Source organism: Orcinus orca, chromosome 5 (genome assembly GCF_937001465.1).
Source record: "Orcinus orca chromosome 5, mOrcOrc1.1, whole genome shotgun sequence".
Lineage (NCBI taxonomy): Eukaryota > Metazoa > Chordata > Mammalia > Artiodactyla > Delphinidae > Orcinus > Orcinus orca.
In genome coordinates, this window is record NC_064563.1 from 111423880 (window position 1) to 112000595 (window position 576716).

General features: G+C 34.8%; 1 protein-coding gene and 1 pseudogene across 3 annotated transcripts in view; one reads left to right on the top strand and one right to left on the bottom strand.

Moving 5' to 3' along the window:
- Positions 1–38143, bottom strand: part of CADM2 (cell adhesion molecule 2) — a 1068825-nt gene extending 1030682 nt beyond the window's left edge. For all 3 annotated transcript variants that reach the window (XM_004272650.3, XM_033433369.2, XM_033433368.2), the window contains exon 1: positions 37448–38143. In XM_004272650.3, the coding sequence (XP_004272698.1) occupies positions 37448–37508 (61 nt within the window). In that variant the 5' untranslated portion in view covers positions 37509–38143. The remainder of the gene's footprint in view (positions 1–37447) is intronic.
- A 282575-nt stretch (positions 38144–320718) lies between these two features.
- LOC101279310 (elongation factor 2-like) lies at positions 320719–322041 on the top strand (annotated as a pseudogene).
- The last annotated feature ends 254675 nt before the right edge of the window (positions 322042–576716 follow it).

Sequence of the window (576716 nt, forward strand, 5' to 3'; positions counted from 1 at the left end):
GAAATCTACATATTGCCTTTTCCTATCAAGCACAAATTAAGAAGATACAGCCCACTTGCAAAGACACAGAGCACCCAAAAAATCAAGTGAAAGGACCCCTTGCAATTTTACATGAGGAAAAATTAACTTCACAGTCAAATAACATGAGTTTCATCAGGATGACAAGCAAGAAAATGAGTTTCAGAATATTCTTTCCTCAATAATCAGCAACAGCTTTCTCATATTGAGAGTGCCACTAACTTTAAACTTTTCTTGGATTATCAAACGAAAATGAACCCAGTATCACCCATTTCATTACAATCTAAGAGAACCATGTTGTTGGTTTGGGTTTGTTTTTTTTTTTTTTGAGGTACGCGGGCCTCTCACTGCTGTGGCCTCTCCCGTTGCGGAGCACAGGCTCCGGATGCGCAGGCTCAGCGGCTCCGCAGCATGTGGGATCTTCCCGGACCGGGACACGAACCCGTGTCCCCTGCATCGGCAGGCGGACTCTCAACCACTGCGCCACCAGGGAAGCCTGGGTTTTTTTTTTTTTTTTTTTTTTAATTTTCATTTCAATGTATGAACCTGGAGAGTTTTATATACATGTGTGTATATATATACACAAAACTTACAGTAAGTTTTGAGTATTGCAACTATATATATATATATATATATATATATATATCAAGTCCAAGTTGATATGTTGAAATGAAATATATATATATATATAAATTTGATAGCATTTAAAACCATAAAAGGAAATAAATACAAGAATAAATGTCATTAACCTCCAGATATTACCAAACAAATATATAAAATTAGTATAAAATCAAAGCAACATATGGAAGAGAAAAACACTTATTTAAAATCATTTTTACTTTATCTTCCCTTTTCTTAAGAAATAGTCAATATTTTTCTCTAAATTCACAAGCAATGAGAAAAATAAGTTTATGTTTTTTACATTGTAAAATTCTCTCTCTGGCTTTTAAATAAATTCTAAAAAGAAACAGACAATTCTTTGTATTTCAGATAATATAGAAACTAATGGGAAAATCAGTCCAAAATTTAAGATATTTATTAATTCAGCAAGATTTAGAGTCACACTCATCCAAAAATGCATCACATGAATCTTGGGATGACAATGAGTATGACATTGTTTAACACAGAAAATGATTCCAAACATGAGCACATATGTTTCAACTCAGAACAAGATGTGGAAGCCCTTTCCAGGAGGCAGTAAAATAATTTCAAGTTTTCTTGGACAAGAGAAGATAACTGACATAAAGTATTTTCTAAGTACTGTTGAGATAAAGAGAATTTTTAAATGCCATTTTTAAAATCCGATTCTGAGGCAGGGCAGAGTTCTGCTACATAGTTATGAAACAGAATCAGGCTGTGATCCAAATGATGCTTATGACAACCACTCACTGTCTGTAGGAGATGTAGAGGTTGAAAAACAGTTAATAATACTTTTTTCAATGTCTTTTAATAAGAGTATCATGTAAACATTTTCTTGAAGTTAATTGTTCCCCTCTATTTTCTTTCCATCTCAGTTCAATATATTTGTAAGAAATCCTTGAGCACCATAGGTTTATTCAAACTTTGGAGTGAAACTGATCCAAAGGACATCACTAGAGTATTTTCAATGATGCTGACTTTGTAAATTATGTTGTCAATTTAAAAGAGTGATTAAAGAGTGATAACAGACAAGTAGGTTATATTGTAAAATTCCTGGACAAAGGAAAAGAAAGCTATACAAAATGCAAAGCATACAAGACATGGATAAAATACACAAAGCATGGTTTTAATTAATAAGGGGAAATGCATAATAATTTTTACCATTAAAGCAATTGAATGAGTGATCTAGCTTTTTTAAAAATACAAAAAAGTAAAGCAATGTAAATAAATAAAGCTGTCAAAAATACTGTTTTTTTCAGTCAGTCTAATTAAGACCAGTCCAGAATAGTTGAAAAGATAGTATGTATGTACTATAATAAAGTCCTTTTTATACAGGTAAATTATCTGTAAGGTGAAGCGTGGATTATGGGAATTAAGCACAGTAATATTTGTGAGTTGCATCATTATTTCCTCATAACCATACTTTAAACATTAATGAGGTAATTTAACTTAATTTTAAAAACCTGTAATTTACTATTACTCTAATGAGTAGAAAACAAATTTTGTACCCAATTTATATTTTGAGTACAAAGATGCTTCACTTTTTTTTCAAACCTGTATTATTTTTTAATTTAAATAAATTTGGTGTTATCCACAACTCCTCTGAAACCTTGGACACATAAAGTGAACAATATCACCAGGGAGCAGGTCTGGGAAGGTAGACACATCAGATTTTGCTTGAGCTGAAAGATCCTGTACATGTATCTGCTCACATCTCTAATAGTTAACTGAGACAATAGGTTACAGACTCTTATGTCACTGGGGCTTTTATCAGTTTTCTCAATCTCCTCCAAGTGACGAAAAACCCATCACTTGATCAGTCCAAGGACAAATACCAAAAATCAGAACTCTCATCATGGAATAAACCAGGATTATTAATTAGGCATTTGTTCTCCACACCTCTGAACTTTCAGCAATCTTTGACCAACTTTAAATAATCTAGGTTCTTCTATGGAGAAATGAATTCCCACACATGCTTAAAAGTCAGTTGTGGAAACAAGAAGCCAGAGGAATGGTCAAAATTCTCAATCACGGAAGGAAATAGTATATTAATCTCTTTTATGGACCAAGTGTGTAGGTAAGTGTTAGGTATAATCCCCAACAATTGCTTGCAGAATGTATTATTATCCCCTTTTATAGATGAAGAAACTGAGGTTTGGAAAGATTAAGCAACTTCCCTAAATTTACCCATAGGTAGGATTCAAACTCAGGTGTCCTCTAAACCAAATTTAAGTTTCTTTCTACTACAGTGCAGTCACATCTGAATTAAGTAAATCTCAACTATTGCAAATTCTCTTAATTCACATATTTTGAAATTATATTAATTCCAGAAATTATAAAACTTGATAAGAATCACATAATCTCAAAGTTGGTAGACTAAATCAATTAATCATAAGCTGTGATTGCTATTTCCACATTAGCTGGTTAACAAATGTATTTGCTATCCTCCAAAGGGATCAGTTTGAAATTATATTAGTTTGAAATTATAGCAGGTCTTCAGCAACAAAGCACTCCTATAGAATGTCACCAACCCACGTATCATGCTGCCTCAACTATTTTAGATAAAATTAGCTTCTAATAGTTGTTTGCTCTCCTTACATAGAAAGATTCTTTTAAATGTCTCAAGGGAATGAATGTTTGGGGATGGACTAACCCTTATATATTCTAAATTAGTTAAAACTAGTTTTTGATATATCCAGCAATAATAAAATTTATTTTAAAATAGTTTATTAAATCATTCTCTACACATTTTGATGTTATGCTAATGTTAAGGGAAGAAAACAGGACAACATATTGTATGTAATATATGATCTCAACAAGACCAAAAAGCAGTTAAAAAAAGACTGAAAGGAAATGCTCTAAATTTTCTAAGGTATAGGGTTTAGGAGAATTTTAACTACCTTCCTACTTATATAAAGACAGAAATATTAACTGAAATCAAACTTTTATATGTGGATCTTAATGAGTGATCACATATGAATCAATGCTGTCTTTATCATTTGCAAATGTTGAGGTTTGTATAAATACAGCCTAAATGTATTTATTCAAAATATCAGCAAACCCATAACTAATTAAACTACTCTTGTTATAACATGTACAATATTGACACTTGAAATAAGGGAACTTCGAAAATTGGCGAAAATATATTTATTACGATGTATTTATACTGATCTTGGCAGGCATTCTTCAAACTTAGAGAGTTAAAGTGGAAATGTGATGTCTGTACCAAGTTCCTTCAAAAATATTAGATACTCTAATATAGTGTGCATGACAAGCCTGAGGTGTTGAAGGGAAGCCATCTGAATTATCTGAGCACAACAAAAGACATCTGGAAAATTACATAACAACTGAAACATCCTATTCACATTTTCTGGAATCTCATAATGCTGAAAGGATGTTCGGCAGGTCCCAAACTTACACTAATTTGCAAGGTTTTGAACAAATATAACAATTTCAAAGAATAGGTTCTATATGGTGGGAGTATAAAAAACGAAATATGATTTTAACAGAAGAAAAAGAACTTTAACCTAAATTTTGTTATTTTTGTGTAATTCCTATTACAACATTAATATTTAGTGTCATATTAAGGTTCATTTAGAGATAATAGCAGGAAACAAGGGTCATAGTTCATTCTTTGTTCTGGTTCCTAAGGCTTCCAAGCATGGAATGAGCAAATAAAACAACCTAACTTCTTTTAGAACATTGCTGAAAGGAGAATGAGAGTTCACATCAGCCAGTGTGCTTCTGCTAATGGCTTTCAGATTTTCACTTCAGGAAGTTGGAGTCAAGGTATTTTCTGTGGAAAACCCACACCTTTATGACTTTTTGCTCTTCCTTCACTAAATGGTGAACTACTGACCATCAGTGTGCAGTTCAAAACCTACCCTTTAAAGCTGACACTGTGACAGTCACAACTAGGACCTGCAGTAAGTTGATCTTAACTATTACCACCACTTTTTCTCCCACAGTCAGTATTATCTCTTTTCTCCCAGTGTTCCTTTTTCCTTGTCCAGAAAACTACTCCAAATGATTTGGGAGCCAGCAGTGCTTTTAATCATTAAGGTGGCTCCTGTTACCTGATCATACCACTGGGTGTCAAAATATTAGTTACTACTTGAGATCCTGAAGATTACTGTAGTGGACTATGGTAGACAGGCACATTCTTATCTCTTTTTCGGTAACAACTGTTCCCACCTTCTTTTGGGAATATCTTCTCCAACTCTGCATTCCTGCTGGGGCTAGAAGTAGTGGTAGAATATTGAACCAGCCTGGGCTAATGATAAGACTCCCTAGCTTTATGTGCCAGTTCCTGTCTTCTCTCTGAAGCTGGTTTGTTTTCGGTTTTGTAAGAGGTGAAATTACTAGTTACTTAGATTACTAAACCATACATCAAGGGTTACAACATTCAACATCTAATCTAAATATGGGAATCAACCTTAATGTTGGGGCATGACATTCACTACCTGAAAAGGCTGCTTCTCTCTACCTCCACCTCTTGCACAAATTCTCATATTCACTAACCCTGTGAGTGTAGGTTTTTAGTTTTAGTTTTTATTTTGTTTTGCCACTTTTGAAATATTAGTGACCACTGTATTGGGATTGTGGGTTTCTGACAGCAGAGTTAGTCTTACTGATTAGCAGCTGCCTTTATAATATGATCTGAAGTACAAAAAGTCCCTAATTATGTGGCTCAATCCAGAAACCAAAGAGACTAATAATTTTACTAAAGATCCATTTCTGTATGTTAAGCAGCATTTTCTAAAGACTTCATTTTTAATGTAAATTCTATAAATGAATCTTAAATATTAAGACTATTATTTTTCCTACAATTTGTGATTGATATTTTTTAATCACATTGCTTTGTATATTAAGAGAGATCATGAAACCTTTGAAGAAACAAAGAGCCATCCAGAAAGTTAAAAAATACCAGAAATACACTCTGCCATTTCACAATTTTGCCTCCAGCTCATTTGCAGGATAAGCCTATATGTAGGTTGCAACATAGGAAGTATTAGATCTAGAATATGGGTCAAGTTCCAGAATGGCCCTGTGGTCCAGTGAATATTTCACTACAATTCACAGCCCCACATAGAGTTATAATTTCTTAAGTAAAAAACAGACCCTGAAAGATCTCTGTAGAGATCTGAAATACTGGAGAGTATAGGCCACGAGGCTAACGTAGATGCAAAACTACAAAACAGTTTAGAAATAAAATGAACAAATCTGGTGGGCCAGGGATTATCTTGGAATAATTCATTTTGGCTCATCGAACAGGGTGAAAGTCAGTAAAAAATAGGTCTAATGTGTTCCTTTTGGCATTTACCAAAACGGGAAGTTAAAGAGTTGTAACCCATTACACATGTCTATATATTATTTTACCTTATTTCTCAAATAAAACAATAAAAAGAAATCAAACAGCATTTATAAAATACCTAATCAGGGAATTCTTTAGTGGTCCTGTAGTTAGGACTCAACTGGTTTCACTGCCGTGGGCCCAGGTTCAATCCCTGGTCAGGGAACTAAGATCCCACAAGCCGCACAGCCAAAAATAAATAAAATAAAATACCTAATCAGTACAGTGTCAGATGCTTTTCATCTTTGTGATTAGCTGTCTAATAAGACAGAGCTGAGAATCTGTAAGCTTATATAAGTTAATGGGTGATTTTTTTCGGCATTTGATTTTTCTCTTTGAACAGAGAATCAAGTTGGAAAAGTAACCGTATAAGGCATGTTAGACTAAGAGTAAATTACAAACCGCTTTGATACCTATGAAGAGATACCTCCGAAGAGATACCTCCTCCAATTCATTTTCATTAAACATATAATCAAAAATTATAAAATTTATCTTTAATATTGAAAAAATAATTTTAATAAATGAACCAAGCATGTAGCTTCTTTATCATTCAAGGGCAAAATGAAGGCACTTTTTTTTTTTAATACTACTACAGGAATAAGCCAATTAAAATCATAAATTGATTTTTTTTAATGCAGGAAAGAAATCAATTTTTTAATGATTTTAAAATCAATGTTTTATACTTTAATGTTGAAATATATTATAAATTTTGTTATATTCCAGTATTGTAGCTACTTTAGAATTAATCAAAACAGCACTTCCAAAGTAAAAAAATAATAATAATAATTCTATAAAATTGTATTGGATGAAGTGCTCAAATAAAAATAATATATAACTCATTTCAGTAAAATGTTTTATTTAATTACCTAAAATACCAAGAAAGTCAGACAAGACTTTTAGAGGTCACTTTAATATATTATAAATGTGCTTAGTCTTTAGGGACAATTATACAGATACTCACTTACTTGAAATCTTCCTGTTAGTGGATAGAACTATATTCTTGAAATCCATACCCTCTCATGTTTTATTAAATATAATGAGATTATTAAATATTGAATATTTCCTCCAATAGAATATTGTAAGAATATATAATATTCAGTGAATTAAGTATTGCACTTAAGTACTCATCAACTGTCTTTATAAGAATCTGTAACCCTATTAAATTTTGTTCTTAATTTATTTCTTCTATTTTTAAATAACTAAGCTTTCTTCTTTCTTTTATTGCCCTTTTATTGTGTTTCTTTAAAAACAGGTAGGTGTAGAAATGATGAATGGCTTAGGGAAGAAAATAGTCATAATACTTAAAATTTATAGAAATCTTACTATGCGACAGGCATGGTGCTAAGTTAAAAAAATTATTTCAGTTAGTTCTCACGTTAACGCTATGAGGTAGAGAGTCCTATTAAACCCAACCTCACAACATTAAAGATGAAGAAACTAAGATATATACCCAAAATCTCATGCAATTTAGTGGGAAGCAGCTAAGCTATTAGGAGATTTAATTTTGACTAAAATTTGGAAATTGACAATTAAGAAGATATGAGTTTTTATAATATACATTAGCTAAACAAGTATTTGTAAATACATGAAAATAAACACTACAGAAAAGCTTAAAAAGAAAACATACTTTCCTAGAACACAAGATGAAACTTTAAGTCATCTATCCATTACCAACAACAGAGATAGTTTGCCCATTACAAACGCATCAAACAGCTACCAATTGTTTGCAGACTATATTAATTTTAATTGTTATTAATTGTTTAATTGTTAGTGACTTATCTATTTAAACAAATACATATTTTAAAATGTGAACCTGCATTAGAAAACTAATGCAGGCTTAAAGTCAACTATAATGAAGCCTGTCCCAAAAGGCAAACCAACTGAAGGGATTTAAATTCTAGGTGAAAATTCTATGGAATATTTTGACCAATTACGTTTCAAATTATTAAGAATAAATTATTTAAAAAATCTACACAGAGATAACTATATTTAAAAATTTAACAGAGATAACTAAATTTTAAAGCCACAAGAGACTTCAGATATGGTACAATAGATCTACTTCTTTTTCACATGAAGAAACTACATTTGGCCTCCAAGCTTGTGTAAATAGGAATTCTACATTAGCCAGGAATGGCACCTTAACCAAGACACTGTACTGCCTCTACTTTGTCTTTTGTTCCTGTCTATATCCCCAAACCTAGAACTATATCTAGAACCTAGCAGGTGTTCAATACACATTTTCTAAATTAATTACTTTTTAAAAATCACAAATATTTGAGGTACAACAGTTTAAGCATAGTACAGCTCAGTGCAGTAGATGGAGAGATAAACTAACTGCAACCTTTATTTAAGTAAGGGAACAATTTATAGATAATATAGGATTTCAAGATTGAATTTAAAGATGGACAAAAGGGTTACTGAGTTAAAAATAGCATAACCAACATGTTCAAAGCTTATTAAAATGTTGAATCAAAGGAGTTATGTGTTCAAATTAATTCAGTTGAACATAAATTTGACTGAGAGTAATGGAGAGATAAATAAGACAAAAGCTAAAGAAAAGTAGGTGTTCAAAGATGGCAAATGAGGATTTTAAAACAAAAGAACCTAAGACAAACTGTAAAATAATACTGTGTGATCCTAAGAATGTAATCAAAGTGAAAAGAGTTAAATTTATATGATGAAAACAAAATTTTACTGAAAATGTACTAAATGTTGGGACTGTGCAAGGTGTTAAGGATGGAGCAATGAACAAAACAGCTAAAAACCCTGGTCCTTAATGGGATTATAAAAAGACAAGTGTTCTATAACTAAGAATTTGCAAAAATAACACAGGTGAGCACTGGCTAGAATTGGCATCCTTGGTACATTGGCCTAAGGCCAATGTACCAAGGATGCTATAAAGGAAAAAGAAATAGAGGTAATAGATAAAATATATACCATGGATGCTGGTACCAAATCAAAGGACTGAGATCGGGCATCTGACTAAAATGTCCTCTAGGAGAAGGAAATGCTTCTTTCTCTGTATTTCTCAGAAAGTGAAACAGGCAGGCAGAAGATCCAAAAGCAGCATCCATCCCAGCTCTAGCTGTGTGGCTGTCAGTAAGTGGGGGGGGAGTATGGGAGAATCACTAAAGCAACTCACATATTGTCTTCTTTTGTGGTCACAGCTCCAAATCAGGACCCTCCCTAGAGATAATTCTTATGTTTTTACCCCCAGATAAGGGCTATGTTCAGTGAGTTTATGGCAGCACACACACACACCCCCCCCATGGGGGGGAATTGGGCTCATTTATCCTTATCAGTTCCAGCAATTAGGAAAACAGATGCATCACAGAACAGTTGTGGTACATTAGTAGATGGCAAGGCACTACGTGGTCTAGGGAGTTGGGGAGACAGCTGGGTTAGGCATAAACAAATATGAGCTTCTGACTGCTTGGAAAGTTCTATAGACTCCATGACTTTTAATAAACACACATTAATAATCACAGTTAATTCTATTGTGGTTACATAATCAACACAGTCAGGCCAGATTAGCCAATTTTAATTCAAATCACACCACTTACAGAAGGCCTACGAAGTTCATGTAGATTATGTAATAGAAGAGGAGTGAAACTGGCAAGTTAGCCTTTAGAAGGTCTGTCAGCTGATGGGCAAGACATTCACTTGATAATACGAAGAAGACTATGGTTAAGTCTACTCAGAGTCCTCTAGGAGAGAATTCAGGGTGTCTGAGAAAACTTCTTGAAAGAGAATTCAAGCTGAACTTTAGTTCTCCTTCACAGCTAGTAGAGAAAATCCTTTATACTCCACAAATTACCTTGCATTGCACAAAAAAGCAGAGACTAGCAGTTTAAAGTGGCATCTGGCTGCCAGAGTTCCTCGTTCAGTTTCCCAGCTTCCCAGTACAAACATCAAGAGAAGACAACTTCAGTGAGGGCATCTGGTGGGTGAGCCAAGCTATGATACACATACCCATTGCTAGAATCAAGGAATATTGTTCTACTCCAAACAAAACCAATGAATCTGGAATCCAAATGCACCTAGTGACCCAACCACACACTTCTTAAGGTGAGTAGGAAGTCCATCGTCCTTCTTCAATATCTGCTCTCTGATTTAGAAATGCAAGGTCGATTCCAAACTGAAGATCAGAAGCACCTTTCTAACCCATAGGTGTACTTATTTGGCACACTATTAATACTTTCCTTTCTACATTCATTTGAGAATTGCACTCTAATACTAGTAATAGTAGTGGGAGATGGAGTGGGGCCACTGCCCTGCCCTACAAATTACATACACAAAAGTACCAATCACTAAAATAATTACAAGAGGGAAACTAAAACATTTGGATCACTCTGCAAGTCACATCACTAATGTCTGAGAAAATCTGAATTAACACTTTGCAGAAAAAAGTTAATATCAAATAAAAAGGTTGAGATCAAGCTTATTTCAAATGGAATAACTATTGTTACTTGATAAATTATTATCCCTCATTTCAATCTAGTGTCTCCTCAGTCTCCATGTTAAATATCTTGATTGTTTTTTATTCAGTGATCCCTTCTCTGAGGTTAAGCAATGGTAGTTGTCTGATGAAGTTCATTCAAAGGCTTTCAGAAGTGCTTACTCAGCAGCAATTGTCTGTGCCATAGGAAAGTCGTATCTCACTAATGGGGTCAGCAAAGCCATGGACAACTTTAAAAATATGAAATCATACTCTGAATTTAAAGTGGTCAATATGAAAAAGATCTTTCCTTAGGTTAGATTAGAGTCTTTTAATTGCATTGAAGGTACATCACTTACTGATGCATTAACTGAAGTACATCCAATTTAGACCACTAGCAATTATCAGGTCAGCACTGCTGCTAAAATAGCTGCTTTTATTAAAGAGCAAAAAAATGTTATAGAATAGTTTGCTTTTAGTGACATTATGGCTTACTTCCCATACATCTGGAAGGGTAAAAAATATATCAAAATATCTTAAATGAAATGTGTATAATCATTTTATATCACAGAAGCAAACATCAGTGAACATGTATTTTTCTTCTCCACTCATCATAATTATTATTAATGAGCCATGATTAAAAATTAATTTCTAGAGTTATTCAAATCTCTATGGCAAAGTACAAACTAAAACTCTTAGTATTCTATTAGCTTAATAAAAATTATATTTTTAAAACCTTGTGTTATTCCTAAATAGTTTTAATGAACCTTATTTTGACTCATACTTTGTAAGTTTAATTAAGAATTAAAATATCTGCTGACCAGAAGTGCCTTGCCTTTTTAAATATGTTTACTTCAAACACTGAATTATAATTATGATATATTTCATAAGGTTATAAAAGAATGCTATCAGCTAAATGTTAGGATATTAAAACTAAATGACTATACACAGACCTATAAAAATTCACAACTTTGGCTTTAAGTACTGGAGTTAGATAATTAAATAAAAAAATGATCACACTTAGAACAATAATTCCTGAAACTAAAGCATGAACCCACAAGGACAAAACCACCCCAAATCTGTTTCCTTTAATTTAATTTAATTAATTAATTAATTTATTTATTTATTTTTCCTTTTATTTTATTTTGTTTCCTTCTTTTGATAGCTATAGAGAACTGGATTCACAAATTTATTACCTACTAAATTTTACTATTAGAAATATTTTCTTATAAAGCTCTGGGCATCAAATATGGCTTATTTTCAAGATCACTTCAAGTTCCACATGAATTGATTAGTACATTCTCTTACCTGTTAATGTTTGGCATGCGAAAGGCATAAAGTCATGTTAACATGTGTGTGCTTTGGGAAATGCTGTAAGTTCAATGGGAATAGGACTCAGAGAGTGAGTGGGGTGGTTAGCAGTAAGTGGCATTTGGGGGTAGAATGAGAACGCCTTTTCTGTCATGCTTAACAGTCTGTTCTTAGTGTTGTAATTAGTGCTGAGAAAAGAGAGCCTATAGTGAGATTTACATAGAAGAGAAAAAGCAACCAGACCTTTTTTTTTCCCCCCAGGAATATAACCCTGGAGACAGTGCACAGAGTGGGAGGGTGTGAGGACAAATTGATGAGAGAATGCAGCAATAGTACAGATGAAAGATAGTAAGAATTCAAACAAGGTCCTGATGATGCAGGTGAAAAGGAGAGGCCACATGTTAGGGATTGTGGACTAAGTTAGTGGAAAGTCAGGGAGATGGAGAAGATAAGGACAACATCAAGTGTTTTGTTTTAGCATAGCTGTTAGGGCAGCTATGATGGCATTAACTGAGATAGGGCATTCCAGAGATGCAGAGGGCTGAGAGGGGGAAGCTGAATGGAAAAGATAATGAGTTCAGTCTTTGGACCTGCTATGTTTTTATGTGCCCACACATATTTTGGTAAAGATATCCAGGAAGCAGTTAAAAATAAGGGGTTGTTACATGGGAAACAGTTCCGGACTGGATAGCTAGATTTGTTGGATTAGTCAGCACTAGGCCTCAGGCACTTATTTGTGTCTTATTAAATCAGTCAATCAGTATATTATTTAAGTGGATTTTAACACGTTTTCTTTCTTTTTGATCTGCATTCTTAACATCAAGTTGTGAAGAGAAGTCAAGGACATGACTGTAAAATGTAAGCATAATGCATGATTAGCAGAGAGGCATGAGAAGCTCAAAAAAATTTGTAGAACTCTGTTGTGTAGTATAGAAGAGTACTAGATGATAAGTCACTGAGACATTGAGAAAAGGTTAAATTACTTTTCACATTTTCCACAAAAGAAGAAATAGTATAGTAAAGAAAGGTTTCCATCAAACTTGGTAAAAAAAATTTTCCAGGTGCTTATAAAGCTTTTATGTGTCATAAAACATTCTCCCAAGATGCTGGTTACATTATGGTACTCTAAGATCAAAAGTCGAAATATGGTGTTTATATTCCTATTATAAGTAGAAAACTTAGATGAAAACTGAAACATATCTGAGTGAACTGATTTCTCAGGTTGTACAGTTGGGAGCTCCCTATGTGTTAGAACACTGACCTAGGCACGGTACACACAAAGATTCCCGCATTGCAGGAACCCACTGTCTCCATCTCCCGGAATTCTTCATTCAGTCTAATTGCTGGAAAAAAATATTGCATTTCCTCCCTTTTAAAATATCCTTCCAAATAAATTGATAAACAAAATAAACTCTTAATGTTGCATTAATAGCATGTAATGATTAACCACAATGAAGAAAGCATCTGTAAAGACAGAAAATACAAAGGTGATTTAAAATCTTGGGCAATTTTTCTAAAAAAAATAATTTTTAGAAGTTGATAATTGCACCTATGCATATCACACTCTCTGGATGTTTTGATATTCAGAGAACACATTTTTTTCCAGTTTGCATTCATACAGCTAAAATATTTATATTATTTAAAGATCTAATTGCATTTTATATTGAAATTGAAAGAATGAAAAATAAAAATCGTAATGCAATGCAAAGGCTAATGTTTGACAGAAAACACCTCTGGCTGCCATGTCTGAGTTGACAAGTTAAAAGGCAAAATAATATGGATTAAATGCCTTTACATTCTAGCAGGTGTCCAGTCATCAATAATATTCACTGAAGGCCATTGTGTGCAGAGCACTTCTCTTCATTTCCTAATTCCCTGCTTGGCTCTCCGTAGAAAGAAAGGGAGGTAGACAGTGATTTCTGAAACCTCTAAAAAACTTTGCACAGAAAAAAGCTTTCTTTGCAATGCACAAGTATCATTTCATCAACATTCTCTTAAAAATTATTTCTTGTAAAATTTTTGTTTTATTAGAAATTGACATCTGTGTAATTCCAGACATAGAGTAAAATTCCAAATGACTACACAGGAATAAGAAAATCTGTATGTTCAATGAACAAAAAGTAGATGTAGTCAGGAACTGTCCAAGAGAAGAAACAAACCGATTTTATAAGGATTTGTTTTTAGCATCACACTTACAGAGAAGATAGGATCTCCAAAGTATCTGTACAAAATAAGAAACTGATGAAAGACATATTAATATCCATTTTAGTGGTCTCACAGTTATAGCACAAAAATAATACATCAAAAATAAAATATAAAAACTTTGATATTCAAATAGAATGTATGGAAGTGTAACTATTCCATTTCAAAAGGGGTACCGTAAGGAGCCACCTCAACTGAAGTAACATTTTGAAAAACTGTATGCTCGTAATTTTTATCTATATTTCAGGACAATATATTAACATTTCATATTTTACTGTTTGATATACTTTTTGTGCTGAATTATTATTTTATACGAGAAAAGTAATTTTGCATTGTCTATTAATTAGTCTCATAGCTTCACACTACTGTTATTTTTTAAAATCCCAGCTCAAGTTCTAAAGAATTCTCTGAAAGAACAAAGATGATATTCTTCTTATATGTATAGTACTCACACATATAACCAGAGAAACTCCAATCCTAATCTTTTCCTCAGTATAAACCCATGCCTCTTTGTCTTTTCCATGATATTCACTCAATTAAAAATGATGTGTGGGTTTGTATCACAATAAAAATTCAGTTCGCTTGTATGCTTGGTAAAAATACCAATCCTGGATTTTAGCGTTATATCCAGATATTTAGCTCATGGTAATACAGACTATCTACATAAATCATCATAAAAAATAGTTATATGTATTTAAAACACTATTTTAAAATTTATGTTCTATATTAATTTTGAAATTTTAAAAATGGATTCCATTTTACAGCTACATCTACATCAAGAAACACAAATGAATATTTATTTCATTTAGTAAAAGAAGACTGGCCAATGTGCATATTCTATGACCTTAAAAATGATGAATCCTTAAAAAGATATTTTCTCACTGAGAACGTGTCCCTTTAGCACAACATCAGAAGGACAAACAAATCCACACTACACTTAATTCAACTAAAAGTCAGTGAGTGAGGGGAGATATCAAATTTTGGTATCCCAAACGTGTGCACCGAAGGTCAACTACAAAGTTCCAGGATGGCTATTTAAAACTTGATTAGATTATTTAAATGAAACCATTTAAAAGTTGTGAATTTTCTGTAAATCTTACTTAAAAGAGAAGGTCAAAGACAACGTGAGCAGGAATTCTCATGTGGTTTAAAATAATGTCTTCTACTGAAATATAATTGTACTTGAAATCAGAAAAGCAAGAGAATGCAATCACCTCATAGAACTTGGCAACAGCGCCCACTTGGGTAGTACACTTTTTGCCTGTGTTGTTGATATTTGATTTCATTTAGGTTTGGAAATCCATCCATACAAAAGTAAGATGACTCTTTCCAGGAATGCATTTAATACTTTCAACAAAGAAAAGGACTCTCTCCAATACATTCTGATTTACCGGAAGGAAAGCAGGAAGGAAGGAAGGAAGAAAGGAAGGAAAGGAGGAATGGAGGAAGAGAGGAAGGAAGGGAAAAAAGTCAAGTAGAAGCTGTCTACAACTCAAATACAGAAGTGATCTTCAAGCTGTTTCTATAGCTGTAGAATATCTAAAATGTAAGTTACTTAGCTTTAAAGTATACTCCTTTTAAAACATTTTATGGCCACTTTTCTCCCAATACTTATATATAGATTTATAAACATTGCATCCTCCCTTTTTCTTCCTTCTATATTCCTCCTTTCTCTACTGCTCCTGAACAACTTTACATTATGAAATGAAAGAATATAATGTTATATCCTTTTAAAATTTTCTGTGATTATTTTCAGGGTTCTCCAATCTTTCTCATTCGATTACCTTTTAATTCCTATAATATTCTCTTTAAAATATTTTATGAAATGCCATCGAACAATGTGCATTCAAAATTCTGAGGACCTAATGCAAACTTCTGATTTAACAATTTTAAAAATCTGCTCTCACAATTTATTGCTCTCACAATCAGGTATTTTACTATGTTAATTAAATAACCCTCACAATTACCTGTGAGATAGCTATCACAGTGCTTATTTTTCAGGTGAAATACCTTAGGCTCAGAGAGGTAAAATCACTTGCTCAAAGTCACACAGCAAAGCAAGATCAGAGGTCAGTCTGGAGTAATTTCAAAAGCACAACATACTACCACCCTCTGCACCTGTGGTTATGTTTCTGTAACTGCAGATAACAGTACAACATAAAATGGTTACTGTTTATTATTATTACTAGGAATACCAAAAATGAGTAAAGAGGGACTGAGCCTGGAAGATACTCTCACCAGGTTACTTTCCAAACTGTGACTAAATGTGTTATTAAAGAACATGCACATGTGCATAAACTCTTATCTGTTTATATTTTGCTGTTCATAATAAATTACTTTGAAACCCATTAATAGGGTAAGTGAGGTGATCATCACCCTGAATTACATTTCCTAATTCTGTTCTTTCCGTGGCAATTGTAAAATCCACAGGCTTAGCAATGGGTGGGAAAAAAAGAATGTTCCCTGCAGCTGCAGCTGACTTTCTGGCAGACTCGGAAAGCAACTGTGTTGGCAGCTTAACCGGGCATCTGGGGCTGTCGGTGAATTAGTCTGAGTACTGACCTTCTAGATGGCCTATAAACACTCTGCGTTTGCCTTGCTCCATAATGAAGGGAATTTAACTCTTTGTACGATTATGATTAGAGGTTATTATGAAATCCTCTCTAAATTAATCAATGTAACCTTTAATGACATACTTACAAAGGAAATAAGCGTTTGGCTTTCTAAAGAACAGATTCTGTTTGATAAGAGTGAAATTTTGGATTTATTAGAACTTGTGCAAACTGGTTTCATGAAGAGCTATCTCATGATTTGAGGCCCTTCAGTTCTCTTTATCTCTAAGAGGGCACACTTTTAAATCATTCAATAAATGAAAAAAAAAAAAAAAAAAAAACCATCTACCCTTTCAGACACCAAGAAAGCATTTCACCACTTTCTAGTCTGGAAATTATTTCTTAACTAAAGTCTAAAGTACTCTTGGAGTAGTTTAAGGACATTATTTTGACCCTTATGAATATAAAAAAACAGTTGTTTATGGCACTTAGTGCAAAATAATCTTCGTTTATTGAAGTCTACTACTGGAATCATCAAGCTTTTTTATTTTATCCTTTTTAGGCTAATAATTTCTAATAGTTTAAGATTTTTCTTGCAAGTGTTTTACGAAATGAATATTTCTTCAATGATCCCTCTTCTAGTTATTCATGCCTTTCTTATCAGAGAATAGGGTGAAAAGTCAGAAATGCAATAAATTATTATGTACACATTAAAACAAATGACATCATAATAAGGTTATTGGTTTATATACTGATATATCTATAGTATGCCAATATAACAATACATATATGAATATATATACATAATGGACATGCATTTTTAAAACACATTAATTGTATATCAGTAGAATTTTATAAACACAGCTAATAATTGATTTCATCATTTTAAAACACTTATATTTAATTAAAACTTTTCATTTAATGATGAAGACATAATCATATCCTAACCTTTGCAAACTATACCTATTTATTTTATTTTAATTGTGGACTTCGGGTCAACCTTCAAGTTGAAAGAGAGCCTGGAGATGATCCAAGTCTAATACCCCCGAGTAACTGACCCCTAGAGAGATGAGCTGTTTCCCCATGTGACAGAGCCAATGGCACAGTCATCATCAAAACTTTAATTCTTGATGCCCTATCCCTTGTACTTTCCACTTACACTATGCTGCCTCTGAAATAAGATTTAAATAGAGTTGAAATGAGATCATGTTTAAATCTAAAGTACAGCAGAGCTTATTTTAAACTTCCATCCAATTTTACTATAACATGTTTCTTATGTAGAATTTCCCCTATGGCCTATTATGATCTTTGGTTTTATTTTTTTCACATAATGCAGTTATAATGCCATGATTTTAGAAAAATTTCTGATATAAAGAATGCACACACAGACACACACACACACACCCTGAACTATATACTAGCAATGATAAAGAGCTAATATGGAGAATATATTAATACTTTGAAAACTGTTCTTATGGCATTTCAACAAAGAAATTCCCCTGCTCTATGTTCATTTATTGTTTTAAATGAGCAACAGCAGCGTTGTGCTTTATTTCAAGTCTATGGCAATAAACACAATTACAAATGTCCTCAAATAACAAATGGTCTATAATCAAATGTGGGACATGATGTGTCTAAAAAAAAGGACTTAAAGAACTTTACTACATAATAAGTAATCTTAAGTAGGTATGTTTTAAATATAAGTGTTAATTTGGTTTCTGTTCACTATAGGAAGTCACTCAAAAAGTAAAGTCTTTTATTTAAAAAAATAAATCAAGAGCATCATATTCATTCATGTTAGAACTTTTACTGAATAGCTGTGTGCCAGATAATATTCCAAAAGTAGAAGATAAAAACCGTAAACAATATCCTTGCACTCACAGAGCTTAGGGTCTACAGAGAAAAGGCAGAAAATATGAACAAGTTAGTAAAACAACAAGATAATTTCTGACAATGATGCTAATGTCTTAGATAATATCAGGGGACTACTTTAGGTTACTAGTACATTTAGATTAATTTCTTGATGTTTACATTAGCCAATATAACTATTTTATTTCTAAATGTCACATTTCTCTAATTTACAATATATTTTTAAGTGAAATGAGAAGACAAACTTTTTGTAATGCCTTAATTCTCTTTTAAAAGTTTTTATTTATTTTTAGACTTTTGGATAAAGAAGATGGCTCCCTAAAATGTCAAGTTCTCAATAATTTTCAAAAATTTAGTTTCAAACAAGCAATGTTCCCTTTGAAGCACCTGCTGATTGACACATTAGGAATTAAATGCAGAGGCTGTCTTTGTAAGTTTTGTTTTGTTTTATTTTGTTTTGAAGTCACTCTCTCATGAAACAAACCAATGATTAAACCATTGGTCTGTTTTTAGGAGCTGTTCTGCTGTGGTGTTTTTCCCAGTTTTACAACTGAACATATGTAGCCAATAATAAGATGCTGTAAGCAGCTAGGGTAGGTGTTGCCAGAGAAAGAGAACCAGGCATGGCTTTCTGGACATAGGAGAAGCCATTTTTCCCCTAAACCATTTTGTGATCTAAGCCTGGACGCTAATGCTTGTCCTTGAACAGGTCTCAGTAATTAATGATCTTAAGGGTACAAAAGAATGCAGGAACAAACTACTGTTATCAGGAACAGAAGTAACAACAGCAAAGATAATGTATCAGTTGTAAAGACTCCCAGTTTCGTTTGGTAAGATTAGCCTGAAACACTCAACCATCAGATCAACTAGAACCTAAGGGATGATGATGTTGACATTTTCTGACACTCCTGACTTCAGTAAACTAAACTTGGACTCTACAGACCTTTGCCCCAATTCTATGCTTAATTCTCCTCTGCTCAAGCCCCTTCATGAATATGTATATACCCTTAGCCTAAAACTTCCCCAGTTTTGTTGTTGGGGAAACACTGCTTTGGGAAAGATCCCCAGTGTTTACCTTACTGCTGCAAGTAATAAAATCCTTTCTTCTCCTGATCTTTAGCTTGGTTGTGTCTTTTGGCTAGACACCCACCAAGAGGTGAACCCAGTTTTTCGGGTAACAATACTTTTTGAAAAGTTGACAATTTGTAAACTGCAAAGCCATAATATGAAGACCTTCTCCTGAGATTGACCTTCAATATACAATTACTTCCTAATTATTGTATTCCATCTCTTCCACTCACATTAATGCCAACATAGGAAGACTGGGTTCATCAAATTTTAAGACAAATTAGATCTTGACACAATCAAAGCCAACTAGGGGAGATATATTTAGAAATCTCTCTGTTTGTTAAGTTGTATATGAAAGTATATTAAGTTTATGATATAACATTTTCCCCAAGGGTTATCCATTGTGTTATTCTTGGTCATATGTGACTAATATTAATTACACTTATCTATAACAGCGTTAGAATTCTTCATTACTTGTGCTGTCTCACTACAATTAGGTTCTAGACATGCTGCACCAAAGATCATCCAAAATTCTTATTTAGTTATATGCTAACCTCCTTCACCATGAACAATGTCTCTAGCTATTGGGTCCACCAAAATTTGATTTGTTAACGTACACTGTAATTTTATATCAAGACTCATTTGGAGATTCTATTTTCTATCAGCCTAATAAGGAAAAATATACTTAAAGGTACAAAGATTTACATCCATCCTCTCCATGATACTGTTGCTTTTATTCTCTTAATTATCACCAGTCCCTTTACTGACTTTTTCACCTATTCTGCTATCTGACTCTGATTTCAAAGGAAATCCAGAAATCTCTTACTTATTGTTGTTTTCTTTCTTTAGTCTACTTTTTAAAGTGAAAAACACCTTTAGATCGATGAGATATAAATCTTTCATCATTGATAAAATATGGCAAGATGAAAAGGATCCTCATCAGAAGTTTCCAAAGGAGCATTTGGAAAAATGAAGCTCTTCCGAGAAAATGACATTCCATGTAATCTACTTGCTGCCACTGATTACTAACAGTCAATGCCTTATGCTATATTGCTTGATATTAATCTTCATCAAAAATAATTGTGAAGAAAGCCTCTTTTTATTCTAACACTAGGTCTCAAATAAATAACCAGAATAAATTATGAAAAAATCATGCATTATTTTTGGTGTTAATTCTGGAGCCTGAGTCCAAGAAGAAAGCATATTGCCAGAGATGCGTTTTAGTCTCTTCCCTTCCAATTTACTTCTAAAACAATAAGCAGTTACCTGAGTTACAATATAGGTTTTTGTATTTTTGACACTTAAGAAATGAAATAACCTGTACACTTTCTATATTCTGGGAGGAAAAATAATCTTAAAATATATTCACTTATAATTTAGATGTTTTTTCCACCAAATATCATGCTTTATTTAAAGTATGATGTATTTTAAAAAAACAGACTATCTATTATATAAAGGATTGGTCCTGATGACAGTGCCATTTAACTTTCCATAATATAAATCTGGCATTTACTATGTTAAAGTTGAGTATTTTTTTATTAGTACTGCTGTCAAAATGTCAACTTTCAAAAAGTAGAAATCATAAACACACTGCATATTTTTGAGCAAATCTATGAATACCTTTCATAATTTCTTTGTCTAATCCAAGCTTTACTTTCATAATGATAGTATCTAAAAGTTAGAAAGTATTTTTGCAATACAAAAAATTAACACCCAAAACACTGACTTTTGATCTAATCCCAAAGTGTTTATATTATTAGATTTCTTCACACTTTAAGGTTATGGCAATATAAAATGGGAGTTACCTAATCCTTCTTAGAAAATTTTTCATTTGATAGAAAATGAAGGCATTCTTGTTAATGAATAATCTCAATTCCCTTATGCAGTTTCCCCAATCTGAACTCTTATTTGACAAATGTTTAACCACTGGCATTCATCCTAATACTTGTGACTTCCATTTTATTCGAGACAAGACATGAGCACAGAAGTATAGCAGCACTTTCACTTAGGCTTATTAGCCTAGAAGATGTTCATCTCAGAGATTATCTCTCTGCATTGTAAAATGACATGCCACGGAAACATCCTGAAATTCCATATTGATTCTGTCTTCTAAAGATAAAAGATTTGGGAGATACCAGAAAACACAAAAAGTTTTCCGTATAACATTCACTTTTCTATTAAGGTAAAACTTAAATGTTTTATGACATAAATAGCTAGGAGGATTTATCCTATCAGAAAAAAGAAGGATATAGATTATTTTTGTCCCCATTCAAAATGATAGAACTACAATTCTACAAGAAAACACATGGGTAGAACTCTTGAAGTACTTCATCCTTATTTTATATCCAGATTTACATTAGAGAATAAATTGCATGATATACTCTTCTCCAAAGGTATTGAAAAATCATTAAGAAACAACTTACAAGATGATTTTTGATGGAAAAAACTGCAACCCTTTAAAATTTTCTCTTATCTGATTCTCTAAACCTAACGATATCTGAAAGAAGTCATAATTCTTACCAAGAAAATATACCCCAGAAATACCAGTGTACTAAATATACAGGGACAGTGGGGTAACTTTGTTTGTTGTTGTTTACTCTGAAATAGGTTTGCTATTTTATTTCGGACTATCAAGTACCACCAAGATCATTGGAACACACAATTAACGATATCTAGAAAAATGAAAAGATTACTGATGGCTTGATTGAGGTTACTTTTCTTATAAGGAAGTAAATTAAGCAAACAACTCCTTTTCAAGGGAAAGGTTTTCTTTTTTTCTTTGTTGAAAGGTTTAATTGAAATTTTTTTAGTATTTCAAATAATGTAAATAAGTTTTCCTTGAGCTTATGCATTTTGTGGCATTTTTATATTAAATCAACTCTGTACAAAAATTTTACCACTTTAAATTTTGATTAAATTAATAGTAAGTTGTTTGGCAAGTAAAAGAGCCAAAGCATTTAAAAACACATAATAACATAAATACCTGAAGATTTCAGAATTTTATACATTATCTTAAATGATGAAGAAATGAGACATTGTAAACTGTGACACTGCTTAGGAAGAAAATTTTTATCTGCTGTATGAAAATACTGCTGAAAATAAAGATGCAAGATCAACATAAATTTACTTGTTTAATAAAAATAATGCCACTATAAACAAAAACTGTATCTTACCGAATGCACCTATTATATGAAAGTGTTTTAATGAATTTAGAAAAGAACCAAAGAAGTCACTAAGACACAAAGATGACAGAACAGCACCACCTAGTTCCCTCTAGAAAAGTTTCCAATTACGTATGCATCTCTGACTTACTTTGGAAAACTGAGTATACTTTCAAAATAAATCATTTAGTATAAAACTACACTCTTGCAAATTATCACCTACAACAGAGCATTTACTGGAATTGCTTTAATTTTAAAGTTTCCTTTAAAATATAAAGAAAGCGAAATTAAAGATTACCGTTAGGCTGAGGTTTTCCTAGCTGTGCAATGTACTGTTGAGTGAAATCCAGATAAATAAGTCTCTAAATAGAGTAACTATGCATGCTAGACAACCACCATTATGATTTCTAGAGGATATATCAATTTTTTTATCTTATCTATTATAAGGTATATATCATCTACTCCAGGGATCACACTGGCCAATGAGGTATACTATTCAAAAATACCATATAATGTCTTAGAAATATGACATCATTTGCATATTGAGGTCATGAAAGTTAAATATTAAAGGAAGTAATATAAAGACGTCAAGAATATTTGCAGCCCGTTCATATGATATTGTATTTTTTCTCTAACATTTAAAATAATTGTATAAAAAATTCACTTTATTTAAAAAAAATTAATTGTATCCTCATCAATTTGCCAGTTTTGTTTACCAGTTGATTAATATTTCATATCATACTAATTAATATTTCAATCATATTCATAGAGATTCAGTAGGAGGAAATATTTCAGGAGCGACATTTAATCGGCACTATCAAAAGGCCATATTACAGAAGTACAGGTTTTAATCAGGCACGATGTACTGTAATATAAGCAAGGGATGGCATTTTAATATATATGACACAGTACAAGGAACACTGTTTCTAGATAGGACACTTTAAAAATGTTTTCCCTGAGGCATCAGCAGCTCTTTAAATGACTGTTGCTGGTAACATCAGAATTGCTCAAGCAGAACTTCAGCTCTAAAAAACTAAATATTGTTGCTTGTTACATAGATCCTTCTCACAGACCTCTTCTCCCCTACATTCCCTCTGCTGACCTGGTCATCTACAGTTCTGGCCCACTGAGCCTTTATGAAATTAAATGAATCATCCTCTTGAACAAATCAGTTAGAATAGAACAGGCTTGAATATTTCTGTTCACTTGTCAGCTTCTTTCAACTTGTATTAATAAAATAAAGAAAGAAACTGGCATCATACTGAGAATGTTTTCATGATAAACAACTGGAGGAAATGAGAGCCCTTTAGTCCAACCTTAAATAAAAATGTTAAAAGCCCAGTGAGGTTTATAATATTGTTGCTAAATCAGTGATTTCATATCCTCATTGATATATCCGCATTTTGTTGCTATGGAAAAGATATTAACATAAAAATAAAATATTTTTATTTCAGAGAAAAAAGAATTAAGGCATTGTAATATTTTGATTTGTTTATTCTGTATCTCAGTTACTAGAATGCGAGCTCCATAAGAGCAGAAACTATTTCCATCTTGTCTACTTGTATAACCAACATTTACAATGCTGCCTTCAAGTACATATTTCTTGAAAAAATGAATCAATAAATGAATAAGTTATGTTTAAGAAAATCAATGGCTATGAAAAATAAAATGATTGTAGAGATCTTTACATACACACATATTAAATGCATAGAAATACAAAGATGAAGTCAAAATTAAAACAATTCAATCCACTCCCTAATAAAAATGACTAACAGAGCAACAGTTTACTAATTTTCAAAATTGATCTATGGATGTAATTTCATTAGAAAAAACTGTACAACCCAAACTCAGGCTGATGGCTACAAAATTAATTTATAAAAGTCATTGACAGAGGGGAAAAAGTTCTGAAATTTATACAGACACATATCAGAATAACAATCACTTAACATGTGTAAAAATGTTAAATACTGAATAATGCATGAGTAGATATAAAAAATTAAATTTTAGTAAAAGGTATTTAAGGGCACACAGTTAATGTTATAGTGACTGTGTTATAAAAGATTTTTAGGTGGAAAGTTAAAAGAAAAACAGCATTTCTGCAGTTTGCTATCATCCATAAGATCCTTCTACAACATATTGCCAAAGAATGGATGTGGTTCCTATCTCTCAATTCACAGATGAAAAAACTAAGCTGCAAGAGAAGTAACTCACTCATATCTAAAATAGTGGCATAGCTTTGATGAGAACTTGGGTCCCTTGATTCCTACCATTACATCTTGATGCTGCAGGGCACTTCCAAAAATCAAAGTCTAAATTAGTTCAGTGGTATCTCCTCCCTCTATAGAATAGAGAACTCTCACTACAAAATAAAAGACATTCAGCAGGTCAGCCTCACTACCACTCCCACACTAACTGTATTTTGATATGGCAGCTCCTTGTATTCCACTCAAGGATCATGAGTATCTATTATTGCCTCTTCTTCTATCACCAAGTCACTCCCATTCTCCATCTGCGTACACCAAGATGATGTGAAGATCTCAGAAGGAAATATTTCTAATGCCTGAACATGTTTACTGCTACCTTATAGTAAGATCATTATTAAATGATAAAAAGATTATCAGTCTTCCCAACCTGTCCATACCCATCTGTCAAACATAGTTGTTGTATTATAAAATGTACTTTTATGCTGTCACATCCTTCAAAGATAATCTGTTCTGCTTTGTTGGTAGTCTGTATCTGTATAGTCAATAAAATTGGGTAAAGCAAAGCAAAAAGTTAAAGTAAACCTGACTTTAATGACCTCTATCAGACCTCTAAAAAACTATGAACTTATCTCTACCAATATCTTTAACTTAGCTATCCCACAGAAGTGAAAGGATATGGAGAATTGAAGTTCACAACACCATCAGTCTTACCTCACCCACAGCATTTCTATGTTATATATACATATATATATATATACACACATATATATGTATGAAGCAAGCCAGTGGACATGAAACTATCCTCTATAAATGTTTCTTGACCTTTAAAAATATATTCGTAAATATTATCAAACACACTTATTTTTTGTGCTAGTTACCATCAAATCTTTTTATAAAGACAATGCACTTAGTACAATATACTTTTGGTGAATATTATGGATGTTGTTCTTAATTTGGCCACTCTCAACAAGAATGTTGGTCTGAAATGCTTTAGCATTTAAAGTAATAGATAAAGGTACTTCCTTCTCATATCAAACTGAAAATTCAATTTCTGAGTGGGCCATTATGACAAAAATGTTGAGAAATATAAAGGTGTGATTCTTCCACACATTTCCAGTGTTTCACATACTATATGATTACACATAAAAAATTTTAAATATGTCACTTCTAACCATAGATTTATAGGATATCTCAATATAATGAATAAAATTCAGTAACATAATAAAATAACTTTTCATCAAAACAGTGATATAGTCAACAAAATTGATTCCCAAACTATCTTCCCTTTTTTTTCACTAGGCTCTGGAAAGTGGATCAGCTGGGGCTAAACAAAAGCCATGTTAAAGATGAGATTATTCTTACCTGGCTGTTGCATCATACTGACACTCACATCTTCACATAAAGCAAGATTTTCGGTACTAACAGAAGCTATGGGGGAATATAATTCTAATATTAACTTCATAAAGTGGCAATAACCCTCAGTAAATTGAGATAGTTTAATCTACTTTGAATATCTGTTAACTGAATGCGTATTTCTAACAGGCAGATGATACAGTGATTTGGCTTCAAGTAAATCTTAACTTAGCCTACTTAATAATATCCTTTCAAATGCCAAGAGTCATGAAACAGTCAAAAATCTGAAAGACAATGGGGAAATTATTTTTTTTAATTTGAAGAAAAACTATATAACTTTTAAGAAAAACTACATTTCTCTGGGACATTTTAGAAAAAGAATTCTTAAAACACTTTATGTGGAAATAGAGTCACTACAAATTGTAGAAAGTCTTTTCACTGTTGGAGTTCAGCTCCCAGTAACTATATTTAAATTCTCTTCAAAAAGCAGTTAATATTCCCATTCTACCTCCCACTGTCTTTCCAAATGCAAAAAGAAAACTAAATCAAATTCAACCATAGCAAACATGTGTCCTCAATTGTAGAAGTATGACTTAGCATTAAATATATATATATATATATTTTTTAGAATTTTCTGTAAAAGCCCTTTTAAATAAAACAAATGGAAACTCCCCGAGTTAAACTGAGAAGAATATACCCTGAATCTGTACTTCAAGGACTACTCAGAGCACCTCATCTCTACAGCTTGGCAATGACAAAAGCAGGTCAGTCCTCACTGATAATCTGGCAGATCAAGGTCAGTTTGTAATTCCTCTTTGTTTATACATTTATCCAGAAATACCAGCTACTCTAAATAGAACAGTAAGATGATTTGGCTTCATGTTTATCCAAAGTCATCATCAGGAATATTTTGGGGGCCAGGGATACATAAAGAAAGACAAAGGGTTACAATGCCCAGAGAAATCAGGGAGATTCAAAGCTATGAGACAAATGTTTTCAGGGCAAATTTGAACTGACTACCTTAACTGAAAGGAGTGATTCTACATTTTTTGTGAAGTATGTCATTATTTAGAATTATATTTCTTAGTATTCATTTTTGTCTTCTCCCTGTACTTTACATACAAATGAAAATTGATTGCAAACATTTATTCTATTCAGAATACTGTATTGGCATTTTGGCAATTATAAATACTTAAATATTATTTGGATCCAATTAAAGAGATGCGTCATGATTAAATGGATTGGAAGAGAACTAATCAATCAGTGGAATGAAAACATTAAAAAATAGACGTTCGATTAGGCAGTTGAAATAAAATGAAGACTAAGACCCTGCACTCTAGGGGCTTATAGTCCACTAGAGGAGACAGACAGATAAATACCTAACATTCAAAATGCTATAATAAAAATATATGTAGGGGTTATATAGATCATAACATAGGCAAAATAAAATGCTTAGTTCTCTCATAAACTAAGAAAACATAAATGCTTAAAATAATCAATAAAGGGCAGATGGCACTCTTTTGTCTACTAAAAAAACCACATCATATTCTGGTCAAAACTTCTCATAAAAAACTCTCACGGGTTCCTGGACATTAGCATTTTTTAGCTACCATTAATAATGATAAGGCTTGGAAAATCATTCAGTTGTGTAAAGTAATGAAACAAAAATTCGTTAAAAGTGTCAGTATATCAACTTATAAAATGCTTTTTACTGCAATAGTCATAAAAAAAGAAAGAACAGTTGTATTTACAAATTAAACTCAAATTTTTTGATGATATATAACCCAGGAATACAAGTAAGTCAAGGGGTACAATTAATATAAGTATACTCTCAAACTCATGTAATGTAGGAATATATCCTTTTTATAAATGGTGACATGTACTAAAATGAGCAAATTATTTGCAGCTATTCCTCCACAAATATAGTCTCTCTCTAAAAAAAAAAAAAAAGTGTTTCTTTCTCCCTCTCTTTCTCTCTCTCGTTCAATATTCCTATATATTTGCACAGTTGTCCACATTGCATCCAAATCAAAAACTCAAAATATGTCTTAAATTTGGCAATGTACTGACATTTAGCAGCCCATAAAGACTGCAGGCAATTAATACTCTCTAAAAATCTATAGCCTCAAATAATAACCAGCATAACTTCAAGATCCCACCATAGCAAAATGTGTTAATGGACTAGTTAAGGAATAGAGTATTGATTCAGGAACAATTTCTGATTCTTCTTTTTGTTTGGGAGAGTGAAAGGAACAATCCCTATTCAGGACAGGGGATACACATTTTCACTCATTATTTTATTTCATTCCCAGAGCAAAGAACTATTTAGAAATAACAGATACTGTATTCTGCATCACAATGGTGAATTTCATTCTGCCTTGGCAGGGTAACTAGTAAGTGTAGAATGTGAGTAACTGCTTGCTATACTGGAGTCATAGATATATAATTGCCTTCAGAAACATCCTTCTCTGAATACCACCTACACATTAATACATGACAGTGAACTTACAGCCAGACCCCTTGTTCTATCCACATGATCCCTGAAAAGGCTTTGAAATGAGGACACGTGCATAAATAAGGCACACTGAATATCACAGTACATGTAACAAACTAGAGTATTATGAATCCTTAGGGGAACCTCATAGAACTAATACATTTTCTAAAGAAAGCTGCACATGAGTAAAGAGAGCCTAAAATGCTAATTAGGTCCTCTCAGTGAAAGCTATAGAAAAGTTGATTCCTGAATCCTGAAGTTGGGCACAGAATGGAACATTTGTATACAGAAAGACTGAAGGGGGAAAAAAAAAAGAATTTGGCATAAAAGCCCTTCAATAGATGATTTACACAATTCTTGAGAAAATAAATGAAGCAAAATAAAAGGATAACAGTGGGAGAATTCCAAACCTCCTGAAAGGGTTAAGTAGGAGAAGTGATTTCCTATTAGAAAAGAGTTATGTAACAACAGAGGGAAATACACAGCCTAGCATATGCTAATTTAGTCAGCTTTGCCAGGCGTTTCTGTGTGTTTGGCTGGCTGACTCACATTCCTTCCCTCCTCTTTTTGCCATTTTTATTATGAGACTAAGAAGGTTGAACTCTCACGAAATGCAATGATAACAATAACAAAAACAACTAAATGCACACTGTACGTGTTTTATCCTTGCTAAAACACTGGGGTACAAGCCTTGGAAGTTCAAAGAAAAAACACCCAATCTGGACATATTCAGTACATAGGTTTAGCAAAACTCCCTTTAACTAAACTTCATCCCCCGTTAATTTCTTTTAATGGGTCCTTCAGGTGGGTAGAACGGTGTGGAGTTGGTGGATATTATATTGCTAGAGAATATAAAGGAAGCTGAGTTACTATTCAGATATCAGACCATAAAACAGATTGCAATAAAGGAATGACAAATCAGAAGCTTATTGTGCATTTGCTGTTCAATACAAATATTCTAATCATCTCTCATTTCAGCCTAAGTCTACTACTTAAAATTGAAAGCAGAGGACATATAAAGTATGAGAGGGAATGGAAGGTATAGATGTCAGGGACATTTTCTCCAGCAGGGATATAGGACAAGTTAATGTAAAATATGAATTTATTATGAAAGTAGAAACATATTTTATGCACCATAAATTTTAGGCTTTGATGTTTAAGTTAGCATTATGGGAGGCACTTGTATCTCTAAATGCAAACAATTTTAGCAAAGAAGCTAAAAAGATTTCTTTACAAGAACAAATTAATTGGTTTTATAAATTATACTGAATCAATATAACAGCTATACACTTAGCAGTTGGCAGCACGTCCTTGTCAGGAAAGGTGCTTTCTCACTGTGCTCCCAAAGATGACTTTAGATAGATAATGCACTGTCACTGTAAATAAGCCATCATCAAATCTATAAAATTATTAGGGGGGGTCAATTTAACCTATAAATGGACTTTTGTACGCTTATGTGAAATTATTTACACTATTTGATCACACTTAGCTTTAAGATTTTCTGTTCTTCAAAGCAAATGAATGCTTATTTTTGTGTTCTAAACATCCCTAATGACGTCAGTATCTAGCCCCCAGAATAACTGCTTAACTGTGACTAAACAGGGGCTTCCCCTTCAGCATTCAGATGGCTGAAAAATAATTTAAATATTCAAGTGAAAACTATTTGCTGACTCAGAAAGAGTTATCCCCAGTGTTGAATAATGACTGTCTTAATATTTACTTCAAAGACCTCTAAAATAGAATGTGAATAATTAATGGCTGGCTCTCTCCATGGCAGGTCTCCTTACAACCTCAGCCCTGTCTCTATTCAGGTAGCAGTAGGTTCTCATCACTCAGTTTTATAAGCACCAAAGAAGATCCAGAATAAATGCTGAGCTCTATTGCAAATTCAGAAACTGTAAACCTTGCGTGTATGTGTTTTTAAGTGGAAAAGTTAATCATTGCCGCAGCCTAAGAAAATGTATTCAAATAATACCTTTTTTAACCTTCATAAAAAGGGTAAAAGAAAATAATAAGTGCAAACAAAATAAACTTTTCCTTTTTCCTCACACTTCATCCCTGAGAGCCCCAAGCTCTAATTATGTACAAAATTATAAACACGTCCTTCAAACATCTTTACAGTTAAAAATAACTGTAAATTTTAGGCTTGTATGTGCATATATATAGATAAATGATTGAGGAATATTTCCTTTCTCAGTAATTACATCTTTGATTTGGGCATTAATATTTAACTCATACCTAATTAAGCAGAATATTTACTTTCCTAATTTTTATATATATTACATATTGCTAAGATAAAAATAATTTCATATCTGTTTAAAGAAACCTACTGAACACATAAACAGGACCAACTGGCCTCATTTCTAGAATAAAAATCAATATGCATAATATGTTCAATTACTTTGTTCTGTAGCAAATGGAATCAAAATAAAAAATGCTACATTAGTTACTGTTATCTGATAGGCTTCCATGATAGGTTGCCCATAAGGTCCACAACTCTTACATTTATTAAGGAACGTATTTGATGATTTTGCCTGTGGGATAAATAAAATTGTTCAGACAGAAAGGAAATATTCTCTACTAGTTTGATGTTAACACAAATTCCAATTTATGACACTAAATAAACTGTGTGAACAAACATTGAACAATTAATTCCTATTCCTTTTAAAACTACTGTATTCTCGCAAAACAGGAAGTGCTGTAATAAGGAAAAAATCAAGGGACTGAGTCCTTACTCACTAAAGGAAGAGAAGGATAACAGAGTATTTGCCAGCTCAACATTGATTAGGTCCAACACATGTAAATAACTGCATAAGAATCCTATTTTAACTTTGCTATTTATTTTCATTAAACTGACCCGTGGTCCTGATAGTTTGCAAGATAGTTGCAAGTTTGTACCATTCATTTGATGAAAATGTTGATACTTTTATTAGGATTTTTTTACTACATTAATCTCTAAGCAAAATATGTGTTCTCTTTTGCTTTGCCATGACCTCACATGATTAGAAATACTTTCTGAATTGTTTCTAGTTATGAAAAGCTGAAGGATGGTTCATGTCCACTACAAGCTATGAAATATGAAAAGACTTCCCATTTCACTCATGCCACATGACTGCTTTCCTGCGTGTTCGCCTGCGGCTGCAGAGCACATTAGGCCTGAGATGCCATTTGCAACATCACACAGCAGGGGGCTTCAGCTGCCACAGCTCTAGGTTAATCTTCACCCACCTCTTTACGCGAGGAATTTGCAGATGTCTTTTTTTGATACTACAGAACTGCACTCCAAAAATGCTTGACATTTTCAAATAAAATGTTGGCAATGAACTTGTCTTTTTAAATATTTTAGGTTAAATCAGTAAATTTAAGTCATGCCCCTCATTTTTTTTTTTTCATGAATTGAGTTTGTAATCTTATGCAAAATATTTGTGATTTTTAATTCTGGAAAAGAAAAAAAATGGGTAGGGAAACCTCATGTCAAAGAACAGCTGATCAAACTGTATTCATCTAAAGATGTATATCAACAGCTATTGCTATGATAATTTTTGATAGGAAAACAGTTTTCTAAACCAATACGACCTACAAAATGTTAAAGTTAACTCATATGTATTATTTAGCAAAGTAAGAGGGCTGATATATTATGAGGAGAAGGGACCATTTAACTCCATCATGACTAATTAGGACATACCTATTATTCAACTCAAAACTATTAGGCATTTACTAAACTGAGAATAAGAAGATTGCACAGATAAGTAAAGCTCAGGGCTTGCCCTCAGGAAGCTTAAGTTTAATAAAAACCAGGCAATAGAGCTGTTTTAAGAGGGTAAACAAACCTGTATCTGACAATTCCACAAGGGACTTCTGACTTCAGTTTGTGATTTCCACTTCCTTGATTTGTTATTTCCCTTCTCACTGCCTCCTCAACCTACTCAGCTAGCTGCCACACAATGGGGGATTTTGCCAAGGAAGTTTAATGAAGTCTATTAAAACAAGGAGTCTCTATCAATAAATCTCATAGAATGCATGTCAGCATGATCAAATAAAACAATAATATGAAACACCTATGTTATATTATTAATGTACCCCCAAATACTTCATAATAGATAAATTTTACTTGTCTTAACCATTTTTTACCCCATAGACCCTCTATTTTCAAAAGAAAATTGATTATCACTTGTTGTTGATTTCAGGCCACTTTAAAATGCATGCTTAGGATGTCTTCCAACATTTTTGCACATCCATTTGCTGTTTAAGTGATTTAAGTAAGTTTTTCTTTAAGAAAAATGACTATCTCACTATTTAAATGGGGGGCAAATATTTTTCACATATTTGATCTTCTGGTGGAAAAGGGAGGAAGAGGCCATCTCAGTTGATGCTTATCTTTGTCATATTATGTTCCCAGAATTCTACTAGCTGTAGAAATAGGGGAAAAGACAATGAAGTAAGCTTCCATATCTTGATACTAAATTAGTCTAGGAACTCCTCATATTTGCAGGGAGATTATCGTAATTACTGTCTGGTGTTTGCTGTTTAAGTCATAGTCATTGACTCTTGTGTACAAAGTCTACTTTTCAAAGTTTCAGCTGTTAATCAAAAAAAGGAAGGAGTGAGCTGTATCTTAGAAACTGCATTCAGCATAAGAAATGAGCTCAACATGGCTAAGGCTACTACATGTAGAGGGAAAAGAGTGGGAGAGACTTATTTTTAGGAAGTATTAAGTTGTCAATATTTTATTAAGTATATATAAATGTATTTTGCATTACAATGTGTTTTCTAAAAATGTAAGGGGAGGTGCATGACACACACTGAGGCAAGTAATATGTATGTTCAACAGACCTTTAACTTGAAGATCTTTCTAAGTATAACAAATTATTTACTAGAACGTCCGTCCCATAGCCACACACACACACAAAACCCCTAAAGCCCCAATATTAGTGTTGGGTATGTTTTTGTGTAAGGCTAACTCTAAAAAGGAAATAAAGTTCTCAACAAAATTAGAATCTATGCGTCTCTATTTTGTGGTTACATTTGCCCTTCCTTCCTTTTTGCCCTTTCTAGAATTGTTTGCTGTGCTAAACAAGACAGTCTCCATCTTTGCAGTGTCTCCTCAGGCATGGAAAAGGATACAGCTTCAGGGAGGGTCAGCAATTGAACTGGATCTACTCTGTAGCCAAGAAGAGGTCTTAGTTGCAGGTGGTAAGCTTTTATACTCCTCATTCTACAGAAATTCATTTCTTTAATGTGTCCCCTGCCCTTGCCCCAGGTTCTCCCTCTATGATGGAGGAAAATAAAAAAGGGTGCTGTATAGCTTAATACTGAATCAAATTTTATTACCTAAGTAGTCTACATTCCAAGTTATACTTTGGTCAGAAACGTTTATTTTCTATCTAACTATGCATTTCCTAAAGACCCAGTGAGGATGAAGTAGTAGATGTTGTAGAATAGAACTATTTAAGCCTTTTTTTAAAAACTCATTTTATCATTATCTTGAATCTCACCACTGGCTTATCACTCTACATATTAACAAGCCAAAAGATTGAGGTTGCTTCCCAGGAAAAGTAAAAAATTGTTGACAAGGTAAAACACAGTGAAACCACAGGGAAGATGTGTTCAAATGAGCCTTCTTGTCTAAAATAATGCGTACCACAAGAAATGGGATAATAATACAAAGGATAAATAAATTGATTAGTATGTCTTAAGTGAATATACCACTATAGTGTTGATAACGCTAATAATAAGAAGCTGCAGACTGCGTATAGTATTTGCCTAGTCATAACTACTAACAGGCAGAGCAGACTACCTCTGGCCAAAATCAGTTGCTCGCTAGTTCCCCCGCCACCCATCCTTCCCTGTGCATAGAAAGGAAAGACCTGCTAAGTATTTAATCTGTGTCCATGAAATAAAGCTTTCATTTTACAATCTAACCAAGCCCTAATAAAACAGTAGAGTAGTGGGAGAAACATAAACCTGGACCCTGAAGCAATGTTTTCAGCCAAGACCAAGACAGGAAGGCATGAGCAATTTGTTTGAGCAGGAACTGACAATATCAACAAAGTGTGATGTGTCTGTGGAGCAGTGTTTGATAAATGTGAGGCAGCCATAAACATGAGAAGACAGTCCAATGGGGCTTTGTGCCTCCTCCCGCTTCTAGTTTTTTTTTTTTTTTCTTTAAATCTTCTTCTCTCTTTTGGTGTATTAATATGCCCTGATCTAAGATGCTCAGAAGTACACATACATCCTTGAGCTGGTGCTCTTTCCCTGGTTGCTGTATAGGACACTTATTTATTTATTTATTTGGACCTGCTGCTGGTTGCAGTGGTACATTTTCTCTGGTATACTTTCCACCCCTCTTCCCCAGTCTGCTGTGAAAGGCAGCACTGTTTCAATACTTGGTTTACATACTTAATAAAAGAGGCCCATGCCCTTAATAAAAAAGAATGCAGCTGATGGAATCTCTCAGGGTAGAGAAAGAGTAAATCCTCCTTCAGGCTGAGAGAGAGAGAGAAAGAGGCACCAGCAGACAGTTATTTTGCAGTGCACTGAATAGACAATTCACAGGGAAATGTTGAAGGCAGAGAGGATGCGACCCCCAAGTGCAGTCCATTGCCCACATGCTCTATAATAAATAATCTTCTCGCACCAGCCCAGTAGTGTGTGCAGTGACGTGCCGGGGCCAGCATACACAGAATGGCAGGGAAAACACATCCAGTGGTGTCGAATTTTCATCGCAATCACCAAATTAACTGATTTCCCCACATCACACTCCCCTTACTCAGCGTGGCGTGTGCGGACACACACACAGACACATACACACACAGCAGAGCTGAGAAATGCAAGTTACTGAGAGGTGAAGTGGGGTCTCTAGGAGGATGTTTCAGGACGGATTAGAAACCTAAGTAATGTGTCAGCCACCGGATTACTTGTGTGAGGGTGGCGGTATAAGCGGTGGGAAATGGGACCAGGCGGCATAAGAAAGAAGAACAGGCTGTCTGCCTTCTCAGGGATTCTGGCACATGATATATCTAAAATTTACATCAAACATAAAATACACAAAGTTACCACAAAATATTCTAACACATATCTCTGCAAGTTCAGTTAGTTAATTCAGGAAAATTCTGTCCACTATCTCTTCTTTCACATTCATAAATATGCATTAAAAAATATATGGTCCCGGTCTACCGGAGGAGGCTAGGAGAGAGGATGCATTCCAAGAACTTGCTGAAAGATGGTTCATTGACCTCATTTAAATCCTCCAAAGGCCAATTGGGTTTTGCACGCCTGTGGTTCTATGTGTCTTACTTTCAGATTCCTTTTACCCAGGGACGAATAAATTTGATCAACTTATCTTTCCTACAAATACACAAATGATGACAGAGGGGATAGAGGTGGGCAAAGGTTTATCAAGAAATCAAGAGTCACGTAGCTTAAAAGATATCATATGGACCATAATTTCACATCCATCCTCCCTGTATCTCACACTCAAGCCACATCCCTACACCACTCTCTTCAAAGCAACAATCTTCCGCCTTACAGCCCCTGCCCACTCAGCCCTAGCATGCCGCCTCTGCCTCCACTACCACCCAAAGGGTGCTCTTCCTATGCACTCCTACTCCATTTATTTCATAATCACCATCGTCCTCCCATTCCACACAGCCCCCTCCTCTCTCCTTCAAAAGAGAGGGTCTGAGGAAAAGTGTACCCCAGTTCCCTAGCCAGTCTGCATCCAAAACCAGTAATTTGCATAATAACAGTGTTTTGTGCGGTTTCCCTCTGCTGCGGTCACAGGGGGTCCTACATTTCACGTGAAAGGATAATATTAATTACGGAAAAGAAGCGGCAGAGAGCGGATGGAGAGGTAGGGAATCTAAGCGAAAATCCCTTAGCAGTAAAGTAACTGCTAGGGTGCATATGTTTCTTGTCTTAAGAAAAAAAGAAAAAGAAAACCACACAGACTGAATAATAAAAAGTCAGTTTGTTGATAAAGTGGCTTTTGGTCTTTTAATTCTTCCCTTTCCCGGCCCTCTCTTTTTATTTCTTGGTTTATTTATGCATTCTTTCTTTTTCCGTTTACTCCTTTTTTTTTTTTCTTTTTCTTTTCGTTCTTCCTTCTCTCTCTCTCTTTTAACCTCAGACAGTCTCCTCTCTCTTCCTAGGTGAATGACATGTCTCACGACACATTCCCCCCGCCCCCTTCACCGGGGATGTTATTGCAATGCACACAGTGCTGCCGCTGCTGCTGTTCTCGCCGTCTCGGTAGCTCGCTCCCAGGCTCTCACACACTTTTTAAAGGCACACGGATATGATGATGGTGGGAGGAAAGGGAAAGAGAAAGACGACCCGAAAAGGGGGAGGTTAAAGAGGTGACAAGAGATGGAGAGGGTCGGTCAGGATTGTGATGTGGGAGGTGGCTGGTGGGGGTTGGTGGGAGCGTGTAATGTTCAGAGAAGGCACAAGTTGCCAGCCAAAAGGCGTGGGAGTGTGTGTGTGGGGGGTTGGTGCTGGCAATGATGGAGAGTGAGAGATGTAGGAAGCTCAGGTGAATGAAAAGGCGAAAGGTGCCCGTAAGGGGCTGACTGCCGAGAGAGCAGGGTTGAGACAGCGCTAGAGATTCGAGGGGCTGGAGCAAACTGCCACTGGCCCCTGCCGCACCGGGGTGTAGGGGGAGGGGGTGGAAATCGCCAGGGACTGGGGGACTGACTGTAAGGGGGAGAGTGGAAATATGGGGTGGAGTGAGGATGACGGGGAACGGGCATGAAGTTGATGCTCCCCGCGGCGGGGCGGGGATTACCTTGTAGCAGGAGCCCGCAGACACTGTAAAAGCGGAGAACGGCGCTGCGTTTCCAAATCATGGTCCCTTCTGTGGAGGGTTTGGAATGGAACGAGGGGGGCAAAGAGATGCTGGTGAGCGGAGCACCAGAGTGCGGGGCTCCGCCGGTGTCTTCCTCGCGGAGCCCTCTGGACCCAGGGTCCTCGCCGCTGCGGTGTTCGAACCCGCGGACGCTGATCAGCAGCAGCAGAAGCGGCAACGGCGAAGCACCCGCAGAATGGGGTTTCGGTGGGCAAAATAGTTTCTTCTCCTCCTCCTCCTGATGGTGGTGCAGCCGCGACAGTCCGTCTGCCAGGCACGGGTTCGGAGCTTGCCTTCCTCTCCGCGCGCGCAGCAAGTCCCAGCACCCGCCGGGGCTGTCCGAGCAGGTGGTGCAGGGATGCCGGGGTGTCGGAGAAGGGGCGGACGAGGGTTGCAAGGAGTGGGTAGGTCACGGACGGGAGAGGCGGGGAAGAGGGGGAGCAAGCAAGCAGCAGCCGCCGCTCGCGCTAGGGGTGTCTCGGGGTCCTGGGAGTGGAGGTGGAAGCTGTGCTAGAGGTGGAAGCGGCGCTAGAGGCGGTAGCGGCGGCAGCGGCGGCGGCTCCCGGATGCTTCGGCTGCAGCAGCAGCAGTGGCAGCGGTGGCGGCGGCGGCGGCGGCGGCGGCGGCGGCGGCGGCGGCGGCGGCGGCGGCAGCGGCGGCAGCTCTACAGAGCACCAGACACAAGGGCAAGCTCAGCGCGGTGGAGGCCCCGCCCCCACCCTGGCCAGGGACAGACACCGCCCCCCGGCCAATGGAAACACACCCGCCCACCAGGCCTGGCCAATGAGAGAAAGGGATGGGTGGAGACAGGCGCCGGGAAAAACAAACAGGCTTCTCAAGGACCCTTCGGGCAGGAAGAACTGAATCCCCCATTCACACACCCCCGGCTGTTCTCACCTCCTTAGAGAGTCTCGCCCTAACTTTCTGAGGAGACAGCACCTCCATTAATCAGTGCCTAGCCTTCGGGAAGGGTTTAGCCAATCGCCACCGCGAGGGGGCGGGGTTAGCCGTGTCCCCAGCAGGTTCTGGAACCCGTGGTGGCTGGGCCAGGTCTGGGTGCTAAGTTCTTGTGCGCAGTTGGACTCCTAGAGCAGATGGTGGCTGCACCTGCCCACTCACCAGCTGCAGTAGCATTCTCTGAAGCTCCCAGAAGCAAAAGGGAAAGATTGCAGAGGGCGTGGGAGAGGCTAAGTATAGGGAACACCTACCTGCCTACAAGAACTTGTGTGACGGAGGAAGAGTTAGGGGTGGAGGAAATTAATTTGTTGTTGCTGTTCTTGAGAATTTGACTTAATCTAGACGTAAATTTCAGTAGAGCTTAGCAGGTGACAGTATCACATCGGTCAGTACTGAGATCAGGTAGATCCAGGTTCAAATCCCATAGCTGTCACTTTTTGCTTCACAGTGTTTGATGATTTTACTTGAACGTTTAAATCTGAAGCCTCCTCAACTGCAAAATAGGGATAATAATAGTACTTAACTCTTGGAGTTGTAAGGATTAAGTGAGAATGCATACCTGTTAGTACAGGGCCAAGCAATGTGTAAATGCTTTATAAATGGCGGCTTTAAGCTGTTTAGTGGGATTCTTCTAATTCGGTATAGCAAGAAATCTTGGGCAATCCTCCATAAATGTCTTAACAGCAACCATAAGGAAGGGAGAAAAAGCATAACTGTGCTTTCTTCAAGGGCTTAACCAAAGGTGATCATGGAAAGAAATTCAGGAATCTGGAAAGAACCATCTCTATAAATCAGCACCCTGAATGTGCCCTTTAGAAGAGGAGATATAAATGAACAGGACATAAAATAATCAGAAGTTGTGTTTCCAAACGAGCTTAATTCCCAGGCTTTTCCCTATGACCAGTTTTTAATTGGACCAAATTAGCAGACGATGGACTAGTTCGGTAGTGTTAAATCAGTCACACCATAAATAAAGTCCATTTTGTTTGAGCGACTACACAATAGAAACCTGCAAGCAAGGAGACAGAGGGAAAGATGAGAGGCAGGATCAATACTGAGGCCCTTAGCTCTTTCTCATTTGTTGCTTACTTTGCCACAACCTTTTACAACTTCAACCCCTGCCTTTTAACTAATGACCCATTCATTTCTCTCTCCACCTTTCTCCCCAGGTTCTCAAAATTAAGAAGCCACATGTCCATAACAAAACTGCAAGAAAGAGGATATGTGAATACTCTTGTTATTGTAGCAGATAGTTGCCTACTGTGAGTTTTAGCTGTTAGGAATCTAAGTCCAAGGATACTGCTATCATTTAAACTATTGTGAGCATCAGAAGGTGAAATTCTAATCATTATTGACTCATGCTTAGGTTTTGTGTCAGGGAGTATAAATAAAAATGGAAATGCCAAAGAAGTTAGGGTTTCTTTATCGACACAGTAGTTAGGGTTCCTGGGTTCTAGTGCCAGCTGTATGACCTTGGGCATATACTTAACTTCCCTGACCCTCAATTTCCTCAACTATAGTATGAGGAAGCTGTATTTGATGACTTCTAAAGTCTCACTGAGCTAAAAAAAAAAAAAAAAAATTATTACTCTAAGATTGTTATGTTCAAGAAAATGCCCCAACTGAACATTTGAACATGAGTATCTCAACATTTGTGATCAATACTCAGAAGCAAGTTGTGTTTTTGTTCTTGTTGATAACTACCAGAGCAGTTAGGATTTCTATACTGAAATAGTCTATAGGTTTACAATGCTGTATGTGATCTCAGACCAGCATCACCACCATCACCTGGGAACTTGTTAGAACTGCAGAATTTCAGGCCCTGCCCCATACCTACAGAGTAAGATTAAAGATTCCAGGGTGATTTATATGTACACCAAGATTGAGAAGTTCTAGTTTTTAACAGTGCTTTACTGCACTCTCAACCTCAGGGAGAATTTTGTGGGTGTTCTATGAAATGGAGGAGACTAAAAAGCCCTGAGGATTTTTGTTAAATTATTTTCAGGAAACCCAGGAGTCTCCCTGCCATCATAACACAAAAGTAACTCTTCTTGTAAACCATAGAACAAATTGAGTAATTTAATTAGATAGTTTAAGAATGGCTGCAAGTTTGATTGTGATGAGAGTCATAAACTTTAATGTGATTAAGAGCTCTCTTTAGCCCACACACCCAGGGGACTGGAAGTAAGTTTGCATTTATTTCAGTCCTGGGGGGGAAAAACACTCAAAACATTAGCTCTGGCCATTTGGATAAATAATGTTATCTTCAAGTACAAAGAATAGATAATGCTCTACTTTGTAAATAGTCTATTCTTAGATGCTATTAATCAATTAACTTAAAAAATATCAAATGCCCAATGGTTGTAAGATCTCTCAACGTTTTAAAATGAGGCGAGTCAATATGTTCTAGAGTTGTCATTGTATGAATAAATTCATTTCTAAACTTGAAACATTTCTTAGAATGCAATTAAATATCTTTAAATATCTTCATTTCATAGTTTTAAGGCTATCATTGTCTACATATATTATCAGTGTCTCAGTAAATGTATAAAGTGACCTCTTATGAACCATCAGGCAATGAATTAATTTTATAAATTGCCAAAAGATGGCATCTATCCATGAATCCCTATATGCAAGAGTCTAAAATATTAAACCTGTTTGGAATATTTTCTTTACTTTTTTTATCATTAAGACTTGTATTCTCCTTCTCTTCATGGTAAAATATTGTTCAATATTTCATATTTTAAAGTAAATTTTTTTTTTTTTTTTTTGCAGTACACGGGCCTCTCACCGCTGCGTCCCCTCCCGTTGTGGTGCACAGACTCCGGATGCACAGGCCCAGCGGCCATGGCCCACGGGTCCAGCCGCTCCGAGGCATGTGGGATCTTCCCAGACGGGGGCACGAACCCGTGTCCCCTGCATCGGCAGGTGGACTCTCAACCACTGCACCACTAGGGAAGCCCTGAAGTAAATTTTTAAATGAAGGTAAATTAATGTTTTAAATGTAAGTCATTCACTTAATACTCATTTTACAAGTTATATAAAGATAGCACATACTTTTTTCCTGCCTTGGGAATGATGGTTCTCTTTGCTTGTACTGTCCACAAAATAGGATGACAGCCTCATTCTCCTGCAGTAGTACCCTAGATATTATAGTTCTTTTAAGATACATTTCACAGAGGAGACCACAGTTAGTTTGTACTTTATGATTTTTTTCAACAATTTGAAATAATTGGTACTTATCATGAATGTGATGTTTATGCCTTTTTTATTCGACTAGGAGCAAAGTACTTTGTCAACAGTTTTAAGGTGATGGATGTGATAATTAACTAGATAGGGAAAATCTTTTCACAATATATACATATATTAAATCATCACTTTAAATATATTACAAATTTGTCAATTATACCTCAAAGCTGAAAAAGAAAATAACAATTTTAAAACCAGTTTTTTTTTTTTTTTTTTTTTTGGTACGCGGGCCTCTCACTGTTGTGGCCTCTCCCGTTGCGGAGCACAGGCTCCGGAAGCGCAGGCTCAGTGGCCATGGCTCACGGGCCCAGCTGCTCTGCGGCATGTGGGATCTTCCCGAACCGGGGCACGAACCCACGTCCCCTGCCTCAGCAGGCGGACTCTCAACCACTACGCCACCAGGGAAGCCCTAAAACCAGTTTTAATTGTGACAAAATTTTTGAAATATGAATGGGAAAATTATTGTGTCAATTTTTTCCAACTATGGATAAATTTAGTAGGATTTCACATGATTAATGGAAATATTTATATTTCTCTTTTAAAATATTAAATTTAAGTGAAATATCTAAACACTTGAAATATACAGTCATTATAGATACCCAGGACTAAAAATCTAAAAATCCATGCTAAACTGACTCTCATAGTAAATTGAGTCTTGCAGTAAATTGACCTAGAAAAAGAAATTTCATGGCCTGGTGAAAATGTAGACCACTGTGAAAAAAAATTGGCTTTACTGAGTACTGGAAGCATTGATTGTCATTCACCATGCTCACCAGTATATTAAATATGAGGTCAGCTGCCTGTGTTGCAGAGATGTTAAGAATCCTTGGGTTTGGTATATATTATATTTAGTATAATACATAGTATATAGTATTATTTATATATATGTGTGTGTGTATATATCATACATATGATAGTATATAGCAATATTAACTGCCTTTATATACATTTTTAACTTAGCATTTTGCTACTGCTTACAAAACATTCAATGTCCTTCAGAGTTATGACCTATTATTTTACCCCACCCCATCTCAAATACTTTATAGCTAGAATTTTAACTTATATTGATGATGGTATATAAATGTTGAAAAGAAATTCACAGACATTCAGAAATTTACAATCTCAATATTAGCTGTTTCTTCATTTTTACATGAATAAACCAAGTGGCAATATGACAAACATCTATACGTTATCTCATTTTAATATATGCAGTTACAATATATAGAGTAAAAATGACCTTGTGATGTTAGGTATTATAAATTCTATCTCTACAATGATTGAATCTAAATGATCTAAGATATGTGGCCATCACGCCTTCTTAAACTCGTCAAAGGGGATAATTCCTTTTCCTCCATTTCCCCGCAAACAAGCAAACATTCATCCTACTTTATATAAGATTGTATGATCCTAGAGTTTAATATTAGCTAATATGTAAAATAGTAGTTTAGAAATGACCAAAGGTAAGTGGAAATATTCTGGAGATAACGCCCAACTCGTGGACACTGATATTGAAAATGGGCTCTATTAAAAAACAAAACAAAATAAACAAAAACTCTCTGAAGAAAATGACATTATATTCATTCAAGACAATTTCATACCTGCCGTACTGTTTTTGTATGTGGAGTGTTTAATACTTGGAACACTCCTTTTCAAGATCAACGTGTAAGTCATTTCCTTACTTTACCAAGGAGTCTGCTCAAATGTACCATTCCCAGAGAGTCATTTACTGACTCTCCTCTGCTTCTCCACCCCCAATCCATCTAGTCACTCTTTATACATCTACCTTTTTTTTTATGACCTTTATAAACTTGACCTTATATACTATTTAATTCAGTTGTTTACTTGTATATTTGTTTTCTCCCCAACTAGAATGTAAGCTGCAAAAATGCAGGGACTTTGACTTGTTGATTGAATTTTCAGCAACTGGAAAAGAGCTGAAATATATTAATCATTCAACATATATTTGCTGAGGGAATTAGTGCATCCATGCAAATCTGACTACCTTCTGGTTTAACTTGTATAAAGACAGATTCAGTTATCTTCCCTCTTTGTATCTTCTTTTTAGGCATTATTTTCTTTTATAAATAATTCTAAGTATTATTAAGTGCAACCATTCAAACTAAAAATTCAGCACTTATAAAAAATTAGATTTATATTTTATTTACAAAAGAAATACATATAAGTTGGGAAAATACAAACTATGTAGGAATAAATAAAATAAAATAAATAAAACAGACACCCAGTGAAAGTTACTTTAGTGAGTTTACTCCCTATACATAACCACTGTTGACCATTGTTAACTATCCTTGATTTTTTTCAACAGCAAAATGTTTGGAATAAATAGATAGAAATATTACAGTCTACCTATTAAAGTGTACACAACTGTTTTTTAGGCACATTTGTAGTCCCTTGTCTTAGAAGGTTCTTAGTATTTGTACTAGTATTTAATATAATTTATGTTAGGAATATTACATTGTTCTATGGAATGAGCCAGGTCAGACTAACAATACGGAAACCAACTGAGGACCCAGTTTTTGATCCAGATTGACCAAATAAAAGGAGCTATGTTGGATACTAAATAGCTGAGATAAAGAATTGTGAAGAACTCTATGATATTACTTGATTCCTGGTGAATCCAGGATAAATTAAGCTAGCTTATAATTCCAATGATTGAACAACCAAGTTGATCTACATCTCTAGGGAACATCTAATTTGTTCCTTAATAAAATAAAAATAATCAGAATAATAAGGCATCTTGAAGTAGCAAAACAAACAAATACTAAAAGGACAGGGTAGAATAGAAGGAAATAAGTTTGGAAAGTAAAATACAAAGAATAGCATGGTTTTAAAACTACGGCTTATTCCTAGAGCTGTTGACACTAACACTTTATGACTATTTAAGTTTAAATTAAGTAAAATAAAATAAAATTTTAAACTATGCATCTTAGTCATACTACTCACATTTTAAGTACTCAATAGCCACATGTGACTAGTGACTACTCTATTGGACAACACAGGTTGACAACATTTGCATCATCACAGAAAGTTCTACTGGATAGTTCTGTCCTTGCTACCAAAATTTGTATTAGTATAGGCTCTCTAGAGAAATAGAATCAATAGAATAGAATAGAATAGATAGATATAGATAGTGATTTATTGTAAGGAATTGGCTCATGCAGTTAAGGCAAATAAGTCCCAAGATCTGCAGTCAGAAGCTGGAGACCCAGAAGATCTGAGGGTAGAGTTCCAGTCTGAGACCAAAGGCCTAAAGCAGGAGAGCCAATGGTGTAAGTTCCAACCCAAGCCCAGGAGGCATTAAAAGGCTAATGTCCAGATTAAAAACAGTCAGACAGAGAGAGAAAATTCTTTCTTACTCTAACTTGTGTTCTATTCAGGCTTTCAACAGAATTGGTGATGTCCACTTACATGTAGGAGAGTGTATTAGGATTCTCCTGAGACAGACAGACAGACAGAGACTGACTTATTATGCAATTATGGAGGATGAAAAGTCCCACAATATGCTCTCTGCAAGCTGGAGACTAAGGAAAACCAGTGATATAATTCCAGTTCAAGTCTGAAGGCTTGGGAACTGAGGAGCTGATGGTATTAATCCCAGTCCAAAGACAGGAAAAGACAGTTGTCTCAGCTCAATCAGGCAGGCAGAAAGAGGAAGTAGTTTCCCCTTTTCTGCTTTTGGTTCTCTTTAGGCCCTCAAGGGATTGAACAATGCCTGCCCACACTGGGGAGGGCTGTCTACTTTACAGAATCCACTGATTCAAATGCTAATCTCATCTGGAAACACCATCATAGACACACCCAGACATAGTATTTAATCTGGGCACCCCATGGCTTGTCAAGTTGACATACAAAATTAACCATCACAGAGGGGAATCTACTTTACTCAATCTGCTGATTAAAATGTTAATCTCACCCCCAAACACCCTTCCAGTCATACCCAGAAATAATATTTACCCAAATATCTCAGCACCCTGTGTCCCAGGCAAGTTGACACATAAAATTAACCATCACACTTTTCATTTGATAAATATCATGTTGGCATTCATTGTCACCACTATGATATTTTCACAACTCTAGGTCTACAGCACAGACATTCAAATCCAAAGTAAATAAGATTAACCTCTCAGATATGCCAAGGTCCTTCCTAATATATTTTGTTTATTTTGCTATAGATCTGCCTCTTTCCCATAACATGGATAGTAAAACCATCCATTCTTTTGGTGGTGAAGAGATGGGGAGACGCTCACAACCAGAGTATTATCTTACATTATGTCTCTACTAAGATAATCAAGGATGAATAGGTATTAGTCTGAACTCTTTGGTTGCAAGTGACATAGATCCAAATCAATTTCACTTAAATGAAAAGCAAAACATCAAAAAACTACTAGTTAATTTAACTTAAAAGTCCATGGTTGGGGGTTATTTCAGTCTACTTTGATCCAAATGCTTAAGTGATATCGTTAGAATTGTGTTTCATTTTATCCAAGGTTGAACTCTTTTTTCCTTAATATTAAGTAAAGCTTAAGCTGATTTTCCACACAGTGAAGCCAAGAGGGTCAACACATTCCTAGGTTTATCCCGTAATTTTATTGAAGGGTTCCAGAGAAAAGAGAAGAGCTCTTTATTCATAACCCTGACAAGAGCTCTGTATGACTTGGTAACAGTCCATGTTTGATTACATGCCCATCCTTCAGTCACTCACTCTTCCTAATTGTGCAGTGACAATGAAGGTGTGAATGGGTGACTAATTAAGCAATCCCACCAAAATGGAGAGGACAATTCCTAAAATAAAGAGATGCAGGACAGACAAAATGTAACATATGTCCAATACAGAATACAATAAAATTATAGAATGTGACACAGGAGACATTTACCTTTACAAGGATGTTGTTTTCTTGCCTATGGTAATTAGAAGGAAGTATCAAATGATAGTCTGTAGCATTTCACACTCTAAACAGTATGGTCTCAGTCAATAGTTATGAGAACAAATAAACATGTTTCAGTAATAAAGTTCTCACTACTGGCAACATTTAGAAGAGGATTATCCTCAGATTTTACAGAGCCAAAAGATTACTTCTCTGCTTTGCTATGATAGCTCATAATACTGTGTATCTAAGTGTCATATCAGCTCTTGAAAATTAACAACAGTTTAATGCTGATTAATTTCCAGCTTTTCTCCCCTATAGTTTCTACAAATTTTTTTCAGACTTGTTTAGAGTTACTCCTGTACCTCTTGCATGCATCCTTAGTCGATTTCCCCTATGTACCACTCTGCACTTGTCGCTATTAAATTTCACACTGTTTTTGATGGATGACTTCTCTAATTTGTCAAGGTCATCCTAAATTCTAGTTTAGGCTTCTAAGATCAGATCAGCTTGACCCAACTCAATATCACATTGGATGTGCTCTTAAGTCCATTATCTAAGTCTTTACAACATATCCCCTCCTCCCCCCCCCCAACACACATCATGTGAATCCTATTCATGAACTATACTACTTATACTATTTGGTACTACAGAAACAGATGATTAATTTTAAGGATATGAACAGCAATTTAGAGTTAAGAGTTGGGTAAAATGGAGCTAACTCGAAAGCTCTCTACATCGTGTGGCATTTCTTGCAGGAAACAAAAATCAGTTCAGGAAGGCAGGCAGATATAAACTATGTCAATGGTATTATATAGGCAAAAGCGTAGGATGACCAGGATTCTAAAACCAGTATCAGAGAAAATGAAATGCAAACTTGAAGACCCAAAAAGAAGTTCTGAGCAACATAAAGATAGAAATTTGAGAATACAATGCTTAGAAAAATATCCCAAGTTCAAGACAAAAGCGTGAGAACTCAACAATGAACCAAATAAATTTCATCTATGGATTCCCAGTTTGCTTCTTGCTCAGAGTGAGGAAAAAAATTATTTTCAGAATTTGGGTGATCCTGAGCACTCAGGTGGAGGCATTAGGTACTACTGCCCAGAATGAGGAAAACAGGGTTTGAGATCTAGGAAATTCCAGATCTATGCTTAAATATTTATTGTGGCTATTTCATCTTGTTCTGTGTTTGAGCTAAATGAATGTACATAGGTTATTTTAACCAACCACTTTTATGGAATAAAAAGATACAATATATTACAAATTACACATAAAGAGATTAATGACTTGTCTAAGGTCATTGAGCTTTTTAAATAGAAAGAGAATAATAGTGCAAAATGGTTCTTGATGCACAGCCAAAAGTTAAAGATAGTGTATTTCCACAGCATCTTTCTCACAGTCTCATCAGGTGTTTTGATACTCACTGGATAGTTTTGGCAAAAATGGTAAATTACTTATCTCCAAAAATGTCTCTATTATGTGAAATCTACCTGGAAATTGAAAGATCACATTGGTATCTTACAGCAATACATTTAGACAGTTTTTAAAATTATTGTCTAAAAATGGCCCACTTACAATAATCAAGTTTATATGATTGACTGTCTTAGCAAATGGCATCATAAGAATGAAGTCATCTAGAACTCTACAAGTTGGTAATGAATTAGACACTTTTTTCAGTAAAGGATTATGGGGCAGGAGAAAGAGATCCAATATTTTTGACATACATTTTATGTGAGATGCCAGATATAATCCTTAACAACCCTTTAAAATATATCAGTATGACTATCATTTCATAAATGATAAATCTGAACTCAGAAAGTTTAAATAACTTAATCAAGTTACAAAGGAAGTAAATGCCAGACCAATTTAACTTTAAACCTTGGGAATCTCCATTAATTTTTTTTTTTTTTGTCCTTTATCAACCACAAGAAAAGAGAGATATAAGATTGTTACTACAAAATATGCTTTGTTCCATGTACACAGAGTCCATAATGTGGAAGTCCTACTGGGAAAGAATTTAGCACCATGGTCAGATTCATACCCCAAAAATAAAAAATAAAAACTTGAGTCCTGTTGGAGAATAAGAAAAAGATGGAAAAGTGTAGAAGTTACTTGAGCACAAAGTGGTATTTTGCCTCAGCATACATTAGAATATTTGGATATCCATACCATAAAGTGAAAATCAGCATTATTTTTTAAAGATTTCTTAGTTGTCTCTAAAGACTTCCCAAGAAAAACTTTCCACAGGTTTCTCATGCAAAAGGTTTCTGTACTTAAAACATATTTACAGAAATGGCATTATCAAATATCATTTGAAAATGTCAATGCCTTTCCTTAGGCACACAAGGCTTCTATATTTTTCATTTTCCCACTTGTGCTCCTATTATTTCCATGGTACATATTATCCTTCTAACTCATAAACTAAGCTCCATGCTTTCATTACTGGTCTGCATCCCAAAAACCCTAGAGGGATTTTATCCTTACCGCATATTCCACTTTGCATCATTTAAAAAGAAAAACTTAAAAAAATGTTTCACACTCCTTCTTCGGACTTTCCAAAACACCATTCAATAACAGTAAAAAAAAACTCTGTGTCTTACATAATTACATAAACAACTTGCAGATAACATATTCAACCAAAAATTCTGATTTGATATTTCTAACCAATACTTCCTCCATGAAAGTGGCTACCTTTCTTTGTTCAACATGAATAAAAACAGTACTAGTGTCAGTATAAGTTAGTATCTAAAATCAGAATTATTTGTATCTACTTAAATATGGACTAATATTTTTTCCATGTCTGCATAATTCTGATCACATCATTCTCTAGATTCTGAGGTACACTGATTTAAATGAGAGTGAATTTTGCTCACAGCTACCATGTGTTTTGGAAGAAACAGCCCACAGCTAAAGTTGCCTTTTCTGCTTCCTTTACATATAGAAAGAACTGTCAAATTAGAGGTGATTTTTAGCAACCTAAACTTAATAATGTCTTGTATTATAAAAGTTTATTTGCATTTTTAAAGGGAACTAACAAATAATACTTTTTATCGCAACTTAGGTTCTGAAAAGTTTGATAAAAAGACAAAGAATAAGGCATTAGAGGTCTGAATATTAGCTTTATAGTTGGTAAATGATAAATTGGGGCATTTCTGTTAGTCTCACAGTCAAGGGGGGCTAAACCCCAGATTTTCACAGACTTATCTATGCCATCAAATGCACTGTGGTATCAGGGGCTGGTCCTTCTAAAACAGGACTTGGGGGGGAAGTTTAGGTGAAGGGGAGAAATAGTGGTCAGCCTAAATTAGATTTATGACACTGAAATCAAAATCCTCAGCAAAATGGAATGTCTTTTCCTTGTGAGAATTTCACTTCTAAAATGAAAAAGGGACAAGCTCATTATGTCAAAATTATTATTTCAAAAGTTACTCATCAAATAGTCATGACATCTCCATTGAAATAGACAGAGGCCAAGAATTTCACAGTTATTGATGCCCCTACACAGGAAGAAAACCTTGGCTAAGAGAAGTTGTGTTCCCACTGATGTCATACCCTAATATGACACAGTGTTGTTTGCTTTTATTGCTATTGTTCTTTTAACTAGCTGAGCATCAGCATTAAATCTACAGCAAAGCAGGTTTCTGGCTATCTTCCTTTGGGGAGAAGATGGACAGTACCTTAGGACAATTCTGCTCCCACCTTTATGATGTTGGGCTCCCGATCGAAACCATTACACTTTTGTTATCTGCCTGGGATCACCGAAGGATGCAAGCAGATAAAAACACATTAATTGAATCAACTCCAAATCCTCACTATATTAAGACTAAATAGCCATTCCTTATTCTATTTCCCACTGCAAATATTGTACATTCACTTAGTCCAATAATAGCCCATCTAAGCCCTACCATGAAATTGATGGCAGCATATGCCAAAAACAAAATACATAGCTACTGCAATAAAATGGCAGCAACAAAGAGATGACTCAAATTTGAATATAATTTCTCTATTATGAATTTCCAAAGGAAAATTAAAATCTCGAAGATTAAATCCTCTCACAAATTAAAAACCTAAAATGCTAAAACTCAGAGAAACTGAAGTCCAAAATAAAATTCTCTTTGTCCTTGCAATACTATATTTCAAATAAATTAATGTAAAATGTCAATCTTCCCTTTATATTTTATTCAATCTCAGGTATTAGATGGATCTTAATACCTGAGTTTTATTCCTTCAGTACCTATAACCAGAACTATCTCTCTTGGAAATGAATGTGTGTCTTAGAGCCTTTGGAGTTGTACTATCTTAATGCCAAGTCTATGATGTGCCTTACTTTTATAGAGTCCAAAGAACACATAATATTTCAAAACACAGGACCCAAGCTCACCAAATGTAGAACAGAAGTTTCTCCTTCACATCTAGAACAGCTTAGCCCTAGCAAAATTTTTTTCACAGAACTCATTTTTTCATGCTGTAGAGATCAGAGTGGAGGTTTGGCGTTGACTGAGTAAAGGAGGGAGGATGTAATAAATCTTGCCAGAATGACCTGGAAATAACTCATTCCGTGTCATGTCTCCAAAATCTTCTGAACTAAAATTCATTCTTATCAAGTGATTAATCATGGAGCTGTAGTTACCACATTGATTGTCATTTCCCTCTTCAAGTCCTGTGTTTCTGGTACTTCAATACTGATTTGAGTATAGGTTCCATCAGGTGACATAGAGACCATGTCCTCATAGAACCAGGCATTTTCATTTCTGAGTCATTTCCACTATTTCTTTCAGTGGATTCTCCTAAGCCTAAGAAAGCTACCTTCTAGAAAATGTTTACTTTCCCACTTTGGTTTCAGCTAAAAAGGCATACTCTGCAGCTGAAGCTGCTGTTAGTGTTTTTGAAGCCAAGCCCCTAGGGGGCTAATAAAAATCAACATGTCTTTCCTTTGCTTTAATGTTACAAACTTTGAATAGCATTTTTGCTGCATTCTTTGCAGTAGTGGGCTAAGTGTCTGGTATTTTGGTTCTTGTTTGGCTTTTTTGTGTTTTTCCATGATCTCATTTTGTTCATCTATTCTAGAAGACTCAAATGAAATAGGGGAGCCCATCCAGCACTACCTTCTCAGGTCTGGAACTCACAGTTTAAAGCTAGAACCTCCCTAGTGCTACTAGCACATGTGGAACACAGCTGCTCCATAGTTTTAAAGTAGCAAATATTGTTCAGCCAACCAGTGACTGAACGGCATGTGAAGACACTCTTTTCCTATAATTGTATATTTGCCTCAGTGCTGCCTGCTTACTAAGGTCTCTGTGATTTGCCAACATCTGCCAAGGTATCTGGTAGAGCCCTGGCTGCCAGCATATATGCTCTAAGTGTAGTTTAAGATCAAGCTGTAGCAGCCTGCATCCTAAAGTCCCCTGTATTTCGCCAAGACCACCTATGCTTTTGCTGAGGCCCATGTGGCTCATGTCTTATCTTGCTAATCCTCCCTTGCAGCTGTCATCTGCCAAGAGAGCCTGTACTCTGAAGCCTCTTGCCCAGTCCATAAAAGTTAAAAGCCAAGAGTACCACAGTAAATGCCCTCTAGCCCCAAATTAGCCCCTACACACACTAAGGTCAAAATGCTCTAGCACACAAGACTCAAAGCCAAACGTTCTAGCTTTATCAAATCCACCCTCTGTGTATTTTCCCCCAAATTCTCATCTTTTGTCTTGTATCTTAGAGTCCCTTAACTCTGAACCTATTTCTGGGGTCATTGAGGGACTCAATATTTATCACTGTTTTTTTCTCAGCTTGATTCTAAACTATTTATTTATTCTACATATTTCTATTTATTATTATTTATTCATTCTATTTATTTTAAACTACTTATTGAGAAATAAGATAACTGGTAAAGTGGAAGCAAAAATAGTAACCTGAATACTAATAAGACATCAGTTGAAGAGGTAGCTTGATTAGGAGTGTGTGTGTGTGTGTGTGTGTGTGTGTGTGTGTGTAGAGAGGAGGATATGACCAGCTACTACTTAGTACATAAAGAAGCAGCATGCTGAAGCCATCTCTATGCAAAATTATTTTTTAATGATTTGAGACAGTTGAACATTTCCAACTGATTCTCCCAAAATTCCACTGAAGTGGAGGAAGAAAAGGGGTGGAAAATGCCATAAGCGACATAGTAATTGAGATCTGTCAACAGCAAGGAAACATCTGGAATGCAGTAGAAGCATACCATCCTAAAAACAAAGAATTTTAAAATATTTTTCTGTAATGTAGACATTGTTTTTGTACAAAAAGTGTTATACGTAATTAATGGTTAATCTCCCAGGTTGGTCCATTTAAACTATTTTAAGCAAAAAAATGTACCTGAAGCACAATAGGGTAATTGGAAGGCCTAGAGAAACTATCATATGCAATAATTGTCCTTAAAAGTAATGCATTCTGAAATGATTTGGATACCACAAAATCCATTTTTCCTTATTGTGGCTCTAATTCTGGTGGGGTTCCCCCAAGCTTTGAGCAACTGTTCATAAAACCTCTGCCTGAGGTCTGGTTCTCTTATAAATAGTATGTAAGGTGGGAGGGGGAAGCAGTGGCTCTGGGGATAGGAGTTGAGACTCATGTGGTGATTCTAGGGTAATGAGGGAATGATGAGTTGATAGGATAGGGAATAAATCAGGCAGAGAGGATACAAGGGTGTTCGTGGAGGGGAATAAATATGGTGGATTGTGGAGTGCTGGTGGATTGTGGAGTTACTAGAGAGTTATTGAATATCTGGATGCTGGTTTCAAAGAAAAGCAAGTATGAAAGGCACTCTTCCAGTATTTCCATCATCTTCTTTACCTGTCACTATCTCCTGAATTAGTCACCACATTGGAAAAATACAGTCAACAATGTTTTCAATATGGAGGGGATTTGAGGTGGAGGAATTTATAGCAGAAAATGAAAGAGGTTCTTATGTTATTTTGTTGGGCAATTCATTTACTTACCAGAAACGGATGTTATGACTGCAACAAAATATGTCTATTAAATTTCATTCTATAACATTAAATTTTGTCCAGGATGATCTAATAAAATATATATATATATATAAAGAATATTTTTTCAGACCATTTATAAAAGAAAATTTTATATCAGCCATTATAGCAATTATATCAGATGGCAACATTGCAACAGCTTTTAAATTTTGTGTGGTATTACCAGGTGTTTTGCAAATTAGGTTAGTACCTGATATGTCTAAAAAAAAATGGTAAATGAAACATTCTATCATTCAGATTCTGAGTTGTCTAAATTTCTACTTAACTACAACTTTGGTGTAGTAGTTAAAATGCATCTTTTAATGTACTCACCAAAGCATCTTTAATGACAAACAATTTCCATGAATGAAAGTCCAATTCTGCTTTCATGATTTTGTCATATAAACTTCTCTGAAAGGGAAAATTCCAGTCCCATATTAAGGAAAATTTTATTAGACATGATTTATCTTTAACAACTTAAATTTACAAAACACTAAACAAAACTTAAAAAAATATATGTTAACTTATTTTCACTTTTGTTACTGAACAGATAGCTTAACACTGAATACCTACTGCCAATCTCCATTGACTGCAGGACATAGAAAAATATATATCTGATGATAGACAAAGGTATTTATATAGAATAGAATAGATAGATAGATAGATAGATAGATGACACATTTGTCGGAAATTATGATAGAATGGTTTCTGTTTTGTTTTATTTGAGGTTCATTGCAATGAGCAGGAATACTCTCACTTGTATTTTGTGACTTATGTACAAATAAAATTAACCTTAATTATAATTATGCTTACTTGAAAGAATATATCAGAACTTGCAGTGCGCATATGCTCAAACACCTTCTCCCCTCCCACCCTGCACACACACTATACCCTGAATGGAAAAGCCAATTCATTAAAATGATAATAATTTTTAAATATAATATGAACTGTTTTGGTGAATCTTATATTTGAGTTTATCTTACAATGTTTTATTCTTAAAGTTCCTAAATTTGAGTTGACATTTATTTTTACATAGCTTCCATTAAGCTTTTACTTTCTGTTATAGCTCTGGATTAGGAAAAAAATGGGTTTCTTTAAATTGTTAAGCTTTAATGATCATTATGCTCATTTCAAAGTTGTAACATTTCACAGCAAATGGCTTTTTAGGGAGCCTTGCTGATTTGCAATTTGTTTTATCAGAAATTTCTTCAACTTTTATTTTCCCGATTATTCTCTTTGAAATTAAAGAACTATATAATTGTATCTTCATTTCTTTAAAATAGCAGTTAAGACATTTGTAACAATTTTCAACCATTTCCTACATTCTTACTCAGCATTTTATTAAAGTTACTTAAGCTTAAATCATTAATTTTCTTTCTGCTTCCTTTAGCTGTGATAAGAACCAACTCTGTTTGTAAAATTGATGCATGCTTTTTTCTCAAATTCTTCCTTTTGCTTAGGAGTTAACCATAATCTTAATATATATGTGTATATATATGTAATATATAATATATTATATAATATGTAATTTTATATCTGGACATATGTATATATATACATATCTACATTTATTTATTAACTTCCTATTGCTATATTGCCTGTACTCCCCTTACTGCGTGCATTTTTTTAAAGTTTTGAAGTCCTTTTTCTCTCCTTCCTCCCATGATATTGTGTAGTACATCTTTCCCTTGCTTCATCATTAAGTTCTGACTATGCTTTTTCTTTAGTTATTATTTTACTTCTCTTTCAAAATTGCTCCACTTTAGTATGCTTCTATGAGAAAGTATCTTTGTTAACACCACATGCTTAATTTCTTGTTAGGTCTCTTTATAGAAACTTGAGGATCTCTCTCTCTCTCTCTCTCTCTCTCTCTCTATATATATATATATATATATATGTATATACATATATATATATTCTATCTCAAACATTGTTTATTTACAGCTTTCTTCAGAGGCAATGTGCTTAGGAAATTCTGGGCTACAGAAGAAAAAACTAAGTAAAAATAGTCTCCGCTGAAATATATTGTGTTTCTGTTAACTGGATTAATTGTGATTAAATCAGTGAATGAGGGTTGAAAAATTGAAATACCTCAAAATCCAGAATTTAATATGTATTATCTGTAAGGAAAGCAAAAAAAAATTATATGTGTTAATTTTTCTTTTTTAAAAAATGTTATGTTGATTTTGGAAGACTACAGAACTTTTGAAATTCCTACTTGTAAATGCATACTAGAAATAACATGTTTTCCACATAATAATTTTAGTTCTAGTTATTAAAACACTTGATGAATCTACATTTAAAAATATTTCCATTGTTTCTTTCAGTGAAATTGCAAAGCTCAAACATGTCTTTTTATCTTTTTTCAGTCTCTCTTCCTAATTAAGCTTTCAACCATATCCAGCATTTGGATTTCTAAGAAAGTTTAGATAAAAGATACTTGGCATAAACCCTTGCACTGACATCAGATTGTGCTATAAGTTGCAAACTGGATGTGGTCTATTTAACTTCTCATGATAAAGTTCTACTCAAAACTTGTTTTACTTTTCTACTAGTTTTCTGATTATTACAAGCAGTTTGGTTTTTCCTCTAAGATTTTTTACATGTATTTTACATGTCATATATTTCAGAACATGTACTTCAATGTTGTTTTAAAACAAAAGAACTTACTCTTTCTGACAGCATCAGACACCAAAAAGTCCATGTTCTACCCTACATTGCCAAGACACTCCATCCAGCAGTTAGGGATCATACAACTTTTTCAACCTCTTTATCACTTTCAATAAGGAGTTAAAGATATGTATGAATTTTCTACACACTCCTTTTCCATACTTTTACAATTTGGGGGCTCACATGTTCCAGATAAGAAGGAAGAGGACTGCTGATCTCTACATAAGACTTTACCTGAGAAACTGTGTCAAGGGTTCCCAAGACTATCACCAGATTTGGTGATTTGCTGGAAGACACAGGGCTCAGAGGTCATTGGACTCATAATTATGGTTTATTACAGCAAATGGATAAAAAGCAAAATCATCAAAGGAAAAATTGCACATGGGGTAAAGTCTGGAGGAAACTAGATGTAAGCTTCTAAAATTTCTCTCCCAGTGGAGTATCACAGGACGTAGTTAACATCTCCAGCAACAAAATGAGGAAATATGAAGTATTATTTACCAAAGAAGTCACCTGAGCCTAAGATTCCAGGGCTTTTATTGGGGGTCCATCATGCAGGTGTATAGTGCCTGCCTGCCCAATTACTGAAGCTTCAGATAATCAGAAGAAAGGTGAGTGTTCACCATAAATCACATTGCTTGTACATACTCTAGACAGACTGGTTCAAGACACAGGCATGAAAAAACAATTTTATTGGTTAGAATCCATAGATTTTTAAACAACTTTATTGAAATATACCTCACATGCTATACAAATCACCCATTTAAATTGTACAATTCAATTGCTTTATTCTATTCACAGACATGTGCATCCATCACAAAACTTTTATAATATTTTCATCACTTCAAAGCAAAGTCCAAGATTTGTGGTTTCTAGTTCTACATGTAAGGAGCTTGGAACTCAATACTCTGCCCTAACAACAAGTAAAAACCAAACAGACTGAAAAATCAACAACTCTTCTCAAATCCATAGAGAGAGGAGGACACAGTGCAAACCACGACCCCCAAGACTAGAGAGACAGGCAAATGAATGTAGGGACCCATGACTTACCTGGAGCAGACACTCACAAGTGGAACAAGTGGAAACCCCTGTGGAAACCAGTGCTGGAGTAGGAAAACTTGAACTGTAATTGTTGAATTGTTGGAGGCTCAGTGTAAACAATTCTGAGAGTCATATGGTGGCCCCCTCGATATTGTTAATTTACCTCCAGGAGCTCCACCAGATTCCCACAGTAAGTATCAGGGAAAAAAAGTCTCCTGGGGCTTCCAGCAGGGAGAGGGAAAAAGAAACCATTTTGAGGCACGTCACAGCCGTCTGTTCTTCTTAACAAGGCTTGACCTCAGGAGAAACTAGCTAACCAAAGTCTAATCTGCTGGGATATTATCAGAGCCAAACTCAACTGAGGAAAGAAAATACTCTATTTCAGCTCACAGTAGCCATCCTGTCCCTCAGAGAAAGTCTTGTGACGTTCATAGTGCAGAGGCATAGGCCCACTAAAAGACTTAGACCTAAACACAGAACAATGGAGTACTTCTCCTCCCCCTCTACAACTCACTACTACATTACTAAAGACCTATTTCCAGCAGTCTTTTTTTTTAACCAGCATATAGTACTGGCTATCAAGAAAAAATTACAAGGCATACCAAAAGACAACAAATGTAATTTGAAGAGACAGAGCAAACATCAGAACCGAAGGCAAGGATGTTGACATTATAGGACCAGAAATTTAAAGCAAATATGATTAATATGCTAAGTGTTGTGATGGATAAAGTAGACACCACGCAATACGGACGTGCTGTGTAAGCAGAGAATGAAAATGTTAGGGAAAAAAAAAGAGATGCTAGAAATAAAAAAAAAAAACACTGTAACAGAAATGAAGAATGCCTTTGATGGGCTTATTAGTAGATTGGACACAGTTGAGGAAAGAATTTCTGAGCTTGAGTATCTCTCAATAAAAACCAGCAAAACTGGAAAGCAAAGAGAACAAAGACTGGAAAAACAAACAAACAAACCCAGATTATTCGAGGACTGTGGAACAACTACAAAAGATATAACATAAGCATAATGGGAATTCCAGAGGATAGGAAAGAGAGAAAGGAAAAAAAAAAATTGAAACAATTATGATGGAGAATTTCCCCAAACCAAACCACAGATCCAGGAAGCTCAAATAACACCAAGCCAGATAAATGCAAACAAACAAACAAACAAAACGCCCTCAAAAAAACAAAAAACCGGGCTTCCCTGGTGGAGCAGTGGTTGAGAGTCCGCCTGCCGATGCAGGGGACACGGGTTCGTGCCCCGGTCTGGGAAGATCCCACACGCCGCGGAGTGGCTGGGCCCGTGAGCCATGGCCACTGAGCCTGCGCGTACGGAGCCTGTGCTCCGCAACGGGAGAGGCCACAACAGTGAGAGGCCTGCATACCGCAAAAACAAAAAAAAAACAAAAACAAAAAACCTACACTTGGGCATTCAAATTATAGAAAATAAAAATAAACAAAAAATTCTGAAAGGAGCCAGAGGGAAAACATACCTTACCCATAATAGAACAGAGATAAGAACTACATTTGACTACTCAGAAACAATGTAAGCAAAAAGAGAATGGAGAGAAATATTTGAAGCATTGAGGAAAAAAAACAAAAAAAATACCAAATTAGAATTCTGCATCCTGTGAAATTATTCTTCAAAATGGAGAAAAAAAGATTTTCTCAGACAAACAAAAATTAAGGGAATTTATTGCCAATAGACTTGCTTTGTAAGAAATGTTTAAAAGAAATTATGTAGAGAGAAAATAAATAATATAGGTTAGAAAGTCAGATCTATACAGAGAAAGGAAGAGTACTGGAAAAGGAATAAGTGAAGATAAAAGAAAATATTTCATTTTTCTTATTCTTTTTTCTTTGAAGTATAGTTGATTTACAATATTATATTAGTTTTGGGTGTACAACATAGTGATTCAATGTGGGGAAAAGCAACAAATTTCTGTATATTAATCTTTTATTCTACAGCTCTATTGTATTCAATTAGTTCTAATAGTTATTCTGGTGGAGACTTTAGGGTTTTCTATGTATTGAAATATATATCATGTCATCTGCAAACAGCAACAATTTTACTTCTTCCTTTTCAATTTGGATGTCTTTTATCTCTTTTTCTTGTCTGATTGTTGTGGCTAGGACTGCCAAACCTATGTTAAATACAGTTAATGAGACTGGGCATCCTTCTCTTCTTCCTGATCTTTTAAGAGAAGCTTTCAGACTTTCATTATTCAGTATGTTGTTAGCTGTGGGTTTGTCATAAGTGGACTTTATTATGTTGAAATATGTTCCCTCTATTACCAACTTTGGTGGGAGTTTGTTTTATTTTTTAAATCATGAATGGATTTTGAATGTCAACAAAACGTCAGATGCTTTTTTCTGCATATATTGAGATGTTCGTGTGACTTCCATACTTCATTTTCTTAATGTGGTATATCACATTCCCTATAATTTTCTTTTACTTGTAGTGTCTTTGTATGGTTTTGGTATTAGGTAATGGTGGCCTCATAGAATAAATTTTGGAGTATCTACTACTCTTTAATTTTTTGTAATAGTTTGAGAAGGATCATATTACCTCTTTCTATGTTTCACAGAGTTCCACTGAGAGGCAGTCTAGTGTTGGAATTTTGGTTTGGGGGAGTTTTTTGATTACTTATTCAATTTTAATACTAGTCAGCAGTCTGTTCAGATAATCTATTCCTGATTCAGTTTTAGAAAATTATATATTTCTAGAAATTTGTTCATTTCTTGTAGGTTGTCCAATTTGTTGGCCTATAACTGTTTGTAGTATTCTCTTATGATTGTTTGTATCTCTGTGATATTGGTTGAAATTTCTCCTCTTTCATATTCTGGTTACTTGGGTCCTCCTATTTTCTTCTTGGTCAGCCTGGCTAAAGGTTTATCAATGTTGTTTATCTTTTCAAAAAAAAAAAAACCTGTTGTTTACATTGATATTTTCTTTTTTTTTTTTTTGGTCCCTATTTTATTAATTTCCTCTATGATCTTTATTATTTCCTTCATTCTGTTGACTTTGGGGTTTCTTTATCCTTTTTTCTTTTTTTTAAAACATCTTTATTGAAGTATAATTGCTTTAAAATGTGTTAGTTTCTGCTGTATAACAAAATGAATCAGCTATAAGTATACATATATACCCATTTCCTCTTCCTCTTGCATCTCCCTCCCACAATCCATATCACATCCCTCTAGGTGGTAACAAAGCAGTGAGCTGATCTCCCTGTGCTATGCGGCTGCTTCCCACTAGCTATTTATGTTATTTTGGTAATGTATATATGTCAATGCCACTCACACGCTTTGTCCAAGCTTACCCATGCCCCTCCCCATGTCCTCAAGTCCATTCTCTACTTCTGTGTCTTTATTCCTGTCCTGCCCCTAGGTTCTTCAGAACAATGTTTTTTTTTGTTTGTTTTTAGATTTCATAAATATGTGTTAGCATATGGTATTTGTTTTTTCTCTTTTTGACTTACTTCACCCTGTGACAGACTCTAGGTCCATCCACCTCTACAGGTAACTCAATTTTGTTTCCTTTTATGGCTGACTACTATTCCATTGTATACATGTGCCACATCTTCTTTAACCATTCATCTGTTGATGGACACTTAGGTTGCTTCCATGTCCTGGCTATTGTAAATAGTGCTACAATGAACATTATGGTACATGCCTCTTTGAATTATGGTTTTCTCAGGGTATATGCCCAGTAGTGGGATGGCTGGGTCATATGGTAGTTCTATTTTTAGTTTTTTAAGGAATCTCCATACTGTTCTCCATAGTGGCCGTATCAATTTACATTCCTACCAGCAGTGCAAGATTGTTCCCTTTTCTCCACGCCATCTCCAGCATTTATTGTTTGTAGATTTTTTGATGATGGCCATTCAGACCAGTGTGAGGTGATACCTCATTGTACTTTTGATTTACATTTCTCTAATGATTAGTGATGTTGAACATCCATTCATGTGTTTGTTGGCAATCTGTATATCTTCTTTGGAGAAATGTCTACGTAGGTCTTCTGCCCGTTTTTGGATTGGGGTTTTTGTTTTTTTGATATTGAGCTACATGAGCTACTTGTATATTTTGGAGATTAATCCTTTATCAGTTGCTTCATTTGCAAATATTTTCCGCCATTCTGAGGTTGTCGTTTCGTCTTGTTTATGGTTTCCTTTGCTGTGCAGAAGATTTTAAGTTTCATTAGGTCTCTTTCGTTTATATTTGTTTTTATTTCATTTCTCTAGGAGGTGGTTCTAAAAGGGTCTTGCTGTTATTAATGTCATAGAGTGTTCTGCCTCTGTTTTCCTATAAGAGTTGTATAGTGTTTGGACTTATATTTAGGTTTTTAATCCATTTTGAGTTTATTTTTGAGTATGGTGTTAGGGAGTGTTCTAATTTCATTCTTTTACATGTAGCTGTCCAGTTTTCACAGCACCACTTATTGAAGAGGCTGTCTTTTCTCCATTGTGTATTCTTGCTTCCTTTATCAAAGTTAAGGTGACCACATGTGTGTGGGTTTATCTCTGGGCTTTCTATCCTGGTCCATTGATCTATATTTCTGTTTTTGTGCCAGTACCATACTGTCTTGATTACTGTACCTTCGTAGTATAGTCAGAAGTCAGGTAGCCTGATTCCTCCAGCTCCATTTTTCTTTCTCAAGATTGCTTTGGCTATTCGGGATCTTTTTTTTTTTACTTTTTGGCAGCACCATGCAGCATGTGGGATCTTAGTTTCCTGACCAGGAATCGAAACTGTGCCCTGTGCAGTGGAAGGGCAGTGTCTTAACCGCTGGACCACCAGGAGAGTCCCTATTCGGTATCTTTCGTGTTTCCACACAAATTGTGAAACTTTTTGTTCTAGTTCTGTGAAAAATGCCATTGGTAGTTTGACAGGGATTGCATTGAATCTGTAGATTGCTTTGGGTAGTATAGTCATTTTCACAATATTGATTCTTCCAATCCAAGAGAATGATATATCTCTCCAACTGTTTGTATCATCTTTAATTTCTTTCATCAGTGTCTTATAGTTTTCTGAATATAGGTCTTTTGTCTCCTTAAGTAGGTTTATTCCTAAGTATTTCATTCTTTTTGTTTCAATGGTAAATGGGAGTGTTTCCTTAATTTCTCTTTCAGATTTTTCATCATTACTGTATAGGAATGCAGGAGATTTCTGTGCATTCATTTTGTATCCTGCTACTTTACCAAATTCATTGATTAGCTCTAGTAGTTTTCTGGTAGCATCTTTGGGATTCTCTATGTATAGTATCATGTCATTGGCAAACAGTGACAATTTTACTTCTTCTTTTCCAATTTGGGTTCCTTTTATTTCTTTTCCTTCTCTGATTGCTGTGGCTAAAACTTCCAAAACTATGCTGAATAACAGTGTTGAGAGTGGGCAACCTCATCTTGTTTCTGATCGTAGAGGAAATGGTTTCAGTTTTTCACCATTGAGAACAATGCTGGCTGTAGGTTTGTCATATATGGCTTTTATTATGTTGAGGTAAGTTCCCTCTACACCTACTTTCTGGAGGATTTTTATCATAAATGGGTGTTGAATTTTGTTGAAAGCTTTTTCGGCATTTATTGAGGCTACCATATGGTTTTTATCCTTCAATTTGTTATATGGTGTATCACATTTATTGATTTGCATATATTCAAGAATCCTTGCATTCCTGGGATAAACCCCACTTGTTCATGGTGTATAACACTTTTAATGTGCTGTTGGATTCTGTTTTCTAGTATTTTGTTGAGGATTTTTGTGTCTATGTTCATCAGTAATATTGGCCTGTAGTTTTCTTTCTCTGTAACATCTTTGTCTGATTTTGGTATCAGGGTGATGTTGGCCTTGTAGAATGAGTTTGGGTGTGTTCCTCCCTCTGCTATATTTTGGAAGAATTTGAGAAGGAAAGGTGTTAGCTCCTCTCTAAATGTTTGACAGAATTCGCCTGTGAAGCCATCTGGTCCTAGGCTTTTGTTTGTAGGAAGATTTTTCATCACCATCTCAATTTCAGTGCTTGTGATTGGTCTGTTTATATTTTCTATTTCTTCCCAGTTCAGTTTCAGGAGGTTGTGCTTTTCTAAGAATTTCTTCATTTTTCCAGGTTGTCCATTCTATTGGCATATTGTTGCTTGTAGTAATTTCTCATGATCCTTTGTATTTCTGCAGTGTCAGTTGTTACTTCTCCTTTTTCATTTCTAATTCTGTTGATCTGAGTTTTCTCCCTTTTTTTCTTGATGAGTCTAGCTAATGTTTTATCAATTTTGTTTATCTTCTCAAAGAACAAGCTTTTAGTTTTATTGATCTTTTCTATCATTTCCTTCATTTCTTTTCCATTTATTTCTGATCTGATCTTTATGATTTCTTTCCTTCTGCTATCTTTGGGTTTTTTTGGTTCTTCTTTCTCTAATTGCTTTAGGTTTAAGATTAGCTTGTTTATTTGAGATTGTTCTTGTTTCTTGAGACAGGATTGTATTGCTATAGACTTCCCTCTTAGAACTGCTTTTGCTGCATCCCATAGGTTTTGGGTCATGTTTTCATTGTCATTTGTTTCTAGGTATATTTCCTCTTTGAGTTCTTCAGTAACCTCTTGGTTATTTAGTAGCATATTGTTTAACCTCCATGTGTTTGTATTTTTTATAGTTTTTTTCCTATAATTGATTTCGAGTCTCATAGCATTGTGGTCAGAAAAGATACTTGGTACAATTTCAATTTTCTTAAATTTACCAAGGCTTGATTTGTGATCCAAGATAAGACCTATCCTGCAGAATGTTCCATGAGCCCTAGAGAAGAAAGTGTATTCTGTTGTTTTTGGATGGAATGGCCTATAAATATCAATTAAATCTATCTTGTTTAATGTGTTATTTAAAGCTTGTGTTTCCTTATTTATTTTCATTTTGATTGATCTGTCCATTGTTGATAGTGGGGTGTTAAATTCCCCTACTATTATTATGTTACTGTTGATTTCCCCTTTTATGGCTGGTAGCATTTGCCTCATGTATTGCGGTGCTCCTATGTTTGGTGCATAAATATTTACAACTGTTATATCTTTTCTTGGATGGATCCCTTGGTCATTATGTAGTGTCCTTCTTTGTCTTTGTAATAGTCTTTATTTTATTTTATTTATTTATTTTTTTGTGGTACGCGGGCCTCTCACTGTTGTGGCCTCTCCTGTTGCAGAGCACAGGCTCCAGACATGCAGGCTCAGCGGCCATGGCTCACGGGCCCAGCTGCTCTGCAGCATGTGGGATCTTCCTGGACCGGGGCATGAACCTGTGTCCCCTGCATTGGCAGGCGGACTCTCAACCACTGAGCCACCAGGGAAGCCCAGTCTTTATCTTAAAGTCTGTTTTGTCTGATATAAGAATTTCTACTCCAGCTCTTTTGATTTCCATTTGCATGAAATATCTTTTTCCATCCTCTCACTTTCAGTCTGTATTGTCCCTAGGTTTGAAGTGGGTCACTTGTAGATAGCATATATATGGGTCTTTTTTTTTTTTTTGTATCCTTTCACCAAGTCTATGTCTTTTGGTGGGAGCATTTAATCCATTTACATTTAAGGTAATTATCAATATGTATGTTCCTATTACCATTTTCTTAATTGTTTTGGGTTTGTTTTTGTAGGTCTTTTCCTTCTCTTGTGTTTCCTGTCTAGAAAAGTTCCTTAGCATTTGTTGTAAAGCTGGTTTGGTGGTGCTTAATTCTCTTAGCTTTTTCTTGTCTGTAAAGGTTTCATTATCTCCATCAAATTTGATATTACATGGGGCTGGGAGGTCTCTGGTCATCCATTGTCCTGAACTCAGCTCTCCCATCTCCAAGGCTCAGGCCTGACACCCTGCTGGACCACCCAGACCCTGTCAGCCACATGGCTCAGAAGAAAAGTGAGGGAAAAAAAGAAAGAAAGAAAGAAGGAAAGAAAGAAAGAAAGAAAGAAAGAAAGAAAGAAAGAAAGAAAGAAAGAAAGAAAGAAAGAAAGAAAGAAAGAAAGAAAGAAAGATAGAAAAAATAAAATAACTAAAGTTATTAAAATAAAAGTTATTAAAATAAAAATTTTAAAAGTAATAAAAAATATAAGACAGCAAACAAACCAATAGACAATTACACCAATGATAACAAGCACTATAAACTATACTAAGATAAACATAAAAATCTGAGACTAGTCAGTGGCATATAGCACACCCCAAGTCTAAAGTTGCTCCTAAAGCCACTGCTTCAATTTTGGGATGATACGTTGTCTATTCAGGTATTCCACAGATGCAGTGTACATCAATTTAATTGTGGAGATTTAATCTGCTGCTCCTGAGGCTACATGGAGAAATTTCCCTTTCTCTTCTTTGTTCACACAACTCCTGGGGTTTAGCTTTTGTTTTGGCTCCACCTCTGCGTGTAGGTCCCCCTCTGGCATCTGTTCTTCACCCAGGCAGGAGGGGTTAAAGGAGCAGCTGATTAAGGAGCTCTGGCTCACTCAGGCCAGGGGGAGGGAGGGTTACGGAGTGCAGGGTGAGCCTGCAGTGGCAGAGCCTGATGTGACATTTCAACAGCCTGAGGCATGCCGTGTGTTTACCTGGTGAGGTTGTCCCTGGATCATGAGATCCTGGCAGTGGTGGGCTACACAAGCTCCTGGGAGGGGAGGTGTGGGTAGTGACCTGTGCTTGCACACAGGATTCTTGGTGGCTTCAGCAGCTGCCTTAGAGTTTCATGCCTGTGTCTGGTGTCCTCACTGATAGCCATGGCTTGTGCCCATCTTTGAAGCTCATTTAGGTGGTGTTCTGAATCTCCTCTCCTCTCGCATCCTGAGATGACGGTCTCTTGCCTCTTAGGCAGTTCCAGACTTTTTCCCGGACTCCCTCCTGGTTAGCTGTGGCACACTAGCCCCCTTCAGGCTGTGCTCAGCCCCAGTCCTCTCACTGGGATCTGAACTCCAAAGCCTAAGCCTCAGCTCCCAGCCCCCACCTGCTGCAGCAGGTGAGCAGACAATCCTTTTAGGCTGGTGAGTGCTGGCTGGCACCAATCCTCTGTGTTGGGAATCTCTCCACTTTACCCTCTGCACCCCTGTTGCTGTGCTCTCCTCTGTGGATCCAAAGCTTTCCCCCCACTCATCTGCCATTTCCACCAGTGAAGGGTCTTACTAGTTTGTGGAAACTTCTCCTTCACAGCTCCCTCCCAGAGGTGCAGGTCCTGTCCCTAATCTTTTGTCTGTTTCTTCTTTTGCCCTACACAGATACATGGGGAGTTTCTTGCCTTTTGGGAAGTCTGAGGTCTTCTGCCAGAGTTCAGTAGGTGTTCTGTAGGACTTTTTCCACATGTAGATGTATTTTTTATGTATTTGTGGGAAGGAAGGTGATCTCCATGTCTTACTCCTCCACCATCGTGAAGGTCCTCTCCTATTCCTCTTTTTCTAATTCCTTTAGAGGGTAGGTTAGGTTGTTAATTTCAGATTTTTCTGGTTTCCTGAGGTAGTCATTTAACACTATAAAATTCTGTCTTAGAACTGCTTTTGCTGTGTCCTCTAGATTTTGGAAAGTTTTGTTTTTATTTTCATTCGTTTCAAGGTATCTTCTGATTTCCTCTTTGATTTCTTCATTGACCCCCTTTTTTAGCAGCATTATGTTCATTATCCACATATTTGTGTTTTTCCCATTTTTCTTCCTGTAATTGATTTCTAGTTTTATTCCATTGTTGGAATAGATGCTTGATATAATTTCTATCCTTCTAAATTTGTTGAGACTTGTTTTATGGCCTTGCATGTAATCCATCCTGGAGAACATTTCATGTGCACTTGAAAAAAATGTGTTTTCTGCTGCTTTTGGATGGAATGTCCTGTAGATATCTATTAAGTCTAACTGGCCTAATGCATTATTCAAAGCCACTGCTTCCTTACTGATTGTCTAACTGGATAACCTGTCCCTCTATGTAAGTGGTGTTAAAGTCTTTGACTATTATTGCCTTACTGTCAATTTCACCTTTTCTGTTTGTTAATATTTGCTTTATATATTTAGGTGCTTCTATATTAGGTACATATATGTGTATGAATGTTTTATCATCTTCTTGTATTTATTATTATAGAAAAAAAATCATCATATAATACCCTTCTTTGTCTTGTAGACTTTCTTTTAAAGTCTATTTTGTCTGATGTGAGTATTGCTACCCCAGCTTTCTTTTCATTTCCATTTGCATGAAATATATTTTTCCATCCCCTCACTTTCAGTCTGTGTATTTATTTAGCTCTGAAGTGAGTCTCTCACAGGCAGCATATAGATTGGTCTTGTTTTTGTTTTAATCCAAAAGCCATTCTATGTCTTTTGATTGGAGCACTTAGTCCACTGACATTTAAAGTGATCATTGATAGGTAGGTACTTATTGCCATTTCGTTACTTGTTTTCCAGTTGTTTCTGTAGTCCTTCTCTTCTTCTTTAAGTCTCTTCCCTTGTGGTTTGATGAATATTTTTACTGTTATGCTTGTGTTCCTTTATCTCTAGTTTTTGTGTATCTATTGTAGGGTTTTGATTTATAGTTTCCATGGAGTTCATATATGTTAACCTATAACTATATCTACTTGTTTTAAATAATAGTGATTTAAGTGCAAACATTATATTACTCCTCTCCCCCACATTTTGTGTTTTTGATGTCATATTTTACATCTTTATGTCTACCCTTTAACTGTTTATTGTAGTTTAGTTGATTTAAAAATTTTTGTTTTTAATCTTTGCATTAGCTTATTTAAAAGTGGCTGATCCATAGCCTTTACCATATATTTTCTTTACTAGTGGGATTTTCCCTTTCCTATAATTTATTATTATTATTTTGGTAGCCTTTTCTTTTCACTTGAAGAAACCCTTCAACACTTATTGTAAGGTGGTTTAGTATTAATGGACTTATTTAGTTTTTGCTTGTCTGAGAAGTTATTTATCTCTCCCTCAATTCTGAATGATAACATTGCTGGAAAGTATACTAGATTTTAGTTTTTTCCCTTTCAGCACTTTAAATATATCATGCCACTCCCTTATGGCCTGAAAAGTTTCTGCAGAAAAATCAACTGATAGCCTTATGTGGTTACCTTATATGTGACTCTTTTTTTTTCTCTTGCTACCTTTAAAATTCTCTCTTTAACTTTTACCATTTTAATTATGATATGTCTTATGTGGGTATTTCTGGATTCATCTTGTTTGGGACTCTCTTTGTTTCATGTACCTGGAAATCTGTTTTCTTCTTCAGTTTTGGGTAGTTTTCAGTCAAATTCCATCAGATACATTTTCTACCCTTTCTCTCTCTTCTCCTTAGACTCCTATATTGTGAATGTTAGGATGCTTGATGTTGTCCCAATGGTCTTTTAAACTATTTTCATTTCTTAAACTTTGTTTTTCTTTTTGCTGTTCTGATTGGTTAGTTTCCATTACTCTATCTTCCAGGTGGTTTATGTTGTTCTTCTGTGTTACCTAATCTGCTGTTTATTCCATCTTGTGTATTTTTCATTTCAGTTGTTGTATTCTTCAAGTCACACTGACTTTTTAAAATTTTATTTCTTTGTTAAAATTTTCACTGTGTTCATCTATTCTTTTCCCAAATTTGGTTAGCATTCTATTACTATTGCTTTGAAATCTTTGTCTGGTAAATTATTTACCTCTTTCATTAGGGTTTTTCTCTGTTTTTTTTTTCTTATTTTTTCATTTGAAACATATTCTTCTGTCTTATTTTGTTTAACTTTCTCTGTCCCTATTAAATTAGGTAAACCAGTTACCTATCCCAGTCTTGAAGGGGTGTTCTAGTGTGGGAGAGTTCCTATGTAGTCTGTGTATACCCAGTAGCTTTGGTGGAAGAGCTGTGTTTGAAGTGAGCATGGGTCATGTCTTCCCCTAGGGTGTGCTGTCAGCCACCATCTTGTTGGGAATTAGGGCTGGAGATGGAGGAGCTAGAGCTAGGTGTAAGACAAGGCTTCTTCTATGCTAAATGGCAGCTGCCACATTCTCAGGGCTGAGATCAGGGCCCAAGTATCTGGAAAAGAAGCCCTGAGGGATTTGGTTTTCTTCTGTGTTTGATGGTAGACCCTGCCTTGGTTGGGATAGTGGCAGGGGCCTGAGGGAGTGGGATTGCACTTTAGTGCCAATTTCACTTTTTCCCATTGTGTGAGCCTTGGTTAGAGGCTAGGTTGGGGCCAGAGGGGTTGATGCCACACTACTGAGCTGGTTTCGCTCTTGGTGATAATGTCAGTCTCTGCCCTAGAGCTAGTTTTGTTCCTCCAAATGTGGGCAGAAAACATGCACTCTGGCAATGGCTACTTCCATCATTGTCAGAGGCAGGTTTGGGTTCAAGCTGGTTCCATTCTCTCTAATTATGTGCACTCTTATTAGCAATGGCAGCCTCCAGTCTAGTGGAGAGCAGTGCCAGGGCAAGAGGTGCTGGAGCAGGCTTCCAGCAAGCCAGCCAGAGCCCCATGCAGTTTTCAGTCTGTTGCCTCTGCACTATGACTGTGAATAAGCGAGTGTGTGTGCCCACTGTTCAAGGGCAGTCTTGGTTTCTTACGGTCCTTTGATAAGCCTCACCAGTTTTTGAACCAGCTAAGAAGACTCCCAGCATCAGACGCCAAGACTAGAGTGCCTAATATGTGGTTTGAACCCCTCGCTTCTTGGGACAGATACCTGAGCCTATGATATCCTCCTCCTCTTCTGGGTCCCCCACCAGGGGTTTGGGTCCTGACCAGACTGCCTCTCTTCTTTTCCTACCAGACTCCATGTGAAGCTTTCTTTACAGTCTTCATTGAAGAAGAGCCTTTCTGCTAGCCTTCAGGTTGTTTTCAGTAAGAGTTTCTCCACGTGTAGTTGTACATGTGTTCACGGGGGAAGGTGAGTTCAGCATCCTTCTACTCCACCATCTTAATCCTCTAATTTGTTTATTCTTAATTGATCTAAGAGATAACAGTTTGTTCAAAATAATAATAGAAACCACACATTTGATTATGTATGCTTATGTGTATATTTTATATATATATTTGGTATGCTTATATATAAGTGAAATGAATGACAGCAATGACATAAGCAATGGGAGAAAAGAAATTAGAATTGTTTTCTCATTATAAGGTACCCACACTACATGTGAAGTGGTATATGTTATTTGAAAGGGGACTTGGATTAGTTGTAAATATATATTGCAATCTCTAGGGCAACCACTAAAAAAGTATAACTGATATGTTAAGAAAGGAGAGAAAATTATATCATATAAAGTGCTTTGTTTAAACAAAAGACAGAACAAAATGTACGTGTGACAAAAATAGAAACAAAGGAACAAGGGCAACAAATAGAAAACAGGAATATGGTAGATATTAATCTAACTATGTTGACAATCACTTTTAATATTAATAGTCTAAAACATACCAATTAAAAGACAGAGATTGTCAAAGTGGTCAAAACACAAAACTATATGTCATCTACAAGAAACCCAATTTAAATAAAAAGACACATAAAGATTAAAAGTAAATAAATGGAAAAAATATATACCATGCTAATGCTAATCAAAAGGAAATAGGAGTAGCTATATGAATTTCATATAGAAAAGACTGAAAAGTAAGGAAAGTTATCAGGTGTAAAAATAGGAATTACATAATAATAAATGTGTTAGTTCTTTAAGAAGACATAACAATTCTTAATGCATATACACCTAACACCAGAGCACTAAACTGCATGAGGCAAATACTGATAGAATTGCAAGAAGAAATAGGGGAATTCACTATCATAGTTGGAGACTTTAATGCCCCCTTCTCAGAAATGGACAGTTCCAGCTGACAGAATATCAGTAAATACATATTTGAACTCAACAGCACCATCAAACAACTAGATATAATTGACAACGTCTATAGACTACTTAACCTAACCACAGCAGAATACGCATTTTTCTCAAGCTGTTCACCAAAATAGACAACATTCTGGGCCATAAAACACACCATAACAAATTTAAAGGAAAGGAATCATAATTTCTGCTCTCAGACCTCAATGGAATAAAACAAGAAATCACCAACAGAAAGATGACTGGAAAGTACCAAAATACAGAGAGATTAAGCAATGTACTTCTAAATAACACATGTGTCAAAAAAATTTCAGTGGATATTAAGAATAATTTTAACTAAGTGACAATGAAAACACAACATATCAAACTATGTGGGATGAAGAGAAAACAGTGTTTACAGGGAAGTTTACAGCATTGCATATGAATACATGCATGCATGAATACATATACTAGAAAAGAAGAAAGATCTAAAATTAATAATCTGTTTCCACCTTAGGAAACTAGAAAAAGAAAGAATAAATTAAATCCAAAGTAAGCAGAAGAAAATAAATAAGAATTAGAGCAGAAATCAATGAAATCAAAAACAGGAAATCAACAGAGAAAATCAACAAAACCAAAAGCTGGTTCTTTGAAAAGATAATAAAAGCAATAATTCTAAATAGCTAGGCTAAGAAAAAAAGAAAGAGGACATAAATTACTACTATCAGAAATGAAAGAAGGGTACATCGTTATAGATCCTATGGAAACTTAAAGGATAAAATAATATTATAGAAAATTCTATATCCACACATTTGACAAAGTAGAGAAAATGAACCAAATTCTTGAAAGACACAGCCTGCCAAAACTCACACAAGAAGAAACAGACACAAAGAATAAGCCCATGTATATTAAAGAAATTGAATCAATAACTTAAAACCTTCCAAAACAAAGCATCAGGCCCAAATGGGTTCATTGGTGAATTCTCCCAAACATTTAATGAAGTAATTTTAAAAATTCTCTACAATCTCTTTTAGAGGATAGAAGCTGAGGGAATACTTCCTAACTCATTCTATGATGTCAACATTACCGTGATAGCAAAAATGGACAAAGACATTACAAGAAAACTATAGGCCAATGTCTCTCACAAACATAGACATAAAAATCCTTAACAAAATATTAGCAAATTGAATCCAACAATGTAGAAAAAATTATACACCATGACCAACTGGGATTTATGTCAAGTATGCAAGGATAATTCAACATTTGAAAATCAATTAATGTAATCCAACACAACAATAGACAAAAAAAATCACATGATCATAACAATAGATGTTGAAAAATCATTTGACAAAATCTAACACCCATTTATGATAAGAACTCTCAGTAAACTAGGAATAGAGAATAATTTTCTCAACTTGCAAAAGACTATCTATAAAAACATACATTTAACATCATACTTAGTGGTGAGAAACTTGAAGCTTTCCCTGTAAGATCAGGTACAAGTCAAGCAAGTCCTCTCCTACCACTCCTTTTCAAAATTATACAGGAAGTCTTTGCTAATGCAATATGGCAAGAAAAGGAAGTAAATGTACATTTATTAGGAAGGAAGATATAAAACTGTCTTGTTTGAAGATGATGTGATGATCGTCTATATAAAAAATCTGAAAGAATCAACAAAATGATACCTGGAACTAAGTGATTATAGTAAGGCTACAGGATACAAAGTTAATATACAAAAGTCAATTCCTTTCCTATATATCAGCAATGAACAAGTGGAATTTGAAATTAAAAACATAATATCATTTATAGTAGCACTCAAAAATTGAAATAAGTATAAAGCTAACAAATATGTACAATATCTATATGAGGAAATCTACAAACTGATTAACAACAATAAAAAAGAACTAACTAAATGGAGAGATATTCTATGTTCATGAATAGGAAGACTCAATATTGTCAAGATATCAATTCTTTCCAAATGCATATCTATATTCAATGCAATAACAATCAAAATGCCAGCTGGTTGTTTTATGAATATTGAAAAACTGATTCTAAAGTTTACATGGAGAGGCAAAAGCCCCAGAATATCCAACATAATATTGAAGGAGAATAAATTTGGAGGACTGATGCTAACTGACTTCAAGACTTATTACAAAGCTATAGTAATCAAGACAGTGTGGTATTGGCAAAAGAACAGACAAATTAATCAATAGACAGAATAGAGATCCTAGAAATAGACACTTATATATAGAATCAACTGATCTTTGACAAAGGAACAAGATAATTTCTACAACAAATGATGCAGAAAACTGGATATCCACTTGCAAAAACATAAACCTAGATGCAAACCTTACACCCTTCAGTGTCTCCAGTGTGGAGACACTGGAACCCTTGTACACTGTTGGTAGGAATGTCAATTGGTGCATCTGATATGAAGAACAATACGGAGGTTCCTCAAAAATTAAAAATAGAACTATCATATGATCCAGCAATCCCACTTCTGGATCTACATCCCAAAGAATTGAAAATAGGATCTTGAAGAGATACTTGTACTCCCATGTTCTTTGGAACATTATTCATAACAGGACAGATAGGAAAATAATCTAATTATCCACTGACAGATGAATGGATAAAGAAAATTTTGGTATATACATATACTGTAATATTATTCAGACTTTAAAAAGGAAAGCTTGCCACATTTGACAACATGGCTGATATTATGCTAAGTGAAATAAGCCAGTCACAGAAGGACAAATACTGCATGGTTCCACTTAGATATCTAATATAGTTAAACTCATAGAAACAGGGAGTAAAGTGATGGTTGCCAGCAACTGGGGGCAGAGAGTAAAGTGATGGTTGCCAGATGGGGAGCGGGGTAAAATGGGTAGTTGTTGTTTAATGGGTATAAATTTCAGTTATATAAGACAAATAAGTTCTAGAGATCTGGTGCACAACATTGTACCTATAGCTATCAATACTTCACTGTGTTCTTAAAAATTTGTTAAGAGGGCAGACCACATGTGAAGCATTCTTACAACAATAAAGAAAAACAATAAACATAAAATATAATAAACTCAATAAAGGTGAAACAAATTAGAAAATCATATTGCTAATGAAAGCTTTAATCTAAGCAGCATGTGACTGCTTCAGATGTAAAAACAACATTTAATTCTTAATATTTCAAAGGCCAGAAACAGGCAGAGAAATCTCTGCAGCCACCAAGGAGGGCATATTCCCCCATGTCCTCATCAGATGTGGCCAGAAAGGCTAATGGAACAGGAAAAACCTTCCACAGGGTGGAGCTAGGAACCTATGAAAATAGATTGAGAGGTAAGGTCTCTCAAGAAGCAAACACAAGGGCTTAATCAAGGGAAATCCTGGGTACAGCTACCTCATACAGTAACTTGTTATGCTAGATAACTTGTAGCCATATTGCTTAAACTACCAGACTCTTGCTCTTCTTACTGAACCTACATAGATATTTTTTCATAGGCCCTTAGGACTGTTTCCAGAGTGTTGTGTTGGTCCCAGCCTGTTGATAGTAATGCTATGGGCGAGAAATGCCTGCAGCATGTGCCTGGTCCCATACTACCTGTAGCAAGCTCCCATTGGGTCCAATGCTGTGGGTAGAGTAGCCCATGTAGTTCTTACTATGATCACAGGGCTCATTTTAGCCAGAAACCCTCAGGGAACTTTGAGGAACAAGATTTATTACTCACAGGTGCTGGAGGAACATGTCCTGCTCAAGGGTCACACAGCCAGGTTGTGGGGAGAAAGAGGAAAGAGAGTCAGAGTGAGAGGGAGAGAGCCTAAACTTGGGGTTCTGCCTTTATCAGGGGCCAAGGGTGGAATGTCAAAAGTTTTATGGGTTCACTTTTTCTTTTTTTTTTTTCAGTATGCGGGCCTCTCACTGTTGTGGCCTCTCCCGTTGCAGAGCACAGGCTCTGGACGTGCAGGCTCAGCGGCCATGGCTCACAGGCCCAGCCGCTCCGTGACATGTGGTATCTTCCCAGACCAGGGCACGAACCCGTGTCCCCTGCATTGGCAGGCAGACTCTCAACCACTGCACCACCAGGGAAGCCCCTTTGGGTTCACTTTTTATTGGCTAATTTAAAACCTAAGAGCAGTAATTATAGCACAAAGGGAGAAGCAAGGTCACTCAAGGCGTTGGTTATCTTGGTTAACAAGGGCTTTCTGAAAGAGGGAACTTCATGGGTTTGGGTGGCCTAATTCCGTATCTGGTTGTTTTGCTAGTAGCTGTGTCATGTAGCTGGCAAAATGCTTATTCAAGATGAATGTCTTTTAATATGAATGTTTGGCAATCAAAAGATTAATGTCAGCCACTTACACTACAATCAAAAAGCTTAATATCAGGAACTTACACTACACAGAGAACTGTAGTGTTTGTTGGGGTATTTGTTTGTTTCACATAATTTCCACCACTTTTGCTGGGGAGCTGATAGAGCTCCCCCAGGATACAGCAACTTCACTACATCTTCTTAGCAGGAATTTCAGAATTTCTGTGCACAGTGCCTGATGTATTTGTTCATATTTGCCTTTCTGAATGTGGTTATCCTTCTTTGTTCTACCACGGTATATCTTCTGTATATGTTTATGAAAAGATGGTGAACAGATGCTTTGTCATTTTAGTCCATTGATCTCTGGACTCAAAGGACATCTATGGATTTGATCAGTCTGGTTTTCTTGCCTTCTGCCTGCTAGTTGTGTTCAGCCAGTGGAAGTCACAGGTCAGAAATTAGAGGAAGTGAGGAAAGAGAGATAATCAGGTTTCTTATTCCTCTATGTTCCTCTCTGCTAGACTGAGAATTTTTTTAAACATGTATGTTTTGGGCTTCCCTGGTGGCACAGTGGTTGAGAGTCTGCCTGCCGATGCAGGGGACATGGGTTCGTGCCCCGGTCCGGGAAGATCCCACATGCCGCGGAGCGGCTGGGCCCATGAGCCATGGCCACTAGGCCTGCATGTCTGGAGCCTGTGCTCCACAATGGGAGAGGCCACAACAGTGAGAGGCCCACATACTGCAAAAAAACAAAAACAAAAATATGTATGTTTCTCGACTAGTGTCCACAGCTTCGGTCAAGCTTGATACAATAGTACTTTTAAAAGTGTTTTGATATCTACTCCCTCCCTTACCCCTTTAGACCCAGGGCTGTTAATTGTTTCCTACTGCTTCAAGTTCAGGGTGCTTCACCATTTGCTTAGGCTTCCCTTAATCCTGCCAACTCCTTTGTAAATACCACCTTGTATAACTCTCTTTAATTACATATTTTTCAATTACTTCTTTTTGAGTGTGCCACCAGTTTTTCCTAGTTCTCTGACCAGTATACTGGACTTTACTTGGGTCTAATGACAAGATGAAGATTTAATTTACTGCTCTTTGGCAGTGTTGAATGCATTGGACAAAATAAACAAAGGGTTATACTGTGCTAGTAGGTTTAACTAAGCTAGAGAAAGTAACCATCATCAAATTTTGCATATCCAAGTACTTTAATATATTTTTCAACCTACCTCTTTAATGTTGGGTTGTCAGGCATGTGCTTGATTCTAGCCAATGGACTCTGAGGGAAATGACATAGCTACCTGGTGGAGAAGGGTTACCCTACCAAAATCAGCTTTCAAAACTTTCTTAGGTAAAACCATGGAGACCTGTGGGTTACAAAACATAAGGAACATTTGACTAAACAATAAAAAAATTTACAGACCGGTACAACTTTGCATATTATATACTAAAGAAATATCTTCACGAGAAAGAAGTCCATTTGTGAAGTTTTTTCTCTGTTGTATCATCAATAGCAGAATACAAGAAACTATCGATACTAAAGCTTCCATAAATAGGAACAAGTTAAATAAACTCTGGCTTAAACACACAGATACAGAAAAATTGCAGACTATACTGATAAGTTACCTGAAAAACACTCTTTCTAGTATGCACCCGTTTCTGTAAGAAAGGGATAACTATAAGTGTACATTCTTATTTGCTTCTTTGTATGAAGAAACATTGAAATAATAAAAGTGTGATTGTCACAAGGTGAAAAAGGATAGAATGGAAGTAAGCATTCTAAATGTACACCTTTTAAATCACTTTAATTTTGAACCATTGCACGTAATAACCATTTATTTAACAAATAACAATTGAATATTTTTATTTTTAAATCAGAAAAAAACTATGAAATAAGAAGAATGAAGTTGATTGGATTATATACTCCCAACAAAATGGATCTTGGAACACTAAAGAAAGCTCCAAAAATATCCAAGTTAAAGGAAATATTCAGCCTCTGACATCTGTGTGTAAAGGAACACTTTGTTTCAATTATGATGCTGGAGGAATTAATTGACTATTAAAAACATATACAAACTATGTTTATCTCACGACATATATTAAAATAAGATAAAATTAAAGATTTAATTTTAATGAAGTATTGTAATAACTAGAAAATACATTTCAGTTTTTGAGGGGTGTGTGAGAAAGCCCACATATAAAGAAATAGACTAGCTTAAGAAAATGAAACAAGAGCTCTGTATGTCAAAAAAATCATAAAATTTATAAGCAAAAGACTAAGGCAAAAACTGTAAGAAAATATAATTTTTCAAATAATGGTGACAGAAAAATGTTGATATCCTTAAAATACAAAGAGATAAAATGTCTGTTGGAGAAAATATTAGTAGAGAAACAGAAAAAAAAAAGAATTATGCTTAGAAACTTCCAAAGGAGTAAATACAAATAATTAATACTTACATTTAAGAAGTCTAATATTAATTATAATCAATCGATTACCAAATACCATTTACATAACTGTATCTGCTGAAAATGATTTTTTTTTTTTTTGCGGTATGTGGGCCTGTCACTGTTGTGGCCTTTCCCGTTGTGGAGCACAGGCTCCAGATGCGCAGGCTCAGCGGCCATGGCTTACGGGCCTAGCCGCTCCGCGGCATATGGGATCTTCCTGGACCGGGGCACAAACCCGTGTCCCCTGCATCGGCAGGCAGACTCTCAACCACTGCGCCACCAGGGAAACCCTGAAAATGATTTTTTTAAATGCACAATTGACAGTTGCCCAGGGAATGCATGTGCTAAGGCAGGCCCTGTCACTTACTGCTATAGGCATATAAATAGATTAACAGGCAACTTAGAAACACATATCAAAAGCCTTAAGAATATGAGAAAATATAGATATTGCCCCCAGTTTTTGACTATGGTAAGCAACAATTTGTTGTACCCAAGGTCCAACAATTTTCTCCAATCTTTTTGGCAAATGTTACTCATTTAGTGTTAATTTTTAACATGTGTATAAACAATGATCATAATTTTTCCAAAAATTTATGGCTGTATATTTTATCCATTGTGAAGTGCTTGTTCATGCTTATTTCACAACAGCCTGTATTTTAATTTGATGGAAAAAATTATCAGTAACAAACAGTTTTTAACCTGATATTTTCTTTCCCTTTTGCTTGAGAACAAGAACTGGTACAGGCCTGTCCATGTCCTTCTTCAAAACAATCTTTCATTCAGCAACTATTAATAAGCACCTACCACACATCAGGTATGGTGTTAGGTGCTAGGAATAAAGCACTATAAAAACAAAACACACAAGCAATCAAAAACCCTGCCTTTATAGAGCAACTAATATTCTAGTGCATTTTAAGCCATTAACAAGATTATAGATTCTGTAGTCAGATATGTTAAAATAATTAAAATAAAATAGGCCTCTAAACATAACCACCACTCTTTTTAGTAATCTTAGACAATTAATTGCCTTCCCTACCCTTCTCAATCTGATAACTCTTCTTTATGATAATAATAAAGTACTTATTAAATACTTAAATTTAGAGGGAATATATTAAGGTAAAATATGTTCAATTCCTCAAACACATCATTGATACATATCCCTCACTGTTCACTTGCATTATATCTATAATTCTGTATCAAATACTGTACTTGCCTGGGGATACATTTAACAGTATTTACAACAAAGCAAACCTGCCCTGTAAAGTCCTGGAAAGTGAATGCAGTGTTGAACTGTTTCCTACTATTCATCAAAGCCCAAGTATAGTAAATTATATTTATGGAACTAATCTTTCCTCTTTCTCATCCTCCTGCCCCTCCACCTCCTTCTCTTTTTCTTGACTCTAATGTGATATGTATTCTATGTTAGATTTTGTACATATTTGTGCTTATGTTTGTGTATATATTTGTGTGTGTTTAAATATATATATATATGTTTAACTTTATGTGGTATTTTTCTTTGGTTTCATGGTGGATCTTCTGATATTTCAGAAAGTTTTTAAAGTATTTATCTTTGTAGTAAGACTTCTGTATAAAACACTCAGACCTCTCTTTTTTAGTTACTCATTATTAGCAAAAAAAGGAATCTTGCATCCTCTTCCTCATTCCCTCCCTCTTCTCCACAGCTCAGTTTTAATCAATAGTATTATTTTCGTTGCTTTTATATTTATATGAAATCTGTATACTGTTATCACTGAATTTGTCATAAAAGATGCCCTTTGACTACAAGCTATTGCACATAAGACAATAAAGAGGATTATTTCAATACCCAACTTAATTTCTCTTTTTATTTTTTCACTTACTCATTTTGACATTATCAGGATATATAATATTTATAGCCTATCCTCTTATTCTTATTCCTGCCTTGGCTTTTATCAATTTGATTTTTAATTGAATATATTAAATTCTCACTACTAATCCTTTGCCAGGGTTTTCCTAAACACTCCTTAGCTGACTGTAGCTTTTCTTCAAGAAGCATTCATATGAAAAATATATGTTGTTATTTTACAGTCAATACTGTTATGTCTATATTCTTTATAGTCAGGAGACAACTTTGCTGGATACAAGATCCTAGTACAACATTTTTCTCTTCAGTCTTCTGTAAGTGTTGATCTATTGTCTTCTAGCAATGAATATTATAGCCAAACTGATTATCTGAACCTTCATTTTTAATCTTCCTATCTGATTTCCTTTCCTTTATAAGTGACATGATATTTTTCACCTAGAAGCCAAACAGACTCTTTCATTATAAATCCAATAACTATACTATGATACTTTTCAGTGTATCTGTGTTCTATTACTTTGGTTTTCTCCTTCACAATTTCAACTTTGCATATATTGTATCTTTGGTTCCTGTCTTCTTTATTACTAGCTATTCTCTATTTTAACTTGGCTTCCTTTTGATAATTTCTATCTCACTCCTCTGTGAGCTCTGTTCTTTGGTTTCCTTTCTTCCTATTTATCCTCCTCTCTACTGACCATTTTTTCCCTGAGTTCTTAACTGATTTTCTTAAAAGTTATGATTAAATCCTTACTGTTTTTGTATTAATGTTGGAATGTTGGGTTAAAATTTTTATCTGCTTCTAGGTCTCAGTTTTCTTCCATGTGTTATTTTTCTGTAGGGAAGTTTTGCTTTCCCCCTACTCCCCAAACATAATTTCTTACAGTAATGTATGTGGATACTTTGCCTGTTCCTCTTTTTTTGCATATATTTTCTTTGAGTTAGGTTTTATGAGAAGAAAATAGTAGGAGACAACAATGGCCATATGTAATTCTTAAGTACTACTTCTTAATATCTTTTGCCATTTTCTCTTTAGATGTTTGTCTTTTTATTTGTTGATATTAAGAGACTATATATGTACATATATATTAGCAACTATTTTGTCATATGCATAATCATATTTAAATAAGCATAGAACCCCATGTAGTATCACTTTATATACCTTTACAAATCCTCATTCGCTGAAATTAAAACCATTTATCATTGATGGTTCCAGCAGAATAACATACACCTCTTTAAACCTTGCAAGCAGTATGGAGTTCAGCTCAGCAAATTAAGTGCTTACAAATCTGTTGAAAGGACTGAGGAGTAAAGGTCAGGGAAAGCCACTAATAGATCTCAGGTTTGCTGCTAGCTTTGGGAGAATTATGAAATTTCTATTTCCAACCCAGCACAAAAGCTACAGGAAATCACTGCTGATGGTTACTGCAGTGCTGGCTGCAGCATCAAAGAAAATGTTTCTTAAGGGCAATGGCCAGCAGACACTAAAAAATTTCACATCCTCCATATCCATGCTTTTGCTTGCTCTTACAAGAGGAAGAATAGGGCTATGCTTCACTTCTGCCTTCCAGATCTAACAAGAGACATTCGTGTTATAATCTAAACCAAAGCCCTGCCACAAAGCATTCTAGGAAATTTGTTTCCTGGACATCAGCTTCTAAGCTATGGGCGGGAGCACAGAAGGTGGTGAGAATGGTTTTGAGTACCAACAATCAGTCTGGCACAATCATCCTCTTTGGTTGCTCAGTACCAATATATAGGCCTCTACTCAAGTTTATCTCCCAAACAACAATGGCAACAAGATCAAATGACTGCCTAACATGATGTGACTAACAAAAATGTGTTTGCTCTTTCCTCAAATTCCCATCAAGCCCTATATGCAGCATTAGATGGTGTTTATTCCTTTTCTAATTCAATCATAGATCCCCTTCTATGTCCTATAAACTGAAGACTGAATAATAAAAGTCACATATATAAACACACTTTATATAAAGTTGCTCGGAGAAGAGAAAGGCTTTAAAAAAGGCAATTGATAAGATGCAAAACAATGAAGAAAATATGCATATTTCTTTAGTATTCACTTTACAACTGGTATTTAGTTGCTATTTAAAACTTCTTTCTTTCACTTTCCACTCTATGTTCCATTTGTCCTCAGCATCTCAAAAGTTTGCAAAATTTTCCTTTGTATGGTGACTCAAATCTTTATTCCAAAAGTGTCTGATCTTGCCTGTATTTCATTGCTGTAGTCTTTTCTTTTTGTTTACCATTAGATGTGGAAATATTAAGATGCCTTTAGAGAATCTACTGGTTGACAAAATCCTCTCTGTCCCCCTTGTGTAGCAGAAATTCTATAATTTCTGCTCCTTCAACAATTAGGATTATAACTGCAGACAGTTGGCCTTTACCTATTAGTTCTGTTACACTAAGAGTAAGATAGTTTTCTCAATTTCTAATTCATTGAAACCATCACTGTGTCCTTGTAAAAGTATTTCTCCATTGGGAACTAAGACTTCTAAACTATTGAAGCAGTAAATAATAAGCAGGGGAAACAAAAATTTTTGAGGGGATTCTCAAGGATTATAATGAAAGGAGTCACTCTCATTTTCCACCATTGATTCTCTAATCTGTTTTCTGACTAAATAGTAAAAGCATCATTTATGGTTATCAGAGCATAACCTAAAAATTTTAGAACATTTCTTCAATCTCACCAAGTATTGTTATGTAGAAAACACCATAATTAAGTCTTATATAAGCCACTCCACTATATTACTGGGCCAACTGCTTCTGGGTGATGAGGTACACAGTAAGGTGAGTGATTCCCTTGGGTATGAGTCTATTGCTTCACTCCTTTCCTATAAAGTGAATGCCTTGATCAGGAGGAACATAGTATGGGATATCATGGCAGTAAATAATGCATTCTGTAGATCCATGGATGATAATGAGGGAAGAAAATTAGAGGAAGAGAATGAAAATGCTTATCTAGAGTAAGTGCAATACCAATGGGGGGAAATTGCTGCCCCCTCTGTGATCCAAAGGGTAAAAACTCATTAAACTTCCACCAGAACTTACTGCCTCTCTTCCTTCCAGAAACATATGGTATATGTAGAGTTCCTAGTTGAACTTCACTGTAGGAATCTTGTTATTAAGCAGGGAAGGCAGCCAGATATACTATGGTGAGGAGACACCTATGTATTTGAGGCTAAGTCAATTCTAAACCAGCGTTTGTTTCCAGTTTGTTAATGAGCCTCCTGAATAAGCACTAGGTGACAGGTAAAGAGGCTGATTGACATCCCCAGAATGAGAAATCTTATCTTACCTGATTATTGCAAGTCTCTTTCACAAAATTATTCTTTTGAAAACATTGACATAGGTAACAAATATCTTTATATTCTTTGCCAATTCTTAGAAGTTCATCCTTAATCTTCTCAACTAAACCTTTCCCTAATTTTTAAATTTCACTACTTCTAAGGTTTTTGCCACTGGATAAATCATTAGTCAGTGCACCTTATTGCTAATCTCCAAGAACTGATTTATATTTGTAATTCCAGCCAATTCTTTTTCCAAGCAGAGTGAACAACCAGATAGATGCCATGCTCAACATTCTGCCCCCAAGAGGATTTTCCTTCACTTATCCTTTAGGCCTGGTGATTAATTTTATGGTGATTAATTTTATGTGTCAACTTTACTGGGCTGAGGGGTACCCAGATATTTGGTCAAACATTATTCTGAGTGTTTCTGTGAGGGTGCTTGTGGATGAGATTAACATTAGAATCAGTAGACTGAGTAAAGCAGATTGCCCTTCCTAGTGTGGGTGGGCCTCATTCAATCCATTAAAGGCCTGAATAGAACAAAAAGTCTGATCCTTTCATGAATAAGTGAAACTCCTCCTGCCTGACTGATTGAGCAGGAACATCAATATTTTCCTGCCTTCAGACTCAAACTGAAACCTCAGGTCTTCTTGGGTCTCAAGCTTACTGGCTCTCAGACTGGAACTACACCATCGGTGCTTCTGGATCTCCCGTTTGCTGACTGCAGATCTTGGGTCTTCTTGGCTTCCATAATCACATGAGACAATTCCTTATAAAAATCAATAAATATCTTTATACATGTGTGTATATATATATGTGTGTGTGTATTATATATATATATATATATATATATATATACATATGTATATATATGTGTGTGTGTGTATATATATATATATGTGTGTATATATATATATAATTTTTTTTTCTCCCAGTCAATTGTTTCTATGAAATTCCCTATCAGGCTATAGGTATGAATTGGAGGAGAGGTGGCAATTAAGCAGAACTAGGTCCCATGAGAGTCTGAGCTACCTGATCATGTAACTTATTCATGGTATCAGAATCTGTAAAAGCCTCACTCTGGGGATTTGTGGATCTGATAAAAGCTAATCATGTTGCATAGCTGAGACCATATGGTTATTAGGTCAGATGTCTCATTCAGTCTCTACTAAGTTTCCTTAGAAAAGTTGGAGGTCTTTTCAAATCTGAGAGTAATTATTTGCAGAAAAAGAGGCATGAGTTTGCTCTTAGAAGTTTGTTTTTCTCTCCTTGTATGAATTATTAGAGGGTTCATTGAGTATCCCTATTTGTACAGACATTTTATGTATTGTTAGACTGACTGAATCACAGGCCAAGTGGAGGAGCAGCTACCTGTTCAGCCTTATTTTGTTCTGCACTCAAGTCAAAACTAGCAACCTTACAGAACAGATCACAGCAGTGTACTTTTTAAAAACTACAGAGCAATATACTTTTTGCTAACAACTAGAAAGATAAGTTATAATATAGACTTGTAGCAGTGTTGCAGGGTCTTTTATCTAGGGATTCAGCCTACTCTGTATTTAAGGAATCTGTGTCTATGACCAAAAGAACTTCCCTTTCCAAAATGATAATTCAATAAGGTCTTCAGGTAGAGGTTTTTCTGTTTTATCTTCATTTTTAAAATATGACATAACATTTCAGTATGGTGCTCATTTATTTCAGTGCTAGAATCTCCATGATCAATATGCTTCTACCAGAAGTACCGAAAGTGAAAATTATTATTATTATTACTGTACAAGCTTCACTGCATATTATCATTAACGACACTGGCTGTTAAATCACTGACAATTAAGGATTATGGTTTGGCTTCTCCTAATCTGGAATACTGGCATGCTTGTTAATAACAAGGAGTCTATTTTTCCCTTGTTATCCCCTGCTTGAAGAAGACATCTAATGCAGAACTCTTCAGGAACCCTGGTGCTCCCTTCACAAATAAGTTTTCAATGCTGTGGTGACATAAATGTATGAATGTCCCCTGAGGACTTCCCAAGAGATATCACAAAAGATAAATCCATTATGATGTCCTTATATCTTTTAGATTTATTCATGGACATTATATCAAAAAAGTTACAGCACTTCAAATTCATTTAAAATAGGACACCATTTAGGTTAGGTTTTGATTACGTATTCAAGCACAGTTAGCCCACTAAACATTTAATCCAGAATTTCAAGTAAGTGGACAAATACTGTTAAATTCAGCCCACTTTAAATTAATTTTTCTCCTTGAATGTTTTTGGATCTTAGGAATTAATTTCCATACATATTGGACCATATTTTGGCTGATAGAAAGTATCAAAACCTTGCTCTTTGTGCACCTGATCTCTCCTCCAAGTTCATATTTTGGACTCATTCCCTTCAGAAATTCTTGAATCTAATTCTAATTACAGTTTTGGAAGTGATAATAATTGCTAAAATGGATATTGTGAAGGACAGGGATTGTTTCAGGTGAAGACAATACAGGATCTCCAAATAAAATGAGTACAGTCTCCTTAGAGGAAAATGAACTGGTAAGGAAGAATCAGTAAGATTTGGGTATTCAATGTACTCAGATTCATCCAAATCCTCCCAAATGCCCCCAGTATGATCTTCAGGATATTACTATTTCCCAATCAACAGAAAATCTTGACAGATCTGAATTCAACTTGTTTGTAATTCTATCTTGCAGAATCAAACTTTGGATATGGTTTGAGAAACACTGGCTCTTTTGTTATGACATAAAATATGCTTTCAGATAAACCATACAAGCATGTTCTTTGTGCCATGAACTGAGTATTTTAAGGCCTAAATTGTCATTTTAATGTTAATTTTCTAGTGCAGTTGGAAGAAAAATTTAGTGTATGTATAATCATCATTCCTACCACAGAAACATAGTACAGCAGTTATTTGGTGACTTAATCCATTTTCTTCCATAGGCACCTTATTCCAGGCTGCTACCAGCTAATGAAACATTTTCTGTGACATTCCAGGGACTACCAGTATCCTATATTCCACTAGAGATGAGAGATTATTATTACATTAAAATCTGACGTTCAAATAGCATAAGAACATTAAACACACACATATAAAATTATATGTATATATAAAATTACACATTTCTTTATCCTTTATTTCAAGAGATACCTGTGCTTATAACTACTTTTGATATTTCAACCTTAATCCAACAAATTTAATACATACAGCTGCTAAGAATCAAGGAAATAATAAACTAGAACTTTCTAATTTTACAGCTGAAGCTATTTTCTTCACTTGATTATTTTTACTATGATGAATTTGTTTTCAGGATAATGGTGCCAAACTAACTCAAAAAGGGGGAAATTTATTATAAATAAAAACACAAAAACAAGCCTCAGGAAAAGTGCGATACAGGGCAACTGTGAGAGTTTTGGCAAAAGAAATTATTAGATTTCATTGTGACGTTTCATTACTAATGAGAACTTAGCTTACAATTTTCTAACTTGGTGTGTTAGTACTATTTAGTTCAACTTCTCAAAAGAGGTAAATGTATTGGTTGTTGATCAACAATTAAAGAATTTCCCTTGGATCACATGGTCACATTTGAAACAATAGCTATGACTGTAGAGAAATGATCATGAGGTATGACAGTGCTCTCAGACCCACTCTTTCAACCAGGTGCACATAGTGTCAATTCCAAAAGAATAGCATACGGACTGAAGCAGCCAAAGTATGAATTTTCAATATTTTTTTCTTCATTTATTTTTTATTTATATTTCAATAGCTACTTTGTTTAGCATTACCTAGGTTGCTATGGTAGAAAACTAGTATGGTATAGATTGTTATGCTAGAAAACTACCATAAACCAGACAGATCCAGCAGTGTGGTTTTGGGTAGATGGCACCAGCTAAAATTACAGCAGCAAGTCAATTTGGAGTTGGAGTTACTTTTGGGGACTAGAGTCCTTTCTGAGTAACTAGAGTGATTCTGAAACTCCTACAAGATTTCTAGGAGACTGCATAGGAATCTCAGCATAAAATAAAAGAGAATGAACTGTAATTTACTAAAGTTTTCTAAAAGTTCCTAGAACTCATCCATTCAAACTTACCTAAAAATTTAATACTTAGTGTTCTTTATTGTCAGATATTATACAAGAATGACTTGAAATAAGTGTGAGTTACCTGATAATGCTATAAGTGCATGCTGCTGAAATGTATCTTCTGCAACACATTATGCATGATGCTCTGTACATAATAGGCCCACAGTATAAGTTTCATTTACACTAATTAATAGGAAAATACTCTATTTTGGAGAAGGGACTCATTTTATTTTCCTTTCCCTTAAGAAACATTATCATGCATACTTGGGAACAGCAATCATTAATTACAGTAAAAATTACATCACATCTATTTATTCTATTCATAAAAGGTCTATGTAGACCAATCTATTCATCAGTCCATCCTAAATATTCAGTTCCCATCAACTCTATTAGCATTGTAGGAGGTCCCTATAACTTATAAGAAACTCTCATTATGGAACATCAGACTTGCAAGCTCCTTGCTATTACTGTAGATGACACCATGGAAAGAAGCTCCTCGTGTTCTCTGAAAGCCATACCTATATCATTTTTCTGCCCAAACTTACTGGCCTTTCTCTACTGTCATGGGGAGTTTTGATTTATGTCGCTCACTGTGAGGATTCAGTGAATAAGTCGATGCTAGTTCCTGTGTACTCTCTGGTACACATATAATAGTTTGTCTGCTACTGTCATTTTCCTTTCACCTGACATTGCAAAATGACAAAAAGCAAACCATCGGTGATCACACACATACACACACACACACGTGCATGCAACAAACATGCACATACACACACACACACACACACACACACACACAGTGATAATCAAAACATATTGACCTTAGTTGGGAAGGAAAAATAAAAGTAAACACTTAATGCAGTATAAAGAAAAAGAGAATCATTGATCAGTATGTTTAATAAAGCTTACAATTCATTTAATTCCCTTTCCCTCCACACAAAATTTTCTTGAATTGATTTTGTGTCATGATTATTTTAGCACATGGAAATTTACAACATATTTATATTTTGAATATTGTCTAGCTTGAAACTTTCCAAAATTTGTCTAAAATCATAATGATGAGAAACATCTTGTGACTTTCAAAGATCTTTCTTAACAGTTCATACTTGAAAGACTCCATTATAAGGTGATTAGCTGCACACACACAAACACACACACACACATTCACACACACACACACACACTGCAAACATGTATATATCACTCACTATGAGCATTCAGTAAATAAGTCAATGCATGTTACCCTATACTCTCTGGTACACAGGAAAACAAGTGGTCTCAACACAAATGATTTTTATAAAAAAGTAGCATTTCTAAATATGCAAAAATGTATAATTACCTGGAGGATTAGATGGATTTTTAAAACCAAGTGACTGCTACTTCCAGTAGAGTTTCATTTTGGAACAGTGTTTTGCAGTGGTGAAGCATATGGGCTTTGCCAACAGATCATTGTTTCGGAATACTGGCTATACCACATTAAAAAATGTAGGACCTTGGGCTAATTAACAACTCTCAAATTCAGTTTTCTTATTTTTAAAATAGGAGTAATAAGAGTACCTACTTCATAAGATTGTTATAAGGATTAGACATCAGTGCCTGCTGCTGGTAAACTTTTAATAAATGTAAGCTATTGTTACTATCATAATAAGTTCACACAAATGGAAAACAGAAAATATAAAAACCTGGTAAAAACCTGTGGATATGTTAAATTATTTCCTTCAACAATACAAAACATAACTTTAATTATTTTCTTCTCAGGATACACAAAGATGAAAAAAATGAGACCAGAAGAAAATAGATTGGTAGATAGATAATGTGATAGTTTGAATTCCTTAAAAGAAAAAGAGTGTATAGTCCCACTCCACAGATATTGAGCTTTGTTTGCAATGTGATTTACTCTGGCCAATGGGGTGTGAATCAGAATCTAGTTAGAAAACATAAACCACACAAATTATCAATATTTTAACATATAATTTAATGTCAATTAATAAATAGCTATTAGAGGTAAACTGTTTAAAAAGCAAAAGGAAATATTACTTTATCATGGAGATAATAGCTGTGGGAAAGCAGTTACCACCCCCAAGGCTGAGAATGAAAGGGGAAGACATTGAGATTGCTAAAAAAAGAAAAAAGTTTAAAAGAAAGACTTTATGAATGTGGAGTCCATACTACCAAGAAGGTTGGTTCTGGTACCTTAGCACTTCTGATAATGGACTCTGGAGAGCTTGGATACAAACCTTAATGGGCAATACTTACCCGATAATGATGCCTTAGGATTTCAAAAGAAGGACTCACTGGAAATGGAACATAGACTTCTGAGGATGGGACTTGATTAGCTGTTGCTGGTGGCTCTGAAGGGGCACAGAGAGGTTAATTTTAAGAATTTAAGAAAACTCCAATATGCTATCAACTTTGTTACTACAAAGTTAATGAAGTATTGCTGGGGACATTCATAGGGAAGGAAGTCCCTTCTTCCTCCTCTACACTTCTAGTCACCTCTAATCTCCACTATAGCTAGATCTGTAGCTGTCTAGAAGAACCCTGCCTAGATTAGCTAACTTCTAGGTGACCCCCAGATATGTGAGCAATAATCTGATGGCAAGTAGTTGTTTTATGTCACTGAGTTTTAGAGTCATTTGTTACACAGTGACAGCTGACTGATGAAGCTGTATAGGTATTTAAGTAGGCAGGTAGATGAACAGGTGGATGATAGATAGACATTCATAAAGGCAGGGATTTCATTTGTTTTAGTGACCATTATATTTCCATCTTTTATTAGAATAGTACCTGATAAACAGTGATCATCAAAATAATTAACAACTGAATGAATATATTGATTGTAAATATTTGAATCCAGTATATTTAATTTTGCATAATTAGTTTTCAGTCATTAAAAATTCTTCCAAAATTTAATTCCCAAAGCTGCATATGGATATACCATATTCTGCTCTATAATCTATTGGTGAGGGACATTTAGTTGGTTACTGATTTACCTTTATTATGATTGCAGTGTGGTTAATAATTTAATACCTGCATATAATGCATAATCTCTAAATATTTTCATTTGTGTTTTATTTATAAAAGTGAAATTCTGGGTTAAATTATTTATACACACACCATATACATGAAGATATACACTAAGATATTACATATATGTTATTTCACTACAAATATTAAATGTTATGTATACAAAAGATGGCATTAAATCTATCCATATAAGTGCTATATAGAACAACAAATGTTTGCAATTACCATTTTACACTTTAGTCTATGCTCTTTTAAAGCTATAATGTATTGGCTCATAAAATCCTATCTTTGATACAGATTACCTTTATGATTTTGGAAACTTTAATTAATTTATTTCTTACAATTTTCACCATCTATAAAATGGATGTTACAAAGCCTACTTCATGGATTTGTTTTGATGATTAGTTAACTTCTCTAAGGTATTTTGCAGTAGACCATATTACTTTTATTGATTTAAGGTTGATTATTTTAAAGAATAGCTTCCATAGACATGGGACAATATTCTACATGATATTTTTCACTTAATATTATTTCCATTACAAAGACTATTGAAACTTATTTAAGGCACTAAAATATTTAGAAAAAATGTTATGAGTAACAAATAAATTACTTAGATGATATGCTAGATATTTTCCCTGTGACTTATTTAATAGTAAGTAAACTTATTTAATAATGCTTTTTTTTTTTTTTTTTTTTGCTGTACGCAGGCCTCTCACTGCTGTGGCCTCTCTTGTTGTGGAGCACAGGCTCTGGACGCGCAGGCTCAGCAGCCATGGCTCATGGACCTAGCCGCTCCGCAGCATGTGGCATCTTCCCGGACCAGGGCACGAACCCGTGTCCCCTGCATCGGCAGGCAGACTCTCAACCACTGCACCACCAGGGAAGCCCTAATAATGCATTTTACATCCTTATATCTTCTGTTTTTCTGAGAATAAAATTTTTTAATTCGAAATATGAAATTTTAGATGGAGAGGAGTCAAGATGCTGGAGGAGTAGGAGGACTTGGAGTTCACCTCTCTCCACAAATGCAACAAGAATACATCTACAAATGGAACAATTCTCATAGAGCACCAGCTGAACACCATCAGAGGACCTTGGACACCTAAAAATACAAGAAAGAGTCCCACGTAACTGGGTAGGATGAAAGAAAGAAGAAGGGAAAAGAAAGAGGAGAGGAAGCAGGATGGGACCTGCACCCCTGGAAGTGGTGCTGAAGGAGAGGAGAGGTTCCCACATCTGGAGAAGCCCCCTCAAAGGTGGGGAGATAAGTTGGGATAGAAGGGGAGCTTTAGGGGTTATTGGACGAGAGCTCAGCAACCTGTCTGTGGTAGGCAGGACAGAGTGAGACCTACACAGATGGCCTATGCCACAGCCCTGCATGCCCCAGCCTGAAACGTGTGTCCACTGGTGCAGATGGGGGCTGGGTGCTGGAATGTGGGGTTTGTAGAGCAAACCCAGGGAGAAGACTGCTGTTGGCTGTGATGAGACAGCGTGAGGGGAGGTGAGTGAGGAAATCCGCAAACAGGAATGCTTGTGGGAGAAACCAGGACTTCCATAGAAGTGAAGCGCCACTGTTGAGTGATGTGCAAGGGGCAGGGCCACCATTACAGCCTCTCTCCCCATGTGCCAGCCCCTGCCTCCCTGGGCACTAGGAAGTGCCCCCATTTAGGCCGCTCTCTTGTGCCCACAGACTCCGGCTCCCCCATGTGCCCCATCCCTGCTGCAGCAGGCACTCCTGTGACCTTGGCAGTTGCTGCCTTCTCCTCCGCGCCCTGTCCCCACTGTGGCAGGCACTCTCGTGACCCCAGCCACTGCTGCCTCCACACCTCCTCCTCACTGGGACAGATTCATGTGCTCTGGGGCAGCTGTGGGAGCAGACCCCTGTAGGTGGTCCACATGCAGAGGTGGAACTGAAACCACAGCTGAGCACCAGGGGCTGTGCAACTAAGGAAGAAAAGCTGAAATCTCTCCTAGCAGCTACACAATGAGTTGACATCCCCATGACCGGCTTTGTAAACTCAGTGCCTACAGAACATCTGAATGGGTGAGTGCTCCTGAAGCCAAGACAAGTCTAGCTTTAGCACCTGCAGACTTTGTGGGCACATACACATGGGGGTTGGGCCAGGTCAGAGTCTGAGCTGCCCCCATAGAGCCAATAGTAGGTCCAGATCCATGATTACTGCAATTCTGGGATCTGACTTCAGTGGATCTATGCTGGTGGCCTGGTGAAACATCTGAGACACACCAAGGCCAACTGTTGGCATACCCACAGTTAAGGTGGGACTGAGAGCAGTGCCAACAACAGTGTGATCTGAGAGCTCACACAACAGGTAAAAGGTGACACAACAGAGCACACCCACAGTTGAACAGTTCCAGAGAAGGAATACTCAGTGGCTTCCCTCCTAGTGGGAATGCTCCAATCCCACCTACCTTGCACTGCAGAACAGAAACACAGCTAAGAAACAGATCTTGGAACCTCTGCTCCAACAACTAGGGAGCAGACCCCAGCTCTGACAGGGAGTGACAACCACAGAGCAAATAGGAGGCTCTGCTCAATATCCAGTGCAGGCTCTGGTCACCACAATATCATTCATGTCTCCTATCAAGGGGATAGCAGCTAGCATACACTGAGGAAAGAGGTGGAAGACATCTATACAAGAAACAGCTTTCTCACCAAAAAATATTAAACCCTCGCAGGCTACAGAACTACTTTCCCACATAACAATAGCCCTCCAAGAGAGTCTGAAGGTCTGGCATCACGAGGAAGAATCCCCAGAGCATTTAGCTTTGAAGACCAGCAGTGCTGGAGAACCACAGGGCTGGAGGAAACAGAGACTCTACTCTTAGAGGGTGCACACAAGGTCTCATGTGCACTGGGACCCAGCACAAAGCAGTACCTCCATAGGAACCTGGGCTACACCTACTCAGGAGTATTAAGGGGTCTCCTGGGGAAGTGAAGGTCGACTATAGCTCATTGTGGGGGCAAGGACACTGGTGGCAGAAGCCCAGGGAATATTGATCAGAGTGAGCTCTCTTGGAGGTCCACATTTTGGCACTAAGACCCAGCCCCACCCAGCAAACTGCATGCTCCAGTGCTGGAAAGGCTCAGGCCAAAAACCCAACAAGATAGGAACATAGTCCCACCCATCAGCAGACAGGCAGCCTAAAGTCGTACTGAGCTCACAGCCACCTCAAAATGCACACCTTGACATGGTCCTGCCCATCAAAGAGACATGACCCAGCTCCACCCACCAGAGGGCAGGCACCAGTCCCTCCCAGCAGAAGGCCTGCACAAGTCCCTGGACCAACCACACCCACCAGGGCACAGACACCAGAAGCAAGAGAAACTATGATCTTGCAGCCTGTGGAAAGGAGACCACAAACACAGAAAGTTAGACAAAATGAGATGACAGAGAAATATGTTGCAAACGAAGGAATAAGAAAAAAAAAAACCCACAAGAACAAATAAATGAAGAGAAGATGGGCAATCTACCTGAAAAAGAATTCAGAGTAATGACAGTAAAGATGATCCAAAATCTTGGAAAAAGAATGGAGGCACAGATGGAGAAGATACAAGAAATGTTTAACAAGGATCTAGAAGATTTAAAGAATGAACAAACAGAGATGAAAAATACACTAGAAGGAATCAGTAGCAGAATAACTGAGTCAGGAGAACGAATAAGTGTGCTGGAAGCCAGAGTGGTAGAAATAACTGCCGCAGAACAGAAAAAAGAATGAAAAGAAATGAGGACAGTCTCAGAGACCTCTGGGACAACATTAAAGCAGAAACATTTGCATTATAGGGGTCCCAGAAGGAGAAGAGAGAGAGAAAGGACCTGAGAAAATATTTGAAGATATTATAGCCAAAAACTTCCCTAACATGAGAAAAGAAACACTCACTCAAGTCCAGGAAGCACAGAGAGTGCCATACAGGATGAACCCAAGGAGGAACATTCCAAGACACATATTAATCAAGCTCACAAAAATTAAAGACAAAGAAAAAACATTAAAAAACAACAAGGGAAAAGAAATACATAACATACAAGGGAATCCCCATAGGGTTATTGCTGATTTTTCAGAAGAAACTCTGCAGGCCAGAAGGGAGTGGCACAATATATTTCAAGTGATGAAATGGAAAAACCTACAACCAAGAACCTTCTAGCCAGCAAGGCTCTCATTCAGATTTGAGGGAGAAATAAAAAGATTTATAGACAAGAAAAGGCTAAGAGAATTCAGCACCACCAGACCAGGTTTGCAAGAAATGCTAAAGAAACTCCTCTAGGCGAGAAAGAGACTAGCAACTTAAAACAATATTGTACATATATAAACTGCTATATCAAAACCTCATGGGAACAGCAAACCCAAAAAATACAATAGATACACACATAAAAAAGAAAAAGCAACCCAAACACAACACTAAATATGGTCATCAAGCCACAAGAGAACAAAAGAGGAAGGAAAGAAAAAGACCTACAAAAACAATTAAGAAAATGGCAATAGGAACATACATATCGATAATTACCTTAAATGTAAATAGATTAAATGCTCCAATCAAAAGGCATAGACTGGCTGAATGGATACAAAAACAAGATCTGTTATATATGCTGTCTACAAGAGACCCACTTCAGACCTAGGGACACATATAGATGGAAAGTAAGGAGATGGAAAAAGATATTCCATGCAAATGGAAATCAGAAGAAAGCTGGAGTAGCAATACTCATATCAGACAAAATAGACTTTAAAATAGACTGTTACAAGAGACAAGGAAGGACACTACATAATGATCAAGGGATCAATCCAAGAAGAAGATATAACAATTGTAAATATATATACATGCAACATAGAAGCACCTCAATATATAAGGCAAATGCTAACAGCTATAAAAGGGGAAGTCAACAGTAACACAATAATAGTGGGAGACTTTAACACCTCACTTACACCAATGGATGGATCATCCAGACAAAAAATTAATAAGGAAACACAAACCTTAAATGACACATTAAACCAGATAGACTTAGTGATTTCTATAGGACATTCCATCCAAAAGAAGCAGAATACACTTTTGCTTAAGTGCACATGGAACTTTCTCCAGTATAGATCACATCTTGGTCTATGAATCAAGCCTCAATAAATTTAAGAAACTTGAAATCATATCAAGCATCTTTTCCAGCCACAAGACTATGAGATTAGAAATTAACTACAGGAAAAAAAAAACCTGTAAAAAACACAAACACATGGAGGCTAAAAAATATGTTACTAAACAACCAATGAATCAATGAAAAAATCAAAGAGGAAATAAAAAAAAAATACCTAGAGACAAATGACAATGAAAACACAATGACCCAAAACCTATGGGACAGAGTAAAAGCTGTTTTAAGAGGGAAGTTTACAGCAATACAATCTTACCTCAAGAAGCAAGAAAAATCTCAAGTAAACAACCTAACCCTATACCTATAGCAACTAGAGAAATACAAACAAACAAAAGTAGAAGGAAAAAAATCATAAAGATCAGAGCAGAAATAAATGAAATAAAGAAGAAAACAATAGCAAAGATCAATGAAACTATTGCTAAAGCTGGTTCTTTGAGAAAATAAACAAAATTGATAAACCTTTAGCCAGACTCATCAAGAAAAAAATGGAGAGGACTCAAAGCAATAAAATTAGAAATGAAAAAGGAGAAGTTACAATGGACACCACAGAAATACAAAGGATCATAAGTGACTACTACAAGCAACTCTATGCCAATAAAATGGACAACCTAGAAGAAATGGACAAATTCTTAGAATGGTACAACCTTCCAAGACTGAACCAAGAAGAAATACAATATATGAATAGACCAATCACAAGTACTGAAATTGAAACTGCGATTAAAAATCTTTTAACAAACAGAAGTCCAGGACCAGATGGCTTCACATGTGAATTCTATCAAACACTTAGAGAAGACTTAACACCTATCCTTCTCAAACTGTTCCAAAAAACTTCAGAGGAAGGAACACTCCCAAGCTCATTCTATGAGGCCACCATCACCCTGATACCAAAACCAGACAAAGATATCACACACAAAAAAGAAAATTACAGGTCAATATCACTGTTGAACATAGACACAAAAATCCTCAACAAAATACTAGCAAACAGAATCCAACAACACATTAAAAGGATCATACACCATGATCAAGTGGGATTTATCCCAGGAATGCAAGGATTCATCGATATACATAAATCAATCAATGTGATACACCACATTAACAAGCTGAAGAATAAAAACCATATGATCATCTCAATAGATGCAGAAAAAGTTTTTGACAAAATTCAACACCCATTTATGATAAAAGCTCTCCAGAAAGTCTACATAAAGGGAACATACCTCAACATAATAATGCCCATATATGACAAACCCACATCATTCTCAATGGTGAAAAGCTGAAAGCATTTCCACTAAGATCAGGAACAAGACAAGGATGTCCACTCTTGCCACTTTGATTCAACACAGTTTTGGAAGTCCTAGACATAGCAATCAGAGAAGAAAAAGAAATAAAAGGAATCCAAATTAGAAAGAAGAAGTAAAACAGTCACTATTTGCAGATGACATGATGCTATACATAGAAAATCCTAAAAACACCACCAAAAAACTACTAAAGCTTATCAATGAATTCAGTAAAATTCAGGATACAAAATTAATATATACAGAACTTTGTCACATTTCTATAAACAATGAACTATCAGAAAGTGAAATTAAGGAAACAATCCATTTACAATCACACCAAAAAGAATAAAATACCTAGGAATAATCCTACTTAAGGAGGAAAACTATATGACATTGATGAAAAAGAGTTGCAGATAACCCAAACCAATGGAATGATACACTCTATTCATGAATTGGAAAAGTAGATTTTTTTTTTTTTTTTTTTTTTTTTTGCGGTACGTGGGCCTCTTACTGTTGTGGCCTCTCCCGTTGCGGAGCACAGGCTCCAGACGCACAGGCTCAGCGGCCACGGCTCACAGGCCGAGCCGCTCTGCGGCATGTGGGATCTTCCTGGACCGGGGCATGAACCCGTGTCCCCTGCATCAGCAGGCGGACTCTCAACCACTGCACCACCAGGGAAGCCCAGAAAAGTAGATTTTTTTCAACCAAATCTATTTTTATGTTTTTGAACTTCTACTAATTCGAGCACAGATAATTTAATCTAGATATTTTCAAATAAATTTGTATCAATTCACGTCAATTTAATTACTTATGTTAGATTCAATATTCAATATTCACAAATAATTTCTAGTTCAATTTGCAAAATCTAAGCTTTTTTTGTTTTAACTGCTACCTCATATCTCTCATGGGTGCAAACATCTGAGCAAAATTGTTCCTGGCACAAGGCACTTAGAAACAAGAGGAGCCCTTGAGCTCACCAAGAATCCAATGGCCTAGTGAATTATGAAAAGTATCTACAAGTTTATGATGTTCAGAGAAACACTATTCATGGATAACTTGAATAATGAAAGTCAGGGAAGAATCAGGTGGCCACTTGGGAGGGTAAAAATGTTCAGCCATGGTAAAAAGAGTAAAGCTATATTTCCATGTTACCATCCATTCCATATAAGAACATAGGCAAATGTACTGCCATCAGAACTACCACTAGGAATGACCTGTGCCAAGAGAACGGATCAGGAGGACATCAGCAGATGAAGCCAACAAGGACACAAATTGGGCTCTATTTTCTGGTTCTTCATCTTCAACAGGGGCCCCATTATGTGAACTGACTTTTCCCCATCCCTAGTTACCTTCAAATATCTGCACTTATGAAGGACCTGAAGCTGTGCTTGAACCAAAAAAATATTAGATATGTTTACAGGCTAGACTGGAACTATGTTGTGAATCTTGAGTTTGCTCAGATATATAACTGAATTAAGCAAATTTGCTTGATGGTGTCTAGATTTAGTTACTTAGGAGGTACTAGGAATACCAAGAAACAAATTGTCTACTTGCAAGGTAAAATTCTATTTTTTACATTCTTGCTCTCAAGTTGACACCATCTATATCAAAAACTAAATCATTGTTTTGGGCAGTTTCCAAATACACAATATTGGATGGTTATATTTAGAAAGTCAATTCATTCTTGAAGATATATTTTGCATCTGACTCCCTTTTGTGGACTTATCACATGGCCATGTTTCATTAAATCTGACAAATCCAAAGGGGCATGTAATAGGGTGAACTTATTTTTTTAAATTTTTTCTCTTACTATTAGAAGCCTACTATTACTAGCAGCCCTTAGTGCTTCCTAGGCCCAAACCATCTCTTCCATGATTTATGACTCAGTAATGTGAGGTCTAGAACAGATATTTTTCCCACTTGTTAAATGTTTTATATTCTCTGCAGGACCCTGAAACTGAGTTTGTGTAGTACTGCCATGATCCCCATTTAGTCAAGAAACTAACTATACATATTTGTCTCTTTTATTTTCAAAACCATCTTACTTTCATTGATTATGAATGTGTATATTCCCTTCAGTGAATACTATACCATGTCTGCAGTGGAACACCAAGGACTCAATTAATTCCAGTTTCTGGAAAAGACCCCATTAAGACAACTGATATTTGAGATTATTTATTTATTAACTCACTTCTATGTTTTGTACACTATATCATGTATTAAGGTGTAGGTTTAAATAGTTACATTTTTTAACCTCATTAGTTTATCTCCCTCATATTTTGGCTTGAAACAATTGTGTTCATAATATGTCTCCCACTTCTATTGAGCTGACATTTAGAAATCCACATGAAATACCATTATTTATGTCAATATGTCATTGAAGGTATCATATATTATGTAATCTAAAGCCATTTCAAAAGGAATAATGCAATGAAGGGTTTTTAGAACTAGCAGAAGTTGCAGTTTCAAACCCCCAGTGAAACAATACATTTCCTCCTTCCAAATGATGAGTATTTCATAATCCATCATGTTTTCTTATTCAGTTTTTAAAAATCCCAAAGTAAATCTTAATTTTTAATCACATCATATAAGTGTAGCTGGATGAAAAAATTAACTTAGCAGTTGGAAGCAGAATTTCTCTTAAAAAAAGCTGTCTTTGTTCTAGGCAAATGTTCCCCAAAAGTTAATATTTCATGAACCTTTGCAATTTCTACCATGGACTTATTCATCCTATATTTTTATCTAACAGTTTGTAAACTGACTCTTTTTAGAGTAATTTTTTTTTGAGAAGAAAATTTTAATTGCCCTAAATGGGAAGAAATACAAACAAAAACAATAAAAAGTTTCACTTTTTACTAGATGCATTTGCCTTCAGGAGCCCTGGTCTGAGGCTCGTTTATTTCTTTTTTTTTTTTAATGTTATCAGCTAATGGTAGAAAATGTTAAAGACATAATAACCACAAACTGATCATTTCCTCTTGACTTCAGAGATATATTGAAAGAAATACATTTCTCATAATGGGATTTAATGCTCATTAATGCTTTAGCTTGTTACTATGTAACATTTTTTTCTTTACCATCTAAAATGATATCAGCTCTATTGGGAAAGGATCATTAGCAGGAGTTGGAAAACATTAAATACCTAAAATATTTTAAAATAAAATTGCACCATTTGGGGGGTTGGTAAAGTTGCTAGATGCAATGTATCAGGGTGAGCAATAAAAAGAGAGGGGTGGACTGAATTTTATGTTTAATTTTCCATTTAGGCATATATCAGTATGATATTAGACCCATTTGTCTCAAAAATTCAGTCGTTCACATACTTGAAGTTCATGTATGCAAGATCATGGGCACTGTATTAAGGTATGCAAATCAGGAGAAGTGACTAAGTGCCATATCTACTTAGATATGCCATGAAAAAGGAATCACACATAAATGAAGGTGAGCCAATTTATAAAGTGAACCAATTTAGAAGAGTGAACTCTAAGGCAATCATGACAATGAGAACCTAAGTTAGCTGTGAATTTATAAAATATTGTGAAAGCATTGGACTTTCCATAAAGAGTGGCATAGATATTTTAGACATTTTATAGACATTAATGGCAGGATTGCTTCAGCTGACATTTGGATTACATATATTAGAGTCAATTTTTAAAATGTTACTTCCTTTGTATCATTTAAAAAGTTTTTAACATTTGAATTTCCCTGAACCTATTACAGTGTATACATTCATTTTCATTTTGTTGGTTTGAACAAAATTTGATTTATCTCCCAAGTCTCAGAGAGGATATTCAAGAAAGAAAATTTTACCCAGCTTTGAGATATAATTGATGTATGACATTGTGTAAGTTTATGGTGCACATCGTGATTTTATATATGTATAAATTGCAAAATCATTTCTGTAATAAGTTTAGTTAACACATCCATCACCTCACATAGTTATAATTTGTGTGTGTTTGTGTGTTGGAAACTTAAAAAATCTACTCTTTTAGCAATTTTCAAATATACAATACAGTATTATTAACTATAGTCATCATGTTGTATATTACATCCCCGGAACTTATTCACTTTATAACTGGCAATGTATACCTGTTGACCACATTCAGCCATTTCCCCCATCCCTCACCCCTTACCCCTGGCAACTACCAATCTGTTCTTTGTTTCTATGTGTTTGGTTTTTTTTTAAGATTCCACATGTCAGTGAGATCATACAGTGTTTGTCTTTCTCTGTCTGATATATTTCACTTAGCATAATACCTTCAAGTTTCATCCATGTTGCTGCAAATGGCAGGATTTCCTTAGTTTTTATGGCTGAATAATATACCATTGTATATGTATACCACATTTTCTTTGTTCATCTATTGGTGGACACTTAGGTTGTTTCCATGTCTTGGCTATTGTAAATAATGCTAAAGTGAACATAAGGGTGCAGATATCTCTTCAAGATGGTGATTTCATTTCCTTTGGATATGTATCCAGAAGTGAAATTGTTATATCATATTTTAAATTTTTTGAGGAAACTTCATACTGCTTTCCCAAGAATAAAGTTTTTATATTTGTTTTAAAGGTATAAATAAATCCCATAATTATGTGGAACTCTAATGAATTTAATATATAATTATTAAATATTTACTTCTTAGGAAAATTTTTCTATCCAGTTTTTCATGAATTTTTAAAACTTTTTAAGTTTTAAAAAATATATGTTTTAAAACATTTTAGAAATATTAATAAGTTGTGAGTGCATATGTAATTAAGCAATTGTTATAAAATCTTCACTCTGGGGGAAGTGGATTTAGACAGTATTTTTAATTGTGTTTTAAGTTTACTTAGCCTAATATGTTTGCATATATTTTAGAATACCTTCAAACTGTATTGTTTTAAAATATCAGTTTATCCCATAGTGTTGCCACATTATATCTGGTCTTTGTGTTTTGTTAGCTTATCTTCTGTTTTGTTAATTATTTATGCACAGATTATATAAACGTGCCTGGATCTAAATCTCCTTCTCCCAGTTGATGTGACTTGGCAATATTTAAAATTTGAAAGCAAACAGAAGTTGTTTATTTGGAAAATAAAAAGAGTTTGAAAATTTTTTAAAGGTTTATTTTATAGAATAGTAAAACTCCTATTTTTCTTGACTAGTAACTCATTTTTTTTTTTTTACATTTTTTATTGTTAAAGTTTGGGCACAAATATATTTATTTTATCATATCTAACTCAGTAGCAATTTTAGACTCTGTAACACCTGAATATTGTATAATTGTGTATGTATATGTTTTGACCACAAATACATATATCACTAAATTAACATTTCACACAATGATATTTGGTGAATCTGTACAAGTGCAGTGACAAAAAAAAGGAGGAGGTGGAGGTTTGTCCTTCAACTCCACAGAAAACAATTTTACATATTCAGGGAAAAGAGTCATTCGCTGTAGACACAACCTATTTCATCATATTGCCATACCTAGACCTAAACTCAGGTTACTTCATACACCAAAATGCAGGACACCTGAATAACCTACTTTTGATATGAAGAAAACAAACAAACAAAAAAGGATCTTTATATTTCATTTAGGAATCTTTATATTCCCACTTTGTCCTTAGTTCTAGAACTAGTGTTTAAATGATAAAATGCAAGGATTTGAGATCTGCCAGATCAGGGTTCAGTTCTTGATTCTGTTGTTTATTAAGTAAACTTGAAAACTATAAAAATGTTTGTGAACCTGATTTTGTTAACTGTAAAATGAGTATAATAAAATCTCATAAAATTATTATTCATATTAAATACATAATCCATGAAAATCTCTTGGTACATCACAGGCACTCTATAAATGGTAACCCATTATTGTTATTTATGACATCTCATGTTAATAATTTCCTTTAAATTTCTTCTTTCTCTCTCTAGGAGTTAGAATTGTTTTATGAATTTTTTATTACTGTTGGAAATTTTATTCTGAGTTTCACTCAACTAAAGTTTCCAAGCCCATTAGCAAAGCAGTTTATTTGCTTTCCTTTTCCACTGAGTCTTATGTTGTACACCACTATTTGAACAATCCATAGAGAAACTGGAGGGATACACAAAATACAAAAGAAATTCTTTATTTTGGAATGTATATTCAAGGCTAGCTACAGTGCTTTGTAGGTAATAAATGTGCAATAAATACATATTGAGTAAATGAATGAAAACTTAAATATTTTATTTCCTTTTTTATTTAACTTTCACTTCTGTCTTCATTTAGAAAGAGAAGTCTCATAGATTTGACTTGGAATGGAATTTGAGTTAGCAAGCATTGGACTCTCAGTATTTTCAACAAGTTCACACTGGGTCAGGCAATATTGTGTAATAGAGAGCCTGAGTTTGAGTTCTAGTCATATTATTTACCAGTTGGTTTGAACTCAACTTTTTTTGCCTCAATGAAATTGAAAAATAATGGTCATACTTACCTCAGAAGATTATTATGAGGATTAAATGAGATAGTGTAAGTATGCAAACCTTGCCAGAAGACCAAAAATTATTAACTCGTATTATTGTTGAAATAGTAATAATAGGAGATAAAACTTTCAAATGAAGGACTCACGCTAGGATGGAGATTATTCAAAATTGGGCAGAATAGAAAGTTTATAAATAATTTATATTGTCCAGAAATGAAGGATACTTCAATATGTTGTGAAAATTTTATATATGAGATATAATTGGGGCATTAAAAAGAATGAGGCAGGAGCTTCCCTGGTGGCGCGGTGGTTGAGAGTCCGCCTGCTGATGCAGGGGACACGGGTTTGTGCACCGGTCTGGGAAGATCCCACATGCCGTGGAGCAGCTGGGCCCGTGAGCCATGGTCACTGAGCCTGCGTGTCCGGAGCCTGTGCTCCACAACGGGAGAGGCCACAACAGCGAGAGGCCCATGTACCCCAAAAAAAAAAAAAAAAAAAAGAATGAGGCAAATCTTTATGTACAGATATGGAAGGATCCTGAAGGCATATGAAGTGCAAAAAGTCAAGATATAGAGTAGTATATATAAAAGTGATCTTTTTTGAAATGTATTATGTCTGTCTGTAAATACATCGTTTCTTATATATGCATAGGAGAGCTTGAAGGCTATGTAAGCAATTGATAATAATGTTTACTTTCATTTCTTCATTTGTTTCCCCTAACATTTTACTATGAAAAAACTACTGTACAATTGAAAGAAGTTTACAGTGAACTCCTGTATATCCACCATAATGTTTACTTTCAAAGAGAACAGGTAGTAAGGAGAATTACTTTTCACTGAAGCTTTTGGTTTTTGTACGTTTTTGTCTCAGCTGCATATAAGCCACTCGAAACTTAACAGCTTTATACAGTTATCATTTATTCTGTTTTCAGGTACCTGTGGATTGGCTGAATTTCAGCTGATCTAGGCTTGGCTGAATTGAGCTTGAGTCTAAGCTGCAGGTTGGGTCCAGGTATATTCCATATATCTCTTATCCTTCTTGGGTGAGTGGGCTATCTAAAACATTTTCTGCCCATGATGATGCCAAAAGCACAAGAATAAATATCTCACCATGCAGGCATGTTTCAAGTCTTTGCTTCTGTCACACAGTTAATATTCCATTGGTTAAAGCATTTGACATGACCAAGCCTAAAATCTAGGGAAGAGACATACACTCCGCTCACTGTGAAACCAAATAAAGTTACATGGCCAAAACCAGCATCAATGGAGAGGAGAAGGATACCTCTACTCTTATGCAGGTAGGGAAAGGAATGATCAGTAGTCTAAAAATTATCTCCTCTACCATGTCTGTGAATGCATTATATATATAATCTTGTTGCAGACACAACAACAGCAAAGGGTATGAAAGAGTGTGTCTTTAGTCTAACCACAGGAGGGAGAAGTACCTGAGAGTAGAAGTGTCAGAATAAAGATTCCTCATTTAGTTTTTCTATAGAGATGAGAAAAGCACAATATTTGACAACATTTGACAAGCTTATCATATGTAGAGATTATCTAAGTAGCTAAGATGACTGGAGGAGGAAGTAAAAAAAGAGGGGATTTTAATTTTGAAGACCCACTGTTATCTTACTCTAATCTTATACAGGGAATTTATTCTTAATAATACACAGTGAAAGAATGATTTTTGTCATATTTTTAGCATATAATTTATTATGAAAATAGTTTCCAGCCTGTTTTTGTGGGGAGAGGTTATTTATTTATTTCATGTTTTTGTGGTTGGACATTGTTCTAATGCTCAAATTTGCATTTGTTTGCTCCTGTTCTACTTGCAATTAAAAACAAAGCAGAACAATGGAGACACCCTGCAGTTTTCAGGCAATTTTGCATTATTTTTCTTCCACTGTGTTATATTTAGTTTTCATTAAGGATTAAGTAAATGATAGATTCATTTCAAAGTTATCCTGATTTTCAGTATTTTAAAGTTTATACATTAGAATTAAAAAGTTAGTCATTTGCATCAATATCATTATAGTGTTTTCAATCAGTCTTAGAAATTTGTTTTTCCTGAAGAAATTTGAACAAGTTTTTTTTCTGAAACCATATTAAGCGGTAGTGAGCTCTCTCCTTAGTAATGACTATCAGAAAGAACAGAGAATTACTGTGGTTTAAAGGTATAGAACAATACACATGAAGTTAATCTTGGTTCTACTTTGACCAAGTCACTTTGATTATTTTTACTACATCCTCATCTGCTAAATGAATATATAAAACTTGACATCCCTATCTTAGTTTTGTATAAACATCTCATAGAAGAGTGTGGTACATCCAGAATGGAGTCCATATGGCCACCAGAAATTTCCACTGTACCACAGTAGATGACCCAGATTTAAGGTGTTAAGTAGACAAGTACAAGAGGAAAGGGACACCATTTTACCCATTGTGTAGCACACATTTGTTGGCAAAATCTGGTGGCCATATGGACTTCAGTCAAACTGTCAAAAGCATAAATGGAAGAGGGAAAGGAACCATTATACCCATGATATAGACACAAATTATTCAAAACCTGTTTGATCACATAAACTTGAAGAACTAAAGAAAGAATAGGATACTTTTAGGATTTTGAATACACTGGATCCAGTTTTGTCCCTCACTACTTCTGCCTATCCCAGAATCAGTAACTGAGAAAAAGGTAGTCGTTCGCAAGTGGACATTTAGAAGAGCAACATGCCAAAGAAAAATTACATCAGAGTTAAACAGGCAAGGAAGACATTATTCAAGACTATTGCAATAGGAGTGAGAGACTGAACTCAACTCCAATGAAACAAAAGGCAGGTGAGTTTCAAGCATTGGGATGATCTAGTGGAAGAGCACTGGAGGACTTTAGTGGGGAGATTGGTCAGTATGATCTGTGTTTGTGGAAGTTAGGCACCTACCCTCCCACAGAGACAGGGAAATAGGAGTGCTTTCTTTCTTGATGATTACATTTCAAAAGGACGGATTCTAGGCCCCTGCAAAGATGTTCCTGGGTTTTAAAACTGGGAGAAGATTTAGGTCTCAAAGGGGCAGAGGTAGAATTTACAACTGAAAGTTTTCTCAAGTAAATACTCTAAGAAATGGGAAGTCAGAAGCCTGTAGTCAGGGAGAAACCTATCTAAAGTTTAGTCAAGATGAGGGCTATATTAAGGCCAACTTTGTCATATGATAGGGTTAATTTGATTAATACAGACAGAATAGAAGAAATCTAGGAAAAGGATAGGGGCTAAAGAGAGGAACAGGCTCATTGTTTTTTTTTTTTTTCATGCATAGTAAAATACAATAGGATGAAGGAGAAGTGTTTTTTGTCTTCAGGGGATTTGTTTGTTAGTAGGGACTATCACACACACACACACACACCAATAACTATACAATAAGGTAAAATGGAATAAAAATTGTTCCAACAAAATGCTATAGAAGCCAAAGCGATAACGGTTTTCAAGATTATTTCATGAAGGTGGGTTGATGTCATGTAAAATCTGAAAGTTAATTAGAATTTGGTGAAAAGACAGAGTACAGAAGCCAAAAGAACTGCATTACCTTCCATTAAATATAAGAATACAATATTAAAAATACAATTGATGAGATCGGGCACATTCAGGGTGGTATTGAGGACATGGGGAGGGGGAACGGTAAGCTGGGATGAAGTGAGAGAGTGGCATGGACATATATACACTACCAAATGTAAAATAGATAGTGGGAAGAAGCCACATAGCACAGGGAGATCAGCTTGGTACTTTGTGACCACCTACAGGAGTGGGATAGGGAGGGTGGGAGGGAGATGAAAGAGGGAGGAGATATGGGGATATATGTATATGTATAGCTGATTCACTTTGTTATAAAGCAGAAACTAACACACAATTGTAAAGAAATTACACTCCAATAAAGATGTTAAAAAAATACAATTGAAAAAACTGAATGTTTTTATTTGGACTTCATCTATTTATTTATTTTAAAAACTTCCATAGAGCACCAAATGTGTTATGCATCTGCTAGCCATTGTGGATTCGATGATAAATACTATATTATCCTCTCAGATTACTCATGTATTAATAGAATAACTGGCATATAAACCCACAATTACAAGAGGAAAATGTAGGTGTCATAATAATTGTAAGTAATGTGAAGTGGAGACACGTGAAAGGAGAGATCAACTGTACCTTTATATCAGAAAAGGTTTCAAAGAGATTGATGCATTCATAGGACAGAGGACTAAAATGCTTTCGTAGCACTGTGCTGGTAAATCAACCTTGCTAGGAAAATACAGAAATAAGTAAATAATGGGATTGAAGGGAGCTTGGGAGAAGTAATATCAGAAGACAGTTTAAATTTTTGTTTTCTTCCATTTTATCTCCAAACAGCAGTCAAAGTGATTATTTTAAATAATCAGTGAGATCATGTCACTTCTCTGCTCTAACCATTCTGTGGCTTCCCACTGTGTTTTAAATAAAACAAAAATTTATTTTCTTGGCATACAAGTCCTCTTTCTATTTTTCCAACCTCCAACTTAAGTTCTTTTCTTCTTGTTACTAATTTTAAAATTCACTGGTCTGTTTTCAGTTTCTAGAATGCACCAAAGTTATCCTTCTCCCTGCTTCTCATGCAATTGGATTCTTCTCACCCTTCAGTTTACAGGATTAATGTCATGTCTCCATAGGCAACTTCCCTGAACATCTTATCGAAGTATCACGACCACCCATTATTCTCAGTTACAACATCAAGTAACTTCTGTTTTAAACTTACTAAATTTGTGATTCTATTAACCATGATTTATTTTTGTATCTTCTGTTTCTTCTGAAAGTGAATAATATTAAGTTTTAACAAAGATTTCTGGAATGAATAAATGTACAGCTTTTGTCTAGAGTCCACAGAGGAAAAAAACAAGCAGCATATTGCATTATAATATAGTAATACTTGTATTTACATTTATAAAAAATTCTACAAACAAGCAAATAAATTTACATTAAAATATAATTCTTAAAAACTGAGGACAATCTAAAACAAATGAACATATCATGTTGGTGACATAACCACACTGTCAAAAAAATTCATTTCAACAAGATTAATAATATCGTATTTTGTCTATACATCATTAAATGTAATGATTACAAACAAAGAAAACCTAAGATACTTTAATTTTATTTAGTTTTATTGCTCTAGTTAGGATATCACTATGATTATTTAAAATATGCTTACATATGTTACAGAATAAAGTAATAAAAAGTTAGTAATTTTATAATTTTCAATGTAAAAGAGGAGATATATAAAGTATAAAAATTTCAAAAAGGTAAAAATTATACAATAGTGATTTTGATGTTAAATATAAACTCATAGTATGCTTTGTTTAAAATAAATTTCCCCAGCTCTGTCCACTAAAAATGCCAAGAAGCTATATCAACCCAACGTCTGTAAGCTCCCACATGCATATGTCATGGTGTCTAAATATTATTCTCACTAAAAGTTATCAGGAATTCTTAGAAAAATAGCTTGTTCAGGTTTAGGTCAGGAAATGTACAAAAAGAACATAGAAGAGTTACTATGCTAGAAATAAAGGAATGTATCAAAGGCTAATGTGGTCATGTCAAAAAATAACAGTTGACAACCTTAAGGAGATCCCACTGTCCATGAAGGGATTATTTAAGAACATGAAAAATAACTGCAATTAACTTAAAATATTAAACATACATTTTACATTCATACTGTTAAAATTTGCTCTCAAACAGAGAGAAAGTCAAAACAAGGAAAACCTTCTTTATCATTATAAAAGATTTCAAGAACACCAATTATTTACTCAGAAAATCAGTCATAAAAGAAAAAAAAATTAAGCATTTTCTTTCCTTTTTCTAGGAAATGTAGATTACTAAATAAACCTGGTTAATAAGAAAAAGTTCTTTATATGTGAATTTCAGTTGATATATATGAAGGAAAGATAGAATTAGAAATTCACCATTTTGCAATCTACTGTAAAGATTATATCAAGCAAGAATTATTATTTGTTCTAGTTCTGTGAAAAGTGTCATTAATATTTTGACATGGATTGCAGCATGTGTAGACTGCCTTGGGTATTATGGTCATTTTAACAATATTAATTCTTCCAATCCATGAACATGTATATCTTTCCAACTGTTTGTGTCCTCTTCAATTCTTTTTATGAGTGTTTTACAGTTTTCTAAGTACAGGCCTTTTACCTCCTTAGGTAGATTTATTCCTAGGTTTTGTTTTTGTTTTTGTTTTGATGCAATTGTAAATGTTATTTTTCCTTAATTCTCTTTCTGATAGTTCATTGTTAGTATACAGAAACACAACTGATTATTGTATATTAACTTTGTATCCTGCAATTTTACCAAATTCATTGATGAGATCTAATAGTTTTTTGGTGGTGTCTTTAGGATTTTCTATGTATAGTAGTATGCCATCTGCAAACAGAGAGAGTTCACATCTTTCTTTCCAATTTGGATTCCATTTATTTATTTATTTATTCTTGTCTGATTGCTGTGGCTAAGATTTACAATAGTATGTTGAATAAAAGTGGCAGGAGTAGGCATTTTTGTCTTGTTGTTGATCTTAGAGGAAACAATTTCAGCTTTCCATCCTTGAGTATGATGTTAGCTGTGGGCTTGTCATTTATGGACTTTATGATATTGAGGTGTGTTCTCTCTGGAAATAAAGAGCCCAAATAGCCAAAACAATCTTGAGGAAGAAGAACAAAATTGGAGGTACCATACGCCCTGATTTCAAACTACACTATACAGCTACAGTAATCAAAACAGTATGGTACTGGAACAAAAAAAAAAACAGACATGTGAATCAATGGGACAGAATAAAGAGGCCAGAAATGAACCCACACTTACATGGGCAATTACTCTATGACAAAGGAGGCAAGAAGGTACAATAGGGGAAAGACAGTCTCTTCAATAAACAATGTTGGGAGACTGGACAACTACATGTGAAAGAATAAAACTGGACTACTCTCTCACACCATGCACAAAAATAAATTCAAAATTGACTGAAGACTTAAATGGAAGACCTGAAACAAAAAAATCTCTAGTAGAAAACATAGGCAGTACGCTGTTTGACATCAGTCAGAGTATTTTCTTGGATATGTCTCCTCAGGCAAGGAAAAAAAAGAAAAAAATAAACAAGTAGGACTACATCAAACTAAAAAGATTTTGCACAGCTAAGGAAACCACTGGATGAGAGAATATTTTCACAAACAATATAATCAATAAGGGGATACTATACAAAATGTATAAAGAACTCATAGAACTCAACACCAAAAAAACAGTTTGGTTAAAAAATGAGCAGAGTTTCTGAATAGATGTTTTTCCAAAGAAGGCATACAGATGGCCAACAGGCACATGAAAATGTGCTCAACATCACTAATTACCAGGGAAATGCTTATTAAAACCATAACATGTCAGAATGGTTATTATCAAAAAGACAACAAATAACAAGTGTTGATGAGGATGTGGAGAAAAGGGAACCCTCATGCACTGTTGGTAGGAATGTAATTTGGTGTAGCCACTGTGGAAAACAGTATGGAGAAAAATTAAAAATAGAACTCAAAAAATTAAATAGAACTACCATAAGATCCAGCAATTCCACTTCAGGATATTTATCTGAAAACACTAATTAGAAAATATGCATGAACCCCTGTGTTCACTGCAGCATTATTTACAATACCCAAGATATGGAAGAAACCTAAGTGTCCATCAATAGATAAATGAATGGAGAAGATACGGTATATATATACACAATGGAATACTACTCAGACATAAAAAAGAATGAAGTCTTGTTCTTTGCAACAACATGGATGGACATAGAGGGCATTATGCTAAGTGATATGTCACACAGAGAAAGACAAATATTGTATACTTTTACTTATATGTGGAATCTAAAAAATGAAACAAATGAACAAACATAATAAAATAAGAATAGAGTTATAGATACAGAGAATGAACAGGTGGTTTCCAGAGGGGAGGGGTGTGGGGGAAGGAAAAAAATAGGTGAGGGAGATTAAGGATATAAACTTTCAGTTGCAAAATAAAAGTCACAGGTATGAAATATATACTGTAGGGAATACAGTCAATAATTATGTAATATATTTGCATGGTAACATATCATAACTAAATACCATGGTAATCATTTTGAAATGTATAGAAATATCAGATGACTGTGTTGCATAACAGGAATTAACAGTGTTGTAGATCAGTTGTTATACTTCAGAAACAAACAGACTCGGGAGCTTCAAGGTGGCGGAAGAGTAAGACGTGGAGATCACCTTCCTCCCCACAAATACATTAGAAACACTTCTACATGTGGAACAACTCCTACAGAACACCTACTGAATGCTGGCAGAAGACCTTAGACCTCCCAAAAGGCAAGAAACTCCCCACACACTTGGGTAGGGCAAAAGAAAAAAGAAAAAAACAGAGACAAAAGAATAGGGGTGGGACCTGCACCAGTGGGAGGGAGCTGTGAAGGAGAAAAGGTTTCCACACACTAGGAAGCCCCCTCGTGGGCAGAGACTGCGGGTGGCAGAGAGGGGAAGCTTCGGAGCCACAGAGGAGAGGGCGGAGGGCAAAGCGGAGAGATGCCCGCACGGAGGATCGGTGCCGACCAGCACTCACCAGCCTGAGAGGCTTGTCGGCTCACCTGCTGGGGCGGGAGGGTGTTGGGAGGTGAGGCTCGGGCTTCAGAGGTCGGATCCCAGGGAGAGGACTGGGGTTGGCTGCATGAACACAGCCTGAAGGGGGATAGTGTGCCACAGATAGCCTGGAGGGAGGCCGGGAAAAAGTCTGGAGCTGCCGAAGAGACAAGAGACTTTTTCTTGCCTCTTTGTTTACTGGTGCACGAGGAGAGGAGATTAACAGCGCCACTTAAAGGAGCTCCAGAGACGGGCGCGAGCCACGGCTATCAGCACGGACCCCAGAGACAGGCATGAGTTGCTAAGGCTGCAGCTGTAGCCACCAAGAAACCTGTGTGCAAGCACAGGTCACTATCCACACCTCCCCTCCCAGGAGCCTGTGCAGCCCGCCACTGCCAGGGTCCCGTGATCCAGGGACAATTTCCCCGGGAGCCTGCGGTGCACCTCAGGCTGTTGCAACGTCACGCCAGCCTCTGCTGCTGCAGGCTCGCCCCGCACTTCTGTACCCCTCCTTCCCCCAGGCCTGAGTGAGCCAGAGCCACCAAATCAGCTGCTCCTTTAACCCCGTCCTGTCTGAGTGAAGAACAGACGCCCTCAGGCGACCTACACGCAGAGGCGGGTCCAAATCCAAAGCTGAATCCCAGGAACTGTGCGAACAAAGGAGAGAAAGGGAAATCTCTCCCAGCAGCCTCAGAAGCAGCAGATTAAATCTCTACAATCAACTTGATGTGCCCTGCATCTGTGGAATACCTGAATAGACAACGAATCATCCCAGGTTGAGGAGGGGGACTTTGGGAACAAATATATATATATATATTTTTTTTCCCTTTTTGTGAGTGCGTATGTGTATGCTTCTGTGTGTGATTTTGTCTGTATAGCTTTGCTTTTACCATTTGTCCTAGGGTTCTGTCTCTCCGGATTTTTTTTTTTTTTTTTTTTAGTATACTTGTTAGCACTTGTTGTCATTGGTGGATTTGTGTTTTAGTTTGGTTGCTCTCTTTCTTTCTTTCTTTTTTTTTTTTACTTAAAAATTTTTTTTTAATAATTATATTTTATTTTTTATTTTCATAACTTTATTTTATTTTACTTTATTTTATTTTACTTTACCTCTTTCTTTCTCTTTCTTTCTTTCTTTCTTTCTTTCTTTCTTTCTTTCTTTCTTTCTTTCTTTCTTTCTTTCTTTCTTTCTCTTTCTTTCTTTCTTTCTTTCCTCTCCCTTTTATTCTGAGCCGTGTGGATGACAAGCTCTTGGTGCTCCAGCCAGGCATAAGGGCTGTGCCTCTGAGGTGGTAGAGCCAACTTCAGAACACTGGTCCACAAGAGACCTCCAAGCTCCACGTAATATCAAATGGTGAAAATCTCCAAGAGATCTCCATCTCAATGCCAAGACCCATCTTCACTCAACAACCAGTAAGCTACAGTGCTGGACACTCTATGCCCAAAATTAGCAAGATAGGAACACAACCCCGTCCATTAGCAGAGAGGCTGCCTAAAATCATAATAAGGCCACAGACACCCCAAAACACACCACCAGACATGGACCTGCCCACCAGAAAGACAAGATCCAGCCTCATCCACCAGAACACAGTCAGTAGTCCCCACCACCAGGAAGCCTACACAACCCACTGAACCAAATTTAGCCACTGGGGAGAGACACCAAAAACAATGGGAACTACGAACCCACAGCCTGTGAAAAGGAGACCCCAAACACAGTAAGTTAAGCTAAATGAGAAGACAGAGAAACACACAGCAAATGAAGGAGCAATGCAAAAAACCACCAGACCTAACAAATGAAGAGGAAATAGGCAGGCTACCTGAAAAAGAATTCAGAATAATGATAGTAAAGATGATCCAAAATCATGGAAAAAGAATGGAGAAAATACGTTTAACAGGGATCTAGAATAACTAAAGAGCAAACAAACAGTGATGAACAACACAATAAATGAAATTAAAAATTCTCTAGAAGGGATCAGTAGCAGATTAATTGAGACAGAAGAACGGATAAGTGACCTGGAAGATAAAGTAGTCTAAATAACTACTGCAGAGTAGAATAAGGAAAAAAGAATTGAGGACAGTCTCAGAGACCTCTGGGACAACATTAAACACACCAACATTCGAATTATAGGGGTCCCAGAAGAAGAAGAGAAAAAGAAAGGGACTGAGAAAATATTTGAAGAGATTATAGTTGAAAAGGTCCCTAATATGGGAAAGGAAATAGTTAATCAAGTCCAGGAAGTACAGAGAGTCCCATACAGGATAAATCCAAGGAGAAACATGGCAAGACACATATTAATCAAATTATCAAAAATTATATACAAAGAAAAAATATGAAAAGCAGCAAGGGAAAAACAACAAATAACACACAAGGGTGTCCCCATAAGGTTAACAGCTGATCTTTCAGCAGAAGCTCTGCAAGCCAGAAGGGAGTGGAAGGACATATTTAAAGTGAGGAAGGAGAAAATCCTACAACCAAGATTACTGTACGCACCAAGGATCTCATTGAGAATTGATGGAGAAATTAAAACCTTTACAGACAAGCAAAAGCTAAGAGAATTCAGCACAACCAAACCAGCATTACAACCAATGCTAAAGGAACTTCTCTAGGCAGGAAACACAAGCGAAGGAAAAGATCTACAATAACAAACCCAAAACAATTAAGAAAATGGGAATAGGAACATACATACCGATAATTACCTTAAGTGTAAATAGATGAAATGCTCAAACCAAAAGACATAGACTGGCTGAATGGGTAGAAAAACAAGACCCATATATATGCTGTCTACAAGAAACACACTTCAGACCTAGGGACATATACAGACTGAAAGTGAGGGGAAGGAAAAAGATATACCATGCAAATGGAAATCAAAAGAAAGGTGGAGTAGCAATTGTTATATCAGACAAAATACACTTTAAAACAAAGACTATTAGAAGAGACAAAGAAGGACACTACATAATGATCAAGGGTTCATTCCAAGATGAAGATATAACAATTGTAAATATTTATGCACCCAACATAGGAGCACCTCAATACATAAGGCAAATACTAACAGCCATAAAAGGGGAAATCGACAGTAACAAAATCATAGTAGGGGACTTTAACACCCCACTTTCAACAATGGACAGATCATCCAAAATGAAAATATATAAGGAAACACAAGCTATAAATGATACATTAAACAAGATGGACTTAGTTGATATTTATAAGACATTCCATCCAAAACCAATAGAACACACATGCTTCTCAAGTGCTCATGGAACATCCTCCAGGGTAGATCGTATCTTGGGTCACAAATCAAGCCTTGGTAAATTTAAGAAAATTGAAATCGTATCAAGTATCTTTTCGGACCACAACGCTATGACACTAAATATCAATTACAGGAAAAACTCTGTAAAAAATATAAACACATGGAGACTAAAGAATACACTACTTAATAATCAAGAGATCACTAAAGAAATCAAAGAGGAAATCAAAAAATACCTAAAAACAAATGACAATGAAAACATGACAACCCAAAACCTATGGGATGCAGCAAAAGCAGTTCTAAGAGGGAAGTTTATAGCAATACACCCTACCTCAAGAAACAAGAAACACGTCAAACAAACAACCTAACCTTACACCTAAAGTAATTAGAGAAAGAAGAGCAAAAAAACCCCAAAGTTAGCAGAAGGAAAGAAATCATAAAGATCAGCTCAGAAACAAATGAAAAAGAAATAAAGGAATCAATAGCAAAGATCAATAAAACTAAAAGATGGTTCTTTGAGAAGATAAACAAAATTGATAAACTGTTAGCCAGACTCATCAAGAAAAAAGGGAGAAGACTGAGATCAATAGAATTAGAAATGAAAAAGGATAAGTAAAAACTGACACTGCAGAAATACAAAGGATCATGAGAGATTACTACAAGCAACTATATGTCAATAAAATGGACAAGCTGGAAGAAATGTACAAATTCTTAGAAATGCACAACTTCCCGAGATTGAACCAGGAAGAAATAGAAAGTATGAACAGAAAAAACACAAGCACTGAAATTGAAACTGAGATTAAAAATCTTACAACAAAAAAAGCACAGGACCAGATGGCTTCACAGGCAACTTCTATGAAACATTTAGAGAAAAACTAACACCTATCCTTCTCAAACTCTTCCAAAATATAGCAGAGGGAGGAACACTCCCAAACTCATTCTACAAGGCCACCATCACCCTGATACCAAAAGCAGACAAAGATGTCACAAAGAAAGAAAACTACAGGCCAATATCACTGATGAACATAGATGCAAAAATCCTCAACAAAATACTAGCAAACAGAATCCAACAGCACATTAAAAGAATCATACACAATGATCAAGTGGGGTTTATCGCAGGAATGCAATTCTCCAATATATGCAAATCATACAATGTGATACACCATATTAACAAATTGAAGGAGAAAAAACATACGATCATCTAAATAGATGCAGAGAAAGCTTTTGACAAAATTCAACACAATTTATGATAAAAACCCTCGAGAAAGTAGGCATAGAGTGAACTTTTCTCAAAATAATAAAGGCCATGTATGACAAACCCACAGCCAACCTCGTCCTCAATGGTGAAAAAGTGAAACCATTTCCACTAAGGTCAGGAACAAGACAAGGTTTCCCACACTCACCACTATTATTCAACATAGTTTTGGAAGTTTTAGCCACAGCAATCAGAGAAGAAAAGGAAATAAAAGGAATCCAAATCAGAAAAGAAGAAGTAAAGCTGTCACTGTTTGCAGATGACATGATACTATACATAGAGAATCCTAAAGATGCTATCAGAAAACTACTAAAGCTACTCAATGAATTTGGTAAAGTAGCAGGATACAAAATTAATTCACAGAAATCTCTGGCATTCCTATATACTAATGAGGAAAAATCTGAAAGTGAAATCAAGAAAACACTCCCATTTACCATTGCAACAAAAAGAATAAAATGTCTAGGAATAAACCTACCTAAGGAGACAGAAGACCTGTATGCAGAAAATTATGACACTGATGAAAGAAATTAAAGATGATACAAATAGATGGCGAGATATACTATGTTCTTGGATTGGAAGAATCAACATTGTGAAAATGACTATACTACCCAAAGCAATCTACAGATTCAATGCAATCCCTATCAAACCAGCACTGGCATTTTTCACAGAACTGGAACAAAAATTTCACAATATATATGGAAACACAAAAGACCCCGAATAGTCAAAGAAATCTTGAGAAACAAAAACGGAGCTGGAGGAATCAGGAAGCTACAGTAATCAAGACAGTATGGTACTGGCACAAAAACAGAAATATAGATCTATGGACCAGGATAGAAAGCCCAGAGATAAACACATGCACATATGGTCACCTTATCTTTAATAAAGGAGGCAAGAATATACAGTGGAGAAAGACAGCCTCTTCAATAAGTGGTGCTTGGAAAACTGGACAGCTACGTGTAAAAGAATGAAATTAGAACACTCCCTAACACCATACACAAAAATAAACTCAAAATGGATTAAAGACCTAAATGTAAGGCAAGACACTATCAAACTCTTAGAAGAAAACATTGGCAGAACACTCTATGACATAAATCACAGCAAGATCCTTTTTGAACCACCTCCTAGAAAAATGGAAATAAAAACAAAAATAAACAAATGGGACCTAATGAAACTTAAAAGCTTTTGCACAGCAAAGGAGACCATAAACAAGACCAAAAGACAACCCTCAGAATGGGAGAAAGTATTTGCAAATGAAGCAACTGACAAAGGATTAATCTCCAAAATTTACAAGCAGCTCATGCAGCTCAATATCAAAAATCAAACAACCCAATCCAAAATTGGGTAGAAGACCTAAACAGACATTTCTCCAAAGAAGATATACAGACTGCCAACAAACACATGAAAGAATGCTCAACATCATTAATCATTAGAGAAATGCAAATCAGAACTACAATGAGATATCATCTCACATTGGTCAGAATGGCCATCATCAAAAAATCTAGAAACAATAAATGCTGGAAAGGGTGTGGAGAAAAGGGAACACTCTTGCACTGTTGGTGGGAAAGTAAATTGATACAACCCCTATGGAGAACAGTATGGAGGTTCCTTAAAAACCTACAAATAGAACTACCATACGACACAGCAATCTCACTACTGGGCATATACCCTGAGAAAACCATAATTCAAAAAGAGTTATGTACCAAAATGTTCATTGCAGCTCTATTTACAGTAGCCCAGAGATGGAAACAACTTAAGTGGCCATCATCGGATGAATGGATAAAGAAGATATGGCACATATATACGATGGAATATTACTCAGCCATAAAAAGAAACGAAATTGAGTTATTTGTAGTGAGGTTGATGGACCTAGAGTCTGTCATACAGACTGAAGTAAGTCAGAAAGAGAAAAACAAATATCGTGTGTTAATACGTACATTGGGAATCTAAAAAAAAAAAAAAAAGAAAAAAGAAAGAGGTCATGAAGAACCTAGGGGCAAGATGGGAATAAAGACACATACCTACTAGATAATGGACTTGAGCATATGGGAAGGGGAAAGGGTAAGTTGGGAAAAAGCGAGAGAGTAGCATGGACATATATACACTACCAAACGTGAAATTGATAGCCAGTGGGAAGCAGCCGCATAGCACAGGGAGATCAGCTCAGTGCTTTGTGACCACCTAGAGGGGTGGGATAGGGAGGGTGGTAGGGAGTGAGACGAAAGAGGGAAGAGATATGGGGACATATGTATATGTATAACTGATTCACTTTGTTATAAAGCAGAAACTAACACACCATTGTAAAGCAATTATACTCCAATAAAGATGTTTAAAAAAAAAAAAAACAGACTCATAGAAAAAGAGATCAGATTTGTGGTTTCCAGAGGTGGAGTTTGGGGGAGGGGAAATTGGATGAGGGCAGTGAAAAGTTACAAACTTCCAATTATAAGATAAATAAGTACTAGGGATGTAATGTACAACATGGTGAATATAATTAACACTGCTTTATGTTATGTATAAAAGTTGTTAAGAGCATAAATCCTAAGAGTTCTCATCACAAGAAAAATAATCTTTTTCTATTTTATAATTTTTTGTCTATATTAGATGATGCACTTCACTAAACTTACTGTGATAATCATTTCATGATGGATGTAAGTCAAATCATTAGTCTGTGCACCCCAACCATACAGTGCTGTATGTCATTTATATCTCAACAAACTGGAAGGAAAAAAAAAAAGGAATCTTTAAAGTATTTTTAAAACACTTTGTGAGTTGATAGGTTTTGAGTATTCTTAAAAAGTGAAAGTATCACTCCAAGGGTTATTTACTGATTTCAAGATGAAAAACAAACAAACAAAAAAATAATAAATTTGCAATGGAGAGAACAAGTTATCACTTCCTGAAGTAACTGATCAACCACTAATAACTAGACATTATGTGTCTCCTGACAGGATGCAGTGTACTACACAGAGCACCACCAAGAAAATATTTTTGCCAAAATGCTGAATGTAAATCTCATCAGCCTTTAGATATTACTTCTAGTTTACTGGGAGTTGGAGCAATAAAATTAAATGGCACCACAAAGAAGTAATGTGGATCATTTTTTAAGATAATTGATCAGGTTTTATCAACAAGTGAATACCATAAAAAAGAGGCATTTTTCTCTTTATTTTTATTTTTTTAATTTTTTTTAAATTTATTTTTTTAACATTTTTATTGGGGTATAATTGCTTTACAATCGTGTGTTATTTTCTGCTTTATAACAAAGTGAATCAGTTATACATATACATATGTCCCCATATCTCTTCCCTCTTGCAACTCCCTCCCTCCCATCCTCCCTATCCCACCCCTCCAGGAGGTCACAAAGCACCGAGCCAATATCCCTGTGCCAAGCGGCTGCTTCCCACTAGCTATATACCTTACGTTTGGTAGTGTATATATGTCCATGCCTCTCTCTTGCCCTGTCACAGCTCACCCTTCCCCCTCCCCATATCCTCAAGTCCATTCTCCAGTAGGTCTGCGTCTTTATTCCTGTCTTACCCCTAGGTTCTTCATGACATTTTTTTTTCTTAAATTCCATATATATGTGTTAGCATACGGTATTTGTCTTTTTCTTTCTGACTTACTTCACTCTGTATGACAGACTCTAGGTCTATCCACCTCATTACAAATAGCTCAATTTCGTTTCTTTTTATGGCTGAGTAATATTCCATTGTATATATGTGCCACATCTTCTTTATCCATTCATCCAATGATGGGCAGTTAGGTTGTTTCCATCTCTGGGCTACTGTAAATAGAGCTGCAATGAACATTTTGGTACATGACTCTTTTTGAATTTTCGTTTTCTCAGGGTATATGCCCAGTAGTGGGATTGCTGGGTCATACAGTAGTTCTATTTTTAGTTTTTTAAGGAACCTCCATACTGTTCTCCATAGTGGCTGAACCAATTCACATTCCCACCAGCAGTGCAAGAGGGTTCCCTTTTCTCCACACCCTCTCCAGCATTTATTGTTTCTAGATTTTTTGATGATGGCCATTCTGACTGGTGTGAGATGATATCTCATTGTAGTTTTGATTTGCATTTCTCTAATGATTAATGATGTTGAGCATTCTTTCATGTGTTTGTTGGCAGTCTGTATATCTTCTTTGGAGAAATGTCTGTTTAGGTCTTCTACCCATTTTTGGATTGGGTTGTTTGATTTTTGATATTGAGCTGCATGAGCTGCTTGTAAATTTTGGAGATTAATCCTTTGTCAGTTGCTTCATTTGCAAATACTTTCTCCCATTCTGAGGGTTGTCTTTTGGTCTTGTTTATGGTCTCCTTTGCTGTGCAAAAGCTTTTAAGTTTCATTAGGTCCCATTTGTTTATTTTTGTTTTTATTTCCATTTTTCTAGGAGGTGGTTCAAAAAGGATCTTGCTGTGATTTATGTCATAGAGTGTTCTGCCTATATTTTCCTCTAAGAGTTTGATAGTGTCTGGCCTTATGTTTAGGTCTTTAACCCATGTTGAGCTTATTTTTGTGTATGGTGTTAGGGAGTGATCTAATCTCATACTTTTACATGTAGCTGTCCAGTTTTCCCAGCACCATTTATTGAAGAGGCTGTCCTTTCTCCACTGTACATTCCTGCCACCTTTATCAAAGATAAGGTGTCCATATGTGTGTGGGTTTATCTCTGGGCTTTCTATCCTGTTCCATTGATCTATCTTTCTGTTTTTGTGCCAGTACCATACTGTCTTGATTACTGTAGCTTCATAGTATAGTCTGAAGTCAGGGAGCCTGATTCCTCCATCTCTGTTTTTCATTCTCAAGATTGCTTTGGCTATTCGGGGTCTTTTTTGTTTCCATACAAATTGTGAAAATTTTTGTTCTAGTTCTGTGAAAAATACCAGTGGTAGTTTGATAGGTATTGCATTGAATCTGTAGATTGCTTTGGGTAGTATAGTCATTTTCACAATGTTGATTCTTCCAATCCATGAACATAGTATATCTTGCCATCTATTTGTATCATCTTTAATTTCTTTCATCAGTGTCTTATAATTTTCTGCATGCAGGTCTTTTGTCTCCTTAGGTAGGTTTATTCCTAGATATTTTATTATTTTTGTTGCAATGGTAAATGGGAGTGTTTTCTTGATTTCACTTTCAGAGTTTTCATCATTAGTATATAGGAATGGCAGAGATTTCTGTGAATTAATTTTGTATCCTGTTACTTTACTAAATTCATTGATTAGCTCTAGTAGTTTTCTCATTTTTCTCTTTACTAAAAAAAAAATGCAACGCATAGACCTGGTATGGAGCCTGATTTGAACACCAAACATAAAAAGACATTTCTGAGACAACTGAGAAAAATTGAAATATGGAATTGGTATTTTATATTATACTATATTATGTTATGTTATATTATATTATATTACATTATGCTATATTAAAGTCTTCTGTGGTTTCAAAACCTAACCTCAAATTTATTTGACACTCCTATCATTCAGAGTTAGGGTATATGATCTCTCTCTCTGAATCTGGACAGGTTTATTGCTGCTTTGACCAATAAAGTGCATCAAAAGTAACTCTGTGACTTCTGAAGTTAGGTAATAAAAAAGCTATGTGTTTTCTGCCTGGTAGTACTGGGTTAGTCACTCAGGAGAAACCAACCTCTATGTAGGAAGACCAACAACTTGATAACTGCCATACTGGAGGGTATATATATATATGCACTTCATTCCTCAATCCAGGTCATCCCTGCTAAAGCAAGAGACATCTGAGTCAAATAGTCTTGGATCCTCTAGACTGGCTCATCACCAGGTGAGTACTACTGAGTAACAACATGGAGCAAGAGAATCACCACGCCAAGCACTGCCCAATTTCCTGACACAGAGATCGATGAGCATAAAACTTGGCTGTGTTTAATACTACTGAGTTTGAGATGGATTTTTTAATGTAGAATAGATAACTGGAATGATTAATGGTTATTTTTAGTTGGGTAATAGTATTTGGGTTTTGAAAATTAATTTTTTGTTGGAAATACAAAATAGTATATTTGAGGGTAAACTATTTTAATATCTGGGATTTAGATGAATGAAGAATAAATGCATATATGACTAAATAATTATAATTATTGAATCTTTGTTATGTGTATATGAGAATTTATTGCATCATACTCTCTATGTTTTTTTATTTCAAAAGTTTTATAATAGTTTTTAAAGATGTCCCGCAGGGAAAAAAGTAAAGTTTTGTTATAACTTAAATCGGGGCAGAGGAGGGAAGGACTAAGGCACTTTTAATTTTAATCCAATCCTGGAAGAAAGCTAGAATTAACATAGGACTTGAAAAGGAGTTAAAAGATAGATTTGGGAAGAATTAAAGATACAGTGAAAACTAGGAGATCAAAGAGAACCTCAAAAGATACGATAAAATCACTTTGTATAGTAATTACGTGTTTCATGTGGGTGTACCTCTCACTAGTTTGTAAAATCATTTGAGAAAGGACATTATCTTCACCTTTGTATTCCCAGTGGCTAGCATATTGGCTGGCACTTTTTTACATTTACTCAGTAAATGTAACATAAAAGAAGAATAAAAGTTTGTGGAGATTGGAATTTAATAAACTGTATATATTCCTCCAAAAACTCAACATCGGATCCATAGAGGGGGTGTACTGAGGTTAAGGGTCTGTACTCAGGGCTCTGTGCACTGGTCTGTCATGTTAGAGTGGATATTATGGATGTGCAGAGCATGACATTCAAACGGTACAATGTGTGATTAGAGATGAGAGAAAAACAAACATTGTAAATTAAAGTAACTTTACTTCCCATTTAAAACAAATACAAATGTTTTAAAGAACATAATGTCTTTTCACCATATAAAAAAAAACAAAAAAACAAAAACAAAAACAAAACCCTGAAACTAGGAGACAATTTTAGCTTTCTCTCAGAGAAAGATGCTACAGTGAAAGTAGAAACTTTAAGAGGTAAGTTATGATGATAGCAATCATCGTCATCACCAATACTGCCTATTACTGAGTATCAGATACTTTACAATCATTATTGCTAATATATACAGCATCTTTGCAAGGGAAGTATTATTATTTTAATTTTAAAGATAAGGAAATTAAAGGTCAGGGATTTAAGTATCTTGCCAGAAGCCTCATATGTAATAAATACATTTGACATGTGACAAGAACAACACAATTAACAACAGTAAACAAAAACCTCCGTTAATAATATCTCTATTTCTCCAAAAGAAAATTGAGATATGGAATCATGTAATTCATAAGTGGCTAGAGTTTGAGGTCTTCCTAACTCCAAAATACTTGGCAATAAAATCAAAAGTGTAAGCCAATCTGTAATACCAAACTGAAGGATGCTAATTTAGATACGGCAATAAGACAGTAGTGGAGAGTAAAAATGTCACGGACAGGTTAAGCTGGCACTAAAGAAAAACAGTGGTGATGCTTGTGTTCTCTAAATTATGGGAGTGATCTTTACTTAAAAAACTTCAGAAACAAGAAAGAAAAGGAAATCTCAGCTGATGCAAGGTGCCAGCAAACAATAAGTGGTTTATTGGAAACTCACAGTTCAAGAAGTGAGTTCAAGGAAGAAAGTACTCTAATGAAATACTGTAGTTAAATTAAGCAAATTTTAGAAATTACTTACTAGAATATTTTAGAATGGTCATCATGATGGGAATCTTAAGTTAGAATTTTTTTTAAGAATCATTGAAAGATATGTATTAAAAGTCAGAGACTATGAAACTAGGATACTGAGTTTTAGATTTTTCGAAGCAATGGGCACCATGGTAGGAGAGGGAAAAGCTGTTGGATTGAGGACTCTGAAGAGATATCATGCTTTAAGAGGAAAGTGGGAAGAACATTAATTTTATTTCAATGAAGCAAATGTTTGATCAGGAAAACAACAACAACACAGTTTCTCTCTAAAACCATCTGTCTGAACATTGCTGAAATATGTGAAGACATTTCCCAGTAACACCATCAGCAGCCCATACGCAGCAGTGGGGAATGTTTGAGAAGGGTGCATAATTCATGGTGCTAGAGAAATGAGACAAGACTGCTTTTCTAGCTTCTCTCTGCGTGTATGGTCTGAAGACTCTTTTACAAAGAGATTCTTAGGCACTTCCAAGGAAGTAAAATACACACATGCAAGTGGGATGTTACTATATAGTCTGAAATGAATATTATTTCATGCAGATGACACTGCTCTTTGAGTTATAGGAGGAGCACGGGATGTAGACAAATATGAATAGTGTTCTCCAGAGAGCTGTAGGAAGTGCAATTAAACAGATCAAAGTAGCAAAACCACAAATGTGGTACTACATGCAAAAATGGTGCTATGAAATGTGACAATGCGGAGACTGGCTCAAGGAGACTTATTGGCCTGCACTTTATAAAGAGGAATAGGGTGTAAAATAAAATAAGACATAGAAGAGGAAAGTAAATGAAGAAATCAAGGGTAAATCCACTGTTAGAAAATAGGGCAAGGTTGAGTAAACAGCTTCCAGTGACAGTTTTTTTTGTGCCATAGTTCTTTGTGGTCCCCCCATAGGTATGTGGTTCTTCTGGCAGGGGCTTTTTCAGGTTCCATTGGAAACAGGTATAACTTAACAGAGGGTCAAATACCTGTTGAAAGGAGGAATCTACAATTTATTATCGTGTCTCCATGTTTCAAAGTGAACTATAACAACACTTTAGGGAACGAACTTCAAATTCCATCTGCTCGTGTGGAGGAATGAGGGAATGGGAGTGCTTTACTGAAGGTAAAATTTTTTGAAGGAAGAAAAGGGGAAATTATGAAAAGGTTATGGTGAAGTAGATGACAGTGTAGAGTATAAAGCCTGAGACTTAGAAAGGAAAACTAGGAAAGTATCACACTTAGAAATATCAAAGGAGATCTATATGTATATAACAAAAATTGATAATCTGGAGGATGAAGATATTAAAAAAGGTTTCTAAACACCTAAGGGAAGTAATAGAATTGGGCCAAAGTAAAGAGATCTTTTTGGAATGAGGCAAACTTCTGGCTAAAATACGTATAACGTTCCGCCCAAAAGAACCAGGAGAGGAGGAGACCAAGGAACACATACTAAATAACTGTAAAGTATTTGAGAATCAGCTGGCGCAGATTATAAAAATAATAGTCATAATAATGTCACACACACATATATACATACACATGCCTGTATATATATATATATGTTGGTGATTTACTTACATACTCTTTCACATGAGTTTTGTTGTTTATAATACTCTTTCAGTCTGAAAGAGCAGTTATCGTAATTCCCATCTTACAGGTGAAAATACTGAGTTTCAAAGAAATCTATCAACATTTCCACGAAGAAAAAAGCTATTAATCCTCACTGTCAACAGCTTTGCCTACTTGTGGACTAGCCTCCCTCTTCCCCTGGGTTAATCAACTCTGTGAGTCTATCAAGATCCCTATGTCTGTACTTTCTCAAACCACGAAGCTGTAGCCTATCCATCTAACTTTTCCCATATTGATCAATCTGTCGGTGTAGTCCTCAGGACTAATTGTGATTGCCTCTCCAGGTTTCTGAAAAAAACTAGATCCTGCCTGGCTGGGTTCCTGCTCCCTTATCAAGTCACCCATAGCTTCTTATATTTTGAGGACTGGGTCTGGTGTATATCCCTTAATTCCTGTTTAGGATCTCTTTAACCCAGATGGAGTGCTTAGGACAAAAACACTGTCACGTAAGTGACTATAGGTATGGCTAGTCACCCAGTAGACTGCATACTTTCATAGAACCCACATTTGCCATGCCCTTTTGGATACAGATGTGAATATCTGGCCATCATCTTTGGGAGAAAGACATACTAGCCCATTCCCTTAGCTTTAAACAGTCCAAGCATACTTTACACTTTATTTGGTGCCTTGTTATCAATGTTATTTTGACTACAAGTAAGAAATAGAGACATTAAAAGCTTCATATGTGGATCTGTAAGGTAGTTGTTCAAAGTGTGAAAAATATGCAGAATCCCTAATTCATAACTTTTGTTTTATAGTTGAAGTACAAAAAGTATAATAGTGATTCTTGCAATGAACAAAGTTTACAGAACTTATATTTTCTTTTTTCTTACATTTGATATTTTTTGTAATAAATTTCATGCCTTTTGAATGAAATAGTAAAAGTTTGGATTTGGTGTTTTTAAAAACGTTTTTCCCTAGTGATTAATTCTTATTGTATTTTATGGAATTATTGATCTGCATTTGAAAATAAATCAGAAAATATAACAAAATAGGTTCTTTACCACCACTAGGTTGAAAAGCACTGTTTTAGGAAACAGAATCAAGAGAAGGACTAGCCAGAAAAGTAAACTACATTATAAAAATAAAAAAATAATAATTAGAAAAGTATTATGGGAAAATAATGAAAACTAGAGAAAATGTAATATATGACAATGGATGTTATTTTTAACATATTTTTTGGTGGAAAAATAGAAATATAATATACATACAACTTTTTATTGTACAGGAAGGTCCAACCTACAAACAGGCATCTCATTTCCATGTCATACCTTCCCTGCACCATGGCAAACATCATGGGAGACATGGAGCAATTAGATCACCTCTGCATTCAGGAGTGAATACAGGGGAGAGAGTATTATGCACAGACCAGAAGATTTAACCATGACTGACTCTGCATATTTATTTTACATTGAATTATTCCATCACTTTTTTATTAATTCATGCATTTGTTCAACAAAGAATTTGTATCTTTAGTAATATTAGGTCCACTTATAAAAATTATCTGCAGTCACTATATGGAGGCTTCTCAAAAAATTAAAAATAGAACTACCATATGATCCAGCAATCCCACTTATGGGTACATATCTAAAGGAAATGAAAACAAGATATCAAAGAGATATCTGCGGGCTTCCCTGGTGGCGCAGTGGTTGAGAGTCCGCCTGCCAATGCAGGGAACACGGGTTCGTGACCCGGTTCAGGAAGATCCCACATGCTGCGGAGCAGCTGGGCCCGTGAGCCATGGTCGCTGAGCCTGCGCATCCGGAGCCTGTGCTCCGCAATGGGAGAGGCCACAACAGTGAGAGGCCCGCATACTGCAAAAAAAAAAAAAAAAAAAAAAAAGAGATATCTGCAATCCCATATTCATTGCCGCATTATTCACAATAGCCAAGATATGGTAATAACCTAACTGTCCCTTAATGGATAAATGGATAAAGAAGATTTTACACACACACACACAAACACACACAATGGGATATTATTCAGCTATGAAAATGAAGGAAATTCTGCCATTTGCAACAACATGTATGATCTTGAGGACACTACACTAAGTAAAATAAGCCAAAAAGAGAAAGGCAAATACTGTATAATTACACTTATATGTGGAATCTAAAAAAGAAGAGTCAAACCCATGGCAACAGAGAGCAGACTAGTGGCTGTCAGGGGCTACAGGGTGAGGCAAATGGGGAGGGGTTGGTAAAAGGGTAAAACCTTCAGCTGTAATATGAATAAGCTGAAGATCTAATATAAAACATGGTGACTATAGTTAATAACACTGTATTATGTAATTGATATTTGCTAAGAACTTAAATATTCTCACCAAAAAAAGAATAAAATCTGTATTACCTCAGAGAAAAATTGTGTTAACATTTTGGCATACCTCATTCCAGTTTTCATTTTATATATATATATATATATATGTATATATATATATATGCACACACATACACATATGTATATACTCATGTATATATACACACACAAATATATCTTGTATATATAATTTAAGTACCTTTTAACATTTTATAAATTATGAACAATTTTCTAATCATTCAATAGTCCTCTATAATGCCATTTTAATGCCTGCATATTTTTCCAGTGGATATGTGTGTGTGTGTTCCTGTGTATAATTAATTTAATCATTCTCTTTGTTGGGTATTTACATCACTGTCAGCATTTCACTACTATGAAAATGTTGTGTTAAGTGTACTTGAGGTAAACATGAATATATCTGTAAATGTTTCTTCTGATGAATTCCTAGAATTTTTTTTGTTTTGTTTTGTTTTTGTTTTTGTTTTTGTTTTGTTTGCGTTATGCGGGCCTCTCACCGTTGTGGCCTCTCCCATTGCGGAGCACAGGCTCCGGACGCGCAGGCTCAGCGGCCATGGCTCACGGGCCAGCCACTCCGTGGCATGTGGGATCTTCCCGGACCGCGGCACGAACCCGTGTCCCCTGCATCGGCAGGCGGACTCTCAACCACTGAGCCACCAGGGAAGCCCCTCTAGAATTTTAATTGTTAGATTTAATGTTTTGCAGTTTGGGGGCTTCTAATTTATACTGCTATTTATACTGCTAAATTGCACTACAGAAAAGTTTGAACAATTTTCTTCTGACCAGCTCTTAGAAATGAGTGCCCATTTTTTCACACCCTGGTGAATAATGGGCATTATTAAATTGTTCTAAACAAAACCAAAATAAAATATAAAAATTAAAAGGAGAATGCCTGTTTATACTTTTCAAATATATTTCTACTGGCACAATCATCGTTATTTCTCAATATAGTATATCTCTATTCTGTATGTCTATCTCTATCTCTATATATTTAATACTATATATGTGTGTGTATATATATTCTATTCTTCATCCATTCCTCATTGGTGAACCATCTAAGCCCTTAGCTCTTAACTTTGAAGTCATATCTATAGCTATATCTGTATCTATATCTGTATACATCTAGATTGAGATCTAGATCTAAGCTACTATGTGCCAGGTACTGAGCTCTGGGCTTTCTTTCAGTGACTCCAGGTCACCAGACTTTTCTACAGTTGTCTGGCAGATTGAGTGGAAGGTATTTATGGGAAGAATGGCTGGGGATGAAGACAGTGCATGATCCTGGCTAACCTGGGAAGGCTTTTGGAAAAATTTTAGGAGGTGGCAAATTTGGAAGCCACAGGGTTTGTGGCTGCTAGGAAACTTTCTGTAGGAAAAGGGGTTATTTGGAGAATAACCCAATGTAGTGAAGTGGCTGTGATGGAAGCAATATTGAAAATACGTTTCTGAGCACAACTCCCTGAACTTAAATATAACTAAGGGAAGGAAAAAACAGTCCTGCATCTGCTTGCATATCACTATTTATATCACAGAGCAGTGCTTGGAATTTCACCAAGAGAAAATTTATTATGGTTAGCATGTACCCTATTTTCCAATACAAATAAACAGAAAGAGTTCGAGGTGATTAATCAATCATGTGTTAATGCAAATAAGTTTGTGCCTTTTGCTTTTTTTCCTGACAAACATAAGGTAAGGTACTCCTCACAAAGCAAAATTGTGATTCAATCTGAGTTTGTAATTCTTTTGAATATGGATTATATAGATATATCAGAGTTCTTCCTTATTCCCAAAGTAGGGACCTAAAGAAATATAATGAATATAGGGAAGGAACGCACCAACATTTGCAAGAGAATTGGAGACTGGGACTGTCATTGCCAGGGTTAACATACAGTATTTCAAAATTGTGCCTAAGGTTGTTGCTAGGGAAGAAAATGAGGAGAAAACAGCATCCTCTCTGAAGTTCTGGACAGCTCCTTCTAACATTCAAAATACAGAGGCCTGTGTCTCTAACTACCATTTATAATAATCATTCTATGGAAAGATGTCTTCCAATATCACATCAACAGATAAATTTTTGTCTGTTCCTGCTATTTTCAAACAGCAGTTCTAGTTATTAATGATGTTACAGAGAAAACAATGTAAAGTCCCTTCATATAAACAAGAAATTTTCACCCTGGCTTTGGGGTAGACTGCTAATTAGCATATAATGCATACTAAAATAGAATGGGAATTCACAGTGCAAGGAAAGAACAAAAAATGAGGGCAAACCACTTATTTATACATCAGATCTCAGGATACCTCTTCACCAAAAACTTGAGTCTCCCAGTATTTATGTGTGGTTGGAAAAGGAGGCGCCATACTAATTCAGGGTATAACTATTTTTACTGGAATAAGACAGAGAGGTAATTTCTTTTTTCAGCACTAACAAAATAGTGAATCATTTAAATAAGATCACATTCACACAAATGTGCAGAGATTACCTATTTGCAAACAAGCCTAAAATTATTTAAACACAAAAAGTAAGTCAATTTCAATTTTTTAACTGCTTTCTTTGCCATTAGCTCCAGTTGTTTTGAGAAATGATTCCTTGGTGAGTACTTTTATAAAATGGGATAAAAACGAGTGAATGGTGCTGGAAAGCAAGGACAAAGTAAGTAGTTATTTGAGAAGGTGGCCTTTAGGGTGAGTTAAATAGTCATATACTATATAGGGTAAATAAAACTTTCAGTGTTGTTTTGGAAAAAAAAAAAATTCACTATGTGAGGTACGATTCTCTGTAATTCTTATCCCTATAAAATCTACATCTGTAAATGGGGTGTGTGTGCCAGCTTCAAGCTAGGTCAGAGTTCTTTGTTTTCAGAGCCACAGGTCACCATCCTGTGTGTGTGTGTGTGTGTGTGTGTGTGTGTGTGTGTGTGTGTGTGTATGGGTGGGTGTGTGTGGGAGAGACAGAAGGAGGGGGGAGGGGGTGGGAGGGGGAAGAATATTTTGTTGTACTCAAACAATGCAGTGCATCTCTGACCTTCATTTGATTGCTATTTTATTTTCTTTCTTTCCAGTATCACCTTACCCATTTGTTTTCTTTTTTCCCTATGATATCTATATGCCAGCATATCTATTAACACCTCTTCATTTTTAAAGATGACAAAATAACTAAATCTGCAAGTTCTCATAGCTCGCACAGCAGCTGGCTTGTAAGGCATCCAGCAAACGAACCTATACACCTGTGAGTGCTTAATAGTCTTTTTTTTTCCTCTAGATTTTAAAATCATTTCATTATAAAATATTTGGTATTTGGGAATGCATTTTAAGCTTGCCAGCAAAAATCACTGAATTTATATCCATTACCTTTCATATAATAAAATAAGCCAGACGTTTTATTGTTACAATTAGACTGGAAATCCCAAAGAAATAAAAATTTGAGATTTCCTTCTGTAAAATTCATTCATTGGATTTCTGAGCCTGAGTTTTCATGATTTAATTTCTTCATAGATAGACAAATAGAGACTTATAATGATCCTCTACTTTCAGCTTTGTTATCTAGGGGGCAGATGGTGCCAGACAAGCATGTAAGCATGTTGGTCAATCTAGCTTGATTGCTTTCCTCCAGCAATGGACAATTTTAATTTTCTATCACATTTATAGTCATCATATTTGAGAAAGGGCAAAATAGGTTAATGAAATCCTTATAATTTCATTCCAATGATATATATTTTAAAAGCTCAATTAAAGAAACAGATACCAGGGCACCACACTTCATTTTGCCTTATGGAGACCATTGCTCTGTAGCATCTGTGAAAGGCATTGATAAAAACACATTTACCAATGCTAAAATGAATGTAACATCATTATCATCACTAAACCTATCCATAAAGTAAATTTATTGTGAAAATAGATGAAACTTCATTTGTTCCCTCATCCATTCAATGCATGTTTTATCAAATTATGCTCTTTTTTTTTTTTTTTTTTTTTTTGCGGTATGCGGACCTCTCGCTGCTGTGGCCTCTCCCATTGCAGAGCACAGGCTCCGGACGCGCAGGCTCAGCGGCCATGGCTTACGGGCCCAGCCACTCCGCGGCATGTGGGATCTTCCCGGACCGGGGCACGAACCCGTGTGCCCTGTATCAGCAGGCAGACTCTCAACCACTGCGCCACCAGGGAAGCCCAAATTATGCTCTTTTTAAGGTAGCATAACAAAGTGGCTTTTAAGGAATACTCAGACTGAACTGGAATTTTAGCTTCATTACTTATTACATTTTAATAAACCTCTTTACTCATCAGTCTCTTCATCTGTAAGATGGACATACTAATATTATTATCCTCACTGTGGTGAGGGAAGAGATAATAACTATAAAATCACAGTGACTGACATATAGTAAGATGTTAATAAATTTTGTTTATTATCTTTATTGTTATTGTTACTATTATTATGTCACAGCCTTTAGGGCTATGGAACATTAAGAGATGGCAATACAGTTTCTTGCCTTCAATTTCTTGGTGTCTAAGTGAGAGAGCAGAGGTAATGTTAGTATGTTAATATTGCACCAATATCTGATCTAAACACTTTATTTATATTAACTCATATACTTTGTCAATGACTATATTAGGTAAGAGTTTTGAGTATTCGCATTGTCCAAATAAGGAAATAGGGGCATCATATGATATGCTATACGTTTTGCGGCTAATTAGAGTTGAGTTGGGAAATGAACCCAGGCAGTCTGGATCCAGAGTCATCATTTTGTTGTTGTTTATTTGTTTTCTCTATAGCATTATAATTGTATTATATACTTCCTATAAACCCTTGAATCTTTGGATAGGAACAATACCTAGGAAAATCTAACATACTTCAGAGACTTTCCAAAAGTACTCCCTTCTTGGCTATGAAATCTCAGGTAACAAACACAATTTCCTCTTGTAGAAGAAGGAGGAATTGTTGTCCTCAACCACATTCAATGCTTTTCCTCCAGTTTCACCTTAGCCACCAGGAAACCTCTCTCTGTTCACAAAATCTCCCAAATTTCTAGTGTGTTAAGGATTTTCTTCACATTGTACAATTATCCAGCATTATCCAGCATTCCTTGCTTAGGACAAGCAAAATTCTCAAGGGCATTCAGCTGTGACCTTTTCCCCAAACAGTACTGCTGCTTCTGGCATAAATGATCCATGTTCTCCACCTAAGTCATTTACTGCACATCTGCTCTGGGCCCAGCAACAGGCAAGATAATGAGAGAAATTCAATGCTACTGTCCCTGCTTCCTGAATGCTTACAACCTTTTAAAACAAATATGTAACCATAATGTATGACCTTATTATGGAATCTTAGAAGAAGAATAATGTCTGTCTCCAAAACACACATATATGTATGTATATATATATTTATACACACACACATATATGACATATATATACATGACATTTGATTATAAGTATAGTGAAGAACTATGTCTATTTTAGAATTATTTACTGCCCTCCAGTAAATGACAATAATCCAGTCATTTATTCATTTCCATGGGTGGGGTAGAATATAATTCCTATTTAATCCTTAGAGAGACTATGTATTTTCTGGGGAATCCCAGGTTTATGGGGGTATATTTTGACTCTATATTTTTTTCTCAACTAACAACACTTCTGCCACCAAATTTGTGGGTTTTTCACACACACTAAGCAATTTTCCAACTTTTTGCAGACACCAACTGGGTGTCTTACAATTTAATTGAATTCTGATACTAACTACCTGGAGTTAATGCAGACCCCTCAGGTTAAGAGCTCAGACTGCCCCACTTCAGATGCCAATTACAATTAGTGGGTCCAGGTTACCCACACTTCTGTCTGAATTGGCTACAAATCAGTAGCTCCCATGACTCCCTCCTCAGGTTTGATAATGTGTTTTAATGGCTAACAGAACTCAGGGAAACACATTTTACTTACTATTACCAGTTTATTATGAAGGATATGATAAAGGATATAAACAAACAGCCAGATGAAGAGTATGCAGGGTTAGGCTCAGAAGGGTCCCAAGAGCAGGAACTTCTATCCTCATATAATTGGGGTACACTACCCTTCAGGCATGTGGATGTGTTCTTTAAAAGGAAGTTCTCCAGACTCCATAGTTTCGGGATTTTTATGGAGACTTCATCATATAGGCATGATAATAACTCAATCTCCAGTCTCTCTCCCCTTCCCAGGGGATGCGGCAATGGGGCTGATAGTCCAAAGATTCTAACCATGGCTTAGTCTTTCTGATGACTACTGAAACAATCCTAGGAGTCCACCAAGGGTTGCCTCATTAGAACAAAAGATGTTCCTATTGCCCTGGAAATTCCAAGGGATTTAGGAGTTTTGTGTAAGATACTCCTATCACCCCATTACTCAGAAAATTATAAGGGTTTTAGGAGGTCTGTGTCAGGAACTAGGGATAGAGACTAAATATATATTTCTTAGTATGTCATAGCCACTACACCTTGGTTAGATGTGGTAACCATGAAGGTGTCCTGCTCAGATATCACTTAAGGAGAACTTGCTGCAATGACTGTATTTAGCTGATAACCTCCAGCTACCACACCTTCAGATCAGCCACGTATTCATGACAGACTGCTATTCATGGGCTCCTTTCAGCCAATGATGAAGCACAGGGAAATAGGAGAATCACCTTGGCTGATGCAGGACCATTCCAACAGGAAGGAGCTTGGAGCTCCTCCTAGGACTGGCAGAGACTTTCTCTGAGCTGAACCTCAACCTGAAGCTCATACTATCCAATTTTCATCTGTCTCTCTCCTTTCACATTCATTGGGCCTGCAGGGCTGTCTGAAGACTCTACCTGCCTATTCCTAATCTTTCCCCTATTTATCTCTCACAGTTGGTTGTGTTATAGTCATGTGTTTCTAGGAGGATCCTAACTGGCAGCAGGCCTTGCATTTATCTTCTGTCCTGTAAGAAACATGAAATATGGAAACCAAAGTGGAAGCTCTCTTATTTGGGCAAAAAAATAGCTACAGGGATCACCTACAGCACTGGCTTCTCATTTTCACTTAGTTTTTGACATAGCTATTGTATACTTATCTATGATATCATGAATGCATTTAATGAATAACTACATTTAAATATGTCACCCATTATTTTCAGTTTCTGTCTTTGTTAGTATTTTTTAAGCAGGAATGTTGGCGTGGGACTTAGTCTGCCTTCTTCCTCAATAGTTTATAACCACACCCTAGCTCTCACAATTGAATGAAATTCAAAAAAACACTATCTGCTGATTAAAAACAAACAAAAAATGCAACTATTTTAAAATGGTTCAGGACTTTTACTGCACCTAATTTCTTGATAAAAACAAAACAAAATACTGTTAGAAAGAATCCTTTTCCAAGGATAAAATAATTTCCAGGGACTTTCCTGGTGGTGTAGTGGTTAAGAATCTGCCTGCCAATGCAGGGGACACAGGTTCGAGCCCTGGTCCGGGAAGATCCCACATTCCACGGAGCAACTAAATCCGTGCACCACAACTACTAAGCCTGCGCTCTAGAGCCCACAAACCACAACTACTGAAGCCCATGTGCCACAACTACTGAAGCCCGTCCACCTAGAGCCCGTGTTCCACAACAAGAGAAGCCACCACAATGAGAAGCCCGTGCACCGCAACAAAGAGTAGCTCCTGCTTGCTGCAACTAGAGAAAGACTGCGCACAGCAACAAAGACCCAACACAGCCAAAAATAAATAAATTTATTAAAAAAATAATAATAATTTCCAAGAAGAAAAATGAGGAAATCCACAAGTCATAAAATCCACAAGGAAAAAAAGCACAGAAGGGTGACAGTCCAAGAATCAACAAATAGGATAAGACTCACCAAGACTCCAGACATGCACAATCCTAAAGTTAAACTTCAGGCAGAAGAAAAATAATCCCACATTATATGGTCTAATATGCCAGAAGAAATAAAGAGCTAAGAAATTAGTAAGTGTGCAAATCAAACACTATGTCTAGGAAAAAATGATAAAGAATTATGGTGTTAAAAGAAAGATTGAACTAAGTAGATGATAATAGCAAATAAATTGGGAGAGAGTGATTGGGATTTAAGCATTCTTAAATCCTGCTAATGGTCAGGAGTAGGGTACAGATAACATTAATAGAGATTGCATTAAGTGTGTATATAAAAATTTCTAGGGTAACCACTAAAAAAGTAAATTGGTGATATAACTTATACAATAACAGAGAAAAAATATCAAATGTAAAATAACCAAATTAATCTATAAAAGGCTTTGGAGGGTAAAAAGGAAACAGAAAAAAAAAAATAGCAACCACGTTTCAAAAGTTAGATTCTGAAGTAAAATACACCCATTAAATCTACTAGGCAGGAGGCTTCTGGAACTTTGACTTGTTCCTTAGAGGCAAGATTACACCAAAATAACCTAAACCATTATTAAATTATTTGGTCAATTTGGTATTCAAATGAGGAAAAAAAGCAAATGAAATTGGACCCTGCCCCCACCATTACTCTATAAACTAAAATCAACTCCAGGAGGAATAAAGACAAATGTAAAAGATTAAATTATAAAACTTTTAGAAGTTATTTCAGGAGAATATATTTATGAACTGAAGATAGCAAAAAAAAATTGACTCAAAAGCATAAAACAGTGTGGAGAAAAGGGAACACTCTTGCACTGCTGGTGGGAATGTGAATTGGTTCAGCCACTATGGAGAACAGTATGGAGGTTCCTTAAAAAACTACAAATAGAACTACCATATGACCCAGCAATCCCACTACTGGGCATATACCCTGAGAAAACCAAAATTCAAAAAGAGTCATGTACCACAATGTTCATTGCAGGTCTATTTACAATAGCCAGGACATGGAAACAACCTAAGTGCCCATCATCGGATGAATGGATAAAGAAGATGTGGCACATATATACAATGGAATATTACTCAGCCATAAAAAGAAACGAAATTGAGCTATTTGTAATGAGGTGGATAGACCTAGAGTCTGTCATACAGAGTGAAGTAAGTCAGAAAGAAAAAGACAAATACCGTATGCTAACACATATATATGGAATTTAAGAAAAAAAAATGTCATGAAGAACCTAGGGGTAAGGCAGGAATAAAGACGCAGACCTCCTAAAGAATGGACTTGAGGTTATGGGGAGGGGGAAGGGTGAGCTGTGACAGGGCGAGAGAGAGTCATGGACATATACACACTAGCAAACGTAGTAAGGTATATAGCTAGTGGGAAGCAGCCGCATGGCACAGGGATATTGGCTCGGTGCTTTGTGACAGCCTGGAGGGGTGGGATAGGGAGGGTGGGAGGGAGGGAGACACAAGAGGGAAGACATATGGGAACATATGTTTATGTATGACTGATTCACTTTGTTATAAAGCAGAAACTAACACACCATTGTAAAGCAATTATACCCCAATAAAGATGTTAAAAAAAAAAAGCATAAAACAAAAATAAACAAAACGTTGAATATTAATATGACTATATAAATGAATTGTTGTTTATCAAAAGTCCATAAAAAGTGAAAATAAGAATCTCATATTAAGAAAAATTATTTCAACACATAAAAATGATAAATGAAGAGAATTCAGAATGTGGAATTAAAAAAAACAAACAACAAATAAGAGAAAGATAAAAATTATAAAACAAACAAGACTCAAATTGCACTGACAGAAGGGGAAATCTGAACCATAATTAAAACAATTAAAAATATGCTCAAATATATTAGCAATATGAAAATACAAACTAAAATCAAAATGCAGTACCATTTTACATGTTATCACATTGCTATAAAAATTGATGGCCTTTAAATATCAAATATTGGTGATGATGTGAAATGACAAAACTTTCATATGTTGCTGGCAGGAGGGAATGTAAATTAGTACAAACACTTTGGAAAACGATTTGGCATTATCAAAATAAACTGATGACATATATGTCCAGTGACTAGAAATTCTAACCCTCAATATTTATCTGGAAGATCCTTTTGTATACCTACTCCAAGAGGCATATATATATATTTTCATAGGAGATGAAATGTCCATCAGCAGTAGGATTGATAAATAAATTGTGTTATATCTATACAGGTAACACTGTATAGTAATACAAATGAGTGAACTTCAGCTGCCTGCAATAACATAGAGGGGAAAACCTGAAGTTCAAGGACCCCAAATTGAGCTAAAAAAGCAGGTCTTTGATAAATATATACAATTTAATTATATTTTAATAAATTTTAGAAGCATGTGAAATAAACAGTGAAATGTTTAAAAACTCAAAATGAGTGATAACGTTTTTCTAAAGCATATGAAAGATAAATCGTAAGGTCATGATAGAGGTACCTCCTGAAAGAAAGGAGCTGGGATAGGGAAAAAGGGGTGCAAAGAAGGTGTTAAAGGCAATGAGACTACTTTGTCCCTTAAACAGGGTAATTTGTATATAAGAGTTTATTATGGTTCTTTGTTCTTTATACTTTTTTTCAATTTTAATTTTATTTATTTTTATATATTTTTTTTTATTTTTGGCTGTGCTGGGTCTTTGTTTCTGTGCGAGGGCTTTCTCTAGTTGTGGCAAGCGGGGGCCACTCTTCATCGCGGTGTGGGGACCTCTCACTATCGCGGCCTCTCTTGTTGTGGAGCACAGGCTCCAGATGCGCAGGCTCAGTAGTTGTGGCTCACGGGCCTAGTTGCTCCATGGCATGTGGGATCTTCCCAGACCAGGGCTCGAACCCGTGTCCCCTGCGTTGGCAGGCATATTCTCAACCACTAAGCCACCAGGGAAGCCCCTATACTTTTTTTTTAATACATATGCTTTAAATAGTAAAAATTATTTTTAAACTGTTTTCAATATTCAATAAATTATATGTAAAGTATTATATAATGCAACTAAAATATCTATACATTTAACTTATACAAAATATCAATTTAATTATACTGGATAATAAAATGTTACATAGCTATGAGAATTTATATATATACTTGAAAACTAATTTATGCAAGTTCTGAAAATACATTTTTATTACATCATAAAAAGGAAGTGCCAGTCTCTTTAGATTTAAGCGTAAGAAATAAAAATTTTGGCTCATGCTTAGCTGGAATACGATTAAAGTAGATTTCAAAGACATTCTGCTCCTTTCTATGTAAACTTTCCTAATACAGATATTCTCAGTAATTTATATACAAGTTAATGTACTGCCCATGCTTAGAATTTTCAAATAAGCAGTAACACAGTAATAACTTAAAATATAACTGTTATAAAAACTGATTCCTTTCCTGACTAAACACCAAAGTTGAATGAAATCCCACTTCATTTTCCCCCATACTGTATATCTCCTTCAGTGAATTAACCTCACTTGGAAATTGCTATTTTTACCTCTCTTTTTAGAAATTAGGTTATAAGCTCCATGAGAATAGGAATCCTGTCTGTCCTATTCACCTATCCCAGGGTTTATCATAGAGTCTGATAAGTGGTACATGCTTGATAAATATTTGTTAAATCAACAAATGGATATTATGACAGGTTAGTGAACAGAGGAGGGAGAAAGACAAGAGACAATGTTTTAAAAGTAATATAATTTCTCCTACTGAAGGCTTAAGTAGCCACATGGTTCCAAGAAGATTTTTAATTTTTATTAAATTAAATTTTATTTTTTTATTTGGTAATATATTCACATGGATCAAATTTAAGTAAAATATATACATTGAGAAAACTTGATTGCACCCATTTCTTTTTCTACCAAATTTCTCCCCTTCTACTTCCTAAAATAATTACTCTTCTAATATACTGTTTAGTCTCAGTGTCTCATTATGCAAATATAAGCAGGTATGAAAAATATTTTTATTTTCCTCCTCCTTTTAATTACATAAACGTTATACATGCTGTAAACACTCTTCTATCTTTTATTTTCTTCTCTTAAAAATATATCCTGGAGGGCTTCCCTGGTGGTGCAGTGGTTGAGAGTCCGCCTGCCGATGCAGGGGACACAGGTTCCTGCCCCGGTCTAGGAAGACCCCACATGCCGCGGAGCGGCTGGGCCCGTGAGCCATGGCCGCTGAGCCTGTGCGTCCGGAGCCTGTGCTCCACAATGGGGGAGGCCACAACAGTGAGAGGCCCGCGTACAGCAAAAAAAAAAAAAAAAAAAAAAAAAAAAAAATATATATATATATATATATATATATATATATCCTGGAGATCTTCCTATACTGGCACTGAAAACCACCTTGATCTTTTGTATAGGTACATAGCATTTCATTTTATGAATGCACAATATTTCATTGAAATCATCCCCTTGTGTTGTTTCCAATCTTGTGCTGTTAACAAGCTGTAATGATGTATAACCTTTGTACATATATCATTTTGGATTTGTGCAGGCACATCCAGAGGATAAACTTTCAGAGGTGGAATTGCCAGACCAAAGAGTAAGCACATTAGTAAATTTGAATGATGCCACTCCACAGTGATTATACTACTTGGTATGTTCACAGTGTCTTAAACTAGGTTTTCCAAGAAACAAATGCCAAGACAGTGATGAAATAAAATTCATATTTTATGGCTAGACAAGAAAAATTAAACCATAAAATTTTTCTCTGCCCATTTGTGCCTCCTCCCTCCCCTTTAGTGTGTACTGTACACCTTTATTAACCAGATCTACTTAGGAGATAACCTGCTTTCTTAATCTTGTAAGGTGTCATGATGACCCACTACTCATTTTGTATGCACAGATCTGGATTGTGTAAACTGTCAATACGTCGTTTGACATATAACCCTTTGTCTCAAAAATTTATATGGCTGTGCTTTAACCTCTAATGGATGGAACAGTTCTCAGAGCTTTGTGAAAGACTGTCTCCCAGGTTATGATCTTCAGGTTGGCTTGAAACTCTCCATTTCATTTTTTGATCAACTGTTGATTTATTTTTTAGTCAACATGACATTAAACATTAAAGGATTTTATTTAGGTAAATGTCTGAAAGTAGAGGGGGCTAGGTAAGGCTGAGCAAGTCTTCAGACAGTAATGCAAGTCTTCTCCCAGTGAAAGAGAGAGAGGGAAAGATTGGGTGGAGGTGTGCTAGTCGGCCATGCTGTTTAAGAAAGGTTAATCCAAAGTCAGCCAACAAAGCACTCCTCTTTCTTGAAGGAATGGACCTGAAGGAATGGACCTTTAGAATCCTTGTTTGGTCTCAGTCACTGTCAGGTGACAGCTATGGGAGGCCAAAAAACAGTAGCTAGGACCCTAGGTCAAACTTACTCCCTCTAGTTGGAAGTTTGCTAGCCATGTAACGACAAATACAAATTAAAAACAAGAGGCTTAATTCTCCCTCCTTGCTGAAAATTAGGGAAGAGATTTCTCCCCTTTCCTTTTTCTTTTAGAGCATTTACCTTAGAACACTTTTAATTGTAAATACTTTCTCAAGTCCTTGAAATGTATGTAAATCCTTCTGAAGACTAGATAGGCCTTTTGTCAGCTTTATGATCCAGAAATGCCCTTTTTAAGAACAGAGGAGTCATCTTTTTGAACTGTAAAGATCATAGGGGATAGCGTCCAGTTCTCCCAGTTTCTGTGGGAGGGTAGCAGCCTGACTTCAGGCTGCTTCAGCACCTTGCTTCAAGTTACAAAACTACTTCCTGTCATAAAGAGATGAGAAGTTTATTTTTCTTGGGATAAAACTAATGAGCTAACACAGATGGTCATGCCTATGACGAGGTAAAGTTGAATGAACTATGTGTGACAAATGGTGTTTTCCAGTCCTCTTACTTGAGGACTAGTTATTATTTATCTTGAAAACACATATATGATGGGTTGTATCTGCTTGGCTATACAAGGGAGTAAGATTTCTTTCTGCGTCTGCAAATTCTTATTGCATTTCCTGTAATGGCCATCACATTCTGATTTAATGATTATCGATAATAAAAGTGCTTTCTTTCTCTACTACCATTGTGGAGAGGATTCCTGGGTTGGGAGAAGATTCCATTTTTTATTATATTTTCCCAACACTTGCAACAGACAGGTATTTTGGTGTCAATTCACCAGTGTCAAACTTTTCACTTAACTTGTCAAGGTGCTCAAATTTCTTGTCTTTAAAAGGGCATAATTTTACTTGTCTGCTCACCTATATCATTGTGTGGTAAGAGGCTAAATGAAGTTTGAAAATAATACAACTTTGAACATCTAAAGTGCTGTATGGGTATAAGTTTATTAATCTTTACTTTCATCATTAGTTGAAGGTATCACTTCTGAGACAGTTATAAGATTTATTATTATCAAATGATTAGAAAAGCATAAAATATACTGGAAAGATTTATATACCATAATAAATTTGGCAAATTATGTTTACTACATAGTCCAGAAAAGCACTCTTATTAGCACTTCAATTTAACATGAATGGAATTTGCATGAATAGATGAGAAGAAGCATTGAGTCCCTAGTAGCAGAGAAATACAGGGAGAAACAATGATTTTGAGCAGCAAAAGGGCTTTGCATGAATTAATAAACTACTTGGTAATGGTAATTATAGCATTCATCTCTACCTTTGTGTGATACAAATATATCTGGGAAGCGCAAATAGACATAAGTTGGGGAAACATAACATTAATATAACATAGCACATAATAGATCTTAGTTGAAGGATTGCTCTCACTTTAAATAAGGCAAGTAGAAAATTATGAATTCCATAACTCTAAAAGGTTTCTCTTCTCCGATTCTTTTTGATATTCTTGCTGAATACCAGTTGTGACATAAAACATGATTTTTTTTTGTTGAATTCACTTTCTTCATTCTGTCACTCTTAAGCTAGCTTTAAAGAAAACTGTTTCCAGTGATGTAGGCATCAGAGCTCTGGCAGAACCTCATTCACTTGTAATATGAGCATTGTGCCAGGCAAACACCATTTAGATACTACCATTATTAGGCTCAACAATCAATGAAACAAAACACTTATCTAAAATAGAGGCACTTAAATACATATTCACAGTGGAAAATTCTCTATTCAAATTATTTAAAACAGCTTAAAGACTAAATCCGGCACTGAATTCTATACATCTAGACTGAGATGTGTGCCATTATCTTTATGCCTTTCCTGTTGTGTTTTTCCCGTGGGGTACATTTACTTTTCTGCATTCTACCTTGGTAACTTTCTGTGACCTTTTCTTGCTTTCATTTCACTCCTTCTGACTTACAAATCCCTTTCAATCTATAGCAAATGCAATGGATAAATAGCACAATTTTAACTTCTCACTTCTTTATTTTAAATACACCTTCTGCAAACTGCTGGTAGTATTTATAGCAACATACCAATATTCTACTTTTCCATAAGAGATAACAGTCAATACTTACTAAAATTTTAATCTTCTCCATTCTACACAAAGGAAGCTATTTTGGTTTAAACTGAGTAGGACAAATTCAAAAGACAAGACCGTATATACAAACTTCTAAGATGCTACAATCTCATTTACTATTTAAAAATGTGGGCATGGTGTTAATTATTTGTATGAGGGGAGACACTTGAAACAATCAAATTATTGTCTCAAAGCTCTCCCTGATTTTTAAAGAAAGTGTTTCTTAAGCCTTCATCCCTTAAAGATGCTACATGTGTTGTTTGACCTACCCAGCAGTAGATATTGACTAAAATGATCAAATAAGTCCTATTTAGCAAAATAGCTGTCTGTAAAGGCTTTTTGGAGAAATGTTTCAATTAAAAAAGAAAAGGAAAGCAACAACATAACAATAACAAAAAAGCTTTCTAGTATAGATATCCACACATCAAAAATAAAACTTTATGTATCAATTAATTTAGGAGGATTTTATCAAATAGACTATAGATACTACATTGTATTCCAAATCCTTCCTCATTAAAAGCCTGCTGAAAAGTTAATGTTACTGCAGATAAGTGATAGGTGTCTTCTCAGTGTCGGTTTGGATTCCATGCTTTTCATGCAAGCGCCAATTATTTTTTTTCTTAACTGGTGAAATAGGGTCCCTTTGATGCTGCTTTTTTGTATCAGGGACCACTTTTCTTTTTTGTAAAACGCTTCTTTCACATTTTATAAATGCTAAACATTTAGATTTTTAAAAAATATAATGGGACATTTACGCCCCACTCCTGATTTTTCTTTCAGTTGGAGAGACATCTATTCCCACAATTCTCCTTCTCTCCCTCCTTCTTTATAGTGAGCAAACTGCAGGCACAAGTCTGAGTTCTAATTGCTCCTTCTGGAAATGGGCCTATTTGGTTCCAGTGTTGCCATGTGGTAAGCCTAATTCTGCACCTCAGTTTTGGGGAGCAGATACACCCACATATATATTCTTTAGTAGCAACTCTATCAGGTCTCCATATGACAAATACTTTGTCTTATTTCTCAACTCGTTCAGTGTTTGGGCAGAGACAAAGGGCAATATTATTGGCATACTCTAAAAGCACCACCTCAATTTATTTGTTGTATTTTCATTTAATATATCCTGTTTGAAAAGCTCCTGTTGCCAAATACTTAATACGAGGAATATACACTCTTTTATTTTGTTACAGTCCTAAAAAATTCTGTTTAGGTTTTCTTAATTTCAATTTTTGGGGCACACTGTGTTTTAGAGTACTGTGGAGATAATTTGAAAATAAACTTTTTTTTAAAATATGTTATTTTATTATTTAGCATCTGAACACAGATGTTTTGGATTCCACAGCCCAAGTTCTCACATTCCACATTCTATTTTGCATTCAATTTGGCTCTATTCATTTCCTATTAAGCTGTGGATAGTTTATTCCAACTAACCCAAAAGAAATGGAACATCTTTAAAGAACATAAAACAAATTAAAATTTACCTATTTATGCAACTAAAATGATTTTTAAATCATACATTTAAAATAAAGATTAGTGTTTAAACATCATTTCATATCTCAATTTCTCTACTTGGAGAGTCTTCTAATATTAACTTGCCATTATTATTAGGCTTGACTGCCTGCTGTGAACCACAGTGAAGCACACAGAAGAATCTCACTACAGGCAAACGCAAATGCTGAGATTTTAATGGCTGTTAAGTAAATTTGAACTTAAAAATAAACAACAGGCCTAATAGAGGCTTAATTACAGTCAGATGCAGTGTTTAAAAAATAACAGAATTTATCTCCTATCATAAAAATATATTTTCTCTTAAAGGAAAATCTCATTTGTATTTTAAAATATGGGATCTGCTAAGCAGGCAAGTACTTCTTTATTTAATTATTGATTACTTTCCTTTAGATATAGGACCAGTCTTACAGATGGGATAAATTTAGACCATCAAACTACAGAAATATAGTATGCAGACATATACTGTTTTTTGTCATACACACTCATGTGTCCAGCTTCTTCTGACACTTAAAATATTGGTAGAGTTAGAACTTCATTTTGGTCTATGTTATATTTGCTTGCTTTTTTAGAACTTCAGCTGCAGGATTTTTATTGATCACAATTTCATATTGATGTGTCTTGAGTACATCTACAAAGACATACTTGTATGAAAAAGCATAAAGACCTTGTCTTTCTCATATTACTGATTTATCTATCTATCCATCTAATTGGTAAGAAAGTCACAGATTTGGCTGAAGAGAAATCTTAATAATCATTTCTTTCAGTCCATCAGTTTACAGTTGGAAAAAAGGAGGCATGAAGAGCTTAACAGACAGGTGGTTTGTGATGTAACTACAGCTAAATGCAAGATTTCCTGATTCTAAGGATATGAAGCTATTACATTTTATTTACCACATGATGACCTCTAACGCCCAGATCAGAAATTGCTCACCATATTGGGGAGATCCCTCTCCAAGAAGTGCAGTAAAAAGCTAGAGTTTGGGAAAATATCTTACCCCTTGGTGTACTAGATATCTTCATTTAACCTTTCAGACATACTTCCCTAATTTTTTTTTTTTTTTTTTTTTTTTTTTTGCGGTACGCGGGCCTCTCACTGCTGTGGTGTCTCCCGTTACGGAGCACAGGCTCCGGACGCGCAGGCTCAGCGGCCATGGCTCACAGGCCCAGCTGCTCCGCGGCATGTGGGATCTTCCCGGACCGGGGCACGAACCCGTGTCCCCTGCATCGGCAGGCAGACTCTCAACCACTGTGCCACCAGGGAAGCCCCCTAATTTTTTTTCTTTTAAGAAAATCATCTTTCAAAAATTCAATTATAAGAGACATATATGAAAGGGAACCAGTGATAAGTATTCAGTCTGATGAACACCTGCAAAGGTATTATATCTGCATAGCCACCACTCAAATCAAGATATGAAATATTATCACCACTCCAGAAGCCTTTCTTATAGCTCTTCCCAGTAACTATACCTGGTAACCGTGATTCTGATTTCTATCACTACAGATTAACTTACCTCTTTCTGAATATTATGTAAATGGAAACATACTACATGTTTTCTTTAGTGTTTGGCTTCTTTCACTAATCACTATTTGTGAGTTTTACTTATGTTGTTGAATGTTCTATTTCATTGCTATATTGTATTACATCATATGAATATATCATAATTTATCCATTTATTCCACTATTGGTGGATATTTGGGTTGTTTCTACTTTTGACTATTATAGTGTTATTAATATGCTTGGGCAGTGTTTTGGTACATAAAATAATGCACTTCTATATATTCAGAAATGGAATAGTCTGATCATAAGCTGTACTTAGTTTTGGCAAAATACGTCCAAATTATATCAATTTACACTCTGGAGAGTAATATATTACAGTTTAGATTGCTCTATATCCTTACCAATATCTGGTCATATTAGTTTTTTATTTTGTTGTTTTGCTTTTTAAACATTCTAATAGGTCTATAGAATGGTGTTTTGTTTTAAATTTTCATTTCCTTAAGGACAAACCATGTTGAACACTCTTTTGTTCATTAGATATATTTATTTTTTCACTTCATCCAGACCTACTCTTCATGCTTCCCCCTCTAGTTCCATGTCCCTGGAGGCTAACTTGTACTGACTACACTAACAGATTCCCTTCCCTCCTGGGTTCTATCACTGGGGACCATTGCTAATCGTTGGAAGGTAGGCAAGGAGGGAATGGAATTAGACATTTATTCTCTCTACTCTCTTCCTTTGGCTATGCTGCAAATTGTGACCTTCCAACAGAAAGGCCTCAGCTTCTGCAAGATGGCATACTTCATATCTCCATCTTCAATTTCCTGCTAACAAATCCTTTTTCCACCCCAAATACCTAAGGGTGGTATGGGAACCTTGCTAGCCCTGGCATATTTTACTTTCACCTGTGATTTTTGTATCCCTCTCCACAACTATGTATATAGTTCTTTTATTAAGCCCTCCTCTATTTATCCAAATTTGAATGTGCTATTTCCTGCTGAAAATAAAAATGATATGTATTGCTACTTCAAAATCATACTGAGCATGTGTGGAAAGATGGTGGATGCAAGATGGAAATTTGAAAATTAAGTGAAGGATATAAAATAGAAAATACAGTGTTTAAGAGTAGACCTCCACCAGGACCTTAAGTAATAAATGTTTTCCAGGGTAGAACTCACGTTTAAGTGAATAATAAGATATGTTATTATACTGGTATATACGGTTGAGTCCTTAGGCAGGTTGTAGTTGCTTTTAGAATGATTAAATCTATGTTTTATAGCAACAAAATTGGAATTAATATATGTAGTGTGATCTCAAAGGAGCGTATACCAGATTTGCCTAAGGATCTTACCAGCATGTCATAAATTCTATTCATTATCTATTCACTTGTCCTAAGGTAAGACATCTAACAATTAGAAACATTATCTTCTGAAATTATGGTATTCCTCACACCTTCTCATGTACTTTTTTTTTTTTTTTTTTTTTTTGCGGTACGCGGGCCTCTCACTGCCGTGGCCTCTCCCATTGCGGAGCACAGGCTCCGGACGCGCAGGCCCAGCGGCCGCAGCTCACGGGCCCAGCCGCTCCGCGGCATGTGGGATCCTCCCGGACCGGGGCACGAACCCGTGTCCCCTGCATCGGCAGGCGGACTCTCAACCACTGCGCCACCAGGGAAGCCCTCATGTACTTTTAAGTTTTGTCTCAGATATTACATTCAAACCTGACTCAAATAAATCTCTTTCTTTGAGGTATTAAATAGCCTTCATCATAGCTACATACAAACCAAATCATTCAGAGAGAGGAGAGGACTTACAGGGATTGGAAATTTACAAATTTCCAGAAAGAGTGAGGGTGATGATTGTAATTTCAGTTTTAAATATATTTAAGCCTGGGGACTAATCTGTTAAGCATTAGTTAAGGAGGGGACCCATAGTTATGAAAAACATAGGCCTTACAGCAGTACCAACTTAGAGCTAACTCACGTTGAAGTGTAATAAGGGAGTTTTATGATAGCATTAAATAGAACTATATACAAGATAACAACTGAGGACAGTTCCATGGGATTATCAGTTCTTCATCCTCCCAGTTTACTCCCCTACCCATTGCAATTTGGTATCATCCCCAAACACTCCTTTGATAACTGTTCTAAAAGTTGATAGTGTTCTTGTAATGATAAGTCTTCTCTAAGTTTATGTGGCAATTAATAGTGTAGACCACTCTTTCTATCTTTAAACTCAATGATACAATATCCAGTCCCTTAATTTGATTCTCTCCTTTCTGGCCACTCTTCTTTTGCCCTCTGCCCTGATTTCCCTTTCACTACCTAACTCTTAAACATTTTTCATGGGATTCGACTATTGGCCCATTTCTCTGCTCATTTGACATGATTTTAGTGGGTTAACTTAATAGATTCATAAGAGTAATACTTTATTTCAATGATTTCCAAATTTTTATTTATAATACCCCCTTATCATGTGATATTGACCTGTATTCTAAAATGGCTTTCTAGATATGTTTCATGTGGATGCCCCTCAAAAGACTTGAGTTTCAACACATTCCAGGTCAAAGTTCTCATATTCTTCTCCAAAACTGTTCTTTCCTCTTTATTTCCTTTCAGTTAATAAAATCACTATTCAGTGAGTCATCCAAGCTAGGAAAGCTCATTATGATCTTCAACTTATCCATTTATCTCATCTCTCACATTCAATCAGTCAGAATATTGTGTTAATTCCATCTCCTGAATTTCTTTGGGATCTATCTTCTACTTTTCATTCCCACAGTTACCTCTCTTGTTTGCAGGCTCATTGCCCCTTTTTTGGTCTGCAATGCTGGCCTACTAACTAATTTCCCTGACTCCTATGGTTGGCTCACAGATATCGTGACCTTCCATTATCTTTGGCATTGCTATAAATGTGTGTTTCTAAAACATAAATCAAATCATATACCACTCTTACTTTAAAAGCTCCAATTACAGAATTATATACACACTTATATGAGATCTGACTTGAATGAACAAGGATTCTAACAGCAATATTTTCTTTGAAAGGAAACGTAAGAGAAAAAAATGGCTCTTCCCAAAGAAAAACATAGAAAATGCATAAGAAGCATTCTTATTAATCTTTAATGCCATGTTGAATTTTATGGTTTTTAAAATCTCACATTGTTTATTTTTAAACTATTGAAGAATATAATACAAAATGTTTATATTTATTGTTTGCTTTTTATTTTCTCCTTAATAAAATTATTCCATGGTCACCTTACACACACGCAAACATACATGTATGTATATAATTTATGTGTTATGTATTTACATATATATATATATACTGCTTAAGCAACAATCTCTGAGAAACAATATTTATGAATTCATAAAAATTTATGATTTCAGTAAAAATGAGTCTAAACTATCTACTTAGATAGATTTCTTTACTTTTTTAGAAAGAAATAACTCTTGGGGTGCACTGAAAAAATAAAAATTGTTTCTAATCAGCACTTTTCCCCTTAATGAATAGGGCCAATGAGTTGGTATTAAAATGTGCATTTATAAATATACTTCTGCAGACATGTGACATTACACACCTGCCCAATAGCTTTAAACTGCAAATGCAGCCTTTCCTTTTCTTTTTCTATTTTGTATATATTTATAGAAGTTGATCAAATTGTTTTTCATATGTGACAAAACTCCTATTACTTTCTGTTATTTAACATTTCCAGTGCTCTGCTTAACAGTAATATGCTGGCAAACTTTAGGTATTAATAAATTGTATCAAATAAAGAGAATAGGTAAATTGCAACCCATGAATTATTATTCCACTATGTCTCTAGAAAATGCTTTGATTTTGAAAATGTGTTATTGCTAAGCAAGTTGCTTTTGCCCCTCCTTTCTTCTGAAATGCCTTTACCAATTTTAGGCTTCTGACTTATGCTTATAGAGAGATTGAAAACTCAAGAAACGTAGACTGAATGTGTGGGCAAGAGCATGATCATGGATTAAAACTATAGTTTTACTAATAGTTTTACTAATATCCCTAATAATAAGTAGGGATAGGGAGATACTTTTGTTTTGATATTGTTACAGATAATACTTAAGAGACTCACAGTCTGCTCCTTACTTTTTCAAGAATGCAAAATGAAATAACATACAGCCAAGATTACAGTCCAGGTCACCAGACTCCCATTTCTGCATTTTTTTTTTCTATCAGGGCCTGAATCTGATAAAACCTAGTCAAATTTATCATTTTAAGAGCTTCAGTAATGAAGGAGACAAAAAAACTTAATATCCTTACTTTGAATAATAAACCTTGGGACATAATTGTACCTGCAGCCAGAGGGAAAATGCACTGCTTCATTTGGCTTAGTCTATAGCTCCAGTAACTTAATTATTATCTATGTTTGAGCTTAAAGTCTTAGACAACACGAATGTTTGCCTAACATCCCCTAAATTTGGGAAGACATAACGCGGGCAATAAATTTTCCTGGAACAATGGGATGACTATCTCACAAAACACACAAAAAAACAATTTCACGTGGAATGTATGTTGATCAGAATACACTTATAAAATGTGAAAATCTGTCAACAATCCGGAGAAGGGCTTCATAACACATAAAACTAACATAGCATATATCCAGAATAAATACTAAATAATTCCTATGAATCAATAAAATAAAGACAGAGCAATAAAAATTGAGCAATGGAAATAACCAGAAATTTCACTGAAGAAGAAACACAAACGGCCCATAAAATTTATGAAAAGATGTTAATTAATAATCAGGGAAATGAAAATTAAAACCACAATTTCACACACAGCATGGATAAAGTCAGATAATACCATGTTTTGACAAGGATGTTGGTTTATGGGAATTTTAATTGTTACTACCATGCTGGGAATCAGTTTTCTGTAACCTAGTAAATAGGGACATGCACATACATATCCTATAACTAGCAATTCCACTTCTCATTATCTACCCTAGAAAAACTCTTACACATGTATCAAGACATCTATAAAAATGTTTTATATTGATGTTGTCTGTGACAACAAAAAAGTACAACCTCCCTAACATTATTCACAAATGGGATAATAATTTGCAGTATACTCATACAGTAATTACAATACAGCAGTGAAAATGAAATATTGAGAGGCATATATATCAAAATAGATTAATTTAAAGTTAAAATTTTGAGCTCAACAAGCATCTCATAAAAGAATATACAGTGGCATTACATTTTCTTCAAATAGTATTTGATAAGGTGGTCTGAATAACTACACAGGTATTTTTAATTTTTTGCCTTTAAATGACATGTTATGTGTCTATGCCCACTTTTTATGTATATTTCAGAATTTTTTAAAATTAGTGTATAAATAGGCACGGTTGATGAAGGAAGGGTGGACATAAGAAGGAAAAGCATTTAGGGGACTTTTCTCATTTAATTTACTTTTAACCCTCTTTCAGCACCCTAGATTTTTTATTTCTTTCCATAGTTTCTACCTCTTACCTAACTGCAAAGCCCTCTCTCACCTCAGATCTCTATTTTTTTTTTAAACATAAGCTGTAGAGGTTTTGAGAAAATAATTAGTAAAAGCAAAAGAGCAAGCTCTTTATAATCTCCTTGGAAGACTGAGTTTAAAGTGTCATGTTACTGACATTGGTAATGGTGTATGAACTGTTGGGAGGAAGACAGCATCAGCAAGGTCAACAGCATTGGCATTGGTGGAGGAGCCAATGGTGGTGACAGCATTGAGCTAAACCTTGACAATAAATAACACTAATTAAAGAAGCAATACTGTCGGTGGTCACTGTTGGTAGGACTGACACTTTAAAAATGGATAATAATAAGAGATTGAATTAAGGAGTACTGAGCTAAAAGAGAAAAGGAGGAAAATAGCAGATAGGCTAAAGCAAGATACTGTATACTACCTTATAGGATAATTTCTCAAAGCATATGTGACACAGTCATTAAAGACTCCCAGCACAATTTCAGAAAAACTTAAGGAATTTGAAGTTGTTTTGTTATAAAAACCCAAATGGAATGTAATGGCACCAGGTTTGGGAGGGGCTTCTGGTGATCATAACAGATATATTTTTAAAATATATTTATTTTGTCATACCTATCAATTTCTTACACCCAAATCACTATAGTCTTGGAAATATGGGTTCTGCCATTTTGGAAACATAAATATATTTCTCATAATAAACATTGCTGTAATTATTAGGCACCATATAGCCAAAAACTATTGTTCAAAAGCTTCTGGTATTAAGCTGATGCTGTAAATGCAATTTATGATCTTGTTTTCCAGTGATAATACATTTGAGGCATTAAATAACCAACTTAGAATAGACATTTGAAATTAACCATATTTATATATTGGGAGATGTCCACATATGAACATGGGAATTTATGGAAGGCATAATTTGTTGATGAACATTAAATAGAAAATCTGTAGGGCAGTAGTATATTTTAGGAGCCTGCAAAAGGAAAGCAGCATGCTGGATGAATGGGGCTCCTTGTGGAGAATAGATCACTGACCATTGAAAAGGGGGAATAGACATTTGCCTAAAAAGAGAGAGGAAAACATAAAGAATGATGTAAATTTTCCTTCCCTAGATGAGATGAAGGAATGTTCAGTGACAGGAGAGGCCTGGATTTTAGAATAAGGAAATCAAGCCCACAAAGCTAAGGCAGCATCAAACTATGAATACCAAAGCAACGACAGTAATAATAATAATAATAACACTAATATCAAGTAGTAATTCTGAGAGATAACAATATTGTGATGGGTTTTATTTATATTTTTCTTCTGTTTTGCTTTGAAGAAGTCCAAATGGAATAATTTCTTATATTATCAACTAGAGTTACCTTCATATTTTACAGACTGTCTTAAGATTAGGTACCTGACAGAATGACAAGTTAGTTTTGCCAGTTTCATAAATGCAAGTCACTGAAATGTTGCTTTCGTTAGTTAAGGTTATTAATATAATTCCATGGTAAGAATACCTGTTCTGAATTTCAGGTTTCTATCAGACTGGAGGGATAGAGGGTTTTGGGAACAAAGTAAAATGACATGAGAATTTGGCAATATAGTCGACCCTCAGTATCTGAAGGGGGCTTGTTCCAGGACCACCGTCTCCAACACCTCCCCCACACTCCTCCACACTTCCCTCGGATACTAAAATCTGTGGATGCTCAAGTCCCTTACATAAAATGGCTTAGTACCATCGGTCCTCTGTATTCATGGATGCAGAATCTGTGAATATGGAGGGTGGACTGTATTTCATCAAACTAAATATTTGTGTAAATGCAGGGAAAAAAATATACTACACAGGAAGGGCCTATGTTGATGCATTAAAATCCAAGAAACATATTAAAACAATTACATGAAATAATTTATAATCATCATATAAATACAGGAAATGAGTTAAAGTAGCATTTTCAATAGCTCTTATTTATAATATTATAGTATCAAAATAACTATTATTATAACTTAATATGGTTTTGTTATCTAGATTTTTTTGGTTTAAGAAAGATATTTCTTTTAATCTTCTGTTTAAATGGTTGCTTATGGAGCAGTTACATATTGTAATTAATTATTTACTTGGAAAAATGTGTGTGTGGTATGGTTTTTGATGTAGACAAAAATTCAGATTGATAATTTTGTGGTGAGTTTTTTGATATAACTATGAATGCACATGTGTTAACAAAATACCTTTTACACATAGTCATTAAACAAATATATACTGAATGGTGTCAGGCATGCTTGTATATGTTCAGAACATAGCAGTGAACAAAACAAAGAAATTCCTTCCCTCGTGGATTTTACATTCTATTTCATAAAGTTTTTCTGTTTTTCTTTTTTTAATTTTTCAGGAAAGAAGAAATTTAATATTTTATTTATTTTCTTTGAATTTTGAATTTTATTTTTTTTATACAGCAGGTTCTTATTAGTTATCTATTTTATACATATTAGTGTATATATGTCAGTCCCAATCTCCCAATTCATCCCACAGCCACCCCATCATAAAATTTTTCTAAAGCTGTATTTTCTTTCCTTAAATATGCAGTCTTCCATAGTATTTAATAATTATGAATTACCAATCACTAACTAAAACAGGAAAAAGCACAGAAATATTATTTTTTATTGTTAGCATTAACATTAAGAATGACAATCAAAATCTGCTCTTGTAGAGTCACTTTCATTCATGTTTCTCAAAGAACTATAACATTCTAATTAATTTTACAGTACCCAAGAGAGACAGATAAGTAGTATTACTCTGATTTTACAAATGAGGAAACTGTGACATAGAAGCTGAATTCACATTTTTTCCTCCATACCTCAAAAGCTATTGCAGGATTTCTGCTCATGTATTGCTATGTACCTCTGTGACACTTTTTCATTACTCAAGATAGACATTGTTTGGGAAGTGATACAGGAGAAATCTTTATGGGAATTGGTTTTCTGAACAATATTATATATAGTTGATGGAACCTACCCAAGAAACTGTATAGTTAAGGTGGACTGGCCCATGCTCACTTCTTATGCCATTTCTATACATAGATCTAAAGCCAGATATGCATTTGTTTCAGAGAAAATAAGATCATAGGTCTCTTGATTCTTTATCTTCTTTATCTTGGAAGACCCAAATAAAATATTAAATACAATTTCTTCAACACAACAAAAACTAGCCAAATAAAAGAACAAGCAGAGAAACTAAACTTTCCTCTCAACAATAAACTGACAAATTAATCATTGCTGTATCCTAAAGAATGCATTAGTGCTCAATTACTTCATAGAATAAAAAAGTAACCAATTCAGTGAGTAGTCAGGGATTGTAAAACAACCAAAATCACACACCAGGTGGTTCAATGGAGGGGGTAAAATAAAACAACTAAAATAATGATGTTAGAACTTAGGAGACCAAACAAATGTGGAGGCAAGGCAAGCAGAGATCAGCAAAATGCAAGAAACCACTAAACATAGCTCTAGAGAGATTTCAGAAGAAGGTGGTACAGGAGCCTGGGTTGCCAGGTTTTTTGAGGAACGAAGCAGACAGTCACCACTCTCTGGTAAACATTCAAATAAGATACAAATATCCTCATACTCTGTCATCTTTCTGAGAGGTCAAAAACTAATGCCTTTTCCCTAGACCTCCTTGACATAAATCTTCCAATCTGGTTTCTCCAAGTTACACACCAACTAAACAAATAATTAGTCAATGTCCATGAATCACTACCTTAGAATGTCTTTTTCCTTCCATGCAAAATGAAGAACTAGTTGTATGGTTCAAAGTTCAGCTTGTTGGGAGTGTTTCCTTTTAGAGACAAACTGATTGGATCACTGAAATCACTTCTTAACTTTTTTCTGTTTTTACCTCCCATGTCTACACACCACATGATAGCCAGAGTGAACCTTTTGGAACATAAGGTGTATCATGACTTAAAACTACAGAGAAGGTTCCACTCACTCAAAAGAGAGCCAAATTCCTGACATGGTCAAAAGACCATTTGTGACCTGGGCTTTGCCTAACTGTGAGGCCTCCTAGCACTATAAAAATTGAACAGACAAGAAAGATTTTATTCAAGACTATTGCCATAGGGGGAGAGAAACTGAACTTAACTCCACTGAAACAGAGGGCTGGAAAGCTTTTAAAACCTGGGGTAGTGGGGAATCATAGGTCACTGCTGTTTGCTAATTGGCCTTACCAAAAGAAAGATACAACTTCACCTATCCCTCTGTCTTCATGACAGTTGGTAGTTTTTTAAAACTTGGAGCAATGTGCCTTCCAAAACTAGGTTCCTACCTTCCCACAGAGACTGGGAGATAGGGGTGCTATCTATTTCAATGTTTACATTTCAAAGAGATGGTTCCAATGACCTTGAGAAAGACATTTCCTGGGTTGTAAAACTGGCAAGAGACTGGGAGAAGATTTGCATATATTTCAAAGAAGTAGAGAAAGAATTTACAATTTTAAGTTTTCTAAAGTAAATGTTTTTAGGGCTTCCCTGGTGGCGCAGTGGTTGAGTCCGCCTGCCGATGCAGGGGACACGGGTTCGTGCCCCGGTCCGGGAGGATCCCGCATGCCGCAGAGCGGCTGGGCCCGTGAGCCATGGCCGCTGAGCCTGCGCGTCTGGAGCCTGTGCTCCGCAATGGGAGAGGCCACAGCAGTGAGAGGCCCGCGTACGGCAAAAAAAAAAAAATAATAAAAATAAAAATAAAATAAATGTTTTTAGAAAAGGGAGGTCAGGGACTTAGAAAGAATTCTGTCCAAAGTTTAGTCAAGCTGGGGGAAATGATAAGGCCTTCTTGGTCAATACTTACTTTTCTCATATCCTCAGTCTCAAAACTTTAGCTTCCTTCCTGTTATTTAAACACAACAAGCACATTTCTGTTTTATAATATTTGCATCTGCTGCATGCTTTGGAATATTATTCTGTCAATTTACTACTACTAATGGATTGTTCTCTTATTTCCTTCTGATTTATTCTCACATGTCAATTTACCAGATAGACCTTTCATGACTACCCTATTTAAAACACCAACATTTCAAAAGGTTGGCATTCTCTATATCCATTACTGTGTTTCAGTTTTCTCTACAGAACTTAAGAACTACTGATACACCATCTATAGTTTAAGCACTAAGAACCTAGATACTTAACCTGAATTATTTTGTCACATATCCTCAGAACTTAGCATATCATAGGTGCTCATGGTAGGTGCTCAATAAATTCTTATTGAATAAATGAATTAATAAAGCAATTATTGGCTTTATTTCTGTTTTCAAAATAAGGAAAGTGGGGCATAAACATTGTAAACAAAGTACTTAGAGCCAAAGAGTCATTAAGCGCCAGAGTTATCTATTAATTTATACAATCCCTACCTGACTCCAAACCTGAATACTTAGCTATTAAAAAATGGATTAAGAGCTGTAGTTTTTGAACAAATTCATTGTAATGATTTCAATATATGTAACTTAATATGGTAAAGCAGAGTAGCCATTCAGCTTGAATGTCATTTTAGTGTTGCCTCAACAAATTATCCATAATATCTACCATAGTGCCTGACCCAAAATGAAAGCTATGTAAATAGTCATTAAATGAATGAATAAACCAATGACTGGAGTTATATCATCTGGATTCTTGTCAATGCTTATGTAAACTGAGATATTTGGCTAATGTTTCTATTAGATGGTCTCTGTAGCAGTGATGGCTTGCTAGACACCAAACTTCATACTCCCCCTTTCCATACATAGAGGGAGTTGTTGCTGAGAAGTAACTGCCCGACCACAGAATATATTTCCCATTTTCCTTGCATCTAGGACACATTCCATTGGTATATGATTGGAAGTAATATATATCACTCTGGACTGAGGTTTAAAGAAGCAGTTGTATCTTCTCCACCTTTCCTTTACCTTTCTACTGTATGAATTTAGAGGTCTCCAAGGCCCTAAGAAGGGATAGAGCCAAAAGATGAAAACCTAAATTATCATGTGGAAGAAAGTCACTTACTGACAAGTAAAACCTGAACAATTGTTTGAGTGTAAAATAACATTCCATTGTATACAGCCGCTAAAACATTTGATTTTATTTATCATAACAGCTAGCAATAGCTTAAATATTATATAAAATACCATTTTCTACAACTCATGTCAAATTCGTAATTTTTTTTAACTTTAAAAATAATTTCTCAGGTATAAAAAAAAAACAGATAAAGTAGTAATGTACCAATTATTTTCAGTTCTCAGTGCCACAGCCCTAATTCCAGGCCTAATTAGTTAACACCTTTAATGGCCATGTAGTTTCCAAGTGGTCTTCCTTATTCAACTTTTTTCCTCCTTCAAAAGATCCCCACCAATATTGTTTCATAGTTATTTTTCAGTCATGTTGATCCTTTTAAATGGGATGGATAGAAATGCCTGAGACTGGCTTTCAATCTTTTCCAAACGTAACTATCTAGAGTTTATCTTCTAGTACTCTACAATGTAAATCTTCTAATTTAACCAGGTCTTTCACCCACATCTCTTAAAATGAACTATGCTTATTCAACTCTCTGAAAATACTTTGGTTCCTAATATTTTATGTCAGGAATGGAAAATGCTTAATTTTTATTCTACCACCTTGAACTTAATTATGCTTCTATCATTATGACAGTCTTTCCCAATGATGTTATAAAAACAAATTGTGAATACAAAAGAGGGGTTCAAGCTGAAACCATCAGTCAGATTGGCATGAAAATTGAGATCCATTGGTCCATCTACACTTTAAACTCTAAGCTTATATCATTTATTTCCATTAAAATGTCTTTCTTATGTGTATATAATAGTTCAACTACACTATAACATTACTTTTAAAAAGATGTTCCTATAATAGTGCTAAACACAGAAGTTTAAAAAAATATTAATGGTGGTCACTGTTTTTTTAAAAGCCCTCAATATCTGAAAACAAGAAAAAAATAAAACCCAAGATTTCAAATATTCAAATGCATCTAGTATGTCTGAAACAGTGATCAAGAAACAAACCAGTTTCTTGGTTTGTAGTGGGATATGATATATTAAATACTCTACTCTGCTGATCAACAGTGAAAAAGGAAAACATTTAAAGTTTATATTTAGAGATAATATTTGTCAAAAAATTCTATTAAAGTGTCACAATGTAGAAAATATGTTCCTTTTATTTTGGTTCAATTGAGTACAAAATTATTAAAAGAGAAGTCAGAGCAGAGGAAAATTACAGTAACAGGGTAATATTTATCTGATTGACTGATTGGTTTATTTATCTATTTTAGAAAGCAAGGTAGGTGATCTCTAAATAAATTAAAGCAAATATCAAATGTTATCATGCTTAAAGAATGTTAATGGCAACAATAATGTTAAATAAAAATATTTTTCTGGTAAACATAAGAAATTAATAACAAAAGTACCTTCAAGTGTTAGGGAAATTTTTTCAGGTACATACAATATAAAAATTAATACAAAGTTATATATTTCCTATCAATGGCATCATAACAAAGCAGTTTTTCTTTCCACAAAATAGTCGTCAGTAACCAGAAAAAAATAATTAGCCTATGATTTCTTTCTTAAATTTCTTAAAATGTATTTGTTGAAGCAATTGTAGCAAACTTTGATAAAGAAGTCTAAAATTATGGATAAGCAATGCATACGACAACAACTGAGCAATACAAAATTTTTCATTATTATAGAAGTAAAATATAAATTTTAAGTCTTCTAAATTTTTCAAATATTTAATATATTGTTAAAAAACATTACAAATATTTCACATTCAAGTAGTAAGCAAAATAAGTAAAGTCAGTTTACTATGAAAGTTTGAATTTTGTTGGTGCAAAACTTTTCAAATTAATATTTGGAATTAACAAGTAACTAGCTTCCATGATTTAAATAAAAAGCTGTTCAGTGGTTGAGATTTTTCTCTTCTAAACATTTACAGAAATGCTAACAGCAGATAAACAAAGGTAAAAATCCAGTTTATTTAGCGTTTATCTTAGTCAAGTTCAAGTGTTCTGTCAATTAGAACTTTAATTCAAGACATCTGCATAATGTGCTCTTATCAGTGCTGAGAGAGGAATCAGGTTGATAAACAGATTCAGGAACATAGTGGTAGGCTAAAAATGAATTATGCTACCAGTTGGCATGCAGAATGCTGGGCTTAAAATGGGAAATTCCAGAAGTGCTTAAGTTATACAGGTGACTATGATAAAACTTTGGCATTAAAAGAGTAATTTGCAATAACCTGGTCTGAATCAGGCCTGTAAATTGCAATAAAGATGTCTACAGTGAAAATACTCATCTCTGTCACTGGTCTCTTTCAGACCCTCTTATTCACAGAGCTGTTGGTTAGGAAGAGTAGGGTAAACCCTTTAAAATATAACTAAATCTCTCCAAGAAACTTGGAGATTTCCATTGCTTGCAAGTTGTCCTAGTTCCCTGGAGCTGGCAGAAAGCCAGAGCAGCTGGTCTAGGAAGCTGTTGTATAGCCACTTCCCCAGATGCTGCAGCTGCTGAGAACAACCCTGAGCTATATACCTGGGCCTTGTGGGATTCTCTCTTTCTCACTCACCTGGCCAACCACAAACTAATCAGCCCTAGCCTCCATTTCAAGTACACAAGACTTTTCCAGGACTTTGAAGAATTAATACCTCTCTGAAAACACTTTGTATTCAGGAAATACCTCATTAAATCATGAGGGCAAGCATAATTATGAGATAATCCATTTGAAAAGATCAAACCATTATAGACATAGCCAGGAATGGGATTTATGGAAGGTAACACCTATCAGAGCATGCCTTAAGTGTAATTATGTGCATTCATCTGGAGGGATAAGATCAGCATATCCCATTGACCTTTGCTACCTGAATTTCATTAGTTCTAAGGTCAGCGCTAAACTATCTGGACACCCCTATTATGTTTTTGTGCTGTGGTTAAATCCCAGACAGTCAAGGAACAGCTACTCTGAGACCAGCATAGATATTAGATATTGCTCTTGCTTTTACCACCCGCCCTCCGCCACTGTACTGGTCCAGAAAGCTTTTCTCCTAAAAAAATCCCATAAGATATAAAACCTCAAGGTTGTCCCTGAAAGCAAGAATGGAGTAAGTGACTCATTCTGCAAGCTCTCATGATCCTTGCGTCTTCCACCTTCACAGAAGTTACATAAAATTTATCTTATTCAGGGTAATATTCTGTGACTTGCTTTTTTTTTTTTTTTTTCCATTCAACATTCTGCTTAAAAGTCTATGTATGTTGGTTTATATAGAGTCTACTTTACTCCTTTTAAGTCCTCTGTGGTATTCCATTGCATAAACAAACCACAATTTATATACTGATTTCACTAGTGATGGAGACATTGGGATTACTTCCAATTTTTCACTCCTGCAAAGAATATTTCAGGGCTCATTCCTGTGCATGTTTTCTTCTCAATAGGTGAGAGAATTTCAGTAGGGTATATAATGAAAGTGTAATGGCTATGTCATAGAATATGCATGTGTTCAATTATCCTAGGGTGACTGAAACTTCTAAGTGGTGTTACCAATATGCTCTTCAACAAAAAATGAGTTTTCTTTCTCCAACATCCCACAAATACTTGATATTGCCAGATTCATTTTTATTTTGCTAATCAGCTGAGTATGAAAAGAATCTCATTTTTCAAAATTTGCATTTCCCTAGAGAAATGCAAAATGGTTGAGAGTCTTTTCATATATTTATTGGCCATTGTATTTCCTTGTTTAGTAATTCCTCTTTATATCCTCTGCACATATTTCCTTATCAGCTATTTGTCTTTTATTATTGATTTGCAGCAGTTATTTATATTTTCTCAGTACTTTTCATTTGTTATAAATGTTGAAAATATCTTCTCACCATCTATGGATAGTACTCTAATTTTGTTTAAAGTATATTTGTCTTACAGATGATTTTATGTAAAACAATCATATTAATCAATCTTCTAAGTTTTGCTTTGTGTTTTTTTATTTCGTACAGTGCTAGAGAATGAACTGTGTCCCCACAAAATTCATATGCTGAAGCCCTAATCCTCAATGTGACTATATTTAGAGATAGGGCCTTTAGGAGGTAATTAAGTTTAAATGAGGTCATAAGAATAGTGTATTATTCTGCTCAGGCTGTCATAAGAAGCCACAACCAAAATTTATTTCTTAGAGTTAAAGAGGCTGGGAAGTCCAAAATCAAGGTGCTGGCAAGTTAAGTTTCATCCTGAGGGCTCTTCTACTGTCTTACCCTGCCCTCCATCTTGATGTGTGCTCACATGGCCCCATGTGTACACAAAGACTGGGCTCTCTAGTGTCTCTTATTAGGACACTAATCTTATCAGAGCAGGGTCCCACCCTTATGACCTCATTTAACCTTAATTACCTCCTTAAAGGTCCTATCTCTAAATACAGTCAAAATGGGAGTTGGAGCTTCAACATATGAATGGGGGGAGGGACACAAACATTTAGTTCATAACAGGTGGGGCCCTAATCTGATACAACTTATAAGAAGACAAGGGATCTCGCCTGTCTCCCTCAAAAAATATGCCCAGAGGAAAGGCCATGTGAGGACAAAGTGGCCATCTGCAATCCAGGAACAGACCTCTCAACAGAAACCAAATCTGCTAAAACTTTAATCTTGGATGTCTAGTATCCAGAACTGTGAGAAAATAAATATCTGTTGTTTAAACCACCAAGTCTATGGTATTTTGTTATGGCAGCACAAGCTGACTAACACATATAGTGAATCCTTCCTTTCACCAAACTTGAAAAGATATTTGCTTTAATTTAATTACTTTAAATATCTGTAAAATCCTGCTCTTCACATGTAAGGTATTTGATCAATAACTAACACACACACACACACAGAGTTGTCTCAAAGATATTTATTGACTAGATGATCCTATCACCACTAACTTGTAATGTTTTATCTATCTTATGTCATGATACCATGATATATAAAATAGGGTCTATTCCTATTATATATTTTGTTTCATTGATCATCTATCCATGTATCAATGCCACTTTGCCTTAAATGTTATCCTGGTAACATTAACTCTTGATATCTTGTAGGGCAGGAACCCCCAGTTCTTGTTATTTTTGTTCTTTGAGTTTTTCTTTTTTTTTCTTTTTTTTACGGTACACAGGCCTCTCACTGTTGTAGCCTCTCCCATTGTGGAGCACAGGCTCTGGATGCACAGGTTCAGCAGCCATGGCTCACGGGCCCAGCCGCTCCACGGCATGTGGGATCTTCCCGGATCAGGGCACGAACCCGCATCCCCTGCATTGGCAGGCGGACTCTCAACCACTGCGCCACCAGGGAAGCCCTCTTTGAGTATTTTGGTCATTTTTAGATTTCTGGAAGATGCCTGCTTTTCAAACTTTGATGTCCATGTAACTGTGGTCTGGATGATTCCATTATGTCTGGAATAGGGCCTGAGACTCTGCATTTTCTCTAAAGCTCCTAGTTTTTGATAGTAAGCAGCAGAGTATCAGAAATAGTCTGTCAAATATCATTTTTAAAATAATTGAAAATTGAAATACTGATGTAAATTTCATGAATTCATAAAATAATTTGGTGAAAATTGACTTTGTTTTAAAAGATTATTGAGTCCTCCCATAAAGGAATGTGGTACATTTTTTTTTTCAGACTTTTTTTTGTGTGTGTGTGTCCTTCAATAATGTGTTTTAATTTTCCTCATAAAGGGACACCCTTTATTAGAGTTTTACCCAGATACCAAATGCTTTATATTGCCTTTGAAAATTATGTTCTTTTTCCCTGTTCTAATACCTAAATAGAGAAATTGGTAGAATATATAAATGTTACTCATTTTTGTATTCTGATCTCATCTCCATAAATCCCAGTGAACTCTCTCATTAATTCTAGTAGTGAGATAGCTGAAAATTTCTTTCCTTGCAATAAGCTTACTTGCATTTTTTGTTAGAGTTATGCTGACCACATAGAGTGATTATTTTTTTAATCTATTTTCTACAAATTTGGGGTTACCTGTTCTTGACAGATTAGTAAAACTTGTCTAGACCTAGTATTTTCCCTGTCTCTGTCCCCTTTGGGTAGGGATGAAATTGTCAGAAATTTTTTTTTTTTAGTTGATTTTTTTTGAATTTTATTTATTTTTTTATACAGCAGGTTCTTATTAGTTATCCATTTTATACATATTAGTGTATATATGTCAACCCCAATCTCCCAATTCATCACACCACCACCCCCTCCCCCGCCACTTTCCCCAGTTGGTGTCCATACGTTTGTTCTCTACATCTGTGTCTCAATTTCTGCCCTGCAAACTGGTTCATCTGTACCATTTTTCTAGGAAATTTTTGATTGCTTATAATTTACTTCAAAGGTGACAGATTTAGTCATTTCTGTTTTTTCTTGATTGAAATTTTGTTTGTATATTTTTTTTTGTTGAAAAGCTTGTCTTAGATTGTGCTCCAAGAACCCCTGTGGCTTCTGGTGAAATTTTCAGGAGGTCTGTGAGGTAAAAACTATTTTCACAATTACACTGTACTAAAATATTATTTACCTTTTTTCATTCTTTTTATCTCACAAGTGTGCAGTGGAATTTTTCAAGGTTTCAGAGATAGGGCTGTGATATTTTAGCAGATTTAATGTGATATTAAACCAAATTTTAAAGATACATAGTATTCTCACTATATTTTTTTGTTTGTTTTAGAAAAGTATAGCTACTGTTTTATAAAATATGTTATTTACATTTATAAACATGTAATGTATTTATTATTGTTACATTGTAAAATAAATTAATACATGTATGTTTTAACATTTTTTTTCATTTTTAAACTATAAATGTTGATAGAAACAGCTTGCATAAATAGAAACCCTTTGGGACCCTCAGTAATTTTAAGAGTGCAGAATTCCTGAGATCAATATGTTGAAAACTGCTATTGTGGAAAATTATTTATATTATCTGTAGTTTAAAATTTTATTAACATAAAAGTGTTCATTATTACCTTTTTGAAACACTGATGTATTAATGTCCTTTTTTACTGAGTTTGATTTGAGAAGTTTATTTTCTTAGACTTTTCAAATAATCATCTTTTAGTTTTATTTTTCTCTCTTTTGGTTGTTGTCTGTTTTATTAATAACTGCTTTTTGATTCATTTTCTTTTTATGTTTCTTTGTGGTTTACTTTTGTATTGTTAATCTAGCTTCATGAGCACCAATTAAATCATCCATCTTTTCTCTTTTAAAAAAGAATTTCCGTATAATTCAGTGAGCCAAATTGGTTTTTGACTAGTTTTCATTTCTACAAAAGTCCAAAGGGCTGTATGTTTTGAGAGGAGGGTTTTGGTGCTGCAATAAGTTCCATAATATTTGTTCCAAAATTGACAATGGTCAATTTGATTTTATTGATGAAAGGCATTTCATTACAATGTTGACAGTAGAAGCATTAGAAATAAATTTTAAAGAAATCTTCAGAAAAATGAGACTAGTAAGTTATGTCTCACCACAAAAACCTTTTATTGTTAATGTCATAACACTTTAACTAATAAAATCAGCATTGTCATTAGCTTTTCTATTCAGCGAATTTATCAAAGGCAACAGAAATGTACTGGTGGCTTGCTACATATCTTCAGAGAAGAAAATCACTTTTAGTTTGAAATCTTCTGTGGTAGACAGACTTCTAAAATGGCCTAAAGTGATCTCCAACTCTTCATTTTCAAGCTGTTTTGTAAATTTCATCCCCTTGAATGTAACTTGGATGTGGTGACTCACTTCTAACCAATATAATATAGCAAAGTTGATGAAATGTCACTTCTATGATAGTTACAAAAGACAGATGACTTCTACCTTGCTAGCAGACTTTCTTGCTGGCTTTGATGGAGAAAGTTGCTGTGCTGGAAAAGACACTGTGGTAACGTACTAAAGGCAGTCTTTGACCAATAGCTAGCAAGGAACTGAGGGTCTCCATTTGGCAGCATCCCTTGAAGAACTAAGTCCTACTAACAATCATTTAAGTGAGGTTGGATGTGGATCTGTCCCCACTGGAGCCTTGAGATAACTCCCCAGCACTGGCCACCATTTTCATTGCAACCTTTTGAGAGATCCTGAATTAGAAGATCTTGCTGAGCTGTACCCAGATTTCTGATTCACAGAAACTATGAAATGATAAATTTTTGTTTTTTTAACCACTGAGTTTTGGGGTAATTTATTACACGTCAACGGATATGGAATAGGACTTCCATGACTTTTAACTGAAGCATTACACTGTTTCCTTATGAATGCTACAGGCTCTTTATTCATACTGCTAGTAAAGCCTTTGCTATATTATCTCTGCAGAACACTCAAGTTGAAATCCTGGAGGGCAAAGATCAATATTCCAAAAGCATGTCCCTAAATCTAGTGGAATTGTGATTTGAATTTGGTTCCATTCTCCTCTTTGTTTGGGAGAGGAGTTATACACAAATCTTTCTAGGTTCAATGTATAAATGTCATTGCTGTCAATTAGAATGGGACAAAAAATGAATGCCTATGATGCCATATTTCCTCTCAAAAATTCATAATATGGATAACATAATAAACAAGTTTTATGTAGTTACTCTACTTGACTGGTTGATTTCTGTTTTCTGTGGTATTTGGGAAATTTTTGCTTCAATTTTTCTATTCCAGTTATTTTTCTGTATCATTACTTCCTGGGAATGTTTCAAGCCACAGAAGGAAAAAAATCTTTTAAAATGTTTAAAAAATAGTTCTACCAAGATATTCACTTTATACATTATTTAAGCATTTCTCTTCTGGCTTCAATTAGCTGATTTTGCCCTTTTAAATCATAGTTTTAAAAATGATGTTCCTGTATATAACAATTTGTGATTAATTTTTCCCCATGACAGAAACTGCAGACTGAAACTACTCCCTGTGGTTCCTTTTATTAGTTACTCAATGCTTCTGTCAGTGAATGGTACACAAAATTGAAATTTTTCTAAGCTAACTTAACCTGACTCAGCAGGGCCTGGGGAATCTACCCATGAGGGATAAAAGAGATAAGGCAAGAGACGTCATATGTCTATAGGCAAATGCCTGTATGAATGTCTTTTCTTCACTGAGTTTTTGTCTGATCCAGTTAAAACACTGAAATTCATTTGCATGTGAAATCACAATCTAAGAAGAAAGAGCAGAAAGTCCTGAGAATTTCTTATTTGATTTAAAATCAATAATACAGGTAAGCCCTCTGGGCTAGAAAAAAATGTGAGACCCATTAATGAGAGGCCAGCTGTGAGTTATAATTTTTTTTTTTTTTTTGCATAAGGGGCACATTGCATTTGAAACGTAGAAGATCTTGGAGATGTTGTTTTACTTGCTTCCCTAATTTTATATGAATTTATAAATAAATCTACATATTTATTTTGTATTCAGTACAAAATTAGGAGATCACATGATTCCAGGTGATTTCCCCAAATAGCAACTGTGTATTTTCAGCCTTAAACCTTGTCTCTGTTTTTTGTTTGTTTGTTTTTCCTTTTAATACCTTCATCTTCAATTTATGTTTTCTGCCACAGGGGGCGGCAGAGTCTCATGGGTCCAGGATAGTGAGCATGCTGGTGTGAGATCAAAATTGATAACTCAGCTCAAATATTTTTAAAACAGATTTTTATTTTATTTAATTTTATTCTTAAACTAAGTTTTCTAAAAATGAAAATAATACATAATATGGTCCAAATATTCATATAGAGTAGCAAATAGTGATAAGTAGAAGTTTCTTCACTGTGGCACTAGCAGCTTCACAGGAAAATTTGCAAGATATAACATTTAAACTATTTTCTTAAGTATAGATAATTTCTATACACATATCTGAATATTTCAAAAATATAAGAAATTATATTGGGACACTGTTGTGAAACTTGATTTTTAAAATTAGTATCCTTCCAATTATGTTCTTAAATGGCTACTTATTCTACAGTAGCCTATTAATGTATTTAATCAATTCCCTATTCTTTTAATTTTCTTTTTTCCCATTCTTTATTATTTTGCTTGGGTTTTCAGTTTGTTTTTTGGAGTTTTTGAGGGTTTCTCATTTTTTACATTTTGTTTTTGATCACATCACATATCATGTTGTTTTTTACTATTTAAAGGAATATGCAATGAGCATCACTTCACATATGTCTTTGTGTCCATATTTGAATTTATAGGTAGAAAAAATTCCCCAAAGTGGAACTGCTATCTCTTATAGCATGTGCTTTTAAAGTTTTCATAGGAGAAAGAGGTTGAATGACTTTAAACTTTAACCAATAGTGTTTGAGAATGATTAATTTTCTCAAAGTACTGTCAACATTGTTTATAAATCTTAGCTAATATGATAAACTAAACAAAGTATATCTCATTGCTGTTTTAATTTGCATTTTTTAAACATGAGTGAAGTTGAACATATTTTCCTGTGTTTAACTGGCTACTTGTATCTATTTTTCTTTGAACTTTAAGTCTATGTTTGTATAAGTCAGCCTTTACAACTGTGATAAACAATCCGATTTCTCAGTGTTTTATGACAAAATACATTTATTTCTTGCTTATGCTATAAAAGTAAGTGGGTTTATACTGGCTTTTCTGGGATCGTCTCTGTGAGTGTACTCATTTTGAAACCCAGGTTGCAGCCATGGTCAGTATCTAAAATGTGTATGCCTGTGTATCCCTGTCAAGATACACAGTAATATCTAAAGCTGTTCAGATGTAGGAGCATCTGAGATGTGACAAAATATCCCCTTACATTCCATTGCCAAAGTGGGTCACAAGTCAAGACCAAATTCAGTGGGGTATGGGCACATGAAAAGAACATGGAGAAAAATAATATTGTGAACACATAATTCAATCTTTCATTATGTTCTTTACCTATTTTTCTATTGGTTTAATTTTATTACCTATTTATTCATAAAAATCTTTGCATATTGAAGAAAACATTATTTTATTATATTTGTTATAAATATTTTTGCTAGAAGTTTTCACATACCTGTGACTTTTATATATTATTTTTATGCTTTATATTTTATATAATTTAAAAATATATATCTTTATTAATATTTATCTGTATGGCCTCTTATATCATGGTAGAAAGAATATCCTTACTCCATGACTATGAAAACAACTAAATAATAAATTGTTAAGTAAAACAAGTACTCACAAAATATATATCTTGGTTAAAAGTTGTAGAGAATTATTTTTTTCTTAAAGCATGCATTTTAAAACAGGTATTGTCTATGTTTCTATTTTATCTAAACTGAGTATAATTAAGGGGAAAAGATTCTCTCTAATCCTCATTTTTTTAAGATGATTTGATCAGTCATTTAATAAATGCTCTTCTCTAGGCCTTTAGATATGTTTCTCTGTGTCTATGTTTGTGTACAGGAGTATAAAATTCCTGAATATGTCATAAAGTTCAGGTACCTTAATCACTCCATTTGAATCATTTTCAAGAAATCTCTGCCACCCAGGTGGTAGTACTTTGTTACAACAACCCTAGTAAATTAATACAAGTATTCAATGGGTAAGGAGTAGTCATTGCATCAAATGGTGGACAACTTGAGAGTTACATGCAAAAGAATGAAGCTGAACCCTTACTTCGCACTATAATTAACACAAAGTGCATCAAATATCTAGATGCAAGAGCTTAAATGATAAAACTCTTAGAAGAAAAGTGAGGGAAAATCTTCAGATTTGACAAAGGATTCTTAGATATGACACCAAAAGCCTAAATGTGTATATAAATCTAGTTTGATAAAAGGCAAAATAGAAAGAATACTGTCCATTTTGTTCTCATTTATTTAGAAACATAGGGTTCTATTCCATTTAATGCAAAGTTAGTAATTTTCTTTGTAGACATGATTGCCATCCTTCATGGAACACCACTACAATAAGCCCCTTGTATTTTCTGAAGGGATAGCACATGGATTCAAGATTCCTTCAAAGTCTGCATTTGGTCACTTTTTCAAACCACATATTTTCCCATTTCATAAGCTAATATAAACTGTCTTCAGTTGATAATAGGGTCAATTTACTATTTTATACAGAAACAAATTTACTTATGAATTGCTACATTCTACCAACACAAGATCTATCTATCTATATATATTGATATATATTTTTCTAAATTGACAAATTACCACTTCTTTGGAGTTTTGTTTACTCTTTTATAGTTATTATATTTGCATAACTTCTTGAAGTTATAACAACATATTTTATTTATTTTTAATATATTAGAGTTAGCCGTAGCACCTTTTTTTTTAATATAAATTTATTTATTTGGCAGCATTGGGTCTTCATTGCTGTGTGCAGGCTTTCTCTATTTGAGGTGAGTAGGGGCTACTCTTTGTCGTGGTGTGTGGGCTTCTCAGGCCTTCTCATTGCAGTGGCTTCTTTTGCTGTGGAGCACAGGCTGTAGGCGTGTGGCCTTCAGTAGTTGTGGTGCACAGGCTCTAGAATGCAGGTTCAGTAGTTGTGGTACATGGGCTTAGTTGCTCTGCAGCAAGTGTGATTTTCCTGGACCAGGGCTCGAACCCCTGTCTCCTGCACTGGCAGGCAGATTCTTAACCACTGTGCCACCAGGGAAGTCCAATGTATTTTAAATTAAGATAGTAAAATAAGCAGGAGATGGGATCAAGATGGCGGAGTAGGAAGACCCTGAGCTCCCTCCTCCCACAGATACACCAGAGCTAAAATTTCATATAGAACAACTATCTCTGAGAATGACCGGAAAACTAGCAGAACAGCTCTTCTACAATTAAATATATAAAGAAAAAACTACACCAAGATGGATAGAAGGGTAAAAGAAGCAATCTAGTGAGGTCTCACATCCCTGGTGGGTGACCAAAAAGAGGAAGAGGATGTCACAAGTTGGAAGATCCTCCCTAAGCAGCAAGGGGTTCAGTCTCCATATTGGGGACCTCAGCCTTGGGGAGCAGCACTGGGAAGATAAGCCCCTTTAACAGGTTTTGAAAACCAGCAGGCCTTAAGACCAGGAGAACTGGAGGGCTACAGGAAACTGAGACTCACTCTTAAAGGATGCACACACAAACTTACTCACTCTGAGTCCCAGAAGAGAGGCAGCAGATTGAAAAGCACCTGGCACTGTAGCTGACCTTATAAGGCCAATCCAACACATCCAACACACCACCTAGCCTGCACCCAGCACTGGCTCCAATCCCCCTGCCAGGCAGAAGCCTTCAGTATGCCTTGGGAGAAGTCCTAGGTTGAACCAGGCTCTAGACCTAGTCTTTCTGGAGCCAGCCTCATCCTGCCAAGATGTCAGCCACCAGCACACCACGATAGAAGCCTTGGTCTATGTCAACCTCCAGTTTTAGCTCCTCCATTTCTTGCACACACACCCCCACCAAGGCAGTGGCCTATAGTATACCCAAAAGAAGCCCATGCCAGGCTTGGGCTTCAGCCCCATTTCTACCTCCGCATCAAGGCAGCAGCTTCTAATACACCCTGGGAGAAGTCACAGCTCATGAGTGCTTCACCTCAGCTCTCTTGCCAATGGCAACAGGCACAAACAGTTTGCATAGGGATGCTCTTACATAAGTAAATGCCTTCAAGACTGGGAGAGAGAACTGTTTTGCCTAATTCATAGAGACAAACACAGAGTAAAAACAAATGAGAATAGGGGCTTCCCTGGTGGCTCAGTGGTTGAGAGTCCGCCTGCCGATGCAGGGGACACGGGTTTGTGCCCTGGTCCAGGAAGATCCCACATGCTGCAGAGCAGCTAGGCCCGTGAGCCATGGCCACTGAGCCTGCGTGTCTGGAGCCTGTGCTACACAATGGGAGAGGCCACAACAGTGAGAGGCCTGTGTACCACAAAAAAAAAAAAAAAAGAGAGAGAAAATAGAGGAATATATTCCAAATGAAAGAATAAGATAAAAGTCCAGAAAAAAACTCTAAGGAAACAGAGATAAGTAATTTACCTAATAAAGAGTTCAAAGATTATAAAAATGCTGGGTGAAATCAGGAGAATAGAGAAACACAGTGAACACTTTAACAAAGAATTAGAAAATATAAAAAAAGAACCCTCAGAGCTGAAGAATACAATAACTGAGATGAAAAATACACTAGAGAAAATCAACAGTAGATTAGGTGATACAGAAGAATGAATAAGCAACCTGGCAGACAGAATAGTGGAAATCAACCAATCAGAAGAGCATTAAAAATGAGGATACTTTAAGGAAACTCTGGGACAAAATCAAGCATATCAACATTTCCATTGTAGGGTTCCAAGAAAGAGAATAGAGAAAGAAAGGGGCAGAAAATATATTTGATTAATAAATTGATGAAAACTTCCCTAACCTGGGGAAGAAAACAGATATTTAGGTCCAGGAAGCCCAGAGGGCTTCAAACAAGATGAATGCAAAGAGATCCACACCAAGAGATATCATAATTAAAATGGCAAAGTTGAAGACATAGAGATAATTTTAAAGGCTGCAAGAGAAAGATGAAGGGTCACATACAAGAAAACCCCCATAAGGTTATCAACTGATTTTTCAGCAGAAACTTTGCAGGCCAGAGGAAGTGGCATTATATATATACAGTGCTAAAACGAAAGAAAACTACAACCAAGGAGACTCTACCCAGCAAGGTTATCATTCAAAATCAAAGGAGAGATAAAGAGTTCCCCAGACAAGCAAAATCTAAGAGGTCATCACCACTAAACCAGCCTTACAAGAAATGTTAAAGGGTCTTCTTTAAGTGAAAAAGAACAGGACATAACAAGAAATAAGAAAATATAAGAAGGAAAAAACTCAGTGTTAAAAGCAAATATATAATAACAACAGTGAATCAACCACTTAAGTAAGCTAGTATGAAGGTTAAAAAAACAATAGACATAAAATCAACTATAACTACAAGAAGTAGCTACAGGATACAAAAAAGATGTAAAATATGTCAAAAACATAAAAGTGGGAGGTAGTAAAAAAGGCAGAGCTTTTAGAACGTGGTTGAACATAAACAACTATCTGTTTAAAATAAATACATAGTATATAGAGGTTGATATATATGAAATTCATGGTAACCACAAACCGAAAGCCTACAATAGATATATAAAAAACAAAGAGAAAGAAACCCAAACCTAACTCTAAAAAAAATTATCAAACCACCTTGGAGGAAACTAACAGAAGAATAAAAGAACAGAGAAGAACTACATAAACCACCAGAAAACAAGTAAAAAAACCAAAAGGGCAATAAGTAATACATACCTATCAGTAATAACTATAAATTTAAATGACTAAGTGCCTCTATCAAAGGACATAGGGTAGCTGAATGAATAAAAGAGAACCATTTATGTGCTGCCTACAAGAAACTCACTTCAGAGATAAAGACACACATGTACTAAAAGTGAAGGGATGGAAAAAGATATTCCATACAAATGGAAACAAAAAGAAAGCTGGGATAGCAATACTCATATCAGACAAAGTAGATTTCTAAAACAAAGACTATAACAAAGACAAAGAATGGCATTACATATGATAAAGGGGTCAGTCAAAAAGAGGATATAAGATTTATGCCTCTAACTTGGAGCAACTAAATGTGTAAAGCAAATATTAACAGATATTAACAGAGAAAGTGACAGTATTACACTAATAGTAGGAGTTGTTAATATCATACTTAAATCAATGGATAGATCATCCAGACAAAAAAATCAATAAGGAAAAAGTGGCCTTAAACAACAAATTGGACCAGATGGACTTAGTAGATTATCTATAAAACAGCCTATCCTCAAACAGCAAAATACATATATTTTTCAAGTGTGCATGGAAAATTCTCCAGGATAAATCACATTGTAGGCCACAAAACACATCTCAGTAAATTTAAGAAGGTAGAAATCATCTCAAGCATCTTTTCTGACTATAAAGGTATGAAACTAGGAATCAACTGTAGGAAAAAAACAGGAAGAACAGAAACATGTGAAGACTAAACAACATACTACTAAAACATCATTGGGTCAATGAAGGAATCAAAGAAGAAATTAAAAAATACCTTGAAATGAGTGAAAATATAAACACATGTTTCCAAAATGTATGAGACTTAGCAAAATCACTTCTAAGAGGGAAGTTTATAGTGTACAGGCTTACCACAAGAAACAAGAAGAATCTCAAATAAACAACCTGACTTTACACCTAATGGAATTAGAAAATGAAGAATCCACAAGTCCCAAAGATAGTAGAAGAAAGGAAATAACATAGATCAGAGCAGAAATAAATGAAATAGAAATCAAAAAAAAAAAAGAAAGAAAAAGAACAGATCAATGAAACTATTAAAGAGCTATTTTTAAAGATAAACAAAATTGATAAAACTTTACCAGATTCATCAAGAAAAAAAGAGAGGGATTAAATAAATAAAATTAGAAATGAAAAAGCAGAAGTTACAACCTATAATATAGAAATACAAACAGTCATAAGATAATACTACAAACAATTAAATGACAAAAAATTGGACAACCTAGAAACATTTGATAAATTCCTAGAAACATACAATATTCTAAGACCAAACTAGGAAGAAAGAAAATCTGAACAGACCAATACTACTAATGAATTTATTTCAGTAATCAAAAAAATTCTCAAGAAACAAAAGTCCAGGACTGGATAGCTTCATAGGGGAATTCTACCAAACAGTAAAATAAGAATTAATGCGTGTTCTACTCAAACTATTCCAATAAATGGACGAAGAGGAAACAGTTTAAAACTCATTATAAAAGTCCTGCATTGGGCTCCCCTGGTGGCGCAGTGGTTGAGAGTCCGCCTGCCAATGTAGGGGACACGGGTTCGTGCCCCGGTCCGGGAAGATCCCACATGCCGTGGAGTGGCTAGGCCCATGAGCCATGGCTGCTGAGCCTGCACGTCCGGAGCTTGTGCTCCACAATGGGAGAGGCCACAACAGTGAGAGGCCTGCGTACCGCAAAAAAAAAAAAAAAAAGTCCTGCATTACCTTGATACCATAAACAGACAGAGACACTATTAAAAAAAAAAAAAAAAAAGAAAAATAGAAAAGTACAGGCCAATATCCCTGATGAATTTAGAGGCAAAAGTCTCAACAAAATATTAGCAAACCAAATTCAACAGTAAATTAAAAGGATTACATAGCTTGATCAAGAGGGATTTAGTCCAGGGATACAAGGATGGTTCAATATACACAAATAAATCAAAATGATATACCACATTAATAAAAGGAAGAGTAAAAATCACATGATCATTCCAATAGATACAAAAAAAGCATTTGACAAAATTCAACATCCATTAGTGATCAAAAATTCTCAATAAGATGTGTATGGGAGGACATACATCAACACAATAAAGGCTATTTATGACAAACCCCCAGCTAACATCATACTCAACAATGAAAGCTGAAAGCTTTTCCTCCAGTATCAGGAACAAGACAAGCATGCCCACTCTCACAACCTTTATTTAACACAGCATCAGCAATCAAACAAGAAAAGGAAACAAAATATATCCAAATTGGAAAGGAAGAAGTAAAACTGTCACTGTTTGCAGATGACATGTACTATACATAGAAAATCCTAAGACTTCACTAAAGAACTATTAGGACTAGTAAATGAATTTTGTAAAGTTGCAGGATACAAAATTATTACACAGAAATATGTTGCATTTCTACACATTAATAATGAACTATTAGAAAGAGAAATCATGAAAACAATCCCACTTATGATCACATCAAAAAGAATGAAATACCTGGGAATAAATTTACCAAGGATGTGAAAGACCTGTACACTGAAAACTATAAGACATTGATGAAAGAATTTGAAGACAACATAAATAAATGGAAAGATATACCATGCTCATGAATCAGAAGAATTAATATTGTGAAAATGACTATATGACCCAAAGTGATCTACAGATTCAATACAATCCCTATCAAAATATCCATGGCATTTTTCACATAACTAAACAAATAATCCTAAAATTTTGTAGAACTGCAAAATACCCCAAATTGCCAAAGCAATCTTGAGAAAGAAGACCAAGCTGAGGTTATCATGTTCCCTGATTTTAGACTATACTACAAAGCTATAGTAATCAAAACAGTATGACTGGCAAAAAAACAGATACATAGATCAATGGAACAAAATTGATAGCCCAGAAATAATCCCCCCCCACACACGGTCAATTAATTTACTACAAAGGAAGCATATATACAATGAAGAAAAGACAGTCTCTTCAATAAGTGGTATTGGCAAACTGGACAGCTACATGTAAAAGAATGAAACTAAGCCATTTTCTTATATTATATACAAAAATAAAGTCAAATGGATTAAAAACTTAAATATAAACCCTGCAACCGTAAAACTAAATGAAAACATAGGCAGTATGCTTTTTTAAATTGGTCTTAGCAATATTTTTTTGGATTATTTCTCCTCAGGCAAGGGCAACAGAAGCAAAAAATAAACAAATGTGACTATGTCAAAACAAAAAGCTTTTGTACAGCAAAGGAAACCTCAAAAATAGAAAAAAGCCATCTACTGAATGAGAGAAGATATTTGCAAATATCATACCTATATGTATGATAAGGGTTTAATATTCAAAATATGTCAATATAAAAAACATACATAAATATCAAACAAATAAACAATCTGATTAAAAAATGAGCAGAGGACCTGAATAGGCATTTTTACAAAGAAGCCATACAGATGGCCAATAGGCACAAGAACAGATGCTCAACAATATTAATCATCAGGAAAATGCAAATCAAAACCACAATGAGATATCACTTCATACCTGTCGGAATGGCTATGATCAAAAAGACAAGAAATAACAAGTGTTGGCAAGGATGTGGAGGAAAAGGAACCCTAGTGCACTGTTGGTGGGAATGTTAATTGATACAGCCACTACAGAAAACAGTAGATGTTTCCCTCAAAAAATTAAAGATCCAGCAAATCTTGGGTGTCTCCCTGAAGGAAATGAAAACACTAAGTCAAAAAGATATATGCACCCCTGTGTTCATTATAGCATTATTTACAAAGGACAAGATATGGAAACAACTTAAGTGTTCACTGACACATGAATAGATAAAAAAGTTGTGGGATATATATATATATATATATATATATATATATATATATACAATCTCATTATATATAATTAATATGTATTATATAGATATAATGAATTATTACTCGGCCATAAAAAATAATGAAACCTTGCCATTTGCAGCAACATGGATGGACCTGGAGGGTACTATGCTAAGTGAAATAAGTCACAGAGGAGAAAAATACTGTATTATTATTTTTCTTTTACGTATATGTGGAACCTAAAAAACAAACAAATGAACAAATATAACAAAGCAGAAACAGACTCACAGATTCAGAGAACAAACCAGTGATTTCCAGAGGGAAGGGGGTAGGGAATGGGTGAAATAGGTGAAGGAGATTCGTACAATATACTAATTATAAAATAAATGAGTCACAGGGGTATAATGTACAGCCCAGAATATTGTCAATAATATTATAATAACTTTGTATGGTGTGTCAACTATACTTCAATACAAAAATAAATACTTTTTAGTAAACAACATTATTTTCTCATTATTAGACTTGAACATTTCTATGACATATGCCTGGCCAGTTTTAGTTGCCAATGGCTGACTAAGCAGTTACTAAAAATTCTCAAAAGAAATTTAACTATGCTTGTAAGGAATGTTTTCTTTCATTTCTAGTTGTTGCTATCTATTTTCTTGGTAAAGGGATCCATTTATATTTGTCAATGAGATTCTAGTGATGTGTGTACCTTATAAATATTATAATATGCCTTATAAATATTATAATATGCCTTAGGGAGCTAAGACGTCTATCCTGTTTATTTGCCACTTAATACACTGTGACCGTATAGAGTAGGAGGCCTCTTCTCCGCTTTCCTCAACCTACTTAGGAATCCAAAACATGAATCAGGAAGCACATATACTGGCAGAAAACAAAAAAGTATATTGGAGAGTATGTTAAAGACTAGAGTGAGTAGTTTAATGTCTTGTTCCATCAGTGTGGGCCAAGTAGACAGCTGAAGGGTATCATCAATTATTTTAGCTAATCTTATTTCTTCAAACTGACAAAACAAAATGGTTTTAAAAGCAATCTGTATTTTTAGAAAATTTTCAACAGATAAATTATTTAGTCATTGGTTCATTTATCCAGGAAAACCTATACATGGCATTATATTTCATTTGACCTTGAAATATGTTTATCTGACAGACAAACGAGCTAAGTCAGTATCTTATGTTAAACTGGATTTTCTCCAGGAGCAAAAAATAAATAAGGTTGAAAATACTTGGTGAGGAATGGTTTCTTTTATAATACCTGTATATTTGGTTTCCTTTCCCAAAACAAAACAAAACAAAAAACAACCAACACTTCCTTGGGAGGTGACTGTACAGGTAGGTACATTTATGAGTGTTAAGCAACTCTAAAACAAATGTCCAAGTCAGCATTAAGAGGGAACTTGAAATGGGAATACTTTCTACATTTTGGTAAATGAACATTCATTATCTATGATGCAAAAAGTCCATCATAATTACTTTACTGGTCATGTAAAATGAGCATGATTCCTCTTATTAAGGGAAATGATAGTCAGTAAAATCTACTTTGTATGACAATTTTTATTAATTTATACTTAGCTTATATTTCCACATTAAAAAAGCAGTTTTTTCCATTTGTTTGTTTACCACATTTCTATAAATTATAAGATGAATTTATAGACATATAATAAATATAGAAAGCTCCAAAAAACAATGTTTGCTATGAAAGAGATGGTGACAAGGACTTTAAAATTCTCTGTGATCCCTTAAACTAGTTATAAAATAGCTTATCCCTGAGGTTATTTTTGAACCTTCCATGACTTATAAAATAACTAAATGTGCAACCAACTTTTTAGAGGTCACAGGGAATTGAAAAGGGGTAGATGGGTAAGATGGTTAAATGTCTTTTTTTTTTAGGTATGAGTTTTTCTATAAAGCCTTAGAGAAACCTTTGGCCCAGAAAGTAGCTGAGTAGGGATTAAGTTCTTGCAGGGAAAAAAAAGTTTGTTCCCTGAAGGTATTACAAGGATCCCAGCTGTTGGGGTACATACTCCCTGGTGATGATCGGCACTGAAATGTTAAAGCTCAAAATCCCAAACCACTAAATTGCCTGCCTTAATCAGGCAAGCTTTTCTGCTAACATTGTTCTGCATCAGCCAAGAGCTGCCTATCTGAGTTTCCTTTATTCTTTTGGCTAGATAGATACCTCCCCCTGCCCTTCACATTTACAGTTTTTGGTTTTTTTCCCCCAAAGAGAGTAATCTTTTTTTTTCTTCTATACTTATTTATAAAACTTTTACTTATAAAACATTTACTTATAAAACTCTTACACGTTAACTATATAGAGAATGAGGAAAAGAAATATGACCACTGAATTGATCAAACAAGAGTATAATTTCACTTTATGTATCTGGATTTGTCAGAGAAGATGCATTTAGATACATAATAATTTAATAGTTTTCATAATAATAGTTTATACAAAATAAAATATAGTAATTTCATATATACACATATATACATATATATGATATAGATGTCTATATCTGTATCTATAGGTATATAAATACATATATATAGAAAGAATTCATAGAATCATAGGCAGGGCTTGAAAGCTATTTGCAGGGGATATATATTTTTATTAGACTTGATTCTTCAGTAGGCAAATGTATTTTATACTCTTAAAATTTTTGGTCATTACAGGCAGTCTGACTCATTACTCAAGAAAAAAAAAAAAAAAAAGGCTTCTTTGCTGATTCACCCAATGATGGCTTAAGAATTTTTCTTCAGTTCTATAACAGCCAAGTAAATCATTATAAACACTTCACAACTGTTATTAATTATCTAAAACAGAAAATTTGCATGAAAAAATCAGCTCCACTCTTTCTCTTTACTGTCCTATAAACCAGTGCACTTTAATGTGCACAACCTGGAGAGCTTGTTAAAATGAATATTATAATTCAGGGGGTACTGGGTAGGCCCTAAGATTCTCTAGTCCTAAACAAACTCCTAGGTGCTGCTGCTGCTGTGTGGATCATACTTTGAGGAATAAGGTTGTAAGTTGTGTTTCAAATAATTCTTTCCTGTCCCTGTATATAACCCTGTGTGGATCTCACTGTTCTTCTGGTTAGTTGTAGGTTTTAAGAAGTCTACTAGGCAAGTTCAAAGCAATCTCTCATCTGATTAAGCTGCTCTTCTCCCACAGCACAGTTCTGATTCAGCTTAGATGACTGGAAGTGAGATTGTTGGGTGTCAGACCTTAGTGTCAGCTCCTTTATTCAGGTTCTCCAGACTCAGAGATAATGTGTGAGGTAGCAGCAGCAGAATGCCTTCAAGATTATAGGGGGAGGAAAATAAACAGGAAAAAAAGCTTACTGGCGATGACAGATTGAAATCATAATGGAGTAATCCTAGTTCAAGCAAACAAAATGGAGTTGGGCGGCTATTGAGGATCTGGTTCCAGACATGTTTCTGCACCACTGAGAATTTGAACTTTCTTAACTATACCAAATCACAACCTTCCAAGGACACCACCAGCCATTTTTGTTTATTTTTCTAGAACAACATCTAGGTCTCAAGGTTCCCCCCTTGCAACTATGTAACCATTTCTGGCCCCAACCAATACTTGCTTAACAAGCACCCTTACTTCTTGACAGCTCCAATCATAATTCTTGACAAACACCTTATGGAACTAACTGTGGCCTTGTGGTTTTTGTCATTATAAGCCTCCTCCATTTTGTAGTCCAAAGGAACACAACTCAAGTGCTTCTCATATCTGTACTTTTCAGGCTGCTGTCCTAACAAATCCCAAATAAATGCCTCTTTATCTCAATTGGGTCTTCATTTCTGAAAATTTTGGTTAATGCTTGATTAATACCAGTGTAATATGACACTGGTGCCCATTTGTGTGTCAGCTATCCAAATATTTATTCTATTGTGGGTTTTTCAAAAAATTCATTTTTGACTAGAGTAAGTCTATATTGTTAAACTCTTGTGTAGTTTTTATCCCTGGAATCATGGCAAATTTGTTTATGAAACCACAGAGGAAATTCAGTGTACCTCATATGAAAGGTGGACAGATACCCACAGCACAGTTCATCTAAACTGCACACTTCTGCAATGGACTTCTCTTGATGGACAATTATGGGAGATATGACTTTCTCAGGCTCTTTGCCCATTCTGAAATATCCAACCTCGACATATACTTCTACCACTTATTAACATTTGCCAAACTTGCTTCTTCCTTCCAGGATCTGCATCATCTGGCCAGACTATTAGCAACTACATAAACTGCTGTAGTTCATGAACTTTAAGAGTTTTGATTTCTCAATGTCATTTAGTATGGATCAGCAATGGGACCATCAAACTGTTTGGATCCTTATCCAAAATTAGCAAATTGACTCATAAGCTCTAGATGTCAATGAATTCCAGATGCGACAAAATTATGTCTCACTCATCGCTGTTGAGCATCTTCCCAATCCTATTTCTACAGATTTGCCACATATGTTTTAATGATGAAAACTGGCAAAAATCCTTAAATTCTTTATGTGTGTAACATTTTAATTTCTTGCTCTTATTATAAATTTTACCATAATCTCCCACTCCACCCAAGGCCCTGTTGAATATATTCCATATATTTGCCATTCTATTTTCAACCACTGAGGAAAAACTTCTTCACTTAGGAACGTCTTCAGCCAAGGATGACACTATTTCTAAAAGAGATGCATAGTGAGACATGTTTCATTGGAACTTTGGGGATTGGCCTATTTCCTGTCTTTCAATTAGTCTACGATATCCTCACGGCAATTAGCAAGAGTACAGTCTTTTCTGACCAATGCCCTAACTTTTACATAGGAGATACGGATACAATCAAGCTGTAATTCAGCCAGTACTGTAATTCTGCAAACTGCAAGGTCAATATCTGGGTTTGGTCTTCAGTGATTTCTGTTCTCAGCAATGCCTTAGTCTTCAAAAGGTCACAACAAATCCCTGAATGTTATCTTTCTCATTAGGAGATAATTTAGGAATTTGATTTGTCCTTTATTTAATTTCATTTATCAAATGCTGTATGAAGTAATTTTAGCTTCTCCATAGTAGAGGGAATCTCGGCCCCCCAGTTTCATCCTAACTCACAGATAGTTGTTTGCTTTTCCAGCACCCATTCCCCTGTACTTCCTTTCCTAGTGCACCAACAATTTAATTTCCCATTATGTCCTTGCTTTACACAGAAGCTGACTCCATTTCAGTTCTAGGGAATCTCCTGGTTTTCCTTATGCAATCAGTACATTTCATCCCCCTAGCAACAAGCATGGGTTGATATGTAAACTAGTTTGTCCATATAGGTTGAATACAAAGATCAGTTTTGGAATACTGGGAAAGTGATATACTCATACAAAGGTTAGAAATGGCTGGTCTTTTTTTTGTGCAATAGGAGAAGTCAGAGTAAGAAAAAGGCATATATAAGATAGGACCAAGAGGGAAAAGGCTCAGATAAGTGGTATCTGGAGCCCAATCAGAAAATGCACGAAGACTGTTCTGCCACTTTTGGTCTTTACAGCTACACCCCACACTTCCCAACCCCGAACCCTAAAAAAGACAACTTATTAAGCCAACTGGAATTGGTATTTCTATTGTGTAAGAGAATAAAGATTTCTACTGCTACATCCTCAGTGAGTACACGGTTCTAAGTGACCATAAGCAATAACTTCATATGCTAGTTTATCACTGAATATTATGGACAGCTAGAAACTTATCCTATAATATGAATAGAGATTTTATTTTCTTTCATTCCAACTTTGCCTAATGAACAATTCTAAATGCTACATGTTTCCCTAATTTTTTAAACTCATTTACTATATTTGTCAGGATGTTAGTGTCGCAAACATAAAAAGCATAGTTAAAACTGTTTTAAGCAAAAGAGGAAATTATAATCACATTTTATGAAAATCCATAATAATAGAACTGATTCTAGGCATAAATAGGTGTCAAGAGTTCAAATGATGTCATTAGGATTTTCTCTGTCTCTCTCCTTCACCTCTACCATCTCTCAGTTTTCCACCTTTCTTCATTTGATTTTCTCTTAACTAGGCTTTATGTTTGAGTCAATTAAATGGTGACTGGTCCCTCTGTGTTTATAATCAGTTACTCTAGCCAGGAAGTTGAACTATCTGGATTGAATGGGTTTTGGACACGTGCACAAATGGAGCAATAGACTGGGGAAAAGTCCCACCAAAACCACATATATAAAATTTGGGAAGAAATAGTTTACCAAAGGAAAATCTGTGTGGTGATATCTTAAATTTAAATTCTGATTGTGTTGCAAACTTTCTGTGTGTATATTGTTTTGATTATATTTTAGAAGAAAAAGAACGGATAGCTATTATAACTTTCTCCTACTCTTTGTGTCTGTTTCTCCAGAGAGAATTTTCCTGTAGAGTAATTCTGTAAGAAACAGTGTATACAGAGGTAGGCTTAGGAACTGACAGAATGCATTTTAAGATGAGTTCACTGGCAGCCAACTATGCACATTCCCACACCCTCCACTCCAGGGAGTTGGGATCACTATAACTCCTTGGGAAAGAGAAGTTAGAGTGGGAGCTTATGTCTAGGTGATGTCACTCAGAAACGTGGTAGGGAGTTTCTGGGTCTGAGAATTCCAAAGGGAAGCAGTGACTTGAGGGCTTTATGGCTCTGGAGTTAATCTTACTATAGCTAGCAAGTGTTGGACATAGTTTCATGGGTTATGCAAAGCAGACAGGCTCTAAATGGCTAAAAATATGCTTATTTGGGCTATGTTTAAAATAATTTTGTGCGTAAAACTTTGCATTTGTCACCACCAGGCTTTTGAGCTAACAAGCATTAGCATGCTGTGAAGAAGTAAACAACCTAGGAGCCAACACACAGAGGACATCTTTGGCTCATTTATATAACACCCACCAAATGAGGAGAGTGTTTTTATGGATTGTGAAAATCAAGGTGGAATTTTTGGATCCCACCAGATGTTTCATTAAATTCACTTGGAGACAATTCTTTTTTCAGCCCCTCTACCGTATTCTGGGTAGTTACTTCTTCTTACTGATTTCTTTCTTTTTAAAAATTCCCTCCAATCACTTCTCTGTTACAGGTGTATGCCTTTTTATATTTCTTTTTCTGTTTTTGTTGTTGTTTTAACCTGGGCATTGGGGAGAGGAAAAAGACAAACATAAAATCACAATCAGCTAATCTACTAACTTGAACAGAAACAAAATATTTTCACTAATTTTTTATTGCATGCCTACCATGTGCACAGCAGTAATCAAAATCCATAAAAGCTCTTGATCTCATGGACATGCCATTCTAGTGGATTCCAAATGTTTAGCCTGAATTTCAATACAGGAATCAGAATATCTCTACTTACTGAATAAACTGAGGGTTTTTTTTTACATACCTTCTAGTGTATCTCAAGTAAATAAAGAATTTATCAATTAGATTAAATATATATTTAATACAGTTTATTTAATTTTTTACAAGAATATTTGTGGTGTTGTCAGAATTTAATTCTTTAGATTAATAACTCATTCTTGAGCCACATTTCCATTAAGATCCTTTATTCTTGAAGTTATTTTTTATCTTATTTACTAAAGCCTAGAGTATATTTAAAAGTACTCCTTTAGTCAAATATTATATATCCTAGGATGACATACACACTTTTTCTCAAGGTTCCTATAACATCCACAGCATAGTGAAGCATTTCTTTATCGATGATTGTTAAATGAGGGATCAAATTTCATTTTACTGTTTTCTTGAGTTGTCAGCAAAGCAAGCATTTATCAGTTATGATTATTTTTGTATAAATAAAGTATATTTATGGATAATTTAATCCTTATTACTACTCTGTCTTTTCTATGTAAACTATAAACATTTTTAGAATTCAAATTTAGTAGTTACTCTCTGTAACTTCTTTCTGACTGGATCATCTGTATACTGGGATATTTTTATTTCTAACAAAACTATGGCTCAATTTCTCTTAATCAATAAAAACCAGTTCATTATTTCACGTAATCAGGAAGTGAAGAGACAAGATGGACCGTATACACAGTAGGATCAGGAATCTGGGGCCATTTTCTGCCATTCTCTAGGCTACGTCTTCCTCTTTGCTTGTAAGCTTTCTCTTCAGGGTTGCCTCCTTCATGGTCTGATATAGCAATATTTAGGGCAACAGATTTCCTCACTTATATACTGGGTATGTGTGTTTCTCCTTCAAACACAGGTTAAAAGCCATTCTCTTCAGTCTTATCAGGTCAACTCAGATCATATGCCCATCTTTGACCAATAACAAATGCCAGGGGAATTATTGGCCCTGGATGGGTTAGAGAATTATTTTCTGCCTAAATGAATGATATCACCATAATTGGTTTAGAAAAGTAGGACCACCGTCTCTGGAACTAGAGATAAGCTGTGTAATTGGGAGGGAAGAAGGGTAGAAAATCAATAATAGAGATGAGATTGTTTGGATAATATTGTGTTAGTTTATATTGCTGTGTAACAAATTAGCACAGATTTACTGGCTTAAAGCAATAGCCATTTATTATATCATAGTTTCTGAAGATCAGAAGTCTGGGCAGGCATGACTGGGTTCTCTGCTCAGTTCTCAAAGTGTTGACATCAAAGTATTGGCAGGCTGTGTTCTCCTCTGGAGCACAGAATCCTCTTACAAGCATTCAGGTTGGCAGAATTTACTTCCTTGTGGTTGTAGGACTATAGATTCTTATTTTCCTGTTATCAGCTGGGGACTGCTCTCAGCTTCTAGTGGTTACCCACATTTCTTGCCATGTGGTCTTCTCCAACTTAAAAGACTATAATGGAGAATCTCCCTCATGCTGAATTCCTCTCAGGTGTTGCTCTATTTCTTCTGGAACATCACAGTCACTTTTAAGGGCTCATCTGTTGAGGAGAGGCCCACTGAATAATTTCCTTCTCTTAAGGTCAACTGTATCCTATACCATAACATAATCACACGGGTTGTTTCCCATTATATTAATAAATACTGCTCATAGTCAAGAGAAAGAAATTACACAGGGCATGTACATCAGAGGGTGGGAATCTTGAGGGCCATCTTTCAATTCTGCTTACCTCAAATATCTATTAGAAAACAGATAGATGTTCATGACTAAAGGAGATAAAATAAGATAAGAAATAGAATTATTTGCTTATTTCAGAAATGTGTGACTGGTTTTACTATTGTTTCCCAAAAGGAAATTTGGTTAAAAACATGGAGAAAGGGAGGTTATAGGTAAAATTGTAGGTTTAATTTGAAATTTAATGCTTGAGAGATGTTTTCAAGGACTTCAGAAACATCACTGCTTGGAAAAAGAAAAAAAAAATAGGAACAATTGGCTGCCTGTACCTACTTTTAGAGTCTGGCTATCTGGCTAACTTGTACATTCCATGCTTTCTATCTCATTCCTAAACCAATGATGTGGGAAGGCTCTAGCAAATGCCTTAACAAACTTAAAATTATGTATTGGATAAGAATGTACAAGTCCTTGAGGAGACTCACTTCATGTAGAAATCCCAGTGGGCACTGTATTCCTCATTTCTTTCAGATACACCCATTGCCATCTGCCTTGATGTAAACTGGTTTAAGTTGAACTCTTATACTCATGGATTACAAGTTTCTAATAATAGAAGCTGCATGTATTTGTTTACTTTGTTTTCAACCCACTTACAAAAGTTGTTAATATCCCAGTTTTCAATCTATCTTTAGATTTAAAGCCATATATTATTCGTTTTGGAATAATAGACCTTTACTTTTAGTATATACAGATTCTGAGTCTTCATTTCAACTTTACCTACTGAGTCACTTTTGAATTTTGTTTTTTGTTTTGAGTCCCAGGTATGTCATACAATTTCAAGTACCTGATCTTCAAATGAAAGCAGAAATAAAGTTCCCTTGTGACCTTACGACAAATTGCTTGTTTTCTTTCACAGTATACTTTTGTTACCAAACCAGGCTCGTTTGTCCCCATGCACATCGAGCCAAACCCCAAGACAGTGAGGTTTGTTGACGAGAAAGAGTTTATTTATAAAGGAGCCAAGCGAGAAGACTGGAGAACGTCTCAGATCAACCTCCCTGAAGGCAAGGTGCTTGAGATATTTATGGGATAAAGAAGCCAAGTGGTCTTAGGTGTGGAGAAAGGGGATTGGAGGTAGGGAAAAGTGAGGGAATCAACTTCCTGCACAGGTGTATCTGGGTTACGTGCTTCTTCATGAGATACATGTTCAGAAATGGGGGTGCTGATCTGAAGATGGAGTTTTTGGCCCTCTGATGTCAAAAGGTAAACTACACAGGCCCAGTTTTGGGGTCATTGGTCCCAACCAGTCTTGGCTGGCTTGAACTGGGTAGGAACCCATCTCCAGGTTCCTGGAGAACAACTTAAGCTCCACCCCCCACCGTTATTATAATGACTCATACATCAGGTGTTATTTATAAGGGTGGTTAAGAAGCTTGGTGATATATTACCTAGAGTACATGAAGGTGGGAGGGTATGCAATTAAAGAAAGTAAAAAGCTACTAAAGTAGACTTAATTTGTAAAGGCAGGTTACAAGCAGAGGGGTTTTTAACAAGCTGTTCCCTTATCTACTGTTCTGTAAGACACACTCAAGAATTTCTATTAAGCCTCCAACTTCTGTTAACCCAAGGATTTCTGTTAAGGTGCCAACTTCTTTCAACTCTATGTGGAAAGGTTTCACTTTCATATCTAGCTCTTCAAGATAATGGACTTCTCTATAAGTATCTTTTGGCTGCATCATGAATTCCTGAACAGAAGTCATTAACAGTTGGAATATTTTATTTTGTCCAGAGAGTTTTAGTATTTATTAGATATTGTTTGTAGTGTAAACACAAAAAAGATTTTAATTCAATTTCACTCTAAAATATTGGCTCTCTTAACTCTTAGGAATTATAGGATTTGATGGTTAGAAAGTTGCCAGTGATTTTGAGAGTGGAGTTTGAGTAATAAATATATATTACTGATGGCAGAAATCAGAGAGCAAAGGTTAAGGATAGATGTTATTTTTGGAGTGACCTTTGACCAAGCAACTGGTTAATCTCTGATGATTTTAAACATTCATATTTATTGGAATAGGAAGAGATAAGGTCTTTATTATGTGTCAAAAGACATAAATAAATATAGGATTATTTCCTGTAATCCATTTATTTGAAGGCCTTTGACATTCTAGTGGTATTACTCATTCATCCAACTGAAAATCAGGCAGTGAAGCACACTTACTTTCACTTGCAATATTTTTTAAGTGGACTTTACAATTTTCTTCTTCTGCTGCAGCTTTACAAAACACTGATTAGAAAGTGTACCAATAAGATTCTATTTACATTTATCTCCTTGAATGATTAAAATGTTTGATAGGTGATGTAATAGTTTGAGAGCCCATCTCTTGTACGGTTTTGTGAACTGTGGAGTCAAAAAATATAGCTAGCTTGGTTAAGTTGGCATAGTCAACAATTTCCTTGTAAATAACTTTTCCACCTGATTTTCTTTTATATTTTATCTAATTTATGTTTATTTGCCAGCTAGGCAGTCCACATAGCAAACTTGATCAGGAAGTAAAAGATATTGGCCAAACTGTTTCGAACTTTTATAGTATAGATAAGTTTGTCATTTTTGACTGAAGAAAAATGCACAGTCTAAAAGTTGTGAGTTAAGTTTTATTCAGGGATCCTACTGAGGACAGCCTCTCAGATAGTTCTAAGGAACTGCTCTGAAGAGGTAAGGGAGGAGCCAGGATACATAGGAGATTTTTGCTGGAAAAAACATGTAGTAGGACATCAAAAAGATTATGGCTGATCACAAAGAACAGACATCTCAAGTTAATGATTTTATTGCTTTTCTATGTATGGGAAGATGCAAGAATCTGGGTTCATTGACACAAATGAACTTACTTATGAAACAGAAACAGACTCACAAACATAGAAGACAAACTTTTGGTTACCAAAAGGGAAAGGGGGTGGGGGAGAGATAAATTAGGAGTTTGGGATTAGCAGATACAAACTACTATATATAAAATAGATGAACAAGATCCTACTGTATAGCACAGGGGACTATATTCAATATCATGTAATAAACCATAATGGAAAAGGATATATATATGTCTGTGTGTGTATATATATATAACTGAATCACTTTGCTGTACACCAGAAATTAACACAACATTGTAAGTCAACCATACTTCAATGAAAATAAAATAAAATTAAATCTAAAAATAGAATCCAGGTTCTTTGAAATTTTCCTTAGCTATTCATCTTAACTATCTAGGGCCAGTGTCCAAAGCACAGAATATTGCCTGTTTTTCTCCATTCTGAACTCCCCTCAAGATGCACTGAAACATTTTCTTTAAACTTCAAAAAATGGAACTGATAACATTTTATTTTAGATGATTTATATTAGGTTATTTAAATACCCAAGTCTGGTTATAATCTTGATTTTTAAATCTTAATGTTATTATTGTCCTATTATGAAAGTTAGACAGTAAATTTCTTAAAGTAGGTAAGGGAAGAGATTTATAATCACTTAATAGATGCCTTCAAAATGTGGTTAAGAATCATAATGAGTTAGATTGGGTTCCCTGGACCAGAGAAGAGAATTTTTGCTTGTGTGGTTTTAAAAGGAGAATGTGTAAAGCTAGGGCAGGAGAAAAAAACAAAGGTGTGATTTCAGAAACTAGCTTCAGGGTGACCTCACAGGACAATCTGGGACATAAATTCCATCATAATCTATGTCCCATTTTAAGGCAAGGAGGCCTGTCTTTTGTACCCTATGTCAGTAACTGATAGATGAGGTATGGAGAACAAGAAGCACACAGCCATCTAGCAAGGTGAGGTCTATTTCCATTCCATGGGCTACTGCTTTCTCCATACAAAGAAGATGAACAGACACCCTGTTAGTCAATGCTCATTGTGAGGGTTTTCTCTCACCACTGTTTCTCCGGGCTGTGGCTGAGTGTGGCTGTAGGCCAATCAGGCAGTCCATTTTCATTTTGCATTCACATGCCACACAGACACATCTCTGAACTAAACATGTATTTCTTTTTCCTCCTCTGTCAGCTAATCTTAGGGAACTCCAGAGGCCATTAGTCTGAGCTTAGGGAGAGATATTTCATACAATAGGAGAAGGGATATAGCCTATTGTGCCTTCCAGATCTGTTTGGTTTCATCTCAGATTTTCCACTTTGGTTTTAGGACAGATTGCTGCTTGACTTTGGTGTATATAACAGTGTTCAGATCATTCAGGACAGCTCTGGCTCCATGGTTACTTGGTATCACATTGTAAAATGTTCCATACATATCAGAGCTCAGTATCATACTGTTTTTCTGGATAGTCTGTAGTTTTATGATAAAGACAGCATTACCATGCTTCAGAGCTTGAGTTCTGCACTGTGACTTTCCTACTGATGTTTGTCAGAGGCATCCTGTCCTTCCCTATTTACCAAGTCATATGGTGCAATCAGGTCTGTTTGTATAACAGTCTGAAACTGCTTAGTACTCTTTGTTTTTGGTGTCACTGAAAAGTGACATCAAAATGAATATTCTGGAGTGGTAGTTTCAAGCACAAGATACACTGCCTCCAAAACCCAAAGGACTTTCTTAGTGGTAGAAGTTAAAAGGTATAATACAGGGTCCTTTACTTTTCTGGCATACTTCAAACCACTAGACCCCCAAAACCTTACTAATGTGGAAGGCCCTAAAACCACGTCAGTTTATTTCCCTTTCAACAGAGATGATTTTTCTTACCAAGGAACCCAGAAAACTTGCCACTTTTTGTTCACCAGGACTGATTTGTATTATTTCATCAATAAAGTATACCAAAGTGATCTGTTCTTCAGAATATCACAATGGTCCAAGTCCCTTCCAACTCTAATATAGCAGATAAAAAAAAAATTAATATACCACTGGGACATATCCTATCTCCATTCCAAGTATTAATTTGGAAATATAAATTTTGAAGCAAATATAAATGACTACTAGGTGAGATCATGGGCCCAGTGTACTCAGAGTAAGATGAATCCAGGGCCAGGACTCCATTTCTTACTGGTATTAGTTTCCTGTTGCTGCTGTAACAAATTACTATGAGTTTAGTGGTTTAAAATACAAATTTATTGTATTACAGCTTTAGAGATCAGAAGTCCATGAGTTTCACTAGGCTAAATCAAAGTATCAGTGGGGCTGGTTCCTACTGAAGGCCTTAGGGGAGAATCTGCATCCTTGTCTTTTTAGCTTCTAGTGGTTACCTTGGCTTGTGACCCCTTCCTACATCTTCAGTGTGAATCACTCCAATCTCTTCTTCCATTTTCACATCCCCTCCTCCTCTGACTAACTACTCCTGAGTAACTCTTATAAGGACAATTGTGATTACATTGGGCCCACCTGGATAATCCTCATTTCAAGATCCTTAAAGACATCTGAAGTTACAGATATAACAGGTAACCTTAACGCGTTCTAAGCATTAGGATGTAGACATATTTTGGGTGCCATTATTCACCCTACCATATTACCTAACACCTACCTACTTCCTACTCAAACAGCGATGCCATGATAGCATGATTGCTGGGTTTGAAGATCAATTTGGATCTTGTTTTCAAAACCCTTTGAAATGTCTGGATATTTGTCTTTATCTTATGCATGGTTATCTGAATAAATGATCATAGGTTTTCTTGCACACCTAGATAATTGCTTCTCCCCTTGCTATGGTGTTGTAAAGTCCTTTCTCATGGATATTCAACTTTTCCTTTAGTCCATGAGTTCTGGGTTTGAGAACTAGCTTAGTACTGGAAACTGATTTTGGTAACTTTCCATTGTGGCTTACCTTAGTTTTCTGATGCTCCATCTTTTGATCTCTTTGACTACATATATTAAACAATATCTTCCTTGGCTGTCTGTCCATCTAACTTGACTCTAAAAACACGATGTTTTGTGTCTTCTCCATAGACCCCAATGGGTCAGGCCCCCTGCCCTGCCATTTCAAACCAGATTACTAATTACCAAATTAGTAATTACCAAATTAGTATTTTCTATAAATGACAAATGAGCATCTTGCATTAAATGCCTAGGGTATATCTTGTGTAACCCCACATCAAGATTCAGAGTCCTACTCCTTTCCTATTTGTGTCCTGATTTTGTATAGGAGATTTGCTCAAGGTGCAAATTCTGCATTCTCTGAAGTTTTGGCACACTTAGAATTAAGTTCTATGCCTGATCTTTAGTCATGTATGACCTTCAGAGGCAAGAGACTGTCTTCTTGAGCACTGTCAAAGAAGACCTCTAACTCACACATGTTGCCTTAAATTGTTGATTAACATATTTGAACTACATTTTCTCTTTTAAAAACATCAATAGTGCTCAACATAAGCCACACAATGCCACAGTACTTATAGTTGTTATTTCCCCCAAACCTCTCAAATGCCCCAGATATCTCACCAGCAACTATTGGTTTTCCTTTCACCTGTATCACATCCCAGTTTATTGTAGTAAAAATTTAAGCAACCTCACTGTTACAACATGCCAGAGAATACCGATGCCTGCCTACCACAAGTAATGGAATTCTCTTTACCATCCAGATGGTGAATAATCTGAGTGAAGAATCCAATTCTTAAAGGTAGTTGGCTTTCTAGCACTACCTGTTTTAAGTAAGGATTCTTAAAAGCAGAGTCCAGGATGGGAGATCATCCCCAAGTGAATAATTGGGGAAATGACCTCAGATAAATGGGAATGATGGAAGTGTAGAGTAGAAAAGCTAATTCAAATTCCTGTTTCAGCTAAAGAACCACCTGCAATCTGACCTCAGAAGGAAGTTCTGGAGCACGACTGCACCAAAGAATTAGTCTACCTTGAAATAAGAGAACAAGTTTTGCACTTTCTTGTCAGTCAGCCATTGTCCAAGTTGGATTGGGAAGGGGAAGGAGAGACATTTCCTCCAAGGGAAATGGTTCTAGTTTGGCTGAGGGCAATTCTCTGGAAAAGGTGGCAGTTGTGAGCCATTTTTGCTCAAGACTCATAACTGCTGGGGAATGGGTGCACTAGCTGGAAAAGAGGATCTGGGTGGGGCACCAACATCATTTTTTGCATAAAATGTCATATTCATGGATTAATCTTTATTTTGAATCTCCTAAATCTGCATAACTATAGCAACTGAGGTACTTTCCATGAACAAAAGATATCCTATGTAATCTTGTTTAGTTTCCCTTGTTCAGTTAGAATATCCACACTATAAATTACTCAGATGATTGTCAATCCTCACTTTCACGTTGGACTGTGAAATCCCATATGTGCTTTATTCATATTATATTGTGTGAAATGAAGATGTGGCTATTATCATTATTTGGATCATCCAGGCTAGATAACTTGGGCCCCAATTTGGCTTTTCTTTTTGTACTTGAATGAATCAATTTATCTGTTTAAATTGATAAAAGCCAGCTTTCAGCTCTAGTATATTGGTATGTACCTGATTGGGATTGGTTTTTCTGCACAACATCAAACAGTTTAGAGGAAAAGCTAAAAATCGGGTGGGTCAGATGAAGAGTGTGGCATCCCGGTGACCACATAAGACCAGCCAAATGATTTCAGCCACTTTTCCAAGTTGTGATGATTATTGAAATTGTGTCTTCATTTAATCTCTGTGGTTTCTGTTCCCTTAAAGGTAGTTGATCTGATTTAACAGTATTTCCCTTATCCAGGGACATGTGATTGCTTTTTGCTTCTGGGAAATAGGAAAAGATGTCAGTTAGATGCTGAAATCATATTAAAGCTGAATTTCCTTTTCTTTAATTTTAAAATTTAATTTAGGATTACCTACTCTGCTTCAAAAATTTAAATTATGGGGAGTTGGATTATGATCCAAAATATCATTTTCAAAAAATTTTAATATATCATTATGTTAGACTGTAAAGAAAATAACATAATTCATAGAGGTGTTCCCACAGGGTGCTGGGTCACAATGTCTCCATGTTCCTGTTTAATAGATTAATGAATCTGAATTTATGTTTAGTGTTTGGGAAAAGCTATTATATGATTATATGCCCCTTGTATTTCTACTTAGGAGACTAGAATTTTATTTAAGGAGAACTTCCCTTTAGCACTTTTGAAGCTTATTTTCTAGGTGATAATAGATTAATTTGTTCATTAAAAATTTGAAGCATTTATTTTATGAGACTTTTAATGAAAAAGTTTTTTGAACTCTAACCTCTTTCCTTCTGAATATTAGATGTAATATCACCTGATAAAGCCCTTTGTAATTTTCCAAAGACCTAAGAAAATGTTTTGCTTATTTTTTTCTAAATCAAACTCTGTCTGAAATTTCCAGAGAGAAAAATAAAAATATTTCTATATGGAAATATCTATATGACACCTTAGACTACTTTAGAAAAATAAAAGGTTTTGCCTCAGAGAAAAAAATGTTTTTTATATTTTGCCTAACTGTGCTTCAAAGACTTAGGTCTCATCAACTTTGCACAGCAACATCTATTATTATAGCAGTCTTTGAGAGAATAAATTTTTCTGTGGAAACTTACTATGCAAGTGTTATGGAATGAACTGTGTCCTCACCAAATTCATACATTGAAGCAGTAAACACCAATGTGACTGTATTTGGAGGTAAGTCTTTTAGGGAGGTAATTAAGTTTAAATGAGGTCATAAGGGTTGGGCTCTATTCAATAGAACTGGTAACCTTTTCAGGAGAGACACCAGTGGTCTCTCTCTTTCTGTGTACATAGGGGTAACATTATCTGAAGATACAGGAAGAAAACAATTTTCTATAAGCCAGGAAAAGAGTTCTTACCAGGAACCAAATTTGCCTACACCTTGATGTTGGACTTCAAGCCTCCAGAATTTTGAGAAAACAGATTTCTGTTGTTTAAGCCACCTTGCCTGTGGTATTTTGTTATGGCACCCTGAGTAGACTAATACAGCAAATAATTGATGACAGTACCCAAATATCTCAATGACTCACTCAGTATATATTAGATCATTTTCTTCTTCAGATGTGTTTTCTATTGGTAGAAAATATTCAATTCAGAGTAAAAATAGTGATTGACTTATGCTTGGGGGCATCATGCAGACACCAATAGTGACAGCTAATCTATTAATTTTGACATGTAAAATGTACTTCTATAACTATTGCCAAAATATTTTGTAGGTAGAACTAACTCCATATGCACTGATTTCTCTTTTTTTCTCTCTCTAAAGATTTTTATATTTAAAATATGCAAATAATATTTACTGAATATTTTCTATATATCACAAATAGTCCATAGATTATAGGAACATTTACACCAATGATATTGGCAAATGTTACAAATTAGTTCCTTTCCTCTGGCACAGTGGGAACCAGTTATTAAACATTTATCAGCACATCACTAAATATATATTCAAAATTAAACCAGAATCTATGAGGGGGTACAAGAAAGCAAATGGCTCTTACTATTGAGATTTTAATCTAGAAAAGGATATGAAACTCATACACTTGACAAGGATATTACACAATTATTATGTGTTTATACGTTCATTCAGTCATTCTGTCATTAATTTTTATGAAGATTTATTATGAAATATATCACAGTACATATGGATTTATAAAACTATGGACAAATTTTAAAAATTATATATAAAGAACTGTATGAACACCACAGAATGTAAGAAAGAAAACTGTCATTACCTCAGAAATCTTCCATGTGCCCCGGAATTTCTTTTGTAAGTTTAACATTGAAAAGACCCCGAAGGACTTTAGGAAGTATTTGGGGATGTTAAAGACCAGTCTCTTGTTAGAGGCCCTCCCATCATATCATACTTCCTCCTACCAAACCTCTGTCTTAAATAATCACTTTTGCAGTATATTCTTTCATGATTTTTTTTTCTTTTAATTAATGTAATGTCTGGCCATTTTTCCTTGTTGTTGCTTGTAGCCGTGTTTCATTCATTTACACCAGCATGTAATAAGGATTTACTTCAGTTCATTGTTTTATTCTTTAAAAAAAATTTAAATATGATTCACATACCATAAAATCTACCTTTTTAAAGTATGCAATTATGTGTTTTTTAGTATATTCACAAAGATGTGCTATTTTCACTACTATCTAATTCTGGAACTTTTTCATCATCCCTCAAAAGAATCCCCTTATCCATTAGTAATCACAGTCCATTGCCTTCCCAATATCACCCCTTGGCAATCACTAACCTACTCTCTGTCTCTATGGATTTGCTTATTTTGAACATTTACTATAAATGGAATCATGTGTTTATGTGCCTTTCTGAGTCTGGCTTCTTTCACTCAGCATAGTTTGTCAGAGTTTACTAATGTTGTAGCATGTATCAGTACTTCATTCCTTTTTACTGCCAAATAATATTTGATTGAATGAATATACCACTTTTACTTTCCAGTTATCATTTGATGGAAATTTGGATCATTTCATTTTTTTATCACTATGAATAATGTGGCTATGAAATTTGTGTATAATTTTTGTTGAGACATATATTTTCATTTTTCTCAGATATATATCTAGGTGTGGAATCGCTCAGTCATATGATGAAGCTACATTTAACTTTTGTAGGAACTGCTGAAGTTTTCTCTTTTTTCTTTTTCCATACTCACTTTTTTGTTTTGAAAATTTCCTTCTATTTCTGACATTAATTACATTTTTTTTCCAGTTGTACTGGGAAATGTCAAAGTTTTCCAAATCAACTGTATCATTTTCCATTCCCCCAATAATGTGTGATTGTTTCAATTTCTCCACATCCTTGCCAACATTGTTATACTGTGTCATTTTATAACAGCCATCTCTGGAGTGTAAAGTGGTAGCTCATTGTGGTTTTGATTTGCATTTACCTAATATTTAATGATGTTGAGCATCTTTTCATATGCTTATTGGCCATCTGTATACCTCTTTTGGAGGAATATCTATTCAAACACATTGTCCATTTTCAGTTGGCTTGTCTTTTCATTAAGTTGTAAGTGTTATTTGTATATTCTGGATACCAGTACTTTATCAAATATATGATTTGCAAATATATTCTCCCATTCTGTGGATGTTTTTCACTTTTTTGATAGCACTTTTTGAAGTACAAAAGCTTACAATTTTGATAAAGTGCAACTTTATTTTTTCTTTTTTTGTTTTTGCTTGTGGTGTCATCTAAGAAACTACTGCCTAATCCATGGTCATGAGGGTTTGCCTATGTTTTTTTCCAAGGGTTTTATAGTTTTAACCCTTATATTTAAAAATAAGATCAACTTTGTGTTAATGTTTGTATGGGGTAGGGGTTCATATTCATTTTTTTTAACTCTTCTGAAGTTTTTTTTGACATTTTTGAAGATGGATATCCAGTTGTCCCAGAACATTTATTGAAGAGACTATTGTTCCCACTAATTATCTGGGCACCTTTAATGAAAAATAATAGACCATAAGGGTAAGAGTTTATATCTGAACTCTCAGTTCTATTCATTGATCTGTATGTCTATTCTCAAGCCAGTACTACATTGTCTAGATTACTATATTTCTGTGTAAATTTTGAAATCCTCTTTGTTCTTTTTTAAAAAAAAATATATGTTTTGGCTTTTGGGCCCCTTGCATTTCTACCTGAATTTTAGGATCAGCTTGTCAATTTCTGCCCCCCAAAAATGCAGTTGGGGTTTTAATATTAATTGTGTTGAATATGTAGATCAACATTAAAAATTTAAATCCAGGAACATAGAATAGCTTTCCATTGATTTAATTTTCTTTAATTTCTTTCATCAATATTTTATAATTTTCAGTTTATAAGCCTTGCACTTCTTTTGTCAAATTTAATCTTAAGTATTTTACTTCTTTTTGATGCTATTGTAAGTGGTATTGTTTCATAATTTTATTTTCAGATTGATCATTGCTAGTGTGTAGAAATACAGTTGATTTTTTATAATAATTTTGAAGCTTACAACATTGATGAACTTGTTTGTTAGATATAATTTCTTGCAGTTTCTTTAAAGATTTTCTTTATGCCAAGATCATGTCATCTACAAATAGTTATAGTATTACTTTTTTCCTTTCCATCTGGAAAACTTTTAATTCATTTTCTTGCTTACTTGTTATGGCTAGAACCTCCAGTGTAGTGTTTAATAGATCTACTGTCAGTTGGCATTGCTGTATTGTTCCTGATTTTAGGAGAAAACTGTTCAGTCTTTTAGCACAAAGCATGTCAGTGCTAGATTTTTTTGTATCTTCCCTTTATCAGGTTGAAGAAGGTTCACTGTACTTTTTGTTTGTTGAGATTTTTATTTTTATTATGAAAGGGCATGGGATTTTGTCATTTTTTTCTGTGTCTATTGAGATGACAGTGGGTTTTGGGGGGCCATTTATTATATCTATATATTTTGCTACAATGGTTAGTTTTTGTTGAACTAACCTTGTACTCATGGAATAAATCTCACTTGATTATGGTTATGATACTTTTTATATATACCTGAATTCAGTTTGCTATCATTTTGTTTAGGATTTTCATGTCTATATTCAGTAGGGATACTGTTCTGTAGTTTTCTCTTGTGGAGTCTTTATCTGGATTTAGTAGCAGGATAATACTGGCCTCACTGAATGAATTGAGAAGCGTTTCTTCCCGTATTATTTTGCGGAAGAGTCTGTGAAGGTTTGATATCAATTCTCCTTTAAACATTTAGTAGAATTTGCCAGTATAGTCATCTGGGTTTGGGCTTCCTTTGTGAAATTTTTGTTTATATTTTTAATTACAAGTTCAATTTTTTTTTTTACTTTTTATAGATTTATTTAGATTTTCTATTTCTTTTTCAGTCACATTCTGTAATTTCTGTCTTTGTAGAAATTTGTCCATTTCATATATCTACTTTGTTGCCATACCATTGTTCATAGGATAATCTTATATTATGTTTTATTTCTTTAAGTTCAGTAGTAATGTACTATCTTTCACATCTGACATTAGTAATCTTAAAACCCCTCTTGGAATATAAAGAGGAAGGTTAAGTTGGTGGAGTAGGATGACATGGAACTCACCTCCCCCCAGGAACACATCAAATATACATCTATATGTGGAAAAGTTCTCACTGAAAACTAATTGGAAACTGGCAGAAAGACTCCTGTTCAACCAAGGCTATAAGAAAGATCCATACGGAATTGAGTAGCAAGGGAAGAGAAGTAATCTGGTCAGTACTTGTGGCCAAGGGAGGGGACTCAGAGAACAAGGGGAATTATACAGGCAGAGATCATCCCTGGGTAGTGAGCAGTTCAAGCCACATATGGGGCGCCACTGCCCTGGGGTCTGACACAGGGAAGATGAGCTCTTTTGGCTGGTTGGAGGGCTGTGGGAAGCCTGAACTCTGCTCCTGAGGACCACACACTCTCTTGCTTGCTACAAAGCAGGGTGGAGAGGGCAAACTGAAAACTGCATAAGTGACTGGCCAGTTTTCTGAGACCTCCCTGGCATACAATCCAGCTTGAGCAGAGAAAATGCTTCAACCACACTTGCTTCATGAGACAGTGCCACACTGGGATGGGACGAGGGTTCATCTGTTAGACAGAGGCAGCTCAGAACTATAGAGGCATCTCAGCAGGATGGGGGCAGCCATTACTAGCACTTAAACAGGCAGCATATCAGAAGCAGCCCCGATCCATCTCCGTCTGCATCCAGACTGTGATAGACCATGCCCTGAGCAATGCTGAGTGCCATATAGGCCCCACCTTACCTGTGGCAAAGTTTCATACAAGGACAAGGATGGCAAAAGCCAAGGGGAGAGTTCATACGTGAGAGACAAAGGAGAAACAGACCTAAAGTGGAACCTAAGCAGAGCAGGGGCAGTCATTACTCGCACTTACTCAGGTAGCTCATCAGAAGCAGTCAGGTTCTGTGACCCCAGCCAGATGACCACAGCCTGTGCCCCAACCCATACCAAGTGCTCACACCAGCTCCTCTAGCTTCAGCACTGTTTCCCTCTAGGGCAAGGGTGCAGATGTTGGGAAGGGGGAGAACATACATTTAAAGAAAACAGAGCCAACATGGACCAGACCTCCAGGGCTTCTGCTCCAGCACTTGGGACACAGTCCCACCCCTGATAGGGTGGTGATATCCACTGAACAGAGGGGAAGTCTCAGCTCACACTGTCACTGGCCCTAACTCCTCCATCTCCAGCCTCACCTCCTACCAAGGTGATAGTTACTGGCACACCTTGAGGAAATATGTGACTTGTGTTCATGTCAAATCCAGCTCTTCCACAAAAGCCACAGGACACACACAGACTGTATAGGGATGCTCTCACATAAAGAAACCCCTTCAAGACCACAAAAGGTAACTGTATCACCAAATTTCATAGATACAGAGAAATTTAAGCAAAATGAGAAGACAGAGGAGTTGGTCTCATTGAAAGAGCAAAATCCCTTGAAAAACAAATAATGAAACAGAAATAAACAATTTAACAGAAAAAAATTCAAGGCATTAATGATAAGAATGCTAATTGAATTAGAGAAAAGGAGAGATGAATGCAGTGAGAATTTTAACAAGGAACCAAAAAAAAAAAAAAATCAGAGCTGAGGAATTTTAAAAAAAATTCTGAAATGGAAAAACACACTAGAAGGGATTAATAGCAGAATAGGTGATACAGAATGCATACGTGATCTGGAAGGTATAATAATGGAAATAATCCAATCAGAACAGCAAAAAGAAACACAAATAAAAAAAGATGAGAACAGTTAAAGATATTTCTAAGACAACATCAAGTGTACCAATATTTGCATTACATGGGTCACAGATGGAGAAGAGAAAAGGGAGTAGAAAATGCATTTGATGAAAATCCCCCAAACATGAAGAAGGAAACAGAAAAAGCACAAAGGGTCCCAAACAAGATGAAACCAAACAGACCCACACTAAGACATATCATAATTAAAATGGCAAAAGTTGAAGAGAGAATTCTGAAATCAGCAAGAGAGAAACAGAGTCATATACAAGAGAACCCCATATAGTCTATCAGTTGATTTTTCTGCAGAAACTTTACAGGTCAGAAGGGAATGGCATGATATATTCAAAGTGCTGCAAAAGAAAAAAAAAAACCTGCAACCTAGGATACTCTATCCAGCAAGATTATCATTGAGAATTGAAGGAGAGATAAAGAACTTCTCAGACAAGCAAACACTAAAAGAGTTCCTCAGTAATAAATCTAACCTAAAAGAAATATTAAAGGGTCTTCTCTAAGTGGAAAAGAAAAGGCTATAACAAGAAGTAAGAATCTATCTGAAAGGAAAAATCCCCCCAAAGGAAAGGCAATTATATAGTAAAGGCTGAGAATCAACCACTTAAATGTTAGTATAAAGATAAAAAGAAAAAAATTTAAAAAATCAACCATGACTACAATAATCAGTAAAGGGATAAACATAAAGATGTAAAATATAACATCAAAAACACAAAATGTGGGAGAGGGGAGTAAAAAAGTAGATCTTTTAGAATGTGATTGAACTTAGAGGACTACCTTTTAGAAACAAGTAGATATAGTTATAGGTCAAGATAAATGAAGCCCATTTATCTTTGGTTACCCATTTATTTAGGTAAGCAAAATTAAAACCCTACAACAGATATATGAAAACTAGAAAGAAAGGAACACAAGCATAAAGAAATGCACACTAAAGAAAATCATCAAACCATAAGGAGAGAAACAAAGAAGGAGAAAGAACAGAGAAGAAACACAAAAACAACCAAAAAAAAAAAAAAGAAAAGCAATAAAATGGTGATAAATACATACCTATCAATAATTACTTTAAATGTATATGGACTAAATAAATGCTCCAATCAAAAGACACAGGATGGCTGATTGGATTAAAAAAAAATAAAGACCCATCAATATCCGGCTTATAAGAGACTCACTTTAGTCCAAAAGACAGGGGATGGAAAAAGGAATTTCATGCAAATGGAAATGACAAGAAAGCGGGGGTAGCAATACTCATATCAGACAAAATAGACTTTAAAACAAAGTTTATAACAAAGGACAAAGAAGGGCATTATATACTTATGAAGGAATCAATAAAATAGGAGGATATAACACTTGTTAACATATATGCACCTAATAAGGAGCACCTAAGTATATAAAGCAAATGTTAACAGGCATAAAGAGAGAAATTGACGATCATTCAATAATAGTAAGGGACTTTAAAACCCACCTATATCAATGGGCAAATCACACAGACAAAATTAATACAGGCACAATGGCCTTAATGACACAATAGATCAGTTGGACTTAATAGATATCTACAGGACATTCCATCTAAAAACAGCAGAATACACATTCTTTTCAAGTGCACATGGAACATTCTCCATGATAGATTACATGCTAGGCCACACAAAAATTCTCAACAAATTTAAGGGGATAGAAATTACTTCAAGCATTTTTTTCCAACCACCATGGCATGAAAGTAGGAATCGAGTATAGAAAAAAAACTGGGAAAAGAACAAACACATGAAGACAAAGAACATGCTACTAAAAATCAATGGGTCAATGATGAAATCAAAGAGGAAATCAGAAAATACCTCAAGACAAATGAAAATGAAAACACAACTTTCTAACATCTATGGGATGCAGCAAAAGCAGTTCTAAGAGGGAAGTTCATAGTGATGCAGGGCTTCCTCAAGAAGAAAAATCTCAAAAAAACCAACCTAATCTACCACTTAAAATAATTAAATGAAGAACAAACAAAACCCAAAGTCAGCAGAAGAAGGAAATAATAAAGATCATAGATAAAGTAAATAAAGATTAAAAACAATAGGAAAGATCAATGAAACCAAGAGCTGTTTTTTGAAAAGATAAACAAAATTGATAATCCTTTAGCCAGGCTCACCAAGGAGAAAAGAGGACACAAATAAACAAAATAAGAAATGAAAGAGAAGAAATAACAGATACCACAGAGATACAAAAAAATCATGAGAATACCACTAACAGCCATATGCCAACAAATTGGACAACCTATAACAAACGGACAAGTTTCTAGAAACCTACAGACTTCTAAGACTGAGTCAAGAAGAAACAAACAATTTGAACAGACCAACCACCAGAAGTAAAATTGAATCTCTAAAAATAAATCTCCCAGCAAATCAAAGTCCAGGACTGGAAAGCTTCACAGGATAAACTACCAAATATGTAAAGAAGAATTAATACCTAGCCTTCTAAAACTATTCCAAAAAATTGAAGAGAAGGAAACATTCCCAAATTCATTCTGTGAGACCACCATTACCCTGAAACCAAAACCAGACAAGAGATACAAAAAAAAAAAAAAAAAAAATTACAGGTCAATGTCTTTGAAGTATATATTTGCAAAAATCCTCAACAAAATATTAGAAAACCAAATTCAACAATACATATAAAGTATCAAACACCATAAGCAAGTGGGATTTATTCCAGGGATGCAAGAATGGTTTAATATTTGCAAATCAGTCAGTGTTATAGAACACATTAACAAAAGAAAGAATAAAAATCCCATGACCATCAATAGAAGCAGAAATATCATTTAACAAAATCAGCCTCTATTCATGATAAAAAGTCTCAGAAAATCTGGTATAGAGGGAAATCTTAACATAGTAAAGGCCATTTATGACAAACCCACAGTTAACGTCAAAGTCTAGAGTGAAAAGCTGAAATCCTTTCCTCTATACTCAGGAAAAAGACCAAGATGCCCATTTTTGCCACTTCTAATTAACATAGTGTTGGAAGTCCTAGCCACAGAAATCAGACAAGAAAAAGAAATAAAAGACATCCAAATTGGAAGGGAAGAAGTAAAGCTATCACTATTTGCAGGTGACAGGATACTATATACATAAAACCCTAAATTCTCCACCCCAAAACTATTAGAACTAATAAATGAATTCAGTAAAGTAGCAGGATACAAGATTAATATACAGAAATCTGTTGCTTTTCTATATACTGATAATGAATTATCAGAAAGGAAAAGCAAAAAAAAAGCAATCCCATCAAAAAGGATAACAAATTCAAAAAGGATAAAATTACATCAAAAGGGATAAAAACCTAGGAATAAGCTTAACCAAGGAAGAGAAATATCCAAACTCTGAAAATTATAAAACATTGATGAAGGAAATTGAATGATACAAATAAATGGAAAGGTATCCTGTGTTCATTAATTGGAAGAATTAATATTGTTAAGATGGCCATACTACCCAAAGCAATTTAAAAATTTATTGCAATCCCTATCAAAATACCTGTGACGTTTTTCATGGAACTAAAACAAATAATCCTAAAATTTATATGGAACAACAAAAGATCTTGAATTGCTAAAGCAATCTTGAGAAAAAAGAACAGAGCTGGAGGTATCATGCTCCCTAACTTCAGACTATACTACAAAGCTACAGTAATCAAAACAGCATGGTACTGACTCAAAAACAGACACATAGATCAATGGAATAGAATAGAGAGCCCAGAAAAAAAAAAAATGCACTTATGATCAATTAACATATGATAAAGGAGGCAAGAATATACAATAGAGACAACACAGTCAATAAGTGTGCACATCCTCGTATCATGTGCAAAAATAAACTCAAAATGGATTAAAGACCTAGATGTAAGACCTGAAAGAAGAAAACAGACAGAACACTCTGACATAAATTGTAGCAACATTTTTTTTTGGATCTGTCTCCTATGGCAAAGGAAATAAAAGCAAAAATACATAAATGGGACTTAATTAAAATTAAAAGCTTTTACACAGCACAGTAAACCACTGACAAAATTTAAAAACAACCTACTAAATAGGAGAAAATATTTGCAAACAATTTGACCTATAATGGATTAATATACAAAATACATAAATAGCCCATACAACTCAATATTAAAAAAATTAAAAATGGGCAGAAGACCTGAATAGATATTTTCCCAAAGATGACATGCAGACAGCCAACCAGCCCATGCAAAGATGCTTAATGTCACTAATCATCAGAGAAATGCAAATCAAAACCATGATGACATATCACCTCACAACTGTCAGAAGGGCTATCATCAAAAAGATCACAAATAAAGTAAAATTTGGCTAGGATGTGAAGAAAAGGGAACACTTCTACACTGTTGTTTGAAATGTAAGTTGGTTCAGCCACTATGGAAAACAGTATGGAGGTTCATCAAAAAACTAAAAATAGAACTACCACATGATCCAGCACTCCCACACCTGGCTATATATTCAAACACTAATTTGAAAAGATACATGCACCCAAATGTTCACAACAGCAGTATTTATAATAGCCCAAGATATGGAGGCAACCTAAGTGTCCTTCAACAGGTAAATAGATAAAGAAGATGTGGTATATGTATACAATGGAATATTAGCCATAAAAAATAATAAAATTGTGCTGTTTGTAATGAGTGGATGGACCTAGAGAATACTATATTTAGTGAAATCAGTCAGACAAAGACAAATACTCTATGTTATCACTTATGTGTGGAATCTAAAAAATAAAACAAATGGATATATATAACAAAACAGAAACAGACTCACTGATATAAAGAACAAACTTGTGGTTACCACTAGGGAGAAGGAAGGGTGGGAAGGACAAGATAGAGGTACCATATAGACTACTATGTATAAAATATATAAGCAACAATGTTATTTTGTACAGCACAGGGAAATATAGCTATATTTTGTAATAACTTTAAATGGAGTATAATCTATAAAATTACTGAATCACCATGTTGTACATCAGAAACTAAAATAATATCGTAAATCAACTATACTTCAATAAAAAAAGTTTAAAAACAAATCTCTCTCTATTTTCTGGGTAAGTCAAGCTTAGTCTTTTTCTTTCAAAGAACTAATTTTGTGTTTATCTCTTCTAGTCTCTTTTTCATTTATTTTCTAATTTGTATTATTTCCTTTCATCTGCTTTTTTTGCATTTAGTTTACACACATTTTTAGTTTCCTAAGATGGAAGGTTAGGTTATTGATTTGAAATTTCTCTTTCTTTCTTTCTTTCTTTTTTTTTTTTGAATACAAAATTTTTCAGGTATACATTTCCCTCAAAGCACTACTTTAGCTATATCTCATAAGTTTTGTATATTGTATTTCTCTTTCTTATTCTTTTCAAAGTATCTTAAAATTTCCATTGTAATTTTTTTTGACCAATTGGTTATGTAGAAGAGTACTGTTTAATTTCCATATACTTATTCATTTTCAAAATTTACCTGTTTTTAATTTTTAATTTAATTCCATTTGGGTCAAAGAACATATTTGGTTATAATCTCAATCCTTTTTAATTTAGTGAGGTTTGTTTTATTGTTTAATATATGTCAATCCAGGTGAATGCCCATGCAAACTTGAGAAGAATGTATGTTCTGTTGTTATTGGATGGAGTATTCTACAGATGTTGTTTAGATTTAGTTTGTAGAGTGTTTCAAGTCTTCTATTTCCATGCTGATCTCTTCTCAAGTTGTTTTTTGTTTTCAATTATTGAGAGTGTTGTATTGAAGTCTACTATTGTTATGATGAGTTATTTATTCTTCTCAGTTCTGTCAGTTTTTAATACATTTTGGGGCTTGTTGTTAGGTGTAGATATGTTTATAATTCTTGTGTCCTCTTGGTGGTTTGACCCTTTTATCTTTATAAAATGTTCTCCTTTGTCTCTAGCAACAATTTTCTCTTGAAATCTATTTTTCTGATATTAGTATTTCCACTCAGGTCTTTTTGGTTATTATGTGCATTGTATATTTGTTCTATTCTTTTACTTACAAACTATTTGTATCTTTTACTTTCAACTTATTCTTGTATTATGGAATATAAAGTGTGCCTCTTGCAGACAATATGTAATTGGATCAGAATTTTTTAGCCATTCTTCCAATCTTTGTCTTTTTATTGGTGTGTTAAATCCGTTTACACTTAATGTAATTACCAATAAGGTAGGATTTACATGTACCATATTGCTATATGGTTTATGTCTTTTTGATTCCTCAATTCCTCCAATACTGCTTTATTTTGTGTTAAAAAATATATTTTCCTGTGTATCATTTTAATTCACTTGTCATCTCTTACTACATGTGTTTCAGCTATTTTCTTAGTGCTTGCCCTAGTATTTTCCAAGTGGTCTACTTAACAATTTAAATAAAACAGTCTATTTTCGATTAATACCAACTCTATTTCAATAGTATCCAAAAACTCTGCTCCTATATTATATTCCTTCCCCTACTTTGTGCTGTTATCATAAAATTACATAGTTATATATTACATACCTATCAACACATATTTACATTTATTGCTTGGCAGGTGTCTTTTAAATCAGACAAGAGAAAAATAATTACAAATAAAAAAATAATTTATACTATCTTTTATTATTTAGCTGTGTAGTGACCTTTATCAGTACTCTATTTCTTCATATGGACTTGTGTTACTTTTTGGTATCCTCTCATTTCAGTATAAAAGTATATAGTATTTCTTGCAGGGCATGTTTGTTAGGGACACATTTGTTTATCTGAGAATTTCTTAATTTTTCTCTCATTTTTGAAGGATAGTTTTGTTGAATATAGAATTCTTGGTTGACAGTTTTTTTCTTTCAGTACTCTGACTATATCATCTCACTGCTTTCTGGCTTCCTTTGGATTCTGATTAGAAATCAACTATTCATCTTATTTAGGATGAGTCAATAAGATGAGATGAGTCATTCTTATATGTGCTAAGTCATTCTTATATGTGAGGAGTCATTTGTCTTTTGCTCTTTTCACAATTTCTCCTTGTCTTTCAATAGTTACAATATGAGGCCTAGGTGTGGATCTCTTTAAATTTTTCAAGTTTTACTTGGAGTTCATTGAACTTCTTAGATATTTCTCATCAAAATTGAAAATATTTTGGCCATTATTTCTTAAAATATTTTTTATGTTTCTTTCTTTCTCTCCTTTTCTGGGACTTTCATTATGCATATGGTTGTGTGCTTGATGATGGCCCACAGGTCTCTTAGGCTTTGTTCATTTTTCTTGTATTATTTTTTCTTTGTGTTTCTCAGACTGGATATTCTCAATTGATCTATCTTCAATATCATTGTATCTATATTTTGCCAGCTCAAATATGCTATTAAAACTTCTAGTGATTTTAAAATTTCAGATATTATATATTTCAACTTTTGATTTCTATGTGGTTCTTTTTAGTAATTTTCATATCTTTGTTATTGTTACTTGTGCTATTGTTTTTGCTCTTTGCTTGTTTAGGCACTTTCCTGAACAAATTTTGTACACTCCATTCCTTGTTATGTGTGACCACTGAAGTATTTGTTCTCTTATCTTAGTGGTTAGCTAATGACTGGACAGAGATTCTCTTAAATCCTATGAATAAGTGAGTCTCCAAACTTTGCCAATGAGCTCTGTATATATACTGGGGTATATATTCAATCCTTAGGTAGATAGTTTACAACTTTGCCTTAGCCTTTACCTCTTGTTTGTGTAGACCCTCAAAATCAGATAAAGGCCTTTTCAGGCCTTTCCTAGGCACAGTGTAGGCATGGGCACAACCCTACACATGTGCAAGGCATCTAGATTCCCAGGAATATGTCAGATCAATTTAAAGCTTCCAAAGGCCATCCCATTCCTAGCTTTTCCTTTTTTCTTTTTAATTTTTAAATTTTTATTTTATTTTACTTTATTTAATTATTTGTTTGTTTGTTTATTCATTTATTGGCTGTACTGTGTGGCTTGTGGGATCTTAGTTCCCCCACCAGGTATCGAATCTGTGCCCCCTGCAATGGAAGCACAGAGTCTTAACCACTGAACAGCCAGGGAATTCCCCCTAGCTTTTCCTTTTAAGTGTTTTTGGGCTGCTTGTTTGCCCCAATTATTATTGTTGCCTCTGGCATCTGTGATTTAAATAGTTGCTGCTGATTATTTTTGACAAACTCTCCTCAGAAATATTATTATAAAGAATGTTGCTTTGGATGTTTATGTTCATGTCTTTTTTATTGGGGTATAGTTGCTTTACAATGTTGTGCTTCTGCTGTACAATGAAGTATACATATATCCCTTCCCTCTTGGACCTCCACCCTGCCACTCCAGCCATCTAGGTCACCACAGAACACCGAGCTAAGCTCCCTGCGCTATACAGCAGGCTCCCACTGGCTATCTGTTTTACACACGGTAGTGTATACATGTCAATCCCAATCTCCCAATTCACCCCACCCCCCTTTCCCTGCCCCTGTGTCCACACCTCCAATCTCTATGTCTGTGTCTCTATTCCTATCCTGCAAATAGGTTCACCTGTACCATTTTTCTAGACTCCACATATATGCGTTAATATACAATATTTGTTTTTCTCTTTCTGACTTACTTCACTCTGTATGATAGACTATGTACAAACGTCCATGCTTTTCTTAAGGTCACAATGGTAGATTTCTAATGTTCATCAATTTCTATTTTTCTTTTCTTTCTGTCACAAGAGTGTTACAGGAGAATGTTACATTTCCCTGAGTCTTTGAAAATAAGTTGGGCCATATGACACTTCTGGCCAAGGGGCTATAAGCATAATCAATATGACTTTCAGACTGAAGCATATAATCATAGGCAAATGATCTCTTCTCTCCTGTCACTGCTATGGGAAAGCATTCCTGTTTTGAAGTCAGTGTCAAAAGATCATTGCTTCCTGGATTACTTGAGTTACTGAATAAAGAATATGGGCTCAAGAGGTCCTTTGTATTTCCATATAAATTTTAAAATCACTTTGTCAATTTCCTCATACAAGCTTGAAGAAAGGTTGAGTAGGATACATTGAATCATTTTAAAGAGAACTGAGCTCTTGGCAATACTGAATCTTCTAATCCATGAACATTTAATATCTATTGATTTAGTTCTTTAATTTATACTAAAATTATTTTATAGTCTTTAGTATATAGTTGACACATCATTTTAAAATTGATTCCTAAGAATTTTTGTACTATTCTAAATGATACCTTTTACAACTTTATTTTCCAGTTTTTGGTTGTTATTGTATAGAAATATAATTATTTTTTCTATTTTTTTTATCTTACAATATTGCACTTATTAGTTCTAGTAGGTGCTTGAGGACTACTTTGGGTTTTTTTATTCACAATCTTTTCACCTCTTGATAAATTTAGTTTACTTCTTCTACAATATTTATGATTCTTGTTTCCTTTCCTTCCTCGTGCTCCAGCTAGAATCTCCAATACACTGTCAAATACAAATACTTTGATAGGACACCTTTATGATATTCCCTATCTTAGTGGGAAGTGTTCAACATTTTATCATTAATTTTGGTGTTAGCCATGAATTTTTTTTCACAGATGCCCTTTATCAGATTGAGGAAAGATGAAGTTCCCTTCTATTCATAGTTTGCTGGGAGTTTTTAATCATATATATATGCTAAATGTTGTCAAATGCTTTCTCAGCATCTATTAAGATGATATATTATTTTACTTTTTTATATTGACCTATATCATTGGTAAATTTTTAAGTGCATTCTTGTGATGTACTCAATTGGTCATGATACATTTTTCTTGTTATACATTTCTGACCTCACTTTGCTGATACTCATTAAGGAAGTCCTGCATACTGTATATGAGTGATATTGACTTGTGTGTTTCTTTTGCTGTATGATAGTTGCCAGGTTTTAGTATCAGGTCCATGCAAGCCCTCAAAGCCAAGTTGAGAATTACTCCCTCTTCCTGTATTTTCTGAAAGAGTTTATATAAGACTAGTACTATTGATATTATTCCTTAAGTATTGGATATAATTCACCAGTGAAGTCATCTGCATCTGGGAATTTCTTTGTGGAAAGGCTTGATTTTTTTTTTTTTTTTGGCATGTATGTAAACATTCTGTATATCTAAAATTGTTGTATACCTTAAACTTCTTCAATGCATTAGTTGTGTATATAAACCTATGTCAGTAGTAATTTTCTCTCAGCGTATTGAAAAATAGGCCCACTAACTCTTCACTTTTATTATTTATATTTATAAGTCAAGTATCAGCATAAAAGTTACTAATTTGAGGGTAATAAGAATTTTTTCTGGCTCCTTTAAGCAAAAAATTGTTCTCTACACTTTGGTATTCTTCATATGATAAGATGATAATTTCTATTTATTTACCCTGCTTGAGATTCCTAGAGCTTTTTGTGGATTAGTGGTTTTCATCATTTTGGACAAATTTCAAGCCGTTGTATCCTCACATATGTTTTGTTTTATATTCTTTCTCCTTTTTATGGAATTCTGGTTATGTTGAACTTCTAATTCTATATTTGTTGTATGTTGCAAGAAATAGAATAATGGTCATTCAAATATGTCCATATCTCAATCCTGAGAACCTGTGAATATGTTATCACTCATAACAAAAGAGACTTGGCAAATGTAATTAAGTTAAGGTCTTGAGATGGGAAGACTATCCTGGATTAACAGAATAATTTAATTACAGGGCTTAATTTAATTGCATGAGTCCTTGAAATTGGAAGACAACAAAATAAAATGTCGGAGAAATACAACTTGAGAAGGCTTCCCCATAGTTGCTGGGTTTGAAGATGTAGGGAGGGGCTTACAAACCAAGGAATATGGCAGCATCCAGCAGATGTAAAAAACCCTCAGTTTACAACCAGCAAGAAAACAGGAACCTTAGTCCCATAACAACAAGGAACTGAATTTTACCAAGAAAAACCCAAATGAGCAGAAAATAGATTCTCCTTATCAACTTCCAGAAATAAATGCAGCCTGCCTATACCTTGATTTTAATCCAATAGCATTGGATTAAATAGCATTGGATTAATAGCATTGGATTTTTACTTGACTTTCAACCTACAGAACTGAAAGGTAAAACCTGTGTTTTGTAAGCTGCTTAATTGTGGTAATTTGCTATGGCAGCAACAGAAAACCAATATATGTGTTAATAGCTATTTCTTATTTTATAATTATTATTTTTATATGCTGAACTGGGGACACTTTGATTTAGCAGTCAGTTGACCAATTCTCTTTTTAGCTATGTCTATATGCTTGCTAAAGATATTCATAATGCTTTTGTTTCTTATTATTACTTTTTTCCTAGAATTTTGATTTGATTGCATTTGAATCTGACTTTGGTATTCTAATAAAGGTTTACAATTATTTATATATTTTGTTCCTTGTAACACAGGAAGCAAACTTATTTCTAATCTCTTCTGGAAATTCTAATATTGAAAATTATACAGGTCTATTTCTGTTCTCTGTTCTTTCTTCTGATTCTATCTCATGATTCCATGTTTACATGTTTTATTTTTCAATTTGATTTGATTATTTTTCTTGGGAAACTTTTTTTCTTGGTTGAAGGTATTTGTGTTTGCTTCTGCTAGCCACTTGGTGGCAATGCAAAGCAGGAATAATTTTAAGTTAAATTTGCACCTTGAATTTTCTTTTGTTTTGTTTTATTTTTGACCATGATGATGATGTGATTTTGCAAATCTGCAAATATAATGACAGATTATTCTAGATTTATTTAAATTATGTAATTCATATAAATTTTTGTCCCATTTTATATTTAGTGTCAAAGAAATTCTTTTATGTTACTGTGCCATGTAAGTAGGGCATATTTATTTCTGATTCACAATTAAACTGATGGTGCTGACTTTGGGTTCTGCATTTTATCACAGGAGTGTTTGATATATTACTCTAAAACTTGCATAAGCCTTGGCATTTTCTCTTTCTCTATAAGACCTAAACATTGTCTGAAAACCATAGTTCAAATTTTCAGTCTGGCAGATGCCCTTTGGGCAAAAGGGCCTTCAGTGATCAACTTATATCCCTGGATTCCAGCCTTCAGTCAGAATTTGGCCTGATATTTCTTTACTATCTTTCAATTCTTCAGTTAATTTAACAAGAAAGTTTTTTTTTTCAGCTTTTTGGTTATTTTCAGCTGGAAAATATGTCTGAATACTTAACTTGTCACATTCCTGGACATAATTAATTTATTAAACAAATATTTATTGAGGATTTATCATATTTCTGATAGTTCAGTATGAATAAGACAATGTTTTGACAACTTGGAACTTATATTTCTATAACAAAAACACATAAACAAGAAAAATTATAAGCTAGATAAATGTTATGCAATAAAGAATGGAAAGGAACGTTAGATCATCTAGATCAATATCCTCACTCAGGAAACTGTAAAGTGTTGTTGATTATGCAGGTCATAAACTGCAAACTCAAAACTCAATCCCAGATCAAGGTTCTTTTCACTCCACCATATTGATTTACTTCCATTTATTGTTTGTCATTGTTTCTAATGGAAGTATTCTGTTTCACCTTGATTGTAGGTTTAAATTCTTTAAGACTTCCTTACAAATTCTTTAAGGAAAATTTTTGCTTGAGCTTTAAAAATACAAACTGCTAAAGATGTATGTATTATTATGTTCATTTGAGTACTACAAAGGTAGTAGGCCCACTTAAGTCTGCTTTATGTATTCTATTAAACTACAGTAAGATAAGAAAAGTTATGTAATTGTACATAAAAATTCAAAGGAGAAAACTGGAATATTAGATCAGAGATCTAGTCAGTACTACAGGCAAAAACTATAACAGGGAAGAGAAAGCACACAAGGAATTAAAATACCATGTCTACAAATTATTAATTAACAGGTATTCAAAAAAGTGTGAGGACAGATGCAAATTGAAAGTTTTTTTTTTTTTCCCCCTCAGTGAGTCACCTACTGATTCCCTAATGAACACCTTTACCTAATGGTGAACTTTTGCCATTTGGGTCAGAATCTCTTATTAGACAATTTTGTGGGATTATCTGTTTTTTTCTATAAGCATTTTTCTACCTTTCTGGCATTTTTCTACCTTTCTAGATTTTTAACTGCTGTCCCCAGCCAAACACTTGACATTTTACCACAGAACATTAAATTACCACGCTTCCCACCCACATAAACATTCTCCTTTCATATTCCTTTTAAGAATCTTTGTTTCCACAAAACTCATTACTTTGGGGAAGCCTTTCCATATTAGCACTGACCAGAGGCAAGAATTCTGTATTTTTCTAATTATTGCCTAAAAATAGTCAAATTTTATATGGTCACTATTATCTGCTTTTTTGACTGCTTGCCTGTCTGGCTGTGAAAAAAAATGTTTCTTTTACTTATGACTGAGTAGATATACAGTAAAAAATTAGATATTACTTATGTATTAATAATAATTTCTATCATATATTGAGTGATTTCTATCTGCTAACCATGATTCCAAGTAATTTTCCTGTGGAGCTCCTTTATTTCTCACATAAATGCTCTAAAATATGTACTACTATTTCCCCTATTTTACAGATAAGAAGGCTGAGATTCACAAAAGTGAAGTTAGTGCTCAAGGGAATACAGATATTAAATGGCAGAGTAGAGATTTGAACCAATACAGTCTGGCTCTCTATGTGCTTCAGTGTTTGCTATTTGGCCTTCCATTTACTATATTTACTTGGGTCAAACAAGGTCTTCATATAGATAGGTTTATATTATTTTATTTTTTTATGTGAGCCATAATTATCTTATGTTCTTATTTTCTGATTTTAGAAATTTAAATTTTGTACTTTAAAATGTAGGCTTTCATAAGCTAAATTTGTGTGTGTTATATCTATTACATATCGTACATTCTAATAGGTATAATGCACACATGAACATAATACACAGTCACATACATACACATGTATGTTATACTTTGGACATTTGGAGACTGTACTGTTTATAACATTTTTCTTTTTAACTTTCTCTTATTTCATAAAATTAAATAAGCATCCCATATCATTAAATATTATTAAAAGCAGAAACATGATTTAACAGACTGCCTAGCAATTCCTCACATGAATTTTTTATATAACCATCAATTCACTGTTATTCACTTACATTTCTACATTTCACTATCATTTAAAAAACACTTCAATGTTTATATTCAGTCATTGTTTACATTCCACCTAGAGATCCCTTCAGGTATCACTTATTATTTTTGCATGCCCATAACCCCATTCCAAAACTTATTTTCTTTGGCTTCTAATGACCTACTGTTATAAAATCTCTTGAAAGATTTTCATAAGGTATAGGAGATATTTGTCTGCAAGCAGAAAGGAGAATGGGTCTAGTAGATTATGCCCTCATATAGTACAGGGTGCTAAAGTATAACAGTCCAGTTCTCTTCCATCAAATTGAGACAACCTTTATCCGTACTGTAGATTCTAGTCTAGAACAGTCTTGTGGGATTAATTTAAAGCTTGTGTGTTGCCTGAAATCTTGTTTTGCTTGATTTATTTCCCTTTCCCTGTCCTATGAATCCACTTCCTTACTGGTTTCTCCTGGGAGCACTTTCTCAATTAACCATTTGCAGATAAATTCTCAGATTTAGGGTTGGCTTTGAAAAAACCTTATGTAAGACAGAATATCTTTACATGTAAATCTTTGCACATATCTCTCATAATATTCTTAATATATCTTCTTAGATTTGGAATGACTGTGTCAAAAAGTGTGAACATTTTTATGGCTTTGACATTTGTACTAATATTCATTCTTCCCAGTTATGAAAGTGCCAATATAGCAGCACTCTCTACAGTTATTTACTGCAATATGGACTGTATAATTTTAGCTCATTTCTAACATCAATGGAAAATTTCCTCTATTTTTTATTGGTCATTTTCATGGGGTTACGAGAAAGAGCAGATAGACACCAGTGCTCATGTTATTATTTTATCTGTAATTCCAAATGCTCATGATCAAAACTAAATCTAATTTAGATGGGTTCTACATGTATTTCAATTGAAACTGAACATTTTAGTTTAAATCATACACACATATCTCTATGTGGGTCTATGATAATTAATGTTTTCCTTCTGTTTTGCTAATAACCTTGGGAATTTGATAGTACTATTTTGTCTTCATAGATACCTTTTGTGTTCTACAAATGTTTATTGATTACCTTCTACTTGCTAGAATTGGTTCTAATAAATGGTAAATGTGACAGATATGCATCCTACCAAAATTCTAATAATGGATACAGACAATCACACAGGCAAATAAAAGACAACGTAAGAAGTGCTTTAGTGAGGAAAGTAAAGTTTGCTCCAGAGAGCACTTTGGAAAAGATTTTAAAAATCAGAAAACTCATCCTTTAAAAAGATGTCTAAATTGAATGAAGAATTGGAATTAGTCAGCTGGAAATAAGCCATGGACCAAGAGGATTTATGAGGAGTATTTCAGGAAAATTGTACATTTAGAGTCAAGTAGAATATGTACTTTTGTGGAAGTGAAAGTTTGCTACTGTTAGAGATAGTCTCAGAAGCCAGTTGATGAAGAATCTTGCAGAACAAATTAAGAAGTTTAAAATTACACAAAAAGGCATGAGAATTCACTGATAAATTTTGGACTTAAAGAAAAATATTATTTCCATGTTAGAAATATAATTCAGAGAGACATTGCTTTGGGAAAGCAAGTGTTCTCCTTACTTGCTGCAAGTAATAAATCCTTCTGTCTCTGGGAAAAAAAAAAAAGAAGTAAAATTCATCCTGGAACATGGAGAATTGATTAGAGGAGGGTTAAGTTAGGAGAAGGAAGTAAGGAGTAAGGAAGTAGATGTAATTATCCAGGTGAGAAATAATTTGGTGTGAATTACTATTAGTTTCAGTGTAAATAGAGAGAAGTGATTAGAAATAAAATGTATATGGATGGAAAATCCAGGGAATTTGTGATTGAATGGATATGGGGAATATGGGAGAGAAAGAGTAAGGGATGATATGAAGATTTTTGTCTTTGGTAATTTGGTGGAAATTTGTGTCATTTTTCAAGACAGGGAACAGAATGAAGAATAGGTTTGAAACTGAATGAAGCCTTCATTTTTAGAAATTCTGAGATGCCAGTAGCAGAGTCAAAGATATTTCAAAATATAACTGAAATACGGATCATGTTCCAACATCAAGCAGTTCTAGGATGGAGATCCAGGTTTGGGAGACATCAACAACATACAGGTGGCACTTGAAAAAATGGAGGAGGGTGAGAAAGCCTAGAAAGCATGACTAGCATGAGAAAAAGACAAAGAGGTTAAGGCAGAAACTTGGAAAAGTTACATTAAAAAATGCTGTGGAGGAGTGACCAGAGAGGAAGAAAATGTTCTAAGAAAAGGAAGCAATTATTGGGGAGATCAGATAAAATAAAGACTGATGACTGTCCCTGTGTTACCAGCAAGGATTGGTCATAATGGAGAGAGTTGTTTAGTAAAGTTATGGGGACTGTAGATAGATTGAAGTGAGCTGAGGTATAAATGGGCAGTGGAGAGGTGGAGACAGTGAGTATACACAGCCTTTTTCAGAAAGATGACATTGTACAAGAGGAGAGAGGTATAATCTGAAGCATAAGTAGAGGGATGAATATTAGAAAGGAGGAAGAACACCTTTATCCATTATAACCAAAGAGAAAGAGGAAAGGGTAGGTAGAAATGCAAAGAAACTCATAAATTAGTGACACAAACCGGAAGGTCAATTTTATGGATTACCTTTATTAAATGAACTGCATATTGAGGTATTTACTGAGAGGGATTGGAAGGAGGAAAGGGAATAAGATTTGAAAAAGTCACTGAGGATAATTAGAGCAAGAACTATACATATTGCTGTTGCAAACCCATTTAAGTTTTATTTTGGATTCTATTCAATAGTCATTTAAAGGACTATAATATGCTTTGAATTTTTTAAGACATTACTTTTTTAGAGCAGTACAGGTTTACAACAAAATTGAGAAGGAGGTACACAGATTTCCATACATCTCTTGCCCAAGCACATACATAGTTTCCCCATTATCAACATCACTCATGAGAATGGTACAATTTTTTTTTACCAAAGATGGACCCACCTTTACACATTGTAATCACCTAAAGTCCATAGTTTACCTTAGGGTTCACTCTTTACATTGCACATTCAGTGGATTTGGACAAATGTATGTGATATATGGCCATAATTATAACATTTTTTGCCATAAAAATACCGTGTGCTCCCTCTATTCATCTGTCCCACCCCTAGCAACCATTAATATTTGATTGTATAGTTTTGCCTTTTCCAGAATGTCATACAGTTGTAATCATATAGCCTTTTCAGGTTAGTTTCTTTCACTTACTAATATTCATTTAAATCTCCTCCATGTGGGACTTCTCTGGTGGTCCAGTGGGTAAGACTCCATGCTCCCAATGCAGGGGGCTCAGGTTTGATCCCTGCTTGGGGAACTAGATCCCACATGCATGCCACAACTAACAGTTCGCATGCCGCAACTAAGAGTCCTCATGCAGAAACTAAGAAGTCCGCATGCCACACCTAAAGTCTCACATGCTGCAATGGAGATCCTGCATGTGCGGCAACTAAAACCTGGTGCAGCTAAATAAATAATAAATAAATAAAGTTCCTCCATGTCTTTTCATGGCTTGATGGCTCATTTCATTTTAGTGCTGAATAATATGCCATTGTTTGGATATATCACAGTTTATCCATTCAACTACTAAAGGACATCTTGGTTGCTGCCAAGTTTTGGCAATTATGAATAAATTATGAATAAAGTTGCTATAAACATCTGTGTGCAGGTTTTTATGTGGACATTAGTTTTCCACTCCTTTGGGAAAATATCAAGGAGCATAATTGCTGGATCAGATAGTAAGAGTATACTTAGTTTTGTAAGAAGCCACTGAACTGTCTTCCAAAGTGGCTGTGTCATTTTGCGTTCCCACCAGCAATGTATGCTAATTCCTCTTGCTCTACATCCTCACCAGCATTTGGTGTTATCAGTGTTCCAGATTTTGGCCATTCTAACAGGTGTGTAGTGGTATCTCATTGTTGTTTAATTTGCATTTCCCTGATGATGTATGATGTGGAACACATTTTCATATGCTTATTTGCCATCTGTATATCTTCTTTGGTGAAGTGCCTGTTAAGGTCTTTGGTCAATTTTTTAAATCAGGTTGTTTCTTTTCTTATTGTGAATTTGTTTTTATATAATAAAAGATGACAGTTTGTTGAGTTAAGGCAAATAAAAAAAAAGTGAAGGTGCCTAAATTGTATGGCTGCCAAGTCCCAGTATATCATTTCTCATAAATTTTTTACAATTCTATAACTGGATTCACAGTTTACAAAGTATTTTCACAGCTATTTAATTTAACTCTTAGAAGAGCTTTGGGACACCTACAAGGAAAATATTTTGCTTTGATTGTATAGGTAAGATAAAAAAAATTTAGTACCTGTATGTCTGACCTTTTCATTGTCACTTGGCAGAGCCAAGACTCTAATTCAGGTTTTCTTTCAATTTATTACTCTGTCTTTCCTGTGGTCAATTTCTGTTCATGTATTTTTATTTTATTAGAAGTTGAGAAGGGAGAGAGCTCAGAAATCATAGAAAATGTGCCTTTAATTAGAATTTGCATATTGTAATCTACACAGGTTACTTGTTTTGAAGTGAAGACCTCAGTTCTAATCCTAATTTTGCTTCTCTCTGACTGTAAGACCTTTATTCAGTCATTAAACCTCTCTAGACCTCTAGTTTCCTCAACTAGGCAATGCATGAGTTGGTTTTGACAATCTCTAAGACAACACCCAGCTCTGAAATTCTATATGCTCTTATTAATTTGACCAATTAATGATTCCTTTGGTTCACTGATTACATAGAATGCAATTGTATAAGAAATTCTTAATATAATCACAAATATTTAAATAAGAAAAGTCAGTTTACATTTCTTATTTATCTGATAAGACAACTAATACCATTGCTATTCACACATATAATTGAATGGTTCACTTTTTCCCTCTTTCTCTAATTTTGTTCCATAGTTTCTTTTATGGACCCAGAAGACACTTTACTCAAAACAAAGATCTTGTATTTCAACACTATCCTGACTTAGGGTCAAAGTGAGAGGTCTCTAGCTGGTTCGTTCTTGCATAGATAGGGCTACCTTCTCACCACCATCACTGTTCTTTGGTTCCATTGCTCCCATTTTTTACTCATGGATGAAAAGAAATTCTTATGTGTGTCCTAGATCCTTAATTGGCGTTCCATGTTGTGGTAGGAACTGGGCACAATCTGGGTGAAGAGATGGCCATCACTCTGGCACAGAGGTGATTTTACCATAAAGCTAATGGACATATTAACATTCAGGGAGGCTCACTAGCATAAGTCCCTAAAAGCTGCTGAGAGAGGCCCTAGTAACATGTTCACATATTATTTTTCTTTAAGAAAAATTGGGGGTGAAGGTGGACAACAATGCAGTATAAACATAAGGATCCACAAAAACTGATTAATCCCTGCTCTTGCTTTACACTTAACTGAACATATGCTGATTGCATTTAACTGATAGTCCCAATGGATGATAACTGAGCACTGACTTATATTCTCTATGGTTTCCTACTAGTGACAATGAACGGTGGTTATTAAGATAAAGGTTTTTCATCTCTTAATCTCTTGCTGCTCCTTCTCCCTTGATCAGTAACCCCTTGTAACCAGTTCTTGATGACTTTTATTTTGGCTTTTCTCCAGGGACAATAAAACTAATAATGGTTGTTTTTATCTAAAACTTTCCCTTTTTTAAACCTAAGTCATACTTATTATGTATCTTCCACCTTTTGGTTCTTATGTCATACTTATCCTCTCCTTCATAAAGCAGAGGGTAATATACCTAGTAGTCTAAGGTAGGGAAGAAAAGGTTCTTTTAGAACAGGTAGGAAATTTTAAATATTATCTCAGATATTTAATGATTCTCAGAGTTCTTGGAGGGAATTGTCTAATAGTATTGAATCACATGTAATAGGTTCCCTTGAATAAACTACCTAGTTGCCCGGGAAATATTAATTCTTAAAATCATATGGCTGATTTGAACTACCTTTTTTTTTTAAGGAACTCTCTTTCTTTCCTTTCTTTCTTTCTCTTTCTTTCTTTCTTTCTTTTCTTTCTCTTCTTTCTTTCATTATTTTATTTATTTATTTTGGCCATGCCAGGTCTTAGTTGCACACGTGGGATCTTTAGTTGTGGCATGCAGACTTCTTAGTTGCGGCCCACATGCGGGATCTAGTTCCCCGACCAGGGATCAAACCCAGGCCCCCTGCATTGGGAGCATGATTAGAGGAGGGTTAAGTTAGGAGAAGGAAGTAAGGAGTAAGTACCCACTGGACAACCAGGGAAGTCCCCTGAACATCTAGTTCTTTATTTAAAAGTTCTCAGTATTACGGAGATATTTTCATTCGATGTAGAAATAGGTAGAATTTGTTTTGACTTAATCTTATTAAAATTTAGAATTTTTCATTTAGCTGCATAACAGAGATTGTGAGAAAATAAACTCTTCATTTTATCTGTTCATTTGGGCCAATATACACTTTTATGTTCTTGGAGATATTTAGCATCTTGAGGATTTCATTAAACTTAATTTGCACAGGTATGGTTTTGATAAATGCTCATAAAAATATCCCAGATGCTTGGGGCACAAAAGACATATTCTACGTAGTTTATTTTCTAATGGCTATTTTCAGAGGTATGATATGGCATTAAATGCACAATTAGAAAGATAAAGAGAAGAGAGAATCAACAATAAAAAATAGATGAAGAGATCAACATGTTTCAGGCAGATTTGTATTTTCAACATAAAAAGGTAAATTATTTGGATAAATTGTGTTAAATACACAATTTAATTGTAATATTTAACTACAGTGTGTGATATTATGCCATTTAAATTATGTTAAATAACACTGGACTTCTCTTTTATTATAGTCAACTATGCTAAGTGAGATTATTACTGACTTACATAAAATGCATTATGAAGAAATATATCAGTGAAAACAACTGTTACAAGTGAGCCAAATTAAACCCAAACAAAAGTAAATCAGTTATCTTAGGTTCTCTTTACTGATTACTAGTATTATCATTTGTCATTTAAAATATTTCCTTCATGGATATTGTCTCTCAGTCTAAATTTAATATGTAAATCTTAGCAGTTACTTTGGTTCTTAAATAAACCTGGGGTGTGCTGGCACAATATATGCACATTGTGCTTCTACACTGATGATAATTCTGCCATACAATAGGCTACTTCCCAGAAGAATAATGATTCATGAAGAACAAGGTATGAAGAATGTCTGTTTCACTTATTCTACAGCCTATGTTCCCCTCTTGGTTAAAAAGGGTTGGCAGAGAGTGTTTACTATTTACCTTTGAGTTGGAGAAAGCAATTAATTTAGATTAGATTCATACGAATAACCTATAGATATGGACTAGTAAACAGGGATCAGAATGGTAGCCAACAGAAAATATGCCACGGATATGCAGAAAAATAAAAATGAATAAATAACTGGTCTAAAGCATAACATAGAAAGTGAGAGTTTAAATAGACCCCAGGATAAATATTAGATGAGATAGAACCTAATTAGGGCCAGACTCTGTCCTCTTGAACAAAGGAAGCAGCTGAAAGGTAAGCAGCTATGTATTATCAACCTATATATCTTAGATTGATAATACTAGTAGGTGTAAAAAATATTTTGTGCAATCTAGAAGGCAGGATAAGCAGAACTGGCACTTAGATTAAAAAAAAAAGATTTACACAGAGAAAAAGCATTATGCAAAAGTAGGTATAGTAAGCATATTTTGTGTGTAAGGATAATCATTCAAAATATAAATTAGGGCTTCCCTGGTGGCGCAGTGGTTGGGAGTCCGCCTGCCGATGCGGGGGACGCGGGTTTGTGCCCCGGTCCGGGAGGATCACACATGCCGCCGAGCGGCTGGGCCCGTGGGCCATGGCTGCTGAGCCTGTGCGTCCGGAGCCTGTGCTCCGCGACGGGAGGGGCCACGGCAGTGAGAGACCCACGTACCACAAAAAACAAAACAAAAACAAAAACAAACAAACTATATATATATATATAAATTAAAGTATAAATGTAGTTATAGTTTACTGTATAAAGCAACTATAGTAGCTGCAGCTGATGTCCTGTCTGCACCCACTTTACCAGCTGGTATACCCATCAACCCAGCTGTGAGGGGCTGTGTTAACAGCTTACGCTTGGGACAGATGCAGTCAGTGACGCACTGATATGGGGCACTACGGTCTATTTGCCCTGCCACAAGAGGATGACTCTTCAACATGATTTATGCTGCAAAGCATGCTCACAAGTTGGATCAAGGCTAGAATTTGTGTGGGACTATTCTCTTGCTCAGTTCCTTCCCTTTCCCTATTTTGCTTGCCTCATTCATAGGTTTTCCTGATACGAGTTGCCTTAATTAATCTCATGCACCTGAATCCCTGACTCTGGCTCTCCTTCTGTGGTTCCTAATCTTGAAGAGTTGGTACCAGCAGTGGTCCTGGGAAGAACACTAAGGCGTTGATTCTAAAGATGGCTCATCAGCCAGCTACCTAACAATGAGCAAACTGTCATTGAAGGTAGGTGGAATATTAATTGTTCTTAGCATTCTGTAGCAGTTGGTCATTAAGAATTTACCCCAGTGAACTGGGAAAGGATGGAGATGGAAGAAGATGCACTGGTTCATGCAACAGCAATAACTCTGGCACTGGAAAAGAGCAGGAGATATACTAATGATAAGGACAGCAAAACTGCATGGTATTGCTGAGCACCAATGATGCTTTCAAGAGAGTTGATCATTAGTCACCAGTTTAATACAAACTGTGAAAATCAGAAGCCTCAATGACCACATTTAAAGAAATATTGATCTCCTGTAGCTGGAGGCTGATCATACTGAGGAACAGTCTTAGGAGCTACACTTAAGAATTGTAAAACTCCAGAAAGAGTTGAATTTTCAGCTCCAGCAAGTCTCCTATGCCTGATAGGGAAGAAGTAGGACTGAGACTGAAAATGGGGATATCTGAATAAATGCCCTCGAGAACACTGAACACCCAGATTCCCTTGACACTCTGGGCTTCTAGATGTGGCCCACTCCCTCATGTCAGAGGGTAGCAGCTCCCTCCCCACCTTCCTTTTCCTTCACCAGTAGTTCTTTCAGAAGGCTCGAAGCAGTGAGGTGCCTTACAAAATAATGCTTTCCTAGTCAGAATGTTCCAGCTTCTTGCATAGGCAACCAAAAAATAACTAGGGACAAATTTCAGCATGGACTAACTGGTGAAAAGCTTAGAGAGAAGAGAAGAGAAGGATTATAGGATGAGGATTATAAACTATGGAACATTACTGTTTTATTGATGAGAACTGGGAGAGTACGCCTGGGAGAACATGTTGGTGGTATTTCATCAACAGGGGTAGAACATAAATCTGGATATGGTAGTGTTTGTGATATGGGGACACTTTCCCCAAACAAGACTTAACTCTCTGGCCAGTGCAGCAAAGAGGGAAAGACTAGCTCTAATTCAGTACTGTAATGTGTCTTAGAAACTGCAGGGCAAGGGGTTGGGGGGGTGGACAACAGCCAGAATTATATGAAGTAGAAATGCCAGAACTGCCTGAAAGACCATAGAGAAAGGGGTAAAACTACTCAGGAAGGTAGTCATATTAGAGTGAATTAATTATGTAAGACCAGAAGACCTACCAGCTGGATATGTTTCTTGGAAAGACCCTCCATTTGTCAAGGCAGTAAGGGATATATAAGTCAAGGGGGGACAACAGTGACACTAAGAGGCTCTGTAGGCTGGGGCTTATGTTAGGAGATTCTGGCCAATAACTGTGATCACTGACTCCCAAAACGGGAAAGGCCGGGTAACAACATTTAACATTCGGAAGTAAGATAGGCATAATCATCCTAATGGCCATCAATTTCTAAATGTCAGGCAGGGTGATATGACTGGTGGGGATCTAAAACAATTGCTAACAAACTATGGTTTTCCTAGAGAATTGCCAGATAAAATACAAAAAACGCAGTTAAATTTAAATTTCAGATGAAAAATGCTTGATATTGTAGTATAAGTATGTCCCAAATATTACATGGAATATGTTTATACTAAAAGCATTTTCATTATTTATCTGAAATTCAAATTGAACTGGTGTCCTGTGTTTTTATTCGCTGTATCTGCCACACTTATCTTAACGAAAAGATGGCCAGCCCACAAGGGTACTGCCTAATTAAAGGTTTTCAAGAATGGATGAACAGAAGGCTTAGGTCAGCCAGCCCCTATGGAAGGATCATTATCCCTTTCCCAGGTTCCAGCATTAAGCAAGTTTTCACCCCTGGAATTCATTAGTTAATGGAGTGATTGGGATCCCCTTGAGGAAGGAGCAGTATGTATAGTAGGAATCTCCCGGTTGTTCTCCAAAGGGACCTATGTCCATTTATTCAGGTAACCATTCTCTGAGGAAAATAAAAAGACTGGACCTTTCAAAGGCTTTCAAATACAGACTCTGAATTTACATCAAAGACAGAAGCATACCGTTATCATGGCAGGACTTCCCTGGTGGCGCAGTGGTTAAGAATCCTCTTGCCAATGCAGGGGACACGGGTTTGATCCCTGGTCTGGGAAGATCCCACATGCCACGGAGCAACTAAGATGGTGAGCCACAGCTACTGAGCCTGTGCTCTAGAGCCCGCAAGCCACAACTACTGAGCCCACATGCCACAACTACTGAAGCCCGTGCACCTAGAGCCTGTGCTCCACAACAAGAGAAGCCACTGCAATGAGAAGCTCTCGCACCACAACAAAGAGCAGCCCCCGCTCGCCGCAACTAGAGAAAGCCGGCGCGCAGCAATGAAGACCCACCGCAGCCAAATAAATAAATTAATTAAAAAGCTGAATACTCTATAAAAAAATAACATTATCTTGGCACACCTCTTAGATTATTGATGCATGAGAATGGGGTAATGAATGGAGTCCTGGCCCAGGTCTGTGTTAAAGCAGGTCCACCGAGTCTACAGGTCCATCTCTAGTCAATTTTGAGTTCCCTCTAAGTGCCACTTTTACAGCAACCTACAAAGTGTTTATATGATATTTAACTTCTTGTTCTGATGACTCAAAGTAGAGGTATGGGTCAATCCAGCCTACTACTTAGAAAAGAAATGCTACCTGAAAGGGAGGGCAATCAAAAATGAGAGATGGAGAGGAAGATGATGAGTATCCGTTAAAGCCTCTAAGCGAACTGCAGCATCAAGAGGTGTAGTTTGCCTCACCATTTGTTCTCTGATAAATTTTTCCAGAAATTGTGATCAACCAGCATCCTTGAGATTCTGTCTTCTTGAAGTGAACTTAATTTGTGAAGCAAGTAGATTCATCTGTGTAGGGCAAGGAGCTGACTGGAGTAGATGCTGTTGCCATTTAGCAATTGCCATACCTCTTCTCCTTAGCTGCTGTGAGTGCTGAGGCATGCTGCAGTTGATGGTGTATACCTAGAACCTTTTATAGAAAACTGGCTTCAGCCATATAATTTGCACAGTCCAGTGAAACAGGTAAATGTGGAACCCTTTGTTCAAAAAGCAAGAAAAAATGTCATGAAAGGAAATAACCTATAAAGCTTTCTCATGAAAGCTTTTTCATGTTTTCTTTTAACTTGTTCTCAAGTTTTTAATTTGTTATTTAAAATTAAAATTTTAAACTATTTTCATGAATTTTATCATTCATCTTTATACTGTACATTGCCAGTTTTGAATGCAAATATTACAGCATTTAAATCATTGGTAGACTCACCAAAATTACCCAATTCAAATTTCATAACTCATACATGCATGATGTGGGTTTGTAGATGTAGAATGGGGCATGGAAAATAGAAATAGCTTTAGCCAACTTTGTTGCTCTACTTGACACCCCTCCCCAAGTTAAATGTAAATGGGTCAAAACCCTCATAGTCTGACAATAGCTCCTCCACTTAACATGACCTCTTATCAGAATATTTCAGGATGCTGATGATTCCAATTACTACTCAAAGGTCACTTCTCTCCAACCCTGTTGGGTGGCAGCATGATTGGGAGGCATGATTATCTCTTTTGCTTCAGCTTCCTTCATTTTCCAGAATGCAACATTATAAAAACATCTGTGCTCAGCTTCACTTTCCTTTTTCTTTTCTCATCCTGAGCTCCTGAATTCTAATTATCCTTACAAAATATATCAACTGGTTTCATTTTTCCTCCAGTACATGAGGGCATGCTGATGCACTACAGTTTGGAAGCCATCCATTAGTTCAATTTTCCTTTGTTAATAAGCCTTCTTCAATCAACCCATTTTCAGAACTCCCACTGAATATACACAGTTTTCACACTGTGGTTCTTAATACATTTTTCTTTCATTTCATCTTTCTAGCCTTTCCTTCCAGCAAACATTTTATGCTACTAATAGTATTTAAGTGTTTCCCTTGCTTTATACCCTTGCCAACAAATAATATCAGATTTTAAAGTCTGAACCATATACTATGTGTAAAATGGTACAATCACTGTGATTTGGATTAGCATTTTATTAATTGCTAAATGAATTAGACATATTTTCATATGTATATTGGTCATTTGTGTTTTCTGTGAAATGTCTTTTACTCATATTTCAAAAAGGTGTTTTAAACATAATCTAGATATTTTTTCCTTTTTATTTATATGACTTTCAAACATTTTCTCCTAGTTTTTGTTTTACATTTTACTCTACATTTACTTTTTTGTTTTACATTCTACTCTTTTGTTGTTGTTTGTTTTAATGAACTGAAGTTCTTTTTTTAAAATTCAATTTAATTAATTTATTTTTTATACAGCGTGAAGTTCTTAATTTTAATGTAAATTCATCAATCTTTTCTCTTATGGTTAATACTTGTGTTTTCTTTAAAAAAAAACACTGCCATTTGAGGACATAAAGGATCTATCCTATGTTTCTTTCTAATGCTTATACAATATTTGCCTTTCACACTTAATTTCTTCATCTCTATGGAATTTGTTTAGTATATCGTGAGGTAGGAATCCAACTGCATATGGTCACATTTACAAAATTGTATAGATCATGATTTCTTTGTCAGCATAATATGTTAAGAAAAAAGAGGTGTAATACAATGAATTATGTGCATCCAAAACTCTTGGGTGGGTTGGAGGAAAAGGCTCTAGGCTGGGCTTCCAGGATGATTCTCAACAAACCAATGCATAAATGGCTAACTGAGGAAATAGCTACCTCTGTTACAATCAGGAAGTAATAGAATAAGAAAATTCTGTGACAAATGTTGGCTCCAGGGCAGTACCATCTTAGCCACACTCTAGGAATAAGGTGGCTGCCCATGAGCTGTTTGGTCCACAGACATACCAGCATATTCAATGCCATGAATGCAAATATTTCCTCTGTACCTCATTTGGTTCTGAATTTAAATCTCATGTAAACCAACTGTTTGGTAAAAATGAATCACATTAAGACCTTAGCTGCAAGAGTTTATGAAGTTTGGTATTTTAGCTTTCTAGATGCTGTGGTACAGAAGGTACACTAGGAGGCAATAAGGACAGCTATTGAGTTAGTCTACTATGTTCATGTCAGTAATAAAATAGCTTAATTCCATTTATTGAATTGTCCAGTAATTTCCCAGTGAATTGTAATGCTACTTTTGTCATACTTCAAATTTCCATATTTGCATGAATTTATATCTGGACTCTCTATTCATTTCATGAGTAAATTTATTCCTGCATTAAACCACAGTGTTTTAATCACTATAGCTCTATAATATATATAGTTTTGATATCAGGTAGATCAACCCTCTCTTATCCCAACACATGTACTTAACGTATTCTCTTCAAGAGTGAATTAGCAGGCTTCCCTGGTGGCACAGTTGAGAGTCCACCTGCCGATGCAGGGGACATGGGTTCGTGCCTCAGTCCAGGAGGATCCCACATGCCGCAGGGCGGCTGGGCCCGTGAGCCATGGCCACTGAGCCTGCGTATCCGGAGCCTCTGCTCCACAACGGGAGAGGCCCCAACAGTGAGAGGCCCGTGCACCACAAAAAAAAAAAAAAAAGTGACTTAGCTATTCTTGAGTTTTCCACTTCTAGGTAAAATGTAGAATCAACTTTTCAAGGTCCTGAAAAAACTGGACTTGCATTGATCCGAATGGGTATTACCTAATATCACACATTTTATTGTATCTTTTGAGATGATCATATGGTTTCCTCCTTTAGCTGATTAATCTGATGAGATACATCAATAGATTTTCTAATATAAACTACTATTATATTCACAAATATTTTCATAAGATTGAAATGATTTGTTCCTTGAAATTTTTGTAAAATTCTCCTATAAATCATATACTATATAGCAAGGTGAGATTATTTTGAAGATGTAATCAAGGTCCCTAATCAGTTGACTTTGAGTTAAACAAAAGGAAGATTTTTCTGGGTAGGCTTGACCTAATCAGTTAAGCCCTTTAACAGAGGGTCTAGAGGTGGGACTTGAAACAACAGACTCTCTCTTCATTGCTGTATTTGCGGAAGCTAGCTGCAATAAATTCTATAGCTACAAGGAAATTGTACCAAGAACTACATGAGCTCGGAAGAATCCCGCAAGACTCAGGTGAGACCACTGTCCCAGAGGACACCCAGCTTGCAGCCTTATTAGACCTGAAACAGAACCCAGATAAGCAGGGCCCAAACTCCTTATACTAAAAAGCTGGGAGATAATAAATGAGTGTTATTTAACCAACTAAGTTTATGGTAATTTGTTACACAGTATAGAAAACTAATACAATATCTTTAATTTGAAGCTATTTCTTTTCAGCACATCCTGGTGATTTAACATTTTGTCTTTATTCAAGGTTTTCAATGCTTTAACATTTATTATTATATCCTTAAATTTTAGTGAGTCTCTTTTAAAAATTATTTGATTTTCCTTTTTTATTGTATTCTTACATTATCTGTCAACTGATAAGTTCAGTACGTTTACATTTATTTTGATGTCAATCGTTTAGATATTTTAATATAATACAACCATTATCTTTCTCTGTTATGCTTTTTCTGTGCTCTCTTTCTCCCTTTTCTGCTATTTATTTTTTAATAGACTATTTTTACAGAAGTTTTATGTTCAAAGAAATTTAAGTGGAAAATACAGAGAGTTTCCATATATTCCCTGTCCCCTCACCCCAGGCTCCCCTACCATCTCCCCCACTATCAACCTCCAGACTGTTACATTTGTTATAATTGATGAATCAACATTGAAATTTCATTGTCACCCATAATCCATTGCTTACATTAGGGTTCACTCTTGACATTACAATTCTATGAGTTTGGATAAATGTAGAATGGCATGTACCTACTATTATAATATCATATAGAATAGCTTCACTAACATAAAAATCCTCTTTGCTCATCCCTCGCTCCTCCATAACCACTGATCTTTTACTATCTCCATAGTTTCATTTTTCCAGAATGTTATATAGTTGGAATCATACAGTATGTAGCCTTTTCAGAGTGGCTTCTTTTATTAATAATGTGCATTTAACTTTCTTCCATGTCTTTTCATGACTTAATAACTCCTTTCTTTTTAGCACTGAATAATATTCCATTGACTGGATGTACCACAGTTTGTTTACCTGTTCACTGACTGAGGGCATATTGATTGCTTCCAAGTATTGGCAACGTTGAATAAAGCTGCTATGAACATCAGTTTGCAGGTTTTTGTGTGGACATGTTTTCAACTCCTTTGGGTAAATACCAAGGAGTGAAATTACTGGGTTTTACAGTAAAAGCATGTTTAGTTTTGCAGGAAACTGCCAATCTGTCTTTCAAAGTGGCTATACCATTTTGCATTCCTACCACTTATGAATGAGCATTCCTGTTGCTGACATTTGGTGTTGTCAGTTCTGGATTTTGGCTATTATAACAGGTATGTAAGGGGTATCTTTTTTTCAAAAACATGTTTCCCTGGTGACATGTGATGTATAACATCTTTTCATATGCTTATTTTTATCTTTATACCTTCTTTGGTGAGGTGTCTGTTCGAGTCCTTTGCCTGGTTTTTAATCATGTTCATTTTCTTACTGAGTTTTAAGAGTTCTTTGTATATTTTAGATAACATTCCATATCAGATGTGTCTTTTGCAAATATTTTCTCTCAGTCTGTGACTTCTTATTTTCATTCCCAGTCAGTGTCTTTCATAGAGCAGAAGTTTTTAATTTTAGTGAAGTACAACTTATCAATTCTTTCTTTCATGGATCCTGCCTTTGGTGTTGTAACTAAAAAGTCACCCCCATACACAAGGTCAAATAGAATTTATGTTATCTTCCAGGAGTTTTGTAGTTTTACATTTACATCTAGCATGTATTTTGAGTTGATTTTTGTGAAAGGTATAAGGTTTGTGTCTAGATTCTTTTTTTTTTTTTTTGCATGAGAATTTTCAGGTTTTCAAGCATCGTTTTTGAAGAGATATTTTTTTCTCCATTTTATTGCTGTTGCTCCTTTGTCAAAGATCAGTGGACTAGATTTTTGCTGGTCTATTCTGGGCTCTCTGTTTCATTGATATATTTATCTTTTCTTTCACCAATACCATATTGTTTTGATGAATATAGCTTTATAGTAAGTTTTGAAATTGGGTTGTGTCAGTCTCCAACTATATTCTCCTTTAATATTGTTTTGGCTATTCTGTGTCTTTTGCTTACTGTTTATTTTTAATAATATTTTATTTTTAGTTTTTCATCTGTTATCTAAATTTTGGTTTGAAAATAATATACTACTACTCTAAATCCTGCTTGTTTAATTTCCTTTTATTTATTAGTTACACTTGAATTTTAAACATACTTGAAATTTTGTACATATTAATAACTCAAACATCTTAAGTTACTTAGTTTTTATTTCATCAACCTCCTTAATTACATGCTACTTATGTCCAGCATTTTAGTTTCTGGAACACTTTTGTCTAGTTTTATATCTTATTAATTTACTATTTGCTACTCTTAATGTCTAGCTTTTCACACCTTCCCTCTGGGGTTATTTTTATTCTCATTGGAGTACATACTTTAGAAATTTCTTTAGTGAAATTCCGTTGGTAGTAAACTTTAACTTTTATCTATTTTAAATATGTTTATGTTTTGCCCTCATTCTTAAAAGAATATTTGGGGTATACAATTCTGTAAGATAAGTCTACACGCTAAGAATTCATAAATATAAATGCCATTTGGGGATGATGCATCAGAAAGATAGTGACTCTTGTGTAATTTTACATGGTGTTCCAAGATGTTGAATCTAAAAGGATTCTCTTAAAACCAGATGGAGAGGAAAGACCCTGAAAACTATACACCCAACTCATGTTCTATCAATGGCATACTCTTAAAAAAGGAGGACTTAAACTCCTTCTAGAAAATGTATGATTACACCCTCTTTGCCTGGACCCTAGACATATTCCTTAAACGATATTTCCTCAGGGAAATTACTTCTGATAGTACTGAATATAACTAGTATAGAAAGTTGACATTTTTAAAGTCAGATAAAGGGGATTTTGAAACATAATTGATTATATATCCAAGAAGTTGCTTGAGTTCTAAATATCATAGTCTGAAAAAAGACATAGATTGATAGAATCAAAGGAGTGGCAGGATTTCTAAGCATATGAGCATGTATTTGAGTATATTGGGAATAATGGATAAGTCTAGTTAATATAATAAAAGCTTGTGACAATTAGAAAAATGTTTTCTATTTATAATAATTGGTTACATCATTTTGTGTGTGTGAGATCCATCCCTTATTGAATTTATAACCATAAATGATACAGTTATTAGTTATATTAAGAAAAATAAAATGGATGGCAAACTGAGACAGGACATCTAATACCTGAGAAGGAAACAGGGCAAAAAGAGGAGGCTCTAGGAGAGGGAGTTATGACTGGGAAGGGACTTCTGTTGATGGAAACTAAATTTCTGTGTACTGGTTCTAAGGCACACTCTTTACTAGAGGCCTTCCAGAAAATGATGTAGGTGTTTTAAAAGAAGAATGCTTTTCAGTTAAAAGATGTTTATACTAGTGTTCATGAAAAAGATGCCTGAACTTATGTGGGCTGTGCATCTGTTTGGATTTGATTTGAGACCTGGTGACAATATAGATTCAAGAGTATTCTTCAGGGTTCAAGTCAAAGAATCAGATCAATGGCAGGCAGTGGAGCATTTGGAATTGTAAGTGAGACCTGATCTCTGAGGAAAGTGCAGACGGAGATTGTTGAATATAAAGCAATTCCAAGTAGAAAATGAATCAGTGTAGGAAAAGAAATCATGGTATAGGAAAAATAATTACGTGCTTTGGAGGCAAACTAACCTGGACACCAAAGCTTGAACTACTTTTTTATTAGCTTGTGAAATAGGACATTATGTTTTATTGTGTCTTATTTCTTATATAAAACTAAACACACAAACCAGCAATTATGAAATCTACTTCACAGAGTTATGGTCATAGAAGAACAATATGCTTGGCACATAATGACTTGAAAAATTGCAGTTTTTTTTCTTATCCATAGTCCATGTTGATATTAGAAAGCTGTGATGATGAACAGATGTAGCCTAAGAAACATCTGTCTCTCTGCCTTTCTGTCTCTCTTTTTCTATCTGTCATATCTATCTACAGCTTTAACTATATATTAATATTCGTATTTTTATTGTGGCAACTTTCTCAAGTCCTCTACATTAAATGGATTTTTTTTAGGAGGAATGTGAATCTCTTCTAAATAGTATCTAACATGGTTTTAAAACTTTGTCTATAATATATAGTGTTATTTTTATTGCTGGGAACTGGCCATAAACTTGTGATCCTAATATATATATATATATATATATATATATATATAATGCATTTATTTATATAAAGCAAAATATGAAGTACCCAGTATATTTAGGTTTGTGAATCAAATATATTCTTGAACATTACCCTAGGGAAAGAACAAATGACCAAATATCTACGGTTATTAGTTGGTTTTCAGTTACAAATTTTACTGACAATGCTCAGACTTGTTGGTTACGTTTCTGATTCACCTCATGAAGTAAAATAGAGTAAGAAGTCTTTGCCACTTCAATTTGTTAGATAATTTTTCAAATTCAAATTCCCCTTTCAAAGGGAAATTAGATTGTAATTGAACACTATCTTTACTTATTATATAAAAGCATGCTGTGGTGTCATTCCAAAACTTGCTTTTGATTTCCACACAGTTGGGAATTTATAGAATTATTGAGAAAAGGAGACAAAGGAGAGGTAAGAAGAACAGAGAAGCTAGATTTTGTGAGTAATAATTAATCATTAAAGTAGTACTCAGAAGTCAAAATTACTTGTAGAAAAATTATAAAGATTATTTTCTTCTCTATTTAATAATATCAATAAAAGAAAAATCATGAATGCAAGTGTCCCAGCAAGATAATTTTTAGAATCAATATCATGTCAAGTAGAAATAAGTATTATTAGTACATTTTAGGTGTATAATGCATAAATTACATAAATTACAAAATGGCCTCTCATTTTAAGATTTTTTGTTATCAATAACTATTCAGTATTATTTTAATATAATGATATTAATGTTATATATGTAATGCTATTTACTCTATGTATTAAAAACTCTTATTTATAATTTAAAAATGTAAAATAATGATGTCAATTGTCTTGCTCATGTATTTATTCTTTAAACACTTATGTGCCAAGAAGCTCTCAATTTAGTATAATATATGTATCTACATCTACAAACCTAAACCTACAAACCAAGCCTTATTTATCATTTGGCTAGGTAGTAGATGTTGTAGATTGAATTGTTGGTTCCATGTCTTTACATCACATTCTTGTCATAAATGCATGATAGGCAGAATGACTTCCCTGCCCTTTACCTTTGCCTTAGTTATATGCCTTGATTTTTGACGACTAGAGATTAGAAGACTAAATATAAGTGGAGGCTTGAAATGTGCATATATGTCTGGACAGTCTTGTTGAGTTCCTGACATCAGCATGAGAAGAACACACCCCATGTCTGTCCCTGATATAGGAGACATGGAGCATACTGGAACTTGAGCTATAGCCTGGAGCCAAGCTGACCAGGTCCAGTCAAGTCCTGCTAAGATCAGCCAAATCCCATTTGACACCTATATCTCGGAGTGAGAAAAACAGATATTTGTTATTGTAAGCCACTAAATACTTGAGAGTGTTTGTTATACATCATTATTGTGAAAAGGAATTATATACAGTTTAAACGTTAAAATTTTTTAAAAATAGGAAAATCTTAGAATATAGCAAAGATTCTCAACTGGGGAATACTTTGCCCCCTAGACAACATTTGACAATGTCTAAAGACATTTTTGTTTGCCACAAATTGAGAGGTTAGCTATTGGCATCCAGCCCAGAATGTCAATAGCAACCAGGATGATGATTCTTGGTTTATAATTTAGATTAAGTATTGAAATAAATCAAATATACAAGAAAAATGTATAGTTTTTAAGTGCACAAATATGAATTATTGACCAAACGTTCACCTAAAACTCCAGGAATGTAGCCACTAAATGGTCATACATCACTTAGAATATCATGTCTTGGGATGTTTTCCAGATTCCAATATTGCTTGTCATTCCAGTCTACCTTGTACATTGTTACCAGTCTAATCTTTTATAAAATTCCATTTGGATCATATTGCATAGACAACTTGTACAGGTAATTATTTATTTATTTATTTATTTTGGCTGTGTTTGGTCTTTGTTGCTGTGCATGGGCTTTCTCTAGTTGTGGCGAGCGGAGGCTACTCTTTGTTGTGGTATGCGGGCTTCTGATTGCAATGGTTTCTTTTGTTGCGGAGCACAGGCTCTAGGCACATGGGCTTCAGTAGTTGTGGCATGTGGGCTCAGTAGTTGTGGTGCACAAGCTTAGTTGCTCCGTGGCATGTGGGATCTTCCCGGACCAGGGCTCGAACCCGTGTCCCCTGCATTGGCAGGTGGACTCTTAACCACTGCACCACCAGGGAAGCCTCTGCACAGATAATTTTTATAAATTTTAAAATCTTTTATATTTTAACTAAGTTGACTAGATTCTAGAATCTGCTCCAAGAAACTCAGACCCACTGTGTCATACACATACTATCATTGCATATAGTATTTCTTTTCATTGACTATTTAGTCATTAATTCTCACATTGAATCTGTTTTTTAGTGTTTATTCAGGTAGCACCATCTATGCAAAGCAATCTATTTCCTTCAAAGGGAAGGCTTAAAGCATGTGTATGTGTGTGTGTGTGTGTGTGTGTGTGTGTGTATGTGTGTGTTATGCAGGTATATAAGAACTAGTGTATAATATATGAATATAAATGCATGTGAGTATATTTGGGTGTTGGACTTGCTTTTAGGACTGCACCAAAGTGTTCTCCCTTTTTATTCTGACTTATCTAATTTGTCATCTGCTTCTCTCTGAATTTGGTACACATAATAAAGAAAAACCAGGTACTTAAATGTTTTAAAATCACAAACCTTGAGTAATGGAAGGAATCTATGGACACAGTATAATGATGTATATATAAATATTAAATGCAATAATTACAGAGTCAAATTTTGAAAAAATAATTAGAATGATCTAAGCCTGTAATTAGTTTACTTTCACACATGCACATAAACAAAGTATTGATAAAATTACAGTGTTGATGGGGAGGGAGGTTTTAAAGTTGCATTTTGAGTCAAATTTTCCTCTACCATAGCACTTATTTTAAGTACATTATTTTTGTCTATTTACTTTTCTCTTTCCTGCTTATGTTTGATAACCTTTAGAACTACTGTGTATATTTGTGTTTATTCCAAATATTTATATCCATAATATATCACAAAGCCTGGACAATTGCAAGTGCACAAGTATGTTGTTGAATAAATGAATGAATGCAGGTTATAGCTATACTCTTATATTCCATGTTTGTTTTTTATTTTAATCTTTACAAAAAGGTGTTTAGGAGTATGTTTAAATAATTCATATGATTTATCAACATAATAATTTCATTAAGCATTGACTTGAAAATCCTCAGAGCAGATTCACATTTAGTTATTCATTGCAGTGTCTGATAGAATGTCTCAAGTGATTGCATGTGTATGTCTGCTTAGGTATTTACTGCTTGGAACCATTGGAATTCCTTGTAGGTTACAATTTTTAACCAGTTCTAATTATTTTCAGGTAAGTACCATAATGAGAAAATATTATTCATCATGGGTTTCTCTTTGTTGTAAAATGCAGATCAAGGTATATTATTTTTCAGTTTTGTTGAAAAACTGACATACATCACTGTATAAGTTTAAGGTATACAGCACAATGGTTTGGTTTACATATATTGTGAAATGATTTCCACAATAGGTTCAGCTAACATCCATCTTTTCATATAGGTACAAGAAAAAGAAAAGAAAGAAAAAAAGGGGAAAAAATCTCCTTTTTTTTTTTCTTTCTTATATATCATACAACTGTTAGCTATAGTCATCATGTTGTATATTACATTCCTAGTACTTTATGTACGTTTTAACCACCTTCCCCTCATTCCCCCATTCCCCCTCTTGGGACACTTTGCCTCTGGTAACCACAAGTCTGATCTCTTTCTCTATGTTTTTTTTTTTATTTTGTTTTTTTTTGTTTTTTTTTTTTTAGATTCCAAATACAAGAGATCATACAGTATTTGTATTTATCTGATTTATTTCACTTAGGATAATGCCCTCAATGTCCGTTCATGTTGTTGCAAATGGTAGGATTTCCTCATTTTTATGGCTGATTAATATTCCATTGTGTGTGTGTGTGTTGTAATTTCTTGAGAACCCTCAATACTGTTTTCCATTTACAATACCACCAACAATCTACAATACCACCAACAGTGTACATTGTCAGCATTTTTGCTGACATTCATGTCAGCATTTGTTGTCTTTACATTCATGTCAGCATTTGTTGTCTTTACATTCATGTCAGCATTTGTTGTCTCTTATCTTTTTCTTTACATTCATGTCAGCATTTGTTGTCGCTTTACATTACATTCATGTCAGCATGTCAGCATTTGTTGTCTCTTATCTTTTTGATGATGGCCATTCTAACAGGTGTGAGGTGATATCTCATTTTGGTTTTAATTTGCGTTTCCCTAATGACTAGTGATGTTGAGCATCTTTTCATGTACCTGTTGGCCTTTTATATATGCTTTTTTGAGAAATGTTTATTCAGGTAGTTTGCCCATTTTTAAGTAGGTTATTTGGTTTTTTGCTATAGAGTTGAATGAGTTATTTATATGTTTTGGATATTAATCTTGTATCAGATGTATGGTTTGCAAATACCCTTTCTAATTCTTTAGGTTAACTTTTAAATTTGTTGATGGTTTCTTTTGCTGTGCAGGAGCATTTTAGTTTGAGGTAGTCCCACTTGTTTATTTTTTATTTTGTTGCTTATGCTTTTAGGTGTTATATCCAAAATATTATTAAGAAGACATACGTCAAGGAGCTTTATTCCTATGTTTTCTTCTAGGAGTTTCATGGTTTCAAGTCTTAGACTTAAGTCTTTCATCCACTTTTGAGTTATTTTTTGTGAGTGATGTAAGACACAGGTCGAGTTGCACTTTTTTACATGTGAATATCCAATTATTGCAGTACCATATATGTAAAAGACTGTCTTTTCTCCATTGAGTTTTCTTGGCTCCCTTGTCAAATATTAGTTGACTGTATATACTTTATTTTTAGACTCTCAATTCTGTTCCATTGTTCTCTTTGTCTGTTTTTATGCCAGTACTGTACTGTTTTGATGACTATAGCTTTTTAGTATAGCTTATAATCAGGAACTGTGATGCTCCAGCTTTGGTCTTCTTTCCCAGGATTGCTTTGGCAATTCATGGTCTTCTGTAGGTCCATAACACTTAGGAGTATTTTTTCTACTTCTGTAAAAATGCCATTGGAGTCTAAATAAAGATTGCATCGAATTTATAAGTGACATTTGGTAGTATTGATATCTTAACAATATATATTATTCTAATAAATGAACACAGGATAGTTTTCCACTTATTTGTGTCTTGTTTGATTTCTTTCATCATTGTCTTATGGTTTTCAGAGTAGAGATCGTTCACCTCCTTAATTAAATTTATACATAAACATCCTATTGCTTTTGATGCAATTATAAGTGTATACATTTCTTTCTTTACTTTTCAGAAAACTCTTTGTTAGTGTATAGAAATGATACTGATTTTTGTATGTTAATTCTGTATCCTGCAACTTTACTGTATTCATTGATTAGATCTAACAGTTTTTGGTTGAATATTTAGGATTTTCTATATATAAAATCATGTTATCTGCAAATAGAGACAATTTTACTTCTTTCTTTCCAATTTTGTTACCTTTTGTTTTGTTTTTTTTCCTTTTCCTTGCCTGATTACTCTAGGTAGGTATTCTAGTATTAGGCTGAATAGGAGTGCTGAGAGTAGGCACTCTTGTCTTGTTCCTGATTGTAGAGGAAAAGCTGTCCTACTTTCTCCACTGAGTATGATATGAGCTGTCAGCTTATTATATATGGCCTTTATTATGTTGAGATATGTTCCTTCTATGCCTAATTTGCTAATAATAATATCTACAATCAAATCTACAATTCAAGAAGTTTGAAATCATACCAGGTATCTTCTCTGATCACAATGGCATGAAACTAGAAATCAATAACAAAAGGAAAACTGGAAAATGCATGAACACATGGAAATTAAATAACATTCTCTTGGTCAACAAATGTACCAAAGAAGAAATTAAAAGGGAAATTAAAACTTTCTTGAGACAAACAAAAATGAATCACAACATACCAGAATTTGTGGGAAGCAGTAAAAGCAGTTCTACGAGGAAACTTCATAGCAAGAAAAGTCTCAGAAAAACAATCTAAATTTACTCCTGAAGGAACTAAATAAAGAAGAACAAACTGAGCTGAAAGTTAGGGAAAAAACGAAATAATAAGGATTAATGAGGAAATAAATAAAATACAGAATAGAAAAAAAATAGTAGAAAAGTTTAAGCAAACTAAGAGTTGGTTCTTTGAAAAAGATAAAACAGAACTGACAAACCCCTAGCTAGACTAACCAAGGAAAAAAGAGAAAGGGCACAAATCAACAAAATTGTAAATGAGAAAGGAGATATTATAATGCATATCACAGAAATTCAAAGGATCATAAGAGGCTGCTGTGAACAACTATACACCAACAAACTGGACAACCTAAAAGAAATGGAAAAATTCTTAGACACATACAACTTACAAAAACTGGATCAGGAATAAACAGGAAATCTGAATAGATCAATAAGTTACCAGTAGGGATATTAAATCCGTAATCAGATACTCCCAACAGAGAAAGTCACAGAAACAGGTGGTTTCACTGATGAATTTTTTAAATATTAAAATAAAAATTAACAACTATCTTTCTCAAACACTTTCAAAAAGATAAAGAGGAGGGAATACTCCCAAAATTATTTTACAAGGTCAGCATTTTATTGATACCCAAATCAGAAAAAGACACTACTAGAAAAGAAAAGTACAGGTCAATATCATTGATGAATATAGACATAAAACAATCTCAATAAAATACTAGCAAACTGAATTCAGTAGCATATTAAAAGGATCATTAGATAGCCTCATCCACCAGAGGGCAGACAGCAGAAGCAAGAAGAACTACAATCCTGCAGCCTGGGGAACAATAACCACATTCAAAGAAAGATAGACAATAAGAAAAGGCAGAGGACTATGTACCAGATAAGGGAACAAGATAAAACCCCAGAAGAACAACTAAATGAAGTGGAGATAGGCAACCTTCCAGAAAAAGAATTCAGAATAATGATAGTGAAGATGATCCAGGACCTCAGAAAAAGAAAGGAGGCAAAGATCGAAAAGATGCAAGAAATGTTTAACAAAGACCTAGAAGAACTAAAGAACAAACAAACAGAGATGAACAATACAATAACTGAAATGAAAACTACACTAAAAGGAATCAATAGCAGAATAACTGAGGGAGAAGAATGGATAAGTGAACTGGAAGACAGAATGGTGGAATTCACTGCTGCAGAACAGTATAAAGAAAAAAGAATGAAAAGAAATGAAGACAGCCTAAGAGACCTCTGGGACAACATTAAATGCAACAATATTCGCATTATAGGGGTCCCAGAAGGAGAAGAGAGAGGGAAGGACCAGAAAAAATATTTGAAGAGATGATAGACGAAAATTTCCATAACATGGGAAAGGAAATAGCCATCCAAGTCCAGGAAGTGCAGCAAGTCCCATACAGATTAAACCCAAGGAGAAACATGCTGAGACACATAGTAATCAAATTGGCAAAAATTAAAGACAAAGAAAAATTATTGAAAGCAGCAAGGGAAAAACGACAAATAACATACAAGGGAACTCCTATAAGGTTAACAGCTGAATTCTCAGCAGAAACTCTACAAGCCAGAAGGGAGTGGCATGATATACTTAAAGTGATGAAAGGGAAGAACCTACAACAAAGATTACTCTACCTGGCAAGGATCTCATTCAGATTTGATGGAGAAATCAAAAGCTTTACACACAAGCAAAAGCTAAGAGAATTCAGCACCACCAAACCAGCTCTACAACAAATGCTAAAGGAACTTCTCTAAGTGAGAAACACAAGAGAAGAAAAGGACCTACAAAAACAAACCCAAAACAATTAAGAAAATGGTCATAGGAACATACATATCAATAATTACCTTAAACGTGAATGGATTAAATGTTCCAACCAAAAGACACAGGCTTGCCGAATGGATACAAAAACAAGACCCATATATATGCTACAAGAGACCCACTTCAGACCTAGGGACACATACAGACTGAAAGTGAGGGGATGCAAAAAGATATTCCATGAAAATGGAAATCAAAAGAAAGCTGGAGTGGCTATACTTATATCAGATAGAAAAGACTTTAAAATAAATAATGTTACAAGAGACAAGGAAGGACACTACATAATGATCAAGGGATCAATCCAAGAAGTATAACAATTATAAATATATATGCACCCAACATAGGAGCATCTCAATACATAAGGCAACTGCTAACGTCTATAAAACAGCAAATCGACAGTAACACAATATTAGTGGGGAACTTTAACACCTCACTTACATCAATGGACAGATCATCCAAAATGAAAATAAATAAGGAAACACAAGCTTTAAATGACACAATAGACCAGATAGATTTAATTGATATTTATAGGACATTCCATCCAAAAACAGAAGATTACACTTTTTTCTCAGGTGTGCATGGAACATTCTCCAGGATAGATAACATCTTGGGTCACAAATCAAGCCTCAGTAAATTTAAGAAAATTGAAATAATATCAAGCATCTTTTCTGACAACAACACTATGAGATTAGAAATCAATTACAGGGAAAAAAATGTAAAAAACACAAACACATGGAGGCTAAACAATACATTACTAAATAAACAAGAGACTGAAGAAACCAAAGAGGAAATCAAAAATACCTAGAGACAAATGCCAATGAAAACACAATGATCCAAAACCTATGGGATGCAGCAAAAACAGTTCTAAGAGGGAAGTTTATAGCTATACAAGCCTACCTCAAGAAACAAGAAGGATCTCAAATAAAAAATCTAACCTTACACCTAAAGGAACTAGAGTGAGAAGAACAGACAAAACCCAAAGTTAGCAGAAGGAAAGAAATCATAAAGATCAGAGCAGAAATAAATGAAATAGAAACAAAGAAAACAATAGCAAAGATCAATAAAACTAAAAGCTGATTCTTTGAGAAGATAAACAAAATTGATAAACCATTAGCCAGACTCATCAAGAAAAAGAGGGAGAGGACTCAAATCAATAAAATTAGAAATGAAAAAGGTGAAGTTACAACAGACAGCACAGAAATACAAAGCATCCTAAGAGACTACTACAAGCAACTCTATGCCAATAAAATGGACAACCTGGAAGAAATGGACAAATTCTTAGAATGTTATAACCTTCCAAGACTGAACCATGAAGAAATAGAAAATGTGAACAGACCAATCAGAAGTAATGAAATTGAAACTGTGATTAAAAATTCCCAACAAACAAAAGTATAGGACCAGATGGCTTCACAGGTGAATTCTATCAAACATTTAGAGAAGAGCTAACACCCATCCTTCTCAAACTCTTCCCAAAAAATTGCAGAGAAAGGAACACTCCCAAACTCATTCTATGAGGCCACCATCACCCTGATACCAAAACCAGATAAAGATACTACAAAAAAAGAAAATTACAGCCCAATATCACTGATGAATATAGATGCAAAAATCCTCAACAAAATACTAGCAAACAGAATCCAACAACAAATTAAAAGGATCATGCACCATGATCAAGTGGGATTTATCCCAGGGATGCAAGGATTCTTCAACATATGCAAATCAATCGATGTGATTCACCATATTAAACAATTTAAAGAATTAAAACCATATAATCATCTCAACAGATGCAGGGAATCTTTTGACAAAATTCAACACTCATTTATTATAAAAACTCTCCAGAAAGTGGGCATAGGGGGAACCTACCTCAACATAATGAAGGCCATATATGACAAACCCATAGAAAAATCATTCTCAATGGGGAAAAAACTGAAATCACTTCCTCTAAGATCAGGAACAAGACAAGGATGTCCACTCTCACCACTATTATTCAACATAGTCTTGGAAGTTCTAGCCATGGCAATCAGAGAAGAAAAAGAAATAAAAGGAATACAAATTGGAAAAGAAGAAGTAAAACTGTCACAGTTTGCAGAAGACATGATACTATACATAGGGAATCCTAAAAATGCCACCAGAAAACTACTAGAGCTAACCCATGAATTTGGTAAAGTTGCAGGATACAAAATTAATGCACAGAAATCTATTGCATTCCTATACCCTAACGAAGAAAAATCTGAAAGAGAAATGAAGGAAGCACTCCCATTTACCATTGCAACAAAAGAATAAAATACCTAGGAATAAACCTACCTAGGGAGACAAAAGACCTGTATGCAGAAAACTATAAGACACTGATGAAACAAATTAAAGATGATACAAGTAGATGGAGAGATATACCATGTTCTTAGATTGGAAGAATCAACATTGTGAAAATGACTATGCTACCCAAAGAAATCTACAGATTCAATGCAATCCCTATCAAATTACCAATGGAATTTTTACAGAAGTAGAACAAAAAATCTTAAAATTTGTATGGTGGCACAAAAGATCCAGAATAGCCAGCCAAAACAGTCTTGAGGGAAATAAACAGAGCTGGAGGAATCACACTCCCTGACTTCAGACTATACTACGAAGCTACAGTAATCAAGACAATATGGTACTGGCACAAAAACAGAAACATAGATCAATAGAACATGGTAGAAAGCCCAGTGATAAACCCACACACCTATGGTCAACTAATCTATGACAAAGGAGGCAAAGATATACAATGGAGAAAAGATAGTCTCTTCAATAAGTGGTGCTGAGAAAACTGAACAGCTACATGTAAAATAATGAAATTATAACACTCCCTAACACCATACACAGAAATAAACTCAAAATGGATTAGATACCTAAATGTAAGACCAGACTCTATAATACTCTTAGTGGAAAACATAGGAAGAACACTCTGTGACATAAATCACAGCAAGATTTTTTTTGATCCACCTCCTAGAGTACTGGAAATAAAAACAAAAATAAACAAATGGGACCTAATGAAACTTCAAAGCTTTTGCACAACAAAGGAAACCATAAACAAGATGAAAAGACAACCCTCGAATGGGAGAAAATATTTGCAAACGAATCAATGGACAAAGGATTAATCTCCAAAATATATAAACAGCTCATGCAGCTCAATATTAAAGAAACAAACAACCCAATCCAAAAATGGGCAGAAGACCTAAATAGACATTTCTCCAAAGAAGACATACAGATGGCCAAGAAGCACATGAAAAACTGCTCAGCATCACTAATAATTAGAAAAATGCAAATCAAACTTACAATGAGGTATCACCTCACACCAGTTAGAATGGGCATCATCAGAAAATCTACAAACAATAAATGCTGGAAAGGGTGTGGAGAAAAGGGAACCTTCTTGCACTGTTGGTGGGAATGTAAATTGATACAGCCACTAGGGAGAACAGTATGGAGGTTCTTTTAAAAACTAAAAGTAGAATTACCATATGATCCAGCAATCCCACTACTGGGCATATACCCAGAGAAAACCATAATTCAAAAAGACACATGCACTGCAATGTTCATTACAGCACTATTTACAATAGCCAGGTCATGGAAGCAGCCTAACTGCCCATCAACAGACGAATGGATAAAGAAGATGTGGTACACATATACAATGGAATATTACTCAGCCATAAAAAGGAACGAAATTGAGTCATTTGTTGAGATGTGGATGGATCTAGAGACTGTCATACAGAGTGAAGTAAGTCAGAAAGAGAAAAACAAATGTCGTATATTAACACATGTATGCGGAACCTAGAAAAATGGTACAGATGAACTGTTTTGCAGGGCAGAAGTTGAGACACAGATGTAGAAAACAAATGTATGGACACCAAGGGGGGAAACCGTGGTGGGGGGGGGATGGTGGTGTGCTGAATTGAGCGATTGGGATTGACATGTATACACTGATTTGTATAAAATTGATGACTAATAAGAACCTGCTGTATTAAAAAAAGGATCATTTACCATGATCAGGTGGTATTATCCCTGGGATGCAAGGATGGTTCAACATACACAAACCAATCAATGTGTTATATCACGTTAATAGAGTGAAAGAAATAATCATGGAATCATTTCAATAGATGAAGAAAAAGCATCTCACAAAATTCAACATTCATTCATGATAATAAAAAAAGAACAACTCAACAAATGAAGGCATCCTTTTAATTTGAAAATTTTACAAATACATATCAATAAAGTTCTTTTGGAGAGAAACTTCTGCTAAATATCTGAATTAAAGCTCTTATGATTGGAATTTCTCAATCTTTAAGATATATTAGAATCAAAAAGTATCAATAAATATCAAGTTAACTGTGAAATATTTCAAAATTAGTATCTGTGGAAAACAGTATGTGAACTCATCATATATCTGATGGTGCTTCAAAGTTAAGTGCATTACTCAGATTATCTTTACATAATAAAAGCAGAATTTCTTTAATTTGAATAGTTTGGTTGAAAGAAATGAGTCAACAGAAAATGCTCTTAAACAAACAGTAGAATGTAATTACAACAAAGTTAGAATTTGAACACAAGATCAAAGGGAATATGTGAATGCTTAAACTTATATATTTTACTCTTTATTTGATTCCAATAATTACCACTCTCTTTGTAAGATTTTGGTTTTAGATTTAGAATTAAATGAAATTCTAAATCTCTAATACATGTATCATACCACCTTAATTCTTATTGAATACTGTAGAGATTGATCCAGAGGGTTGAGCAGGAGGACATGGAACTCACCTCCCCCCAATGAACACATCAAAAATACATCTACATGGAAAAATTCTCACTGAAAACAAACTGGAAACTGTTAGAAAGACTCCTATACAACCAAGGTTGTAAGAAAGATCCACAGGGTATCAGGTAGGAGCAAAGAAAATCAATAAGATCAGGACCTGTGTCCTTGGGAGGAAACTCAGAGGAAAAGGGAGATTACATGATCAAAGGCCCACCCTGTGGAGTGAGTGGTTCAAGCCCCAGATTGCACACTCTAGTCCCGGGGTCTTAAATAGGGGAGAAAAACCCCCTTGGCTGGTTGGAAGACTGCTGGACTAATAGGAGGGCTGTGGGAAGCCTAGATTCCACTTCTGAGGAGCACGTATTCACTGGTTTGCCCCCAGGCAGAGCAGAAAGTGGATAGAGGACTGCTCCAATAGCTGCTGGGTTTCACACAACTGCCTTGGTACATGCCTCAGCCTGAGCTAAGTGAACACCACAGCCCTGTTTACTCCACATTGCAGTGCAGCATTGGATCTAGGACAGCCACAACTGGGAAGAAAGCTTGGCCATTGGACACAGAGGCAACTTGGTTCAGAGCCAGTACCTGGACAGTGGTGGCCATTGTCGACACTTCTCAAGCAGCCCATCAGAAGCAGCCCAGAACTCTGATGGCAGCTGGTCCATCACATCTAATGGACCAATATACACTGAGAGTCCATGCAGACTCTACCTGTCCTGCAGTGCAGCTCCACAGCAGGGTGAAGGTGATGGGGGCTGGGAAGTGTGATCAGCTATGAGGAAAAAAGGGGACTTTGATCCAAGGCTGCATCTGAGCAGAGTGAAGGGAAACTATGCTGGCATCTGCACAGGCAGCACATGGGAGACAGCTTGGATTTCTGTCTGTAGCCAAAACAATCTGAGAGCCTGCACAGGCCCCCATAATTCAGCAGTCTCTGCTTCTGGGGCAAGGATCATGGTAATAGAAGTGGAGAAAGCACACACTTAAAGGGAACAATGTCAGCCTGGGCTCAACTCTCCGAGCTTCTGCTCCAGTAACTTGGGATCAGATCCCACCCCTGATAGGGTGGGGATGGCAGTGAGCAGAGGGAAAGTCCTGCCTCACACCAGGCTCCAGCTCTAGCCTCTTAATCTCTAGCCCCACCCATACCAAGATGATAGCTGCCAGCACAGCATAAGGAAAGACACGACTTGTGTCCGTGTAAAATCCAGCTCTCCCACCAAAGGCATTGGATACATAAAGTCTGTATAGGGAAGCTACCACATAAGGACACCATTTCAAGACCACAATAGGAAACTGATTGACTTAAATTCACAGAGGCAGAGAAAGTTAAATAAAATGAAAAGGCAGAGGTACTATTCTCAATTGAAAGAGCAAGAGAAAACCTCTGAAAAAATAATGGAACAGAAATAAACAAATTACAAATAAATAATTCAAAGCACTTGTAATAAGAATGTTAACTGAATTAGGGAAAAGAATAGATGAATGCTATGAGATTTTTAACAAGGAACTAGAAAATATAGAAAAGACCTAATCAGAAATGAAGAATTCAATAACTGAAAGAAAAAACACACTAGAAGGAATGAATCACAGGAATAATTGAAACAGAAGAACACACAAGTTATCTGGAAGATAGAATAATGGAAATCAGTGGTATTTTTCACAGAACTAGAACAAAAAATTTTGCAATTTGTATGGAAACACAAAAGACCCCGAATAGCCAAAGCAATCTTGAGAACGAAAGAAGGAACTGGAGGAATCAGGCTCCCTGACTTCAGACTATACTACAAAGCTACAGTTATCAAGACGGTATGGCACTGGCACAAAAACAGAAAGATAGATCAATGGAACAGGATAGAAAGCCCAGAGATAAACCCACGCACATATGGTCACCTTATCTTTGACAAAGGAGGCAGAAATGTACAGTGGAGAAAGGACAGCCTCTTCAATAAGTGGTGCTGGGAAAACTGGACAGCTACATGTAAAAGTATGAGATTAGATCACTCCCTAACACCATACACAAAAATAAGCTCAAAATGGATTAAAGACCTAAATGTAAGGCCAGAAACTATCAAACTCTTAGAGGAAAACATAGGCAGAACACTCTATGACATAAATCACAGCAAGGTCCTTTTTGACCAACCTCCTAGAGAAATGGAAATAAAAACAAAAATAAACAAATGGGACCTAATGAAACTTAAAAGCTTTTGCACAGCAAAGGAAACCATAAACAAGACCAAAAGACAACCCTCAGAATGGGAGAAAATATTTGCAAATGAAGTAACTGACAAAGGATTAATCTCCAAAATTTATAAGCAGCTCATGCAGCTTAATAACAGAAAAACAAATAACCCAATCCAAAAATGGGCAGAAGACCTAAATAGACATTTCTCCAAAGAAGATATACAGAGTGCCAACAAACACATGAAAGAATGCTCAACATCACTAATCATTAGAGAAATGCAAATCAGAACTACAATGAGATATCATCTCACACCAGTCAGAATGGCCATCATCAAAAAATCTAGAAACAATAAATGCTGGAGAGGGTGTGGAGAAAAGGGAACCCTCTTACACTGTTGGTGGGAATGTAAATTGATACAGCCACTGTGGAGAACAGTATGGAGGTTCCTTAAAAAGCTACAAATAGAACTACCATATGACCCAGCAATCCCACTACTGGGCATATACCCTGAGAAAACCATAATTCAAAAAGAGTCATGTACCAAAATGTTCATTGCAGCTCTATTTACAATAGCCCAGAGATGGAAACAACCTAAGTGTCCATCATCGGATGAATGGATAAAGAAGATGTGGCACATATATACAATGGAATATTACTCAGCCATAAAAAGAAACGAAATTGAGCTATTTGTAATGAGGTGGATAGACCTAGAGTCTGTCATACAGAGTGAAGTAAGTCAGAAAGAGAGAGACAAATACCGTATGCTAACACATATATATGGAATTAAAAAAAAAATGTCATGAAAAACCTAGGGGTGAAACAGGAATAAAGACACAGACTTACTAGAGAATGGACTTGAGGCTATGGGGAGGGGGAAGGGTAAACGGTGACAAAGCGATAAAGAGGCATGGACATATATACACTACCAAACGTAAGGTAGATAGCTAGTGGGAAGCAGCCGCATAGCACAGGGAGATCAGCTCCGTGCTTTGTGACCGCCTGGAGGGGTGGGATAGGGAGGGTGGGAGGGAGGGAGACGCAAGTGGGAAGAGATATGGGAATATATGTATATATATAACTGATTCATTTTGTTGTGAAGCTGAAACTAACATACCATTGTAAAGCAATTATACTCCAATAAAGATGTTAAAAAAAAAAAAAGAGTCAGGGCCAGGAACAGAAAAAAAAAATAATAATAATAATGGAAATCAACCAATCAGAACAGCAAAATTAAAAACAAAATAAAAAAAAGAGAACAATTTAAAATGTCTGTTGTATAACACTGAGCATTCCAAAATTCACATTATAGGAGTCTCAGAAAAAGAAGAGAGAGAGAGAAGTGGACTGAAAACATATTTGATGAAATTATGGCTGAAATCCTCCCAAACATAAAGAAGGAAACAGATATCCATGTATAGGAAGTAGAGAGGGTCCCAAACAAGATGAACTCAAACAGAACCATAGCAAGACATATTATAATTAAAATGGCACAAGTTAAAGATAAGAGGGAATGCTAAAGGAAGCAAGAGAAAAACAAAGAATCATACACAAGGGAATCCCCATAAGGCTATCAGCTTCTTTTTCTGCAGAAACTTTGCAAGCCAGAAGGGAGTGGCATTATATATTCCAAGTGCTGAAAGGGAAAACGCTGCAACCTAGAATACTCTACCCAGCAAGATTATCATCTAGAATTGAAGGATGGATAAAGAACTTCTCAGACAAGCAAAAATTAGAAGAGTTTATCAATACTAATTTGACACTAAAAGAAATATTAAAGGGTCTTCTCTAATTGGTAAATAGGTAATTTTTGGAAAGGGAAATTCCTACCAGGAAATATAAACATATAGTAAGGGCTGAAAATCAACCACTTAAATAAGCTAGTACAAAAAATAAAATACAAAAAAAATTTAAAAGCAACTGTAACTACAGTAAACAGTTCAGAAATAAACGTGAAGATGTAAAATATAACCTCAAAAACATAAAATGTGGAGGAGGGCAATAAAATATGTGGATCTTTTAGGATATATCTGAACTTAAATGACTACCAGTTTAAGACAAGTAGATATAGTTATAGGTCAACATATATGTACTCATGGTAACCACAAATCCAAAACCTACAATAGGTACAGAAAAGCTATAAAGAAAGGAACATAAGCATACTACTAAAGAAAATAATCTAACCACAGAGAACAAACAAGAAGAAGAAGAAATAAACAGAGAAGAACTATAAAAACAACCAGAAAAAAGTAATCAAATTGCAATAATTACATACATATCAATAATTACTTAAAACATCAATGGACTAAATGCTCCAATCAAAAGACATAGGGTGGCTGATTGGATAAAAGAACAAAACCTATCTATATGCTGTGTGCAAGAGACAAACTTCAGAGCTAAAGACACACACAGACTGAAAGTGAAAAGATAGAAAAAGATAATTCATGCAAACGGAAATGACAAGAAAGTGGGGTAGCAATACCAATATCAGACAAAATAGATTTTAAAACAAAGGCTATAACAAAACACAAAAAATATATTATATAATGATAAAGGAATCAATTCAAAAACAGTATATTATACTTGTTAACATATAGGCATCCAATACAGGAGCACCTAAATAGATAAAGAAAATATTAACAAATTTAAAAGTAGAAGACAATAATACATTAACAGTAGGGGGCATTAACATGCCACATACATAAATGGACAGATCATCCAGACAGAAAATCAATAAAGCCAACAGTGGTCTTAAGTGACCCTACAGAGTAGCTGGATTTAATTGATATCTATAGGACATTAACATACAAAAATAGCACAATGCACAGTCTTTTCAAATGCACATGTAACATTCTCTAGAATAGATCACATGCTAGGCTACAAAACAGGTCTTACAAATTTTTTAGGGTAGAAATTATACCAAAATTTTTTTCCGACCACAGCAGTAAGAAACTAGAAGTCAATTACAGAAAGAAAAATGGGAAAAGAACAACCATGTGGAGACTAACCAAAAGGCTACTAAATAACCAATGGGTCAAAGAGGAAACCAAAAAGGAAATCAGAAAATACCCTGAGACAAATGAAAGTGGAAACACAACTTTCCAAAATGTATGGGATGCAACAAAAGCAATTCTAAGAGATAAGTTTATACTGATACAGGCCTTCCTCAGGAAATAAGAAAAATCTCAAATAAACAACCTAAAAACCATCTAAAGGAACTAGAAAAGGAAGAACAAACAGACACCACAGTTTTCAAATGGAAGCAAATAATAAACATTAGAGAAGAAATAAATAAAATAGAGACCAAAAGATAATAGAAAAATAAATGAAACCAAGAGGTGGATTTTTGAAAAGAAAAAAAAAATTGATAAACCTTTTGCAATGCTCACCAAGAAGAAAAGAGAAAGGACCCAAATGAAATCAGAAATGAGAGAAAAAAATCACAATTGATACCACAGAGATACAAAAAAATCATAAGAGAACACTATGAACAATTATATGCCAAAAATTTGGATACTCTAGAGGAAATGGACAAATTTCTAGAAACATACAACCTGCCAAGACTGAATCAAGAAGAAATAATTTGGGGACTTCCCTGGTGGTCCAGTGGTAAAGAATCCACTTTCCAATGCAGGGGACACAGGTTTGATCCCCTGTTGGGGACCTAAGATCCCACATGCCGCAGGGCAAATGAACCCATGCACCACAACAATTGAGCTCGCCCACCTCAATGAGAAAGCCCATGTGCTGCAAACTACACAGCCCAAGCACCCTGGAACCCTAAGTGTCACAACTAGAGAGAGAAAACCTGCACACTACAATTGGAGAGAAGGCCGAGTGCCACAACTAGAGAGAAATCCAAGCAGACCATGAGCTCTAACGAAAAAGATCCCACATGCTTCAACAAGGGTGCCATGTGCTGTAACTAAGACCCAATGCAGCCAAAAAAAAAAAAAAAAAAAGACAAGAAATAAATAAAATAATAAAAACAGAAACAATTTGAACAGATAGATCACTAGTAGTGAAATTTAATTTGTAATTAAAAAAAGTCCCAGCAAATAAAGTCCAGGACTGAATAGCTTTATAGGGGAATTCTACCAAGCATATAAAGAAGCATTAATACATCTTTGAGAAGCTAATCCTTCTCAAACTATTCCAAAAATTGAAGAGGAAGGAACACTCTCAAATTCATTCTACAAGGCCATCACTACCCTGATAGCAAAACCAGACAAGAGATACAACAAAAAGGAAAATTACAGGCCAATGTCTTTGAATTATATATTTGCAAAAATCCTCAAAAAATATTAGCAAACAAATTCAACAATATATAAAAAGATCATATACCATGAGCAAGTGGGATTTACTCCAGGGATGCAAAGGTGGTTCAATATTTGCAAATCAGTCAATGGGATATACCACATTAACAAAGAAAGGACAGAAGTCACATGATCATCTCAATAGATGTGGCATTTGACAAAGTTCAACATCCATTCATGATAAAAAAATTCTCATCAAAGTAGGTATAGAGGGAACATATCTCAAAATAAAAATGCGTTATTTATGCTAAGCTCACAGCTAACATAATTTCAATGGTGAAATGTTGAAGCCTTTCCTCTAATTTCAGGAGAAAAACTAGGATGCCCACAATCACCACTGCTATTTAAAATAGTATTGGAAGTCCTAGTTACAGCAATTGGACAAAAAACAAGAAATAAAAGACAACCACATTTGAAGGAAATAAGTAAACTCACTATTTGCGATTATACAACACTGTATATAGAAAACTTTAAATTCACCACCAAAAAACTATTAGAAGTAATAAATGAATTCAGTTAAGTTGCAGGATACAAGATTAATATACACACATACGTGGCTTTTCTAAAGTAATAATGAACTAACAAAAAGAGAGAAAGGAAATAAACAATTCTGTTTAAAATCACATCAAAAACAATAAAACACCTAGGAATAAGCTTAACCGAGGAGATGTAAGACATACACTCTGAAAACTATAAAACACTGATAAAGGAAATTGAATAGACTACAAAGAAATGAAAATATGTCCTGTGCTCTTGTATTGGAAGAATTAATATTGTTAAAATGGCCATACTACCCAAAGCAATATACAAATTTAATGCAATCTTTATCAAAACACTCATGACATTTTTCATGCAACTAGAACGAATACTCCGAAAATTTATATGGAACCAAGAAAGACCCCAAATAGTCAAAGCAACTTAAGGAAAAAGAATAAAGCTAGAGATATCACACTCCCTGACTTCAGACTATACTACAAAGCTACAGTCATCAAAACATCATGGTACTGGAACAAAAACAGACACATAGATCAACACAATAGAATAGAGAGTTCAGAAATAAACCCACACACCTATGATCAACTAATCTATGACAAAGGAGGCAAGAATATATAATGGAGGATAGAAAGTCTCTTCAATAAGTAGTACTGGGAAAACTGTAAAGCTACATGTAAAAGAATGTGATTAGAACATTTCCTCACAAAATACAAAAAATAAACTGAAAATGGATTAAAGGCCTAAATATAAGATCTGAAACCATAAAATTCCTAGAACAGAATATAAGCAAAACACTCTTTGACATAAATCATAGCAATATTTTTGGGTCTGTATTCTAAGGCAAGAAAAAAAATAAAAGCAAACATAAACAAATGAGATCTAAATAAACTTAAAAGCTTTTGCACAGCAAAGGAAACCATCATCAAAACAGAAAGACAGGGCTTCCCTGGTGGCACAGTGGTTGAGAGTCCGCCTGCCAATGCAGGGGACGCAGGTTTGTGCCCCAGTCCGGGAGGATCCCACATGCCGCGGAGCGGCTGGGCCCGTGAGCCATGGCCGCTAAGCCTGCACGTCCGGAGCCTGTGCTCCACAACAGGAGAGGCCACAGCAGTGAGAAGCCTGTGTACCACAAAAAAACAAAAAAAAAACAAAAAAAAAAGCCCAGAAAGACAACGTACTAAGTGAGAGAAAATAATTGCAAATGATATGCCCTACAAGGGTTTAAGATCTAAAAATATATAAACAGCTCATATAATTCAATATCAAAAAACAAATGACCCAATTAAAAAATGGGCAGAAGACTTGAATAGACATTTTTCCAAAGAAGAATACAGATGGCTAACAGGCACATGAAAAGATGCTCAACATCTCTAATTAGAGAAATGTAAATCAAAGCAACAATGAAATATCTTCTCACACATTTCAGAATAGTTATTATCAAAAATACTATGAGTGGGGCTTCCCTGGTGGCACAGTGGTTGGGAGTCCTCCTGCTGATGCAGGGGACACAGATTCGTGCCCGGGTCCAGGAGGATCCCGTGTGCCACAGAGCGGCTGGGCCCGTGGGCCATGGCTGCTGGGCCTGTGTGTCCGGAGCCTGTGCTCCGCAACGGGAGAGGCCATGGCGGTGAGAGGCCCGCATACCGGAAAAAAAAAAATACTATGAATGACAAATGTTGGTGAAGATGGGGAGAAAAGGGAACCATTATATAATGGTAGTGAGAATTTAAATTGGCACAGCCACTATGGAAGACATTATGGAGTTTCTTTAAAAAACTAAAAATAGAACTACCATGTGATCCAGAAATTCCGCTCCCTGGAATATAACTAAATAAAATAAAAACAATAATTTTAAAAGACAAATGCACCTCAATGTTCATAGCAGCTCTATTTATAATAGCCAAGATATGGAAGCAACTCAAGCACTGTAGGTAGGTGTGTGTGTGTGTGTGTGTGTGTGTGTGTGTGTGTGTATAAAGGAGAATTATTAATACTTAGTCATAAAGAAAAGAATAAAATTCTGCCATTTGCAGCAATGTGGATGGACCTAAAGAATATTATGTTTAGTGAAATTAGTCAGACAAAGACAAACACTCTGTGATATCACTTACGTGTGGAATCTAAGAAATAACACAGAGGAATGTATGTAGCAAAACAAAAACAGACTCACAGATACAGATAACAAATTAGTGGTTACCACTTGGGAGAGGGCGCAGCAAGATAAGGGAATGAGATTAAGAGATACAAAATACATGTATGAAATAGATAAGCAAGAACGATATACTGTACAACACAGGGAAATATAGCCATTATTTTATAAATTTTAATGAAGTATAACTATAAAAATACTGAATTACTAAGCTGTACACCTGAAACTAATATAATATTTTAAATACACTATAGTTCAATAAAAATAAAATAAAATAAAATAAAATACTGTAGGAATTCTTTAAATTTTAGCATAAAGAATTCATCCTGAGAAGTATGGATTTTTATTTGGTGGTATCCAGGTCTTCTAGCCAACATAAATTTTTCCAAGTCCCTATATTATTAAATTTAATGGATTTATAAAAAAAAATATTTTGACATAAAATCAATTTGCTTTACTACAGGTAATTTAAATAATTAATCTGAATATATATTCTTGGCTGTGTACTTTTTCTTTCTTTTTTTAAACAGAATTATTTTCTGGGCTAATAAACTTTTAGACCAAATAACAATAAACTTTTTAATGATAAGGTTTATATATTGGCTTATCTTCTCCAAGCTCTTAGATAACCCAAGCAAAAAGTGAATGAGGATATCTGAGCTTATAATGATTAATAGAAGAATGAAGAGTTCTTCAAACCTGAGAAAATTCCATAGTTTAGAGGGAAATTGGCATATCCAATAGAATACAGGCACAAACCAGAATTGAACTACTAAAAATGTCGTGAATTAAACTTAAGCTACTAAATTGGGTTTCAAATTCCTTGTTAGTGTAAACTGTAATATATCTTAATATATCTTATCATTCAGTATATCATAATAATCCTTTTGAATTCAAATCAGCTGGCTGAAACATCTCTTCAATTTTACTCTAGAAGTCAATGGCAAACAGAATGTGAAATAAAATCAACTTGTTTAGAATGTATGCATTCAATATATGTTTACCTCTATGATTTTCCTACATATATTCAAGAAAATGGAGTTTAAAGAAATGTTTTTACAATGAGTATCTACCCTACTGCTCCCCAACAAAACTGGCCTAAGCCTTCAGAAGATTCTAAGAATTACAGAACTAAATGTCCTACTTTCGGGAAGGGACCCTTAATACAAAAGATACATTTACAAAACTGCTTTCATTACCTATGAATACCACAAAGAAAAGTGACAGTGTTGCATAAGCACAGAACTGCATCATCAGAAGTTAGATGAAGAATACATTTCTTTATCCAACTTTAACTGATGAGAATAAATAACTGGAGAAAATTTACAGAGAATAAAATACCAACAGAAGCCTCCAAAAGTGACACGAGGAAAATAAGGGGCTCATTTTCTAAATTCTGTGAGAGAGCACTAGAATAAATCAGGGGAATCACGCATTATGTGGTAACTTTTACAATTTTATGCTTCTTTACACGTTTTATTAGTTGAATGACAATTTCTATTTACGGTGGAGCACAGGGAAATTCTGACAGTGAAGAATTCTGCTTCTCAGAGTGAAAAGTATTTCCCTTAAAAATAAGTAGAGATAAGAATAACTTTATTGCTAGGCTGTTAAATCCAGAAACAATTTTTTTTTAATTATTATTTTGAATATATTTTTTTAATTTAGAATCATTAAAAATTGGTAAGTAGATTACAACTTCTGATCCAAGGAAGTGGCTGCTAGACATACACTCTTGACAATCTGACCTAAATGGCAGCATGACAACATGAGCCAGTGCATAGAGTCAGAAAGGGTTTAAATAACTAACATATAATCTGGTGAACAAATATACCTGTGGCGACATTTGTAAGTATAATATCTTCAACCTAAGCCATGTGCAGCTAGGATAATAATATATCTGGCTACAACTGAACAATAATATACAACTTATACTTTATGTTTAATTCCTAAACACTTTAATAATTATGTACTTCTTCACTTCCTATAATCATGGTTTTACAAAATATTATGGATTTTGAGTTTTGGGCTATAATCTGTGTTTTAAATAAGAAAAAGTGAAACAAATCATTAGACATAATGAATTTAAAATGTTTCAGTGTGATACTTATATCTACAATGTTACTATCAGAGGAAAGACAACATATGATGTAGAGGATAAACTTGCCTTTTGTAAATTTGATTCCAAAATTATAGTTAAAGTATTATTTTACTTTCAGGTTTTCTTAAACCATTTGTGGGCAAACTAAAGCCAATGGGCCAAACCTGGTGACCACTTGTTTTTATTTTAAAAAAAAAGTCATTGAAAAACAGTCATGTCATCTATCACTACTTTTGCACACAATAACTTTACATATCAGTATCTTAGTCTGTTTGGGCTGCTATAACAGACTGGGTTGCATCCACAGACTCCATAGCATATAAACAAAAGAAATTTTTTCTCACAATTCAAGAGGCTTAGAAACTGGATCTGAGCACCAACATGGTCAGATGAGGGCCCTCTTCCTGGTCACTAACGTTTCCTTTATCCTCACCTGGTGCAAAGGGCTAGGGCACTCTCTGCGATCTCTCTCTATTTTCCTTTTTTAATGTCTTTATTGGAGTATAATTGCTTTACAATGTTCTGTTAGTTACTGCTGTATAACAAAGTGAATCACCAATATGTATACATAAATCCCTATATCCCCTCCCTCTTGCATCTCCCTCCCACCCTCCATATTCCACCCCTCTAAGTAGTCACAAAACACTGAGTTGATCTCCCTGAGCTATGCGGCTGCTTCCCACTAGCTATTTTACATTTGGTAGTGTATATATGTCAGTGCCACTCTCCCACTTCGTCCTACCTTGCCTTACCCTCCTGAGTCCTTAAGTCCACTCTCCACATGTGCATCTTTATTCCTGTCATGCCCCTAGGTTCTTCAGAACCTTTTTCTTTTTTTAGATTCCATATATATATATATATGTGTTAGCACATGGTATTTATTTTTCTCTTTCTAACTTACTTCACTCTGTAGGACAGATTCTATGTTCATCCACCTCACTACAAATAACTCAATTTCATTTCTTTTTATGGCTGAGTAGTATTCCAATGTATATATGTGCCACATCTTTATCCATTCATCTGTCATTGGACACTTAGGTTGCTTCCATGTCCTACTGTAAATAGAGTTGCAATGAACATTGTGGTACATGACTCTTTTTGAATTATGTTTTTCTCAGGGTATAAGCCCAGTAGTGGGATTGCTGGGTCATATGGTAGTTCTATTTTTAGGTTTTTAAGGAACCTCCATACTGTACTCCATAGTGGCTGTATCAATGAACATTCCCAGCAACAGTGTAGGAGGGTTTGCTTTTCTCCACACCCTCTCCAGCATTTATTGTTTCTAGATTTTATGATGATGGCCATTCTGACCGGCGGGAGGTGATACATTATTGTAGTTTTGATTTGCATTTCTCTAATGATTAGTGATATAGAGCATCCTTTCATGTGTTTGTTGGCAATCTGTATATCTTCTTTGGAGAAATGTCTGTTTAGGTCTTCTGCCCATTTTTGGATTGGCTTGTTTGCTTTTTGATATTGAACTGTATGAGCTGCTTGCATATTTTGGAGATTAATAGTTTGTCAGTTGCTTTGTTCATAAATATTTTCTCCCATTCTGAGGGTTGTCTTCTTGTCTTGTTTATGGTTTCCTTTACTGTGCAAAAGCTTTTAAGTTTCATTAGGTCACATTTGTTTATTTTTGTTTTATTTCCATTTCTCTAGGAGGTGAGTCAAGAAGGATTTTGCTGTGATTTATGTTATAGAGTGCTCTGCCTGTGTTTTCCTAAAAGAGTTTTATAGTGTCTGGCCTTACATTTAGGTTTTTAATCCATTTTGAGTTTATTTTTGTGTATGGTGTTAGGGAGTGTTGTAATTTCATTCTTTACATGTAACTGTCCAGTTTTCCCAGCACCACTTATTGAAGAGGCTGTCTTTTCTCTATTGTATATTCTTGGCACCTTTATCAAAGATAAGGTGATGATATGTGCATGGCTTTATCTCTGGGATATCTATCCTGTTCCATTCATCTATATTTCTGTTTTTGTGACAGTACCATGCTGTCTTGATTACTGTAGCTTTGTAGTATAATCTGAAGTCAGGGAGTCTGATTCCTCCAGCTCCGTTTTTCTTTCTCAAGATTGCTTTGGCTATTCAGGGTCTTTTGTGTTTCCATACAAATTGTGAATTTTTTTATTCTAATTCTGTGAAAAATACCATTGGTAGTTTGATAGGGATTGCATTAAATCTGTAGATTGTTTTGGATAGTATAGTCATTTTCACAATGTTGATTCTTCCAATCCAAGAACATGGTATATCTCTCCATCAGTTTGTATCATCTTTAATTTCTTTCATCAGTGTCATAGTTTTCTGCATACAGGTCCTTTGTCTCCTTAGGTAGGTTTACTCCTCGATATTTTATTCTTTTTGTTGCAATGGTAAATGGGAGTGTTTCCTTAATTTCTCTTTGAGATTTTTCATCATTAGTATATAGGAATGCAAGAGATTTTTGTGCATTGATTTTGTATCCTGCTACTTTACCAAATTCATTGATTAACTCTAGTAGTTTTCTGGTAGTATTGTTAGGATTCTCTACGTATAGTATCATGTTATCTGCAAACTGTGACAGTTTTACTTCTTATTTTCCAATTTGGGTTTCTTTTATTTCTTTTTCTTCTCTGATTGCTGTCGCTAAAAATTCCAAAGCTATGTTGAAGAACAGTGGTGAGAGTGGGCAACCTTGTCTTGTTCCTGATCTTGGTGGAAATGCTTTCAGTTTTTCACCATTGAGAATGATGTTGGCTGTGGGTTTGTCATCTATGGCCTTTATTATGTTGAGGTACGTTCCCTCTATGCCTACTTTCTGGAGAATTTTTATCATAAGTCAGTGTTGAATTTTGTCAAAAATTTTTCTGCATCTATTGAGATGATCATATAGTTTTTCTCCTTCAGTTTGTTAATATGGTGTATCACATTGATTGATTTGTGTATATTGAAGAATCCTTGCATTCCTGGGGTAAACACCAGTTGATCATGGTGTATCATCCTTTTAATGTGCTGTTGGATTCTGTTTGCTAGTATTCTGTTGAGGATTTTTGCATCTATGTTCATCAGTGATATTGGACTGTAGGTTTTTTGTGACATCTTTATCTGGTTTTGGTATCAGGATGATGGAGGCCTCATACAATGAGTTTGGGAGTATTCATCCCTCTGCTATATTTTGGAAGAGTTTGAGAAGGATAGATCTTACCTATTCTGTAAATGTTTGATAGAAGTTGTCTGTGAAACCACCATCTGGTCCTGGGCTTTTGTTTGTTGCAAAATTTTTAATCACAGTTTCAATTCCAGTGCTTGAGATTGGTCTGTTTATAGTTTCTATTTCTTCCTGGTTCAGTCTCAGAAGGCTGTGCTTTTCTAAGAATGTGTCCATTTCTTCCAAGTTGTCCATTTTTTTGGCATATAGTTGTTGTAGTAATCTTTCATGATCCTTTGTATTTCTGCAGTGTCAGTTGTCACTTCTCCTCTTTCATTTCTAATTCTGTTGATTTGAGTCTTCTCCCTTTTTTTTCTTGATGAGCCTGGCTAATGGTTTATCAATTTTGTTTATCTTCTCAAAGAACCAGCTTTTAGTTTTATTGATCTTTGCTGTAGTTTCCTTCATTGTTTTTTCATTTATTTCTGATCTGTTCTTTATGATTACTTTTCTTCACTAACTTTGGGTTTTTTTTTTTTTTTGTTCTTCTTTCTCTAATTGCTTTAGTTGTAAGGTTAGGTTGTTTACTTGAGATTTTTCTTGTTTCTTGAGGTAGAAATGTATTGCTATAGACTTCCCTCTTAGAACTGCTTTTGCTGCATCCCATTGGCTTTGGGTCATTTTCATTGTCACCTTTTTCTAGGTATTTTTTGATTTTCTCTTTGATTTCTTCAGTGGTCTCTTGGTTATTTAATAGGGTATTGTTTAACCTCCAAGTGTTTGTATATTTTACAGTTTTTTTCCTGTAATTGATATCTAGTCTCATAGCATTTTAGTCGGAAAAGATACTTGATATGATTTCAATTTTCTTAAATTTACCAAGGCTTGATTTGTGACACAAGATATGATCTATCCTGGAGCATGTTCCATGAGCACTTGAGAAGAAAGTGTATTCTGTTGTTTTTGGATGGAATGTCCTATAAATATCAATTAAGTCCATCTTATTTAGTGTGTCATTTAAATCTTGTGTGTCCTTATTAATTTCTTTTTTGTTGATCTGTGCATTGGTGAAAATGGGGTGTTAAAGTCTCCTATTATGATTGTGTTACTGTGGATTTCCCTTTATGGCTGTTAGTATCTGCCTTATGTGTTGAGGTGCTCCTATGTTGGGTCCATAAATATTTTACAATTGTTATATTCTCTTCTTGGATTGATCCCTTCATCATTATGTAGTGTCCTTCTTTGTCTCTTGTAATAGTCTTTATTTTAAAGTCTATTTTGTCTGATATGAGAATTACTACTGCAGCTTCTTTTGATTTCATTTGCATGGAATATCTTTCTCCATCCCCTCAATTTCAGTCTTTATATGTCCCTAGGTCTGAAGTAGGTCTCTTATAGACAGCATATATACAGGTCCTGTTTTTGTGTACATTCAGCCAGTCTATGTCTTTTGGTTGAAGCATTTATCCATTTACATTTAAGGTAATTATCAATATGTATGTCCTATTACCATTTTCTTAATTGTTTTGGGTTTGTTTTTGTAGGTCTTTTCTTTCTCTTGTGCTTCCTGCCTAGAGAAGTTCCTTGAGCATTTGTCGTAAAGCTGGTTTGGTCATGCTGAATTTTCTTAGCTTTCGCTTGTCTGTAAAATTTTTAATTTCTCCATCAAATCTGAATGAGATCCTTGCTGGGCAGAGTAATCTTGGTCTAGGTTTTTCCCTTTCATCATTTTAAATATGTTCTGCCAGCCCCTCCTGGTTTGCAGAGTTTCTCCTGAAAGATCTGCTGTTAACTTTATAGGGATTCCCCTTTTATGATATTTGTTGCTTTTCATTTGCTGCTTGCAATATTTTTTCTTTGTATTTCATTTTTGATAGTTTGATTAATATATGTCTTGGTGTGTTTCTCCTTGGATTTAACCTGTATGGGACTCTCTGTGCTTCCTGGACTTGATTGACTATTTCCTTTCCCATATTAGGGAAGTTTTCAACTATAATCTCTTCACATATTTTCTCAGTCCCTTTCTTTTTGTCTTCTTCTTCTTCTGGGATCCCTATAATTCGAATGTTGGTGCATTTAATATTGTCCCAGAGGTCTCTGAGACTCTTCTCAAATCTTTTCATTCTTTTTTCTTTATTCTGCTCTGTGGTAGTTATTACCACTATTTTATCTTCCAGGTCCTTTATCCGTTCTTCTGTCTCAGTTATTCTGCTCTTGATCCTTCTAGAGAATTTTAAATTTCATTTATTGTGTTTTTCATCATTGTTTGTTTGGTCTTTAGTTCTTCCAGGTGCTTATTATATGTTTCTTGTATTTTTTCCTTCCTATTTCCAAGATTTTGGGTCATCTTTACTAGCATTACTCTGAATTCTTTTTCAGGTAGACTGCCTATTTACTCTTCATTTGTTTGGTCTGGTGGGTTTTTACCTTACTCCTTCATCTGTTGCGCATTTCTCTGTCTTCTCATTTTGCTTAACTTACTGCATTTGGGGTCTCCTTTTCACAGGCTGCAGGTTCTTAGTTCCCATTGTTTTTGTTGTCTTCCCCCAGTGGGTAATATTGGCTCAGTGCATTGTGTAGGCTTCCTGGTGGAGGGGACTGGTGCCTGTCTTCTGGTGGCTGAGGCTGGATCTTGTCTTTCTGGTGTGCAGGACCATGTCCAGTGGTGTGTTTTGGGGTTTCTGTGAACTTATGATTTTAGACAGCCTCTCTGCTAATGGGTGGGGTTGTGTTCCTGTCTTGCTAGTTGTTTGGCATTGGGTGTCCTGCACTGGAGCTTTCTGGTCATTGAGTGGAGCTGGGTCTTAGCGTTGAGATGGGGCTCTCTGGGAGAGCTCTTGCTGATTGATATTATGTGGGCCTGGGAGGTCTCTGGTGGTCCAAAGTCCTGAACTCAGCTCTCCCACCTCAGAGGCTCAGGCCTGACAGCCACCCAGAGTCCCAAGACTGACCCTGCCAGCCACATGACTTTTGGGGAGTCTGAAGTCTTCTGCCTGTGTTCAATAGGTGTTCTGTAGGAGTTGTTCCACATGTAGATGTAGTTTTGATGTATTTGTGGGGAGGAAGGTGATCACCACATCTTACTCCTCTTCCATCTTGAAGGTTCTCCCTTTTCACACCTCCTGTTGATAGAGGATCCAGATTTCATCTGGAAAGGACATAAATCTGGCAATCTCACTTCAGGCCCAGCCTGTCCACCTTTTTTCCCTCTGTGCTTAGTCTGTTTCACTCATAGCAGGCCCTGTGCACAGGCCTTGCCCCCGGCCCTTCAGACAAGAGTTCCTCGTGAAACAGCTGAGCCGATGCCTCAGCTCAGGATATGCGCTGAAGCCTGTGATCTCTTTTATAAGACTACTAATCAACTCCCAAAGTTCTCACTCCTAATACCAATATATTGGGCATTGGGATTTAAAGATATGAATCTCAGGGGAAAACAATCAGACCATTGCAGACATAGACCATATGGCCCACAAAGCGGAAAATATTTACTATCTGGCCCTTTAAAGAAAACGTTTGCTGACCCCTGCTCTAAACTATCAAGAGGTAAGCATTTAGTTCTTTGTTACATATTTTTGACTGTAGGAATTTATAATTTTTTTTTTCTTTTTCTTTTTTCTTGTGGTACGTGGGCCTCTCACTGTTGTGGCCTCTCCCATTGCGGAGCACAGGATCCGGACACACATGCTCATCAGCCATGGCTCACGGGCCTAGCTGCTTCACAGCATGTGGGACTTCCCGGACCGGGGCACAAACCCGTGTCCCCTGCATCGGCAGGTGGACTCTCAACCATTGTGCCACCAGGGAAGCCCCTATAATTATTTTCACATATTACATTTTAGTAAATTAATTGTGGTTTTTGGAATGTTAGAAGGTTATTTGAGTTGCAGATTTTTCTATCTAGTCTACTAGGTCAAGTTTTGCAACCAATATGAACATCTAGAAAATAAACAAGTTCAGTGAGATAGTCAGTAAAATAATGTCTGGAACAGAACTGAAGAGATACATAAGGGTATGGGTACAACCTGTGGTCATGCAATAACATAATTACTCCACAGCTGCTAACAGCTAAGATTTTGATATCATCAGAACTACTTAATACCAGAGCCCACTGATAAGTCCAATTTTGCTGGTAAAGCAAAAAAAAAGGAAGTGTGAAATCACCTAAATGTATTCAATCTAGGTGGAAATGAACTCTTGTACCTTCTTTGAGTTATTAGGTAAGTAGATACTCTAATGAGAACTTTTTCCAAACAGTGGTCTTATTACTGACTAATATTTAACTTTTTTCCCTCTGATATCTTTCTCAGATGTCCTCTGCATGTATTATATTGTGTTAGGAGCCATGCCACTCTGCCTGCTCTACTGATAGCTGATCCACCCAACTTACATGTTTTGAGACTACTGCTAGTTGTGTGTTCACAGTTTCTTTTTGTATTTCCTTTAATCTTCTAGGTCAGAGTGATTTATGCATAGTGTTGTTTCTCCTCTTGCTTCTGCTGTCATCTTCTGTCTTAATGGCATGTTTATGAGGATGGATGCCATTATTAGTCTCACTTGCTTACATTGTATGGATCCATTATAATCTCAATAGAAGAAGGAGAACAGAATGATTCAATTATAATGACTTTAGTGGAAGAAGCTCATACATCATGCTGTTTCTTTATCTCTTTTTATTTTTATTTTAACATTTGACTTTTAAAACTTTTTTAAACCAAACCATGAAAAATTAATAAAATTTACTTTTTTGCAATTCTCAATGATTTTTGAAGTGTGTAATTCTTACATAGATTTATTTGCCATACAAAGACTGTTAGCATTTCTACCTTTAGGTCAGGATCCTAACCAGATTACCCAACCTAATATCTATAATTATTTAAATGAATAAACCCAACCTTAAAATCTCAATATTTTTATATAAAGAAGACACTGAAAATATATGTAGCCCTTCATTATGACAAAAAAATTTACAATGAGGCATCCTTAGAATCCTCTTTTGAAAAAGTATTTTTTCAATGTAAAATTTATCCATTTCTTAAAAATTTAGACGTTCATGACTTTGTCTCTTCATTACCTTGGGGCTATATTGAAATAGTCTGATTAAGCAGATATTTCAGAAGGTATTTATAAATTTGAGTTCCTTTCCAATTTTGAAATGGGGCCAGAATTGACTGTAAGTAAAAGGGTTTCTACCCTACATCTTCAGCTTGTCAAGAAATTAACATGTTTTACTGCTATCACACGTGACTCTGGGCCAGAGAGTTTTCTCAATTTTAATCACACTATTATTTTTCCACTTGCAAAGATGTGAGAGCAGTGAAAATATTCTTGCAACAATCAAACTGTCAGTGTGCTTTTCAGCTGATGAGTTTAGATTACCACTGACACTTTCATACTTCTGGATCTGAGTCTTCTTAGTAGCATAAAATTATTTACAGTTGTTCTACTGCCGTGGGAAGGTGTACATTTATTCCATTTGCCACAATGGCCCCATCTCAATAGAAGCTAAGTCAGTGTATCTAATTCCAAGGGACTGAGAAAAGGCTCTATGCACTCTTCATGTAATGTGTGGTCTTCCCTGTGATATGGAGAGGTTCTGAACAGAAAATGCTAAATTGTTTTGCATGATTTAAATTTCTGCTTATAGCAAATCTTTACTCCCAGTACCCTGTAGTAACTCAATACAAATTAGTTACAAAATTAGGACACATTTAACTTTGTAGTGATAGGATTTTTTAAATAGATTTTCATGGTGACTTTCTAAACAAATATATATGTCTAATGAAGTGAGTATCATAAATAGAAATATACTCTCAGGGCACACTATAATTAATAATTCCTTTGATAAATAACTCAGGAATCCAAATTTTCTGAATAATAATTCACAGGTTGAAATCAGGACATTGGGTATTACCTGCTTCACAGGCAATCATTAACCTACGTGTCTTAGAAGTCAATCAAGCTCCTTGTTGACTATACACAAAGTTAAACCAATCAATAGTCCTTAATGGTCCTGGTTCTTCTGCAGATTGCCCTGGAGATATTTTCCAAGGAAATGGCTGAACTAAAGGAAGTTTCTTAAAAAGACTTATTCCTATTTGCAAACTTATATAGTTCTGGCCATTTGATATAGATGATGTAGTATTATAGCCCTTGGCAAAAGTAAACAATCAATAAATGTTATCAATAATAATTGTTACTAATAGTATATTATTACCAGAAGAAGGCCATCTGAAAGAAGATTTGTATTAAAAATATCAATGTCATATGCTTTGTGTAAATTTTAAATTAGGATGAGAGGACTTCACTTTACATCTTGGCTGACAGATTTCCTTTTAGACGTTTCTGGGTGGGAAAGGAGGTTCATCTAAAGATCTATGCTTTTAAATGCATATATTATGTAAGGCATAATAATGTTAAAATATTCTCATTATTTTAATTTAAATTGTAAGGTAAAATGAAAACCATTAATGTCCGTGAAAATGAGATTTAAAATGTGATCATAATGCAAAGTGAGAAGAAATTTCTGGTGTTCTGCTCAAATCTGTAACTGTCTCTTGACTCTTAGCATATTCACGCTCAGCAACCAGTCTTGGCTCCCATTTCTGTGGCGAAATATCAAGCTCTCAGTGCTGTGTTGGCTTGGGGGTATAAATTTGTGTTATACTTAAGAAAAAGTACCTAATGAAGCAACTCAAAAAGTGGTAGAGACAGGTGAGGACATTCTTTTTTTTTTTTTTTTTTTTTTGAGGTACGCAGGCGTCTCACCGCTGTGGCCTCCCCCACTGTAGAGCACAGGCTCCGGACGTGCAGGCCCAGCGGTCATGGCCCACGGGCCCAGCCGCTCCGCGGCATGCGGGATCCTTCCGGACGGGGGCACGAACCTGTGTTCCCCGCATCGGCAGGCGGACTCCCAACCACTGCACCACCAGGGAAGCCCAGTGAGGACATTCTGATCAGGGTATTTTCTCTGTGTCCTTAAATCCTATTATGTATCAATAGGTTATTGTCACTGTGTACACTCAGAGGTCCACTCAGGTTAAACTATTTCCAATTTTACTTATGTGCTCATGAGTTTTCAAGCCTCCTTCATATATAATTTTCACAGTATAAGGAGTACAATTAAATGTTTAGCTGTTTGCTCTTCCTGTATATAAACTAGATCTTGAAATTCAATCTTCTAATTTTATACATTTTTAAATCCTACTCTATTGTGAAAATCTGTAGCAAAACAAGATTTATGAGACTTTTCATGGGCTGTTTTAGTACTATAAAATTTTTATTTTCGAAGGAGATTTTATCCCCCATAGGATTGCATGTATCTTGGTAGCTTAAAGGGATATTCACACTGTAAGTACCAGGTTCAATAACTAATGCCTTGGTATAGCCTCACAGTTAGCCCCTGGAGTGGATTTGGGTGAGGCCATAGAAAAAAGTTGAAGAAGTATAGCACTATCTGGAAGGGATATAGAGATTCTGTAGTTCATCCTTCAATTGGGATGTTAAATAATTCAGATCATTATTAAGAGAGCAAAAACTGTAAGTTTACCACAGTCAGATGTTGGTTGTGGTAAACTCAGTTTGTTGACAGGAAAAGCATACAATATTATGCTCTGATGCTAAAGAAAATCAGGTCTAGGATTCTCTTTTCATTTCTTGTTAAATCAATGAAATTATCTATGTGACACAGTAAATGATATATTTCATGTAAGGCTACGATTTTTTCTTCTACCTACATGTTTCTCCTCTGTACTTGAATCTAAATAATAGAAGCAGCAGGAGTGTAAGGAAACTGTAGCCAAGGATGTGCTTCGAGAAATCAATGGGCTTTGACTGGTCAGTTCAATCAAAACAGCTTGTGCATAGTGAAACATCCTAAAATAATTGTAGAGAGACTGGTGGTCTGGGGAGTATGACTGCCAAAATATGTTCAAACTGTTGTTAATTTTATATTTCTTGAAAGGAAAGAGAAGAGAGAATTTGACTACAGCTTTAACCCTCAATCGGGAATTAAGATATGGTGTTTTAGCCAGTAATTGAACTCATGAGTCATTTGACCTTTTACAATCCACTACATTGCTCTTCAATTTTCACTCAGACTATGAAGCTCTTTATGTTTAATTCTGTTCTTCTTCATTTTAATAGTTGTATTTCTTTATATCCCATTTAATTCAATGGAAGTCTTGTCAGTGGGAGATAGAAATTAAATCATTGCTAGTTGATCTTCATTCAATTCCGACTTGATAGTTCAATAGATCTGATACACTTCCATTGTGATAATTAAATATTCAAACAATATGTGAATTGTATCAGATTTTAAACTTATTATAGTTAAATGCTTAGTTCCTTATGGTCCTCTTGATTGCTCTTTCCACAACTGACAACTGTTTGGTTTCTGAGTTAGTAGCCATGTTCTGAAAATTAATTTAATTTCTTTTTTTAAGGGAAGAAGACAGCTTAATTTTTGAGCTCCAACGTTATCTTAGGGGAAGAGTAAGATCAAATTAAATTTGATTATACATTATGCATTTCATTAAAAAATATTTACTTCTAAATATTTCTCTGTAAAACTTGGATGCTCCAGTCATTACTACTAATAATGAGATGATAAAATGGTATGTGGTGTTCATCCCAAACCATGGTAACACGACACAGCTCTTTCAAAGACCCCTTTGCTTGTTGCAATGCTAGCAGTCAATTTAGTAAATGGGGTGGATACCAACCACTGATTTTTCTCATCTCACCATCTTTGAAACCCAGAACCTTCTTGAGCACAGAGCAAGGTATTTTCTATTCTTAAATCAAGAATAGGCAAGTTTGTTGCTTTTTGCACAAGTAGAAAAAATATACACCAAAAGAGAACGGATGATTGTTAATAGATTCTCTCTGTTGATTTCCTCCATTCACATTCCTTGAAATAATGTGTATGTTACATCCAGAATGAGCAAAAAAACACGTGGGTCATGAGCTAATTGCCAGTAAACTGTTTAATCAAAGACTTGAACTAAACAGTTTTTATCATTTGAATTTTAGCTGAGAAAGAGACCCAAATTATTGATTAATACAGGGATCTCACAGTATGGTAGAGATCATGCTATGCCTTTACCACATCATTACATTTTACTTCTGGAGAAATAGAGAGATCACATTTCCCATGCTTGCATTTAGGTAGAGCCGTAGAACAAATTCTAATCAATGGAATATGGGCAGAAGTGATATCCATTTCATCTTTCATCACTCTTTAAATGTCTGAAGGTAAGCAATGCAGTTAAGGACTCTGAGGTCCATGGATGGTGAACCTTTTGAAGCCTAATCACTGAATCACTTTATGAACACCCAGATTGTTCAATGCATGGTTCTTCAAGACTACTACCAGAACCATAGAATGTGCTCCTTCCAATATGTCATTCCTTATAAGTAGTCTATATTTAATTAAGAGATTTAATTAAACAAAAACAAAGACAACCCCCATATGCACTTAAAACATAAAACTAATGTCATATGCTTATGTACACTTTGAAAATTCTTGAGCAATCAAAATCTTTAGATATCCATTTATTGTACTATAACCATCAATGAAGGGGTATATACTATTCTTCCTTTTGTTATTTACTTATGACTTACTGTTAGAAGTTGTTTCAGGGATAGAACACTCAGACCTCACAACCTCTCACTTCCCCAACTTGCTCATTACTTTATTAAATGTCTGATTTTTGTTCTTCTTTCAGTTCCAAACACAGACTATAATTAGGAAGGGACAATTGGTACTCTGTTCTAGTTCAGCCAAATTTAGAGAGTGTAAACATGAAAATAATAAAGTGTTAGTACCTACTTAGCAAGAATTATTAGCTAAAATAAGAAGTTACCAGATGGCACACATGGTTAATAACATCCATCTGTGAGCCACATCATGAATAACAGAGTTGATTTGAGGGCACATTTAGTGCTGCTTACACCAAATATTAAAATAGATTGTTATACCTCTGTTGGGCCATGCTCTATCTGGAGTGTACTGCACATTTGTTTCTTAAGCCTAACCCTAGCAAAATATATGTTTTTGTTCTTGGAGGAGGGAGGAACAAAACATTCTAAGATTGTGGGGACAGAGAAACTATCTTTTCACAGGCTCTGTTGGCCCTACTTTGTCCCCTTCCTCATGAGACTAGTAAACAGAGACAATTTCCAATATACTACTTTTTACCAGGAATAGGTACAGCTGGATGAATATATAGATTAAAATATAGATATAGAGAGATAGCATATATGTGTATATATATATATATATATATATAGAGAGAGAGAGAGAGAGAGAGAGAGAGAGAGAGAGAGAAAATATAATATTGTAGCATAGAGATGAGGCAAACTAGATTCTAAAATAGATAATTGTAAGTATACAATGGGGGTTAAATGCTTGAGATTTAAAGCTAGACTACCTATGTTTAAGTCTCATGTCCATTTCTAGCCATCTGTGTGACTTAGACAAGCAAGTTAACTTCTCTGCAGTTAAATTACTCCCTCTTATCCCACCTAGAAAGTGGGGGTGATGATAATTATATCACGTACCTATGAGCGCAGTTGGTAACTGGAAATATTCAAGTTTTAAGGTATTTAAACAGATTTTTGAACACAATAAGCATCATATTGGTTTGACTGATTTAATATCTGTGATTGGCTTTGTTCTACTTCTGTTTAAATAGAATAGTTGGCTGTATGAAATTTGTAATATTTTCTAACACAGTGTGATGAGTTAAAGCTAACTTTTAAATGCATTCTACAATATAATATAATGTATTAACATGTAACTAATTTGGTGTAAATTGGCAGAGAAATATAATTTGAGCCATTATCCAAGTGAAACAAGCTTGGAGACCACAGAATCTATAAATTCATGTATACTCCATAATAGAGATGCATATTTATTTTTATCCTGCTGATGATTTAAGCAATATTCTCTGTCACTAGAGCCCATTTGATTTTGTTCCTGCCATGAAATACACTAAAAGTGATGAAAAGTGAAGGGTACGTAAGTGAATTGCCAGAGGCCTTCTTCAGGTTTCCAGAATACTTTGCACTTGTGATAAAACCAGAAATGTCAACATTGCCTTGTTTTCAACTACAGAGTGTCACCACTACTATAAGAAACACAGGTATTGAATGTGCATGCAGGTGGGGGACTTTTAAAAAAGTCTGAAAGGCTCGGACATATACCCTCAGTCAATTTTTTTTTAATTGTAAGAGAGGCTATTAAAATAAGCCATAAAGTACTCATCAGATTTAAATAAAATTAAAAATATTTACTAAGGTATATATATTATCTATATATATATATAGATTTAGGGTAATATTTATCTTTTAGTTGGAAATCACTTTTGTAACTCCTTTTTGATAACTTATTGCTTTTTGCCTATAAATACATTAAAGTCATTACTTTGATTTTACATGTAAAATCACACATTTTGAACTTTGAAGTTTTCAGTGAAGCTTCAGTTCTATACTACAAGGAATAAAATAGTCTCTCCTTTTTAAAACAAATATGGGTCACTATTGAGTTTGTGATTTCAAGGAGTAATTTATATTTTCTTCCGTAAATATGAGGTTTATATTTTAATAACAGCATGAAAGAATGTCCTGGGTTAATCCAAGGTTATTATTATGTAGAAAGAAAATATTGGGTATTAGGTAAAATAAATGTAAATATATCTGGGAGTGAGTGAGTACGTATGTGGGTATGTGTTTAAATTCACTACTCTTCCAGTTTGGTGAAAATTATTTCCATAGCTCCCACCACCCTCTTTCATCTTTCTCTTTCTTTACCTAATTTGGCCCTATCTTTGTTGTTCCACCATAAAATGATATATAACTTGGACATATTCATTACAAATATTTGGTGGCATATTGCTGTTGTAACTTTAGCATAGATGGATGGAAATACATCAAAATGTCTTCTCCATACAACCTTGAGAGATATTTGTAATTGCACCACTTAGTAAGGCTAGAAAATCACAGAGGAGCAGGTATACACTAAGACAGGATTAGATCTGACTGTGTTTATAAGCAGATTGGTTTTATTTCCTAAAACATTAAGAGAGAGGTGAAAGGAAAATAAGAAAGTGAGCCAAAGTGTCCACTTAACCTAAAAGAAGCTCTTTAATATGGGGTGGACATTATAGTCAAATTTAAGGTAGGAGGGAGGATAAAATGTTTCTTTTATTCCATGACTCTGTATAAATTAGGATAGTATAGGTTATAAACAACCCCAACATCTTGGTCACTTAATACAACAAAAGTTTATCTGTCACTTCTGCATGGCCTGCTATTGGTTTTGGTGACTCCGCAGGGCACTGCTTTCGAAACATGCTTTTGTGGTGACTAAGAAAGAAGAAAAGTCTGTGGAGTTAAGCATCAGCTTTGAAACATCCACTTGGAAGTAATACATACCACTTGTTCCTTATATAAGTTGCACTGAGAGATTTTATTAAAGCAAGAGTTTAAAAGGATTTCTTTGTAGAAGTCTTACCCAACCTTTGTGTGTGTGTACACATACATGTACATATACATACATATACATGTGTGTATGTATGTGTGTATATATATATACATATATATATATATGTATATATATATGGCTTTGAAACCTCCTTAAGAGCTTCCCTGGCTCAAATCTGAAACTTGTTCCTGTACAGGAGGGCAGGGAAAGAACAAATGAAAAAGGCAGACCACTCCAGAGTGGTAGGTGGCAAGTTTAATAAAAAACGGAACTTAAGGTTTGTCATGAGCAGCAAGAAGACAAGTAGGTTTCTGTGCACACCCCCAAAATCATAAAAGTTTATATAAAGGCCTTAGCTGTGTTCTTTCACATATATAGGAGGCTTTAACTGAGTTCAGTCACATAACAGTCTAGATAGCCTCAACACCACATTTCTATTTCAAGGCTGTGTTCATGGAGCAGTACTGGGAGCAGGAAAGGCAAGCAAACCTCATATTCCAATGATAGGGGAGAGGGTGCGAAGCCTCCAATTGCCTGGGTTTAGCTTCCAGGTCAACTGGAGATCATGTCTTTTTGTTGGCCTCCCCAACAGTGTATATACATATGAATGTACATATATATACTATTTATATATATGTATACAATCTGTGTGTATACATAAAAATTATCATATTAGATATAATATAAATTACATACTATATTATTTATATATTGTGTATTACATATAATTTAACATGTAGATTTATTCATCTTTGAATTGGAATTAAAAATGTATTTTTCTGTTCCTAGACTGACAGAAGCAAGGGTCAATAGAATATACTCTTAAACATGTAACTTTTCAGTATTATGGAAATGTAATATAGTTATTTCCATCTTCCAAATGTCAATGTATGATAGTCTCACGCCTTCCTCCTAGTGCTATAAAACCTAATCCCATGTTTTTTTATTCCTTATTGATTGGACTTCTCTGACAGTTGACATATTTGACCATGACTTCTTCCCAAATCTTTCTCTTCTCTTGATTTCTTTGACACTGGCATTTTTGTTTCTTTTTCTTCCTCCTCAGTTTCCTTCTCTGACTACTCTTATATTTAGGATTAGATCTACCCCAGAATTACTGTAAATCCCATTCTCTTCTCATTCATCATATTTTACTTCAATATTATTTGCCCAATACTGTCTTGATTTGTGGGATTTAGGGAAACCAGTGGCCAACTGTGGCTACAATGAGGCCTTCAGGTTTGGAAAGAGTTGGGATGATGATGCTTATCTGCAGAAAAGGGGAAGGAGAATATTATTCCCAGGAAATAACATGAATAAGAAACCAAAGTCTGACAACTAAAGCCAATTGGTCATGCAGAAAAATATTCAGTGGATCATAAGCAACATTCAGGGTCAGATAAGATTGAATTTCTGGTATAAACAGAGGGTTTGCGGAGTCAGATAATGATAATTATACCAGTAGCTAATGTTTAAGAGCTCACTCTATGTTGGACACTTACAAGTAATTTACATATTTAGGTTTACAGTGATTTCTCTGAAACTCTTGGGGCCATTTATGTTTTGTATTTCAGAATATTTCAAATTTTAGAAAGCTAGTACACTATATTATTGGCAATTCCTCCAAATAATACATGAATATTCCCACTATGTGTGATAAAGATTACAAATAGCCTCTCTACAGGTCAAGTCAAATTTTGCCATCGAATGATTTTGCAAACAAACAAACACAACAACAACAAAAAAATAAAAACTTTCAGTTTTCAGAACTGTGGGTTTCAGAATTACAGAAAAGGTATTCTTTGCCTAAATAATCTCATTAAATCATGGCAAAATATTAAATCACTATTATTATTCACATTTACAGACTGGAAAACTAGAACGTAAAGGAAATAATCTACAATACGTAAGTGGTATATGACAAAGCTAGTGTTTGAAACCAAGCCTCTTTGACAGTCCATTCCTTTCATTATCCCCTCACTGTAGTGTCTCAGTGAGGACATTCCAAGAAACATGAGTGGTCTTTGAAGCAAATCTCTGTAAACTATATTGAAATAGTCTCTAATTGCACATGTTCCAATAATCTTTATATACCTGTGACTTCCAAATCCATCTCTAGAGCTTGTGTCTCTCTGAATGTCTCTAGACCCATATTGCTAACTACCTAGGTTTATATCCATCTGCATGAGTCCTCAGGCTCCTCTAAGCCCATAAGTTCAAAACTCTACCAGGAGTTTTGCTGCCAATTGAGGACCTCCTTCTTTAGCCTGTATCTTCATTAGTACATTTTCCACTTTTAAATCTCAGACTTCCTTTTGATTGCTCCTTCTAATAAAGATATTTATTGTTCCTTACTTGGATTATTTCAGTTAAGGATATACCTCTTCAAGTCTTTCTCTCTTCAATTGCTACAAAGATTTTGTTTACAACCATTTCATTTAATTATACTCTTTAGTAATGATATATCAATAGCTTCCAGTATCTACAGGAGAATTTTCAAATTTCTCAGCAAACCATAAAACGTCTTCCTAGATCTGACCCATTTTACCATTCTAATTACACCTCATAACATCCCCACAATCTCCTCTATAATCTAATCATATTGAGCTTCCAAATTAGTTTTTGTTGTCTGTGCTTTTTATTTTTATTTTTAAACATCTTTATTGGAGTATAATTGCTTTATAATGGTGTGTTAGTTTCTGCTGTATAACAAAGTGAATCAGCTATATGTATACATATATCCCCATGTCCCCTCCCTCTTGTGTCTCCCTCCACCCTCCCTATCCCACTTCTCTAGGTGGTCACAAAACACTGAGCTGATCTCCCTGTGCTATGTAGCTGCTTCCCACCAGCTATCTATTTTACATTTGGTAGTGTATATATGTCAATGCTACTCTCTCACTTCGTCCCAGTCTACCCTTCCCCCTCCCCGTGTCCTCGCTCTTTTGTGCCTGGGTATGTTAGCATACAGTCCTTGCTGTCTGGATTTTCTCTCTTCCTCTGTTCATCCTGATAAACCCATTTCTCACAACCCAGGTCATACATTACTTCCCATGTAGCCTCATATAGTACTGAGGCAGAGATAATATTCTCACTTTTAGGCTCAGATGGCACTTTATTCAATGTTTGAGTCAATAATTATCACCCTGCATTTTATTTATTCATGTGTCTTGATCACTCACTATTTGAGTTTCTAGATGACAGAGATCAGTAAAAAAAAAAAAAAAAGATAATATTTACTCACAGATTATTAAATATATAGTACATGTTTGTTAAATAGTTGAATTAGAATTTTAATTTAATTTAGGTTATTGTGAATTATACCACAGCCTACTCTTAATTATCTTTGATCATTAAACAATAAGAATAAAAAAGCAGGAGTTAACCGTAGTAGATTTTGGACCACTGTGACCTAAAAGAAACTTAGAAATTCACAGGAAAATGATCCTCTGTACCTGTATGCTCCTATCCTCTTCTCTATGTTTATCGACATGAAAGCTACCTAGATATGAGGGTAATGGATAGTTCAACATGGAATTATCTAGAGTTGCAGAGTATTACATAACATAAAATATTTTCAGTTAAATTTGTAAAACTGAAAGTGGTAGATTCACTATTAATAATCCAAAGCAAGGTACTTAAATTATTTTGGGGAAAAAAAGAGTGACAGTACTTTAAATTTATGTTAACTAGCTTCACAAGAATTTAAGATGCACAATATGAGACGAGGCAGTCTACTTTTGCTTATCATACCATGAAGAAAGTGATACTTCTTTACCATTTCAGGATCATTTTAATCTTTTATCTGTTAGTAAATCTTCTACCATTATGTTAAAATGAAAGCCATCAGCATAGGCTTAAATAACATAACTACTAAAACATAGAAGGAAATAAAAGAAAATGAAGTGGAGCAACATTAAATATTTATTTTTGTTGATTAAAATTTCAATTGGGGAGGGTTACTTATAATTAAAAATTATTCAATACTTGAAGTTTTATCTTAGAAAATGGTTATTCTGTATATAAAAAGAACAAAATTAAATTTTAAGGAGACTAATGTATTAGTATATATGACATAAAGTCTATTATTACATAATATATTTTCAGTAAAAATAAAAACTCTTGCAAAAGTAAAAAGTGTGGAATTTAGAACCATAATTTACTATATGTCTTGAAAAAAAATTATATGTGTGTGTGTGTGTGTGTGTGTGTGTGTGTGTGTGTGTGTGTGTTAGTCCAGGTCCTATTAGCAGCTGACACCAGGATGGGATTAAATGTGCAATCACTGATTAAATGTGCAAACACCTATGTGAGAAGAAATGGGGAGGGGACTGAAAAGTCTGGGAGAACTATCAGATCATGCTGCAAGTCTATCCCCAAGTGAAGGAGAGAGAGAGAGAGAAAGAAGATTGAATGGAAGCATTCGAGATTGCTGTACAATTTGAGGAAGGCTCAATGGGGCCATACGGAGGCCATGAGCCAACTTCAGCCATGAAAGAATTAGTTCTCCAGTAATGAGCATGCTTTATTCTGTCCACTATATTTAGTCATTGGGTGAGATCAGCCTGTGCTCTCCATATTCGGAGGACTGTGAGGTGCATTCTCATGTCCACTGAAATATCTTCCTCACTTCTGTTTCTTTGAGATATAATACCATGTGTTGGAATAACAGGAAAACTTGTAGTTAGATGTTCTGAATTCCACATTCTTAAATTTGTCAACTTGGAGAGATTGGTTTCTTCATAAAAAGTTCAGACGAGAAATTATCTAAGGCATCCACGGATTCTGTAAAATATGTAACTTCTCTGCTCAGTTGACAGGACAATGCCTGGCCACGGGAAAATTAAACTTTGGAAGTTTCATTTAGAATAATTCTTATGTTTATATTTTCTAGTAGATGTTCTAGGATGGCAGTTCATCGTAATCTTTTCCTGATCCCCTACTTCCCCTTCTCTTCTTCTCCTGTAAAGACGATAGAGATTAATACTCTCCATCTCAGGTTCCTTTGCAGGCAGGGGAGCTACATGATATAGTTCTGGAAAATGAAATGTAAAGGGATATCTTTTGAAGAGTTAGGACTGGTTTTCTTTCCCAATAAAAAGAAACAGATGTTCCTAAGTACCGCCCCTTCCTCTTCCTTTCTTCCTTGAATGTGGAAGGTATATCTCAAATTGCAATTGCTAACTTGCAACCATAGTGAAAAGTATGTTAACAAAAGTCACCAAAGGACAGTATGATGAAAGATCACTGAACAGCCTGATACATATCCAAGTATTTAGCATTCATAGTATCAAATACTTCCTCCTACAAATTCTATCCCTGAAGTGGTCTGACTTGTCTGTTCTCAACATAATCACTTGATATTTTTATAATGCTTTAAAATTGTTATTTACCACATCCAAAATTACCTTTTTGGTGACTCATTCCTTCAATAAATAAATATATGTATTTTGAGTACGTGGCTAGCTAGTGTGATACATTAACACGTTAGGGTATTAAGGGATTATAAAGAGTTAACACAATATATTTGTACTTTAGAGGGTCTTCTGGAGAATGGGCCTTACCTCTAAGATAGTTTTTAAAACAGGGAGGCATCATTTAAAAAATCCTTCACCTTCCACCAGGATTCAGTTATTTAGTCTGCATTTACTAAGGGCTTATTCTAGAACCAATAAATATTTATCATATTTCTGAAACTTCTATATTTAAAATAGTTTACTTACATGAGTTTTGTTTGGGTTGAGTATGTTGAGTCAGAAATATGGTTTTGAGGGGATCAGAAATGGCAGCAAAAAAGTTCCAGAAGTTGCAGGTATTATGTTGGAAGTGTTTTATTTCTCTTATAAAAAAGACTTCTTTCATTTTTAACTCCAATTCAGGATATTTTTATTTAAGAATTTTAAGACTAACAAAGGACCAATTTATACCATCTGCTTCAGTTTTACTCTGATGTAGATTTTCTCTCCATTTTTTTTTTCTCTTTAAATAGACATTCTGTTTGGCACCTTGTGCTTAAGTACATGTCTTTGAGTAAAAAATGTAGTTTGTCTGACTTCCTGTCAAACCAATATTTATTCACAAATATCTGTTGTGTTGCTTTCTCACATAAAATCATATAGCACTTTTTCCATGTGAAGAGTTGGCTAGTCGGTGGTAGTATGAGCGGCCAGCTGGAGCTTTTACAGTTTTTATTATGCCAGCTGCTTTCATGATGGACAAACTGTTCCCTGCCTTTAGTTTTACTTTTTTTTTTTTTTTTAATGGGAGTACATTCCTTTTGCTTTAATTATGAGAGGAGAGAATATTGCTTCTTATATTCTACATGTACACATTTTGATTGCTCAGTAACAATAACATTTCTTTTGAAACTATTATCCTGGTGAACTATTCTTGAGACAAAGGCCAGCCAAATACCTAACATGCATCTCTGTAAGACATCTTTCAAATATCTTAGAAGAGTTCATTGCAAGTTCCTCTTAAGATGGCACATATAAAGAAGATGGACATGGAATAGTTGCTGGACAGGTAGACTAAGATATTCTACTTGAATAGTTGCTAGAAGGGTAGACCAGGGTATTTTACTCATGAAGGTATATTTTGGGTGGAGTTATTACTGCACAACTCTAACATTTTTGTCTGTCCCTGCTACTGCTCTAGGAATGTGAGGCTTAGACCTGCCTATCTTGACTCAGCTTTGGACTACTTTACAATGAATGAGAATATCACAAAATTATTTTCTGTAAGTTATTTGACTATATTTCTGAAATAAACTTGAAATGTGAATGGTGAGCAAGAAAAACCCCAGTATACTGAAAATGTACTAAGTTTTCTTGGCTATTTATAAGTCTTCTATAAGAATGCTTCTGCTTCTGTCATTCTCCTCATAAATCATTTATTAGCCTAGTGACAATTGGGACAAAAACTAATTTCAGCAGTGATTAAATAGAAAATTCTTAGTCTTCAAACTCACCATATAAACACCCATTACCTTAAAGAGGCTTACAATTGTCTCTACTAACAATAACACTTCTACTTATTTGCAAGTTAAACCAGAAAAAAATTAAAAACTAAATCAGATTATATAAACAGCCTAGAGTTTGGAAATAAAGATATTACTGAGTAGGAAATTGAAAATTTTAGCCAAAGATGTTTCTAAACTCTTATATGATTTGGAATATAAAAACTTGTATGAATAAGGAAACACACAAATCATGTCCACTTTTGTTAAAATGTGATTATCAAATATTTCTCTCTCTAATACTACCTAGTGAGCTTAAAGAGAAAAACATTTTTCCCCTTAAGTGCATTTTTTAGCTAAAGAATTCATGAAGGGAAATAGTATTCACATAATAATTCATTAATTCACTCACTCATTCAAAAACACTGCTATGTAATCAACTATGCACATCAGCTATATACATACCATCAAATGAGTTTTACTCCAAGGTTTTAACTGTTACTTAAATTGTGTTAGCCTGAAAATTGGACAAATAGTTGGGGTGGTATTTTGAGGGGGTGATACTGTAGATCTGAGTTTACCTTATGTATACTTCAGATAATGAACTTAAGAGTTGATAGTCTTCTTTATCCTGCTACTTAGAGAATGAGATTAACATGATACTACCTTGAAAATTTCTAAAGATTGTGAGAATTGAGTAAATGGAAATAAAAAGGAAACTTATACCTAATGATAGTTTATTCTCTCTTTAGAAATTTTAAAGTGTGGGATCATATGTTATGTTTGAAATTGTATTGAATCTAGATGTGTGAGAAAAGATGGTTTCAATTTATTTTGCTAGGAAGGTAAGTATGTTCTGTAAATGATCCATAGATGCAATACAAATTAATGACTGTTAAAATTATTTTATTTCTTATATATCCATAGATATACATGTATGTAATATAATTGTACTTGCCTTTCGATTATTTGAAATTTAATAAAGGAGTTTATTTATGGAGTATCTTTCTTGATCTAATTAATGGAGTACAATTGAGTATATTTTAAAAATTGTTATCTAAGTACACATGCGAAAATATATATCTAGACATATGGATTTAGATGAGATATGCATTCACTATTTTCCCTTCATTTTTTGATCCATAGTGTAGAAATATCAATGCTGCATTAAAAAATCAAGGCTTTAAGAACTTATCAAATTATTTGAGTTAACATTTAAATTTCTGTTGGCAACTATTGGGTGGGCCAAAAGGTTTGTTCATCGTTTTTCGTAAGCTGACTCTAGTAGCACTTAATTGTCTTTAACTTCATTTGAAACAATTTTGTTAGACTGAATGTGACAGCTGTCATATCAGCATGCATTTAAAAAAAGACTTATCAAAGTTGGTGAATTTTTGTGTAGCCATTTTAATATTGAAGATGGAAGAAATAAAGCAACATTTTCAGCATATCATGCTTTATTATTTCAAGAGAGATAAAAATGCAACTGAAAAGCACAAAAAGATTTGTGCAGTGTATGGAGAAGGTGCTGTGACTGATCGAATGTGTCAAAAGTGTTTTGTGCTAGAGATTTTTCGCTGGACGATGCTCCACTGTCAGGTAGACCAGATGAAGTTGATAACGATCAAATCGAAACAATAGCTGAGAACAATCAATGTTATATCAAGCAGGAGATAGCCAACATACTCAAAATATACAAATCAAGCGTTGAAAATCATTTGCACCAGCTTGGTTATGTTCATCGCTTTGATGTTTGGGTTCCACATAAGTTAAGTGCAAAAAACCTTCTTGACCATATTTCTGCATGCGATTCTCTACTGAAATATAATGAAAACGTTCTGTTTTTAAAACAAATTGTAATGGGCGGTGAAAAGTGGACACTATACAACAATGTGGAATGGAAAAGATTGTGGAGCAAGTGAAATGAACCACCACCAACCACACCAAAGTCTGGTCTTCATCCAAAGAAGGTGATGTTGTGTATATGGTGGGATTGGAAGGGAGTCCTCTATTATGAGCTCCTTCCAGAAAACGAAATGACTAATTTTAACAAGTACTACTCCCAATTAAACTAACAGAAAGTGTCACTCGATGAAAAGCGTCCAGAATTAGTCAACAGAAAATGCATCACCTTCCATCAGGATAATGCAAGATTGCATGCTCCTTTGATGACCCGACAAAAACTGTTACAGCTTGGCTGGGAAGTTCTGATTCATCTGCCATATTCACTAGACATTGCACCTTCAGATTTCCATTTATTTTTGTCTTTACAAAATTCTCTTAATGGAAAAAATCTCAATTCCCTGGAAGACTGCAAAAGGTACCTGGAACAGTTCTTTGCTCAAAAAGATAAAAAGTTTTGGGAAGATGGAATTATGAAGTTGCCTGAAAAATGGCAGAAGGTAGTGGAACAAAAGGGTGAATGCATTGTTTAATAAAGTTCTTGGTGAAAATGAAAATGTGTCTTTTATTTTTACTTAAAAAACCGAAGACACTTTTTGGCCCAATATTTGACCCAATATTATAACACTAATTGTAATTTTGAATGTTTAGACTTGCAATAATAAATTGCAGAATAAATATTTATTACTAAGACAAAAATGACATTTGCTACTAATTTATAAATGAAAAAAGCAAACACTGAGAACAAAGTAAATGGATATAAATCTTGATTCCTGCTGACTCAGCATTTGTTGTCACCATTTATCCAAATTCTACTCTTACAAAAAATCATGAATAAACAAAACAAAAACACAACCTTGGATCTTGGCTTAATATTATATATGTTTTGTTTAAATATACTTTTAAATTTGTAACTTCTACTGGATTAAAAAAAAAGCAGAACCCACACCAGGCTAGGAAACACTTTCTCTTAGTTTACCATTTTGAAATTGTTTATATATTGATTAATTGGTCTAGTTAAATAAGCTGCTCTGATATAGAACAGTTTTTGAGAGACATATAAATTAATTTCAAAGATATTTTATATATACATAATTTATATATTTATTATATATTATGTTTAAAGTGAATTTTCACCACAATAAAATATGTACATGGTAAAAAATAAAATTTCATGAAGGATCTTATGAAAAAAAGCTGTGTTCTCACAACCTTACCTTTCCTACCTCTGCCCACTCATATGAGGCAAATTATTTGTTATCTTTCTTATTTTAGTTCTTCTGGTGATTGCCTGCATAACTCTTGAAAGTATACCTACTTGTTCCTTATTGATATATCAAAGCTGGACAGTACATAGTGATATGCTGATTTATTTAACTTTTACCACCTCTTTTCTTCTCAGCTTTCATATTTATATTTTGAGTTTTCCATTTGCTAAGATAGTAGCTTTAATTAATGTAATGAAACTTCTTTGTCTTGTTTCATATACTTTTGACAATATTTTTAAGCCCCCAATTTATAGGAAAGTATGTCAGAAACTCTATCCTTTGCTCTACCATTCCTGAAAATTTCAAGTCTCACCTTCTCTTTATATTCTGTCTTGCAGCTATAATCAAGATTTTCTGTTTATACTTCAGTTGATTCTTATATTTGAAAACTAATATATCATGACTATTCCAATATTGTTCAAATTGGGACTAAGTCACTAAGATTATATTTCCTTCTCACCTATACATTGTCTTAAACCTGAGCCACTCTAATTGAATATTCTTAGCATTTAGGATTAAATGTATTCAATTTTTAAAAGCTCATTATTTGCTAAAAGACGTGTCATAGTTTCATTTTTTAAAAATATTTGACAAACTTTGTGTTGTTTGATTTGTTTTGAGTTTTTAGTTTAAGTGTATGTGTGTGTGTGTATTAATTAGCACATCCTCAAGTCAGTTAACTTTTCTGTACCAAGTGTAATAGATCCTGTCTCATGGAACCCTCCATTCTCCTGGTACATTATTCCTTCTTCATTCCTTTAACCAATGCTTTTCAGCACCTATTAGGTGTCAGATATCTTAGGCACTTGGATTATATTAGTAGCTGGATGTTCCCTAGACCTTCATTTTGGGACCTCTTTTTAAGTGAATTTATAGTTTAGAGTCTATGTTTTTCAAGATTCTGTGCCTTTCAACTTCTTGATTTTTATTTCACTTTATTGGAGAATATCCTGAAGTAAGAATAGGTGTACCAGAGCTAACATTTTTGAGTCCATCAATATTTGAATGTGGCTTTATTCCAACCTCACAACTGATTTGTATCTGTGTCTTCTAGATGCCAAACTTTCCTTCAGAAGCACCAAGACATTTCTCTATTGTCTTCTCGCATCAATTTTTCTGATGGTTAGTTTGATAGCACTTTGGAGTGGGCTTATTTTCTCCAATTTAGAAGGATTTAGGATATTTTATTTAGACACAGATTTCAGAAATTTTGTGAGACTAAAGCTTTTATTCCTTCTCTGCTTTTGAAACTGTTGTTCAGTATTTCTAGTAATTATTGATTACCACTCTTCCATTGTTTTTTCTGCTCTCTAATTCAGGGACTTTTATCATATTTTAAATTCCAAGTGTTTATTCTTGTTCTCCGATATATATTCCTTTGTATTAGAATAACATTTTATGTATGCCTTATATTATCAAAAATCCTGCAAATAATATGCAGAGTTTAAAATATGTTTTCTCTAATCTCCTCAATTATCTGTTTCCCCAGAGGTCAGTATTTTTATTTGATTTTGATCTTTGTATTCCATGCTACTGATTCTCTAAATAGACCAGCTTATTGACTCTCTGTTTACACTAAGATGGTAGGCTTGAGTAGCTCCCATGTGCTTCCTTCCTTGCCATGTGTTGTGCAAGTATATCTTTTTTCTATACAATCCTAGAGGAATTAGTGAAGACCCCCTATGGGAGAAACTGATGAAATTTCTTGGAGTATGATTAAGATTTAATCAGAAAAAGATGTTAGAAGACTACTAGCTAGAAAGGCATGTGAGTAAGAAACAGAATGATGCTATGTAGAGAAAACTAGACAGTACATTCATGTTTATTGGATAGACAGAGAGGTGACATAGGCTTTGAGGTTGGCATTATGGGCAAGGCCAAGTCAAGGGGACCGTCAACTTGTCTGAGCAGATTGGAAAAAGAGTCAGTTAGACTCTATAATCTTCCAGATTAAGATGGACTTGAACTGAGAATTAGTAAGGAAAAATTAATGAACAAGGCAATTGGTAGTACGTGATAAAAAAAAAAAGAAAAAAAATACACACAACATAGAGAAGAAAATAATTTGACTAACAGGAGAGAAAAGTGGATCAGTAATGACTTCAGGTATGTAGCTTAGGTACTTGAATAGATGGTTTTGCTATTGATGATTGTAGTTCATTCACAAAAAGAACTGATTGAGGATAAAAGATCATCGATTCTGATTGGAACATGTTGCATATGAGGGGATACTGAGGCATTCAGGTGAGATATAGAATAGTGAATTTTAGAAATCTGAAGTTTACTAAAATAGCTAAGGTTTAAACAATAGAGTGGAGAGTCAATTCCACATAGATAGTAATCAAAAGCAAGATAATATCTGAGAAAATGTAGTAGGAACCAAAAAAAAATTGAAATAATTGGAAGGAGAAATCCTAAAAAAATCGAAACATTAAAAACGTAGTTAAAGAAAGGCATGAGAAAACTGAAATATGATTATCAGAAAGTTAGGAGTTGTAAAATAGGGCACGAGTATATGGGAACTGAGGGAGAAAACAGTTTTAGATGGAAGGTGTGGTGAACATTTTCTTCTTTTTTTTCCTTTTTAAATTAAATTTAATTTTTTTAAAATATAGCAGGTTCTTAATTAGTTACCTATTTTATACATATTAGTGTATATATGTCAATGTCATCTCCCAATTCATCACACCACCACCTCCTACCCCCACTTACCCTCCTTGGTGTCCATACATTTGTTCTCTACATCTGTGTCTCTATTTCTGCCTTGCAAACCATTTCACACTTTTCTAGATTCCACATATATGTGTTAATACACAATATTTGTTTTTCTCTTTCTGACTTACTTCCCTCTGTATGACAGTCTCTAGGTCCATCCATTTTTCTACAAAGGACCCAATTTCATTCCTTTTTATGGCTGAGTAATATTCCATTGTATATATGTACCATGACTTCTTTATCCACTCATCTGTCAATGGGCAATCAGGTTGCTTCCATGACCTGGCTATTGTAAATAGTGCTGCAATGAACATTGGGAAGCATGTGTCTTTTTGAATTATGGTTTTCTCTGGGTATATGCCCACTAGTGACCCAGCAATGACTGGGTCATATGGTAGTTCTATTTAGTTTTTTAAGGAACTTCCATACTGTTCTCCATAGTGGCTGTACCAATTTACATTCCCACCAACAGTGCAAGAGGGTTCCCTTTTCTCCACACCCTCTCCAGCATTTGTTGCTTGTAGATTTTCTGATTATGACCATTCTGACCAGTGTGATGTGAAACCTCATTGTAGTTTTGATTTGCATTTCTCTAATAATTAGCAGCTTTTCATGTGCCACATGGCCATCTGTATGTCTTCCTTGGAGAAATGTCTATTTAGGTCTTCTGCCCATTTTATGATTGGGTTGTTTGTTTTTTTAACATTGACCTGCATGAGCTGTTTATATATTTTGCAGATTAATCCTCTGTCTGTTGATTTGTTGGCAAATATTTTCTCCCATTCTGAGGGTAGTCTTTTCATCTTGTTTATGGTTTCCTTTGCTGTGCAAAAGCTTTTAAGTTTCATTAGGTCCCATTTGTTTATTTTTGTTTTTCTTTCCATTACTCTAGGAGGTGGGTCAACAAATATCTTGCTGTCATTCATGTCAAACAGTGTTCTTGCTATGTTTTCCTCTAAGAGTTTTATAGTGTCAGCTCTTACATTTAGGCCTTTAATCCATTTTGAGTTTATTTTTGTGTATGGTGTTAGGGAGTGTGCTAATTTCATTCTTCTATATGTAGCTGTCCAGTTTTCCTAGCACCACTTACTGAAGAGACTGTCTTTTCTCCACTGTATACATTTGCCTCCTTTGTCATAGAATAGTTGACCATAGGTGTGTGGGTTTATCTCTGGGCTTTCTATCCTGTTCCATTGATCTATAATTCTGTTTTTATGCCAGTACCATATTGTTTTAATTACTGTAGCTTTGTAGTATAGTCTAAAGTCAGGGAGCCTGATTCCTCCAGCTCAATTTTTTTCCCTCATGATTGCTTTGGCTATTAGGGGTCTTTTGTGTCTTCATACAAATGCTAAGATTTTTTGTTCTACTACTGTAAAAAAATGCCATTGGTAAATTGATAGGAATTACATTGAATCTGTAGATTGCTTTGGGTAGTATAGTCATTTTCACAATATTGATTCTTCCAGTCCAAGAACATGGTATATCTCTCCATCTGTTTGTCACCATTGATTTCTTTCACGAGTGTCTTATAGTTTTCTGAGTACAGGTCTTTTACCTTCTTAGGTAGGTTTATTCCTTGGTATTTTATTCTTTTTGTTGCAATGGTAATTGAGATTGTTTCCTTAATACTTCTTTCTGATTTTTTGTTCTTAGTGTATAGGAATGCAAGAGATTTCTGTGCATTAATTTTGTATCCTGCAACTTTACTACATTGAGCAACTTTACCAAGGATTAGCTCTAGTAGTTTTCTGGTGACTTCTTTAGGATTATTTATATATAGTATCATGTCACTGGCAAACAGTGACAGTTTTACTTCTTCTTTTCCAATTTGCATTCCTTTTATTTCTTTTTCATCTCTGATTGTCATGGCTAGGACTTCCAAAACTATGTTGAATAACAGTGGTGAAAGTGGACATCCTTGTCTTGTTCCTGATCTTAGAGGAAATGTTTTCAGTTTTTCACCATTGAGAATGATGTTTGCTGTGGCTTTGTCGTATATGACCTTTATTATGTTGAGGTAAGTTCCCTCTATGACCACTTTCTGGAGAGCTTTTATCATAAGTGGGTGTTGAATTTTGTCAAAAGCTTTTTCTGCATCTATTGAGATGATCATATGGTTTTTATTCTTCAGTTTGTTAATACGGTGTATCACATTGATTGATTTGCATATATTGAAGAATCCATGCAACCCTAGGATAAATCTCACTTGCTCATGGTATATGATCATTTTAATGTGCTGTTGGATTCTGTTTGCTAGTATTTTGTTGAGGATTTTTGTGTCTATGTTCATCAGTGACACTGGCCTGTAATTTTCTTTTTTTGTAGTATCTCTCTCTGATTTTAGTATCAGGGTGATGGTTGTCTCATAGAATGAGTTTGGGAGTGTTCCTTCCTCTGCGATTTTTGGAAGAGTTTGAGAAGGATAAGTGTTAGCTCTTCTCTAAGTGTTTGATAGAATTCACCTGTGAAGCCATGTGGTCCTAGACTTTTGTTTGTTGGAAGATTTTTAATCACAGTTTCAATTTCATTACTTGTGATTGGTCTGTTCATATTTTCTATTTCTTCCTGGTTCAGTCTTGGAAGGCTATACCTTTCTAAGAATTTGTCCATTTTTTCTAGGTTGTCCATTTTCTTGGCATAGAGTTGCTTGTAGTAGTCTCTTATGATGCTTTGTATTTCTGTGGTGTCCATTGCAACTTCTTTGTCATTTCTAATTTTATTGAGTCCTTTCCCTCTTTTTCTTCATGAGTCTGGCTAAAGGTTTATCAGTCTTGTTTATCTTCTCAAAAAAAAACAACTTTTAGTTTTATCGATCTTTGCTGTGGTTTTCTTTGTTTCTATTTCATTTACTTCTGCTCTGATCTTTATGATTTCTTTCCTTCTACTAACTTTGGGTTTTGTTTGTTCTCTCTCTAGTTTCTTTAGATGTAAGGTTAGATTGTTTATTTCAGATTTTTCTTGTTTCTTGAGGTACGATTGTATTGCTATAAACTTCCCTCTTAGAACTGCTTCTGCTGCATCCCATAGGTTTTGGATCATTGTGTTTTCATTGTCATTTGTCTCTAGGTATGCTATGATTGCCTCTCTGATTTAGTCAGTGATCTCTTGGTTATTTAGTAAAGTACTGTTTAGCCTCTATGTGTTTGTAATTTTTATATTTTTTCCCTGTAATTTATTTCTAATCTCATAGTGTTGTGGTCAGAAAAGATGCTTGATATGATTTCAATTTTCTTAAATTTACCAAAGCTTGATTTGTGACCCAACATGTGATCTATCCTGGAGAATGTTCTATGTGCACTTGAAAAGAAAGTGTAATCTGCTGTTTTTGGATGGAATGTCTTATAAATATCAATTAAATCTATCTGGTCTATTGCGTCATTTAAAGCTTGTGTTTCCTTACAAATGTTCTGTCTGGATGATCTGTCCATTGGTGTGATGTGTTAAAATCCCTTATTATTATTGTGTTGCTGTCAATTTCCTCTTTTATAGCTGTTAGGAGTTGCCTTATGTATTGAGGTGCTACTATGTTGGGTGCATATATATTTATAATTGTTATATCTTCTTGGATTGATCCCATGTTATGTAGTGTCCTTCCATGTCTCTTGTAACATACTTCATTTTAAAGTTGATTTTATCTGATATGAGTATTTCTAATCCAGCTTTCTTTTGATTTCCATTTGCATGAAATATCATTTTCCATCCCCTCACTTTCAGTCTGTATGTGTCCCTAGGTCTGAAGTGGGTCTCTTGTGGACAGAAAATATATGGGTCTCGTTTTTGTATCCAATCAACTAGGCTGTGTCTTTTGGTTGGAGCATTTAATCCATTCACATTTAAGGTAATTATCTATATGTATATCCCTATTACCATTTTGTTACATGTTTTGGGTTTGTTTTTGTAGTTCCTTTTCTTCTCTTGTATTTCCCACTTCGTGAAGTTCCTTTAGCATTTGTTGTAGAGCTCATTTGGTGGTGCTGAATTCTCTTAGCTTTTGCTTGTCTGTGAAGCTTTTGATTTGTCCGTCAAATCTGAATGAGATCCTTGCTGGGTAGAGTAATCTTGGTTGTAAGTTCTTCCCTTTCCTCACTTTAAATATATTGTGCCACTCCCTTCTGGCTTGGAGAGTTTCTGCTGAGAAATCAGCTGTTCATCTTATAGGTGTTCCCTTGTATGTTATTCGTCAGTTTTTCCTTGTTGCTTTTAATAATTTTTCTTTGTCTTTAATTTTCAATTTGATTACTATGTGTCTCAGTTCTCCTTGGGTTTATTTTGCCTGGGACTCTCTGAGTTTCCTGGACTTGGGTAGCTATTTCCTTTCCCATGTTATAGAAGTTTTTGACTATAATCTCTTCAAATATTTTCTCAGGTTCTTTCTCTCTTCTTCTTCTGGGACCTCTATAATGTAAATGTTGGTGCATTTAATGTTGTCTCAGAGGTCTCTTAGGTTGTCTTCATTTCTTTTCATTCTTTTTTTCTTTATTCTATGCCATGGCAGTGAATTCCACCATGCTGTCTTCCAGGTCACTTACCCGTTCTTCTGCCTAAGTTACTCTGCTATTGATTCCTTCTCACGTATTTTTCATTTCAGTTATTGTATTGTTTATCTCTGTTTGTTCTTTAATTCTTCTAGGTCTTTGTTATACATTTCTTGCATCTTCTCGATCTTTGCCTCCATTCTTTTTCTGAGGTGCTGGATCATCTTCACTATCATTATTTTGAATTCTTTTTCTGGAAGGTTCCCTATCTCCACTTCATTTAGGTTTTTTTCCTGGGGTTTTATCTTGTTCCTTCATCTGATACATAGTCCTCTGCCTTTTCATTTTGTCTATCTTTCTTTGAATGTGGTTATTGTTCCACAGACTGCATGATTCTAGTTCCTCCTGCTTCTGCTCTCTGACCTCTGGTGGATGAGGCTATTTAAGGGGCTTGTGCAAGCTTCCTGATGGGAGGGACCGGTGGTGGATAGAGCTGGGTGTTGTGCTGTTGGGCATAGCTCAGTAAAACTTTAATCCACTTGTCTGCCGATGGGTGGGACTGAGTTCCCTCCCTGTTGGTTGTTTGGCCTGAGGCAACACAGCACTGGAGGCTACAGGCTCTTTGGTGGGGCTAATGGCAGACTCCAGGAGGGTTCATGCTAAGGAGTACTTCCCACAACTTCTGCCGCCAGTGCCCTTGTCCTTGCAGTGAGTCACAGCTGCCCCCCACCTCTGCAGGAGACCCTTCAACACCAGCAGGTAGGTTTGGTTCAGTTTCCTATGGGGTCACTGCTCCTTCCCCCTGGGTCCTGATGCACACACTACTTTGTGTGTGCCCTCCAAGAGTGGAGTGTCTGTTTCCCCCAGTCCTATTGAAGTTCTGCAATCAAATCCCACTAGCCTTCAAAGTCTTATTCTCTGGGAATTCCCCCTCTTGTTGCTGGAACCCCAGGTTGGGATGCCTGTCGTGGGGCTCAGAACCTTTACTCCAGTGAGTGGACTTCTGTAGTATAATTGTTCTCCAGTTTGTGAGTCACCCACCCAGTGATTATGTGATTTTGTTTTTATGTGATTGTGCCCCTCCTAATGTGTCATTGTGGCTTCTCCTCTGTCTTTGGATGTGGGGTATCTTTTTTTTTTTTTTTTTGGGGTATCTTTTTTGGTGAGTTCCAGTGTCTTCTTGTCAATGACTGTTCAGCAGTTAGTTGTGATTCTGGTGCTCTCGCAGGAGGGAGTGAGCACATGTTCTTCTACTCCACCATCTTGAACCAATCTCCAGTGAACATTTTCTGACAGAAGGGTTTTATACCAGTGGTCTCTTCTGCTTGGAATGTGTGTTTACCTCCTCCACTCAGCCCATCCCCTGATTATCCTTCAAGTTGATGCTTAAGCATAATCTCAGAGAGACCTTCCAAGACTGCTCTGTCTAAAGTAAGTCCCCACTATTACCCTTTTTATAATAACTGGTTCTTTTATGTAAGTATGTTTTCCTATCACAATGATCCCCCTATACATATATTTACTTATTTATTTGTTCATTATTGTCTATTTGTTTACCATTATTCCCTCTAGACTAAAGAGTCATGGAGAAAGAAGTGTTCTTTATTCTATTAATCACTATATAACATAAATTTAGCTCAGTTCTTGACACATAGTAGTATTTCCTCAGTAAATATTTATTGAATTAAAGAATAGAATTATAGTAGAGAGGGAGAGGAAGATAGGGAAGAAAAAATTTCCACTGGATTTGAAAAATGGGAGATTATTAGATACCTAATTAAGAGAATTGCAGGTGGACTAATAGTAATAATAATTGGAAGAAATTCAGTGTTTACTGTGTTTCAGGTACTGTGTTAATTACTTTTCATGTATCCTCTCATTTAATCATCAAGATAACACTATAAGGTTGTTATTATTTACACCTCAATTCTAAACGTTAGACAACAAAGGGCAGGTGAGTTTAAATTTCCTTGCTTAATAAGTGTTGAAGCTAGGAATCAAATCCATGTCATCCCTGTAGATATTATGTTTTTAATATGCCCTGATTTTAGTGGGTTGGGAATTAAATGAGAAATAGTGAAGAGACTAAAACTATTCTCTGCTTTTGAGAGTCTTAAAGAAAGAATAACACAAGCTGAATTGAGGATATTTGGGGAGGGTACATTACAGAATCTGAACAGATTTATATGCTAAGATGAAGAGGTATTTAAATTTTTGTCCATAGATGTTGAAACAAGAAAGGTTTACAAGATTATGTAAAGTTCTGGAGGGTTTACTTGGTCATGAAATGATAAGACAGCACTACATACTCTTAGACTGAAAAAAAGGAAACATATTGGGAGTGGGCATAATAAATTTATAGTTGAAAAGGGACACAAAGTTAAAAGATTTTATACATAAAGACGTCAGGGAATTTGTAGGGGGGGCATGTAGAAGAAAAGGCCATATGAGAGATAAGAATGCCATGGAGGAATAAAAAATCTGGTCTTCACTAAAATGTTGGTCATAAATAAGGTATTGGGACTGAAGATGTGAGAAAGCAGCAGGTTGACCATCTCCCAAATTTCATAGTGTTGGGAGTGGAGCTCAATCAAATTGCACCTGAGACAAATAAAATTACCTTCAGAAGAGTTAATAGTTGTTTTTATGAGCTTTCTATGACATATTACTTAGATGTTACATTGCACAGTAAAGGACCTTTGATTGATAACCATTAAGATACTAGAATTGTTTGAGATTCAGAATGCTCTAAAGTATGATGTTATCATTCCCAGTTTGTGGGCTATACAAAAACAGAAAAAAATAAAAGAACTCTAGCATATGTTCAGTTAATTAATATTACAATTCTAATACAATGACATTTACACAGCACTTTATATTCAAAATTGCTGCAAAACTAAGTTTGAAGAGTTTTAGTGGTGAAATATAAGCAAACAGTAAATCAACATTTTTTTTCATTACTTTCTGCACACTGTGTGTATTCTCAGCTTAGTATGTTACTATTGTGTGTGTATATATATATATATATATATATATATATATATATGACATATAGAGCATGCCCCTTTCCTTCAACAGGCTAATGATGCACATCTGTAGTAATAGAAAACATATGAAATAATTTGGGAATATTCATAAGATAAACTGTGAAATTGAATTACATATACAATAGAAGAAAAAGAAAGGAAAGGTCAGTGTCAGCTAGAGAAATCAAAAGAAGGCTACAATGAAGTAGACTGGATTTATTCTGGATCTTGGGAAATAAGTAATATTTAGATAAACAGAAGGTGAGTGAAAATCACAATAGGATAATACCCGGAGACAAGGGTTGAAGGTGACAAAGGGCAATGGTCCTAAAGGACGTAAATGCTTCTGCAGGTAGCTGAAGTCATCAGACCACAACAAAAGCAACTGTACAAAAATCTCAACAAGAAAGAACCAGAGGCAGTGTAGCAGATATTCTGACTGCTTGCAAAGTGAAGAGCAGCAGATCGACCAGCTGGGACGGCGGAAACCAGAGATGGGGTGGATCTTTTTAAAAATAGGCACCAAGCTACCCATTAAATTGAAAAACAGAGCCCAGGATGGTGACAGGTTTTGAAAAGAATGGACAGAAACATAAGCCACAATATTGTTTTTCAGAGCCACACTTGTACAATGGAAAATATCTTAAAATATGAAAGATGAGAGTGTGGAGCAAAAAACTCAAAGACCTTTATTTTCCAATTTGAGTTTTCTCTATGTTTTTGTACTTCAAGTATTAAATGGAACATCATTTATTATTTCAAATATTATCCTCTGGTTTTTGATTGTATATTTAATTTCTCTAATGAGTTAAAATGAAAAAAAAGTCCACTTTGGATAATAAACAAATCAGTAATAAACAGTATTCATGAGAAAATAGTGCTAGTTAAGGTGACTGACATTTTAAAAATGTACATCTACTCTGCTTATTTAAAAAATTATTGCAGTAATTGCTATTTTGTACCACTTGTTACTTTTCTTATGGTTTAGATACGACTTTCTTTCTCTGAAATCCTTTACTAATTTTGAATTATCCTTTCACATGTGGTTGGATTTTAAAATAGGTTATGACTGATTTTGTTGGTACCTCAGTTAGATATATTATATGTATGCCTACTTTATGTTATTGATAAGTCACCATGAAGTTTATTGAGAATTTCAAATTTTCAATGTATTCTGGCACAATAGATAAGAATGAATGATTGAAAAATACATAGATGGATGAATAAATTACAGCACATAAATGTTTTTATGAGGTTAATAATCTAATGCTAGTGGAATGTAAAAAAAACTGTAATTTTTTGACAATTATTTTTCTTCTCTCCAAATGGGAGAAAAAGTTATAAAATATATGAGAGGGCTTCCCTGGCGGCGCAGTGGTTGAGAGTCCGCCTGCCGATGCAGGGGACACGGGTTCGTGTCCTGGTCTGGGAAGATCCCACATGCTGTGGAGCGGCTGGGCCCGTGAGCCATGGCTGCTGAGCCTGTGCTCAGCGGGAGGGGCTGCAGCAGTGAGAGGCCCGTGTACCGCCAAAAAAAAAAAAAATATATATATATATATATATATATATATATATATGAACATAAATTTATTATTTGTTATATTTGTTATAGTGGTCTTAATGAGCCTTAATTTAAATGAATATTAGTCTGGAGCAATGTGTAATTAAAACCTTCCTTTATGCCAGAGTGATAAGAGGTTTTATTTTTATTTGGTCCTTCCTCACTCCCCAGAATAACATGAGTAAAATTACAATGTAACAATTAAATATGTCATAGTATATAGAGTCAGTAAATAGTATAGAGCTAGTAAATTTCCCTTTAGTTGAATTATTGTAATGTTTGAAAGAATTATAGCTATTATTCAAAAGTGTTTTCTTCCAAAATCATTATAGAAAGCCAACATAACTTTTCTACTAGAACCTTACTAATATCAGAAGAAAACTATACAACTTGTATCATAATTATAGATAAAATATAAACCTAAACAAAATATTAATAAGTGGAATCTAGAGGTATTAGAAGAGAATACTGTATAGTTCCTGAACTGACTTTATTCTAATAATGCAAGGATAGTATAATATTTGGAAATTAACAAACTAATTAATTAATTCACCACACTAATAGAATAAATAGAAAAATCATATATGCATAAAATATTTCATAAAACTCAAAAAAAATTATACTAGAAATGCTTATTCAGTATGTAATATTTAGGAACTTTTTACTCTGATAGAGTACCTTAAATAATTATACAGCAAATATGATATTTTGTGATGAAATACTGGAAACTTTCTCTTTGAGATTGGCAAGAAGACAAGGGTGCCCTCAATTACCACTTCTACTTAGCATATATTTGGGGTAATACAGCAAGAAAAAGCAAAAGTGATGATGAAATATAATTGCTTCTATTCTCAGATGACATGAGAAAATCCCAGAAAATCCAAAATAATCTATAGGCTAATTATCAGAGTTTAAAAGCAACTTTATAAAATCGATAGATTCAAAGTCTATATAAATATCAATCATATTTTATATACTGTAAATAGACAAAAATTTAAAAGATAACATCCTCAATAACAGCAAGATTTTCAGTTAACTATGACATAATCTAATGAACAACACTCAAAAATTCTACATGTCAGGAAACATACATAATATTACTGAAAAACATCAAAGAAGATCTAAATAAATGGAAAGATTTATTACATTTATTGATTGGAAGATTTAATTTTCAAAAGATGCCAGTACTGTCTATATACATCTATTTAACCCAATGCAATTCTTGTTAAAAGATAAGGTTTTTTTTTCTTTCTTTTTTTTTCCCAGGGGAATTGATAGGCTGGTTCTCAGTTTTAAAGAAAATCAGAGGGGCAAGTGTAGCCAAGATAATTTTAAGAAAGAACAACAAAACGTAGGCCTAAACTATCAAGACATTATCAAGTGACAGTATTTAAGACCATGTGATATTTGTGCATGGAAAGACAATTTGAGAAACACTCACGCTTATATAATAACTTGATTTATGACCCTTTAGTGCAGAAAGAAAGTGATGGACTTTTCAAAATTGTGTTGGGTCAACTGAATAACCATAGTGGAAAAAAATGTCCTTTTTATCTGTCCATCATACACAAAAATTAATTCCAGATAGATTGTATATCCACATGTCAAAGGTAAAATAGTAAACCCTAGATGTAAGTGTGAGCAAGTATTCATGACATCGGAGTAGGTAAAGATTGTTTTAAACAAGACACATTAGGAATTAAACATGGGAAATACTGATAAACTTGACTTCATTAAAATTAGGGATATCTATTCATTAAGAGGCATCAAAATGAGAGTGAAAATTCAAGCAAGAATGGTAAAAGATTTTTTGTAATATATTAATCTGACAAAGTGTTCCCATATGAAATATCCAAAGAAATTTTAAAATTCAGTATGACAAAAGAGAGACACCCAAAAGAAAAAGAGCAAAATCGTTGAACAGGCACTTTTTAAAAGCAGTAATCCTTATTATCAATAAACTTATAACAAGGTGCTCAACTTCATTAGTAACCATGGAAATAAAAATTAAAATCACAGGGCTTCCCTGGTGGCACAGTGGTTGAGAGTCCGCCTGCCGATGCAGGGGACACGGGTTCGTGCCCCGGTCTGGGAAGATCCCACGTGCTGCGGAGTGGCTGGGCCCGTGAGCCATGGCCGCTGAGCCTGCGCGTCCGGAGCCTGTGCTCTGCAACGGGAGAGGCCACAACAGTGAGAGGCCCACGGACCGCAAAAAAAAAAAAAAAAAAATTTAAATTAGAATTCACTGTCCCCATTAGAATGCCTATTATAAAAACTGGAAAAAAAAATCAAGTGTTGGTGAAGACATAAACAATGTAACTTGCATATTGGTATTGTGGTGTATTAATGGGCGTGTAATTTACTCCAATTACTTTGGGAAACTGAGTTTACAAAGATGAACACACATTAGTCTATGAAGATTTTATGTGTGTGTTCATATATGTGCAAAACATAAATGTACATATAAGTGTGCCCAAACAGGATATATTTAGCAGCACTATTCTTGGCCAAATAACTGGAAACAATCCAACACTCATCAACTATAAAAAATAAATACATATTGATGTAATCATACAATAAAAGAATAAACAATAATAAGAAAGAACAAAGTGTTTCTAGATATAACATGAATAAATCTTGCAAGCATAATGCTGAGTAAAAAATCCATATATGGAAAAAAACCCCACACATATAATGTTTAACTTCAAACCACACAAAACTAATTTATTAGACAAAACTAACAGATACCAAGATAAAGGTGATTAACTTTACAAGGTGGTATCACTGGAAATTCTGGTAATATTTTAATTCTTAATACTGGTACTGGTTATTTAGTAAAAATTCATCAAATTATAAAAGTCAGAGTCTCTGTATTCTCCTTTATATATGATTATATAAAAAAATATATAATCTATACGTTAGTTTCCTAGGGTTGCTGTAACAAGTTACCATAAATTGGGAAGCTTAACGCAACAGAAATTTATTCTGTCACAATTCAGAAACTAGAATTCCAAAATCATGGTGTTGGCAGGATTGGTTCCATTTGAAGACTCGAAGAAGAGTCTGTTCCATACCTCTCTCCTGGCTTCTAATGGCTGCTATTAACATTTGGCATTCCTTGTAGATATATCACTCCAATCTTTGGCTCTATCTTCACATAGCCTTCTTCTCTATGTCTCTGTGTGTCCTTTTCTAATTTTTTTAAGTACACTTATTGAATCAGAGGCCGCCATAACTCCAGTATGAAATCATCTTGATCCTTACATTAATTATATCAGCAAAGACCCTATTTCCAAATAATGTCACATTCTGATGTTCTGAGTATAAATACATTTTGGGGGGAAACTATTCAATCCATTACAGTTATACTTCAGTAAAGTATTTACAGAAGATACATACACATACTGTCAAAATAATATTAGATTAATCAAGTGCTTAATGGTTACTCATGGGGATACATTAGTTTTAGCTAAGTTGATTTCATAAGACATCAGAATTTTAGCTTGGGTCCCTTTTTATTAATAAAATTATATAAACAAGCATATATATATATTCTTATAACAAAAATGTTTCTATCGTATTTAAAATATATAAATGTTTTCCATTTTTGTGCTAGATGTTCATTTTCCTTTGTCTTTGATAGAATAGATTTACAATTTTAAATTTGACAAAATGGAAAACCAAAACAAAATTAATTTTGTGTATACTGATTGACTTTAAGTAACTAAATCTATAAGCTTACAGTCAGTGATCATAGGATGATAAACTATTAACATATTGTTAATAATTCTACACCTTAGTATGCTATGGAACTGAGTGTGATCTGTAAGGTTGAAATTTAAAAACCAAAGAGGCTTTATTTCTTATACTGGCACATGATTTTATAAAAACTTCAAACACATATCAGACTAAAGACACTAATCACATAAATGTATAATTACAGCTTTCTTACTTATAAAAACTGATTTTTTAAATCTAGAGATAGTTTTGGATTTAGTCCTCACCTTTTCACAAACAAATTCATTTCTATTTTGCATGCAATATGTTCATGATTTTCTATGTGGCATATTAGAATAAAGAAGTCTATCTTTATTTAATCCATACAGCATTTAAAACTAAATCTCAATTTCTAAATTAAGAAAGGAGTGTTTTAGCATTGCTTGTTTATATGCATACCAAAATACCTTACCTTGGTTTTATGATGCTGTTTGTAAGCTCTGGAGATACTAAGGCTAATTTCATCTTTGTTATATTATTGGATAATCTGTTCTGAGGCTTTGTGTATTGCTGACATACAATGTTCAGATTCCATTTTTCCTTAGTGGAGGCTGTTGTTTAGCCTTGCTATTACTAAAGCTTGTTATCGTTTATCCTGCTCATTCAGCTGCAAGGTTCAATCCCTGTCCATCATGCTCTCTAATGCCCAATGTCTGTACTTTCTTGCAACTTTTTGTTTTTGTTTATTGGCATAAGCTCTTTTTCCCCTTTGGGAAGATCATAGCTGGTCTTATGGTAAGAAACATTTAAAGATATTCTCTCATTTTCAAAATATAATTTAGCCTTTAAATATATAGAGAGAGAAAGAGAAAAGGGAAGTAAGTTTTTTAGGAATATGTTTGAAATAGTAAATTAAGTAGCAAAAGCTATTGGAAAACAAATTTAGTCAGTGTAGAGTTATAGCATTAGGGAAATCAACATATAAAAAGTTTTTAATTAATTAATTAATTTTTAATTTTTGGCTGTGTTGGGTCTTTGTTGCTACACATGGGCTCTCTCTAGTTGTGGTGAGTGGGGGCTACTCTTTGTTGTGGTGAATGGGCTTCTCATTGTCATGGCTTCTCTTGTTGAGAAGCACAGGCTCTAGATGTGCAGGCTTCAGTAGTTGTGGCATGCAGGCTCAGTAGTTGTGGCTCGCAGGCTCTACAGCGCAGGCTCAGTAGTTGTGGTGCATGGGCTTAGTTGCTCCATGGCATGTGGGAGCTTCCTGGGCCAGGGATCAAACCCATGTCCCTTGCAATGGCAGGAGGATTCTTAACCACTGTGCCACCAGGGAAGCCCATAAAAAGTATTTTATAAAAGACACAAAAAAATTGGCCTTTCCAGTCATCTAGTAGGAGAAGTATTAAAACACAGAACTATATCAGAAAAGCTATACACCCAGTGGTATGAGGTCCAGTTAATAAAAGCTTTATGAAATAGGACTATAGACTTTCTGTCATCCCAAAATGTATGGATTAAAAAAAATTATTTGATAAAACAGCATGCTTCAGATAAGGAAAAATCTACCATTCTATACCATTTATGTGTAATGTAGCAAGTGATAAAAGACAGTTCTAAGGTGAATGGCAGATGTTACAAGTGTCCCATTCCATATCACCTTGGCACTCGCCATTCCAGGCATTCAGAAGTCTTGTTACTACATGCACCTGCAAATATCCAACTGATGACTTTCTAACAAGCATTTAGTTTGACAGCAGGCTAGAAATGCAAGTGAATGCCCAGGGAGCATCCCTCATCCATTGACAGACCAGAAGAATAACAGCAACTTCCTTACCTCATGGTTGGGACAAAATATATGTACATACATTCTCTGCCAGGTTTGCACACTGGCAGCATCAGTATTAGCTGAGGGCTGGTTAGAAATTCCAGGGGCCCATCCAAGACTTAATGAGTCAGAATCTCTGGGGAACAAGCTTCAGAATCTGCTTTAACTAGATCTTCAAGTAGTCCTTACATTTGCTAAATTTTGAAAAGTTATTTTACACCAGGTGTCAGAAAACGTTTTCTTTAAAGGGTCTTATGTTAGTTTCTTATTGCTGCCATAGCAAATTACCACAAACTTAAGTGGCTTAAAACAACACACTTTCATTATCTTACAGTTCTGGAGGTCAGAAGTCCAACATCAGTCTCACCAGGCTAAAGTCAAGATGTCAGTAGGGCTGGTTCTTTTTGGAGGCTCTAGAGGAGAAGCTGTTTCTTTGCCTTTGCCAGCTTCAGAGGCTATGTGTTTTCCCTGACTTGTGGTCCATTTATCTTCAAAACCAGCAGTGTAGTATTGCTATATCTGCTTCACTGACTATTTCTGTGGTCACATCACCTTCTTCTGTCTGACTTTCCTGCATCCCTCTCATTAAGAACCCTTGTGATTACATTGAACACACAGGATAATGAGGATAATCTCCACATCTCAAGATCCCTAAATTAATCACATTGTACGGTCCCTTTTGCTAGGTAAGGTAACATATCCACAGTGTCTGGGGATTAGGACATGGACGTCTCTGAAGGGGGCATTATTCAGCTTTCCATAAGTCAGATAATAAATATTGTAAGTACTGTCTGCCAAGAGGCAAAATTGGGGATATTATGTAGGTACCTATACAACAAAAGGAAACTGCCTTCCCTTATTTTCCTGGTATGGGCCATCCAACCCAGATGGTGAGCCTACTTTGGCTCAGTTGGAGAAATTCTCCAGAGGAAGAACACCTGGCTCAAGAGGGGTGCATGGTAGTGGGAAGTGTTGGCTACACTCTTTTTAGTTTTATTCTCTACCCCAAGAATTCTTAGGAATAATCCCTTCTCACCTGACGGAGTTTTAAAAACTCAATTTGGGCAGCTGGACAAAAATGAGATGACTTTTTTGAGTCTCTGACACACAGACTAAGACTCCAATGCTTGGTGCCCAAAAGTTGCCAACAGAGGAGTGCCCAGTGTGAAGGTGGCAACTGGCACAGGTCCTGTGCCGCAATAAGGTGCAGCCACTGGCTGAGGAGGCAGGTGCTAGGAGTACAGGAGAAATATGGGAAAAAGGGAACATCTAGACTTGACCTCCATGGCTCACAGCGCTAGACTGCTGGAGTTGTGCCCCTGACTGCAGGGGGTATAAAAACAGGTGGTATGCCAGGTTTGACTCAAGGGCTGTAGTCTGCTGATCTCTATTATGCACTGTCTCCTAGAAATCATATTGGAATTGACTTCTAGTTGCCCACAGCAGTGACCTGCTCATATCTGTACCCTCTATTCACTTCCTTCTCTTTCCTGTCTCACAGCCTCTTCCCCCCACTAATGCTTCCTGAAATAACTTCCCAAATAAACTACTTGCACTTAAATCCTTTCTTCAGGAGGATTGTTCAGATAACACAACTAGTGTGTGTTATGATCAGAGATGGTAGAAATTTTTTTTAAAAGTCAGTTCTATTTGTCAAATGCATATCGATTATAAACTTGATAATCACATGTAATATCAGATTTTTAGTAGCTAGAAAGATATGTGTTTTTTTTAAATACCTATATTTTCTAACGTGTTTATTTATTATCATGGTACTGTGTATACATGGGAGAGTATAGTAATGTGAATAAAGCAAAATCCATGGAGAGCTCTAAATGAAGCAACCAATAGAGGGGAAAAGTATCCACAAATATCAGAAAACTAATGATGACCAAAAGACCATTCTGCACTGCAATTTGTTTCTAATGCTTGAAAATCATTCTAGAAGAATAAAGAGCTTATCATGTTTTGCCCACTTGGTGGGGTAATTTCTAAGTCTACTAGTAGCCAGTGCTTTGCTGAAGGCCTGAATAATGTCTCTCTAGAGCAAAGTCAGAATACAAGTTTGAAGTCAGAAAAAAAAAAAGTTTGCTTTCGATTGGATAAAAGGAGGGACTATTTTAAAACTAACTTCAAATGTATAAAAAAGTATTTTTCCTGTCCTAGGGCAAAATAAGTATAAGATATCAGAGGTGGAATATCCAAGAAGGTAATTCATATACTACAGTTATTACTTGATCTGTTTGGGGTAGAAAATAATATCCAAACTTTTTTTTTTTTTTTTTTTTTTTTTTCCGGTACGCGGCCCTCTCACTGCTGCAGCCTCTCCTGCCGCGGAGCACAGGCTCCGGACGCGCAGGCCCAGCGGCCATGGCCCACGGGCCCAGCCGCTCCGCGGCACGTGGGATACCCCCGGACCGGGGCACGAACCTGTGTCCCCTACATCAGCAGGCGGACTCCCAACCACTGTACCACCAGGGAAGCCCAATATCCAAGCTTTTAATCCAATGCTAAAAACACTGTAGTTTTTCAAAAATATGTGGCTCATGCAACAAGAATCCACATTTTATAAATTTTGACTAATCAAGCTAATAGTTTTCACAACATATCATCTTCTAATATCATAATTAGGATGGAACATTTCATGTAGTGCAATTGTCACTAGCTAGATTCCAAATTAACTATAATAGCATTAGTGAGTAACAGGGCATGGAAATAAGCTCTACATACTGGCAGCATAAGGAAAAGATTTTATATCCACACTCTACTTAGAATGGGATCACCACCGTCTTAGTGCCTCTGTGATTGTTCAATTTCTCAGATAAAAATAAACTTAACATGTTTAAACAATTAACACTTAAAATGAAAAATCCAAGTATATATAGAGTTAGTTAAGAGTTTGAGGCAATAATTCACATTTTCTTTACCCACACCCCCTCATACACACATGAATATGACCTACATATTGCCTCAATTTAAATTTCATATAGATTAAATTTCATATAGACTAAAATATCTATTCATCCATTTTAAGCTAGTCTATTGTCTCAGATTTTCAGTGTACTTTGTTATATGTAGGTACAAAGATTAAAGATTTAGAGTAAGATAGAAATCTGCAATGTAGGGATTTATGCAGGTATGAACAAAGATATAATGGTGGAAGTAAATATATTTATTAATTACAATTACTTTTGGACATGTGACAATGGGGTAATTCCCAGCTGGGAAACACTTTCACTATTTTTCCAAACTGTGCATTCTGAGAGAAGTAGTTTTAATAGCATATCAACTGATAAAATATATTTGACTATAAAATAAGTGGAATATTGTTTCTATAAATCAAACCATAAAAACTGAAGTGCATTAAATTTTGGCCTGTGGTGAGTTATTAATTAAAGATTAAGATATTTGTGTATTTCAATGGAGCAGGAGTTGAAGTTCAGAAAATTTGCAGGTGTGTAAGATATTTGCATTTTCAAAAGGGATCACGAGTAAGAAAATAATTGAGAAACACTGCTCTACTCTAAGGATTTTATACCCAAGGAATTCTTAATTTTCAAAAAGAATCAAATAATGTCACTTGTTCCACAAGTATGATTGACTTGGCATGTTGATGATATTTCTTATACATTCTCCATGACTTAGTAGTAGTGTATAATGGCATGTATCTTTTCCTACAATATGTGGTACACTTTTGGTGAACATGTATTTGTTGCTTCCATGATAACCCTTCAAATTATCTAACAAAAAGCTGTCTACACAATAAGTACAGATAATTTTTTTTAAATCTCACTTCTTTTTTTTTAAATAAATTTATTTATTTTATTTATTTATTTTTGACTGTGTTGGGTCTTTGTTGCTGCACACAGGCTTTTTCTAGTTGTGGTGAATGGGGGCTACTCTTTGTTGTGGTGTGCAGGCTTCTCACTAAGGTGGCTTCTCTTGTTGCAGAGCATGGACTCTAGAGCACAGGCTTAGCACCTGTGGCACACGGGCTTAGTTGCTCCGCGGCATGCGGGATCTTCCCAGACTAGGGCTCGAACCCTGCACTGGCAGGCGGATTCTTAAACCACTGAGCCACCAGAGAAGCCCTAAATCTCACTTTTTAACATAATGTTTATCGATACTCAGTTTCTCTAGCATTTTGCATATATAAATTCTAATTAGAGAAGGCATAAAAAAAGATGTCTTATTTTAAAAGATAATTTTTGTTCTCTATATTTATAATTTAAAATGGAATTTTAATGTCCCATTTACATTAATTTTTATACTATTTTTATATTTTGTGAGATGTAATTAACTAAAATAAAGTCTGTGTATTTATAGTGTACAATTCAATAAGTTCTTCAATGTATACACCTATGTAATTATGAACACAATCAAGATATTGAACCCACCTCCATAACGCAAGAGTTTCTTTGTGCCCCCTTGGTAATCACACTCTCCTACTTGCCTACACCCTGCCTTTCCCAGGTAACAACTGATCTTATTTCTGTCATCATTGGTTAATTTGAGTATCCTATAGTTTGTATACATTAGTTCATATAGTTCGTACTCCTTTTTGTGTGGCTTCTTTCATTACAGCATACTTACTTTGACATGTATCTATGTTGTTGCATGTATTAATAATTCTTCTTTCCCTCCCCTTCTCCCCCTCCCTCCCTCCCTCCCTCCCTCCCTCCTGTCTTCCTTAGCCAAGTAGTACTCCATAGTTAGAATATAATACTATTTGTTCACCCACTCACTTGTTTGTCCATATTTTGGTTGTTTCTAGTTTAGAATATTATGAATAAAGTGCAATGAAAATTTGTGTACAAGTCTTTGCATAGGTATTTGCTTTTTTCCCTCTTAGACAAATACTTTAGTCAGATCATATGGCAGTATATGTTTAACCCGTTAAAGTTTAAATCTATTTATTTGTTTCTATTTTTTCCATGTGTACTCTTTTGCCCTTTTCTTCCCTTCTGCCTTACCTGATATTAATTGAATATTATTTATGCTTCCATATATTATCTTTGTTGACTGATTAGCTATAAATATTAGTTTGGTTATTTTAGTGGTTGCAGGTTTACAGTACATACCTTACATTTTCAAAGCTTCAAGTGATATTATACCACTTCATTTATAGTATAAAAGTCTTATAACAGAATACTTCCATTTCTCCCCTCCTGGCCATTTTGTTACTGTTATTATACAGTTATTTCCTCACATGTTATAAGCTCCAAACTGCACTGTTACTATTTTTATTAAAACAGTAAATTATATTTTTTTCCAATTTTTAAAATTGTGGTAAAATACATATAAATTTAGCATCTTAACCATTTTTAAGTACACAGTTCAGTGGTATTAAGTACATTCATATTGTTGTGCAACCATCACTACCATGCAACTTCAGAACTCTTCCACACTTCAAAAATGAAACTCTATACACACTAAACAATAATAACCCATATCCCTTCCCTTAGCCTTTACCAATCACAACTCTACTTTCTGTCTATTCCTATGATTTCGACCACTTTAATTACCTCATAACAGAATTTGTCTTTTTGTGTGCCATTTCACTTAACATAATGTCTTCAAGCTTCATCCATGATGCACCATGTGTCAAATTTTCATTTCTTTTTAAGGCTAAATAATATTCAATTGTAAGCATATACCATATTTTGCTTATCCATTCATCTATAAGTGCACACTTGTTTTGCTTCCACATTTTAGCTACAGTGAATTATACTCCTATGGACATGGCTGTACAAATATAATTTTGAGACCCCATTTTCAATTATTTTAGGTATATCCCCAGAAGTGGTATTGCTGAATATATATATTATATATAATATATATATAATATATATAATTCTATTTTTAATTATTTTTTTAATAATTTTAAATAATTTTTTAATTATTTTTAATTTTTAATAATTTTTTAATTCTATTTTTAATTTTTTGAGGAAACATCTACTGTTTTCCAGAGTGGTTGTACAATTTTGCATTCTGAACAACAGGGCACAAGGGTTCCAATTTCCTGGAAAATATCTCATGTGCAGTTGAGAAGAATGTGTATTCTGTTGGTGTCGGGTACAGTATTCTGTACATGTCTGTTAGATCTAAATAGTTTTCTTATCTATTATCTGGTTGTTTTTGTCATTATGAGAGTATTAAAGTCTCCAGCTATTATGGGAGACTGCATTTCTCCAAGGTTTCTGCCTAGGATTTCTTCACATATCTTAATTTGTTATTATGTGCATAAATGTTTATAATTGTTGTCTCTTGCTGTATTGAAACTTTTTAAGTATATAATGTCCTTCTTGGACTTTATTTACATTTTTTTTCATTTAGAGTCTATTTTGTCTGATATTAGTATAGCTACCCCTATTCTCTTTTGGTTACTATTTGCAAGGAATATCTTTTCCATCCTTTCACTTTCAACCCATTTATATCTTTGGATCCAAAGTGAGTCTCTTGTAGAGATCATTTAGTTGAGTCATGTTTTTTAAAATCCATTCTGTTAATCTCTGTGTTTTGATTGGATTATTTAATCCATTTACATTTATTTTATTTTTTAATTGAAGTATAGTTGATTTACAATGTTGGGTTAGTTTCAGGTGTACAGAAAAGTGATTCAGATACATAAATATATATATACACATATATACATATATATTCTTTTTCAGACTCTTTTCCCTTATAGGTTATTACAAAATATTGAGTATAGTTCCTTGTGCTATACAGTAGGTTTTTGCTGGTTATATGGAGGGAGTTATTCTGTCATTTTGATATTTGGTTTATATGTGCCTTATAGCCTTTTTGTCCCTCATTTCCTGAATTGCCATCTTCAGTTGTGTTTAGTTGATTATCTGTAGTGAAACATTTGCATTACTTTCTCATTTCCTTTTGTGTATATTCTATCAGTGTTTTCTTTGTGGTTACTATGGGGATTATATTTAATATTCTAAAATTATAACTCTCTAATTTGAATTTATATCAGCTTAATTTCAGTAACATATGAAAGCTCTACTCCTTTACAGCTCTATTCCTATCCTTTAAGGTTTTTTTTTTTTTTAATTGTAGTTGACTTACAATATTCTATTAGTTTTAGATCTAAAACATAGTGGCTTGATATTTTTATATATTATAGTCAATATAGAGTTAATACATTAATATTTTTAATGCATTAGTCTTTTAAATTATGTAGAAAACAAAAAAGAGAGTTACAAACCAAAGTTACAAAGATACTAACTTGTAGACTAATAGTTGTATTTTTGTAAAAATGTATTAGTTTCTCAAATCATGCATAGAAAACAAAAAGTGGAGTTACCAACCATCATTACAAAAATACTAGGTTTTATAATTGGCAATATATTTATGTTTACTGAGATCTTTATTTCTTCAAACATCTTTGAGTTGCTGTCTACCATCCTTTCATTTAAACCTAAAGGACTTTCAAGGACTTCTCTGGCAATCCAATGTTTAAGACTCTGTGCTTCCAGTGCAGAGGGTGCAGGTTCGACCCCTGGTCAGGGAACTAATGCAGGGGGCATGGGTTCAATCTCTGGTCAGGAAATTAAGATCCCACATGCTACATAGTGTGGCCAAAAACAAACAAACTAACAAAAAACACCTAAAGGACTTTCTTTAGCACTTCTTGCAAAGCAGGTGTAGTGATAACACTCCCTCAGATTTTGTTTATCTGAGAATGTCTTAATTTCTTACTTTGAAGTACAGTTTTGCTGAATATAGGATTCTTGGTTGGTACATATATTTTTTTCCTTTAGAACTTTGACTATATCCGCTCACTTTATTCTGGCCTCCAAAGTTTCTGATGAGAAATCGACTGCTAATATTATTAAGGATCCCTTGTATGTGATGAGTTGTTTTTCTCTTGCTAATTTCAAGATTCTCTCTTTGTGTCTTTCCTTTGGAAATTTGATTACAATGTGTCTTGATGTGGTCACTGGTTTCATCCTATTATACATGGTTTGGGTTGAGTTTTTGGATGTTTATATCCATGTCTTTCATCAAATTTTTGGCAGTTTTGGCCATTATTTCATTAAATGTTCTCTCTTCCCTTTTATCTCTCTCCTTCTGGGACTCCCATGTTGGTCCACTTCACAATGTCTCATGGCCCTGTTCACTTTACTTTAATCTTTTTTCTTTCTATTCCTCAGACTTGATCATTTTTTTTGTCTTTTCTTCAAGTTTCTCCTTTCTCAAATCTGCATTTGAATCCATCTAGTACACTTTTCATTTCAGTAACTATACTTTTCAGCTCTAGAATTTCTTTTTGGTTTCTTTTTAGACATTTTATCTCTTTACTAATATTTCTATTTTGTTCATACATCCATTATTTTTTGACTTACTCCATATATTCCTTTACTTCTTTGAACATGTTTAAAGGCAATTGTTTAAAAGCTTTATCTAGGGCTTCCCTGGTGGCACAGTGGTTGAGAGTTCCACCTGCCGATGCAGGGGACACGGGTTCATGCCCCGGTCCAGGAAGATCCCACATGCCACGGAGCGGCTGGGCCCATGAGCCATGGCCACTGAACCTGCGTGTCTGGAGCCTGTGCTCCACAACGGGAGAGGCCACAACAGTGAGAGGCCTGCGTACTGCCAAAAAAACAAACAAACAAACAACAAAAAACAAAACAAACAAAAAAGCTTTATCAAAAAGCAGGCATCAGTTCTTTTTTTTTTTTTTAACATCTTTATTGGGGTATAATTGCTTTACAATGGTGTGTTAGTTTCTGCTTTATAACAAAGTGAATCAGTTATACATATACATATGTTCCCATATGTCTTCCCTCTTGCGTCTCCCTCCCTCCCACCCTCCCTATCCCAACCCTCCAGGCTGTCACAAAACACCGAGCCAATATCCCTGTGCCATGCGGCTGCTTCCCACTAGCTATCTACCTTACGTTTGTTAGTGTGTATATGTCCATGACTCTCTCTCGCCCTGTCACAGCTCACCCTTCCCCCTCCCCATATCCTCAAGTCCGTTCTCCAGTAGGTCTGCGTCTTTATTCCTGTCTTACCCCTAGGTTCTTCATGACATTTTTTCCCCTTAAATCCCATATATATGTGTTAGCATACGGTATTTGTCTTTTTCTTTCTGACTTACTTCACTCTGTATGACAGACTCTAGGTCTATCCACCTCATTATAAATAGCTCAATTTCGTTTCTTTTTATGGCTGAGTAATATTCCATTGTATATATGTGCCACATCTTCTTTATCCATTCATCCGATGATGGACACTTAGGTTGTTTCCATCTCCGGGCTATTGTAAATAGAGCTGCAATGAACATTTTGGTACATGACTCTTTTTGGATTTTGGTTTTCTCAGGGTATATGCCCAGTAGTGGGATAGCTGGGTCATATGGTAGTTCTATTTGTAGTATTTTTAAGGAACCTCCATACTGTTCTCCATAGTGGCTGAACCAATTCACATTCCCACCAGCAGTGCAAGAGGGTTCCCTTTTCTCCACACCCTCTCCAGCATTTATTGTTTCTAGATTTTTTGATGATGGCCATTCTGACTGGTGTGAGATGATATCTCATTGTAGTTTTGATTTGCATTTCTCTAATGATTAATGATGTTGAGCATTCTTTCATGTGTTTGTTGGCAGTCTGTATATCTTCTTTGGAGAAATGTCTATTTAGGTCTTCTGCCCATTTTTGGATTGGGTTGTTTGTTTTTTTGTTATTGAGCTCCATGAGCTGCTTGTAAATTTTGGAGATTAATCCTTTGTCAGTTGCTTCATTTGCAAATATTTTCTCCCATTCTGAGGGTTGTCTTTTGGTCTTGTTTATGGTTTCCTTTGCTGTGCAAAAGCTTTGAAGTTTCATTAGGTCCCATTTATTTTTGATTTTATTTCCATTACTCTAGGAGGTGGGTCAGAAAGGATCTTGCTGTGATTTATGTCATAGAGTGTTCTGCCTATGTTTTCCTCTAAGGGTTTGATAGTTTCTGGCCTTACATTTAGGTCTTTAATCCATTTTGAGCTTATTTTTGTGTATGGTGTTAGAGAGTGATCTAATCTCATACTTTTACATGTACCTGTCCAGTTTTCCCAGCACCAATTATTGAAGAGGCTGGCCTTTCTCCACTGTACATTCCTGCCACCTTTATCAAAGATAAGGTGTCCATATGTGTGTGGGTTTATCTCTGGTCTTTCTATCCTGTTCCATTGATCTATCTTTCTGTTTTTGTGCCAGTACCATACTGTCTTGATTACTGTAGCTTTGTAGTATAGTCTGAAGTCAGAGAGCCTGATTCCTCCAGCTCCTTTTTTCGTTCTCAAGATTGCTTTGGCTATTCGGGGTCTTTTGTGTTTCCATACAAATTGCGAAATTTTTTGTTCTAGTTCTGTGAAAAATGCCAGTGGTAGCTTGATAGGGATTGCATTGAATCTATAGATTGCTTTGGGTAGTAGTGTCATTTTCACAATGTTGATCCAGTCCAATCCAATCTAATGCTGATTCTTCCAATCCATCTATTTGTATCATCTTTAATTTCTTTCATCAGTGTCGTATAAACTGTTTTCCAGACAGTTGCTGCTGGTTTACTTTTCCTTTGAACAGACCATACTTCTTTGTTTCTTTGTATGCCATGTGAATTTTTGTTGTTGTTGTTGAAAAACAGCCATTTGAATCTACTAATGTGGTAATTCTGGAAATTAGACTCTCTCCCTTTCCCAAGGCTTGTTTGTTTTATGTTGTTATTGTTTTTTTATCATTATGGGCGTCTCTGTTCCAAGGATCAGCATGAGGTATAAACTTAAAGTATTATCAAGTGATTTCTTAGCCTACCTCTGGGCATGAGTTGTGACTTTCTAATTTTCATTGTATATATGGCTGCAGTTGAATGTCCTCGTCTTTAATGTCTGGCTTCCAAATGATTAAAAAACAGAAAATGAGAGAAAAAAAAAGACATGAGCCCCTCATATACTCTGGAAGTCACTTCAGCTGAAGGGGGAGAAGCTTGGAACAATGAGAGGGGGTATGCAACAATGGCTGCCTGCCTCTTGTCTGCACCTCCATGATTAGAAGCAGCAATCATCAATGAGAACACAGATCCCTAATATCTGTAGAACAGGATCCTTATTGCCCACTCAAGCTCCTGTGAGCTGCATGCAAGCTGTTTCAGGAACATGTGTGGGACTCCCCAACATGAGCTGGAAGGGGAGGGATGAGTAGTCACTACTGAAGTAAGAGCTGAAATTGACTGAAGTTAACCACAGTTTACCTTTGAAGACTCCCCCTGGAAGTTGCCCTACAATAGACCCCAGAGTTCCAAAACAGTTACATCAGACTGAGTCTACAAATGCAAAAATTGTTTTATACAAGGGGATGCAGATTTCTGGTGACTCTTAATGGGCCATCTTCCCAGAATCCTCTTTTAAACCAGTCAATTATCTTTTAAGGAGAGTTAAATAACAACAAAAGATCTTGTATATTTATCTATGTAGTTTTTTCTGGTGATGCTCATTTATTTTTGTAGATATATATTTCCATTTGTTATCATTTTTATTGTCTCTGTAGGCACTTTGATAACATTTTGTGTTGCAACGTTGACAAACGTTTTTGAGCTTTATTAATATGTTTAAGACTTTATTTCGCCTTTATTTTTGAAAGGTGTATAAAATGTTAAGTTGGTAATTCTTTTCTTTCAGTACTTTGAATGTATTGCTTGACTGTCTTTTTGCTGGCAGCATCTGAGATGAGAAATCTGCTGTCATTGTATCTCTGTACCATGGTACATAACATTTAATTTTTTTCTGATTGCTTCTAAAATTTTTTGCTTAACACTGGTTTTAAGCAATTTGATTATGATAAGATTTAGAGTAGTTACCTTTATGTTTCTTGTGCTTGGGTTAACTGGACTTTCTGTATCTGTAGAGTTTTTATAGTTTTCATCAAATTTGGAATATTTTCAACCATTATTTCTTCAAATACATTTTCTCTGCCTATTCACCTCTCATCTTTTTTCCAGAAACTCAAATTATACATATAGTATGTCAACTGATGTCATACAACTTATTTACACTTTTTCATTCTTTTAAATCATTTTTCAATTTTATTTTGTTTGAAGTTTCTATTTCATTTTCTTCAATTTCATGAATATTTTCTTTTGCAATATCTAATCTGCCATTAATTATATCCAGTGTATTTTCACCTCTGCTATTGTAATTTCTTTTCATCTATAAATTCAATTTGTGTCATTTTTATATCTTTAATATCTCTAATTTGAACATGTGAAATACAGTTGCAATACCTACTTTAAAGTCATTGCCTGCTCATTCTAATCAGTTCTGCATCAGTTTTTTTCTTTTTAATAAATTTATTTATTTTTGGCTGCGTTGGGTCTTTGTTGCTGCATGCCAGCTTTCTCTAGTTGCAGCAAGCGGGGGCTATTCTTTGTTGCATTGCACAGGCTTCTCACTGCGGTGGCTTCTCCTGTTGTGGAGCACAGACTCTAGGTGCTCAGGCTTCAGTAGTTATGGCTCGCAGGCTCTAGACCGCAGGCTCAGTAGCTGTGGAGCACGGGCTTAGTTGCTCCACAGCACATGGGATCTTCCCGGACCAGGGATTGACCCATGTCCCCTGCATTGGCAGGAGGATTCTTTTTTTTTTTTTTTTGTGGTACATGGGCCTCTCACTGTTGTGGCCTCTCTCACTGCAGAGCACAGGCTCCGGACGTGCAGGCTCAGCGGCCATGGCTCACGGGCCTAGCCGCTCCGCGGCATGTGGGATCTTCCCAGACCGGGGCACGAACCCATGTCCCCTGCTTCAGCAGGCGGACTCTCAACCACTGCGCCACCAGGGAAGCCCTGCAGGCGGATTCTTAACCACTGCACCACCAGGGAAGTCCCTGGATCAGTTTTAATTGATTGGTTTTCCTTCTCATTACGGGTTGTATTTTTTTGCCTCTTTACATATCCAATAACTTTTGATTGATTGGTAGTCATTTGAAATGTTACTTTACGGAGTGATAGATATTTTTCATTGTTATAACTGTACTTGAGTTTTTTCTGAGACCCAGTTAATTTACCTAGAAAGTATTTGATCCTTTCAGGCCTTGCTTTTAAGATTTATTATGTGAGAAAGAGCAGCACTTATTTTGTGGCTATTTCTGTTATGATCCTTCTGATTATTCTACCCAGTGAAATATGAGGTTGTTGTCCTGCCTTAATACATTTCTATTCACATCACTACTCTCTTGGACAAATTATGACTTATTCTTCACATTGAGATTGTTTTGTTGTTTTCTTCAATTTCTTATCTCAGCTAAGTCAACAATCTTTGCACTTATTTTATTATTGTTCTCCATTTTTGTTATTGCATTTTAAATCTCTAAGTCTTTCATTTTTCTGTATGTTTTTTTGAGTATATTTAAAGTAGTTTCATTTGTGAATGGTATAATTTTATGCTACTTTGTGAATACTTTGAAGGAAGAATTTCACTACCATAAATGTTTTGATTCCCCTTATCTGTTTTCATTTTACAGTAATAGTACATGTAGTTGGTCTGATATTTCCCATTCTTAAACATTTCATGGACAGGTTCCTACTTTAAGATTATACCCTTATATCAGTGTATTGAAATCAGCTTCATTAGTAGATAAGTGTTGTGTTAGTGGGAGCAATGAACTTTCTATAATTGGAGTGCTTTCTCATCTTCTATTCTGTTGTTAAATTTTTAACAGTTTATCTGCAATTTTTATTCCTAGGCATTTCATGGTAAGATTCTTAGTTTAAAAATACCATATTTCATCAGCAGAGTGATATGTAATTATTTTTTTAAAAAAGAAAGTTCTTGTTCTCTTTTGTTTCTTCAAACTATCTTTCACTTTTGTTTCCTATCTCATTTCAAATGGTAACTTACCTCCTCTATTAACATCCTTCTTCTGCAGAGCAATGTTTCTCCAGGGTTTCCATCTCCAACCTCACTAACTTCCAAGTTTCATCCGTGGAGCACATGTTGTGTATTACCGATTTCTAGACTTTTTTGTTTACTGAGTTAGTTCTTAATGTTGGACTTGCTCTTTATGGGAATATTTATGTCTCTGCTTTGACTTAGTTTCTACACACCTCCTTTCTTCATGGTGTCTCTTAAGCCTCCACTACTGAGCTGAATAGTGTCCCCCAAAATACATATCCAATTAGAACTGGTGAAGGTGGCCTTATTTTAAGAAGGGTCTTTGTACATGTAATCAAGTTAAGATGAAAACATACTGGATTAAGATGGGCCCTAAACCCTATACAACTGGCATCCTTATAAGAAGAGGGAGATTTGGACACAGACTAACAGGGTAGAACACTGTGTGAGGACAGAGGCAGCGAATGGGATGATAAATCTACAAGTCAAGTTATGCCAGAAATGGCTGGCAACCACCAGAAGCTAGGAGAGAAGCATAGAAAAGATTCTCCCTCAGAGACTCCAGTAGAAAGCAATCGTTTTTGTTTTTGTTTTTGTTTTTTTTCTGAGTTGTTTCTAATTCATTCAAATGCAGTACAGTTTTTTTTGTTTTGTTTTTTGTTTTTTTTTGCGGTACGCGGGCCTGTCACTGCTGTGGCCTCTCCCATTGTGGAGCACAGGCTCCGGACTCGCAGGCTCAGCGGCCATGGCTCACGGGCCCAGCCGCTCTGCGGCACGTGGGATCTTCCCAGACCGGGGCACGAACCCGTGTTCCCTGCATCGGCAGGCGGACTCTCAATCACTGCGCCACCAGGGAAGCCCAAAAGCAATCTTGTTGATACCTTGATTTTGGACTTTAGGCCATGTGAATTGTGAGAGAATAAATCTGTTGTTTTAAGCCAACCAATTTGTGGTAATTTCCTACAGCAGCCCTAGGAAATGAATAAAACTCCCTTCCCTCATTCTTCATGTTCATAAGCTTGAAGGTGAGGCTGGAGCTTCGGTTGTAGATCTATTAGAATACGTTGTTTATTTCACAAATTAAGATAGTAAGTTCATGTATCCTCTATCTCCTAGTAATGGTGAAGGTTTAGGTCATGTGAAATTACATACTGTAATGGTATTTGGAAAAAATATGGAGAGTTTTAGACTCATGTGTACACAATAAACCTGGGGTCCTTGCTTTTTGTTGCCCTTTTAAGATGTGTCCAAGGATAATCATGGAAAAGGAAGGATTTTTCAGAGAGAGAAGCTGAAGGCTAAAGAGGTCAACAGATTTAGGAGCTATTTCTAAAAAGGGAGAAATGGTCTGCCACAGAGAGAACATCAGTTGTCCATTAGTCTTAGGAAGAATAGCAGGGATAAAGAAGAGAGAACTACAGCAACTCCCAAATGAGTAACCACATGTCATTTTCCATTTCAGCACAGGAGAAGGGACCCCAGAATAGCAAGAAAAGTAAAAGTAAAAGAGCTATAGCCTCACTCCTACTCTTGGGATAGCCATCTGGTTAGTTTGGGGGAAAATAAGGAGGTGAGCATTAAAATGGATATGAAACTGAAGCTTTAAAGTTGGCCAAATTTTTGTCTATAATTGAAATGACCAGAAAGTTAGAAACGTACCCAAGAAATGTGCTACTGTGGAACTGAAAGGGAGATTTATAAAATATGGCTGAAGGCAGTGTGTGGATACAAATAAAATAGATACAGCTGATTCTTTAATGGTGGATAGTTATATTCTACAAAGACACCACAAACCCTGAAATAGTGAATAGAGAACCACTGTTTGAAACATAGGTTAGATTCTTGAAAATCTCTGATCACATTTTATTAACTGATCAATATATAGCCTTGTTTTATGTGTTTCTTTTTAAACACATAAACAGAGGCTTTTTCGGCTTTTTTTGGTTTGAGTCTATTTCACTTGTAAGAATTGTTTAATGTACTTTGATTTTAAGATTTTGTAACATAATGCAAAGGTGAAGAATTCTAAGAAGTGTTGTGAAAGAAGAGCAAACCAAGGTATTTCTGTGATTGGAGTAGGGAGTTCTAGTTTGGAATTTGAGAAGAACAACTTCGACAAAATAATATTTAATTAATTTTGAACAAATAATAAATGTATATAGTTCAAAAATATAAAAATTACAAAAGGGCACAGAGATCAAAAAGGAAGTGTCCCTTTTACTTAAGTCCTTCAACTACTCAGAACTCCTTATTGGATGGCAAATATTGCTATGCAGAGGGAACAAATCTAGAAGGACACAGCATTTAAGAGGAGCTTTAATGGGTTTTCTGGATTTGGAGAGATGGAGATGGATTATCAGTGCACTTGTAGAGACATGAGAAAATCTTGATTGAAAGAAGTTACAGAGAGAAATTGTGAGGAGGCCTGGAATAAGAAGAAAATTGCCAATCACAGATTTAGTAAAAAGTTCTAAGTTACGTGATCATAGTCCAATTCTCTTTTGAATCATGAGTTAAATATGCCAAGGAGTACAAATTATATCAGTTGATCTCAGAAGTGTATTCTTAATTTTCCTTTTCTATTAGAAGTGTTCCTTAATATCCAATGAAAATCTCCACCTATTAATTTTATCCCAGTGATTTATTTTAGTAGGAAAAGGATTATGAAAGACTACAAGAACACCAAATCAAACAGTGAAAAGAAATTAATAAAATATAATCTTGTTTGAATTTAACAGTTATTTCCAATAGTTTCAAAAGCCTTTGGGATTTTAAACAAACTAAACTGAAATAGTTCTACAGGCCCATGCAGTAGGGGCTGGCATTATAGTCTCTATATTACAGCTGGGAACCTTGAGGCACAAAGCCATTTAAGTGATATGTCCAAGGTCACTGAGCAAGTCACTGGTGAGGCCAAAAATAGAATCCCAATTCTTCAGCTAGTTCTTTGTTCAGGAGACCATATTGGTTCTTTTATTACTCTGAGAATAAAATTTAGCTTTATATCAGAGACTTTTTTTTTCTTATATGCCAACCTAAAAAAATCAACATTAAAAAGACCACTGAATTGATATTAAATCAAATCATATTTCATGCTTGAGATTTTCAAGTTACTCTTAGAAAAGTGTTTTCTTGTTGTTTAAGAGGAAAATATCCATAGGTAGTTTTTCACTGTTATCATCTCAATTCACGAAACTTTTCTCCCTTCCCTAAATATTTAATGGCTCTATTTAACAATGAATATGTTCTGGTTTCTGTACAAGGAAATGCAAGCCATAGTAATTGGCTTTGCCTTCAGACAGCTGAGTCAGCAAGAAATCAGGCAGCCTACAGAAACCTTTTTATTTGCTATCAGGTTTTCAGAGTTTCAAGCCATTGAAATGTATTGAAAAAATCTGGGAGGCAACTAAACCATGCAAATTAACCTTACATCTGCTTTATGCGACTCTTGAACTTCCAGATTTGTAATTCCTTATCTGTGGCTGATCAAACAATTTTCCGGTTCATAATGCTGTCTGTGCAATGGTAGGAAAGGAAAGGGGATTATAGTCTCTGGTACATATTTGTCTAAAAGTACTTGAATTTTTCCAGTTATAAAAAGAATCTTTCACCCCTCTTGTGGGAACCCTTGAGAGCTAGAAATTCTACTTTTTGAGCTTCATATCTATACATACAGATTTTGTGAAAAATGATTTTACGAAGTTCCAAGTTGTTAAATATTTTTAAAGAAATATACATTCACATACACTAAAGAGGACTAGAGATATACTTATCTCTGTGTATGCACACATACATATAAGAACTCACACGTATATATGTTTAGATATACTGTATACTGTTTTGTAATTATATGCAATTATAATGTAATAATGTTTATTAAGCAACTACCTTGTGCCAGGCACTCTGTGAAGGTCTTTGCATATAATGTTTCACTTATCCTCATCACAGCATTATAAAGTGATTACTATTATTATACCAATTTACTTATTGAGGAAACTGAGACACTAATAGCAGAAGTTAATTGCTCAAATTTATATAGCTTTTAAGTGGGAGAGTAGGATTATAAACACAGGTGACCTAGTTCTTCTACATTGTGTGGGAATGAGAATTATTTGTGAACATGTGAGTATAATAAAAATGTAAAGCCTAGAGGTTTAGTCAAAATTGACTAAATTCATAAACTGAGATACAGAGAAGACAAATGTCTTCCAAAGGCTGTACAGCTAGCCAGTTCCCAAACCTAGTGTATGACTCAGGTAGCATTCCACTATAGCTTACACAGTTGGCATCATTAGATGATGTCATAAATTGCAAACCAGGTAGGGTAGGAACTGTCTTTTATGAAAATTATGCAATGGATATCCATATTTTTTTCTAGTGACATTTTCCCAGCTGAGATAGTTTTTAAAAATAGGTAAGTAAAATATTTTTTATTTTTAAATTTTCTGTTGATGTTTATGAAAGTTTGTTTTTTACCACATGTAGGGGCTCCCATACAGCTTCATGGTTGGTATTCAACAACTTTTCCCCACTCTCATTCATTATTCAAACTACTTCTCTCTACATGTTGTAGAAATACTTTTTGCCAAGACACTTAGATCTCCAAAATACTACCCTCAGTGGAACATCTTAGTATTTACCCTAGGGGAATTTTTTTTGCCTTCACTCATCCCTTCCTTCTTCGAGTTTAACCCCATGTTATTCTGGTCCACTTACAACTTTTTAACTCTGCTTCCTCTCATTTCTCTGTGAGCAATTCGTTAACAAATATTGATGTTTTTCAATGTTCAGTCTGTAGAATCTTACTTTTCTTGCTGTATAAACACCCCATAGGTGAAGGTGATATATCCTATAATAAGTGTATATTTGGATAATTCTGTATGTGTTTGAGCATTTGTGCACACATTTGAAAGACAGAGAAGGCCAGTGAGCTTCAGATTCCATTTGTCTACTGCATTTTCTCACAATTGAGGCTACAAAAACACAAATTTGATAGTAAGAGGTGTCTCTATAGGGATGTAACACCTTAGCTGACAGCTTAAGCCTGGAAGGATCCAGTTATGTGAATGTATCTGACATAAATTTTTCAGTTTTATTTTTTAATAACTATCCTCAAGTGGTACCATGGTAAAATTTCCTGCTAAAAGTTCACTAAAAGACCAGATTCAAGTTAATGCTACAAGTTAATGCTCAGTTTCAAACTCAACAGTAAGTTTTCCTCCCTTACCTTTCCCACATCCAGCACAGACTAGACCTACTATGGGCTACAGAAAAATGGAGTTAAGAAGAGAAAATTATGGTCTGTCCTTTATATACCTCCTTCTCCTACTTCTTTAGGTACTAGTTCCTCTTGTTTGTTAAGTCATGAGAAGGAAAAGGTAAAATGCCCAATATTTCCTTACTTCCATAGGCAGGACTGCAGTCTTTTCCTTGCTTGGATATAACTATTCTATTCCTTGTCTGTGAGCTCCAAACACCATGATAATAAGGTGTTCATTTGTGTGCAGCTCCCCTAGGCATTTTTACATTTGTAGGTTTGGCCTTATCTCTTAGCTGGCCTTCAGCTGATGACCTTCGTATTGCATTCCTCTAATGCCTACGTCCTTGTCCCTTTTTTGTCCCTTTATTCCCCAAATTATCAGGTGTAATGACAAGACTATATCCTCCAATTTTATCTGTCCTTGTAGGTCTGCTGAACCCCTGCAGAATGCTCCTCTATGCACTTAGAAGAGAGGTTCCTGGCTCCATGTTTTACAGTCTACACGCACACACTCTCTCTCACACCCTCTCTCGCTCACTCTCTCTCTCCCACTTTTGTTCTCCTTCCTATTCTTCTTTCTTCTGTTCTGTTAGCACAAGACCGTATCAGTAAGTCCTCCTAAGCAAAGGCACAAAGAATGAAAAATGTTTCCCCTTATTGAAGCCTTTACCAATTTTTAGAAGCAAAACTCATAGACCTCACTTCCATGTCTTCAAAGTGGCAAAGGCTCACTTTCCATGAAAAAGAATCTTCCCCAGACACCAATCACATTCTTATTTGGCAATCTGCATTCTATAGTAATTGGTGGGGATGAGTAGGGTTGACACATGTGCATTCTCTAACTTCCACCTCTCAATAATTCCAACTTCTGGTGGCTCTCTGAATTCAAAGTGTGAAGTACTTAAAGTAGTTTATTCTCAGCTTAAGCCACAATTATAGAACAACAGAAGAAATCATCAACATCTTGCTATATTTTTATCAGTAGAAAGATAACTCATGGAAGATAAAGTAGTCATTGCAAAAGCCCTGAAATAGAGAACTCATGTGGCATTTTAATGAAACACTCCGACTTCATTTTTGACGTTTAACTGCTGACAGCTTTCAACCACTTCTTCCCCCTTCTGCAACACAACTTACTAAGCTGATGAGAAAGACTAGGTGTTCCCTCCTTTGGCAACAGCCAGAAATTCAAACCATGCAAACCCTAGCCTACTCACAGGAACGCTCACTCCAACGCTATCCCTGAATCACAATAAAAGCCAAACTAGACACTTCTTTTGCTCAAGCTGACACTTTTGGACCTGCTTGGGAGATGTCCCTGCTTTCTAAAAAAAGTATCATTATGTGAGTAATAAACCTTTTCATACCTTCTTAATTTTTTTGTAAAAAAATAATTTTTTATCAAGGTATAACTGACATATAACATTATATTAGTTTTGGGTGTACGACATAAGAATACGACATTTGTATACAATGCGAATGATCACCCCAATACGTGCCCCCAGTTTCATGCCCCAGAGGAAGGAAAATCTGTACCTGAAGCCGATCCAGAGAATAATCCTTACGATGGGACGTTATGTGGAGCACAACGAGGACATGCCTTGGAGGAACATTATGGGCCTACTGGGCATCGACCAGTTTCCGGTGAATACGGGCACCATCACCACTTCTGAATATGCCCACAACATACAGGTGATGAAGTTCAGCGTGAGTGCCAGTTTTCAGGATTACCTTGGAGGCCAAGTACTTGGCTGACCTGCCCTAGCTGGTAGAGGGTCTGAAGCTGGGGGGCCAAGAGGCCAACGCTACAGTGCAGTGCATCATAGAGGAATCAGGTAAGCACATCTTTGCGGGGGCTGATGAGCAGCACCTGGAGATCCACCTGAAGGACGCGGAGGAGGGCTGTGTCTGATTCCCATCAAGAAATACGACCCAGTTGTCTTGTGCCATGAGACCTTAAGCGAAGACTTGAATGTGCTCTGCTTGTCCAGGTCCCCCAACAAGCACAATGGGTTGTACATAACGGTGTGGCCCTTCCCTGACGGCCTGGCCAAAGGCACTTAACAGGATGAGGTTTCCACCTGCCGGGAGCTCAAGCAGCAAACTCGCTACCTGGCGGAGGAGTACGAACGGGATGTGGCCGAGGCCCGCAAGAAGAGGTACTTTGAACCCCACGGCACCTGCCCCCAAGTCCTCACCGACACTGCCAAGGGCATGCAGTACCTCAACGAGATGAAAAACAGCGTGCCGCAGCTTCCAGGGAGCCACCAAGCAGGAGACCACTGTGTGAGGAGAAACACCTGCGTGACATGCGCTCTGATGTTCACGATAATGAGGCTGCGCGCAGACTTCACTGAGCGCGGGGGCTGCCGGATCATCCCCACTGCCCGGCCGCGCTCCGCCTGCGGGGCCTGCTGACTGCCCAGCCCCAGCTCCTGGAGCTCGTCCTCCTGTGGGAACGCCTGTATAGAACACGTGGTCGGTGGCATCTATCCTGTCCTGAACTGGAAGCAGGGACACGTCTTTGAGGATTTCCAGGTGGCCGGAAGCCCCATGTTTGTGGTGCAGGCCTACGTGCCTGAAAACGAAATCCCTTGGCTTCACCGCCAAGGCAAAGTCCCAGCCAAGCCGACAGCCGGGCTTTCCCGCAGTGCGTGTTTGACCAATGGCAGATCCTGCTCAGAGATCCCTTTGACAGAAGCCGGCAACCCCACCCAGGTGGGGGCTGAGACCGACGAGCACAAAGGCCTGACGGAAGGCATCCCAGCCCAGGCCGACTTGCTGGACAAATTGTAGGCGGGACTCGCGCAGCACGAGCTCCCAGCCGCGATATTTACCACAACAATAAGCCTTCGCGTTCTCCTCACGATACCTTGAGAGGGTCCAGACAGTGATGCTCCGTCTGACAGATTTCTGGAGCGTACTCCGGACCATCACTCAGCAGGAACACTTGATGCCATTTCTTTTGATGCTCAAGATTTCAGAGGCAAGAGAAGTGCCCTCGCTGCAGGTATTTATTTGGCTTGTGGAGCTGAGGGAGGGGATGGGACACCCGATACTTTGACTTTCATTTCTTCAGAGGGAAACTCAAGTGCCCCGCAGATTTTAAAAATAGGCGCAGCAAGAGGTTTAATTGTGTAAAGGGACCATAGGGGATTTTCCCCCAGAAAGAGGGAACGAACAGGCAGGTAGACATTCTCTTTGGACAGAAACTAGAAGGTAGGAAATCTTGTGCAGTGACACTGTAAGCACCTCCAGCTGCGTTAGTGCCATTGGAATAAAGGCATGGTACTGACTGTGAAACAAGTAAAGAAAAACCCCTCCTAATTGAATGTGGCACAATACGTCTTAATAGCCTAACCAAAAGTTTAGGGGGAGGGTCCATTCCACCGCTGTGGGGTGAATAAAATGATTGGCACTGGAGGGGGTTGGCCAGAAAATGACCAGCACAGGAAGGTCTTTCTTTTAATGCTTTTGCTTGTTGACTGGTTTTGTTGCCTGCTGGCAAGTGTGAACTTTTAGGGGTTGCCTGCTGGCTAGTTTGTGCTTTGAGCTGTGTTGCTTTGTGTTGCATTTACTGAGCACTCAAAGCTTCTCTTATAGATTTAACTGATCTAAGTTGAAAGTGTTGATAACTGGCATTTAGTAATATGAAATTGGAGGCCTCCTTCAAATGGCTGTAGTTCATGTGTCTGGGCTGGGAACTATCTGTGCCTCTCAGATTGAATCATGTGTCTTGATTCTAACATAAGCCATAATTGACACTAGGCTCAAAGCAATGACTCTTACCCTGTGACCATGATTGTGTGTCCCACCCTTTAGAGTGCTTAAGGGAGAGACTGGTACCCTGTGCAATGTGCAAGCCAGTCAGTGGTTTTCCCATGTGGAGGAAGAGTAGTCACTATGTAGCATGCTGAGGGCCACACTCCTAAAACAGATGGTTCGCTACAACTTTTAAAAATGCCTTTACCTATATTGCAAAAATATCCTTATACTCCAGGATATAGGGAGAAACACCCATGTACCCTAGTGACACAGCTAAGGGGAGGGGATATTCAAACCTGATTTCAGTTGAGGATCCTTAATCCCAGTAAAGCTACTATTGCCATGGGAGAGGCCTCTAACCCTGAGACTGATTTGCAACTCTCTGAACTTGTAAGTATGAGCAGGATGTAGAGGACTCCCTCGAAATATATCCAGTAACCACCAAGAAACAAACAAAAAACTGCAGTGTGCCAAATGTGCCAAAATGGAAGTTCAAACTTTGCTGGAAATCTAAAATTTACTGAAAGAATTTCTACAACAAATAGATACAGGAGTACCAATTAAATTTTATGTATCTGCAACATAGGTTCTGAGTTAATGTTAGCATTTGCAGGTGCACCAACTGGAAACATTTCTTGCTTTTTATAAAAACTGAAGCTTCAATTTCATTTATCTCTGGGGATCCCACTAAATTTAAATAAGGTATCCCTTTACTCTTAGAGAAGTTGTAAAATATAAAATAGAAGAAAAAAAGGTATGCCTCACCTTAACCATCAGAACTATCACTTTGCTTAATTTCCCATGGTAAGAGTACCCATTACCCTAAAATATCCTGGAGTGGGCATGGGCATTCTGAACCTGTTACAGCAGGCAGGTAGCTAGATATGAGCAGAGAAATGGTGGAAGGAGCCAGGTGGCAGAAATCTTGCATCTTGCAAACAGCTGGCGGGGGCGGGGGGGGTCCCTCGGCAGACAAAGAAAAGCAGGAACCTCCAGACTGACAGAAAACCACACCTTTTGGGTGATAAGTGTCCTGGAAGCAAACAAAGGTGGGGAAAAATGGGAATCTCCTGCATCCGAATGTAACCTGTTGCTCATTGTGCTCTCATTACAATAAAATTAGCCTTACAGATAAGAAGTACCCATCATGCACTGACACCATGACACTTCTGATCTAAGCTAAATAAGGACAAAAGTCCCTCCTCCCCTTGGGAAGATGGAGCTGGGATGAAAATCAGGGAATATGACCCCCGAACTCCTCCTTCCCCAGTGAATATTCTGCCCCTTCATTTGTATGCCCCTCATAACCAGCTTGCCAAAGAAACCCAGGGCAGTAGCTCCCCACCTGTCTGCCTGTTCTCCCACTGAGAGCATGTCCTTACTTAAATAAATTCTCACTTTACTTTCTTAATGTCCCTGCTTCGTCTCCAAATTCTTTCGCAACAAGGCAAGAACATTCAATTCACTGGGAACAAACCAACCAGAAATAAATTAAAATTAAATGAAGTCTTTGGCACTCACAACCAGACTTTTAAAATGGGACCCCATCACAACCTTACATTACAAAATGTTTCTACGTTTTGGGCCTGAGAAGCAGATGATTGAGCAATGTCCCTTTTGTTCCACCTCTTCCATTCATCTTCACTAACAAACTCAGGATGACAAAAGAGGAAGCAAGGAAACAGCCCATGCATGGAAGGGCTGAGGTAGATGAGGTGAGAAAGGATCACGTCTTTAGTGCCTCAAGTCATCCTTCAGTATCATCATTTCAACCTTAGAGGAGCTCATCCTTACTCCTTTAGTCATACAGTTGTCCCTCAGTATCCACAAGGGATTGTTTACAGGACCCCTGTGGATGCCAAAATCCACAGATTCTCAAGTTCCTTATATAGAATGACATAGTATCTGCATATAAGCTACACACATCCTCCTGTATTAAATCATCTCTAGATTACTTATATTACCTAATACACTGTAAATACTAGGTAAACAGTTGTAAATACAATATATATGCTTTGTAAATGCAGGCACATGGCAAATTCAGGTTTTGCTTTTGAGAACTTTCTGGAATTTTTTTTTTTTTTTAATGTTTTCAAACTGTGGTTGGTTGAATCTATGGATGTGGAATGCCCGATTGACTGTAGTCTGAAGAAGTCTAGATTTGGATGAGGCTTGGATTTGGGGAAAATATTTGAGGTGGTTACTGGGATCTGCTGTAGATAGGAGGATGGGGGGAGGGTGAGAATTCCTAGGAATATCAGGGAAGTAAAGGATTCCTTGTTCGAATTTATCTTTACGAAGGGTAATTTCTGAATGAGTGGCTGGCCTGAGGCTATTCTAACTTCTCTACTCAGCCCAAGAGAAGATTATAGAATTTGCGGAAGGTTCTGTTTTTGTTTAGCTGTCCTGTCTGTGATCAATCTCTCTTTATTCTAAACCATTTGAAACTCAGCTTGATGAATTTAAAGAGAAAAACATTTACTTTAAAAAAGAAAATACAGTGCTAAAAACTAAGTACAAAAGAAATAGCTGCCAATAGAGTAAGATTCAGGTAAGTTATCTGCTTTAAACAAAGTAGCACATTTTCATGCAACTGTTTATCTATTTCAAGGTTCTGAGAATTAAGATACTAATTTATCCTACCCGAGTCACTGTTTTTTGATGCAATAAGTAATACAGCAAATAGTAAAACATGCTTTTAGTTTTACAAATAATGTTTCTCAAAAAGAAAATCTTACTAATTTTATTTTTGTGTTCTTAGTAGAACACATGGATATGATTTGGTTGTCAGTTACTCAAAAATATTTAATTAGTGTCTACTACATTTCTATTCCAGCAAAAAAAAAAAGTATGTGAGGATAGAGAGAGAGGAATATTTAGGAAAATAAAAAACACAAGGCATGGACTATGATCTATATTCCCCAAATAATTTTAAGTTCTCTCCCTGTTTCTCCAGAGATGCTGGGTGTACATAAATTGTAGCTTGTGTAACTTTCTCACAGCCATCATATTTTAATAAAATTGATGATTTATTATGTCTTTGTCATAAGCCTCTGAACATATTAAAAGACAGATACTATTGATTTCTCCTCTCTGTATCTTTAATGTGAACTTTGTGTTTCTAAATGATGGAATCAGTAAAGATTTGATAAAATAGGTGTTTAGTTAATATGAGCCAATAAGGAAATAAGAGCCTATAAAATGGAAACATATAACAGTGTGTTAAGAGAGGAAATAAAAAAATAGTTTACATAGATTTTTGTTTTGAAACCATTAAATTTATTCTCTTTGATAATGCGTAAATGATATCTAGGTCATCTTCAGTTGGAGAAGCCCCAGTCCCTTCATAGGTGAGATGTGAGCTTTGAACTAGGTCCTGAGGGAGAGCTGGTGTTTGGGAAAAAAATAAGATTAGATTAGTACCTGTAAATTCAGCACAGAGGGTCATGTGGTTGGAAATTATTTAATCTGAAAACACTGACTCCACCTACTAAAGAATAACCGAATGTTTTCAAGAATGGAAAGATTTGGTAAGATCCTTGTTTACAGATATAAAACAGGAATTACCAATTGATCTGGCAGCTGAAACAATCTGAAGCTTCATCTTTACATTGGAATTTGCACCTTGAGCCCAGATATCATTGCAGAAACAGCTTTAAAATTTCTGTAGTATGTCTTCACATGAGTACTTTGCAATCCAAAGTGTACCCTATTTAGTTGTTGTTAAAATACACTGTCATTTTATCAGTTGTTAGTATTGAAATGTTAAAATCAATGACAGTTACCTTTATTCCATCTCTGAATGTAATTAGTTTTCAAGATCTATTAATTCTTCTTTTTGAGTATTTGGTGTTCACTCACTATCTCAGGATAACATTAACTATGGCCAGACTAAGACACTTAAAGTAGTACTTCTCATAGTTAATTGTGCATATAAATGATGTGAAAATTTTGGCAACATGTAGATTTTAGTTCAACAGTTCTGGGTGGGTCCTGGAATTCTTCATTTCTAAGAAACCTGTAGGTTTGTTCGTGCTATTGAGACTGGGCCACATGTTGAGAAGCAAGGCTTTAAAGTCTTATCTGTGTCCCCACAACTGTAACCCATCTGTCACTCCAAATTAAAAAAACAAATAACAAAAAGACAATCCATGAAATAAGTCTAAGGGCATAGAATAAAATTCTGACTTTTCTCATTTTAAAAAATGTACTCTCTTGGAAATTGCAGAATTCAAATTCTAATTCATACTTATTTTGTTTAGGTCATTTATCACTTCATGTGCCTCTTTGTAAGAGCACCCTATTTGGTATTCAATCTTTAACTCTTCCTACAAAACTTTCCTGAAAAGTATGTGACCAGTATTACATAAATGAACGTGAATCAAATGCTAATAAAAAAATACAAAACTTAAAATCTTTACTTCCTTTTGGTTGCAAACAAGTTAGACTGATAATGAAAGCTCTCCATCAACTGACTTCATCTTTTTTTTTAATTTATTTTTAGCTGCGTTGGGTCTTCATTGCTGCGTGTGGGCTTTCTCTAGTTGCCGCAGCGGGGGCTACTCATTGTGGTGGCTTCTCTTGTTGTGGAGCACAGGCTCTAGGAGCGTGGGCTTCAGTAGTTGCAGCATGCGGGCTCAGTAGCTGTGGTGTGCGGGCTCTAGACCACAGGCTCAGTATTTGTGGCGCACAGGTTTAGTTGCTCCACGGCATGTGGGATCTTCCCAGGGATTGAACCCATGTTCTCTGCATTGGCAGGCATATTCTTAACCACAGCACCACCAGGGAAGTCCCCAGATGACTTCATCTTAAGTAACTGATATCATCTTATTTGCTAACGTTAACATTTTCTTTCATCTAAGTTAGTCTCCAAACTACTTCTGAAAAGATGTAGAACTTATTGCATGCTCATTTATTCACTCATTTATGTACCAGAAAAATACACTGACTCTTTACTATGTTGGGTGTTATTTTAGGCTCTTGGGCTGTACTGGTACACAAGAAAGATACAGTTCTTGTTCCTGTGGGATTCAAAGTTCAGCAGGAAAACTGAAATTTTTTTTCTTTTCTTTTTTTTTTTGCAGTACGCGGGCCTCTCACTGCTGTGGCCTCTCCCGTCGCAGAGCACAGGCTCTGGACGCGCAGGCCCAGCGGCCATGGCTCACGGGCCCAGCCGCTCCGCGGCATGCGGGATCCCCCCGGACTGGGGTACGAACCCGCGTCCCCTGCATCGGCAGGCGGACTTTCAACCACTGTGCCACCAGGGAAGCCCCCTGAAATATTTTTTAATACAGAGGTAAATTATTGTGTTTTTGTTTTTCAGAATTCAATGAGATTTTAAATGAATAGAAGCTACTGTAATTGGGGCTAATGCATGTTTCAGCAAAGGCTTTCATGAAGAAGAGAACTTAAATTAAATTCTGAAGAGTAAGCGAGATTTAGGCAGATGAAAGGTGAAGAGAATATGTGCGACAGTCTGGAGATGAGGAGAATCTGAGCATGTTCAACAAAATGAATGCCAATGTAGTTAAATTACAATGAATGTATTTGAGATGGTGTGAAAGTTTAGAGAGGTGAGTAGAAACCAGATCATACAGGGAATGAAGGCTGTGTAAATAATGTCTTTATTCTAAGCCTTTAATCATACTCTGTCCACTGCTTGGACTGCACTTGTTTTGCTCCTGTGTCTGTGTTAATTCTTCTCATTCTCCAAGTCCCATCACCTAGAACGGAATCATAGTGGTTAATATTTATTAAATACTTATCATTTGCCAACCCCAGTGGGAAGTGTGTCACATACAGAATCTAATTTATTTCCTAACTTTAGTATACACATTGGCTTTATTATTCTTTTTGCAAGAAAGTGGTACATAGAGAGATTGAGTAGATTATCCAAGATTATATGTGGCAGAGTCATGTTGCAAATTCAACCTGTCTAATCCACAGATTGTTTAACTACTAACCAATACTGGTTCTTTTAAAAGAAATTTCATTCCATTAGCCTCTGCTGTCTTTTTAGAACTCAACTGAAACTCTAGGGTTCTTAGTTTTTCAGATATATGTGGTCCCAATGCAATCCACAACCTGGCACTAATTTCTGTCATGTAGACATTATGAAAAGAGTACTCAGACCAAACAACTTTGCCTAGTATAGAGCTAGGTCCACAGAAGGCATCCAGTTAATATTTTGGGGTAAATGTCTCAGTGACTATGTTTCAGATTAATCTCTTGTTTAACTTTACTGTGGCCATCCAGAGGCACAGTTTCCCTGAGTCACTTCAGACTAAGCTGGGACACAAAGAAGGTAGCACTTGTTTGTTTTAAATGTACCAAAATCCACAGTGTTACCCCAAGAACCCTACTATACCTCCCGGTGAAGGAAAAAGAGATCCAAGAGTGAGTGGCTCTTCATTTAATACAAATATACAAGAGTGCACAGTTTTTCACCAGGGAAATGTAATAAGCTTGGTAATCAGTGGAACTCAGAATTATAAAAACTTGGATTCCAGCATGCCCAAGTATTCAATAATAATGCCAATTAATCTTACACCCGTTTATGAATTGGGATAATGGCATTTAGGTCCAAGCTTGCTAAAAAAAAATATGTAATTTTGGCAAAATTTTCTGTGCCCTCATTTGGGTATCAATATCAAGGGAGAATCTATTATATATGAACCTTTGCTTAAATAAAAGAGCTCTTGAAAATTAAAAATCATATTTATGAGCATAATAGAAATGATTTAACCATGAGTTAATATCTAGAGACTCTTGAATTGAGATTTCTCTTCCATTCTTTAAATGGCTTACAAGCAAAGGAGCTTAATTAACAGAAACACATGGCATAACATTTGCTGTCTATTACTGGCATTCAGTGAATATAAGGAGAAAAGTTCATAGTTTCTTCAAAATCGTGGTTCTCTGAACTAAGATGGTGGTAATTTATATCAAATGAGGAATAGTAAAGAGAAGATATTTTAACATTCTATGTCCCAAGAATGACTTTTCCATTAAACAGAAATGTCCTGAGTATTGGGTCTGTCCACTGATACATTCATTGTTATATAAAAATTGCTTTATTTTTAGTATGTGTGTTTGTGGATGATATTCTGTTTTTTTTTAATTTCTTTTATCTTTTATATTCAAGTATTTACTTGCTTTTCCTCTTATAAATTCCAAAATGTAGATTATTTAAATTTAAATATTAGGATAATAGTATCAAATTCTTCTTCCATAAAGAAAAATAGACACTGTTTAAGTTGTCAGAGTTTGTGATTGTATTATATTAGTAACACAGTCTGAAATCTGTGTTATTTGCAAGGTACTAAGGTCATAGTATCATGTTTGTTGCTCTTGACCATTAAACTGCCTTGCCTGCAGCTATAATGCATAACAGTCTAAGGAACTAGACACACATACCTGAATGGTTGCTATTGCCTCTATGTACTTCTGCCATGAGTTAGGACTTGTTTAGCTGTCTATTTAAATCACAAATATGGCTCCCTTTATATGGTTATTGCATCATTCATTCTTTGTTGGAAAGTTGCATTTACATATAAAACTTTTCTGAATCCAGCTTGCTTTGGTTAACTTTCCTTCTGTCCTCTTTGTGTTATACTCTTTCCCCTCTATCTAGAGAAACAAGGTCAAGGCATGTTCTCGGATGCCTGTTCATTAACAGCTCTGCGGGTGATGCTCCTAGAGAGGTCTGATGTGTTGTGTGATGTTCTCATACAAACTATGTTAATTTTTGATCAGTGATTATGAGTTTTAATTGTGTTTAGGTAACTGGAAGTTTGTTAAATAGGCCTCACTTTGAAATGCTAAGTTGGAGCAGTGAATCTTAAAACCAAGGAATCCCAAAGCTTCTTGTTTTTTCTTTTTGCATATTAATTCCTGAAGAGGAAAAACTGGTAGATTGATGAGTGTTTATGCAAGGCTACAAATGTGAATATGACTATAACTCTGTTATTTTTTCTTTTAATAGCATGACTGTTCTTTTGTCTTATAAACTCAACTTTTAAAAAAGAGTCCCAAGAGGGATAGCGAGGAAGGGGAAGGAGTATATATCTTAACCAAGTTTGCTTAGCTGACATGACCCCAAATTTGGATTCAGAACTAGGCAGTCTGACTTCCAAGACACCATACAAGTTAGACTGCTCCAGAAACTCTGGGTCTTCTGTTTGATATAAATACAGGCCATTGCCATGGAAGTAAACATATTTTTTCTTTCTTTTAACTTAAAATAAAGATTTTCATTTTGTTTTTAACATTTAGACTTTTTGCATCAAAATTCTTAGTGGCTGATTGTTACTGTTTTTATAGTATTTTTATAGTTTCTTCTTGTTTCCATCACTGGTAACTTAATCCCTTTGCCTTTGCAAAGGCAAAGGGATTATGCACAAAAAAGCACCTCTTTTGCCTCTTAAACACTTTCACTGCAGTCTTCTTTTTCGTGCTTCTTGGAAGAAGAGAAATAAATGATACCGCTTTTTCCTGAGATTAAAAAAAAGCAGTATCTTGTTTTCTTTTTTTATTTCTTCCTCACTCCATCCTATTATCTTCCTTAGGAAGAATTGCTGAGTCCTTTGATAAGTAATTTTTGTTTTAGTCCCCAATATCCTATCACTATTTGAAATGGTTTGAGAATAGTGACTTAATATAGCCAAGAAAAATTCTTTAGCGTTGCTTTTCTGTAATTTCTCTATCTTTCAAGAGAGTATTATTTCTCTCTCTGAAGTCGATTTTGACCACTTGAAAGTCCTAATGCCTAATTTGTTTTTTTTTAATTTAATAATACAAACATCAAAGTTTCAATAGAGTATGTAGTGAACAGTAAGTCACCTTCAAACCTATGTTTCCCACCCAACCAGTGATTTAAATTGTTTTCATAAAAAACAGTCATATCTACCCTCTACTACCCCTTAAAAGTATTTCTTCTTTCCTTAAACTGTGTTAGGGATTTATTTGGTAACAGTTGTCTTCAATTATGTATGTAGTTTGATCGGAATAGAATTCCATCAGATCTCAGCCGAGCTCCTTTGTGAGACAATTTTTCTTCAAAATGTAATGCACCAAAATTTCTAAACAATAACGGTTAAATTTAACTGTATCAAATATTCTTTTTGTTTCTTTAAGGTAGTCTGGACTAAGATATTTTAGGATTTACATCTAATTTCAGAGTTGTACTCAGTAGGAAATTACTAAATTAGTTTAAAGGAATGGGTCAGGAGGTCAGGACCAGTCAAGGTGTTAATATGTTCACAGATTTTACCAGGCAAGTTGCCAATATTCAAGTTCCTTAGGCAGGACTAATAGGGACTTTTTGGAGCTACAATGTAAAATACTTGAGTATATGAGTTATGTAAAGATTCTAAAAAGCTTGGCTTTTGATCTCATATTCCCAGAAATTGAATAGATTTCAGGGGAATGATAGTGGTCAAAAACTGGTGATTCTGAATTAGAATTAGATGGTAAAGTATCCTTTGTTACACTTGGGAAGTAACTGGGTGGTATGAAGCTGGAATATGCAAAAACTGTATATTTCAAGGGCTGTCTTTCCCCTAGAGGGTACACTTTGTTAAGGTCAGTATTCTTACTACCTGTGTCGTTACCCAAGCTTAATGCAGTCTGATGGCCCCAGGCTTCAGCTTGGTGTAAGGTAAGGATTGACCTTAAGAAACTGCAGCTCTATCCAAAGATTTAGTTTCTTACAGACCAATTTTGGCTTCTGCTTCTGCATGACCTTGAGCTATCTCTTTGAGAGATCCCAGGGCTAGATGAGGCTTCACATATGACAGGGAAGTCTCATTAGGGCACTCTGTTGCATTGTCAGAAATTAGAAATTCAGGCTGTAGGTATATGGACTACTATGGAAAAAAAAAAAAAAAGAACTTTAAAGAAAAATGAGATTCTAGCTTGCAAAAACATTTTTGTCAATTCTATGCATAACTATTTGGTCTGAAAATGAGCTCAGGTCAGCATATTAAGACCTTGCCATTCACAAGCATGGTGCTAGAAACTGAAGAGATAAAAAAGCAAAAGCATAATTCTTGATCCCAGGTTTTCAAAAATTTGGATCTTTGTTTGTTCTTGATAACTCCTTGACTGGGGTTTGACACTAAGTTTATGCCCTAAGTGAAAAAGAAAGGAAAGAAAAGGTGGGGGGTGGGGAGGGAGGGAGGGAAAGGAAAAGGAAGGAATGAAAACAATAAGAGATATATCCATTACAGACCTGAAAGTTGGCTGTGCTTGCAGAAAAGACAGTGGATATAATTTGCCCAATTCATATCTGTTTAACTTTGAGCATAACATAAAGAATAGAGTTCTCTGGTTATTTAGTGATGAATTTAATAGGAAAATGCATTGTTTTCTTGCACAGTAAAGTTTTAATAACTTTGGAGAGTGTGTTGGTAATTCATAGAGTCAGCAACCCTCATTAAAATCTGTTTTTAATAGAATTATCATGTACTTGAAATGGTATGATAGATTATCATCTTCAGTAGTATTATTTTAAGTAAGAGTTATATGACCAAAAATATCAGTAAGGCTCATTCTCTGAGACCATAGGAAAACCAAGTCAGTATCCCCATAACTACATCATATTGATCATTCATTTGATTTAGGGAGAAAGAAGACAAATATGTTAGTGAAAGAGAGACAAATGAGTAGTGTGCCTGGCCAATTCCTGACTCATTTACAAAGGAAGCTAATGCAACTCTCTTACTCATTTATGGGAAATATGATAGATCTGCTTATATAATTTATGCCTTCTCTCAGATTTTGTGAACCCCACTAATTGTCTCTTCCTTTCGCTTCTCTACTTTTTGCTCAGATATTTAGCAGTTATTATACATTTTGGAGATTTTTTTTTTCTTTTTAGGATGTTAGTATCAATCTTTTGCCTACATCTAAACAGCATACCTATAAAGAAGATCTCATTTTTAGCCTTAATATTTGCAAATTACTTGAGAAGTAATATAAGGGAAAATTAAGCATTCACCCACATATGTCACTGTAGTTTTAACATTTTACTTCAAATTGCATAATCAAAGCCTATCACTATATTTTGCTGCATAGAGTTAAAAATAGCAAATTGATTGCTTTAAATGGATTTTTCTTTATCTTGGAGCTTTGGTGCAATAAATTATTTTAAGTAATGTTAATTTTAACTGGAATTGTAAATCATAGTTTTCTAAGTTAAATACACTTTAAAACTTTAGTTTTAAATTTCAGGATCTATACATAATATTGTGAAGTTTCTGGTGTGAACAAAGACACACACAGAAACACACACAAAACTCTTAAAAGTTTATAGACATCAAAAGTGTGCTTTAACAAATATGTGTAAATTAGTTCAAAATGTGTAGATTAATTTGCTTTGAAATACATTTGTGTTTAAAATTTAGTGTGAATAATGCTTAGCTTGATTGCATGTTGTGTTTTGCTTAGTACAAACATTCGAATTAGCATATTAAACTGAACCCAAGCTTTTAACTAGGAAAGACTATGCAAACATAATTCCTAAGTTTGTTGAAATAAATGCACTGTTAACACAAATTTCTAAGAAACGCATATACAATATAGTTTATATTTTTGTTGAAGTTAATCTAGACCAGTGCTTCTCAAAATTCATTGTACATATATGAATTTGATAAAAGCAGAATGTAACTCAGTCTGTGTGGGATAAGACCTGAGATTCTGTCTTTTTAAGGAACGTGCATGTGGTGCTGCCACTGATATTCTATGTACCATGCTTTGACAAGCAAGAATCTAGTTCACAGACCATATGAGAAAGGTATATTTGATTTTTTGGATTAAAATTTCAAGAAAAATACTTATTTTGCATGATCTTCTAAATCCTCCCTTCTAGACTGCCTTTCAGAAAGGTCTAGATGTGGTAACCTCTGAAGAGGTATAGGCAACATATGCACATGAGATTACTAACTTCTCTCTGCCTCTGCTTAGTGAATTTGTTTTTGGTTTTGAAAAATACAGGGTTAATCTGATCCTGGGTTTTAGGATTTAGGAGGCAGTTGACTACTATAGTTAAAATTGCTGTCAGCCATAGGCACAGGTTTCAACTTCAACTAACCATATTTAAGCAAGCATAAACATTGAGAGTCACGGTAGTGCTTCCAGCCAAATTAGAAATAGAGTTTAACAGTTAGTATCTCAACAGGACTAAACTTGACAGAGAATATGGGGAATTTGCTTTGACAGAGCAAGCTTTGGAATTTTATGTTTGTGGTTTATCACAATCATAATCATTCTTACACCATACAAAGAAGATGATTTTAGTAGATGTGTTAAGTATGAAGTTATAATTAATATGTAGGATTTTTTCATTTTCTGCTTTGTCATTTGATTTTCTAATGAAGAGACAAAACATCCAGGGTTCTTCATACAAGAATTCTTGATAAAAATGGTGAGAAGTTTCTTTCCTGATACCTAACAAGAAGACAATATATTTAATAAATTTCATTTGATTATAGTAATTTACATTTGTTCATTGGTCAAGTTAATGAAGACATACTTGGTCATTTTACTAGAATTCACAGACCTGTTCTGTGAACCAAAGTGAGACACACAGTTTATTCTAATTAATCATTTAAGCAATGGATTTTCTTCCAAAATTTAAAGAGATCCTATATATTATCACTATATATATATAATTATATATAATATTATAATCCTGTATATTATGTATATGATTATATATAAAACTTATGTTGTATGAGAAATATTTAGCACATTGACAAAAATATTGCTACTTGAGACTATAGTTAGGTCTCACTCAATAATTTTATTTCAAAATAATAGCTCTTTGAGAGATTAACAATGAAATGAACAGTAGAGAAGAGCAGAAATGTGCAGATCATTGACCTACTTTCCAGGCCTATGTGACTTAATTGTTAGTAAAAATATGTCAGTAAAAATGCTAACATAGCTGGGAAAAAATGGATGTTCTTGTGGAGAGTTGGTCAGTGACAAAATCTTAGATAAAGGAGAGTAACTGGGATAAACTTTGGCAGCACCCTCCCATGTCTCTTGGGTGGAATCTTAATCGATAACATGAAGACTCTGCACACAGATATTCTTTCTCCTCTCCTCCATTCCCGCTCCTCTTCCACCCACCCTCCTGTTCATGAGGCTGTCTTAACTGTGAGATGGATGATGACTCTCCTAGCTTGCTGTCACTGAGCATTTGATACACCTGACTCTTCTATATTGATTCTTTGCAAAACAAGGGCATTTTTATCCAGCCTCCCCTTGTAGATCTGACTAAAACAGAAAATACACAATTCACATGGACTTGAGTATTTTAGGTCTTGTGACAACTTTTATTTTTTATTATGAAATAACAAATAGATATTACAGTGTTCCATGTGGAAATCCCAGATTAGGTGCTAGGCTTTGAATACCTGCATGTAACTGAACACGTAAAGTGTCTTTGAATTCCTTGTTCAAATTGTGCAATATATATATCAGAAGTGCAATTAAAATTATTATTTTTTATGATATACTTTCCATTTTAATAAATAAAAATTTACAGTCTTGTCTCAGTACTGGCTTTATTTGTATAATGAGAAGCCACCAATTTAGAGGCGTTTTTAATAAGGAGCATCCAGAATATCTATGCATATCTATACTATTATGAAAATAGCTAAAATAATCAGAATGTTTAATATACAAGTTTTTAACATATGCACAAAATACTTTCTACATTTTGTTTTTTTTTTCCCAAACACTATCAAAAAGTAAAATTGTGTCCTGCTTTACAAGACACAAAAAGTTAATGAAGACACAATTGACATAACTAAATTATAGCAAAAAACTTATTCAATATATGTGGTGTTCTAATAAAGTCACATTTTATATTGTATTTTAATATAATCAGGAAAACTTAAAGTGAATTAAAGTAGCTGGGGAAAAAAAATGACCCAAGAAAGCAGAGATTTTATGTTCAGTGAAGAAGGTAAACCCAGTAAAGGTTTATACAGTCATTAAACTTTTAAGGTTTGGGGAACTTTAAAGAAGTGGTCTGTTTTATTCCTCCTGTTGTTGTTGTTGTTGTTAATTTAGAGGGTTGGTCTCCATTCTGTTGGAAAAGAATTGGACACATGAAATAAAATTGTAGAGAACTTCTGCTCATAAACTCTGTCAACACTCTAAAAGCGGATGGGTGATAAAATTGGGGGATGCTCTAATTCCACTCACCATTTCATAACAGCAGACTGCAATATGAAAACAATTGCACTTATATAATAGTAAGATGGAAAGGGTCATTTAATTGAAACTGGAAAACAAACCACAAAGAGTAATAGCCCAAAGTACGGTTAGGAACCCATTGCATTCTATCCACAGAACAGTTGACTTTCTGCTTTTATACATCAATCTCATGAGCTTGGTCAATATCTGGTCCTGAGACATGGACACACTGTGTATGTGCTAACAAAATCAGGTTCCTGTATCTACAGTACTGAGGGGCAGACCTTTAACTAGAGCAAATTTGCTAAAGTAATTAATACCATCCCAGAGGGCTCCTCCTCTAGACTAGCCATTTTGTTAGTCTAACACAGGAAACATAACCTCTATGCATTACTGTATTGGTTGAATTCTTATTTGAAATTTAGGTGTTCACTTTCCAGAGGTACCATTGATTTGGAGATATATTGGCTCCTTTGAATATAAAGTGTGGAACATTACCTTTTACTTATGAATAATGCTATATATTATAACTAAATGCAGTTGAACCAAAGTAAGAATTGAAATTTCAATGATTGTGAGGTGAAATATTTTAAATACAGACACAAACTGATGACTGACATTTAGAAGAATTCATTGATTCTTAAAAAATCTATGAGGGCAGTTTTCAGGGTGTATTTTGCAGGTTTAAGATAGTTGCAGTAATGATAAGTATAATTAACAAGAAACATGATAGAAGGTACATGACTGAGACTACGGTGAAACAAAGAAATAAGTGGAATTTGGGATAAGGTAAAATGGAATTAAAAATAACCTTGTATTTTAAAAAGTGTATATTTTTTGTAAATATATATGTGTATGTATACATATGTACAAATTTATAACACACTTTTTGTATTACATTATTGGGAAAACTTATTAAACTAAAAAAGTTTAACACCTTTATATATCAATTATATATAAATTTTCTCAAGAATCAAACCTTCAAGAAAAATGCTTTTAAGTATGGCTAGTAATGACAACAAGTAAAAAAGGTTTTTGTTAAGAAAAGAGTTCGAATCAGAAAGGAATGGGTAATAATTATAATTACACATTTTTGTTCCATTTCATTTAAAACCCATATTCTGAGGGAAATCATAGGACTCATTTTTTTTCTTTTTCCCCCCATACGCGGGCCTCTCAGTGTTGTGGCTTCTCCCGTTGCGGAGGACAGGCTCTAGACACGCAGGCTCAACGGCCATGGCTCACGGACCTAGCCTCTCCGCGGCATGTGGGATCTTCCTGGACCAGGGCACAAACCCGTGTCCCCTGCATTGGCAGGCGGACTCTCAACCACTGCACCACCAGGGAAGCCCAGGACTCAAATTTTTGGTAGGGAAGCAGGGCAGATAATATTTGTCTTCCCTTCTTTCAACCCTATATGTCGGCAACATCTGATCTGATCTCTGGGAAACTTCCATTTCTAAATTTTACTGAGAAATATTAATCTTATCTGAAAAGCTTTTGAGAGAAAATGTAGTACAGCATCATGTATTCTAGAATATATCAGCCTTAGCCAAAAAAAAAAAAAATCCAATTAGATTCAACTGGCATAACATGCCATTTCTTAAATGTATTATTCTTATGTTAGAATAGTTGAAAAGAAAGCTCTCTACCTTAAATCTCAAGAACCTTTCACTTAAGGTTCATCACTATGCTAAGGAAAAGTAGATATGGAGCAAGCCCTGAAGAACATCACCCCTAGGGGGCATCTGGGAATGACATATATCCCATGGTCGGTTCACTGTACCAGTAATAGAGATGCAAGAGCTTAAGTAGAGGATGAGTTTAAAACAACAACAACTGATTTTGCACATTAACATAGAAAATCTGGCGATAAGTAACATCAGTGACCAAGGTAGTTAGGATTGTTGACTTTGGGAGAGGACTGGGCTGGCTGACTCTTAGTGATAACAACAACAATAAGAATAACATTGGCAGCACCAATTTATTGAAACTGTTATATCTGGCCATGTATTAGCTTTTTAATATTACATCTTATAATTCTCACCAGAAACATACAAGCTAAGTATTATTATTTACAGTTTAGAAATAAATCTAGAAATCTTCCAAAGACACAGTTATAGTAAGATTAAGTAAGTAGCAGATTTCAGATTTGAACACAGCTGAGTCAGATTACAATGTCTTCTGTTTATTTGTTTTAGGTTATGGACTCTAGCACCTTAAAAGCCAGAGCATAAGTAAATCTTTATCATTTTATTCTAGACATAAATTTGATTCGACCATACCAAAATTGATATACTGTGGAATGTTTTGATGCATGAAAACCTAAGAAGAGAAACTCTTAAACTATCTAATGATTATATCTGAAATACTTATAAAGAAATGAGATGATAAAAGGTAAAGAAAAATGCTATGGAATGTCAGCAAGAAAGCTAAGAAACTGTAGTAGAAAAGAATATTTAATGAGACAATTTCAGTATTTTCAAGATACCATTATCCTGTTCATTAGATTTCAAACTAAATTTAGATTTACACAATTAAACAGTCCTAAGTAATTTTAATGAGGCAGTGTCATACTTTTTATACTTTCACATCATAATATAAAAATATGATTTCTTAGAATGGTAGAGTATTAGACTGTTTAAGAACACAGAATCTGGATTCTGATTGCCTGAGTGCAAATTTGGGCTTTGCCACCAGAAGCAAATGAATTAGTTGACCAGTCCTCAGTTTTTCCTTTTAATGAATGGGGCATAACAACAGTATCTAGCTCATAGGGTGGTTTGAAGAATTTGATAGAATAAACACTTGTTCCTATAATTGACACATAGTAAATGCTCAATGAAATTTCACTATTAGTTTTTGTAATTATATTTTAACTTGCTTATACAGTGAGGCTGGAACTGCTTAGCATGACATACAACTCCTATATTTATATTTACAATGTAATCTTCTGAGTTCTTCAAAACTTTTTTTTGTTTCTTAGCACAAAATATCCTTTCATCTCTTTCTCCTCTACCTGGAATTATTTTTCTCTTTTTTCACTCTGTAGACACATACTCATTCTGTACCAGACTCAAGTGCAACTTCTTCCTAGTGCCTTCTTCACATTGTCCACACATTGCCTGAGTTTCAGTTTCTTCTCTGTATATACAATATTGTACTTACTTCAATTATGGTAGCTATTTAGAAAACTAAAATCTTGTCAGGTTGGAAAAATAACTTGATAAAGATTTTCTTTCTTCTTTATTGTTTTAAGGCCAATGATAAGAAAGTCTCCAGCCTCTTTCCCATAGTCCTTTGCAATAGGTAAACAAATTTAGGTCACCAAAGCAGTAGATAAATTGAGGAGATAGATGATGGGAAGCATTATTTCTGAGCTTTACTTAGTGCTATGATTTACTCTTAAACAAGGCCTACCATATCTATATAGAAAAGATTCATTTTAGATGAGTTGCCAAAAGTCTCTGAGAAATCTGAAGTATACTTTCTAAATATGTCTTATTTATATGTTGCCTGTATTCTGCAGCTGTGAATAGAAAGTATAGAAAAGAAAACTGGCGTAAATGAGGCCAGGCCAAGTTGATGTCTCTCTGCAAAATTCTTAAAAGACAAAACTACAGGGTCTTCTCTGGTGGTGCAGTGGTTAAGAATCTGCTTGCCAATGCAGGGGATATGCATTCGATCCCTGTTTCGGGAAGATCCCACATGCTGCAGAGCAACTAAGCCACAACCACTGAGCCTACACTCTAGAGCCTGTGAGCCACAACTACTGAGCCCATGCTCCACAACTACTGAAGCCCATGCACCCTAGAGCCCACGTGCTGCAACTACTGAGCCCACACACTGCAACTACTGAGCCCATGTACTGCAACTACTGAAGCCCACTCAACTAGAGCCTGTGCTCTGCAACAAGAGAAGCCACTGCAATGAGAAGCCCATGCACCACGATGAAGAGTAGCCCCCGCCCACCACAACTAGAGAAAGCCCACATGCAGCAATGAAGACCCAATGCAGCCAAAAATAAAAAAGAAAGGGGAAAAAAAAGAGACAAAAATAGAACCAAATTTCCAGAGTGTACAGCAAATTCATTTACTATGTCGATGAAGACCCACAGAAGAACATTGCACCATGAATTTTGTTAAATCTTCTTTATGGTATTATATTTTTATAGGAGGTTGTACCATATAGGAGGTAGCATCCTCCTATAAAATACAATAAAGTGTAATGTCTGTAAGGCACAAATATGAAAATAGAATCAAAACAAAAAAACCCTTTAATTAGAGTGGTGGTGATAGAAGTCATTGTACATAATTGGAAGTTTTTTTATCACATATAAATTGACATAATAAAATTTATTATTGCCTTAAAAAAGGGCAAATGTGATGAATAGAGAGACAGCAATAAGTACTATAAGCAAAAATGAAATTGTCAACACCTATTTTAACAATTTTTCAAGCCTCAAATTGCAGAATGCAATTTGGCGGCTGTGTGTTTCTGGCGCAGGTCGCTGTCGTATGGAACAGCTGTTTGGTTATATAAACTTACCATTTGACATCGACAATGAAATGCTGAGACTGATGTTTAAATTTCTTTCAACACACTGTATAATAAACTGAGATATGAGAAGTCCTACTAACTTAGCAGAATCATTCTAATGATGTTTTTGTATCTTCGATGCTCAATTCGCCATCTAACCATTATTTTTACTTTTCATCTGGCTGGAAAATCAAGGAAAATTTCAGTGAAAGTTATGTAGCATTTATCTAGAAGTGTTCTTTAGTTTCTAGTGTCTCCAGTCAATGTTGGGAATGAGAACTTGCTTACCGATGTAGGTAATCTTATTAATATAGTTTTGATGGTTTAAAAAATTGGTAAAACTAGGTTAATTAGTAAAATTGTGAAGTCGTTATAGTTTTTACCATTAGCACCACACATCTCCCAGAATTTCTTATTTCTTCAGCCTTTACTACCCATTTGTGCTTTTGTCCTTCAAGAAAACCAAACAATTTGTAGTGTCAAAGTTTCTCCTGTTGAGGAAAGTAAAAGGCACCTCAAATACACGTGTTATTTTTTTAGTCTCTTTGCTACTTCTCAAACTTTATTCTTCTGTACATGATTGCCAAAGAGATTTTTGGTGTCTTTTGTCTATATCTCTTATCTCTCTAACACTGGTACTCCATCTCCAGGTAGAAAATATGATTATGACTCAATTGTAGTATATTTCCCAAAGTAAATAATATATAACTAGTATTTATAATTTTCCTATGTTTCCTTTTATTTTTGTGAAACAATTTACTTTCCTATCACCACCTCATTTCTTCTCTTCTTAATTGCTTTTGTTATCAATGCTGATATCAGATGACAGATATTAGAAGATGATAAATGCTAGAGTTTTTTCAGTGTAACATTTTGCTAATTCACATATTAATTGGATATTAAATTATTCAAAATTGACTGAAAATTTTCTATATACAATATAACCCTCATGAAGAAAAGGTAAATTTAAGTTTTGACACTATCTGGGTAAGTTTTCAAAGTTTGCAAGTCTTTACTAGCTTGGAGGGACTCATAATTTTAATTAACATACTCCTCTTAGATTTTACTCCACTCTCCCTCATCCCATCTTTCTTTGTATTTTTATTTTTTGGAATCATGGACTGTGATATTTGTTCATTGGTTTGTCAGTTTTTATTCATAATGTCTACAATCTCTTATGCCATTAATTATATATCTTTATCTCATAAGTCATATACTCTTACAGAAATCCAGTAGATTTGAAAGTATTCAAAAAGCATTTTTGTGATTTCCTTGCATTTATAAATACCATGATTCTCATGTTGAAATGCTAAATACTGTAGTTCTGTAACTAAAATGTTAAAACTTATTGTTTTCCCATGTGCTTTAATTCACTTTTATTTAAGTTTTTTCGATTCTATTAAACTGTAATATAAAATGTGACTTCATTAGGACATCACATTTATTGAATATACTTTTACTAAAATTTAGGTATGCTGACTTGTCTCTTTAACTTGTGTCATATAAAGCAGGACACAATTTTAGTTTTTGATAAAGTATTTAGGAAGAGAAACCAAAACTTAAAAAGCATTTTGTGCATAGCTATTTCCTTAATAGTGTAAAAAATATTCTGGATGCTTCTTATAAGAATAGTCTCTAATTCAGTGGCTTCTCATTATACAAATAAAGTCAATACTGAGACAAGTCTTTTTAATGTCCTATTTATGAAAATGGAAGATATATTATTTGAGAGATGAGGTAAGACAAAAAGAGCTATTCAAAAAGATGTTCATCCTTTTACAATATCTACTATTTAAGTGAGAAAATTTATAACGCCAGTCATAATACACAGTGTTGACTGGCATTGCTAAGTATATACTGGCTGTGTTAGTCAGGATTGTCCTGCTGGAATAAACAAATCCAAAATTTGTTCGGGTACATTGTGGGCAACCCTGTCTAGGCAGTGATCTCAGAATCTAGGGTCTTTCTCTCATGAGACTCCCCTTTCTCTCAGTCTTTTTTGTTCAGTAGTGTGAGTAGGGAGGACACATGAGAGGGGGTGAGAGATATTATAAGGTATGGCATACCTGTGGCACAAATCATTTTTACCTTCCAGGTCTCATCTATAAACATGAGGACTTGGAAAGGTAGTCATTTTGCTTCCCCAAATGGAAAAATTTTAAAATTTTTAAAAATCATACCATCGGAAGGGGACTGATTTTTGCATTTGGGGGTGTTTTGCTAAGAAATACCCACTTAGTTGCAAATAGACCCAAATAATTTTATGTAGGAAGTTGTATAAATTGTTTTCCTCAGAAACTTGAGCAGTGTGCTGATATATTCTTCCCATTCTCACCCACATCATCAATGAGCTATCCTAACTGCCAGCCTTCTCAAGATGGCAGCCCAGAGGGAACAGTGTACTTCCCCAAGATGGCAGCTTCTGGGGATGATTGTGGAGGCCACAGTTCAGGGAGTGGTTACAGTGAAAGCTGAATCTTTGGCCCCAAAATTCTCTTGCCCTGTTCCAGCTGTGCAGGAGGGTGGTGAACCCCATGTCCTAAGCCCAGTATGTCAAGGCATCTTACTGTGGCTCAGTACATAATACTTTGTGAGTATTGAGGAGACAGCCCTCAAGAAAGGCCACTTCACTTAGGCCATCTGATGATTGCTCTGGAATGAGCTGATGAAGACCAGGCCTTCAGTTTGGATATGAAATAAATAAGGGAAGCGTAGCAATCACAATGGATGACAGACCTAGGTTTCATAGAAGTCTTGGCATGGTTGGAACAATGGAGAGCTCTAACAAGGTTTACTCTAACAGGAGTAAACTGGTTTCTTGAGTCTAAAAAAAGTCAAATTGCATGACCTTAAGTAGGGAGCAGAGGAGCTCAACCTAGCAGCAGATTCTGTAAAGGAGATTTAGGGGATTTTGTTCACAGTATGCTGAAGCCATCTCATAGTGACTGTGCCATAAGCTTTATGAACTGGTGTAAATATAAGATGAAGGACACGGAGGGGAGATGTGATAGCCCTGCTTGATTCTTCAGTGGTCAGGCTACTTCTGAAGAATGGAGACAGAAGTTAGAACCACACTAGTGAGCCATATTTGGAAGACTGGGAATGTTTTTCTTGAAGAAGAAAAGTTGCAGGGAACATGAACTGTCTTGAAATGTTTGAATGCTTGTCATATGAAAGAAGGTATTAATAGATTTGCTCTGGGTGGAAACTAAAGGAGGATAAGTTTTGCTAACCTGAAGGTAGAACTTTTAGACTCTGAGCATACTGGTGATGAAGTAAACTAATTCTAGAGGTCATAAGCTGCTCATCATTAATTGTTCAAATAGGATGTTGTAAAGGAAGTTCAAGCATTGGAAGATTGTTGGGCAAATGACCTTTAGGGCTCCTTTCAGCCCTGAAAGTCCCCATGATCCATTGATTCAGATACAACTCACTTGGGCCCTTACTTAAGGAAAATTTCTTTTGCTGCTCCATAATTAGCTGGTAGGACTAATTTAGTTCAATAAACATTTTTTTTAAAGCTTACCCTGTATGATATCTTATACTGCATATTGGAAGTACAGACACTGTCTCTAATCTTTAAGAGCCAAACCAGAGAACCCTGCAAACTGATATATCACTGTGTAGTAGGGTATGTCTTGTGATAGAGGATAGAAGAGAGGATCAAGGAGAGGAAAGCAAGAAAGGGTTACATGGAAGGAACATTTGACCTGGGTTTGTATGGTGAATGAGACCAAATAACAAGAAAACACACTTGTATTAGGATTTTGAGATTTAATTTAGGGAGATGTACTGGATTCAGTGATATCTAGCTCTATATGCTTTAGCTTTTCTACATTAGATCTCAGTTTTGACCGTTGGAGTACAGGATGATGACACTAAGGTCAAACAAAATCCTCAAGCACTGTTTTCAGGAGTTAGGCCTTCTGAGGCGTCTACATTTAAATATGTGCAGTTAATTGTATGTCAACTATACCTCAATAAAGCTGTGAAAATAAACAAGCAAAAAAAAACCCCTTTAAAACACCATTATTCCTGACCATCAAATTTACCTCTAGCTACCAATATTTATAAATAAAAGATTTTTGCCAATTCTAAAAAAAATAAATAAAATGGGTATAGTATTGCATGTTTCTTTCCTGATGAGAATGATTCAGGAAAAGAAGAGAAATTGATGACTCAAGAGAAAAAGGGAGATAATCAAGCTTGTCATGTTACCCTACAATAGCAAAGTCACACTTTCCATTATTCCTGTAAAAGCAGGGATCTTTGACATTTTTCACATATCATGTCTCTAACGTTCAAAGCAGAGAAGCAGAGGCCCAGAGCACAAATGCTCTGTCTTATCAATCAAGAATTCCCTATGAGATAAAGGGCCACAGCATCATCAACACCCTTAGGTATCTGCCTCTGACTTTCAAAAATAAATACGTCTATCCCCACTCTTACTTCCCATTTTCTTATTTCAGTGGAATAAGTGTCTTTCCTTCTACCCAAAGATAATCCATTGTTTTGCAGATCTGTTCAAAAACAGCTAACTCAAATTGTTTTCCATTCTTTTCAACCAAAACAGCATCAACAAGGACACACTGGAAACATATTTTACAATTGAACAATGAATGAATCTAAACAAATTTCTCACCACCTATTGTGTGTGCTTTAGACAGTGAAATAATATCAAAACATAAAAGTAAGCATGTGTGCATATGCACACCATTTTTTTATCATCTAGCCCTTAATTTTTCAGAAACCTCAATTGCAAGGTATAAACAAATTACTGAAGGTAACTTCATTGAACTAAAAATTAATTTATGTCAGAAGCAATCATTTGTTTGTGATAACAGACTTTAGCAGGGACCAAGGAGCAAAAATCAACCAAATTCTGCTACAACAATGTGTTTCTTAATGTTCTGCCATTGCAATAACCCCACCAGATATTTGTTATTTGTTGCCTTGTTGTTCGATTTGTTTGTTCCTGAATTCTCATCATCCATCCCAGTGCCACTGTTGTCATGGATAATCTCTAAATGATTGGCAGAGCATAGGCCATGTGACTGTTCTCTAGTTGATAAGGAATAGGAAGAGGATTATTCTCCTACTTTCAGTTTTCATAAAAATAATTTATGATAAAACTTTACTTAATACATGTTAGGGGATAAAAACAAACCTGACCATTGATTTGAAATCTGTGTTGAAGTAAAAACAAATCCTTTAGTTACACGAACTTCTGAAAACATGCAAAGTATCCAGTGAAGTTAGATGAACCCATACTGAAGTTTTGTCTCCATCAATGTTTTTGTTTCTTTAACAGAACCCATCATGAAGTAGATTGCCAAATTTACTTCTTGGAAGATATGCCCAAAAGCATAATTATCATCCAGTGCACATTTCTTTGGGAGTAAGACGAAAAAAAAAAAAAAAAAAGCAATAAGCAATGTCTGTAGTTTTTCTAATTTTGTTACTAGACATGCCTGACACTTGGTTTTACATTTCTCAGTTATAGTAGCTTTCTACTAGTGGAAGGATTATCTCAAGTCAGCACTAGATGTGCTCAAATACTGTAAAATCTCCAAAACCCTTTTGAAAACATGAATTTTTGAATTGACTTGATTTTTCAAGATTTTCTCTGTCATTATATTATCTAGCTTTTGGGAGTTGGTCAAGTTCTCTAATTCCTCAGTCTTCATCTATAAAATTGTTACAATAATACCTCACTTCCAGCATCAAACTTTATATTAAACATAAAAAGCATAAATATAAGTAATTTGGGTGGAACTATTCAATATCTGTACAAATTATAGATGTTATTTAGAAAATTATGTTTATTTCTTCAGAGAGAATAGTTTTAGAAAGCAGTGTTAGGTTATGGGAAAAAAACTAAATGGCTAGAATTCTTCATGTAGTACAAATTATAATAAAGAAGGAATCTAATTTGAGAAATATAGTAAATAATACACTGTTTTCTTCACTATCTCCTTCGGATTTTAGCCTTAACAGTCTCCTATTCCCATTACAGATACAATGTTAATGAAAACTGGAAATATTGTAATTATTACCAATGGTAATTATTACCAATGGTATTACCATGGTCACCAATTTTTATGAAATATTCCTAGCAGGGAAAAGTGCACTTTCCTCAGTAGGGCCTAAGACAATGCCATTGAACTTTGTGAGAGCTCCACGAATACTTTATGATAATTCAAGAGGCCACATGTTCAAATCTGCAGTCATTGATACGTTTTGGCACACATATCAAAGAGTGGCATATTGGCAGCTTTGTATGTCGAATTGATGCTGGGGACTGTTCATTTTAATTAAGAGTTGGAGTATCTTGGCATGAAGCACATAGAGAGCCTAATGAGTACTTGAGTAAGGAATCAGAAAATCTGGGTTCTAGACCTAGTTTTGCTTACCAAGTATGAAATTTATATATATATATATATATATATATATTTTTTTTTTTTTTTTTTTTTTGCGGTACGCGGACCTCTCACTGTTGTGGCCTCTCCCATTGTGGAGCACAGGCTCCGGACGCGCAGGCTCAGCGGCCATGGCTCACAGGCCCAGCCGCTCCGCGGCATGTGGGATCCTCCCGGACTGGGGCATGAACCCATGTCCCCTGCATCGGCAGGCGGACTCTCAACCACTGCGCCGCCAGGGAAGCCCTGAAATTTATATATTTTTATCTCTCTTCATATACTAAGAAAGAGACTATAAGAAGTGCCACAAAATGCTAAATTATAACCCAAAGATACATTTTTCAGGCTAAGAATATGCTCTAATTTACTAGCTCTACAAAACTTATGCCATTATATAACCCATTAACCTTTATATATTCAGTTTTTTAACTGCCATGGAGTTGTGAGGATCAAATAAGATAATAAATACTTAACCTCTTTGAAAACTCTAAAACTATGCAAATATAAGATATTATGTTTATGGTTATAACTATATTGGTATCATTTTTAGCAGTGCCTAAGAGTGAGGGAGAACAACATTTTCATGGCATGCATTAAACTGATTTTTGTATTGATGAGTCTCTATCTCAGTGAGATTTGTTTTAAGGAGTATCTCTTATGTGGTATGCAGAGGCGACACACAAGTTGTAGATATCTGTCATCCACCATCACCATCATCTAACATTAGGCTAATATATCAGGATTAATTGAGAAATACCTGGGCTTTAAAAAAGGTCTATCTATAAGTCTGTGATCTTATGGGTATCTCTTTGCACTACCACATAAAGATAGCAGTTGCTAGAAATGATCCCAATGGGGATTCTGGAAAAAGGCATATAATTAAACAACAGCTTTTGTTTGAATCAGTACTATTCACTCTTATAAGCAATTTTTTTGACATTCAGCCTTACACTAGAGAAAGAATTCAATTTAAGCAGATATCTGTCATCCTGATATAATGTATCTCCTTCTACCAGAAGCAAAGATGAAATACTTTAATTCTTAAGAGAATACAATATAGGCCCCCAGGGGAATTGTCCTCATCCCCTTGGGATGCATGTTACTGCCATAGACTCCTTTTAAGAAAGTCCTCTTGGGAGGGCTATTTCAAATGAGAGAAGAACACACTTCCTTTAGGATGTGGTGACATTTGAGGGGCATAAAAGAAAATATATGCCTTAAAATACGGCATCTTTATTTTCTTCCTTTTTATTATTTTGAGATAGGATATTTGTTCTTTGAAGGAACAACACATTAAGACTTATCTGTCATTAATAATTTAAATGGTCCATCAGAGCATTCCCAATGGAAGACTACTGGAAATGAGATTTTTCTACTGGGTAGGTTGGCAAGTCAAGATCCAGAACATGGCTTGGGAATGGAAGAGCTCATAAGATGGAGAGAGAGCATTGGGTTTGAGAGAATAGGGTTTAGAGCAGTGGAGGTAACCATACATCAATGAGTGGGTGATCGGTCATACAAAAGAGAGGTAAGGAGGAGTTATTTCTCAAAGGAGATTTTCCACTTTTGTAAAGGGAAAAAGAAAAAGCTGCAGTTCCATATATACATTGGTTTGGTTATCACTGAGGCAAATCTGATTGTTAAAATTACTGTGCCCCATGTTTTGGACCTGATAAGCTATGTCCCTGATATTTGGCAGTTGCCACGTGGGCATGATGCTTTCAGCTGGTGCCAGGTTGGCTAATAAAACAGATGTGAAGGCATTAGTGAGAAATACTTATTGTTTTATTGACCAGTTCTTACCTTTCCTTACAACAATTTCACCACTTCAGTCTCTAGAAATGTCAATCATCTGTTCTTCTGATGCTGGAAGAAATGCTTTGTGATAATGCCATGAAACGAGCATTTGATACAGGGAAATCTGCAAATCAGCTTTTCACATTAGTTACTGATACAACAATTCACTCCAGGGGTGCCATTTCTAGGCCAAACCATACATAACTATTATTCAATAGCAAAACAGTAGAGAAATAAATGCTAAGTCTGGGAAACAAGAATGCATTTTGTGAATTCTAGAGAGGAAGCCTCCACAGAAGAGAGAATCAGAAACAGTTTTTCTCTGTGGAAGAGTCACTTGCTGCAAGGTACTGCACATCCCAGACATGTACATACTGATAGAATATGGTGTGAAAATAAGTTGTGTTGGGGCCCTAAATGCTGCTTCTACAACCCAAACTGCTATATTCTCCCTTCATTCCTGATTTGAAGCAGTAGGTCGTCCCTGAGCATCATTTTTTTCTTTTCATTTTTCTCTTTTAAAATTTTCTTTTGCTTCCAGTAAATTCTGTGGGGATGGTAACAGATAGAAAGCAAAAAGACACAGGGAGAAAAGAAGCTGTGTGCTAGTTGTGTTCCTCCAAGTCATATTCCAATATTATCTTCAATTCAGTCACAGCCCATCCTGCATTTCAGATGAAATCTAAAAGTATAAACAATTTAAAATAAGTTTTATGTGCTGCTTGTAGAGAGCAGACAGATCATTGCATCCATCAAATTCCTGTTTACATCAGAAGAGACTGGCATGATCTTAAACTAGCAAAAACTGCTCTTGCTTTGTTGCTATTAGTATTCTCAGCTGCTTCACGGTCCAAGGCCAGCAGTAGGAGATCACTTAGACTTCCATCACCCATAGTGGTTCTTACAGAATATAATCCCTAACTCACTTTAGCACGAAGAAGTGCCTTTCATTCTGAAGTGCAGAAACTGGTAAAGTGAACACAATGTAGTTATTGACAATGTGGCTGATAAATTCTTGATAATTTGGTAGAAGGCTCAGGGTGTTATCATTGTTCAATTACAATTTTTTAAAAGACATGGATATTTTGCCTCCTTTGGCTTCTTGGGTTCAAGCAAAGTATTACTGAACAGGGTGAACTAAAATTTCAAAATATGTGGGTACAAATGGATTGGAATGCAGAATTCATGGCATGCAAATATGATTTCTCTGCCAATAGTTTGTAAAAAAATACAGAGTTCCTTCAGTGCACAATACAGCTCTAACCTCTACTTACATGTTTTTATGTGTGGGTGCAATTTAATTGCTATCACATCTTTTGGAGATGCAGAAACAAATTAAAATAAAAACAGCACCATACACTGAGCAATTTAGAAACCTCTAAATTGCTGTTTTAAGAATCATTGACTTCATTCTTCAATGATTTTTATCATCTAGTACAGGATAGATGTTATCACTCATATCATATGAATTGATTGCTTAATTTTGTGTAACAACTATCTCATGATGATAATAAAATAGTGTCTGATATTAATGAAAAGTTCAAGTTCAAGCACTTTTATTTTCCTAAAATAGAAATAAAAATTAATTCAAATTTCTAATGCAAAAATACTATATTTTAAGAAGTTTATTTAAAATGTTTGTGAAAATTCACCTTGAAGTCAAGTGTTAATAAATCACAGCTTTTTAGTATGGGTTAGTCTGGGGCTGAATGTATTTCTTCATATGGGCTTTTTTTAGCAACTCCAGTGGTGAAACATAAATCCATTTCTATATGTGCTAGAGTTAAAACAAAGAACTAAAGTTACTCTTTTCTTTGCAGCCACAACTAAGGTGTTGATAGTTAATTTGTCCCTAGTGGTTTCATAATTACCTTAAACTTATTCTGTAATATAGATTGATATAGACTCATGCAGTACTCCTAATCTTTATCAAAACTAAGACAGTAATAGTTATTATCACAACTGTGGACAAGAATTAGTGTAAAATGCTTGGCTTATGTTTCATAAAGAAATTTACTTTGAAGGGGTTGTGTTGTTTATTACTAATCTCATTGGAGAAACAAATTCAAAATTGACCATATCTGATCATACCTTGGAAAGAAATTATATAAATTTTCAACATGTTAAGGACAAATGATAGTCTTCAATGGAACATGAACTAGAAAGCAAATTCAACTATTGAGATAATTTTTACATCAGTATCTGAAATCTTTGCTTAATTCTTCAACAATTAGCAAATGTGTTACACCAGACATCTTTTTCTTCCCTCCAAGTTTCTAAGAAGAGATACAAACAGGATGCTTTTTGGATCAAGTTGAGGCTTTTTAAAGAAAATTTTCTCTGTGTTCTGGCTTTATCACCCTAAGTATAAATTTTGATGACTTTTTTATATGACAGAAACATGTTGCATATTAAGATATGGGCAGACTCATCTTCAATAAACTAAATAAATGATGTTTCACTGATGTAGGATAAATCACCAGAGTATTTTAAATTTTTTATGATACTCTATAGAATATGGACAGATGATCATCAAGTCAAAATAGGATATCTCCGGCAGACACACACACACACACACACACACACACACACACACACACACATATTATTCAAGCTTTTTGCTTTGTAGTACTTTATAGGGTGAATAATCCATGCCCATTAGAAAATAAAGTCAATGGAGTCAATTTAATTTCTTGCTTTTCATATGCTGCCTAAACAGGATATGTAAATCATCTCAAAATATTTAGTTTCTGAGAAGGCTTTGAGAACATCTTGTCATTTTATCAAGTCATTGAAGGTGCTCTAATAGTAAAAAATTACTTTTCTTAGAAGCCCCTGAGATTGCTGTGCTGATCGCAGGAAAATAATTTAGTATTCCATAAAATTAAAAAAAATCAATAAGTGTGTATGGAAAAGAAAACCAAATTTTATGGAGCTCATTATTTGTGGTAAGCTTACTGATGTAAAACAGAATTACTATGCTATGCTTACTTTTGCCCTTTTGTCTTCTCTGAGTTATATTCCTACAGAAGAAAGACAGTACTTATCTATTCTTGGAATATATTACTTTTCTTAGAATAGTCTTTAGAAAATCCACAGAAAATATTCCATGATCACTGAAATTTCTGCCCATGTGTACACTTATCAAATGGAACAGACCCTCATTCTTCAAATCATCATGTTCTAAGTTGAAATAAATCCCCCACCCAATAATTATGTGTGATAAAAGCAATAGCAGGTATGTGGAAGTATAACAGGAGAATAGAATGTATGTTTCAGAAAGAGAGAGGACAGCTGACATGATTCAGAGAGGAACATGAATATCAGAGTGATGGACCAAGGAAGAGGTGGCAGAGATGTTGTATGAGTCAGAACAAAGTGAATTGGTGACATTGAGTGTAATTGTAAAAAAAAATGGGAAGTAGAGAGTAAAGATGAGTAAAAAAAGAAAACAAAAACAGAAGGATAAGGGACAAGAGTGTTACTATTAAAAATAAATTCCGAGTCATCTTTTAATCCACATTTACCTAGCTGCATAGAATTTCTTATCCCTGAGTATGGGGTGACCTAGGAAATAGAATGCTTTTTCTTCCAGTCTATTTTATTCTATTGCTAAACATAGTATCCTTGTCAAAGTTTCTAAGTTCTAAAGTGATAGCTACCATATAAATTTTTAAACAGGTAATAAAAATCAGTGTGATACATTTTATACAACTATCATCTGAGCATGTCAAAACATTTTGCAAACAGTTCTTACAAAGCCCCTTTAATTAATTTTGGTGCCAGGGATGATCAGACTAAACATTTATTGAGGGGCATCAGTGTGAAACATTTCATAAACATTGATTTGATCTAATAAAGCATACAAGGCAATAAACATGTGAAAATAGGTGACTTACCCAGGAGGGACTTATCTGGCATTCACTCCATTTTATACTGTCATGGATTAGAGACCCCCTCCAAGAACTTTGGGGTTCAAGGGACAAAACTGACATGACTAAATAAAAGTGAATGCTAAAAATAGATTTTAAAGAGGAAATTAATGTGTCTGACAGTTCAGAAGGAGGCTTTAAGAAGTCAGAGGAATTGCATGGAATCATACCTGAGGGAGACATTAAGAAATGATCCAGACAGGGAGGGGGAAGGGTAATCTGAGACGAAGTGAGAGAGTGGCATAGACATATACTACCAAATGTAAAATAGATAGCTAGTGGGAAGCAGCCGCATAGCACAGGGAGATCAGCTCGGTGCTTTGTGACAACCTAGAGGGGTGGAATAGGGAGGGTGGGAGGGAGATGCAAGAGGGAGGAGATACGGGGATATATGTATACATATAGCTGATTCACTTTGTTATACAGCAGAAAATAACACAACATTGTAAAGCAATTATACTCCAATAAAGATGTTAAAAAATGATCAAGATCTTTCTAGAAAGCACTAATAATTCCAAAAGAATGAATAGTTTCTCTCTATCTACTTTTCTCCCTCTCCAATGTCTTCAGATTTTCAGATTCCCAGTGAAACATGTTGTCTTAGACTTCAACCCCAGGTATCCCTTGAGATATATAAATCCTGAGACATATGGTAGTTTTTTTTTTCTTCTCTCTCTCTGAATATTTAACTAAAATTCTACCCCACTGACCCTCACTGAAGCTTCAGTGGATAGTAAAGTATGTGATTACCATGCTCTGTAAGACTTGGAAGTCAAAATGAAGACTCTCCTTAGTAGGTGTTGCTCTTTTCTGAAACACTGTATAGCTGGCATTACTATTTTAAAAACATGTAGTCATATTTTAAAATTTATTCGGGCCTTTGTCTAGTTCTACATATCTTTAATTATGAAACTCTGCTAGGAATTTAATATAGGCAGTCCCAAACTCACTAAAGTTCTGAGCATCAACATTTCTGATAAAAGGCAGTTGTTTGAAACACATCAAGAAGACATTCTGCTGAGGAAATCATATATATTGCTTCATATTTCTCAGAATCATACACAAGAAGTCCTTTTAGTTTATAATGCCACTACCATTTAAAGCTTAGTCACGGGCTTCCCTGGTGGCGCAGTGGTTGGGAGTCCGTCTGCCGATGCAGGGGACACGGGTTCGTGCCCCGGTCTGGGAAGATCCCACATGCCGCGGAGCGGCTGGGCCCGTGAGCCATGGCCGCTGAGCCTGCGCGTCCGGAGCCTGTGCTCCGCAACGAGAGGCCACAACAGTGAGAGCCCCACGTACCGCAAAAAAATAAAAAAGTAAAAAAAAAATAAAGCTTAGTCACAATTTAAACATTGGTCTCTATGCAAAATCATTCCCCATTTTTTTCAGCTTGAGACACAGCATTGTGAACAGTATTTCCCTTTCTCTTCCATATTTCTCTTTTTGAGTATACTTTAGGAAAAGAAAGTATCCTTGATGCTCCTGAAATGTAGAGTGTACGATCTACTTCCAGAAGTTTTGGAGAAGGAAAAGAGATTTCTGATAGCCCATGTGGAAAGTTCAATCCCCAGTTGGGGTGCTGTTTACAGAGCATATTCATTAATTGTGCCCTTGTGGCCTGGAGATGGATTATTTATATTAAGCATAAAGATCTGATATGTGTGTAGAACAGTGTGAAGGTGATGTACATATTCATATGCTTTTTATTTAGGAAAGTATGTGTTTTGATTTCATATATTTTTAGATGTGAATTTTGGTCCAATATCGGTCAACATTTATTTAGTGCGCTCCTATTAAATAGAAATCAGTGGGTAATGTGGTGAATTAAAGAAACTAAGAAATAATTAGACCTAATTCCTGTCCTAAGGGCAGATACTACATATAAGATTAATAATAAAAGATGTTTAATTTTAGTACCAAACAAGATATTTGGCATTATAAACTATAAAGATTCCAAGCAAGAAAGTATTACTTTTAACCGAGATGATCAGAGAAGGATTCATGGAGAAGGTGAAAGTGCAATTGATATTATTTAAGAAAACATAAAATGCAGTAGTTGATATGAATATTTTGAATTTAGTTTTGATTTTTAAAAGATATTTAAGAAAAATAAGAAAAAAATGAGAAAAGAGTAGATTAAAAGGAACTCAGAAAGGAATAGAAGGAAAAAAATGAGTTTTCTTTCATTCTTTGTTCTGTTATTCTATAAAGTAGTCTTGGATAATTAAAAAGATTCAAAAGAGAGTTCTCCAAATTTTACCATAGTAATTTAACATTGTTAATACAAATATGCTGAATTAGTAGCACATTTTTTTTTTTTACAGTAACAGCTAATTGGATTTTTTCAAATAAGTGAGAACAGTTATTTAGCCTGTTTCTGATAGTGTGTGATTGATCCAGAAATATAAAGATCCAAGTTATTCTTCTGATTTATTAGTTATGAAATAGGCCTCTTTAAAGAAATTACCTGAAAACAGAAGTGGAAAAGCTTAGAATCTTAGGGGAAAAAAGTAAATACACATCACAAGATGTATGATTTAATAAAATTTATTATTTATTTAAGTCATGAGCTGCTCCATTTAAGTCAGAGGCTCTTTTGTTCCAGAAAGGATTAAAAATGACTTACAAATTTATTTCTAGTATTTAAAGCTTTACCTGCGTATAATTTTACAATGAAGTTTCATTCCCGTCACTACATATATGACAAACACAAGCCCCTTTCTGTTTTTCTTTTTTTTTGCGGTACGCGGGCCTCTCACTGTTGTGGCCTCTCCCGTTGCAGAGCACAGGCTCCAGACGCGCAGGCTCAGTGGCCATGGCTCACGGGCCTAGCCGCTCCATGGCATGTGGGATCTTCCCGCACCGGGGCACGAACCCGTGTCCCCTGCATTGGCAGGCGGACTCTCAACCACTGTGCCACGAGGGAAGCCCTGTTTTTCTTTTTAAGGATCCAAATAGGTTTTTTGTTTTTGTTTTTTTAGTTGACATTGTTTTTGAGATAACTGTTTATTCATATGGAGTTGTAAGATATAATACAAAAGATTTCTTACACACTTTGTTTTTCCCAATGGTAGCATTTTGCACAATGATAGTGTAGTATCACAAGGAGAATATTGATATTGATATATTCCATCTTTTTCAAAATTTTCCAGTTTTATCTTTATGCTTTGTGTGGGTGTCTATGTTCTGCACAGTTTTATCTTCCTGTGTAGGTTGTATATCCACCACCACAGTCAAGATATTGAGTAGTTCCAACACCTTAGTACCCTCTTAGGGGGTACTGTAAGGACAACGTACAGTTCCCTAATCCTCACTCAGTTCCTAACCCCTGGCAACCACTAATCTAGCCTATATTTTTAATATTTGAGGTTTCAAAAATGCTATAAAATGGAATCATACTGTATATAACCTTTTGAGAATGACATTTTTCATTCAGTATAATTCTCTGTATATTCATCCAACTTTTTGAATATATCAAAAGTTTGTTTTATTTATTGCTGAGTAGTATTCCATAGACTGGATGTATGTACCATAGTTTGTTTAATGATCCCATTGAAGGACATATATCTGATTCCAGTTTTAGGCTATTACAAGTAAAGCTACTATGAATAATTGTACGCAGGTTTTTGTGTGAACATAAATTCTCTGCAAAATAATGCCCAAGGGTGCAATTACTGAGTCCTATGATAGTTTCATGTTTAGTTGTATAAGATACTGCACACTGTATTAGATTGACTGTGCAATTATATATTCTCACTAGCAATGTATGAGTGATCCAGTTTCTCTGAATCCTTGTCAACATTTGGTTTTATCAAAATTTTAAAATTCACCTGTCTTGTAAAAGTGTAGTGGCCTCTATTTTTATTTTAGGAAGTCATTTTGCTAAGTTCCTCTCCTCAAAAATATTCCTGTGATATTCAGAGGAGTAAAAAATAATCTACCCACAAACCCTGATTATTATCTGTTGTCTCAGACTGAGTTCTGAATCTAGTGTAATGTCTTTACTCTCCCTGTGAGCTCACTCAACATGGTTTTGGTTATTGGGAATTTTTGGTATCTCTCATTATGTTTATAGTTCCATTGCATTCCTGCTTATCCTCCCAGAACTCTCTCATATTTTACTTCAATCATGGGAAAGACAAAGCCTCAACATGTAACAAGACTTTACAAATCATTTAGAGAAATTAAAACATTGATAGTATAGTGTAATATAATTTCTGTTAGATATAACTGTTCTGAGAGTAACATTAATAACTTTGGATAGCTTCATGATGAATTTCTCTCTCCCCATTTTGAACAGACCAGCTTTTGCCAATGGTGGCACTGTATATTATGTCCTCTCTACCTGGAGTTCCAGTTTGTGCTCTCAGACTCCTCTCACTAAAAATAAACACAGGCTGCATTCTGACTGGTTCTTTGAACTCTGCTCATAATTTCCCAATGAGCAAAACTGGCTCAAAACCACACACAAACTTTCTAAGCCCAAGCAATATTTTCCAGAGGAAAACCAGATTAAATTGATAGCTTTAAAAAATCAGCCTTTCCTAGAGAAGCAATAACATTTATAAAACTCTGCAAAAAACTCAGACATATGTATTATTAAACAGAACACTTAGTTTTACACCCTAAACCATTTATTTACAGTGGCTTCAGAATTTTTACCAATGAATGTATCTATTTTAGGACCAACCGAGTTTCAATATTGCAAGTCCTAGTTTAAGCCTAAGCTAAAAACAAATTGAAAGTTTACATGCAAAATATACAGTGTAAATTCCCTCTTAGCATACCTAGATCTAGGGATTCAAACAATGTTTTCAGGACTGTCTCTTTTTCTCTTACTCTTTGCTTTGCTCATCTTGGCATGGCTTAATTCATAGACTTAGTCTCTCCATATGGATACATTGTAGTCCTGGGAGTTCAAAATTTACTAGGTTTTATAGCCTTTGATACCAGTAAAGAGATGTTATAGATTCTAATCAAAGGAAGGGCTCTGATTAGAGGGACACTTGAACCATACTGGTGGCCAAGATAATGAAACTCCTCCCTGAATATTTATGCCAGGGTCAAAGATGCATTACCCAGGCATTGAAATCAGGGCTTCAGGCATACATTATCCACATGGGCTTAAAATATTGTCAAATCAAGGAAGGACAAGTATCCATAGAATTGGATTCTGGGAAAACAAAATATCCAAGTACTGTCCAATTTCATGATTTTTCAAAACAAAAGAACAAGAGATTCCGTGATTAATTAAATCTTTGTCTCTGCAAAATGGAAACACTCTCAACTTTAAAGTCTTCACTCCCCATACTCTACCTGTTCCACTGATGTTTCAAAGCTTTTACTACTGATGTGTGTCAATTTCATGCTCAGAATAGTATTTTTTCTCCTCTTATTTTAATAATCCATGTAGAAGAAAGATATTTTTCAAGCACACAGTGGAAAGAAGGTAGTGTAGTATTGAGATGACGTTAATGGAAGATTTCACACAGTCTTCCAAAGCCGGTCTTGGGAGAATTTCACTATTCCCTATTTGTGATTTCATTCAAGATAATGGTTCAGGCAACAGGAAACATTTTACTTTTTCAAAGAAGGAACTGATTTAATGTAACGCATTGCCTGCTTGCAAATTATTGGAAAGTCTGGAGAAAAAAAAAGTCAAATGGTTGCCAATGGATTAGTGATTTCAAATACATACCAATACCTTAATTTTATTTATTTAATTTTTTTAGACTTCTCTATTGTTTTTAAATGTTTTAAATTTTTATTGAAGTATAGTTGATTTACAATGTTATGTTAGTTTCTGGTGTACAGCAAAGTGATTCAGATTTCCATAGTGGCTGCACCAATTTACATTCCCACTAACAGTGTAGAAGCATTCCCCTTTTCTCCATGCCCTCTCCAGCTTTTATTATTTGTAGACTTTTTGATGATGGCCATCTGACTGCTGTGAGATACCTCATTGGTATCTGGTGATACCTCATTGTAGTTTTAATTTGCATTTCACTGATAATCAGCAGTGTTACCATCTTTTCATGTGCCCTTTGGCCATCTCTGTGTCTTCTTTGGAGAAATGTCTATTTAGGTCTTCCGCCCATTTTTGATTGGGTTGTTGGGTTGTTTGCTTTTCTTTTATTATTGAGTTGTATGAGCTGTTTGAATATTTTGGAAATTAAGCCCTTGTTCGTCGCATAATTTGCAAATATTTTCTCCCAGTCTGTACATTGTCCTTTTGTTTTCTTTATGGTTTCCTTTGCTGTGTAAAAGCTTATGTTTGATTAGGTCTCATTTGTTTATTTTTGCTTTTATCTCTATTGCCTTGGGAGACTGACTTAATAAAACAGTACGATTTATGTCAGAGAGTTTTGCCTATGTGCTCTTCTAAGAGTTTTATGGTGTCCTATCTTATGTTTAAGTCTTTAAGCCATTTTGAGTTTATTTTTGTGGATGATGTGAGGGAGTGTTCTAACTTCATTGATTTACATGAGGTTGTCCAGCTTTCCCAGCACCACTTGCCAAAGAGACTGTCAAATTATAATTAAAATGCCAAAAGGTAAAATGAAGACAGGATTCTAAAGGAGCAAGATAAAAACAAAGAGTTAGTTACATGGGAACCCCCATAAGGCTATCAGCTGATTTCTCTACTAATGCCTTAATTTTAATCCAGAGGAGAAGATACTACTTCTTTTTCTGCGTCCTCAGCTGTCCCCACTTGTGAAACTGATGGCTTCTGCCTCAACTGCCTCAAGATTCTCTTGAAGGTGGAATCTAGACTTTGGAGCATTGTGGGCAGCCCCCAATATTTATATCACCATGAGCTTCCTGGCTGGCAGTAACTGCAGCAGGAAAATGATCTGTGCCTCAACTCACCATCCACAGCTTTAATAAGTTCCTCTTATTGGTGGAATCTAAATTGAATCTATAACTCTAGCTTCAAGGAAGTCTAAGTTCTGTAATATGTTGCTTTCCATGTCTTAATGTACTGAAAGCCTGGTAGTAAAGGTTCTTGAGTGCTAGTCAAACATACAATGTGCAATATAATTAAATACGTGTGTTTATGTATGTATGTACAAAATATATACACATATGCAATACATTTCCAAAACTGTTGGGAAAACCATTGCAATGAATGAAATTAAAGTAAATGTATTTACTGTTTTTGTGTGAGATTTCAGGACATATAATAGTTTTTATTTTATTTATCCTGTGACATAAAATCTACAGTCAAGACAATTTGCTATACACTGTGTAGCAAATAGTAATTTTTGAAACTCTCCTCTATTCACTATTGCTACTACTATGAGTAGACTTAAGGAAGAAAATGGCATAATGATGCTGGGCATCAATTTATGGCAGTGTAATTGAGATTGGGCTAAAATCACAGCAATTTTTGAATCAGTACTTTAAAAAATCAGTAGGTTTTTCCTTGTGGAAGCAATCTATATATTCTGTTCCTCAAGTATTTCTTTTCTCTGGGCTCACACAAGAAGGCATAGTGATTAGTTTCAAGGTTTTATTCTTATCCTCTAGTGTAAAATACATTTTCCTGATGGGCTTCATCAATTTCTTTTTCATTCTTTTTTTCTTTCTTTCTTTTTCTTTTCTTTTTTTAAGAGACTTCAGCACAACAGAAAATAAGACTGTTTTGAAATCGATGGGCTGGCTAATACTTTTCCTTCATACAGAGAGGCATTCGTGACAAGATGTATACTATTTACACCTGCTTTTGCAGTCTATCCATAAGATTAAGTTTAGGAAGAAAAAGAAAAATAGATTGTTATTTGGTAGGAGAATCAAAGGTTTCATTAATGTACAGCAATCAATGTCTTCACTGGCATTCCGGGGTTAACATTATTTAAAAGGTTTCAACCTGGTTATTCAAGCTGTCTTACTCACTGTCTAATTAAGTGTGACAGTTGAAAGAAACCTGTTTTGAAGCACAGGTATTTGACATTGATGTTTAATTTTTATATGTTTATTCTCTTCAGTAAAACTGTGTTGCTGAATATTTAAACCAGTATGCATGGGAGTTTAGATCTTCAAAAATTTCTTATCCATAGTGTTTCAGTTGGGATACTCAAGGAGTAATTGTTGGTAACATACAGTTTTCTGAGTGGGTGAATTAAATACAAATATAGAAAAGAGAATGTAATGAAAATTGTGGGAAAAGATACCAATACATTAACGCATGTGAACTGGTTATTTAAAAGCATTAAATTCACACACTTTAGCCAAATTTATGCAGCAGAAAAGTTTCTAATGAAGACACTAATGCTTTTAATAAAGTACATGAATTTTTTAACACTTTCAGTATTTCATGTTAAACATCAGTCTTTTAATAATGATACCTTCTTTTCAAATCTCAAGTAGAAATATTTTGTATGGTAAGAGATATATACCGTAATGGAAATGTCTTGAAAACAGAATTGTTTTCTGAGATGTAATGCCTTTCAAAGTAATAATTTGATTTGTATCATGTCTTTCTTAACACATCACATGATTTAAAACATATTGACTCATTTATTTTGATCATATATGGATCTGTTGCAGTCAAGACCATGAGATGACTTTCCCTTGGCAAAAGGAAAAAAATAGGCTCTGCTTCATAGTATCAGCTGTGGGTTTAGGTGAGAGATGAGGATGCTGACTATAGAAAGACAATAAAGTGAAAAGCAACTTTGTACACAAAGGACATTAAAATCCCTGAATCCCCCCATTTCCAAAGCCAGTTAATTATGAGGTAAATTCTCCTGGTTGCAGTGTATTAAAAAGAATTTTTAACCTTAGAAAAAGATTCCTAAGCTATAGAAAAGAGCTATTTACACCAGTGATTTTTTTTCTTTTCTTTTCTTTTTTTTTTACATTTTACTTTAATGCTAGCTCCTCCTTTCTATCATGAATAATCTTTTAGCTTCACTCTACCTGTATTACAGGCAAGGAAAAGTCAATATGGATGACAGCAGTGGGATGACATTACAGATGGTTAGCCTAAAGGAGAATTTCATAAAATATATATCATAGACTAACTTTGGTATTTTCAATAATAGAACTCATACTGGGTGCACAAGGTTTGCAGCAATTCAGGTCTGTATTTAAATTTCCGTTCCTACTTTTTTCCCAAATTGTTCCTATTTACTTATTAAGTAAATGCACCTTTTATTATTCATTGATTAATCCCAGCTATAATAAATTTTTAAAAATTTTTGGTTTGAACTTCATTTATCCACAATGAAGTTTGATTTGCTCTGGGATGGTTATCTTATGGTTTGATATAATTGAGTTATTTCCTCACATATTTAAAAATTACTGACATTTATGTTTTCCCAATGAAATGAATATTAGATATAAACTTAGGAATTTTTCCATATTTATTCATAAATTCAAGGTTTTCCTAGATGTTTATCCATACACTTAAACTTCTGCAATAGCTCTTATCCAAATCTGAAACCTCAGAAATAAAGTAGAAAAAAAATCAGAATGAGATTTAAACTTCAGTAATTGGTAGAGAAATTCATATTTCATCAGTTTCAATTTAAAGACAGAAAATTCAGGTTCTGCATATCTTATTAAGAAACATTGACCTCTAATTTACTTTAAAATTATTTTAACATAGTCTGAAGATTACAAAGAAACATATCTCTATATCTATCTGTAAATATATATTCACATATATATCTACATATGCAATTTTAGCTGAAAATATGATTAAAACATATATTTGGATTACTTTTGGAAGAATTTTTAACAGCTTTGAAAGCTTAAGTAAGAGACTCAAACTAGGTTTTTAACTAGTAACCTCTAACCATAGAAAGCCAAAAAACATTTTGTAAGATTTCATTTTTCTCATGTCTTATGCATTTATTATCAAATGGGTATGATCATATATATATATGAAATTTTACACCTTATTTATTCACTTAACTTTCAATTATAATTGTTTCTCAAATCATTAACTACACAAAAATGTTTTCCAGGAACAGAGCACTAATAGCTATTGAGCATAAATATGTTCATCAGAGTATTTACAGAATGTCAGTGGATGCATAGCATTGTTATCAATTCTGAGCATGTTTATTGGAAACATGCTTTATTGGAAAACTTTCTAGACAGGGGTGGTATCAGGAGATTCAGGTTTTGATGTTGAGTATCCCTAAGTTAATGAGTTCTATATTTCTACATCTAAGTGCTGATGCTGGCTACTATGATAGCCATCTCTGTTACTTAGGAGTCTGTATTACATAGTTATACTTGGTTACCATTTTTCTCTTATGTCTTCTTTCCTTTCTTCCTTCAACCACTAATTCATTTACCCAAACAGCCATGGACTCGTCCAATCTTTATTTTATACATTAAAATAAAAGTCTATTGTCTAGTCATTTCCAGGCATTTGTACTAGGTTCTGGGAATAAAGGAATGAGCAAAAACAGAAAGGTCCTTACCTTTGTGGATCTTACTATCTATGGTGAGGGAGGAGCCACAAATAATTACACTATGGAAAATGTATTGAAATGTATCGAACGGGATTAAAAATGCATGAGAACACACTAGTTAAAAGTCTCTTGAGGAGAACCAGCTTGCCCACTCATTGTATGTCTGTTTCTCTGGCCTACCTAATTATTAACAGTGCCCTTTCACTCTCCAAAAATGTCACTCTCAAAAATTTTAGGTAACAGATGATATAGGCACCACACATATCTGAGTTTTACAAAGTAGCAGCCCTCCACCTCCCACCCCTTATTTTACAAATAAAGAAAATAATATTCTGATTGGTTTGATGATGTCCCTATGATAAAATGCCAATTAATGGTAGAAATGCACAGCTTCATGACACAGGTACATCTGGGCTTTGGAGTGACACAGACCATGGGTGAGTGACAGCTCACCACTAGATCTGTGATCCTAGAAATTACCTTAATTTTCTAAGCCTCAGAGACATGATCATGTGAATTCTAATATCTTCCTCAAAGAGAGTTTTAAAACTTAAAAGAGATAATGTTCTTAAAAGGCCTAGAACAATGGACTTAAAATGAGCTCAATCAATGTTAATCCCTCTGCTAGAAGAGAAAGTGCTCTCACCTACTGACTTCTGTAGAATAATTCTTACAAGGTCCTTAAACATTGGTAAAATTGGGGAAGAATTGTTTGAATATTCAGAGTGCTGGTGCAAAGACTATTCTGGATTAATCAAAAGTTAAATAATCAAAAGATAGCATAGACAGTTCATTTTCAAACATGAAACGAGGACTAATGTGAACCTAAAGGACTGACATGGTTATCCTTCAAAGCATAAGTCTGCTACAGCTAGGAGAGGTGTAATGACTAACTATGTTTATATTACAACTTCTAGCTAGAAGTTCAAGGGAGAAGTGCTTACTATAGTAGAGAAAATCTTGTCAAATATCTCAGGAATGGAAAAAAGGGAATAATACACGTTTTGTCAATATGGGAACAAAGCCCAGTTTAAGCTGTTCATCTGCTTTGGTATTCTTTATAACATATATATCCAAGGCAATAACTTTATGTTACATATTGGATACCTTTAATGACATAAATCTGCATAGGGGCTTTGATTTGAGGAATGATCTGAGTTTATTGCAGGATAATAACCTAGCACAATGTGGAGCACACATACTGAGCAACTTTACACAGGCAGATCTTTGGTACATCATACTGTAATGTTTAATGATTTATTTAATGTTTTGAGTAGTATCTCGTGCGATTTACATACTTAAAAAAATTTAACATGTTTTTGTAATTTTACTACAAAATTATTTTTAAATAGTTTACTTAATGTGAGGTGTTTGGAAGTTTATTCCATAGTCATTAACTTAGGAACTTTGCTAAATGTGCTCATTTTATTTTCCTGAGGACTCACATGGTACTAAATATTTCCTCATGGTAAGTCATAGTGGAAAGCAATGACATGTAACATTAAATAAGATAGGAATAAATTTCAGATAGCATTTCTGATAGGCAAATATCATCACCTTTATTTTAAAAAGTGCCATTTTAGCTGAAAATATGATTGACATATATATAGATGATTTTTGGAAGAGCTTTCAAACAGCTTTGGGAAACTTCAATAAGAGACTTTAACTAGGTTTTTAATTAGTAGCCTCTAGTATCCTGAGAAGAAACAAATTATAATGAATAATAATGATAAGTTAACGGGGAGTAGACTTTGTCATATTATAAATTGTCATATTATAAGTGTTTTATTAAGAAACTGACTTTAACACTTTCATTCTGTTTTACACCTCTTAGGGTATTTATTGATTTCATATGCTGGACTGTATCCCATTTCTCTCTATCTGTTTTAACATGTACATAAAGCAGAAATATACTTTAATAAAGTCTTGACTCACAGAGTATATGAAAACACTATTGTCTTGTACTTGTGTGTACACTCCTCAGGAATGTATGCAGATTTATTTTTCCAATCTGCTTATATACAGTTTCCTTACTCAATATCTGTCATGTATATTGAATTTGATATCTTGAAATTGTATTGGAATAAACTTTTGGAAGGTGGGAAAGGGTTGGAAATATTTCATTTTAACTTCATTTTGGTTTCACCATGTGAAGAAATCAGTTGGCCCTTGAAGGAGGAAAGTTGAGGTAGTGGTGGTAGAAAGAAACATTTACTACTTCTATGATGCTTCTAACTTTAAAAATACCTGAAAAAATTCAGGGATGCCCCATTTAATTAACTAGGCAACCTGTGTATGATTTTAGCCCTTCAAGGCTGTGTTTCTGTTATGAGTTGAATTGTGTCCCCACAAAAGATGTTGAAGTCCTAACCCCCAGTATCTGTGAATGTAGCCTTATTTGGAAATAGGGCTTTTACAGATGAACTGTCCACATTTTATTAGCATATGTCTTCTAAATGCATGTGGAGTACAGTGCACACGAGGTAATCTTGGGAGAATCAAATAATAGATTCTAAGGATCTTATAAGCCACATTTGTCATCAGGCTACTAAGAAGGATTTAGGATCGAAATCACAGTTTTCCAGCAGGGAATCATCAAGCATATGTTTTCAGTGGCCCGTACTGCTTACTTGTGTGAAAATCAAGGAAACCTCATTTAAAATGGAGTCAGGAAGACCTGAAGGGGAAGCTCTCATACTTGTTGCAACCTACATAACCAGCAGGAGGAAGGAAGATAAGAATTATTTTGACAAGGAAGGACATTTTTCACTTAGGAATTTCATCTCCTGCTTTTAAGAAAAGGAAGGAAGATCTCTTCCGGACCCAGCAACAATGCACTAATCACTGCTTACAGCCAATAAAAAACTGCCACAGCCTTGCACTCTTGTTTTTATCCAGTGAACTTTTATTCAAAGCAGCTCTCCTCAATTTCCTCCTAAAACCTAATAAAAGCTAATAACCTTCCCTTTGTGTCTTCAGACTTGCCTGTAGTTCTCCATAGCTTGCTTGTCCCAGATTGCAATTCCTCTGCTATTCCTGAATAAACTCAACTCTGCTTTTATAATTTGTTAATTATTGCATTTAAGATTGACACTTGGAAGGGGAGGAGATGTGCATCAGATGGGTGCATGATCTGACGTGCAGTAAAAGTCTCATGCCCCACAGGTGCCAATACCTTTTGCCACAGTTCCATAGACAGCTTCCAGAATCCTCTCAAGAGATGTGCCTAGAATTAGCACACTCAGTGAAGCCTGAAGCTATGGCTTCATATCAAGTATTTTTAGATCTCTTAGTCCAGATGAAATTGCCAAAAGAGGTTATTTTTACCATAATCTTTGTGAAACGTGGAGAACTACCACCTTATTAGGTTGCCAGGGGAACATTTAGAAAATTAACCTAAGTCAAATTCTCAGGAAGGAGGAGAAAATGTTTCATTAATCTGTTACCTACAACATGTAATAACACAGTATTAGTGGAGTTAAGCCACTCTACAGTAGTATTTTGTACTTGGAGGATGTTGAATACTTTAAATCATTGAGTATTTCACTGTACTCAGCTCAATGCTTCAGGTTGTGGTATTCCCCCTTGCAAGTGTAAAAACACAGCTCTCCTGTATGTTTATGCAGCAACAATGATCCACACTAAGTAACTACTGCCTTTGTTGAGATTTCATTCTCTTTGGGTTTCTCTCTTCAGTCATTTCTGCCAAGTTCCTGGGGATTCTTCACTGTAGCATATCCTCTACTCCTTTTTATTATGCTACATTCCTTTGAATATTCTTGCTAACTTCCTTAATTGTAATTCTTTTGTGCCATGATCAGCTTTATCAGGAATTTTCTCTAGGAAATTTTCAAAATAATAACTAGTCTACTCATAGTTTTGGGGTATATATTGCTTAATTAATAAAGTTGTTTCCAGATTTTGGTAACATATTTTCCTCCTACCAGGAATCTTTAAGTCATTAGCTTCAGGGAATGATTATCATAGGATATTTATGCAACATATCCCGTTTTTAAGGATATTACTTTGGACATACATTCTATTCCAGAGCCCTAATAGCATTTAATCATGTTCTATTGTCCCTATGTGTGAAGTTGACTCTATGTATTAACTGTTTTATTTTTCTTTTGGCATTGTGTTATGATGTTAAATCATTTCTTCTGTTATATTTCTTACATTGATGAGTAATTATGTTTACTTTTTTATATTCGAAGCTGACTTTTCTGTTTTCTTTTTGTGACTGAATTTTTTTTACCTCTCCAGAACCAGAATTTCTAACAAAATGTGACCACATAAACACACACATTCACTTACAAAGACCCTTATCAAAAAGTGAAAGCACATTCAACTTTGATCTCGTGTATATATGGTTTTCTTAGATATATACCTTATAAGAAATTTTGTAAATCTTGTTCCTCTGAAGTTTTAATGAGAACATGAAAAAATACACACACACACACACACACACACACACACATCTGTAAAGAGTACAATACATTGCATAATTAAAAGGACTCATAAGACACCATAGAGCATATTAATGTAAGGCTTTTAATAGAGACAAAGGATACTGTAAACCACAAGAAAAAGAAAGAGAAAGAGAGTTCAGACAAGAATTAGGGCCACCAAAACTTCCAGAAGCATCTCAGTTCCTTGCTGTGAACATAAGGATATATTTTGTCTATAGACTGAATCACCAAAATTTGTACAATGAATATTGATTTGGGGAGAGCTGCCTGAAAATTTCTGATGGGTCTTTCATGACCCCCTTTTTACATGATTACTTCAGGTGCAAGGTATCAATAAACCAACTGGGCCTGGGGACCACAAGGGAGTTTCAGATGTGAAACAGCATATGATAAATCATTAGTTAGCCCAGTGCCTTTATCTTGGTCAAGAGTCAGTGACAGATTTCCAGGCATCCCCAGAGATAAGTATAGAGATGTGTGAATTCAGCTGAAAATATCCTACACACTATTTGTAAATATTCAATAAATTCAAGTTTATATTTTTAGAAATATTAAGTATGCTTGTATAATCAGATAGCTTTTGCAATGTGAAGAATCATCCCAAGGATTTAATGGCTTTATAAAACAGCCATTTACTTATCTCCTGATTCTGCTATTTAACAATTTGGGTTGGGCTCAGCTGGGCTGTTCTTCTAACCTAGGAAGGGTTTATTCATGTGTCTACAATCAACTATTGGGGGTATTCAGTACTGGTTGTTTTGGAATGCCTCAGCTGGGATGGTTCATTTCTGACATCACAAGGTCTCTCATTTTACACCAAGCTATGCAGGACTTGTTTATATGGTGCCTTGCTAAGATTCCCAAATAGAGTAGAAATCTGGAAGGTTTTTGAAGTGTAATATCAGAGCTGGTACAGTTCTGCTAATGCCGGATTTTATTGGCCAAAACAAATATCATAGGTTGTGTTTTTCAGAAGCAGATACTGTGATGGTATTTGGGGTTATAAATTATTTATTATGTACTAACACCTGTACAAGGAAAAGAGAGGAAACATGATACGGCTGAGGAAGAAGTTTATCTGAAATGCTGGTTCAACAGTGTCAGGCAACGTGGTTAAGCTCTGGAGTAAGACTTGCCTGTCAGTGTCCTGCATTGTACCACAGTGACTGAGCCCTTATTCACCTTTCTCAGGCACTGAAATTAGGCAACCTGGAAAGAAAACAACTTTAAGTGATATGGTTCTCTAAAAACTGTATACTTTACACTTGGACAGTAAGTCTTTCTTTGTAGGGGCATCTAGGCAGAGTATTTTTGAATTAAGGAATTCAGCAAGTCAGAGAGCCAACCTAGATTCAAGATTTTCTCTCCAGAAAAGAGATTTGGTATCTTAATGCAAGGAGCAGGTGGTATCAACTGTGACAATGTTTGCAAACTTTCATAATGTTCAAATATACCTTGAGTACAATTTGTACTTAAAACAAGTATATCTAACTGAAAACTTCTAAAAGCAAAGGAGGACAAAGAAGGTTATCAAGTAGGCATGTTTTGTTGTAAGTAGATATATAGTAGCATATCTACCTACTTGTTCCAAGATGAAATTGTATGATTTCTCTGTTCTTGGGTATAACTCTTATGAACTGTATATTCAGCACCATAAAAAAAAATTCTTGGAATGCTAAGTGATTTCATGTTAGAATTAATGGCCTTATCCTTTTCCCATTCTAGACAGGCTAAGCACTTTGATATAATTTCAGTCTGAAATATGATTTGATTGTCAGTCATCAATTATGAAAAGCTGATGTATCTTGGTCTGCTGAAAAAGAGAAACTTGGACAAGAGTCCAAGAGGACTGAGATGTAACCCAAGATATTCAAATCAATTTTGTTATGATTCTGAGCAGAGCATTTCTCTTTTGTGGCCTTGTCAAATGTATAATAGAGACCCCATTTAAGTTCTTTGTGCTCTTCCATCTCTTTTGTAGCATAAGTTTTGTGACCTGTCTTTTCAAAATATGTTTCCTTTGGGACTTATTCCATCTAGTAAATGCTTCCTGTTAAGTCCTTCATTTATCCACTTTATTTAATGAATTTAGAGACTTCATTTATCCACTTTTATTTTATTCCACATTGATTTTTCACCAGAGTATCTTTCATGAGTCTGCATCTTGGTATCAGCTTCCTTCTCATTTTGCAGAGGTGAGCTATCAGATGGCAACTGCTCTACATATCAGTCTACCTTCTGTATGTTCTTCAAGTCAGCAGAAGTCATTGTGGAGGAGTAAAAGAAAGCCTGACATTCTTTTTGAAAAAAAAAATTACTTGAGGGAATCTATTCTTTACATTGGGTAATTCTTGATAAGTAGTGGCTTACAGTGAATGCCCCTGACTATGCAGCCTTCACGGAGATGTTCCCTGTTTCTAGTGATGCATCTCAGCTGACAGTGTGACAGTCAGTCACTTGTCACAAAATCCCCCCAAACTTCACACTCTGAATCTAAGCACAGCCACCAACATCAGTGTCTATGCCCTGGACATGACAAATACTGATAAGAAAAAGAGATTTTACAGCTATCTAGACAAATTTATTGCAGCATACCAACATCTAATGTGGTAATCATAGCATAAGATTTCAGTGTGTGGGATAGCACTGTTGCCAACATGTGCTATGTGGAAAAATTGTGTTTCACTGGATTGGAAAGAAAAACACAAAATTATGAGTAAATACCCCATCAATAAAGAATGTTGTCAGAGTAATAGGGACTGCTCTGGATATGATATTGTTTATTAACATTAATATATAGAAAAAGTGGCAAAGAACAACAAATAGGGAATAACAAAAAGCACAGGAACTCAGACTGAGTAAATTTGAGCTATTCTATGAACTGATAGTTGATTCATGATTATAAATAAAGACTATTTTTAATATTATGAAAGAAACTTACACTTAATATATTCAGGTAAGTCCAAGTGTTGTTCCAAAACAGCAGTAAAAAAACCAACATCATTCCTTCACTGAATTTCTAAATGAATTTGTCCAAAGGAAAATGTTTTCAAACTATACTATATATATTTTTTTGTCCAAGGGTATTTTTTTTCCTTCCTTGCTTCAAAAGGCAAGAAAGTTGTTAAAATAGATGGGGTTGGAACATACCATATTGACAGATTATTCAGGAAAATTTTCTTCAGAAAACAAAATTGGAGCAAGGTTTGAAATAATGTAAAGAAATGAATAGAAATACTTAATGGATTCTTGTACCAGTGGATGCAAAAGTCCCTACCACATTGCCTTTTCTCCTTTGTCTTGAAGTTCCCTGCCTATCTTGCCATTTACCATTTTCAACAATAAATAAAAATTACTGAAGGATATGTTTTTTTCTAGATCCTTAGAGCTCAGGCCCCTCTCAGGCCTAGTATTGAACAAATTTCCATATCAACTATGGGGAATACGAAAAGTAGCAAAAAGAATGAGAGACTATCACCTGCTGTCTTTCTTCATTGAACAAATAAATTCCAATTGGATTTCTGTAACACTGATTAGTTTAGAATGGCAAGGTACAGAAATATCACCTCATGGTTAAGTAGGGGTTTCCTGATTGAATTGAGGCACTCAGTGCATTTGCTTTTGTCAAAAACCTTATATTATATGGCTTAAATTATTCTGTATATAACATTTTAAAGTTTAACATTTAAAGAAACTTCATATATAAGTGCTATGTAACTCAAACTACCATATTTAAAAATTATTTCTGTCCCCAAATGACTTAATTCTCTGTTTTCCATAATCCCTTAAAATGCATTACTTGGAAACAGAAAATATGTTTCCCAAGTGGCTGTTTAAATTTGAAATTCTATAGCTACCAGAGTCAAATAGGTAGTAACTTGGCAAGTGCATTTTTTTCTAGTTTTTAAGGTAAAGAAGCTAAAATGAAGCATAATATAGGAAAAATCATTAATTGCATATATACAGAATCTTGCATTATATCTGGATTGTAAATTTTTAATTTTTACAGTTAAGTCAGTTGAATTTAGTTTTGCTTTTTATTAATGTTTTTTTCCTAAATACTTGAAATGAATAAAGCAAAAGCAAGAAAAGATATTCATCAACACACATTGCTGTGACTTGTAAATATGATGTTACTTCTTCATATCAGAACTGAGCCACAGTTGGCTACTCACTCCCCCTGACACTGAGTCACTGCCATGTTCTCCACTCAGCTCCAAAATAAAGTGGCAGATTTTTAAGGGTGGAACAAGAAAAGCAAAGGTGGTACCACCTACTGTAAATCCTTTCCTTGTCTTAGCTCACTAACAGCTGTTGGTCTTTTCACAGTCTGTTAAAAGCAAAATAAGGCATAGAATATGGGCTATTGACATTGTGCAACAATACCATTTGTTTGCTCAGATCATGACAACCAATGGCAACTGGAGGAGTGTTTCCTTTTCAGGCTTTGGGTTAAAATCTTCAGGCCTACCTCACAAACAGTGCTGTTGATCTGTTGATTAATTCTCACATTTCAAATTATATAATGACCATGTATTGTAATCTCATGAATCTGAGAATCTGTATTATATATTTTAAAGGAATTTTAAGGATTAATGAGCATCTGTTTCAGCCTGTCTAGGCATATGGGGGGAGAGGTGGAAAAAAAAGTGAACAAATTGTTTTGAGGTTTGGTACTGTTGCCTTAAATGCCCTTTTCAGTAAGGATAGGACTTCCCTCTCTCATCCTCCACAAAAAAACAGGCTTTCCACTCATAGAGTTTTAATGAGTGTAGGAGGAGGTAGAACACCATACCTCTGATTAGGACTGGGCTGCTAAAAAGTCTTAGGTAGAGGGCTGGCTGTTGGGTGAAAAGGAATTCCAATTAGAATAATTAAAGGGGGTAACACATTTGGGCTTGATCCAGGCTGTCTTTGAGATCCAGAATGGTTCATCTTGATAAAGTTTGCAATAGGATGCTCTAGGCCGTAGAATTAAACACATAAAAAAGTTTCCATTTGGTCTATTTTGAAGCAGGATCCTAGTTAAGGCATAAGTAGACAGTGGGAAGTTCTCAGAAAATAGCTCTTGGGGAACAAGGTTTATAATAAGACTAACATCAGCCTGCCTAGACTGATGAGTCTGAGGATATCCTGATATTCTGAAAATGTATTCAAGATTAAATCAGCAACTAGGTAAGTCTGAGGCTGTGATATTGGTAATAATTGAGCCAGGAGTTGACAGGAGTTGGAAAAAAACAAAAGTAAATAAAAGAACTTGCAGCAGTGGCTCTATAATACTAAGTATCTGCAAGAGTAAAGTTCAGCATATTACACAAAACATAATTGAAACATGATCTATAAAAGAAATGCCTAAACAAGCATAATAAATGATAAAAAATGATACATTTCCATAAGAGAAGCATGGGCATCAGGGAAGGCATTCATATTATTTTGAATTAATTTTGTCTTTAAGAACATTCATCAGGAATTAAAGAGGGAGAGAATCTCACACAGATGGAGAGTGGTAAGCCTATGTGTGGAGATGGGTCATCTCGTTATACTCACCCTAAATATGTATTCCAGAGGAATTGCTTCTATAAAGTCACTGGATGTACGTCATGTGGGGGCAGTCAATATCTAAAAGATAACACTGTGCAATAGTGAAACTTAAGAGATGTTAGAAATCACGCCGTCAAACTTCTTATTACAGAGATGAGAAAACAAGCCTAGAAAGCTATCTCATTCTATCTTTAGAAATCCTTCACTTTTCATTCATGTCAATAGAATGTATCCCCTTAATTTTCAAACACTGATCTGGAACCTATACTCAGGAATCAATGCCTAATTTGTCTAGTCTGTCTCATAAGAAAGGCTTCAAATATTAAAAGATGCTTAAAATTCCCACTGTCTTTTTTTTCTTTCTTTTAAATGGCTGCTAATTCTTCATTCCTAGGTCAAATGATTTTTTTCTGTATTTATTTATTTCTATTGTTTTATATTTATGCCAAACTTTGTCCCATACATGTTTTTCAGCAATTTTCCAGGTTGTGTTTATTTTAAATATTAAAAGAAAATCAATCCACAAGATTATAAATAGAATAACTTTGAATTTCTTCAATATCCTTTCTTAAGTATCCCCTTCTTGGAGTTGGGCCTTCCTAAAATGTAGTGAAGGAAATTAAACTCCAGGGAGTTAAGAGGAAACATATTAATGAGCCTGAAACTATGTTCTGATTTGTTTTCATCAGCTTAGTATTGTCTCCAGAAGACAATGTAAATCATGAACAATTATAGAAATAATGGAAGGGCGATATCAGTTAACTATTCACAATCCACTCTTCAATAGCCACAGTTCTAACCTTGAAGACCAAGATCAACAAGCTCTGGTTGATACTCATTTTGACTTTAGAGCCATCTTTACTGGGTGAGAGAACAAAATAACAATTTATAATATAATTATTTCTAAATTTAAAAAATAGATTCATTCTAAAATAGTTATGGGTGAAAAGAAAAAATTACAGTAATTTGCATGTGCCGTAAATTTGTATTATTTAGTGGATACATTTTCTAGAAAATGTATCCACTAGATACATTTTTCTAGAAAAGTGGAAAGCATTTTCTAGAAAATAATTTCAAGTGAGTTGAGCAAAAAAAAAAAAAAAGAAAAACAAAATTTAGAGAGAAACAGAAACATGGAGGAAGTGGATCTGTGCTCATCTGGCACAGTTCCATGAGCTTCAGTCTCCTTATTAGTAAAATAAGGAAATCAGTTCTATTTTTACGAGGATGTTGAGATGATTAAAAAAGAGCAATTGCACTATAAATTGCACTATAAAATCAATGTTATCAATATTATACCATTAAAGTATAAGGATAAATTATATTTAAGTATAATAATATTAAATTAGTGTTGTTCTTCCTTATGACCATTGCTAGGTGATTAATATGGGATATTTAAGTATAATTTAATTTTATGAGTCCAAAATTAGGTTAGAAAAATAGAGGGATTTTAATATTGACATAGGGAGTCTTTAGTTTTAGTAAGAATTGTTTTCAATGAGGAGTCAAATAACATGTAATCATTTAATGGTATGTTTTACAGAAACTTAGATCCTGTTGCATCTGTCTTGTTCTCTTAAGGGAGTGAAGGTACTATTTGAAACTTCTAATAAGTGAAACCACTGATAAATTGAGGTGTCAAAGTCATGTGGATAAAGATAGAACTGATTTTATTTAGAATGTTACACTGATTCTTAGATCAATTACCATATAATGAGAAAGAACTATATTATATACAGTTGGATGGTGAACAACACGGGGCTTAGGGACACTGACACTGCATATAACTCTATAGTTGGCCCGCCATACCCACAGTTCCTCATCCTCAGATTCACCCAATCATGGATCATGTAGTACTGTAGCATTTATTGTAAAAAAAATTGTGTATAAGTGGACCCATGCTGTTTAAATCCATGTTATTCAAGGGTCAGCTGCACTAGGATATTTTCCTTTCATTGTTCTTCTTGACTTTATTCTATCTAAAGGTAAAAGGTCATCATGATTGAGATGTTCTTTATAGTACATATTTATGTCATTTTAATAGTTCAGGTATTTGGCATTCTTGGTGTCCTCTTCTTAACGTCTTTTTTTTTTAAAGAAAACATCTTTATTGGAGTATAATTGCTTTACAAGGTTTCTTAACATCTTAACATCTTACTTTCTTAACATCTGATTAAGCTATGCCTGATAAAGTATATCTTCATTAAACTTCTGACTTTCAACCCATTATTTGTATTATATGATATTGATGACATTAAGATCTTTCATGTAGTTATAGTACATTTACTTTGGGTTTGTTTTCTCTATTTTTTCTCTTTAGCTAATGCCTTTATCTTGTTAAATCACATTGATTCCTCATCTTTAGCTCTTCTGTTTTTAATATTTATGTCAACATAAACATTTACAATGCTGCATGTCAAGGCACTGAAAGATCATTTGATTCACATGTTTAATTAAAACTGTGAGTATATAAAGAGCCTCTCCTTTCAAATCTATCAACACTCATGGGAAAGAAAAAAAAGCTGTAATAGGGGAATACTTTCCTCCTCTTCTCTTGTCTTCCTAAACCTAGCCAAAACAAATTAGTCATTCAACAGCAAGTATGTCAGGAACTCAATGAGGAACACCTTTGTTTAATAACCACAATCACATATTACAGAGTGTACGATGGTGGTGGACCCAGAAAAGCTACAGATCCTGCATCTGTTTTACTATGCCAGTGGTTTCACTTAAACTATCAATTTGTTTTTTGACTAATTTTCCTCTAGTTAAATACTATTCTTATTAACTTTCTGAACTGTTGACTATTTGCACACTTTATTTTTCTTAAATAAACTATAGTAGTTTATTACTCTAAATTTGACTGTAATTTTTCTTTTACATATTCACTTCCCTTCCATTTAATATTGTAATATTTCTTTCTGACAGTTTCCAATGATTAGCACTCCTCGTTTTGATTAACAAAGTTAATTATAAATAGTCTTACTTTTTTAATAAAATTATAAACTAGCTTATTGATTTTGATGTCACTGAAGAGAATTTCTGTGTCACCACATTACTTCCTTACCTTCAAAATTAGAACTTTCAATCACTACTCTGAATTTATGCTTCTTACACTACTTTAATTGGTGTTCATGTTCATATATATGTTAATTCAGATTACTGTTAAGAATATATAAATCATTATGCCCAAATTTCTATATTATGAAAAATCATAATAATGTGTATTTATAGCTCTTTAAATAAGTTCATGATTAATAAAACAATTTATTTGTATCTTATATTTCTTCCTATGACCTAATTTTCCAATACCTCTTTACTATAATGTATGACAGACTAATAGAAAACCACACAACCACACAAAAATGTGTATAGCATAATTATTATAAGGTAGACACCATTGGAACATATTACTCAAAGAATACACCTTTGCCAGCCTCTCTAGATGCACTTGCATATGCCCCATTACCAACAACTCCCCTTCCTTCCTACCAAATGTAACCACTATCCTGACTGTTATAATAATCATTTTCCTTTCCTGCGACTGTCGAAGGTCTGTGCCAAGCTTTTGATATGTAGAATTTTCCACAGTATGAATTTTACCAATTGCACATTTATTGCATTTTCATTGTTCAGCATTTCTCTGTCTCTGTATCCTCTGCAAAGTGTCACATAGATCCAGAGGCTTGGTCAGACACAGGTCCAAATACTTTGGCATGACCGTGGTGACACTCTGCCCTTTCATCACTAGAAACTGAATTTGCTTATCTGTTGTAGAGCTGCTTCTCTCATCCACTGTGTAATTAATTACCCCTTGGTTCAGTTCATATAAAAAAGCCAACATAAATGTTTATTTCCTTTATTTACCAGGTTTTGAAATAATGAATTGGCTCTCTATTATTTCCCAAAGGTGACCAATTAGTTTTGTTTTGTTTCTTTTTCATTTCATTAGGAACTTATGATTTAAATACTATTCATGAGCTTCAATTATTTGCAAATACTATACTTACTGAAATTCAGATTTTCTTAACTTTGGCCAGTGGAAGCCTCTTAAACGTGATTCCTAATTCTTCTTGTTATATCATAGTAGTTTTGATAACTTTTTAAATATCTAGTATGGTAAGATGTTCCACGCCCACCATGAGCATTTCCTGCTCCAAACTTGGAAACAGCCATTTTTCCAAGAAGTCCTAGTCTATATAGTGGACAGTGATATTTCAGGGTTATAATCTGAGTGATCTGGATGTTCCTGGTACTGGGCTAGTCATTGATTTTAGTCCTTTGCTGAGGACAGCATTAGGAAATGTGTGGATATATGTGTGGTTTTATAGTCTTTATCTTCTTTTCCCACACAGAGTATCTTTGTTCTCAATAACAAAGGAAGAATCGGAATATTCTATAATTACTCATTTATATTATCTCACATTAAAAATACAACAATCTTTTGCCTCACATTTCTTTCCTTGAATATCCCAAATATTTTTATCCATTTTCTTATGGCATGTAAATTGTTTGTGAAAACTATAAATACAGAAAAATGATTATTATAAAAGTCAGGAAAAAACTATGATGATAATCTAATTTTCTTCCTCTTTTAAGTCTCTATTTTCCCAAATACCCAATTTTTTTTTTTTTTTGCGGTACGCAGACCTCTCACTGTTGTGGCCTCCCATGTTGCGTAGCACAGGCTCCAGATGCACAGGCTCGGCAGCCATGGCTCACGGGCCTAGCCACTCTGTGGCATGTGGGATCTTCATATGAACCCGTGTCCCCTGCATTGGCAGGTGGACTCTCAACCACTGCACCACCAGGGAAGCCCCCACATATATATATATTTTTTTTTTGACTTTTTCATCCCCCACATATTTTTTAATTCACTATATTTACTAGAACATTTCTTGATGTTGGTCATTCTCATTCAATATTCCAGGTATATAAAGTGATTTCTATTGTGTTTTTAACTGTGTAATTTCAATGTATATACATTTTTCTATTTTATGAATTTTATTTTATATGTAGCTATTGTATTATGTTCTCTTACTGTTCCTTTTGCTTGATTAAAAAAAAATTCAGTATGTTTGATCTTATTTGCCTCTCTTAATATTTGTGAATTTCTTTTGGATCCATTTTGTCTTTTTGTTATTTAGATTTTTAATATATCTTTTAGATTTTGAAATAGTTTCAAACTTATAGAAACATTAGAAGTGCAATACCAATAACATTATTTTTCCCTGAAACTTTGGATATATGTTTTTTACATGGTGCCCACTATCAGCATATAATTTACGATGTATTTCCTCTACAAAAGTACTTTGTACAATACAATCACAATCAACTGTCAAAATCAGGAAATTAACATTATTACTGTCTATCTTTCAGCAGATTCAGTTTTTGCCAATTATCCCTGTCAAGACTTTCTCAGATTTAACCAGACATACAAGCTAACATCTTAAACTAACACAGTTTCATGGATGCTAACAGTATACATATGAACCTTGGGTCAAAGACAAGACATTTTTACTCACACTACAGCAAGCAACGTGAACTTCATGTTTGTGTCAAATTCTCTTGCTCCCCAATTTCCATGGAAGTGACATGGTATGGCTTAGGGGGATGCTGCCAATGCAATGGAAACATACCACAGATGAAAAACTTTGAGCCAAGGAGACCTCAATATTTTTGTAATGGGCTGAAAACTATCCTCTCTAACCTTTGCCCTGGAGAGAGACATTATTCTTTTAATTAGTTATCCAGTTAGCAAACGAATTTGCTATCTGCTTCAAAGAAAAGTACCATCTCTGAAAAGGTAAAAGTACCATCTTTGAAACGATAAAACAAAATAAATTACGTCAGTACCTTTGTTGACAAGATGTGGAAAAAATGTGAAAGACTCATGGAAAATTGTCTGCTGACATCCCAAAAATGTATTTATGGGTTGTGTCTCTCCATTCTCCTTCAATGGACAGGAGTTTCTCAGTCATTCTTTGATTTTCATCATCTTAAGATTTTTGAAGATTACAAATTTGGTATTCTGTAGTGTGTCCCTCAATTTGGGTGGCTTTATACTTTATCATACATAGATTCAATTTATGAATTTTTGGTAAGAATATTATAGAAATAATGATCTATTCTTCACGTATAATATTGTTTGTCCCATAACTGATAATGCTGACTCATCACTTTATTAAAGTGCTATCTCCCAGATTTCTTCATTCAAAACTACTGTTTTTCTCATTTAATTTAGTAAGTATTTCATAGGAGCGTACTTTGTATCTTGCTTCTCGTCAAATACTTGCCATATGTTTTATTACCTACTAAAGATTTTTGCCTGAATTCATTATTTTGAGGGTAAACAACTAATGGATTTTAAACTTCATTTTCCAAATCTACGTTTATTTATTGGCATTCTACTTTAAAGTATTTTCATTTATACATCCATTTATTTCTTTATGTGAGTATGGATTCACAGATTTTGTTTAATGGATTGTAATCCCTTTCTGTCGTTACTTAAATTTTCCAATATTTGGCAACTGAAAGCCACTTCAAGCTGGTTGCAGTGTCTTTTGACAGTTTTACAGTCCTGACATATTATGGTGTAGGACAGTTTTTAGAAAAAAAAGATCCTGGCAATAGGTGGGCTATTATTATTGGGTGTTACTATCCACAGGCATTTGCAGTGGACCAAGATCGGAAATATAGTGTACTCATATATTTATTACTATATCACATTTATTAATATATTTATTCCCACAGCTACCTCTATATTTGGAAAAATATCAGTTCATACTGATAAATTGCAATTCAATATCCAATACCATTTTGGAGAAAAAGGGGAAGGAAAAGGGAGGACAAAGGCAACGAGAAGGGATGCATTATCTCATTTTAATTTTGAAAATCTTCCTCATTTTTATCTAGCATTTCTCTTTAGATGGTATCTGTGATGGTTAGTCACTCTTATGTTTCTTCTAACTTATTCTTCATTTCCAATGAAAAAAATCTAATTCCTTCTTGAGTTCTCCATCTTATTTCTGAAATTTTCAAGTTCTTATGTTTTTTATAAAATACATTTTACTCTTTTTTATTATCTTTGGGAATATTTTGAAATAGTACATTATAGTTTACATTTGCTTTGTAGGCATGTTTTTCTGGAATGCTTTCATTGTTTGCAGGATATAATTGTGTACCTTTATCTCCTTTCCTCATAGTGACTTTGATGAGGATTTGATTTCAATATTTTCTGCTTCTCATTTTAATGTAAAATTGGTCTTCCTGGATTATACAAATGAGATGTGATCCAGGTTAGCTTTTATAAATTTGCAGAAGATTCAAGAGTTTGCAAAGTTCAAACTACTCCAGTTGCTTTGGACCTTACATTGTACCTTCCATTCATGTGCAATTTGATAGGGAGAAACTCCTCCCATTTCAATAGCTGTTGTCACATTGGCCTGATTTGTTCTCCAGTGAATTTCTGTTGGCTCTTCTGGGGTTCTCATATTTTTCTAGTTTATCAAGTAACCCTTTAATTACCTTCAGTTCATTCTGCATAGATGTTGATACCAGGCAGGTTTTTTTTGGCTGTTGGTTGTCTTTATATACTTATATTTGGAGATTTTTGGGGCAACCCATGTTACCATAATTTGGTGCAAATGTTGCCCCATTATTTTTCAGGTTTGCTGTTTTATTGTATTGTCTGCTTTCATGTGATTATATGGAAAGATTTAAAAATTATGTCACTAATGCCCCCAACATGGTCCTAGAATCCTGTGTTAATACTTTTAAACAGTATCTTTCATAAAATGATGAAAGTTAAATGATAATTATAAATATTATTTTATAATTTTGAAGTATTATAAGCAAAAAAAATCAAAGTATTCTAAGCTTTTTACTCTACAAGAAAATTTTTCTCCATAAGAAAGTACAATTTAAAAAAATGTCTTGTTGGCCCTAGACTGAATTGCTTTCAAAATAGAATAAGTTTTATGGAAAACCAAATTTACATTTTATCATGAAGAAAACCTACAAACAAATAATATTTCTATTTTTCAATAACTTCTGCTAATTATAGTGCTTGTTCATTGTATGAATAATTGATTAAAAATGCATGCATGAAGAAAATTTACATATATTTACAAACAACATTATATTGCACATGTAACCTAGGTTATATGGCATATCAACCTGCCTATGAATATTTTCCATATCAAATAAGTATACTTCTAATTGACAAATGTAGTAGCCTGGAATTAATTTTAGGTGTAGTATCCACTAGGCTGCTTATTTTATCATTTTGGAGGAGTTGAAATTTGTACATAAAGTAGATGGCAACATGCTATATGGTAAATGTTGAAAAATTGAATAAATGTAAATACATGTACAAGGATGGAATACATCATTGAGCCAGCCCTTACACAATTTTGAAAGCAGAAACTCTGTCCTGAATGATTTGATTTCTCTTGTTAGTTTTAATGAGCTTTATTTAAAAGGGAATACGAATAGATCCAATCACAAAGAATTTTGTGCACATTATAACAGATGTACTTAATAGATATCTATAGAACATTACATCCAAAAACAGCACTTTTTAAAGTGCACATGGAATATTCTCCAGGATAGATCATATGCTAGGCCACAAAACAAGTCTCAATAAATTTAAAAAGATTGAAATCATATCAAGCATCTTTTCTGACCACAATGGTATGAAACTAGAAATCAATTACAGGTAAAAAACTGGAAAAAAAACCCCACATGGAGACAAAACAACATACTAAAAAACCATGGGATCAACCAGAGAAATAAAAGAGGAAATCAAATAACAGCTTGAGAGGAATGAAAATAGAAACTCAACTTTCCAAAATCTATAGGATGCACCCAAAGCAGTTCTAAGAGGGAAGTTTATAGCAATATAGGCCTACCAAGAAACAAGAAAAAAAAAAACTCAAATAAAACCCCTAATTTTGCACCTAAAGGAATCAGAAGAATGAACAAAGCCCAAAGTTAGTAGAAGGAAGGGAATAATAAAAATTGGAGCAGAAATAAATGAAATATAGTCCAAAAAAAATAGAAAAGATCAATGAAACTAAGACCTATCTTTGAAAACTATAAGATGTTGATGAAAGAAATTGAAGACTATACAAATAAATGGAAAGATGTGTTTATGCTTTGGAAGAATTAATATTGTTAAAATTTCCATACTACCCAAAGCAATGTACAGATTCAATGAAATCCCTATCAAAATACCCATGGCATTTTTCACAGAACTAGAAAAAAATAATCCTCAAATTTGTATGGAACCAAAACAACAACAAAAAATCAAGTAGCCAAAGCAATTTTGAGAAAGAACAAAGCTGAAGGTATCATGCTCCCTGATTTCAAACTATAGTGCAAAGGTAAGCAAAACAGTATGGTACTGGCACAAAAACAGACACATAGATAAATGGACCAGAATAGCAAGCCCAGGAATAATCCCATGCACATATGGTCAATTAATCTACAACATAGGAGGCAAGAATATACAATGGGGAAAAGATGGTCTCTTCAATAAGTGATGCTGGGAAAAGTGGACAACTACATGTAAAAGAATGAAACTAGACCATTTTCACACACTATTTACAAAATTAAACTCAAAATGGATTAAAGTCTTAAATGTAAGACCTGAAACCATAAAAATTCTAAAAGAACACATAGGCAGTATGCTTTTAAAAATTGCTCTTAGCAATTTTTGATCTGTCTCAGGCAAGGGAAACAAAAGCAAATATAAACAAATGGGGTCAAATAAAACTAAAAATCTGGCACAGTGAAGGAAGCTATCAACAAAACAAAAAGGCAACCTACTGAATAGGAGAATATATTTGCAAATTATATGTCTGATAAAGGGTTACTGTCCAAAATATACAAATAATTCATACAACTCAATATCAAAACACAAACAATGTGATTAAAAATGGACAGAGGACCTGAATAGGCATTTTTCCAAAGAAGATGTACAGTTGGCCAACAGTCACATGAAAAGATGTTCAATAGCACTAATTATCAGGGAAATCCAAATCAAACCACGCTAAAATTTCACCTCATACCTGTCGGAATGGATATCATCAAAAAGATAAGAAATAACAAGTGTTGGTGAGGTCATGGACAAAAGGGAACCCTTGTATGCTGTTGGTAGGAATGTAAATTGGTACATCCACTATGGCAAACAGTATGGAGGTTCCTCAAAAAATTAAAAATAGAACTAAATATGATTGGGCAAATCCTGGGTATTCATCAGAAGAAAAGAGAAACACTAACATGAAAAGATATGTGCATTCCAGTGTTCATTGTAGCATTATTTACAATAGACAAGATATAGAAGCAACCTAAGTGTCCATCAGAGGAATAGATAAAGAAGCTGTGGTATATGTAATGGAATATTACCCAGCCATAAAAAGAATGAAACCGTGCCATTTATAACAAAATGGATGAACATAGAGGGTATTATGCTAAGTGAAATAAGACAGAGAAAGATAAATACTGGGTTTTCACTTATGTGTGGACTCTAGAAGACAAAACAAATGAACAAATAAAACAGAAACAGACTTACAGATATGGTGAACAATCTAGTGGTTGTCAGAGGGGAGGGGTTAGGGGATATGTAAAGTAGATGAAATGGGCTATAGAACTATAAACTATAATTATAAATTAACAAGTCACAGGTATGTAATGTACATCACAGGGAATATAGTCAATAATATTATAATAACTTTGTATGGTGCATAGTCTATAAAAATATCAAATCATTATGTTGTACACCTGAAACTAATATATTAGAAGTGAAGTATACTTAAAAAAAAGAACAGAATTATAAAAAAAGAATCATGTGGTCTACAATGTTTGGAGCAGTTGTCCTTGGTGTACACACTTTTTATGTGCTTTTTAAACATACTCAGATTTTTAAGCTCCCATATACAAATAGGTATGTTACAAAGTTTAATGGGCAAACTCAAGTCCTATCACATACACACACACAAATTATAGTTAAGTTTTCTCAAAGCAATCAGAAGTATATCCATTAATAGAATTCAGTAAATATCTGTTATACCAGGTAACATTATAGGTACTAAAGTTATAACATGCAGCCAAATAGATAAAAATTGCTGTCCATATGGTATTTATATTATTGTAATAATAAAAATATATAAATTATATTGGATGTTAGAAGATGGTAAATATTTTTAAGATACCCAAAGGTAAACGAAGTGTGACAATGGGGGTTGTTAAAATTTTACATAGGTTAGAGAAAATCTCACTGAGATGGTAACTTTTGAGCAAAGATGTAAAAAACTTGAGTGGATGAGTCATGGAGATATTTTCAGGAAGGAGTATCAGTATGAACAGCAGAGGAAAAGTTCCCCAGCATGTGCAGTGTGCTCAAAGAACAGAAAAGAAGGCACCCTCCAGGAGCTGAGCATAATTGGAAGGCAGGGACTGTAGAAGAGATGAGGTCAAGTGGAAAATTTGGGGGAGACCAAGATCATATAGAGCCTTCTAGGCTATTGTAAAGATGAGATTTTACTCTGAGTGAGATCACAGATCGTTCAGAACTTTGAGCAGAAGGATGATATAATCTCTTTTTAATTTTTAAAAGATCACTATCACAGGTGTGTTGAGAATAGAATATAGTAAAGAGGTGTGAAAGAGGTGTGAAAAGACAGGGCTACATGTGTGGAGTCCAATTGGTTAGATAGAGGGATAAAAGCTGATGATGATTTAACCAGAGTGGTCTCAGTGGAAGTAGTGAAAAGGAGTCACATTCTTTGTTTTGTTTTTTGTTTTTTTTTTTAATATTTATTTATTTGGCTGAGCCGGGTCTTAGTTGAGAGACAGGATCTTTGTTGCCACATGCAGTATCTTCGTTGCTGCATGTGGGCTCTTTTTTTTTTTATTAATTTTTATTCAAGTATAATTGCTTTACAATGTTGTGTTAGTTTCTACTGTATAGCAAAATGAATCAGCTATAAGTATAAAAGTATATCCAAAATAGGTAACCAATGAGAACCTACTGTATAGCACAGGGAACTCTACTCAGTGCTCTGTGATGACCTAAATGGGAAGGAAGTCCAAAAAAGAGGGGATATATGTATGCAGGATCTTTAGTTGTGGCATGCAAATTCTTAATTGTGGCATGTGAGATCTAGTTCACTGACTAGGGATTGAACCCAGGACCCCTGCATTGGGAGTGCAGGGTCTTGGCCACTGGACCACCAGGGAAGTCCTGAAAAGGAGTCAGATTCTTTATGTTGAAGGTGGAACCAACAAAATTTCTTGATGGATTATATGTGGTTGTCATCTAATTTAATGTCATGGGTGTGTGACATGTACAGTTGCACAGGGCTATAAGCTCAGAAGGACCTTACGTTTGATATAATGCTTTGTTTTGCCATCTTCAAATAATTTTATCTTTCATTGTGTTCATCTCTAGTAACAGGGGAAGGCAAGGATATGTGTATAGGTATTTGTAGATACACAGAGATAAAATAAATTGGGAGCTTTCTCTTCTGATTAATTCTATTTTCTCAGTAAAAAGGTATGCAAGTTCATCTTTTGAAAGAATGGGGAAGCTATTAGAGATCTAAGGAGAGAAGAATGGAAATGATTTCAGCTCTGTTGTCCACTACATCAGAGAAGTCTTTTCCAAGTCCCTAAAATATTTATGCTTTTTAGCACCATCTTCTTTTTTCTATATAACTTTACATTTTATTTGTATGTTTTGTGTCATATTTAACTTGTCTGTTTCTCCCAGTGGATTGTAAACCCTATAAGGGTAGACTTTCTTATCAATCGCTATGCTTAGCAGAGTGTTTTCCACATAGTAGACACTAAATTAATAGCTGTTGGAGTTTAATTAGACATGTGTTTCTTGTGAAACTGTTATTTTGTGTGACTGAAATATCAGAAGAATTTAAAAAGATAAATGTCTCAAGCTTCTAAGTCCACTTTCTTCAGGATATCCAATTCTTTTCCCAGGTATTATAAAGTCTAATCATTTTCATGCTCACATCTAGGTTTCTGATTCCCCCAAAGGAAACAGAAATTGTGATGTCTCAATTATTGGAAGTATTTTGTTTCTGTCATTCTACTTCAACACAGATGAGGAAGTAAACCCCTTTTCTTGATGTTTTATCCCTGAAATCAATTGCACAGACACTTTATATATGTAGGATATCTTAATGGAATTATTGGTGAGATGGTTACAGTATTTATATCAGAGCGATGCAAACAACTATAAATAGACTAATTCACTGGTCACACTTCCATTAGAATTTTCATACTGGTCATCTATAAAGTAACAGCCTCTTACCTAGTTGTTGGCCTATTTCTGTCTCCTCCTCCTGACTCATCTCTCTGTTATAATCCACCACCAAATGCCAAACCTTGGCTCTCTTTGTTTCCTTGTAATTTTTTTTTCAAAGTCTTTCTGAGTTTAAATGTCTTACTAAGGTACTTTCCCCACATAAACAAATTTCTAGCACATTAGGGAGTGTAGGTTCAATCTATGGAATCATTTCATCCTACTATACTAGCATAGTATAGAAAACTAAATCTTCTTAATACTTTGTAAAAGTATATCAGTTTCTTATATCCCCACTTATATTTCAAAAATATAATCTGAAAGAAGATACTAAAATGCCAACAGAATTAGCATTTTCTGCCTGTTTTCTATTCAAGTGTTCAAATTAATTAGAGATTCATTCCATACTTCATTTAAACAAGTTATTCATTCTTATAGATATCCAGAAAGGATTTGAATTGTCCTGGGAATTACTCTGCCACATCCTAGATACATGCTCCATGAAGAAATCGCATCTTTTTTCCAGAAGGAGCCTTTAAACACACATACCTATACTTTAATGCTATTTTATTTTTAATTTTAGCATTCTCTTTGTGGAGCTGCTGCTACACATTGGTGGAATCTAGTCACTTTTCCAATGAAGCCAGTGGCTGTGGGCAAATTCTACCTACTACATAATGTGAGTTTTGCTTCTCTGTTCCTTGGTGTCATGTACTTCTTCATTTTATGACATAAGCTTTTTTACATTGTTTTTAATTTTCTTTTGGTCATTTAAAAATTTTTCCAGCTTGGATTATTTTTTCAGATGCCCTAAGAACTCATCATCCTTTCTAATAAGATGAAAGGTGAAGCGGTACTTCTTAAAACCTTTAACATTTTCCACTAAAAGAAAACTCAGTTTGCATTTAAAGCACACTTAACTGGTATTTGCCTCAGGTAGGAATATATACATAGCACTAACTTTAAGTTTATTGGAACATTTCCCTCAATATCTCTACCCAGCACTTCATGGGGGAAACTACAGTCTTTTGTTAATCTCCCTAGAATGGCTTCTGATAATAACTTTGGAGATTGTTCACAGGTTCACACTGCTATTTTTGAGCTGGTTTGATTTTGTTTCTTTTCATCCTTTCTTTCAATACCAATTTAATGGTGAATGTTGATAATAAGGTTTCAACTATTTAATATACACAATCTCAAATGCATAGAACCCAACAATCTCTTATGTCTTCTGAAAACAATGCATCAATATTTGAAGAAAAATTATTAAAAATAAGTTTCTGCTTAATACTAGAAGAAACCAAAATATTTTATTCTAAATTCACAGGCTTTGCTAAGTATGGAAAAAACATGTTTACCACATGTTTCTATATTAATCATACCACCTTCTATATTTCCAAGGGAGATTCCATTCACTCTTTTTTAATAAAATTCTGTACATAAAGAATAAATGTGCCAGAATAAAAGGTTGGAAAGTAAACAACAGCAGGTTACCTTTGAAATATAATACTTGAAAATTTAGTCATGAAACTTTGAGTGACCTTAATGATGATGTTGGAAGTAAACCTCCCTCTGCTTTATTAAATCTACCTTTATATATAAGTACATAGTCAAGACTAAAAAATATGGCCTTAACTGACTCCATTATGCTGGGATGTTGCAGGAAAAGTGATGTGATATGTATTCTTTATTGTAACTGCATGTTAATACTGTGTCTTCCACTGTCATATGATAAAGTGATTCTTCCAGAAGCAGTGTATGTGTATGTGTGTGTGTGTGTATGTGTGTGTGTGAGAGAGAGAGAAAACCAGTGTGAACAGCTGCATATTATCTCAAGATAGCATAATATGTATCTTCTGACCAGTAGATTACATGTGGCAGCATGCACTGAGGAGGGAGAAAGACAGTGCTCCTTTGTAATGATGCCAGAGTTAAACAAATATCTACAACCAGAACTGAAACGGGAACCTACTCCTTTAACAGGGGGAAAATACTATTGCATTAATCAACCTACTTATTTTTAATTTAGTGTTCTCTACTTCCTTTTATCTCTAATCCCAGTTAATATACTTACCTGCTATGGCAGCATGTATATATTTAATTTTTTTAAAAAAATCTGTGCCTCTTAATGATTTTCTCTCAACCTTTCTTTTATTATCTACCCTTAAATGGTCAAAGCCAGTTTGGAGGACATGCAGAAATATAGACTGGCTTTTTCTGACAGATTGAAGAAGTAGTTACATGCTTTATGTGTACATCAATTGTGGTACGTGTGGATAGAACAAGGTATTTTAACTGTAAAGAGCTTGATCAGCCTTACTCCTATTTTCCTTCCATCTGGGTTTTTTCCACCTCCTAAAGAAAGCTCTCCTTAGACTACCAGGGGGCACTCTATGTGTGGTAGCCCATTGGTACCTTGAATTTGACAAAGAGTTCTGTCTAGTAGAGGCAAAGGAAATAACTTAACAAACTAGAATTTGGTTATTGTAACACAAGAGAATGAGGAGACAGGAATAAAATAACCAGAGGTATTTCATAGATGCCACTGGAGGAAAATCTTTCTAGAATATCCTTGGTTTCTGTTCCAGTTCATAGATATCCTAAAACAATTTACTTTTTCATGGAAGACTGAGTGCATCTGTGGTTATTACAACATAAAAGGCCTAAATAACATGCCCTTGTTTCTATAAATGTGACAGTGGAAGCAACAGGCAAATCCTTGATTCAATTTTGGAATGATTATAAAATCTAGGTTAGATTCAAAATAAATGGAAAAATAAAATTAGTAGGTTAAGAGGCTTAAGTTTGGTGAAGTTATGGTTTAAAGTGATAACTGTATTTTTTTTTGCTAAACTTTGTACAATTGACCATTAAAAAGATTAAAATGTTTAATTCGGCTTTTCATCTTACCATTAAATTTTTGTGCTAAGATTTTCCATTTATTTAATAATATTCTTTTACACTGGTTTAAATACCAATTCATTAAAATATCTGTAGTACTTATAGTTTTCAATCACTGTAGAGCAAAATATCTTCTTAGGAAAATTTCCACCACTGGCAGAAATACTAGATACCACTGAATTCAAACAAAATTGCCATTGAAAACTCCAGGATAATGTGACTCTATATTTTTGTTTGGAACACTATATTTTTAACCTTCTAAGGACTGATAAATTTTGCTGTATATATATAAATAAAGAAAAATAAGCTACCACTTGCAAATAACATAGACAAAATCAAACAAAAAATCACAAGCTGGGAAAATGTTTACAGCAAATTATCATAGACATTAATTAAAGGGTCCTCTCTCTACCATAAAAAGATCACCTGAAAATAACAGCTACTTTCTAACAAAATGGGAAAATGGACAAAAATTTAAAAAAACAAAAAGACATTTAAAGATATGGAGAGATGTCTAATCTCATTCATTAAAAGAGAAATATAAACTAAAACTACATTGAAATACCATTTTCACCTCTAAGATTAGCAAAAGTTCAAAAGCTTGATAACTCACACTATTAGCAATGATGCATAAAATCTATCAACATTCATTCATTGCTGGTAGAAGTGTAAATTGGCACAACCCACATGGAAAGCAAGTTGGCAGCCTCTATCAAAAGTACAAATGTGGGCTTCCCTGGTGGCACAGTGGTTGAGAGTCCCCCGTGCAGGAGACACGGGTTTGTGCCCCGTCCGGGAAGATCCCATATGCAGTGGAGCAGCTGGGCCCGTGAGCCGTGGCCACTGAGCCTGCACGTCCAGAGCCTGTGCTCCACAATGGGAGAGGCCACAACAGTGAGAGGCCTGCATACTCAAAAAAGAAAAAAAAAAAAGTACAAATGTACTTTTGACCCAGAAATCTTAAGAATTTGTCCTACAAATTGTAATCACTGTATAGAAAAATGACCTGCAAAATTTTATTCACTCATAGTGTTGTTTGTTATAGCACAAAATCGGGGTAGTATCTAAAAGCCAACCTATAGAGGAATTGGTAAATAATTTTTTTTTGGTTATTCATACAATGGAATGCTATTTAGCTTTTAATAAATGTAAAACGACTTTTGTGTTCCGATGTGAAGAAATCTCTGAGAGATATTATTACATGAGAAAAAGGAAGATCCAGAACAGTGTGTCCAGTGAACTGTGGAAAAGAGAAGGGAAAAAAGCCCAAATTGTATATGCATGTATATGCATAAAACTATTTGGAAGAATAAATAAGAAGTTAAATAAAATTATATACAAAGAGAAATAAAATTAGAGGGACATTTACAACTAGGTCATCAGGGGACATTTCCATTTTCATCAGATTCTTATGCCAGTAGTAGACATGACAAAATATATAGATGGAGGAAACTATAGAGTGGATATGTTCATTCATTCATTTAACAAATGTTTAGGGAGGATTTGTTATATGCTAAGCACTGGCATAGACATTAAGAATATAAAGATAAATCAGACAAATTTTGTCCTCTAGAAGCTCACAATCTAAGGTTGGAAATGGGGAAGACCAACCATGTTATTATAATTCATTGTGATCAGTGTTAAGATATCAATATGCACAAAGTGATACATGCACTTTGGAATATGGAAGAATAATTTTCTGAATTAGTCATCTGAATTCTAATGCCTCCTGTATGGTGTGTGTGTGTGTGTGTGTGTGTGTGTGTGTGTGTGTGTGTGTGTGTGTGTGTGTGTATTTATATATATATATATATATATATTTATATATATATATATTTTAATGAAACTTTATTTAAAAAGCAGCATCTACTTGGTTCCTAACATAGTACTTGGGACACAATTTAATAAAATTGTGCTTGTTTTGTTTTTATCCTCCCAAAGTATAAATGCCTGTCGAATAACAGATTTAATTTTATTTAAAGAAACTACCAAACTTTGTGGTAGGCTGTGAAGAAAGAAAACCGAAAGAAAAGTAGCAGTGTGATGACAAAATAAATTCTTTAGTTAACCTGAAAAGAAAACGTCTCTTAAACAAGACCTTTTAATTTTTCCTTTGACTCTCCAGTCAAATATAGAAGTATACTTATAAAGAATACTACTCAGCCTCTTAAGAGAAAATTTTCTCTAAATATACTGCAAACCACTGTCAAATTCAGAACTACTCTGTATCCTAAGGAGAATGACTGCAAATATGAAACATTTTGCTTCATAGTCTTCATATTAATTTGTATTTTTATGCTAATATTTTGTTGTCCAACTAGGTAGATTGGGAAGAAAATATTATCATTTTTCTTGTTAAATATCCATCAAAATTATTAATACTGTTCTGTGTCTAGTTAATAAATATGATGATGTAGTTAAAACTGTGCTATGATTCTCTGAGAGGGAGAAATAATCCTTCCTCTCTTGGACTGCTATTCTCAGTATATATTGTCAGCTGTTAGAAAATCACATCACATAAAGAAGCCAGAGACTTTTAGATCATGTTGTCAGTTGCTATGCTCAGCCAACAGAAACCATAAACTCTATTTCACATGGAAGAGCTAGACCAATGAATATTTTGCCCTCTTGATTTTCATGGGAAACAGCTTTTCAAGAAGTCTTCTTGAGGTTAAGCTGTTCTGATTTTTTTTTTTTTTGAGAACAGGTAATAATCTATTTGAATACATTGGTGGTAAAATCCATAGCTGTAACATAAGTCATTCATTAGAGTTGGCAATTCATGAGTAACAACTAAAAACAACTGACACAGATTGAACGTTTGCATGTCCACAAAATGTTTGTGCGCCCCCAATATGATGATATTTTGAGGCTGGTCTTTAGAAGGTAATAAAATCATGAGGGTGCTTCTGAATGGGATTAGTGATTTTAGAAAGAGACCCCAGAGAGGGCAGACAGCAGAATCAAGAACTAGAATTCTGCAGACTGTGGAACGAAAACCACATTCATAGAAAGATAGACAAAAAGAAAAGACAGAGGGCTATGTATCAGATGAGGGAACAAGATAAAACCCCAGAAAAACAATTACATGAAGTGGAGATAGGCAACCTTCCAGAAGAAGAATTCAGAATAATGATAGTGAAGATGATCCAGGACCTCAGGAAAAGAATGGAGGCAGAGATCAAGAAGATGCAAGAAATGTTTAACAAAGACCTAGAAGAATTAAAGAACAAACAAACAGAGATGAACAATACAATAACTGAAATGAAAAATGAGAAGGAATCAATAGCAGAATAACTGAGGCAGAAGAATGAATAAATGACCTGGAAAACAGAAGGGTGGAATTCATTGCCACAAGCAGAATAAAGAAAAAAAAATGAAAATAAATGAAGACAGCCTAAGAGACCTCTGGGACAACATTAAAGGCACCAACATTCACATAATAGGGGTCCCAGAAGGAGAAGAGAGACAGAAAGGACCTGAGAAAATATTTGAAGAGATTATAGTCGAAAACTTCCCTAACATGGGAAAGCAAATAGCCACCCAAGTCCAGGAAGTGCAGCAAGTCCCATACAGATTAAACCCAAGGAGAAACACACCGAGACACATACTAATCAAACTGACAAAAATTAAAGACAAAAGAAAAATTATTAAAAGCAACAAGGAGAAGCAACAAATAATATACAAGGGAACTCCCATAAGGTTAACAACTGAATTCTTAGCAGAAACTCTACAAGCCAGAAGGGAGTGGCATGATATACTTAAAGTGATGAAAGGGAAGAACCTACAACCAAGACTACTCTACCCGGCAAGGATCTTATTCAGATTTGACGGAGAAATCAAAAGCTTTACAGACAAACAAAAGCTAAGAGAATTCAGCACCACCAAACCAGCTCTACAACAAATGCTAAAGGGACGTCTCTAAATGGGAAGCACAAGAGAAGAAAAAGACCTACAAAAACAAACCCAAAACAATTAAGAAAATGGTAATAGGAACATACATATCGATAATAACCTTAAATGTGAATGGGTTAAATGCTCCAACCACAAGACACAAGCTCACTGAATGGATACAAAAACAAGAGCCATATATAGGCTGTCTACACGAGACCCACTCGAGACCTAGGGACACATACAGACTGAAAGTGAGGGCATGGTAAAAGATATTCCATGCAAGTGGAAATCAAAAGAAAGCTGGAGTAGTGATACTCATATCAGATGAAACAGATTTTAAAATGAAGAATGTTACAAGATACAAGGAAGGATACTACATAATGATCAAGGGATCAATCCAAGAAGAAGATATAACAATTATAAATATATATGCACCCAACATAGGAGCACCTCAGTACATGAGGCAAATGCTAACATCTATAAAAGAGGAAATTGACAGAAACACAATAATAGTGGGGGGCTTTAACACCTCACTTACACCAATGGACAGATCATCCAGACAGAAAATTAATAAGGAAACACAAGGTTTAAAAGATGCAATAGACCAGATAGATTTAATTGATATTTATAGGACATTCCATCTGAAAACAGATCACACTTTCTTCTCAAGTGCACACGAAACATTCTCCAGGATAGATCACATCTTGAGTCACAAATCAAGCCTCAGTAAATTTAAGAAAATTGAAATCATATCAGGCATCTTTTCTGACCACAGCTCTATGAGATTAGAAATAAATTACAGAGAAAAAAACATAAAAAACACAAACACATGGAGGCTAAAAACTAGTTACTAAATAACCAAGAGATCGCTGAAGAAATCAAAGAGGCTATCAGAACATACCTAGAGACAAATGACAATGAAAACACGATGATCCAAAACATATGGGATGCAGCAAAAGCAGTTCTAAGATGGAAGTTTATAGCAATACAATCCTACCTCAAGAAACAAGAAAAATCTAAAATAAACAATCTAACCTTGCACCTAAAGAAACTAGAGAAAGAAGAACAAACAAAACCCAAAGTTAGCAGAAGGAAAGAAATCATAAAGATCAGATCAGAAATAAATGACGAAGAAATGAAGGAAACAGTAGCAAAGATCAATGAAACTAAAAGCTGATTCTTTGAGAAGATAAACAAAATTGATAAACCTTTAGCCAGGCTCATCAAGAAAAAGAGGGAGAGGACTCAATAAAATTCAAAATGACAAAGAAGTTACAACAGCCACTGCAGAAACACAAAGCATCATAAGAGACTACTACAAGCAACTCTGTGCCAAGAAAATGGACAACCTGGAAGAAATGGACAAATTCTTAGAAAGATATAACAACCCAAGCCTGAACCAGGAAGAAATACACAATATGAAGAGACCATTCACAAGTAATGAAATTGAAACTGTGATTAAAAATCTTCCAACAGGGCTTCCCTGGTGGCGCAGTGGTTGAGAGTCCACCTGCCGATGCAGGGGACGCGGGTTCGTGCCCCGGTCTGGGAGGATCCCATGTGCCGTGGAGCAGCTGGGCCCATGAGGCATGGCCACTGGGCCTGCACGTCCGGAACCTGCGCTCCGCAGCGGGAGAGGCCATAACAGTGAGAGGCCGCATACTTAAAAAAAAAAAAAATCTCCCAACAAACAAAGAAGTCTGGGACCAGATGGCTTCACATGTGAATTCTATCAAACATTTAGAGAAGATCTAAAACCCATCCTTCTCAAACTCTTCCAAAAAATTGCAGAGGAAGTAACACTCCCAAACTCATTCTAGGAGGCCACCATTACCCTGATATGAAAACCAGACAGAGATACTACAAAAAAAAGAAAATTACAGGCCAATATCACTGCTGAATATAGATGCAAAATTCCTCAGCAAAATGCACGCAAACAGAATCAAACAATGCATTGAGCGGATCATACACCATGATCAAGTGGGATTTATCACAGGGCTGCAGACATTCTTCAATATATGCAAATCAGTCAATGTGGTACACCATATTAACAAATTGAAGAATAAATACCATACGATCATCTCAATATATGTAGAAAAAGCTTTTGACAAAATTCAACAATTATTTATGATAAAAATTCTCCAGAAAGTGGGCATAGAGGGAACCTACCTCAACATAATAAAGGCCATATATGACAAACCCACAGCAAACATCGTTCTCAATGGTAAAAAATTGAAAACATTTCCTCCAAGATCAGGAGGAAGACAAGGATGTCCACTCTCACCACTGTTATTCAACATAGTTTTGGAAGTCCTATCCACAGCAATCAGAGAAGAAAAAGAAATAAAGGAATACAAATTGGAAAAGAAGTAAAACTGTCACTTTGCCAATGACATGATATGATATGATACATAGAAAATCCTAAAGAAGCCACCAGTAAACTACTAGAGCTAATCCATGAATTTGGTAAAGTTGCAGGATACAAAATTTATGCACAGAAATGTCTTGCATTTCTATACACTAACAACAAAAGATCAGAAAGAGAAATTAAGGAAACAATCCCATTCACCATTGCAACAAAAAGAGTAAAATACCTAGGAATAAACCTACCTAAGGTAGTAAAAGACCTGTACTTAGAAAACTATAAGACACTGGTGAAAGAAATCAAAAATGACACAAACAGATGGAGAGATATACCATGTTCTTGGAATGGAAGCATCAATATTGTAAAAATGACTACACTACTCAAAGCAATCTACAGATTCAGTGCAATCCCTATCAAATTACCAATGGCATTTTTTACAGAACTAGAACAAAAATATCTTAAAATTTGTATGGAGACACAAAAGACACTGAATAGCCAAAGCAATCTTGAGGGAAAATATTGGAGCTGGAGGAATCAGACTCCCTGACTTCAGACTATACTACAGAGCTACAGTAGTCAAGACAATATGGTACTTGCACAAAAACAGAAATATAGATTAATGGAACAGGATAGAAAGCCCAGAGATAAACCCACGTACCTATGGTCAACAAATCTATGACAAAAGAGGCAAGGATATACATCAGATAAAAGACAGTTTCTTCAATAAGTGGTGCTGGGAAAACTGGACAGCTACATGTAAAAGAATGAAATTAGAACACTCCCTAACACCACACACAAAAATAAACTGAATATGGATTAAAGACCTAAATGTAAGACCAGACACTATAAAACTCTTAGAGGAAAACATAGGAAGAACACTCTGACATAAATGACAGCAATATCTTTTTTGACCCACCTCCTAGAGTAATGGAAGTAAAAACAAAAATAAACAAATGGGACCTAATGAAAGAAAAGCTTTTGCACAGCAAAGGAAACTATAAACAAAAAGACAACCCTCAGAATGGGAGAAAATATTTGCCAACAAATCAACGGACAGAGGATTAATCTCCAAAATATATAAACAGCTCATGCAGCTCAATATTAAAAAAAAAAAACAACCCAATCAAAAAATGGGCAGAAGACCTAAATAGACATCTCTCCAAAGAAGACATACAGATGGCCAAGAAGCATATGAAAAGCTGCTCAACATCACTAATTATTAGAGAAATTCAAATCAAAACTGCAGTGAGGTGTCACCTCACACTGCTTAGAATGGACATCATCAGAAAATATGCAAACAGTAAGTGCTGGAGAGGGTGTGGAGAAATGGGAATCCTCTTGCATTGTTGGTGGGAATGTATATTGGTACAGCCACTATGGAGAACAGTATGGAGGTTCCTTAAAAAACTAAAAATAGAATTACCATATGATCCAACAATCCCACTGCTGGGCATATACCCAGAAAAAAACATAATTCAAGAAGACACATGCTCGCCAATGTTCATTGCAGCACTATTTACAATAGCCACATCATGGAAGCAACCTAAATGCCCATCAATAGACAAATGAATAAAGAAGATTTGGTACATATATATGGCGGAGTGTTACTCAGCCATAAAACGGAACGAAATTGGGTCATTTGTAGAGATGTGGATGGACCTAGAGACTGTCATACAGAGTGAAGTAAGCCAGAAAGAGAAAAGCAAATATCGTATATTAACGCATATATATGGGATATGGGAAAATGGTACAGATGAACTGGTTTGCAAGGCAGAAATAGAGACATAGATGTAGAGAACAAATGTATGGACTCCAAGGGGGGAAGGTGGGGGTGGTAGGAAAAAAAGAGACCCCAGAGAACTCCCTTGTCCCCTTCTGCCATGTGAGGATACAGCAAGATGGCCATCTATGAACCAGGAAGCAGGCTCTCACCAGATCCTGAATCTGCTGGTACCTAATCTTGAACTTCCCCACCTTCAGAGCTGTGAGAAATAAATTTCTGTTGTTTATAAGCCAACCAGTCTCTGGGATTCTGTGAGAATATACCAGATAGACTAACAGTCTTACAAGAAGAATCTTGAAGGCTCTGCACATGTCCATTTTATCAGAGATTTATATTATGCCATATGGTACATGTTAAAATACTGGCAATACCTCAAAGGTAATTCATTATTATGTCTGACACTCAGTTCTACTGTCAGTACCTACCAGCTTATATGGTCATCTCTTTTTCACACTTTGACTTGATTCTATTCTCTATCAGTTCTGCTTCTTAGTGGTAAGTGGCATCTCAACCATTTCTTAATGTGTGCAGAATTGCAGTAAATAAATAATATTTTTATATTTTCAAAATTACAAGCAGAAAGGAAAATTACAGAATACAATTCTATGAAAATCTTCAGTTGCAGCATAGTGTAGTGAGTTTTTCCTTTTGTGACTACCCAGTATCCACTTACTCTGTCTTGGTAAGAACACCCTGGCTTCCTTTGGAATTCACATCTGTTCTTTTGGCCTTTGTGTTTAGTTATATTCGTAGCACTTCCTTGGTAAGCATCAGTCAATCAATCATCTCCATTTTAAAGTGTCCTGTATTGTTCAAAGTGTTTTACAATTTATAGTGGGAGTCAGACATAAGTGGGTTATATGCAAATTATGTAAACTGTGGGAGCATAGAGGAAGGAAGTGTTATTTTACCATAAGGGGACAGAAGAGATTATCATTCAGAATTCATTGGAGACCATCTCCCTGTTGCTTTGGTACAGTGTATGTTGTTTCTTCAGTAATGTCCTATTTTCCAGTCTATAACTTTTTGGGTAGTGATGATAGCAGTGGCCAGTCTCCACATTCCAATGTTCAATCATTCACTTCTTACAAAGTTGAGAGGAAATTTGTCTAGTCTTGTTCTTATCCTTGGATCAGGAAAAAAAGAAGTTGCCTTAAAAATCTTGCATGTCTGTATTTTATTGGTAAAATTGATTGATATCCAGAATCCTCATTGCACACTCTTTTGGGAAATTCACTTTTTAGCTTTCAGAACTTTATGATTCAGGAAGACATATTTAAAGTAGGTGGGCATGAAAGCTGAGTGCAAGTCAATCATAACTGACACAGGGAAGTATTGAAAACATCTACATCTGGTATATTTGACCACAAATTCAGCATAGATCTTTAAATTTTGAAATCATGTTGCTTTGACCACAGCATCAACCTAGACTTGAAGAAGAGAGATTAGAGGAGGAAACCATATGTCCAAAGTGGGTGAAGAGCTTCATCTCACTGGGTATGGCTTGTCTTGAATCCTGAGAATTTTTATTTCCTGAAAATGTGTTCTTTGTTTCCCTATTTCCAAATAGAATTATATTTTAATGGTTTTTCTATCTGGTTATGCTTATTAGTGCTTTGTAATATCTTTTATCAGAACACTGTTTCCACAGGATCTTAATATGTGCTCTGTGAGATAAAAGGTCCTGTGTTCAAGTAAATTTAGGGCATCTTATGTCTATATCCAAGAATTATTTACCTCCTCAGATTTCTCCACAATTTAATCCATCGATAGCTGCTGCTTATCCAGTTACCTAAGGGTAAAAATGTCAAAACTATTTTATAAGGACAATTTTCTTACTCCTTTTATATTGCTTTCACTATAGCCAACACGTTTTGATAAAATGCATCCATCCCCAGCACACAAGTGATTAGAAAGACTTCAAGAGTCCTTTGAACACCTCTGCTAGTTTTAGACTTGATATATATATATATATATATATATATATATATATATATTTTTATGTGTGTGGAAAAGAGCCCACCTCTAATTGCCTAGGTGATATATTCTGTGCCAAGGTGGATGCTTGTATATAAACTTAATATTTTTGTTAGGTTATTAAAATTAAGGTAATAAATATCCATAGGGCATGTCATAGAGTTTTGTTTTTTGAAAAAACATTTTAAGTGTGAATTATGTAAACATTTTTATTTTAAGTAGGTAAAAAAAAATTAGACAAAATGACCCCCCAAATCATAGTAGTATCGGGAGATGATGTTCCAGGGATTTCTCCATTACCATGCAGACCAGGCCTTCTGAGCTAATAACATTTGATAAGCAAACATGCTTTGCGAGCTGGAGATAATATATCCTAGAAAGATTTGGAGATGAAAACTCTTCTAACACATTTACTTGTACTGCAGCATAATAACCTAGAAACTCCTTACCCTCTCCCTAGGAAGAGAATTCCTTAATGAATAAGATCTCTTTCTCTGGAGGAAGGGATAGACAGCTGTACTAGTAGTCCCATATAAAACTAATCTGCCAGTTTTGTGTTTCCTCTCCTGTAGTGCAACCCCCTGCATGCCCAGGTAAACAACTGACTCTCATCCTTTGGCACTTTAGAAATTGGGGGGAATGGCTTCACCTGCTGATTTTGCTGAGAATAAAATCCTCTGGCTCAGGGGTCTTGTGTTTTGTTAATATAGGTACATGAAATTGTAGCAGGCTAATTTGCTAGCTTACAAGCAGGGTAAAATCTTAGACCCGTTGTAGAGTCTGTGTTATCGAAATACTTCAAAGGTCTATTTGGTGCTCATGCCTCTTTCTCACTGTGGATGAGCTGGGGCATTCTCTATAGCGTCCTCACTCAAGTAAATAATAAAGAGCATGGTATAGAGCTTAGCCCCCAGGAATGATAGTCACTTTCACTCTCATTTTATTGGTCAAAGTAGGGCAGGGAAGGTAGTCAGAAAGGTAGGTAGTCAGGAAAATTTAGTGAACAGAACTAATGTTTACTACAGATAATTAATTGACTAAGGGGATAGATCTTATTGAAGGTCTTTGGGCAAAACTAGATGCAACATGTTGGGAAAATGTGAGGTCCTCCTTTTAGAATCAATTAAGTAAATTCATAAGTTCAGCATGAAAGAGTCATAGTTTAGCAGCAAAGAATCAGAATTTTTATTCCTTCTTCAGTATTCAAAATGAGGATTCCATTTCCAAAAGTGAAGGTGACATTTAATATTTAAGTAACAACAGAACATTTATAATAAAGGAGCCACCTGTCAGAATGGTTGTGAATCAAAAGATAAGAAATAACAAGTGTTGACAAGGATGTGAAGAAAAGGAAACCCTAGTACACTGTTGATGGGACTATAAATTAGTACACCACTATGGAAAACAGAAGATAGCGAGATTCCTCAGAAAATTAAAAATAAACTACCGTAGGTTCCAGCAATTCCACTCCTGGGTGTTTATCCAAAGAAACTGAAAATACTAATTCAAAAAGATATATGATCCGCAGTGTTCATAGTAGCATTATTTACAATAGCCAAGATATGGATAAGTGCCCATCAAGAGATGAATGGATAAAGAAGATGTGGTGGTTTATATATACAATGGAATAATTCAGCCATAAAAAAAGAATGAACTCCTGCCATTTGCAACAACATGGAGGGATCCGGAGGGTATTATACTTAGTGAAATTAGTCAGAGAAAGATAAATACTATATGTTTTCACTTTTATATACCATCTAAAATGCAAAACAAAACACAAGGACAAATATAACAAAACAGAAACACATTCACAGATACAGAGAACAAACTGTTCATTACCAGAGGGGAAGGCTTGGTGAGATGGGCAAGGCAGGTGAAGGGGATTAAGAGGTACGAACTGCCAGTTACTAAATAAATAAGTCAGGGATGCCATTTACAATACAGGGAATGTAGTCAATATTTTATAATAACTTTGAGTATATATTCTATAAAAATATTAAATCACTATGTGGTATACCTGAAACTAATATAATATTGTGAGTTCACTATACTTCAATAAATTAAAAATATAAAAATAAAAAGGAGCCACATTTATCCAACTATTCCAGAAGCATCTATTTCTGTTCTAAACACCACAAATTAGGAGGGCCTGAGGTATACTGGAATTTGATGAAGAAATTCAAAATAGTTTAACATACATATATATAGTACTCACTCTATACTGTTTTATACTTAATACTGTTCTAAGCATTTTGCAAATGATAACAACCCTAAGATGTAGGCATTTTCATTAACTCTATTTTACAGAAGATTTCACTGAGGCACAGATAAGTTATCCTTATGCCTTAGACCACACAGCTAATGAGTGGAGAGATGCCCAGATTTTAATCAAGGCAATATGGCTTCAGAGTCTGCCCTCTTAAATAACCTACAGTACTATAAGGATGTCTCTTGCTTCATTTGAAAATAAAATAATTTTTGGTACTTATTTGCAGTATTCAAATACTGGACCACTGACTTGTAGAAGAAAGTCTATCTTGATTCAGTATGTCACTAAGGATCAGATTGAAGACCATGGATGGAGGCATATTTGGGCTCAAAATATAAATAAATCTTCTAAGTCAGATGATTATAAAATTTTATATAGAAGGTAGTGATTTATATATCAGAGCAGTTGTCATACTCACGCTGAATTACCACTGATTCTACAGATAGAATTAGCATGGTTACTGATATTAATTAACATGAATTCTCATTTATAAAGAAGTAAATGTCTAATTGGTCTTGGTTGAGATATAGACCATCTCCCCTATTTTATTCCTCTCTTTACACACACACCGTGTAGTAAAGTCCAGGTTGTTTATGTGTTCAGTATGTTCATGTACATCTATTTACTCTTCTTCTCTTCCATGAAGGTTAATTTTGTGATTCTGTAAGAAAAATTCCATCCAATAACTGTTTTCCTAGTAAGCTTAGCCCTGTACTCAACATATAGGCCTGGATTAAAAATGCTTTTCTTTCCCCCCCCCTTTTTTTTTCTGTAACTACAGAGTGTTATTCTGAACAGCTTCTCAAACTTTGGTAACAGTGCCCTAAAACACAGGAATTTTCTTCAAAAGCAGAACCTGGAAAGGACCTATAGCTATAATTTATCAATTAGACAGACACTGACAAAGAACTAGACACTGACAAAAAACTAGAGTTTTTATGGAGAACTCTGTATGCAAAAATTGGATTGGAAAAGAATTGAAAGAAATACTAAAACACAGAAAAATCACATACATAAAGTTCAAATCTACATGCTATAGTTGAAATTTTAAGAACTTTGACAATTATATAATTTTTCTGAATATAGATTTTAAAAGGTGTGAAGACATAAGTGACCTTTTTAAAGCAATTTGTAAAGTTAACTGTGAACTAGCTCTTCTGTTCTCTGCCACGAGAAAGCTCCCTTGCCACACACAAAATTTCAGTGGCTAAAAAGGTTAAATAAAATTCGTAAAATGCTTTAGTTTGAATTCTTAATGATATCATGCACAAAAGCACGAACTTGACTCATACACCATTCTCTTACCACACTTTCTTTTACATCACATCCACTTTCCATTATGACAGAATTCCATCCCTTGAAATAGCCAAAGTTTTCAACTAAACTGTGTAGGCAGGTTCCATTTTACCCAAAGGACATCTTGCAAAACACTATTTGGAACTCTCTGCTCACAGAAAACATAGAGACAAGTCTCTCATTGGTCTATATATGTTTCTCTTGCTAGAAAAGACACAATTTTTAAAGATTGTATTGCTTATTTTAATCAGAAAGATGAGTAACATCGCAGGTTTATATCAAACACAAAGAAATGTGCTTGGTATCATATATGACCTAGGCTTTCTGCCTATGTTACAGTCAGAGTCTCTGTAGGAAATATATGGAATGCTCACAGTAATTGAGGAAAGTTTCATAGACGTACTTTTTAAAGAGGTCAGGATTGGGTAAAGGAAGAAAACTGTAGAAGGTTTAATATCTTGGGGATAGCAATAGCAGAGCACTTTTACTAACTTCAGTACTGAAGGCATGGGGAAGGGAGCATATATGAGAACCTAGAGTGTAAAGATCACCACAGAGCTGGTGCTTCATAAAGTGATTCATTCAGTCTATGGGGGAATATTTACTTGACCTTCAGCTATTTCTGCCCTGCAGTGTACTGCTTGTGATGCCCATATATTTTCACATATTTTGTTTGTTCTTTAGGTTCAGTGTTTGTTTGTTTGTTCATTTTTTTCCAGACAGGAGGTTAAATCCCTTCCCTACTACTCAATCTTGTCTGGAAGTAGAAGTTCTGTTAGATTCCCTTTTAATCTCTGATTTGGGTGTATGATTTTTTTTTTCCTTTTGTAAAAATATGAAGTGTTTCAAACGTGATTAAAACTACAAATAATACTAAGAAAATACTCCAGTTTCCTTCACCTGACATTAACAAATCACAGTTTTCTTTCACAATTGGTACATTTATTTTGAAAATAAATTATAATAATATAGACTAATAGCTGATGAACAGGGTTTTCACAAAAGTAATATTCAAATGGCCAATAAGCACATTAAAAAGTGCCCATTTTCTTTACTCATCAGGGAAATACAAATTAAAGCTACAATGTGATACCATTAAGCACCTCTCAGTTAAAATTTAAAAAGATTGGTAATACCAAGTGCTGTAGAGGATGTGGAAAAAGTGGAAATCTAATGGTCTGCTATTGGGGAATAAATTACAACAATGATATAGGTAGTAGTATGTACAAAGTCTCAACACAAACCCTATGATGAGAAAATTCACTGCCATAGATAGATAGGTAGATAGATAGATAGATAGATAGATAAATAGATGAAACCAAAAGAAATGTGAATGAATGTTCACCAAAAGACATGTACATGAATATTCCTAGGAACACTATTCATAATAGACATTGACTGGAATCAACATAAATATCCATTGACAATGCAGTTATTAGATGAATGAATAAATAAATACATATGTAAAAAACTCCAACAGATTGAAATCCTTTGAAGTATGAGCATTAACAAAATATTGCTATCAGACACAATAAACATAAACCTTCTAAACATAAATAAACTTTAGTGAAAGAAGCCAGACACAATAGAGCACATACTTTATGATTCCATTTAGGTAAAGTTCAACAACAGGCATAACAAACCTATGGTTAGTCAGGAGAATGGTTGCTGTTTATCTTGACAGAATTTTGAAGACACTATTTCATAGCCTTCTATATTCCTATATTGCTATTGAAATAGCTGATAAGAGGGAACAGATGAGAGGACTTCTGAATATTGTTAATGTTCTGTATCCATATCTGGGTGATGATAACATAGATGAATTCTATTTGTGTAAAGTTATTGAGTTGGACACTTAGGATTTATCTTCTTAAGGTATGTTTTACTTCATATACTAAAAATTATAATCACATATATTGATATAGTTAAAAACTCATATTTCTTCCTCCATCCATATATAGCTATTGTTCTGAATTTGGAGATTGTGATTTCCATAAAGATTTTTATACCCTTGGTATATATTGACAAACAGGTATAGATCTAAAAGTAATATGTAGTGCTTTGGGGATTTTTTAAAGCATTTTATATAAATAAATAAAACTGTATGTGCAATTTTAAAATATTTTTATTCAATACATTTTGAAATGTGTTCATATACATATATTTGTGTATTTTTAATTCATTTTAATTACTGTATGGTTTTCCATTGGTGAAATATACCTAATGTATTTATCTCTTTTCTTCTTACAGATATTTAGGTCGTTTAGAATGTTTCCTTACTATTATGATATGATATTGCATTGCACATTTTTGAACATGAGTATACATGGATTTACCATAGTAAAGATACTTAGAAATACTGGGTCATAGGCTACCACATTTTAAACTGTTCAGGCTTTATAAATTTATCTCTAAAGATGTTATTTCAAGTCACATATTTTAAAATATTTAGACTGAAATTATTATGATCCCCCACCCTTAACATTCAGTAGTACATTCTTCACTAGAGGTCCTTTCTCTAAGTAATTTCTGAGGGTACAAAGAATGATTACATAGTGGGTTGGTAATCTTTCATCTTGCACTCCTGCTGTTGAGTTACTTCTCTAATAGTTCTCTTGCTCTTTGTTGCCCTGGAGATCAGATCTCCAGAACTACTGGATGAACAACCCTTCCTCAGACCTCATTGTTCTCCTTCTCAGAGCTTCCCCATACTGTACCTAGAGCCATGCTTTCCTGAAGACATTTTGTTTAGAAATTTTTGTGGGGAAATTTTTCTCTCTCTCAATCCCAAATACATTCCATTTGTAGGACCAAATGTATTCCAGAACAATTGGTGAAGGGCATATTTACTGTCTTGCCCTAAGCCCATGTGAAATAATCATAATTTAATCTGATATGGTTCATATGGCCTGAGCTACTAAATGTTTTCTATAGTTATTTATTTTATAGATAGTTAATTAGCTTATGAAATAATAAAATGAATGAAAGAGGAATCATCTGCTGATAACTCTCTATATTTGTTTTTCTTTTTTAAACAAACTGTCCTGTTTCTTTAACCAGTTCAAAAAATTTTGTCCATGTGTAGCAGGCAGAGGTTTGCCTGTACTTTTTCATTTTGTTTCATGGATTTTCTTCTTTTTTTTTGTTGTTGAATGTTGTATGATTTTTAATCAATTTTTTACTAGAATGTGTGTGTCCAGATTTTACTCCTACTGTTAGACATATATTTCCTTATTGCAGGGGTAAATATAAATGAATGTATATATAATTTTTTATAAATGAATGAATGTGACCATAATGTAGCTATTCATTGACTCTTTATAGCAGCTTTGTTGTATTTTATTTTGTCTTTTTACTGACAGTCAACACTCCCTGGTTTTATTTCAATTATACCTATATTCCTTATCCACTCCAATACCCTAGTAAAACAATGACAACCTTGTATATATCTTTTCATATTTACCTCATACTCATATCATCACACAGATAACATACACACAATCTTGCCACAGATATATAGCCTTTTGATCAATATTTTATATAATTTTCTTTTATGCTCTCTATTCTATATCTTGCCACTCTCCAATTTCCATAAGTTTAATATCCATTGTTCTCTTTCAGTGATTAAGTCGCCTCCATCTGTTCACCCAGGACGTCAGTCCAGAATTAGTTTGGATCTCTCAGCAGTTTTGGTATCTGGCCCCATGATACCTAAGATTCAGTATCTATGATCAAGTGATAGTTTAGTTCATTTCCTGGGAAATATGAGATTGTGTCCTCCCAACAACCTAAATCCCCAGAATGTTATAATATCCATCCCATGTAACAGTTGGCAGTCGTAGTATTTTTTAGCTCCTTTTTCAGTAGAGACACTGTATACCAGGCGCCTGTTCAATCAAGGATTCCAGCTCTAGTCTACCATATAAAATGAATCACTTTTAGTCATTCTGACCTTGCAGGAGTGAACTTCTAACTACTACTGCCTGATCCTGGATTCAGAATCCCATAGATCTTCAGATACAGTGTTGTTACTCCCTCAAGATTTTCTTCCATTTGTTTTTGTCTATGGGGATATAGCTTCTTCAAGCTGACCTCATTTTTTGTTTCATTTTTTATATTTTGTTTATTTTTATACTATGTTCAAAGCAGAGGGTATGCATCAAAGGAATAACTTCTGTACTGACATGAGTGGGGACTTCTGTCTGTGTACTTTCTGATAGTTACTTTCCCTCTCCTCTGTAGCTTTTAAAATCTTCCTTTATTTTAATGTTCTGCAATTTTGTGGTTATGTTCTGTGGTCCGTGATTTTGTTACTCATTACACTGGTTACTCTGTGGACTTGTTAAACCTTAAGATATATTTACTTCAGTTTGGAATAACATAATTGTTCTATTTACTTCTTATTTTTCTGCCCCTTATTTTCCTTGATCTCTCTTTCTGGAATTCCTGTTAGCTGAAATTTGGGCCTCCTTGATTGATATACTAATTGCAAACACATGTTTTACTTTCTTTTATATCCCCCATCATTGTCTTTATGTTCTGCATTCCATATGATTACCTAGACTTTCCTAGATTTATTTTCAAAATTTTGAATTGCATTTTTATATTTGTTGATCATATTTTATCTTTCATGAGCTCATTTGTGTAATGTGAATTCTCTTTTTGTAGTGTACTCTTCCTGTTTCACATATACAGGATCTTCTCTTACTTGTGAATTGAGTTAATATTTTTAAAACATTTAGAACAGTGCCTGCCACAGATTAAGCAACATATAAGTATTAGTCAAATCAATAAACAATCCAATAAATACAAGTATGTTGGCAGAATTTTTTTTAAATATGCTTCTTTATATGATCTCTTAACTTCTTCTCAGTTCATTTTATTGATTTTCTTTCTTTCTTTCTTCCTCCCACCATCCCTCCTTCCCTTCTCTTCTCTTCTCTTCTCCCCTTCCCTCCCCTCCCCTCCCCCTCCTCTCCTCTCCTCTCTCTCCTTTCAAAGAACATCCTAAAAGACTGCTAAACGTTGATTGTCTAGTAATACTGAAAGTATAAAACCAAAAATATAATGAAATGTGCAAGATTTATTGACAAAGTAAATGGATTGTAAGAAAAATTTTACTTGGAGAACATTCAAGTGTCAGTATTTTTACTTTTGTTTTCTTGGGGTCATTTACATTTCATGAGAATGATTGAGTGTCCTCGTCTGGCAGTAGGGTAGAGTGTGGAAACACGTTTATGAAAGTCTTGAGGTATCTTTGTGTAGAATGCATTTGTTTACTGCACACCACACTTCACCATCATCTGTTATACTGGAACCTAAATAGAATGCCATTCTTTTGCTCCAATATCTTTAAAGAGTGAAATTGTCCATCATTTTCTGAAGTTAGAGAAGGATCATTACCTGCCTCCTCAAAATAGAACTGGTGCCTAGATAATGTATTTTTATTAAATGGCCTTTGAACCAATACTTTAATTTTTTATTCCAGTTTTATTGAGATATAATTGACATATAGCACTGTATAAGTTTACAGTGTACATCATAATGATTTGACTTAATATATATTATGACATGATTATCACAGTAAGTTTACTGAACATCCATCATCTCATGTAGATACAAAATTAAAGAAATAGAAAAATATTGTTTTTTGTGATGAGAACTTAGGATTTACTATGTTAACAACTTTCATATATAACATACAGCAGAGTTAATTATATTTCTCATGTGTACATTACATCCCTAGGACTTATAACTGGAAGTTTGTTCCTTTTGACTGCCTTCATCCAGTTCCTCCTCCACTCCTCTCCACCCCTGCCTATGGTAACCACAAATCTGGTCTCTATGTCTATGAGTTTGTTTGTTGGCTTATTTGTGTTCAAAATGTAATTGACCTACAACACTATGTTAGTTCCTGTTATACAACATAGTGATCCAATACTTCTGTACATTTCAAAATGATCACTATGATAATTCTAGGCAGCACCTGTCAGCATACAAAGATGTTACATAGTATTGACTGTACATTTCATACCCATGACTCATTAATTTTGCAACTGGAATTTTGACCCTCTTAATATCCCTAATGTAATCATTTCCTCCCCCCACCTACCTCCCCTCTGGCAACCACTAGATTGTTCTGTGTATCTATAACTCTGTTTCTGTTTTGTTATGTTTGTTTATTTGTTTTGTTTTGTAGACTCCACATGTAAGTGAAATCATACAATATTTGTCTTTCTCTGTGTATTTCACTTATCCACTTTCTCATAAATTGCAAGATTTCATTCTTTTTATGGTAGTGTAATATTCCATTGTATGTATGTATGTGTGTATGTACATATATGTATGTATACAAAACATGTTTATCCATTCACCTATCAATGGGCATTTAATTTGCTTCTTTATCTTGGCTATTGTAAATAATGCTGCAGTGAACACAGGGTTGTGTATATCTTTTCTGATTAATCTTTTCTTTTTCTTTGGATAAATGCCCAGGAATGGAATTTCTGAATCAAGTGTGGTAGTTCTATTTTTAACTTTTTGAGGAATGTCCATAATCTTTTCCACAGTGGCTGCACCAATTTACATTCCCACCATCAGTGCATGAATTTTCCCTTTTATCCACATCCTTGCCAGCAGTCCTTCTGACAGGTGTGCAGTGATATCTCATGGTGGTTTTGATTTGCATTTCCCTGATGATTAGTGATGTTTAGCATCTTTGCATGTGCCTGTTGGCCATCTGTATATTTTCTTTGTAAAAGTGTCTATTCAGATTCTCTGCCCGTTTTTTAATTGGGTTGTTTGTTTTTTTGATGTTAAGTTGTATAAGTTCTTTGTACATTTTGAATATTAACCACTTATCGATATACTGTTTACAAATATCTTCTCTCATTCAGTAGGTGGCTTTCATTTTGTTGACAGTTTCCTTTACCGTGCAAAATCTTTCTAGTTTAATGTCATCCCATTTGTTTATTTTTGCTTTTGTTTCCCTTGTCTAAGCATACATATCCAGAAAATATTATTCTGTCCAATACCAAAGAGCATATTGCCTCTGTTTTCTTCTAGAATTTTTATTGTTTCAGACTTTATATTTAAGTATTTAATCCATTTTGAATTTATTTTTGTGCATGATGTGAGAGAGTAGTCCAGTTTGATTCTTTTACATGTAGCTGTTTTCCCAACATCATTTATTGGAGAGGCTGTCTTTTTTCCCATTGTATCTTTTTGCCTCCTTTGTCCTAGATTAATTGCCTATATAAGTTTGGGTTCGTTTCTGGGCTGTATATTCTGTTCCATTGAGCTATGTGTTTTTGTGCCCATAACATACTGTTTTGATTCCTGTGATTTTGTAGTATACTTTGAAATCAGGGAGTGTGATACCTCCAGCTTTGTTCTTCTTTCTCAAGATTGTTTCAGCCATTGGGTTCTTTTGTGTTTCCATACAAATTTTGAATTATTTTTTCTAGTTCTATGAAGAATGTCTTTGTTTTCTTAGGGCTTGCATTGAATCTGTAGATTGTCTAGGGTAGTATGGTCATATTATCAATATTAATTCTTCCAATCCATGATCATGATATATCTTTCCATCTGTTTTTGTTCTCTTCAGTTTCTTTCATCAGTGTCTTATAGTTTTCTGAGTACAGGTCTCATCTCTTACCTCCTTAGTTTTATTCCTATGTATTTTATTCTTTTTGACGTAATTATAAATGGGATTGCTCTTTCACATAGTTTATTTGCAGTGTATAGAAATGCAACACATTTCTGTGTATTAATTTTGTATCCTGCAACTTTACTGAATTTATTAATGAGTTCTAACAGTTTTTTGGTGGTGTCTTTAGGACTTTTCATATATAGTATCATGTCATCTGCAAATAGGGACAGTTTTACTTCTTGCTTTCCAATTTGGATTCCTTTTATTTCTTTTACTTGTCTGATTGCTCTGTCTAGGACTTCAAATACTATGTTGAATAAAAGTGGTGAGACTGGGCATCCTTGGCTTCTTCCTGATCTTAAAGGAAATGCTTTCAGCTTTTCACTGTTGCATATGATGTTAGCTATGTGCTTGTCATGTATGACCTTTATTTTGTTGAGGTATGTTCCCTCTATCCCCATTTTGTAGAGAGATTTTTATCATAAATGTGTATTGAAGTTTGTCAAAAGCTTTTTCTGCATCTATTAAGATGATCATATGATTTTTATCCTTCAGTTTGTTAATGTCCTGTATCACATTGATTGATTTGCAGATATTGAGCCATCCTTGTCTCCCTGGGGTAAAATTCTACTTGATCATGGTCTTTGATCCTTTTAATGCATTATTGAATTCTGTTCGATAATATTTTATTGAGGATTTTTGCATTTATGTTCACCAGTGATATTGGCTGGTAATAATCTTTTTTGTGATATCTTTGTCTATTTTTGGATCAGAGTGATGCTGTCCTTGTAAAATGAGTTCGGAAGAATCCTCCCTCTGAAATTTTTTGGAATAGTTTGAGACGGAGAGGTGTTAACTCTTCTCTAAATGTTTGGTAGAATTCACCTGTGAAGCTGTACTTTTGTTTGTTGGCAATCTCCAATACTTTAATTTTTAATGTTTAGGGCCACCATCTTCTATACCACTTCATAAGGTTTTTCAGTTCTGCAGGCTACAAAGGCCTAATTTTTTTCAATGCATAAGTTTTCTAGTCTGTTGTTACCACTCTTCCATTTGCATTTTACTTCCAAAAATGTATTGATATTTTATTTCTGTTTTATTTGTGTGCATCCTTTTTGTCCTTGTGGGTTTATGTTATTTATTCTTTAACTCACATTTTAACATGTTATATAAGGAAGCAGACCATAATTTGTCAAAAATTTAGATGAATACTATTTGACCAATCAAAATAATTCTTATACAGAGTTAAAAAGAGCTCATACAGGACCAGGTGAATATGAACCTGTGGGATTGTAGATAAATCACTTTTGTGTTTCTGCATAGATAAAGCTCTCTGAAAAAAATATTAGTAAAATTTGGGACCTGGGCTAAAAGATCAAGCTTTAGAAGTTAATTTACAAATCCATGTATAGCTAATGAGAAAACTTCAGAGATTCACTAAACTCCAGAGGTATTTGTTTACATTGGTGGGGAGATGAGAGTGTTATATTGGATACTGGATACATCCTCCCTGGGTTGTAATAAAACAGAAGCCACCAAGATTATCTGTCTCCTGGAAAAATTATTTTCCTTCCAAAGGTTCAGAGGAAGTACCTAGGATCCTATCCAAGGAGCAAAGGTTATTGTCTCCTTCTTTCAGGAAGTGAAGAGAATAACATGTACATAAATTTCCAGATTCATATTTAGTTTTTTCTGTCTTCTTCATCTATAGACTCCATGTGTATGTATATGATGAAATCTGGCTCTCACTATAGCACACCAGCGGTAAAAAATTGGGGCACTGCACACTTTATAGTTGCTTTAAAATAAATAATAATCAGCTCTCTCCAGAACCTCCTATCAGAATAGTAATGATAATAATAGATACTAAGAACGTATATATGCTTAAAGAGTACTGATAACTAAAAGATATGGTATTTTACAGTATTTATTTTAAATACTATGTGATTTCATGCTATACCTCTAAAGAGCTAAAAGAGATGAAATGTAGCAAGAATCTCCCTTTATATTTTTCCTGTATGATATTATCCAATAGGCAATAGAGTATCAATATCTTGAAGGTTGAATCACCTGTATTCTTGTGCTCTTAGCTTAAGGAGCAACCAAAAGATTTCCTCCCAGACTTATTGCTGTCCAAGATTAATAGAGCTGCCCGTCTTTTGTTCTTTAGAGAAATGTTTCAACATGGACTATTTCCTATAGATAGGAACAGTAACTCACAAGGGGCAAAACAACTGATCATAATATAGCAGTATGTTTTTACTACTTTTATAACATTTTTTTAATAGTCTCTCCTAATGGGAGGTTTTTTGTTTAAGCTTATTCACCTTTATATCCCCCAGATTACATTTACAATATGTTGAATAAATGTTTATCAAATGAAATGACTTTAAAATTTTATAAAAGTCTTTGTCTCTATCTCTCTCTGTCTCTGTTGTATGTGTGTATATACATACATATACACATATGTATATCTACACCTCACATACACACACACGTATGGAGAGAGAGAGAGAGATAAAAATTGCTAAACTTTTATAATGTGAAAATTATTAACAGGAAACCCCATTCAAACTGTAGTTGGGAAGCCCTGAAGGGGGAGCTTTTACACCCTACCACTCATTGCCATCTGCAGACACCAAACAGGAAACACATACCTTGTATCTCCAACAGGAAGATGCTTTCTACTTTACTAATCCAGCAGGAAGAAGGAAGATTTTTCTTTTCACCAGGAAACAGCCCAAGCCAATGAGAAACTACCACCACTCAGCCAATGAGAAATGTAACCACCCTGAACTCTCAGTTTCCACCAGTGAACTTTCTTTCAAAGCAGCTTCTCCCAACTTCCTCTTTTTTTTTTTTTCCCTATAAAGTAACATTCTTCTCCTTTGTTTTCTGGACTTGCCTATGGTTATTACCATAGCTTGCATGTCCTGAATTACAATTCCTCTGCTATTCTTAAATAAAACCATTTTGCTGGTAAAATAACTGGTTGTTTTATTTGTAGGTCGACAATATCCTGTTCAAGATTTATTATTTATAAAAATGAATAGGGCTTCCCTGGTGGCGCAGTGGTTGAGAGTCCGCCTGCCGATGCAGGGGACATGGGTTCGTGCCCCGGTCCGCGAGGATCCCACATGCCGCGGAGCGGCTGGGCCTGTGAACCGTGGCTGCTGGGCCTGCGTGTCCGGAGCCTGCGCTCCACAACGGGAGAGGCCACAGCAGTGAGAGGCCCTCGTACCGCAAGAAAAAAAAAAAAAAAATGAATAATACTGTTTTTTCTTCAGAGTAATAAAAGGCCTATATATGCATACAATGCTGCTTTGGGATTTCCTTAGGAATTATTCAGGAGTAAGGGAGAAAGATAAATTAGGAGTTTGTGGATTTCAAATACATTTAAGATTACTACGTGTACTTCTGTCATTTTCAGTGAATTTTGCTCTCCATGGAAATTTGAAAACCAGGTTTAAGTGTATTTCTGGAGTGGCCAATAAATTTAACCTTTACCCTAAACCCGTCGGGATGATTTTGATGTTTGTCATAGTATTTTATATTTCCCATTCAGAGGCAGCCTTTCATATGTCATTAAGGACTACAAAACACCATTATTTTTTCTGTGCTTAGAAAGAACATCATGTGTTTTAGTTTCAATGAACTTGAAACAATGTTCCATAGCATAAGATATGACATTAGAATCTTTTTCACACCTTATAAAATTTAAGCATTTATTCTAAGTCTACCTGTATATTCGTGGTTCTCTATTTGTATGTGAGTTCATTCTCCCCAAAAGGTAAAAACATCATGTCTTGTATAAGTATCAGTTGCTTGTCACAAGGGATATCTTACAACTAACTCAACTTCCAGTGTGATTCTCACACATCCTTTAGGACTAGTGAAAAATCCAGTCTTAGTGTTATTAGGTCTTCCTTCCTTCATAGTCATTTGAAAGTCTCAGTTGTCACATACTGTGAAAGCTCTGTTTGGCCACCCTGGCTAACCTGAGAATGCCTAACTTTCTAGCCTTGAGATCCAATGATTCTCAGCCCCTCACATCAAACTTGGAGCCAGGGAACATTGACAAGATCATACACTTTAATGCTTAGGACCCAGCCTTCCTAGAGAGCTCCTCACACAGCTGTTTTGAGGTCTTTAAAACTCTCAAGTGAGCCAATACTGAATGCTTATCAAGTTCCCTCTCTCCAAAGATCTCTTCCAAGTTTGGGAGAGTTTTTCTTTCTCCGTCCCTGCTCCTCCAAACATCTCTCCTTGTTTTGCTTTTACTCTTTGAAGTTCCTAGCATATTTAGTTTAGTCAGTTTAGACATTTTACAAATCACATGAAGAATCATTAACTTGAACCAACTTCTGAAATGAGGACAGCAAAATTCTCTCAGACAAATAAATGCAAAGTTATGGCTAACTTATTGGCAGAGAGAGTCTAAAATATTAAATGCAAAATAACATCTAAGTAAATTATCTTGCCTCATTTATATTTATCAAATTAGTTTTTATTTTGTAGTGTATTATTTATTTATTTATTTTTCAGACCTCTCATGGAGCAAAGTCACAGAGTTTTCTAATAAGGAAACACAAACTTTTAATGCTTTCAGACAGAAAAAAAGTGTTTCTTTTGTTTTTAATCTTAAGTTTTGTTGTGTTTTTTATGTTTGGCACATAAAAGGGATGATATTTCATGCCCAGGAGTATTGTATATTTTGAGCAAATACCTTGTGCACTAATGCTGCTTCCAGGAACATTGAGGAAGTAGGGAAAACTTCTCTGCTTGTCTCTAATCCAATTCTCTTCCATTGCTTCCTGTACTTTAACCTCATGAACCATATTTCTCAAATAAATGGCATCTATTACTCTAAAAGGAGACTCCTCTAATTCCATTTGAAAGCTGTAGCACAAATTTTCTTTCTTTTCACAACCTATATGATTTGAAATAAAGTAACAACTAAATCAGTAGTTTTACTAAAAGTATACCATTAGGGTCTGCATTTAAAACTCTGAAAAATCAGTCATGACAAAACTATGTATTGGTTATAATACTAAAATAGTCCCAGATCGTGATTTGCTCCATTATGTATATTGTTTGTCATTTAATTTGGTCTCAGTTTTCATCACTTCTTATAATGAAAGCATATATATTTAAATGATAGATCATTTAAAAATATGGCTTTTTCTTTTTTAGCATATTTAGGAGTGTTACTAGCAATTCCCAAAATCTATTTGGATTGGAATCATGTTTCAGATTTTTTTCTATTGCTCATCAAAATGAAGACATGAATTTGATTACATTTTCCATCTATTAAGTAGTGGTATTTGTCTCTGTCACAGAGAAGGAAGAAGAGAGTTAGGGAGAAGGAATGAGAAATGAAACAGAAACCAAAATTTTGGAAGCAACTGTACCATAACTCACAAAATAGATAAACTGAACAAACAGCGAGCCTGAGTTCAGATTTTTTTTTTTTAACATTAGCTTACTAAGGCCGTATTTTTCAGGATGACAGAAGGACTGATTTAACTCTTAACATTGTAGACTTGTCCCAAGGATGAATTCATGAACTTTTCTAACAAATTGTCTGTTTTACCAAATCTCACCAATCCTGCCAGACTGCCCTTTTTGATACATTTATGAGACTGAAAAGATTGTGCTCTGCCTTGCAATTATGATAAAGTCAGCTTTTCATGAAAAATATGTTTTTCTTGGTGTCTTTATATGAAAACTAATAGGAAAAGAGGTAGAAGGGACAAAATCCCTTTGAGTGCAGAGGTTGTATAAATAACTTTTTTAAAGAAAAATGGCAAGAGGAACATAGCTATAGGAATTTGTGTAAACTATAGTTTGTCCAAATATTAACAGTAAGAATGACCTGTTAAAGAATGAAAATAAATTTAAAGTAATCAAATGGGAGAGAGTGTGAAAAACTGAAGGAGGGAGAAAAACCAAATGGGGAAAATATTCATGGAAATGAAAAGAAAACAAATTACATTTTAAAGTGGTTTTGACCAATTTATCATTTTTTTGTTATTATTTCCATATTTACATCAAATATTCACATGAAGATTATAGAAGGTAAAAGAGAGACAAAATACTTATACAGTTTCTTTGGAGGGGCAAGAAAAACAAAATCATGATGCTAGTTGCCCAGCAAAAGATTGTTTACTAATTCAGTTGAGATAAAGCTCAATGCTCATATTTGCATTAATCCAAACTTCAGGAAATAAAGAATTTGATAAGATTTCAGATCTCTAGAATAAAATGCATATACTTTGGAGACTGTATCAGATGCAAAAAGACCAGTTTATCTGGAAGAGTGATCTAAAATGAATGATAAATACTCAGCTCACTCTTTAGGAAGAGTAGATATGGAATATGTAGTCCTTTCGATATAAAAGTGATTTTAACCATTCCGGTAAAAGTAGAAGATGGAAGTGAGGTTCAGATTAAGATATAATAAAAGAGTTATTATTTATTGAGTATCTCCTGCATGCCAGGCAATGTTCAAGGAACTTTAAGTTATACCAGTTTTAATCCCACATAACACCGTCAGGTAATCTTATTGCCATTTTACAGATGAGGGAATTTGGTGTTAATCAATTTAAATATTGCTTATAATCCTATTACTCTGAATGCAGAATTTAAGGTCTTCATTTTACTCCAAGCTACTTTACAATATGCAAGCCTACAAATGGACAATAAGCTTAAGCACGTCCAATTTTTTCATTGTTATTAATTAAAATCAGCGTTGGACTAGATTGGAGTCAAAGTTATGCTATAATTGTCAATAAAACTCTTAATGTGGAAAGTATAGTAAGGTTTTTTTAAGAGTATAAAACAAATAGTGCTTGTTTATATGCAAACTGTCCTGAAGCATTTTAAAATCAGAGGCATGATGGCACTAATACTATTGTTACTAGCAGTATTACCACTACTGCTACTATCACTACCACCACCACAAAAAATAACTCAAAAAATTAATTATGATTACTACCATTTTATAGGTTAAGACACTGAAACTCCAGAGTTTATTAAATTCTTCATAATGCTCAGGAGGTAAGAGGCAAACCTAAGGTTAGGAGTCAGTTTAATCTTTCTGCAAATTCCATGTTATTCAGCTGTGCCATTTGCCTGTTTATATGTTACTTCACACATGGAATTGCATTTTTATATACATTTTATGTATGCTTTTTCTGAATTTATTTATTACAATTAGACAATGAAATGGTCAAATCAGATGTTAATCTTGCTTTTCTTTTTTAAAGATACAAAAGCTGAAGTTTCATTTTCAATGCAGGTGGTACAGCAAGAGACATCATATTCTAACCTAATCATGTTCTAACAAAGGTAGAGGCAGGAATAAAACTTCAAAAAGTTTTCTTGGACCACTGAAACTGCCTTTGAAGTTGCCATCCCTTTTCTCTGCCTCCAAACTCAATAGTTCATACTATTAAAATGTCTACTATACTGTCGTTTCTTTTTTTTTTTTTTTTCTCTTCTCTTTTGTCTTCTTTTATCTTCTCCTGTCCTCTCCTGTCTGGTCTTGTTCTGCCTTGTCTTGTCTTTCCTTCAAAATTTCCATTTTGCTAAGGAAAAGCATCCAGATTTCTAACACTGATTGACAAAAGTCTTCTCAAGCTGGTCCCTGACTAACACTCACACTTTGTCCTGATACATTCTCCCACTCATTTATTTAATGTACTCCAGCCATGTCTCTCTTTTTATTGTTCCCACACCATGCTAGGTTCATTTCCAACTTGCGCTGTGTATATTTGAGTTTTTTTTCTGTCTAGAGTGTTATTCCCCTAATTTTACTATTGCTGGGAATTATTTTGCTATTCAAGTGATCAGAATTCCAAAGTGGGTCTTACAGGATAAAAATCAAAGTGAGAGGAGGGCTGGTTCATTCTTGAGGCTCCAGGGGAGAATCTGTTCTTTGTCTCTTCCAGCTTCTGGTAGATTCTGACGTTCTTTGGTTTATGGCTTCATCACTCCAGTCTCTGCTTCTGTCCTCACATTGCCTTCTCTTCTTCCGTTGTCCACCATCTCTCTGCATCCGTCTTATGAGAACACTTGTGATTACATTTATGGCCCACCCAGATAAACCAGGATAATCTCTCCATCTCTAGATTCTTAATTACACCTGAAAGACCCCTCTTGTCATATAAAGTGATACATGGGGTCCAAGGATTAGGATGTGGATATTTGGGGTGAGGCTATTTTTCAGCCTACAACATGACAGTAGAAAAAATTCTGAGCTATTTGTATATTTATATTGAAAATGAATTAACAGAAAATAACTCTTAGAATTTTTCAAACTGTTCTAGTTAATATATGACTGCCCATCATAGATATCTCTAGTCTTTCTTCGTGCTAACCTTAAAGCTGAATTCACTACTTATCACATAAATGAAGAGATAATCAACTCTACAAAATATTAGTGATAAATATAGGTATTCTGAAGAGTTGTCATAAAATACATATGAGTAAATATATAAAATGTACATAAAAGAGTACATACATACACAATTTAACTTATTTTAATATATAACAGTTAATTTAATTTAAATTCTATTTATATTTTTGTATTTCTCCATAAATTACTCTTTCTGCCATCCTTCACCAAACCTCATTTTCACCCTTGCACTTTTCTCAAATCAGTCTTCAATATCTCTTCTATTTTTTCAAAACATATTATATGTGTTCAAGTTCTCTCAATCCTAATAGATAGATCCAAAGATCAGTTGTTCTATTTTCAGAGTGGGCTTATTAATTAAAATATTACTTGACCTACAATGCTTCTCTCCATAGATGATGAAGATAAATATGGGCTAATTATTTTGCCATAAAGATGTATGCTTTTTAAAATATTATGAAACAAGGATAAAAAAATTCCTACAAGAATTCAGATCACCTATTTAACTTTATAGGATAAAGTAAATCAGATTGGAATCAGACTCTTCTTCTAGAGTACTATATCTCAGAAACAAATTGAGACAAATATTTTCAGAGTTTTAAGGCAAAAAGATGATAATTGATGCTGTTTTTCAAGATTCTCTAGAAAAACAAATATTTAAATACATATATAAAATACATGTTATATAATTTATAATGTTATTTTATTGTGTTATAAGTATAATAATGTTATGATGTTATAGATATAACATATCTATTATGTATTCTATATAGTTTCTATACACATATGTATAATATATACATATTTTATATATATATATATATATAAAGAGATTTATTATAAGGAACTGACTCACATGATTACAGAGGCTGAGAAGTCTGAAAATCTGCAGACTCAGGAGAGCTTATGTATACTGAGTCCAAAGCCTCAGAACCGGAATAAATGGTGTAAGTTCCAGAGAAAACCTTCAGGAAGAGCTGAGATTTCAGTTTGACTCCAAAGGCCAAAGAAGACCAATATCCTCTCTCAAAGCAGTTAGGTAGGAGGTATTCTGTCTTATTCATGGGAAGAGTGTCAGCCTATTTAGGCCTTTATCAGATTGGATGAGGCTTACCCATATCAGGGAAGGCAATCTGATTTACCCAGTCTACCAATTCAAATGTTAATCTTATCTACAAACTTTCTCAGACACACCCAGAATCATATTTGATCAAATATCCAGGTACCTCATTCTCCAGTCAAGTTGATACATAAAATCAACCCTCACAGTTGACTAAGAAATATATGTCTAGCCAGGTCTTCACATACGTGTGATGGCAGAATAAGAACAATCTTAGAAATTCAAGGAAAAAATTACTATATGCTCTTCCTGAGATATTTATTTAAATAAGTACTTCAATAAATTGAGAAATAAATAACAATTAAAAACTCACTTTCTAATGGGTTCAGGAATTCACCAGTGAAGTCAGTAAAGCTGATGGATAGTGGAATAGTGGAAACTAATTCAAGCCCCCCAAATTTGTAAAAGACAAGACATGAAGCAAGAAAAAATATCAAAGAAAATAACTTGCATTAAAATTCAAAATTATTAAAATAGGCCAAAACAAAACAAAAGCACAAATGAAAACTACTGGTTAGAAGAGAGTAAAAGAATATTTCTTATATAAACTTGCTGGGTTATGAGGTAGAACAAATGTTCAGTAAATAATATATTATCTAAAATGATATATTGAGTAATTTTTAAACTTACTACTAGTAACAGTGGACTAACATAACTAATGATGGAAAAAAGATTGATATACAATTTACAATGAACCAAAGAAAAATAAATGGTAAGAAAGGAAATCTGATCAAGACAAAAATGAATAAATAAAAATGGCAACAATGGGAAGAGATAAAATAAACTGAGAAGAAAAAAAATATGCTGTCAAAAATAAGGCTAAGTCTTGTATCAGTAAGAGTAACTAAGAATGGAGTAGATAAATAGGATTTAACATTAATAAATCACATATTAGAATAAAAAAATTGACTGCTTTGTTCCAAAAGGCTATATCCTTAAACCACTTAAGTGTATAGGGGCTGTGAAAAATAAGAAAATATATTTGAAAACAGGTTAACTATTTTAACATGAGACAAATAGAACATCATAGGAAAGATATTTTTATGCCCATTAATTAAAAATAAAATTTCACAAGCAAATTTAGGTACACATATTAATTTTTCATGATTGATCCAATTACTTTCATGAACTTATATTAAGTACATTATTTAAAAACACAGAGACATTAAGTATGGATGGAAAATTGGTAACTATTATACATATAAGTGGACAAATGCCTTTTTCATTAATATATTAAAAACTTGCCTAAGTCAATTAAGAAAAATATTATTTTAGAAGAAAACATGAGTGAAGAGCATAAACAGTTACTTCATAATTTATTGGTCACAAAACAATTGTAAAATAAGTATTCAACATCAATGGTGATCAAATAAAAGAAAATAAAACACTGGGTACAAGAGCTTCAAGATGTCAGAAGAGTAAGACGTGGAGATCACCTTCCTCTCTACAAATACATCAGAAATACATCTACATGTGGAACAGCTCCTACAGAACACCTACTGAATGCTGGCAGAAGACCTCAGACCTCCCAAAAGGCAAGAAACTCCCCACATACCTGGGTATGGCAAAAGAAAAAAGAAAAAAGCAGACAAAAGAATAGGGATGGGACCTGCACCAGTGAGTGGGAGGGAGCTGGAAGGAGGAAAGGTTTCCACACGCTAGGAAGCCCCTTCATGGGCAGAGACTTCGGGTGGCGGAGTGGGGGAGCTCCGGAGCCATGGAGGAGAGTGCAGCAACAAGGGTGTGGAGGGCAAAGCGGAGAGATTCCCGCACAGAGGATCGGTGCCGACCAGCACTCACCAGCCCGAGAGGCTTGTCGGCTCACCTGCCGGGACGGGTGGGGGCTGGGAGCTGAGGCTCAGGATTCGGAGGTTGGACCCGAGGGAGAGGACTGAGGTTGGCTGTGTGAACACAGCCTGAAGTGGGCTAGTGCGCCAGAGCTAGCCAGAAGGGAGTCTGGGAAAAAGCCTGGAGCTGCCGAAGAGACAAGAGACTTTTTCTTGCCTCTTTGTTTCCTGGTGCGTGAGGAGAGGAGATTAACAGTGCCGCTTAAAGGAGCTCCACAGACAATGCAAGCCCGGGTCACTATGCACACCACCCCTCCTGGGAGCCTGTGCAGCCTGCCACTGCCAGGGTCCTGTGATCCAGGGAAAACTTCCCTGGGAGAACACATGGTGCCTCAGGCTGGTGCAACGTCATGCTGGCCTCAGCCACTGCAGGCTTGCCCTGCATCAGTACCCCTCCCTCCCCCCAGCCTGAGTGAGCCAGAGCCCCCGAATCAGCTGCTCCTTTAACCCTGTCCTGTCTGAGTGAAGAACAGACACCCTCAGGCAAAAAAAAAGTTTAACAAGGACCTAGAAGAACTAAAGAGCAAACAAATAGTGATGAACAACACAATAAATGAAATTAAAAATTCTCTACAAGGGATCAATAGAAGAATAACTGAGGCAGAAGAACAGGTAAGTGACCTGGAAGATAAAATAGTGGAAATAACTACTGCAGAGCAGAATAAAGAAAAAAGAATTGAGGACGGTCTCAAAGACCTCTGGGACAACATTAAATTCACTAACATTCGAAGTATAGGGGTCCCAGAAGAAGAGAAAAAGAAAGGAACTGAGAAAATATTTGAAGAGATTATAGTTGAAAATTTCCCTAATATGGGAAAGGAAATAGTTAATCAAGTCCAGGAAGCACAGAGTCCCATACAGGATAAATCCAAGGAGAAACACGCCAAGACACATATTAATCAAACTATCAAAAATAAAATACAAAGAAAAAATATTAAAAGCAGCAAGTGAAAAACAACAAGTAACACTCAAGGGAATCCTCGTAAGGTTAACAGCTGATCTTTCAGTAGAAACTCTGCAAGCCAGAAGGGAGTGGCAGGACATATTTAAAGTGATGAAGGAGAAGAACCTACAACCAGGATTACTCTACCTAACAAGGATCTCATTCAGATTTGATGGAGAAATGAAAACCTTTACAGACAAGCAAAAGCTAAGAGAATTCAGCACCACCAAACCAGATTTACAACAAATGCAAAAGGAACTTCTCTAGGCAGGAAACACAAGAGAAGGAAAAGACCTATAATAACAAACCCCAAACAATTAAGAAAATGGTAATAGGAACATACATATTGGTAATTACCTTAAATATAAATAAATGCTCCAACCAAACGACATGGACTGGCTGAATGGATACAAAAACAAGACCTGTATATATGCTGTCTACAAGAGACCCACTTCAGACCTAGGGACACATAGAGACTGAAAGTGAGGGGATGGAAAAAGATATTCCATTCAACTGGAAATCAAAAGAAAGCTGGAGTAGCAATTCTCATATCAGACAAAATAGACTTTAAAATAAAGACTATTAGAAGAGACAAAGAAAGACACTACATAATGATCAAGGGATCGATTCAAGAAGAAGGTATAACAATTGTAAATATTTGTGCACCCAACATAGGAGCACCTCAATATATAAGGCAAATGCTAACAGCCATAAAAGGGGAAATCGACAATAACACAATCATAGTAGGGGACTTTAACGCCCCACTTTAACCAATGGACAGATCATTGAAAATGAAAACAAATAAGGAGACATAAGCTTTAAATGATACATTAAACAAGATGGACTTAATTGATATTTATTGGACATTCCACCCAAAAAATACAGAATACACATTCTTCTCAAGTGCTCATGGAACATTCTCCAGGATAGATCATATCTTGGGTCACAAATCAAGCCTTGGTAAATTTAAGAAAACGGAAATCATATCAAGTATCTTTTCCAAACACAAGGCTATGAGACCAGATATCAATTACAGGAAAAAATCTGTAAAAAAATACAAACACATGGAGGCTAAACAATACACTACTTAATAACCAAGAGGTCACTGAAGAAATCAAAGAGGAAATCAAAAAATGCCTAGAAACAAATGACAATGAAAACACAATGATCCAAAACCTATGGGATGCAGCAAAAGCAGTTCTAAGATGGATGTTTATAGCAATACAATCCTATCTTAAGAAACAAGAAACATCTCAAAGAAACAACCTAACCTTACACCTAAAGAAATTAGAGAAAGAAGAACAAAAGAACCCCAAAGTTATCAGAAGGAAAAAAAAATCATAAAGATCAGATCAGAAAATAAATGGAAAAGAAATGCAGGAAATGATAGCAAAGATCAATAAAACTAAAAGCTGGTTTTTTGAGAAGATAAACAAAATTGATAAACCATTAGCCAGACTTATCAAGAGAAAAAGGGAGAAAACTCAAGTCAGTATAATTAAAAATGAAAAAGGAGAAGTAACAACTGACACTGCAGAAATACAAAGGATCATGAGAGATTACTACAAGTAACTCTGTGCCAATAAACTGGAGAACCTGGAAGCATTGGACAAATTCTTAGAAATGCACAACCTGCCGAGACTGAACCAGGAAGAAATAGAAAATATGAACAGACCAATCACAAGCACTGAAATAGAAACTGTGATTAAAAATCTTCCAACAGACAAAAACCCAGGACCAGATGGCTTCACAGGCGAATTCTATCAAACATTTAGAGAAGAGCTAACACCTATCCTTCTCAAAATCTTCCAAAACATAGCAGAGGAAGGAACATTCCTAAACTCATTCTACGAATCCACCATCACCCTGATACCAAAACCAGACAAAGATGTCACAAGAAGGAAAACTACAGGACAATATCACTGGTGAACATAGATTCAAAAATCCTGAACAAAATACTAGCAAACGGAATCCAACAGCACATTAAAAGGATTATACACCATGATCAAGTGGGTTTTATCCCAGGAATGCAAGGATTCTTCAATATATGCAAATCAATCAATGTGATACACCATACTAAAAAATTGAAGGAGAAAAAGCATATGATCATCTCAATAGATGCAGAGAAAGCTTTCGACAAAATTCAACACCCATTTATGATTACAACCCTCCAGACAGTAGGCATAGAGGGAACTTTCCTCAACATAATAAAGGCCATATATGACAAGCCCACAGCCAACATCGTCCTCAATGGTGAAAAATTGAAACCATTTCCGCTAAGATCAGGAAAAAAACAAGGTTGCCCACTCTCACCACTATTATTCAACATAGTTTTGGAAGTTCTAACCACAGCAATCAGAGAAGAAAAGGAAATAAAGGAATCCAAATCAGAAAAGAAGAATTAAAGATGTCACTGTTTGCACATGACATGATCCTATACATAGAGAATCCTAAAGATGATACCAGAAAACTACTAGAGCTAATCAATGAATTTGGTAAAGTAGCAGGATACAAAATTGATGCAAAGAAATCTCTGGCATACCTATACACTAAGGATGAAAAATCTGAAAGTGAAATTAAGAAAACACTCCCATTTACCATTGCAACAAAAAGGATAAAATACCTAGGAATAAACCTACCTAAGGAGACAAAAGACCTGTATGCAGAAAATTATAAGACACAGGTGAAAGAAATTAAAGATGATACAAATAGATGGAGAGATATACCATGTTCTTGGATTGGAAGAATCAACATTGTGAAAATGACTCTAATACCCAAAGCAATCTACAGATTCAATGCAATCCCTATCAAACTACCACTGGCATTTTTCACAGAACTAGAACAAAAAATCTCACAATTTGTATGGAAACACAAAAGACCCCGAATAGCCTAAGCAATATTGAGAAAGAACAATGGATCTGGAGGAATCAGGCTCCCTGACTTCAGACTATACTACAAAGCTACAGTAATCAAGACAATATGGTACTGGCACAAAAACAGAGATATAGATCAATGGAATAGGAAAGAAAGCCCAGAGATAAACCCATGCACCTATGATCACCTTATCTTTGATAAAGGAGGAAAGAATATACAGTGGAGAAAAGATGGCCTCTTCAATAAGTAGTGCTGGGGAAACTGGACAGCTACATGTAAAAGAATGAAATTAGAGCACTCCCTAACACCATACACAAAATTAAACTCAAAATGGATTAAAGACCTAAATGTAAGGCCAGACACATCAGACTCTTAGAGAAAAGCATAGTAGAACACTGTATGATATAAATCACAGCAAGATCCTTTTTGACCCACCTCCTAGAGAAATGGAAATAAAAACAAAAGAAAACAAATGGGACCTAATGAAACTTCAAAGCTTTTGGACAGCAAAGGAAACCATAAACAAGATGAAAATACAACCCTCAGAATGGGAGAAAATATTTGCAAATGAGGCAACTGACAAAGGATTAATCTCCAAAACATACAAGCAACTCATGCAGCTCAATATCAATAAAACAAACAACCCAATCCAACAATGGGCAAAAGACCTAAACAGACATTTCTCCAAAGCGGATATAAAAATTGCCAACAAACACATGAAAGAATGCTCAACATCATTAATCATTAGAGAAATGCAAATCAAAACTACAATGAGATATCATCTCACACCAGTCAGAATGGCCATCATCAAAAAATCTACAAACAATAAATGCTGGAGAGGGTTTGTAGAAAAGGGAACTCCCCTGCACTGTTGGTGGGAATGTAAATTAATACAGCCACTATGGAGAACAGTATGGAAGTTCCTTAAAAAACTAAAAATAGCACTACCATACGACCCAGCAATCCCACTACTGGGCATATACCCTGAGAAAACCATAATTCAAAGAGTCATGTACCAAAATGTTCCTTGCAGCTCTATTTACAATCGCCAGGACATGGAAGCAACCTAAGTCTCCATCAACAGATGAATGGATAAAGAAGATGTGGCACATGTATACAATGGACTATTACTCAGCCATAAAAAGAAATGAAATTGAGTTATTTGTAGTGAGGTGGATGGATCTAGAGTCTGTCATACAGAGTGAAGTAAGTCAGAAAGAGAAAAACAATTACCGTATGCTAAGGCATTTATAGAATTTAAACAAATAAAATAAAATAATGGCACTGATGAACCTAGTTTCAGGGCAGGAATAAAGATGTAGACATAGAGAATGGACTCAAGGACATGGGGTGGGAGGAGGAAACTGGGGTGAAGTGAGAGTAGCATTGACATATATACACTACCGAATGTAAAATAATTAGCTAGTGGTGGGAAGCAGGAGCATAGTACAGGGAGATCAGCTCGGTGCTTTGTGGTGACCTAGAGGGGTGGGATTAGGGAGGATGGGAGGGAGGCTCAAGAGGGAGACGATATCGGTACATATGTATGCATATGGCTGATTCATTTTGTTGTGCAACAGAAAGTAACACTGTATTGTGAAGCAATTATTCTCCAATAAAGATGTTTAAAAATATAAATAAATAAATAAATAATTTAATTACTTAATTAAAATGAGCCCCTAAACTTGGAAAAAAATGAAATAAGGATGATATTTATAGATTGTTTTGTCTATAGCTTTAAAGTTTTTATGAAAACCCCTTTTATTCCATTTTGAAATCATAGATAGTGGTTAAGTGATATTGTGTTCATTTCCTACATCTGCCATAAAATAGTATCACAAACTGAGTGACTTGAAACAACAGAACTTTATTCTCTCAGTTTTGGAGTCTAGAAGTCTGAAATCAAGGTTTTGGCAGGGCCAGGCTCCCTCTGAAAACTATAGGGGAGGATCTTTCCTTGCCTCTTCCTAGCTTCTAGTGGTGATCCTTGGTTTATGTTTGCATAACTCCAATCTTTACTTCAGTCATCACACGGTATTCTTCCTGTGTGTCTCTGTCTTCTCCTGTTCTTACAGAAGGACACCAGTTATACTGGAGTCGGGCCCAACCTACTCCAGTATTACCTCATCTGAATGTGATCACACCTGCAAAGACTCTGTTTCTACATAAGGTTACATTCACACCTTCTGAGGATTAAGATTTCAACATATCATTTGCAGGGATACAGTTCAATCCACAATAGTTATTAACTTTTTTCTTGCATCTGTAAGATACAAAAATGTCTTTAATGACTATATTATATACAAAAATACACTTTAAATGGAAAAATATTAGTGTAGAAAAAAGAGGTCACTTTATAATATAAAATATAAATTCATCAGGAAGATACAAAAGTTAGTTTATCTCATAAAATAGATGAATTTATATGATTTTGTTTATGAGTTTTTCAATCCTTTGAAATTTGTTGATACTTTGTGGCCAACATATAGTCAATTTTTATAAAAATGTTTATGTGTATTTGAATTGTATGTGTATTGTATACATATTAGATATAGTGATCTCTAGCTGTTATTTACATCAAATATGCTAATCAGGTTTTTAAATTATCTATATTCATATAGATTTCTTTCTCCTGATTGATTATTCTGTCAGTTACTGAGAGATATTTGTTATAACATCATTATAATTATGAATTTGTCTATTTTCCACTTATCTTTTGAGTTATATCAATTTTTGTTTTATATATTTTGCATACATGTTTAGAATTATTGTATAGGCCTGTGAATTGATTCATTAATATGAAATGCCCCTCTATATCTCTAGCAATGCTTCTTGTCTTAAAGTGCATGTTCTCTGATATTAGTATGGGAGCACCGGCTTCCTTTTTATTTATTTATTTATTTATTTATATTAGAGTATAATTGCTTTACAATGTTGTGCTAGTTTCTGCTGTAGAACAAAGTGAATCAGCTATATGTATACATATATCCCCTCCCTCTTGAGCCTCCCTCCCACGCCCCCTCTTTCCACCCCTCTAGGTCTTCACAGAGCACCAAGCTGAGCTCCCTGTGCTATACAGCAGCTTCCCACTAGCTATTTTACACATGGTACTGTATATATGTCAGTGCTACTCTCTCAATTCGTCCCACCCTCCCCTTCCCCCACTGTGTTCACAAGTCTGTTATCTACGTCTGTGTCTCTTTTCCTGCCCTGCAAATAGGTTCATCAGTACCATTTTTCTAGATTCCATATATATGTGTTAATATATGATATTTGTTTTTCTGACTTACTTCACTTTGGATGACAGACTCTAGGTCCGTCGACATCTCTACAAATGACCCAATTTCATTCCCTTTTATGGCTGAGTAATATTCCATTGTATATATGTACCACATCTTCTTTATCCATTCATCTGTCGAAGGACATTTAGGTTGCCTCTATGTGTGGCTGTTGTAAATAGTGCTGCAATGAATATTTGGGTATGTGTATCTTTTTGAATTATGTTTTTCTCAGGGTATATACCCAGTAGTGGGATTGCTGGGTCATATGGTAGTTCTACTTTTAGTTTTTTAAGGAACCTCCATACTGTTCTCCAAAGTGGCTATATCAATTTACATTCCCACCAACAGTGCAAGAGGGTTCCCTTTTGATTAATATTTATAAAGTCCATCTTTCTCCAAGATTTTATTTTCAAACATTCTTTATCTTCATATTTAAGATGTGCCTCTTTTAGGCAATAATTTTAAATTCAGTTTTAAATGTAGATTCCATCCTGCAGACTGAGAACAATTAAAGCATCTATAGGATTCACTAAATAAAACAAAATATACTGGTTTGAGAGCATGGTTGTATGAGATAAAGATGAATTGCTCGATACTTATTCAAATACTGTTGTCTCTGGTGACAGAGAAATTTGATTTCTTTTAAGTAGTAATGAGTCATTTAGTAACAACATAATATGAGATTTTATGAATATCTATATTATTGTGAATATAGGCAGTGAGATAAAATTGGTGCCATTGAGACAAGTTAAGAACTATTGCAGTGAGATCAGGAGTGGTCCTATTTTTATTAATACACACTTGCAATGATTATGATCCCTGTTAATAATGTAAAAGTAGAAGGACAGAAGAAGTGATCAATAAATTCATTCTGACAAGGAAACAGAAAGGGATGTGTTATATCTATAGATTTTTTCTTTAAATATTTAGGGACTTGTGTTGAAATGATGGTTTTGAATATGGTAAGCAAAAGGTTTTGAGTTCAGTTTTAGTCTGGTTAATGTTGATTGTGGGCTTACCACAAACAAACAAACCAAAAGTGCAGATCAAGCAAAGTTAAGTGTATTAGACTTCCTACAGTATGGGAGTACACCACCTTAACCCTTAAGGAGCCTCAGTGTTGCCTCAAATCAAGGAAATAAGAGAAGGATATTTATAGGATTTTAGGATGCGGGCTGTAATATTTTAAGGTGACTGAGATTTTGTGACAGTTTATGGTATAGTAGTTTTAGGTTGGTGGGCATAAAGAAGAGAGGTCTTAAAGCAAATGCAATGAAGAGGCTGAATGAACGTAAATGTCTAGTTCATTCACGGAAGTTAATGTAGTTCACTAGATGTAATTCTCATTATTTTAGTACTTCCTCCAGGTGGATGCTGGTTCTCTGGCAAAAACAAAACAAACAAACTAAAAAGAGCAAATACAAATAGAAGCAAATATACACATAAAAAGCAAACACGAACAAACAAAAAACCTGCACATGTTATTTTAGAAAGCAAATGCCTCCAATTATCAGAACTGACACATTTTTTTAAAAACCAGATTTATCTTCCTCTGTTGAAGAGATGTCCTAGAACAGAGAGAAGCCATGTGAACCCCAGAAAAGAGACACCTGAATTGGGAGCAAGCACTAATGGGGGAATAACAATGGAAAATAGCTCTAGGCACTGGGGGAATTCTGTAATACTTAACTATGTATTTAATGTCTGCTTTCTCCCATTTGATTCTCAGGTACAGATTTAATGAATAGACAGGTTGAATTGAAAGTTACAGGGCTTGATTTTGAGAAGATAGAATGTTCTAACCTTTCCTGACCAATTCAATTTTTTTGTGTGTGTTCACTATTGTCTGGCCTTCTACACTATAGTTAGTCCCATAATATAAGATATTGCCCTGTTCTAAAATGCAACCACGAAGGAAAAATGACCCGTCATGCTTTATGATTTCTTTATTGTTAAGTGTGAATGATTTTTTAAAAAAACGCTTTTCTGATGGAAGTATAACACATTTTTTCATAGCCTAATATGAGGGGTTCAAAAATTTTAATTACACAAGAGAGTGGCATATCACTTCAAGATTAATATGGCAAATATTATTCATTCTTCAAAGTAACTATATTTAAAATGGAGACATTTATTTGTTTGTTTTTACTTGTTAAATCATTAAGAAATAAATCTTTCAATGATCTCAAAATGTCAAAATTATCAGAGATAATCACCCCAGAAGACATTAACTTTGGTGTACCTCACCTCCATTTGGTCATGGGGTCTGGAAGAGAAATAAGCAAATCTCCAAATATATCCAGATTAAATTATTGTGGAGTTCTGGTGAGAACAATTTAGCCACTAGCTCCATATCTTACTGGGAGAGAGCTGCTTTGCCATTCCAGTCCTATAGTCTTTATCTTTAAAATGCAAGTAGTAGTGTGAATGACACTGAGCCCTGGAACATTTTCTGATGATGCTTATAAGATCCTAGCTTCCAAATACTTTTCCTCACTTCCATGCTAAACCCAAGTTCACCGACCAATGGCTAGTAAACTAAGTCCTGCTGCATGTGCATCCTGTTCCACAATTCACAAAACCTCAGTTTCCACATACCTTCTGAGATTTTGAAGAGTGAATAATTCTCAATACACAACTAAACCTCGACTGACCTTCCCCAGCCAACCCTAGACAATCTGTATGGTAATTATTCTTTCAGAAAATCATCTTGCACTGTTTACACATTGCAAAGCTTTTAATAAAGGCTTAAAATAATTGATTTTGAGTTGTTTTTTCTCCTCCCACAGATTTCGTGTTTGGGAAATATTGATAAGGATAGGACATGCCAAAGACCCTTTGTTATTTCCATTATTATGGGCCTTTATGCCTGGAAAGCTGGATACCTTCTTCCCCTGTCTGGTGCTCTGCACTTTTGTGTTAGAGTGCTGCTCAAGCCTTTATATCATCATCATCATCATCATCATCATCATCAACATCATCATTCTTGAATGAGAATCTTGTACTTGTTTTTGTCACTGTTAGAACCTTTAAGGGGAGGCAAGAGTACAAGCATTTGATTAGGGGGTGCTTACTTGTGTTTTTCATTTCCCACCACTGGAAGGCAACAGACAACTGTCAGTTGGAAAGCTCACAGCAAGCTGGTACCCTATTTGTACACGTGCCTATACCCCCAATTATTTGAATATTTCAAGAAAATTATTAAGAAAATTAATAATTAAAGTAACAATTTTGAGGAACTTTTGATATAAGCAAATTTGTTCAATTGAGAGAGGCCTTAAGACAAAATTGGTAGAAACCCTCATTTAATATCATTGATTTTGAGAATATAGATATGCGTTGGTTTAATATGTTGATGAAGATTACATAGCCAGATCTATCTAAAAGATAGATAACTTAAGAGAGAGATTACTTTATTTAAATAAGCTTTAATAAGTCTCTTCTGTGTGAGTCAGTGTGTGTGTGTGTGTATATAGATTTCATTTGTGTCTAAAGTAAGCTCCCTCTTAATTTTCCTCTGTGTGTGTGTGTGTGTGTGTGTGTGTGTGTGTGTGTGTGTTCTTCCATTCTTTTTTCCTTCTCTCTGGATATTTTCAATATTAATCAAATTTTGTTTTTGTTATTATTGGTGGGATCTAAGAATAGCTAGTCTAGATACACATTTAGGAGTTTCTTAAAGACTTAAAGCAAAATTATTATACTGCATTTCTTTTGCTTAAAAAAGCAGTATATGTTAAATTATTTAGCTGCATGTGTAAGTGAGTAATTCCCTTGTTCACTAGTTACTAGCTGAGAAAAGAGCTCATTCTAACTAAGAAGAGTACTTCTAAGTATGGTCTACAGAGTCATTGCACTTCAGTTTATATACACCTATAAATTATATTAATAAAAATTTTTTGTACTATTCCTTTTAAACATATGAATCTTTAGACAAATTAACATTATTTCATTGTATTGATTTAAATATTTCTGTCTCCTTCTGTACCTTATTAGGTAAAATTAATGTCAACTCAATATTCTAATGTATATAACACTAGGATTAAACTTATCATTTACTTTTAATAAATTTCCTACATTGGTTTTTGAGAGTCAAATGAGATGTCATTGTTTTGACAAATATTTAAGATATTGAATATAAAAAATTGTATTCAAATAAACTTGTAAAAATGGATGTCTTTAAAAGAGGTTAATCTCATAAATAAATTCTTAAAATATTACAGATAGAGTTTAATGTATTGGTTTCAATTATAATTTCCATATTTTAATTAAATTTAAGACATTAGACTAACATTAAATTGAGCAACTGAACATTTTCAAAGTAAGAAAAAATTATAAACCTCAGTGATTAAACTTTTCACTTACCCTATTCTTATACATTGTAGAATATACAAATGACTTTTGGTAATGTGTATAATATGTGTATTTATCTTTCTCGCCACCTTAAGATTTGTAAAGTTGATATAAAATATATGCTCACGAAGATAAAGAATCAGGGAGTTGGTGATTTTCTATCTTCTAGTCTTCTCTGTGTCTCTGGAAGAAACAAGAATTGATTTTGTTTTTTGGTTGCACCGTATGGCTTGTGGGATCTTACTTCCCCGACTACAGATCAAACCCACAACCTCAGCAGTGAAAGCACGGAGTCCTAACCACTGGACAGCCAGGGAATTCCTGCAGATGTGTTATATTTATTTTTTTTAAAGATTTTTTTTTTTGATATGGACCATTTTTAAAGTCTTTATTGAATTTGTTACAGTATTGCTTCTGTTTTGGTTTTCTGTCTGCAAGGCATGTGGGATCTTAGCTCCCCAACCAGGGATCAAACCCGCACCCTCTGTATTGAAAGGCGAAGTCTTAACCACTGGACCGCCAGGAAAGTCCCTGCAGATGCCTTTTAAACAGTTGCCTTCATCAAATGGATTTGCTTTCTTGGTTAGGACTAGGGAAGATATGTGGAGGATTACAGAGATATTTCAGAGTCTATTAATGTTGCTACTTCATGTGTTCCTTAGCAGAGTAATCTATGTATTTTATGCGGCCCAGTGTCTTAAATGCTTCTATGTAACTGCTAACTCAAGAAATGATTCCCACCAACATAAAACATCCAAACTCCAAGTCTTAGCTGGCCCCCAAGAATCTTAGCTTACAAATGTTCCTCCTTACCATTTTTTCCTAAATGTAAATTAAGTAGTCAGTGGGTGTTAAACTAAGGTCCAAACTTCCTGTTCCTACATGATTAACATAACTCACTTTTCCCATACTTTCCAGCACTCTGAATAGTGAACAATTTTCAGAGCAAAGCTAACCTTTGAGTGACCAACCCCCCCATCAGCCTTGTAAAATCTTTCAGCTACTTGCTCTCTGCAGAACACTCATTTCAAGTTGCTCTCCCCGTATTGCAGCATTCTTAATACATTCTTGAGTTAATGACTTTTGGTTGTTTTTTTGTTCTTCCTCTGTAATAATTACCTTACAGAGTTGTAAATATAAAATATGTATACAAATTATTTATCACAGAACAGGCTTCACAAGCATATCTTCCATAAATGGTAGTAGTACTGATACTGCCAATAATTAAAACAATATTTAAAGCCTGATTTCATTGGATGATGATGATGGTGATGGTGATGATGATGATGATGATGATGATGATACTGATGAAGTCTAGGAAAGGAAAACATCAAATAACTGGGTAGCAACTCAGAACAATCAAAATGGAACAGTGAACTTTTTGAGAATAGACCAAACCCAAAAAGGGGCAACATTGTCAGCAGTAAATTGAATATAAAATATCAGATTACTTTAGAGACTTCAAATTATTATTTTCATTAGTAATATCGTAGTCTTAAAGATTTCAGGTCATTGTTTCTATACTGATACTCATCTCCAAATTGCTTGCAGAGTGAATTTATAGGTTTCTTGTTAGAGATTTCTATGTCAAACCTCTAGAGTCAAACCAGATGATTTCCTGCCGTATAAGCCTCTGACATTAAGGTAGAAATAACAGGAGAGCAATTTTTTCCCTCACTATAACAGGGAACGTCTAAAAATGTGTAGTCTTGTCCCTTGATACCAAGTTTTGTAGTATTAAGTGAAGGACTTCCACATTTTTGAGAAAATGCTTAGATTCAGTGAACAGATTCATTTTTAAAGTACTCAGGGAAACTTAGTATATGAAATTCCAAACCACTGAAAAGCCAACCTTGCCTTGAGGGCAAGGACCCATTAACACTTGTTCAGGGTCCTCTTCTCTTCCCAGGAGAAGATCAGACTTGGCAAATAAAAAAAATCAGTGGTCATTAATTTTTTGCATTTGTAAGAGGAGTTGCTTCTGAACATTATTCTTAACCCAAGCCACTTGAGATTCAGATTTCTTAAGTGAATTGACATTTAGTCTTATAGCCAGAGTCTTTACAGAACTGTATACTAGTTCACATTTTAGAGAGGCTGGATCTGTTCTTAGTGGATTTCCCTCTTGACTTCAAGAGGTAAAGAGGGTTAAAATTTCCTAGGGCAAGCAGCTTCTAAAGGATATCTTTTGTAATATGATTGCCCAGACTTTTACTGGGAATTGTTTCCCATATCTCTTTGTATTATAAATTAATTGACCCACATATCTAAATGGTTCAGTTAAGTCAAATTATTCAAATTACTCAGATAAAGTTGTTGCAATTTAACTTTTATAAAATCCATGCTTGCACCATATTAAACAATAAGGTATTTGTTTATAATATATGTAATAAATTTTTTAGGTTTTGTGATGCCAACAACTTTTGTCAGCTTCTCTCTTATATGACTATAATTAAATACCTCCTTTTTTTGTAAATACATGCTATTCTTCCATTGAAAGACTGAGTTTTTTTCCCTCCATCTTTGAATGTAGGCTGACCTTAGTAACTTGCTTGACCAATGGAGTCAGCAGAAGTGCCAGTGTAGCTAGGTCATAAGAAGTTTCACAACTTCTGCCTGGACCTTTCAGAATGTTTTTTCTAGGAAAACTTGTACTAAGAAACGTAAGTGAGCATGTAAAAAGTTGTAATACCTCAGGCCATGTGGAGAAGCTAAGGAACATCCAGGCACTAAACATATGAGTTCAAGAAATCATCTTTTAAGTGGTTCCTTTAGCCTTAGCCACACTAGCTGATGTTATTTGGATCAGAGATAAACTACCCATAAAAAAGAAAAAAATTCCTAATTCCTGAGTTCACAAAATTATGAGCAAAATAACATAGTTATATTAAGTCAATAAATTTGGGGGTAGGTTTAATGAAATTGATAACTGGAAGAGAATTTAGTAGGTGAAATTGGTTTAATTCTACAACAAAAACTTAAAACAAGTTCTATTGCTCTGAGATGGTTAATCAGATATTGGAAGCACTTCAAGGATACTTTTGATGATTATTTTGAAGGTAAGTAAGGAAATTTTGGTAATACTGTCACCTGTGGTAGTATGGAAAAAGAAAGAACAAATAATAAACTTTTGTTCTGGCTGGGGAAATTTTCAGGCAGTATCTAGAAGGTTCCAATTATCTCTTCAAGATGGCTGTGATAAAATAGAGAAGAGAGATTAATTTAATAAAGAACTGTTCAGATTTTGAGCAGAATTTAGGGGAAATATGAAGGACTCATGACTTTCTGATTTTGGAAATAAAACCAGTTTTAATCTCCAGTACCTCTTAGCTAAAGATTCCCAAGGTAAGAAATGGTCTCAAGGAAAGAATCAAATCTAGTGTGGTACCAATAAAAGCTGGCTTCAGGGTCATTTCACATGGCATGGCTCTAAGATGCTATGTTGATACCTCACAAAGATTTAAAGTCATACCTATTAGGTCTTCTAAGAGTCTTACAGGAGTATTCTAGACCTGTTCTGCCATAAGAGTGCATCTAAGAATCTTAAGGGCATGCCACATTGACACTTTCAGCTAGAGAAAAATACTTGGAAGAATCTTAAAGGGAAATAATGCACAGAAACTTGACTTTTGAGCCAAGGTATAGCAAGGCCTAACTTGGAAAGAAATGTCGATATGATTTTCATATAATGGAATGGATTAAAATCTGATTTGCTATAAGCTCACAAAGTCTTAAACATTATATCAGCTTAGACTGAAAGGAATGGAGATCATATAAAATTCAAAGAGGTATTTGAGCCCTTAAACTGCATGAAACAATCTGAAAAGCTTATTTCATTATGAACATAGTCTATTTCTTATGGAAAAGAAGGTCAGAACCAAGACCTCAGAATGTGGAACAAAGAGAGAGAGAAAATTATTGCCAGAACCCTAACGATGAAATTGGAGACATGGATCAAGTTGGAGTGACTGTAAAGGATAAAATATCCTCTTTATGATGGAGAAATAGAAAGAGGCTAACATACATACAGACACCAACCAAGTGAGTGAAAAAGCCATCTTGGAAGTGGGTCATCTAGCCCGAGTCATGCCACATGAATTAGAAACAAACTGGCTAGCTGAGCACTCTCTGATTGCCTGATCCACAAAATTGTAAGCAAAGTAAAATAGTTATTTTAACCCATTTCAGATTTGGAGTAATTTATTATACATCAGTAGACAAATACATAATTGGAGCTTCCCTTTCTTTACTACATTTATATAATTAATATGAATTTGAATTAATCTAGGTTTTCTCTTTTGAATCAGTAGAATAAGAGACTGTTAATAAATCATAACTGCAATCCTTAACACCCTTCAGGGCTTCACAGCATAAGCAAAGTTAATTATTATATGTTCTTGAAAAAAGTAGTATTAAATAAAAGAGCTCCTTGAACTTCTGCCTTTGAGAGGATATTCTTGCCATATTTATTGGTAGTTAACTCTTATCATCCTAAAGATAGGCTTTTTGATAGGTCATTTTGAAATATAATAATCATTCAAAACAGGAATTCAGTGGTTACTATGTTTCAGGCAGTTTTAAGTGCTTTTTATGTAGAATATAGTATTTTCCTCACAATAACACTTGTTGGCTTTACTATTGTTGACAATTGAGTTTCTTGGGGTAGACTAACAAGAAGGATGTTATAAGGGACTGCTCTTGGGATCAACATCTCTGAAAGTAAAAAGAATGAAACAAAAGTGAAGAGGGGGAGATGACTTTTGATGCACTTCCACCAGCAGTTGGTCCACATCATGGAGAGCTCTGGGTTGACTTCTAGTCAGATCAATCCAATGTTTTCAGACCCAATTGTAATTGTTTGTTATAATTATTTATGAATTCCCAATTAACTTGATGAGGCCAAGCAGCATAAAACTTATCAAAAAATTGATATGTCCCTACCCCCAAAAAAGAAAGAAAATTATAGAATGGTATCTTTCAGGATCATAAATGCAAAGGTTCATAACAAAATATTAGCAAAAAAAATCCAGTAGTATTTTAAAGGATAATACATATGACTAAGTTGAGTTTCTTCCAGAGTATGCAAGTGAAAAGAAACATTAAATATCAGATTTGTGATTTTATAATATCTTCAATATACTGGTTTACAAAATTTTTAATGTTTTTGTAAAACTGCTTTCAATGTTCAAAGTTGACAACCTACTTGTAATAAATTTGAAATTATTATTACTTTTTAAAGTTTCTTTTTAATTTAAGAAAACTGGATGAAGTTCTCTCTAAATAAATTTTTGGATATTCAAGAGGTATTATATTTTAAGTTTATTACCATTATTTTTGTTTTCAGATACTTTACAGCTAGTATGAGTGCAGACTGCATTCTTGTGCATAAAAATGTAGTTGAAAAGACAGGGTCATTGTCATGATATTCTTATTCCACTGTTTTGTTTTTTTTTTTGTCTTCCAGTTTTATTGAGATATAATTGACCTACAGGACTGTATGAGTTTAAGGTGTACAACATAATGATTTGATTTACATATATCGTGAAACTATTATCACAATAAGTTTAGTGAACATCCATCATCTCATATAGATACAGAAGTAAAGAAATTTAAAATAAAATTTTCTTGTCATAAGAACTCTTAAGATTTACTCTCTTAACAACTTCCATGTATAACATACAGCAGGGTTAATTTTATTTATTATGTACATTACATCCCTAGTATTTATTTATTTTAATATTGGAAGTTTGTACCTTTTGACTCTCTTCATCCAATTCCCATTCTTCCCCAACTCATGCCTCTGGTAACCACAAATCTGGTCTCTTTTTCTATGAGTTTATTCTTTTGCTTGTTTGGTTGTTTTTGAAGTATTGGGTTGGCCAAAAAGTTTGTTTGGGGTTGTCTGTAACATCTTAAGGAAAAACCCGAACAGATTTTGATAATTAACCTACAACACTATGTTAGTTCCTGGTACACAACATAATGATTTGATATTTCTAAACATCTCAAACTGATCACCATGATAACTCTAGTTACAATATGTAACCATACAAAGATATTACATGGTTATTGACTATATTCCCCACACTGTACTTTTCACAACTGTGACTCATTTATTTTACAACTGTAATTCTGTACTTCTTACTCTCCCTCACCTATTTCCTTCCTCCCCAACCCCAAACCCCTCTGGCAATCAACTCTTTGTTCTCTATCTATAACTCTCTGTTTTGTTATGTTTGTTCATTTGTTTTTTATTTTTAGATTTCACATATAAGTGGTATCATACAGTATTTGTCTTTTTCTGTCTGACGTATTTCACTTAGCATAATACTCTATAGGTCCATTCATATTGTTGTAAATGGCAAAATTTCATTTTGGTTTATGGCTAATATTCAATTATATATGTATATGTGTGTGTGCGTATGTGTGTGTGTGTATATATATATATATATATATATATATATATATATATCCTATTATATTTATCCATTAATCTATTGATGGGCAGTTTGGCACCTTCCATGTCTTGGCTATTTTATATAATGCTGCAATGAACATAAGGGTGAATATATCTTTTCTCATTAGTATTTTTCTTTTCTTTGCTTAAACACCCAGGAGTGGAATTGCTGGATCATGTGGTAGTTCTATTTTTAACTTTTTGAGGAATGTCCATGATCTTTTACAAAGTGGCTGTACTAATTTACACCCTTATCATCAGTGCATGAGGTTTCCCTTTTTACCATATACTCACCAGCACTTATTATTTATTGTATTTTGGATAATAGCCACTTTGACAGGTGTGAAGTGATATCTCATGGTGGTTTTGATTTGCATTTCCCTGATGATTAGTGATTTTCAGCATCTTTGAAGGTGCCTGTGAACCATCTGTATTGTCTTCCTTGTAAAAGTGTCTATTTAGATTCTCTGCACATTTTTAATTGGGTTGTTTGTTTTTTTGATGTTGAGTTATATAATATCTTTGAATATTTTGGATATTATCCCCTTATTGGATATATTGTTTGAAAATATATTCTCTCATTCAGTAGGTGGCCTTTCATTTCGTTAAGTTTCCTTCACTGTGCAAAAACTTTTTAGTTTGATATAGTCCCATTTATTTTTGCTTTTTTTCCCCCTGCCTGAGGAGACATATCTTAAAAAATATTACAGACAGATGTCAAAGAGAATACTGACTGTGTTTAATTCTAGATTATGGTTTCAGGTTTTACCTTTAAGGCTTTAATCCATTTTGCATTTAGTTTTGCACGTCATGCAAGAGAATAGTCCAGTTTGACTCTCTTGAATGTAGCTGTCCAGTTTTCCCAACACCATTTACTGAAGGGGCTGCTTTTTCCCTATTGTATATTCTTGTCTCCTTTGTCATAGATTAATTGCCCATGTAAGTGTTTATTTCTGGGCTCTCTATACTGTTCCATGGATCTATGTGTCTGTTTTTGTGCCAGTACCATACTATTTGATGACTGTAGTTTTGAAGTCAGGGAGCATGATACCTCTAGCTTTGTTCTTTTTTCTCAAGATTATTTTGGCTATTTGGGATCTTTTGAGTTTCTATACAAATTTTAGGATTATTTGTTCTAGTTCTGTGAAAAATGCCATTGGTGTTTTGATAGGGATTCCACTGAATTTGTAGATTGTCTTGTGTAGTACAGTCATTTTAACAATATTAATTCTTCCAGTCCATGAGCACAGTATATCTTTCTATTTGTTTGTGTCATCAGTTTCTTTCATCAATGTCTTAGTTTTCCAAGTACAGGTCTTTTGTCTCCTTAGGTAGATTTATTCCAAGGTATTTTATTATTATTGATGTGATTGTTAGTAGAATTATTTTCTTAGTTTCTCTTTCTCATAGTTTGTTGTCAGTGTATAGAAATGCAATGTTTTTCTGTATATTAATTTTGTATCCTGCAACTTTACCAAATTTATTGATGAGCTCTAGTAGTTTTTTGATAGCATCTTGAGGATTTTCTGTGTATAGTATCATGTCTTCTGCAAATAGTGACAGTTTTATTTCTTCCTTTCTGATTTGGATTACTTTTATTTCTTTTCCTTTTTTTCTGATTGCTGCTTCTAAGACATCCAATACTAAGTCAAATAAAAGTGATGAGAATGGCCATTCTTAGAGCTGGTATAGGCTGCCTGGTGGGTGGAGGTCCAGAGGATACCGGGACCACTGCTGGCTCATTGGTAGGTAGAGCTGGTTCCCAGGGTCTCTGCCTGCAGGGTCTTGGAGGTCCCAGAATTGGTGTGTTAGCCCATTGGTGGGTGCCACCAGGGCCCAGGGGGTCCTGGAGTTGATGCCTACCCACTGGTAGGTGAGGCTGGTCCTTGGGATAGAACTAGTCCACTAGTGGGCAGAGTTGGATTCCAGGATCTCTGACTGCAGGGCCCTGCATTTTGCAGGGCTAGTGCCAGTGAACTGTGTGTGGGGCCAGGGCCTGGGCCCTCTGGTGGTCAGGGCCAGGTGTTGAGGTGGGTGTGGGCTCAGGGGGTCTTAGGTCAGCCAGCCTAAGGCTTTGTCTCCACCCATCTAGTTGCTTGGCCTGAGGTGTCCCAGCATTGGTGCAGACAGGCTGCTTGATATTGCCAGGTCCTGGTGCTAACAAGCTAGAGGGAGGATTCCAAAACAGTGCTTGCCAACACCAGTGTCCATATGGTAGAGTGAACCCACCAAAATGGCTGCTGCCAGCATCAGTGTTCCCAGGGTAATCTCCAGCTGCCTCCTGCTTCCCTGGGAGACTCTCTGAGATTAGCTGGTGGGTCTGACCCTGGCTCCTTTCAAATTACTGCCTCTGCCCTGGGTCCTGGGGTGTGTGAGATTCTGTGTACATCATTTAAAAGTGGACTCTATTTCCCACAGCCCTCTGGCTCTCCCAGAACAAGCCCCACTGGCCTCAAAGCCAAACACTCTGGGGGCTTGTCCTCCTGGTGCAAGAAACAGAGACTAGGAAGCCTGATGGAGGGGATTGGACCCCTCGCTCCTTGGGGTGAACCTCTGCAATTGTAATTATTCTCCAATTTGTGGTTCGACCACTCAGGGGTATGACTATACCACATGTCCACCCCTTCTACCATCTTGTTGTTCTTTATATCTTTAGTTGTAGGAGATCTTTTCTGCTAGTATTCCAGCGTTTCTCATCAATAGTTGGTCTGTAAATAGTTGTAATTTTGGTGTGACTGTGGGAGGAGGTGAGCTCAGGGTATTTCTACTCCACTGTCTTGGCCCAAAGCAATCTATTATCACTTTCAATCTATTCTTTCTACATGTTTTTAATTGAGAAAATAGTCTAAAATTCAGAGTTAACAGAAATATCAGAGAATTGTGTGAAGTGGAATATATTCTCAATTCTAATTTTTACTCAAATTTAAATACATAAAATTTCAGCCAAGGTATTTTTAGGCTTTTTACCTCTACTCAGAGAACTTTTAAAAACAGATCTGTTTTCCACCTAAAATTTCATGAATAAGCTATGTTTTTTAATATTTATTTTCAACATTTTGCAAAATATGGATGTGGCAAATTTTAGGACTCTCAGTAGAAGGCTATTCCACTATAGAATATAAATATATCCAATAAACAATAAGACCTATATCAAAGTATTTTTCTCAAAATGTATAGTAAGAAGCAATGATAGAATTTCAAAATTAAACCTTGTACCTTATTTAAACATCATTAACCATTCAATATGTTTCCTCTCTTAGAAATAAGTTTTCATGGTAGTAAATTTCATAATAATAAATTTAAATGTATTTCTGTAATGTGTTCTTATCTCCAAGCTTTATTTTTAATAATTAAAATTCTCTAAAAGCTGCAAAAGGTGACTTTTCTTGATTTCTTGTTCATAGGATTACAACTGATTTTGAAACAAATGTGATCAAAAGTCATAGACTCATTTATAAAAGTTTTAATAGAATTATAGCCTAATTAAGTTGATTTACAAAATACTTTTTTGCAATTGCAAACCTTTCTAAAATTCAACTGATGCCAGGCAGCAAAGGGTGAAAATATGAATTGCCCTGCTAAAGAAATGATGATGGTGATTAAACATCAGCTTCATCACAAAAAGTTATGTATTTCAGTGACTCTTGTGTATGTAAGTTTTAGCAATTATAGATTTTATTTCAGTTGCTAAAATATCACTGCTCATTTGGATGCAGTTATGAATTATTCAGTCACATTACCAATTTCAACAACATTGGCTGCATAGAATTTGTAATTTATAAAAAAATTGTTCTTACCATGATTCTGACTCTCACAAATGTGTTTTGTTAGTGTCAATATTTTTCTAATTTTATTACTACATATATAGTGAATTTTAATTCAATGTACAACTTTTTAACTGAATTTACAAAACTATTCAAAAGTTCATTTCCAGTGAACTTCCAAAAACTTTACTTTTATTCACTTTATTAAATAAAATATCACATTATTATTATATGAGTAATTTTACCTGCTTTTCTCCCTGAAATATCTATTAATATAAATCTGGCATCATTTAAGTGTTTGTGAATTGCTTCTGTTGCTAACCGAAGTGATACTATAACAATCATTTAAGATTTTTTTTTTTTTTTACTTTCACAAATACTTGGGAGTTGAAAATGACCACAATTAACATAGAATAATGTTTATTTGATCTAAGAAATAATTCACAATTTAGAGTGATATGGAAATGCATATTCTTGACTGCATATGTTAAATTACCATTTTTATGTTTTCAAGTTGTGTGCAACATTCATGTTTATCATTAACTTTGTTGAGAAATAGAAATTCAGTCCTTAATTTTTATTAGAAAGTCATCTTAAGTTTTTAGAATTACTGACACTAGAAAGCAAATTATTTTTAAATGTCATCAAGCAGTAAAATAAACAGTTGCAGATTTACGCCATGCATGGAATTAACTAAACTGCTGTTGCAAGAACATTCAAAGTTCTCTCTATTTGTTCTGTGGTGGTACTACTCACTGTACTTTCCATATATATTTCACTTATGTCTAATGCGCAATTTCTCACATTTCCTACTGACCACATTAACTGGCAGCTTGGCAGACTCCTGCATCTCACAAACTGTGGCATAATCCATGGAAGAGTTTCTGGCACAGTTGGTTTACAGGGACATCCTGGTTGAGTAAATTTCCTACCACTACACAAGGCTGGAATGAACTTGTTGTGTCTGGCTTATCCTATCCATTTGCACTATTTTTTTCGGCAGATGTCCTCAGGAAAAGAGTAATGATTTATCTTTGCTCATTTTTCAATTTAATCACATGTTCAATTGATAACTTTGTTACTGTACATATATTACATATACTACTAGATGATATCTTGCTAGGTGATGAGTAATTAAAGGTCTGCTAAACTAGTTCTGTCTTATTTTATATAATTCTTAATACTACTACTATATTTTCTAAAAGTGGAAAGTTTGGGACAATTCCTATGGTGGACAAAATGTTTTTTCCAGGAAAACAGGCATAAACTAAGACTTCCCAAGGCAAACAGAAAATCTGATCAGCCTATTTATGAGAAACCTGAAGAGTCTCTTTAACTATTTGTAAAGCTGTAATATTGAAGAGAGATGAGATTTAGTCTATATACGTTCTCAGAAATTGAGCAAAAGGGAAGGACTAAGAACTAATTGGAATTTAGAATTTGATTTAAGGAGTGGAACAGTTGGAGCTATCCAAACATAAAATGTAATACGTTGAAAGTCAATATTTTATATCAGTGCAAATATTCAGGTAGAGGGTAGATGAACATCTATCATTAATATTATGGAGGAGATCCCGAATTTGGGTAGGAGTTTGGAAATAATGTCCTCTGTGCAATCTACAGGGTTTTATTACCCACAATGAACAGTATTATGCATTGGTTTCCCACTATAATGTTATTTACTTTACAGTGGATTCAGTAAAAGTTATTCAACTATGGCTTCATGCTAAAATGTAGTGAGACAATCAAATAAACCTATTCTAATTCATCCTACTTATGGAATCACCTTATAGGGTAGAAAACCAAGAACAGAAAAGGGGAAGAAAGCCAATGCAGGAAGTGGCAGGATTTGAGAGAAATACTGGAGGTTGAATCATCATGGAATAGCAGACTGCAATTTCTTTTTTTTTTTTACTACAAGACACAATTCAAATTTCATAACTTTCTTCTCAGTGCCAGTATGCAGTAATCATTATCTTTGTCAAAATTATTTATTTAGAACTCACCGGTACATGCCAGGTCCTAAGTGCTGAATGAAGAAAGTAAAATATACATATTCTATGCTCTTCTAGGCTCTCTGCCAAGTACTCTTTGATTTTCAGACAGAGAGTATGAAAATGTAAAAGTTTTTTTGTTTTGTTTTGTTTTTTGTGGTTTTTTGTTTATTTATTTATTTTTTTACTTTCCTCAATATGGATACAGGAAAAGATGTGTTTTGTTGTTTTAATTGTGAATTTATACATACAATATTCCTTGAAACTAAAAAAAAATCCTCGGTAAAAATGTGGACATTTGATTGATTCTAAAATATAAAATTAAAAATTCAAATTGATTTAAGTCATATACATATAAGATATTTTAATATATTTGCTTTCTTGTGTATACTAATGGTCAGGTCCTGAATTTTTTGTCCTCAAAAAAATTCATTTTTGAAATCCTAATCCCCAATGTGATGGTATAAGAGATGAGGGCTGAGCAGGATCAAGATGGCAGAGTAGGAGGACCCTGAGTTCACCTCCCCTTGCAAACATATCAAAACTACAACTACATATAGAGCAACTCTTGCTGAGAATGACCTGAAGACTAGCAGTATGGCTCTTCCATAGCCAAGGCTGTAAATAAATGACCACACAGAATCTACTAGGAGGGGAGGAGAAGGGATCTAGTCGGGACCTGCATCCTCAGAGGGAAACACAGAAAGGAGGGGATATCACCAGCTTGGGAATCCTCTCTGGGGAATGAGGGATTTGAGCCACATATTAGGCACCCCAGCCCTAGGATAAGACACCGGGAAGATGAACCCACCTAGCTGCTTTGAAAATGAGTGGGGCTTATGAGATGGCTGTAATAAATCAAAGAGCACACATGTAAACTTGCTTGCTCCCAGCCCCAGAATGAAAGGTGGCAGATTGAAAACTTCCAGGTGCTCTGGCCAGCCTGCCAGAACCACCCCAGTGCACCCACACCCCACTCACACTAGGCTTTTTGTCCAGCACTTTTGCTCTGGCACTGCTCACCACTAAGGCAGAGGCCACAATTGCCAACAAGTGTGAATGCACTTGGAGGGAATGTAGCCAGTTTGGGCCCCAGCCCTGCCTCGAGCCAGGGCAGAGTCTGCCATTGATGGTGTGTGCATATGTGCATGCTGCTGGGAGGGAACATAACTGAAGAAAAGGTGAAACCAACTCAGAAGTGCATCCTCAAGCCCTCTGGCTCCTGCCACACCCTTAATCAAGTTGGAGATGGTCACTACGCAGGGGAGAAGCCCATCTATCCCAGGGCTCCTGCTTCAGCACCTTTGACCCCAACCCCATCCCCAGTAGGGTGGTAACTGCCATTGAGCCTAGGAGAAGCCCCAGATCACACCTAGGTCTAGCTCTAGCCCCTCCAAATTTAGCCCTACTTCCCACAAAGGCAGCAGCTGCCAGTGTACCTCAGGGGAAAATGCAGACCATGTTCACTTCAGATCCAGCTCTCCCACCAAAGCCACTGGGCACACAGAGACTTCATAGGGATACTCCCACACAAGGATATGCCTTCATGATTGGGATAAGTAATTGTTTCACCTAATTTCATAGAAAGAAAGAAAATTAAGCAAAAGGAGAAGACAGAGGAATATGTTTCAAATGAAAGAATAACATAAAACCTCTGGGAAAAAAACCCTAATGAAAAAGAGAAAATTTATCTAAGAGATCAAGATAGTAATGAGTGCTAACTGAACTTGGAAAAGAATAGATAAACACAGTGAGAACTTCAACAAAGAACTAGAAAATATATAAAAAAAAAACAACCAGTCAGAGCTGAAGAATACAATAACTGAAATAAATATAATAACTAGAAGGAGTTAAAAGAAAATTAGATGATAAGGGAGAACCCATAAGTGATCTGGAGGATAGAATAGTGGAAATCACCCAATCAGAAGAGCAAAATTTTAGAAAAATGACATTTTAAGGGATATCTGTGACAACATCAGGTATACTAACATTTAGGGTCTCAGAAGAAGAGAGAGAGACAAAGTGGTAGCAAATGTGTTTGATGAAACTGTGGCTGAAAACTTACCTAATCTGAAGAAAGAAATGGATATCCAGGTCCAAGAAGCACAGAGTGTCCCCTAAAAGATGAAACCAAAGAGACCTCCACCAAGACATATCATTATTAAAATGGCAAAACTTAAAGAGAGTTTTAAAGCCAGCAAGAGAAAAACAAAGAGTCAGATACAAGGGAACACCCATAAAGCTATCAGCTGATTTTTCAGCAGAAACTTTGCAGGTCAGAAGTGGGTGGCATAATATATTTAAAGGACTGAAAGGAAAAAAAAAATCTACAACCTAGGATACTCTACTCAACAAGGTTAACATTTAGCATTGAGGGAGGGATAAAGTTTCCCAGACAAGTAAAAGCTAAGAGTTCATCACTACTAAACTGACATTTCAGGAAATATTAAAGGGTCTTCTTTAAGTGAAAAGGAAAAGATGATAATGAGAAATAAGAAAATATATGAAGGGAAAATTCTCACTGGTAAATGCCAATGTATAGTAAAAGCAGTGCCTCAATCATTTAAGCTTGTACAAAGATTAAAAGACAAAAATTGTAAAATCAACTATAACTAAAATGGACAGTTAAGGGATAGACATAAAGATGTAAAATTTGACATCAAAACAAAACGAAACAAAAAAACAAAACTGGGGTGGCATGTAAAAAAACATAGATCTTTTAGAATGTGTTTGAACTTAAAAAGGCTATCAGTTTAAAGCAAGTAGATCTAGTTATAGGTCAGCATATATGAACTCCATGGTAACCACAAATCAAAAACCTACAATAGATACCCAAAAATTAGAGAGAAAAGAACCCAAACATAACATTAAAGACAATCATCAAACCAAAAGGTAAGAGACTATGAGAAGAAAATAAGAGATAAGAACTACAAAAACAACCAGAAAACAAGTAGCAAAACTATCAATAATCACTTTAAATGCCAATGGACTAAATGCTCCAATAAAAAGACATAGTGTAACAGATTGGATTAAGAAACAAGACCCATCTATATGCTGTCTACTAGAGGCTTACTTTCAGAGCTAAAGACACACACAGACTGAAATTAAGATGATGGAAAAATATTCTATGCAAATGGAAATGAAAAGAAAGTTTGTGTGGCAATATTCATCAGACAGAGTAGATTTAAAAATGAAGTTCATGATAAAACAAATAGAGGAGCATTGTATAATGATAAAGGGATCAATCCAAGAAGAGGATATAGAATTTGTAAACATATATGCACCTAATATATAAATCAAATATTAACAGACATATAGGGAAAAATGGACAAACTTACAAGAATAATAGGGGACTTTCACACACTACTGACAGCAATAGAAAAATCATCATGATAGAAAATCAATAAGGAAACAGTGGGCTTCAGTGACACATTAAACCAGTTGGACTTAATGCATATTTATAGGACATTCTGTCTGAAACCAACAGAATACACATTCTTTTTAAGTGCCCATAGAACTTTCTCCAGGTTAAATCACATGCTAGACCACGAAACAGGTCTCAACAAATTTAAGAAGATAAAAAGTATACCAAGCATCTTTTTGGATCACAATAGTATGAAACTAAAAATCAATTACAGGAAGAAAACTGGAGAAAAGCACAAACATGTGAAGAGTGAACTATGTGCTACTGAAAAACCAATAAGTCAGTGAAGAAATCAGAAAGGAAATCAGAAAATACCTTGATACAAATGAAAATAAAACACAACTTTCCAAAATCTATTGGATGTAGCAAAAGGAGAGGAGAGTTTAAAGTGATATTGGCCTACCTCAAGAAACAAGAAAAATCTCAAGTAAGCAACCTAACCTACCACCTAAGGAAATTAGAAAAAGAAGAACAAAGCCCAAAGCCAGCAGAAGGAAGAAAATTATAAACATCAGAATGGAAATAAATTGGAGACCCCCCAAACAATAGAAAATATCAGTGAAACCAAGAGCTGTTTTTTTGAAAAATAACAAAATTCATAAGCCTTTAGCCAGACTTTATTAAGAAAAAAATAAGAGAAGACTCGGATAAACAAAATTAGAAATGAAACAGGAAAAGTTTCAACTGATATCACAGAAATCCAATCATAAGAGAATACTATGAACAGTTATATGCCAACAAATTGGACAACCTAGAGAAAATGATAAATTCCAAGAAACATACAATCTTCTAGGACTGATCAGGAAGAAGTAGATAACCTAAACAGACTGATTACTGATACTGAACTTGAATCAGTAATAAAAAAGCTACCAACAAACAAAAGATCAGGACCAGACAGCTTCACTGGGGAATTCTACCAAACCTATAAAGTGTTAATACCTATCCTTCTTAAAGATTCCAAAAAATTGAAGAGGAGGAACACTTCCAAACTCATTGTTCATAGCCAGCATTACTGTGATACCCAAACCAGACAAAGATACTAAAAGAAAGGAAAGTTACAGGCCAATATCTCTGATGAAGATAGATGAGGAAATCCTCAACATAATATTAACAAACCAAATTAAAAAAATATATAAAAAGGATTATACACTGTGATCATGTGGGATTTATCCCAGTGATTCAAAGATGGTACAATATCTACAAATCAATCAATGTGATACACCACATTAACAAAATTAATGGTAAAAATCCCATAATCATTTCAATAGATGAAGAAAAAGCATTTGACAAAAGTCAATATTTTTTCATGATAAAAAGTCTCAACATAGTTGATATAAAGGGAACATTTCTCAACATAATAAAGGCCAATTATGACAAACCCGCAGCTCACATCATAGTCAATTATGGGAAGCTGAAGTCTTTTTTTTCAAGATCAGGAAGAAGAAAAGATGTCCATTCTTGCATTTCTATTTAACATAGTGTTGGGAGTTCTAGCCACAGCAATCAGACAAGGAAAAGAAATAAAACGCTTTCAAATTGGAAAGGAAGAAGTAAAACTGTCATTGCTTGCAGATAACATGATATCATGTATATAAAACCCTGCAATCTATTAGAACTAATAAATGAATTCAGTAAAGTTATAGAATACAAGATTAATATACAGAAAACGGTTGCCTTTCTATACACTAATAATAAACTATCAGAAAGAAAAATTAAGAAAATAATTCAATTTATAATTGCATCCAAAAAATACCTAGGAATAAATTTAACCAAGGAGACATTGATAAAGGAAATTGAAGACAGTAGAAATAAATGGAAAGATATCTCATGTTCATTGATGGGAAGAATTAATATTGTTAAAATATCTATACTGACAAAGCCATCTACTGATTTAATGCAATCCCTATCAAGATACCAGTGACATTTTTCAAAGAACTAATAATCCTAAAATGTGACATTTTTCAAAGAACTAGAACAAATAATCCTAAAATGTTCACAGGAACCCAAAGAGCCAAAGAAATCTTGAGGAAAAAAGAAAAGCTTGTGGTATCACATTCCTTGACTTCATACTATACTAGAAAGTAATTAAAACAGTATGGTACTGGCAGAAAACACACATAGATCAAATGGAAAATAATAATAGAGCCCAGATATGAACCTGTGCACATAGTTAATCTATGACAAAGGAGGTAAGAATACACAATGGGGAAAAGGTGGTCTCTTCAATAAGTGGTGTTGGGAAAACTGGACGAGTATATGTACAAGAATAAAATTAGAACATTTCTCTCACCATACACAAAAATAAACTCAAAATGGATTAAAGACATAATTGTAAGACAAAAACCATAAAACCCCTAGAAGAAAACAGGCAGTGCTCCCTTTGACATAGGTCTTTTATATTTCTTTTATCTGTCTCCACAGGCAAGGGAAACAAAAGTAAAAATAAACAAATGAGACCTAATCAAAATTAAAAGCTTTTGTACAGTGAAGAAAACCATGAACAAAATAAGAAGGCAGCATACTAAATGGGAGAAGATATTTGCAAATGATATGAACAATAAGGGGTTAATATCTAAAATATACAAAAGCTCATACAACTCAATATTAATAAAGCAAACAACCCAATTAAAAAATGGACATAGGACCTGAACAGATATTTTTCCAAAGACACACAGGTGGCCAACAGGCATATGAAAAGATGCTCTGCATCACTAATCATCAGGGAAATGCAAATCAAAACCACATCAACTATACTTCAATAACAAATTAAAATAAAAAAAAAAAAACATGAGCTATCACTTTGCATACTTCAGAATGGCTGTCATCAAAAAGACAGCCATAACAAGTGTTTACAAGAATGTGAAGAAAAAGGAACACTTGTACACTGTTAGTGGGAATGTAAATTGGTATAGCCATTATAGAGAAACCCCAAAAATTAAAAATAGAACTACCATATGATCCAGCAATTCCACTCCTGGGTATATATCCAAAGAAAATGAAAATAGTGGGCTTCTCTGGTGGCACAGTGGTTGAGAGTCTGCCTGCCGATGCAGGGGACACGGGTTCGTGCCCCGGTCCAGGAAGATCCCACATGCCATGGAGCGGCTGGGCCCATGAGCCATGGTCGCTGACCCTGCGCGTCCGGAGCCTGTGCTCCGCAACGGGAGAGGCCACAACAGTGAGAGGCCCGTGTACCGCAAAAATAAATAAATAAATAAAAGTAATTCAGAAAGTATATTTTCACCCCAGTGTTCATAGTAACATTATTTACAGTAACCAAGGTATGGAAGCAACCTAAATGTCCATCAACAGATGAATATATAATGAGGATATGATATGTATATACAATGGAATACTACTCAACTATAAAAAAAATGAAATTTTACTATTTGTAACAATATGGATGGACCTAGAGTGTATTGTGCTTAGTGAGGTAAGTCAGACAGAGAAAGACAAATACTATATGTTTTTCCTTATATACGGAATCTAACAAATTAAACGAATGAATATGACAAAACAAAAACAGACCCACATATAAAGAGAACAAACTCTTGTTTACCAGTTGGGATGGGGTGGGGTGAAGGTCAGCATAAGGGAAGGGGTTTAAGAGGTACAAACCACTTGGTATAAGATAGTATAAAAAGATGTACAGCATAGGGAATAGAGCCAATATTTTATGATAATTATACAGAGCATAACCTATAAACATATTGAATCACTATCTGAAACTAATAAACTCAAAATGGATTGAAGACATAATTGTAAGAGTTGATATTGTAAGTCAACTATATTTTAATTGGGGGAAAAAAAGAAAGAGCTGAGGCCTTTGGGAGATGATTGGGTCATGTGGGTAGAGCCATTATGAATGGGATTTGTGTCCTTCACTAGGCACCAAATTTGCTGACTCCTTGATTTTGGACTTCCTGGCCTCCTAAACTATGAGAAATAAATTTGTATTGTTTTTAAGCCACCCAGTCTAGGGTAATTTGTTATAGCAGCCTCCAAATTGTCTAAAATACTAACATTTTATCTATACCATAATTATGGTATAGGAATCATTTATTCCCTCCAAAAAACTTTTATTCTTCCCCTCCTAAAGCATCATGCAGTATATCATAATATTAGAAATCATTATATTTATAAATATCAAAATGTTTATTGAATAGTTTTAGATTTTAGATTTGTTGACTCTATGTTTAACAAGCCTATGAAAATGACATTCTTGTGTATAAAAAGAAAATGATCCTTCTTATATATGTAAAAATGAAATGATAGTTATTCAGAAGATGAACATATTTAAAATAACAGATTGAATGAAAACTGACTTCTTAACGTTATTTCTATGTTGTTGTTAGGCATCTTGATTTCTGTTAAGCCAGTTTCAAATTTAGCATTGACATATGATAGATAAATGGGGGAAATTTTTTAAATTGCCAATTACTAAACTCCAAAAATGTCACTTTAAAGACAGTATATTGAAGTAAAAGATAAAACTTTAGGAAAATATATTTTCTTCAATTTAAAGAGAAAAAAATGATACCTGCTAAATGCAATTGTCCTTAGACCCAATCTTTTTCATTATTCCAAGCGCTCTATATTAACAAATTGATTCTGAGCTATACCTCTTCATTACTATAGCTCTACTCTTGAAACAGAACATGTATCACTAATCTCTTTTCATTATATTAGTTATATGAGTGTAATTGTTACAAATAAATGTCTTCCAACTGTTGCTTATCTTTGAGAAGAATGGGTGATGTGGCTAAGTTTTTAACAACACTAAACCTTGGGTATTAGAATTGTGACCTAGAAAATTATAATAAGTTTGCTGTTTTAAGCCACTAAATTAGTGGTAATTTATTACATTAGCAATAGAAAACTAATAGAGTCTGCAAGAGCTGGATCATGTTGAACCTAAGCTGCTCTCTGCAAATCACTGATTTCCCTCATAGTTGCCCTAATTTCTTTACATATTTATTTTTAGAAATATGTGGCTTTTTAATTTTTGTTTCTTTTCTTCAAAATATTTGAACTAGACAGGTTCTTTTGCATGCATATTGGGTTCCTATAATAGAATCATTCAAAATTCTTTGGTCTCAGTTTCATATTTAGAACTTCTCTAACTTTACTTGCTAAACCTGTTTTCTCTTCTGGAGACCACTTTTTGTCATTCTCAAAAAGTAAATTTCAAATGCTATTTTATGGCTGTCCAAAGTATACTATTCCATTGTATTCATGATAGTTTTATCCTTTATATACCTTTATTTATTAAATGTCCTCTCTTATTAGACATATTATTTAAATAAAATAAATCATATTAAATTTAGAAAAAGTGATGGGCAAAATATTTACAGGAGCAATTTTGAAGACTATATTTTTTTATCATGCCTGCTAGAATTAAAAACATATTTCCATTTAAATTTTTGAAGAGTGATCAAAGTTTTCATAGCTTTTATTTATGTTTTTTGTTCTTCCTAGACCTAAAAAAAAACACTGAAATACATCTTTTTTGCTCATAAAGCTATTAATATTACTGTCATAAATATGTTAACATTTAAAGAGCTGTTTCTTGGTTCATCTTGCTAGATACCTCATGAAAATATATTTGTTCTTCTAGCTTTTCTTTTTTTCTTTTCTTTTTTTTTTTTTTTTTGCGGTACATGGGCCTCTCACTGTTGTGGCCTCTCCCATTGCGGAGCGCAGGCTCCGGCCCAGCCGCTCTGTGGCATGTGGGATCTTCCCGGACCAGGGCACAAACCTGTGTCCCCTGCAACGGCAGGCGGACTCTCAACCACTGCATCACCAGAGAAGCCCCCTTCTTGCTTTTCTTGATATTGCATGAATTCAGCCACTCCTGGGAACATTCTCAGAACTTATTGCAAAATTCTTTTTAAGTATTAAATTGTAGGGTGCAAATCAGGATTTATTTCACTTTTCTAGGAGGAACTAAAAAAAATACCACCAAAATGTCAAGATCATCCAGCAGTTTCTTATATATAATAGCATTACCTCTAATGATAGAAAAACAAATATGTGATGGTTTAGAAATAGTCAATAATAGTCATATTTTCAACACTAATGTAATAATAATATTGTAGTTATAACAGTAGATCACAGTCATTCACAGAAATATATAATTTTAAATGTATATCTGTATTTATTTTTGCACCAATATAAAGCTTTTATAGTAACTTGTTAAATTTTCATGTCCCTGCCCAATTTCAGAGGTAGTGTTACATATTTTGAGTATCTTAACCTATAAACAGTGATATTAATATGACTATTAGTTGAAAACATTGTTTAACTCTCAGTCAGTAGTTTTCTTTGTTTGAACTTACAGGAAATATTTCATATCTAGTCATTCCTGGATATTCCTCGAAGAAAACTGAAATTTGAATTTAATATTCAAAAATAATACAGTATTTATTTCTTTAAGTCTAGATATCTATCAGTTTTTATATCCAGCTTATTTTTTCAGAGCATACAATAATCCATAATCTATATTTGGAAAGGTATCTATTTCTTGCTAGAACAATTTATAAAACTATCTAATACAGAGGGACTCTCTATCTTTCTTAGAATGCTATATGTATATATTCATGAAACACTATATCTGATAAGGAAAGCAAATTTTCTGCCCAGCCATTTCCTTCTGAGTTCTAAAGAAGTTAAGATGAGAGACAGGCATATGTTCTTGGGAGGGTTGTGAGCTCTTCTATAGACTGTGAACTCTAGGAAATATGATCTATACATTAATATCTTTGTATTATCAGATCAAAAAAAGGTTTGGCACATTAAATAAGTTGGTTAAATTAACAAATGAATGATTTGTTGTGGTTTTGATTTCCACCTTTTTAGTTAACTTTCTCAGGTGTTTGAATGGCCTTAACCCCCTCCTCCCTCAAATATTTTTCTCTTCTTGAAATTAATGAAGAACCTTGAAATGCAGAATTATTTCAATTTGCAATTACAGATAAAGCTTAAGATGCAAGTTTGACTAAAATGATTTACTCTATAGACATTATAGACATGTTATGTTGATTTAAGCATATTTACATTAAGTGCCATAGAAATGAAGATCTAAAGACAGAAAAGAGAATCAGGGTTTCACACCTTGCAGAGCAGCTTTTTTACTGCAGTCTATTGAAAATCATCCTTAGACCAATTTTTTTAAAAATAATAAGAAAAGAGCAAAGGGAAAAGACAGTCTTGTTTTTTTTTAATAAAGCACAAAAGATAAAATTTGACGACAGCAAAGATCAAAAGTGAAGCATACGTACTTCATAGTATCTCTTACCTCCAATTAAACTCTCCTTTTATAAAAGCTCCATATATACTCTATTTATTCCATAATTATATACACTAATATTTGAAATTTAAATTCTATTTTCCAGATATTTTGTGATCACTTTGAATATGTAAACACCATTAGCAGATTATGTGTGCATCATTTGCTTGACATTATTTGAAGGGACATAAACATATGTCAGTCTTTTCTTCTAAAAATAGTACTATATTAGGCATTCTGGATCCCAGTAAGTTAAGATAAAGCCCAGTCATCATTGCTGAAATTACCTAAAATTTGAACTCTTTTAGGAACTCTTGGCAGCATTGTCTGTTGGATGTTTTGTTTAATTCAATAAATTAATCTTTGCTTTTAAGGGAGGTCAAGTATGTGCAAATAGAAATTGACTACTTTGGAAATCTATATATGCTACAGAGCCTATGACTGTAATTCCAAAATGAGATATGGATATGTTTATAAGTAGGAGATGCAGGTATGTAAGTTTGATGATGGAATAGCTGAAAATAAACTTTCATGTTTACTAGTCCATGTGCATTAGGATAAGATGGCATCAACTCATTTTAACATTCTGGAGTCTAGTCTTGCAAATTCAATTTATTTCCATGTTGCACTAGATACCAACTAAGCACCATTTGGTGTGACAACTAAGTGGGAAAAAGTCAATTCTTTTGAAATAATGGCAGACTATCTTGAAAATAAGGCTGTTTAATATCAGTACTTCTACCAGGTGTTGTTTGAAAAGATGTTATTTACAGTGATATATGATAGGATTCACTTCTAGTGATGAGAATTTAGGTTCCTATTATCCTGGATACTATGGCCCATCTCCTATTTCAAGTGTTGGCTAGATTATAATGGTAATAGTTTCATAATTATCAAAAGCAATGGCTCAGTTAATGGGGTTATCAGTATGATTGTAGGTGCTGCCAAAATCTTTTGGTTCAAAGTCAACTGCTGTAACTGTATCCATTTTTTTCCACATATATCATAACATATAAAATAAGAGAGCAACACCACTAATATCTAGAATTATAGGGAGTATGTAGTATGATTATACATACAAAACTTTAATTTATAATTGTTACCTAAGAAGTAAATAATTTACTCCTATTTACACATAGCCACCTTTTTCTTTTCAAATGAATCAAGAATTAAAGAATGTGGGGATACTTGATTTTAAAAACAATCATATTAAATAACATTTACTCGATTTTTTTAAGTATTAGAAAGAAATATTGAATAAACCAAAAAGTTACAGATTCTTATATTAGTTAGCTATTTTTAAGAAATGAGAAAAGTTTAGCTTCCTTAGGTTTTATCAAGCATGGGGGGATTGGGAACAGAATTATAGAGGCTTTCTATTAAAAGCATAGGAGTGAATCACTCCTGTTTACATGATTGATGTTTTAGGAATCAATCAAGAATAAAGATTCCTAAGTTTAAAAAAAAAAATTGAGAACAGAACCTTTTCAGAAAATGTAACAGATATTTGTTAACTTTGAGCAAATAGGAAAACAAAGTCTTAGAGGAGATATTGATAAAATTTAGTTATCTTAATTTTATCTTAATTTTATCTTAATCAAGCTAGTTGCAAGAAAGTATGCTTTCTTTTTGTGCTTCCTGCTGATCTACTGAATCCTTGTAATCTTTTTTTATGCCACAGCTCAGTTGGAATCCTTGTCTGAAGCCATATTACTCGATTCAGGAAAAGGCTTCTGAGAATATAGGATAATGTTATTCACATTGAATCTTTGAACTTTTTTTTCAAGAGGGAATTATTGATTGTGTCAGCATCCTTTACACTGCATTGCAAAGATTCAATGTGGAAGAAAGATTCATTCCATAAAGGAACACAGGACATGATTGCCCTGCTTCCAGCCCTGTTAGTACTTTAACATTGGACTGCTTTACCCAGCTGCTTTGACATACAAATCATCCCAATTGGTTTCTAACAATATAAACTATATTTGTATGCTGCTGTCATATTATTTTATCCAATTACATTCACAAACCTTATGTAGGTGTTGAAGCTTGTGACCAAATCTCTTGATATAAGGTTAATTAGAAAAATTTTAAAAAAAACAGTACCTATTCATGATCTGGTTCAAAACCAGAACTTATTGTAGTTTACACAAGAGAACATTTTGTGTGAATATAATGTCAGCAGTAGAATAAAAAAAAAAAAACACATGAGGGCACATAAAATCTGCATGCCAGATGTAGACATTTTTTGAAGGTTATAATTTTCAAGATTTTTTAAACTATGGTGTCATACTTTGAGTAAATGATTAAGAGAAAATTCTATTTTGCACTGAAATTTTTATTTGTAACAGCTTTCATGCAACATACAAATTTAATTAAAACCTATTTCTATATCTAAAGTATACTGCTCAATGGTGGTAATAAAAATTCAAATAATGTTTAACTGATTTTTCACAAAGGATACTCTTTGTCTATTAGTATATGTCTACCTGCTTTTAAAAATTAAAAAAAAACTATATATTCCAGAATTTGAATCACTGCTTCTCAAAGGCCCTTTACATATTTTCTTTTTGTTTAGAACATAAATTTATTCCTTTTTATATATGTTTTTAGTTTTTATAATAATTCATAATAATTTAACATAGTATAATCAATACTAGTAATATTTTATAAAAATGTTATATCATATGTTGGTTCACGAACTGGCCCCATTACACGGAAAACAAAGAGAGACAAAAGAGAAAAGAAGCAGACCACTCTAAATCAGTAGGTAGCAGCCTTAATAAGCAAGGGAATTTAATTATGATGCTTGTCTTCGGCTGCCACAAGATGAGTAGATCTCCTCACCTACCTACCAGAATCTTAAAAGTTTATATAGAGTCCTTAACTGTGTTCAGACACATTCACAATCCGGGAAGTTTCAAAAATATCTTACTTTCTCAAGGCTATGTCCTTGGAACAGCTTCCACTGTGGAAACAGTAGGCAGAGTGTACTTCAAAGGACAGGGGAGGGAATGAGGAGACTCTGATTGCCCACATGGGTCAAGTGGTGTTCACATCCTCCTGATTACCACCTCCAACATCATATTAATATCCCCAGTAACATTAGCAACACAACTTAACAGAAATTCTCATTTACTCTCATGAGATATATGAAGTCATAAAATAGAATTTGTAAACATTTCCCAAGAATTAACTCAAAAAGTTCAAGATTTAATGGCTAGTTTGATTAAGAAGAGTAAAGTTGGAGGTGTTACTATCTGAGACTTTATCTAACCATATAACCATATGCTTGGTCTTATAAAATACAGTAAGGAATTCCAAGGAACACTTTCACTGCTCTATTTCAATTATGTATGTGCTTGTGCTTGAATGTGTGAGAATATGTTAAAGATTCCCAAGGCAGTGGGTCAAATCAAAAACATACTCTTCTTATTAGTAGATGGGACATGCGTTCCTGAGATAGCCAGCTAATATTTTTTTCAGGAAGTATAAAATCTTTATTGAGAAATTACTCTTTATTTAATTTTTAAAAAATATTTTATTTTAATGTTTATTTTAATTTTAGTACAGTTATTAATATTTAATTTTACTAAAGTAAAATAGCATTTAATTTTAATTTATATGTGCAGTGATGCTCTAAAATGAATGAATTATAGCCAAAATGGTTTTCAAAATGACTGCTGTCATGAACATGCAATTCTGGATCAAGGTTCTCTCTATGATGAGGAGACACAGTCCAGTTCATTTAACAGTATGCTCAACACAGAGTTTGCTTATAAGTTTTAGCCAACTCACAGGCAAACTTATAAATTTTTGTAATAGGAACATAGAGTTTCTACTGGAATACGTCCAAAGACAGAAACTATTTCACAAAACCATAAGATACTTTTCAAATATTCTAATAATGGTTTATCCTCAACTTGTTATTGTGAATCACATAAAGTCTTAGTTTATTGTATTGAATCATGACTCCTACTAAAGTGACACTTATCACCACATTCTTAACAAGCACCTTAAAAAAAACCCCTCAGTTTTGGCTTAACCCAAGTAGTCTGTTTTCTTCCACATGACATTCTTTTACTTTACTTAATATCTTCTTTCCATGAATTCTTCTATTATTATCATCATCATCATCATCATCACCATCATTATCTCGAATGTTCCTTTATGAATTAATGTATATCTAAAATAGATTCAGACATCAACAAATCCAAGAAGACTCTTCTTATCAATCTCGTCCTACCTGGATACTCCCCAAGTGTGTGTTTGCCAGCTGGTGTGAACTGTGCGGTAGATATGTGTTTAAACTGAACCAATTGCAGGTATGCTGAACTATTACACTCCTTAACAACCATATAGAAACTGGTGTGGCCAGAGGTCCTAGACTGGTTCAGCTGCAAGTTGCCTTCTCATTACCTTGATGTGCTGTAAACATCATCATTTTGTTTGTGTGCCATGTGAAAATGTTTTGAATGTAGTGCTCTAAATACTTAGCCATATAATTTTCATCTAATTTCATAAATTCCATTGAATGTTTAAAAACAATTATCCTGTTTTTTTATAATCCACATCTTTTCCCCCCCTAAGTAAAAGGTAAAGATCACAAGTATGGAGACTTGTTTTTTGTACTTTTATGTATTAGGGAAGATCATAATAAATGCTGTATTCATTATAGTTGTTAAACACATTCGTATGCATAATGAATGAAGACATCAATGAAAGAAGGTTGGGGTAGTAGAGGTGAAACAAAAGCTTCATACCTCCTTTTATATTCATGGAAAACATTGGAAATATTTGGTAATTTGTATGATTTTCTGACCTGCTATCATATGAAGTAAACAGCACAACTTGAAAAATTATTTATAACTGAGGAAGAAAAAATATTCTGCAGTTCAGATTTCTATGTCTTTGTGATTCTTTCTTAGGTTGATTTGCATAGAGCTAGCAAAGTTTAAAGGTTTTATGATTGGGCATTTTCTTTATTTGGTATCCTAAAAAAATAGTTACCCAATCATTACCCTACTTCGATAAATTAAAAATCAGACTTTCCAATTTTCACTCCTATGTGCAACCCAAACTAATTTACATTCTCAGTACTGGATTTAATTTATGCATTTTTAAGTTTGACTATATACTCCTTTTTTAAAAAGACTGTAAGCAATTTAATCATAAGGAAAACCTAACTTCCCAACAACTCTCTTTAAGTTCCACTATTTTCATATTGTTGAATATATTTTCAAAGTTGAAACTGGAGGTCAGCTGTAAGAATTAAACTGTATCAAGTTTTTTGCTTTTTTTTTTTTTTTTTTTTTTTGCGGTACACGGGCCTCTCACTGTTGTGGCCTCTCCCATTGTGGAGCACAGGCTCTGGACACGCAGGCTCAGCGTCCATGGCTTACGGGCCCAGCTGCTTCACAGTATCAAGTCTTTTGAGATGCATTTAACACCTTTGTTGGAAGTCTCAGTACAGAGGTATACCATTTGATAGGTATGTAACCTGGCATTCTTTCCTTCTCAGCCAGAACTGCAAAATAGTTTTCATCCTGCTGGTGTGGTTGCTTCCTTTATCACCAATAGAAAATTAATATCAACTATATTTGAAAGTGCAGTGGATGTGTGGTCACTAACAACACAAAAGTGTGCATTACCAGACCTTGAAATATTTACTCATTGTCCAAGAGTTTCTGGGAACAGATGGTGAAAGAAGGAATTGAAATAATTGTCTATTTGTAAATTCTGATTTCTCTCCCTTGACCTTTTCTCACTTCTTCTCCTATACCCATGATCCTTCATCTATCTACATTATTGTGTTCTCTACACACCACTGGCCATAAATGGGGCAAGTAGAGAAAAGAGAACTGAAAGGAAATGAAGTGATATTCCACAAAGCATATAGATGGGACAAACTATGTGTTTAAAATGGTGGTGGGATGATGGATATGCAGAATTTAGGTTGTTAAAATAGGCAAGAAACTCAAATGATTTCAAAAACATTGAGGATTGAGTACAACTGTTCATGAGGCTTAAGTATGATGATTGTTTATGCATTCATTAATTAATTCAATAAATTATTCAGTGAATGTTTATTAAGATGAGATATTTTCAAGATACTGGAGATAGAACAATAAATAAGGCAACAGTGCCACAAGAAACTAATATTTTAGTAAGAACAACTGAAAATAAGTAAACAAATATATAAATAATAATGATAGCTATATGTGCTATTTAAAAAGTATATTTTACATATCTGCAAAAAGTAATTTATAAAAGCACATATTTTAATAAGGTACTATTCACAACATCACAGACAATAATCTAGGAATAATCTAGGAAACCACACAACTCTATCAAGAGAAAGGATACTTAATTAAATGGAGAGATAGACCTTGTTCATACAACAGATTAGCATTATTTTAGAGATGTAAATTTTCTCCTTATTGATTTATGAATAAAATACAATCACAATCAAAATCTAAAAAAAAAATTAAGTAAAGCTAAGCAAGCTGATTGTGAAATTCATGTGGAAGTGCAAATGACCATGAATAGCTAAGACTCTTCAATACAGAAACAAGGAGGGAAGATTTACTCTACTTGATATCCAAATTAATAATAAAATTATAGCAATTAAGATAAATTGCCAGAATTTACAGAAAGTAAATCTGTTACTTTTTTATTAATTTATGACCAGTTTGGCTCTGCATAGTAATGAGAAATGAAACACCATTTCAATAACTCATTCTAGGACAACTGAATATCTATAAAGGAAAAAATAAAATGATCTCTACCTCACGTTCTACAGAAAACATAATTCCAGGTGGATCATAAATCATCATAATCCATACACATTATATATCTCCCATTTATTTCAGTCTTAAAAATTGTTTTCAAATTTCTTTATCATTTTCATCTAATGAGATCATATGCTAATTCTTTTTTTTTTTTTTAGTTTTGTTCATGTTTGTTGGATTTTTGTTTTCAGGCTTATCAAGTATTGGGTTTCTTTTGCTCTCTCCTCCACCCCCCAGCTTATCTTTTCATTGTTTTCTTAGTTTGTTTTCTTTTGTTTCATTGTACCTTTTTTTTTTTCTATTGCCTTTCCCTAACCTCTGATAACACTAGTCTAGAATGAGCTTATTTTTAGGTGGTTTGATGTTTCCTATAATGGTAAGGATATAATTCTGAAGATGCAGTCAGCTGAATATGGCTTCCTCCAACTCATATACGCATAAGTTCCAGGAACAAGGTGTTTATGAAACTGCAGAAATGTGTCTCGGGGGGCTCCGAGGAGCTCCAGTTCTTTATGTCTCAGCACAGAAAGAATTAAGCGAGAGGCAAAGTGATAGATAAGAAGTAATTTATTAGAATAGGATGCTTGTGAGGTTTACAAGTGGGTGGACAAGGGGTGCCACACCCAGAACTTAGTAGGCTACAGTTTTATAATCAAAGGAAATGTGGGGAGGGGTAGAAGACCACCTTCTTCCTTGTCAAGGTTGCATCATCAGCTCCTCCTCCTCCTCTACATCAGGCGGGAGTGTTTTATTGTCCCTACATGGTCAGACTGGGACTGTCGGACTGTCATGGCACAATGGAAATGAGCAAAAAGGTGGTAACATATACTAAAATATGGTAAATCATCTCAGGTTTCAGTATAATGTCACATTTTCCTTATATTTTTGTTTTTAGTGTGCACAGAGAAACATATCCTAGGAATCATTAACTTACTGAGCTTACTGGGAGGGATGTGGGTCTCATTCCATCATTGTTTCATTGTTTAGGGCCATGTCTCATGCTTCTGTTGCATGGTTTTATTGCTAAGCAAGCCTGTCTGTCTGTCTCTGCCTCTGTCTCTCTCTCTGTATTTTATCTAAAATCATTGTACTATCTAAATGCCTAGGCAGTTTCTTCATCAACTATCATTCATCTTCACAAGCCTGAATTAATCAATGACCCCGATAGAGAAACAATGTCACTGATGATTCAAAGTAAAATTATAGGCACTGAAATGTTCATGGTGTTCAAGTAAAAAAATCGAAGTTTCTCAGGTATATTAAAAGATTATTTTAGTCTTCTGTTAAAAAAGCCAATAGTGGTTTCTCCTTTACTTTCGTCTAAAATCTCAAGTGTTTTACGTTGATGATACTGACTTTTGGATATCTCAAATTAAAATCCTGATATATCAATTATTTCTACAATGGACTCTGACTTGGAATCAATATTGCATAGAAAATACAGACAACTAACTTAATTTAAATTTTTCAGTATTAATTTTCAGATTGTTCCAAGAAATAATAATCATCAAAAGTCTGCTTCCCTAAGTATTATCTATAGATCTAATTACCACTTTAAAATCGACTAGGTTATAAACATATTGGGGTCAAAAGATATTTAATAACAAACAATGTAAAATTTAAACTATGGTCATTATACTTTATTATTTTCTTTTTAAAACAAAAATCTAAAAATTTTAGCTTAATATTATCTTGACAGAATTTTCAATTTTAGCACTCATTAAGTTACTATAGCAGAAAATCCAGGCTAAGCTAATACAGTCATTATCTATTTAGGAATTCTAAGAATAGTGTGTGCATGCTTTCCTTCCTAGAATCATTTGCCATTTCAAGTAGAGCCTTTATTTTATTCTTTATTTTCTAGGACTTCATTATCCATGCTAAGCCTGACATTTTCCAGATTGAAGATACCAAATTTGTCTTCTTTGGCCATCTGTGTTAATTCTTGTGCTGAAGCCATCACTTATCACTTTGCCCTAATTAAATCCAACTGTACATATCATTCAATGCCCTAATAACTCCTTTTTTGCAATCTTTCCTCCCTGCTTGACAAAACTAAGTTGTATGTATGCTGAAGTGACTCTAGCTCAGTCTCTAAGATAGATGAGCATGTGCTATAAAGAGGTAGCTACCTGGAAGAGGTCCTTTTTACTTTTCACTTTGATTAAGCTTTTCCATTTTCGTCCACCACAAAAGTTTTAATTTTGAACTTCCTCCTCTGAATTTCTAATGAAAGCATATAACTGTGATCACTTTCAACTTTGCTTCTTTTGGAGTTTGTTTTATGTCCTCCTTAGACTTTTTCACACATTTTACTGTTATTGTTATGTTTTGTTTTCCATCTACTTGGCTCACATATCCAAGAGGCAGGTTGCCTGATTTTAAAAATTTTACATGTAATAATTTATATCATCATATTTTTATGAGGAGGTAATTTATTTGTTCAATGATTTTCATGGTTGCTAAAATTTTTAGACAATTAAATCTGTAAATAACAATCAATATTATTTTTGCTCTGCTACCTCTGATTCTCAGTCCTTAAAACTTCTGTCTTAGTACATCATTGCTGACTGACTGCTCTGATGTGCAAAAAGTCATTCCTATACAACCATATATTCAAATAACTAACTCCACTGACATTTTCAGGTCAAAATTACTATCCTTTAAAGGTTAAACATGTTTTAAAACTGCTGCATTCTTATTTTTATTTTTATTTTTTACGGTACGCAGGCCTCTCACTGTTGTGGCCTCTATCGTTGCGGAGCACAGGCTCCGGACGCGCAGGCTCAGTGGCCATGGCTCACGGGCCCATCTGCTCCGCGGCATGTGGGATCTTCCCGGACCGGGACACGAACCCATGTCCCCTGCATCGGCAGGCAGACTCTCAACCACTGTGCCACCAGGGAAGCCCCTGCATTCTTATTTGTATGTTACAGATTTAATTTTTACCCTGAAAAACAAAACTGTATCTATGTTGAATGTGACTCTATTTGTCCAGCACACATTCTACTTTTTTTTAAATTAACAGAATTTATTTTTTGAATAGTTTTAGGTTTACAGCAAAAATGTGTGGAGAGTAAAGAGATATATCCCCTTTTCCCTGCTACATCATTTCCCCTTTAATTAACATCTCATATTAGTATAATACATTTGTTAAAATTGAGAAACCAATACTGATACATTATTATTAACTGAAGTCTATAGGTTACATTGGGGTTCAATCTTTGTGTTGTACATTCTATTGGTTTTGACAAATGTATAATAATGTGTATCTACTATTACAGTGTCATACAGAATAGTTTCACTGTCTTAAAAATTCCCTGTGTTTCACCCATTTATCACTTCTTCCTTCCCTCTGGGTCCCTGGAAACTACTGATCTTTTTACGACTAACTCCATAATTTTGCCTCCCTCAGAATGGCATATAGTTGGAAAAACACTGTATACAGCCAGTTCAGATTGGCATAATTCATCTAGCAATATGCATATAAGGTTCCTCCATGTCGTTTTATGGCTTTGTAACTCATTTCTTTTTTGTACTGAATAATGAACCACAGTTTGTTTATCCATTCACCTACTGAGGACATCTTGGTTGCTGCCCAGTTCTGGCAATTATGAATAAAGCTTCTTTATACATCCATGTGAAGATTTGTGTGAGGACATATGTTTTCAACTCTTTGAGGTCCATACCAAAGAGCATAATTTGTGGATCATATGGTAAAATTGTGTTTAGTTTTCTAAGAAACTGACAAGTTGTCTTCAAAAGTGGCTGTATCATATTGCATTCCCAACAGCTATGAGTGAGAGTTCCTGTTTCTCTACATCCTTGCCAGTATTTGGTGGTGCCACTGTTCCAGACATTGGCCATTCTAGTAGGTGTGAGGCAGTATCCCATTGTTGTCTTAATTTGCATTTCCCTGATGAAATATTATGTTGAGAATCTTTTCATACGCTTACTTTCCATCTGTATATCTTCTTTGGTGAGGTGTTTGTTAAGATTTTGGTCCATTTTTAATCAGGTTTTTTGTTTCTTATTGTTGAGTTTTAATAGTTCTTTGTATATTTTGGATAATGGTCCTTTATCAGATGTGTCTCTTGCAAAGAGTTTGTGGCTTGTCTTCTCGTTCTCTTGACATTGTTTCTCGTAGAGCAGAAGTTTATAATATTAATGAAGTCCAGCTTATCAATTATTTCTTTTGTGGATTGTGCCTACATTGTTGTATCTAAAAAGTCATCACCATACTCAAGGTCATCTAGGTTTTCTCCTATGTTATATTCTAGAAATTTTATATTTATATTTGTGATCCATTTTGAGTTAGCATGTGAAGCATGTAAAATTTGTGTCCAGATTCATTTTTTTTTGCATGTGGATTAGCAGTTGTTCTAGTACCATTTATTGAAAAGGCTATCTTTGGTCCATTGTATTACCTTTGCTCCTTTTTCAAGGATCCATTACCTATATTTACATGGGGTCTATTTCTGGGCTCTGTATTCTGTTTCATTGATCTATTTGTCTATTCTTCCACAAATACCACACAGTTTTAATACTTTAGCTTTACAGTAAGTCTTCAATTCAGGTAGTCCTCCAAATTTGTTCTCTTCCTTCAATATTGTGTTGGCTTTTCTGGGGTTTTTGCCTCTCCATATAAACTTTAGAATCAGTTTCTTGATATTCACAAAATAACTTGCTGGTATTTTGTTTGGATTGCATTGAATGTATAAATCAAGTTGAGAAGAACTGACATCTGAACAGTATTGAGTTTTCCTGTCCATGAACATTGGATATCTCTCCATTTATTTAGCTCTTCTCTGATTTCCATTTATCAGAATTATGTAATTTTCATCATATAGATTTTGTACATATTTTGTTAGATTCATACTTACATATTTAATTTTGGGAATGCTAATGTAAATAGTAATGAGTTTATAATATCACATTTCACTTATTCATTCCTATTATATTATATAGAAAATCAACTTAATTTTATATTAACCCTATATTCTGTAATCTTGCTATAATTTCCTGTTCCAGTTTTTTTGGTGTTGTTGTTGATTCTTTCATATCTTCTACTAAGAAGATTACATATTCTGTAAACAAAGCCCTGAGTTTGTTCTAGGCTATCTTCTAGAAATTTTATAATTTTGGATCTTATATTTAAGTTGTTAATACATTTTGTGTTATAATTTGTAAAATCTATAAGTTATGTGTCTAGATACATTTTTAAAAATATGGGTGTCCAAATAGTCAAGTTTCATTTGTTGAAATGATTATCCTTTCGCTACTGAATTTTTTCACCAATACCATGCTGTCTTGAATATTGAGCTTTATATAGCTTTGAAGTCAGATAGCATCAATTTGCCAACTTTAGATTTTGTTGTTGTTGTTGTTTTTCAATATTGTGTTGGCTATCATGGATCTTTTGTCTTCATATAAACTTTAGAATCAATTTGTCGATATCTACAAAATAACTTGTGAGGATCTTGTTGGGATTGTGTAGAATTTATAGATCAGTTTGGAAAGAATAGTTATTTTAACAATATTAAGTGTTTTCACCTGTGAACATGATATGTCATCATATGTTTAGGTTATCTTTGACTCCTTTCATCAGAATTTTGTGCATTTTGTATATAGATCCTAAACATACTTTGTTAGATATTCACCTAAGTATTTCTTTTTTTTGGATATTATTGTAAATGTTATGATGATCTTAATTTCAAATTCCTACTGTTCATTGCTAGTATGTAATAAAGCTATTAACCTCGTATCCTTCAACCCTCTATAATCACTTATTTTTCCAAGATGTTTTTTTCATTTCTTTGGAATTTTTTAGATAACTTTGTGTCATCTGCAAAAATGGCTCTAATTCTTCTCTCCCAATCTGTATACCTTTATTTTATTTTTCTTGTTATATTGCACTAGTTAGATCTTCTAGTGCCATGTGGAATAAGAGTGGTGAGACAGAGCATTGTTTCCTTGTTCCCAAACATAGAGGAAAAGCGTTCAGTTTCTCACCATTAAATAGGAAGTTAGGTGTAGATTTTATAGATATTCTTTATCAAGTTAAAGAAGGTTACCTCTATTTTTAATTCTCTGATAATTTTTATCAAGTATTGGTGTTGAATTTTGCCATTTTTCTCCTGAATTAATTGACATGATCACATGAGCTTTATATTCTAAGTGATGTGGATTAAATTAATTAATTTGTGAATGTGGAACCTGTCTTTCTTATCTGGAATAATCTTACTTGCCATGATGTATAATTTGTTTACATGTTGGATTTGATTTGCTAATAATTTGCTGAGAATTTTACAAGTGTGTTCATGAAATGTATTAGTCTATAATTTTCCTTACTTGTAATGTCTTTATCTGATTTGAGTATTAGGGTAATGCTGACCTCATAAAATAAGCCAGGAAGTGATCCTTCTATGTCTATATTCTGGAAGATATTCTAGAGACTTGCTGTCATTTATTCCTTAAATGTTTGGTAGAATTCACTAGTGAAACTATCTCAGACTGCTGCTTTCTCTTTGATAATTTTATTAACTATCAATTTGAATTTTTAATAGATATAGGCATATTCATATTACTTATATCACCTATGTGTGTTTTGGTAGTTTGTGTCTTTCAAGGTATTGGTTTATTTCATCTAAGTTATAAAATTTGTGGGCATAAGGTTGTTCGTAGCATTCTTTATTGTCACTTTAAAGTCCATGGGATCTGTACTAATGATCCCTATTTCATTTCTGATATTATTAATTTCTGTGTTCTCTCTAATTTTATTTGTTATTGTGGCTTGAGGTTTATCAGTTTTATTGATCTTTTCAAAAGTCAATGGTTGGGGCTTCCCTGGTGGTGCAGTGGTTGAGAGTCCGCCTGCCGATGCAGGGGACATGGGTTCGTGCCCTGGTCCAGGAAGATCCCACGTGTCGCGGAGTGGCTGGGCCTGTGAGCCATGGCCACTGAGCCTGCACATCCAGAGCCTGTGCTCTGCAACGGGGAGAGGCCACGACAGTGAGAGGCCTGCGTACCGCAAAAAAAAAAAAAGTCAATGGTTGGTTTCATTGATTTTCCCTATTATTTTCCTGTTTTCAATTTTATTGACTTCTGCTCTAATGTTTATTATTTCTTTTCCTCTCCTAATTTGAGGATTAAATTGCTCTCTTTCTAGTTTCCAAAGGTATTGACTTTAAGTCTCTCTTCTTTTCTAACATATGTATTTAATGTTATAAATTTTACTCTAAGCACTTCTTTCACTGTACCCAATGATTTTGATTTTTATTTTCATATTCCCTTAGTTCAAAATGTATTTTTAACTTCTACTGAGACTTAGTCTTTAACCCATTTATTATTTAGAAGGATGTGATTTAGTCTTCAAATATTTTGGAAATTTTCAGCTGTTTTGTATCATTATTAACTTCAACTTTAAATCCATTGTAATCTGTATAGTGTTAGAATGAGAAACTCCTTGGAACTACAATATCCCACCCTTTCATAGGTTTTACTTCCAGTATTCCACTAGGTTCTCATAGTGGAGAGCCAAGAGATATCTAGCAGGGGGAAATTAAGATAGTTGGAAGCTATTTGTTATGTTATCCTCCTACAGGGAGCATTTCCTTTGCTTCTCATAGGAAATTAGTGTAGGGGCAGACTGACTTAGTCTAATCAATAATTGAGCTGATTTGAATCTCTGTTTAGCCTTTGTTAGAACTGGACTATTTCAGGTACAGACTTACTCCCACAGTGTATCCCTGGAAGGTTCTACCAAAAATCTTGGGTATTTACCAATTCTGTTTCTCATTTGTGGACAAGAAGCTACCAAACTTTTCATCTATCCTTGAGTCTAAGGGAATCTTTACTCAGATTTCAGCTTCTTAATGACCTCTTTTGAACTGGCAAAGTTTCAAAGAAAAGAGTGTTGCCAAATGCCTTGTTTACTCTCTGGGCTTTTACTCTACACGATCTTGATCTAGCTATTAAGTACTTGATGATTTTAAGCTCCTTTGTTTTCTAACACATATTTTTTATGCTTTATACAATTTTTCTTCTTGGTAGAAAGGTTGGTCTGAAAAAAGTTGTTATACCTTTACCAGAAGGAAAAGCATAAGATGACTCTTAATAGTTTCCCATATAATTTTCCCATATAATTTTAATATGCCAAACATCTGAAGCACTTGCCTAGTCAAGAGATATGATATTAACACAAGCCACATATTAGTTTTACTCCAAAACATGATTTAATGTTTGTCTTAGTCTGTTTGAGTTACTATAACAAAATACCACAGACTGGATGGCTTATGCAGAAACATCTAGTTCTCACAGCTCTGGAGGCTCAAAGTTCAAATTCAAGGTGCTGGCATATTTGGTTCCTAGAGAGGACCTATTCTCTCGATTGCATATGGCTGGTCTTTTCCTGTGTGCTCACACGGCCTTTCCCCAGTGTGTGGAATTGGAGAAAGAGATCTCCTGTCTATTCCTCTTCTTTTTTTTTTTTAAAGAAAACTATTTTTTTTAAATTTATTTATTTATTTATTTATTTATTTTTAGCTGCGTTGGGTTTTTGTTGCTGCACGCAGGCTTTCTCTAGTTGTGGCGAGCGGGGGCTACTCTTCATTGCGGTGCATGGGCTTCTCATAGTGGTGGCTTCTCGTTGCAGAGCATGGGCTCTAGGCACCCAGGCTTCAGTAGTTGCAGCTCGTGGGCTCAGTAGCTGTGGCTCGTGGGGTGTAGAGAGCAGGCTCAGTAGTTGTGGCTCATGGGTTTAGTTGCTCCGTGGCATGTGGGACCTTCCTGCACCCGTGTCCCCTGCATTGGCAGGCAGATTCTTAACCACTGTGCCACCTGGGAAGTCCCTATTCCTTTTCTTATAAAGCACTAATTTCCTCATGAGGGCATCATCCTCATGACCTCATTAAACCTAATTACTTTCCAAGGCCCAAACCTACAAAAACCATTGCCTTGGGGGTTAGGGTTTCAACATATGAATTTTTTTTTTGGGGGGGAGGACACAAACATTTAGCCCATAACAATGTTTATTTAATCATTTCTTTAAAAATTTTAACTGAGTGCCTAACCTGTGCCAGGTATAATTTATGTTACAGAAGGTACAATGATTATCCAGATACAAAAATATAAATACATCTAACATATATGCATTCAGAGGGGGTGTGCAGTTTAGTTAAAGTTCTAATGCACTGTCCCATAGAGAAAATATAAAATTTGGCAATAAGAATTGTCTATTCTATGTGGGAGAAATGAGGCTCATAGGGATGGCAAGGTTCTTATTTTTCTACTCTAACTTGAATATGAGTTTTGGAAGTTGACACAAAAAAAGAATAATCCTCTATATTGTGATTAGTGTTTTTTTTCTTCTCTTTGGCTTTCTGATGGGGCAAAATAAGACCAGAAGTGTCTTTCTTCTGGTGAGATCAGCAAAATAAGTCTCTAGAAAAATCAGATTATACTTTTTTTTTGTTTCAAAACAATATTGTATCTCAGTTTCAAGACCATACCAATTGAACTTAAACTTCGATAATACTGTTTGGCTTTAAAATTAAGTGGATACATGAGCTCATGACATAGCAAATAAGAAAATACGTATTTTTCTTAGTGCTGATATCAAGTTTTTAAAAGGGTGTGACCTCAAGAAGAACTGGCCCACATATTAAAACTTTCTCTCTCACAAAATAATGTGGCAACATTCAAACATTAAAAAAATAATATTGTGAAACTGGACAGTATTGACCTAAAACAAATGGACTCCCAAGTGTTACTCCAGGAAAGATGGATTTATTTGGGATCAGCAGAGAATTGTAATTGACCATCAGCAACCATGGCAAGCCGTGTGCAAATTTCCCCCATGGCAAGGGAAGAAGAACAGCTTTTACAGAGAGGAAAATGAAGTTGGGTGTACTATGTTAAATAAAGAGGCCATGACTTTTCATTGGCTGGGTCCTTGCCAGGAAAGAAAAGGAGTCTTGCTTCTTTGTTTTGGGCTCTGCTGTGGTCACAGGGCATGAGAGTTCCCTCTTCTGGTCTCCCAACTATTTATTTGAGATTTCTGTTTATTAATGTTCACATTAGTCATGAACATCTGACAAACATTATGAGGTTTCAACAAAGTTAATGTTAAGTGCTTGTTGCCACTCGTATAATAGAAACAAAGGAAGGATTTACTTGTAAAGGGTTTTTCTAGCTGGATCCATAAAACTAACACACTTGCAGCAGTGGATATATGGAAAAGCAGGTGAAAGTAGAAATCATGGGTGGGGAAGAACAGAAAACCTTTCTGTTACTCTGTTAGTGCCTTGAACAGGTTTATTTTGTAAGAATATCCAGCATCAATTTTCTTTTATTATGTATGTTATGCTATGTTATGCTGTGTAAAACAAAGATTTATTACCTCAGTCTTCCAAGATATGGGCATAGAAGGGAGTGTAAAACCACAGTTAAATGTTGGTCATCACAACAAATACAAAGAAAAGCAAAACAAAATTGCTCAGCAGAGCTCTACTTTGTGGAATTTTCATTTTTTAAGAGCTTGACTTAGGTAGAACAAGTATTCATAATAACCAAGAAGCAAAAAGTAAAATTTAAGAAGAGGAATCAGTACATAGAAAACAAACCTCAACCCATCTCTTTAATTTGAAGGGACAACAACTAGTGTCTTCCGTAGACTTGGTTGTCCACAAAAACAATAAATGTTTGCCTTCCCATAGTCCATTGCACAATCCCACAGCCAAATGTCCTATAATCTAGTAAAATACGTCTTTATAGAAAATACAAATTTTACCCTTCTAAATTAGGAAGAAAACCTTTGTTTTACAGCTTATAGTTTTATATAGTTTATAATTTTAAATGCTATAGTTTTAAATTCTTATAGTTTACAATTTTTATATTAAAAAGAAGATGGATGTTGATAAAGTTTAAGACAATAAGTTATATATTTAAATGAGAATCAGAAAAATAATAATAATCAGGTAGATAACTACCAGTTAAAGAAAAGTAAGAAGGATAAAAGATAAACCACAGCAATACAGCAACATTTCAGAAAACAAAACGAATATGGTGAAAACATTGAGAACATAAATAATAAAACACTATGAAAGAATTAACATGAGTTATACCACTCATAAACAATACTGGCTTTGTCTCATTTTAAAAGATATAAAGTGACACAAAAAGAGGTCAGTTAACCAAATTCTGCTTCTGATTAGAACACTATGGGCCTTCCCACCACTTTATGAAAATCTAATCCTTTATTAAATTCTTTACCTCTACTCTCCTGGTAATGTGATAAGATGGTATATGTCAAAAATATTACTAAGCAACGTTGCTTATAACAAAAATACTCCCTATTCGTAAATCACATATAGGCTGGCCGTATTTGTAAATCACATATAGGCTGTGATTCGTAAATCACATATAGGCTGGGATCTATAAATGAAATATAAATACCTCATGAAATGTCATGTACTCTATTCTTATAACTAGCATATAGCTTGTAGAGACACTGAAAGTTAAGCCCATGGAATTATTATAAAAGATATTGGCTTCTGAGGAGCATGAGGCCTTTAGATCAGTGACATTCAAGGCAAGGCAACCCTTGCACTTGCATGGTGGGTACCTTGTACCTATGTGGACATCTGCATTTGAGCTGCTTCAAGGACTCTTACTATTGACTAGGATCTCTTGACAATGTCCTGCTAGAATGTTGTTTTTCCTGCCAATATCCTTCTAAGTAAAATGGCTGAAAGTGTGGCTTATTGTAGAGTTGTGAGTCTGAATGTTTAGGAAAAACATAAAGAATCCTTGTGTATCTTGCAGATGAAGATGCTTCTGATAGAAAAATACCCTAATAACTAGAAAAACTGGATAATTAAAACTGCATATTCTTTAGGGCAGGCATCGTAGAGCTTCTAAAGCAATTATTATTTTAGGGATAAAAATTCTGGGGAGGTAGGGAACACACGGAGGTAAACAGATATTTGAACATTGCATTTTTCCCTGAGACATTTTTTTTTTCTTTTTAAAGACCAGAACAAGGCACTAAAAATCTGGACTTTCCTCAGGCAGAGGTGAGCTCTTGGGAGATAGAGAAACAAACAGTCTTTTTGGTGGATGCAGGGAAAAATAATTGTGATGATCCTCAGACACACAATTTCTCAAGACACTTGTAAAATTATGATGGTGAGTGAGTAGGAGGCTAACCATAGTAAAATTCATGTAATATAAATGAAAAGAAAATCATACCTAGGCATATCAAAGTAAAACAATTATTCTGCCAAAACAAAGAAAAACCTTAAAAGAGACCAGATTTTAAAAAAAAAAAAAAGATACATTCCTATTAAAGGAGCAACAATTTGATTTAAAGCTGATTCTTAACATAAATTATGGGAATCATAAAATGGAATGCCTTCTTCAAAGTGCTGACATTTAGTGAATGTGTCATTCAATAATGAAGGGAAGTAAAGGTATTTTTAGAAAAGAAAAAATGAGGGAATTTACCACTAGCAGGCACATACTAAAATAAATACTAAATAAAGTTTTTCAAGCAAAGAATGATTCTATAATTCTTAATTATAAGAAGTAATGAAACTATAAAGAGTAAATATTACTGTAATTATAAATAAAAAATTACCATTAAAATAAAAATAACAATGACCTGTGGGGATTGAAATGTATATAAAATTAAAACCCACAGGATGGAAGGAAAAAAAGCTAAGAACTAGTGCATAAGTTTAAAATTTTCTAAGGATCTAGAATGGTTAAAATGACAATTTGTATTTAATAATTCAAGGATGCAATTTATTATCTCTAAGGTAACCATTTAAAAATAGTAAAAAACATGAAAATATAAAATCTAAAATAGAGAAAAATAAATAATTAAAAATACACAATTAGCCATAAAAATGGCAAGAACTCAGAAAAACAGTAACATAACAGCAGTAGATCAAATATAGCACAAATAGAAAGATTGGGAAAATGAATCCAGTTGTATCAGCAATCACATTAACTGTAAATTAACCACATATCCAATGGAAAAACTAAGATTTTCATATGTATATTCTTCCTTGTCCTTCTCCTCTTAATAATAATAACAATAATTATTTTGTTTTTATTTTTTATTGAAATATAGTTGATATACCATATTATATGTTATAGGAGTACAATATAGTGACTCACAATTTTTAAAGGTTATATTCCATTTATAGTTATTGTAAAATATTTGCTATATACCCCATGTTGTACAATATATCCTTGTAGCTTATTTTATACCTAATAGTTTGTACTTCTTAATCCCTTAACCCTATATTACCCCTTCCCCCTTGCTTCTCCCCACTTGTAACCATGAGTTTGTTCTCTATATCTGTGAGTCTGCTTCTTTTTTGTTATATTCACTAGGTTGTTGTATGTTTTAGATTCCACATATAAGTGATATCATACAGTATTTATCTTTCTCTGTCTGACTTATTTTTCTTAGCATAATGCCCTCCAAGTTTGTCCATGTTGCTGCAGATGGCAAAATTTCATTCTTTTTTATGGCCAAGTAGTATTCCATTGTATGTATATACCACATCTTCTTAATCCATTCATCTCTTGATGGACACTTAGATTGCTTCCTTATTTTGGCAATTGTAAATGACACTGCTATGAACATTGGAGTGTGTGTGTCTTTTTGAATTAGTGTTTTTCTTTTTGTTTTGTTTCAGATATATACCCAGGAGTGGGATTTTTGGATCATATGGTAGTTCTACTTTTAGTTGGGTAACTACATGTAAAAGAATGAAATCAGAACATTCTCTAACATTATATACAAAAATAAACTCAATATGGATTAAAGACCTAAATGTAAGACCAGATACCATAAAGCTCCTAAAGGAAAACATATGCAAGAACATTCTATGATATAAATCATAGCAATATATTTTTGGATCAGTTTCTTAAAACAAAGGAAATAATAGCAAAAATAAATAAATGGGACCAAATTATACTTAAAACCTTTTGCACAGCAAAGGAAACCATCCACTAAACAAAAAGACAACCTACAGAATGGGAGAAAATATTTGCAAATGATATGACCAGTGAGGGTTTAATATCCAACATATATAAACAGCTCATACAACTCAGCATCAGAAAACAAAACAAAACAAAACAAAAAAACCTGATTAAAAAAATGGGAGGAGGAGTTGAATAGACGTTTTTTCAAAGAGGAAATGCAGATGGTCAACAGGCACATGAAAAGCTGCTCAACATTGCTAATCATCTGGGTAACTGAAATCAAAATCATGAGATGTCACCTCACACCTGTCAGAATGGCTATCATCAAAACGAACACAAATAATAAATGTTTGAGAGGATGTGGAGGAAAGGTAACCCTTGTACACTGTAGGTGGGAATATAAATTGGTGCAGCCATTTTGGAAAACAGTATGGAGGTTTCTCAAAAAACTAAAAACAGTATTTATTTTTTAATTGAAGTACAGCTGATTTGCAACATTGTGTTAGTTTCAGGTGTACAGCAAAGTGATTGAGTTATATATATACATATATGTATATTATTTTTCAGATAATTTTCCATTATAGGTTATTACAATGTATTGAATACTGTTCCCTGTGTTACGCAGTAAACCCTTGTTGCTTATCTATGCTATATGTAGTAGTGTGTATCTGTTAACCCCATACTCCTAATTTACCCTCTCCTTTCCCCTTTGGTAACCATAAGTTTGTTTTCTATGTCTGTGAGTTTGATTCCATTTTGTAAATATATTCATTTGTATTATTTTTTAGATTCCACATATAACTGATATCATACAACATTTGAGTTTCTCTGTCTGACTTACTTCACTTAGTATGATATTCTCTAGGTCTATCCATGTTGCTGCAAATCAAAATATTTCATTCTTTTTATGGCTGTGTAATATTCCATTGTATATATATACCACATCTTATCCATTCATCTATTGATGGATACAAGTTGCTTCCATGTCTTGACTATTGTAAATAATGCTGCTATGAATAGTGCTTGAGGTGCATATATCTTTTCAAATTAGACTTTTCCTCTTTTCTGGATATATGCCCAGGAATAGGATTGCTAGATCATATGGTAGCTCTATTTTTAGTTTTTTAAGGAAGCTCTATATAGTCTTCCATAGTGGCTGCACCAACTTACATTCCCACCAACAGTGTGGGAGTGTTCCCCTTTCTCCACATCCTCTCCAGCATTTATTATTTGTAGGCTTTTTGATGATAGTCATTCGGATTGGTGTGAAGCGATACCTTGTTGCAGTTTTGATTTTCATTTCTCTATTAATTGGTAATGTTGAGCATTTTTCATATGTCTCTTGGCCATCTGTATCTCTTCTTTGGTGAAATGTCTATTTAGGTCTTCTGCAGATTTTTAAGTTGGGTTGTTTTGGGGTTTTTGTTTTTGTCCTTTTTTTTTTTTTTTTTTTGATATTGAGTTGTATGAGCTGTTTGTATACTTTGGAAATTAGCCCCTTGTCGGTCCCATGGTTTTCAGATATTTTCCCCGATCTATAGGTTGTCTTTTTGTTTTGTGGTTTCCTTCGCTATGTAAAAGCTTATAAGTTTGATTAGGTCCTATTGGTTTATTTTTGCTTTTATTTATTTTGCCTTTGGAGACTGATCTAAGAAAATATTCCTGTGTTTTCCCTGTGTTCTCTTCTGAGAGTTTTGGCATCATGTCTTATATTTAGGTCTTTAAGCCATTTTGAGTTTATTTTTGTGCATGGTGTGAGGAAGTGTTCTAATTTCATTGATTTACATGAGGCTATCCAGCTTTCCCAACAGCACTTGCTGAAGAGACTATCTTTTTTTCCATTGTATAATCTTGCCTCTTTTGTAAAAGATTAATTCACTGTATGTATATGGGTTTACTTCTGGGTGCTCTATTCTGTTCCATTGATCTATATGTCTTTTTTTTTTTTTTTTTTTTGGTACCAATACCATGCTGTTTTGATTACTGTATCTTCTAGTGTTGTCTGAAGTATGGAGAGTTATGCTTCCATCTTTGTTCTTTTTCCTCAGGATTTCTTTGGAAATTCTTGGTCTTTTATGGTTCCATGTACATTTTAGGACTCTTTGTTCTAGTTCTGTGCAAAATGCCATGGGTAATTTGATAGGGATCACATTAAATCTATAGATTGCTTTGGATAGTATGGCAATTTTAACAATATTAATTCCTCCAATCCAAGAGCATGGGATATCTTTCCATTTATTTAAGTCAACTTCAGATTCCTTTATTAATGTTTATAGTTCTCAGGGTATATGTCTTTCACCCTGTTGTTTTGGTTTATTCCTAGGTATTTTATTTTTATTTTTTGAGGTGATTTAAAATGGGATTCCTTTCTTTCTTTTTCTCATATTTCATTGTTAGTGCTAAGAAATGCAACAGATTTCTGTATATTGATCTTGTATCCTGCTGAATACTTTATTGTTCTTATAGTTTTTGTGTGTACTCTTTTGGGTTTTCTATATAGTGTATCATGTCATCTGCATATAATGACAATTTTATCTCTTCCCTTCCAGTGGGTACCTTTTATTTCTTTTTTCTTGTCTGATTGCTGCTGCTAGGACTTCCAATACTATGTTGAATAGAAGTAGTGAAAGTGGGTATCCTTGTCTTGTTACAGAATTTAAGGGCAATGCTTTTAGCTTTTCACCACTGAGTATTGTGGCTGTGCATTTGTCATAAATGGCTTTTATTATGTTGAGATATGTTCCCTCTATACCCGCTTTGGTGAGAGTTTTTTATCATGAATAGATGTTGAATTTTATCAAATCCTTTTTCTGCATCTATTGAGATGATTATGTGTTTTTTGTCTTTTCTTTTGTTAATGTGGTGTATCACATTGATTCATTTGCATACATTTAACCATCCTTGCATCTCTGGAATAAATCCAACTTAATCATGGTGTATGATCCTTTTCATGCATTGTTGGATTTAGTTTGCTAAAATTTGGTTGAGTGTTTTTGCATCTATATTCACCAAAGATATTGACCTGCAATTTTGGGGGTGTAGTGTCTTTATCTGGTTTTTGTATCAGGGTGATGGTGGCATCATCGAATGACATTGGGAATGTTCCCTCATTTTCAATATTTTATAATAGTTTGAGAAGGATAGGTATAAATTCTTCTTTGTATGTTTGGTAGAATTGCCCAGTGAAGCCATCCAGTTTAGGGAGGTGGTTTTTTTGGGGTTTTTTTAAACAAGTTCTATTTCACTTCCAGTAATTAGTCTGTTCAAATTATCAGTTTCTTCTTAACTCAGTTTTGCTGGGCTCTATGTTTCTAGAAACTTGTCCATTTCTTTTAGCTTGTCCAATTCGTTGGCATATAACTGTTTATAGTATTTTCTTATGATTTTTTGTATATCTGTGGTATTGCTTATTTCTCCTCTTTCATTTCTCATTTTGTTTATTTGGGTTCTCTCTCTTTTTTTCTTGGTAAGCCTGGGTAGAAATTTGTTTATTTTGTTTATCATTTCAAAAAATGAGCTCTTGCTATAATTGATCTTTTCTATTTTCTCTCTTTTCTATTTTTTCTATTTTTTATCTCTATTTGTTTATTTTCTCTCTGATCTTTATTATTTCCATCCTTTTGCTGACTTTAGGTTTTGTTTTTTCCTCTTTTTCTAATTATTTTAGGTGGTAGTTTATGTTGTATATTTTTAGATTTTTCTTGTTTCTTGAGGAAGACCTTTATTGCTATGAACTTCCCTCTTAGAACTTCCAGTGAAGGGAGTTCCCAGGGCAAGGGAACCTTTTCTCTTGCACAGCTCCCAGGGGTTCTGGTCCTATCCCATTATCTTTTTTTTTTTTTTTTTTGGTCCTACCAGGTTATGTGGGGATCTTTCTTGCAGCTTTTGTTATATAAGAGGTCTTCTGCCAGTTTTCAGTTGATTTTCTTTGAGAGTTGTTCCACATGTAAATGTATTTTTTATGTGTTTGTGGAGGGAGGTGAGCTCCATATCCTTTTACTCCACCATCTTGATCTCTGCCTCCAACAATAACTTTTTAAAATAGAGCTCTAATAAGTATAGGTGATGACTTATATGTTGATGTGAATGATGGAAACATGAGTATATGCATATTTAAAATTTGTCAAGCTGTATTTTTGTGTGTGTGTGTGAACTGACTAGCACAATGTTAATATATTGCAATATATTTCTTAATTCAATGAGCTAATAATACCCAAACAATACTGAAAATTTTCAAAATTAGAGAATTTATACAAGATATTAAGCAAGATAAATAATAAAGCTATATATATAATTAAGTAGTGTAATATTGATTCAAGGGCAGAGAAATATAAAAACAAAAACTATAAGGCTTTTAAAAGAACCTATCAATCAATTTGTATTAAAAAAGGAAACATTGATTTATAATATTAGAGGTCAAAGACATGTAGGGTTGTGTTGAAGGGACTGGGAAAGTTGCTATAATACTGTCAAAATTATTTTTTGATGTGGGTTTTGCTTATTGGTTATAAACAGTATATAATAATTCCTCTAGTTGTCCATTTGTGATGTTTGTGTCTTTCTATATGTATTTATGTTAAACAATATAATATTTATACAAAAAGTAAACTGTAGTCTCTTTTTGAAAGACAAGCTACACAAATGACAAAGTTGGACATTTTTTCAAACATATATTTTCAATTATATCCCAGGAAGATTTTTAGTGGAAAAGATAAAATATTAATATCAAATTATAAACTAAACTAAAAATCATACAGTGGTTCAAGGATCAAGTGAATTGTATGAAACTCCACTCATATCCCCTCTTCACTGCCAACCCACCTTTCTCACAATTCCTGTGATTACCATTTTCTAACTTCTTATATCTGGGTTCTTCATTGGAAATTGCCCTCAGCTGCAAAGAACAGTTTTTCTCAATTTTTGTCCATTCCCAGGGGGCAGGTTGTGGCCAATGACTGGCTAACTCAGGTATATAAATGCTTAGTCCTCTATCTCAATATGGGACAACTCTGAAGGGGACCTGAGGTCCAGAACACCTTCAGGATTATCTGAAGTCTCAGCTACAATTACACTGTGCATTCATATCACCCTTGACCCAGTCCTGCCATTCTCTCTTTTGTATAGGCAAATCACCTGAGAACACTCCTCTGTAAACATACTGTACAGAATTATTCATCTCAGAATCTGTTGCAAGGAAGCCATGCTGAAGTAAATAGTGACTATTTATATGATTTTTCAGTGTGCTAAATAAGTAGAACCCCACTACTTCACAAGAGTTTTCAACCAATTCAGAAAGACAATCCAGTGATGGATATCAGAATATCAGCCTTATTACTCATTATCTATATTGGAAGATGTGACTCCCAGGTACAACAAAAATGGGCACTCTGGCTTACACTGATTTATTCTTAGCCCCCTCTCTCCCAAACTTAACCAGTCGCAGGCAGTGTAGGAAATCCACAGGCACTGCCCACACAAGGCTTATCATTGTAAAATGTATTTCATAAAAGCAAAGACCATAAGATAACCACGGTGAGAGCAGCTTGGCTTCTAAGAAGGAAAGAGAGGAAGAGGCAGAGCTGCTCATGCCAAGTTCCTTAATCCAAACTCACTAATAAAATAAAGCACCCACCACAAGGACAGCATGAGTGAAGGAGAAAGAGAAGACCAGGGTATTTCTCTAAGGGGAAAAAAAATGCTTTCTTCCTTAACATTGTTAATAAAATGTACAAGCAAAGATGATATAACATACTAATTTAAGAAGGAAGATGGTGGAGTGCTACTTCATTGAGGTATATTTGTTTATTTATTCTTTTAATCAAAAATGTTTATTGAATGTCCTCCGTATGTCATGCACTATAAGCTATTGATAAAGTTATCAGATTTAGGTGTAAGTCCTACTAGAATTAAAGCTACACAAGGACAGATATATTGATTATATTTTTCCTGCAAGGAGTTCACTATATATTTCCTGAGTTAATCAGTAATAACTTTAAGGGGAACTGGATCAATGTGGCAGAGTAATAGAACGTGGAGATCACCTCCTCCCACAAATACATCAAAAATACATCTACATGTGGAACGATTCTCACAGAACATTTACTAAACACTGGCAGAAGACCTCAGACTTCAGAAGGGGCAAGAAAATCTCCATAAAACCAGGTAGGACAAAACAAAAAAAAGAGAGAAAGTAATTGGGACAGGACCTGTGCTCCAGGGAGGGAGCTCTGAAAGAGGAAATGTTCCCACACTCTGGGAAGTCCCTTCACTACCAGGGAGATCAGCCAGGATGGAGGGGGAGCTTTGGAGCCTAGGAAGAGATCACAGCAACAAGTTTGTGGAGGGCAAAATGGAGAGAGATCTGCATAGATGGTAGGTGCCACTGCCATGCTCTCCCCAGCCTGAGAAGCTCATTTGCTGGTGTGGGCAGGGGCTGGGTGTTAAAGCTCATGCTTCAGAGGTCAGATCCAAGAAGAGGACTGGGCTTGGCTGCATAGAGACGGCCTGAAGGGGCTGGAGTGTGGTTCAACCCCAACTGAGGGTGTACGCAGAAAAAGCCTGGGCCCGCCATAGAGGTGAGGTGCTGTTGTTGGGGAAGTGCATGAGGGGAGGGGCAGGACTGCCATAGGACCCTCTTCCCCTGTGCATGCACTCTCAGATGACAGGACACTACCTATATGAGCTTTGGGGGAAGGTGCGAGCTGCCACTGCAGCTGAGAGTTTCCAGAGCAGGCACCAACCACTGCCCCCACTGTGTCAAGCTCCAGGAGTGCCTCAGCCACCACCACTGAGTGATTCAGGAGTAGGGGCTGGCCATACGGGTCCTGGGAGGAGGCAACAACCACCACCACTGCTGTTGTTGGCTTTGGGAATGTGCAAGTGCTGCTGCCACCATCACAGGCCCCAGGAGCGTGTGCCAGCCACTGCATCTGCACCCTCTCTGTCAAGAAGATAATGACCCACATGTACTGAGAAAAGAGGCAGAAAGCATCTGTACTAAAAGCAGCCCTCACACCCAAAATATTAAACCCACATAAGCCATACAGGGACGCTCCTGCATATAAATAGCTTTCCAAGACAACAGTAGATAATTGTTATTCCTAAACTCAGAGTAAGAGAAATATAATTAAAATGAAGAAGCAGAGGAACCACACCCAGTTAAAAGACCAAGAGAATTCCCCTGAAAGAACAAACAATGACACAGACCTCTTCAGTCTAATAGACACTGACTTCAAAGAGGAGATAAGGAAAATAATGAAGGAATTAAGAAAGGTTATCAACAGAAATGCACATTACTGTGAAAAGGAACTAGAAACTATAAGGAGGAGCCAAGAAAAATTAGAACATTCATTTGTCAAAAAAGCTGAGCTAAAGGCAATGAATAGAATGAATAATGCAGAATGAATGAGTGATGTGGAAGATAGAATAATGGAAATCACCCAATCAGAACAGCAGACAGAAAACCAAATAGAAAAAAATGAAAATAATATAAGAGACCTATGGGATAACATAAAACATGCCAATCTATGCATAATAGGGATTCCAGAAGGAGAAGAAACAAAACAGGGGTCAAAATGAATTACAAGAAATTATGGCTGAAAACTTCCCAAACCTAAAGATGGAAACAGATATCCAGGTACATGAAGCACAGAGGGTCCCAAACAAATGAACCCAAACAGACCTATACTAAGACATATTATAATTAAAATGGTAAAAATTAAAGGTAAAGAGAGGATTCTAAAGGCAGCAAATGAAAAACAAAGTGTTAATTACAGGGGAACCCCCATAAGGCTATCAGCTGATTTCTCTACAGAAATGTTGCAGGCCAGAAGGGAGTGGTAAAGTACACTCAAAGTCTTGAAAGGGAAAAATCTGCAACCTGGGATACTCTACCCAGCAAGATTATCATTTAGAATAGAAGGAGAGATAAAGAATTTCTTAGACAAGCAAAAATTAAAAGAATACAGCAATACTAAACTTATCCTAAAAGAAATATTGAAAAGTCTTTTCCAAATGGAAAAGAAGCAAGAAGCTATAGGAAAGAGGACATCACAATTGGAAAGTAAATCACTTAAATAAGCTAGTATATGGATTAAAAAGAAAAAATTTATTTGTGAAATTGATGATAACCACAAGAAACAGCAAAAGGATAAACATGAAGATGTAAAAGAGGACATCGAAATTATAAAATGTGGTGGAGGAGAGTAAGAAAATGTAGATTATTGGGCTTCCCTGGTGGGGCAGTGGTTGAGAGTCCACCTGCCGATGTAGGGGACATGGGTTCATGCCCTGGTCCAGGAAGATCCCACATGCTGTGGAGTGGCTAGGCCCGTGAGCCATGGCCACTCAGCCTGCATGTCTGGAGCCTGTGCTCCGCTATGGGAGAGACCACAATAGTGAGAGGCCAACGTACCACAAAAAAAAAAAAAAAAAGTAGATTCTTTTTTTTTTTTAAAGGATGTGTTTGAACCTATATGGCTATCAGTCTAAAGCATGTAAATATAGGAAGGAGTTAACATACTTGAAAACAAGGAAACCACAAATCAAAAACATAAAATAGATTCAAAAAAAACAAAAAGAACACAAACATAAAATAAAAGGAAATCGTCAAACTACAAAAAGAAAAACAAAGAGAAAAAGAAACAATGAAGAAATACACAATCAACTGGGAAACAAGGTTTAAAATGGCAGCAAATACATATCTATCAATAATTACCTTAAATGTCAATGGACTAAATGCTCCAATCAAAAGACATAGAGTGACAGACTGGATAAAAAAAACAAGAGCCTACAGTTTGCTGCCTTCAAGAGATCCACTTTAAGGCAAAGAACACACATAGGTTGAAAGTGAGGGAATGGAAAAAGATATTTCATGCAAACAGAAATGACAAGAATGTAAGGGTCGCAATACTCATATCAGACAAAATAGACTTTAAAACAAAGACCATAAAGAAAGGTAAAGAAGGACACTGTATGATGTAAAAGGATCAGTGCAAGAAGAGTATTTTACACTCATCAACATATATGCACCTAATATAGGAGCACCCAAACACATAAAACAAATATTAACAGACATAAAGGGAGAAATTGAGAGGAAAACAATACTAGTAGGAGACTTTAACACCCCATTAAAATCAATAGACAGATTTTCTAGAAAAAAAATCAGTAAGGCAACAGAGATCCAAAATGACAATAGAACAGTAAGATTTAATTGATATATTCAGGAGATTACACCCAATAAAACCCAGAATACACATTCCTTTCAAGTTCACATGGAACATTCTCTAAGATTGACCACACACTAGGGCACAAAACTAACATTGACAAATTTAAGAGTATAGAAATTTTTTCAAGCATCATTTCTGACCACAGTGGCTTGAAATTAGAAATCAGTCACAGAAAAAGAAATGAGAAAAAAATGACTACATGGAGACTAAACAAAATGCTACTAAAACACCAATGGGTCAAAGAGGAAATCAAAAAGAAAATTTAAAAATACCTTGAGATGAATGACAATGAAAACACAATGATACAAAATCTATGGGATGCAACAAAAGCAATTCTTTGAGGGAAGTTCATAATGATATAGGCCTTCCTCAAAAAACAAGAAAAATCTCAAACAAACAACCTAACCTACCACTTAAAGGAATTAGAAAAAGAACAAATAAAACGTAAAGTCAGCAGAAGAAAGAAAATAATAAAGATCAGAGAAAAAATAAATAAAATAGAGATGAAAAAATAATAGAAAAAAATCAATAAAACCAAGAGCTGGTTCTTTGAAAGGATAAATAAAATTGATAAACCTGTGGCCAGACTCACAAAGAAGAAAAGAGAGAGAGAACACAAATAAGCCAAATAAGAAATGAAAAATGAGAAATATCAACCAGTACTTCAGAAATTAAAAAAAAAAAAAGAATACTATGATAAATTATATGCCAACAAATTCGACAGCCTACAGATGGACAAGTTTCTAGAAACATACAGCCAACCAAAGTTGAATCAAGAAGAAGTAGATAATTTGAACATACTGATCACTAAAAGTGAAATAGAATCTGTAATAAAAAAACAAAAACAAACTCCCTACAAACAAAAGTCCAGGACCAGATGGCTTCACAGGCAAATTAGACCAAACATATGAAAATGAACTATAAAACATTAAGAAGCAAAATTGAAGATAATTCAAAGAAATGGAAAGATACCCCATGCTCTTGGATTGGAAGAAATAATATTGTTAAAATGGCCATACTACCCAAAACAATCTACAGATTTAACATGATCACTATCAAATTACCTATGACATTTTGCACAGAACTAGAACAAATAACCCTAAAATTCATATGGAAACATAAAGACCCAGAATTGCCTAAACAATTGTAAGGAAAAAGAAATGAGCAAGTGGCATAACCCTCCCAGACTTCAGACAATACTATAATGCTACAGTAATCAAAACGGTGTGGTAATGGCACAGAAACAGACATAGGAAACAATGGAACAGAATAGAGAGCCCAGGAATAAACTCACACAACTGCAGTCAATTAATCTTTGACAAAGGAGGCAAGAATATACAATGGGAAAAAGACAGTCCCGTCAGCAAGTGCTTCTGGGAAAGTTGGACAGCTGCATGTAAATCAATGAAGTTAGAACACAACCTCACACCATACACACAAAAAAACTCAAAATGGTTTATAGACTTAAGCATAAGACATGACACCATAAAACTAGAAAAGATCATAGGCAAAACATTCTTTGACATAAATCGTACCAATGTTTTCTTACACCAGTCTCCCAAAGTGATAGAAATTAAAACTAAACAAATGGGACCTAATCAAACTTATAAGCTTTTTCACAGCAAGGAAATCATAAACAAAACGTAAAGTCAACCTACAAAATGGGAGAAAATATTTGCAAATGATGCCACTGACAAAGGCTTAACTTCCAAAGTATACAAACAGCACATACAGCTCAACAACAAGAAAACAAACAACCCAATCGAAAAAAGGCAGAAGCCCTAAGTAGACATTTCTCCAAAGAAGACATAGAGATGGCCAAGAGGCACATGAAAAGATGCTCAACATTGCTATTTATTAGAGCAATGCAAATCCAAACTACAGTGAGGTACCACCTCATACCAGTCAGAATGGCCATCATTAGAAAGTCTAAAAATAATATATGCTGGGGAGGGTGTGGAGAAAAGAGAACCCTCCTACACTGTTGGCAGGACTGTAAGTTGGTGCAGCCACTATGGAAAACAGTATGCAGGTTCCTCAAAATACTAAAAATAGGGTTACCATATGATCCAGCAATCCCACTCCTGGGCATATATCCAGACAAAACTATAATCCAAAAAAGATAATTTCCCCCCATGTTCATAGCAGCACTATTCACAATAGCCAAAACATGCAAACAACCTAAGTGTCCATCAACAGACGAATGGATAAAGGGATAAAGAAGATGTGGTATATATATACAATGGAATACTACTCATCCATAATAAAGAACAAAATAATGCCATTTGCAGCAACATGGTTGCAACTAGAGATTTATCATACTAAGTGAAGTAAGTCAGAAAGAGAAAGACAAATGCAATATGACATCACTTATATGTAGAATCTAAAATGTGACACAAATGAACTTATTTACAAAACAGAAACAGAGTCATAGGCATAGAGAACAGATTTGTGGCTGCCAAGGAGGATGGGGGTGGGGGAGGTATGAACTGGGAGTTTGGGGTTAGCAGATAGAAACTATTACATATAAAATGGATAAACAGAGCACCATCAGTTTCCGGTCCATCAGGAAGTCTAAGCTCTGCTCAGAGTCTGATGTGGCTGACTGCAGGGAGCTCTGTGACCTGTCGGTACCAAACTAGCCCCCTTGAACATACTTTAGAACTCGGGGGAGACCATCGAGATGGCAGAGGAGTGAGACATGGAGATCACCTTCCTCCCCACAAATACATCAGAAATACATCTACATGTGGAACAACTCCTACAGAACACCTACTGAATGCTGGCAGAAGACCTCAGACTTCCCAAAAGGCAAGAAACTCCCCATGTACCTGGGTAGGGAAAAGAAAAAGGGAAAAAAAACAGAGCCAAAGAATAGGGATGGGACCTGCACCTCTGGGAAGAAGCTGTGAAGGAGGAAAAGTTTCCACACTCTAGGAAGCCCCTTCACTGGTGGAAAAGGGGTGCTGGGGTGGCAGGGAGGAAGATTTGGAGCCAGGGAAGAGAATGTAGCAATGGGTTCAGAGGGCAAAGCAGAGAGACTCCCGCACAGAGGATTAGTGCCGACCAGCACTCACCAGACTGAGAGGGTTGTCTGCTCAACTGCCAGGGTGGGTGGGGGATGGATCTGAGGCTCGGGCGATGGGGGTCAGACCCCAGGGAGAGAACTGGGGTTGGTTGCATGAACACAGCATGAAGGGGGCTATTGCACCACAACTAGCAGGGAAGGAGTCTGGGAAAAAGTCTGGAACTGCCTAAGAGACAAGAGACAATTGTTTCAGTGTGCGCTAGGACAGGGGATTCAGAGCACCACCTAAATGAGTTCCAGAGATGGGAGCAAGCCACCGCTATCAACATGGACACCAGAGACGGGCATGAGAGGCTAAGGCTGCTGCTGCAGCCACCAAAAAGCCAGTGTACAAGCACAGGTCACTATCCACCCCTCCCCTCCTGGGAGCCTGTGCAGCCTGCCACTGCCAGGGTCCTGTGATCCAGGAACGACTTCCCTGGGAGAACACACGGCGCACCTCAGGCTGCTGCAAAGTCACACCGGCCTCTGCCACTGCAGGCTCGCCCCACATTCTGTACCCTGCCCTCCCACTGGCCTGAGTCAGCCAGAGCTCACTAATCAGCTGCTAATTTAACCCTGCCCTGCCTGAGCAAAGAACAGACAACCGCAGGCGACCTACACACAGAGACAGGGCCAAATCTAAAGCTGAACACTAAGAGATATGAGAGCAAAGACGAGAAAGGGAAATTTCTCCCAGCAGCCTCAGGAGCAGCGGACTAAATCTCACAATCAACTGGATGTACCCTGCATACCTGGAATACCTGAATAGGCAACAAATCATCCCAAAATTGAGGCAGTGGACTTTGTGTGATTTTTGTCTGTGCAGCTTTTGCCACTTGTCCTAGGGTTCTGTCAGTCCGTTTTTGGGGTTTTTTGTCTTTTTTTTTTAGTATAGTTTTCAGTGCTTGTTATCATTGGTGGATTTGTTTTTCATTTGGTAGCTCTCTTCTTTCTTTTTTTTCTTTTATTGATTTTAAATTTGTTTTATTTTTAATATATTTTTTAATAACTTTATTTTATTTTACTTTTTTCTTTCTTTATTTTTTCCTCCCTTTTCTTCTGAAGCATGTGGCTGACAGGTTCTTGGTGCTCCAGCCGAGTGTCAGGCCTGTGGCTCTGAGGTGGGAGAGCCTCATTCAGGACATTCGCCCAAGAGACCTCCAGCTCCACATAATATCAAACGGCAAAAGCTCTCCCAGAGATCTCCATCTCAACACTAAGACCCAGCTCCACTCAACGACCACCAAGCTACAGTGCTGGACACCCTATGCCAAACAACTAGCAAGACAGGAGCACAACCCAACCCATTAGCAGAGAGGCTGCTTAAAATCATAATTAGGTCACAGATGCCCCAAAACACACCACCAGACATGGTCCTGCCTACCAGAAAGACAGCATCCAGCCTCATCCACCAGAAGACAGCATGAGTCCCCTCCACCAGGAAGCCTACACAGCCCTCTGAAACAACTGAGCCACTGGAGGCAGACAGCAAAAACAACAGAAACTAAGAACCTGCAGCCTGTAAAAAGGAGACCTGAAACACAGTAAGCTAAGCAAAATGAGAAGACAAAGAAACAAACAGTAGATGAAGGAACAAGGTAAAAACCTACCAGACCAAAAAAATTAAGAGGAAATAGGCACTTTACCTGAAAAATAATTCAGAGTAATGGTAGTAAGGATGATCCAAAATCTTGGAAATAGAATGGAGAAAATAAAGAAACGTTTAACAAGGACCTAGAAGAGATAAAGAGCAAACAAATGATGAACAACACAATAAATGAAATTAAAAATTTCCTGGAGGGAAACAATAGCAGTATAACTGAGGCAGAAGAACGAGCAAGTGACCTGAAAGATAAAATAGTGGAAATAACTACCACAGAGCAGAATAAAGAAAAAAGAATGAAAAGAATTGAGGACAGTCTCAGAGACATCTGGGACAATATTAAACTCACTAACATTCAAATTATAGGTGTCCCAGAAGAAGAAGAGAAAAAGAAAGGAACAGAGAAAATATTTTAAGAGATTATACTTGAAATCTTCCCTAATATGGGAAAGGAAATAATCAATTCCAGGAAATGCAGAGAGTCCCATACAGTATAAATACAAGGAGAAGCACACCAAGACACATATTAATCAAAATATCAAAAATTAAATACAAAGAAAAAAATATTACAAGCAGTAGGGAAAAGCAACAAATAACATACAAGGGAATCCCCATAAGGTTAACAGCTGATCTTTCAGCAGAAACTCTGCAAGCCAGAAGGGAGTAGCAGGACATATTTAAAGTGATGAAAGGGAAAAACCTGCAACTAAGATTACTCTACCCAGCAAGGATCTCATTTCGATTCAATGGAGAAATTAAAAACTTTACAGACAAGCAAAAGCTAAGACAATTCAGCACCACCAAACCAGCTTTACAACAAATGCTCAAGGAACTTCTCTAGGCAGGAAACACAAGAAAAGCAAAAGACCTAAAATAACAAACACAAAACAATTAAGAAAATGGTAATAGGAACATACATATCGATAACTACCTTAAATGTAAATGGATTAAATGCTCCAACCAAAAGATATAGGCTGGCTGAATGGATACAAAAACAAGACCCGTATATATGGGGTCTACAAGAGACCCCCTTCAGACCTAGCGACACATACAGACTGAAAGTGAGGGGATGGAAAAAGATATTCCATGCAAATGGAAATCAAAAGAAAGCTGGAGTAGCAATTCTCATATCAGACAAAATAGACTTTAAGATAAAGACTGTTACAAGAGACAAAGAAGGACATTACATAATGATCAAGGGATCAATCCAAGAAGAAGATATAACAATTGTAAATATTTATGCACCCAACATAGGAACACCTCAATACATAGGCAAATGCTAACAGCCATAAAAGGGGAAATCAACAGTAACACAATTGTAGTAGGGGATTTTAACACCCCACTTTCACCAATGACAGATCATCCAAAATGAAAATAAATAAGGAAACACAAGCTTCAAATGATACATTAAAAAAGATGGACCTAATTGATATTTATAGAACACACTTTCTTCTCAAGTGCTCATGAAACATTTTCCGGGATAGATCATATCTTGGGTCACAAATAAAGCCTTGGTAAATTTAAGAAAATGGAAATAGTATCAAGTATCTTTTCCGAAAACAACGCTATGAGACTAGGTATCAATTACAAGAAAAAATTTGTAAAAAAATATAAACACATGGAGGCTAAACAATACACTACTAAATAACCAAGAGATCACTGAAGAATTCAAAGAATTCAAAGAAATCAAGCAATACCTAGAAACAAATGACAATGAAAACAGGATGACCCAAAACCTATGGGATGCAGCAAAAGCAGTTCTAAGAGGGAAGTTTATAGCAATATAATCCATCCACAAGAAACAAGAAAGATCTCAAATAAACATCATAACCTTAAACCTAGAGCAATTAAAGAAAGAACAAAAAACCCAAAGTTAGCAGAAGGAAAGAAATAAGATCAGATCAGAAATAAATGAAAAAGAATTGAAGTAAACAATAGCAAAGATCAATAAAAGTAAAAGCTGGTTCTTTGAGAAGATAAAAAAAATTGAAAAACCATTAGCCAGACTCATAAAGAAAAAAAGAGAGAAGACTCAAATCAATAGAATTAGAAATGAAAAAGGAGAAGTAACAACTGACACTGCAGAAATACAAAAGATCATTATAGATTACTACAAACAACGATATGCCGATAAAATGGACAACCTGGAAGAAATAGACACATGTTTAGAAAAGCACAACCTTCTGAGACTGAACCAGGAAGAAATAGGAAATATAAACAGACCAATCACAAGATTAAAAATTTTCCCACAAACAAAAACCCAGGACCAGATGGCATCACAGGCAAATTATATCAAACGTTTAGAGAACAGTTAACACCTATCCTTCTCAAACTCTTTCAAAATATAGCAGAGGGAGGAACACTCCTAAACTCTTCTATGAGGCCACCATCAACCTGATACCAACACCAGACAAAGATGTCACAAAGAAAGAAAACTAGAGGGCAATATCACTGATGAACATAGATGCAAAAATCCTCAACAAAACACTAGCAAACAGAATCCAACAGCACATTAAAAGGATCATAGGCCATGATCAAGTGGGTTTTATCCCAGGAATACAAGGATTCTTCAATATATGCAAATCAATGTGATAAGCCATATTAAAAAACTGAAGAAGAAAAGCCATAGGATCATCTCAATAGATGCAGAAAAACTTTCAGCAAAATACAACACCTGTTTATGGTAAAAAATCCTCCAGAAAGTTGGCATAGAGGGAACTTACCTCAACATAACCAAGGCCATATATAACATACCCACAGCCAACATCATCCTCAATGGTGAAAAACGGAAATCATTTCCTCTAAGATGAGGAGTAAGACAAGGTTGTCCACTCTCACCACTCTTATTCAACATAGTTTTGGCAATTTTACCCAAAGAAATCAGAGAAGAAAAAGAAATAAAGGGAATCCAAATCAGAAAAGAAGTAAAGCTGTCACTGTTTGCAGATGACAGGATATTATACATAGAGAATCCTAAAGATGCTACCAGAAAACTACCAGAGCCAGTCAGTGAATTTGGTAAAGTAGCAGGATACAAAATTAATGCACAGAAATCTCTTGCATTCCTATAAACTAATGATTAAAAATCTGAAAGAGAAATTAAGGAAACACTCTCATTTACCGTTGCAACAAAAAGAATAAAATACCTAGTTATAAACCTATCTAAGGAGAGAAAAGACCTGTATGCAGAAAACTATAAGATATTGATGAAGGAAATTAAAGATGAAACAGATGGAGAGATCTACCATGTTATTGGATTGGAAGAATCAACATTGTGAAAATGACTATACTACCCAAAACAATCTACAGATTCAATGCAATCCCTATCAAACTACCACTGGCATTTTTCACAGAACTAGAACAAAAAATTTCACAATTTGTGTGGAAACAGAAAAGACCCCAAAGTGTCAAAGCAATCTTGAGAAAGAAAAATGGAGCTGGAGGAATCAGGCTCCCTGACTTCAGACTATACTACAAAGCTACAGTAATCAAGACAGTATGATACTGGCACAAAAACAGAAATATAGATCAATGGAACAAAATAGAAAGTCCAGAGATAAACCCATGCACATATGGTCACCTTATTTTTGATAAAGTAGGCAAAAATATGCAATGGAGAAAAGAGCTTCTTCAGTAAGTGTTGCTGAGAAAACTGGATATCTACATGTAAAAGAATGAAATTAGAATACTCCCTAACACCATAAACAAAAATAAACTCACAATTGATTAAAGACCTAAATGTAAGTCCAGACACTATCAAACTCTTTCAGGAAAACATAGGCAGAACACTCTATGACATAAATCACAGAAAGATCCTTTTAAACCCACCTACTTGAGAAATGGAAATAAAAACAAGAACAAACAAATCGGACCTAATGAAACTTAAAAGCTTTTGCACAGCAAAGGAAAACATAAGACAAAAAGACAACCTTCAGAATGGGAGAAAATATTTGCAAATGAAGCAGCTGACAAAGGAGTAATCTCCAAAATTTACAAGCAGCACATGCAGCTCAATAGCAAAAAGAAACCCAATCCAAAAATGGGCAGAAGACCTAAATAGACATTTCTCCAAAGAAGATATACAGATTGCCAACAAACACATGAAAGAATGCTCAACATCTCTAATCATTAGAGAAATGCAAATCAAAACTACAATGAGGTATCACCTCACACCAGTCAGAATGGCCATCATCAAAAAATCTACAAACAATAAATGCTGAAGAGGGTGTGGAGAAAATGAATCCCTCTTGCACTGTTGGGAGGAATGTAAATTGATAGAGCCACTATGGAGAACAGTATGGAGGTTCCTTAAAGAACTAAAAATAGAACTACCATATGACCCAGCAATCCCACTACTAGGCACATACCCTGAGAAAACCATATTTCAAAAAAAGTCATGAACCACAGTGTTCATTGCAGCTCTATTTACAATAGCCAGGTTATGGAATCAATCTAAGTGGCCATTGACAGATGAATGGATAAAGAAAATGTGGCACATATATACAATGGAATATTTCTCAGCCATATAAGGAAACAAAATTGAGTTATTTGTTGTGAGGTGGATGGATCTAGAGTCTGTCATACAGAGTGAAGTAAGTTAGAGCAAAACAAATACTCTGTGCTATCACATACATATGGAATGTAAAAATAAAGTTTCTGGAGAACCTAGGGGAAGGACAGGAATAAAGACGCCGACATAGAGAATGGGCTTGAGGACACGCGGAGGGGGAAGGGTAAGCTGAAAGGGCTGAAATGAGAGAGTGAATTGGACATATATACACTACCAAATGTAAAATAGATAGCTTGTGGGAAGCAGCCTCATAGCACAGGGAGGTCAGCTCTGTGCTTTGTGACCACCTAGATTGGTGGCTAGGGAGGGCCAGAGGGAGACACAAGAGGGAGGAGATATGGGGATATATGTATATGTATAGCTGATTCACTTTGTTATAAAGTAGAAACTAACACACCATTGTAAAGCAGTTATACTCCAATAAAGATGTTTTAAAAAAAATAGAAAAAATATAAATTAAATAAAATGGATAAACAACAAGGTTCTACTGTATAGCACAGGGAACTATATTCAATATCTTGAGAGAAACCATAATGGAAAAGGCTATAAAAAGGAATACATATATATGTGTAACTGAATCACTTTGCTGTACAGAAGAAATTAACCAACATTGTAAATCAAATATACTTCAATTAAAACTTAATAATAATTTTAAGGAAAAAATAATCTTTTAAAAATATGATTTTACTGAGAATTTAAAAACACTTTTCAACTTTATCTGATGAAGTAGACAATTTAGAAGGAGACTGCATACATAATTAGTAGGGGCGTCATAAAATGTGTCTCATAATTTTGTATATAAAAATTGGAATTATCCTGTTGAAAAGAAAACATTTATGAACACTGATTTCCCATATAGAAAAGCAGATGTCTCTATATATTAAAAAGTACCAGTTATATTCCACATTTTCTTATTAAAATGACAAAGCATTTCTCAAAACAAACAGAAAAGTTAATGAAGAAACAGAGGCTCAAATCCACATACACACATATCCTGCAGATAAATTAAAAAATAATATTTTCTAAAAAGTCAAATGAATATGATTAAAAAGTTCCTTTTCCACAAAATATCTTCAAAGACAAAAACAAATCTTGTTTATATGCTCTATGTTAGAATATGTTAATTATAGCACTTCATCAATATTTATATGACATAAACCTGTAGTCAGAGGAAAACATAAGATCATGTATTTCCACTTAATAAAAAATATTATAAAAAATAAACTTACTTTTCAACTCTCTAAAGTAGATAAAGAGAAACATGGAGAAAGACAACTGCAAAAAAAAATTCTATGGAAGTGATATAGAAGAAAAAAATAACATAAGTGAGAAATAAATGTAAAAATTTTTTAAATGGTCATAATACTTAGAAAAGCAAATCAGGAAAAACAGATAGTGTTTATACCCTAAGAATGAGAGTGAGGCTTTATCAGAATATATAGGGACAGTTACAAAACACAAAGGAATTGTGAGTGATATAAATTGATATCTTAAAATTTTCATTCAAATAATGAACATATAAAGTACTAAAGTTGAGTCAAGAACTTGTAGAAGAGTTGTCTTCAATCAATCAATAATTATGAAGACACTGATGCAGTTGGTTAAGAATCTCCCACAGTAGAATGTACTTTTGATTAATTAATGTATGAATAAATTTCAATTTGAAAGACCTAAATATGACTAAGTGATTTAAACTTTTCCAGAGCCAAAGAATAGAAGGAATATTTTTGTTACTTACATGACATTGGTAACTTCATGTTACTAAAACCTAAAAACAGAACCACAAAAGAATCACATACCATTACTACCTTGCAATATAAGTGTGAATTCTTCAATAAAATGTCAGCATTAAAATATCCCAATAAATTTATATAACATAAATCACCAGCTAGATTTATAATGTGAAAACAGGGATAGTTTAACATTAAAATATTTCATATCTGTTATAAGTGATGATCTTGATATTTAGTTTCCAACAGAAAAATGCCCAATGACTATCAGGAGGGTAGACTAAGAAAAATCTATCATGTCTCAAAAGTCATAATGCAGCTTAGTTTGATTTGGTGATCAAATACCTAATTAGTCTCTCAGAATATTTTGGTCATTTAGATATTACACAAGTTCATTCAATTAAAATTATACTATTCCTTTACTAGTTCTGAACCAAAGCTGTATCTTTTTTTTTTTTTTTTAATTTTAGGTAGAACAGTGTCTTTTAATGTGGAAGTTCCTTTATTGAAAACATTTCCATAAAGTAGTAGTTTAAGTACCAAACTAGATTTTATGCACAGGCCTTCCTATCTTTAATAATTTTAACTACCTTACCTCCCAGCTGACTGCATTATTCAAGGTTATTAATTATTTCTGTATTTTCTTACCTATACATTACTTAGTGTTCACCTTACTTATCTTCTGCTTTTGATATCAATGATCTTATATTGTTAGTTTGCTAATATTTGTTGTTTAGCGATTATAACATTTCCATATTTTCCTAATGGATAATTTAGAAAAAAAATTTAAGATACGTAAGAGAAATTTTATTTTATATTTTACTTTTCTTCTCGTCTATGGTGCTGAGTTTGTGTGTCTACTCCAAGCTTTCAATTGAAACCACAAAAAGGCTACATCTAGTTGTAAAGGCTGTACTCCAGAAGTAAAGTTCTCACACTAAGAGGAAAGTCAAAATTAAATAGTTCAGACCTAAGAAAGTATGAAATCAATCTTCATATAATCAAGTAATTCAACAGTTTAAAAGGAATAAAATATATTCAGACCCACATGTTATAATCATTAAACTTGTCAGAGCGGAAATTTAACTATAATTCGCACATCTTTAAGAGATGTGGAAAACATAGAGAATATTAATGAAAAAATTGAAACTTTTGAAGGGAACTAGAAAATAGAAGGAATGAAATACATATATATACATATATATATATATCTTTATAAAAATGTGTATATACAATACATGATATATAGTTTTGCTGAAAGAGCAAATTATGTGGTTCTAAATATGTAAGTGAAATTACACAAATTTCTATTTCTTCTTGAAAAGTAAAAATTTCAATTTTGATTATAAATATTATCTTAAGTGTCAATCATGAACTTTTCTCCTTAGCTTCCTGCCACTTGTGTATATAACTTTGTTTAAAATTGAAAATAAGTAGAACAAGGATACATGGCTAATATAAACTACTAAAATAAAAATGTATATCTTTAATGTTGACATCATCTGAACCAATTTTAAGGTTTCAAAAATCTCATTGTTAGAAGTGAGAATTTGTAGTATTTTGATCAATAATAAAAATATTTTTTATTAACTTGTTTAACAAAATAGTTTGATCAAACTTAGAGACAATGGAAAAATTTTATTAGGATTAAGTGTGTCTTCTAATTTCATTACAGTTGCTGGGTAGAGCAATTATAGAACAATGAATGCTACATTACAAATTTGATTACTAGTCAAAATATTTTTTAAAACTCTATCAATTAATTTCACTTAGCACATTCCAGAAAAATGAAATATTTATTTAGTAGAAGCATTTTCCAATGTCTATCAATCAAATAGATACATGCTAAAATGTATGTTTATGACAAAGTGGCTTTTTATTGGTTGTAACCTGTTTCAGTATTTCTTATCAACAATATTTTGGAAAAAAAATAGGCATGGTGTGTTTTCTGCTTTTTTCCTGGAGTTTTTTGAAAGTAATAAAGGGATTGGTTATATTTTTACATTTTAACTAGTAATCAAGGAATTTCTAGGGTGTGAGAGTTTCTAGCATGGAAGGGATCCTCAATAGTTTAGGAGCTGAGGTAATGAATAGCACATTAATCTCTAGGTTCTTTGGATACTTGAGTCTTTTGCTACATTCTCTATTTTAAAAATATAAAATTTATATGTAGGCCAGAGAAAGTCACCATCCACACATGTCCTGCAGGATACCTCAAGCGGAGGGGCAGAATGGCCTGTGATTCTCTCTCAGATAAGTTTGATACCGGGTTAGCTCTAGTTAATTCTCTGATATAGTTTTGAGAACCTGATTAAGTTTCAATATCTTATCTACATCTTTACTTTTAGGGGTCCTTATTGTCATCCTATCTAGCTTCTTCATCAGTTCCATGTTCTTTAATCTGTTTCTTCCAAGAAGAAATTCTTGTATTACTTACAACTTCCTGCACGTGTTTCAAGGGGTTCCTTCCTGATCTACATTATTTGCTAGATTAACTTTTGTTTTTTCCTTACCTCTGATTAGATTAACTCAGATGGTTCCTTCTCATAGTTGTTAAACTGTCCAATATTTACTCTTTATAACTCCTATGCAGAGTAAATTTACATCATTCCAAAATTGCAAGCCTCCTTTATTGCCCCAAGCAGACAAAATCTGGCAGCTGCCACAGGCTTCTGAATGCTACATATGAACTCCAATCTCAGTTATCACTGCCATCCACTATCTTTAGGATACTGAGGTAGGCCTTCATGTAAAGGTCAGTCTACATGGCTTTATGTCCTTAAATAAGCTTTAGAATAGGGTAAGGAAATATTTTGCATAACTAGATGTGTCTCTTTTTACTTTTCGATTCTTTTCATATTTTGATCTATCTCTGCTGTGGAATGTTTTAACTATATTCCCTTGAATTTTTGCTATTGAAAGTGAATTAAACACTCAGATATACAGACACACACAAACACATGTGTTGATTTCAGTAGTGATTTTTTTTTAACTCACTATGATTTGTGGACTAACAATAATAATGTCAAGTGTGATTATTTCCCTATACCATCCAATCTTATAACCAGTCTCAGAAAAAAAGGAAGATTTGAAATCTCACTAATATCTCTAAAATCTCTCTTCCAAGAACCCATCCTGACTTATTCTGAGCCATCCTTTAAATCTATAATTAAAATGTTGTATTGGGGTATCAATAATAAAAATATACTTGAAGTGCATTCAAGAGAATGAGCTCTGGCAAATTTTTCTTTGGAACCTGCCTCAAACTTTCCAAAATAGAGTGAGGGAAGTACAAAACAAACAAGAAACAAGCAAACAAACAAACAAAATAACCAAAAAGACCTGAGGCAGTACAGTCTCCAAGTGTGGCGAGAACAGCTACTCAATGATGTCATGGACAAACTCTAACATTCTTGAAATCTATTTGTCTTCAGGCTGGTACTAGTAGTCATTTCCATGCATTACTGTATCTAGAGGAAGATGAGAGACTATCTCTGCATTTATTCCATTCTTAGTAATGAGGAAGGTTTAAATGGCCATTCTCTGACCAAAACAGACCAAGTTCTTAGTTCTTATTGTCCAGAAACAATGCACTTGCCCATTTCTAAACAATCAAAAGACCACTACTCTAGGAAATACTGCAACTTAATGGAACAACCATAACTAACTTAGATGAACAAATTGAGGTGAAATAGAATAGAAACACAACCAAATTGTGTTGATTTTACTTTAAATTGATTTCTTTTAGAATATAAGTTATTTGAATATTTACTTTATGTTATAATTCCAAGCTTTGCAAATTCTCATTAGATTGGTAATTTGTTATTTTAATCGATCGAGTTTTCTTTTCCAGTTTTATTGAGTTATAATTGACATATTGCCTTGCATTGTACAACATGATGATTTGACATACGTATATATTGTAAAATGATAAAATCAAGTTTCCTAGGTCAAGATTTATATATAATTTTTCTCTTCCAAAATTTACTTTATTGTATTATGTAAAATTTCAATAAAATATTTAAAAGTAGGAATAATAAGCAGTATTAGGACTCTGTTTGCAACTGAAGTAAATCCGATTCAAATTAGCTTGTATCTAAAAAAAACACAAATAAATAAAATTAACCAGATCTTGACTAAAATTCCAGAGGAAGGACTGACTTTAGGCATAACTAGAACCATGACCTCAAAATGTGTTCTGAAGGCTATTTCTTTCTTTTCACATCTCTCAACTCTGTTTTTATTTGCACGCTGCCCTCATTCTTTCCCACAACAAATGAATTGTTTCATTAGAAGTGGAATGATAGATGTCAGACACTTCAATTTATAACATCCATTCAGTTTCTAATTCCAAAGCTGGGGAAAAGTCTGTTCTGATAATTCTGGCATAGATGCCCCAGAGAATGTGCTGATTGGTCCCAGTTGGGTTGTGCAATTCTTGAATCACTCACTGTGTCTGGGATACTGATGGACTTTTACTGATCAAATATGGGTCATGTATTCACTCTTCAGAAGATAAGGAAAATAGTTAGTCTTACATAAGCCACATGGAATATGAGAGAGCTGGTTCACCAACAGGACTGTATTAAATAGGCTATGCAATATGTCAAGTAAAAAATAAACCATATATTTCTGTAGATAAACAAAATAATAGTTCATTTCTTCCTAACATTATTACCAAGTATGATTAGTGGTGGTAGTACTCAAGGGGGCTCTTCTTCCAGCAATGACTCAGAGGCCTAAAATCCTTCCAAATTTTGAATCTAGCATCTTCCACAAATAGCTAAACATCTCAAGATATTTCAGCTGGAATGTAGAGGGAAAGAGAGAAAGTGAGGAAAAGATAAACTTGCCATGTCATGGAAGTGACATGTCACTTATGCTTATATTTCACTGGTAAGAACTAATTACATGGACCCACATGGATGCATTGTGACTTAGAAATAGTTTAGCTGTGCACTCAGGAAGAGGAAATGCATTTGCTGATGACATAACCAGTCTCTTCCATAGGAACTGGCCCTCAAACTATCTGTTCAGTACATTACCAGCCCATTTATGTTCTTCACCTTATTGGAAAATTTAATACTTTACTATTAATTACCACATTGTGTGGTGATTTGAAACAATTAATTATTATGAAAAGGAAGTAATCTTTTAGAATTAGTAATTTTTACTGTTCAACTCCAGCACTTAGTGGTTTAAACATCATGATTTATTCTTTGTCATGATCCTATGGGTTGGCAATCTGGGTGCCTCTTCTGCTGGTCTCCACTGGTCTCCACTGGTCTCCACTGCATGTGGATGCAGTCATCTGGCAGCTCAACTGAGACTGGAATGTCCAAGATGGCTCACTCACATCAGGCAGGTGGTGCAGAATGCTAGGTGGGTTGCTCTCAGTTTCTTTCCCTGTGGTCTCTTATAAAATGGTCTCCATAAAATGATGTTCTGCATATATTGGTGATCTCAAGATTATGAGATGGTCAAAGCAAAAGAGGCAAGACCTCTTAAGGTCTAGGGTTCCAAACTTACATACAATTTTTCTACATTTTATTGGTGAAAGCATGTCTAAAGTCTAACATCAATTCAAAAAGGTAGAAAAATGATGAGAAGAGCAGTGATGTTACATAGAAAAGAGAATAGACACAATGAAGATTGATTCATTGGTGTCTTTTGTGATTTTATGATTTTACTTTGAATCAATGTCAGTAATATGTATTGAATGTTATCAAATAATTTTCTGCAATAATGAAGTTTATAGTGTTTTTACCTTACTTCTACTAGAGATTACCTGTGTTGCGGCATCCTGTAAGAGTATAATATTTGTGTATTCTGGAGAAGAAACACCTTTGTATGCAAATTTGTCTTTGCAAATATTTTCTCCCATTCAGCGGCTTGCCTTCTCATTCTCTCGATATTGTCTCTCTTAGAGTAAAAGATTTTAATTTTTTTTGCCTTCTATAAAAATTTTAATTTTAATAAAGTCCAGCTTATCAGTTATTTACTTCATAGGTCATTCCTTTAGTATTGCTTCTAAAAAGTCATCGTCGGGGACTTCCCTGGCAGTCCAGTGGTTAATATTTCACCTTCCAGTGCAGAGGGTGTGGGTTTGATCCCTGATCAGGGAGTAAGATCCCACATGCCTCGGGACCAAAAAAACAAAACATAAAACAGAAGTAGTACTGTAAAAAATTCAATAAAGACTTTAAAAATGGTCCATATAGAAAAAAATCTTAAAAAAAATTAAAAATAAAATAAAAAGTCATTGCCATATCTCAATGTCATCTAGGTTTCTTCTATGTCATCTTCTAAAAGTTTTATTGTTTTGCATTATATGTTATGGCATATTATCCATTTTGGGTTAGTTTTTGTGAAGGGTGTAAGGTCTGTGCCCAGATTTATTTATTTATTTATTTATTTTTGCCTGTAGATGTCCAAGTGTTCTATCACCATTTGTTGAAAAGACTTTCTTTGATCCATTGTATCACCTTTGCTACTTCCTCAAAGATTAGTTAAATATATTTATGTGAGTCTATTTCTGGGCTCTTTGCTCTTTTCCATTGATCTATTTTCCCTTCTTTCACCAATACCATACTATCTTACTTACTATAGCCTTATTGTAGGTCTTGAAGTTGAGTAGTGTAAGTCTTTTGCTCAGCTGTGTCCAGCCTACTAATAAACCTACCAAAGGCATTCTTCATTTCTGTTACAGTGGGTTTTTTTTTTTTTTATCTCTAACATTTGTTTTTGCTTCTTGTTCTTTCTTAGGGTTTCTACCTCTCTGCTTACATAGTTCACCTGTTCTTTTATGCCGTTTACTTTATCCATTAGAGCCCTTAGCATATTAATCATAGTTGTTTTAAATTTCAGGTCTGACAATTTCAATATCCTGCCATGTCTAGTAGAAGGAATTGCTGTAAATAGGTTTTTACTAAGTGGTGATGAGGGATGTGAGTGGAGGAAAATTGTTCTATAATTAGATCTTAAACTTTTAGGGAGCCTGTGTCTCTGGACTGTGAATGTCACAAGTTTTTCTATTTTTTTCTTCCACTCTTAGGTGGGAGAAGATGGCTAGAGTGGTCTGGAATCGAGTATTTTCCACCTACCAATCCAGTTAGGCTCTGAAAATGCCCCAGCATGTGAATCTTTGGTTAACTATTTTCATGTGAGGTCAGGCCTTGTTAAGAACATAGTACTCTGTCATATTTCAAAATAGTTCCTTTTCATCTCCCCCTGCCAAAAGCATGATTTTTCTCAGATATTTACAGCTGGACCTGGTTGAACTCCTGCAGGTAAATCTCATAAAATTGTGGGGGCCCATCTATGACTGGATCCCCTCTGGAGTTTCTAAGAGCTGTCCACACTGAGCCTCCAGGCATTTTTTAATTACAGTTATGTTTACCTACCTGGCTTTGGTTCCTGCTGTGGTTTCTGTTCAGGTAAATTGTTATTCTCTGTGTTCACCTGTTGGTTTCTCCAATCCTGGGGACATAATTTGGCCCTCTGTCTTCACCTCTCTTACAGTTCCTAGACGAGTTGAGAATTTCTGTCTGTTCCGCTTTTTACTTGTTATGATGTATCAGCAACTTCCAAGCTCCCTGCATGTGGAATTAGAAACCACTGAGGGAGTCTCTTAATATCAATATCTGTAAATCTCATTTAATCTTATGTAAACTGGGGATTACAATAGCACCTACTTCATAAATTGGTAACATCAAATGAGGAAAAATATATTTAGTACTTAACATAAAGTAGATTATATATTGTATTAAATAAATATTTGAATTTATTATTATAATTATGATATGCTTGTGTGTTTCAGTGGAAATAAAATGTGTTTAGTAGTGACAATATAAGATGACAATGTCATTTGTGTTAGGTGTTTGGAGCAGGTTTCATTGTGTGATAAAATACCATACAATGATCTTTTCCTTTTTCTATGCCCCTGAATAATGTATTTAACTTAAAATTTATTTTCTTTATTTGTTCCTTAGGTGTTAAATAGCACTTAATCCCAGATTTTGGCAGCATGCCACTTAATTAATCTTCTATTTAGTTTTATTTTTCTAGTTTTGTTACACTTGATATCTTATTTTACCAAGAAATATTTTTCATTATGATTTTTAAATATACTTTTAAATACTTATAAGTAGCATACCCTTATAACGTTTAAGCACTCCTTAGTGTCTATTATGAACATATTCTTTAGTCTTAACTTCACATATAGTATTTTAAGCCTTTGCATCAAATTTACACTGACCATAGTTTGGAGTCCTTTTAGAACACTCAGTTGATTTATTTATATTTCTACTCTTTTGCACTTTTCTGTTTCTTTCAAATTATTTTTTTCAATTTATTTGTTAATTTTCATAATTAAGGACATGGCTCTGTCATAATTTTGTACCAAATGTTTTTCTCCACTGTTTTCTGCTTATTAAAGAAATAACAATATTTTATACCAAAACAATAATTTTTCAGATTTTGACTAAAAAGGTAAGAAAAAAAAATTGTCACAAAGAGAAGATATTTCTATTCTTTATATACATGTATATCCTTTTATGTATATTATAATGTAGCCCTTTCATATCCTTTATATACATGTATTCTGTATAATATATTCTATATAATATAATTTATAATATATATTAATATATTAATATATTAATATATTTTATAATATATTATATATAAGGATTATATACAAGGATCTAAATATATATAAAAGGGTATAGATAAAGGATATATATTATATATAATATATACACTCACATATATTGCATTTAAATTTTTTTATTATACTGTGTAGTTTCACAATATAGAAAGCAAAATCAAATTACTACAAAGAGTAAGATTAATTCATGAGAGAAAAGCTATTCCATGATGCAAATAATTTTTAAAAAGAAAAAAATGAGTTAAAATATGAAGATAGTGGCAAATGCTACAAATAGAGCCAAACTTCCCAAATCAATTTGCATTTCTTGTGATAAGTTAAACAGAATAAATACTAATGTTATTCTGCATTGCATTTTCTATGAATTCCTTTTTTCATATTTCAATTGAGTATCACTAGTGAGGATTCATTTTCTGTTGTCCATCTACATCTGTTGGTTGTAAGAGACAATAAAGGAAAATGAATGGTATTTATTGTTTAACATAGGTTCGTTTGTTCATATATTTCAGTTCCTTTTTTATTCCCATAGACTACCAGTCTTTAATGTATTCTTTTATACTAATCAATCCAAGCTTTATAAAATCAGAAGTTTAATTCAAATTCTCTTCTACATTTTATATATTTTTTGGTAAATTCACTTCAGCAGTCGTGATCATTAGCCTATGATGTTTGACAGTGGGTTGCATGTTCTCTGTAATTTAATGTGATTTGCATATGTGTCCTAGGAGCAGTAAAACAATCTCAGTATTCAATGGAAAAAGATGTGGCCCTTGGGAGTCATCTTATTAGCATGCAAGAGCAAGGCATCTAACAAAAGCATGTATTAAATAGTGTTCTCAGCGAAACATTAGAAATTCTTTCACCAATGTATATATGAACTTTTTTGAAGAAAAATCAACACTTTGAAATGCTCCATAGTACCTCAAGAATTTAAAGAAAGATATTCAAGGAGTAGATTAATGCTAACATATTTCTAACTGAAAGGATATTTGTTCTACTTTAGAATCTTCTCACAAAATGTATACTGGATTGTATGAATAGCCAACAGAAAAACTATTATTGGTATATTTTCAACTCTAACATACATCAGAAAAAGCCAGAAAACAATGCTTTCAATTATTCTTTCATTTATTTATTTATTTAATTATAGAACACCAAAATTCACTAGGAAAAATTCCACAAAAAATTTTGCAACATAACAATTACATAGTTGTTGTAGATGTCACTAAGATGACAGGATAGGAAACAATGGACTCTCCTTCCCCACTCCACAGACACGCTGATTCAATAGCAATACATAGATTTATTCCCTTTGTGAGAAATCCCAAAACAACCTAAGAGGTTTCTGTGCCTCTAGTGAGTGCAATACCTGCAACAGCAAAACTGATAAGAAAGATGACTAGAGCAAGCAGTAGAATCATAAAACTTATAAACTAGTCCCTCTGTGAAAAATTTTTGGAGTAGCACGTGATTTTTTTTCTCAAAAGCATTAATATATTTTAAACTTGAAAATACATTTTCTAAAGATTAACAATTGAAAATGACTTTTAAAGTTATTGTGTTGAAAACATAACATAAACATTTTTAACATACCACAAGAGTAAAATAAAAAAATCTGAATCATAATCACCAATGTTAATATGTTAATTTACAATACCAAGTGATTCTTTATCATGTCATAGGTAACTTGATTCTTTACTCTTTACCAACTGGAGTCAGGACATAGTATAGAAAATGATCCAGAAGCTTACAAAGAAACTGATTAGAAGCAATACCTAAATGTTGTCAGTATTATGGAAGTAACCACTATTGTTTTTAAATGAAAACTTGAGAACGTTTTTGAATAGCCACATGTTATATGGTAAAGTTGTCTTAGTAAACTAAGACAAAAATAAATGTAAAAGAAAAGTATAATCTAAACAATTGTTTGTAGCTTGTTTGAAGCATAATACATACTAGATTTGTGGCTTTTAGTAAATTCAGAATTAGTAATAAAAAGAACCAGTGTTTTCTTGTATTCATCTAGCATGGCAAGGATAAAAAGAGGAGGCATCTGATAGGTTCAAACTTTGTATTATTGCAAAAGTCTGCTCAGTGATGTGGCAGAAATGGTTTAATCAGGGCTTGTTTGAAATACTTTTCAATACTATCCTTCCTCTATGTACTCTGAAATATTCTGTTCATTTATTAATTAGATCCCAAGTGACTAAGTTCATAAAAATACTTCAACTGACAGATAATGATAATTCTGGACACTGGAAACATACGTATTTTATTTTAAGTTATTAAATTTGCATTTTGATTAAATGAATAGCTACTATTTAACAACTTAACCACAGGCCAAACCCCATACTATGTTTAAGCATCACCTTATTAGATCATCAAAATAAATCTATGAGGCCCAATTAGTAAAGTGAAATGAGCCTTACAGAGGTATATAAACTTGCTTTTGGTCACACAGCTATTAACTGTCTGAAAGACAGAGGGTACTTGTTCATTATTGTATTAGATTATCATAAGAGACAGTACAATGAAGCTTATTTCATACTTGCCTAAAGTACAATGTTGAGAGGTGTCTATAAGGTCCTATAAGAGAGACTTCTCCTGTTCAGCCCCAAAGATTGTCTCTTCTGAATGAATTAAATGACTTGCTTTTTGTTGTTTGGACTTTGAATCATTCATCTTACTGTGTTTCAGAGCCACGTTTGTGAGAATCATTTTTGTTGGCAAATTTATACTTGTAATCTTGGAGGAATGTGTTTAAAAACATTATAATATTCATTTTCTATTACTGCTGGTTCAAATACGTATGCATTGTTGCCTTTCTAACAAATTGTTTCACTAAATTAGGAGATGCTCAGTCTACAGTGGAATTTGATCAATATGTTCCTCATATTAAGTCAGGGTAGAGTCTAGCTGTCCAGAACAAGAAACCTGCTGTGTAACTCAGAGCTGTCATTTAGGTCAGCTTGACGTATCATAAATTCTAACATCTGTGTCTCATAACTAATTAGAAGAGATACTTGTGATACTGTACATGCCACAGGCACTTCTGATGCCTTTCTCTTCTTTATGTCATAATGTTTGTTGTTAACATAAATTATAGTATAATACTTCAAAAACTCTGATACACTCTATAGCCATCTCTGAATAAGTACATGTCTGAATGAAAAGGTAATGGATTGGATTGTGTTCTCCAAATTCGTGTCCGCCTGGAATCTCAGAATGCAACCTTATTTGGAAATAAGGTATTTGCAGATGTCATTAAATTAAGATGAAGTTATATTGGAGTAGACTGAGCTCTGAATACAATGACTGATATTCTTAAAAGAAGAGTAGAAATGTAACTATTATAAAACTATCCATACCACATTCTACTTATAGGGTTATCTAGTGAACAAGCAGAAGGCATTTAAAATAAATAACATGAGCAGAGAACATGGGTGCCCCAGAGATTAATAAAATATTTGACTGAATGAAATTCTGATGGTCAGCCACACCCATTTCACAAGAGGTAAAGCCTTGTGAATAACAAAAAAACATTGAAAGACTATTTGTTTTGAAGTTCTTTTTTAATAGATGATGTTAGAACACGGAATACTGACTTCTGAACTTTTGACTCAGTGATTATTTTGTTCTAAGCTTGTAACCAGATCTGTATTCTCACTGACACATTCTTTTTTGGAATGTTAATGTATTTAGCAAGTAAAATTCCATTCTTAGAAGCCAAAGAAATATTTTAAGTAACCTAGTAGATCTTCATGCTGATCCATTATTCTGGTTCTAACCTCTTGTATAATAGGAAAAAATTATTCTCCTAATTTCTCAGTTGTTGAGGATGCCTCATAATATTCTTAAAAGAATAACAATATAGTCACCTTACAGAAATGTATATGATAATTAAAATTATAGAGAATCAAGAATTAGGTAACCTTAATTTCTAGATAAACTAGCTCTAGAACCTCTATGATTCTGAAATAACAATATGAATAATAATAATAGTCTTGCTTCTATTTTGTTCAAAGATCCAAAAATTATTTCCTGTTTACTTTTTCCTTTTAACTCAAGTTTAATCAGCAGTTCAGTCACTATGTTCACGAATGTTACAAAATCTTTAAGGTTGACCACTCTTCACTTTTGGATATTTGCTATAATAATAGCAAATTTGAGCTAGTGGTAATTCATACAGTCACATTCAGAGAAAAAGAAAAGACTCTTGAATCAGGAGAATGATGACCTATTACTAACAGACACAGTGATGTGCAGCTTTTATTTCTGCCATCAGAGACACCTACAACTTCCTACTAAATGGCTTTGTGTTCAATATACATTTGCTGGGGTGAACTGTGCTATAATTAGAGCTATCACTAAATCATATCACATTAGACCACTTTCTAAGGCCCTATACAAACCCTGTAGGGGAATTCCACCTCTCCTCTCCTGGTGGAGAGCCACCATAATTCCCTGCAAGTTGATGCTCTTCAGCTCCTACTTGAAAACATTCTCAAAAGCACTCTCTGATAGAGGGAAGATTAGATACTTGAATGTAGGGATGCTTCCTGGTCAGTAAAGAAAAAAAAAAACAAAAAACTTTAAAGAAACTTGAAGCAGCTTGGGGCAGGCTCTCATTACTCAGGAGGGCATGTGTGAAGAGATAGGGGGAAAGGAGAGGTTGATTTTAAGTAATTTGGGAAAGAAAGTGTAAGATTAGAGGTTTTGAGTGTTTTAGAGTGGAAACGGCTCAGTACCTGATGATTGAAAAGCTAAAAAAAAAAAAAGAAAAAGAAAAATGGAAAGAGTTAGCTACTAGGACAGGGTTTTGTCTCCAACAGAAAGAAAAACAAACTGTAGTACTAGATGGCCTGGTTTCACTTTCCCAGCACCCCCCTCATTTATTACATATTGTCACAATTAGAATGTAGTCCTCTCATTTCATTTCATTCTCTAATCTGGGCTTCCCCACTTATACCTATATCTTCAAACCATTATACCTATATACTCAAACTTCTATCTTAAAACTGACTCCTCTCTTCAAAGCACCAGAAATCAGAATGCAGTTGCCAGAATAACTAAAGTAAAGGGCTCAGAGTTTGATTATTATAAATGTAGTATGAGGTGTTTAAGGTAGCATAATACTGTGTAAATAAAATTGTATAGGAGTTAGAAAAAATATATTGAAATCAAGTATCATAACATAATAGCTCCTGTGATTCTTAGTTTTCTTATACGTAAATTAAAGATATTAATAGTAGCCCTTCTGCTTCAAAGGAGTACTATAAGGGTACAAATGGTCAAGGTAAGAGAACCCTTTTAAAGTTCAAAATTATTATACAAAGATGAGATGCTGTCCTAGTGAGGACAGTGAAATTTTGTCTACTGCTAAGACAAAATTTTTTAAAAGGATATAAAACATAGAGATATTGATTTAACATAGAATATGTTTTATGTACAACATATTTAGTTAAAACATTTTTGGCTTGTTTTCACCTTTGCAGTGTGGAGCTCATCTCTGTGTTAAGTCCTGCTGACATTTTCAGTATTTCACACTAGGAAACAGCAGCATCTTTGCTGAATGGTAGCTATCCTCTGTGTACAGATGTTGACTCATCTGCAGTGAATGCACTATAAGAAGGAGAATTGGGATTTTAATTTACTAGGCAGGGAGGCAAATTATGTAATTAGCTGATAAGCAGTTAAGCAGAAAAGTAACAGAAGTAATCTTGTAGGGGACACATTAGAATCACATAATGTTTATAAATATTTCTGTGGCATAATTTCTGCAGTTAAGAAATTTATACTATGCATAGACTTACTGAATTATATTCCATGAAGAATGAAGTACACTAGAACCTGAAATTTTTCATTGTTTATCTTTATTTTTTAGAACCCAGTTTTGTTTTTCTTTTAACTCAACAGCTTATCTTCTTTCTGTAGGGATATTTTTCTTGGAGGAAAAACTGGAAACATCTTTCATCAAACAATTATTATATAAAACTAAAAGCACCTCTTCATAAGTCAGCATTTACAGAGGGAAGATTATTTTACGAGTTGTATAATAAATTGGATAGAAGCTAGCAGAAGCTATGGAGAAATTATCTCCTAAAAGAATGTGGCCCATTCCTGGTTATGGATAACACGGTCCATTTGTGGTAGAGCAATTGGTAAACGCTAGTGGTCTGAATCATTATATTTAGTATTTTCATGGGCCAGGAGTTTTAATGTTAATGTTCAGGAAGATGTAGAACATTACTGTGCCAGTAAGATTACATACAGTCCCATACTATCCCAAATTCATGCTACACTGTCTTTAAAAAAAATTAACGTGCCTACTTTTAGAAATTGTCCAGCATTTTAATATTCTGACTATAATTTAATTCATTTTGATTTTACTTGAAAAATTCAGGGTAAGTATTCATGGTTTCTTTTAAATGAAGCTTGGTGTTTTGGCTTTTTAATATCCTTGGCTTGAAATGCTCCATCATTAATAACTATGTGCAGTGTGATAGAGAGTAGTTAGACATTGAACAGGGGAACTTGCTGTAACTCAGAACTCAAATCAGTTGTTCCTGGAGAATCACTGAAGGCTCTGCAAAGATTTTGAAGGAGACTCCTGTACTCATTCTGATATTATTTTTATTTAGCCCTACCTAACTCCCAGAGATCAGAAAGTGATGAGAAATGCAATTGCTTTGGAGCTCAGTGTCACAGAATTCTGACCCCAAAAGCTAAGGGCTCAAGTTCTAATGAATGTCTGTATCTCTGTGTGTTTTATTAGCATTATTTAGGACAATGGATATTTTCTAAATGGATGACAATAAGTTAGTGCAGGAAACTCATGATGGCGATTAATTTTGATTTTATACAGCAGATGTTTGCTCAGTGCCAAATAAATGTGTTCAATTTACCCCATGTCTAAATGTACCCTGTCTATTATTTACATGTGAGCACACGCACCACTGGGAAAAGGAATAGCAAGGGCATGGCAGGAGTGTATCAAAACATCTGGTGAGGTGATTGCTTACAAAATCAAAATTCTTGGCTGCAACTCAAGGTTGAAAATAATTTAGAAACAAGACATTTCTATATTTCTCTCTGTCTTCATTGCCTTGCACCTATGATTTTATAGTATAAGGTCTTTGGTCATCAATGCTAGTATAGAATTTTTTTGATATACATTATGAAAATGTGGGACAATAAAATTAATATTTATTTTCTTATTCTAAATATTCTCATTGTAACTAGTAGACATAACTCATCAAACACTTCATAGCATTTATTCTTCATAAATTTGGCAACACATTCAATTTCCCCCATTTAGTACAAATATTTAGTGAGTTCTCTTCCACTTGGATGGTTATCATAATATGCGTGTAACCTAGTTCAAGTGAGCAATAGAATCTAGAGTTTACACATCAGAAACTGCAAATGAGTAGGTGAAAATATCAGAGATCAATTTTTTAACCAAAAAAAAAAAATGAGAGAATTACAAAGGAAGGATAATACAAAGGTAGTATGCTGACCATAATTATTTCTAATTTTTTTCTGCCTGTTGCCAACTTTTACTTTCACCTGGTATAACTGCTTCAGAATACCTTCAAGTCCAGACCAAAATATTTTTTCATCCTAGTCAAAACAAGCACAAACAGAGAAGAAGCATATTAAAGTTTTATGTTTCTTTAACAACTAACTTCTAATAACATTTATGGAGCCTAATATGGAGAGAATCTTGGGCTAAGTACTATGATGGATATAAAGATGCTGTCCCTATCTCCTGGAGGGTACAATGTGAACATATGAGAACTCAGTGTGATGCAGATTATGCTACCTGCAAAAAGGAGGTTATTGTTACCAAAAAAAAAAGGAGCTGTTCCTTTGATAACAGGCAACAGATTTGAAGAAAATAATTTATAACATTTAAAAATGGGCAAAAGAGAGGGACAAATAAGACTTGAGTATCAATCACCACTTGGAGAAGGCAGTTCTGGTTTGTATCCTAGGCCTTGGGTATCCAGAAAATGGTAAGTTGGATCAACTAAGGATAGCCAGAATAGAAATGAAGAAAAAAATCTACAAGGCCCTCTAGGCTTACTAGGTAAAAGGTTTGCCCCAGAAATTCTGTTATTAGCATAGAACTCTCCTGTAATTTAATCTTCCTTTTAGAATATTGCTGCTTTGAATTATGAATTATCAAAATAGTCAATCCTGATAGCAAAATTTAGGCGAAAATTGTACATTTTTCATTAAGTTGACTGTCTATATTCTAGACATATTTTTCTCAAAATGTATTAGATCCTACAGCAGATTTTTAGGAGACTTTCTCCCTGTATGTCAACTCTCTAGTGTAAAAGCATACACATATATCATTAATTTATAAACTTGAGAATGCTCTGTTATTAGGAGAGTTCAGACTGTACCTTACTTTTCAATTTGTTTTGAGTCAACCTGAAACATTTAATTCAGTCAGAAGATGTGACTATTACATCATCTTTGAGCAGAGTTTTATTAGCTTATCCAGAATGGGAATGCAATGCCATATGTCTTAATGTAGTCTAGCCTTTCTAACAGCATGACGATTATTTAATATATGGTATTTTGAATATTCTAAGTTATAAAATTATACTTGGTTTGTGGGGGGTTGTAATTATTTATTTCACTGAAAATTCATCATGCAAACACTTCTGAGCTTTTATCACAATCCAATAAAGGCCTCTGACATGAAAATTTGTGACACATTTCAACCTAATATAGGTTATAAAAAGTATTTTTATTTTATTATTACTATTATTATTTCACCCAAATGCCTGGCTAACAGCAGTTGTGAGTCTAGCAGAAGTGAATCAGTTTAGCACTGCTGAGGCATTTCATGTTCTGTGCTGTGACTTTTTATCTCCCCAAATGGAAGGAGCTTCAGTGCATATTTAGTCTGGCAGGAGTGACTACAGAAAGGCTCTAATGGTGAAATTGATGGAGACCTATACTGTCAGTGGTATTTCCATTGAAATTCAGAGCACAAACAGGAAGCACCAATGTACTACATATCTTTCCTTATAAAGCAACTGCCATTCTATTACTTTTCAAAATCTGATTTTGATAATTCTATCTTTCTTTTCACTACAGTGATGATTCACATGGTTTTGTTATGTGTTTACTTTAAAAAAAAACTTTAGATTTTGTATCATGAAACATTTAAATATTTTAATTGAAAAGTGCCTATTTTGAAACTTTTGGTTTCTAGTTCTACATGTAGGTAGATTGGAAGTTGACTCCATCCTAACAACAACAGTAAAAAGCTCTACAGACTAAAAAATCAACAACTCTTCTAGGATCTGTAGAGAGATGAGGACACAAGGCAAACCATGGACCCCAACAATGGAGAGAAACTCAGGCAAATATAGCAATTAATGGCTTATCAGAGTTGAGACTCACTAGCTGAAATCTCCATGGAAACCAGTGCCAGACAGGGTAGGAAAATCTGAATTGTAATTGATGAATTACTGGAGGCTCAGGATGACAGTTCTGAAATTTAAAAACTCCAGAAGAACCCAGTCATAGAGAGCCCCACAGTTTTGTGAGATTTTCTTCCAAGAGATTGTCCAGGTTCTGAGAAAAATCCCCTCATGTTTCTGGCAGGGAGAACAGAAAGGACAATTTTGAAATACCCCAGGGTACTCTATTCTTAATCAGGCCTACCCTCTGGGGAAACTAGTTAACCAGAGCCTTAGACGTTTTTTTTTCTTGTAGTGTCTTTATCTGTCTTTGATAGGACGGTAATGCTGGCCTTATAAAATGAGTTTGGGAGTTTTTCTTCATCTTCAATTTTTTCAAAGAGTTCGAGAAGGAGTGTCATTAATTCTTCTTTAAGTGTTTGGTAGATTTCACCTGTGAAGCCATCGTGTCCTGAGTTTTCTTTATTGGGAGATCTAGGTTATTGCTTAAACCTTTTTTCTCATGATTGGTCTGTCCAAATTTTTAATTGATATTTCTTAATGTTTCAGTCTTGGTAGGTTATATGTTGAAAGTAATTTATCCATTTCTTCCAGGTAGTCCAATTTGTTGGTGTATGACTCTTGATAGCAGTCTCTATGATCTTTTGTATTTCTGTGGTATTAATTATAATGTTTCCTCTTTCATTTATAAATTGTTTAACTTAGTCTCCTCTTTTTCTCTTATTGATCTAAATAAATATTTCTCAATTTTGCTTATCTTTTTAAAAAAATCTTAGTTTTTTTGATCCTTTCTATTATCTCTATAGTCCCTATTTCATTTATTTCTGCTCTAATCTTTATTATTTTCACTCTTCTAACTTTGTATTTAATTTATTCTTTTTCCAGTTACTTGACATGTAAAATATTCATTTGAGATCTTTTATTTTTCTTAATGTAGGCATTTATCACTGTGAAATTGCCTCTTAGAACTGCTTTTGCTGCATCTCATAAGTTTTGGTATGTTGTGTTTCCAATTTCATTTGTCTTAAGGTATGTTTTTAAATTTTCTTTTTGATTGCTTTTTTGATCCATGGATCGTTCAGGATTGTGTTCTGTAATTTTCACATATATGTGAATTTTCAATTTTTCCTCCTGTTAGGTGATTTCTAACTTCATATCATTGTTGTCAGAAAAAAAATACTTGGTATAATTTCAAACTTTTTACATTTTTAAGACTTGTGTCTGGGCCTAAAATATGATTTATCCTGGAGAATGTTCTGTATGTACTTTAGAAGAATGTGTGTTCTGCTGCTGTTGGATAGACTGTTCTGTATATGTCAGTTAGGGCCATTGGCCTACAGTGTTATTCAAGGCTGAGTTCTATCATTTGTTGAAAGTGGAATATTGAAGTCCCCTACTGTTATTGTATTGCTGACTTTTTCTCCTGTCAGTTCTCTTCATATTTGCTTAATATGTTTAGGTGCTCTGATGGTGGGTGCATATATATTGACTCTTGTTATAGGCTCTTGATGATGGACCCTTTTATTATTATATAATGACCTTCTTTGTCACTTGCTAGCAATTTTGACTGAAAATCTATTTTGTCTGTTATAAGCATAGCAACCTTTGCTTTCTTTTTGGTTACCATTTGCATGGAATTTCCCATGCCTTCACTTTCAGCTGGTGTCTGTCCTTAAAGTTCAAATGAGTCTCTTGTAGGTAGCATATCGTTGGATCTTGCTTTTGTAAATCCATTCAGCCACTCTGTGTCTTTTGAGTAGATAATTTTATCCAATTACATTTCAAGTATATTGATAAGTAAAGACATACCATTGCCATTTTATTTTTTTTTATTTTTTTAATAAATTTTATTTATTTATTTATTGGCAGCATTGGGTCTTCATTGCTGCACACAGGCTTTCTCTAGTTGCAGTGAGTGAGGGTTACTCTTCATTGTGGTACATAGTCTTCTCATTGCAGTGGCTTCTCTTGTTGCAGAGCATGCACTCTAGGCACGGCTCCAGTAGTTGTGGTGCGAGGGCTCAGTAGTTATGGCTCACAGGCTTTAGAGTGCAGGCTCAGTAGTTGTGGTGCATGGGCTTAGTTGCTCCATGGAATGTGGAATCTTCTCAGACCAGGGCTCGAACCCATGTCCCCTGCAATGGCAGGCAGATTCTTAACAACTGCACCACCACGGAAGTCTACCATTGTCATTTTAAAATTAATTTTTAATTAATCCTTTTATAGTTTCTTTGTTCCTTCTCTTGTTTTTTTCTGTGATTTTTTTTTTGTAGTGATATGCCTCAATTTTTTCTCTTTATATTTGTATCTGCTAGAGGTTTCTTCTTTGTGGTTACCATCATGTTTACATAAAACATCTTAGAGTTATAACAGTCTGTTTTACACTGATAGCAGCCTAATATCAATCGCCTACAAAAGATCTTCAATTTTATCTGTCCTTCCCACATTTTATGCTATTGATGTTGCATCATTTTATATTGAGTATTCATTAATGATTATTGTAGCTATAGTTACTTTTAATATCTGTGTCTTTTAACTCTTATACTAGAGGTAAAAATGATTTATATACCACTATTAGAGTACTAGAATATTCTGAATTTGATTATATATTTACCTTTACCAGTGAGTTTTATACTTTCTTTGTTTTTTTCATGCTGTTACTCAACATTCTTTCATTTTACCTTGAAGAGCTGCCTTTATCATGCCTTGTATGGCAAGTCTAGTCATGATGAACTCCCACAGCTTTGCTTTTCTGGAAATATCTTTATCTCTCCTTCATTTCAAAAAGATGACTTTGTTGGATGCAGTATTCTTATTTGCTAGGTTTTTTTTTTTTTTTTCTTTGAGTAATTTGAATATATCATCCCACTCTCTCCTGGACTGCAAGGTTTCTGCTGAGAAGTTTGTGGATAAACATATAGAGGTTCCCTTGTATGTGATGTCTCTTTCCTCTAGATGCTTTCAAAATTCTATTTTTGTCTTTGAATTTTGACAATTTGATTATAATGTGTCTCAGGGTAATCTCTGAATTAATCTTGCTTGCTGTCCTTTGAACTTTCTGTATCTAAATGTCCATATCCCTCCCAAAATTTGGAAAATTTTCAGATGTTTCTTTATATAAGCTTTCTTCCCCCTTTGTCTCTCTCTTCTCCTTCTGAGATTTCCATACTGTGTTTTTTAGTTCACTTGATAGTTTCCTATGTTCTGTATGCTTTGTTTACTTTTATTCTTTTTTACTTTTTGTCCTCTAAATGGCTAACTTCAAATGGCCTGCATTTGGATCACTGATTTTTTTTTTTCTACGTGATCAAGTCTGATGTTGAAGCTCTCTGTTGAAGTTCTCAGTTCTGTTGTTGTATGCTTTAGCTCCAGGATTTCTGTTTGTTTCTTTTTATGATTTCTATTTCTCATTTTCTTCATGCATTGTTTTCCTGATTTTCTTTAGGTGTCTCTCTGTTCATTTGGATCTCATTGTGTTTCTTTAAGATTATTATTTTGAATTCTTTGTCAGGCAACATGTAGATTTCCATTTCTTTGGGGTTGGTTACTGGAGTTTATTAGTTTCCTTTGATGATGTCCTATTTGCCTGATTCTTTGTGTTCTGTGTAGCCTTGTGTTGATGTCTATGCATTTGAAGGAGCAAAGACCTCTTCTGTCTTTACAGACTGGTTTTAGTAGGTAAAAGTCTTCTTATATCAGGTTCCTGGGTTGATAGTATTATCTCTAGAATCACAGTCAAGCAGGTTGGAGCTGGGTCATGTGGCTGCTGCTGGTTCCAGAGTGGGGTCCACAGTTGGGGGCCTGTTACCAGGGGCTCAGCTGGGCATGGATTCTTTTTGGTCTTTGAGTGGACAGGACTACTTCCAGGACCTTGGTCATTAGGGCTGGTGCTGGAACAAAGGTCTGCTTCAGGAACTACAGTGGGCCTATTACCAGGTGTGCACATGGGTGTGTCTACTTCCTGGTCTGTGGGATAGCTCCTAACAAGTTATTTGACTGACCTCTGGGTGAACAGAATTGGGCCCACCCTATGGCTGACAGAGGCTGGAATCAAGTCACAAGCCTGCTTCAGGGAATACAGCCCATACCAAGGTCTGCAAACTGAGAGCACAGATAGATGTGCCTCTTCACAGGCTCCTGGGTGGGCAGGACTGCCCCTGGAGCACAGCTGAGTGCAGCTGGAACTGGGTCACAGAGTTGCTTTAGGATCTGCAGTTGGACCAACGTTGTCAGGCATGTGTCCATCTGGGTCTTTGGGAGGACAGGGCCATTCCTGGACAATGACCTTGAGAGACTGGAGCTGGACTACAGTGCCACTTCATGATCTGCAGTTGGACTGAGTTTGTCAGGCCTAGCCCTGGGGCATGGACAGGTGTGTCTCTCAGTAGGTTCCTGGATGGGCTGGACTGCTTCCTCACCATGGATGTGAGAGGATGGAACCAGGTTACAGGGCTGCTCTAAGATCCACAGTTGGATCAAGGTCAGATGGCCTGCCACAGGGGTATGAATGATTATGTCTTTTACCCAGGTTTCTGGGCAGGAGTGTTCCCAGCCTGTGGCTGAGAAGGGCTTAAGGTGAGTTACAGGTCTGTTTCAAGATCCATAGTCAGACTGAAGTCAGAAGACCTACCTCAGAGCAAGATTGGCGTGTCTTCCAGCAGAGCCCTGAGTGGGCAGGAGTTGTCCTGGCACTTGGCTGAGAGAGCCTGGAGCCCCATTACAGAGCTGTTTCTGGACCTGCAGTCAGATCAAGGTTATAGGGACTAAATGTACATGACTCCCTCCTTGCACCTGAATGAGCAGAACCACCGGCTAAGAGGGGCTGAAACTGAGTTATGGGCTGCCTCAGACTCTACAGCCAAGATTAATGTTAACAGTCCTGTTACAGGTGAGTGTGACAATGGCCATGTCCCTTGGTAGATTGTGCTTGTGGCTAGACCAAGGTCAAATGGGGCTATAGTAAAGACCACAGAGGGAGAAGAATGTTTCCCATCTGTAGTCAGGACCACAATTGGCAAATCTGCACCTGGGTATGGCCTTGCCTTCTCAAAATGTCCCCCTTATTTTGGGCTCCACCAAGGTTTCATAATATCCTACCTGTATCCCAATGCTCCCACAGGGTACTTTTGTCCATGGATGGCTGTCAAATTATTTTTGCTGAGGAGGGATGTAAGTGGCAAATCACTTATTCCGCTGTCTTGCTGACCCTTTGATACTTTAAACTCACAGACTTGTTTTATAGTCCACAGTATGATTCATCTCTGTAATTGTTTTGTGTACACTTGAAAAGAATGTGAACTCTTATTTTTGCATAAAGTTTCTCATAATTATTAATAAGGTCAAGTTTGTTGATAATTTGTTCAAATCTTTGATATGCTTACTGATTTTCTGTTTAATTTTGACAGGAGTTTTGAAATCTTTGACTATAATTGTCAAAGATTTATCTGTTCTTGAAGTTCTATCAGTTTTTATTTCATGTAGTTTAAAACTTTTATTTGTTGCAAAAAAAAGGGTACAATTTTTATATCCTCTTGGAGGATGTATCAGTTTATCATTGTACAGTGACCTTCTTTATCCTTGTTAGTATTTTTGATCTGAAATCTACTCAGTGTGATATTAATGTAGCCATCCATTTCTTTTGGTTTGTATTGTTGTGACATATACTTTGCCTCCTTCTACTTTCTGTTTTTGTAGTTAAAATATTTGCTGTAGGTAACATATAGTTGGGTCTTACTTTCTTAATCCATTATGACAAACTCTGCCTTTTAATTCTAAAATTTAAACTATTTACATTAATGTGATTTGACTAGGTTAGGTATAAATATATCATCTTGTTCTTTTTTTTTAACTCCTGTTGATATTTGTTTTCAATTACTCTTTTCCTGGTTAATTTTGGATTAATTAAATATTCTTTTAGTGTTTAAATTTTATCTTTTGTTCATTTGTTAACCATAAGTTTTGTTTTGTTAGTTGAGTGGTCACTATAAAGTTTATAGTATATATCTCATTATTTTATGTTTGACAATACAAGAGGTGTATAAAAAAGCCTGACATTACTTATAATTCAAACAGTATTAGTTGTCTTCTAATGACTTATCTTGGTACAACTTTTACATAGTAGCTTTGTTTTGCCTTGTAATTTTTCAAATTTATTCAAGAACATCATCATCTGTTTAGGGAAAATAAGAGGTATTTGCCAAAGCAATTCAGTATTAGTATTGGTTGAGGTTGTTCCTCTTATTCAGAAAAAAACATTAATTTTGGCTTTAAACTTTAAAAGTCACAATAGAACTTTACCACTTCTAAACAATCAAACTGTTGTATGGTAGGACAAGTCAGGATATTCCTCTTCTTTTTATTACAAGCATTTGTGTAACTGATGATGCTTAAGTCCATGAAAACAAATGAAGATCATCATTGACACAACTGGTTCAATTACATGTAATATATTGACATTTTTCTGCAAAGTACCTGATGATGAATAATACACTGAATAGACAAAACTTAGTTTTGTACAAACTTTGTAAATTCACTTAACTAAAATGTTTTCTTCTCCAAAATATATTAATACATCTTTGTAGATTCTACTTCAGATTGTACTGCATTAGTATTTTCTCAACTTTTTTGAAAACCTTTTTTCCAGTAGTAGCTCTACACGGATTGTTCATAAGGGCTATTTTATCAGGCACTTTAAACTCTGCATTGACTCCTTGATTACCCAACAGCTGATCAGTATCAGAAGTATTTGTTAACTTCTCAAGAGCAGAGAAACAACTTAAAATCATTTGTTTATTTTTAACTGGCTATTGATATTGTTCTCAGTGTCCTCAACAATTCCAGTGTGGTTCTCATTGAACTGCTAGTAGTTTTAAAACTGTTTATTTTCTCTGGACACATTTCTTCTACTTCTCCAAGCTAGCATGATTTAATTAAGTGGCCATCAGCAAATGCTTTACTTGTTTGGCTAACAATTGGGACACTCAGACAAATTATTTAGGTTATATTTCCTTTTATAAAAAAAAATGGATAAATTCTCCTCTGTTGAAATATTACATTTTACCTTTTATAATTTCCCTGCCTGTTGCTTTTGTGTGAATTGAGAATATAGTGAAGAATGCCTCTCTGTTTTTAGTTTTGTTTTGGTTTGGTTTTTTGGCTGCGTTCGGTCTTTGTTGTTGCACATGGGCTTTCTCTAGTTGTGGCAAGCAGGGGCTACTCTTCGCTGCGGTGTGAGGGCTTCTCATTGTGGTGGCTACTCTTGTTGCAGAGCATGGGCTCTAGGGCACTCAGACTCCAGTACTTGTGGCATGTGGACTCAGTAGTTGTGCATCGCAGGCTGTAGAACGCAGGCTCAATAGTTTTGGCACATGGGCTTAGTTGCTCTACGGCATGTGGGATCTTCCCAGACCAGGGATCGAACCTGTGTCCCCTGCATTGGCAGGCGGATTCTTAACCACTGCACCACCAGGGAAGTCCCTAAAATGCCTCTCTGTTTGCTTTTGAATTAATTATTTTTTAAAATTTTATTTTATCTCAACTATTTTATTATTATTATAGCAATTTTTAGATATTTTAGTTGTCTTCCTGGATTTTGCAATACACATATTTGATTAATCACAGTATACCTTCAAATAATTTTTTACTAATTCACATGTAGTTCAATGACCTTAGAATAATATGTTCACAATTCTTCTCTTTCATCTTTTGCACTATTTTTTACTTTTGTATGTGGTATAAACTTGAAATGCATTACTACTATATTTTCTTTAGTGAGTCAATAATCTATACAGACATTAAAATAATAAAAATATGTCTTTTATATTTACCTTCTATTTTACCACTTATGTTGATCTTGGCTTCATTGAGTTGATAACAAGCTTCTGTTTGGTACCAGAGTTCTTCAAGAATCTGAAGAACTTCTTGAATTTCCTCTAATATTTCTTGTATTTTCCATAACTGTGTTGTAGTTTCTCTTTTGTTCATGTGTATGTCTACTTTTTTCAATTAGAGATTTTAACATTCATTATAGTTATTTTAAGTTTTTCCTCTGATAGTTCAAACATCTAGAGCCTATTTGCATCTATTTCTTTTGATTACTTGTCTCTTGCAAGTGGATTTTTAGTTGTGGGTTTTGTGTATATGTATGCATGCCTCTCTCATTAGTTTTTAGTTGAAGGATTGCCAGCATGTGTAGTGCTGTAGAGACTGAGGTACGTAGTATTTATGCCTGGAAACTGGCATGCTCTTTCTCCTTCTAGATCTTTATTTTGGAGAGTTTGCTATAAACTGCCAATGGGGGCAGTTTTTATTTGTCCTGTGTCCTTCTCTAGTCTCATTCTAAGGCAGGTTTAGTGTCTTTGAGTTTGAAAGATAGGCCTTTCTCAGTGATCTACCCCCTTTGCCGCTTTGGGATATCACTAATCATCTGGGTTCAAGGCAGTGCACTGCCTCTGATCCAGGAGTTAAGATCTCCCATATCCCTCCCCTCCACTTTTCCTTTCCTCAACAACAGTGGCTCTTAATCTGTGCCCAGGAAGAGAAAGAGTTTGCAGACCTACATCCAGGGGCTTAAGACAGTTTTCTCTTTTCTTTCTTTTCTTTTCTTTTCTTTTTTTTTTTTTTTTTTAGTTTTGAGCAGAGTTCCTGTCTTTTCTACACAAGTAGCACTTTCCTCTCCCAGACATGTACCACTGAGAAGACACTGTCTCTGAGTTCCTATCCTGCCTTGCAAATTTCTTATTTGTATCTAGTGAAAGTCCACGAAGTGGAGCCATTATAGTAGTGCAAATGCCCTTTGTGTCTGTGACTCCCTGAGGTTCTATATTCTCGTGAAAGACAACATTTGGCCTTTAACATTAATGAAAATTTTTATCTGAATTCTTATTCACTTGCATTGCAGCTCAGTCTACTCTATTATCACAATAGAACAATGTACCAGGTTTCTCATTTAAGCAAGATGGGTACCTCTATGGCTATTTAGGTGTCTTGCAACCTTAGCTCTCTCGTGGGTTCAAGAGAGATTTTGATTATGAGATTTTCTCACTCTTTCTCATTGTTAGATTTAAAGGAACACTTTTTCCTGCTTTTAACAACCTAAGAGTAAGCGAGTAGTAACCTTTTAGATATATTTTAATGTCCTTAATTGCAGTTTGCAGATGGCATACATTTGTCATTTGAACTTTGGAGGAACATTTGGAAGTTTAAATGTCTCTTCAGGACACCAAGAAAGAACTGACATTTACTTAAGGACGCAGACATCATGAAGTCATTCCCAAGGATAATTTCGGTTTGCCTTTATATTGAACCTGAAGAATGGTTTTCAAGCCTACACAGCTTGCCCCTCAGGTAGGCTTAATATCTGTTTACATCTCAGCCAATGCTCAATTGAACTTTATCCAATGCCAACATCTAAAAAATGTTCTAATTGGAAATTATAGCGTGTTATAGAAAGCAAAAGAAATATTGCTAGTTGAGTCCCAATTCTACCAGTTACTAGATGACAAGTCTCCTAACCTTTTGCATCCTCAGCACATATAGGCAATAATGACTATTTCTAGAGTCATAGAAAAGATGACAATTTAACATATGCCCAAGTACCATAAAGTGTAAAGTGTTATAAAATGTAAAATGGTATTTTTCTGACATCAGATATTTAGAAACTTTTACTCACAAATCTATTTCAGGGGTGCAATAAAACTTATATAAAACAACAATGTTAGGTGAGTCTTTTGATTTTAAACAGTTCAATTATATATCTAGTTAAGATTCTGATATTGAATATTTTATCCATAAAATATATTCAATAATATTTCTGGTGTAATCACCCTTTCAGACATAAGGAAAATATTTTTTTCAGTTATAGAACTGTGGCATCAAGAGAAACTTTCTAGTCTATACCAATATTTCAAAGAGGAGAATAATTCAAAGTATATAAAGTTAGTTCACCTTCTTTATGCCAGGAACTACTATAATTTTATTACAGGGACTTGAAAGGAAGCATTGGACACTTGGACCCTTAAATGTTGGAACTGTACACAAAGGTGAGAACAGGATTAAATTAACCAACAAATGATGGTGAACTAACCAAAAGACTATTAAAAATAGGTACACTTTACCACTCCCTGTGTCTGAAGAGGCAAAAAGAAAGAGCAATAATCTGTATCTGCTGAGAGATTCGGTCTTTAAAGAACAACCATGATATAGGACCTGTGGTCTTAGGTAGAAGATTGGGGCCACTGCCAAACTACAGGCCCCAGTGAACCCAGAAACACCACTTGTTTCTCCTCTCATTCTTTGATCTCCTGTCAGTGAATGCCACAGGATCAAAACAATGGAAAGTTAGAGGTCAGCAGACCTCAGATGAAAAAGTCTGTAGAGGTCAGGCTCCTACACTACAAAACAACAGAAAAGGACCAAGAGTGGCTCTGGATGCAAACAAAATATATCTCTATGTTTATTAGTAACTATTTCTTGTTCAACTGCAGCTGTTCAAAATGCACAGCTAATCATCTATAAACTATCCTTTCTCTAATAAACTAAGGAACAGATTATCTCATATATTGAATACTCATCTCAATAAATAATCAATGACCTTAATTCTTCAAAATTTTATTTGAAACATTTTTAGTCTGTTTTAAAATTTGAGATTAATGAAGACTTCAGGAACTCTGGCAGTCCCAATGGGTAGCCATACACAACTCCACTCTCTCACTCATACCTCAGTTTACCCCAATTTGTTGAGGATGCTAAATTACTTATTTGGTACCTTTGCCAAGATCTCTTATTTTGTAGGTCTCCATGATTTGTGCATTTAGGAGAATAATGCAGAAAGAAATTCACTGCTTCCATACTAGTCATCTGTCTACAACTGTTTTGAATGTCTCCTCGATTTTTAGAGGACTGAGTTCTTTATAAATTTGTCTTTAATTAATGTCTCATCTATACTGTTACCTGGCTTCTGTCCAGAGTTTTCAAGGAAAGAGTTAGAAATCTCATAGATGGTTTGTGCCATCCTACATTGTCCACTTTTGGAGTGTACATCTGTTGATAGGTCATCATTCCATGGAGATATGTTTAAAGGAAGCAAACTAATTACATTTTCAGACATCAAGTAGGAAAATGAAGAGGAAGGGATATAAATGGAATAAGGTATCTGACTGGAAAAATATTAAGATGAAAAAGATAGTATCACTACTAAGGCTGTAAAAAATAAGTTGAAATATGAGCACTACAGTGTCCCACTTAAATTTGAATTAATATTTTTCACAGGAGAGTAAGCATTTTCCTAAAGGAATAGATTTAAATGTGGCTCTTGAACTGCCAAATACAAAGACTTTTTTTTTTTTTCTCCTGAGTCAAACCCACTTTGCTTTTCAATACCATAAGGAAAAGAACAACATGGATTTCAAACTGGGTTGTAAAGCAGTACAGCTGTATAAATCTTCATTATATAAAAGATCTCCTCATGTCTTATTTGATTTTGAAAATGGTACAGTTAATAATCAAAACTCTTGTTTTTTAAAATTATGAACTGCATCTTATAAAATTTGTGCTTGACAAGAATTGTGTTTTTAAAAATACTCATGTGGAATATTTCCCAGATTATCCATCTGTGTTTCTAATTTATTCCACTAAGGATAAAGATGCCAGGATTGTAGGGTGGGAATAATGATGACTGAGTTTATTAGCAGTGGTTGGACTACACTTGATATGAAATAATTATAGTGGATGCCCCTTCAAAAAATCTGGCTATAAATATATATAGCTAAAAATAGAATTTTGGAGTTAAGTTTTTAAGAAGCAAAATACACAGAATATTATTTTGTGAATTACAGAATAGAATGGGTTGATAAATCATCATTTGAAATGAGTACTTCCTACAAGTAACGAAAACTATGTTATCAATTGGGAGGAATCATAAATTGCCAGTTTCTAATAAAATTTGAGGCTAATAGGGAACTATAAAAAATACAGTAAGGTTTTCATTAAGTATGTAAATTTAAGTGGGAAGGAAAAAAGATTAATGCATGTAATTAAAGCCTTCTTAATATAAGAAAAATGTTTAAGAAATTTGGTTTCACTACTATTGTACTATAATTTCATATTTCTATTTATATCTGGAACAAAGGTGACAAAAAGCAATAAAACTTGTTTTAAGGTAAACTATGGTTGTATCTACTTTTGGTGAACTCCATGACTAGGGTTCAATGCCCAGAGATTACTTGATTATGAGGTTTTACCTATGATAAAGGTTCACAGTATGGAAACTAAGCCTCCTAATGTTCTGTCAGGGAATTACTTAAGACAGTTTAGCTTATGTAATTGTGTTTTAGTTTTAGGATACCTTTGGTACCCTGTTTACAAGAATGTTTGATGAAATAATATGATTAAATGTCTCTAGGAATATTTCTGAAATATATACTTGATTTATATCTTCTGAAGCACTTAAAATCTACCCACTAGGGAAAGAAATATATTATTTTTAGAAGCTCATTAGCCACAGTGCAAGTAAGAACACATATTAAAGTATATGTTTAGTTCAATGCACCTGTAAGTAGAAAAAATTTTCAAGCATATTCTTATGTGCTTTCGGTGTGAAAACAATAAGAGATTCACATTAAATGTCTAATTTTTATTCATGCATGCCTAGGTAGGAACAGGACTTGAATTAATTGTCCATAGATTTTCTATTGGATTTAGAAGGAAAATCTTTTACAAATTGGTCCCAAAAGAGTCAAAACCACTATTATAGAACCATAACTACAATTTACTTGAATATACCATCTATAGAGAACTATTGTTTTTTCATATAAGAAATATATGCCTACTGAGTCTGTTGCTGGCCTCATTTTTATTACTTCAATATACTTTCCTCTGAGTGAATTCAAGAGGTGAAAAAATTTATAATTTTCCCATTTCTTCATTTTAATATATAAACTTTTTAACTTTTAAAGTTGAGAAATATTTATTTTACAATATTCAAATGTAACATAGATATAGTGATTAGGAAAATATCTCCAGAATATTATAATATCAATATGAGTAAAACAAGGTCATCTTAATGAACTTCTAAAACTATATGACTATAAGTCAGCTTACTTGGACCTAATGAGTATACTTGCCTGGTTATAGGGATTTTGGTCAGTTACTTTGGTCACAATAAAGATATAACAAATTATTACATAATATAGTTTGTAATTGTTAAATATATAATATTTATGTTAATGTGTTTATATGTGTTATATGTTAATGTATTTATATAATATGTATATATATATTTAATTAAATATAAAGAAACATGTTATTTAATGTATATGATCATAGAATAAAATTCTCTTTATAAAATTAACGATCAATCACTTTTCTGGTTTCCAAAACATGCTATCAGATCTGTCATAAAACAACCTCATTTTTAATACCTAGTTTAAACAAACAAAAAGACTTGATATAAGAATTAATGATATCTTTATATATCATTGGAAGTTCATTTTTTTCCAAATCTTCTTAATGTTAGGAAATCAATTGTGCATCACAGTTTGGAAGTCAGTTATTATTTTTTAAAAATGCTCTGTGTGAGCAAAACCACTAACAGTGGAAGGGGCTGTGGAAGTAACTGCTCAGAAGAACAATTGTCTTTGTATTAATACTTGGCATAATAATGAAAATGTGACTACTTATGGTAACCTTTATCTGTTATCTCTAGGGACATTTTATTTCTGGAAAAGAAGACTTATTCTTTCAAACTAATAATCCTAAAATATAGGGAAAGTCAATTAATTGGGAAAATAAAGTTATAAATACTGACTGGAAATAGAAAAATTAGAGGTAATTTATTTGATATTCTCACTACTAGCATTTACTGTGAAGCATATTAAAGACAGAATGTGAGAATATTTCAATCTCCCAATCTAATGAAAGCAAATTTGTAAGTCACAAATAGACTTTTATATTACCATAAAATGTTATGAAGAATGAGCAGAATCAAGAAAACTAAATTGGTCCTTGAAGACTCATATGGTAATAAAGTTATTGTATAATATACATTAATTTTTACTGTAATTACCTTTTATATCTTTGAAATTTATTGCTGTATGGTTCAGCAATTAAGACATTTTATTCTAAGGCTAGGGATGTCACAGTAGAAGAGAAGAACAAAAACCCACATTTCTAAAACATCAGATTGAGAAATGTGTATGTAAATCAGCAAGGGTGGATTGGTGTGATGCAAGTAAACTACATCTTGAATGAATGTAGAGATATGTGCAAAATCTAAGAGGCTGTGACAGAATCTGTTGGGTTTATGAGCCAGTAAGTATGGGAGTGACATGATATGAAAATGTAAGATGATACAGTGTTATAACTGGAGGGACTTGGTACATCTGGTACTACCTCTTTCTTCTTAATTATTATGTCAGAAATAGAATGGTCAACCAATATTCACAATTTCAACCACATCTTCTAACATTCATGTGATTAGTTGGGGATTATGATATGATAAATAGACGAATGAATTGTAGATACAATGGTGTATGTTAATTACAGTAGAAAGCAGAAAAGTGCTGGTACATACCTCCCCAGTTGTTTCTTCTCCACATGCATAGATCCAGGAGACTAGGTATTCCAGAAGATGCAAGTAGTGTTCTGTGTTACTACATGGAGCAGAGCCTGCAGCCTAATTGTGGTGGTTGTGTAACAAGATGAAGTAATAAATATTTGTTTTTTTAAGCCACTGCAATTTGATATTTTTTGCTGAGGCACAAATTTACCTTATACTTGTTAAAATAGAGTAAGTCCCCTGCATACAAATGAGTTCCATTCTTAGAACACGTTCATAAGTCCAATTTGTTCAATAAAGTCCAACAGACTTAGCCTAGGTACCCAACTAACACAATCAGCTATATAGTACTGTATATAGTACTGTACTGTAATAGGTTTATAATACTTTTCACACAAATAATACATACAAAACAAACACAAAAAATAAAACATTTTTAATCTTACAATATAGTACCTTGAAAAATAAAGTAGTATGGTACAACAGCTAGGGTATAGGGGCTGGCATCAAGTGAACAGTCAAGAAGAGTTACTGACTGGAGGAGGGAGAGGAGGTGGGAGATAGTAGAGCTGAAGGATCCTCAACAATAGGAGATGGAGGGCAAACTGCAATTTCACTCACACCTGATGTTGATGGCACAGGTTCTGGTTCCTTGCTGGATTCAATTCTATCTACCCTCTTGAAAAAAACAATGTCTGGGTAGTAGCTTTTTTTCTTATCACAGATGACACAATAGCACTGGATTGCATTCTGAACAGCTGCTGCAACCTTCGTGTACTGTTCTACGTTCAGGTCCTATGCCTCAAAATCAATGCCTTCTCAAATTAAGAAAATCCCCTTGCCATTTGCTGCATTGTGAATCTATTAGTTCTTCAGTTACTTCTTCTTGTCTCTCTTCACCCTTTCTCTGGGCCTCCAATTCCATCAGATCTTCATTAGTAAGCTCCTTATGTTGCACAGCAAGGAGTTCAATGAAGTCCTCCTCTTGCAGATCTAGCTCCAGCTTCTCACTGAGGGTCACTAAGTTGCTGAAGACCTCTTTGGACCCCTCATTCACCTTCTCAAATCCACAAAAATTGTGAACAAACTGCGGGCAAAGGTTCTTCCAAGCCCCATTCATGGTGACGGCTGTAACCTCACATCAAGCAAAGTCAATGTTTTTTATGGCCTTGTAGATATTATAGTCCTTCCAAAATTGTTGCAAGTTTGTTCCTGATTCATCACCCACCTTTGCTGCCTGATGAAAAGTGTGACATAAATAATATTTCTTGAAAGCTGATATAACTTCCTTGACTATAGGTTGGATGAACGACATAGTATTTGGTGGCAGATGCACTAACTTGACATTGGGGTGAAAGTCGTCCATGAATGGGCAGATGGTCTGGAGCATTGTCAAGGAGCAAAAGAATGTTGAATGGGATGTCCTTCTTCATGCAATATTTCTCTACCTCCGGGATAAAGTGATGGAAAAAACAGTCCTAGAAAATGGCCTGTGTAACCCAGGCTTTGGGGTTACTCTTCCACACAGCAGGAAGAGATAACTTGGCTATTTTTTAAAGGCTCTTGCGTTCTCTGAGTGATAAACTAAGAGAGGCTTCAGCTTCATATCGCTGGAAGCATTGCCACCAAACAACAGAGTTAGCCAATCTTAAACTTCTTTATAGCCTGGCATCAACTTTTCCTCATTACTAATGTAATTTCCATCTGGCATCCTCTTCCAGTACAGTCCTGTCTCAACCACATTAAAACCTGCTCGGATAAATACATGCCTTCATCAATGATTTCTCAAAGTATTTCAGGAAATTCCTGGGCAGCTGCCGTATCTGCACTCCCTGCCTCACCACTTACTTTTACATTGTGAATGTTAGCTCTAGCCTTGAACCAATAAAACCAACCATGGCTGGCATTAAAAGATGTGCCCTCTGATTCTTTGCTGTGTTTCTTCTTCAAGTCTTCATAAAGACTTTTAGCTTTCTCTTGAATCAGCATTAAGATGAGTGGGACTGGACGCTGATGCTGATCCTGCATCCACACACTGAGAAGTTTCTCCGTCTCCTCCATCACTTTTCCATGCTTCTTTGATATTGTTGTGGCCATTATCGGCACAGCTGACTTCACATGTTCCATGATCTTGTCCTTGTTCTTTAGAATCATGTGAATGGTAGAATCATTCATGTTGTAATAACAAGCGACGTCTACCATCTTTTTGCCTCGCTCCACTCTCTCAATTATTTTCACTTTTGTTTCCATCGTTATCACTTGATGTTTCTTAGCAGTACCAGCTACATCACCACTGCTTTTACACTTGCTTCCAGACATCATGGTCTTGAAATAAAGATACTGTACTACTGTACTCTATACATTACTGTACAGTAAAGTACACAAAAACACAACCACTTATAGAGGATGCATTCACCTGACAATACACCAGACATGTGAACTAACTTACATGATTGGACATGCGAACACAGGTTCACTTCTATGAAAGTTCACAACTTGAAGGTTCGTATGTAGGGGACTCACTGTATAGATGAAGAAATGGTGATAAGGAGAAATAAAATGATAATTTTTCTTGTTCAATTAGTGAATTACCAAGAAAAATTGTGTTTTCAAGAACAACTTCAGACGACTTTCTCCACATAAAGTAATGCTTTATCTGTTTGATTTTTTTTTAAGAATGAAAAGTTTATAAAATCAAATAATCATCTTTGCCATTCACAGATGAGTTACTATAATGTCTTTTTGGTTCATGCTTTGGAGTATCTTTACTGGAGTTCAACTGACTCTTTACCAAATTTTCTTCCAAAATGAGTTACTTTATATTTTCAGTCATTTTTATTAAAAACCTCCTGGATTCTAATTTTTGAGAAAATGGAAAAATAATTACTCAGGTCATAATTTCTGTAAGAAATTAGAAATGTTTATGTTATTAATAAATGATTTATAAAAGGCATGAATTGTATCCTTGTTACTTAAAACATCAGATGCATATTCCTTAGGAAAGATGAGAATATTGAAGGTACTCATAGCAATAATACTGGAGTCAAATTATTTCATAAATATTTGTTATGGTTTTCTACTATGCCCAGAATAAATGGCTTTTGAAAATAATAGTTGAAGTGAGGCTAAGGCGTTTAATCATTCTGAAAACCTATTTATTGTGTACATATCCCATAGCAATAGAGATGATTTCTATTATAACACAAACCAAAACACAATTAAAAACAGATAGTTTTCTTCCCTGTGAGAGTTTGAAATCCTTGCTACCCCTTCATTTCTTGAGCCATCTTCTCATGCAGGGGGTGAATTTTGCAGGGCTAGTGTGTGAGAAAAATTACTTGGATCCCCTGCAGCCAGCAATTCAAGCAATCTCATATCCTTGAAAAGACAGTGAAAATGCATTCCGTGATAAAACATATTCCTGGGGACTGGAGGTGACAATTGTAGATTACTCAAATAGTTCTGCTTTCTTTGGAGGATCAGAATGGGAGGTAATCTGTATGACTTCATTGAGAGTTAACCTGCCTGTCTGGATTTTGTAATGCAAAGTAATACCTAGGTAAACAGGACTTAAAGTAATGAATGGATATAATTTCTATGTAAATTGGATATCATTGAAGGATATTTTTCTCTTGTTATTTGGTATGTATAATTAAGAGATTATGTATTCAGCAGTAATGAAGGGATGATCAGTAAAGAAAGATGTCCTGTGCTTTATCTAAAATTTGTCTATAAATAGATGTAATTTGAATAGGAAGTTCTCATCACACACTAAATTTGATGACTACTGTAAAAGCAAAGCATATCCTACTACATACATGAGAAAGTGAGTATTTTGAAGGTTAGCGGCATTGAAGGCAAGGTGCGCTCTCATTTTAAAATATCCCTTAGTGATTTCAAGGTGTAACAAAAACAAAATCAGCAGATAACTCACACACAAAGTTTTCTTAAAGATTCTAGTTGTGCCTTGTGATTGGTGAAATTCAAAATATTCATAAGGATTTCTTCACTCCTCAAAAAGCTTTTAGGTTCGGCAGAAATTAATTTGTAATTTAAATTAGAGATAAGCTTTCATGACTCACAAAATTCTGAATGTTCTTTTTATCAGCATACTTCATAGTGAATCAAGATTTAGGTATGTTTTTCCTTTAGAATCTTCTGTTGTCAGTGTTTTCCTTTTGTGTGAGACATGTCCCTCATGTCTTTTGCCAAATTTGGGTTGGAATTTTAAAAATGACTGTATATTGAAATTACAATTGTGACATTTCTTCACAAAATGTATTATTAGAGGATAAAAGAAAGAAAAGAATTATGATGTTCACAAAAATATATCCTTTAATATTGGAAAGCAAATCTCTTAATTTTTAATATCATATGTGTAGCACTTGAAAGATACTCAGTTGGAATTAGCTTCCTATTTTGAGATGTACTAAACTTATTTCCATAATTTACCTATATGGTACCATTATGTTCAGTGGGCCTAGCTAATGGACATTTGAGAAAACATTAAATAAACCCAGATCTCACTCCACTTGCCCACAACTTTTTCACTATTTGCCTGCATATTAGGATACCAGCAAATTCTCTCCTTATTCCCATCCCTAGTTCATGGTGAAATTCCAGTATGGGGATGCAGATTTACAGAAGCAGAATATTATAACATTTCAGCATATTTCAGGAATATTCATAAAAAATCACACCATTAATTAAATTCAATTTATTATGAACTTATTCTATTCCTAATCTACTAAATAGCTCAAAAGTTTATCCTCCACTCTCTAGTCTTTCTAATTTGTCATCAATCTTCTGAACTGTTGCCACTGACTTCTTCCTAACTACGATTTTAATCACATCATCCCATACCTACCATAATTTTCCACATTGCTACAAGAGAAATCACTCTAAAAAGTATAAAGTGTATCTTACCTTTTAAAAATATATACTTAAAGTATTTAAATGGTTTCTGTTTTCATTAAGGTAATGCCAAACATCTTAGAATGGGATATATGACCCTCTGAGAAATTGTCCTTGCCTATGCCCCTCAGCTTCATTGCATATACACTAATTCCTCAATTTTTCCTAGGTAGAAACTGTGTCAACATCTAACATATCTGTACTTAGGAGCCATGAGGCAACATTACCCCACCCTGCACTAACCCAACTGCAATTATACAATAATGGAATTTACTAGGCAATCTGGTTCAAGGGAATCTAATTACACATTCATCTCCCCATCGCCAAGAAAGAGTCATATGCATTCTTATTAAATGAGAAGATCCCAGTACTCATGTTACATTTTTTATCTCTTGTCTTGCATCTTTGAAACAAAGTATAACATCCAGTTTGCATGAATCAAATCCTTATAGCTGGACGGACCTTCAAGATGGCAGGGGAGTAAGACATAGAGATCACCTTCCTCTTCACAAATACATCAAAAATGCATCTACATGTGGAGCAACACCTACAGAACACCTACTGAACACTGGCAGAAGACCTCAGACTTCCCAAAAGGCAAGAAACTCCCCACGTATCTGGGTAGGGTAAAACAAAAAAGAAAAAAGAGACAAAAGAATAGGGATGGCACCTGCACCAGGGAGGGAGCTCTGTAAGGAGGAAAATTTTCCACACGCTAGGAAGCCCCTTCACTGACGGAGACAGGGGGAGGGGTGGAAGCTCCGGAGCCACAGAGGAGAGCACAGCAACAGGGATGCAGAGGACAAAGTGGAGAGATTCCTGCACAAAGGATCATTGCCGACCAGCACTCACCAGCCTGAGAGTCTTGTCTGCTCACTCACCAGGGCGGGTAGGGGCTGGGAGCTGAGGCTCGGACTTCGGAGGTCAGATCCCAGGGAGAGAACTGGGGTTGGCTGTATGAACACAGCCTGAAGGGGGCTAGAGCACCACAGCTAAATGAAGGGAGTCTAGGAAAATGTCTGGAACTGCCTGAGTCAAGAGAACATTGTTTTGGAGTGCATGAGGAGAGGAGATTCAGAGCACCACTTAAATGAGCTCCAGAGATGGGCGCAAGCCACGGCTATCAGCATGGACACCAGAGACGGGCATGCGATGCTAAGGCTGCTGCTGCAGCCACCAAGAATCCTGTGTGCAAGCACAGGTCACTATCCACACCTCCCCTCCCGGGAGCCTTTGCAGCCCACCACTGCCAGGGTCCCATGATCCAGGGGCAACTTCCCCGGGAGAACACATGGAATGCCTCAGGCTGTTGCAAGGCCATACCGGCCTCTGCAACCGCAAACACGCCCCCCATTCCATATGCCTCAGTCACCCAGGCCTGAGTGAGCCAGAGCCACCTAATCAGCTGCTGCTTTTACCCCCTCCTGTCTGGGTGAAGAACAGATGCCAGAGGCGACCTATATGCAGAGGCAGGGCCAAATCCAAAGCTGAACCCCAGGAGCTGTGCAAACAAAGAAGAGAAAGGGAAATTTCTCCATTCAGCTTCAGGAGCAGTGGATTAAACCTCCACAATCAACTTGATGTACCCTGCATCTGTGGAATACTTGAATAAACAATGAATCATCCCAAAATTGAAGCAGTAAAATTTGGGAGCAACTGTAGACTTGGGGTTGGTTGTACGTGAATGACCAGTTTCTGATTTTTATGTTTATGTTAGTTTAATTTTTAGCACTTTTTATCATTGGTGGATTTGCTTATTGGTTTGGTTGCTCTCTTCTTTTTTTTTATTACTTTTTTATTTTATTTTAATATATTTTTTAATTTTTTATTTCAATAACTTTATTTTATATTATTTTTTTTCTTTGCTCTCTTTTCTTCTGAGCCGTGTGGCTGACAGGGTCTTGGTGCTATGGCCAGATGTTGGGCCTGAGCCTCTGATGTGGGAGAGCCAAGTTCAGGACACTGGACCACCAGAAACCTCTGGGTCCCATGTAATATCAATAAGCAAGACGTCTCATAGAGATCTCCATCTCAACTCTAAGGCCCAGCTCCACTCAAGGACCAGCAAGCTGCAGTGCTGGACACCCCATGCCAAACAGCTATCAAGACAGGAACACAACCCCACCCATTAGCTGAGAGGCTGCCTAAAATCTAATAAGTTCATAGACATCCTAAAACACACCACTGGACATGGTCCTGCCCACCAGAAAGACAAGATCCAGCCTCATCCACCAGAACACAGGCACCAGTCCCATCCACCAGGAAGCCTACACAAGCTACTGAACCAAATTTACCCACTGGGGGAAAACAGCAAAAACAACAGGAACTACAAACCTACACCCTGTGGAAAGCATAACCCAAACACAGTAAGTTAAGCAAAATGAGAAGACAGAGAAATACATAGCAGATGAAGGAGCAAGGTAAAAACTCACCAGACTAAACAAATGAAAGGAAAGGAAATATGCAGTCTACCTGGAAAAGAATTCAGAGTAAGGAGAGTAAAGATGATGCAACATTTTGGAAATAGAATGGAGAAAATACAAGAAACATTTAATAAGGACCTAGAAGAACTAAAGAGCAAACAAACAGTGATGAACAACACAACAAATGAAATTCAAAACTCTCTAGAAGGAATCAATAGCAGAATAACTGAGGCAGAAAAATGGATAAGTCACCTGGAAGATAAAATAGTGAAAATAATTACTGCAGAGAAGAATAAAGAAAAAAGAATGGAAAGAATTGAGGACAGTCTCAGAGATCTCTGGGACAACATTAAATGCAACAACATTCAAAATTTAGGGATCCCAGAAAAAGAAGAGAAAAAGAAAAGGACTGAGAAAATATTTGTAGAGATTATAGATGAAAACTTGCCTAATATGGGAAAGGAAAGAGTTAATCAAGTCCAGGAAGCACAGAGAGTCCCCTACAGATAAATCCAGGAAGAAACATGCCAAGACACATATTAATCAAAATATCAAAAATTAAATACAAAGAAAAAATACTGAAAGCAGCAGGGAAAAGCAACAAATAACATACAAGGGAATCCCCATAAGGTTAACAGCTGATCTTTGAGCAGAAATTCTGCAAGCCAGAAGGGAGTGGCAGGACATATTTAAAGTGATGAAAGGGAAAATCCTACAACCAAGATTACTTCACCCAGCAAGAATCTCATTCAGATTCGATGGAGAAATTAAAACATTTACGGACAAGCAAAAGTTAAGAGAATTCAGCACCACCAAACCAACTTTACAACAAATGCTCAAGGAACTCATCTAGGCAGGAAACACAAGAGAAAGAAAAGGCCTACAAAAACAAACCCAAAACAGTAAAGAAAATGGTAATAGGAACATACATATCGATAAATACCTTAAATGTAAATGGATTAAATGCTCCAACCAAAAGACATAGATGGCTGAATGGATACAAAACAAGACCTGTATATATGCTGTCTACAGGAGACCAATTCAGACCTAGGGACACATACAGACTGGAAGTGAGGGGATGGAAAAAGATATTCCATGCAAAAAGAAATCAAAAGAAAGCTGGCATAGCAATTCTCATATCAGACAAACTAGACTTTAAAATTAAGACTATTACAAGAGACAAAGACTCTACATAATGATCGAGGGATCAATCCAAGAAGAAGATATAGCAATTGTAAATATTTATGCACCCAAAATAGGAGCACCTCAATACATAAGGCAAATGCTAACAGCCAAAAAGGGGAAATCAACACTAAGACAATAATAGTAGGGGAGTTTAACACCCCAGTTTCACCAATGGACTAATCAACCAAAATGAAAATAAATATGGAAACACAAGCTTTAAATGACACATTAAACAAGATGGACTTCATTGATATTTATAGGACATTCCATCCAAAAACAACAGAATACACTTTCTTCTCCAGTGCTCATGGAACATTCTCCAGGATAGATCATATCTTGGGTCACACATCAAGCATTGGTAATTTTAAGAAAATTGAAATCTTATCAAGTATCTTTTCCGACCACGGTGCTATGAGGCTAGATATCAGTTACAGGAAAAAAAACTAAAGAAACCAAACACATGGAGGGTAAACAATATGCTACTAAATACCAAAGAGATTACTGAAGGAATCAAAGAGAAAATCAAAAAATACCTCAAAACAAATGACAATGAAAACACAACAACCCAAAACCTATGGGATGCAGCAAAAGCAGTTCTAAGAGGGAAGTTTATACTAATACAATCGTACCTCAAGAAACAAGAAAAATCTCAAATAAACTAACATTACACCTAAACAATTAGAGAAAGAAGAAAAAAAATCCCTCAAAATTAGCAGAAGTAAGGAAATCATAAGGATCAGATCAGAACTAAATGAACAAGAAATGAAGGAAATGAAGGCAAAGATTAATAAAACTAAAAGTTGCTTCTTTGAGAATAAAACAAAGTTGATTAACCAGTGTCATCAAGAAAAAATGGGAGAAGACTCAAATCAACAGAATTAGAAACGAAAAAGGAGAAGTAACCACTGACACAGCAGAAATACAGAGGATCATGAGAGATTACTGCAAGCAACTATATGCCAATAAAATGGACAACCTGGAAGAAATGGACACATTCTTAGAAAAACACAACCTTCTGAGACTGAACCAGGAAGTAATAGCAAATATAAACAGACCAATCACAAGCACTGAAATTGAAGCTGTGATTAAAAATCTTCCCACAAAGAAAAGTCCAGGACCAGATGGCTTCACAGGTGAATTCTATGAAACATTTACAGAAGAGCTGACACCTATTCTTCTCAAACTCTTCCAAAATATAGCAGAGGGAGGAACACTCACAATCTCACTCTATGAGGCCACCATCACCCTGATACCAAAACCAGAAAAAGATGTTACAAAAAAAGAAAACTACAGGCCAGTATCACTGATGAATATAGATTCAAAAATCCTCAACAAAATACTAGCAAACAGAATCAAACAGCACATTAACAGGATCATACACCATGATCAAGTGGTGTTTATCCCAGGAATACAAAGATTCTATAATATATGCAAATCAATTAACGTGATACACCATATTAACAAATTGAAGAAGAAAAACCATATGATCATCTCAATAGATACAGAAAAAGCTTTTGACAAAATTCAACACCGATTTATGATAAAAATACCTTCAGAAAGTAGGCATAGAGCAAACTTACCTCAACATAATAAAGGCCATATATGATAAACTCACAGCCAACATTGTTCTCAATGCTGAAAAACTGAAACCCTTTCCCCTAAGATCAGGAACAAGACAAGGCTGCCCACTCTCACCACTGTTCTTCAACATAGTTTTGAAAGTTTTAGCCATAGCAATCAGAGAAGAAAAATAAATAAAATGAACCCAGGTTGGAAAAGAAGAAGTAAAACTGTCACTGTTTGCAGATGACAGGATATTATACATAGAGAATCCTAAAGATGCCACCAGAAAACTACTAGAGCTAATCAATCAATTTGGTAAAGTAGCAGGATACAAAATCAATGGACAAAAATCTCTTGCATTCCTATATACTAATGATGAAAAATCTGAAAGAGAAATTAAGGAAACACTCCCATTTACCATTGCAACAAAAAGAATAAAATACTGAGGAGTAAACCTACCTAAGGAGACAAAAGACCTGTATGCAGAAAACTATAAGACACTGATGAAAGAAACTAAAGATGATACCAACAGATGGAGAGATATACCATGATCTTGGATTGGAAGAATCAACATTGTGAAAATGACTATACTACCCAAAGCAATCTACAGATTCAATTCAATCCCTATCAAACTACCACTGGCATTTTTCACAGAAATAGAACAAAACTTTCACAATTTGTATGGAAACACAAAAGACCCTGAATAGCCAAAGCAATCTTGGGAAAGAAAAATGGAGCTGGAGGAATCAGGTTCCCTGACTTCAGATTATACTACAAAGCTACAGTAATCAAGACAGTATGGTACTGGCACAAAAACAGAAATATAGTTGATGGAACAGGATAGATATCCCAGAGATAAACCCATGCACATATGGTCACCTTATCTTTGATAAAGGTGGCAAGAATATACAGTAGAGAAAAGACAGCCTCTTCAATAATTGGTGCTGGGAAAACTGGACAGTTACATGTAAAGAATGAAATTAGAACACTGCATAACACCATACACAAAAATAAACTCAAAATGGATTAAAGACCTAAATGTAAGTCAAACTCTTTCAGGAAAACATAGGCAGAACACTATGACATAAATCACAGCAAGATCCTTCTTGACCTATCTGCTAGAGAAATGGTAATATAACAAAAATAAACAAATGGGACCTAATGAAACTTCAAAGCTTTTGCACAGCAAAGGAAACCATAAACAAGACAAAAAGACAACCCTCAGAATGGGAGAAAATATTTGTGAATGAAGCAACCGATGAACTATTAATCTCCAAAATATGCAAGCAGCTCATGCAGCTCAATATCAAAAAGCAAACAACCCAATCCAAAAATGGGCAGAATAGACATTTCTTCAAAGAAGATATGCAGATTGCCAACAAACACATGAAAGAATGTTCTATATCACTAATCATTAGATAAATGCAAATCAAAACTACAATAATGTATCACCTCCCACTGGTCAGAATGGCCATCATCATAAAATCTACAAACAATAAATGCTGGAGAGGGTGTGGAGAAAAGCGAACCCTCCCACACTGTTGGTGGGAATGTTAATTGATACAGCCACTATGGAGAACAGTATGGAGGTTCCTTAAAAAACTACAAATAGAACTACCATATGATCCAGCAATTCCACTACTGGGCATATACCCTGAGAAAACCGTAATTCAAAGAGAGTCATATACCACAATGTTCATTGCAGCTCTATTTACAATAGCCATGACATGGAAGCAACCTAAGTGTCCTTTGACAGATGAATGGATAAAGAAGATGTGGCACATATATACAGTGGAATATTATTCAGCCATAAAAAGAAACAAAATTGAGTTATTTGTAGTAGACCTAGAAGCTCAGACAGAGTGAAGTAATTCAGAAAGAGAGAAACAAATACTGTATGCTAAAACATATATATGGAATCTAAAAAATAGAAAAGGGTTCTGAAAAACCTAGGGGCAGGACAGGAATAAAGATGCAGATGTAGAAAATGGACTTAAAGACATAGGGATGGAGAAGGGTAAACTGGGATGAAGTAAGAGAGTGGCATTGACATATTTACACTACCAAATGTAAAATAGGTACCTAGTGGGAAGCAGTCACAGAGCACAGGGAAATCAGCTCAGTGCTTTGTGACCACCTAGAGGGTTGGGATAGGGAGGGTGGGAGAGAGACGCCAAGAGGGAGGGATATGGGGACATAAGTACATGTATAGCTGATTCACTTTGTTGTACATCAGAAACTAACACAACAATGTAAAGCAATTATACTCCAATAAAGATGTTAAAAAAAAAAATCCTTAGAGCTGAGGTGGGGTACACCCAGCCAGGCCGGCTGATCCCTGAGTACAATGTTTTTAAGTGGTAACTGTGACTATGGATCGAATGTAAAGATGCTAGGAATAACCTTTCTGATTGTGGTGAGTGGTGACCTTGGCCCCTGATCCTCTGAGGAAGTGAAGCATTTAAGACTGAATGTTGCAAATGGAAAAGTAAGACCAAGCAGCACCGAAGATGTTTTGTAACTGTATTTTTGCCAAAGATTTTTTAGGGAAATATCAAGTAAGGCTGGGCCATGAAGGTTGATGTGCAAATTCATGTCTTCTGAAAATTTTTTGTTGGAAACCAAATCAGTTTTTAAGATAAAATATTGGTTCTTGACTAATAAGTTCAGGCAACAAGATATCCAAGCAGGCAGCTGATAACTGGAGAACTTTTCCAGAAGAACTACCAAGAGTTACTGCCATCTGTGACTGACCATCTATATGCCATAAACTATAAACAATCATGAGAAGCTGAGAGCCAGAGTTCTAGGAAGAGGGAATTGGAATTTTGTTTCAAGCACAGAAAGAAAATAATGTTTCAGACTGAGAGGTAGAAAAGAGTCAGGGAGATTTTTAAGTGTCAATTATCTGAGATTGCTTGAGAATTACCTACTACAAATGTGTAGTCTCTAAGTTTGTCTATTTGCTTGCCAGGGATCTGGCCATGTAACAAACACACTGTCCTCCTAAACAAAATATATTGTAAAAATTTCTGACCTTTTTATTAATAAGAGGGAAGAAACTCATGATCAAGTCACTGCAAAAGAGAAATCAAGACCAAAATAGAGAAAAAAAAATGGCATTGCCTAGTTTTGTTGGGAAGTATTTACAGTCTAGTATTGCTAAACAACCTCAGGATTGAAAAATGACCTGAGGGCTCTGGAAATTTCACCAGTTAATGGAATTAGCAGGTGAAATAGGATGAAATAGAGGTGATAGATAATTTTTAGAAACAGGATAAAAAGGTTATGAGGACAACACAAGTTGAAATTCAAGTCATAGACACTGATGATAAAGAAGGTATGGCTAGGCAGCTTGATGTCTTGGCTATTTCTAACTTAGGGAGTTTGGGAATCCCAATGCCTACTCCTAAATACCAGGAGCTACAGGCCAGCTCACATTATCTACGTAAGCAAGACCACATATTTATTTATCAATGTATTTTAAGAATACAGGGAATTTATTTATGATGTGTTGCCAAACTGAAAACTCCTTTGGAATATTCTTTTACTGAATAAAAAAAGTAAGATCTATCTCAACCTTGCCCTGAAGCTTCCTTCTCTGACCTCCCTCCTCCCTCTCACACTTGTTCCAGGAAAAGTTTTAAGTAAATGGAGAGAGATAGACATGACAAACTAGCCATGCCCTCTGATGTTGGCTCAAAAATTAAGAAGAGTTTCTCTCTATCAGAAAGTATATAGAAGAACAATGTACAGGGAAGCAGTGAAGTAAGATTTTTTATTTTTTATTTCTAAACATTGTGCATGCGTGTGTGCGCGTGCACGGTATGAAACAGGAGCAAAATCTTACAGCATTATTAGATCACACACTTTTTTAAAATGGGGAATTAAAAACTGATGTCTCCGTTTATAAGGTCTCAAAGCCACTGGCATTTACCCTGATATTAGGACATGCATTCCCACAGATTCCCCTTCTTCCCTACTACACACCTCAAAATCTCAGGCCTTGGTACTCTTGTTTTCTCTTTTTGTATTCACATTGTAGTTGAATCCACCTAATCCTATGACTTTAAGCAAATTTATTTAACTTTATAGTCTAATGCACATATTTGTGGGAAGCATTGAAGGTTTCCCCCATGTGTTTATAAATATGCATTTGTGGTGGTAAGTCATCCTCCACATGGTGCATTTTCATCTACCAGTTGCCTTCTTCTTTTTGATGGTATTATCACATCCAGCAAATTCCCTGGGCACTGTTTTTACTTTCTTCCACATACTGACGCTCTTTTCTTCTAGGATCCTCCATATGCTGAGGCTATTTTCTGATCTAACCAAGAGTACTAAGAATGTTCCTTTTGCCTGTTAATGTTACATATTGTCAGGGGTGAACAAAAATCAGTACATGTTTCTGAATCATTTAGAACCCTTCTGGAAAATCTTTCCTTCAGCTTTATCCTCCATTACGTTCAAACAGTTATAAGATGGTTGTAAGTGGGAAACCCCTGCTGTTCTCTATGAGCTGCAGGCTCTTTCAGTGTCTCAGACTGACTACATGGAGCCCTTTTGCCAACCTGCTTTTTAAAAATGACTGTTGCTGGGAGTAATCTTTCACTTCATCAGATAGTTTGGTCACTGTAGCAAACACAGATCAGGCTAAAGTTGGAATCCCTAATGTATAAAACAGGCCTTGGCACCTTCATTATCTATGATATATCTCAAGGCTAACTAAAGATAATAGTTCTTATCTAGACGTTATATTCTAAAATGACAAAAAATGGTCTTATAAGATCTAAAATATTTTCTCTGCATAGAGTACTAATCTGCATCCAAATATATATACATAGAGAGAGAGAGAAAGAGACAGAGACAGAGAAAGAAAGGGAATATCTAATTTGAATGAATCTCTGCCATTACAAGAAGTTTAAATTTTTCAAAGTGTGTGGTAGTTTTGTTATGTAAACTTTAATAAAAATAGAAATTTAATTGCAATTTTATATCATATACAGCACTAATGCTTGCATTCCAGGCATTCTGAGTTTCACAGATATGAATTAATTGTCTTCTTGTTTGTGTGTTGTTTTTATTCAATTTTTCTAAAATAGAATATATCTGTGGGGAAAATTTGGCAAAAAAGACTGCAATTCAATCTAACAAATGAGGTCGTGATGTTAATGAAATATTTTATGCAGTAGCTGGCAGTTTCAGCATACATTTCTAGTTCATACAAGGTAACTCATCCAAACAATAGATAGAGCCATTCCAAATATTTTACATCTAAATAGCAATCCAAATAAATCTGTCATATAAAATCATGCTGTTGAGATACTGGTGAAGCCCAATGCTGTTTTAAAATTAGGCGCCTGTTTATAAAAATGCAACAGGACGGAACACTTAACAAAAGTAATAACAGTCTGTTGATACGTGTTTAAGAAGTAAATGCATTTTTGATTTATTTGTTTTCCTGATTTCCTTTCCATAAGGAATATTCTACTTGCCACCTCCATATTTTTTCTGAGAGTCAAATTTATGAATAATTCTGCTTCACTTTTTCTTCTTACATGGTTCTGTTTATTTAAAGGAAGAGACATATAGTTTGATAAAAAATAAAAAAGGAGAAAGTTTGAATTCTTGTGTGTTTTTATAATGTTGCTATGACTTTTCTACTATTGAATCCTTTCTTTGAGGAAGAAAGTTTACATTTTACTCTGTGTATGAATGATATGGTAAAAAGTTAGAAGGAATAGTCACCCAAAAAATCATTCGACACATCTTAGGGACACACAGATTGTAAGTGGATCTTCACTTATATGCTTCCATGATTTTATATTTCACATTTTGTTCCTAAATAGCCTATTATGTTATTTCTGAGAGTCTGTTTTTGGAACTGGGATTATTAGAATAAGAGTTATTAATTTACATTTCATATGTATCCTCACCCATCAATTCCTCTAATCACTTTCCATAGCACACATAAGGTACAAACAATTAAAGAGAAAAGTTTCTAAAATCATATACCAAGATTGAGCTTAGAGTCCTCCCTTAGTCTCCCACGTGTACGCCATACAAAACTCCTGTCAAAATAGTGAATATGTTTGTCCTCTTTCTTTTACGTAGGCCTAACCACTAGCTATATCTAAGAAAATCACTTTCTGGGGACACAAAGATCATGCTCTATTACAAATACAGAAATTCATATTTTGAGATACTTTTTATATTATTGATATAGTATTTTTAGTGTCTAATTATTAACCATCTTTTATAAAAATGCATATGGATCATTTTTAACTTTACTCTGATAAGTTTAGTAGCCGCCAACCAGTGGACTATCTATGTTTATCTGTCAGATGTCTTTGTTTAAAGACATGGCATATAAAATGTTTTAGTCTAAGTTAAATAATGATTTTGGAGAACCTTGACTTGGTTTACAAATTTTTTATTGCAGTTCTTCATATTCATATTGCTTCTTTTACCTCTCCTCTGCCTTTGCTCCTCGTAGGCTTTTAAGCATTCTTTTTTTAAATGAGAAAGCATTAGTATTTCTCTTCGCTAGATACATTCAGACTCACCTCACAGGTTGCCGTAAACACCAACATAAAGAGCTTTAGAAAAGACAAGCAACATGTACTGTTTCGTTGCACCTAGTTCCTTATCCTCTTGAGGCTCTTTACCTGTTTTTCATTAGGCTGCCCTGATTTCTTTTGGACCCTAAATACATGGTTCAGTGCTGATTTTCATGGTTGGACTGATTCACATATTTCAATATAATTAGCAACAATGAAAAGTAGTACTAGACAAAAAAAAAAATCCCCTCTAGTAAAACATATCATCGGCACACATGTATAGTTAATGAAGTTTTAAATGGGTCTCTTTCTCTAAAATCTAAGCCAACCATAAACTTGTTTAGTGATGCATGTGAGAAATTATTATAGCCTACGGTGAAGTGATTATACTTTACTTACTGTAGGAAGTGTACATTTTTCTAATCCACAGGAAGGTCACCTTGGTCAAAATATTTTTAGTAATTTTATATTAAATATTAGAGTTAAAATGCTAGATTCCTTTATTTATCATTCTAAAGCACGGTAGACCAAGGTATGAAAGGAACTGATAGTCTAAATGTCATTTCATTATTATTTAAAGATAAGAATATTGTACTATATTAAGTAATGTATCACACACACTTAAATATTAACCTACATGAATTATTTACATCTGCTAGTGAAAGTCTTTATATAGCTAAAATGTGGAAATTAGTAATATTGGAGACAAAGCCCTGAGAAATTAGAAATAAAAAGTGTTATTAGATGAGCAATCTATTTAGAGTTCACAGTCATTACCTACATTTTCTAGGCTAGACATAAGATCTTTAGAACTTGATAGTTCCTTAAGAAGCTATCCCAGGTTAGAAAGGAAGGAAGGAAGGAAGGAAGGAAAGAAGGAAGAAAAGAAAGAAACAAAGTGAAAGAGGAAGAGAGATATTTCCATAAAGTACTAGGTTTTCCTATATGTAAAATAAAAGTATGAATGTAAATTTATAAGGAATTGCTACACTTCATACCCTAAAATTGGCAGCCCGTAATCCTGTGATACTGTGTTGGCAAAGTGATATGATGAGGGATTTTTCACAAAATTGCATGCCCTGTTGAGAGCCTCCAGGTCTACTAAGTAATACCTCCAACCAGCTAACCCAACATCACTCACCCTAGTGTAAAAGTTGTATTCTAGATATAACTGACCATGATAAACTTAAGTAAATTCAGAGAGAGCTGTCTCATTTAGACAGGAGAAATGCTCTTTTCAAAATTCATGCTTGGGCTCCAATTCAGGTTATTTTTATTGCATTTGATAAAGCAGCCATTTGTGCCTGCCCAGTTTGAAGGGGCAATAGCAAATCTTTGAAACAAAACTGCCTGTGTTACTGACAATGAGCACAGATTCCACAGCCAGATTATCTGGGTTTGAATACTAACTGTCACTAGAGGGCCAGTTGACCTTAAACTACCTAGCATGTCTGTCTAAATGTCCTCATTTGTAAAATGAGAGTGGATATAATGATACTTATTGTGTCCTTGTGAGGAATAAATTAGTTCATTATCTAAGAAGCACCAAGCGCATAACATAGTACTGTTTATAGGTAACCTATTATAATTATGTATTTAACCAAATGTTTGTGTTCTTACTTTTTATTTTCTTTACCGAGCTATTTAAAAATTATTTTTAGACTGAATCCAATTTTTAATAAGGTCATATGTACATTTCTACTTCTCTTTTGAAAAAAACAGAGCTCATTACAGGATGAACTCTTAAACTTTATTAAAAGTAATCATACTCCTTACTGTCTTTGACTACACAATTTTAAAGGGAACTACATATAAATAAACAAAAAATACCACAAATCAGATTTTAATGATTCCTGTAGACCCTTCATCTCTATTGAACCACAGGCATAAATTCAGTATATATTTAAAAGAAATAGAAGTAAAGTATGAGATTGTATTCTATTCAGGATTTTACATATAGTCCACATAAAACTAAGCAAGTTTGCTAACATTTTGTCATTTAGTACTTTAATTTATTTCTGTCCAGGTTATGTCTCATTGTAATATATTTCTGTTTATATATTCTGTAATATATAATTCTGTAATATATTTCTGCTAATCCTAACTCAGCAAAACTTAAAATTTAAAATGATGTCCTATTTATTTTTCTCTTATTTCATTAATGAAGAAGTTAGAAAACTCAGCTTAGACCTTATTCCCAGGGTAACTCATTAGGAAGCTCAATATGACTGAAAAATATATCATTTACTTTTATGGTTCACTTATAACCCTTCATAATATTTGCAATCTCTTGGAACATTTTTGTATTAACAATATTTTGCAGCTATTTTAACCTTTAATTATATGTAGAATTATCATAAATTTAAAATGTTTGACCATTAATTTTAAGGCAAATATACCACAAATTTGTGTTCACACACTTATTATTTTATAGATATTTCCCTCTCTCTTCCTAAATATCAATTTGTTACATGTCTGTGAGAAAAGAAACTAAAATTCTCAGGTGAAAAATTTTATATTTGATTTCTTTAGAATTATTTTTTATAATTTTCCTACTATTTCAGATGTTTTCTTTGCCTGATTTAAAATAATATGGAGCTGAAAGTCTGAGTCAACACTTGAAAATAATTTTAATTTTATATCTCTTACTGAATATTATTATTTGCATTGGTGTTTCTCTTTTTCTGATATATCTGTTAAAGCCATTCCTATCCTTTTTGAATGAAATAACTGACATGGCCTACTATTCCTGTCTTTTTCCTGCATGCCTTAATTGGTTCTTTATAGTTTAGTTCCCTTCTCTTATGTACTTTCATGCTGACCATTTTATTTTTTAATTTACTTTTCTTTAAACTATTCTTTATAAAGGCATTTGTTCCTTGTGCTCTTATAAAACCCATGCCCTATTCCACTTTCATATGATATGTATTTTATTTTAAAAGACATCATGATAATTTTAAGACACTTTAAAATACATAACCCAAAACAATCAAATATAAATTAAAATATATCCTAGAAATTTAATTTATATTCTATTTGCAATAGTTAGGTAAATGATATTTTTGACATTCATTTGATTTCTTCTGTAAATATAATTTACCCTATTTCTTTAGTGTCTTGTATAAAATACTTGCAATAGAGTATTATGAACAGATATTAACTCTACAAAGTTTGGCTAAATAACACATGTAATTTGTTTTGCATGGAAAAGACAGCAAATCCAGATGCAATCAGTAATTGTTATGGGAACAATCACTCAAGGGTAAGTCTTGATTTGAAAATTATCTTTATTTTAATGATATTTTTGTTTATTATCATTTGGAAAAACAGCAATTATACACAATTACTTGCAGTAAAAGCAGAAGTCAATTAAAACCAAGGGATTTATTTCTATGGTTATTTGTTCTGCTTAAAATCATCACTCACAATCTTAAAGGGAAAACTTTTACCAGAGAGAAAATTTAAATTGTATTCACATTTAAAAGAGGAAGATATTATAAATGAGATATATGTTTTGTCAGCTTTGCAAGAATTAGTTTTAAAACACAGGAATAGAAGACTAATATTTTATTATTATTTTCTTTTAAATCATACAATTTAATAGAATACAAAATGCATTAGAAAAGTCAGCAGTTAAGAATATTACAGTGTATCAAGAATCCGTATACTGAAGAAAGTAAAACTGGCACAAAAAGGAGAATATCATTTTAAACACAGCCATGAATTTTGCTTATAATATCATGGCATTTTATTTTATATTGTAATGATTTATTTGGCAGTCTTTTTTTTATATTTACAAGGAAATTTTTATTTTAAAATTGCTTAAGACAACAAATTTGGAAATTACCTAAATTAGTAAAATACATTCTAATATATCCATTAAATGGAATATTAGATAACCATTCAATATGGAAACAATTGAATGTATGTTCAATGTATGTATGGTAGGGATACTGTTGAGGCCCAATATGTTTTCTTTTTCCTTTTCTAGTAGAAACTCCAGTTTTTTTGGTTAGGTATATGGCAACATGAAATAAACAATTTCTCGGCTTCCATTGGAGCTATGATTTGCTTTTTGACTAAGTTATGGTTAATGGCTTATTGGAAGAAAGTCTTCTCTGAAAGGGATTGAGCATGTGCTTTTTCATCTCTTCCTCTTTCTTGACAAAGATTTTTATCCCAATAATATAATCATTGCTTGATATCAGAACACCTATTAATATAGTGTATCAGTAGTTCAGATAGATCATATTTTCTTTCTATTTCCTCTAGTCTACATAAGGACTCAAATAATATTCATCTCTTAGAGGGAGACAAGCCATATGAAAATATCAATGTAAATATACACTTTATTATCAAAAAATCTTGCTTAAATCAACAGAAAAAATATACTTAATGAAGAAACACTGGAGGCATTTCCACTAAAATAATAATTAAGAATGCCCACTATCACTAGTTTAATGTTTATTTTATCTAGAGGTATATGATAAATATAAAATTTCATGGATATGATAGAAAAGCTATGAATACTGGCAAGGAAAAGACAAATTTATGATTTGCAGATAACAAAATTTTATATGTAGAATTTTCTCTTTTTTTATGAATTTTTTAAAATATCGAGTTTATTATTCTTTTAAAATTTTCATTGGTGTATAGTCGCTTTACAATGTTGTGTTAGCTTCTATTGTAGATCAAAGTGAATCAGCTATACATATACATATATTCCCTCTCTTTTGGATTTCCTTCCCATTTAGGTCACCACAGAGCACTGAGTATAGTTCCCTGTGCTATACAGTAGGTTCTCATTAGTTATCTATTTTATATGTAGTATCAGTAGTGTATATACATCAACCCCAATCTCCCAATTCATCCCACCCACCCCCTTCCCCCTTCGTATCCATATGTTTGTTCTCTGCATCTGTGTCTCTATTTCTCCTTTGTAAATAAGATCATCTATACCAATTTTTTCAGATTCCACATATATACATTAATATACAATATTTGCTTTTCTCTTTCTGACTTACTTTACCCTGTATGACAGTTTCTATGTCCATCCACGTCTCTATGAATGACCCAGTTTTGTTCCTTTATATGGCTGAGTAATATTCCATTGTATATATGTACCACATCTTCTTTACCCATTCCTCTGTTGATGGACATTTAGGATGTTTCCATGTCCTGGCTATTGTAAATGGTGCTGCAGTGAACATAGGGGTGCATGTGTCTTTTCAAATTATGGTTTTCTCTGGGTAGTGACATTGCTGGGTATTATGGTAATTCTATTATTAGTTTTTGAAGGAACCTCCATACTGTTCTCCATAGTGGCTGTATCAATTTACATCCCCACCAACAGTGCAAGAGGGTTCCGTTTTCTCCACACCCTCTCCAGCATTTATTGTTTGTAGATTTTGTGGCCATTCTGACTGGTGTGAGGTGATAACTCATTGTAGTTTTTATTTGCTTTTCTCTAATAATTATTGACGTTGAGCATTTTTTCATGTGTTTGTTGACCATCTGTATGTCTTCTTTGAAGAAATGTCTATATAGGTCTTCTGCCCATTTTTGGATTGGTTTGTTTGTCTTTTTGATGTTGAGCTGCATGAGCTGTTTATATATTTTAGAGATTAATCCTTTGTCAGTTGCTTCATGTGCAAGTATTTTTCCCATTCTGAGGGTTGTCTTTTTGTCTTGTTTATGGTTTCCTTTGCTGTACAAAAGCCATTGAGTTTAATTAGGTCCCATTTGTTTATTTTTGTTTTTATTTCCATTTCTCTAGGAGGTGGGTCAAAAAGGATCTTGATGTGATTTATGTCATAGAGTGTTTTTCTTATATTTTCTTCTAAGAGTTTTACACTCTCTGGCCTTACATTTACGTCTTTAATCTATTTTGAGTTTATTTTTGTGTATGGTGTTAGGGAGTGTTCTAATTTCATTCTTTTACATGTAGCTGTCCAGGTTTCCCAGCAGTACTTACTGAAGAGGCTGTCTTTGCCCCACTGTATATTCTGGCCTCCTTTGTCATAGGTTAGGTGAACATAGGTACATGGGTATATTGTTAATATTTATATTAAAGTTAAAATTAAATTTGTTCTTAAAATTTGGGATTAAATTTGTGGCATAGTGGACATCCTTAAGACTATTTTAAAATTTAGTAATTTTTGGTTCACAGTTATCATTCACATGGAGCATTTGGCAGGTATAAGTGGCTATATGTCTTATTAAACAGTCTTTGGATAAATATGAGATTTAGAACAATTCGTTTTGTTGCTTGTTTGCATGTGTTACACATTTTAGACAGTACTAGAATTCTGCCATTACCTAAGGAAGTATTTCTAGTGCAGCTCCTCATCAGCGTCTGTGGCAACAGAGGGAGCAGATGTTATCATATCTACTTATCCATTTCTTCTATTTAAAACCTAACAGTGTTTTGGGTGTTATTATTAAGCACTTTTGTAGTAACTTTTATTTCACAAAGTCCTCCAGTCACACAAAGGAACTTTTGTTCTTTATGATTGCTTTGTGATATCTGAAATTATCTGAAAAAAGAATACTTTTGAAACAATAGTGACTTCTAATTATAGTGACATGTATTTAGTGGGATGAAATGAATGAATTGTATCGACCGGACACTAGTTTTTCTCAGTTTTTTTTGGATTAGAATTATACTAATATAAAACATTATGACAGAACCAACCCTTAAACTACTTTATATTGCATTTAGTCCTACCAAGTATTGAGGAATACAAACAACTCTAGTGGTAACTTAGATTTAGATATAATATACATTGTAATATGTAAAGTTTAGAGGTAGTATAGTCAGGGAAAATTTAATATATTTGTGTTGACTTATTTCTCTGCCTTATTATTGCTCCATTTCAACATATGAATAAATAGTCACTTTATTCCTTCTGGTTCATTAAAAATATTGTAAGAGTATCACAGTGAGTTCCATGGTTATGTTGGCAATATTATATAAAAATTTAATGCAGTATGTCTTGCAATAAAAACAAAATAAGTTATATAAATAAATTAAATAAATCAATATTTTAAATAGCCGTAACATATTCAATTGGCTTCATCATAATATATTTAACCAAATCTAAAATATTTGGTTTGCTTTCAAGATTTGGCTTATTAAAATCAATACAATAGCTAACATATTTATTCATATGTACATTTTAAGATTAAAGTCCTTAAATTGTAAATTATGAATCAAATTATGTACAGATTTAAAATAATCTTGTTTATTCAAATTGCCTTCCATGTGTGTCACACCAAATTATATTTCTACAGAATTATTTCTACAGAAATAATTTCTACAGAAATAATCTATATTTCTACAGAATTATTTTATCCTTATCTAATCTAATAACAGAAGAAAAGTTTTATTTATCTCCATTTCTCAAATTACTAATCCACAAATGTATTTTAAAAAAAAATTATTTTTGCGGTATGCGGGCCTCTCACTGTTGTGGCCCCTCCCGTTGCAGAGCACAGGCTCCAGATGCACAGGCTCAGTGGCCATGGCCCACGGGCCCAACCACGTGGCATGTGGGATCTTCCCGGACCGGGGCACAAACCCGTGTCCTCTGCATCGGCAGGCATACTCTCAACCACTGCGCCACCAGAGAAGCCCACTACATACTTTAGATATAATTTCTCTTGGCTAGAAGTTTGTCATTGTAGCTTATCTGGTGATGTGATTTATGCTTACATGCCTGTGAGGATCTGAGCTCCAGGCTACCATGCACTTTTCAGTCTATGGTTTCTGTATTTGTTCATTTATAGAAAAAACTGTGCAGTAGAAGCCAAAGTGGATCACCTGAGTGCCAAATACATAATTCCCCATTCTTATTATCTTGCAATAGCCCTATGTCCTCATATTGACCAGCGTCGATTACACTTACTGTATGATAACTTTCTTTGAATACTGGTTACTTGCATAAAAAGCCAAAAGTGACCAGGAAGACTTTCATATGTCTATTGTTGTAATTAGAGTCTAAAATTGCAGTAATCGCAAGTATTATTTCTTTCAAGTGAAACATTCAGTGATAGTGACTGAGACGAATACACTCTTAAGCTTCTAGATCTGTATATTCTACTTGCTGTGGATAAATGACCATACAATGGCTATTGCTTTAAGCTAGACAGCGCAGTTTGAAGGATATGAACCATTCTTTCAGAGTGTCATCCTTAAGTGGCATTCTCAGCTATATCTTCAATGCTTATTCCATTGCTTTATCTGGCCAGCAACTTTTTGATGTTGTGGTATGTGGTAGGGCCAGTGGATCCTTGGGTCATGTGCTCAAGACTGTGCTTTATTTTTTGTAAAATGAATTCCTCGGTCAAGGGTGATCCATGTGGATCCATATTTTAGAAGTTTATCCCTCTTTTCTCATATCTTATCATTTGAAATTAAGAGAAGCCAACTCTGACTTTCAAATTTCCACCTGGAGGGTTTTCTGCCAAGGTTCACAAGTTAATTGGGTACCTTTATACCTTACATGTTTAGGCAGAATACATTGTTGTGAATTGTTGGTAACTGTATAACTGGTGACCATCTTTTCCAACCTGACATAGTAGTTTTCTTGTTGCTTTTTCTGTTTTGTATGTCAATTCTTCCTAAAGTCAAGGTTGTATTTTTAAAGTTCCTTTAAATCAGCACTCCACTTATATGTACTTACTTTGTTTCTGCTTTACAAACAACTTCAAAACTTAGTGACTTCAAAGAGTAACCATTCATTATGGCTCATGATTCTGTGGATCTGTTCTGATCCAGTTGATTTCTTCTGGAACCTCTTATATGTCTATGGTCAGATGGAAGGTCAGAAGACTTCTAAATTATCTAGAATGGCCTTACATATCTGGTAGGTAGCAGGTTTTTGGCTGAGTAACCATGGTTATTCTTCAAGTGACCTCTCATTCTCCAGCAGGCTGATTGTAGAGTTGCAATAACAATGAGACAGGAAACGTTCTGATATGCAACTGCTTTTCTAGTTTTTGCTTACATTATACTATACTTTCTGCTATCAAATTGGCCAAAGCATGTCTCATGACCAATAGAGATTAAACAGAGGAGAAATATATTTCACCTCTAGATTGATAACAGAGAAAGCATTTTGTGACCACTTTTGCAATCTATTACAGATACCAGGCTGTTAGCCCAGTACATAGATACCTTCCATATCTGCCATGATAACTAATCATTATTAGCCCACTGAGAAAACACTATGATAGTTGAAGACTGATATCTATTGGCTCAATCATCCTGTTCACTTTATTGTTTGTTGTCTCTACTGAAGTCTATGTTCTTTGGTGGGCATAATACAAATATTTTCACACTTTGTATCTTCTGTATCCATCCATACACACACCTCTCTGGAATTTCCTGTCTGTGATCTTCCAATCTTGCTACTTCTAGGCACTTAAATAACCAGCTAATTTAGATTCCACTACCCATGATTCTACATATGCTTACTCTAGGTTACTTCTCTCTTCACACAACATGGATAGCAAGGTAAATTGCTTAAATTTATGCCCCCAGGGAAGATCCCTCCATAGCCCTGTCTTTTGGGAGCAGTTGTAAATGGAGATTTAGTGTAGCAGCAGTTCATTTTTTGACATATACCAACATTATATGCTAGATCATCTGTGAACAGGTTAAGGAATTTTCCTCCCATTAATTAGTCAGATGAACACTCCAACCCCCATGAAGCTAGACTATAAGCTTAAATACATGAATTGGTGAAGTTGGTGGTATGCAGGTGGATATTGGCTTATGCACTTTGGACTCTTTTATGCTCAATGTTGAACGGTGTATACTCTGGGATGCCAAAATCCAGAGTTCTACTGGAACTTTTCAGAGGCCATTCATGTAAATTAATATTTCACATGGAATAATTCTCTACTGCATATTTCATATAGAATGTTATTCTAGCGCTATTAAGATCTTCTAGGTCTTATGGGCCTAGACATTTTGCAAACCCCTTTTTGCTCTAGTTCCCACTCAAAACTAGTAGCCTTCAGTATTACTTGATTAATGTATCTGAGACATATTCCTAGTTGTGGAATGTTTTATTTTAAGAAAATAGTAAACATTGCATTCTTCTATTTGTCGTAGGTAGTGCAAGATATAATATTTTGTCCTTTATTTTGAAGGGGTATTTCACACCACTAGACCCTTGTGAATTTCATGACATGGCATGTCCCTGAATTTTTGTAAGGTTTACCTTCCATTGTGTGGAGAACAGTAACATTACCAACACATCAAAATAATTTTTGGACTTTAATTTATCAGAGCTGATTTCATGGTAGCATCAATATCATCTATCAATGGGATGTTACTTGGAACCCTGTGTGCTTCCTGGACCTGGATGTCTGTTTCCAGGTTAGGAAAGTTTTCAGTCATTATTTCTTCAAATAAATTCTCTACCCCCTTTTCTCTATATAATTTGAATGTTATTCCACTTGATATTGTCCCATAGGTCCCTTAAGCTATCTTTACTTCTTTTTAATATTTTTTCTCTTTTTGTTGCTCTGATTCACTGAGTTCTACTGTCCTGTACTCCAGGTTGCTGATCCATTCTGCTACACCGTGTAGTCTTCTGCTGAACCTCACTAGTTTATTTTTCAGTTCAATTATTGTATTTCTCATCTCTATGATTTTTATTTGGTAGGTTCTTATATTTTCTTTCTCTTTATTGGAATTATCAATCACTGTGGTCATCCATTCCTCGCCTGAGTTCGGTGAGCATCTTTTTGACTACTCCTGTTAAACTCTTTGGTAGATTACTTATCTCCATTTCATTAGGACTTTTTTCTGATATTTGGTCTTGTTACTTTGTTTGGAACATATTCCTGTTTCCTCATTTTGCTTGACTCTGTGTTTGTTTCTATGTATTTTGTGGACTAGCTATCTCTCCCGATCTTGAAGGAATGTCCTTATTTAGGAGATGAACCTTATTTCAACTTTGTCCTAGCTATTGGATGTCTCTCAAACTTTTGTGAATTTCTAAATTAGCTTGGTTTATTTTTGATAGGTCCCAGTAGTTAAGGGACAAGACCTGTCAGTGTTCCAATGGGAGAGATCTCAGTTAGCACCTATTTCAGGCTGATTGGGAGCCATCTACTCAGGCAATAGCTTTAAATTATGCAATTACATACAGTTCTGTGGGACTGCAGTCATAACTTAGTTGACTTCAGGACCAAGAGATCTGGAGGAGTCTCCTGGGTAACAGTTGGAAAAAATGGGGCTTCAGTATATAAGCTCCTTTCTGGGAGGTACCAGTAAATTGTGGTGAGGCCAAGAGAGAGAATAAGAGTGGTGTCTCCCTGCCTACATTTCCTGAGAGTGCCTCTTTAGTGTCTAGATGTGTGGCAAACCTGAAGCCTGTCCCTAAGATTGAAGCTCCAGGACAAGTAAATTGGCCTTTTTCACAGGTAGACTGGGCTTATGTTTCAATCTGCTGTCTGAACAGTGCCCCTGGGTGCGGTGGCCTGCCAGAACTGTCTTTCTGATTGTTACAGTCTCATGGGCGCAGGAGAGCAAAATTTCTGGCCACCAGTGCCAAGTGATTAAGGTACATCTCCTGTGTGTACTGTGCCACCCACCAGCTATAGTGAGGTTTTGGGAGAGTTCTGGGGGTAGGGCACATCCACAGCTTTAAGAAGGCAGGGTAAGTGCATTGGGGGTGGGACATGCCCACAGCTTTAGTGAGTCTGTGTCTGTGGGAGCCAACCTGTGTTAGGGAGAGTGCAAAAACATTACTTGCCAATGCCTCCATCCCCAAAGAAATTCCTACTCATCCCTGCCCCTCCAGGAGGTGCTTTAGGATTAGCAAGTAAATCTCCTTCACATTTAGTTCAGGCACTTCTCTAATTTCTGCATTTGCACTGGGTCCCAGTGCAAATATCATATCCCCTACCCCCACCTCTCACCTATGTCTCCTGGATATAAACCCCCATTGGTTTCCAAAGCTGGACACTTTGGGGCCCTTGTCTCCACTGCAGATTCCAAGTGTTGGGGTACCTGGTGTGGAGTATGTATAAACCCCTTGCTCCTCAGGGAATAGCTCTGGATCCATGAGATCTCTCCCTGCTGTGGGTCCATGCTGAAGGTGAAGTTTTTAGCAAGAACACATCTTGCCTATCCTACCCATCTCCATGTGGCCCTTTCATCCCTTTTGTTTAGGACCTGATCAGCTAATTTTCAGTTCTTTTTCTGCAATAATTTTTCCATGTATAGCTGTAGATTTGGTGTGTCCATGGTAGAAGGTGAGTTTAGGATCTTCTTGTGCCACCATCTTTGACCATCCCCAACTCATTCATTTGACAGATATTTGGTGGTTTCCACTTTGGGATTAGTATGAATAATGCTGTTATGAACATCTGTGTACAAGTTTTCCTGTGTTCAGTTCTCTTGGGTATATACCTAGGAGTAGGATTTCTGGATTGTATGGTAGCTCTACATATAATTTTTGAGGAACAATCATACTGGTTCCACAGCAGGGCACCATGTTACATTGCTGGGAAGCAATTTATGAGGGTTCCAATTTTCCACACCCTTGCTAACATTTGTTATTTTTCCTTCTCCCCTTCCTACTTATCCACTTTACTCCTCCTTTACCTCCTCTACCTTCTTTTTTCTTCTTCTTCTTTCTCTTCTATCTCCTTCTCCTTTCTTCCTCTTCTTCCTTTTCCCGTTTTTCTTCTTTCTCATCTTGCCATTCTGATGACTGTGAAATAGTTTTTGGTTTGCATTTCCTTAATGACTATGATATTAAGCATTGTCTAATGTGCTTATTTTCTGTTTGTATATCTTTTTGGAGAAACATCTAAGTTATTTGCCTATTTTAAAATCCAGTTGTTTATTTTTGTTGTTGTTGAGTTATGAGAGTTCATTATATATTCTGGATACTAGACCCTAATCAGATGTATGATTTGGAAATACCTTCTCTCATTTGTGGATTAATTTCTCAATTTCTTCATAGTGTGTTTTGAGACAAAAAAGTTTTAAATTTTGATGGAATCCAGTTTATCTATTTTTTGTTGATTTGTGTGTGCATGTGTCATATTTAAACAAACATTGACAAAATTTACACACCATGTTTCCTTTTATGAGTTTTGTAGTAACTTCTATGAGTAAATGTAAACTCTTACATTTAGGTCTTCAATCCATTTTGATTTAGTTTTTGTATATGATATGAGGTAGGGATCCAAATTCATATTTTTGCTTGTGCGTAGGCAATTGTCCAAGCACAATTTGCTGAAGATTGTTCTTTCTCTCATTGAATAGTCTTGTGACTCTTGTTAGAAATCAACTGACCATAAATGTATGGGTTTAATTTTAGACTCATAGTTCTAGTCCATTGAGGTATATGTCTGTATGTTCTTATGCCAGTACCACACGGTTTTGATTACTATAGTTTTGGAATAAGTTTTGACATTGGGAAGTCTGAGTTTCCCAACTTTGTCCATCTATTTCAAGATTGTTTTTACTTTTCTGGATTGCTTGCAATTCCATATGAATTTTAGGATCATATTTTTATTTCTTCAAAAATAGGAAGCTGAGATTTTGATTGTATTGCATTGACCCTGTATACTGATTTGATAAGACTTGCTTTTTTGGTGATATTAAGTCTTCCAATTCATGAACATTTGATATATGCTATTTATTTAGGTGACATGTTATTTAGTTCAACAACGTTTTATATTTTTCATCAAGTCTCTTACTTTCTGGTTAAATTTCTTCCAAAGTGTTTCTTCTTTTTGAAGCTATTTTAAAGGGAATTTTTTCTTAGTTTCATGTTTGTATTGTTCATTGCAAGTGTATAGAAATGCAACTGATTGTTGTATTTTGATCTTGTATTTTGCAACTTTGCTGAAATAAGTTTTTACCTCTAACTTTTTTTTGTGGATTCTTTAGGAAGTCTATATCTATGTCTATGTCTATATCTATATCTAAATCTGTATCATCTATCTATCTAGATTAGATATGGGTAATATGTGAACAGGAATAATTTTGTTTCTTCCTGTCCAATTTGGGTGTCTTTATTTCCTCTTCTAGTCTAATAGACCTGGCTAGAATTTCCAGTATGGTACTGAATGGAAGAGGTAAGACTAGACCTCCTTGTCTTGCTCCAGGTATTAGGAGAAAAGCTTTTTCTATCCTTAGTTTATTAAGTTTTATAAAACATAAAATACTGTAGCTTATGTTAAAGTATTTTTTTCTGTGTCTATTGAAATAATCATGAAGTATTTTTCTTTATGAAAAAATAAAATTCTTATTAATGTGGTGTATTATATTGATTGATTCTCATATATTAAACCATCATTGCATTCTTGGGATAAATCCCACTTTGGATTTGGATATTAAAGAATACTTTAAATAGGCTCCTGTATTCGATTTGCCAGTATTTTGTTGAGAATTTTTATAGTCATAGCCGTAAAATATACTGGTCTGTAGTTTCCTTATGTTGTCTTTATCTGGCTTTGACATCAGGGTAATACTTACCTCATAAAAAGAATTACAAAGTGTTCTCTCACATTCTATTGTGTATTAGACTTTGAGAAGAATTCATGTTAATTGATCTTTAAAATTTGATAAAAATCACCAGTGAAGTCATCTGGTCCTAGCCTAGTTTTGTGATGTGTTTTTATTACTAATTCTATCTCTTTACTTATAGGTCTATTAAAATTTTCTATTTCTTCTTAAGTCAGTTTTGTTACTTTGTGAGTTTATAGGAATTTGTCTAGAAATACTTTCTTGTAAACCAGGTCTACTAGCAACAAATGCTCTCTGTTTTGTTTATCTGGAAATGTCTTAAATTTTTGTTCATTTTTGGAGGATGATTGTGCCAGATATAGAATTTTTGGTTGATAGTTTGTTTTGTTTTGTTTTTCTTTCAGCTTTTTGAATATGTCACTCCACTGCCTTTGGACATTCATGGTCTCTGATAATTGAGGTTTATATTATTTAAGATCTCATCTATATGATGAACTGCTATTATCTTGCTGCTTTCAAGATTCTCTCTTTGGCTTTGGCTTTTAACAGTTTGATTTAACTGTGTCTCAGTGTGGATTTGTTTTTATCCTACTTGAAGTTTTTACAGTTTATGCCCCTTTCTTTCCTTCCTCTCTTTGTGAGACTTCCATTATGTGTATGTTAGTAAACTTCATGTAGTCTCACATGGTTTTTAAGCTTTGTTTATTTTTCTTTATTCTTTGTTGTTTTTGTTGTTATTGTTCATCAAACTGGATAATCTCATATGACTTGTATTCAAATTTACTAATTCTTTCTTCTCCTGGTTCAAATCTTCAAATTAGCTCATCTAGTAAACTTTTCAGCACCAGAATTTAATTTTGTTTCTTTTCATTACTCCTTTATTTACCTTTCTATTTGGCGAGATATGATTCTTATTGTTTAGTTCTTTGAACATATTTTAAATACATGATTTAAAGTTTTTGGTAAGTGCAATGTTTGTGCTTCATTAGAACAGATTCTATTGTTTTTTGGGTTTTTATTTTCCCATAGGTTTTGGAGGTATATATATATATATATATATATTTGTTCCTCTGCCTGCCACATATTTTTTGTTGTTGAAAACTGAACATTTTGGATATTATAATGTGGAAACTCTGGAAATATTATTCCTCCCTTTCTATTGTTTGTTTAGAGACTTTTCTGGCCAAACGTTTCTGACTTATTTTTGGTCACGTGTGGCCTCTGAAATCTCTGTTCCATTTAGCTTAGTGGTCAGTTAGTGATTGGACTGAGATTTCCTTAAATGTCTGGAACTAAAAATAAAAACTTCCTAGTCTTTTTTTTTTTTTTTTAACAAATCAAACCAGTATATGTGTGTATTATGGTGTGCCTTTAATATTCAGCTAGGTGGTTTGAAACTCTACCTTATCCTTTATTTCCTACTTTCACAGAAATTGAATGTTAGCCAAAGGTGAGAGCTTAGTACCTTCTCATGTCTTCGTTGGGGATGTATACAGTCCTGGACATACACCTAAATTTCTAAATTCCCAAGAATATGTTGGAGATTTTCAAAGCCTTAACTCTCTAAGGCATCTCTTACCAGAATTTCCTCTCAAGATTTTGGTTAATCTATTGCTTGCCCCAACTGTTATTCATTGCTCCAGGCAGCAGGAACAAATCATTTGCATATAAAGGTTTACATCAAATACCCCTTAACTAACACTCTCAGCACTTGAAAAGTTTATGTTAGGTGAGATAAAAGCAGGTCCCTTGAGTCTTTCCTTCAGGGAATAACCAGTCAGTCCTAAAAAAAAACAACCATACTCTTTTGTGGGTGAATATGGTCTGTTCCACTCTCTCCAGTATTGGTAGCTGTACTTGAAATGTGTTATCTTCAAGACCACCAATGAGCTGGAGAGGGGGAGATAGGCAAGAATGGGTTAAAAGCTCACTGTTTTTACTGAAGTAGAGCTACTTTTTCTTGGTTAAGCATTCCCCCATTTATGATTAGCATACAGAGTTCTGAAATAGTCAATTCTGACAGTTTATGACAGTTTTCTTATTGCTTTTATGAGACATTTTTGGAGTTTCTTACTACACCATTCTCACTGATGTCACTCCTCTCTCTTTTATCTTTGAAAGTTGTGAATGTTTACAGAGGACATATTAGGTTGAATTTTCCAGAAACATTGCTTTGTTTCTGGTTATTGTTTAAGAAACTTTCCTTGTACATTTATTAGTCTAATTCATTGTGCCTCACTTATGAATGTTAAAGAGTAACTCAGAGAATCCTCAATTTAGTTGCTTTTAATTATTGCATGCAGAACACTTTATTTCAAGAGATTTATTATTTTGAAACTTCTAAATGATAAACCATGAGCTTTTATGACTAACTCTCTACATAATTTGAAAGTCACTTGTGATGGTTAATTTTTTTGTCAACTTGACTAAATCATGGGATACCTAGATACTTGGTTAAACATAATTTGGGGGTGTGTCTGTAGCATGTTTCTGGATAAAAGCAGTATTTGAATTTGTTTACTCAGTAAAGCAGTTGTCCTCCCCAATGTGGGTGTGCTTTGTCCCACCTCTTGAGAATCTGAACAGAACAAAAATATAGAGGAAAGAAGAATTTTCCTCTTCCTGCTTGATTGCTTGAGCTGGTACATCAATCTCTTCCTGAACTCTGTGTTCCCTGTTCTCAGGCCCTCAGATCTATATTGGAATCTACATCATTGACTCCCCTAGTTCTCAGACCTTCTAATTCAGAATGAATTACACTACTGTCTTTTGGGGTCTCTACCTTGCAGACAGCAAATCATGAGATTTCACCACCTTCATAATTGCATTAGTCAATTCCCTAAAATAAATCCATTCCTATATATATCCTATTAGTCTGTTTGTCTAGAGAAACCTGACTAGAATACCACATTGTATGGTTTTGTACTTAGTAAGAATATGTTACATATTAGATAAATGTTCATTTAATTTTGCCTTTTAATGGCTAGAATCAACCAAAAATATTTCAAGACTAGTGGCTTCATTTTGGGTTCCCCAAATATAGGTCTTGAGAAAAGGATTAGTTACAAGCAGATTGTTTGGAAGGTGATACTAGAAGGGATTTTGAGGAAATGGGCAAGTGTGACAAGAAAGGGAGGAAAGCCAAGGAATGGGATGTATGAGTGAGTCCCTGATGTGGGCAACTGGTGTTCAATCTCACTGGGAACCTTCTGAGAAACGTTGTGGAACATACCTCAGAATTATAGTGAAGGGGGAGGCAACTGGGGTATATACCCACCAGCCCTCATCACTCAATTTTAGGATTGTCCCTGGTGCATTAATTTCCTGACATATCTGAGCTACTTGGTGTTCAGGCAGAACACACTCTAAAGGCCAAGTACATTCTCAGAGTGACTGGAAGTTGTCAGCCTATATGGGAACAGCCTGTTGTTAGTAATTTCTGAGATAGAACAAAGGCAAATGGGTGGGGCTAATGACATTGTAAAGCTTTGATATTATAAGAATAGAAGCATTCAATATTACAGGTAAGAAATGATACAAAATAACTTTCTTTTTGAACAATTTTCCCTCAGCGGCATCTAAATAGTTATCTACAAACTTGATGTATCAAGGAAAGTAAAATTATAAGAGACCTTGACAATATAATTAAAGTTAATTTGATTCTGGTTATAAAACTAGTTCAGGAGGTGCTTGCTAGATCAATGCTAAAGTTCACCATGTGGGAAGAGTGAATACAATTAAACCGGTATTGACACTTCAGTTTAATTACAAAACACAAATGCTTCCATCAGATAACACAAAGCTTTCTATTTATGTACAAATTCTAACATTCCTATTTGATAAAGAAAACTTCAAATTGCTTTACCAAACTAAAGTTTAAAGAGCTTTAATTGAAAAATTTAAAAAGTAATATTTTCTCTTATGGTTAATGCAAAAATATTTAGTTTGGCCACTGGAATAAGAATTATAATCACTGTCATATTCAAAGATTTAAGACAAAATAACACATCTGTTAACAAACAGATGTTAAGTAAATGTAATGCTAAATAATCTCCTCCAAGAGATAATTCACCTCATAAAGATTAATACCCCCTTGTCCCTTGTCTGGTTTAAAAGTTAATTGCCCAATAAAGTGTACACAAATATTAATTTTGTTAAATTTTCATTTAAATTCTGAAATATTATATACCATCAGTGTCCTTCATCATTGGTGTATAAGGGACAAATATTTTATAAAATACAGTATTTTCAGTCCCCACTTTGTAAAAAAGTCATAGGTGACTTCTATTCTCAATTCCATGTTTGTTTGTTTGTTTTTGTCTTGTTTTGTTTTTGTCTTGTTTTGTTTTGTTTTACATCTGCCAGCATGTTGGTATCTTTACATTTGGTTGACCCTCATCTACATTCCTTTAGGACCAGAGTCCTTGATCATCTTGCTATTATTGGGACAATGTATTGATCAGAATTACTGAGCAAGGAAGTACAAAGAGGCATCCCAATGAATCCTCTAGTTTGCAAGTATAGTCTTCCTTTTCCAATGGTATAACATTAACCTAATCTCCCTTGATTATCAGTATCAATTACTCTGGTCAGTACAGATGCCTTTCTTTGTCTTCTGGTTGCTGAAAAGCCCAAAATATTCAGGAAAAAAATGTTGGCTCCATGAAGAATATATTTTTACTCTTGTACATTGATTTTATGCAGTAATCATACAGAGAATTGTAGTAATTATGGTGAGAAGGCTGGAATTTGTGGGGTATGATACATATAGAAAATATCTGCACAAAATGAATCCCCCAAATCTCTATAGAGATTTATTGATTCTTGGTCTGGTTGTTAAGGTGTGTATGCAAAGAGACTTTGTAAGGCTTTACAGTAAGTAGTCACTTAGTTCTGTGTACTAGACAGAGATTCTGGAGTTGATAAAGAACTGGAAGAAATTGGAGTTCTGACTATACATATTGGAGTGATATCACTGAAGAGACCAGAGATTTAGTTGAGGCCTCACGCCACACTTCAGGAGGAAAAATAAGTAAACCAAGAGCGAGACATCCTAATCTTGGTACTACTGACATATTAGGCCAGATAATTCTTTGTTTTGCATTTTAGTATGTTTAGCAGTACCCTTGTCCTCTATGTGTTAGATGTCAATAGGACCTCTTCCCGGAGTCATGATAATAATAAAATGTCTCCATACATAGTGAAATGTCCCCTGGGAGAAAACTGGCTCTGATTGACAATTACTGCCAAAGAGTAATAGCTATCTTGAGTTACCTTATGTAATGGGTGAGATTAACAGTGGATTGATACTACAGAAGAAATATAGTAGACTTAAATTTAGGTAAATATCAAAGAGGTAATCTCAGGAGAAATTAAAAAATATTTTTATATGAAAAAATATTTATATGAAAATTAAAACATAAATTTATCAAAATTTGTGGGATGCAGTGAAAGCAGTACTTAGAGGGAAATGTATAGCATGAAATGCATATATTAGAAAAGAAGAAAGGTCTAAAATTACTAATCCAAGGTTCCATTTTAGGAAACTAGAAAAAGAAGTGAAAATTAAATCCAGAGTAAACAGAAGAAAAGAAATATTAAAAATTAGAACAAAGATTAATGAAATTGAAAATGAAATCAATAAAGAAAACTTAATAAAATCAAAAGCTGGTTCTGTGAAAATATCAATAAGATCAAAAAGTTTCTAGCTAGGCTAGAACTAGGCTAACTAAGAAAAAAAGAGAAAGGACACAGACTAATAATATCAGACATAAAAGAGGGAATATCGGGCTTCCCTGGTGGCACAGTGGTTGAGAATCTGCCTGCCAATGCAGGGGACATGGGTTCAGGCCCTCGTCTGGGAGGATCCCACGTGCCGCAGAGCAACTTGGCCCGTGAGCCACAGCTACTGAGCCTGCGCGCCTGGAGCCTGTGCTCCGCAATGAGAGAGGCCGTGATAGTGAGAGGCCTGTGCACCACGATGAAGAGTGGCTCCCGCTTGCCACAACTAGAGAAAGCCCTCATGTGGAAACAAAGACCCAACACAGCCAAAAATAAATAAATAAATTAATTAAAATAAATAAATAAATAAATAAATAAAAAAGAGGGAATATCATTACAGATGTACAGACATTAAAATGATAAGAAAGAATACTATGAACAATTCTATGCCCACAAATTTGATAACCTAGATGAAATGGATCAATTCCTTGAAAGATAAAATATGCTAAAACTCACACAAGAAGAAATAGATGACCTGACTAGGCCTATATCTGTTAAAGATATTGAAACAATAATAACCTTCAGAGGCCCAGATGAGAGACTGATTTCTCTCATGAACATAAATGCAGAATTTCTCAACAAAATATTATTAAATCAAATCTTAAAAGTATATAAAGAATTATACAACACAACCAAAAGGGATTTATTGCAAGTATGCAAGGCTGATTCAACATTCAAAAGTCAATGAATGTCATCAATCATGTCAAGAAACTAAAAAAGAAAAAGCACATGATCATATCAATTGATTCAGGAAAGCATTTGAAAAAAGTCCAGTACCCATTTATCATAAAACTCTCAGTAAATTAGGAATAGAGGGGAACTAGCTCAACTTGATAAAGGCTATCTACAAAAAACCTACAGCTAACATCATGCTTAACGGTGAGAAGCTTGAAACTTTCCCATGAAGATCCAATACAAGGCAAGGATGTCCCCCTCACTGCTCCTTTTCAATATACTGGAAGTTCTAGCTAATGAAATAAGACAATAAAAGGAAGTAAAAATATACAGATTGGGAAGGAATATATAAAACTGTCTTTTCTTGTAAATGACGTGATTGTTTATGTAGAAAATCCAAAATAATTGTCAAAAAATCCCCTCCTGAAACTAATAAGCAATTATAGCAAGGTTGCAGGAAACAAGGTTAATATTCAGAAGTCAATTGCTTGCTTATATGTCAGCAATTAACAAGTAGAATTTGAAATTAATGACACAATATCATTTATATTAGCAGTGCAAAAATGAAATGCATAGTTATAAATCTAACACAATATCTAGGATCTATATGAGGAAAACTACAAAACTCTAATAAAAAACACTACACCAACACAAGAACAGAGACATAAAAAACAGAAGGAGGAGGAGGAGGAAGAGGAATTAAGTAAATGGAAAGATATTCCATGTTCGTGGATAGGAAGGCTCAATACTGTCACGATGTCAGTTTTTCCCAACTTGATCCATAGATACAATGCAATCCCCATTAAAATCCCAGCAAATTATTTTCAGGATATTGACAAATTGATTCTAAAGTTTATATGGAGAGGCACTAGACCCAGAATCATCAACAAAATATTGAAAGAGAAGAACAAAGTTGGAGGAATGACATTACCTGACATCAAAGTTACTGTAAAGTAAGTCATTAATTACATTGAATTCAAGACATGTGCAGACAAAAAGGCAGACACTTCAAAAGGTATAAAAAAGCAAGATCCAACTATATGTCATTTATAAGAGACTTCTAATTTTAAATATGTTAAGGTTAAGTACTTAAAAGTAAAATGTTCAAAAATGATGTATAATGCAAGTGCAAATTATACAAAAAGATGGAGGAGTTATAAGTATCAGAAAAAAATGACCTCAAGATAAGCAATATTCAAAAGATGAGGAAGGAATATTTTCTTGACAAAAGAAATGTTTTATTGATTAAGTTGTCAAAAAGATATAAAAGTCCTAAAGATGCATGCACTTAATACTAGAGTTTAAACATTAATGAAGCAAACATTTACAAAATTAAAGAGAGAAATAAACATATTTAAATCATTTTTTGGAAATTTAAAAACTATTCTCAGTAGTGGACAGAACAAGTAGAATAAAAAAATCAACAAATATATAGAAATTTTGAGATACACTATTAAAATACTTGACCTAATTAACATTTATAGAACATTACATCACAAACTTGCAGAATTCACATTTTTTCCAAGGGCCTATTGACCACTCATCAAGACAAAACATATAATTTGACATAAAATATACCTCAGTAGGTCTCAAGAGCTTAAAATCACATTATTTGACAAACAAAATTAAATTAGAAAATAATAATAAATATGAACAATAGATAATAGATATCAAGAAAATTCCTAAAGAATTGGAAAATGGCAACATGCTTCTATTATGCAAGATGAAATCTCACTGGACATTAATAAGCAGTTTATAAGGATGAAAATGAAAATACAAGATATTAAACTTTCTGAAGTACAAATCACTGCTCAGGGAAAAAATGTGTACTTTTAACTGCATATAGTAAAACAAAAAGATTTTTGGGTGAATTAAGCTTTTATCTTAAAAAGCTAAAAGGGACAAAATTTAAAACCTAAGTAAATAAAAGGAATGGATATACTAAAAATACAAGAAATAACAATATAACAGAAAAAATAACATGGGGAAACTAAGAAAATAAAGCATGATTCAGTGAAAATATATTTAAAGAACCCTCTACTGATCAAGACAAAAAGAAATAAAGAACAATTTATTGATATCAGGAATGAAAAAAAAATAAAAGGAAAGTACTACAGATTCTACAAACATTAAAAAAAAAGAACCTATAATGAACAATATTATGTCAAGGAATTTGAGAATTGACCTGAATCAGCCTAATTCCTTTTAAGATACAAACCACAGAAACTGATATAAGAAGTTTAAAAAAAAATGAATATCCTACTATATGTATTTTTAAAACTGAATTCTTACTTATAAACTTCCCCAAACTCCAGGACCATCAAGCCACCAGTGTTTCCCACAAACATTTAATGAAGATATACTCTCTATCTTACTGAAACTTTTTCAGAAAATAGTAGAATATAAACAATTCCTCACTCATTTTGAGACTACCATAACTCTGGTACCAGAATCAAATGAATACTTTAGGAGAAAGGAAAATTATATGTTTATATTCATATGTTCATATCCTTTGTCATCATAGATTTAAAAATCACTAACAAAATATTTACAAATCAAATATAACACGACAAAACTGACAATGTGTCATGAAAAACTGGAGTTTATTCCGAAGTGTAAATTTGTTTAAATATAAAAAGAATAGTTAACCAAATATAAGTTAAAAAGCATATGATCATCACAATTGGTACAGAAAGTGTTTGGCAAAGTTCAACACCAATTGACATGAAAATTCTCATCAAACTAAGAATAGAAGGACCCCTCCCCTGAATCTGATAGAATATCCATAAAGCTTACCTCTACTCTCACATTTGAAAGTGTAAGAATGAACAGTTTCCCCTAGGATTTACACTCTGATCACTTTTATTCAATGTATCTAGGGTCTAACCAATGCAATAAAAAATAAAAGGCATAAACATTGGAAAGGAAGACATAAAAATATCTTTATAAGCAGAACTTTCCATTGTTTATGTATAATTTCTAAAGACTTTATAAAAACATGAAAATAAATTATCTTACTAAAGGAATTTGACAATGTCAGAATATATAACAAAAATATACAAAGGCAAATTGTATTTCTATACATTAGCAATAAAATTTTTCAAGACAATTTTTAAAAATAATTTATACTAGCATCAAAAATACTATTAAAATAAGGAAATTCAACAAAAGATACACAAGATCTCTATAATGAAAACAAAACACAACAGTGCTTGAGAAAAATATATGAATGACCTAAATAAGTTGAAAGATATAGCATGATGATTGGAAGACAAAATGTTGCTAAAAGGATAATTCTCTCCATATTAATCTTTAGATTTAATGCAATACTAATCAAATTCCCAACAGGCATTTTGTATAAAAGGACAAGCATATCTAGAATTCATTTGTAAATACAAAGGACCTAATATACTAAAAATTATTTCCAGAAAGAAGGAATTTTAGGGCTTACAATTCCTGACTTTAAGAGTTACTGGGAAAATATAGTAATCAAGAGAGTGTGGCATTGACATGAGAAGAGAAAAATAAATGATTGAACAGTACAGAGTCTAAAGCTAAACATATGTCAATTGAGTTTCAGTAAAGGTCCGAAGCAATCCAATGGATAAAAGGAAAATATTTTCCACAAATGGAGCTGAAATTACTGGAGGAGCAAATGGAAAGCAATATAAATAAATAAATAAATAATTGTATGTGTATCTCAACCACTATCTTATTTCAAACACAAAAATTAATTGTAGATAGATCATAGCCATAAACATAAAAATTAAACTCCATAACTCCTTGAAGAAAGCTTAAGAAACTATCTTGACCTTTGTGTGGGCGGTAAAGGTATCTTGGGTCAGAATCCCCTTTCTTAAAAAAAAAAATATATATGTATATATAATGAGTTTCACAAAAATTTAAAACTTTTTTCTTTAAGAGACACTTTTAAAAGTGAGTAATGAAACAGCACTTTGAAAAGCTATTCATAATATGTATCTCTGTCAAATCAATCCTTTTATCCAGAATATATAAAGAAATCCTATAACTCAATAACAAAATATGATAAAAATAAGAAATATGCATAAAAGGTTTGAACAGACACTTTACAAAGGAAAGATCAATAAGCACATGAATTTTTTTTCAACATTATACTCATTAGGGACATGACATTTAAAAGCTCAGGAAGATACAATTATATACACTCTTTTCAATACCGAATGTTTAAAAAGGCTAGTGAGAGAGTGGCATGGACTTATATATACTACCAAAGGTAAAATAGACAGCTAGTGGAAAGCAGCTGTATAGCACAGGGAGATCAGCTCAGCGCTTTGTGACCACCTAGAGGGGTGGGATAGGGAGGGTGGGAGGGAGACACAAGAGGGAGGAGATATAGGGATATATGTATATGTATAGCTGATTCACTTTGTTTTAAACCAGAAACTAACACACCATTGTAAAGCAATTATACTCCAATAAAGATGTTAAAAAAAAACACAAAAAAAAACCCATGCACAGTAAAAGAAGCCAGATGCCATAAATAAATAAATAAATAAATAAATAAAAAGGTTGACAACACAAAATATTGGTGAGAATGGAAAGTAAATGAAATAAGTAATGGTTAAATAACATTGTAAAACTAAGGTAACATTTTCCCTATGATACAACAATTCCACCCCTACCTATTGATCCAATATAAATGAAAACATATGTTCACAAAAAGATATGTGCATGAATGTTGCTGTTTCCATAACAGGACCAAACTGGAAATGACCAAATTTCCATTATCAGGAGAGTGGATAAATGAATTGTGGTATATTCATTCAATGGAATATCATCAATAAAATGAGCAAATTACTAACACATGACACAAGAATGAATTGCTAAAATACTACAGAGTGAAAGACAGGCACAAAATAGTATGTTGCTGTGTTCCATTAATTTATATTTTTGAACAGGCAGAGTATGGTGATAGAAATCAGAACAGTAATTGTCTTCAAGGAGGCAGATATTAATTGGCAAGGGACTTGAGGAAAACTTTGGACTGATTGAAATAGTCAACATCTTGATTGGGCTGTGGATTACTCCATTTATCAAACGTCGTCAGGAGGTACACTTAAAAATATAGCTGACCTTATTATTTAACCTAAAATTTTATTATACCAAGATTGTAATATTTTGCTTAGAAACTCCAGCAGAAAGCAGTGGAAATACATCTAAGTGTTACAGAATTCAGTGGAACTATCAATACTAAATAGAAAACATAAGATACCATCAATACATATTAGTATTAATTCCTATAGAATTCTTCCTTTCTAAGGATGTAAATCTAATTTATTGTACTTGAAAGTTAAGTAGAGATATCTATATTTATTTCTAAACTGGTACAAAATATGCTAAGAATCACATAAATAAAATTTTATTTAAATTTTTATTTAAAACCATTAGCTTTAAGGCTCTTTCTATAAATACAAATATATATACATATACACATAATATTATATGTATTGTGTTTTAAGTGGTATAAAAAGATGAGTTTTGATACATTTTTACCTGTTAAGTAAAGGAAAAAATAAAACAGAGGCACACACATTCCAACAATGATATACTATCACAAAGGTCTAAGCCTACAGTCAATCTTCAATTGCTATGAGTTTTTATTTGCATTGTATGCTATTCAATTTTCAAAAATTTTCCACTATGAATTATTTTGTAGTTATCCTAAGGCTACAACCATCCCTAACTGATCAAACAGTATTTGGTGGCAAAATATCCAACTGTGCTAGCTTAGAACTTCACCTATAAATATTTTCCAAAACCACATTTTGTTAAGTCTACGAGTATTCATAAACTAATGTCCTTCACTTAATCGTATTTACCTATAATATTCACATCAATAAAGCATTATTAGTAGCATTAATAAAAGTACTCATTTGTACATAAACTGATTATATTTTTGACATTTGTATTTGTGTCCCAGCGACATGAAAATAGGCTCCAGAAAAATCATCTATAATCTCTTTACAAACCTTGAAAAAACTTGTAAAAAAGACATCCTTAATTTTTAAATTACATAATTTCAGTGCTCTTACAAGAAAAATAATAAAAGCCATACAAAGTCAAATAGATTAAAATATAAATAGTGAGGAAATAGTTATCACTATAGAATAGTAAAGTTGTATTAACAATTCTATCCAGCTTTGCCAGAAGCAATTTTCCTCTTCATTTAGGAAATTTCAAAATAGAACTACAAGAATTTCACAATATAAGGTGCTTCCTTTAGACAGTTTTTAGTAGTTTAGAACTACAAGAATTTCACAATTTAAGGTGCTTCCTTTAGACAGTTTTTAGCAGTTAGATGTATTTAAATACATTCAACACAATCAGATAAGTGATGGGGTAGATGTGATTTTAAGGCATAAATATGGCAACTAATCTGGAAGAGCTCGAGAGAAATTTCCTTGTGGAGAGGGCTTGCCAGATTTAACAAATAAAATACAGTATGAATAGTATATTAGTATAAGTGTGTTGCAAATATTACATGATACATACTTATACTAAGATATTATTGTTTATTTAAAATACAAATTTCACTGGGCATCCTGTATTTTTTTTCTGGAAACCTACTGAGGAGGTAAGTCAGCAGTTGAGTTTTGAGTAAATAAGTTAAATTAAACACAATGTGGGGCTGAAGAATTAGGAGCCCACACATTTCCTAATGAGATTAAAACAGAAATTCCACAATGGAACTTATTCAGAGTAGACTGCAAAATGTAGGGATGGGGAATAGCAAATGATGATGGTGGAGACCAAATCAAATATAGACTCTGTATGCCATGGAAAGAAGTCTGAACATTTTGTTGAAGGTATGTGGTTAAGAAATCAGGGGAGAGATGCTGGCATTTGGAAGATTATTCCAGCCATAATGAGGACAAAGAAATTAAGTGGGTATGAGTATAAATAGTGTGGTCACTTATGAGTCTGGAACATAAAAAAAAATTGTAAAAAATAATGAGAGGTAGTTTGTAAGATGGATGGAAAGAACGAAACATTTATTTATTATAGAAATATAAATTAGCCATCTTCATTTACCGATTAGATGTAGAGCAATAAAAGTGAGGGAAAAATGAAGAATCTCTTCCGGTTTCTTGTTTGGGCAACAAAGGAAGTAATGATGCCATTTACTGAGCTTTGGAAAGTAGGATAAGTGTAGTGTTGAGAGGGTGATAGTGAGTTCAACTTTTGACATTTTGAATTTGAGATAGCTGTACAATATCCAGAAGAACTGGAATATGTAGTTGTATTTATGGTCCTGGAATTTAGTAGTAGGAAATGTTTGCTGAAGAGAAAAAATTTGAGCTATCTGCATGGAAACAGTAGTTGAATTCATGGGAGAAGATGTCATGATTCAGCACATATGTATAGTGTGAAAAGATTTCATCAAGTCTATAAGACAATTATTTTACAAACTTCATTTACCTCATTTAATAGTTTAAAATATTAAAAATGAAGACATTGTATGTTTAAAGGAATCATCTATAGACAAATAACTTAATATTCTTTTAAACAACCTTGTAAGGTAGATGTTATAGTCCCCATTTTCCAGATGAAGAAACTTAAGTTAGTTGAGGATAAGCAATTTGATCAAGGTGTGCAGCTAGTAAGAAAATCGAGGGGCAATGATAGTTATTAACTTAAGTCAGTATGACTCCAAAGTTTACAGTGCTTTAAGCAAATAATTTATGACCTTAATCTCTATAAATACAGCACTATTTTTAACAATATATTATTTGGAAAAAATAATGAATGAACTGAAATAAAATTTTACCTAATGCTCGAGTCTAAAATATTATAGTACCTAATTAAAAATTTGAAGGTAATGGTTTGTATTTAATACATAAAAAGGT